This window comes from Corvus moneduloides, chromosome 3, assembly GCF_009650955.1.
Source record: "Corvus moneduloides isolate bCorMon1 chromosome 3, bCorMon1.pri, whole genome shotgun sequence".
In the NCBI taxonomy this organism is placed as follows: Eukaryota; Metazoa; Chordata; class Aves; order Passeriformes; family Corvidae; genus Corvus; species Corvus moneduloides.
This window is the reverse complement of record NC_045478.1, coordinates 107,469,541-107,914,518: the sequence shown is the minus strand read 5'-3', so window position 1 is coordinate 107,914,518 and position 444,978 is coordinate 107,469,541. Positions and strand designations below refer to the sequence as shown.

The following is a 444,978-nucleotide window of genomic DNA, read 5'->3' as shown; positions in this document are numbered from 1 at the left end:
CTGAGGAAGTACTTTTTTCCACATTTCCTATTTTCACTTGTACTATTCAGAGATCGAAAGCAAGGATTTACATACAAGGTGCTAAATAATATGCTGAATTCAAATCAGTTTCCACTGGGCAGATATCATTTTTTCCATCCACATTTAAGGTAAGCATACTGGACCAGCCTTTCTTTTAACAAGCTGATGCAATGTAAACAGGATGAATGAATAGGTAACTCTCTGCAGATGGAAGAGCTCCAAGCATTGGGCAGTGGGGAGGCCAGTCCTGCCCATGGCACAAATCAGAAAATGGAGAGCAATGGAGAGAGAACTGATGCCCAACACAGTGCAGGGAAGCAGCAGCAGAGAAAGCAATAAGGGTTTTCTTGTCCACAAGCCCAAGCCAGGACCACCCTGGGGTCTCAGGACTGCATTGATGGCCTTGGCTCTTGTATTTACAGAGAAGGACTGACAAAAATAGCTAAAGCCTTTTTCCTCATTCCTGTTTTCTCATGGTTACATTTGCATGATGAAGTTCAGTGAAGCCAAGACACTGGGTACGTTACTTGTACTTGTCCTGTGACTGGCTGTTCTTTTACTGTCCGAGCTCTTGTTGTAGTAATTTATCTGCAGCTGCCTCAGCTCAGCTTGGCCCTGCCACATGGGCAGCCTTTGTTTTCCATCTCCCTGCAGGTGAACAGCAAAGTCCAGACAATTTGCTCTGTGTGGCTGAGCCAGGCCTTCCATGGGTTTCAGGCAGCTCAAGGAAACCCTTCTTGCTCTGCCCAAACTCCCAGCTTTTATTAGCTCTGCCCATACTATTCCAGTACTTCTTGGGCTCACATCTCTTGTCCTCACGCTGCTGTTAGTGTTTCATAAAACTCATGGAGTCAGACCCAAATGCTGAAGGGAAGAGAAGCACTGACTCCTGCAGGCATTGAATCAAATTTTTCCTTTACTGAAAGACATGCAGTCTTGCAGAGAGGGTTGAATCTAAAAGCACAGTGGAGCATCATTGGTTTTGCTGTTTGGGTTCCTGAAGGATAAATATCAAATAAAGGCACATGAAACCCACCCAAGAAAGGGCTGGCATGAGTAGCTCCTGTTTATTTAAATTTGAAAATGTACTCAGGTAACCTTTTATTCACAGTTAATCTTATGGAGCAGCCACTGAGACACTGCTGGAAGTTGAGAGCATCACCTCAGTACCTGAAGCAGTGCTAATGAAACCACAGAGCTGGGTTATTCTACAGAGAAATGGAGAGACACAGAAAACAGATTTCTGTTTTCTTTTAACATCACGTCTTTTAGCTGGAGAACCCGTAGGTACGTAAAGGAGGCCAGGAGGTGCCAGTCAGGGAGCCACATGGAGAAGGGGAAGCCATGCCTCGAGGAGAAGCAGCCCCACAAGCACAGCAGTCAGGCAGTAGCTGCAGCCCCAGCCCTGCTGCTCAAAGCTCTTTGCCCAGGCAGTGAAGCAGGAGCTTCGCCTCAAGAACAAAAAGTGTACAAACATTTCTGCATGGGTGAAAGGTGCCCAGCTGAAAAAGTTCAAGTTTGGGGCACTGCTACTCCTAACACTTTTCCTCATCCTCCTGTGGGACCAGCTCCCAGAGACAACTGGATGCAGCAGCGACCTTTCAGGACTTATGAAATGCAAACACAGCTTTATTTGCTTCCTGACCCTTGGCTCAAAACATCTGCAGCTTTATAAATGAAAAACAACCACTGTGATTTAGCAACTTCTTCTGCCTCTGCTTCGTTTTTGCCAAAAGACAGAGGCCACGCTGTGATGTGATCATGGGTGTTGTGGTGACATTTGAGAACTATCAGTTGGGCTCCCCTGGCAGCTGGCACCACTGCTTCTCATGTTGCATCTTGTCTAGCAGGACAAGGCCTGGCTGGTCAGGTAAAGGGCCACAGCTGGAGATTTTAGTCAAACTGAGAAAATAGATTGAAAATGGAGCCTTCCTCCTCAGAAACATTTTGGGTTTCTGTTCCAGACAACAGTTGACTTGGCAGTCTCAACTTCTCTTGTCCCTTCAGTATGTGATAGAAAAGCTGCTGCTGCCACTCCTTTTGTGCCTCTACTAGAAGAAAAAGCTGATCAAGTTTTGCCAGATCAACCCTGGGCCATGGGCATAGGTGCTAATTTTTTTGAGGAGAGCTCTGGCAAAGTTTTTCATCCCTCTTCTTCCTGAAGAAACTTTGGAAATTTGTTGGAAGCAATTGGTTCCAGTCAATTTGTTAGGGTGATGCTGGAAACTGCAGAATGGTTGCTGAAGGATTCTTCAAAAATAAAGTGCTGGGAAGGAGAGAATTTCTGCAAATATTTGCAACTGAGTCCATGGAAATGTTCATTTTTCAGCTTAGTCTTCATGGATTCAGCAAAATGGAAAGGGATTCTCCAGTATCTGCCTCATGTGACAAACTTCAAGCAGTAGCAGCAGCAGGTTGAGCTTTTGGCAAAGTAAATCAGTTCCTTTGCACATGAAATAACTCTCAGAATGTCTGGTAGGACAGATGTAGGTACATATACAGTAAGCCTTTACAAGGTAGGAGATGAGGGCGGTAGGGAATGTCCTGATTTTGTCTCTCTGGTTATTCTCAGCAAATCTTGACGCAGTATTTCTTAGCAGCAGAAATACTGAAAAAATAAGTTTTGGTTATTTCTAATTACTTTAAGCCCAGGAAGTGGAAATATAGTGTCATCATACTGTGCTTTTTTCATCCTTGATCTGTATCTTGCCGTACCAAAAATTTTAATTTTCTCGTGGCATCTGCTGAATGCTGACAAGATACATATTAGTATCATCATAGTACCTATAAATTCATTTCACACTGAAGTGGCTGAAAACAACTAATATTTGTGTTTCTACATCCATTTTTATGCTTTGGAAAATTCTACATTTCTCTGCTCCCAAATGACAAAAACACAAGGAGGATTATGACTTAACAGAGCTGTATTGTACCATTTTATTCGGCCTCAATTATAGATTTAAAATGCCCCTATGAGGCCTTTTTAATATCCATCTTTATCTTTTTTTTTAATCAAATGCTTAGTTATCATAGCTTTGTTTGGAAATGATGACAACTAACTTGTCTCCTCTGGATTTTTTTGGTACTCTTCTATTATCACTCCTATTTCAAGAGAGATTACATCACCTGCCACGAACCTGGAAGTGGTGTAAAAACAGAGCACCTGATGTACTCTCACCAAACCCTGGTTTGAAGGAAGGCTGCCTGAGGAGAAGTACAGACATGCAGCCTGTGGTAGGAGCAGCTTCTGTGGAGAAGAATGATTCCCTATCACCACGACTCTGCAGACAGGCCCTGGTTGGTGTCCAACTCCATCTGATACTTCACCGCACAATAATAACTCTTTTCTAGCTGGCTTGTCCTTTCTTCCCAGTCTCTACATCCTGAGGGGCTACTTTCAGGGAGATGAGCTGGTTTGTCCCAGTCCAGGGAAGCCAAAGGTCCCAGGCACTAGCAGTGTGCTCAGCAAAACCCAGAAAAAGGGCAGCACGTGGCTAATCCAGGAGCTGCACCAGCAGCAAAGGCCATTCCCATAAAATATATCACTCATATTTCCTGGTGAGTCAAACCTCCTTCCTCCCCTCAGGTCAGACTAAGGAAGAGTGCAATGAACAGGTTTGGGGTTTTCCTGTCCATCCTACATTACATCAGGGTGTAATAACAGCACTGCAGCTGGCAAAGCTGTGCAGCTGTCCTACAGGAGTCACACACTGTCCTTCCTGTCTCCATGGTGAGTGGATATGCTTTCATGGCACACTGGAAATGACACAGTCCAGTGCTCAGTGGCTGCTGAATGCTCAACTCTGGCATTGATCAGGGATCCCGGGATTTGCCAGAATAAATGCTGTCCAGGAAGCAATTCCCTTTCCACTCTTTCCCTCCCTTTGTTCCCCGTAACCCTTCTTCTTCCTTTTCTCCCCATCTTTCCTTCTTTCCTTTCTTCCTTCCTTCTCTTCCTCCTCTTTCTCTCCCTCCTTCTAAAGAACAGCTCATACTATTGTTTATCACCATATAATATTGCTGGCCATCAGGAAACCTTGGAAACCAAGGAAAACAGAGATCCTGTGACAAAACTCAAGAGAACAATGGCTTCAAGGGCACTCAGCTCTTGGCAGCATGAGCACCACGGCGAGCTCAGCATCTGGCAGGATGGACCCTGAATTATGATGACAAGAGGACAAGGAAGCACAGAAGAACATTAGGAAAAGATGAAGAAAGATGCATTCCTTTCTGGAATGAGATGGGCAATGCACCACTGCAGGTATTTGTTTAGAATTTCATGTTGCACCATGATCCATATTCAAAAGTTTGATGTGTTTTCTCAGAACATCTGACATAAATTGAACTGCAGACCTCCAAAAAGTCTTAGTTTTGAAGGCAGCAGAGTTAACAGTTTTTGTATTATCAATTCTTTGTCCCATCTGCCATTCTTTCTTTCTCTTTTTAGCTCTTCTTTCTCCATTGGTGGGGACTGGCCAGCTTATATGGTGGTGAGAGTCAATTTGACAATTTGCAGACACTAATGAAGGTGTTTGGGTTCATTTCTGTGTATGTTTAAATAGCTATTCTTTATGATTCAATTTTTCTTGCATGAGTCAACTTATGCTTGTTTCAGACTTCACAAAAACATTTTTACAGCAAAAAGACTCCCATCACTGTAAGTCCTCCTATAAAAGTACACAGGAGGCTGGTGTCATTTGTATGCTTTTTCCACTCTCTATAGATTTCAATAGGAGATTATATCCTATTTATAGAAGTCCACTGAACAATTCAAATAAACCACAAACACTAATAAGAGATGCTGACAACTGACCTCTTTCAGCACATGTTTAGAGTGATTAGCTGTCCATCAACTTTGCAGCATAGTTTGGCTGAACCAAAAATTATGTTAATGTTGTTGACATAGAAAGGAACTATTTCAGCATGTCAGAAATGTATTCACTTTACAATGAGATCAAAAGAGATCACAACATTAGACAGAGTTCTTCTCTTTGACTAAATCTGGTGGATGTAAAAGTTTGGAGAAGATGCTTCTGTGAGAAATGAGAGGTGTGGGTCACATCCTTTCAGATGTGGGTTTTACACTGCCTACATGAGTGCTTGTGTTTGCAGAAGAGGTGGCCACTACCATCAGCTATTTTATAAATCTACTATTTAACTTGCTTTTTCACTATACGAAGGAAAGATTTCATTTTGAGTTGACTAAAGTATGTTCCACAAACCAGAGCAAAATTTTACAGTTTTCCTTGTGAATGCAAATAAACCCCATATATCTCTACTATGGATCAGTTGAAACCAATTTTAGCCCAACTCTGATTTATTTCGCTCAGCTACCCCACTCAAAATTTATTCAAATTACCCTATGTGTCAGAACCTCATAAATATAAGTGAAAAGCACATGTATATAACATGCAGTGGTGGAACCCTGGGTTCTGAGAATTTCAGCCTTTCAGTGCTGACAAGCAGTGATCCTCAGAAACACACTGTATTTGACCTGAAACCTTAGGAAAAGCTCCCTAAATTGTGTTATAACACTGAGGTTGTTACTGTGCAATTAAAACTTATATCACTGGGTGGAATATGTAGAGATGTGGAAAATTAGGTTTAGGGGATATAGGTTACAATATGGAGGAATTTGGGTGTGGATCTTCTTCTTCCTTTCTCCTTTCTCCTTTCTCCTTCTTCTTCACAAATCTAGGGGTTATGCTATTGGGTCAAAAGTCCCGCACAGCGGGACATGAAAAGTTAGTAATTGGATTATAAATAAAAACATATTACTTAGTATTTCATAATTGGTTAATTTAGACCTTAAAAAACCTTGGAAGTTAGAACTCATGGCCATGTTCCACCTTGTTAACTTGAAAGCACACTCTGTGCAGCTGTATTATAGATAAGATATAATAACCAAGTCCTAAGATGAATTCTCAGTCTCCTGCATTTTAATTCAAACTGAGTAAAAAAACCTCACAAAACAGAAGCAAAGAAGAAAAGAAACGGCAAAAAAAGAGAAAATCAAAAAAAGAGAAAATTAATAATGCAGGAGTCTCTCTGCCCAAGAGTTTACTCTCCAAGTCAGGCATCATAAAGGTTCTCATCTCTATGAATATTTAGTAAGTCTGTGCAGGAATTGGGAAGCCAGCCTGGACTATGAGTATTCTAAATCAGCGCCTAAGCCAGAAGCTCTTCTCTCCTTGCTGCTCAAATCTCCCACTTCTACTTCCTTTCTGCAGCAAAGCTACTCTGGTTCTGGTGGCTGAAGGCTCTCAGAAGTGCTGATTCCCTTAGTGTGCACAAGGTAGCTCTTCAGAAGCCATTAGACATATTAGCTCAGCACTGGGATTAGAGTCGAACAGAGGTTCTGTGCTCAGACAGAACCTCTACAGCAGGAACAAGGTCATATTTTCAAGGTATAGGAGCACTCCTCTGCCATCACCTGCTGAGTGCATCTGCTGTGTCACTGGCTGTTTTGACTGCAGCTCGGGATCTGAGGGCTAGACTTGATTCAGCACGCACAAGGAATCTTCCCTGAATAAGCAGAGTAGGAGTTGAGTTTATAAGAAGTGTGACAGTGGCTGTCTGAGACAAGAAATTACTTTTAGAGGTGAAATGTTTTAACGGGTTTCTAATATAGCTGTGCTGGGTGGAAGAATTAAATGAATCTCACGTTGTTATGGAACCTCCTGTATACATGTTGCAATAAACAGGAGTGTGAAAAGCTCTGAGAAAAACACAGGAGACAGAAATGCAGATTAGGGAGGAAAGCAGAGGTGGGTGAGAAATGATCTAACTGTTGGCATTGTGTGCAGTACAGTGGGCATTGCTCATCTCCATCAACAGAATAGCTCTTTGCCACCCCCTCCCTCCCTAGAGGGGCTGCCTCGAGGCACTTCTCACTCGGTGGGGATTATGATCTTTCCCATGCAGATGGGACAACCAAGGCAGGGAAAGGTCAAGACCAACATTTTAAAAGCTGATTTTTGGTGGCTTGATTTCTGCGTCTAAAAGGAAACCAGTCTTGTTTCCTTAACGAAAGCCACGACTTTCATGAACCTCATAACCTTCATGAACCTCATGACTTGCACAAGTGTGGACTATTGTCTGCCCAGCACATATAAAAACGAGGTCCAAGGTGTCTCAGATTCAGCATTTGAGATGGGTACATGGGAAATGTTGGTCTCTTAAATGCTACTCTAGCTCATACAGAAAGTCACCACGATTAATGTTTCCTTTTCGAAATTATAGTGGAGGAATCTTCTTTTTAAATAATATATCTGATTTGGATGCTACTCATCACAGTTTTTGTATTCACATTGGAATACAAGCTGTCCACAAATAACGTGAAGGTATCTATAGAGTTGCATTTGCTTTTTCCTGACATTTGTATGAGTAAACTCATCTGACTTCATAGGGTAGATGAGGAAACTGCATCTTCCCTACATGCCATGAAGAACTGTAATTTTTTCTTTTGGATAGGGGTATTGCAGCTCCCCCGACAACACTACACCCACCCTGTGTCTTGCTGAGTTTTACGCTGCCTTCAGTGACAGCACAGATGCTGGAGTTGAGCTGCTTGGTGACTGTCAGGCAACGTGTCCACAGAGTGGTGGCATTCTTTCAGCAAGGATTTCAAGCACAGAAAAGCTCCTGACTGAACCAAGAGGAAACCAAACTGACTGCCTGACACAGGTCTAGATTTTCTCAGGGCCAGTTTGCAGTTGGAAATGTCAGGGAATTCAGACTGCATCACTGAGCACCAATCCAGAATCTGGTGCCACACCTCCCTTTGCTCAGGTGCTCACTTTGGCTCTACCACAGTGCATTCTCTTTTCTGCTATTTTCCCAGCTTCCATGTATTAGGTCCACACTGTTTCTATTTGTGCAACTATCCAGTTCCTCATGTGGATTTAGGAAAAAAACAATACACCTCCACAGACACCACAGATATTTTGGAAAACCTGTAGCTTGCATTCAATTGAATCTTTGTTATTTTTATTTATTTGCAATGTCTTCTCCTCTGAAATTCTCTATTGAATAATGACTTTTGGACAGGCTAACTTCACCTTGACAATGTCAGATCTCTGTAATGTTCTTTCATTTCTCTCTCCTTGACTATTATATGTCATTCTGTGAGCTGGTAAATAGCAGCTATACATATATATACATCCAGGCCCTACACAGACTTTAGGAGATAAATACAGGCAGGAACAAATAATGGAGTTTATCCACCCGCAACAATCAACTCTGGCTGTTTGTGAGAGCTACAGCATGACTGTGTTTCATGAAGGCAGTTCTTGACCAAGGATGAGTGTCTCCCATACTGCCTGCAAAGTTTTGTTGCCCTGGAGACACATACTATTGTTATATGGAAACATCTCTGAGGCATATGGGAACGCCAAGGTGATTTGGATGAAGTATGGCAATGAAATGGCAATAAAGGTGTGCTTAACTGTGCTTACAAAAAGTTACAGATGAGAAGTATTATTCACCAGCAAAGTACAATACCTTGCAGAATTTTAAAATAATTAACTTCTGAAGTTCTCCTTGAAGCAACTGATGATCGTCAGATGTGGAAAAGAGGAGGAAAGTTACAAAGAAGAAGATGAGGAGGTACTAGTTACTGTTATTTCCTTAATTTGAGATTTATGCTTGAATGACTTTGATATATAAAATAAATAGTTTGGTTTTTTCTTCAACTTACAGTTTCATTGTACAAGAGGGGAAAAAAAGCCTCAAGGTTTTGAAAAGCCACAGTTTAACTGTGGTTTAACTGTAGATTTGCCTTTAACCTGCTTTATTTGATCAGTAGAAAATCCCTGTATAAACTCTCTTATTTTATTTATCTTAATATGTAATAAACTCTTCAGTTACTGAATGATTGAGAATCAAACTAGCTTGAACTAGTTTAACTAAGTTCATTCAAAACCTAATTTAAGGCTTGATTAAATGGTGCTAATGCAAAGTTAAATAAACTAGATGCCAGTAAAAGCTATTTTAGGAATTGCCACTCCTGCTGAAGGGTAAGGAGTTTAAAACAAACTCATTTAATTTACTTTAAAAGTTACTAAGATAAACTATTTTAAGTGCTTCTGTGCAGAAAAACTTGCAGAGCTATGACAATGGACCTTGTAAAACTGCTGCTTAACATGAGAACATGAGGGAAGATCAGAAACAGGAAGCAACCTTGCATCTTTTTTAAACAAAAACCAAAACACAATGCTTTTCTCCTTGCCCCTTAGGGAAGTGAAAAATACAATTTTGCCTGTATTTCCTCAGTTTTCTTGCCATTGCTGCTACAGTTGTAGCTCTAGCAGTGGGAACACTGCTCATGATACAACTCTGTGCCAGCAGAGACAAGCTGGGCTCGATCTGAGTCCTGACCAGCGAGGTGGAATCCAGCAAATAACGCGGCTTCAAGCCAATCGTTCTGGTAGTGTCAGAAGTTTCGCAGCACGAGTCATTTCACAGATATATTCTCCAGAGAGGGCTAAATGAGCAGAGAATGTATTTCGCAAGGATCTGATTACTCTAAGAATTCCCTGAAAGGCTTATCCCAGAGAGTCCCGGGCTGGAGCTGCAGGTGTCGGCGCTGGTCCCGCTCCCGAGGAGATGGATGTACGCGGCAGAGCTCTGTCCCCTAGCGGGCACAGCGACACGCTCCTCCACAGCCTGTGCAGGGGGAATCTCCTTCCAATGAAAGCGGGAAGGATTTATCTGAACGTGAATGTATAGTACACATTCCTTACTCATGTCTCCCTCGCCATGGCCACCAACAGGCCCAAGTCAATACACAGTTCATCTGAGTAGTTATGGGGAACTTAACGAGGAACTTTTGCTCTCTTTTTAGTTTTTTTTTTTTCTTTTCATGTGCATTTTTAAAAGATGTTAGACATTTGCTTTCCTTTGTCCCAGGACAGACGTCATTTCAGTTGAAGTCATTGACAGAGCAGAGCAGTGTTAATTCACAGTTTTTCAAGTCACATGAACAGGTCTGCTGATTGCTTGAAGCCTGGGATTGCCTGAAGGATTTGTCCCAAGATCTGAAAAGCCAAAGAGATACCAATAACCTTAAAGGCATAATGCTGCTTGTCAGACTGATACATTTGTGTCCTAAAGGGAAATGTCATCCTTTAGCAAAACTGTACAAAACTCAAGGAGGTGGGAGAAGCCGTCTGAGCCAGACAGTGGTCCAGAGGGCACCATGGCAGCAGGAGCTCTGCTCCCAGGCAGGCACTGGGCACTCCCACTGGGGCAATCCTGCTCCTGCTTGATGGGCCTGCCAAGGACCTGTGCTTAAAAGTAAGACTTCAGTGACATTCCATTGATTTGGATGCATCACTGACTGCTTTGTGACTGCACACTTTACCCTTCTCACCACTTTGGCCTTGTCTGTTTTGAGAGAATCTCATCTTTAGCTCAATTCTATATCCTTTAGAAAGAAGCCATCTACACAGCTTCTGTGATGCTGTCGTCCTGGAAGGAAGGGACAACGAGAGGATCTCAGGTCTGTGCATGGGGGATTTGTATTGTGCAAACATTCATGACACAATTTATGAGTATTCCTTTAGCATGAAGTTGAGCTTCCAAGGGTCAGATCCATAGCCTACAGTCTAGGGGACTTTGGATCTGTACTTAGCTCTCTTTTAGACAGAAGGATATACCACACTCTTCAGTACTGGAGCTTAAATCTGAACTGTCTGGTTACATCTGAGGCATCAGGGATACACCCATGTGGGAACACTCTTTAAAAATCCACATAGAAGTGTGACACCAATACATGATTCCTGCCCACAGGTGGCACTCTGTCATGACCCCCGGCTACTTGCTAAGTCCTCTCATGAATGAGATCTCCTTCAGTTATGAGAAAAATGTTTGCTTTGGTATTCAGTAATGACCTTTCCTTGAGGGACTGCAGATCTACAAGGTGGAATAAACTGAGCAAGACTCCTGGAAAGTACTGTCTATTCCAGAACAAAACTCCCATGTGCTGGGCCTGACCCTATTCATATCTTCTGTGCAAGCACTAGAGGTTTTAGTGTTATTTTGACAAATGGTGTCATGTATGTTTCCATTCAAAACCAAGGGAGCATCTCTGTCTGGATTTGTGCCAGTAGTCCTATTTCCGGATATTATTTACATCTCCTGAAATAAAACAGCCACAATTCCTTGGATATATTTGGAGGACTGCAACAGTTTATGACTAATATCTCCCTGAGATATCCTGCCATAAACACCTCACTACCAAAATGGGACACATTAGGGCAATCCCAGAGATTGTTCCCATGCACTTCAGAACAACCACTAGCCTGGAGAGAGACACCAACCTCCCAAGTCATGAGCTGTGATACAGCTGGGCATGTGATTTCCCTGGGAATGAGCACACTCTACATTATTTGTGAGAGATCCTTTAAGGAAATGACTGCACAGATCTGTTAAAATTAAAAAAAAAAAAAAAAAGCAGAAATATTTTTGATGTCCATATGATACAGAGCGAGGTTTTGCTCAAAGAGCCTGTTAACTTGCTCTCAAGTCAGATGCTTCTCATATGATGCAGCTAGGAAAAAGCATGTGAAAAGGCATTCTGACTGAAAGCTGCATGGAAGTAACACTCATGGATGGAGAGACCAAAACAACTACATCTCCCTACTACCCACTTTAGCATACAGAAGAGAAACACTGAGCTAAGATAGATTTTTGCCTCTGAATGCTACAAAGGAGGCAGGCAGGATATGCATTCTCAGAAAGACAGCTGGGTTTCACATATTCATGTTCTTGTGCTTCTGTGAAGGTTGCAGTACCTGCAATTTTTTCCTAAAACCCTTTGCTAGGATGCACAAGACCTGCACCTCTTTGCATTTGTCCATCAGGGTGACAGCAAAAGGGAGGATCTAGTGGGAATGTGGAAAGAAGCAAGGAATTTGTTTGTCTCTAAACTTTAGTCCAGAGTAGACACCTGTGAGCCCTTCATACAGCAGAGCAGCACTTTTGAGAGATACAAAAAGCTGCAAGTTTAGCTCCTAAAGCTGCTGATAAAGAGCAACTGGGCCTGTAAAACCAGTTCCTATCCCTTCAGCCCCTAGAAGGAGTCTAAGAACAGTTTCCCTATCTCCTGCACAGATCTATGGCAGGCTCAGCTGGACTGACAGCTGCCAGCGAGGTGAAGAGCAGCACAGTTCAGACTGTCAATGCTTTGGCTTTGAAGTTGTACAATGTTTTAAAACAGCTAAATATTTTTACTATTGTCCCAAATTTGTGTCGGATACGTATGCTTCATGTAAAAGGGTGCAAAATGATTGTCAGTCGTGGAAAACCTGAGTGCACCCAAAAAGGTTCCTTCTCCTAATGTTAACCTTAAAAAAGCAGCTCAGCATAAAATGTGTGAAGGATTCAATTCATCAGAAAAATTCCCATTAAAAAAATCTCCACCTGGATCAAGTGGAGTGTTCGGTGAAAAGGAACTCAACAGCTCAGCACAAAGGCCAAAGGTAGACACAGCCTTTGAGAGAAATCTGTTAGAAAGAGCTCTGATAGTAAAGAGCTCTTGGCTAGTGAAGAACACAGCCAAGCACAGAGTTCATCAATTTTTCCAGACTTACTTTACCTTGGCAAAGGCCAGCTGGCCATGTTGGGATAGGCAGCTCTCCGGGGCTCTGAAGAACTTTCCACGTAACTTAGTTCTGGGTGCAGAGTGGCTCAAAATAAGGATTACGGGTACAAGGAACGTGTTATCACTTGTCACTGATGTTGCGTAGGAAATTTGGGGAAAAGAATGTGATGGCCAACTTAAGATTTGGAATCTGCAAGAGTTTCCATTTTGTCCAATGATTTATAGCGTGGCAGTTCACGTATTGTACCTTGTGTCTCCTTCATTACCATCTTACCCTTCATTCCCTTTGTATACAAGATCATCATAGGTGGCATGGAGCAAAGAGGAGTGTGAATCTCTGCTGTAAATACTCCCTGTGTCTGTGCCTGAGGTTCTTCCTGAAATGACAACAGCGGTAGAGGGAAATTGCCATGACTGCAGTTCATGTCTCTGCCCTCACAGATGATGAGCAAGTCCTACAGAGCTGCCAGAATCATCATTTCACTTGACTGCTGCTTGATAAAGCAATGGGAACAGAGGCAGGAGTGGTTTGTGTGCTGACTGAAGAGCAATTTCATCTATCTACAGGATTACCTTGCTTACTATCATGGGGGTTTTTTTTGGTTTTTTTTTTTTAATTTTGAACAAAACCACTTACACTCTGAAAATAAAAACTCCCCACAACCATTGCAAATAGGATGAAATTGTGATTTTCCTTATTCACCCCTCTGATCTATAAACTGAGCAGAGGTCAGACACAACTCCAGCAGAACTATTCTTTAGCCATTTCCTCTGGTTTCTCTATTTACTCCTACACGCTTCTCTCTTATTATTATCCCTTTTATTCCCATCAGGATCTGCATGCTTGCATATCTTTTAATCTACTGAAGGGCTAAGTTGATAAGCATTTAAGCCTTCCAGTACCTGAAAGGAGTCTACCAGAAGGACAGAAATGGACTTTTTACAAGAACATTTAGTGACAGGACAAGGGGAAATGGATTCAGGTTTCGATTAGATATTAGATATAGGGAGCAAGTTTTTCACTATGAGGGTGGTGAGGCATTGGCACAGGTTGCCCAGAGAAGCTGTGGATGCCCCATCCCTGGAGGTGTTCAAGGCCAGGTTGGACGGGGCTTTGAGCAATCTGGTCTAGTAGAAGGTGTCCCTGCCCTTGCAGGGGGTTGGAACTGGATGACCTTTAAGGTCCCTTCCAACTCTAGCCATTCTAGGACTCCGCGTGACCCGAGACGGACGCTCGGCCCGCTCCGCCCGCACCGCCCCACTATGGCGGCGCCCCCGCCTCACAGACCGCCACCGGGCAGCGGGAGGGCGGGGACAGGCGCCTTCCTATTGGCCGAGCCTCTTCCCGTTCTTCTCTTCTATTGGAGGAGAGTGGCCCGTAGGCGGGGACATTCGCTGAGCGACAGCTGTGGCGGCGAATGGGCGGGAGCTGCCGTCCCTCCCGGCCGGCGCTGGGGCGGGAGCCAATGGGAGCGGCGGGGGGCGCGTGCCGTGCCGGCAGCAGGTAAACAGCGGGGCCGGCCGGGGCGCGGGATCGGGACCGGGATGGGGACGGGGATGGGGATGCAGGATCGGGATCGGGGTCGGGATTAGGATCTTCTGCCGGCGGGATGCTGTGGGCTGTAGATGGGGCGGGACGGGACGGGCCGGGCCTGGCCTGGCCAGCCGCCGGCGTTCGCGCGGGGCCTCGGGATCGCCGCGCTCCCGGAGCTGCCTGTATCTCCGTGTGTGTATCTACGTACATATGTATGTTGTTATATAGGTGCATGTTATATATATATAAATACATACTTCCATGTGTGTTTGTGTATGTACGTGTGTGAAAATATCTGTACACCTATTTCTCCTGGGCGGTGGCGGTGTTGCTGCCTGCCATCCCGGCTTTCATTTGGAAGCGCCTCCGGCATAACCTTCAGAGGCAGCCAGATTTTTAAGCGTTCAGAAGGGCAGCTGGGGAGCAGGAACATCTGCATGGGAGCAAGGTCTCCTCTGGCCTCCTGCAAAATCTCTGCCTGGCAGGGTGGGGCTTGTCGTGGGGTTTTTTTCCCCCTTTTTTTAAATGTAGGTGTTTGTTGTCTGTGTCTCCAGCCAGGCTGGCCGTGCACTTGGATGAACAGGGAAGCAGGGAAGCAGTCCCAGCCCCGCTGTGTGCCTGTGTCCCCTTGGGGGCCCAAGGGAAAACAGCCACTCGGGTAGGACACAGGAACTCAGCCCCAACACAGGTGTCCTTGGATGTCCCCGAAGTGTCACCTCCAGCCCCTGCTGGCTCCGATGTCCTCAGCAGTACTGGGACCAATGCGAGTTGCTGCTCCCGCATGTGAAGTGTGAGCCGGGCTTTGAGGTTTTACTTGTGTTGAGTAGTTCTGCAGGGCTATGGTGCCTTTATGCAGTGACAAGCAGTTGGCTGATAGAGTATTTGGGCTCAGTGCTGGCAAAATAATCTTTCTGACCCTCTCGGGGAGGGTCTGATTTCAGCTCTGCCAGCAGAATCGCCCTTTGGGGCTATGTGTTGTGCCTTTCTTGCGGGACAAGAGAAAGCAGTGCTAGTTCAGCCAGAATGGAGAAAGAAAGCTACAAATCTTTTCAACTTCCCATATAATGTTGTGTTTTGTTATTTTTGTGTTCTGGGGCTGAAAGTGAGTGGTATTTGCACACTGAGATGGTGTTCCAAGTCCCCTGGCATTTTAGCAGCGTGCCCATTCTGACTTTATTTATTGGCAAGAACCTAGAAATCCTTCCTCCTAATTTTGGCCCCACCACTTAGGATTTCTTATAAGTTTGTTTCCTTCTCTTCATATTTACCGACAGCAGTGGTTGCTACAGCCAAAACTTAGGAGAACATCAGGCTGTCAGTATCATCCCAAAGCTTTCTCTTGATCTAAACATAGCAAAGAGAATACAATTCTCTTCATCTAATTGCCATCAAAGAGAACAATATGTATAAGGAGAAATTTTAACTCTCAAGTGGATAATTAAGTATTCTGCCAGGCTATAGCAGCTGTTCTGTGCATTGTAGTGGTATTATTTGTGATGGATGAAATGCAAAGCAAAGGATTTGGATTGTTTGCAGTATGAAAATAAAAGGCAAACTGAGGCTAGATCTTAATGTTAGTGAACTGGCCCAGTTTAATCAAAATCCATAAGCTGGTTTATCACAGCTGAGGAAAGAGGTTTCTTGCATGAAGGACATCTGGAAAAAGAATCAGTGACTCCTGCTTCCCTTCAGGATTCACAAGACTGCTGTAAAGCAGGAGTAATTGTATTCCCACCTCAACTCCTCTAAGAAGCACTTACTACTGACCTAGTTTTTGTCCTCTTTCACTTTTGCCGTACAGTTTTGAGAGTTGGGTCATTTTGCTTTGAAGCATTGTATGATTTTTTGAATGGGACCTGATGGTTGGAGAGGCAGAGAGGAGAACGTTGCCTGATATAACTTAGTGCTTCAGTTTGATGATGGACTGGGACTTCATTCAATGTATTTGGTAGACCACACTCTAAAGCTTTCTGTGAATACAGATACAGCTTACATTTGTCTCAGTGCTCCATGTTTTCCACTCCTGAGCTGTCCTTCCCCACTTTTTCATCTCAGCCTGGAAAAACAGTCAATAGGCACAGATGTATTTGCTGTCATGTGCATGAGTAGGAAAGAAGGCTCCCTTGCTTTCCATTATGGTGTATGCAGCATCCTTTTGGCAGGCGGAAATCATCTCCACAAGATGTTTTTCCTCAGTTTAAGTAGTTAAATGAGACCAGAAAACAATGTGGCTTTGTAACACCCATGTCTTAGCTACCTGGTGCTCTGTGGCTCCCTTTTTGTTTGACAAGCAAGTCCCAGGCTTTCTGTTCTTTCCCTCTGCTCGGCCCAAAGGGTGCTGTTGTGCTGGGCATGTGTGTGACAGTGACCAGGCTGGTCCTTCCTCCCCTGGAGGTCAGACTGCTCAAACCACAGCTCTCTCTGGCAGCCAGCACAGCTTTGGTGCCGGTTCAAAGTGCACCTCTGATGAATAAATAGTGGCATTAGACAAAATCCCTGCTGAGTCCATGGTGGGGCAGAGGGGGAGAGCCAGTGTTCCTGCCTCTGTAAACCATATGTCCAAGGCTCCTGCTTAGATAAGAGTCACAAAGCCATGCTGCCAAGGGTTTTGCAGACCTGAGGTGAGGGTGGGCTGCTTGTCTGGGAGTAAGCAGAGGGCTTGTCACCTTAAGGCTCAACCCTACTGGAAGGGGGATGCACAGTGCTCTGTATTCCTGGTGTGAGCGCTGCCACTGGGGCTGCTCCCAGAGCCTCTCTCAGGGCCAGCCCTGCTGGGACCTGGCTCTGTGACAGCAAAGGGAAACAGGTGCCTCACTGTCTTTTCAAAAGCACTACCCAGCTGATGAGCACCTGGTGTTGGAGGGTGGGGGGACAACCCCTTTGGCAGGACAGTTTAGATCAATCTAAGGCAGCTGTGACTTCGGTGTCTGCTTGTTGCTGCCAGATCGCCCTTGCTACCTCTCAAGGCTGCTCGAGGCTTTCTAAGGCATTGAAATACAAGCGCTAGCCGGTATAAAGCTGAAAAGATACCTTCCACATCTGCTCCTGTAAAGTCTTGGATTTACTGGGGTGTGTTTGTGTCAACCCTCACTGTGTAAACAAGGGACAGTGAAGCTGTATTCAGGTCTGAATCTGCTTGCTGACCAGAAATATCATGGCACCTTTGCATGTCCATATACTTGCTGGGGGAGCATAGGAGGAAATGTCCTTAAAATTGGCTGTATTTCAACACGAGTTTATTTCTTCCCATGTAACTGTGAAGGTTAGTAATTGGCACTGTGGTTTTGCTATTGGTTTAACCCCTCCAGTGGGCGTAAGTAGGGTGTTGAAAGTAGGGTAATTGGCTGCCCCTTTTAAATCCTCTGCAGAATTGCTCTCTTTATGTAGCAAAAATGATTTCTTAAATAATGTGAGAAGAAGTTATTCAGTATTTTCATTGGGTTGTTAAAACCTAAATATTTATCCCAAACTATCAGTGAGTAAATCTTTATTTATCTCCTCCCTGGTCTCTGACATGGGCAGAAGGTTTTGAGTTATTTAAATTCCATAGGTCACAGATCCTGTGGCATGCATAACTTATCCTGTTCTTCATCCAGAAATATGTCATGATGGAATGACTTTATATACCTGACCTCTTTTAAGACCTAAATCCTGTAACTGGAGGAGAGTCTAGTAACCCAGCTGTAAATTGTGAGCTGCCATGTGCTCAGTCAAAGGAGTGTGTTAAGCATCCAGAGAGGAGATTTTGGTCTCTGTAAGAAATAAGCACACAAGTGTTAAGCAGCTCACTTGGTAAGAACACAGGATTACTATGAAGCTGGTAGGCCTGGTGTAAGGGTTAGCCCTGTTTTGTTTCCTATAACTGTACCACTTTTATCACCAAATGAGGAACAAAATGATATGAAAAAGCATGAGAAGCCAGGGGAGGTGCAGATGTCTGAAAAAATGTTTCACTTTGGTAGATTGAGTTGATGTTCTAAAATTTCTTGAAGATGCAGATATGTTGAGGAGGCTGTGAAAGAAAGGGGGATCTCCCACTCCTCCCTCTTTCCCTTCCTCCAAAGTGAATTTCAGTTTCTTCAGTGAGGAGCAAGAATATCTTACATATCTTCAAAGTATCTATTCTGCCGTCTCAAGACAGTAGGGTGTGCTGGTTGGGCTGTGAATGTATGATTCAGATTTAAGTGACTGTATCCAAATCACGTGGCTTCTTCAGCTTCCTCTTCTATTTCCTGAGACACAGGAGCTTGGGTAAGGTTCTGTAGAGGTGTTCTGGTAGATATAACTGCTTACAGTGCATTAGAGGTATAGTTTCACTTGTGGACGAGTGGCTGAGTATCAGAAAGTGATTAATTACTTGCTTTGTTAAGCTGACGTAATAAATGCTAGAAGGAATTTTCCTATCAGCTGTATTTAAAACTTCCTGAAATCCCGATTTTTAAGGCTGTTCTGCAGTGTTCAGGGCAGTGTACCTTCTCCCTCTGGTGTCTAGAAAGAAGAGCTGTTCCTTTCCTTCCTGCACTGTGTCACTGCTTTGTCTGCTTTTCTGCATAGCAATAGGTGAAAAGAGGCCAAGCATTTTTAGCCCCCACATTTATTTTCCATGGTTTTGCCCATCCAAGTAGTTTTGCTTTTGATCACAAGACAACATAATTGTTCATAATAATTCTGTGATTCTGTGATAAGGGAAAACCCACAAGTGGCTGTCCATAGGAGATTGGTCTTTCCCTTGCTATGCAAACCTCTCTTTGTCCATGGGCAAAGAGAAGCACTGCTAATAAAATTCATCTGGTTAATAAACAGTCATAAGACAGCATGTAGCTCCTGATTAGTGGCTTATGTAAAGCTGAGACTTCAGGTTACTAAGAAACTTCTGCTCCTTGCTGATGCTCGCGGGAGTGTTGTGTAAGAGCTGAGCTCTCTGAGCTTCCTGACAGGCAGCCCGTGTATGAGGTGAAGCTGTGTTTGGCCCCTGCCAAACAAACACTGCGTGCTGAGAAACCTCCTTTGTGGAAGATAAGGTGTACTGATGGGAGAGGGGAAATAGAGGCAGCAAGCGTGAAAGCTGTGGCAAATACAAAGTTTCTTCAGTGCTGCATTTTGCTGATCTCTCTGCCTGCAGCAGTCCCAGCCACTTTAACAGAATGGATTGTCATGCCTGGGTGGGGGCAGGATAAATCTGCGGTTGGGAGAAGATGGAGCTGCATGGCATGCTGGAGCTTCCCTGCTGAATCCTCTTCAGACTTGCAGTTTTTTGCAGTGTGGTGCTCACTGTTTTCTTCCCCTCTGCTCTGCTTGTCCCCACAGCCTTGAGTAGTGCTTGGCTGTGCCCTCCTGAGGTCTCCCTCGGAAAGCGGCGATGATCACGTTCATGAACAATTCGGACAGCGAGGAGGAGCCCTGCAATGAGAGAACATCCCTGATGTCTGCAGAGAGCCCTCCAGTACCCTCCTACCAGGATGGCCTGCAAGCCTCAGAAGCAGGGGAAGCACAGGCACATAGGGTAGGTGCGTGTCCCTCACGGGGACATGGGGTGTGGTGACAGAAGTAGTCCTGCTACCCCTCAATCCCTCCTACCAGACTGGCTTCTAGGATTGGCTTTGGTCAGTGTTGTTTCCCTGGTGTCACTCTCAGCCAGCAGCAGCACTGCCTGTTGCCATTTCCTCCACTCTGACTTTTTCCCCATTTTTATCTCCATATATACTCCTCCCTTTTCCTTCCTTTTGGTAAAGATACAGGCTTTTAATCAGGACCTGATGCACATAAGACTGTTGCAGGATATCCTTTTTAGCCTTCTTGTTTTGCCAGATACCCTTTGTCTGCTCTGGTCAGATGCAGCTAATGTTAGAATAGAATCTAGTCCAGGTGCCAGTGAAGCAGCAGGATAAAGCAAGCACAGCGTTGTTGGGAGAGGAGGAACATGTCAAGCTTATGTCACTTCAGATGACATTTTTTCTATCTAGTTCTGGGCATCTTGTCCTTTATGTTCATATGTCCATCTATATATTTGCATTGGAAGAGGCCCTTAGATACTTATGTTATTGGTTTAAAAACTCTGTTGCAACCTGTTTGCAATGGAATTTCTAATTGTATTGTTCAGTTGGTACCTGTCTATTAGGACTCAGCTGCTATGCTGTGGTGGCCTACAGCAGCCCTGTGAGATATGATGGAATCAAGCTTTGAACACAAAGAAAAGAAGCATCTTAACATATTTGCTAATACTTCTTTTCAGAAGAGGCGAGCAGGCAGCAGCCGTGGCCCGAACAATATCGCTGGTGGAGAAATGTCTGGCTCGGGTGTTCCAGTGAGAGAAAGCGCCCTAGAAAATGAAGAGGAGGAACTGACTCTGAAATATGGAGCAAAGCATGTAATCATGCTCTTTGTGCCTGTCACCCTTTGTATGATTGTTGTCGTCGCCACCATAAAGTCAGTGCGCTTCTATACGGAGAAAAACGGGCAGCTGTAAGTGGGGTCTGCAAACAGCCTGAGTATGTGGGACCCCCTGCTCCACACACACGCTCTGTGCATGCAGAGTGCTTCCTTGGCAGGCTGGGAGAAGCTTTACACAGGTAAAGGTGGCTGTAGAAACATACAGAGAGCTTACTAAAGTACGCTACGTTCACCTGTGCAAGTTTTTCCCATACCTGCATTATACTGATTCGTTAGCACTGTCATTTAGGGTGCCCTGAGTGAGGCCTGTGAGCAGCATAATAATGAAGCTGCTTCATTCTGCAACATAAAAGGCCCAGGCTGAACTCCTAGGCTGTTCACTCCACTAGTTGGCAGCAATCAGGGAATAGCATGTTCATTTGGATGAGTGTCTCATTTCCTGGTGATATTTCTGGTTCCTAAACACTCATGGCGTGGATACGTAATTCCATCCAGCTCTTGCTGACAGTGCCTGGCTCCTGGGGCTCTGACTGTGCTTCATACATGGGGTGGAGAAAGGGGGACCATGGTCCCTTGAACTGAATCAAACAAATCAAAATGGGGGGAGGAGTGTAGGGTGGTGAGAAGGGATAAAAGAGTCCAAGACTCTCCTACCAAGTGTGGAAAGAAAGGGTGTCCACCATTTCAGAACAGCACCTGGGAAGTATCCTTATAATTATCATGGAGAGGTTCCAGAGCATGCAATAAAAATTCATGGCCTGCAGAGCACTTACTAAAATAAAGCATTTATACTCTAGGTCTTTTTGCTTAGAGCTCTGCCAGCCACAGCTGCTATGTAGGAATGTGCTTTTGAAAGCGACCACTAATCTTTAGTTGATAATTGAGCCCAGCCCCTTCAGAGGCTACATCTCATGTTTGCTGTCCTTGGCAGTCCAAGCTCCCTTTCTTTCCCACACACAGAGAGGTCTGGTTTTATCTGGGACAGGTGCTTAGAAGAGAATATATATACTTCATACTTTTGCTTTATCCTGCAGGATTTACACCCCTTTCAGTGAGGATACCCCATCTGTGGGCCAGCGTCTCTTGAACTCGGTGTTGAACACCATCATAATGATCAGTGTCATCATTGTCATGACCGTGTTCCTAGTGCTGCTCTATAAATATCGCTGCTACAAGGTAAAGCATTCATGCCAGAGCCTTTTCCACCTATGTGCTGTGAGCCTGGGATCAAAAGGGCCTTGCATGCCAGTGAGAAACAACAGGCACTGCACTGCCTCGTCCTCATCTTGGGCACAGCAGGAATGACTGTGCAGAAGCCTTTGTCAGTGGTGGCTCTGAATAGGCTTTGCTATTATTTTGTTGCTAATGGCATGCCCTTAAAAGCAAGGTCTACTTTGTGTTATTCAGGTCTGAGTTTTCTGCATCTGATCCAAATGCTTTGCCATTTGTACTTATGGACTAAGTTGTACCATTTACTGTGAATGCCTTCTATTAGGACATTTCAGACAAGCCTTGTGGAAACTGGTATTATTCCTGCCTGTAGAAGCTCTGGTGGAAGAGCACAAGGCTTGGAGGGAAAGGCACATTCAGGTTCTGTGGTGCCCAGGGAGTTCGTACATGTGGTACCAGCCCAGCATTTGAGCTCTGGCCATTCCTGCTTTTTAAGCTTGTCTCAAAGTTGGATTTTGTTTTACAGCCTTGGGCAAACCCCTCCTCCTTCCTAGCAAACAGAAAGAATGTGGTCACCTGTGTGAGCTAGCAGCCAGTATGGATACCCATGAAAATGCTTGGGACAGAAACTGAAAAAAACCCTAACCAACTGAAACCCAAACCAGCTAAAACCCTAAGAGACAGAATATAAAATGAAACTGGGAGAACTGGCAGGAACTGGCTGTCCCTCCTCCCTCACTGACCATAGGGAAGGCAGGGTCTATGGACACTGGAACAGGAGTGCAGAAGGAGACTGTCAGGCTGCAGTTCTGTGATCTGTGCAGGGGTAACAGCCCCTACAATCACTGTCTCTTCTTGCCCTTGATAGTTCATCCATGGCTGGCTGATCCTGTCCTCTTTGATGCTGCTCTTCCTCTTTACCTACATATACCTCGGGTAAGTGGGAATGGTGCAGGTAACCTGGCAGTTCAGGGCTCCTTCACCTCTTTGCTGAGAATTCCCACTTTGAACAAGAAAAGGAATGTCTCCCCTTCTCCAAATGGACATTTAAGTGCTGTTAGAAGAAGACAGCTTTCTTTTTTAAAAAGTGGAAAAGAAGGTCTTTAATAGTCAATGCTTGATTTTACAAGAATTGCTGGGAAGTGGTACCGTGAGCATGAAATGAACAGGCTGAACCTTCTGGTACAGAGGCCCTAGATTATACATTGAGAAGCACGTGGAAAGGAACTTTATGTGCTGAGTTGCTTCTCTGATTTGTCTTTCTTTTTTCTTACACAACATTGTTTCAAGCTCACTCCCTCAGCTCCCAGCTCAGGTGAAAGGAAACTTTCAACTTGTGGGTGACATTTGTTAAGACTTTTTCATTTTTAACTGTGAGCATATTGCACCTGGTCAGATGACACTGACAGGACTTCTTTCCTCTAGACAGTCATGTAGCCACAGGCCTATGCTCAGTTAAGATTTGAAATCCTGCTGGTGCAAACCCTTGGAATCGCTGTTGAACCGAGGACTAAGGCGGTGTGGTGCTGGTCTGCATCCACACACACAGCATCCATCTCAGGCAGGAGGAACAGAGAGCTTGGAGCAGCAACTGGCCAAAGGGCAGGTTCCCCTTTCATGATGAGTTGCTCTATTCTGCTTCCTCCTGGTGTAGTTGGGGGCTTGTTTGTTTAAGTACAGCCAGTGGGATGCTTCGCATGTCACTTGCTTTTACTGCTTTTTATAGCTAAATTTTCTTGTTGTATTCCAGTGAAGTATTGAAGACGTACAACGTGGCCATGGATTACCCCACTCTGTTCATAGTCATCTGGAATTTTGGAGCTGTTGGAATGATTTGCATCCACTGGAAAGGTCCCTTGCAGCTCCAGCAAGCTTATCTCATTATGATCAGTGCTCTAATGGCATTGGTGTTCATTAAATATCTACCTGAGTGGTCAGCATGGGTGATTCTAGGTGCAATCTCCATCTATGGTAAGTCTGGGTTGTGACTCTCAAGGTGTGGCTCCTGGAGAGGTTACTCGGAGGCAATCTCAGGACTTTGTATGTTCTTAAAAAAAACCAAACCCAACTTAATGGTGCTAAGAGCTTTAGAAAGAGTCAGATGGGCAATTAAGTTGATTCCCTGCCTTGTCTCTTGCTAACTTGATTGTGTAGGTAGTGTACTTCTACTGGGTCTTTCAGAGTGGATCACCAAGTCAGGGAAGGACTGAAGGACTGAACCTCACCCAACTGCGTGGTAGGGGTGGTTGGATTTTTATCAGTAGCAGGCCTGACAGTCTTGCAGGTTTTGTTTATTGTTATCAAAAGATCATGGATTTTGGTATGAGTTATAAAGTTTCAAGAGAACCTGCAGAACGAGAGGGAAGAGATCTGATGGAGGAGAGAGGGTAGGCAAAGAGGTACTGGACCAAAGGCCTTCCTTCATTCTTGTGAAACACAGAGCCATGTATGCAGTGATGGATTGTGGAATGTGAACAAAGCACCCCCACTCCTCTTCTAATTAAATTTAACATGTCAGTGAAATGCTGCTGTCTGCTTTCAAAGAACTCATGTGGTATTCTCAAGGGGCTTTTTATAGGATTAGCACAGTGAAAACTCTTATTATTACATTAAGGCTTGGAGATGGTATTTTAAGTGAACAGCACTTTCAGGGACTAGAACAGCAAGAGTTATGCAAAGTGGTAGAAAGTGCCATTCAGGAAATCATCTGGTTTATATGGATAGATGTAAATTTGAGGGGAGAATGTCTTCTTAAAGATAAAGACTGTAAAACATGCATGACAGTTCAAGATGAGATTGGTCCTTTTCTTTCTGCAGATCTGATGGCTGTTCTCTGTCCCAAGGGGCCACTGAGGATGCTGGTAGAAACTGCACAGGAGAGAAATGAGCCCATTTTCCCTGCATTAATATATTCCTGTGAGTAAGATTACAATGTTAATGTTTTTAGCCAGATTATGAAACTATTTCTGTGTCAAAGCAAAGAGCACTATCTTAGCTCTTTCTTGCCTTAAGAATGGTGCACTTTATGTTCTGGAACAGACCATTTATAGAAGGCCTTGTGTATCAGTTACAATGTTGCTAACTCTAATTAGCCAAAGGGAGCCCACATTTATCTTGTGAAGCTGCATGTTCAGAAGCACATTTACCCTTTCATGAATATAGTGCAGAATACGCCTCTTTCTTCCTGCAGACAAAAACCTGTGTGAGGTGAGCAGCAGTGTTTGCCAAGTTCTGTGATTAGGTGATGCTCCCTCAATACATTTATTCCTCATGGGTATGCTTTACACACTTTAAACATGTGATGAAGCTCCATGCTTCCTGCAGCCCCCTCTTGCCCTCTGTACTGTACAGATGGCAGTGCTTAAAATTTATTTGCTTGTTCGTTGTTTGGCTCCTCGCTTATCAAAGGGCTCCATTCCAAACAGAATCAGTCATCTCTTTCCTGGCTTTCTTGGGCTGTTTAACTACCACAGTGTCTGGTGCCTTTATCTAGAGGTGTCCACAGACAGGAGACTCAACACTCATGCGACCTGGACTTAAGTGCTTCATGGACCTCAGTGACTTTTTCATTACATCACCTTTAAGATGAAGGGTTATTCCCAAATGTTTGGTGCTAAGTTGAGGATGCCTACAACCTGACTGTTTTTTCTTCAAGCATTTAATGTTACATAAATGCTTTTATGTGTTCCAAGCAGAGTCTCAGTTCACCTCAGCTGCCCTCCCTTTTACAGGAGATTCTGTCACACTGACAATCTAGATGAAATCTCTCACATATTTTAGTTAACAAAAAGAGTTTTCCTAAAGGAGAATGCAGTTCAGCAAATGATAAATACCGAACAAAAAGTTGTTGTGCAGAACATCAGTGTCTCCATTGCAAGACCATGTTCTGTGGCTCCCTCTAGATGCAAAAACATCACCTTGGCTGAGCTCGTTGTGGAAAAGCAGGCACTATGTTTGCCTTGGCTTATTTTGTTTATCTTAGCTTCTATAAAAACAGGGAGACTGATGCACACTTAAATAAAAAGCTGATTTGAGTTCCCTTCTGCTGATTTCAGAATGACGTGTATTCCTTTTTAAATTAGGGATCCATCCCAAGAATAAACCCCTAAACATCGGTTGCTATTGGAACCAAAACAGAAATAGGCAATATTTTGACAGGATGGAACCAAAACAGGCAGACAGAAAACTTGCACTCTGACAACTCCTGTAATCCCTTGCTCGTGTGCTGTACCTTTAGCAGAACACAAGTAAGCTGTGTTAGTTAACCTCTGGTTACCTTTTGAATTACCATAATTCCCTGGGAAGTTGTTTTCTTTGAAGAAAAGAGCAAGAAATCAGGAAGAAAACAAAGGAGATGAGGACGCTAGTTCTGGAATTTTGCTTTCTTTAATCCACAGAGAAGATTTTACTGACTCTTAGCTACTTGTGCTCTGGGACTTTCTTAAAGACTGAATGGATGCATTGCCTTGGCTTTCTCCCACCTTGCTGTCTCAGTGCCTAGGGAAACCAACTGAGTGTTTTAAAAGCATTTACAGGGCCAAGGGTTTGTATTTTTAGGGACAGCTAAATACTTATTTCCTCTGAGCTATAGTGGCCAATGTTTTATGCAGCCAATTACTTTCTTTCTTCCAGCTGCTATGATGTGGACAGTTGGAATGGCAAAGCCAGACACAGCAGCAAGAGGAACAAGTCAGCAGACATGGGATGCAGGTTTGTTTGCATGTCATTCTTCCATACAGAGCACTGTCCTACAGAAATAATGAATATGTTTGAGACTGAAAGTAAACATAAGCCCCTGAATCCTGATGGATGCATTTTTTTCAGTGTTGTTACTTGCAGAACTCAGTGTTGTTCAGAAACCTGCTGTTAGGACTGGCAGCTAAGATGACCGGACAGTGTAGGAAGCTCCACTATTCAGGTCACTTTTATTTAAAAAAAACCCAACGAAACAACAACTCAAACAGAAGTTGATGTTCAACTCACACCTTTGGTGTACTGAAGTCAAGGATGAAAGTGGGATGGGGGGGGTTATCATTTTCCTCACTGGGGGTGGTAAATTACAACATTGGCTCCTAAATGTGATAGTGATGAGCTGGTGAACTTCAGTGTGTTGCATTCAGACCAGTGCCATGGAGCAAGTGTACTTTTACCTCCCTGTAAGTGCAATATGGCTCTTTACCCTTGGGTACAGTCCTGTGTTAAGACAGTTACCCACCAGCAGCTGTTGTGATCCAAGTTTACATTGTAGCTGGTTCTGTGGTCATTTGGGTGCCTTTGCTTTTATCTCCTTGAGATGCAAATTAAACTGCAGCTTTAAGGTCAGTGAATAAAATCTTACTTGTGGTTTTGGGAGGACTTCCCATCTAGTCCTGTTGCACTTCAGAGATGACAATACCTTTGAATGTTAAAGCAATACATGTGTGCAAAGGTTTGATAACTGAACATGCTGCTTATTTCAGGATAAAGCAGCTGACATACCAAGGAATGGCAGGGACACAATCCTGCTGTGAAACAGGGCACAGAGCAGGCACAGACTACATGCTGAGGGGTACAGAACACTCTGTGGAAGCTCTGTGTGTCCCAGATCACAGTCTGCTTGCACCTGCAGCAGCAGCAACCTGTCAGACTGACAGGGACTGAAGTGTTTGTAAGAGCTACTGAAAAATAGGAACTGTCAGATAGAGGCATGTATCACAGACTGGCTGCTTGCAAAAGTACTGCCAAAGGCTCTGTCAGATGTGCTTTAACAGGGGGGAAAAAAAAGTTACATTTGTGAACAATGAAATGTGTCTGCTTTCTACATGTGAACAGTCAGCTCCAATGTCAGTGTGACTCAGGACTTCTCTCATAAATGGCAGTCCTCTTAGTCATCCATTTTTATCATATGACTAGTTAGGGAATACCTGAGCACCTCCACCCCAAAGGTATAACACTGTGGGAATGCACATTAACTTTAGTGGGTTTTACTTGTCATTCTGGCCTGTGCGGAGCAGTGCTAGGTCTGTGAACGTGCTCACTTGTTAAAGCCATTGAGCTCCTGGGTGGCTGCCAGAGAAGCTGGGAACTTGCACCCTTCTGACTGTTCCAAGCAATAACACAACGTGTTTCCTCAAAGCCACTAAATGTCTCTGCTTCAACTGGTCCTGATGGTCACATCTCCAAGAGATAAAGGGTTTATCCATTGCAGGGCAGCTTCACAGGAGTGTGGATTTCATGCACTAAAACACATTATAAACGTAGCTGTCTCTTGTGTTTCTTTTTTTTTTTTGTAATCCACTCTTGGCCTGTATTTGTGGAACCAAGCTGAGGATGGGAGAGAACACCTCAGGAGCCCTTCACATGCAGAGTCCCAGATGTCAGAGACGAGGAGTCCGGTGCCAACCCGCCCCGTCACTTCTTTAGAGGAGCTTGAGGAGGAGGAAAGTAAGGGAAGCTTTATACCTTGTTTGCAGTGCAGTCAGAGCCTGACATTTTTACTCTTTGTGGTTAACACTCTGTTACCTAGTTTGGTCTAATCAGAGTTAATTTGAAGAGTTGTGCTCACTGAGCAACAAAGATCTTGAGTCTTGACTGTGTATTACCTCTTGCTGCTGCAGGATCTGTTCTGGGATTGTGGTTCCAGTGACATCTGTTGGCTACGTGTACAATTGAAACAGTTCCTTCTTCCCCTTGACTCCTGTCCCTCTCTGTCCCTGTGCTTCCTCAGCTGGTTTATTTGTAAAGCAACCCAGGGAAGCACCTCAGAGAATGAGGGAGAACAAAAACAATTAGTGGGAGGAGGGGCTGGAAGTCTCAGTCTCCTTGGGAATGTGTGGGTCCAGGCTGGTAGCCAGGACTAGGAACCTTTACCTGCTCCCCAAGGGACAAGAATTTGTTTGGGAGGAAGCAAAACAGGAGGCTCAGAATTAACACTTGTTTTCTTTCTCCACTTCTTTCCAGGGGGTGTGAAACTGGGCCTTGGAGACTTCATATTTTACAGTGTGCTTGTTGGGAAAGCAGCTGCCACAGCTAGTGGAGACTGGAATACAACACTGGCCTGCTTTGTAGCCATTCTCATAGTAAGTGAGCAGCTTTTAAAAGGTCTGTCACACCCTGTTCAGCACAGCAGTACCAGCAGCTGAGCACTGCTAAATCAGTCCAGGTAACATGCCAGATATTTAGGAGTGCTCTGTCTCTAGGCTTCAAACAGCCACTGCAGCAGAATGATCCAGGCTAATCAGAACAGAACCAAGCGTGGAGATGGTGGGGGTGAAGCAGCCCCAGGGAACTGCTGGTGTGTTTGCTGCAGCCACAAGAGTCAATATTAGGAACTCCACACTGATTAGCAAGTGTAGTTGAAAAGGTTAACTCCGTTATGCTGAGGGGAGCTGATAGATAAGAGGGCGAAGACCTCTCTTACTCTACTATTTGAACTTGAAAAAATGAGAAGGAAGGAGACTTAAATCCATGGAAATTATCAGTAAGAGCAGATGACTAACATACTCTTAACTGCTAAAGGAGTCAGTCCTGCCAGGTCTAATGAACACGCAGTCAAGCTTCCACCTGGGTGGACAATAATTACTCTGCACTTTCTGTTTACCTCAACATCCTCATGGAAACTAACCAGAAAGGCAACAGCAGGATTTTTAGAAGGTAAAAGAAAATCAATTACTGTGTCCTTCTTTGGCCCCCATTTTCCTACTTAGATCCCACGCACAGTGCAAGTGACACTTTCACTTGTGAAGACTGTGCACCAAAAAGCATGAAAACTAGAAATGAGCTGCATTCAGTGTAGCTTGCTGACCCCACAGATCAGAGAAACCCATAGGATCACCAAGCTCCATATGCTGTAGTCCAGCACAGAGTCCCTTTGCTGGGGGAAATGTTCTTGCTCATCCATCTTGGGAGGCCAAATGCCCCATTCTGTGTCTTTTTTGGTGCTGTTAAAACTTGTTCTGTCTCCTTTTGCAGTTTCATAATCTTGCTGCTACGTGACTTTCTGGTTCCCAAAAATGTCCCTCCAGTTTCCCAGCAGTAAGCACATCTTAAAAGGGAGATGAGATTTAAAGAGCAGGTGTAGGCCAGATGTGGTCCCTGAGAGAGTAAGAAAAGAACTACAGGCTCAGGTGGATTGTAAACAAATTTGCAGTCTAGAAACACTGATGAAAAAAAAATTTCAAATCCTGTCTGCTGTTCTTTAGCTAGTGGATATTTTTGGAGCCCAGTGTCTTTGAAGTTTTGTCATCATGGAAGAATTAAAAAGGGCTCTGAAGAGAGAAGGAATTAATATCTAAAGGCACTTAGCCATACTATCTACCCAGAATATACAACAGCTTCCTCACATGCTCCATAAAGCAGATCTTGGCCTGCTACCCAGATAAAACCAGAACTCACCCATTGTAGTAAGCAATCCAGACAAAAGAACAGCAGTGGATATTTGATATCGCTTGGTTGGTTTTTTGTTTGGTTGGGTTTTTTTGTTGTTTCTTTTTTTACCCTAAGGGACCTTGTAAGCTGGGAATATAAGTATGATTTAAGTGCTTTTGTCTGCTGGATCAGTGCTTCATTCATAATGGCACAGAATAAGCAGTAAAATAATCTGTAAAGCAGTTAACCTCTCAGGGTCAGCTGTACCTCTGCATTTGCTGTTTATACCACTTTCTCAGCAGAGAGCTGTGCTCAAGATTGCTGAGGAGAAACCTGGCCAACTTGTGTGGAAGATGAAGCTGTGGGCAAATACACATAATGCTGCTGGTAGCTCAGGCTGGCTACAGTGCATATAGATAATTTTCTGTATGTTGGCTTGTTGGTGACAGATATTTCTGGTTGTCCTACTATTATAATACTCCTTGTGTTTTTTATTCTCTTCTCTCTGACAGGGTTTATGCCTAACACTTTTACTACTGGCTGTTTTTAAGAAAGCACTGCCTGCTCTTCCCATCTCCATCACCTTTGGCTTGATCTTCTACTTCTCAACAGACAACCTTGTGCGACCATTCATGGACACCCTGGCCTCCCACCAGCTGTATATTTAGAAGAAGTGGGAGTTAGAGGATTCTTTTTCAAGCTTTGCTGTGAAGTATGGTACAATGTTTGGAATAGGTCATAAAGTTTTTACACTTAGTGCCATATATTTGTAAGGAAAACACTAATTCCGTGACATGCTGTGTACTAAAAATCTAATAGTTACGTGTTGAACTGAGATTTTTCACAGGACTCTTGGTGAAAAGCCTGGCTCCTTGCTGATGTCAGAGTGTTACTTTTATTTTATTTGATGTGCACAATGGCTGTTTTGAGCACAGAAACCTGTATGTGGCATGGAACACTGGAGAGGTGAGGGGTCTGATCTTCCAGGAGCTAAGTAAGGTGTTTTAGCCCTGGAACTGCAGTCAACTTTAACCATACTCTAGAATTTCTAAGTCTTCACACATTTGAAGTGTTGTGCAAACACGAGGTGCAAGTGATTGGAAAAGCACAGCAGGCAGCATGCACAGAGCAGTGTGAGCATTAGAGAAGTGAGGCTGAACCTCTTACACTGGCTGCTGTGCACACAGCATCTGTTGAAATTACCCCAAAGGCCTGTTTATTCTGACCTTAGTTAGACATAGTGAGCCATGAGGGATCGAGACAGGATGTCAGTGGTGGGGTGTTTGGAACATCAGGCTCCTGGCTCTCAGCACATCCACCACTGCAGCAAGCAGCTGGTGCAGGCAGGGCTGCCCCTTCCAGTGCATCGGATCCGCAGCGTGTGGAAACAGATACTGCTCTCTGCTCACAGCGTTTTATTTTTTAGGAAATATTTTTCTGGGTCCATACTACAATCCTGAAGGTAGAAATGACTGAAGAACTCCAGTAAATCAGACCTGTAACTTACTGTGTGTGTTTTTGGTCTCATTTCTGTGCATTGTTGTAACTACTCCAAAGGAGGATTTACCTTCCCTTTATTAAGAGGTCCTCTCTTACACTGATTGAGACTTGGTTTACCTAGGTTTTTGTACTGTTTAAAGATTATTTTTTTAATTACAAATCTCAAAATAGCTATTTAGTGTTAAAGGAACTCTTTTGGAAATATCCAGTCATAGTTTGTATCAAAATATTGGGGTGCAAACTTTAATCTGTTGTTGCATTACTTCTAGGAATAGCTATACACCCTCAAGTGAGTTCATTAAGAAAATCACAGTGCTTGATGTCAGTAAAAATATATATAGGAAACACTGAACCTTTATGTTTTGTCCACCTTTGAAAATAATTTTATTTCTACTCTTTCGAGTCAGTTTTTCAATAGTAGCCAAAGTTCTGTGATTTTTTTTTCTTTTCTTTTTACTTGTGTCTGTTCCTCAAACAAGCTCAGTTTTCTCTGACAGCTGATCAACGTCAGTAGATGTAACATTATGTGAGATTTTGTGAGTAATGCAATGTCCTTGAGAGACATAGAATTTAATTGCTGGAAATACTTTTTAGCTAAGGCTTGGAATTACACATTTCACATTTTTAATGTAGTGCTTTTTCCAATAGACCTGTTCAAGCTCATTTGCTTTGATATTTAATAAGGACATCACACAGGTGATTCAGACTAATTTTTAAAAAGTGCGTAAGGGTTTTTATGAGGTGTGTGTGTGTGTGTCTGTGTGTGTCTCAGTCTGAACAAGTGTAATTCTTGCTCTTTGTTTGTTTTCCATCTTAATTTCTCACATTTGCCATGTTTGAACTTAACAGCTGCAGACAGAGTTAACTATTACTAAAAGATATTTCCTTTGGAAATGTAAATCAGTAGAGCTTTGTTTGCTGATTTTTATGGTTTATGTGAGAGTTGCTTTTTCTGTTTGCTTGTTTGCGTTTGTTCTTTTCAACTAAAACAGTTATGGGGCCAAATGGGACTAGAATCACTGGCAAACACGATTTTACTTTTTGCATTGCATGGTGTAGAGAGGATGTGAATTATTTGTATATACTGAAAGAAAAATCCTGCTTGGCTTATCAGGGCTGTAGCATATTGTTAGAAGCTATTTCTATGAAAGAAGAGTTGGTACTTGAAGGAAACTGGGAGGGAAACCTTCACAGCAGAAAACAAGCTTGCCAAAGACTGGCCTTCCACTGAGCAGTTCTGCAGAACTCACAAGAGTTGTAATTTAAAAGGTAACTGAGCAAGAGATTCTGGCAGTGCAACAGAATGTATTGGCCTGGTGAGTGATAGGAGTATCTCATGGATATACTGGAATGGTTACAATTGTGTAAAAGTTCATATGTATTTACTACAAATATATATTTATGTTTGTGTGTGTATATACACCCAGACACGCAAATTTTAAAATTACATGGACCGATTTCTCATCTCTTTGGACATTTTCACCTGTGCATAAAGTGGAGTTTTGTTCGTGATGCTGACGTTGTGCAGCGTGGCCTAAGATGTGAAATGGAGAGGGCAGGATTTACTCTACTCATAATTGGTTACTACGTGAGATACTGACTCAGTGAGCTGGCATCTTGAGTGAGCAAAGCATTTGTCTGCCTAATGTGTTCATTCACCGGTATCCACTTGCTGCATGCTCTGAAGAAATCCTCCTGTCCCACTGATGTGCATCCCTGAAACAGCACAGCTGCCAGGTACACTGGGGTGACACCTTTCTTGATGCTGGTGTCACCCAACATCTGAAGTCCTATAGGAGGTGCCGTGTGTTGGCATTTTCCTGTGTGATCCCAGTCACACTCACCCCTCCTCTCCAGTCTGAAATGAGTGTTTCATTGCATCTGGTCTCAAATGTAGCTAGGGCATACATCAGTCTTTAAGATCTAAGATTGAAGCTAAGTCCATGAACAAAAATGTAGTGGTGAGCCTGCCTAATGCAGCCCCCCAGTGAAACTTTTGGTGGGAGGTCTGGAGTTGTTTTGTCTAAATGTCTGCTGTGTGTCAAAGACTGGAGATGAGCTCTGCCCTGCGAGGATGCACAAGAAGTAGCACAGTCATAATGAAAAAGCCAGAAACAGGATAGTTCTTGCAGAAGCACACATTTCATTTGATACCCATGGTCTCTTTCATAAAACCTGACTTCAGGCTCTTTGTTCTTGCCTTCATAGGTACTTCAGTTAATCCCACTGTGTTTGCTTTCCTCTGCCTTGTAACTCAAACTGGGTTTTGGTTTAAATTGAATATATAGGTGTTTGGGGTTTTTTAATTGCTTCCCTCAGTCCCTGATCTCCGTTTCTGCATTAGAAATGCTCCTTGGCAGCCACGGGAGGGCAGTAGGTCTGTGTGGAGAAGTACCAGCCATTTTGAAGTACTCTGCTCTGTACCCTTTGTTTTTCAGAGAGGCTGAAGGCCCTGGAGTCTCTTTCGTGGCAGGAAAAAAACCAGGCAGGCACCCCACACCCCAGTACAGCTGCAGTTTTGGCCCAGCATGGGAGAGACTTTCAGTGAGAACAAGCTCACACTGTACCAGAATTCATTTAAAACCAGCTGTTTTCAGTGTGGTGCCATGTTCAGCACTGCAGCCCTGGGTGAGGTGCTGCTGTGACATTGCACACTCCATTTTGTTTGGGTTCCCTCCCCCCCCTTTTTTTTTTTTTAATAAAGTATCCAGTCCTAGTTTGACTCCTCAAAGCCCCAAGCATAAGTCAGGGGCTCCTCCAGGCATTGCTAAACTCAATTTATTACATAAAGATTTCTTCTGAGCATCTTCAAGAAGAAAAGGAATAATTACACTTACTGATTTGTCATTCTTCTTCTCACTTCCAGTCTCCTATCCCAGTAGGTCTTGCTAATCTGGGGGGAAAAAAGAGTACACAGCTGTCATTCCAGCTCTTGGCACTGGGAAATCTAGGGACAAGCTAGATAATGTTGGACAGGGCTTTGAGCAACATGGTCTAATGGAAGGTGTCCCTGCCTGGAACTAGATGGTTTTTAAGGTCCCCTCCAACCCAAACCATTCTATGATTCTCTGTATCCTCAGGAGGACCAGGGGATATCTAATTTTCTTGAACTCAGTTGTTTTATAAGAAAGCAGCCTGGAGAGATGCGGTATCTTTGCCAGAAGCTGTCCCGCCACACTATTTGTATGCCCTCTAACACACCTTGCATTCCTCACTGAATTTATCCTTTCTCCCCCTGCCCTCAGTCAGATAAAGTGATGTGAGCTTTTCCCATTCTACAAGTGGGAAACAAAACAAGAGAGCAAATCATAGAATCAGAATGGTTTGGGTGGGAAGGGACATTAAAATCATCTAGTTCCAACCCTCTCCTATGGGTAGGGACACCTTCTACTAGACCAAGTTGCTTTATCCAGCCTGGCCTTGGGTACTTCCAGGGATAGGCATCCACAACTTCTCTGGGCAACCTGTGCCAGTGCCTCACCACCCTCACAGTAAAGAATTTCTTCCTAATACTGAATCTAAACTTACCCTCTTTCAGTCTGGAGCTATTCCCCCTTGTCCTATCACTACATGCCCTCATACAAAGTACCTCTCCCTCTTTCTTTTGGGCTCCCCTCGGGTACTGGAAAGCCACATGACCATGCTGGGTTTAAGCTTGGATACATAAGGAAGATCTATCCACAGAGAGTTAGATCAGGGCATCAAACACCATCACACATGTTACTATTATTTCTTTTCTACATATTCCTTTGCTGCAGGTTTGCTATTACCCATCTTTTGCCACTCTAAATGCAAGATGTTTGCCCTGAGCACTGAAGGAGTTAAGTAAATATGAACTGTTGTCTTCTTTGTGCAACACATTTGACAGGTGCCCAAGAGCACAGTTTGGGAGGTGTCAGTGCTCAGCACTATTTGTGACTCAGTATTAAAAAGATATAAATAAACAGAGACACTGAAGTGGAACTAGCTAAACTCCTTGATACAGAAACCAGAGACAGGTACAGGGCCAAGTAGTTGGAATGGAAGTTTTCCAAAACCGGGAACTGTTTGAGCCCTATCAAATGCAGCCTGATGTAAGTGACAGCTCCCAAGGCCAACTCGGGATTAGATCTGTGCAGAAATAAATGCCAGGAAGCCTGGCACTGCTGAACTTGCCTTGCAGAAGGGGGTGGAGTAGGAAAAGCATTAGGCCTATTTTCTCCTGGATCACTGGTTTCTATGATTTGAAGGAGACCTTGCTCACCCTGGTATAAAATATGAGTAACTCACCAGCTAACTTGCATTTAAGCAGACCAGGAACAATGTATTAAGTGAAAGTGTGGAAAACTGATCCAGCCTTTTTAACTTATGCCATACCATCTTCAATCTCTACAAAGCTTAATACAAGCATTTAAAATGTTCCCTGATTTCACGGAGCTGCATCTGTGTATGAAAGAATGTGAGCCTTCCTTGAAAACTGGTGTAAGACGAGCAAGATCCCTGGAGCTGAAGGTAGGTATTCAGGATTATTTTAAAAGCTACCTATCCTGTGTACCAACAGATAGTTAGTAGCAATAAAATGCCAGTAGCATTAACAGAAGTGTTCTGAACAGGAATGTCATCCCTTTATCAAGCCAGAAAAGACATGCCCTCTCTTTAAGCCCCTACCAAATACAGCCTTTGTCTCATTCTGGGAAGTTCAGATTTGAGCTATTTTTGTTCCCCAGCTATTGTGCTAATACTCTTCCTGAGTGTTCTGTTGAAGTTTCAAAAGGCATGAAAACTGTTTAACTTTCTTCTTTAATGTGGAAAAGAATTGTCCTAATTTCTGTCCCTGTGTGATTTGGGTGGGCAAGCAAGAATGAAATGGCAAATGCACCAAATGAGGACTTAAGCAGGATGGGGAAATGAGGGCATTTAGCATGTAAAGGGTTAAGGCACCTTCTCTGCTAACCGTGGTAGGTAGCACTGCCATGAAGTAGGAGGGCTGCTGCAGAGCACAACAGTGAGAACACCTGTATTTCAGGAAAGGAACCCCATTTCCAATGCTGGGAAAGCAGACCACCAGCTGAACTGAAGCCACAGTTGCTACAGTGCATGGAGTGGATGGTGCAGGGTGTAGTCACTGTCTGGGCTGCATCCTTAGATACTGTACCTGGTGGGACTGCTGAAGGAAAGGATCATCTCTGTGCTCACACCTTGAGCTCCTCCAGGCTAGCAATCTCAGAAGTGTCTGAGAGTTGATGGGAAAGTGAACCTGCAGTGCTGGTTCTTAGCACTGCTGGGCCTGAAGGCAAACCCAAAATTTTCCCTGCACACTAGCACAGAGCACACTGAAATTACTCTGCTGTGCTTCCACTGAGGCTTTCCAAGCACTTCTTTAGGCATCAGGAGCACGACAGAGCAGAAGAGTGCCATTAGCCCTATTTTACAGATAGGAGTTGAATAATTTGCTCAGGGTCAAATGAAGGGCTTAACCTGGATGTCTGGAGCGTCTCTCAATCAGTCACTCCTTCCAGAGGCTCGTTAATTGCTGGTGTCTCCCTCTTAGTTGCACTCTGGTACGTGTCAGTCAGGATGTTCTGCCACCAGTGGGTCTCTCTGTCCAGGAATGCAGACACAGATGTAGATAGCAGAGGTTAGATTATGCAGTCCTGCTCAAATGGTCTCTGGAATTGGATTGATAGCCACAACAAAGCAGGAAAAGGGTCAGTCAGCATCCAAAGGTAGCAACAATCCTGCTTTCCTGTGCTGGTTTTGGCTTTTGGTTTTTGAAGCCACAACATCCCTGCAGACTGACTGCTAGAAGTAAATTGTCATGACTATCTGTGAATCATTGTCTGGCAAGTGGATGGAGGTTATGAGTTTGTCCATTTGCCACACAGGCACTCAGAAACACCCTGCAGCTTTCCATGTCTCCGTCCCACACCTTGCTGTGTTTTGGAGTAGCAAGGCAGGAGGCCAGGAAGCCAGAACAAGTACTGGGTTTCAGGGCAGTGAAAGAAAACACGGTGTCTTGGGGATGATGCCAGGCTAGGGCAAGGTGGCTCACTGCTCTCCAGCTCTGTGAGACATGGCGATGCCCTGCCAAAAGCTGGGGCAATGGCTGAGTTTGGCAGCACACTTTGCCATTAACCAGCAGAACTATGATGACTAGTGTTAATTCTTAGTTCCAGTAAAGTGTTCAGAAATAACCCTGTTTCCCCCATGTTCTCTGGCTCCAGCCCGCCTTCCTGCTTAGAACAACTCTGCCCAAACTGTTCAGATAACCCTTCTGTCCTTGGCAAAAGGCTTTTCAGAGCAGCTAAATGCAGGCAAAGGACTTGTTTCTGTTTGCCTAGCTTCAAAATTAATTTGCCATGTTTGCCCAGGGGGTGAATTGCTTTGCCAGTTAACATCTGTAACGTGAATCCTGGCTGGAAGCTACAAAGAACTGAGCCTTTCCACTTGTCCATGCAGGATCGATTGAGGTACATGTAAACAATCAGGTGCCAAGGCGAGAGAGCAAAACACCAAACTATGCAAGCCAATGCAATTTACAATGAGCAGAAACAACTGATCTGTCTAGCCCAGACAAAGAAGAATTACAGACTGGGTAATGTTTAACTGAGTCCAACAGAAAAACAGAAATGCCATATTCTTGAGGTACACAGCTGCTAGTCAGGCTGCTGTATTCTTCATCTCGTTCAAAATGGCTTTGCTCAACACTCATAAAAAGCACTGTTGTGCAACACAATTTGAACTGGCAAGTATAATATTGTGAATGTTTTACTATATCAATTGCTAAGGTGGCAGGGGCAACAGTGCCTGTCCTTGCCCTGCACTGTCCCACACACTACCCAAAGACAAGGACTGGTATCCTTTTCTTCCATTTAGTGCTTGTATCTGCAGCCTCTTCACCTGGCACTGTCCTTCTCTTAACGTACTCCACCCCCACGGGCTCGTCTCCAATTCCCAAAGCACCCAGTACCCACTTGGCACCCACGTGGTGAAGTTTGGAGCAGAGGTGGGTGTCACGAGGCACAGCCATGCCTGGCGTGGTGGTGTTTTTATGGTGTTTTCATGGCACAGCCCTTTCTGGCAGTCTCCTGTCACTGAGGAACATGATGTGGCTTAGGCTTGTTGTGGCTTGTCACCACCTCACCCTGACAGTAGCACCTAGTTTTGTTTTATTTCATCACCTAAAGTGAGAAAAAGAATCCATGTACCTATATGCAAATTTCCACTTGTGAGAACACAATTGCAACCCTTCTTCTTCCCTGGTTGGAGAGAAAATCATGTTATCCAGCATGCTGAGCATGTGTGTGAGGGTGGAGGAGAGGAGCAAACCCCAGTGAATGACAATGAGGCTGTGATCTGCCTCACATCCCAGAGAAGAGAAATCCAGGAGCATACTGTTTAAAATGCCTGAAAAGTAGAATTGTTACCTTTGAGAGATAACTCTGGCATTGCTGGGCCTGTACCCACCTCCTGTTAAGAGTTCAGTCTTGTACACAGTCAATGCCCTGGAGCTGTACAGTATGAACCACAAAAACCCTGTCCAGAGCCACTGCAGCCTGTTTGGGATAGGTAATAGCAGGAGACAAGAAATGATTGGGTCCTAAGCTTTGCTACAAATGCTACCAAAAGGGCCTCTCAGGCTCTTCCCTGTGGACCCATGGAGATAATAAATCACCTCAGTGGTCTGACACCCTTCATCCTTCCTTCCCCAAAGCAGCCCCTTTCTGGGTGATATGGAAAGGAGGGAGGTGTGAGCAGGGGCACAGAGAGGCAAGGAGAAACGTAGGGGGCAAAGGGGAGGTTTTTGTGTCTTCTTCACCCTCCCTTTTTCTCAGTCAGGGGACAAGACAGCCCTTGAGCAGTCCCCTCTCCTCCACAGAACCTGACAGCCACCTCTGCTCACCTCCTCCCAGCCAGGGGTCTTGGGAGCCTCCAGCAGTCCCACTGGCATTCCCTGCCCTCTCCAGTTGTGCAGAGCAAGGCTGCTCACTGAAAACTCCAGAAGGAAAATAGGGGCATGGGAATCATGAAATTTCTCTGTGGTGACCAGTGACATGATCTGAGGGAATGGCATAAAGTCATGCTGGGGGGGGGTTAGATTAGATACTAGGAAAAAGTTCTTCAGCCAGAGGGTTGTTGGGGACTGGAACAGGCTCCCCAGGGCAGTGGTCACAGCATCAAGCCTGACAGAATCCAAGAGGTGTTTCTCAATGCTCTCAGGCACATGGTGTGACTCTTGGGGTTGCTGCTGTGCAGAAGCCCAGAAGTTGGACTCAATGATCCTTGTGGGTCCCTTCCAACTCAGCATATTCTGTGATTCTAGGAAACATCTATCCTGCTCCCTGCACTGTATCTTCCTCTTGGACAGAAAACATTCATCTTGAGAACTGCCACACCACCTCCTTCTGACAGCACTAAATCATCTTAAAAATAAAGTGCTAACTGAAATGGCATCTTGTCTCTGTCCCCTTGCAGTGAGTGGAGAAAGAAAAAGGAAGGACAAGTGCAATGAATGCCAGAATGCTTTGGGATGAAAATACACAGTTCAGAAAACAGAGCAGTACTAAGCCTAACAAAAATAGCTCATCATTCGGATCCTATGATGATATTGGATGTGCATCTACCACTGACTGAGTCAGAGAGATCCCATTTCTCCCTGAGAGCTCTTGCTCTCATTCTTGGCCATAAAGCCATATAAATGACATATGGTACATACAGCGTCACCTGCCAAAGTTTTGAAATACCTACAAACTAAGTACTACAGCCAAGCCACCTGTCCAGTGACTTCCACTTGAGTTGTTCCACTTCATCATCCCTGTATTATTATGTTGATGTGATGTGAACGCCATAAATCTACGTAGTCAGAGAAGACATTCCATCTGCCCTGAAAAAATTACCCTCTAGAGAAGATGAGTGAACACAAGGCAAAATCCCCCAAGAGGTAGCTCATCCGAGCCTCAGAAGTTGCTTGGAGAAGGACTGAGGGAAACAATTCCAGAGCAGCTTTTGCTTTGTGGTTAGCTGTATGAACATGAGAGAAGGATGGTCATGTATATTAGAGATTCCTAGAATCGTTAAGGTTGGAAAAGACCTCCAAGTTCATCGAGTTCAACCATACATACTGTGGTTGGAGAAACAGCTTGGGCCTGTCCTATGCAAGAGAATTTCTGAGTGTTCTCTGGACAGCCTGGATACATGTCAACCTAATTACATGACCAATCACTGCTTAATTGAGGCTCCATTAACTTTTTTTCTGCAGGTCAGTAGTCTGCCTACTAATTTTCTGTTGCAATGGAGCCCTTCTTACTGCAGGGCCCAAAGATCCTCCCAGGCTCTGGTTCTGTTTTCCTGTTTGTAGAAGTTTAGCCCTTCTGGCTCATTCCTCTCCGTGTTCCTCTCTGGGAACGTGTCCCACTTTGTACAAGGCTTTGAGGAAGTCAGCTTTCACCAAGTGCTTCAGTCAGCATCAGCACTGGCAGAGGTTTATTTGGGTGTTCCCTGCATCCAATAAATGGTGAGCTGATCGCTGGTGAGCAAACAGACTCCTCTCAGAACTAACAGTGAACAGGAGGAGGAAGGCAATCCCAGCCAAAGGCTGACAAGGGACCCTGCTGGAAGTCAAAGCCAGAGAGCCTTGGCCTCGCCCTTCCCGGTGCCCTTCTTGCTGCTGCTACCCCAGGGCAGCAGCAGAGCTGTTTATGTGATGCCTTTTCTTGGTCTTAAAAGGCATCATATGCACCCCATGAAATTGCACCATTAAGCCCTACATTACCTAAATATCAACAAGCAGCATGAGGTGAGGATAGGATGGCACAACTAAAGCATCTGCTGTGGAGGCAGGACTTCCAGCTGCTACATCAAGCCTTCCCACAGACCTGAAAAATTAGGATATTTTGAGAATTCAATAATCTTGAACAAACCATTTTAACATTAGTAGGGAGAAGCCTCTGGAGGAGTGTGACTCCCACACTAGTTAACTTGTAACTATTAGTTATAATTTAAATGTATTATAATTTTCACTATATTTATATATGAGGATAGATAATAGTAGTATTTACAGCTTTATAATAATATTACTATAATCAAATTGATCATGCTTTTATTATAATTTACTAAAGGACTGATTTGTATACTCCTCATAGTTGTAAGTTTCTTGCTAGAAACACTCACAGAAATGTTTCTAGATAAGGCAGTGACTATGTTCAAATTTGACTGAATAGAACACTACCGAACAAGCTGTAAGAAGTAAATGACACCTGTATTGCCAAAAATGTGTTTTAGCTGATTTATTCTTGATGTTCACTTCTTGTTCTGATAGCTAATCAAGAGACTCCTCGAAGTCTAGGAACTTGCTTTTTCACAGGACTGCTTTGGCTTGCTCTGAAAATTCAGCTCTGTAGTGCACATACCTCACATACCATGAGGTGTACATACATCACATACCATGAGATGCAAAAGAGTGCAGGTATATGACACAAAAATTACATGAGATTTAGACACTGATGCAAAACTTATTCATCTGCAACAACCTCATTCTGCTGTCACATCACACTGGAGGCAATAAAGCACCGATGGATGTCAATATTTAGGTATTTACAAAGAAGTTTCATAGAATCATAGAACAGTTTGGGTTGGAAGGGACCTTATAGTTCATCTAGTTCCAACCCCCTGCCATGGGCAGGGACACACCTCCCACTAGATCAGGTTGCTCAGAGCTCCATCCAACCCAGCCTTGAACACTTCCAGGGATGGGGCAGCCCCAGCTTCTCTGGGCAGCCTGTGCCAGTGCCTCAGCACCCTCACAGTAAAGAATTTCTTCTTAATATCTATCCTAAACCTGCTCTCTTTTAGTCTGAATCCGTTTCCCCTTGTCTTGTCCCTACAGGCCCTTGTAAAAAGGGCTTCTCTATAGGGACGAGATTTCTTCCCTCTACCCTGCTTGGAAGGGCTTTATGTTTGCAATAGCACATTTAGCAGATCAGTTCCCACACAAACCCTGCACAGATTCAGTGCCTGGATGAAGCAGGCGTCACTTTCACCTACACTGCTTTGGTGGAGGGCACAAAACCAGAATGGGGCAGCCTGGGCTCATCCCCACAGGATTCCTGTCCACATCTCCTGCCTCTGAACAAGGCAGAGTTTGCACAAGGCCAGACTGCATATTTGTCTGGGATTTGGATGGGACTGGAGGAGTGCTCCATGCTCATTTCCTCTTGCTGAACTTTCCCATTAAATAGTAAGAATATGAGCAAGGCTGGAGAGAGAAGGCAAGAGCATGCATAATGATTAGAGTCCCAGTGTGAGGGTGGGGTGCTCTAAGTCTTCACAAGCAGAGAGGGAACCTGAATTGGAATGCCCCAAAGCCCACAGGAACAGCCAACAATGAGGCTGTTACCTAAACCACCAACACCTGTCCTGAAGAAAAGGATGACTCCCTGGTCTATTTTTCAAGTACAACACTCTGCTCCTTCTTTTTTTCAGGACTGAAGGCTGTAAATCTCATAATTGGTAGCACTAAAGCAATCCTAAATACTGACATAATTTTTTCTCTATTACCATTTTTCTTCAGTTTACAGGGAGATCTGCAATGGAACAGCTCTCCCAGTGCTTCACGTACATCATGTTCAACTTTTTATTCAGGACTCGGGACAAAGTAGGCAACCATTCCCACAAAAATTAGCCTCTGGATTCTGGATTGAATCCTGGGTGTCCTGTCCCTATTCCCCCTAAGAACTAAAAAGTAATAAAGAGGGACATACACTATTTTTCCCAGCAGCTTCAGTCCAGCTTTCGATCCTACCTCTTTGCACTCCAGACTGGGTGGGAATACAGGCACTTCTCTCTAAGTACAGAAAGAGCTAGCCCAGAGCTCAAGTTCAATGGGTCTTTCAAGGCTGCAGAAAGCCTAGCAAGAGGAGGTGTGATGCAAATTGAACAGCAGTGGCAGAAATATCCAATGGTTTACCACGTGTGAATAAAGGGAACCAGCCAGGCCTGTCTTTGAGAGATGGGGAGAGCTTCATCCTGTGCTTGTTCTGCCTCCATCTCCAACTATGACATCCTGCTCATGCAGCAACCCTCCAGTTCTCCGTGCTCAGCACAGTGAGTAAGACACGTTTCACAATTAAAGCTGAGCTGATGCAAGCAAAGTGACGTTACACAGAAACTGAGCACTGACATCCAAATTCAGTACAGGAATAGATAAAAATGTCATTAGAAAAGACACCTGAAACTTATCTCTTTGTAGATGAGGGCATATATGATCTTTCCTTTATTAAAAGTAGTATGAAATTAACCACAAATAGAACAATTAATTTGTGTGAATTTCCACAGGTGTGAGTATTGAAATTAAGAAAACTAGGCATTTTTTTGACAAAACTTTTCAAGGCTGGTATCTTATTGCAGTCATGTTTTTGCTTCATCTACACTTTGAGTCTCCATCCCCTTATCCAACATCAAAGTGTCGTGCTTGCCCTTTTCATTTCAGATATATTGTGCCTGCACACATCCCGTGTGTTGAGCATTTAATTCAATAATGTGCCTTCCCCAGGGAACGCTTTCTTTTTTCACCTTTCAAATTCAAATCCAGCCTCTCCAGTCCTGACTGGGGCTGGCTTCTAATTCGATAATGTTTGGGTGATGAGTTTTGCTAAATTCATTTGTAGCTGTCTGTTCAGTGCCTTGCAGAGACCTCCTCATGGCCTACCTGGGAAGCTGAGAGGGGCTTGGGTGAGATGCAAATATTTTTGGTTTTTTTTTTTAAAACATGAAGGAATATGTGTAATACTTGAACAATATTTTGTCTGATCATAAATACCAGCCAAACACTCTTTCATCTGAGCAGCTGGAGATAATAATTGTCTCCCTCCATGGAGGAGGGCAACTTTGGCACTAGCAGGTTGGCAGTAATATTCACGGGTTTTGTAGAGTTAAACCCCTCTGGACACTTACAGCAGACCATTTCTCCATTTTCCTTCCTCACAAATCTACAGCATCCGCAGCTCCTACTGACTTAGATAGAGGTCCTTTTTAGTGTGGATTTAAGTGCTCAATTCAAGTTACTAGTTAGCTGAAAAGGTTGGCTAAAGCAAGCAATTGACAATGGTGAAATTAAAGCTCGGGGCTGTTTGTTGGTCACTCCTGCCAAGTTATGCTACAACTAGAGAAGAATTATGAATCCTGTTTGGTTTAGGAAGGAATGGATGATTCAATCTCCAAACCTCATCCAAATGTACTCCTGCACTGATGCAGCCATGTGGCAAATGCACCATAAAGACTATATTGTTATTTTTCAGACGGGAAAGTTGCTGACAGAAGCGGGCGCTTTCCAGAGCATCCAGACAAGCACAGAGCTGGCAGTTGCTGTGAGCCCCTTGCAGCCTCTGTGAGACGCCACATCCCTGGGATCGACCTGAAGGGAACAACGCACTCGATCTGTTTCCAACGTGTATACGAGCATTTCCCAACAACATGAATAATTCCCAATGCCTACGTGAGCCGTTTTGTGACGATGCTTTGAAAAAACACAGAGGCAGCCACAAACAAAGGTTTCCCGGACACGGAGCGCCTTGAATTGGGAGTTGGTCCCTTCACCTGGCATTTCCCTGGAGCCCGTCGGGCGCGGGGCTCCTGCCCATCTCCTCATGCATATTAACAGCGACTGTGGAACTCCCTGGGCAGCGACAGCCCGGCCTCCCCGAGCCCACCTCAGGCGCGGGGTGCGAGCGCTGCCCACGCCGTCCTTTCCCACCGCGGGACCACCCTCCCCCACCCCGCCAGCCGGGACCGCGGCGAGACGCCACCACCTCCGGCTGACACCACGACCGGGTCGGTGCCCGTTCGCTGCAGAAGCCCAGCCCGGGGGCGAGCCAGCCCAGCGCCGACAGACGGCGGAGGCCGCCGCCCACGCTCGCAGCACACGCTCCTCACGCCTCGCCCCGCGCCCCCCCCGCCCGCCGCCGCACGGACCTCACGGGCCTCACGTCCCCCTGCAGCCGCCGCGCGCGCCGCGACGGGCCCGCCCCGCAGTGGGCGGAGCCCCGCCCGAGCCCGCCGGCCATTAAGCGGAGGCGCGGGGCGCACGGGCTCCGCCAATGGGAGCGCGGCGGGGGCGGGGCGCGCGGCCGGGCCGCGGCCGGGGGCGGCGGTAAACAGGCGTGCGGGCCCGGGCCGCAGCCATCGAGCGCAGCGGAGCCGAGCCGGGCCGGGCGAGGCGAGGCGAGGCGAGGCGGTGGCCGCTGGGCTGTGCCGTGCCGTGCCGGGGTATGGGAAGTAGCCGCGGCGGCGGAGGGAACGGGCCGGGCCGGCGGCAGAGTGGGGGCAGCGGAGCACCCGGCAGTGGCCGTGCCCCCGGCTGTGGTAGTACCCCCGGCTGTGGCAGTGCCTCGGCAGTGGGAGTTCGTCCGTTGCCGTGCTGGGGAGCGGTGCGGGAAGGGATGCGGGTGATGGCGGTGGCGGTGCTGCTGTGGGGGGGACGCCCGTGCCTGGTGTGGTGCCTCGGCCCAGGGGTCGCTCGCCCGGGGCGCATTCCCCGTCGGGGGGACGTGTGCGGGGTCCGGCGGGCGATGGCGGCCTCGGGGCAGCTGGGCTGCCCCCGGGCAGGAGGCGCCCGGGGCTGCGGCCTTCCCGTGCCCTTGGCCGCCGCGGCGCGTCCCGCCGGGGTGAGAGCGGGGCCGGCCGGGTCCCGCCTCCTGCCCGCGGGGAGCCCTGCGCTCGGCAGCGCCGGGCCGGCAGCGGGGCTGGCGCCTCAGCGCACCCGGGCAGGTGCGCGGGCTGAGCCGGCAGTGCCGCCCAAGAGTGCTCAGGGAAAAGGGTGGAATCCGCCGTTCCGTTCCGTAGGGAATGCGCCTTGCCCAAGGACATCACGGAAATCTGGTGCTGTGCTGCTTTCCAGGTTGCGCCGGCGTGGAGCCTCACCCCTCTCTGTCGCTGGGAGCGATCCGTGCACCTGGTTGGAGATGGATGTAAAATAAAGCTGTTTTTTAAGCTTTGCGTGTGGCTGAAGTGGGGATAAAAAAAAGCCACACGGTGAGCCTCCTGGCTCTGGTAAGGTGCCTGAGGAAATAATCTGTCTTTTTACAGGCAAACAGGCTTGTAAAGTCTTTGTAACAAAGTGAACAGTAACTGATGGGGAGATACTTAGTTTTAAACAGACACCGAACAAGCTACCTATAAATAACTACAAATATGAAAGTTTGGCTTGTATAATGTTGTTTTCATGGTTACTGACCATTCTGATTTCTGCAGGACTGTATCATAAGAAATAACAATGTTTCTGATAGCCCAACAAGATTATGTTCCACCCAGCAGGAATGTAGGTGGGGAGATTCTCTGTATTCCCCTCTGTGCAATGAAAATCCAGACTTTGTGGTCAGTGTTATGAAAGGAAATGAAAGCTTTTCTTTCAATAACTGAAAGTATTGTTTTCCTAAAAAGAATTAACCTAACAATTTCTGATTTTTGTTTCTGTGTTGCTTGTCTTTAAATTAGATTGTCTCGTTGCACTCGGGTGTATTAATTGAGCATATGCAAAATAAGTCTTGGCACTGGGTGCAGAAGGATAGTGGCTAAAGTCAACAGTAGCTCAAGACTTCAGGAGGGATTAAGAAATTGTTCCTAATACAGACTGAATGCAGATTGGTGTCTAAGGGTATATTGGTATATTTACATTTCTCTGCTATGTGATAAGAACATTCATATGTTACCAGAAGGAGTTTAGCTGCAGTTCACAGGAACTGCAGCTAGCAAGAGCAAGCAAGAATCTTCTTGCTCTTAGACTAGGAGAGTTCATTTTGTATTTTGTAAATGTTTTTTTCATTGCTGTTAGTTAGCAGTGACCTTGGTAACCTTTAATAAGATACATTTAGAATAAACAGTTTTGTATTGTCCAGTCTTACTCGAAATGGGGAAAAAAATGGCTGACCTGCTGTGCTTTGACAGTGTCTCTCTTTTAATAATGAAGGAGTGAGATCAGTAGAAGAAAAGGCCACATGTGGGGAACTGCCTCGTGCCTTTACTGTCTGAGTGCTGATCACCTTGTTTCACTCCTGCCAAGGGGAATTCTGTGCTGGCCAGTGCGGCTCTGGTTAATTCATTTGTGATAGCTAACACAAGTTGATAATAGCTCAATGCATCCATGCAGCAAGACCAGAACTTTTTTTGGCTTGTAGTCCTTTTACAGGCAAGTGGTGGTCTGTTGTTTCACAGCCTGTTTGTCAGGCTGTATTATTTTTCTGGAATCTGAGAGGGGACGAGGGATAGGAGCTGAATTCCTGCTTCTTAATTTTTTACGTTGAAACTAGTTGACTACTTATGGAGTTGGGATTTTTTTAGGTAGAGATGTCTCGTGGTCTGTTATCTTGTGTGTCAATGTGCATGGTATAAATTGTTTGATCCAGGTGGCTTGCCAAATGCATCTCAGGATTTGGCTTGGTGCATGAATAAGCATTTCTCTTTTTCCTTAAATCTGTATTACTGGGTGAACAGTCCAGCCTAGGATGGAGGTAGTGAGTCTGAAGCAGTATTCAGGAATCACATCTCCAGTGTGATGTAGGTCTTCTTGTCTTCTCCCTCTAAAACTGCTAAAGAAAGAAGTCTGGAAGAGGAGGTTTTTTTGCCTTATGGAGCTGTATATTCTGGAACAGAGCAGCTTTAGGAGAAGAATAGCTTTTCTTTCAGCTTGTTTTATAAAAGTGCTAAAAGTGCTGCCCTGTTCTCTGAGTGCCTGCTCTCCTTCAGGACCTGAAGAAGAAAATTGGTTATTTGCATTGGAGCTAAGATGCAAGCTGGCAGTGAAGCACAGTAGTTTGAGGGCGTGAGTTCAATCACTGTCTGCTTTCCCGCCCAGCAGTGAAAGCTCATTTTATAGGCACATTCCTATCTTCACATTCAATTTTTTATCTTTAGCTTCTCAATTTTTTAGATGCCACTTGTTTTGTTCCTTTCACCTCCCCTTCCCCCCCATACAGTAGATGGCAAAGTTAAATCAATCTGAGCTGGTGGCAAAGACCAAGAAATAACAGGATACACAAGTTTTTCCCTTTCTTTGCACAGTTGTGTTTCTGCACTTTATTTTAATGGCTTTTGTGCTTTGTCAGTCAGTAGAGGTGTAGAGCTAAATGAAGCATGTTCAGTTCCAGCTATTCAGTCTCTGAAATGTTCTGTGAGCTTCTTGCAGCATAGAAAATGACATTACTTGCTTGGAAAAACTTAGCTGTCAGTCTGTGGAGCTGGCTTTCGGAAACTTTCCAAGTTCATACGTCTGCTTAAACAAGTCTGCCTGCATATCCAGAGTTAAAAAAATAGGTGTTTTTTTCTGGAAGCTGCATAAGACTGTGTCTTTTTCTTAAAGACTCTGTAGATTCTGTATGTAGAGACACCGGGAAGGACGATCTGCTTATGGTCTGTATGATCCTAGAGCTGTTTTGTGATGTGCAGGTGGTAACTTCCACTTACAAAGTTCTCTTACTGTGTTTGTTTTGCCTCTGTAGTTTGTCCTGGTTTTCTGTGTAGATTAGATCTTTATGTGGCCCCTTTCATTACTATTCATGCCTCCTTTTAAACTAGTTGCATGCCTTGGTTTTCTTCTGGGTCTGCTGAACAAATGAACTATAAAAGGGCTTGGGGCAGTGTTCTGAAATGTCACAGCTCTTGTGTTGTCTGGATTGTGCCATTTGGAAGGATTAAATCCTCTTCGTAATTTGATATGGTCAAAGTGGTCATCAAGAGAGTAGTCGGGATTAGGGAAGAGATGGAAGGGAGAACGACTGGGCAGTAAACTGCATGTGGCTTGAGTGTTTCCTTTAGAGGACCCTTCTGAAATCAGTAAGCCTAGAATCTTACATTGCATAGCAAAGCTTTGTGGGGCATGGCCTTTCAGAATTCACTCTGGGAGTTTGGGGATTTTCAAAGGGAACTGTATAAGCTGCAAAAAGATTTGGTTTTTCTAGTTTGGAAAGGCAGTATGTTTATATTATGTAGAATGTGTTTTCATTAAACCTGTACATAGAGAGAGTAAACAGTTGTAGATTACAGATTCTGTATCAGGTTTGAGAGCTTGCAGGTTAGATTTAATTGTAAGTTTTGAGAAACATACAGCTCATTACTTTCATTTACCCTCAAAAGTACCTATGTGTGGGGAGCAGGAGCAGACAGAAATAACTTGTCTGTGGCAGAGCTGTCGTGCAGGAACTGTTGCTTCTGATAGATCTGTTCCCCTGCAGCACAGAGATCAGTTTATGTCTTCTTGAGGTAGTCTTTTTTTGCCTATGGTCCTCTTCTTGCAAGGAGGTTTTGGGACAGCCAGAAAAAAGAAAGCTCCCACAGCTAGGGTGCTGGCATGTCAGGGGGCTATGAATAGACTAGGATGTGTTCTAAGTTGCTAAATTGGAACCTCACCCCAGCTTCCAGGGCAAGGTTGGAAGCCATGAGAGATCTATACAGATATGAGGGCAGGATCAGTAGTGGGATCAGTGGCTGTGGTGTTTGCCTGCTGCTCACAGTGGTGGCAGAGGGGTTGTGCTCGGCACAGGGGGTGTGTTTGCCACCCAGAGAGACCTGCGGGGGCACTGCTTAGGGACTTGATAACAGGGACTTGGGGTGTGGTGTGCAAGGGTCTGTCCTGGTGTACACAAAGGGTGATGAGCAAAATACCTGCTTATACCTGAGGAAGAGCAGGTGTACAGCACAGTTACAGGTTGTGTCTAGTTCTTAGAAAGGGTCTGACGAGAAGCCGTTGCCAGCGTGGCATTTAATGATGACTGTTGGCAGTATATTGTTTAGGTGGTCAGCAAACCAAGGCTCTAAATCCTTGTTTTGGCTTTGATCTATAGAGGTGGGCATTTAGAGGACTCGTAGGGATAGGCTGTGTGCTGTAAGGGTCAGCACTGGGATGAGAGCACTGGGATTCTGTTCCGGACCCCATGCCTGACAAGTGGTGTAAGTTTTGGTAGGTCACTTACTCTCTTCCCTCTAAAGTAGACAGCTGTGATATCAGTCCCCTTTCCTTAGCTTTTTGAGAGTTATAAGTGAAGAGGGGCGTGTGTTTAAATGCAAGAGGAAGAGCTGCTATTTTTCTCAAGACTTTTGCTTTAAGTAGTGCTGTACTCGAGTCTAAAGGAATCTGCACTTGTTTGTGAGTTATAGCACTTTATCGGTTTCCAGTGCCTAAATTGGACTTGTTGTGCTTTTGAAAAGTCAAAACTTCCAATAAAAACAATTGCAGCGTAGCAGTGTATGCAAAAAAAAAAAAAAAAATAGCTGCAAATTGATAATCTCCCTCATTTATACTTTATATTCTGATTCAGAGTACAAGATCAGTGGGGAGCTCTGTTGATTCCTGTGCAGAACCGTGCATCAGGCAGGGACTGGCTCCCTGTGCATCAGAGGGAGCTGAGCTTTGGTGGTCTCTTCTGCTCTAACTGCTGAAGTGACTGAGAGAATGGAGTGGTGAGACTTGGAGAAGGTGTTTGTAATGTTCAGATCTTGTTTGAAGCTCAGTGTTTGGATATGATCAGTGAAGAGCTTTAGTGTGACCTTTTTGTAAATACTGCTAGGTAGAGTTATTCCATATAGATGTAGGGGATTTGTCTTCTAAAGTAATGCTGTATGTTACTGTTGATGGGGTGACTTGGGAACTGTGCTTATGTGTAAACTTGCCATAAACCTAAATAAAGGTTTCATCTTGTAGTAGTTTTGTTTCTTAAGTACATGCTTCAAATACTGCATCTGCCAGAATCTCATATTAATCTGTGTGCTTGGAGGTCATGCTCCATTTTGATTTTAAGGCACTGTTGTCCTTGTTGCTGAGTGCATGATCCACGTGCGTGGGAAGTAACATTAATCCAGAGTCCACTCATAAGCATGGCCCACTGCGTAAATGGACAAGAAAACCCTTTTTTTTTTTTTTTGTCCTCTTATTCTTTTTCCCTTTCCTCTTGGTAACAGAGGTAATACAAAGATTGTGTGTTTGGTATAGATACAACTCCAGATTGAAATCCATCCCAATGGCCCAAAACCTTTTGCCTTGCAAATGAGATAAATAGATTTTTTTTTTTCCCTATTATTTTGGGCCCCGTACTGCGGAGACTTAATTCTCGGGAGCAGACAGAAATCACATTCTTGGGGAAAAGTGAACAAGCAGTGACCTTAAAATCACAGCAACTGAGTTGGATCTACCTCAGTGTGACAGCAAACAACATGTGCACAGGACCAGATTTATTAGGGTATTATGTCAAGGCATATCAGAGGTGATGTGTAATGAGGCTTGTAACGTGCTCTCTTAATTGTGGTAAATCTTAATCGTGGGTAAATTATTTCTAGATCTTTGTGGATTTTTTCCATCTGTGTGTAGAAAGATGCTGTGTTAATTCCAGGTGTGTGGGCTGTGACTATGCTTTTGCATGTCCCCAGACATTGTCCAGAAAGAAGTAAACTGCGCTGTTGGTCCAGAGCATTCACTTAGCATGGATGTATCTGTGCCTAAAATAAAGCAGGCTGTGCTTACTTCTAAAGTGTCCAAGCATTCTTTTCACTCTTATGTGCGTCAAGCCATTTATGGGGAAAATTTGGTTTTGAACTAGCTGTCATTTGCCACAAATGAGTGCTAAGCCTTCTGAATTTTGGTGGAAAGAGGTATTTGTCTGCCAAGCAGCCCATTTTTATCAGTGTATGTACTGCTGTTGTAGTGATTAGGAAGCAAACCAGTCCGCCTGCCCTTCAAAGGTGTTTGTTTTAAATGGCATTGGCAAACTGCTTTGTGTAAGGGTGGTTGTAAAGCAGCTTTCAGAGACTTGATGAATTCAGCTTAAGGGGGCTTGAGTGCAAGCCACGGGCACGATCAAATATAGGGGTCCTCAGTTCTGTTATAGGTCACATCTTAAAAGACATTTCTTTTGGAGCTGCAATGTATAGGAGTTATGGGGAGGGGGAAGAATGAAGGATAAGCAAGGTGGATTTTCAGTTTGATTTAAAGGATGATGGCAACTTCTTTCTTTTAAAATGCTGGTTTTGTGCCCTGCATGGTTAAAATTTGGGTCAGCTGCAACCCAAGGAATCCAGCTAATGAAAACACATCTAGGTAGGGACCTGACAATCTGGTATCAAAGGAACTGGTGGGGAAGTGTGTGATGGAACTGAAAAAGGCCATGAATGAAAGGATCACATGAAAGGGTTGGTATGGCAACAAACATAAAAAGAAGTGAAAAAAAAATCTGTAAAAGAACAGTTACAGAGCATCTTAATGAATAATAGTTATATTGAACTTAGTCTACTGTTGGTTCATGGCCATGGAACAATGTCCTGAGTATCTGGCCTTCTGCATCTTGTTTGTGGTGTTTATTATTTTTATTTCAGTATACTCTTGCCACACTTGCTCTGATGGTGTGGGTGGTTATAACACTGAAGCCAGGGTTTTAGTCCTTGTTTAGATACAGCTAAGATAACAGTGATTGTAATAAATGATAATGGAGAGAGGGAAGATGTAGAGGTTGCTTTCTCTTCCTGAAATGTGATACCTAATTATCTACCTTACTACCTGTCCAAACTAATATTATTCATTTTTGTTTCATTTATTTAAAATAAAAATTGAAGATAAAGAAGGCAGTTAAAACTGCAGACCTGAGAGGGGGAATATGGGCTGCTGTGAAACTGCTCTGGGTTTTGTTTCATTGTTTCTTCTTTGGTTGGTTATTTTGTGTTATGTTGTTTTGTTTTCTAAATTATTCAGCAGTTTGGATGTTTGGCGTAGTGTTGATAGTAGAAGTAGTTCCCATAAAGTGAAAAAGGCTGTGTTGTCGTGCACAGAAAGCTTCCAGAAATGTTTCTGCTATTTGTCTGCATGATTACAAATCTTATGTTTAAACTTGGTCTGTCCTAAGACATTTCACTGTACAAGCATCTGGAAAAAAGCTCGTGGAGTCAGAAGCAGATCCGTGTGTCTGTAGGAGCACATATTAGCACACGGAAAAGAAAGGGAATGAATGGAAGAATGTGTTTTTAAAGCAGGACAAATGCATGATTTCTCCTCTGTTGCTTGTAGTGAGGCTCTTGGTGTCTGTTTTGACCTCTGATATGCTGCATATCTTGCTACACGTGCTTAAACCTTCAGTCCAATAATCCGGAATGTTGAAAAGGGGAGGAAACACTTGGCAGTCATTCACTCTAGAGGATGGTGGGTTGTGAGGCTGAGGATTGTTGCACACAGGAGCATCCCAGGCATTGGTTTAGTTTTGCTGTTACAGCAGGGCTCTGAATCAGGTGGCATCTAACCTGTAGAAGCCCCTCTTGCCTGCTGTGCAGACCTTGCCTGGTGTCTGAGGATGGCTTGGCTCGAGCTTCCTCGTGCTGGAAGGTGTTGGGGGTTTGTTCAACTGTGAGAAGCTTACTAAGCCACGTCTGTGACTCTGCCTATTTTTGGAAAAGGGCTCATGATCAACACTTGTCAGCCCTCTTCAGTCCAGGTTAGAGGCACTCTGACAGCTTCTGTAGACACAACTGACTTGTCCATGCTCTGTGCTAGCAGTGCCCCACTTCTCTAGAGCTAGATAAAGAATCCTCAGGGAGCAAGTCAAGTGTGATACAGACTTTGTACACTTGGACTAATTCCCTTTGGAACCACTCCCTAAATCTCTTTCTGATAGAGCTTGCTTATACTGTATTTATTGGTTTAGTAGGGTATGAATAGAACTTGTCTTAGGGGGAAAGAAAGAAAGAATGCTTTGCCTACTATCTGTGCTGGGTATTAACACAAGTGTAGTTGTTGGGTACAATACCAGCCTTCTCAGAAGTGTGTGCTCCCTCTCTCTCAGGTTTTGTCTCTTGTCCTTGCTTGTGCTTATCGCTTTTTTCGTTGAAGAAAAAGGTAATTTTCCTAATGCTTGGTTATTTTTTTGTGTGTAGTCTTTTACCTTCTTGATTATCTTGCATATATTTTATTTAGAATAGCCTGTCCTTTGGCAGCACTGCATAGGAGCATGTTCCTGATGCTTCTGAGCTAACAGACCACTTACCTGGTACCTAGGTGGTTACAGCTGCTGTGCAGAGGAGGTGGGACTGATACCATCGAAGTCAGAAGGATATGGGTAAGAGTGTGCCCAGTCCAGTGTCTTGTAGCCAAAACTGTGCAGGGCCATAGGTCCTCTTTGCTTGCTGATATATTTAGCAGTGGAGGATTGAATGAGTGTTGTGCAATGTATGTTTTCTACTTTTGGCTGCATTAGCTTCCCTGAAATTTTGTTTGGAGATTTATTTCTTTTAAAAAATGCATATTTAGCATATCATAACTGTCACTTCATAACAAGGTCTTTGGTTGTTTTGGGGTAAAAGGAGTGTATAGTTTTACTACTGTTGATTAGTAAGAATACATGTTAAAAGTGGATTTTTTTTGTGTGTGTGTTGTCTAAATCTGTATTGGCTTACCTTTTGTTGCCCTTCTTGGGATGGAGGAAATGAACTTTTTTTGCACTCAAGCTTTCCTTGCTGTTAATACTTGTGATCACAAAAGCACTTATTTCTTAATAGTGGCAACCTTTGAATGGTCCCACTTCAGCTGGGACAGTACTGGGTTGTTGGCTGGTTTCTTTGCCTTATTTGAATTGCAGGGACAGCCTGCAAATAAAAGCTTTGAGTGAGATCCATGTGGAAATTTCCAGTGTGAAGATGTAGGGGTAGAAAAACACTTCCTGTTGACAGAGTAGATTTCCTTACCTGACAGGCAACTTTTGAGTTTAAAAGTGCATTATACAAGGTTAAAACAAATCATAGTGATTAAACTCGGAGAGATGCAGGAGTAACACTTCTTAGAGGTCTGGAGCATATGGATAGGTCTTGTAAGGAGAACCACAGAATAATGACCTAGGTGGGCTTGGTTTTTAGTTTTACAGCTAATCTGTCATGCCCAGATTTGTTGTAAGTACTTGACTGTCCTTTTTACTTAACAAGTAAGTGTAACACTTTCTGGCTGCAGTGCTTGTTCCTGATTCTGATCACTGATAAAACAGTGGTTAAACAAATATCCCAGTAACTGGGCTTTATCCTGCATTTGCATAATAATGTCTCTCTGAAGTTCTCTCTGTAATAATCTGTGCATTTCATGTGTGATTGCAGCAAAATTGTGTACTTAGACAGAAATTTAGCTTTAGCAGTCCATTCTTCTCCTTCATGACTGGTACAGCTGACATGTTTGAGACAGGCCTTGTGTTTCCTGAGAAGGTAACTGGATCCAGTTGCTTGTGGTCTGCAGTGTAATGCCTTGTATACTGTTGACTCAGGACCCTTGTGCCACATCAGTGTATTAACATTCATAGTTGAGTACATGTACACATTGACAGGTTATCTTCTAAAAATGAATTGATACCTGTGTACCTACCTAGGAAATAACTTATATATGTGGCCTTAGACTAGTGCTCCATCCCTACTGCAGTCAGGACAATTTTTTTTCTCTTCAGATCATTACAGAGAATGCTGTGTAGGCAAAAGGTTGGACCTTAGTCAGCATCTTGTTCCAACTGCGTGCCTCTGTCTTCTGTGTCAGTAAAGATGGGAACATGTGCAGCTGAGCCAGTCCTGGCACCATGACCCTGTCTGTGCTTTAAAGGTATAGAAGATGAGTGAAATAAGCAGGTGAAAAATCTTCCCTGCAAAATGGTTTTGCACCCCAGCCACTGGATTTCTTTTGTGTGAACCACAGTGATGTAGGAGAGGCGGTGTCCTGAGCCTTAGTTTGGATCTAGGCTGAGCCAAAGGAGTCGATGGACATTAACTCTTGTCAGACACACTCTGTCCTGCATCCTGCAGAGTCCACTTCGTATTTGAAGACACTGAAATTGCACAGGCTGTTACAAATCTGAGATGGAGCCCCTTGAAAAGGAAGGGGGACTGAGTCAAAAGTTCAGCACTGTAGTGCAGCACTTTGCAAACGCTGTGATAGGCAGGTGTTGTGAGCATGCTTAAGTTTCCAGTTAAAAGCAGCAGAGTGAGCTACAAGTTGGGGATGGAGCAGACTGGGGAGCAGACTACTTTGGAGGATGGATGAAGCTTAATCATTGGTGTGGGAGTAAAGAAATTTGGCCATGTAAAATGAGCAGGCACAGCTCCAGGGCAGGAATGGAATGTGACAGTGGGCTTCATTGGTGCTGTCAGGATCTGAGAACACGTTCCAGGGCCTCATAAAAATTAAAGGTCAAATGCTAATGTTTTTAATCCACTTTTAACATCTGGAAGGAATCAAGACCATCTTTGCAGTGTTACTGACATTTACCTGTCTTTGCTTTCCCTGGTCATTGGTAACTTGGATATTTGTGGGGAGTCCTGGTAAGGTCAGCTAAGTAGCTGTCACTCAGGCTGGCCTGGGTGCTGTCTGGGCTGCAGACAAGCTCCCATGGTGGCTGCTTGCCAAAGCAGGATGCCGTTTCCCAGGGATGTGCTATCGACTCTCAGGTGATGTGAAACCTGTTGCAGATTTGTTCTTGACACCTTGTCTCCCTGCCCCCTCTCCCTTTTTATCTTTCAGCACAGAAAGACATCAGTCATGGCGGGTGATGCCATCATGGTCATGAGGGGCTTGACCAAGCTCAGTAAAGCGATCCTGGAAACCCAGGCAGGACAGCTTCGGCAGGTGCTCCTCGGGGGAGATGCAGTTACCATTGCGAAGACTCTCCAGGCCACTGCTGAGGAACAGTTCAGTTCTGCCTTGGGGAAAGTGCAGGTAAGCAAAACTCTTTGTGCACAGTCTAGTCTGATGTTTTGCTTTTTCTCCAGGTACTTTTTTGGTTTTGTTGTGCGAGTGTCTGTGAACTCACATCTTGATTGAGAGCCTAATTCTGAAGTGCGGGATTGATGATGATAATAATAATAATAATAATAATAATAATATTGCAATGCTCTGGGAATTCTTTGGAATCTGTGGGGTGTGGAAGGTGCTTGGGCAGGAATGGGAGGGGAATGTTACTGCAGAGTGTTTCTGTTTCCATTACTGAGTGTTTAAGACATGCTGAGTAAGAAAAGTGCTCTGTTAGTCTCATCTTGTCAAAGATCAAGCTCTTGCTAAGACTGTTCAGCAGCTTTGTTATTTAGAGTGTACTTTAAACTTCAGGCATTGATTTACCTCTCCTTGACTGAATGAAGGAGCTCTTTTAGAATGCATTGGATTTATCTCGGTGCTGCTGCCTTTCTTGGCAAAATTGGTGCACGTAATATTTTTCAGAGTGGCTCAGGGTCAGGTGTTTGCACGTTCACCACTTACAGCCCAGGCTGGATTTTCAGAACTGCCTTTCAAATGAGGAACATAAGGAAAGCCAGACAGCAGCTTCTCTCATCAGAGGTGGGGATAGATTTATAAGAGCTTCACATTTGCTGTGCTGCCATCTTTTGAAAGCAAGGGGCTTGTCTGTAGTACTTCTCTCTCATCATCCTTTAGAAAAGAGTGTGTAGCTCAGATGATGATTTTTGAAGCAGAAACTAATGAATGGTTTTTGTGCAATGAGCTTAGACTATCATGGCAATCTATAGCTTCAGTCCTAGAATCTGGGCCTGTGTTTTCTTGGTTCTGGTTAAGCTTGCAGTAGAACTAACTTGTGTGTTTGCTTATGGGGATAGTGTTTTGTTATTGTCCTCCTCTTGCACCCGAGAGAGATAATATTCTCCTGTTTCTGTGCATGTTTCTCTGCACAAGAGAAGCCCAGTGAGCACAACTGCAGAACGCTTGCCCTGTGTTCTGTAAATGTATCGCAAGAGAAGCTGCTGCCAAAGCAGGGCTCAGTAAGAAATCTAAATGTACAGCATCTTCTGTTTTGAAGAGATGAAGATCTTTTACATTAAGTGACAGAGTTTTAGCTGTCATGTTTCTAAAAATTTAAGTATGGAAGTAAGGAGGCCTTCTTGCTTGAAATCATTGGTCACTATTGTGGGCCACAGTCCCCATCTGTAAACATTTCTCCTCTCCTCCCCCGCTGCAATGTTGAGGTTCAGAATAGCATGAGACTTGCTGAATAACAGGAAAGACCATGTTCTGGTTTTTTTCTCTAAGGAAGGGAAATTTAATTAGTGTTTAGGAAAGAGCCTGAAATATGCTGCCTGCTTGCCTGACCACAGCAAGATTTAAAATCCTGTTGACTGCCTGTAATAGTCATCAGTTATTTTATGGTATTGCCACTGCTGAGATAGGTAACGAGTATATGTCAAGGAATAAGTGAACAGGACATAATGCTCTTCTGTTGGCTCTTATTTATTTATTTTTTGGTTGAAAAGTGTTAAGAAATATCTGGACTTTGTGGGGCAGCTTTTGCAAGGTTAGGACAGAAAAGAGAAAAGTGTCAGGAGAAGCTTGCCTGGAGTGTTGCTGTGCCCGATGCTGTTATCCTTGCTCCAGGCACAGAATTTTATTTATTTTGGGATGACAACACATAGTTTAGTGGTTGAATAATGGACTGTGTTTTGCAGTTGGTGGTGACATGGCATGAAAGGGTGAGCTTATTCTTCCTGTAAGTAGGTATCTGGTGTTGCTTCAGGTGGCTTTGGGCTTGGAAGTGCTCATGTTGTGTGAGTGGGGACAGGATGGGAGGAGAGAAAACTGAATGTTATGAGGTTCAGCTTTTTGTTATCCCTCCTAAGTACATCTTGCATGATCTTGCAGCTCCCATCAGCTGTTCTTTCTGAGCAGTGCATTGTTTCTAGTGAACTCCACATTTAGTGACCCTTTCTGGCAGTGTATGTAAAAACAAGGTATCTCCAGTTAGGGATATTTGAGAAACTGTTAAAGAATTTGTCCCATCAGTGGAGTTAAAAGATTGCCAGGGATTCCAAGCATCCTCATTGTCTCTTACTGTGAATGTCTGCAGTGTAGAGTCTCCAAGTGTCTACAACTCCTTACTGTGGAGACATGACACCTAGCTGCATGCTCATCTCTGAGGACCATGGGTGGGTAGGGAGCAAGGTTTAAGATCTTTTCTTAAAGTATTTCTATTATTGTTTGCAGGAACTAGGCAGACAGCAGGAGAACTTTACTGACCTGGGTGAGGATTTTGGGAAAGACTATGACTTCTCAGCCCGAGAGCCATCAGATCCTCCAATGGACTTCTCCACTGCCCCTGGCAAGCCTCAGGAACGCAGCGCTGAAGGCCCTGCTTATTCCTACACAACAAATGGACCTTTTAGAAACATTGATGAGACTGGAGATTCTGGCATTGGTCAGAAGCCTTTCCCTCCCAAAATGGATGCAAGGTTATTTGGAGGTGTTAGGGACCCTGGAAATCCTTTTGCTACTGCCTTTGGACAAAATAGGGCTTTTCACCAAGACCATTCCTCTGTTGGTGGATTAACAGCTGAAGATATTGATAAAGCCAGACAGGCCAAAACAGGTTCAGGGCAGAAACCCTACAAACAGATGGTATGTTGTTTTAATTAAGGATTCTCAGTGCTGTAGTTTCTATGCTGGATTGTCCTTACTCACCTTCTCCTCTGTTTCTCTCATTTCTTCCTCTTCTGCTATTCCCTTTTTGGGAGGCAGAAGAGGGAAGTGTCAGTGCTCATTATCCCTGTGATATTTGTTCTGTCAATAGCTTTTCAGTCTCTCTTTTCATACTTGCTCCCTCTGTCAGATAATCTGACGTGAGCAAATGTTTAAAAAGTGTATTTAGTCTTAGAATTGGACCTAAGGTCCTCACAGTGGAGGCTGTGGCTTTCTGTGTGGCGTCTTGCAGTTGTAGAAGTGGAGGCAATGTTGCCCTGAGCATAATTAGATTGGAGAGTAGCATAGCTCACTATTGTTGCTTTAGTGCTTCATACCCTTGTGTGGGAGTGCAGAACCCACAGCAGAACTCACAGTGCAGATACTTGTCATCTGCTCTGACCTTGTGCCTCCTTCCCCACATCCAGTATCAGATGCCACTGTGGGCTCACTCACTCAGGGCATTGCTGTATACAGCCACTCCTGCTGCTGTGCGTGGAGGAACTGTCTACAGTCCTGTGAATCTGATGACCCTCCATGAGTTCGAATTCCATGTGTGGAAGGGAGTTTGGGTTAGCACTGTGCATCTTCTCCAAGTTCAAAATACAAGGGCTGCTGAGTTGAAAGTGAGAATAGGGTTTCCAAGCATGGTTATCAGCTCTTCTGTCTTTCCCACCCTCTTGTCCTCTCCTCTGCTCAGTGTGTGTTTCAGTTCATGGTGTGTCTGTTCTGCACTGTATTCCCTTGAAAATCCCCCAACAGATACAAGGCTCAGGTTCAAGGAAGGCTTTCTGCAGCATGGAATTGTTAGGTGCTCTGGGTTGTGCTCTGACTTTGCAGGTGTCTGACCATGTGCCCAGTTAATCTGTGGATTTCTTGGTTTGTTTTTTCCCCTCTCTCTCCACTGCAGCTCAGTGAACGGGCCCGCGAGAGGAAGGTTCCTGTCACCAGGATCGGCCGACTCGCCAACTTCGGAGGTCAGTTTGCACTCCTGCGTTTGCCACAGCACTTGCAGTGCTGGTTAATGGCCGGCTGTGACAGGGCTCCTGCTCTGCAGCACCGGGTGGTTCCATTTGCTGGTTCAGCTTGCTAATAGGAAAGTGCCTTCCCACTAACAGCTTAGTTAGCTCAGAGCTTGATTTGGGCTTTTTCATTGTTCTTAAGAGTTTGGGACAGATGATTTGGGAGTGCATAGTAGAGCTGCACATCTTCATGGTGACACATACAGTGTGGGCTGTGCTGTTTTAGTGGGAGAGTGAGGTGCAGGTTGTTCCCCAGCCTGTACAAATACCCTGGTTCTGCACATGTGATTGCACTTGGAGGAGACTCTCCCAGTCCTTACGGTGTGCTATTACTGTCAAGCAGAGTCAGCTGCAGCAGCTGTTATTTCAAGTAATCTTTTCCCAATCTTACCCTTGCTACTTCTCTGAACAGTGTTTAAATATAAAACATATCTTCCTAGTATTCTTTTTTGAGCACGAGGAGATGATAACAGTCAAGGTTTGATTTACTTAGCCATTGCTTGTAGACCATATTCTCCCAGGAAGGATGTAAATTCTGAGCTTGTAAAATCAAGCTAGCTGAAACCTAAATGAATTTTACATGCAGAGTGGGCCTTACTATGTCAAAAAGTAACTAAATATCTTAAGTAATATTGATAGATGATGCTTATTTAATGTCTTGTATCCAAAGCCATCAAAGGACTTAACGTGTTCCTGAGGAGAAAGGGACCAAAGTATTGCAGGTGGAGAGATGAACACAGCTAGTGCTACTTAGGTAATCATTAGGTGAGGAGTCTGTCTTTTGCTGTGGTTGGGTTTTCTTGTGACTGTAGTGTTTCGAGATGATATCTATCTAGGTTGTGAACAGTCTCCTGTGGCTCTTGTGATTCTCTTCCACAAAATTTGATAGAGAAGCACATGTACAAAGTAGACATCTTTGTGTTACGGATCCCAGAAGAAAGAAAAACAGCCTGTCAAATGTAGTTCAAATCAACTATTGTATAAAAAAACAATTATTCTTTCTCTGTGTGTCCTTTTGTTGGACTAATATGCACACTAGGAGGAGTTGGGGCAGGGGCTGATCCTATGCAGTGCAGGAATAAACAGCAAGTGAGTTTTGTGGTAAGTTTTTCATGCTTGTCAGATCTCTTTAACCCTGTAGTCTATTGCAGGCACTCTGGCTTTACAACATGCTTAGTATTTCTTAAAGGGAAGCAGGGTTCATGATCTGCTTTTTGGAGTAACATCACTTTAAAACTCACTGGGCTGTTTTCTTGAGCTCTAGTAGCACACAGGTCTCCATTCTAATCTAGCCTTGAATTTTATGACAAGTATCACAGCACTTTTTGCTGTCATCTTCTGGAGTTCACCTGTTGCTGCTTGCTGACAGCTGGTGGATGTGTTCACATCTTCTGTGAACTTTGGGTTTTAGTGCTGTTGCTTTATGTTCCAGCTTTTGGCACCCAAGGCTGTTGTGTGAGGGAAGGCTGACTCATGCTTCTAGGGGAGGTATAACCTGTCTTCTCCTAACCTCAAGGTAAAAACCAAAACAAATAGCCCCATCAGACCAAAACCACTAAGGGAGAGTAGGACAGAGATTGTTTATAAGCAGCATCTCCAGACATACCTCTGTGTATAATTTTTTCTTTTTGTTCTTGCTCTTCTCTTCCAGCTGTCTGCTTTATATGATTAAAATGGCTGGCAAGACAGAGTGCTTGCTTTCAGAGTGCTTCTGGGGGAAAACTGTGTTGCAGAAATGGTGTTCAGATTCTCTGGTCTCTGCAATCTCTTGTTAGCATTCATTGCTTATCTTTCCCTCTGAATTTTAATTTGCAACAGCAAAGAGAAACAGTACTGTCAGTACAGTGGCTTAGCAAACAACAATGTAGTCTATAGGTAGTTTATTTCAGTTTAAGATATCCTTTGGTAATGTTTTGGGACTTTTGACAAGGGCCTGTGGTAGCAGGACAAGAGATAATGGCTTTAAACTGACAGAGGGCAGGCTTAGATTAGTTGTTAGGAAGAAATCCTTTATTCAGAGGGTGGTGAGGCGCTGGCACAGGCTGCCCAGAGAAGGTGGGGATGTCCCATCTCTGGAAGTGTTCAAGGCCACGTTGGATGGGGGAGGATGGGGAAATATTGTAGGAAATACCACTGTTAACCTGTGGAATATTAGTGACCCAGCTATGTCCTTGCTTCCTAGGACATTCAAATGATGAGAATCAAACAAGGAATGGCAGAGGTGGGGGGTGATTATTTCCTGCTCTACCACCTGGCTCTTTACATTGCCTTAAAATTAATTAAGAGCAGGAGGCTACTCCATATCCATGAGGGAATGTAGCTTAAAGCAAGTAAGTTTTTTTGTGCAGGAATTCTCTTGTGTGCTTCAGGATGCCATCTTCATTTGAAGACCCCAAGAAATCATTCTGGGAAATAAAGTGGCTGAGGTGGATTCTTCTCCTACAGTCTCCACACCAGTCAAACTAGCATTTGATTCTGACTTTTTTTTACACTCTTTTTTTGGATAAAGTCCACTTTCCCCCTTTATTTCCATATTAGAACAGTATTATTTTAGGGTTGGATAAGATGGAAATGTTGTTGAGTAGGTCAAAAACAGAGTTCATGTAACTATTCCTGGGGTTCAGATAGCTGAATTCCCATGCTATTGGCATGATCCCATTCCTCCTCCTCTCTTTGTAGGGCTTTTTTTTTTTTTTTGTCCCCTCCAGTGTTATAGGGAGTGTTCAGCTGTGCCATGATGTCAGGACACTGTGCTGGGTGATGGACAAATTAGCAGCAGGAGGCAAAAATACTTGGGACTGCTGAGTTTGCCTTGGCTTCTCACCTCTTCTGGGGGCAAAGAACGTTTTACTGGAAAGATTGAAGATCATGTTTTCCAACACTTGCCTGTAATACTGAGCTAATATTGCTCTGTGATCAGCACAAGATCCTCTACTGAACTTTTTTGTCCTTTATAGGTATTTTTGTATGCTTCTTGCAAGAGTGACTGCTGATGGGTGTATTTATAGTACTAAATAGCATCCTTGATTTTTATTTATTTTTTCTTCCCAGGATTGTAATTGACAAAACAGATTTTTCTGCAGTTTTTTTGTTCCATGCTTGTTTTGTAGCCTGATGGGTCATCAGTTCCACCCACACAGTTCTTGATTTTTTTCTTTATTTCCATTCTCCCTTCCTTGCCTTATTTGACTTTTCTAAGCTGTTCCTGTCTCCCTTAATCATATTACTGGTTTCTAAGTTTATTATTTTAATGATATAATAAGGTCCTTTTGCAATAAAGAAGATTCAGGAAGCTTGTGGCAAAGTCTAGATTTAATGTGATTTTAACAATTTTGAAAACAAAAAAGCAAAAACCTAGTCTGAGGTATGTTAGTGAAGTATATACAGGCCTGACAGCTGCAGGATTCAGATTGTCATGTGAGTGACAAGTGAGTGTATTGGGTTTGCTTGTCAAGGGTTTGGCTGCAGGGTGGCTTCTGTGAGAAGCTGCCAGAAGCTTCCCCCGTGTCTGACTCCAAGGTGGCTCCAAGCCAAGGCCATCAGCAATGGTGGCAGCACCTCTGGGATAAGAGTTAAGAAGGGGAGAAAACCTGTACAACTGCAGCTGGAGAGAGGAGTGAGAGAAACAGCCCTGCAGACACCAAGGTCAGGGAAGAAGGAGGTGGAGAAGGCGCTCCAGATGCTGGAGCTGAGATTCTCAGGCAGCCTGTGGTGAAGGCCATGGTGAGGCAGCTGTGCCCCTGCAGCCCATGGAGGTCCACAATGGAGCAGAGATCCACCTGCAGCCCATGGAGGACCCCAGGGTGGATGAGGTGGATGCTTGAAGAAAGCTGTGACTTTGTGGGAAGCCCACACTGGAGCGGGGTCCTGGCAGGGCCTGTGGACAGAGGAGCCCACACTGGAGCAGATTTGCTGGCAGGACTTGTGACCCTGCAGTGGGCCTGTGCTGGAGCAGCCTGTTCCTGAAGGATTGCACCCTGTGGAAGGGGCCTATGCTGGGGCAGTTTGTGAACTGCAGCCCATGGAGAGGACTCACACTGGAGAAGTTTGTGGAGAACTGTCTCCTGTGGGAGCAACCCCACACTGGAGCAGGGGAAGAGCCTGAGGAGTCCCCTTCCTGAAGAGGAAGGAGCAGCAGAAACGACGTGTGTTGAACTGACTATAACTGCTATCCCCTTCCCCTGTGTTGCTGTGAAGGGGAAGGAGGTAGAGAATTCAGGAGTAAAGTTAAACCCAGGAAGAACAGAGGAGTAGGAGGGAATGTCTTTTATGATTTAGTATTAATTGCTCATTATCCTACTCTGATTTGATTGGTAATAAATTAAACTCAACCTGGGGAAATTAGTTTCTTTTGCCTGTGATGGTGATTGCTGAGGGATCTCCCTGTCCTTATCTTGATCCATGAGCCTTTCCTTATATTTTTCTCTGCCCTGCCCAGCTGAGGAGCTTGCAGTGTTTGCTGTGTGGTGAATGTGGTGTTTTACATGACCAAAACCAGGGCACAGGCTGCTCCAGGGGAGGGTCTCGCCTCACTTGGCAGGCTTAGCAGAGTGATAACAGCCCATTCAGCTCCTGTTTGTTTTGTTGTGTCAGTTGCTGGGCCAGAGGATTTTCCTGAACAAAACTGGTTCCAGATTATCTCTTGATGGGCTTGGTTTGAAGTGTCTTGGATGCTGCAGATGCCTGGAAAATACCTTAAAGAGCCATTCTGCTGGTATAGAACCAAGTGGCTTTTTCCAAGGCTGAAATAATCTGCAAAATGCAGGAGAAGGGCTTTGTAGAGGTGCTTGGGGATATTATTTCTCAAGGTGTTGTACCATGGCTGTTGAGTAATGCTGAGAACTGTCCCAAAATGATTAATCTTGGAGGAAATACACATCTTGCAGACAAGGAAAGTGAAGGACACAAGGAGTGACCTGTGCAAGTAATTAGTGGCCCAGAGGAGGAGAGTGTTTTTGTAGTACTACAGATTCTTCAGAGGGATGACTTGTTCCTGGTAACAGGTAAAGAACAGCAGCTAAGCCCCATATAGCTGCTTACTCACTTCCTCCCACTGCAGGAAGGAATAGGAAAGAGCAAAAACTTGGAGAAAACTTGGGTGTTGAGATAAAGACAGTTTAAGATGGGAAGCAAAGAAAGATTCATGTTCAAGCAAAGCAGCAAGAAGAGTTCATTCATGACTCCCTTCTGGAAGGCAGATGTTCAGCTACTTCCTGGGAAGCCGGACCTCAGCATCTGTAGTGGTTACTTGGGAGTGCAAACACCTTAACCCCAAACAAAAACACGTTTGTTTTTTTTTTCAAGCTTGACTGCTAAGCAGCAGCAAACACTGTGATTATAGTTTGAAGATGCTTGAAGCCTTTGTTTAAATTTCAGATCTTTTTAACCATGTTTTTGTCTTTTTACATGTTTTTGTCTGACTTTAGTTTATTTAAAACTTGTTGACTGGTGATTGGAGGGTTTTTTTTTTTTTTGGAAATTGGACAGAGTGGAGCAGTGAGGAAACTGTAAGAGCACCTATTGAAAAAGGAGCTCTTCTTCTAGTGCAGTCTACAATATTAGTACAGATGCTCATCTGTGCACATCCATGAGAGAGAAGGTGCAAAACACATTCATTTGTAGTCTGATCTTGCCCACACTGATGTAAGCCCAAGCTGCTTTTAAACAAGAGATAACCTCTCCAGCTTTATTCTGGAAGAGTAGAATCTGGTTCCTAGTCTTTCATTTACTTTAGAAGTGGTTTGTCTTAATGATGAAGAGATTAGAAACTTCAGATATGTTTTATTTTATGTCCTAGCAGTAAATCTCATAGTTTTTAATTTGAAACATTGACTGTAGAGCCTTTAGAAATGATGTGATGTTTTTAATTTGAAACCAATTACTGCCAGTCAGTTCAGTCTAGCTCTGATAATGACCAAGCTGATTTACAGTGGGGAGCATTGTTTTGGAGGTGGTGAGAGTGGGATCAAGGCCAACAGAAATGTTCTGTGAGTGGTATTTAGTCTAGAAAATCACATCTTGTTGATGAGATATGTCTTTATTGGCTTCCTGTCTGACTCTTGGCATTGCCTGCTCCAAGTTACTCTCTTGCATGTGGGATCTGATTGGAAATGATCATGTATCAGCATTTTAATAGGTGTTATGCTGTGTTTGAAAAGCTTTTTTGCTTGTTTTCTGTGAAGCCTAGGGGTATTTTTCTCATTTTGTTTAGCTAATAAAATCTCAGGATTTCTGGTGCAAAACAATTGCTCATTGGTGATGCCTGGTTTGGCACAACTGAAGGGTCTGCACAGGTTAGCTACTAACATGAGAATTTCTTAGGCTTCAAGTTGTTATTTCAGTGTTGCAACTCCATAGGAAAACTTGCAGAAAATATAGAAAAATTAAAAAAAAAAAAAAGAACAAAACCTGAACAAAGACTACCCCACAAAAACCCCACTAAACCAACAAAAAAACCCCCAAACCCCAACCACCTTGTAATGTCACTGATGCCTCCTGTGTTTCACCTTATGCTGGATTCTCTGGCCTGGTGCATGTAGTCTGTAAGACTGAAAGTGGAGCTGTTTTTGAAGCAGATCAACTATACAAGCTTGAAATTGTACTGGGAGAGGTGGGGTTGTAATTACCTGGTGGGTGAGAGGAAAAACTACAGTGCAGGATGAGGGTCACCTTGTTTGTGGCCAGGCTTTCTCACTTCAGTTGACAAAACTTTTGCATGTGGCTCTTCTGCACACGTGCAAAATGCCATGTGCTGGACAGCTCTGCTTCCTTCATTGTGCTGACTTTGTTTCCTGGTTGTTTTACCTGGGAAGTTTTCCAGTAGTGCCTTGAGGAAGGCTTGGGGTGCTTGGAAAACAGTGCTGTCAGCAGTGTCAGAGTACAGCATGGCAGGATGCACCACTGCTGAGGAGATATGAAGCAGCACTATCTGTTCTGGTTACCCATGTCATTTATTATCTAAAAAAAGAAATATTTGATATTGGGAAGGCAGTGAGACTTTGGTAGTATGGATTGCTGCATGATCAGATCTGTGCCTCATTTAATCTCCAGTGGCTTTGCTCTGGTTAGTGGAGGCAGATAGTGCTGCCTTTGTAGTTGTAGCATAACCTGTGGCTGTGAAACAGCACCCTGGAATTCACTGCTTGCCAGGGTGATAGTTCATGTGGATTGCTGCTGTTTTGTCTCCTGGTCTTACTGTTGCTGTGTGGGATTACTCCCTCGCCCAGCTCCTTGGGACTGCAGGTTACAACACTGCTGGTGTAAGGTGAGCCTCGGGCAAGACGTGTTTCTGTTCATTACAGTCAATGAGCACATGGAAGGAAGAGATAGCTAATGAGCACAATTAAATTTATGGCTTAGACAGCAGGGTTGCAAAACCTTACACTCTACTGGCAGTGGCTTCATCCTAAATACGGTTTTTTTCTCCTGCTATAGTGGCGTGGTGGGGGGTGAGAGGGATTCTGTTCCCTCCTGAGAATTGTACTTTAAGAACCATGATTGTGAGAGTTTTGGCATCTTTTTTTCCTCTTTTTTTTTAAGCTCCATGATTTGAGTCTAGAGCAGGACATTAGCCAGAGCACAGAGCTCTGAGTAACACTTGTGACATGCTTTATAAAAGCCAGATGTCCCAGACTGGCCTAACCTATGATTCCTGCCTGGCATGCTGGGCTGAAGAAGTATAGGAGAAAACTCTTCAGTGTCAAGTGAAGATGACTCCATTGCAAACCCCAGGATGTTCTAATAGAGCTGTTGTGCATTTGAATGCGTGGCTTAAAGTTAATTACCAAAAACGCCTCTGTATGTGGCTTGGAAGTATTTTTTTCACTCTGACTTGAGTCTTTTTCTCCTTATTTTGAAGGACTGGCTGTTGGTCTTGGCATTGGGGCTTTGGCAGAAGTGGCAAAGAAGAGCCTTAGACCTGAAGAACGCAGTGGTAAGCCCTTTCAATTTCTTTCTGTTTTCTTTTTTTCCTCCTCTTTATTTTATCCCCAGACACAGTTTACCTGAGTTTCCAAGATTTGTATTCTTTTGAAGGCTGGATGGTGAAGCAGAATAACAGGAGGATATGGGTAGTTCTTCTATTTTCAATATAATCCTTCATCTCCTGGCTCTTCTCCCATCTCCCTACGCCACAGCCTCACTACATAGACAGAGGTCAGAGGAATATTCCAGAGAATGTGTTTGTGCCAGCACAGTTTGTACAGCTTTACTTTTCCATAGCCAACCCTGAGGTTGAATCCTATCCTTGTGCCCATTCTTGGATTGTCTTAACAATTCTTTTTAAACTGTTCAGTGAAACCATGTATTTCTATCAGTACAGAAACTTTAGATGAGCCTGTGTGTCTGAAAATTTTGTTAGTGGTTGTAGTCTTTTTGAAATTAAAGGATGTTCTGCCTAGGAGGAACTTGGAGGATGGCTGCTGTCATGTAAGAGAGGCAAAGCACTTTATGCAATTCAAATTAAATGGCAGTTGTCTATTTCCAATATCTGTCTTTTGCTGCCTTCTAAAGGATCCTCATAACATGCAAAAGGCTGTGCTGTGCAAATAGACCTGATCCTCTTTCCTTCCCAGCTTATTTGAAGTTAGAGGTAAATGTTCCGAAATTGTACCTGATCATGTCATGGTGGCTTTCTTCTAAGCAAAGGTGTTGGTAAAATATGGTGGGGTGTGTGGGGGTCAGTGGTTTAGGGCATAGAAATACATGGTGGTGTTCTTCAGAAACCATGAGATTTATTCTAAAGTTTATGGTTCCATTCACTTGTTTGTTATCCAGGAAAAGCTTTGGTGGGATACTGCAAAACGTCAATGTCTGTGACAGTTGCTGCAGGCTATTTGATCTTCGGCTATTTGATCTTCTGGTTTGGCTGGTATGGTTGTGTTCAGGTTACTTCCAGTGACTGGAGGGAGCTGATGAAAGGTTGAAGTACTTGTAGCTAGAAGTAAAAATGAAGTCAAATCATTCCTGGTTCAGAAGCATTACTTTGAGATAATGACAACTGCTGGGTCCTTGTAACTTTACTCTGTGGCTGGTAGTATTCTACTACAAAGCCAATTTCTGTCTTCACCGTGGTCATCTTTGGGGGTGGAAAAAGGATGGAAACTGAACTTCTGTTTCAGGAGGTACGGGAGTGGCTGGAAAATGAAGACATTTGGAAGGGGGAAAAACACTAAAAAAACTAAGCAACTGAACAAAAAAATCCCAACCAAAAGAAATTCCCAAACCCTAAAACAACACCGCAGAATGCGAAACGTATTTCCATTAGTGGGAGGCAGAGGTTGTGGACAATCCAGGACTCTGCTTGTACTAGGAATACCAAGATGCAAATATTAACTGCAAGGCAGTGCTGAGCAGCCCAGCAGAGAAAAAGGATCCTTGGCAAAGAGTTCTTGTTTCTCTCTAAGACCTGAGGTGTGTGAGGATGGGTGGGTTTCTTTGCTTTGATTTAACAACATGAATCCAGGCAAACACAGCCCATCCTGTAGAGAATCCTTGAAGAGTTTTTGCTTTCAGCACTTGGGATGTTTGACAGGTTGTTGATACCTGTTGGAAGCTGATGATTTATGTTGCCTGTAACAGAGGTGGAATTGCACAACTGTTGGTATTTCTCTGCTTGCCAGAGTATTTTCTAATTGGGCACACCCCAAGTGAAAACAGGAGTTTGCAGAGCTATGAAGTTTGAGGGAATAACATGAGCTTTGTTCCTCTCTTACAGCATGAGAAGGATTTTTTTTTTTTTTTTTAAATTTAGAGGGCAGCAGACACTTTCTCCTTGCAATAAAGCAATTGCACCTCTAAACTTTTTTTTCTTCCTGGGGAAACTATTATTTTTCTGTGTCAGAAGCCTGCTCTATAGTCTTGAATCCTGCTTTGGGAAGAGTGATTTTCTTGAACAAACCTTGATTAAAAAATGAGGCAATGAGAACTGCCAACTTTAGTGCTAGGCAGGGAATTAGAAAATGACCTGGCTTTTATTTTTAGGTGTTTGTTTGTCTTTCCTTGTTGCTTCTCCTTTTGCTGTCAAGTCTGCTTAGATAAGATCTTGGAGTAGTGACTGTGCTGTAAAGGAGAATAATATCAATAGTGGAACTGAGAATGAGCCAAGAGCAGCAAGTGTGGAGGTGAGGCAAAAGTGAAAGATGTGCAAGCTTCGAACTCTTCTGGAGCTTCTCAGGCCAAAGACACAGGAAGGTTTCCAGGTGACTCAGCTACAGCCTCTGGCTAGTGTCCTTGGATGTGTTTTCCGCAGTATTTCAGTGGTGGGTAGGACTCCATGAATGAGAGCTCTCTCCATGGGCTCTGCTCCTGCAGAAATGCACAGCAGAGGATACTGACACAATGGGAGTCCAAGATTCCATTTTCTTACTGTTCTTCTGACAGTACCAGCCTGAGCTGTTCTTGGAGCAAATCTCTTGACATAAGTACCTCTATATTTCTTTAGAAGTACCTCTGTGCCCCTTTCCTGATTATAGCTTGAGGCATTTGTGCCCAGGTTTTGTGGCTGCCAGCACCATGAGTTTGGGCTAAGACCTGTCTCTTTTGAGAATGACATATTGTCCTGTTCCTGGGAAGCTGATAGAGGATATAATTTCCCTCCCTACTGCTGCAATATTAATAGTAACTTCTTGGCACTCCAGACTTAAACAAGTGGGATGTGTGTATGCACAAAGGCACGCCTAAGAATTTCACACTCTCACTGGCATCCAGGAGTAACGAGGAAGAGCTTTCTCTTGGTTGCCCTCCTCTTGCCTAGTTAGTACAAACTAAAGTGTCTTTATGCCTTTAAAATGGAGTTAGAAACACTGGTCCTTTAGTCCCAACCCCTAAGCCAGACACTCCTGAGCTACACATGATCCTGACAGCACAGCTTGTACTTCTTCTTTCCATTGCTGTTATCAGAGGGACTGCAAATTCCTACTCTCCTGCACGTTCTCTAGTAATTGTGCTAGTGCTGATCTGTTTTTTCCTGCTCAGTTTCCCCATCCTTGTCTAGTAGCCACAGGACCCTTCTCTCTCTACTTTGGATTGTCTCTGTTTCCATAAACAATTCACTTCTTCAGGGACTTAGGCTAAAGGAAATATGTCTGGTGCAAGAGTTGGTGAATTTCTTCCTTTTCCATCCAAGCCTGATGTCCTGGATGTAAATTCCTTCTGCTGCCAAATTCTTGTGAATAGGTGCAGGTTTCTTTGGTTTTTTGTGTTTCTTTTTTTTTTTTTTAAAGGCCTTAAGGTCTTAATGCTGCCATCTTTGAGGGGTTTGGCTCATCTTCTTTTGTTAAAAAGAGAATGACTTACTTGATTTCCAGTTTGAATTTTCCTGGTAGGCTGATAACCTCCTCTGTCGCTGGTGACCTTGATGGCAGCCTCAGTATTTAAAGCATGTATTTACAGTGTAAGGCCCACGCAGGGTGGGAATGGGAAAGTAGAATGAATTCCCAGCAATTAAAATGAGAGTGCCCAGATAAACAGCTGCTGTTACAAGTAAAGAGACTCTGGGTTCAAGGACAACTTTGTCACTTATTAATGACCTGTCCTGGGCAGTTGTTCAGGCAATGCACAAATGCCAGGCTGGACAGAGCCCTGACAGGCTGGCACTTGGCCTGGATTTGAACACAGAGGGATTTTCTTATGAAAGGGAGTAATGCAATATCCTTGGGTTGTCAGTCCCAAGTGCTTAGGCCATGTTCTTGAGTATTCCCTTGCCCCCAAGTTTCTGTGGCAGATGGTCCTAAAACAAATATACACAAAGTCCAGTCACTAGTTCTCCATTTGACAGTGGCAAAGAAGGTGGAAGAGGAGTGATGCAGCTGTGAGTTGCACACAGGTTTGGAAAGGTTCATGCTGATTCTGAATTTGGAAAGGAAAAAAAAGTGGGTCAAGCACTAGTGAGGGTGTGTGCCTGCTGCCTTTTCTGTGGCAGAACTGACAGGCCCAGGCACTGTGGCTGCAGGAGCCTTAATTTCTGAGGTGTCCATGCTGCCACAGCTTGTATGTGACTTCTATTTGCCTCTTTTTTCTTTCCCTGATGAAATAGGTGAAACCAGCTTTGTGATCTGAAGATGGGGAGGAAATAATGTGAGGCACCAAAAGGTGCCAGCCATTTTTGGGTAAAATGTTGACTCACTGAAAATTGGTATATTTTTTCATGAACTTGTGGTGGGTTTTATCCCCACTCCCATTCCACCCAGCCTTGGAAGCCTGTGTCTGTTTTCTCTCTGCTTGCCATTTACGTACTCCTGCTTTTCAATCTTGCTTCCAGGTCACCTTCTTGTTGATGCTGCTTGTAGCAAAGTACATGAGCAAGAGCTGCTCACATGCTATTGGGCTGCCTGGTGATCAGGTATTGCCCCTGCAGGCTGGACTTCAGTGAGAAGCCTGCCAGGAGAAGAGGACTTGGGCCTGCCTGTGTTTGGCTTTTTCTCTGATAAGACTTAAAACTGTCAGGGTTCACTGGCTTCTGGAGGTGGCTTTAATCATTAACAAACTCCTTTATTCTGCTGCTGACTCAAAGGAGGATGTTTTTGTGTGCAGTGGTGTGAAGGAAGGCACGGCTTTGATTCAGTACTTTCCCTAGGTCCTGTGTGTCATCTCATACAGGGATTTGCCTCGTCATTGCTAAGGACACAGTTTTCCTGATAGGACAGTTAAGAGACAGCTTTTCAAGTGTGCAAAGCCAGATCCTTCTGCCCTGGGTAGGTCTAGCTGTTCAGTCTCTTAAGGCTCCTTCCATCCATTATCCAGAGCAAAATGTGCTCTGAGGATTGCAGTGTGTTGGAAATAGTGAATTCTGGACCCCTCCTGCTTTTCTGTATCTTGCTCTCAAGAGCAGCATGGTTGTCCTGTGTACTCCTGGTGGTTTTATTCCTCTCTTTCCTTTTCCTGTACATTCTTGACTTAGGATAGGGATTTGTAGAGAGATGTCCCACATGCAGTGCCATCTTGCTGCTATCCCACGAAACAGATGAAGGAAAGAGGGGGGATGAAGGGCAGGAGAGCAGTACGTACCTCACACATCTGTGCTCTGCCAGAAGAGAGTTCTGTGGAATCACTTCTGCAGGGAAGGTCTGTAAGCACTCCAGCTGCTTGCAGGGACTGAAGGGCATCTGTCAGATCAGTAATGTGCTTGGCACCTCAAGAAAATGGCACCAAGTTGTGGGAGCTGCCAGAGTTCTTAGACAGCAGCTACTTCAGTCTGTCTCTGTTACTTGTCCTGTCCCCTGGACAGTCTAAGACCCTTCCTGAGAGCTACCAGGAGGTGGAAAGGATCTCTGGCTGCTCCAGTTAGCACATGGCACACCAGTAATTTCCATCTGCCTGAGATCTCCAGGGCTGTTTTCATCTGCTGTGCCTTTTTGGGTGCTGCTTATTGTTTATAGGGGTTTCAGCTGTTCTGTGCTCTGCTCCCCTAAAGTATTCTAAAAACAATGTAGCTGCAAGATCAGTGTATTAGCTGTGAGCTCTGCAGCCTGGCTGCAAGGCCTGACCTTCCTCCTGCTTGGCTCTCTGTCAGCAGGAGCTGATCTGCAGCCCCAGCAGAAGTGGTAGGCGGGTGTCTGCCTGCCCCCTCGGTCCCTGCTCTACTGGGCATTGCCCTGGAAGGTAGTTCTGGGCTGCTTCTCCCAAAGGGACCATCAGGGTTTCCTTCCCCTCTCCCTTAATAAAAAAAAATTTAAAAGTGGAGGGGAAGTGCTTCTTATGCCACACAATCCCCCTGTTGCATACTTGGAACCGTGGCACTGGTGTGCACATGGCTGCATGACCTCTCTGAGCCTGTCAGACATCAGGCTTTACCCACTCTTGGGGACGGGAATGTGTGTGTTTGAGTGTGTATATTTTGGTCTTGTTCTGTGCAAGCTTCCACCCTGAGGTTGGAAGAGGCCTGTTATTGGTCTATGCTGGTGTGTTGAGGATTCCCCCTTGCTGTGGCTCACTCCTGCTGCCCTTCTGAGGCTATGGCTGTGCTGCAGCCCATGGTGTGGGACCCGAGACACCTTTGCACAATGTTGTAGGCTGTGCTAGCTGGTACAGTGAGTTCAAGCACCGACATCTGCTCAGGATCCCAGACGGTTTGCAGAGCAGCACAGACGTTCTTGGAGGCTGTGACTTGCTGCTCCTGGCCCTCAAGCCAACGATGTCAAAGTTGTCCCAAGGCACATGTACAGCTTCAGTCCGTGCCCCTGGGTTGCAGTGAAGGCACTCAGTGTAGTCCTGGTTTGATTTCCCTAGGGAAGGGCAAATTTCCTGTGGAATGTGGGCTAGCACAGTGGAGTGGACTTGTCAAGATAAGGGTGTTCTTCATTCATACTCTCTCTCCTTGCCCTCAGGGAAGAAAGCAGTGATGGATTCTAGCCCGTTCCTGTCAGAGGCCAATGCAGAAAGGATCGTGAGAACCTTGTGCAAGGTCCGGGGAGCAGCACTAAAGCTGGGACAGATGCTGAGCATTCAAGGTAAGTGGCAGCACAAGTCCTCAGCTGTCCTTAGTGCTGCCAGGTGTGACACAGGGTCAGCTGTCTGCCATGAGGCAGTGTCAAGTGAATGTGGAGACCGAACAAATGGCTTTCTCCTGTGAGAGCAGTGATGGAAATGTTTGAGCTCCATCTAATCCCAGTATGAAGTAAATAGATGTATGCACTATATGCACCACCACTCTCCCAATGTCCTTATTGTGTATAACTGAAATTGGTTGACAGTAGGGTGACACTGTGAATTTTAGTGTCTGTGTTACAAGCAATTTTTGAGAAGCAGAGCTGTATTACACTCCAATTGCAGGTGTCCTGCCAGAAATGAGGAGGGTGACAACAAGAATGTGATCCTGTTCTTTCTTCACCAAAAGTGGTCAAGGTTATATCCACAATGCTCTCCCATTATAGCAACCTGTTTGTGGTTTACATGCTCTGTGGGCACTGAAGCTTTACTGGAAAGGCCAGTACAGCTGAATCTTATCAGGTATAAAACACTTGTTTCCATCCTGAGAAGACTTCAAACTGCTATTTATCCCATTGAGCTCTGAGGCCAGTGACCACAGGTGAAGGCATGAGTGACATCAGTGTCTGCACTGAACTCTTAGGTTACTCCTGGGAGATGGCAGGTGTGCTCAGTTCAAGCCTTATCTGGATCTTTCCAATTTGCCTTCCTGCCCAGCCTGATAGGGAAGGAAAGAACCAGCCAAAAATAGCTGTAAGACTTGTCTGGAAATATCTTTCAGTGTGTTTCTGAAACTGAGTAAGTGTCTCAGTGTTTGAAGTACTTGGTTTGCTTGGCTTGTGCTTCTGCTTGAATTTTTGTAGGTATTAGCTGATGAGACTGCATCTAGCAGAGTATTAAATAACTTGGGCTCGCCAACAAAGCAAGATCAGCTCCTTGTTCCAGAGAGCCCTGACTGGCATTTCATCTGCTAATCAGTTGGTTCAGGTGGGTGCCAGGCTGATGGCCACCTGGCAAAGCCTAGTGGGAGGCATCAGCTGCTGTGTCAAAGGCTGCCACCCACCTGCTGTTTTCTCACCCTCTAGAAACTGCCAGGTGCCACTGATGGCTCCCAGTGCAGATCCAGGAGGAGCTCCTTGCTTTCCAGTGCCTCTGGTATGTGGGCTGAGCAAGCCATACCTGGAAATCAGCTCTGCAGTTAAACTCATCTGCCGTAGGTGGGATTAATTTCAGACTCTTGGGACACTACTGAGTTGTGCCTGATGTGTGCCCAAGCCTGGTCACAGCTGCCCTAGGCCTGGATGTGAGTGCAGAGGGAGTAGCTGTGAAAGGCTGGCTCTGAGGAGCAGAAATGCTCTGGATTTTTGTAACTTGCCTGTTGTCTCCTAATGTTACGGTGCTCTGGCAGGAGTGTCAAATACTTGCTGATTGACTTCACTCTGGTGTCAAGAACAGGCCTTCAGCAACCTCAGTGGTTGTACCCAGCCCTCATTTGGACTCTTGCTATAAGTGTGTGGGCTCTGCTATGCCTGGCAAGAACACAGGCACATGGTGACCTTGCTGGGGGACAGCTGTGGTGAAATAAATCAGACACCATCAACAATGCAGATTGTCTGTTTCATGGGCTGGCTGTTTGGACAGGAGGATTTCAGGCAGGTCCTGCCACTTCATGGGCTTCTCTGTGGCCTGGTGAGTTTGAATTCACTGCTTCTATCCGCAGGTCTGGGTGTTAATTGTGGGCAGGAGCTACCTACAGCAGTGCCCTTAAAAGCCCTGATGTCTGCTGTGGCTCCCTGATGTGGGAGTCAGTGGATTTGTTAGGGACCCACATTCCTAAAGGTCCTACACAGAGGAGATGCCAAGGGCTCCCAGTCATCCTGTGTTCTGGGAGATGTTGGAAAGGCAGCTGCATTTGCCAGCTGAGAGTGCCCTGCCTTGGCTCCTGCTGCGTGTTTTGTTCCAGTAAGGCCTCACCAGTTGACCACAAAGACGTAAAACCTTATTCATCAGCATGTTGTAAGCCTGGCTTTGGCAGAGTTGCTTCCACCGCACAACTGATTTTTGACACTGCTGGTGAGTTTCTGTACAGTCAACCTGGACTTGCAGGTTCCTTGGCTATTTGACATTGTGCTCATGAACAAAGAGGGGGGGTGGTCAAGCACCCCAGCTAAGGATGGCTGCCCTCTCAGACTAGGGGTTGCAACACCTTGAGAAGTTTATGGATGTCAGCAATAAAGCAAGTAACAGAAGTTTATCTCAAATGCCTGTAGCAGATGCTGATGCCCTGACACAAATGGCTTCTGGGAGCAGGAGTTGCTCTTGGTTGAGATCCATTCTCCTTCTGCCCAGTCACCCTTGGCAGTGCAGGTTGCATGTTGCAGCATGATGGTTAATACCTTCACATACCCCTGAGAATAGTTTTTGGAGTGTTCAGAAGCTGGGTGGTGACACACCATCAGTGACAGAGCAGGTGTTTCTTTTGGTGTTTGCAGTGCACACGCAAATGCAATGTCTCACCTTCTTGCGGGTTTGTAACGTCACAGCAGGGGTTCTACTCACTGTTCCTGCAAAGCCTGCTCATCTCCAACTTGCAGTGATGGAATGGGAGCTCCTCTTAAAAACCTCCTGTTGGTTCCACTTTTAAATGTATTTCCTGTTGGTTCCACTTTTAAATGCTATTACGGCTTCAATGGGAATTTGTAAACAATTCTGAGTGTTAGTGTCACATCTCTGCATTATTTATCTTTTTCTCTGCATTCCTTTCCATCCTTCTTCCCAGGACAGTCCTCTTAAGGTCACAGTTTGTTTCTTGTTTCCTGAGATAGATGTAAGGTGGTTCATACATGTGTATTTGGAGAGGAACAATAAATTTCTGTTTGAATGTCACAGTCGTGTGTGCAGGTTCAGTTCTCAGGATCAAGGCCTGTAGCCTGGACTTTTGCAGTGCTGGGAGAGCAGCAGATAAATCTAATTCCTTCATAATCATTTATGAAATGAAAAGTTTGCCAGAAATGGTAGTTTTTCTCTGAGTTGTTGTAGAAGCCTTTGTTCAAGCAGAGAACTAATCTTTCAAGATGTCCCAGCCCCTCCTCTTTCTTATGAGTGTAAATATTTGCTAAATCCTTCTGACTTAAAAGTTTTGGCTCAGCTATGTTCTCTTCTGCCCACTTGTAGTTGCTCTGCCTTTGGACAGTTGTTTACAATAGCAGATGCTGAATGCTGATTTCTCCAAGAGTTCAGTACTTGTGTAAGTGCTGTTTTACCATTGCACAGTGTTCTAGAGGAGCTGCTGCCCCTTAAAATGAACTGGATGAAACCACATTGGGAACCTTGGAGTGTTGGGATGGCTCTTCAGTGGTCCCTTCTGTGGCCTGTGTTTCCATGAGGCAGTGGCCTCTCCTAGACCTGGATGTTGTCGTGCTGCCAGCCAGAAGATGGGCTGGTGTGTGACAGAGGCAGAGCACTCTGCTCTTGGGTCTGTGCAACCTGTCACCACACCAAAAGAACTAAAGAACTACTTCCAAAACCTTCCCTGGGGTGTGCCTGGGGCAGGACAGCCAGGCTTGTCTGAATGCAGGTGCACATGTGTGTGTGTTGGAGAATGCAATGCCTGCACTGACTGCTGTGTGCTTTCCCTTGGCAGATGATGCCTTCATCAACCCCCATCTCCAGAGGATTTTTGAGCGTGTGCGTCAGAGTGCTGACTTCATGCCAATAAAGCAGATGATGGTGAGGAATATTCCTGAGTGCTTATCAGGGAAAGGGACAATGACAGAATAAAAGTCACCTGTGACATTCCTTAGGGAGGAGGATGGGGATTTTAAAGAGTATTCTTCCAATGTTTTCAGTTGTGGGTAATGTGTGATTCCTTCTCTCAATTATGTGCTGTCTTCTCAAAAAAATGGAAGTTTGGGTCTAGACAGAGGGGAAAAAATGTGGGAGTTTTTCATGTCCTGAGATTAATGCTGATGGAACAGGATGCTACACACAAATATGATTGCAGGGTCTTGTTGAGTGTAGCCTTCTCTTCTGTTTTCTCTTCTATTTTTTAGGGTCTTAAGCTGGTGTCTAGATATGTCTACATGCCAAGCCTTAGTCTGCTGGAAAATTAACAGCAGCTTTGTCCTTACCATTTTGGTTAAGTTGCCATCAAGAAGACCCAGAATGAAGCAGACTAAGTCTGCTTTCCACAGTGTATATGTTCTCTGTAAATTAACATGTAAAGAGTGGTGCAAAAGGAACTGGCAGCACTACTTACCTTCTGAAGGACACTAAGCAGAGCTAGAACTTAAATACGGCAGTCTGGCAGGGTAGCAAAAAAGCTGTTAAAGCAGGCTGTGATGTTTAATTGTCAATATTGCCTTAAAGAGAGTCATGTCTGGATTGCTTCTGTTCAGCTTGGCAGCATGATGAAAGAGGAGAAATAGCTAACTCCTTGCTCATTTTCTGGAAGATAGCAAGTGGCACCTAAAAGGGGATGTTTGTATTGCGAAGGCAGTGGTGTTTGTGTTAAAGATTTCTGTCCTTTAGGGCAGAGCCTCACAGAGATATGATCAGCATCGGTTCAGTGCTGGGGCAGCATTGCTGGCTGGACCATTCCTTGCCTTGGTGTGCAATGACAAGGCACAGAGGATGATCTAGAAAGCAGGTTATAGGTACTCAGAACTCAGTCACCTTAGAGGAATTTTAGATTTCCAAGTCTGAAAGTCTTAAAATCTTTGCTTCCCATGCCCTGATCCTTTCTATTTATTTGTAGAAAACGCTGAACAATGATCTCGGCCCCAACTGGAGGGATAAACTGGAGTCCTTTGAAGAACGTCCCTTTGCTGCTGCTTCAATTGGTCAGGTTCATCTGGCACGCTTGAAAAATGGGAAAGAAGTTGCCATGAAAATCCAGGTGGGCTTTACAGACCAGCCTTGTCTTGTTTGAGCCCACAGAAGGACAGGGGAACTGCCTGTGTGCTGCTAGACAAATAAGAAACATTTTAATGCAAGTGAAGATGTGGGTCTAGTGATGTCTTACCTAGTGCAAGCTGACTGGAAAAGACAGGAAAGGTTTTGCAGCTTGAGCCAGTCTGAGTCCAGGTGAGCAAGAGACATCCCATAGGTATGTCACTGCAGCATGGCATAATGGTGCTAAGGGACTGCTTGTATTTTTAGGGCTGTATGGGAGGGTCCCACCTGCTCTATAGGTCAGTCCCCTTCCTGGGATGTGCACATATCCCAGGCCCCTTTCTGGGTGTCAGCAACCTCAGGTGGCTGTTTCCAACAAGACTGAATTCTAGAGCTCCTTGTACAGCATGGTTTATAATCCAAAGAAGTGTGGTCCCTTGCTGACTGAGCAGTATCCCAGGCAACTCAACAAAAAACCACTAACAGGTGGGTTTTTGTAGTGTGGAAAGACTTCAGAAATAGTATCAGTGGGTGCTGATGTCTTCTCAAGCCATTTGTGTCCTAAGTACTCTCTGAAGTTAGGCCAAGGTAATAGCAGCAGAATCTCAACCCTCTGGCATCAGCCCACATTCTCCTCAGCAGTGTAGGCTCCTTCCCTTCTTGACAGACAAGGTGAGAACAGGAGGAGGCGCCTTTGCCAGGACTGGGCTGCGGCCTCACCACTTGCCCTACTGCTGGGAATGACACACTCTGGGCTTCCAGGGGTGTGTGCTTTCAGCTGTGGGAGGGAAAGGACTGACTGCCGTGCCTGTTGTGGGATTTGTGTGTCTGAGAACCCATTGTGTGTTGGGAGAATTCCCATCAGAGGATCTGAACAAGCCATCCTGATTGCAAGGAGCTGCATCTTCACTTTTCTGTCTGTCCCCTGGTTTAGATGCTGGGCTTTGAATAAGCTTTTAGAGGAGGGATGTGTGGCTCAGGAATGCCCTGGCTCATTGCCAGGCTGTAGGTGGCTGTGATGTGGGGGCAGTGGATGCTGAGCCAGGTGCTTTTATCATGCCCTGTACAACCAGGTCATCTAATCTCAATACTGCCATCTCCCATTCTGTCCCACAGTACCCCGGAGTCGCCCAGAGCATCAACAGTGATGTCAACAACCTGATGGCTGTCCTGAGCATGAGCAATATTCTCCCTGAAGGTAAAAAGACAGAGACCCTGGCAGGCCCTGTGTTCCCACTGGTGCAAGTTGAGTTCTGCCAACTCCTTTCAAGCAGTGCATTTCATTTGTCCCTCCATAGACTGGGGAAAAGGACTTAGAATCCTTAAGTTTGCACAGGAGCAGATTTCCTGCAGAAAGCAGGAGAGGGAGTAGATGTGGGCAGAGAGTGCAGAGCCAGCTTGGGGAGCCATGCTCTGTTCCCCTGTCCTGCTGCAGAGCTGCTGCTGCCTTTGCTGGGCATGTGCCTGCTCCAGTGCCCACTCAGTGGGGTGGGAAGTGCACCTGTGTTTTTTCTGACCATGTGTATGCACACACCTGTTGGAGTAACCCACACTTGTCTCTGTGTGCTCTCTATAGAGACACACCCATAGGGATTCTTGGCTAAGTATAAAGTGCCTGGCAATACTCACTTTTGATGCATTTCTAGGCTTGGGGTGTGGGCAGTATTCAGGTGAGGTAGTTTTGCTTTGTCCTATGATTTTCTGGCACATTTGGCAGAACTCATTCTTCTCCCTGTTTCCTTGGAGCCCTCCATACGTGTCATTCTGTGCTCTTCCCAGATGTTCTCTGTTCTTTGCAGTCAGAGTTGTGGAGAACTGTCAATCTTAGAACTTGCTCAGTGTCCCAGCACATGGATAAGTCCCTTTTCCTACAGAGAATGCAGGACTTAATACTCCTTTTTCCAAATACCTGCCTGCAGCAGCTGTAAATCTTAGTGGGACTGTATGAATGCTGCTCTAAAATCAGGCTGGGTGCTGACAAAATCTGGGACTGTTCTCTGTGGTGGCTCAGCAGGGCCCTGCAGGGGTTGCTGCAGCCCCAGCTGTGTCTGGCCCAAGAAATAGATTGGTTTTCCAACTTCAAGACTAAGAAGACTGGGCTTGGCATCTCAGGCCCTGGCTACGTGCTGCTGCTGCAGTGCACTGTATTAGTCATGCTGACTGTTTCTACCTGGCAGTGCCTGCTCCCACTTGGAGGCAGATAAAATTTGGAGCCTTTTTCTACTGCTTTTGCTCAGTGTTTGGGTGCTTGTCTTTGGTGTGTGTCCCTGCACAGCCATGCCGATAGCAGGAACAGACAGCTTGGGCTGTGGGGTGGGAGCTGGGAGAGGACAGAGCTCTGTTGCATAGAACAGTGGTGTGGATGTACCTTGACTTAGGAGCAGCTGTGTAGCTTGGGCCTGGAATTACTGCACAACCTGCATCCAGTTGGAAATACACCTTGGCTCTCTGGGGCCTCCTGTACTCTTCAGCTCAGAGTTGGCTGGATAGCAGGCTGCTCCTCAGCTGCAGCTCTGGAAAGCTTAGCCTGAGGAGATCCTTTTTTCTAAGCCTGCTCTCTCCTCTGCTGTTTGACCTTCAGGTTTGTTCCCGGAGCACTTGATTGAAGTTGTAAGCAGAGAGCTGGCCCTGGAGTGTGACTACCTGAGAGAAGCTGCCTGCGCAAGGAAATTCCAGTATGTTCCTACCAGTGCCTTCAGCCCCTTCTCTGTGTGTGGGTGTGAAAGGCAGGAGAGGTTACTTAACTTCAGGGATGGTGGGGAGCTGACTGCTGTGCCCTGCCATGTGGCACAGGGGAAGGGTGTGTGGTTGTGGCCTGAGCTATCCCCCAGAATCACCACCTTGTCTCAGCTGGGCATGGCTTCAGTCAGCTGAAATGGGATCACCTATCCTCTCTCTTCCCATGCAAGTCAGTCTGTTCTGCCACACGTGAAGGTGCTGCAGTAACTCCTGAGGCTGGGTTGCAGTGCTCTTCTGTGTGTTCTTAGGTCACCTGTTGTGAACTTGTCCCATCCTTCAGCCTAGGAGCTTCTCAGTTCAGCTCTCTTACAGCAGTTACCACCACCAGTGCTGCCTGCTCCCTTGGCTTGCCATAGCATCCGGGTTGTTTTTACATGGTGGCTGGATGCTCTTCCTGTCCTGCTGCAGAACTTCCCTGTGGCATGGCTCCCCTTGGCAAAGCCCTTTCTTCCATGTGTATAGTCTGGCCCTGAAGCCAAGTGGGGTGAGCAGAAGAGCCCAGTGCCCCTTGATGCACCGGCCTGGAGCTTTCTTAGTATCACTGCCCTGGCAGGAGATGCGACCTCACAAGCTGGCAGCAGCTGTAAGGCACTGGCAGGATTTCTGCTGAGTTAATCCTTACTGTAACTGCTGAGGAGAACATCCTGACAGCCCCAGCTAGGGTGTGGAGAGAGGCTGGTGAAGGGCTCTGTGAGGTGTTGCTGATGGGTTTGTCTGCTCTCAGGGCTCCTAAACCTTTTGCTCTCCTTTCTCCATCCCTAGGGAGCTGCTGAAAGACCATCCCTTCTTTTATGTCCCAAGAGTAATAGATGAACTGTGCAGCAAGCATGTGCTCACCACAGAGCTGGTGTCTGGCTTTCCCTTGGATCAAGCTGAAGGGCTGAGCCAGGAGATCCGAAATGAGGTAAAGTGGGGAGGTTGTACTTCTGCCCTTGCTCGGCCTGCCCGTGACTGCCAGACTGGGGCATGCCTCATGGCACGGCAAACCCTGAGCAGGGCTGGAGTCAGGGACGGGCTGGAGCCTCTAGGAAGACTTGTTTAGGGAAGGTGGCAGTAACACTGGAGTCTCTCCAGGCTTGTTTGGGCCTTGCAGGCACCAGCACTCAGCAGGGAGGGGTTGGAGGGGGTGAATGGCAAGGGCAGCTGAAGGGGAGGTAGCCTTGCTGTGTGGTGATGCCATTTCTGATTACCTTAAGGTTGGGAGGGACTGTCAGCAAGGGGAAAAGGGGTCTTATGCAGCTGCTCTTCTGGGCAGAATTGCAGCATCATCCCAGTGCAAGCAGTTGGGTGTCATCTCCTGCAGGACTGACGTGTGCTGCACAGGGCTGCTGGAAAAGTACCTGTCAGTAAACAGGAGCAGGGATGTGGGGATAGGTAGGCGTTGGTGTTGAATATAGCCAGGGATCGGAGTGCTGTGGTGGGACAAGCAGCTGTTCTAGTAGCAGAAATAACTGTCCTGGTATTTGGATGTGTGTGTGTGTGTGTGTTTCTTGGTGTGAGCTGTCAGCTGTTAGCAGGTTACTCGGGAAGAGGGCAGAGTCTGTTCCTCTGGATAAACAAATCTCAATGTCACATTAGATTTGAAGCTGTGCCAGAGCTGGCTGCCTATTCTTAGGGACTGTTCCCTGCAATGAGCTGCTCTATCACCAGCACTCATTTTAAAAGGCTGTGAGCTGGGGTCTTGCTGCATGAGCAGCCCTTCTTTCCTATAAGCAACTGGCCTGGCTGACCCTCTGTCTTCTGACCCAAATGGCAGCGTCCTGTAGCGGGGTCTGGCTTGCATTTGGTGCTCTCCTCCTTCCACCTTGGCTGTGATGTTCCACTCAGCTTTGCAGAAGCTGGAGAGGGGCAGAGTGTGGCTGGCAGTTCTGCTGAACAGGCTCCAGCTTAGTAATTCTCACAGAAAAGTTCTGCTGGAGTATGGAATTCAGCAGGGGGTTCTTCAGGGACTGGTACTCTTGCTTCTCTGTGCCTGTTGGTCCCAAGGTGTGGCTCTGCTGCTCCCCCTTCATGCTGGGTCAGTGCTGAGCCCACAGAAGGGGTACTTGGTGGGTCTGTGTATCATGCAAGATTCCCGTTCTTGCAGCCACCCCATGTGTAGTCAAGGCTGGAAAGTTAAAAGGCAGAACCAAAATGCAGTTGGATGAGCACTGGAGCATCTGTGCCATCTGCTAAGGATGTCCCATGGCAGGTGTGGGCTGGGAGTTGCTGAGAGGTGCTCCTTTACCTCTGCAGGAGTTTGGCAGCATAGAGAGATGGTTCCTGCTGGTGTGGTGATGTGTTCCCTGTTTGCTGATGCCTGCTCTAAGTTACAGGTGTTAGTAGGGCTTGCTGCCCTCCTGACTTGTTTCTTGTCTCTCCTTGTTCTGGAAGATCTGTCACAACATCCTGGTGCTGTGTCTGCGGGAGCTGTTTGAGTTCCGGTACATGCAGACTGACCCCAACTGGTCAAACTTCTTCTATGACCCTCAGCTGCACAAGGTAAGCCCAAGCAGCCACTGTTCTGCCTATACAAACATTGGTGTTCACCAGATTTTCATTATTCCCCACTCCCAGAGTTTAATGAGCCCTTACTGAGGTTCTCTCAGATTCCTGTCCTTGAGGCATGGGCAGATAGCACAGGGAAACCTCCCTTTGCCACTTGCCCTCACTAGGGCTCAGCAGGAGAGCAGGGCTGCTGTACCCATGGCCCTGGGTCAGTCATAGCTACTTCCTTAGCCTCAGGGTCTGTGCTGAAGGTGGTCAGTGGGAAAGCTGCAGGTGGCAGACCGGGAATAAAGGAGTGAGGAGCAGTTGGGATGCAGAGAAGAGCTCTGGGAAAGCCAGCTGAGCTTCCTGAAGACATCAGGAGCATTCTTAAGATCACGTTCTACCAGAACGGTTGGCTCTGTAATACAGATGGGTTTGTCCATTCCCAGGTGGCCCTGCTGGACTTCGGAGCAACGCGAGGGTTTGATGAGAAGTTCACAGATGTCTACATAGAGGTGAGGACTTGCACTGTGTCCTAGAGAGCTGCACTTGATTTTCAAATACTCTTAGCTGTTATCACTTTGTACCCAAATACACTTTGGGTGTGGAGGGAAGCAGGGCTGGAGGCAAGAGAGCGATCTCTGTTCCTGTTTCATCCCTTGCCATGGCTGTCTACCCATGTGCTGCAAGCTGCTGCCTCTCTGAGTTGGGATGTTCATAAAAGTGAACTGCAGTGTTGCTTGCTGCTGGGGGGCTTGGGCAGCAGGGTGTTATCAGAGCACCCAGAATTCTGTGGGTTTTACATGAAGGTATGCAGACATTGCTTGTTCCCTGCCTCTTCCAGAGATTTCTAGCTTTTCCACAGACAGATAAATTGATGCGAAGTCAAACATTTGTGATCACCATGTTCTGCACGTGGTAACTGGGCTGCCAGGGCCAGCAGCTGCCACCTAAAGCTGCTCACAGTTGGCTCTGCTGTTTCTTTGGGAGAGGAGCTATTCGTGAAGCTTTTTTGCTGTCCCTTACATTCTCTGGGCCATGTGTTGGAAAGAGCTGTATCTTTTTGCCAGTGGCTCTTAACCTGCCCAGCATGCAGGCCCCTGAAGGGAGGACAGAGGCAAGGAAGTCAGCAGGTGGGTGGTGTTGCCAGGTGCTCCTGTGGCCTGTGCAGCTGTCCTGTGCTCAAAGCATTGTTCACTCATCTCTTGGCTCTCCTGAAAGTATTCCTCCTCCTCAGGTAATCAAGGCAGCTGCTGACATGGACAGAGAGAGAGTGCTGAAGAAGTCCATTGAAATGAAATTCCTCACTGGCTATGAAATCAAGGTATGGAGCAGAAGGGTCTGATTTTGGTGCTGGCCACAGATAAGGTGGTTGCGGGTCTGTGAACTTCCCCAGATTTCTTGATGTGGTAAAAGTGTCAGTCTAAAAGCCCTGTTGATAAGGATGAGGGAGGAGGGTAAAGAAGCTTTTGGCTTTTGTTCTAACTTCCTTTTGGGAGCAGGAGGAGTAATGAGGAGGCCCCAAAACCACTGTCCTTCCTTCTCTCCCCCTGAAAGACCCTGTGGGTGATGACAATTCCTGAAATTTCATGGCTGGGAATATGGTCTTCTGGAAGGCTTAGTTGCTCAAAACTGTATGAACTAAATGTTCCTCAGTCATGCTGGGGGCTGGAGGTTCCCTTGGTCATGGACAGGGCTATTTCTCCTGAGCTGCTGCTGTTAGCACTAGCATTTCTTTTCCTTCCTGGTGCTTGTCATGGTTAGTGATGTTACTTATCCCTCTTTCCTTTTGGGCAGGAAATGGAAGATGCCCACTTAAATGCTGTCCTCATCTTGGGAGAGGCTTTTGCATCTGAGGAGCCTTTTGATTTTGGCAACCAAAGCACCACTGAAAAGATCCATGGTTTAATCCCAATCATGCTGAAGCATCGGCTCATCCCCCCACCAGAGGAGACCTACTCTCTTCATCGGAAGATGGGGGGCTCTTTCCTGATCTGCACCAAACTGAAGGCCAAAATTCCCTGCAAAAACATGTTCCAAGAGGCATATAGCAAATACTGGAGCAGTAGGGGTAAGAAGCCAGAGGAGTAGTAAGAATGAACTTGCCTTGTTCTGAGGGCCCAGTTCAGCTGAGCCTTGCAGAGAGCGTTCTAAGCCTCCCCTGCATTGCTCCCCAGCTCTCCATCCTCTTGAGATGCAGCAGCCCCTTGCTCTGGAAGCCAAGTGGGCATTCCACGAGGACAAAGCTGCTCTTTCCTGCTGTGTCTGTCCCACCTGGACTGCCAGCACAGCCCACAGCTTGCAGGAAACTCTGAGTGCTTCTGTGCTGCTTCAAGGCACCAGCTGGCAACCTTGAATCCATTTCTAACATTGTGATGGTGGCTGCATATTGAGAGCATTTTATAACAAGTAGGGGCAGGAGGACGAGAGCCTTTTAGAATTTAATATTGAAATCTATTTGTAATTCTCCACAAATTGTTTTTTAAAAACCTTCCCTCTTTCAAGCTGAGGTGGAATTCAAGTAGTTTTCATACTGTGAATTTATAGAATGAAATACCAAGGTGTTCCCTACCACAGACACATCCAGCACCTCCCCCATGTTTTTGCAAGTCAAATGGTGGCAGTCTGAGTACCCTCCTGGATTTTACTGACATTGATTTAATGCAAGGGGCGTGTGTGTAAGTAGAAGTTTTATGCTTTCTGCTTGTTTTTGGCTTGCAAGCTAAACATAGGAAGTATTTTAAAAGTCCGAGAATTGAGTGTCAGTCTCTTTTAAACACACACAGATACACACTGTCACAACCCATCTCAGTTCTGGGAGTCAAATATGTAATCAGCAGAGCTATACCTGAGCACAAATAGTGGGATTCTGCACTGTCTGGTAGGTCTCAGCTTTCCTGAGGGCGAGTTAGATAAGCTACAACTCTGACACCGACTGCTTGCTGGACTCCTGACTAAGACCCTCGTCTGTGTGTTTCTCTGTAAGGCAGAACTTGCAGCAAGGCAGACAAACATCTCCTGTCTCTGGTGAGCAGCTCCAGCTCCGGCTGAAATGTCACACAGTTCAAACCAGATGCACAGTTTTAAACTCTTGGAGTCAAGCTAGGAAATTGACTTTTGTAGGTTTTTGTACAAAGCCTGTCCCTGTACGACTTACTGATGTCAATAAAAAAGTGCTTGTGCGGTGGGCCTGCTGCCTGTGGCTGTGTCATCTTCTGGTGTGGGAACAGACACTCCAGTGAGCAGTGTCCTGTTCTGGGGCATAAACAGCAGCTGAGCAGAAGCAGCAGCTCCCAGGTCTCCTCTTGCTGCAGTCATTTGCTCAAGGAATTGCTGCTGCCCTTGCCAGGCCAGCCACCTGTGGCCTGTTGATGCCTCCATCATTGCAGCTGTGGCACTAGTGCTGGCTGTGATGGTGACACATTTACCGGGAGCCAGGACATCAGCCTCAACACTTGACAACACTGTCTTGCCATGAAAATCCCTGGTAACTTACTTGTTTTCTAATCTTCCTTTGTTTCAATTGCTCTGTTAGCAGTCTCCTGAACACAAGTCTTTTTGCCTTTCCTCCACTTGTGAAGAAAGCTGTTGGGAGTTGAGGCTTACCTGGAGCTCATAAGGCAGGTGTCCTTGCCTGGCAAGGGCCAGGTATTTACCAGCAGGTCCTACTCAGTTAACAGAGCCCAGGAAGGCCCAGGTTGTCTGATCTTACACTTCAGCATGTGTGCAATCCTGACAGCTGACACTACCCGAGCGAAAGAACCAGGTAAGTGAATAAATGGTCTCTCTCAGAAGGCACCTCTGAGAAACAGGAAGACAGGGTATAGTATTATCTTTATTCCAAAGCCATAAACATATAAGCCACTTCATTTAAGACTTTGTTGAACAAGATGCAGTGCAGTTTAATTCAAAATGCTGGTCAGCTTATTCTTAACCTTTTGAGAAGAGTTAACCCTGCTGTTCAGTGAAGTAATAGTTTTGCATCAAGCAGTTTATCAGTGTACAAAGAGAAACTCTCCTTGTTTTGAGTTCTGCTAGACACTGTTTAGTTTTTCTCCTTTGGATATAGACCTTGCAGCTGTAAAAACAGCAGAGTTGTTTGAGCTGTTAAATGCTTATGTTAAAGTTTAAAAAGTAAAGAAGCTGACAAGGGAATTAGACTAGGTGAGCTTCAGAGCAGATTTTCTGCAACTGAAGATTCAAGGCCAGCATGCTCAGAGAACTTGCAAAGGCAGCAGAATAAGCTGGAGCACTACAGTTCACTTTTCCAGTAAGCACTCATTCACGTCTTGTGTATACCATGCTGGGGCAAGAGTGCTCAACTCCTAGCAAACATTCCCCTTCCCAAGAGTGTTTAGGAATAACATCCAGCTGAACAGTGGAGTTGTTTTGCATTTGCAAGAGGGTAGCAACTCAGAGAAGCTGAGATGTTGCTTTATTAGGAGAGCTAATTAGAGCTCTCAGTCCCTAATTCTCCTGGCCTTTTGTGTATGCTCTAAAAGCATTAATAATGGCTGTAGCTTTGTCCAGAGAGATTTGTGACAGGAGGAATTGCATGTCAGAGGAACAGCCGTGCAGAAAATGTGAGCTGGAACCTCTGGCTCAGAGAAGTTGTGACAATGTACAGTGAGCAGAACACTTGATCTGTGCCAGCCACTGCATTTGCTTGTACACTTGCCGCTTGAGGATGTGACTCTTTCTGTCCTGCAGGAAGCTTCTATGTTCTAGAAAAATCTCTTGTGAAACCATTTCTTTGCACAGGGCAAGCTGGAGGTTAAAGCTGCCGCCTGGTGACAGTGATTTTCCATTCTAAAGGACCAAGATTCAGGCTACCTCTGGTAGCAGTGGTTTTCCTACCTCCTTTCTTTAGTCAACCTGGCTGCTGCATTAAAACAGAAAATGAATGCTGAGGAGCTGAACAGGAGTGGAACATGCAGTTCAGTTTCTGCTTTTCTAATGCCCAGATCCCTTACACCACAAGGCCCATTTCCCAAGACCTTCACAGCTGTGCAACTGGCCCCCTGGGAAATCCAAAATAAAGCACTGATTGAAAAGTCAGAGCACAGGAACCAGGGTCTGTCCCAGAGCTACAGCAGCTGCCTGAAGGCGATGAACCATGGGGGCTTAAATCCACATGAATTGGAGTGAAGGGCTGAGAAAGTAATCATTTTGAGTGAAGGAGAGGGACAGGAGCAAGACAGACAAAGGCCTTGAAAGAAATGGGAATCATGGTGCCTGTTCCTGGAGGGGAGTGCTGGTAGGCTTTGGTGATGGAAGAATGCCCAGGCTGGCACTGCTGGCAGCGTGGGATGAGTAACAGCACGGTCCTGTATTCCTGCTGCAGGGGGGTGACTGAAGCAGATACCAAAGCAGAACTTACCCAGAATTGCTAAGGTTGGAAAAGACCTCTAAGATTATCAGAACCAACCCTCAGCCCAGCACCACCTTTTTCACCACTAAACCACATCCTTAAGTGCCATATCCACACATCCTTTGAACACTTCCATGGATGGTGACTCTGCCACTTCCCTGTGCAGCCCGTTCCCGTATTTCACATGCCTTCCTGTGAAGAAATTTTCCCTAATAGCTGATCTAAACTTCCCAAGGCACAGTGAGGCCATTTCCAACATTACACCAACAGGGGAATGAATGAAGAGGAAGATGTACCAACACTCTTTAGTACAGGGGAAAATTCCAGGCTGACTTGTGAGGAACTGGTAGATTATAGGAAAGGGTCAGGGCACATGCAAAACTTCACAGGAATTCTGAGATTTACTTAAAAGTGTATGAAGGTCAGTGTGATGTTGGTAGCTCAGAACTAACCAACAATCCAGCCTCTAGCACTAGGACAGCTGAAACGTTTGAAGTGTAACTACAAATGAAGGAGGAACATCAAAAGCACTGACCACAACTCTTTACCTATTTCTTAGGTCAATCACAGCACAGGTGACCTAAGGAAAAGGTCACGAAAACTGTAGTTCAATATAGCAAAGTATCCAGTGCCTTTGTATTTTCAAAAGGATCTGGTCATTTTTCCTGAAAGCTGTTAAAGGGAAATAGATTTTCTCACATATTCCTTCTCACTGTGCACTTGTGCAGATGTGTTAGAACCAGTGTGTTGTATCTTCAAGAGCACCATCAATCCCCTTTCCATTTCCTCCTCAAAGCTTAATGTGGGGAGGTGGGAAAAAAAGACAGAACATCTGCATTTCTAACAGTTCCCTGTTTTATTGCAGTACATCAAAGGAGGTTAATATTAAGTGTGTTACCAACATAAAATATTGGTGGTAAGTCATTTTTACATTGTTGACTGTTCCACCTTAAATATTTCTGTGCAAAAGAATCTACATCATTGTTCTGTAGCAGAGAATCTCTTACAATGTCCCCTACAACATTGAGGGCATTAAACAAAAGAGTGAGAAGAGGCAAAAAGCAGAATCTTTCCCCCACACGCACACTTGTCAGCTTTTATACTCTAAAACAAAAAAGTGATTACATCTATGCCATGCAAAACTGTACAATAATATTACAATGAAAAACCTAAAAAACGTATTTTAAAAATAAATGATATGAAACTGTCATACATAAAAAGGCAGGTATAGCAACACTGGTTTGTTTGTGGATTTCTTCCCTGTAGATGTGACTTTCTTAAATGGAGAATGAAACTAGGTTGTACTGAGCTGTGGCTGGAATGAGAGGAGTTGGAATTCAGACTGGAAAGCCTGCAGCAGAGCGGCTTCTGGGGGTATTTATCTGTATAAAGTGTGAGCACAAAGTGCACAGAAGGGTGCATTTTGTGTTAGTGCAGAAAAGTTGTCCCACTTCCTCCATGGAACGGGCTCGTATTAACAAAAGAACCCACAGCAGGAATTGCTACGTGCCACTTCGATTCTCAGACTAAGGCTCAGGAGCTGTGGGTACTTGCACTGCAGTAAGTTTTACCCTTAATGCATTCATGTAAAATTAAACAGCATTCACAAAATGGAAAAGAAACCCTTTTTCCACCCAAGAGCATGTCTGTCCTATCATTCAGGGTCTGGCCATGCAATACAACACAGGGCCAGAATCTGCTTCTGCATTAATAATCCAACTGTTCTGTTTGGAAAGGCTGACACACACTATGAACCAGTTAGGTGCAGTTGAACTACATTCCTATAAATAAACAATGCTTTTTGGACTTTTTTGGTATGGCAAGACCCTTAACTTCCCTCTGCCATATACCTGAGAATAACACACCTGGGTTGTAACTCATCAGAATCAAATCAAGGAGAGAACATTCCTGACTCAGTTTTGAAACTCACTTAAATGGGCAAAATGCACATTCTTAACAAGCCACAGCAACTAAGGGAGGGGAAAAGAAGCAACTACTTCACCACAGCCTCAGGAATGTTTTTTTGAAACCACCAGCTGTCTTCTACAGGCCAAAGGCAAGAGAGAAGAGAGTACTGTAACGCTGCTTTTGGGTTTATGAAATGTGGGAGGAAGCCACATACTTGTGTGTGCACATGTGCAGGGGAAAACTATTTACCAAACCTATTCCATCCTATAACCTGGAATCCTTAGTAGCTGCCTGAATCTGTTCAGATCCTTGTTGCCATTAGAAGAGAAAAAAAAAAGGCAAAACCTCAACAACCCATCTGTTTAAGCACTGTCAAAAATGCAAACACCTTCAGTCTCAGCCAAAAGGAAAAAAAATCAGCTAGATACACATCCTGTGTACAGAGAACATGTGCCACAGTCAGGAATTCAGTGGGAGATTTTAAGCTCCCAGAACAAAACACAGCCCTCAACCTGTGAAGTTGAAGCAGTGCTACAGTGCAAAGGAGCAAACATCAAACCTCAGGAGACAATTGCCTTGGAGATACCAGTCAAGAGTCTTACAGTTCAAATGACCAAGTTACTTTTCCTAGCCCAATGAGCCTTTAGAAAGCTCAGCTGCAGTATGCATACCAACAAAGAGAGTGTGGTTTCAAATTGAGTCTGTAACCAAATGGTCCCCAAATATATAAAACTATTGAAGTCCTAGGAGAATTTTTCTCTTTTCAAATAAGTGATGTGGCCATTTGCTTTTCAACTGAGAGAACAGTTGCTGTTTCTCTTTTGAACAGACATGTATAAAAATGCACAGGACCAAACTAATGCTTAAATAAATCCTAGCAGAGACTGCTGAGGCTCAGACATTGTAGTGTACAAACAGCGTAGGCCTGTGGAGCTCTCATCCTCTGAGCTTAGTGTTGTAACACAGCTCTGCCTGAAAATGCCAGGGGTTGGTATCAATAGATTGCAGGCACTGGAACCGAGCAAACACAGGGGTTTACTCAATTTAATTGTTTGCTGTGTTGTGGCTCTTTGGGTTCCATTTTCAGATAGAGCTTTAGCACAACTGTGAAAAAAAAAGTCCATGGGAAAAGATCCTGTGACCCTCTCTCAGGGGACTGCCATGCAGGCTGCTCTGTCTTCAATGACTGCTCTTTACATGCCTTCTCTCAACATCAAAATAAGATTATTGTTTAAATACAACATACAGTAAATACAAAACTAGTCTGCAAAGGCTTTGAAAAGTGTGTGGACATGCTTCACCAAAACAAGGGAATTGTGGCGAAAAAGCAGTGGCTATACTTGAAGCGATATGCAGCCTTTAAAAAGAAGCTGATGTGGAATTTCAGTAATGCCAATAGCACCCTGCCTATCTGTCCTTCGGAAATACATAAACTTTTCTGGGAGGAATTACTTTCAGATGCTTTGCTGTTTGCTAAAGCTTTTAATTTCAAATGCCAGGCTTGCAAAGTAGTAGGTTTGAGGTGAAAACAAACAACACAACCAGCTTGCTACTCTGAAATACCCAAAAAGGAGAGAGACAGGCATTCGATATGATGGTTTCTACAATAATTTCTTGAATTCCTGTCCCAAAGTAACATTGAATTAGCTTAAACTTGGATAAGCCTCTTGATTCAGAGTGAAAGAGAAATCTTACCTAGGAGACCCAGCATGATTAAATGGATTAGATGATCTGTGTCTTGTTCCCTATGTCACATTTAGATCATACCTGGAAATTACTGTACATGCTTTGAACTTACCTATAACTTCTATTAGGGAAGACAGAAACTGCAAAACCCCAAACACCTCTGCGTGGGTGAAACTCTACAACTGCTGACTGCAAGAATACAGAATGGTTTTATGAGAGCCATAACAAGTTTCTGAAACCCACAAACCCCAACATTCTAAATACAAAAAGCCCTTGTGTGTTTGAGTATGGTCATAGTATGAAGTCAGCAACAATACTACTGGGAAGAGAGGCTCGTCCCGAATGAAAAGCACATCTGCCTTGCTAACTAAAGAGAAGAGACATCTTCCTCTTACCATACATTGGTGCACCAGTTTTTCACTTTACTCTGTCGACTGGGTGACCACCTCAGCTTTGTATTGATTTTTCCAACTTCAGTGGGTTCTGCTTTCCACTGCAATGCTTCCTGCCCTCCAACCTGCCCTGCTTTTGGAACCAAACAGCAGGTGAACACATAGAAACAACTGCAAATTGCACAAACCCACAGCACAGGTAGGGGGCAGAGGAAAACCAACCTTGCCAGTGCAGCAGTTGTGGGTCACTGGGCATCTTTGACTACCACAGTGTGAACAGTGTGAGGTCAGTCTTCAAGGTTCTTCATTGCTACAGTGAGAGCAAAGCCAGCCAGGGCCAGCTTTGGGCTAAGGGCACTCGTTTGGCTGATGTGTATTAGCAACCAGTATTTGGTAATGACACTAAGAGTTTGCTGCTTAGGGATGGTCAAGGAGATGTGGAAGGCTGCTCCCTTCTGAGTTAAACCTGCTCAAAGGCTGACCCAGGGAAACAGTTTTCCTGCTGAATCCAGCTGCATTGAACTCCCTTGCTGCCTGAAGGACCTCTCCTGTAGCTGCTGCAAGGCTCCAGCTCACAGGTGGCACACACGGAACCAGGGCAGCCGCCGGGCTGACCAGTGCCCGTGGCTGCTGGGACAGGGCCTTGCTGCCAACTGCTGTCATTTTTGAAAAGGATGGGGACTATGAGGAAAGTAGGAATTACAGCTTCAGTTCTGCTACGGCCAGGAGGAGAGAAGTGTTGTGAGAGCACTGCAGGGGCTGTGCCAGCAGTGCAGCGAGCGCTGCGCACACGGAATCTCTGTCCTGCGGGAGGTTTTAGCCAGGCCTCCGAGTCTGTAAATCACCGAGCATGAAAACAGGGACAACACAAATCTTAAATTAAAGGCTCTCTTAAATAAGCATCCATCTTCTGCTGCATACACAATGCTTTTTTTCTTTGAATATATACATACGTATTTTACTCTAACATCTGCGTATTTATTTAAACTCTGTACTGTAGTAAAATATGCATCATTTTAATCAATAAGGATTTGCTGGCGACAATCAGATTGACATTCAAACGTGGTGGCTGAAAGCTTTTATGTGCCTCTGACATACTGATCATTCCCCATGGAGGAGAAGGGGGTCTCTGTGCTACTTTTGTACAGTACAATGAGCTATTGTATGAAAACAAAATCCCTCTGAATTTTCTCTTGTTGATACTGGTCTGGTCTACTTACGCTACCTTTTGGGAAGTGGGAGTGGGATAAATATGTCTTTAAAAATGAAGCAGCTGTAACCACAAATATGAAACCAATACTAATACAAATCTACAGCATCTGATATTTACCAACACCCTAGCTTTGCTCATTTGCTGCTGTCAGATCTGGGGAGGTGAGGCAGTGCCGAACGGTGCTGAAGACAACCAGCTTTTACCTTCCTCTGTACCCCACTCCCAGATCGTTTTCAGACAGGGAATGGGGAGGGTTAGGAGGATGAAGGTGAGAACTGGAGCAAGTGAAGGGGACAGCCATGGGGACAGCAAGCTGATGTGATGCCAAATCTGAATGCTGAAGCAGTTCATGAGTCCCAACTCACGTGGTCAGAGCTCTCCAGGGAGAGGCTCTTGGTCTTGTGAGGAGAAACCGGGCTAGGAGGGCTGCTGAGGTTGGAGCTGTTTGATGCCGTCGAGTGTCTTGGAGAGTCAGAGTCCTGCAGCCCAGAGACACACAAGAACACCAGTAAGTGACAGGATAGCAAGTCTGAGGGTGACTGAGAGTGTCTCAGCAACAGTGGCTGCATTCAATGGCCTCTGTGAATTTTGCTTGTGTCCAAAAATACTGAGGGATCTTTTTTGCGCACAACTTCCAGGGAGACGTGAGATTAAGTGGTCAGGTCACTCTGCTTTCAGCAGGCGTAAGTGATACTGACGTAAGGACACAGCACCAGTGGGATTCTGGCAGTCTGTGTGTTGCCAAGGGCTGCTTGGCCAGCAGAGTGTGTAGCTTCAGGCTGCCTGTGAAGCTGCAACAGCTCCTGCCTTTTCACAGACCATGACTGAGATGCTCTTGCACTAAAATGAGAAATCTTTGTGGCTTCATCACAGCTCCCTCTTCTATGCCAACCCCAGGGTATCAATTCAAAGCATCCTGTTGAGTTATTGCAGTTTGATCTTCCAGAGTACAGCAGGATGCAACTCTGAGCCTGAATTTGGGCCCACAGCTGCCTTCCAGCTTCAACTGGCAGGACATATCCAGTACCACGAAAAGTCTGTGTGATCTCTCATTTTCACACTCTTTGGTAAGAAAATGGGTTGGGGAAGTTTTGCAGGCCAGCTTCAGGTTGAAGCCTCCCATGTGAAACATTCTTGGCTGAAGGGACTGAGTTTAGGACTGGGCAGGATTTCAGTCCTATCATAGTGACAGTCTCGACTGCACAGAATAAAAATCATTAAATCCAGTTCCTGCTCTAAATGAAATTACAATTCTTAAACTACCTTGTTAACTTCTGAGTACAAAACGTCTCCTGTGAAATGGTTGCTAAGATAGCTTATGAATCTTTGCACATAAAGGTCAAAAGGAATATCAGCACTTCAAGCTGTGGTATGTCACTATCAAGCTGTTACTATACTGGGCCAGAATTTGGGGGAGCATCACTACCCACACATCTCCAGGTAAGGAGTGCAGAGAGTTCTTTCTGCATCTTAAATACCAGGACCAGAGCTGACACTTTGACCAAAGTCTTTTGCAGCCTGAAATACAGGAAATCCATCTCTCCACTGTCAACAACTCCCCAGCTTGTAGCCAAACCCATGGCAGGACTGAACTGCCTCATCTGTATCAACACCCTTAAGGCTCCTCCTCTTCTGCTGTCACTCACCTCTCGCTCGTAGTCCCTTGTGGGTGCATCGCTGCCCTGGTCCAGGCCCCCCGAGGACAGGGACCCGTCGGAGGGCGATGCCATGGGCTGGCGCTTTGCTCCGTAGCTCCCTCCTGAGAATTCCCTCCGCAAAGCGCTGCCGTTCTGTGCAGATGATCCTGCAACACCCAAGGAATCGAACTGTTACAGACCCCACTCAACCCACTAGGAACTTGTTTAGGTGTTTCTCTGGCTAGTTCTGCTTTCCTGCAGTGTGTCCCAAAGTCCCGAGCTCATGGCTTGCAGGCTATGTGGGCGTTTATCTTGTCTGCTGCAATTGTTCCTGTGGATTCTCCAGTCCCTCCCTTGGCATGCCAGCATTGGAACACTTTACCCAGCACAGCCACAGCGTTCTCGACAAAGGTGGCAGTCGTACAAGCAGCTGTGGGGGCTGCATAATTCCAGTGGCCTCTTTTCAATGCAATGCCACTCTTCCATTCCAGCAGCCAGCTCCCTATTGCTTTATCTTCACACTGGCAGCAAGAGAGGCATCAAGAGCTACACACAGCTCGGCGACAAAATTAATAACCATGGAGCTTATGAACAACTTGTCACTGATTTAAAATACTTGAGCAGGACCAAAGCAGCCCCAGGGCTAAGAATGCAATTTGAATTCTAACACCAATTTAAAAAACTTGACAAATTACAAATGTGGGACTCTCAAAAGCACTACCTGCTTATTCCCGTGCTCCTTTGAAAGCAGGATAAAATACTCTGCTGACCCTCGGCAGCAATGCAGTCAGCCATCACTCTGGAAAATCCTTATCCAGCATGGACAGAAGCAGCTGCAGGCAGCCCTTTCCCTGAAAGACTTGTGCACAGCCCCCAAAGCAACACAGCTCTGTTTGCTTACGTGCTGCTAACCCGCTGCTCGCGCTCATGGATCGTCCTGGCTCCGTGCGGGACTTTGTGATCGATGGGATGCTGACGGAGCCACTGAACACCGTCCGGCTCTCCTGGGGCCGAAGGTTCTGAAATGCACACACACACGACACGTTCACTTATCCACTGCTGGCTCAACCTTGCATTCTGTGGAGCGAGGCCCCGAAACACATTAAAGCCCCGACCTTACCAGAGCCGAGTATCTGGGCAGCAAGTCAGCAAAAATTGCAAAATAATATTCTGCAGTTTAGTGCAGAGACTGGCAGCACACGCAACGCGGCAGTGAAGTGCTGAATTACATGGACATGTGCAGGCAACTGAAAGAATACATCTAGTAATTCCAGAATTTCCCTGAAAGGATGGTTTGCAAGCCTAATTAAGCTGCTGTAGATATACTCAAGTTACACTGCCTTCTTTCTGAACACAAGCTTCCAAGGATCTCATTAAAATTTCTCTTTGATGCCATCATTTGTGCCATGATTGTGTAAGTGGTTACAATAACCAGGTTAATCCCTAAGGCTTGCAGAGTTATGAACAGATAGTGGATCAATCTGTATAGCAATTACTTATGAAATTCCAAAGGTGTTAACAGCATCCCTCCAAACCTACACCAGCTGAGCCAAAGTGAGAAGCAGCCTCCTGTTTCCAGCCTGCACAAGGAGGAGGACCAGAGCACATGCCACTGTTTTTCTACGTATTTTGATTATTGCTCCCATTTTGAATCCTGAGAGTTCCAGTGGGATTTTCCAAATTAATCACTTACTGGACTGAAGTGGTCCTTTACTGAGGAGATAAACCACAATTTCCCTACTTGGATATGGCAGTTCCTCAAACATAACTTGTCTTTGAAAGAAGGGGAAAGAGTACTTTGAAGTGAGTTCTGGGAGATTTTATTTCTGCTTCTGTTAACCTACAGCTGACCTTAGGGGAGAAGACTTCTCAGATTATTTAGCCCCTCTCTCTGTATATGAGCTGGCTTCCTAGCCCAGAGGGACTTGCCCATGTGTGTCATTTCAGCTCTGGCTAAATATGAGACCTCGTCCTGCTCATCAATAGAGCAAGATTTGCACTATTAAGTCAATACCATTAACTGGAATTAGGTTCAGGGAACCTTCATAGATGCACAATGTGAAAGAACTGCAGAGAGCTCTATGAATTACTTCCTTTACTCTTTACAGACCCCCCCTCTGCAATAACTGTTTGTTTCCTCCTGTTTATATGTAATTATTTCCCCATCCTCACTCTGAGATGAAGTAGCCACATGTAAAACAATAGTTGCAATTGCAGTGCTTCTTTAAACGAGGGTGTTATGAAAAGTTCAGACCAGAACAAAGATTCCACCCCCACGAGGATATTCTCAGAGGCCCTCGGTACTACCCATGCCTCTATCTGTATTTTAAAATGGGTAATTAAATTGAGGCTTTGTAAGGAACAGATTTTACACAGGTCAGACTTTGTCAGGTAGATTTTACCAACCTGCTGCCAAATCCAGTCTTGCAATGATCCTTAGGATCATTGCTCTGACAGACTCCTTTGATCTTACAGTCTACCCTTGGCTTTTCATTCTCCCAGGGTGCCAGAAATGGCTGATTTTTAACGTGCAGCAAATAAGAATTAAAATCTCTCCTCTGTTCCCAGATGTCTCACAAACACCAGCAAAAGAGAATCAGACCTTACCAATGAAAAGCCCTTTTTCATTCTCCCTTCTTCCACTGCTGCACTATGAGGATTTATACCTAAAGGCTTAAAAAAGTCTCTTAAATTATTTGTGGGATTATACTGCTGTCTCTTGCTTAGCTTCCCCCCTTTTTTTTTTTTGTTTCTAAATGTGAATAACCGACCTACTTTGTAGTACAAAATACTGAGTTCCTGCTTCCTCACCATGCAATAAAGTGAGATGCAGAGTTTGAGCATCCTGGCTGTACCTAAACTATGGAGGCTCACTCCCCATACGATACACAAAGGAACTGAGGGGCTGAGGGATAAGTTACTGCTGTGTCTTGAGAAAGAAAGGAAAGCCAAGTGCAGCACCACGTGTGCACTGGGGTTAGTACACTGGGGTTGCAAGGCTGGTATAAACCTACAGTGGATCATTCTGCAAAGAGAACAATTATGTTTAATGATAAGGTGATTAACCTCCTTCATAGTGACTGAGCAGACAACATACAGACATCAGGGGAAGGAGGGAATGGGTGGGTGCACAAAAAAAGATTCATTTGTTTTAGCAGTGTGTTCTAGAGATGATTATTTTTCATTATCTCAGTTTGCAACGTCCATGTAATTCCTCGTAGAAAGTCTCTCCACAAAGCAAATCTTTCATTGTTCTTTGTTCTAAAAATAAAACAAGCACATGCCAGAGATGCTGGCATTTTGGACCTAAACTCCTGGAAGTGGTGTGCACATGATGCAGGAAGGGGATTCAAAGGAAAATAAACGGTGGTTATTAGCAGTAGTTATGAAGCAGCACAATGCAGCAGGTTAAAAACACAAAAAACCAAAAGGAAACCTGAGCTCGCTTTACTTAGAGAGACAAAAACCCCTCATTTCAAGCAACAATTGAAATCCTAGCAGGAAAATTCATCCCCACTGCTGAACCAAATGGAGAAAGGTGAGAGAAGAGGTGGGGGGGGAATGAGCAGCAGACAAGCTGCTGCTGAGCAAAGTGAATCACTGTGAAATGGGGTGAGAGGCCCAGAATAGTTCGGTGCCTCCCATTCCAGCGGGAGAGTGGAGCTGTGGGTTACGTAGGTGCAATCGCTGCCAGTGTTACAGAGCCTCTGCTCCCGCTCCAGCTGCCCCCTGGGCACCTTCTCTGGCACTGGGATGAGGGACAGGGTCTGACTGGACAGGTACAGCACCCACAGGAACTGCTCTGCCTCTGTTCCTCTGTCCATTGCGCTGCTTGTTCTTGTTTCGGGGTTTGTTTTAAAGTAGTGCTCTGTTCATCACACTATAAACCTCAGCATTTAACTCTTCCATGAAATAATACAACAGACTCTAAAAGCCTACTTTAACAGGTCATTTTTCAACTTCCCTATGGATTCCATGCTGTCCTGGTTCCAATATCCAATCCTACCTGGGACCATGGCACTCTTCTTACACTAAAATCTCCAAACACAAAGGGAGGATGGACAGACATGAAACCAAACTCACAGCCTGGCTTTCCTTACAGCTTCCAGCACCTCTACCCTCAAGCCAAAAAGGAGACAAACACTTTTCTTCATACAAGACTAAGCCTCTAGTGCTCTGAGAAGCTAACAGGGGCAGGATCTCGACCCTCCAGGTTGCCCACTTCACTTTTCTTCCTCTAATTTAGGCTAGGAGGCTGCAACATTAGGGTGAAGGATGCTCCTAAAGAAAAAAATTGGAAGTTATAGTCTGAAACACCAGGGGTCATTCCTTACTGATCCCAGGGAGACTACTCACATGAGAAAGGGAGGGTAGAGGGAGGGTCACAGACCGGTGATACATTGCTGCATATTAAACACAGACAATTTTATAGTACAGTTGGATTAAAACAACCCTGTAAAAACCAGAACTCAAATACAGCTTCAGTGACCCTATAATGACCCTCTAGGAGAGAAACAGCTTTCAATTCAACTTAACAGTTTTGGGGTTTTTTTTTGCATTTCAGCAGAGCATTCCTCTTGTGTTTAATGGCTGTGACAACCGGGACCTCACAGCAGTGACACATAACCATGCACATAACCAGTCAAAGCTCAGCTGTGCAAATTGGTTTTGGAGCCATATGGAGTAGCTCTATTTTCCTCCTGCATTTTTAAATCCTGTCTAGTGTTGGATGCAGGTATGTTTCCAAAACCTTCCCAGCGACAGGGATCCAGCATGGCAGCCCAGAGGCACTCAAAGCAGCCTGGCAGTGAAGGTTTGCCATAAGGGGTGTCCAAGGGCCACAGAAACCAAGAGCAATGCTCCCATGAGAGCAATGGGCACGGCCTGGACCCACACAAACTCTGAGCAAACAACAGCATCACACACATCTACCTACAGGTTATTCCTGATTATCTGTGAGCCTGTCGCAGGCAGAACTGCAGGCCCCAGCATGGCACACAGCTGAGATGCACAGCAGGTACCTGTGTGCCTGCTTCACTTTGGTTTGTGTTTCTGTAGGACACAGCACCCCCAGGCAGGCAGACCTGGATGCACAATGCAAGAAAAAAAGGAAAGACTACTTCTATCTCTCCAATTTACAATGCAACTGGAAGGATGCCTACAGAACAGTATCCTGCCTCAGCCTCTGCCTGTAACTATCAGGGTTAAGAGGATCTACATCACCAAGCTGCCACCATCTTTCATTTTTAGCTTGTTTCTAACATATTCTAACTTCACTTATTTACTTCAACCTAGAAACTACCCGAGGCACTACGCGTGTCTCTCCTTCTGTGTATAGTACTGTGCACAAATTCTCTCATTCCACATGAATTCATCATAAACAGCTTGAAAGTGTGGTCCAGCAAAGATCCAGAACCTCTTCCTAATTCAACCTGGTATGCAGTACTCTGACTGCTGGAGGATGAACACTGTGGAAGAGAGAACTTATCATTCAAAATTCCCACAGCCTTCCTGATGATTAAAAATGTTATTTTCATAGCAAAACGTTCAACTCAGTCATTATAAACTTTTCTTTTTTCTTAGGCCATGAAGTGTCTGTTTCTTGGCATGTCAGAGCTGTGGGAAGACCCCAGCTGATAGGAGAAAGTAAATTGTCTGGGACAAAAGAAAGTGGAGGGGTGAAGGAACAGCTTACAAGGGGTTTTCTCCCACGTTAATAGCCAGGCAAAAGGAAAACCACACAGTGTTAGTAGAGTGAACACCTGACTCAGCCGTTCATACCCTCAGAGTGATAAAGTCTGGAGTACCGAGGACAGAGCGTGGAGGCGGGGAAAATGCAGGGTTTATGGAATCGTGAGAGAGGAATTTTTCAGCTGAATTAACAGTCATGTGGTAGATGTGCTCAAAGTTGCTCGGAGAGGAGATCAGACGGGAGTGATGATGAGGGAATTGATAAGGGGAACGCTGCTATCAAAGACAACAGAGAGAGAAAGCAATGAAGGATGGTTGTACAGGTTACATCCGCACCAGCAGTTCCACAAGCGCAGTCAAACACAGAGCAGGGACAGCAGACAGCAAACCCTGCAGGCTGTCAGCACACAGGGTCTGACACTGCCACCCCCAGTCCTCTGAGCACCTTCCTGACACAGACTCTGACGGGCCTGCTGCCCTTGCTGTTGCTAAAATATTAGAAACAAATAAAACTTTTAACTCATTGGGAATAGATTCTAATATTTATTATTTTTTGATATTTCAAAGAGCACCACAGTTGTAAAAGGTGCTTTACAGACAGTTGAGAAGCATCAGTTCCCTGCCTTGAGGAGCTTACAATCTAAAATAGACATAACACAAACAAAGGAAGGTGAACACAGGTGAGGTGGTGTGGGGAGAAGAAAAGATGAGCATACACAGCAGTTAGAGATCGTTAAGAGATTTCCTTCTGTTATTCATGCATTTTAGAGATTCCATTAAAATTATCACCCGTACAACAAACACAGAGTATTTCCAACAGGAGGGAACGGTCTTTCGACAGGGTGAGGACAACAGGCTGTGTGGGAAGGTGAAGGGGTTAGTGCCAGACAGGTGACTAAGGCCCATGTCCTGCTCCACACTGGCTTAATCCTGACAGTGTCGAGGGGACCTGGCACTGCCATCCCTGTGCCACAGAAGATTAGGCCCTCCCTCAGCACACAAAATGTGAAAGCACTGGGAAATTCCAATGTTTTTAACAGGTCAACTGAGCAGCGCGCTCCCAAAGTGTGATGTGAAGAAGGAGAGGGGAGAAATAACCCTGCAAATTAAACAGGAACAGTTTCTCATTCATCTCTACAGAATGGGCTGACACAAGTGCTCTTAAAATTTGAAGTCATCTACATCCAGATTTAATGGAAGAGTGTTTCAAGGCTCCATCTCCCTCCCTGTGCCATCTGTACATGCTCAGCCAGCCTGCACTGGGCTGGTTTCCTATGGACACCAGCAAATCAGAACACCTTTTCTCCTTTCTAACTTCAAAGTTCCTCTTCCCTCGTCCAACTGATTTCATCTCCTTAAAACAGATATTTCTGAGTAACATTAGAAATGTTAGGACTTAAAATATAAAATATGGTAAAAATATAGCTTACCCCTCCACTAAACCTAAGGCACTACTTTTTGTATGTGGAACGTATTAAAGTCTGGAAGAACATTAAGTCACATCCCAATACATATTATATCAAACATTATTGTTACTGTTTTCTTCATTTCAGCTGGTAAAATCCAACTTTTTTTTTAAAACACATGGTTATTATGAGGCTTTGCCTGTTAACCAAAACATCAATTACCACATTATGGCATGTAAGACATAATATACATTAAATTGTTCTTAGTAACTTTAGCAGCATCTAAATATCAGTACAAGAAGCCACCATTCCAAAAAGGCCCAGGACAGCAGACTTTGCCGAGTTATCTGCTCACAACAGAGAACGTGGCAGCAAAGCCAGCTACGTTCCTAAAAGCCAATAAGGGAGATATGGCAGTGTCTAAAACCACAAGCTAAAAAGCAGAGGGTAGGCCAGCTGCAGATCATGAAAATATTTAGCCAGCATTCATGAATGTGAGAAAGCCACGATATGGCAACATTTTAAAAATGATACTCCATGGCACTTTCTCCATGGACTCCACCATTAGATGCATGCATGGGGTTCCCATTTTCTTTAAAGAATACCAAATATAGATAAGTATTCATTTATTCTAAAAGTTTCTCAATTGAAACAAGCAAAGCTTCACACATCATCTAGAATGGAAGTAGAATGGCTCATGTATAATGAGGTCAAACTGAAGCATAATGTTCAAATATAATGGCAGTCAAGACCAGCTTTTGTATATAAAAATACTCAGGCATGCAGAATATGAAAGCAAAATCAATCCTGTACATCTGATGTACACAGAGAGGTGGTCTGTGCTGCAGTAAGTGCAGTTCCAGATTTCAGATCTTCACTACAAAGGAGCATCCACGATAAAGTGGCTTCAAGGGACAAGAGGGCAGAAGGGAGGCCAGACTGTACGGCCAGGTTAATTGGTGACAGGCTGCTAGGGAAGAAAAACATGTAAACAAATAAGTTTGGGGATACACTAACAGGAACGATTCTAAATTGTACAAAACAAGACAATGACCCAGATCCACAGCAATAAAACACAAATATGTACTGATTACTGCTCTGCTAACAGGAAACAACAGCTTCTGGTTTCTGACGTGTTGTAGCCCACCAACTTGTGTCCCAAAGCCAGAACGGGAGTGCTCACCATGAAGAAAAGAAGGATGCAAATTTACAGTTGCCTGAAACCCCCTAAATCTGATCTCTAAGCCTTAGGCATGGTTCTGCCCAAACACCAGGGCTCTACTGAAGTCAAGGGTGTCTGTTCACAGAGAGAACAATGTGGGATTAGGCCAATAGACTGCAACTTTCCATAAACACATCAGAGTGTCTGGTGCATACCAGGAAAACTGGGAAACACTGGAAAACAACACACAGAGAAAGCATCTTTCCCCCTCGTGTGGCTGCACCAGCAAGGGCAAACACACAGGCAGATATGTTGTACACAAGCAGGCACCTGATATAACACACCAAATAGAGCAAAAGAGTTTAAAACACTCCCTTTATTGTGGTTACAACACAAATTGAACTCTCTAAAGCTGCTCTTTTAGAAGACATCATTAAAACAGAGGTGGGCAGAGAGCAGGCAGGTTCTGCATCCACCAGGCCAGGGCTTAGGGCAGCACAAGTGCAGGTCCTCTCCTGCCAACAGACACAGCCCAGCCCACCCAGCAAGGGCAATCACTACCACTTCTGACTCTGCCTCTCTCAATTCTTGGCATTTCCCCTGAAAAAGGCAGTGGAGCTGCAGAGAAGAGTTTTGTTCAGATTCACATTGCATCTATGAAGTGAATATGTGTGTATTAATGAATAAATATAAATACATCCATATACATAAAACTGTCATTTGCTTCATAAAGTTCACCCATGTGTGCTAGGTAAAAGCTGGGCTGAGCTGGCTATTTAGCTTGTGACAATCTCATTCAACACAGAGATTAAAATATCTCTTCTCTACTAAAACCTACTTATCCTAAGGACCCTTTTGCCCACACAGCACTATACTGACTCCAGTGAAAGCTCATGGTGGTGAAAAATTTCTATTGGTAGATCCAGCCAAATTTGAAGGTGCTCAAATAAACCAGAAGAAACTGTAAATAAAAAGACCCACTCCACTCTTTCATGCACTTTCTGCATTCCAGTATCCCATAAAAAAAGTAGCTGTACCACCTAAAATAGATGGATGAAGAGAATTTGAGCTGACATTAACCTTGCACTGCTTGCTACCCCCAGCCACAGCCCTCTTTAAATGCAAAAATGTGTTTTACCATTCACTTCCACAAACAAGAACAGGCATTCCAAAAGTAAAGTGCTGCAATCTTTCCCATAGTTGGTTAAAAATAAATACCTTCTCTTATGAACCATGCTAATCTATTAAAAAAATACAAAGAAGATGTCCCAGCTGCAAAATCAGGACACATGCTAAGCAGCACAGAAATCCCCCAGCTTTTCACCTTTTTGGAATAAGGTAAGAAACTGGTGAAGTAATTCCATGTTCTGGAAGAGGAACCACCATACACATGAACTGTACACAGGGTTGGATGATTATTCTTTACCTTGTGCACTGATTCTCCAGGAAACATTCTCTGTTTCTATGACCTCTTCTGATACTAATTTTCTTTCCAATAAAACATTAGACTCAATACATAACCCCAAATGCCCACACAACTCTTTTTCTTCTATTTTTGTGCCTGATAAACAAAGTTCTTAGTCTGGAATGGATTAAATGAAAACTCAGTCCAGGCAAATACCTTACAGGAAGCTGCTGGAAAAGAAAAAGGTGCCTGGACTGAAGTAGCTCTTGACAGAACATTTATTTCCTGATTTCAAGTTACATTTTCAAATTCACACACTTTCAAGTCCCGTGCTTGATGCAATTTTGTACCAATTAAGTTAGGAATACAAATACAACATGACATTGCAAGGAACTGATGGAAAAATACACAACAAATTTGCTTTGTCTGCAGTGACATCTCCCAGCATTAAGACTGACACTCACTTGCAAAAAGGAGGTTTAAGTAATGAATAACTTTTGAAAAAGAAGCTGCAGCAGTGGAACAAGTGCAGTAATCAATTATATATCGTACACATTTTCTAATTCTTCTCATCACTTTTAAGTGTTGAAAGTGAATAATGAATTTTTTTCAAAACTCCCTATTGACTGGTAATAGCACAGTACCAGTCCTAACTTAAAACAGGACCTTTGAGCTAATACAAGGCAAGTGCAATAAGAATGGATTCCAAGCTGAAAGCCATTGAGAGATGACACTGCTGAGGAAATGATGCAGAAAATCCCCTCCTATAGATAGAATCATTCCTTGTTTTACACTTGTCAGATGTGGGGCTTGATTAAGAGTCCTTGCAGCTTTTGATTGCTACGAACTTTCAACTACTGACGGTGTGACACAGGACGACTTCTGCTCTACCTATAGAGGTAGGAGATTATTTTCTCTGCTTGAGAAGAGCCACAAATATTTTAAAGAACTTACCAGAAATGGAGAAATGAAGGAAGGTTCTGATCTACAACCTGCCCTGAAGCAAATGATCATTCTTTGTCTAACATTAGACACATGCAGTCTTGTATGCAGGTAAGATAAACACTACCTGCCAACATCTCTTGGATTTGTCATGTGTTTTCTAGACACAGCTCCTTCATTATGTGTTCATTTATAAAAATACACACATACAGTACTGTTTTTTTCTCATTACACTGAATATATTTGTTATTGAGAGCCTTCTCAGAGTGTGCCTAATATGAGCTTTAAAATAAATCAAAGGGCAGACCTTACAGTCAAGTGTAACATGAAAGTACCATTTGCTGCAAAAGTGAGGTAAAATGAGTATCCAAAGACCAGAGATTATGCTCCTAAACTCCCAAACTAGTGCAACTGCATGGTGCACTTTATTTTTCCAGTCTTACTGTTGTTTCCTCTGCACTTTTCAGCATCAGAAAATCCCAATTTCAGCATCTACTTCCTACTTTATGCACAAACTCCAAGTAGAAATGATGATCATTTTAGACAGCAGTTCTGTGCTAATGCCTGAGTCTTATGCTGGAACAAATTTCATCTGTTTTTATCATAACATCTCATCTTTCTTACAGTGCTAATTAGCATCTTCTGAATCACATCTGTGTCACTGTGGACGTGTTTAGAAAACCATACAGAACACATAAACACACAAAAGATGCTCAAGGTAGCTTGAAGCAAGCAGTCTGGTACTTCCTTATGAGCAAAGTATTAATTAGTCTTACGCTCATCATAGATTTCAGTAACTTCCAAATGAATATATTTTCTACATGAGGTTTTATGGAAATGAACATGTGCTATTACCTGTTTCCTTTTTCCGTTTTTCAACTTAAAAGGTCACATTTTATGCAAGAAGTTCTGTTTCACTGAGACTACTTAATTCGGAGAGAACAGGAAAAATAGCACATTTGGCATGGAAAGAAATTCAGGCAACACACATTATTGCATTGCTACAGGAAAACAGGCTGTAAAGAGATAGGCTAAGTTGGTGCTAAAGATGGGAGGAGAAAAAAAGGAACTGAACTACAGTTCACGGAGAAAGGAATTTCTCTTTCCATACCCACAAAGAGCACAGGCTCAAATCAACAAAATTTTGCCCCTTCATATGGGTCATAAAAATTATCATCAACACTGTGAGGCCAACCTGTCTTAAAACTCCAGAGGCAGTAGGCACTCCTCCTCCTCCTCCACTCAATGCCTGTCAACCTCCTTGTTTAAATGTTATTACATACAGCAGATCATGTTTAGCTCCATTTCCCTTGATACACTGTTCCTGATATGAAATACATCACTGGTCATACATTAAAACCATGCTTGTTTTTCTCTCACTTATTTGCAGCCTCTGCAGCAGTCAGTCACTCTCACATGTCCTGTTGTACTTACCATTGGGAGGTCTTTGAGAATCTGTATGCCATCTCCTGGACCCATATGTGCTATGTGGTTAAAATTAGTTGGGTTAGAAATTAACTTATTTCTCATTTCGGGATCGCGTAGCATCTCCCTGGAAGAGAAGATACTTTGTTTAGGGATTTCCTTTGACGTGAGGATGGGCATTTATAAAACACGTACAGCTTTGATTATCAGCTATTTTAAAATGGAAATTAGCCAGTCTTTTCCAACCTAAACAATTCCATGATTCTATGACTATTTAACATGTTAACAGTGACAAACCCCTGCTGTCAGTACTGGTGTGAAGAAGCTTCCAGCTTGAAGAGAGGGCAAGGGGCCAGGATAAAAGAATGCTGTTTACAGACTAACAGCCCATGTCCAGTAGTTACCAACATTCAGAGAATGAGCTGATAAAAAGCTCTGTAAGATGAGTAAAAGCCAAACTTACTTGTGATATATTACAAAGTGGAGATGAAAATGAGGTATAAAATATGAAAATAGAATTAGAATAATACTGCAGTACCTTTCTCAGTCTGTGGTCAGAATTAAAAGCTCTTCAAAATGGCAAGGATGCATTTCAGAACTCAGAATAAATAAAATTTTAAAGAGACCAAACGTCATTCAACTCAGAAAAGGCAAGGACAAGAAACGGAATTTTATCTCCACTGCATACAGATGTTACTTTCCTTAGAGTGAAAAAGAAAGACAAGCTGGGAGCCAACCAATGGTGCAAGATGTTGGAAATTAGAAAAGCCAAGTACTCAGTTCTTGCAGTGTGGCTTAGCACAGTAGCAGGACACTTCCAGTGAGTGAGAGCAAATGGTCAGTAACATCCTCTGCAAGTAGCACAGACCTGTTTTTGTTGCCATTTAGGAAAGTACTTGTAACCTGCTAAACACTCCTATTAGGAATACACCCTGAAGTTCTATGCCCCCTGAAGAGGTGAGCTTTGTGAGCTTTACAGAAACTTTATGTAGTTAAATCTACAAATCAAAGATGCAGATGTCCTGGAATACTGCTGAGAGTAAAACCTCCTTCAGAAAGAAAGCAAAGCCAGAGTCTGAGAGTAATTAATCCATATGCATAGTTAGCAGTGTAATCTTCTTTTGCAAAGTGTTTATTAGAGATCTTTATATATACACAGTGTATGTGCACACCTATGCACCTGCATACAGTATGTGGAGACATGCATTCCAAATTACAGCCGTTTCACATAATTAATCTGAACTAATTGTGCATCCAGTGCATATCCACAGTCCAACTGGCATTAACACAAATTAAACACTGAGGATTTATAGGGTAGAGAAGAGAAGGAATGCCCAAATGGGCATTCCAGGAAGCCACACATGAAGCACAACCCTGGCATCAGTCAGTGTCCTTCAGGGCCTACAGGCATGGACAGAAGACAAGTACAGGTGGAATACCGACCTCCTCTGCTGCATCCTCTCCTCCTCGGGCACGCGGAAGGAATAGCGCCGCTTGTTGTTGATGTTCCGAACCATCTGCTTCCGGCTGTTGTCCGACGTCTCAGGCACCACCAGCTCATCTCCCTCTGAAACCAGCACAAATATGGTGATGCAGCGGGGCAGTTCGTTACATATTCATGGCATATGAGCTTCAACACATTTCCCACCTCTGCTCCTGCTAGTGTTGGACACCACCCCTTTCCTGTCAAACCTGAACAGATGTTCTTTTATGGGTTTATGGGTTTTCTTGGCCACTACTCTGTTATGTAGCAACGGATTAAACCCTTCGTCACACACAAGCTGCCACACCTGTGCTCTCAAAACACCACTGATGCATTCTTTGAAATAAATATTTAGGTGAGCAGGAAGGGAATCTCAGTCTTGTCTCAAAATTCCCTTGGCAGTTCTCACTGAAAATCACTAGAACAGTCTTGTTCTGCCAGCTGTCTGGAAACGCCATGCAAGATTCTCTTTCATTCACTCCCTGCTCCAAAGAGACTACTGCTTTTGAAATGTTGGAACACTGATGCATTTTGGTGCAACTATGGGAAAAGAGAAGATTTTTTCCACACGTGTACATCTGGCCAAGGCATCTTTAATAGAGACATGAAAAGGAAAACACTGATAATGATACAACAGCTGTGTGACTTGGAATGAACATTGCAACTGCTCTGACTTGTTTTATATATATGGAGACTAAAGTGACACTTAAAAAGCTACTGCTCACTGACAGAACAGTTTTTGTACAGAACACAAACCTCTTCTTTCCTTAAGATCAACTCTAATGTTCTGTCTTTATTAGACTTGAAAATTCTCTAGACATACTTCCAGCATGTTCCTCCTCTCTACCACTGCCGTTCCTTTCATACTAATTTGCTGGCAATTTAAATAAGCACTGAAACACTGCCAACAGCAGTATATTTTTCTAGAGTGTTTATTTCCACTGTTTTCAGAAAGTTGTTAACAAAAATTTATAGCTTTTCATTGTTCAAACAGAGCATGTCCCCTCTCCACCGAAGAGGTTAAACAAAAGTTTAGGGAAATTCCGCAGGAGCATGCTTATGAAATGGGCTCTAAAAAGTAAGAGAAGTCAGAAAGACTCAGAACAAAAGTAGATTTTTAAGCTAAAATTGTGGCACACAGTCATAGCTTGCCCTAGTAGTAAGTTATGAATACATTGTATTACTTTAAAATGCTTGGGAAACATTTATTTAGGTTAAATATATTATTAATTTTAATCTAGTGCCATCAAAACGACTATTAAAGTCTTTAATTGTGCAGGCTTTTTTAGGCAGTGTTCTGGCAGGTGATCCCACATTTGGAGGTAGTGCCTAGTCATTCTATTTTCTAGTTCCAATCTTCATTCAAGTCTTCACTGAATATTCAAAAGAAAAAAAAAGTTCAGAGAAGAGACACCATTGCAATCACTGTGGAATCCATAAGCTTTGGCTTTTTCCCAAGTTAACAAGCACACAGACATTTGAGAGATCCCTTTCTGCAGTGCACAGATGCAGGCAAAGAAAAACAATCTTTCTAAACAAAAATTTGCAAGATGAAAATTGGCTCCTCTTTACATACCTGCCATTTTGTTTTTGAAATATATTAATCTGACTGTCTCCAGGCCTAAAAGGTTTAGTGATCCTTCTGTATTCAAGGGTCGTACCTGAAACAAGGAAAAACAGTCCCTGTAATACTCTCAAGAGTAACAATTCCAAGTCATTAAAGCCACAAAGAAGAGTTCAAAACAATTTTGAACTCTTTTTTTTTTTGAGAATGAGTACAGAGGGGGTTATCTAAAATTCCACTTCAAGACACAGGCTTAACACCATTCCTCCCAGCGTTTAAATGAATAGCTCTGTTAGAAGTCTACTTCATATATCAACTCAATTTTTCCTATTAGCTGTGCAAAGCAATAAGCTGAGCTTTTACTTTGTGTTAGTGGCATGTCACAATAATGCTTTGCAGATTGATAAGAGCACACACAGACTGCTAAAACCTACTGGTATTTGTGATTTCCAACATAAAAATCAAAGAAGCATTCCACACTCTTGAGTCTGTAGAAACAGGCTCTTCATAATAAATGGCCATTTTTAAGACTCCTAAGTGTAGTAATTTTGTTTGCTGAAAGTACTTTCATCCATTAAAAGGGGAGTCTTGAGCCAAATATTAATCGAAGTACTAAATCACATTCTACTGTGTAGGGAAAAAATGCTCCAACTGCTTAATAACTCAAAGTACGGACACCAGAAAGAACTTTCCCATAAAAGTACAGATTTGTCTCTCCTTGAGACAGTTAGTAGTTGAGTACCTTGATCTTTGCATTATGCATCCTCACAGCACTACCAGAATATTATGGTCTGCATCTGACATGTGGGAAATTGATATGCAGAGAGACTGAATGACCAACACAAGACCACAGGGGCAATGTCCTGCAGCTCTATGTCACTGGAATGCCAGTAAAGGAATTGTGTTGACCCTGATACAAAGCTGAAGTCAGTCTAAACCACAGGGAAAAAAATGACTTTTCTTTTTTCTTTCTAAATACAGCTGAGCAAACACCTTCTAAATACCAAGGAAGTGTCAGTTTTCAGAAACATTTTCCTTTTGATAAGAGATCCAAACCTGACATCATCCTGGTTTTGGTACTTCTACTGGTTGAAACAAAATGTTCTAACCCTGTCTGCCTACAGTATTCTCAAGCAGCAGGAGATAGATTTTTGAAGGCCTGTTTAATTATCTTAACATCCACCATCCTTTGGCAGCAACACAGACACAATCAGTCCCAATGAAGCCACATGCAATTAATAGCAAGACATTGCTCTCATTATTACAACAGTATCAGTAAATCTAACACAGTCATATGCTCCAGACTGACCGTTCATCTAAACAGTGCAACCATGTGAGAAACACACTTTGTATCTTCTATTTCCAACAAAAATGCACAAGTTTCCTTGCAATAGCTCTTCTTTTACTTCAGTTATGTTTCCACAAGCAGTTTTAATGATGTCTTCTAAAGCAGTATTGAGTCTGGACATATTCCTTGGCCCATACTGAAATGGGAAGTTACCTTTTTGAGAGGAATAGTTTGAATCCACTCCATGGAGTTCACATCGAAGATATCAATTGCATTTTCACTGTACACGGAGAGGTATGGTGCATTGTAACCTGGGAGGGAATGATGAGGTATAGTGTCATGTGCTTTTAGACATGACCCAAAATAGACAGTATCTTACAGTTTAACCATATTTATTTAATAAAACAAAACCAGTGCTTCATGATCCAACAACAAGCTTTGAAAAATGTGCTTTAACTCAAAAATGACCAAGAAATTTATTCTGAAGGCAAACCAGCACCACCTAAAAACTTAGAACCTCCATGACTTTTCTTTTAACTTTGCTGAAAACCTAATTCTTTATGAATTGTAAGAGATTACAATTTGCTCTGCCAAATACTGATGCATTTCACAGTTTTTTTTCTCCTAAAAGCCCCGTTTTTAATAAGAGCTCACATATTGTAAATGATGTGGTAGGAAAATACACTGCTCTATTTAGTAACTTTCACTTGAATGAACTGAGCTCCAAGTCTGGACTATACACAAGAAGAGCATCACTTGGAACTAAGCACCATAACAAAGTCATAAAAGTCGTGTTTCCTTAGCTTTAATTCTCCCTTCTCATTTTCTGGGTTGTAAAGAGAAATCTTCTGCTACTTATCTGGCCCATTTCCCCAAGATGAAATTTGTTTCACTGCGAACACTTCTAAAGGAGAATTCAGTATTTCCATGGCAGCAACAAGACTGCCATGGTCTGCCAAGACTACCAACAGCATCCAAGTTGTGTTTAAATGTAACAGCTTTTGCTATAAAATATACCTCCATTCTGAGCTGGACTCACACCAAATCACTTCATTTAAGGCAATCAAGAAAGTGCCACAAATAATAACGTCCATTACAGATGAACTACATGTGAAAAATATCCATATTTCAATCTATCATAAAATCTTTTGGTTTGATTCATTCATTGCCTGAGCCCACTGTAATAATCAGTTGCTTAAAACTGCTTGAAAACCAGAAGTGACAAACACCCTGTAAAAGTTGCTCCTTCCATATTCAGAAGGGCCTTTGCTCAAACAAGGTGAAGTATTCCTCTCCTCTGCAGTGTGACTGGACTGCTGCCAGAGTGAGGTAAGAAGGCAGACTATTGTAAAAATCAACACAGAACTGGGCTCGTTCACTACTTGGAGTGCAGATTTGGCTAATCTTTATCTGCATTCAGAAACACATTAAAAAGAAGAAGACAGACATTCAGGTTGGGATTTTTTCCCCCTGAAACTGTCATGAGATAAAGCCCCAGTTTGAAATAACGTGCAATAAACGTTTAACAGACCTTGGTGTAAATTAAAATCTTGCAAATATTACAGTACTTTTCCTTAAGGTTATGAAATAGACTTTTTTATATTGCCTGCTAGGCACTGTATTTTGGAAGGGAAGAGAGAGACAGGAGGGAAACTTAAAAAGTGACCTTTTGAAAAGCAGAGAGGAGATGAGTAAGAAGGTTGTTGACAAAAACTGCTGAGGAAGAAAGAATGAACAAATAAAGAAAGGACAAAACAGACTTTTAAGAAGGGATAAATACCATTAGAGAAAAGCAAGTCAAACTACCCGATCCTGATGACTCTCAGCATGAAGAAAGCTGGAACCACAATGCTGAGCCAAAGTACAATTCCATTCCAAGGCTTTAAACAACAGTCCAGCACTGCTGGTAGCAAATACATAAAGTTCCTGTTAGCCTCTGTTGAACCTGAAGCTTTTGGCTGTTTAGAGTTAGAAATCCTGACTCATGATTCCTCTTTGTGTTCCAGCACTACAGGTCAGTGCCAGAGTTGTTAAAACTAACATAAATGAGGATTAAACCCTCTGACTAGATTAAAAATGGTGACGGGGCCAAGAGCATTCATTAACCTATCAGGTAATTAGCCTTGAACTTCACCTCCTGTGGATATCAACACAAGCAGAGATCACTTCAGCAGACAGCACCAAAGACACAGACACACACACAGAGAGCACAACTCACAGCAAGAAGATGGAGTTGCGGGCCACATCAACTCTTGTTGTCTGGATCTTCGGCCCTGGCAGTCGACATAAACCCCGACGCTGCTAAAACACAGCAGGTATTCTTTATTTGAGATCTCGACTGCACAGATGGCATCGGTTGGCTGCTGTGAGATAAACGAGAGCGTGTGGTCGTCCGGATGGAGCAGGCTGTAGGGGCTGCCCTCTCCATGGAGGGCGTATTTTAAGAAACCTGACTGGTAGCCCACACAGAGACGGTCACTGAAGATTGACATCCACTGGACGTTGCCCTGCACCTGGATCTCCTTGATCTTTTTGTGGCGTGTCTTACTCTGATTTAGTTCGTAACAGAGGACCTGCCTTTTCATGGCTACACACAGGCAGGTGAGAGCTCCGTGGCGCACGTGTCCAGAAACTATTGACTGGCAGCCTTTGGTCTCTGCCAGCTTATAGAACTCAGTCTCCCTCCCATCCAGGGCAGCCACGGGGAAGAGCCGCACGTGACGGTTCCGTCCTGAGATTACTGCGATGAGCTGCTCGCTCGGGATCAGCTCAATCTGATGAACCTTCTTGTTGTCACCAACACGGATAATCTCTGAAACAAAAAACAAAACACCCCCCCCCCCCCCACAAATCCAAGTAAGTAACAGTGAAGTGTGAACTGATTACAACATGTATTTGTAAAGATGAACTAGGAAAGAAACCAAAGAAATTCCCTTTATTGCTTCCATACAATATTAAAAAGTACAGAATCAAAACTTGTATTTTAATAATACTGGATGTGGCAACTCTGGATAGACCTTTGGCTTTTCCTCATCAGAAATGGGAGGAGCAGATCTGATGCAGTAACAACCACTGTATTATTTCAGCATTCATTTCAAAAACAGTTTATAGCCAAGAAGCTACTGAATAAAGAAAAGCCTCAAAAAGCTGAAACATACGATACATGTCATCTGTTGAATTAACTTGGGCCATCTGTTACTACATCTTGCAATACTGCACAGAAGTTTTCATTTCCAGTACCAAGGAGGAGGTTACACAAAGGATTCAGCCATGACTCTTACTGAGGTGCACAGCAAGAAATTCAAATGAGGGACGTTCCTACTGAATATAGTGTTTCACTGTGAGAATAATTTGCAACAGGCAGTCCAGAGAGATCATGGAACCTGTGTCCTTGGGGATTTTCAAGACCCAACCAGACAAAGACCTGAGCAACCTGGTCCGAAATTAGTATTGAGCCCGTTTCCAGGGAAAAAACCTTCAACTGTATTCCAAATGCTGTATTTTTGGTTTTGGAGAGGATACCCAAACCAGAAAACACACAGAATACCTTCTGGTCTCTCATGGAACTGTCCAGCTGATAATGTAGTAAATAACGAGAAATTAAATCAGAGGATATTGAATAAGAAAAAGATGATTTAGTATTAGGGAAATTATTACCAGTTCCTAATTTCTTACCGTCTTTGGTGACATGCACAACAAACAGCCCTTCTTCATTCCCCAGAGCTATTCTTTCATGGTCTATGACATTAAGTAAAAAAAAAAAAAGTTATTTTTCTTTGGAAGCAGTTTAGGAATCACTTCAACAATAGTGATAATCCTCATTAACGGAGACAGTTTTTTAATATATTGAAATAACTGTCTATAAAGTCAAACCTAATATATTCATGTATTAAAAAAAATTGGCAACCTCCCAATCTTTCAAATTTCTGAAAAAAGAAGTCTTTTCCCATTTCTCCTGTTAGTTCAATTAACAGCTAGAAACATAATTTTTAACAAACCATTCAGAGCACTTAAGTCTAACACCAGCTTTGAAATAACTATATTATTATACTGAACTCATTTAAATAATCAGAGTTTAACATATTTTATGTAGTACTATTTAAAATGACTAAATTCATTCTCTGATCTTACATCTCTGTGTTCCCACCAGCAGATTTTTTTTAAAGTGAGTGATTTACATCGATTCTATAGTGCTAATTTTGCCCAGTTCAGGAATTATGTTTACGGAATAACAGAAGAGAAACGTCCAATTCTCAGTCCAAATTATTCATAATTATGAATACTGGTGAATAATTACAAATATGGGTGAATTATTCATGATTATGAATATGGGTGAATAGAGGGAATACTCTTAAAAGTATTCCCTGACAAAAGTACTGGCTAGTGAATTGCACTTTTCACTTAGGTCCATACACATTTCCATATGGGATAAAACCACTAAATATTGTTCTTTATTCAGTAGATAACACCACCTAACACATTTTTTTTCTAAAAAATCATGCTTTTAGCATACCCATTTTTCTTAGAGCTTTCTTCTGATTAATTTCATACCTATGATTGCTGCTGACTGTGTTGTTTTGATGAGGGGCAAGGTGCTGTCATAAGCTTCTTTGGGAACATAGACTGAGCGGTCTTTGAGTTTGTTCTTCTTCAAGATCCTATGCAACTCATTCAGCACGCCCACCCACTTGCTTTTCTCATTCTCTCCGTCTGCTAGAATCAGGATTGAACACTTGTTACTGGATGCAGAGAGCTGGGAGGCTGTAACCTGCAAAGAAATTAACACGTATTTTTAAGTCATAAGTGATAAACAATTTCCTCATAATCATTTCTACAAGGGAATCAGATGCCTCTAAGCACCCTTTTAATTAGCTGTCTGAATTAAGGAAGCAAAAATTTATCTTTACTTAATAGAAAACATCTTAATCAAGAACCCACAGCAGAAAAAACATGCAGATGTGAGTAACTTAAAGAACAGAGAAAATGCTGACTTTATTTTAAATGCATTTGTATTTATTTTACAATTCATGAATGTCTGCTCTAAATGAGGTAGCCAATTCTCACACCAACTTTATAACAGAAAGCATTTTTAATAAAGCTTTCTGTATTTTTAAGAGCTATAGGTTTCATTAATAATTTAATGCAATAGGAATGGTTTTTACTGAAAGGAAGAATGCTCTGTGATCCTTTTCACGCATTTAATACAGCTTATATTATAGATAAAATTTAAAGCCCCTTCTGCAGGTTTTATTTCCTCTCAGAGTGATGAACAGTCTAAAAACTGGATAAACAAGGAGTAAAATACAAAGGCTCAGGAAAGAAATGATGGCGGAATTGATCCTGGATAAGACATCAAGGAGACTTCACTGAGGTCAAAGAATATATAATATATTTAATAATTAATAATTAATTAATAGAATATCTAATAAACATAAGAATATTACAATAAACCAATGATGGCAAAAGCCTGATACCAGATACTACACATAAATTTTGCTGAGCATTTTGCACTAAATTACTATAGTGACTATCTGATGAATGGGAGTTTTCAGATATGCAACGCACACGTTAAAAAAAGGTATATAAAACAAAGACTTCAGCAATAACCCAGTCAGTTAAATTGAGAAGCAGAGGGCAACTTGAGGAAATGAAAACATACAAGGTCACTATGAACAGAAGAATTTCAAATGACTAAGAGGAAGTAGAGAAAAATACATCTTATTGCGAAGATCAAAAAATACAACCCACATGGAAATGAGAGCTTGTCTAAATGTACCAGTGCTATTTTTACCACAGAAATGATACATGTACAGATCCCTATGCATTGCTGCTGCTGCCATGGATACCACACGGGCAGAACTTGCCAAGGAAATACAATACTGGCAAGCTGTCATTGAATGCACACCACACATCACCCTGTGCAACCCTGTACGTCTGGGTTAGTAGGGTCAGGATGTAATACTTACCCTAAAGATACAGGGGATATCTTTTCGATTTGCATGGATGACATCTGAGGCCAAGACAGAACTCACTGAGAATTCTTCATCCCTTATGGAGACCATAAACATAATTGGAAAAGAGTTAACGAGCAAAATCTGTATGTTTGGTTTTTATTTTTCCAATAGTTCTTGTTTAGTCAAGGACATAGTAAGTCAGCACTGAGATCTGATTCTTAAAATTATCCTTTCCTCTGTATCTGCAGATGAAATTCACAAATGCAATGTTGCATAATTAATTCCTATCTATTCAGACATTCTTTAACTGATTTTAATCTATATAAATTAAAACCTTTAAAGAAAAAAGTCCAACTTAAAAAATAAGTGGAATGAAGAACACCTTTCCAACTCTTTTGTAAAAATCCAAACTCACTAGAAGCTATAATCTGTGCCTGTTTGGGACTTCCTGGATGAACTAACCTAGATCAGAGATGAGCTTTACATAGGTACTATGTTGAATGTTCTCAGCCTTCAGTGAGGCTGGTAGTATTTCAGTAATACTGAAGACAGTGGGAACAAACTATTCAGCCCTTCTCAACCAAAAACTGTAATACATTTACCCTATAACAAAGTTTTATCTATCTTTCAAAACTCTATTCAACCTCAAAATAATGTTATTTTCAAATCTTTATTCATTCCAATCTTCTACACAGCTGAACAGATCCTCTTTGCACATGATGTAGTAATGGAAGTTTAAACATCCACATAGGAACAAACAAGCGTAGTTCAGGCTAACTGCTAACTGGTGTTTTATTTTTTTATCCCAGAATATTAGCAGCTTTCAATATAGACTACAGGGTTTCATAAAAGCTCTGGAGCTTGCTTACTGATTTGACAAAAAGGAAAAGCAAAAAGCAGAACAAAACCTCCCGGTGCCTCTGCAAAGCTCCCAGCAGCACTGAACAGCTTACCTCATGTCTATGACCTGACTCACTACCACACTGGGCTGAGATGCTTTTCCTTCTGCTACATCATACAGGAAGAGTTTAAAATCACAGATCACTGCCAGTGCTCTCTGCCAACCTTTCTTTACTCCAGCTGGCTTTGGGACCTTTAGAAAAATAAATTCTGATCAACTCTCTGTAAATTTAGATGCAACCAAAAAATCAAACAGACAACACAAAAATCAATTTGCTCATCTGGGCTGGGAAGTTTTCATTCAGTGATGATGTTAAGCAACATAAGCAACAGCCCAGGAGCACTAAGACCAACAAGCACAGACACACAGACAATACATTATTTAATAAATTAATAGCACCACAGATTCTTTTTTCTTACTTCACAAATTCATTCAGAGCTGTATTAACAAATACAAAGAAACCCATCTCTAGCTGGTCACAGGAGTATGACAAAAAATATGTTGAGTAAGTCTTTTAATATTTCTGTGCAAATATCCACACCAATGAGCACAAGCAGTACTGGCAGAATGATTCAAAAACTCACAGGGCCTGGAAGATGAGCTGATCTCTAGAGATGGGACTATACAAGACCAACCCAAAGCACACTGACCAACAGAGATGGAGAGGGGATCACTGTTGACAATGCTAAGAACTGCTTTGTGAAAATTTAAGTCTTAGTTTCCAAACTGCTACCCTAAGATGTAATTGAATTTATCCCCCCAATATTCAAAGCAATTCCAGCTCTGGAAAACAATGAATTTAATGTAAGTGCCCCAAATGCAGCTACCTCATACTTACTCGGACATGCCCTTCATAAGCTGTTCCTATGCCTTTCTGTGGATCTATTCCCAAAGGTCCCTTAGTCTGTTCAGGAGGGATTGGACACACTGCAGGAGCCTTGTCTGCACAGGTCACGTGGCAAGAGAATCCACACACTTGTGAGGAGGAGAAGAAACAAAAAGATTTGATGGTTATTTTTTGTGCAGTGCACAAGTTGTGATAATGATGATGAGACTTACACAGAAATCCACTTTCTTTTTTTGACCAACATCTGAATAATCTCACTGAACTTTGCTACAGACAGAAATAAAAGTCTGCGCATAGCAGCAGTTCATGTTTTTACCTGCTCTAAATCCTGAATTTCTCTTTTTCAGATGGATATGCCTTTTTTTTCAGATGGATACACTCTTTTTTTATGGATACACCTGGTTTCATCCATATAAGAAAGAGCCTGAAGTAATCTCTGTGATGTCCTCTAGGCCCAACTCTACTAGTAAACAAGAAGCTGGAACATCCTCTAAATAGTAAATGTCATTCTGTGCACATATAAACAAGAATAACTTCCATTCAGCACTAATTTTGCTTCTTTCTGGAATAAGTCGGAATAGATGTCCTAAATTTTGCCCTGCAACATAAAGCAAAGCTGCTGTCAATAAACTTGACCACTCACTGTGGCTCCTTATTGCTATTTTGAGTAAACTGAACTAAGCTCTTCAACCACCAACTGGAATAAGAGTGTCCCCAGATAACTGGGCAGTCTGTTACGTAGGATATTCAAAGTGTTTGGCTTCTACTGTTAAAAGACTGAAGCATGAGAATATACTGTTATTCAAAATACAAGCAAAAGACTCCTGCATCATGACACTACAACATTTACTGTGTCATCTGCATCTGTCAGAACATCAGTTCACACTTGTTTGTGCTTCCACAAGTGCTTACCTTCACAAGTACAGCCCTGTCGTATCAGACCAACCATCAGGGATGTACACTGATTGCATTTCGTTGGTGTGTTAAACGATTTCACTACAAACTGGTGGGCTTTAGGCTGTGAAATGAGCAGACAAGGATGTTAACACCTGTAACACTTCTGAAGAAGTTAGTTCTTTCACAGACAAGAGTGCACAGGTGCATTTAATATGGCAGCTTGTTTGCCTTTGCTGGAATGAGATCTGAGCTCCTAACACAGCGGCTGAAAAAAATTCCTTATCAGTGCTCATTGCTGATCATTTAAAGCATCCTCTGTAAACAAAGCCATGGAAACTGGACCTTGTCTCAGAACATGAGTTTGCTTCCACTGCAGATAGGAAAGCTGCCAAAGTGATTCTGTTACACTTCAGAAGTTGAATGTATATAAGCATGTGCTCAGTGGGCACCTGACTGTCAGCCCAGGTCAACCCGTAAGAGTATTTCCTAAGCTGCAAATTCAGTGCTCTTCTGTAAGGAGTATTGTCTTAGCTAAAAGAAGAACAGTAGACTTTTTCAACACTTTCAACTTTATGCCAGAAAGCCCTGACAGAGTTCCCTTTTATGGTGTTCGGCAGAGGCAATTTCAGAACACCCAATTTAAAGGCAAGAGCTGAAGTTGATAAATGAAGCTGGTTTTGAAAGGGTTTCTCTTCCTGTTATTCCTTGGGAACACAGAGTACATGAGTAAGTGGTTTAATTCTCTCCCTCTCCTCAAGGATGGCTGTGCTGATGCTGCTATATAAAGGATAAATGCCTACGTAATGTGGCAGTATGATTCACAGATGGCCTTAAATAAAATCCAGGAAGCTGCTTTGCTTTTCCATAAAAACTCCCAGTGAAGTAACTACAAGGGGGAAAGGCCAGAGCACAGGGTGAATGCAAAGACTGTCCAAACAAACCTCATCGTGTACGTGACCTGAAATAAGACAGTTGTGCAGACTACTTTGAAGAGTACATATGTTAAAATTTTGCTCACTTTCCTGTTTTTCAGAGCATAAGATATCACAGCTAAGGGCTCAAACTTATCCATATTTAATGACAGCTTTACTGTTACAGTGGCAGGTTTCTGTCTACAGAAGAATGTTCTGTTTTGAGACTTGCAGGGAGACAACACCCAGCTTTAAAAACTGAAGCAATCAGAAAGTAAGAAGGTTCTTTAGGGGACATAATAAATTATAAAGCAAGTCATTACTTACTGAGCAAAACGTTTGCAAAAATTAAATTATGTGCACAGTAAAATCTGTTTCACATGATTCCAAGTGCACTTACAGTATTTTTTTAATTGATGTACTAAGATGCTGCCAACAGAATACTGTCTGCTCAAACATTTTAGCTTTCCTTTACACAAATGAATCTTCTGCTACTTTGTAATTTATCAAAGCAGAGAAACAGATCTATTGGAAAGGCTTACTCTCTTCATTATTAGCTGCAGGAAGAACTGTCATTTTTAAATGTACAGAAGATTCCTAAAGCATTGAGTCACTTTCAAAACTTTTACAAGACAAATTTTTCCCTTAAGAGCTTGTATTTATTCTTCATTTGCTTGAATAGACATAATCCACTGGGAATTAGTGTACACTGGCTTATTCAGCAACAGCAAAATGATTTCAACAACTGATGGAAAATCAGTATTTATGCAGGTAAAAGCCAAAAGACAGGAAAATTGGAAATCCTTCTCCCAGTCCAGTGCTGGTGTGCCCCCTGGTAGGGCTCACTCTACACTGCTTAAAAAGAGGCAAATCTGTGGTTTCCTTTTTAGGGCTACTCTTTGCCTTTTCTCAAGAATAAGCACCTAATTGGCACACAGGCACGCTAATCTGAGACCTTACTGTATGCAAAGAGTAGAGCTATGTTGGTCAGACACATGTCTGAAAACACTCTCTTCCCAGGATGGCACATCTCTTTCTTCACATTCTGGCTCATTTACCTCTTTCTAAATCCAAACTACTGTTTTTCCTAAAATCAAATACCTGTGTACTGCCCCAGTGGAATTCCTAGTGCAACTTGTTACATCCCATAACGTAAGAATGAAGGGTTTTACACTTTAGAGAGCAATCAGCTTGCACATAAACATCCCTTCTAAGCAGTTCTGGTAAGACCAGTGTGACAACAGCTCTCCTGAAGCTGCAGCCCAGGAGTGACACGTCGCCCTTGCTACAGAGAAGGTGTGAATGCTTGACAGGATACCTTTGGTGCCGAGAGTCCCGAGCCAATGTAAGCTGTCCTCATGGTCGGTGTGTGAATTGAACGGGGAGGATGATCTGCAACCTGAACAGAGTCCCCAAAGCATCAATCAGACATCAAGAACACACTGTCAAAGGAAGTCTGGATAAAGGAAAAAGACTAAGTTGTCCCACCCCCCCATCCCCCAGCATCCAAGCCATGAAATCAAACTGATGAATGCAGGACTCAGCAAAACAAATCTTATTTCTTAGCAAGATTCATCTCTTAAATGTCAAAACCAACTTCACATTATCCTCAACATTTGATTGGGTATTTTCTAATATAAATAACCACAAAATTATTTTTTTTTAACACAGAAAGGGGATAAATTATTATAGTTGTGGAGTCTGGCTAACACTTTGTAATAACAAGACTTCCAGCAGGGCTTCAAATAGTGTTTTTGCAAACTACATTATAACATCATCTTTGTGCCAATATTTCTTAAATATTCATGAATGAGGATATGTTATGAAGAGAGACTATAACTAATAATTGATTCATAGTTCCCATCCTTTTTCAATTAACCATATGTGAAAGGAAATGCAACATTCCCCAAAACACAGTCCACCACTAGTGCAGAAGGCTACTACAAAGTCCTAAACAGTCTTGCTGCAGAAGAGTGAGCTTCACCCTAAACAAAAGATTTGCAATAGTAATTTTTATACAATGAGACTGTTACTCCTAAAAAAAAATAAAAACACAGATATCTTTCAACACTGAAGTACCTCAATTGGCTCAATCTCACTGGCTGTAGAAGGAGACCTGGATCTTGAATGGAGGTGAGACTTGCTATCTTCATCCCGTGATGGAGTATTAGACAATGTCAAATTCTCAACTGAATCAATCTAGGAGAACAATTCAAGAGAGGAAAAAAAACAACAACCAAAGAAATAAATCAAAGACATCATTAAAAAAGAATTCTCAACTCTTACCAAAATAAGACATGGGAGCAGTAGAATTCTTGAGAGAACTGAGAGGATAAAAATTCAGTTTTAAGCAACTTCCTAATTCAAAGCAACAAAATGGAATGAAAGTTGTTGCATGTAAACACACCAAGGCTTCTGCTGAGAGGTGAGCACATGCATAAGAGCTGCTAGTTCAGGGCCCTGATAACCACTTGAAAGCACTTGTAATTCAGCATTTTTCAAGGGTGAGTATTTTCTAAGTGCTACTGGGTTTTGTCCAGTGGTAGCAGGGATTTGTTGTAAGTGAATTACCACATGGCCCATGTAAGTTCCTACAAACATATTCAGGAGAAAACAAGGAGAAAAGGCAGAGCAGTGTATATCCTGAGGGTAGTGATAATTATCTTCACAGAGAACTGAGGGGGTTTTGCACCCCATTTGAACTGCAGAAACATCCTTACCAGGAACACAGTTTCTTCTGGGGAATACTTTCCTAGTCCTTGATATATATATAGAATGAAACTAAGCCCAACACAGAGCTACACTGAGCAAGGCACATAGGTACAAACAGGTATCTTGCGTGACAAGTCATCTTTTGTTATTACAGCTGAAAAAATCAGAGGAGGCAGGGTTCTTCCTTGAAAACAAGACATCTCCACAAAGCTGTCCATGAAAAATTACATTAAAAAGAAAAAGAAAAAAAAAGGTGAAAATGCTTTTTTCCACCAATAATAGAAGTAAAAGCTGCAGGCCTGCAGAAGGCTCCACGGCATGCCTCGATTTTCTGGAGCAATGCTATCATCAGCTCTCCATTGCCGAGGATTTGGCTAGCTTGGAGAGAAACTAAAATATGCAGCCATGTTTACAGAAAGCATTTGAACATTCCAGTGTTTCTCATCTCACTTGCCACTGACAATACTAAGAATTCCACAAACTTTACTGCTTTTTGGGAATCGTTTATATTGCCAGGCCAATTTTATACATGCACACACAGTCCTGTTCTTCAGGAGCTCAGTCACGGTAGCGAACAGGTGCAGTTGCTAGTTTTATATACACTCTTCTTTAAAAACAGTGAGTTAAGTTTGATGGCTTCTAGTTTTACCATACCCTTCAAAAAAATTATCTGGTGGAGGATGCTCATCAGTTTGATCAACTTAGGCATATTAATATGCCTGCAAGTATTTCTGAAATGAAAATGGGATATTCTCACACTGGGATACACCTGTTTACTACACATTTATGATGTGTTTCAAGCATTGTGGCAAAAAGTAGCAGTAAAGCAAACATTTTGTGCTCAGATTTATCAGAAGCAAATAATAATGGAAAGCTTTACCCAGTATTCAAAAGACTGATGCCTTAAGTAGTAAATCCCCAAACACGTTTCAATTATTTTAAACCTCTTTTTAATCCAGTCTAAACATGTGATAACTGGGAGTCCACTCAAAGACTGTTTAACCTTCAACAATTCTACCTCCTCCTTAAAAATGTTACTAAAAAATAAGGCCAATGAGTAACTACAGGCAAATTTTTTCATAGCAAGAAACAGGCACTCCTTTTCTCCTACAAGTAAAACTCAGAGATCTGATCTATAATTTCATAAATGTTTCCAGACACTCCAAGGGCTTTCCCTTTCAAAGCAGCATCTGCATACCAAAGAATTTTCATGGTGTCTATGAAAAAATGTAGTACAAGCCTGATATCAGTGATGGAACCTTTCTGGAATGTGCTACGAAGCCTTTGTGGTTGAAGACAACTGCTGAAACAGTAGCAACTGTATTTTCACTTTACTTAGAAACATAAAAAGCCCACAAAATAAACAAAACCTGATCCAGCATTGCAGAAGGGAATTTACTCCACCTTTAGTGCAGAAACGAGGGCCTTAGGCTGCATTGCTGCAGTGATCTCAGGTTCTGGGCTTTAAAGAGAACTAAGTACAAAAGCAACCTGACTCCACTATGGGCAACAGTTTATGAAGACCCATGTTAGCACCATCCAAACTGGTTTTAAACTAATCCACTGGATTACCCAAAGCAGATTTCACTATTTCCTACTGCACTGTAACAGCCTTGCTGTCTTCCACAGCACTGTGCATAGCTGTCTACACGTGCAGCTCTGAGCCAAAGCTGCCCAGTGTATAAACACATCTGGAGGACAGAGAACTTCTGAACTGGAGGCACCACCAACAAAAACAACCAGGTAGTGTAAGCTTGCCTGAGAGACTCAGCAGTGTGCTTTGAACTGCATGGGAAAGGGCATCATTAGAGCTGTTGGGCATTGTTGCTTATTCATTGAATATTCAACAGAAACGCTCTGTATGCTTACTTATCCCCTCCAACATATCTGTATAAAAGAAACAAAAGTGGCAGTACAAGATTAAAATGGACACAGCATAACTGGTAGGAATTCATCCTCATTGAGTCTGCTTTGGTAATACATGTAAACTCATGTTTAAAAACCCACCCTGATTTTTGAAACACCACAGAAACCCTTCTCCAGTGTAACCAGCTGCAACACATCCATCTCCATTTTCTTTGCATGAATTTTTCCTATCCTCCTTGACGCTCCATTTACCCAATTCCCCACTCCACGTTTATTTATCTTTGTACTGTGCTATTTTCTATCATTTGCTGTGATGTGCCTCCCAAATGCCAAACTTTGACCTTCTGTGGGCAATCCCCATGACTTAACACATGCCCTCTGCTGAGGGCAAGGAAACAAACAGGCCCTCATCTGATGTTTGCTCATCTTCCCAGCCTGCATCTGCCCGATCAACTTCCACATAGAACTTTCACATTAAAATGAGAAAGGACCCAAAGCATCTTCTCCAGTTACTGTGATATTCTGCTCATAGGACTGCCAAATGAAATACTCCAAAAGCTTTGAGCCCATGGCTGGAAAACAACAAACAGCACAGCAGCAGCAAACAGCAGCAGCAGCAGCACAAGACATGCAGTGAGATAAATACACAATCCATACATTAAACATAGGCATGGACACCACAGGCAAAAAATAAAGGGCCACATAGAGTAAGACAGCCTCTTACACGTCTGCCTTTGTTAGCTGGAATACAGGAAGGAGAGAGCTTTAACAAAGAAAGGAGGAGAATATGTTACAAAACCAAACAGTGACACAAACATCACCTCAGAATTCCTCACTGTATCTCCAGAGGTACTGGTTAAACACACACAAGCATGTTCATTGTTACAAGTATTTTAAAAACAAGCTATTCTGGGGCAACAAGAGGGAAGAAACATTAAAAAAAAAGGAACAGCTATTCCAAGTCCATAGTCTTACACTGGACAATAGTGAAACTGCAGACTGCACTGCACTATTAATTTGCAGTTGGCATCTCTGCTTTGAATAAGATGAATGAAGTCATTTATTGGAGGCATCCAGTTTAAAATATCATTATGAACCAGATTTACTCAATTATGAATGTGCAGGTAAAGGCTCTCACCACACACTACTATGGCTTATTCTGCTCAATAAGAAGAATTCAGAACATCATTTAGTCTGTGGCTACTTACAGAGTTCAGATTTGTTTAGTCTGGCCAAAGCCCATGGGGACTGCATGTGAGGACACACTGCAGGAGGACTTAAGAAATCTATTTCTAATTTCTACTGTGTTAGCAACAGAGGAAGAAACAGTATTTTTGAGTGCGCAGGAAAAATAATTTTGTCAAGGGAAAATGGGATTCCATTTTATTGTTATTAAATAATCACAAATTCATCCTTAAATAAAACAAGTTGATTGCTTCTCACAGCTAGTGAGATACACAAAGATCCACCTGGCAAAGAAACAAAACCCAACACTTCCACTGTCAGACACTTCTAGTGAACACAGGAGACTTAACACCTAGACAACGTTACTGAGACAGCCTGCAACGCACAGGAGAAAACAGCAGCAAGGATTTAGTCTCTTGGAGTCACTGGGGGCAACTTCCCTCTCCAGCAAGATTGGAATTCAGGGACTCCAAACACATTCCTACTCCCCTGTGTGCAGAGGAGATACAAGGATGGTTTCTGAACGTGTGGGCTGCCACAGCTGTGAGGATTTAGGCACCAGTTCTGCCAACCTGACCCAGCATCTTTTCAAGGCAGGAACCAACAGCGACTGCTACTCATCTGAGTAGTGAGCTACCATGTTTTTCCTCAGCATCTACAGGCTACAGAGGCAGCAGGACATCTGTTTTTATTTCTCTCCAGCAGAAATTGCAAAACTACTGTTTTGTAGGAAAAATTAGAATTAAGTCCAGTCATTTGGAGAGTGCTATGAATAGTTACATTATTTGGATGGCAGACACACAAGACATCCCCACCCTAGGAAACCCAGTGCTGTGTGCACATCTGTATGCTAAACAGACTTCAGAGCTCCTGCAAGGAATGCCTTGCAACTGCAGCTGCACATTATGTGACAGACTCTCTGTCCTTCATTAACGAAGCACGGAGCCTGAAGAAACAATACAGGCCATCAGAAGTATTTCCTTGGGGTTCTTGATTACAAGAGAGGCTTTCCTGGACCCCATGCAATATTGCAGCACTGCATGAGTCTGACCTGAGGACTTCTGATTCTTCCTTGGTCTTAATACAAAGAACCCAATGAACCCACACACTTCTCATGTTTGACTGAGAAGAGATTAATTCTTCTAGAGATGCTGCAAGGAAAGCTGCCCTTCAAGGAAACCGTTGCCAAAAAGAGACATTGGAAAGGGAATGGAGGTCACATCCAGCGGGCAGGGAGTTTTAATACCCTTATTTTAATTTAAGTCCATCTACTATATTGATACTAAACCAACTCAATGAGCTAAATCATAAATAACCATTCATTTAGATAATACAGAAACTATAAATTATGCTATGAATGAATCAAGTTATTGTCCAATAAATCAAAGATGCAGAACTGACTTTCAGCACAACTGAATGATACCACTTTTCATCTACTAACATAGATAGCAGCTTTATCTCTCTTTCTAACAAAGACAGAATGTCTCGTATTTCTCTGCAAGGTGCTCTTCCCTCTTTCAGCAGTCACCTCTTCTTTTTCAGCAGTTTTGTCAGATGAGAGAGAATCCTGCCTTGGTGTTAGAGACATGAGCCCCTGGCCAGTCCATTCAGGAGATGTACTTTTGCCAAGTGCAACTGAGAAAAAAAAACCTCCTGTTGGACACAAATTGAAGATGGAACAGGGGAAGTTTGGCTCCATGTGCAGGAAGCTAACTACAAGCAACCATATAAATATTAATACCTGAAACTTAAACCGAGACTAAAATGTGAGCATCTGCAAAGATCTGATCTGGGTGGACCAATCAAGAAGAATTGCTATTAAAGGATGTATGCCAGCAGCTGAAAATTACTCACTTGCATAGAGGGAAAAAAAAAAAAAGTAATTTTGTCAAAATGCTTGTGGAAAATGATGCTGCCTTCTCTAAAAAAAAACAACAAAAAGCAAGGAACAATAAAAACAGAATAAAGTACTGAAGTCCTTCAAAATTAACTAGACAGCAGTCAGGAAGATATCCTTGTCCAAAGCTCCCCCTTGCAAAATAGAACATTATCAGCAACTTCCATATATATCCTTTATTTCTCTTTTACTATGTTTTAGGGGAGTGTTTTAGATATTTTTAAAGATAAATTTCTATTCAAGAACCTGCTGATACAAAATAAGTGTTCCTAATACTCAGGTAACACAGAACATGCTTTCTTTAATCCAGATAAAGAATCTAAATATTCATTTTTTGTGGATTTACACAACAGGAAACTGTACCCTTTTTTTTTTTTTTTTTTTTTTTGTAGTAAGAAAATTCCAACAATATCAGCAAGACACAAGTTTTCTGTATGCTATACAAAAATGCAGGTAAGTGCCTTCTACTATGACACCACAGATGAACCTTCACATTTTGTCTGGGGTATATACCTGATTTAGAGAGTAAAAGCATCCAGAAGAAAAGCAGTTTTTCAGAGTAAGTGAAAAGAAATGAAAGCAGCAGAAAAGGCCCATATACCTCATCCTCTTTGCTACACTCTTGACAGCAGATATTTCTCAAATAAAATGAATTGTATCACATTTGGATGCCAATAGGATTTCACTGTGTTAAACACATATGCATAAATATTTGTGAATGTATTATGCATAATATGTACAAAGACATCTACGAGGACAGACAGACACACACACACACAATTATACCTACAGAGCTGTCATGGATGGGACTCCATACACTTGGATTTCAAAAAGTTTATTGATTATGACTTTTATGGGACTACTGCTTCGGTTTGGAAGAAATATAATGCAGTCAATTTTCAGCTTTTAACTCAATTCTCTTCATATGCAATTAACTAGTGGGTGTATTTAAACAAAGTCCTGACAGAAAACCTGCATCTCAGATGGCAATAAAAAGTAGTAAGTTCACTTCAGTCATAATGAAAATGACTTCTCACAATGCAGGCTAAAAAAGTGAAAATATTTTATCCGAGCAAACAGAAATTAACTGTACGCAAGAGAAACATTTTAATAAAAGTGATTAGAAAACTTAGGGAAACAACTCATGATAAAGGAATAATATGAAGCAAAAGAATTAAATACATAAATGTGCTGGTGATTTTGGAACCATTTTCCACAGGCCATATCAATAGACAATGCCTAAAAGCAGCTTTTTCCCATCAGAAAAACTGTTTGCAATTAAGAATTATTCACCTGCAGCTAAAGAAAAGCATTTTTTCCAAAACAGAATACCTATCTATATGAATAGGTGTAAGGGTGCTATTACAGAAATGCTTTGCTCTCCACTGCACTTGCAGATTTTTTAAGTTGACTGCATTAATGTTTGGCTATTCCAAATCAATCAACTGATCTGTTATTGAGGGATTTACTGGGTTGAAAGTCAGACTTACGTCATCCATAAAATCAATCAATGAGGATGAAGAGGAGGAAAAGGAATCCTATTTTAATGAAAACAGCAGTAAAAGAAAAAGAGAGAGAGAGAAAGAGATGGATGAAGAAAACTGTTCAGTATAAATAAAAGTGCAAAAATAAAGAACTGTAAATAACCAGTGGCAGTAACAGTTACCTGAGTAAGTTTTCATTAATTGCCTTTCATGGACAATTAATTAATGTACTATCTGTAAAGAAACCAATGTTTTCCCAGCATTTACTCAATAAAATAATATTCCTATAAGCCCAACAGGATTCTTATACTGGAAGTAACTTATATGATAAATTATTACAAAGGAAATTTTAAAACTGTGTTAATAGTGAGGACTTCAGGAAAGAACAATGAATTAGTGAATACATAATGAAAAGAAAGAAAATTCTGGGACATCAGTAACAGCAGGGATTATGCTCTTTCATAGCTAAATGTGATGATCTTGTACTTGAATCAGGAAAAAAAGGGGCAAACTTTAGATTAATGCCTAGCTGTAAAGGTGGTGCCTTGTATTATCTGAATTCAGTTTGACCAATATTTCACCTCAGCAGTTCTTCCAAAAGAAAGATGATGCTTTGCTTACTGTTGATTAAAAAAGAAGATAATAAATGTATAGTATTGTTTCAATTTTTTCCTGCCAGGCTTTCTACCTACTCTGGTCTTTTGTCTAGAAGTGACAAATGTATTAAACAGATTCATTTTTTAAATAAAAGGATCTGTGGAGAGGAGATGAATAGCAATTATCTGGATTTTACAGATCTGTGTAAAATGAACAGAGGATGAAAACAACCTAATAAACAGTACTAGTGACTTCATGAGATACAATCAAGGATGATTTACATATTTTTTTCTCATTTTTACCAAACCACTACCTGCTTTACTAAGCATTTTTCTGAATACAAAGAAAAGCCATTTGAACAACTATGCTTTTCATGTTCACTGCAAAATCAGGCAAATTTCTGCATTCAAGGTTTGAGAGAGAATTCACTGTGATTACAAGCATTCAAGAGAAGACAGCCAGCACTGTAAATGACAAGCAATTCTCACATATATTCTCACATACACAGATATTATTGGGGTGATACAATAAAAATACAGGAGCAAACTCTCAGCAAATATGCACATAACCTACACACAACAGCAGTTCCACTGACTAACAGAGTTAGAATAGCTGTGCACTTACTTCAAATTGATCCAGAGCAGAGGTAGGCGCATTCAAAAATGCCAAGAAAGAATTCTGTGAGTCTTGGTGCTTTACACCTAGAAAACAGCAGCAGGTTTTTAAGCTACAGAAAAAATGACCTTTTCATGGAGGACCTTCGCCTTGCTGAATCAGAGTTTTGAGTGTCCACCTGAAATACCTACATTTTTTGAAATAAGCTGCACATTTGGTTTGTTTTCCAGAGTTAAGGATTTTTTTACCGGACAAGCACATGTTTAATTAACCTTTCCCAAGCTAGGATGTGTGTGGTGTGAGTTCCACGTGAAAACAGGCTCTTTTTACCTGCCTGTTATGCAGCAGGCACTGGTTTCTAAGGTGCTCATGTCCACCTGCACCACATACCAATGCAGCAGGTGCCATCTCTGCTCTGCTCACACGTGGGACATCCCACTGAGCCCACAGCAGCTGGAGCCAACAAAAACACTGCATTTCCCAATAAGATGGGTTCCTTGAGCCATGCTCTGTGCCTGTCTGCCACCTCTCCCTGCTGAGTGCCCAGCAGTAATACAATCCAGGGTGAAGCTTCAGATGTCTCTGTCACACCACAACATTTCAGTGATGCTCAGCCAGCTAGTGGAGCGGGAACACTGCATCCCCTGGAGCTGCAGAGGCTGGCACACCTCGGCTCTTTAACTTGCTCCAACTGGTATTTTTTTCCTTCTTCTTTCCCAATTCAAGTTGCTGTGTGGGTGTTTATACTTCACAGATGTGTACAAACTCTATTCTTCTCAATGCTATAAATACATTATATACACATATATACATGTATTTATGATGACCAGAGCCCACAGGACTGTGTGCATCGCAAAAGAATGATGCTATCAGAAGTTATCTATTTCTTTTAAAAAATGTCAGTGTCTTCCTCTATTTAGCCATATCACCCTATATGCTCTAAATGCAACCCACAGTGAATGAAGTTACAAAGAACCCTTTCCTCTGTAAAATATAAATACACTGAAATCACAGTAAAACAGTAAAACCAATTTTCAAATTACCGACCACTTTATGGAATACTTCCAGCAAACTTTAACCCACCTGTCTAAATTTCTGGAATATATTTATAAACAGAAAAGGATTAGGTGCTAATCCAAATAATCCCTTCCTAGAAATCAATTTCCACACACTGCAAGTTGCTCTACCACTGTACATTGACTACATTGGAATCTTCTATACAGTTCATGATTCAAACAGCAATGTATTTCTCCTTGTAAGAGAAAACCAAATCCAAAGATTACAACGATTTAGATTAAGGTGCATTTCTATCAGACTGTTTGACTAATTGCAGTAGAACATTACTAATGTAATTCTGTTAAAAAACATGACTAATGTTTCCTTGAACAGTACTTTTGTTTGCTTGTTTGTTTTCAGCCAAGAGTAAATGTTTATCTCACCAGAATAATAAGGTTTTAAATACTGGAAAAAATAGAGGGCAAAATATGAATTATAAATTCATAACATTATTTAACACGAAGGAAGATTTCAAAAGTCAAGTAACCATGCATAATATTTAAGAAAGTTCAAGAACATGTAAATGAAAGCTGAACACAACAAAGTATTTTTGCCTCTAAGGAGATGCTATCAGGAGCTTCTCTCCAAGTACTTGGAGAGAAGCATAATCCTGGTATCAGTGCTAAGCATCAAGACGAGGAAGTATAAATTCCCTAAGTCTTATTTGCTACTTGGCACGATTTTTTAATGTTCTGTATAGGTGTGAGTTATTTTTACCAGTCAGTCAGCACTGGGAGGCCTATATGATGAATGTAAACAACAATACTTTACTGACTGACCAGCCATTAAGCTGGAAAGGCTGAAAAATACTTGACATCCCAATACAGCAACTGTTGCCAGGGTATTGAAATTCTGGAGTTCACATAGCTCCCTACAGAAAATTAGGTAATTCCATTTAGCCTGAAAAATACTTCTTCCCATGTGACTCATAAGACACAAATATTAGAGCTACTACAGAAACTGCAAAGAATCAGCCAAATCATTAATCATCTCTTAATGAATTTTTTTTTCATTGCAGAATTACCAAAAAAGTCTCTTCTCCCAGCAACAGTGCAAAATAGTGTTGGACAGATGCAACAGTAATCCCAGAACATACTCTTAATACCACAGCAAAACACTCATGACCACACTGCTCACTCTGTGGCTGCAAAGCCTATCAATTAAGTCATCCCAGAAACAAACAAATGCTAGGAATTCCTCTGCAGTTGTTTACTCTCTGTTTAGACAGGCCCAAAACACTCATAGGTGAACATTATGATCAGTATTGATGTCTAAATACCTTCACCCATCATAAAGGGGAAAAGGTTAGAAATATATCTATATTCTAACAGTATAATAATATATAATAAAATAAAATATAATATATATTATTATAATATTATAATAATATATAATAATATATCTATATTTCTGGCAGTAAATTACCACACACAGGCCAAATAAAAACAATGCAGTCTCCACTCAAATAATACCTTACTGGTCAAAGGTCCCAACAAAACTGTACTTGTGTATTACAAGTATTACAAGTGCAAATGCAACTGCTGTGGGTACATCTTAACATGCAAGTGTTGTGCTCACATGTTGGTATCATATTTCAGTTTCAAGGTGACACTTGGTTGATAAGATGTACCCACCAATGTGACACACTATTTACTTGGATATCAGTTGCCATACCCTTTTCTGATCTAAGCTCTTCTGTCTCCTTTTTCAGCCTTTCGATGTCTGCCAAAAGCTCCATGTTCTTCTTCTCAGATTCTTGCAATTTACTTCAAAAGAACACAAAAAATGTATGTAAATATTGAGAACCCATGATACAAGTCACTCTTGTTCCTAATGTCTTCAAATGCCAGAATAAATCTATTGGGACCTGTTTAGTTTACAGAAAAAAAGCAATTTATCTCTTAAATAGGTTCATGTTTTTCATGTTTCTAATTTCTAAGTAATTGTGTGAGCTTGCATCCTGTGAATGGGAAAAAAAAGACTGTATGTATTTTTATGTTTTAAAAAGTCCTGTTTTTCAATAAAATTTATTTGTTAATCAAGTACCTGTGATACTAATAGATTCAGTTGAACTATTTTTTTTCTCGGTTCCTTTACAGTTGGTTGTTTCAGTGCTTTCTGACTCACAGATGAGAGGTAACACTACTCTGCAATTTGAGCACATTTTTCATTCTTGCCTGTCAAACTGGCTCTCCTGTTCTTACACGATCTCCAGTGCTGCCTATCATCACATTACCCGGCCTGAAAAACATTCAAGGTAGGTGAACTACATGTTCCCATTTTACCGGTAACATACTTGAATTTTAGCTCTATCCTACTGCTTTCCTAAAGCTGCAAAACACACCAGTGCTCTGAGCTAGGGTGAAGCTGGATGCCTAGCAAAATGGAACCACTTCCTACCCAACCCCCTGTTTCAGGCATTCACCCAACTCAGAATAAGTTCTGTTGTGGGGGTGGTGAGGTAGAAGTGAGAAAGAGAGAGGTCTGAGGAAGGAATAAAAAAATTCATACTAGTCCATAAGCATTATTACTTCTTACTGTGCAAATCACTGATTTTAGTCAGCTAACCCAATGCAGTTTCAGCAGAATACAAAAGAATGTGTTCTAAGACACAAACTCACACTCTGTATTTGGACTTGTTATCACAACTAGGAGAGACCACATTACTAAAGAGAAAGTGTTCCCTCTGAAAGTCTTCAAGACTTCAACTTTCCCCAGTAAGTGTTCAGCTGTTCAAACAATGAAGGGAGATGCAGGTTTTTTTCTCATCTGGGTGTATGAAACCGGCATATCATTCATGATCAAATTTCGACAGACAAGGTAGATAAAAATAATGATTTGATGACATTTCCTGGGTGGTATCAAAGTAAATTTGCATCAGAACAATTCCATCTTACCACTCTGTAGAGATACAGGAAGCTTTGACTTTGTTCAGCTCATCCTGAATAGCCTGTTTGGCTCGGATTTCAGCATCAAGAGCAGACTGGAGCTCCAGCCTTGCAGACATATCCAGCTTTGCAAAGCGTCGCATCTTCCAGGGCATGTCCTAGGAAAGAATCAAAAAATGGAGTAGAAAGGGTAAGAGGAAAGGAAGCTGAAAACGAGGAATGTAACTAACTTCAACAACTGCATTTCTCAGCCTATTATGTCCTTAACATAGGAGTTTCGTATTGGGTATTCAGTTATTCAGAAGGGAAGTTCTAGGAAAGTTTAACTTTTGATTAACACAGACTCTACAGACAAATTATTGCTGCAGCTGAAACTATCCAATCAGTGGGTTTTTCAAAAAAAACCCCCTTCTGACATATGGAAGTGAAGTCTTACTGTAGCTCTAGCACCCAAACTGGAGTTCCTCAGGGCTTCCAGCTCTTCTGTCATTTTAGAGGCCAAGGCTTGAAGATAACCTCGAGCATCTTTTTCATCGCTTACCCTAAACAATTACATCAGAAAAAATAAGATGTGTTAACCAAAGAATTTAAAGAAAAACAGAAGTCCCTCCAACAAGCTAACAACCAGAAACAGATAAATACAGAATACAAAATGAGTCATAAAACATAAGGAGAAGAACAACAAAAGCCCAAACAGAAAACCACACAGAACTAATTCTTTGCTGCTTTGTGGAGTTTCATTAAACAATATGCATCACTAAGACAAGGAATGAAAATTTAAGAACTACCTATCAGCTACCTGAAATTGAGACTGTGAGAAAGAAATCTTTCAACCTATTTTTAGGGAGCAAATTAAGACAAAATTCACAACCAATAATTAACAATTCAATTGTCCAGATAATATTGGAACTCATGGTTAACTTTACTGTACCAAGTAACTATGAGAACTAGCAGTTAAACAGTGAGTCTACTTCAAGAAGTGCTAATTAAACAGGGAGAGTCGACTTCTAATGTTATTAAACAGCACAAGCCAGAAGAGGCTGTCTCATCCACCAAGCTTGTTTTCTATCCAGACATGTTTTCTGGGTGTAAAGACAACAAGGAGGAGACATGCCTGTTTCTCAGATTCTTTGATCATCAGTTACAAAGAAAGAACAACAACTTTCTGTGATTAATCACAGCAGAAGGTTCTTTCTTCACATTGCCTCAGGTGCTAACATGTAAAGAAAGTTGCTAAAAAATTAACTGACTGAAACGAAGTAACTTATGAAAAACCTAAAACAAACAAACAGAAGAAAACCCAACATCACTGCGCCCACCCCATTTCCTCACATGCCTGGCTCTGAACACCTTCATTTTGCCCACAGAAGAGCAGTATCAGGTCTGCAAGGTCTTTATTTAAGTCCCCAAGCTGCCTCAGAGACCAGCATGGCAATACCACAGCTTGATCACGGCTAAGTCTATCAACACCAAACACTGAAATGTTTAGGATCTGCTCTAAGTACTGAACATCAAACAGCTTTAAATAAAATGTAAGAAAGTGGGAAAACATTTTTTCTGTTTCATGAGAATTAACTTATCCTTGCTTCCTGATCTTTAAAAGTAACTCTAAGCCTAAGTATGTTGGACTAGAGAAGAGAGTTCTCCAGATGGTTGATTTTGTCTTACAGTGACCTTCCAGCAGGAAGTGTTTCCCCCTTCGTGCCTATAGGCAATGTAAGTTTTTCTGGTTGATACTGTAGGGCTCATACACACACGGAAATGGTGCTACTTGCAAGTTTAGCATTAATTATAAAAGTAAAAGTTTCAACACAGATTTATAGATAGTTGCCAGGAGGCAAGAAAGACACACTCTGAACTGTCATGGGCAAGGGAGGAACTGAAGAGCTTTCCCACAGTGGCCTTAAGGCCCAATCACACTGTGAAAGCCACAGGCTAAATATCTGCAGGTTGTGGTGACTTTTGGGTGTGCAGTTTAAGGTTTATTTAAGGAAGACAGATTGCTGTAATACAGAGGAGGCAAAAGCAAAATTAGTAACCATTTTCCACAAATCTCACACCCAAGATGAAAAAGTAAACGTTTATTGGGCTTTCTCTTCATTGTCTCCTGCTTATAATTTAGTTCAAGAGGTGGGGAGGAATCTAAGAAAACCCTGCATGTCCTGACTATTAGAGTCATGAGAGTTTTTATATTAATGAGTCACTGTTTTTCTCAAGGTACATCAAAACTCCATGCAAGCAGCATTCCAACTTCTTTTCCCATAACATTCTGGATGACACATTTTGACAACCAGATACAGGTAATCTGAGCCTACACAAACGACTATGTCTACAACAGTGGGCAAAAGATGTGAAAAGTAGTTAAAGATGCTTCTTGGGGGTAGGGAGCGCATGATTAAATACACTGTAAAAAGAAAAAAGTTAAAGCAAGAATAAAAAGAACGTTGAGGCTCTCAAGGTGAGAGTAAGTCTTCCTGATGTATGAGAAGGGAAAGAGATTCAGGAATCAGCATTTAATTTTCTCTATTTTTAATGACATGTAAAATCTTTGCAGAAAAAAAGGGGTCCAATTACTATGCCCATTTTTATGATGCCACATCCTTCCTGATGGAAGGCGAGGAAACACTTCAGTTATTTGGTTTATAATGCACAGAACCCTCAAGCTCTAAATGCTGAAAAGCCGCACATGCAAAAACCTAAGAGAGATGTTCCACAGACATATAGAAATCTAGAAAATGAAAACATAAAGTAAATTTTTACAACTATCTGTACTGAATTCAAGGGGAACTCCTCAGGCTCTAGAAAACAGTAAATTAAAGCAGTAAAATTTGGATCCGAGGTGGTTTTGTTGTCCACTAGATGGCAAAATTCTCTCAGTAATGACATACGTTGATTAAGCGTTATGTGGACCCAAGAGCTCTTGGAGCTTTATTATTTGTTATTGTTTTGCTGAGGTTTTTCCATTTGGTTGGCTTAAAAAAATTAAAATTAAGGAAAAAAAGAGCAAGAATGGCAAAGTAACTCCCGCTAATGTTGCTCTCCTTGTCCTCATTCTGACGGAGAGCCCTGACAAGCACAGCAAGAGACCTGAGGAAGGGAAGTTCTTCAGGTTCCACCCAGTCACTTCTTTCTTTACTGAAAATTTAGATTAACTGTTCTGTTTTCAGATATAATTGCCCTTGCAAGCTTAGTTCATCAATGCAAAGAACCCAGAAGAGCAATATGGTACAAGTTCCTGTAAAATTAAATTTGACCTTTTGGTTGGAGCCAACATCATGACAACCCTCACATAACCACTGGCTGCCATCCGTATGGTGTTTGTCAGGATGCTCAGTGGGTCTCCAGCTGGGATACTTTACAATACAAAATGGACCCAGAGGACCAAAGAATTTTGCTCAACATAAGTGGTCTTAAAGCCCTGGGGTCTTACACCAAGCTCTGTTTAACCTGATTTAAAAACCCCAAGGAAATCTGAGAGTCATGACTCCTCTAGTCTCTCGGTGCTTTCAAATTTCTGTTGTCGTCCCAGTATACTCAAAGTCTCTAACCTCATTTTTAATTTTTCCCCTGCTGTCTCCAATAAAACCTGTTTTTAAAAAATATTTCTCTAAAAATTTTTACCACTTCCTTCTGCTCCCGAGCCCTGAAATTTCACCCCACCCTCCAGAATTTCTATTTTAGAGATAATTAACTTCTGACTATTCTTACTTCAAATACAGCACATCTCAGAATTTTACATGTTTTGAGTTTCTTAACAGTTCAACATGCATAGAATTTTTGCTATTTTTTTTTCAAAATTTGTGTGTGCTTTTTTTTCTGAGAGCAAACAGATTTTAAAACAACCAAAAAACCCCCAACCCAAATTTCAGGGCTTCTTTAGGTTTGATTTAGTTTACAAGTGTTGGGAGGGGGTAGTTGGTACTTTTTTTTTTTTTTGTGGTTTTGTCTTGGGGTTTTTTCCAATGAAATCAATTGAGAGAAAATCAACAATAGTAAAAAAAAAAAATCTGGCTGGTAAGTAAAATATGAACTGAACATTCTGGTAAACAACAGTGAGAGCTTCTGGCCAGGCTGAATCTAAGCCTAACATCCATTCCATAGGCAAAACAGGTAGGATTCAGCTCATCCACATAAACGTACTCAACAATACAGAATTATCCACCTGAATGAGTTGGGCAGGCTTTCTTTTCAACCTGTGGTGAGAAAAACAGACTTCTAGAGTACTAGTCATGGGACTTACTGAGTTTTCTACCTTAGGACTTGTGCAACTAGGTTACATTAATCCCTCCCAAATTAAGGTTCTTGCCAAGTACGCTGGGAATCACTACCAAGATTTCCAGTGACCTCCTTTCTGCACAGCACAGAAATATGGTACCACGGCTATTTAAAATATTCCTTTTTAAAGTGACTGCATTAACCTCCAGTGCAATTAATCTCTTTCCCATCTCCCATAGGGAAATTTATAGCTGACTATAAAAGCCTCAGTATTTCTTACTCTTGTCAAGGAATGATGAGTGATTTGGCTAATATAAACTCGTCAATATAATAGCTCCATTAAGGCTGAATGATCCATGAGGGTCTGTTGAGTCCACAACAGAATTTCCAGTGAAAGTTTGATTCAAATGTTTATATTAAAATATAGCCTTGTTTATGGTATCTTGAGATAACAGCAAGATTAAAAGGCTTTCATACATTATCCCTAAAGAAGATGCAATAAAGCAGAGTAGAAGAGCAGGGAAAGGCTAAAGGAACATGATAAGCCACTGAAATTACTCACAAGTTATAAAATCTGTGAGAAACAGCAATTTAGAAGGGTTGCAGGAATCATGAAGAAAGTGACAAATCTTAACCATCCAAAGTACGAATTTGAAGAGATTTCTTGAGAGGTATCCATTAGATGGCAAAGCACTTAAAAGAATTTAGGGACTTCTTGGGCTTGTGTTACTCAAAACAGGACTAGAACAAGTCCCTTGAACAGGCCTCTGAGCAAACTGTTTACAAATCCAGTAACTATCCTTCCTGGATCCTGCCTCCTATCCTTCTGGATCATGGTAGAAAAAAGGACACAGCAGTGTTTAAGAGGTGGAAATAATGCACCCAAAATATGTATTTTAATGTAATATTGTATGAGAAATCTGTAAAGTTTTGAAGAGGGAACTCGCAAAGTCTCCCCTACTTAGCTAGCTCCAAGGCATTCCATTGTCACACTGAACATCTAGGTACAGATTTAAACTGCATGCTCTTCTGACAAAAACAGAGTCTTGTGACTGATTAAATAAGACTAGTTTTCTCCAAAATTAGGTGTGGATTTTTTTCTTTTAAAATATTTATCATTATAATGGATGCTTTAATACTTCCTATAGCCATGTTCCCCAGAGAAGAGCCTAGTTTCAGTATGCAGTGCTGAATTCTAAGAACAGCAGATGGACATGACCAGATTATCTGGGTACCACATGGAAAAATCTAAACATAACAAGGAAAAAATGTGACCTAAGATAAGGCCTCACATAGCTGAAAAAATTTTAACATAAGCAGAGAAAAGTATGGAGGGAAAATTGAGATGTGTTTAGTGATGAAAAACTGGAACCAAGCCAGACTTTTTAGATTCCCTTAATGTTTGCCCTAGTACTTCTGTTTTCTCCTTTTCACATAATTCTTTAATTTTTATTTCTGTACTATTTAGAAGACACTATATTATCATAAGGGATCAGTAAAATAGTGTCTGTTATTCAGAAAGTTAGTCTTGCATGTTCCAGATCTTTTTTCACTAAGTATCGTCAGAGGTAACAAAACACTCAAGGCCAAACCATTTTACTCTTTACAGTGACATCCCTAACATGAAAAATGCTTTATCATTTGCCTGAACCACATCAGTAATACATCTTAAAATATTAAACACTCTCATAAAAGTAAAGGAGAAGGTACATTCTTAATGGCTGTTGGTACATTTTTACATCATGTTAAGTGGAACAATCTACATTTAATTCTGATTTGTCTTTTCCTACAACTGGCAAGTTTTATGACTGTTTTCACATGTAAATCTGAAAAATTGTGTTTGATTACCTTGGTGCATTATGACAGATAAGCACGACCTTAAAGCAATAAGGAGTGTGAAATTATAGACTTGTATCACTTGTTACCTTGATTTTTTTTCTGAATAAACATTTCCAATTGGCCAGAAATTAAAAGCTGTTTAAATTAACAGTTAATTAACAGTTTTAAATTTCTGTGACTCAGGTTGTCCACTACTATCACTGGTATGAGAGACAAAATTTAAAAGAACACACACAAAAAGTGGACCCTTTAAATTTTTTTACTTCTGCTACAAATACAATGCCTTGAGACACAATGGACTTCATAACACAGATCAGCATTACATAATTTTATGCAACAAACATGGTTTAAAACACACAGGAAACCTCGGGGATGGCCCTTATGCCTTGTTATGTGTTCACATGGCATTATTCAAAAGCCAAACTTCCCTATAGGTGGACAACGAAATTGAACTAACATTACAACAATACCAAAATAGGTTTCTCTAAAACAATGTTTCCCATTTTTGCCTGGGCACAACAGGTTCAATTTTTTCACTAACATGAGATAGGAAAAACAGGGGGAGGGAATAATCAATTAGTAACAGAAAAATACTAGTATATCATGATGAAGTCTTCCTAGAAGTGGATGATCCGTAAAATAAATATCTGAATGCAAACTGGTTTTGTAGATGTGAAACACTGCAGTGGACCATTAAAGGTGAGGGGAGATAAGCAGGCATGAAGGGAAAAAAAAAAGAGAGATGAAAAACTTAGAATACACAATCTTTTTCTCTTAATAGTTTCAACCTTTTTTCTTGTTCTTAATTTGCTAGAATTGGACAGAAGACTCTAGAAAGATAACATCATTATTTAGCAGAAGTACCATTAGAAACATGACTTGACTGGCTTTGTGGTAGTCTCAAATACTCTCCTTGTAAAAAATCACATAAAAGTTGCACTGTATTTGTTCCATTCTGCCACATGCCAAGCAGATGAAGGAAATTATTGCCGAGACATACTCAGCCACTACTTTTCCCAGGCTTGCTCCCTCTCAGAGGCGTGAGCTCAGCACACGATTCCTTTCAGCATTCTTCCATACCCACAAGCCACACCCAATGACCATGATTCTCCTGCACTTTGAAAAGCTCTGTTTGATGAGACACTTTCACTCTTAAGGAGGAACACAGTTTTCTGGATTTGTATATTACTACCATCTCAGCCAAAACCCCAGCAGAATCCCAGACGGGTGTGAGGTTTCACCTCAGCACTCCCAAGTGCCATGTGCAAAGACAAAAACTCAGCACCAGCCCCACCACATACTGAGGGGATTCTGCAATGCCATGAGAGCAGAGTACTCACCACTGGATGATCTCAGTGATTTGGGCCTCCCAGTGGGCCACAGACTCCTTCTTATCAGCCAGGTCTCTCATCTCTTCCTCCAGCTGCCGATTATTCATACTCAGTCTCTCAAACATGGTGGTGAGCTGAAGGAGAATTTAAACAACTCGTCAGAAGTATAAACTGCTGTGACTCCATCTCTGTGCAGACTCAAAACCACATGTTCCCCTCTCCCACACCTTGCATCTGCTTTAGAAATTGGTACTGGCCATCACAATAAACACCATGTAACAATGAAAGCCAGAATCTCTTCCTATGTATGACCTTAGCTGTACTGAAAAGCCACTTTTAAGGACTTGAACTACATTTTCACTCTACCAAATTAATGAGTTTTCTGAGAATTAGTCTCCAAATACCTCTACAACTCTTAGAAGGTTTCTGCTTTGCACCATACAGGTGTGGAATGTTCTGTATAGAAAAATCTGTACTAGAAGAGCAAAGCAAAGGCATAAAAATTGTTACAGCTCAGATAAGACTGCTGAACCCTCTCCCTTGTTTAGTAACCATGGAGAGAGAGAGACTGAACAGATACAGGCATGAGACAGCCCTGAGATTCTCCAGGTGTCTCATATTCCCTTATTTCTCATTTTACTTACTTGTAGACAGGGAAATTGAAATTAAATGCACATCTCTAAGTACAATATGTTATACCTAGCAATTAACCTCTCTCATTCTAATAGCTGCCATTCATACAGGCACATTCTGGAAGACAAAAGCCACAGCTAACCCGAGCTGGTATTGGGAACTAAACCTTCATTATGTTAAATTATTATTCAGAAAGTCAAATTGGAATCAGAGACCAGACAGACTTTAGAGGAAGGCCTGCTTAGGAGAATGAATCTCAGGTGAAAGGCTTCTTTTAGTACTGAAATATATTAACAATTCAAAATGATAAAAGAATGGCCAATTTAAAATCTGTCTTGCTTTTTACTCCAAATATGAATAACTCCACACCCTATTTATCATTTAAATGGGCTTATAATTTAAATATGCCTACTTATTATATGTCATTTGACAAGAAAAATACAAAGCTAATGGTGGGGAGAGAGAAAGCAGAAAAACTATCAAAGTGACTAGGCTTTCTTAGTTTTCTTGGACTAAGCCTACACATAGGCATATATATTGTGTGTCTTACACTGGTATGAAAATATACTTTAATTTGAGCACAGACATGCAAACATGCTTACTTTGAAGAACATTGTACTTTCATCATGTTTTTAGAAAATCTAATGCATTACAAAAAGAATAGACAAGTTTAGCAAGACTTGGATAATGCACAATGAAATTGAATAACCTGTCAAAATGAACAATAAAGAGACAATCTAAATGCACGAATCGTAATTATTACTTGCTCAACACACTTCAGTTAATATGCCTTATCATTTGTATTTTTTTAATATCTCAAAGCAACACTTAATCTCAAAGGGTAGGAGGGGCCCTGGTATTTCAAACGATTGACATGCAAATGTATTCTAAGTAATCACATCATTAACTGTGTGTTTTTATATTTGGGTCACACAATGAAATAATCCTTCTTTTTTGGCTTACAGTGTTGTCTAGAATTAATCTTACCAAAATTAAGACCATCTAATTCCATTCCCACACATAAATACTCATATATGCACATATATATGCACATGCCTTCTCAAGTTCAGATGCATGTAGACACTATTCATATCTAATATTAATCACCAATTTTTTGTGTAACATCAATTTCTACTTTCAGTTAAAAGGTAGTTATAACCAATGCAGCTCCATATTGTCCAATTTGTACATAGCATACACTAGTTGTAAATTCAGGGCTTAACTAATCAGCACTCACCTTATCAAGTTCATTTGTAAGTTTTTTGTTTTCCTCTGTCAGCAGAATCTTTTCTCGTTCATACTTTTGTTTGAACTCTGTTTCAAATTCCTCTCTTTCACTTTGGCTAAGAAATAAAGTCAAGTAGAATTAGAAAGTTTTCTATTCTAACTCACCCCATTATTCACTTAAACACAAAGAGATCAATGCACACACATGTTGGAGGGAAGTACTACAGTGATAATAACACAGCCTATTAAAACTAAGCCATTTAATATACCACCATCTTAGGACTACAAGACAGCCTGCTAAATTTTTGAATTAGACAGTACAGAATCCTTCAGTACAAAACTAACAGAGCTCCACCGAGCCAACGTTTATTAACCCACTTACACAAATTTTATTCTTCAGATGTATCTTTTGAACACTGAGCAGCTGTAATCCTGCAGACCGAAGTGCGTGTCCATATTGTAAAATGCTCAGGGTACATTCTCAGCTCACATGAACATTATTTTAACACACACATTTCTGTAACTCCAAGTTTCACACAGAATAACCGGCAAAAATGAGCACACACGAAACCAGAGCATACAGAAGCTAAATTAGAGCACTTGGGGCTGGGTCTCTGATGAGCACAGCTTGTATGGGCTAGTCTTTGGGCAATTCAGAACAGCCAGAAGACACATGTGAACTGTTAATTCAGGTGTCATGCATTCACTATGAGCAGAAAGTGGATGGATAACTTTTACATTCCTAGTATCACCAGATTCTACAGCAAGTTTGGACCATTCTTTCTGAAAAAGTTTCACAGTAGCTGTTTCCCCCAAACCTTCCCTTCTCCCATGGATGTTTCTCAGTAGAGGAGAACCCCTGGTTGATTCTGCTCAATATCAGCTTCGATCTTGCACAATGGATGTGAGAACCTGAAAACAAATGAAGCTGCAGGCCCTCTGTTTGCCAAAAAACCCCATGGAATTTCCTTCAAGTGGTGCACAGTAATGTTTTAGATGTGGAACTCCCACCTTTTATCTACTGTTTTCAGATTCACTAGCCTTGCATCTTGTATTCACCTTTTCACCAATTATTTGGGTCACTGGCACAAAGTTCATCAGCAGGTTGATGGAACTATCCTGTAAGTGCCACAGATACAGAAATATCCACTCAGCAAATACCACTGTCCAGTCTGAAAAGACTTGAAAAAGTGCCCAGTATTAAAGGTTAACTCTGTAAGAATAAAATCCAGGGGAAGCCTTGTCTTGAGCACTGCAATTGTTTTTCTAGATACTGATCAGAATTTTGCACAATGCAAAGATAAAATACATTCTTGCTGCTTTTTCTGAGATACAGAACTACTAAAGCTTTGCCAAATTGAGAGAACACCCTTCAAAGATGAGAAATGTCAGTGGTTACAGCAAACCCAGTTAAGAGTAATGCTGGTTTGAATTTCCTACTCTTAATTTGAAATTCATATAGTGCTTCAACCACTCTTTGAAATCTAGTACATGTTAGACTCATGGTGAAATTCTATGTTGCTAGGCATCCTTTGAAACATAACACTTCATCCTAGTAAAGTTATATACTATCTCACTGTTTAAATGCCAAGTTTGAAATTCACCATCACTCCTTTTTTGCAACAGATTCCATGCATATGATCAGCTGTGTAGGGAAAAGGCAGGAAGAGATTAAAGCATTGGCTGTCATAGGAATTAATAACAGGTCCTGCTTCTGTTTTCAAGGAGTAGATTCAAAGCTAATTTTGCAGATAGAAGACCAAACTAATTTTTAATGAATTTCTTTTACGCAGCTTTCATGGCTTTGTTTAGGAATTTTTAATTCCGTATTTGTCTTAGATTTATTCCTTTAAGGCTTTAGGGCTCAAAGCAGCCATAAATGGTGGTGGATTACAGAAGTTATGGATTAGTGAAAGAGCCCAACATATTTGTAATTTTCTGTATTTTACATTCTTAATTCAGCTGGTGATTGTCATTACCCCAGTCAGTCAGACTACTACAGTATAATACAGAAATGAAGATAAATTTGAAACAGAGGAGAATGTGTGTATAATCCATCACACCCAAACAGCGACTCTGTAAACTACAGAACTGTGACAGACTCCATAGGTGTACCTTGGACAGCCAGCAAGATCAAAATAATGCTTTTGCTTTGAAGCCTGGCATCCTCCTCTCCCATCAAACTTCTCTCATCTAACGTTTAGCTAGGTGTCTGCTCTTCAAGTTAAGAAATCATACACAACCTGGCTTTCTTTTTATCAGTAAAACTGCAGCAAACCACATGCAAGCAATGTGAAATACTACTTTATGGTATCACTTTGTCATTCCAGCTCCTTATTGCATCCGTATAAAGTGGCCAAATATTTTATCTTACTGCTTTGAAACCTAGAAAAATAGACCTGAAACAAACACCAGCCCCCAGGCTTCTTTATATCACACAATTTAAAACCAGCAAATGCTGTTCTATAAAGCTCTCTGCTTTATAAATCCATCATGAAATGACAGGCCTGTAAGAAATTTCTACAAATGTGATTTATTTTACACAGTTTCTTGCATCTTCTTCTGAAATATTTCCTAATGACAATTCTAAGAAATGGAATCTCATGTTACACAGATCACTGGCCTGATACTGTGTTCCTATGCTTCCAACTTTAATAGCACTCATGTTATGAGACTTCAGCAAAGGGCAATCATTTTGTACAGGAAGGTAGTTTCTCTCCCCTGAAGACTTATGCTTTTGAAATAGCAAAAGTTAGAAAGCTTAAAATTGAAGCAAACAAAGAAAAATATCCATTTAAAAAATCCAAACCAGAAACCACCAACATGCAAGTTACACAGAAATCTACATACAGATTTTGTCAAAGCTCTTATTGATCCTTGCTTAGAATAACCTATGTAATTCACTCAGATTACAAAGTAATACAACCACATCCTCTTACCAAGATCTTTTTTAATATGCACTGAAAATTACTTTTAGACTACTAAAATATTTTTGCCAAACTGTAAAAGCATACTTCAACTCCACACCCACCCCAAGCCTATTGTTGAAATAATTCCACTTATTTCAGCACAAAGCCTCCAGGTGCTTCCTTTTCAGTGCTTATATTGAACACCTCTCTACTGGAAGACTCACAAAAAGCTTTTCATGCCTAACTACAAAAGCTAAAAACAAAATGCATAAGCAGAAACAGAAAATCTATGTTCTTTTAAGGAAAACTACCAACTATTGAGTAGCAACAGCAATTCCTGCATTCCCAGTGCTTGAGCTTCCCTTCAAAATTGCAGAAGTCAAACTACAGCACAATTTGAACGGTGGACTTCTGCCTTTCTGTGCAGTCCTAACACTTGCATGAGATTCTGCAGATTTGTTTAACAAAAGACAGACAAGATCAGTCCTTCAGCAATCACTCATCATGTGCCTGGACACCTGTCTTAACATGATGCTGCAGCCCTTCCCATGAGGAGCCAAGTGTTGGATACCTGTTATATGACACATTTCTGCTCATGCTTTAAAATGCTTTCTTACACAAACACTTGAAATACTACAAGAAACACTTGGTTATGACAGCAGCCATTCTAGATTTGTACCCAGTTCTTTTTCCATTTATAGAGAGAGAACAGACTGAAAAAAGGTTTATGAGCTACCTAGCATGAAGCACATCAACCTTTGCTATTTTACTAGATGGACATCTAGTTAGAATGTCTGCAGCTGTACAATACCAGAATTGGGAAAGGAGGAATTTTTGGTCTGGTCACTGCTTGGTGGTATGAACCTTACAAACAGTTTAGCCTGCAGAAAGAAGTATTAATGATCCTTTATTGAATATTGCTCCTCCCAAGACACTGCTGCACTTTTTTAAAAGAGTGTCATACCATCACCTTTATATTTTACAAGACAGAATGGCCTTTTGTGCACTTGTAACTCTTTGGTCAGCAAGACCATTAAGTTGTGTCACAATGAAAACATGCTGCTGAGGCAAGTTTTACCTCTCCACCTAGAACAAAACAGCAAACTCCTGCGTTGTTAGTAGGTCCAGCTGCATGCTAGGAGGAAACAGTTCATGCACTGCATTCTAGGCTGTATGATCTACGATCCCTGCTGAATACAATTTACCAGAGAAACAGTGTTTCCACCTCTATTTGCATGAACTTTTTGGAAAAAAATTGTATTTAATTTACTACTTATATTTAAAGGACTTGCTACAGTTTGGCTAAGCTCTCAGCAGGGACTTTTCCATGCTTTCTCTCATTTGCCATCTTGCTACAGCAGCAAAAACACTCATCTATGTCAGCATCTATAAAGCATTCTGAATTTTTTATGAATGAACATGTTCAATTTTTAACTTATTCCCACTACTACACCATCCAACAGAAAAACTTCTTTTTATTGATGAATGCCTCAAGGAACAATCTCAAGGCCAGTTATAAGCTCCTCCACGTGGGAGAGAAAAAAGCAGGTCTGACAAATTACCATGTCAGAAGAGATAAAGCAGCTAGCTTATGCCCACAGTAGTCTGCTGACTGATGTTAACACTGGATGGAACCCAGCATGGATTAGCCTCAGCTCACATTAAGTGACTGTTCCTGCGCTGGCAGAAATGTAAACAATACTTGATCTCTAACACATCAGTTTTGCATCAAAAGATGAAAATACCAAACAAAAGAAAAATGTCAAAAAACCATTTTAAAGTGCAACACGAGCTTCAGAGGTAAACTCACCCTGAGCTACAAGTCTGTAACTCAAGTTACATACCCTTGGAACGGTCAGCCAGTAAAACAGTTCTGGTGTAAAATTAGCTGTTTCAGTACAAGGATGTGAAGATTTTTGTTCTGTTTTTAAAGGTGGTCGTTTTCAACTCTGGCATCAGCGCAGCCAAAGTCCAACAGTCTGCACTACACTTAAGGAAGTGACAGTGTTTGGAACAATACTAGGAGACTTCAAAAGGTTAAAAAAAGGTAAATTTCATACAGTACTCACTTTTCTCTTCTGGTTTTCTCTAACTTGTCTTTCAAAACCATGATCTCCTTCTTGAGGGCAAGCTGCTGCCTCTCTGCATCCCACAGTTCTTTCTTCAAACTTTTTATTTCATTAGCATGCATCATTTCACGTTTAGATAGTTCTTCTTCATAGAAAACACTCTTCTTTTCCAAGTCTGCCTTTAATTTAGTTATCTCTTGCTGGTGTTCTATACTGCTTACGCCAGGTGAGCGGCCAACCTGTTTTTGCTAAAATAAACAGCCCCAAATTAACACTCAAGAATGTTGAAAATTATGCTTAGTAACAACTCGATATTCCTAAGTCTTTGTTTAGAAAATATCCCATTAGTGCCTTGAGTTAAACATAACTAACTCACTTTTTTTTCGAAATTTGTTACAGTATAAATCTGAATGACACTCTATTATTTGATTATTTAAATGCAGTAATAGTTTTCAAGCCATTGAAAATTTGATCATCACTTTAAACATCTCTGGTCACATTCTGACTCCCCTTAAATGCAGTCAGAAAGTGACCACAGAATTAAAGACTTTGATGCTTCCACTCACACAGCTGACAGCAATAAGTTCAACTGACTTTCAGAAACGCAGAATAAGGACTAGGATATACAGTTAATACATTCTGAAGGAAAAGTAATTTCTGGAAAAGCTATACTAAGAGAAGCAGATCGTTAACTGAATGCTAAAATCTAGCTACAGAAACACTGTATGGATGGTATCAGTCAGGAGGGAAACCTGACCTATTTTACTCAAACTGATCATTTACATCACAGTGGATTAACAGGAAAAAACAAGCTTTAAACAATAAGAGTAATTACTTCACTTTTCGAAGTTTCATAGCTCTCTTAGTGAGGTCTTCTGGCATTTCAATAGTCTTTACACACTGCTTCAGGATACATACACATTTGCACCAAATGCTGCACTCACTAAACTCAATGTCCTGCCATAACATAGAGGAGGAGCAAGATCAGGTTCAAAATGAGATAGTGGCACGACATGCACTGAAATCCAAGTACGGAAATAACTTTCTAATGCCAACATATGGACAACCTGGTTTGGAATTTTTTTCTGTTTTTTAAAATATGCAATTCAAGGTAGTCTAAGGAAAGGAAATTCATAAAAACACTGTGTTTTGACAAAGTGCACGTAACTGGAAAATCTACTTCCCTATGGTGACTTTGTCACACTGTCCAGAGGATCAAATATATTTTGTTAATTATATCTCCATTCTTACCATGAGATATTAGAAACCTCTCAGTCACCCTTAATTGCGACTGGCTTCGGGTAATTTTCTTTTGCTGATGTATGAACAGGATTTAAGAGCTAATTGTCATTGCAGAACACTCCGATGAGCTGAATTTCTACCATGACAAATTCTGTGAGAAAGCTGGGCCTTGCTGTTAGTGTCAGCAAAAAACTGCAAAACCCCCTAAATGTACGAGCCAGAGATGTGCTGCTACTGCACTGTTTTCTCTAACTCATCAAAACAACCATCTGTTTTGATGTAAGACTAAAATTCTGCCCTTAGGATGCAGAACAGTAAACTGGAAAAGGAAGATGCCATCCTAACAGGAGGTGCTTTGGAAAAAGAAAGATTTCTTTTTTTTTTTTTAAAAGCAAGCATAGGAATTTTCTGTCATGCACAGGCAGTTAACTATGGAACTTGTCTGTTACTGCCCAACATCCTGAATTGCTTACACACACAGGGTATTGGAGCACAGAGAAAGTTTAGGCTTTGCAACATCATCTATCAAGTACATAAAATGTTTTCCTGGAATTGCACATTTTTTACCACAACAAAAAGACACTATTGGAACCATAAGAGAGATGGTGCAGTAGAAGAGAAAGCCAAACGGCTTAGAAAACTGGAGAGATATAGTAAACAAAGAATACATTTTGAATTGATGAAAACATATATTCCAAATAGATGTTTTCATACATGCCTATTTCAAATGGACAAATGGTGCAACTGAGACATAATGCATCTCCTGGCACACTGACAGCTGCTGTTTAATGCACCCCCCCCCTTGGCTAACAGGGCACACTGCTGACTGAGTCTGATTTTACTGAAAATGCATGACATCCACAGGATCCCCTCTGTCCACACACATCACTGACAAGTTTGCAGAACCCCAGCAGGTCAGCGTTGCAGGACTTGGCCTGATAGAAGGCACACTGCCTTCTTCCCAATAGGCTCTGCTTCATCCTGGAACTCTCTGACCTTATCCTCTACCACAGCCTCTACTCCTTTCCTAAGGAAGGAGCTGCAGCCAGTACTCTACACCTCCCCAGATGATCTGAACGAGAGTTACAGTGGCACAGTGGGCTGCCTGTAATAAGAGGGTTCACATCTTGGCCAGCAGCTCTCTTCTCATTTAAGCTCCTTCAGAACTCCCTCAGGTGACTTCACATCTGACGCACCTGCCAGCTTTCCTGCTTCCTGCAATCACCCCAGAACCACCCAGCTCACCGGCCCACCCTGCTGCCAAGAACACACCGTGCGGCCGTGTTAGTTTAACACAGCCTGGTTTTCGGTGGGCGGGAGAAAGCTGCTAGAAGTTTCTACTGTGTCCGGCATAGAGCCAGTCGCTGAAGGCTCTGACGATGGGCACTTTACCAGCCCAATTAGAGAAGTTGGTAGCGCCTTTGTGATGTTTTAAGATGTTTTTAAGATGTTTTAAGAAAGGAAAAACCGCGGGAAGGTCTCCTTCTTCCTCCCCTCCGAGGGGGTCCCTCACGGCGCGGCGGCCAGGGCCGTGCCGCTGGAGGAGCCATCCCGGTGCCGCGAGCAGCTGCGCGGCCAAGACCCCGCGGCGGGAGCAGTGCTGGGAGTGCCCCTGAGGTCGGGGCTGGAGCCCTCCCGGGGCTGGAGCCTTCCCGAGGCCGGGAATGGCGCGGCTGGGGACACCCACGTGGGGCTGGCAGGGACCACATGGCCAGCGACAAAAACGTGGTGAACAATTGCCCGACACGGAACACAGACAAGATCAACCTTTTCAGCACAACGAAGCTCTATTAGGACTTTTCAATTAACAGAACTTGAGAACAATAATACCTACGGACAAAAATTTTCTTCCGAGTCAGAGAAATGGAAAAAAAGGGAGGACACGTGAGGAGAACCAACATAGCAGCACTGAGGTCAGAAAAGAAGGAGAGGGAGGAGGTGCTCCAAGCATCGGAGTGGAGATCTCTCTGCAAGCTGTGGTGAGGACTATAACACAACGAATTCTTTCCCTGTAATTCATGAGGTGCGTGGGGGGATGCAGAGATCACTCACAGCCCATGAGAAAGAGTGCTCACGCTGGAGCAGGTGGATGCTGGAAAGCTGAAATCTAGTGAGGAACTCAGAGAGAGAAGACCCTTGCTTCCAGAGACAAAGAGAAGCCTTGCTTCCAAACTAGAACAGCTTATCCTTAAAAGACTAAACCTCATGAACTAAAATGACCCATGCTAGGCAGTTTTGGGAAAACTGCTTGGCCCGTGGGAGGGACTCATGTTACAGCAGGTTGGGGGGGGGGGGAAGGGGAAAGGGTTGCTGTTTGTGAAAATTAAAACCCCGCCAGAGAAATTCATAGAGAACTATCTCCTGTGGGAAGGACCCCACGGCGCAACAGAAGAAAAAGCTCCTTTCCCTGAACGAACTGAAGATAGATTCTTAGAAAGTGAAAGACTGACCACACCCTCATGTTTTGTCTCCTTGCACTGTCGGTGGGAAAGAGGGAGGGGCTGAGAAGAAAATAAGTGTTCTAAAGGTTTATTTTAGTTCTCATTACCCTTTTTACTTTTAATTCTGTTAAACAGTAAAAGGAAAATTTATTATTAAGTTTTCAGCCTGTCTTGCCCTTAAAATGTTTTTCCCCATATCCTTATCTCGACTCAAGAAGTTTTCGTTTTAATTTCCCCATCTCTGCTTAGCCATAGCAGAGGAAAACGAGTGAATAGTTTTTCCTGGGTGCCTGGCGCTTAGCCAGCATCAAACCTCGACAGTGGCAATCTCCAATCTCCCTTGCTTCAGCAGTGAAGTCTGACACACGAAAGCCTGGTGGAGCATTTCTGCCACAGCCCTATTAGGTCAGAGATTGCCTTTTGCATCCCCAAGCAGCCTCATGAGTTTCCTGAGGTTTTCTGCTTTGGATTTACAGAACTTCCCACAATCACTCTGAGCATCTACTGCAAAGTGCTTCCTAAATTCTCTTTATTTAGCCCTCTGTATCCTGTTCACACTTAACCTGCCATCATTTATGGTCTTTTCTCCTCATTTGGAGAAACCTTCCTTTCTTCTTTAAATACTTTTGTGTAGGAAAACTCCCTGAACTTATCTGAGGAACCACGCAGAGCTTTTACTGAATGGACCGTGCACTATCACAACAACCACACAAGATAAGTGTGCTTACTGAATTGTAAAATATTACCAAGAAAGCTAAAATTCCCTTTTCCTCTTCTGATAGACTTGCCCTGTTGTTATAAATCAGCATATCATTTATTCTCAATAGATCTCCCATAAATTCTTCTTGCCTCTTAAACTGTCATACAAACTCTTTGCTGATAGGAAAGATTCATGGAAGCAGAAGAAATACGTTAATTTTCAGATAACAATCTGAATTCACAGCAATAGAAACTTTATTAATCCAAACTTCATATTGAATGGATTTCCTTATTCTCTTTTAGCAAAGGAAGGCCAAATAAAAGAGTGTTTGCAAAAAACCACTTTTTTGTGCCATAATTTAATGTTGATAAATGCCCCAGAGAATTCTAATGAAAAAAAACTTGGTTGTTGATTTAAATTAAGACCAGATTAGGACTAATCTCACGTTTTGCCCAAAAAGTTTAGAATTACCCTACTGCATGAAACATTTGGAACAGGACTTCACTGTAAATGAACAGCAATCCTCATATGTAAATTAAAAACTTTCTCATTCAATTTTTGAGTAAGCCTAACTTCTTTAGAGCAATGCATAAAATGTTAAATCACAGAATAAAATAACAGTTAACATTCTTGGCTGCCTTAAATTTCTTCTCATAAAATCACATGCACATGTGAGAAATCTCATCAGTCTAAACAAAATCTTCATGCTCAATGCTGTTCTTGGGCAAAAATGCCTCATCATCTGGCTGAGAGGCAGAATGTGCTAAAACTGTTCCTTTACAGTTACATCAGTTGACACCTATTGTGCAGGAAACACGAGGAACAACACAGCAGACAGAACACCTACACAGAAACCTGCCCAGATGCAGGTTTATCTTCAAATATTCAACCATCCTATGCTAAAAAAAAGCTTTTAACACATAAAGTTAAATAAAGATTAATGGAAGCAGTGTGGCAAGACACGGTTGAGTATTAAGAAGTAGCACATCAGGCAAACGTTCATTTTTCTGGGCAATAATGCAATGCATGCCTGCATTAACATTTAGCACTGACTGAAGTGACAGACTGACAAAACCCTTTTGTCCTACATCTGAAAGCAATCAAACAGATCCAAGTCCTAGTTGACTAGTAAGTTTGCAGGTGTTAATATCAAAACAGACTAACCTTTAGCCCTTCTACTTCGCTTTCCAACTGTTTAGAGTACTGTTCACTCCTCTCTCGCAATTTCCTGTCTTTGGATGCCTCAGCAGCTGCAGCTTCAGCTTGGACTTCCAGCTACAAAAGTACATACGTTTTTAATAGATAGGATTCTTTTTTTTTTTTTTTTTCCCCAAAATCTATTGATGGTTTTCAATATAAGAGAGAAATCTTCAGCACCAAACTGAACACTTCAAATTCTTAGAAAACAAAACTGGTACTGTTAGAAACAACAAACAAAAGGTTAAAGATTTACAAATAAAAAAAAGACTCAGAAAACCTTACATGTAACTTATTTCATAGAGTCTAAACAGTCTTCTCACCACTTACTTCTTTTTTAAGTCTCTCTGTTCTGCGTAACTCTTGCCTTAAACTTTCTACTTTTTGCATCACCACTTCCATTTCTTCCTCCTTATCTCGGAGCTGGCGGGCAAGCTTTTGTTTTTGAGAGTGCAAGTCTGTCAGCCGCTCGTTCATCTCTGAGAACTCCTGCATTGCCAATTTCCGCTGGCTGTGTGCATCTTTCAGCTCTTTGGCTTGGGATTTTAATCTGTCACTAGACTCTGCCAGTTCCTACAGTTTAAAAAAAGAATTAAGTAATAAACCTAGAAAGCTGCAAGGCGAATTCTGTCTTTGGATGTGCATCTAACGCCTTTTCCAGAGTGAATAGAAACTATGTATTTTTTTTATTTCATGAATGCATCTACAATACAGATTACATGCCTCTATAAATAAGGAAAGAGGCATGTTTTACACTACTGGAGTTAGTTAAACTGCATAAATGTAAACCAAGTAGGAATCTACTCCCATTATTACAGGTAAACACAATGGTTTTCAAGCACTTGCATTACAATATAAAAATACCTTGCTTTCTTATGCAAAAATGTCATTAGCATTGTTTTTTAAAAAATACTTAAATAAATTACAAGAATCTCAAGTGTTAAATGATTAAAAAAAAGCTTTTGCATTGAATGGAAAACTCTGCTCTATGAAAATTTTTACTCAAAAAGCTTTTGAAAACTGGCCTGCAGAATGATTTCCATACACTGTACCTTCATATCAAATATTAGAGAAAGTTTCAGGCAACAAAACACTGCAGTGAATAAAAGCAATATATGATAACTATTCTTTTCAAAGAACCAGCATGAAATAACACTGTTAGTGTGTGATAACTCCACAGCACATTAGCTTCACAAAGCTTGCTGTGCCCTAGATTTGTGCCACCACACTACCAGTGAGGGACCACAACAGTTTACGTAGTTCAATGATGTTCAGTCAAACCAGAGCAGAACAAAGAAGCAAGGAAAAGCAAATTTCAGGATAAAGAGAAGATCAACAGGAAAAATTAGTATTTGGCACTGCTGACATCCATGTAAATCTAAAAATGTTTCTAAGGTTCTTAAAAAGAAGTCCTAATCACTATGAGTTGGTTTAGAAGAAAGATGGTCTTTCTGGGACAAACTGGCAGCTTTCAAAATTTTAGGAGCCTTAAGGGTCAGAAGAAACAGTGTTAAACACAGCTGGCACATCAACTTTAGTACGGACTCTAAAATACTGGGCCAATATAATCATGATGAAAAACAGGTTTATGTATTTCACACCTGATTACAGGTTGATCTAATAATGAATACAAAAAATAGCCATGAAAGACAGTATGTTATAAATAAGAAAATGAGAGATCAGGGAGATACAGAAGAAGAAATAAATTCCATTATTCTTTAACAGTAGTTATTTCAAATTACTTTTCAATCTTCATATTTGGGCAATTTTTCACATCTCCCTTCTGGAAACACTTCCGTGACACAGCCTTAATACCATATTCTTCTCATTTTTCACTGTTAAAGTTTCACCCATACTTCAGATTAAATTGTCTAGGATAGTTCTTCTCTACTCTGTCTTCTAACCCCTCCCTACAATTATCACCTTAATGTGAAGCTATAAAACCTTTTTTGCAGCCACTGTGCAATTTGGATCATGGAGTTGTTCACGATCTGGAAGCAATCAGTTAGGACCACCCAGCAGTCATACAGACAACGTGTTAAATAATGTCCTTTTCTTCAGGAAAAAAAGGCAGAAAGCTAAGTAGGTCATGCTACACACTTGTTATCTGCTCATTAGCTTTACACTTGAAAGTTATTACAAGCAAAATGAACAAAAATAAAACAGTCTTGAGGGTTCAGAAGAGTTGCTGACTAATTGCTTTTACCTTATTAAGATCTTCTCTCTCTTGCTTCAGTGTTTTGACTTGCTTCTCAAAAGCCTTTATTTGTCTGGAAGCATCATCCAATTCCCGCCTTGCAGTGCTGGCCTCCTCGAGTTGCTGTTCTAGCTGACCAGATTCTAGAAAAAGCAGCAGAATTTGAAATATTCTAAGGGAAAAATCATAATTCTAGAATAGCATAGCCTAGCTGCTTGAAGCCCCTTCAGTTTTTTTTCTGGTTTCCATTTAAGCACAAAATAAGGCAATTCTTCTCTGGTTTAGAATAGGGAGCAGGTTGTTTCAGCTGCCACTATCTGCTTTTAAGGGAACAGAATGAAAGGTCATAGCTTGCTGAAATACAACACAGAAAATGATAACAATTTGTCTTCTCACATTATAATAACCATGCTCTATACATAATTCTGTAATGTATGCTTTAACACAACTTACACATTTGACTTTTATGTGCTGTGATGTAATATACAATACATCTTTTATTACACTGTAATTATAAACACTCTCCCTCCTCCCTCCAATTTCCCCCAGAAAGAAACAGTAAAAATAATGGGTCACTCAAGAGCTGGCAAGTGTTCTCCTGTCGATACTCTTAAAATTAACTTCAGCTGATTTTACTTATTTCTAGTGTGAAAACCACTTGTTTTTATGTGATCTGCTTTATTACTACTATAAATAAAGGAGAACTATTGCAGCCAGTTTCTTACCAACAGTCAGTTACACACTGACAGTATATTTCTATGGCACAGTTAAATAATGTCATATAAATACCCTCAAATTCTACAAGAAAAACTGAAAATTCATAAAATATGGCAACTGAAAATTTCTAGCGAGTGGAGGTTTTTTTTGCCTCGTAGTTTTTACTTAAAAACAAGACTTTAAAGCAAGATATATTTGAGGGTAATTTAATTCCAAGTTCTGTGAAATCACTGGACATGTTGTCTTGTGTTTCAGTTGTGGCAAGTCTTCAGACCATTTGTATTTACCCAAAGAACAGGAACCCATCTATACTCTTAATGAGAGCCTTTAACTACATTTTCATAAATGTTACCCTAAGAGACTGGCTCTTGGAGAAATCAAATATAAAAACACATCCATTTTTAAGAGGGTTAATTTCTGAAACACAAGAATTTTATAAGCAAATTAATACCATTAGGTTATACCCAGAAAAATATGCACTATTGTTTTAATTCACTGACTCTTGTTTAAAATTTTAAAAGAATGCACTTAAATAAGAGATGTAACTCAAAGCCAGAAATTATTAACTGCCTCCCTTATGTAGTCTACTCCGAAGTCACCAGTGAAAAAAAGTTTATATATGGCTCTGCTGAGCCAAGATAAATCTCTCTTCTGTGCATGAACTACTTTGTTCCACAGCTCTGTTTTCTTCTTTCATTGCTGCCCTTTACATATTTGGCAATATTAAAGATTCCTCAAAGTTTTCTCCTATGTAACTTAGCGAACAAAAATTATAACTTTGACCTCAAAAATTGAAAGCATATGCTAGCTTGTCATTTCCTGGAAAACCAGATAGACAAGAAAAATGTATTTTTCTAAGCCCCCCCGGCGACACTCCTGAATTTGACACGATTTTGAGTTCATTCTTTATTACCTTTTTAAGCAGGTGTTTACTCTTACAGCTTCAGAAGAGGCAGTAAAACAGGTTAAAAGAACGTAACAAAAAGCTAGTTGTGATATAATGTGCTGTAAATGGTAATTTTCCATTTAATCACCCTAGTAGTAACTAACATTTTAGATAATATATGCAAACACTCACTGTAATGTGTTATTACATTTAGTTGTCCAAGAGATGAGCCCAAAGCATAAAAGTTCAGCTCTGCACCTGAACTGAACCTTCTTAAAGTACATCAGATCTAGTAGAAAAATGAGATCTTTTAAAGGCTATCCCGAAAACCTGGAACTAGCTCCCCTACATTTGGAAGCACTCAGACATGGCCAACACTTGGTTTGTTTCTGCATTCTGTCACTAATATAGTTTTAAAATCTATCTCAAAACCCCCATAAAATCAAGCAAAATAGAGCATTTGCTTTTTATTTTATCAAATTTGCTTGTATTAGTTACATCTTAAGGCACAAATGAGTGTTTTCTAACAAATGGGTGGATCAGACAAAGCATTCAAGTATATCCTGGCAAAGTTGTGTGGTGACTGGGGATGGGTTAGACAATTCTACAAGATATCTTCCCCATTTGATTCCATTATTCACTTCCAATCTGAACTCCAGAAGTATACATTCTGTCTAGGAATAAATACAAAAACACGTATGTGGTGTGAAGCAGAAAATTACTTCAGGAAAAACCTTCCCATTATCAACCACCTTCACCAGACTTTGACTGCTTCTCAATTTCAAAAAGGGCTAGCAATTGTGTTGGGGAATGTTTCCACGCCTTTACTATTTCTTTTTTTCATTACCAAAGGAAGAGAATAACACTTTCAGCAATGAACTAAAATCTAAGTTGCAGCTCAATAGTAAAGAATAAAATATAATTTAAAGCTGATCCTGATGCTTTTCTGTGAATGGCTGGTCTCATTCAAAAGCTGTTCTTGTAAATGTTGCTTTTCAGTGGTTCCAAAGACTCAAAATCAGAGCTAGGGACTGTTGCAGAGCAGGGGTTTCTGATCATGCTGTCTTTATCCTCGTTATAGCAGCAAGAGGAGGGACATTTGGCTGGAGAGAAATTTCACAAAAACCTTTGTCTTGACATAGTGCCAACATGGCATCACTCAAACCAGAGTGATCCTCCCTGAGCTAGCTAAGCCGTGTTCCCATCTGAAAATAATGCCTATGGTACAATACAAAACTGCTGCATCACGCCAGAGCAGCTGTCCAACTGTGTATCTGTAGCAGGCTTTTTTCAGACTACACGATTTTAACAGGCTATAATCTGTGTGCTGCACTCTGCAGCTCACACATTGCTGCTCCTGTCCTCTGAGGCAGCTGCAGAGTCTAAACACATCAGCTGAAGTGTCTGCAAGTGAAGTTCAAGTTCTTCTTTCTGAGGGTGTCACTGCTGGCATTCCTGACACTTTCAGGAACTGAATGAAGTCTTGTCACAAATACAAACCAGAACAAATAGTTTTTGTAGTTTCCTCCAACCTTTCTGGCTGTTTCTTTTTCCTTTGCCTCAGGTAAATATGGCCATATAATAGAGATGTATCTACCACTACTTGTGTCTGATTTTTCACACAAAATGCAGACGTTTTCCTATTTCTGTAAGATTAATTGGATTTTCATCCGTGTTTCTCTGGTTCCAGACCTGATACCTAACAGTCTCTTGTTAATTTTCCTTAAAAAAAAAAAATCTTGCTGTGCTTCCTTTCTTCCTTTTTTTGAGATGTCTCTGCTCTCAAGATCCTATTTTAAAGACAGCATTATAGAGATGGATAGCAGGAGTGCTGTGCTGTGAATCACTGTGAGAGAAAATCCCCTTTAACTTAATTCAGAACATCAAATCAAGAATACTGAATACTAGTAATTAGCCTTTAAAGTAGGTTAGAAAGGCATTAGCTAAATAGACAGCAAATGGTTCACTCATAGCTATATTCAATGTGGTTGTGCAGTATGAGCCCTCCCTCTCAAGTTCTTAAAACATGAATTGCCCAGAATCTGGGAAAGTAAGGCTGGAAAAAGATGGATCATTCCCTAAATGTCTCCAGTTGCCTCTGTAAAACACACATATTGGACTAAGGAGATCTTTGCTTTTTGACTAGTTTGGGAGTTCTGATGAAAGGCAGCATAACATTAATTAAAAAAATTAATCTCTTAAGCTGCACAGCTTTCAAAACCACTTTTCAAGCCTAAAGTACTGAGGTACTTGATAGCCAAAACTTTAGTTTTCATAAAATCCTCAAGAAGTCTCAGAAGCAAAGAAAATAGATGTTCAGTTTTGTAAGCAATGACAGTTCATTTGACAGCAGAGCTGAAAGGTGGCTCTTCTCCCTCTCATCTCCCTTTCCTCACGTGCTTCTATTGCCCACCTTGTGGTGATTTATCTGACCGTAAGTTGATTAAATTCTCTCTAACAGCATTTGCCTTGTTTAATTGAGTTAATTAAATTCATGGGAGAGTTCAGGGAATGCGCAGATCAAAAAGAGGCCACGCAGCTGTAGGCAGGACCTATTTTGGTGGCAGTTTTCTTTGGTCAGTTCTGCTGCTGGAAGTGCAGCCTCATGGCCCATTGTGTCCTCTCTCATGGAAAAACACCCTTCACTACTCCCTGACACTTGGACAACTCAAATTAAATTGAATTTGGAGAAAATGTTGACCTACAAAGGAAGAGTGAAGGGTAAAATGAAAAGTAAAAACAGACTGTAAAACTCTTTTAGAAAGCTAAGGAAAACTAGCATTAAAATTGGAGGGAAAAAAACCCCTTGACAAAATACAGTTTCCTGTTACAGTTTTTACATTAGTATTTATAACATACCTGTTACCTGTTTCTTCAACTTTTCAATTTCTTCTTTCAAACTTTTAATTTCTAAATCTTTGCTTGCTGTTATTGGGCCATCCACTGTTGAATACTGCAGAGCCTGCACTGTCTGGGTGGACTCTAGAAAAAGGTGGAAGAGAGAGGGACAAATTACTCCTGATATCTGAGGAAATCAAAGAGATACTACTGATAAATTAAGACATGCCAAAGACCCTGCACTGGGTATTCTACACTTTTTAATTTCAAACTATTAAGTGCCAGTTTTTCAGTAACTGTCAGTTGGGCAAACTAAATTCTTAGAAATTCTAAGAATGAAATGTTTATGCCATAGTGATCAAGGTACAGTGACAACAAAGTTAGCATAAGAAGTTGCATACATGGTGTATTTCAGGCATAAAGAGTAATAGAAACTTAATTTGTCAACAGAAATAATGAACAGAATTCTTCTTTGCTAGAAAGAATTCCAGGAGGAGTATTTACTTTTTTTTTCCACAGTATAAAAAAGCTGCAAGCTAATCGAAGTTAAAAAAGTGATTTTTTAATGACCATACCTTGCAGTTTTCTACTAAGCTCAAGCTTTTCCTGTTCTAGACGTCTTATTCTCCTCTCATAAGCTTCTGTTGCTAAACTATCCTCCAAAGTTCTTTGAATGCTGGCATCAAGATCCATGGAGGGTGGTCCAGCTGTCAGTCTTAGACAGCTGCGGTCTGAAAGTACACTGGGGGAAAAAAAATAAGCAGTAATGGATTTTACAACAGGCTGGTTTAAAATAGTGCTATAAAAACATCAACCAGTAAACAGTTTGGTAAGTTGTTAATTACTATGCCATTTATTATAACATCAAAGAATACCTTGTTAGTATGTGCTCATTGAAAACTGAACTCATTTTTACCTAGCATGCCTGATCTCCCCAATGTATTTTTTATTACACAGAAGTGGATGAACTCCTGATTAAAAATCATTAGGGACAGTCTATGCTAGCCAGATAGCAAAAAGGAGCAACCTAGACAGTAAGATTACAGTAACAGTTCATTTGAAAATAGTCAAGTGTCATAAATGCTTTAAAGACAACAATCACAACAAATGGTGTGAAATTATCCCATAACAACTAGGGCATGGACATGTCAGAAATGCTGTGGCTACTCATGTACCCATGCTACTACTTATGCAAATAATCCTTTTGAAGTCTAGGACATTCTAGGACATAGTCACATTCCCAGCAGAAACATAGGCCTGGATTTTCAATGGTTGTAAATATTCTTTCTTTATTTCCATAAACAACAAGGAGCATACTGGGACTTCCCTGTTACTGCTTAATTTAGCAATGGAAATGAGTGAAATAAATACAACGTTAATACCATATATCAATTAAAGCAATTTTAATGAAATTTCTTTTCAGAGTTACAGAAGTATCAAAGGGCTAGAAATAGAACTGGTTTTAATGTCTAATAAACTCCGTTTTGCCTGGGTCCACAAATCTAGCCTTAACTTTGTCATGTGCAGTTAACTTTATACATTGTCTAATAACTACCTTTCTCAGCAAAACTCCCCAGAGCACATGTGCTGACCTTTGCATTCATGTAAATTTTACCTGCAGAGAGCTCATTCTTTTGAACACAGCATTTTATATTATGGCCTAGCAACTTCCCCAATAAACCACATTCTTTGATATCTATTCAATAGGTTTCAAAGACAGAAAGTTAGAATACTCTGTAACTAGCCTACAAACAATTCTGGAACTCTTAACTTACCAGCTACTTGTATATGTGAAACCCACAAATGGTAAATGATGGCCAGAAAATGCAGTGTGGGATGGTGGAGGCATTGTTTCCTAGAAAAATAATAGTACAGTTGAGTAAGCAGTACTCTACTGGACTTAAAAGAAACAGACTTTCCAGTTTAACCATATGAGAAGTGTTAGCCATAGTATCATATTAACTATATTCACTGTCATGCTTATCTACAGCCCAAATATGAAACAGCATCAACTAAATCTATTTATAATAGCATTTAACATATACAAAAACAGAGCACACTAACATCAAAATGCTTTTCTAATGAAATAGGCTATTGTTGGAGGAAAGCCGAATATTACACATATTAGATGCCAATTTATTCCTTCTTTTTTCCAAGAAGCTCTTAGCACAAAGAGCAATGCCTTTTATTCCCTGCTGTACTCCTCTCTGCTATTCAGTCAACAGGGCTTCCTGCCTGTAGAATTACCAGCCCACTTCTGAGTGGGCCATCTCTATTTGGAGAGAACAATCAGCAGGCATTTACTAGAAAGTAGTAATACAACAGAGTGTTCTAATCCCATTAGTGCTTTGACCATTTCTTCATTCCTTGCTCCTCTTTCTTCCCAGACAAAGAACTACAAACCAAGACAAATCTTTGAGTTTCTCCTCAGGCTAAAAGAACCCTGTTGTTATTTTATTTGAACCATTTTAAGTTCTAATATTCTTAAATGTTCTGTTAAAAGCCTCCTGTTTAACCCCAAGATGCAAGGTTTATGTTGCTCTGCTAGAGATGGCCATTACAGTCACCCAAAAAAAAACCCCCTAAGAAGATGATTATTGCACTGAAAGTGATAAAAGATTCTAAATTGTCAGAAAAGGTACATAATGATTTCTTTCTAAACCCAAGCAAAAAAAAAAAGAAAGGAACCAGTTGTGCATTTTTTTCATGTAAAACTCAGCAGGAAAGGACAAGGAGTAAGACTGCATTCAACAGAAATCTGAAATTACCTTTCCAGTGGTGGCATCAGCTATATTACATCCCAACCTTGTCCTCTTAGCTGACAAAAACCTTCATGTTATAAAAGAGTTCCCAAACAACACTAGTGATATTGCTAAATTGTGTAAGTTCATTAAGTTGGGCATTTTGGAAACTAAGGACAAGACCAAATTACAAAGACTTAATTTTCCACTAAATCATAATAAAAATATCAATTATTACAGATTACTATGGTTAGAAAAGATAAAATTTTATTTCTCCTTTACATTTTGTTTTCACCTTTCATAGATTCCAATTTCAAAACTGTCTTTACAGATAACTTTAAAAATATCAAATGCATAATTGCATGATTTTAACAGCCCACGTGACAATTTTTGGCTACCAGCCAGGTATCTCTTCTAAAATATCGTATCTATTGATAGTAAGGTAAGATTCTGTAAAAGAATTTGTTTTGCAGAGGTTAAGATATGTATTTCCTGCTGCTTGTGTGAATTTAACTGTACAACCATGCTGAGAAAATTATAGCTGAATCTATCGTATCTCTGAATGAGGCTACTAAACCAAACAGTTAAAAGCTAAAACCCAGCACAACTTAGGCTGCCTCAACAGCACAGTTTTGCCCTTTATGCTTGTGTGTATGCTCAACATACTTTTTAAATTTCATTATTATGTATATAATTTTTCCATGGGACTACGGTCTCATTCAAAGTTCAGGAAGAATAACAATCATGGCTTTTCAACACTGTCTTTTATCTTCAGCATTGGGTTTTCCTCCTTTACTCTATGCAATTCAAATCTTGCCAAGAATTTTTTAAAAAAAAAGAGGTCTCGTGGGCTTATCTGTGGCGCTGACCTCTATAATAGCAGTGCGAGTATGTGGAACTTCCTCAAAAGATAAGTATGAAATATGGAGGAGAAAATACCTCCAAGTCATATATAAGGAATTTGAGGCAAAGCAATATGAAATACAATGTCCACCAGTCAAAGCAAAAATGTAAAATATTCTCAGTCGTGCAATGCCTTAGGCTAGGTTTTTTCAGCAGGTCTGAGATTCTAGGTGTGAAAAGAAATGGCAAGAAAATAACAGAACAAAACCTTCAGATGTTTCAAATTAGGAAGCTGAAAAAGAAGCTCTAGAAACTGGCATTCATCTCTCACAGTTCAGGGGCATTGCTTTTCACCCCCAAATGTCTAAAGCAAATTTAGAATTGGACTCCATTTTCTCAGCTGAGAGTCCAATAACTCAGCAGAGGAGCATTCTTTCTTCACCTGCAGCTCCCTGTTTCTTCATGACGGTAAAGCATTCACACTGCACAGGCACAGTATGAGAGCCTCAGTTGGGAGACTGGGCTCTAGAAAGGAGGAGTGGTGGAATGGACGACATTAAAATGTGTGAACAACCTCCAAAAGCTATTTCAGCTTCACAAACAAAGACCTGCTATATACAGCAACCACTCCAGCCACTTGATCCTCATAGCTGTTGTTGGACAAAATAATATGCAAACAGGTATCTGAAGACTGTATAAAAAAGTTTTAAGATAAAAATACTTTAGTTGTGAAAGGAGGTGGAAAGATCAGATGCAAGTGAGGAAAAAAAAGAAAAGAAGGCAAGTCATCCTATGCAGCTACACTGGTGTAATTTGCCTGTAAGGAAAAGGGCTCTGAGATTTAATCAAAGATCACAGAACCATTTAGATTGGAAAGACCTTTAAGATCATTGAGTCCAGCCATTAACTCAGCACTGCCAGGTCCATCACTAAACCACCTTCCTAGGCACCACATCTACATGTCTTTTATATACCTCCACGGATAGTTGACTTGACCACTTTCCTGGGAAACCCTTTTGGCAAAGAAATTTTCCCCAATATCCAAACTAAACCTTCCCTGGCTCAACTTGAGGCCATTTCCTCTTGTCCTGTGGCTTATTTCTTGGGAGAAGAGACCGACAAAGTGTTTTAGTCAGTGTTTTCCATATTTTAATGTGTACTTGGAAGAAAGGGAATGTAAATAATCATCACCTGTCTGTATCAATTCATGTTGCCTATCTCTTATCTGCAGCCCCAGAAAACTGAGATGCACATGCAGTTCAGAAAACAAAAGTAAAAGTGGTGAAAATGCTTTACCTCCCATGTAAACAGCAGGTTTCTGCATCTTTCAACAGAGACACACACAAACACACACAAAGATATTTCCAAGGAGAGAACACAAGGCATTCCTCCAATGCTAAGACATCTATCATCTGTCAAAGCTCCTTTTCAAAAGCATAGAAACAGAAAGTCTGGTAAAATCAATAGCTGCAAAGCATTTGAAGCAAAGGTAAAAATATTTTCTTGTTCCTTTAGAAATGGCTGTAACATTTCTCCTCAAAACTCTAGTCAGAAAAAAAGCTAGAAAAATTTAGCAGAAACAAACTGAATGGAATCCAACACCGATACGAGCAATTAGAGTAGAGCAATAAAATACAGTAAAATGCAATATGCAAACTTACACTAAGTCTTAACAATGCTCTGCTAGAAACAGTCTTGTAGACCATCTGCATGTAAATCTATTATTCTTTATAAGACAGGGACACTAAACTTGTCACTGCAACAGATGTACATTAGCTGAAGACATGTAAAGCTACAATGAATTTACAAAAGTTATCCTTACGTGACTGAGTTTGGAAGACCAGCCTTCAAACTATGAAAGTATTCCCTTCACAGTTCCTCAAAGCAGCACCTAATTGCTATTTATGCAGAACACATGAAATAAACTGCCTTTTACGTCCATTTCGTTACAAAGTATGCTGCAAAGGCTGATTCATCAAAATGTTAATTGTATACTTACAGAGTTTTTTAAGCAATCATCATCCACATCAAAGTTTGATGTATCAGTAGGGCTGCTGACTTCTGGGATGTAAGGTGCCTCACAGTTCCTAATGTTGTCCCAATCAATCCCAGCAAAAAATGGATGGTTCTTAAAGTCTTCTATTCCATTTTGTCCAAGTCGATGCTCCCTGCTACAAATGAGCCTTCGGATGAGGTCCTTTGCACTTTCAGAGACATCTGTCACTTGAGCAGGAAACTGAAACCTCTCCTTAAAGATTAAAACAAGAGGAAATAGTTTATTACCACGAAAAACTTGGAAAAACTAACTTCTTAGTGAAAATCATTATGTAGAAAAAGAAATGTGCAAATACTCCAGCTCTGAAATACATGCACTAAGGTTTCAAGGAAAAGACTTCTGCTAAGGATAGAAACTATTAAAATTTTTTTGTCTTCTAGTTTTTCTTCTTTATTTAAATTTCTCTTACACTACAGCTGTTGAATTCTACAGCTACCTCCATGTGGAAGAACATTTTAGAATTTTCTGCATAAGCCATGGAATGGGTTCACCAGAAGAAAGTAACACAACAGGATTGAAGCAATGTAGCCAAGATTGACTCCACAGAGTGAATTAAAATCCATGTTTCCAAGCCCAGATTTTACGTTTTAGCTTTATCCCAAAGCAAAGCCATCTGCAATCCATAACCATAAACTTACTACACGGAAACATATTTTTTGTTCTATATTTATGAACATTAACATAATTAGTACATAAAAACTTATTTTTAAATGTGTCTTCAAGTTACCCCATTATTAAAAATTAGCTTAGAGACAGACAGAAAATGCACTAACTTTGTGGTTCATTATTTTCCCATAGGTCTCCACCAAGGACTCAGCATAAAAGGGCGTTTCTCCATAAAGCATTTCATACATGCAAACGCCCAGGGACCACCAGTCACACTCGGGCCCATACTTCCCTTTTCCATCTTCCATGGCCTGCAAGATTTCTGGAGAGATGTAGTCTGGTGTTCCAACTGCCACTGAGGATTGGACCTGGAGAAGTTACATGTTCAGGATTAAAATCAACTTTCATCATTACAGACACTGTGGTACTGTGCCTTTATATATAAATTTAGCCCAGCATTCTCGTTGTAACAAAAACAACTAAACACAAACAAAAGCTTCTAAATTCAGAAAGAAATACTTAAGCATCCAAGGCACTGCATGCACAGGGATCCCAATAATATACTTTTGCTAAACTATTATCAATATTTAAAAATAGAAAAAGGAGAAAACTGTCAATTGTCAGGATTAGAGCCAGTAAGCAATTACAGATTAGGTAATCACATATATTAGGTCAAATGCTTTGTAGCCCTCTGGGACATGATTAAACATACTGGAATTACATTCTAGTCACACTTACTGCATACTGTGCAAATTTAAATGTACTAGTAGAACATCATCACATTCCAGTATCTCATCCTGCTCATACTAAAGCTTACATTTTCAATAAAGATTAGCGCTCAGAGCTTAAAACTGAGAGATTCATAGATCATAAACACCTACTTGGCATTGACAGCACAGCTTCTCTTTATTTATTCATGAGTTGACTGTATGCATCTAAAAAGTTTCTAATATACTGCAAATCCAAGCAGTCTACAGTCATATTTTCAAGAAAGGTAGTTACATACCAATGCCATTTACAGTTCCATTTCATTTGACATAAGGCACTTTTCCCCTTTATTAGCATGCATTTTGTGGCTACCAAAGGACTGAAGCAAAAATATTTAGGAATGAATCATTCTTTCTAATTTACCGTTCCATCTTCCATCAGCTTCAGACAAGAACCAAAATCTGCTAATCGAATATGTCCATTCATATCCATCAAGATGTTGTCTGGTTTTATATCCCTGCAATTAAATCAATTTCAGAATTAGTACAAAAATGTATTGCATAAGATGTATTCCAAGAATCAACTCTGCAAGGGTCTTTTCATTCAAAACCTGCAACCCATCAGTACATAGAAGACAGTCACTCGTGATACGGTGAAATTTGCACTAGGGACATTTCATGACAGGGACTGTAGATCAATCAAATCATACAATGCTTCTTAATTTTACTAAGAATTGTGTAGTTAAATTCCTCTCATGTCTCAAGGGTAGACAGGAGAATCTTGCTTGCTCTGAGCTTTTGTATATAAAACTTGTAAATCATCTGAAGAATGTTAGTAAAGCGGTCTCAAGTGGAAGATGCACGCTTATACTAGAGCTGGAAAACAACCCCTAGATTTTACAACAGAACAAAGGCCAATGAAATCCTGAAACAGTTAACACATTTTTAGATTTACTGTCTTTCACTGACATTCTTCTCTCACGTGCATCTCGGTTCACTCTGTGCATCTGTCATACTTCTGCTGAAATGATCGTTGTACGCACTACTGCAGCTCTGCTTGCCAAACTCTGGCTGCCTCATTCAGGTCATGATGCGGATGGAAATAACCTTCTAAGCAGGCAACATAATAAAATACTCCTTATATTGTAAACTTGACCTTTTTTTTGTCCCAGGTTTTTCCTAAGTGTACTGAAATACAGGTAGAGTGTATGTTCCCACTGTGCAGATGAGTAGGATGAAAAAGCATCTATGTTCTCTCAGTTACCAGAGGGGTAATTCTTGTTCAACTTATAAATTAGGTTCAAATGTTGAAATTTCTTTTCTGTTAAGTATAGGTCTTAGAAATATACATAAGCTACATTTTAAAAACATATGACATTATTAGATTCTTATGCTATCCTTATCTATTATATTCATAACATAAGTTATGACTGCATAAATAAAGGTCTACGAATATTTTCTCAGTTAACATTTACAAGATATAAGAACACAAACATGTGATATAAGAACACAAGATATAAGAACACAAAATGAGTGATTCCTGACTTTGCTTCATTCCTCAAACTACTTATAAAACGAATGTCACCGATTTCTTGGCAGACAAATCTCAAAATATTCATAAGCTAAAATGTTCACATTGCACCTGAGAGCAAATATTGTTGTTTGTGTTTTGGTGTTTTGTTTTTGTTGGGGTTTTTTTCCCCCAAGTAGAAATTGAGTTATAGACAATGCTTAATGATAATTTGTAATGGGAAAAAAATTAGAACCACACCTTGAACAACATTTTAGAAGCTGTGGCATAAAGGTGTCACAGTGTCACACACTCAGTGACAATTAACACAGTAACTGTTCGTTGTTTGAAAGAAAAGTACTTCCTGAATTTGTGTTACTCAAAGACAAGCAAGCAGAGGCCCATGCTGAAAAGCACCTTTCAAATATGCAGAAATATTTCCAAAGTAGAAAGCAAACACTGCAAGAAATCATACTTTCACAACCTGCAACGGAGCATAAAGACAATTCTTTACAAAGTAAATCAGGAGAAATAACCGAGTCCATTCTCTTAAGACCATTCTTCCACTCGATTTTTGCTGACACTGGATATGCCAAAGAATTGCAGCCTCCAGATTGAGATAGTTTTGTTTGTTTTGCATTCACCCACCAAAAACATTCCTTAAACAAGCTTCTAAATAAAAACAAACACATGCCATTGAGACTGCTGGAATTACAACTTCAGTTTAAAACACTTTGCAAAAACATGCACCTAAAATCCAGTTCCTCCTAGAAGCTGGACCTAGTTCAAGCTAAACAAAAACATGAGTCACCCTTGAGGCTCCATTTATCCATGTTCTATCTTTTAATATATTCCCAAGGGAAATAATAATAACATTAATAATCATCATCATCATCATCTCAACATCTCCCATTCAATCTCACAAAACAGCAGAAAACATGAAAAATCTCACTGTGTTGTCAACACTGTGCAAAACCAAACCTGCAAACAGTGAATGCACTCAGAGGAACAATTTCTTGCAGAGTGGCATTTGTAATGCTCAGTAATAATTTCATAAGAACAATTTTTAGTTAAGGAAAAAAGAAAAGACCAACTTAATAAATACAAATTCTTTTCAGCTCTTGTAACAGAAGCTATGGGTTATGAACAACTGTTCTGAATTGTGAACTACATTAATAAAAGACGGTTTGAAAGACAAGAATTGCTGGCACCTGCACAGCAGAGTAGGCTATAAGCAAAGGGAAAGAAAATTATGAGCCCCAGAGGCGAACAAAGAACAGGAGTAATTATTGCCAGTGTAACTGAAGAGTGTGAAGGTAGTGATTATGGGAAAAAATAATGTCATAAACCATGCATCTCTACTGAGCCTGCAGTTGTTAGATTGCATTAGAATGATGAGTTTTGTTCTAGGTTTAGTTTTGAATGATGTTTGTTTACTGTCTTTAGTGATCAGAACCAATCTATCTCCTGTCCTAAAGAGAATATGGTATTCTCTCTTCACATTCACTCCACCTTCACCAGCTTATCTCAGTTTCTTCACTGTATGGACTGCTTCCTTCTACTTCCATCTCAACTGCATTTTTATTCCTCTCTCTCCTAGACTCACCTCAGAAGTTGAGATGTCCAATCCTCCGCAGCCTATCAACCCCAAATTTCCTCCCCTTCTACTTCCTTCTTTCTCTCTCAGCTTCTTCACTCCCAAGTCCTCATCTCCCTGCTTGTTCAAATTTAACTAATCTTTTATTTTCTCCCATTTCAGTTCTCAGCAGTCACTATTTACTCACAGTCCTATTCCCACTGGCTTCCCATTCCTGTGATCCAGGACAACTATCCTCTTTCCTCATATCTAGTTTTTGTCCAATTTGCATAGTAATCTTCTTTGGCACCAAATGGAAGAGAACTATCAGTAATAGAGACACTCCATACTGTCTCTAATGTCTATTTATCAGCATCTCCCCAAATTCCTTCAGTATTACAGCTCTGAAACAGTGCAAAGCTACAGCACAAGAAAACTGCAAAGTAGTTAGGGATCAAACTCTGCACATGGTTGTTTGGAACTCGTAACAACTGGAATATTGAGGGAAAAATTATAACCTGAAAATATCTAGGTGGGGAGCAGAGGAATAAAAATATATCCATGACTCAAGGCAGATTGGATTCTGTCCTGAATTTCAAGTCTCCACATCCCACAGCAGAAGATTTTCTCTTTGGTTTTGTAAGAATTATTCTATTAATTAAAAATCTATATAGGAAGACTAATCCTTGTTTCTTGGTCTTGTTTCTGGAAAGAGGAACACTTACTGCTTCAGGCAAATACTAAGGAAGGAAAATTCCAGACCAAGTAGCTAAAATCTGGCAAAAGTAATGAGCAAATAATGAAAAGTTATATGGCTTAGTGAATAGACCACTGGGCTGAATCTCTGTAGATAAGAGTTACTAGGTGATTGTGGGCAAACCATTTAAACATCACTCAACAAGAACCATGGTGCTCAGTCAAGCAGCTAATATCATCTGGCTAGAAGGCTGTGGAGCCCAAATACCCTAGTAACTCTGTGATTAGTTCACTGCAATAAAAGAAAAAGGTCTGCTCACTTGGAATACGAAATACTAATTCACTTTCAAGAAGAATAAGCATTTGAAAGGTATTTATGAGCCAGATTTATAGTGGGAACAAGTATTGAATTGGGGAAACGGCTCTGGCACCACTGTGCCCTCTGGAGACCCTGAGTTCGACCAAGTCCCAGGCAGTTCAGCCCTACTCTGACAGCAGCTCCTGTAGGAAGCCCAGTGTGCCAGACGTGCAGGTTGCCAGAGCTGGACCTGGCACAAGCCAAGCTAGAACAAATTCTTCAAATATGCTCTACACTGAATTAAGGGAACCCAAGTACCCAGCATACTCAAAGAAACTTTTTTTTTCCCCCCAATGAGTGACTTAACAGCACCAAAGGAACTGGAAATCTGGACCAAATAAACTTCTCTAGAAACACATATGTCCATTTAAACTTTAACCCCAACAGAGTATCCAGGAGCAACTTCTACTTTTCTGAGCTTTGTTGGCCTTGACTGAAGGAGAAAATCAGCACTGCACAGCAGCTTTGCTGCTGTTTTCCGGAGAAGGCAATAGGAGTAAACAGTGTGTAATACGGAATACTTCACTTGCACTGAAAAAAGTGTGAAGGCTAATGAAAAAAATTTGAAAATTTGTTAATGAATCCTTCCTTATAATGCTTCTTGGTTTTATTTGGGGAGCTGTTCTTCAGATGGGCATGTTTACCTAGATGACTTCACTCACCTCTCTTTAAAACCGTTTACTTTCTTAAGCTGTAATTAAAACCCAAACATTTTACATACTAACTGTGTTAATATAAACAACATTCTGAAATAGGACTACAGCAGATACCTGGATTATTGCCATTTATTTTGATTCCTCTGTTAATGAGCCAGAGTAGAATTTCATTTGTTCAGTAAGACTCAAGAAAAAGTATTCCCTCTGAGACATGCTAAATCCATAGCACATTCCAGCTGTAAAATAAACTAAAAAAGAATTTTTAATACACGTGAATGTGGTTTTTTCCCCCGGATTCATTTCTGATACTAAAGGAAACTTAAGGAATCATGAGGTCTTGCATATTGAAATTTGGACTAGAAAACTCCCTTAAGTTCCTTACAACTTGAATTATCTGATCATCTTATGGTTTCAAAGTGTATGGGTTCCTGAGGTTCATCTCTGTCATTCCTTGAATCACTGGATCAATGTAATTCTGTTATTTGCAAGACCACAGGAAGTTCCTCAGGTCTACAGAACAGGAAGCAGCAGATTTCAGAAGAATCTTAACTTAATTTTGTTTCAAGGGCAGCTTCATGGAGGAGGGGACCAGACAAACAGATTGGAAGACGCATCAAAAATAGAGGGACACATTTGTTTAAAACTGTACCAGAATGACTGAGCAGCAGTCGTGTCAAATGCTACCAAAGATTGTGCCAATGGGTCAACCCACAGGCTTGTATTTTCTAAATTTAAGTGGCATTAAAGATTTTGTGACCAGTAGGGATCCCTCTTCTTCGTGGTAACTGTACAGTTATGATGCAGAATTTACTTGTTTTAGTTATTCATCTGTATTATTATTTTTTCTTTCAAAACATAAATGATCAGACAGAAACAGAGGAAAAAGCAAGTTCTTCTCTGCAAGATCAACAAAAGTGGCCAGATGGTGCAAGTGGGAACCTCTCAATATGTCCGACATGTCCTCCTAGGAATAACCATTTCAGATGCTGATGGAGTGTCCTTGCATACACAGCTGAGCTCTTAAAGAACCAGCAGAACTGAAATGACAATAAAGGGACTCACACTGTTCTAAATGCAACGACCACAAAACGAGCTGAGCCTGAATAAAGAAATAGGCCTGTCTGAAATCAAAGGAGCAATTTGATAGCTGAACTACCACTTTATCTGAGCCCAGTAGATAGAAAAGAGATAATCTGGAAAACAATTTTTTACTTCTAATGCTAACATTAGAAAAGCATGGAAATCAATTAATTTTCCTAAACAGGTCACATGCCCCCAAGACATGCTATTCTTGAATAGCAAGGAAGAAAGTGAACAGCTTACATTAAATTATTTTTCCGTGAAAACTCCACATGAACAGTATTTTTTAATGCTACCAATGCAAATTAAAATACCAGCATTTGAGAAAAATAAATCAGTTTCAGGTGTAACTGTTGGCACAGAGAAACTGATCCAGAAAGCTTATTACAAATTAAAGATTTCACAGCACTTTATTTTCTCATTGTACATGCAACAGCATTCCCCAAAAGTATAAATCAAAAGGTTAAAAGCAGACATCAGTGATTATAGTTATTCACTCTTACAACAAGAAATGCCATCCTTTGCCAAGTTACCTACTTTAAAAAAAAACCACAACCAAGACTTCACTGCCAGAATGCCTGGACTTTTTATCCAAAATTCCTTTAGAACACAGGATTATCCCTTGTCAGGACAGAAGTTTGGCAAACTGCTTATTTCACTCCCTTCTGTTGTTTCAGGCAGACTTTCCTTCCATATACCTCTCTCACAAAGAAATGCTGCATCCATGATTAAAAACGAAGACATTTGGTTTTGGCAGCACTCCAATGAAATGAGAAAATTTGGTGCCTGTGAAGTTTTTATTAAGGTATTCAGTGATGCTCTACTGACAGCTTGCTTTAGGTACGCAGAGCGAAACAAGTGGTGAACTTACACCAAGAGTGCTGGTCAAATAATGCCTTTTTCCACAATCAAATGTATGGACATTGATGTCCAGCAGGTTATTTCTATTTTCCATTACAGTGGACTGGGTTATATCAAAGTCAGCATTGCCATATTCTGCCAACTACAGTTTATCTGAATTCTGATGAGCAAAACTGGAAATAGGCTCCATCTGGCAGAAAGACCACTGTGCACTGAGCCAAATTAGATTTGGACAGTCGGCAGTTATTCTTTAGTAATCCCAACAAGATAGGCTGCACAAGATAGCAGCATGAGAAAACTGGAATATGTTGTACCTCATTAACCGTGCCTCTTATCAAGACTCTACTGTGCCTCCTCCTAAACAGACACTCCTTCATTTTTGGGTGAAATCCAAAAAGAGCGTATTTCGATTGAAACCAAAATCATTTAAATAACTTTGATCTCAGCCTTATTATTTATATAGCACCCAAACCATTGCAGCATGTTTGTATACTAAACAAAACCTGCTTCATGTAAAGCTGACAAACTAAAGCTTACAACCAAAAAAGATGTAGTAGCCTTGCATATAGCCCTGAAGTTAATAGAAATAGCCAAAGCCTGAACACTTCAGAATCCAAGCCTTAACAAGAACAACTACAGGGAAAACATAAATGCTGTAATCAACCTTATTTTATAATTTTTTTTTAAACAGTATCTTAATAGCGTAAAACTCCCTTGTTTTCTCTTTAACTCTTGATAATAAATTATTATGTATGTGCTGTTCCAGGAACACCCAGTAATTCACCTCTGCTAAAAGAATCTCGTCTAAGCAGCAGGAGATTCCTCTAAATCTCATTACATTCAATGGACAGACTCTCATCAATTAGTTTGAAACATCAACCAAACCACAACAATAAAGGTTCTAGATGTGTGATATAGTCATTATTTATTGATCAGTGTGGACAATTTTGTATTTGTACTGTCACACATCCTAACCAAGTTTTATTCTTAGTAATATCACAAAACTAAATGTAAAACAATACAGAATTCAAGGTTCCATGTACTGCATGCAGTACATTTATTACAGCACCTACAGAATCAGATACTTCCAAACTAACTTAGTTCCAGACCATATTTTCTGCCAAAGTATACTTTTTTAAGTCCCTGACCAGATTGAGAGAAATAATTCTGGTTTTCACTAAAAATAAGGTAATTACATTACATTCTCTTTTCCTACGAAGAATCTGCACCACAGACTCGAGTATAAAATGCAAAATAGATTAATTCTCTCCCACACTGAGTGTGGAATTTAAGTACCAATGAAAGATACTCATATGAAACATGAGAAAACACTTCCATAATAATGACAATAGGACACTAGAACAAATTGCTTCAGGAAGTGTCACCATCTCCATCACTTTTCTTTTAAAACCAGTTAGACAAACGTCTGTCAAGACTGGTTTAGCTACAGTTTGATCTTGCCTTGCAGCCCAAGAAAAGTATTAGCTGACCTCTCCAAGTCCTCTCCCAGTCCTTTGCTCCACAGTCTTTAATTTCTGCCACACAGACAAGTATTCTGGGCACAACACAGTATTTACCTTATGGTATCCAATGTTCTTTATGAATTTCAAATGCTAATAAAGGAAATAATAACAAGCAACAGGGAATGAGTACATCAGCCAACACATATATATCTTGAGTTTGTTCAGGCACTCATATTCATTCCTGAACACTTGAACAGTGTAGTTACTGGCTTATAAATATATGCTCCACCACATCATATTATAATATCCTAGAATTAATTTGCCTTAGAAAAATGTCTCCCTGTGGGCTTTGTGCATACGTATTTGTTTCCAAGTAATGGATATCTCAAACACGATAACAGCTGCAAACCAAGAATAATTATTTTTAAAACCTGCTTATGTCCATTTTTTTCCTTCTTTTAAAAAAATAAGTAAAAAAGGGTGATTTGAAAAATTCTTTTGGATAAATGCTTGGCATTTATAGCTACTGTCTTCATCTAAAATGCTAATCAGCTGACAGAACCAGATATCTATGGAAAAAACCCTCACATGCAGGTTAGGCCCCTCATGTAGCGTTTTAAAAGAGATGTCAGGGCAAAGTCACTTGTGGTTGTCTAGAGTTATTTCTACTGCCTTGTCAGCTTTACAGACTAAAACCAGGAACACACTGTGCTATTTGATAACCATTGTAAATCTGGTACCTTACAAGGCTGATTTACAGATGTGATTTTAAACATCAGTGAAATAAGAATAAAAGTTTGGTAGACATTATCAGAAAGACAATTCCTTATGTCAAACAATCAAGCGTGTAAGAGGAAGACCAATGCATTCTGAAACTTCTAAAAGTTCAAATTAAAAAATGGAAGTTAATTGAAATAGTTTGACATAGGAACTGCTAAAAACAAATTTAAAAACCCAAATCCAAGTTAACTGGCCTCTCAGAGTGGATCAAGAATATAGAAGTTTAACTTTCCTCAGGGTTGGCTTGTAGCTGAGTTACTGTATTAGACAAAAAAAACTTGTAAGGACTCAAATATAAAATTGGGCACACTAAGTATTGAACATTTGAATGTTTAATAATGCATTGATCTTGAACAGAATAGTATTATTGAGTAAAATTTCATGCATGAAAATATGAGAGCCTTGTACTATATTTCTTTTTTGGGTAATTTTAATAGTTTTTAATAGCTATTTATGATGGTCTCTCCTGCTACAAAAGATTGCGGTACAAGCATAAAAGTTTTGAAAGACGTGCAAATATAAGATGGGAGGAACAAAACAGAAATGTTTTTACCTATTTCTTTTTCAAAAACAAAAACCGATTTGAAAAACAAATACTTGGTTTGAGAAGTCTGAAAACCACCACAGGAAATTAGTAAAAATTGCTACTAACCGAATGCAATTTGTAAAAATCAAGGAGACAACACTTGGGGAATTAGGTAAATATTCTTACATGAAACAAGTTGTAACATAATTACAGCACAGTATTGTAAAGCTCTGGAGGTGCTGTGCCGTTCAGTGATCAAAGTCCGGAATTATGGTTAATTGGAAAGGACTACTCAAAAAATCCAACGGGAAATGCGTCCTGGGAATCTGCTCTCAGTGACCCTGTTCTGAGAAGGAGGGTTAGACTACCTGACCAAAAGAGGTCCCTTTCAACCTCACCCATCCTGCAATTCTGAAATTATGACTAAAGCTGCCCTTTCAATTTGATTTCATAATAACCTTCTGGTTACATTGTACCAAAGCTCCTCAAACCTAATGCTGAAGTGCAGTAACACCAAAGTACTACCCGTTCAGCTATAGCAGCCTACTTCTGAGTTCTTGTGGCTCAAGACAGAAAGTATCTTTAGCCTTAGCACTAAGAACATGCCTATTTTTGCACTGGAAACTGCAGTTCATAAAACAAAAATTGGCAAAGTCCCTCTCTCTTGTCTCTCAACTCTGCAGGGATATGACAGGTAAAACCACAAAATTGTCTTGATTGTATCTTGACATTTAGTAACAATCAGGCTTTCAAAATTTGTTAAAATTAAAAGCTTCCTTTCCCCTGATCTAAAGTCTGACTAACAGAAAGCCCCTATTTATCCCAAAATGCTCAGCAATCAAGGTTAGTCTCTGACATTGCTTACACTGTTAGGATAATAAGTGCTGGCAAGCTTGGCCTGAAGCCATCAGACACCACTCCATGAGCAGCCCTCCACACCACTGCTCTGTCACACAGGTTTTCTCTGTGTAAAAAGCCTTGGCTATCAGAGGAGACTCATCTCCTCATAAGAATGGCTTCAGCACACACATATGTATGCATATATATATAAAACAGCCAGGAGCAAAGCAAGGTTTATAGAAAGACTTTTATATTCCTATATATAAGGAAATTGCTGAAGATTCAAACGAGGCATTATTCAGGCCTGGACTACTTATTCCAGTGCATAGATTACTTTTCTCACCATGCTTTCATGACCTAAATTGTTTTTTTAATTTGCAGTAACTACATGCATGCTTTTTTCTTATTATGAAAGACCATTCTCAGGAACTCCCTTGAACAGAGCACTTCAACACATGCAGAAGAAAATTATTTACATTAGGGCTGTTCACTTATAGATGCCTCTTCAGAACCCAACTACTTGCACACAGAAAGATTCAAAATAGGTGTTTGAATTAGATCCTTATGTGACTAATTGTGCCTATACTGAAAATACTGAAGCAACCTGAAATGAAGGAGCCCCTGGGAAAAATGGGATGGCAGGGAGTGGATTGCTCACCTAGCAAGGGGCCCTAAAGTAGAAGAACACACTTAAAAACAGGCCATGAACCAGAAGTTGTGCCATGGTAGGCTATGTATTATTTGTGAAGGAAGAGTTGGGCACCTTTAATTTACACAGCACTTAGTAAACAAAACAAAAAAACTGAGTTCATGTTCCTCTCTCCATCTGGTGTTCTTCTACTTCTCTAATAAGCTACAAATACATGCAGCAGAGGACCTGGCTGAGGGCACTCACTATTTTCGCCTCTCTAACCTGCCCAGCTGTCACAATGCTTTTTTTGGATCTGATCACTGTGCTTATAGTTTCACATTCCTCAACAGAAACTCCACACCAACAACATTCATCAGGGAAAACTGCCATTTGAGTCAACATTGGAAAGAATAATGGCCTTCAAGCCCAAAGTTGTATGAATATTGAGAAATGACACCAAGTACATGACAAACAAGTAACTATCACAGAAGTGCATTCAAATATCTTGTGCACGGTTTGCTCTCTTTTTGAGGCACCCTATTAGATGATACTTTGAAATACTAAAAACCAAACTAATTTAAGCTGATGGTGGTAGAAACAAGCTTCATTGAGCGGCCAACTTTAAATATGAAGTTTATTCACTTCAGATTTCAATGTAGTTACAATGGAACACCAAGAAAATTGCTTAAACTCTGTGTACTTCAGTTGACAGAGCTGTTTCTGGGTTGTCCAACTGTACTCTTTTGTATCATTCTATATTTTTGCTCCAGAAGATAAGAATAAAAAATACTATCCTAACAATTTGAAAAGCAATAAAATGACTGTATATTTGCCATAATTTGCCATGTCAACTTTACTGAAATTCCATTTTGGCTTCTAAGAACTTAAGTAAACAGATTAAGAACTCCACAAGCACTACTACCCTGCAGCGTATTCTAAAGATTAAAAAATTAAAGTCTGCTAAGTAAGGCTAATTCATGTCAAAGCTTTTAGATTTCTAATAGTATCATGAGTTACTGGTGGGTAAGGGAGTAGAAAGAGTAAGCTCCTTAAGAATGTTATGTCCATCTGTGAGTGCCATCTGTCAAAGAAATCCTGAAAGAAGAGGCTAACGAGGAATCCAGAATATGCCCAGCTGTTGCACTGTAAATTACTACCTATGCTAAAAAACCTTAACACGTATTTCTAGGCAGATAAATGTTTTCTTTCCTTTTGATTCTCATTTTAGATATGCAGCCTCTGCTCTTTGCTTTTCAGTACAACCACACACAGCCTCTGAAACAGCTCACGGCATTGAAAAATTCTGAGAGTAAACCAGACAACAAAAACTGAGGACTTGTACTGGTTTTGATAACAACAGTTAAAAAGTATTTTACCTATTCATTTTTTTTAAATCCAATGATGACACTAAGAAAGCAATTCACAGAAGAGTGTTCACTCAGAAGCTGTCTGGACTATCTAACACTTTTTAAATACATATTCATATATACGTCTTTATACATATATCTGTATAGGGCACACCTACATGTATTTAATTATCAGGGATATTTATAAGTATCCTGAGCTTAAGCAAGTTATTAGTTGCAAATCACTAGAAAATTTCTGGGACTGATCAAGAAACAAACTAACCTGCTGGGTCCATACTGCACCCCACAGCAACTCCTCCTTAGTCCTTTTCTATCTTCCTCCAGGAAAAAATACACAGATATAAATACACCAAGAATTAAGGGAGCTGAGGGAAAAGGAGATCTGTGCAGAGATGAGTTCTGAGATATTTAATGCTTTTTGTTTTTCCAAAAGAAGGATATACAGTCTTAAAATGAAGTTGATCTTATCTCTCCCCTATCCATTTATTTGATCAGCAATAAAAAACTATTAAAAATGTATTAAAGGGAGGGGGGAAACACAGAAGAAAGTAGAGCATACTTTAAGGACACATAAAATATTCAGGAATAGGGAGCACATTACATAATTTAAATGAATTGTTTGCTGTTCCTGAGTTATGTGGGAAACAGAACAAAGATAAGATACAAAGCTGCGAGTAAACCCTGGAGACTAAAAAAAATAGTTTACATGGAGAAGAAAACCAATGCCATCCCAAGCGAACAAATATATATGTCAAATACTTGCCACAGCTCTTGCAATATGTGAAGAAGCACTGCTATATCCTATATATTTTACTGCTCTACTCCCAGGCTAGTAAGGCCTTTGGATTTCATATATTTTTTGAAAGACTACGCAGCAGAAGAATGTTTCCAAAAACACTACTATACAGCCATTTTAATGTGCTGCACAGAACCTTTGCTTTCTTTGTCCTTCCCCCAATAAAGGTTTATTCAGCAGTTACACCGATACTTGGGATTCCTCTTTTTTTTAATGGAAGTCAGTGTTGTTAAGAATATCTACCCCTCTCCAAGAAAAAAAGGGGAGGTGGGAGAAGAGAACAAAAACAACAGACAAAAGTATAGCTTTTCCAAATCTGCCTTCTACTTAACTGTGCCCTAAATTAACAGTACAGAGGTTAAATGCTAATAGGAAAGAAGATTCCTTCCAAGTGAGTAAGTAAAAAGTAGAACAGTGAGAAGCAAAGAACCTACTAGTCCTGAAATAATGAAACTAATTTTAGGATAATCTCTCTTGCTTCCCCTCAGCTTGAGCAAGTTCTTTCCTGTATTGCAAATATGGCATCGTATTTATTATCTCTTGGTTATCTGAAAACAAAAATAAATTAATACTGTGTTGAAGGAATTCTATTCACAAGTTGTTAAATACAGCAGAAGATACTGCTATTGAAGACAAGAAATGCAAAGGGACTGTTTTTAGGGACAGAGAAAAGGAGAGTAAAAGCACCTACATATGTGCAAGGGAAGGAAGAAAATTTGTATTTCACTGGAAATTTAGATTATTTCATGTCATTATTCATTCCATGTCAACCACCAACCTGACTAATGTTGGTATAGGCTGAATCAAAGCCTTGCTGGAGGCAGCAAGAAAAAGAGTGAGTTCCTTACAGGAGTGTGCACAGGCAAGGCTGTATACTGACAAGAAAGAAGCAACAGGACTGCATCATTTTCTGTGTGCTATTCCACAGCCATGTGAGAAATCTCATGATGACCGTCTCATGAAATCCTCAACCAAGTCCTCCAGAGGGAGGACAGCACACAGGGTGGAAGAACCCAGCAGTGGAAGGAGCTGAAGAGGGACATAAATGGCTGCGAATCCACACGGAAAGCAGAAGTGAAGAAACAAAAATCCTCTCACCTCTCCCATGATGTGAGTTTTTTATTTGCTGTATCACTCAGGACTCCAAAATAATTTTTAAAGGGTGAAAAGTAAACATTGTGCCTTGCTGCTCATTTTGGAGTCGGGGTGGGAAGGCAGCCCCAAAGCACTGCACCGCAGCGGCCGTGCTGGGCACATCAGAACACAACTGGCCTTCCCCAAACCTCAGTACAGAGAAGCAGGGCAAAGAGTTTTTCTGTCAGAAACCCCACCCTGACTGCTAAAAGAAGATACATTGTACATGATTATTTGGCATTAGCTTTTCATTTGTGTTAAACTAATTCCATGTGAAATTGTAGAGGTTTGTTTCTGACCATGTTCAGGGAGACTGCAAGGTGAGTTAGGAGACTCTCCAGAAGTCTCCTGTGCCCAAATGAAAAACATTTTACTTCTTAAAAGATTTTTTTTTTCTTTTATTTTGCTGGTTTGGGTCAGGAAAGGGTGCTTTCGTTTTTGACACTAAAAATACATTCAAAGTAAGATTTCTGGCCTATATAATAAGGGTTTGGATTTTCATTTTAACACACTATCCTCAGAGGTTCTTCTACCCTGTCTGTTTTTCAGACTGAGAGAATCTGAGTGAGAATTCTGTAAGAGACTGAGGCTCTGATCCTTCATCTGACCATGGGATACCAAGCAAGATGTTACACAGTCTGGGACTTTGTACTCCTCAGGAAGACCAGCTCCTTGACCCTTCTTTGCTGTAGAACATCAACACAAATGGAAGTAGAATGGAAAGGACAGAAAACAGGGAACAGCAGGATGTGAAGATGTGCTTCAAATTCCTAGCCTGCCTGTTGATTATTTAGTAACAGCCAATTTTTTTTTTTCTATTGTGCTTTTTCACATTTGATGTTCATACAAAAGCTGTTAACTGCAGAAAGGAGGAGCTTGTCAGAGAGAGAATTTTTGAGTCTTGAAAATGCTGAAAAGCAGCACCTTGTGCAGACAGCTGAAGGGCAGGGTGGTAAGAGTCAGCTGGTGCTCAGGCAAGAGTCAAGTTTGCTGAAGCACCCAGGTGAACCACAAGCCTGCATCTTAGAGAAAACTATGGAAAAGTGATTCCAGCCTTTTCAGTTTTAGGTCCTATCACTGAATGCAACACCAGAATTTATATCAAGAAGTTACAATGAGAGAACATACTAGGAAATGACGCATTTCACAACACTGCTTATTTTTTTATTACAGATTAAGGATATGACTGATTTGATGTGCCTCAATTACATGTGCTGTATTAAAGAGAGATTCAAATGAAGAACTGCAGCTACTGAGTGAAAGCTGTTCACAATTCAGAATTACACAATTTTAAAAGAAAGTCAGAGAATACTGTCTTAGAACAAACAATTATTTAGGAGTATTCAAGAGTACAACACACACACCATCCCTCAAGCTCTCAGAAGTCACTCCTATCTTCCCCCTCTTTGTTTCCCTCAACCCCATGCTTATTTTCTGTCTGGTCTCCTCACCATTTAAATTGCTGGTCACTTGGAGGATCAAAGCTGCTATTTTGAGTCACTTAACCTACAGTTAATCTCATTGTTGCTTGCCTGTTTAAGTAGAATCAGTTGGCTCCAGTGCACCTAATGGTTAACAAGGAGTCTGACAGTAAGTCGTGGGCTGTACGTAATGTTACAGAAGGTGCACTTCAGAACTTGCATAATGAGCAGTTTTAGCTAGTTTTGACATTAATTCTTAGAAAATTGAGGGATGTGTGACTTGATGAATGATGAATTAATCATTATTGCTGAGACTCAAGCATTGCTTTTTTCTCTGGAAACCAAATGGAAAGCAAATTCAAACTCAAACTAGCAAGTACACCTGTTGCATCTATAAATGATTTACTAACAAGATACACAGGCAGAGTTAATAAAAAAACTTTCTTTGGACACGTGTTATAGCTGATCTGCTTCAGGAAAAGCGTGAATAAAAAAAAAGTAAATGTTTCACTGAATTTTATTCAGAAGTGTGAAATCAAAGATCATTCCTACTTGGTGCCTGTGCCTCAGCTCCAACCAGGAGAGCCTTTTCTGAACTCACCACCAGCCAAATGGCTTTCAGCAGAGTGTTTATTTTAAAAAATGGAGACATTTTTTCCACTGTTCTTGACATTATCGACACCCTTACCAAAGCATTATGAGAAAACAATGCTTCCTAAGTTAGCAAAGTTACCCACGTGCCTAGCACTACTCCTTTTCACAGATTCAAATACAGGTGCCTACTCTGTGTGGAAACATCAGAAAGCAATAGCTGCTATTTAAATATCAAATTTTTAGTATTCAATTTGAGATGACCTATTCTAAACAGATCATAGAATACCAGGTTGGAAAGGACCACATGGATCATCTGATCCAACCCTCCTTGGCAAAAGCACAGTGAAGATAAGACAGCCCAACACCCTGTCAAACTGATAGCCAGCTCAATGCTGGTTCTTTTAATAAATATAACACTGCTTAAAATGCCTATGTAAATTATCTTCTTTCTTCTCATGGATCTGGAACCAAGGAGCATATAAAATTACACAACAGTGGTAAAGTACTGCCTGCCCAGAGCTGAGGTTTGAATGTCATAAATGTTCACTGAAATAAAATGATGGTTCAAAAAGATCTATTAGACTAGAAGTGTACTAAAAAAGTAACACACAGAAGATAAGGCATTCAGAGTTCTACTTCATCTATTATGCTAATGTGATTACCAATTTCAATAAGATTATTACTGGTGCTTTTTCAATGTTGTACAAACTAGTATCTCACCATCAGATACTTTCAGCCAAGAATCCTCATTACCATAAAACACAAATTAAGTCAAAGCCTTTAGTATGAATCCTGCACAAGCATGTGTATCACAACTATTTCACACACAAGCTGCATTGTTACCTTAAATGTACATTTGCTTTTCAGTAACTACTGCAATGTGTTCAAGCAGAGCAGTTAGAGAGAATCTCAATCATAACAGAACCCAAGAACTACACCAGGATTGTGTCAAAATTTCTAAGAGGATACCAGAAACCACTTCAATCCAGTTCAAGATGTTCTGTTATCACGTGACAACAGGAATTTCCTGATATTCTCAGAACAATTCTATTATTTCATCACTCCTTCTAGAACAGGGCTTAGAAGATTCTTTTGATGCTGCTAATAATATTCTATACATATGTTACACTGCACTAATCTGGTACTGGGGAACTGAGGGGCAATAATAGAGACAAAACAAGTTTGTGAAATCCTTATTGATCTGAATCACAGAAGCACAGCCAAAACATTACACAACATTTTCTAACCCACAGAAATCAGCACCTGCAACGTGAAAACACACACTTGATGCTAAAGTGAATATCCAGATTTTTTTTCCTATATGATATCCTCAAAAGAGCTCCAGTGTGTCAGAGGTTTCATGTTAGTTTTATCAAGACACTTTAAGATACACACATTCAAGTTAGTGTACACTGGATGGAAGGAAGACAAATACACTGAGACAGGCAGAGTTTTGCCAGGCACGAACATAGAAACATTCTGGCAACACATTCAAAAGGTTAAGTAGGGAAATCAGCAATCTGTTTTGCATTCATGTAGTTACTGGCAAAGTACAGAAGTTAATAAATACTTTAAAAAATTATGGGACAGAAATTTTTAAATTTTGGCATATTCATAGAAAAAGAAGGAAAATGATGGAACAAGCAGAGTGGGATAACATAACTCCTGTCTCCCCAGGGAAATTGCACTGAGCAGCTTCTGTATTTGTGTTTCTAATGATGCTGGCATAATTCTTGATGACAGCCTCTTTTTTTTTTTTTTTTTTTTTTAAATGTGTCATAGACTGTAAAGGTCAAACATCACAACTTATTAGAAATCAGTTTTCTTTCATTGGAATTAGATCTGTGAGCAGGGATGCAAAGACCTGGTTTGGAATCAGATACCACAACACACAAATACTGCATTACTTTCCACAACATCCTCAGAACTCAGATTCCAATTTTTTGGCAAGAGACAAGTTAATCCCTCTTAGAATATTCAATTGGTTTTACATTTCAGCATTCAGAAGTCTCCTAAGCATTTGACTGTCAAAAGCAACCATGACATTAGTAATACAGACTCTCAGACAAGTATTTTCCAAAAACTATGGTTTTAAAGAAACAAGGTAAGCAAAGGCTGACTCAGTGTTTAAGTAGCAGTTTTGACTTGACAGTAATTTCTTTTTGAGTTCATTGACAAGTACTGTCACTGTAAATCATAATTCTGTTACTTAAATTTTCTACCATTTTTGGGATTTTACATTCTTAAAAGGAATACCAGCTTTGTGATACAGATGAGTAGGAAGAGAATGCTATTTGGAGCTGTTGCAATTAATCAGGCAGAAAACACGTGGACTATACTGACACTAAACAACTTTCACTTCCTTAAACATAATGTGTAATACTTAGAATGATTACGAGGAATACCACATTATACCATGCAAGCACTGGGAGCAAAATCTGAATTCCTTTGTTTGCACAATTCATCACGATCAGGTAATGTTTGCCACAGTATTATGGATTGAGACACAATTCCATATTAAAATATTTTTAATTTTTCTCACATGAGAGAAAGTGCCATGGAAAGAAAAAAATGACAGTACTAGGAAAGGTATTGATAATAAACTGACTGAAGGAGAGATGACTGCATAGTGGTGAAAGAGGTAATAAAATCAGAGGGACATTATTAGTGCTGATCCTCTGGGATCACTTTTGAAACTGATTTAACATTTTAGCTTTAAAACTTGGCACAAAAATAAATGCATGCTCATAAAAGGTGTAGCTATCACAAAGCTGAAAAGCAGCAGTAACAGCAGGGAAGACTGGAATATCACACATGCAGAAATTACTAAACTGAAGACTATAATAATAGAAGTCAGATTACACTTAACAGTGTGTAAAATGTAAATACCTTCCTGGTAAGTTTAACAGCAGAAACTTCTCTTATACACCAAGAGCTGTAAGTGATAGGGAAGGAACTGAGTACACCAAATTATTATTTTATGTCTGTACCTTTACAGTGTGATGGAACCATGGCTCTTGATTTCACTGGGAGGAATATTCTAGCAGAGTGAGAAATACTGCAGCTAGAACACAAGTTCTTTCCAAAATGTCATCTCATATAATATTTACAATTCTTGACATTAAAGTTTTATCAAGTTGTCTGACAACTCTAAGATTAAACAACAACTTGAAGAATGACCATACTCAACATTGGCATGAAACACTACTTCAAAAGTTCTTATCTGTAAAAGAAATCCTTAAAATTTTAACTTAAATATAAAGAAACTCCACTCAGGCTACCAAATATGCCAAAATGTAACTGTAGCTCCAGTAGTATGAAACAAACCAAAACCATGTGGTACAGAAATTTAGCTCTTTTTCATCATTACTAAACTCTTTAAAGTTAGATGCACACATAAAGAAATGTTATATTCTCCTGTTCTTCTTTCTATTTTGCAACACTGTCCCCTGATCAAAACCGGTCTTTGAAATACAGCACATGTGGATTTCTTATTTTACCTTATTTATTGTAGTCCCCAAACCTAACTTGCCTTTTTGGAAGTATTTCTAATCTTAGAGTTCCACTTACTCTCAGCTGTAGCTTGGCTGTTACTACACCTACAATGTCAGAGACAAAATTAACCTGAACTCAAACTCCACAGTTCTACTGCTCTGCCATAAAATTGAAAATATGCCCACCACATGAAATTACATACTGTGTTTATTTTTCACAATGCCTGCGCTCCGCTTTCTTCACCCATTAAATGAGGATATGATAAGCTATCTTCTAATTCCCAGAGTGTGTAAAACTCCAATATACCTAAATGGGATGCCCAGTTGACCCTATTCACCACCTCATTGTCAAGAATTACTGTGAGACAACTTTCATCTCTTGCTTCTTTGGTTTTGCAAAGCTTTGTAAAGCTCTCATGGCTTCTGCTTATCACTGTGTCCATGTGGCCCTCTGTAAAGTCACCTCTTTTCAGTCACTGAGCCAGCCCTGCACATGCAGCTGCAGCTGCACAAAGATTTTGGTGTACCAGATTAATCAGTATGGAAGCAGTTCTGGTAACAGTTCATCTTTTGTTAATTAAAAACATTGCTGCCTATAGACAAGGAAGCATATTAAAAGTGAAGTGTGCTTGTATAAATACAACGTAACAAAATATTTATATGCAAAATTAGCTTTAAGTCAGCTTATGATAGCTCTGGCATCTGAGGAAGATTGTAAGAATATGCTTCTTTTAGAAGATTACTCCCTTTTCATCCTTTAACATAGGAATATTTTAAAATTTTTTAAAGCAACTCTTAAGAAAAAAACAATAGCTCAATTAATAGATAAGCCTTTATGTTTAAATCACAGCAAAAAGACTATAATTTGGGGGAAAGAATATTAAAAGAATACATTAATGCTTGCAACACAGAAATCAAGGAAAAGAATAAAAGTATGTCCTAAAATCTCTCATCCCATAAGGCATTCAGAATATGTTTGGGCAGGTTCAGCCTGTAATATAATCTTTATTCCAACCAAAAGGCAAGGAAACGTGCAGGAATAAGCCAGACCAAGCTTGAAGCATATGTCTACAGTTCTCCACCATATCGTGCAGCAACAGACATATGACATAAATAGTTCAGTATGTGTTTTTTGCTTTTGTTGTTGTTAGAAAACAAACAAACCATATTGACAAGCATGATCCAAATATAATAAGCACTGTGACTTTGGCATAAAACCCCTGACAGCAACAGACTAAGGAAGGAACTGTAGCCAGAGGCTACAAAGGAAGAAATGCATTTGGTCTAAATGTATCCCAGTATATGCAGTACTTGCAGTAGCTTGGCAGAAAAACATCTCAGAAATTTAAAAATAATTAGAAAAATAGTCTATACTGTTTGCTGAAACACACTAAAATTACACTCATTAAGAATGAAGTGTTATTGGAAAAGCCTTTATATTCAATTTGCATATGCAAAAAACCTTTTTCTTTAGACACAAAGCACAAGGCACAATGCTTACTTAAAAACAAAAAAAAGCAAATATATATTTTAAAAAATACCTTGGAAAGGAACTTAAGGCCTGAATTTTCAGCTCTTAAACTTAAGCCAAATTCTAAAGGAGCTGTACTTACATAAAAGTACATTCCTTTCTGTGCTGAAAGTTCAATTTCCTATATGAAGAAGACATAACTTTGCTACTATTGTATCAGATCAGATTTTAGTCCCTCCTCCCCTTTTTTCCCTTCTCCTCTAAGCCAGTGTTTTCTCTTTGTACCTTTCTAATGCCCTTTTCCAGGGCTTCACCCACTGTATCTGATTAAGAATTACTGAGTTACAGTGGCAGCAATATCACTGCTTCCTGCTGCACAAGGAAATGCTAAAGGCTGCCCCCCCAAATAGCTAATAAAGAAAAACTGAACAGCACAAACATCACGGCACCTGAGTCAATAAAGATTTTAATACAACTTTTCAGATAAAGCTCCACAAGGTCTTGCTTCCCTGACCCCAACCACAGAACCTTCCACAACTGAACCAAGCCTGACCTTACGCAAGCATCTGCTTGGTAAGCAGTATTCTAATTTGCAGGATGTTAAGGGACCTATTTTTTTCTCATTTAAGAAGTTAAAAGCCAGCAATATTTTGCTGTTCTTAGAAAGGATCACAAAGTAGGCTCCTCTGTCAATGCAATGGCAGGTCTTCTGGAAATGCAAGACGGAAATGCTTACTGGAGAACAGCTTCACTGCAGACAAGGTTATTTGGACTGATACCTCCTTAACTGCCCTTTCAGGAATCAGATTCTTGCATGGATATCTTATAATAAGATATCTTGCAAGGTTATCTTAATTTACTATGAAAAAAAGGAAGTGGTTGAGGCAACAGCCATTCAACTCAGAAATTCAAACATCAAATTTCTACTTGTCAGATCTGAAAGTTCAGATACTGAAGACATTTTCACTTCAAATCCACCAAATATTCACGGGGAAGAAACCAGGCTTTGAAACACTTCTTATAATACATTCAAGCATCTCAATGTTAGAGTTTTATATGAACGCTGCAGGAATTTCTGACTCTAAAGCCAAGTTACTATTGCTTGTTTATGCTATGACAAATCTACATGACACTCAAAGTCAGATAATGATAATGAATTTGTCCTGTGCAGCTTCTAATCTTATGTAATCAAATAATATAAACTCAATTGTATTTCAAATACTAAAAAGGAAACACAGGGCACATAAATTAGATAGAGGCATTTCAAGGAGGAACTTGAGGAACACACAAGGTATTAATAAATAAAAATTAGAGACACTATGATGGGAGGTAGGTATGAAATAAATCCTGTGTTCACAAAGGGATAATGAAATGGAAGGTCAGTAGAAGACAAAGCATGAGGCAGATAGCTTCTTTTCCATACAACAAAAAAACTTGAGAATAATGAAGACTCTATCACACAACTGTCATCCTCATTTCTGCCTGCCTCATTCTGAACTTAATAAACAACAACAAAATCACTGAAAGTTAATTACCAACTCTATCTTGGCCACCAAACAAACAGTTGCTGGGACAAAAAAATCAGAAATAAGGAAAATGGTTTTGTCCTACATTCGGATGTTGAATTTGGATATCAAAGAAAGCGGTAGGAAAAAGTATTCCTAGGTCTGAAACAATCAGAAAAGAATGAGTGTAAAATTATAGTTTAACTCACATGAAACCAGCTTGCAAATGGGAATGTTTTGTCCTCAAAAGAAGTTATTAAATTCTGTAAACACCTCCAACTTCATTAAACATTGAAACAGATCTCATGTCAGAGCTGTAACTGTTCTAATGTGGACCTTTCTTCTGCGAACACCAAAGAAGTCAAATCAATCTTTACCCCAGAGGCAGCAGGAGCTCTTGGAATGTTCTGTCACATTTAGTATCCTCTAAGTGTTGCTTTAAACATTATTACTTGGAAGGGAAGACCACAGGTTTTTCTATAGAAAACTTCAGGCATTAATAATTTTCCCGTTAAGAGTTAAAAAGGACCCTTTCCAATCCAATTCTATTTCTAGTCTATCTCTTTCATTTTCACTTTTAGGAGGGTTTAAACACTGCTGTTTTATGACAACCACAACGAGTTCCTACCTAAGGGGGATTACATGCCACCTGGCAGAGTGCTCACATCCATCTGCCTTTCAAGAGTCGTACCCAGAAGATGCACAAACCGGCATGGAAAAGTAGAAACTCTTCATCTACGCACTCCTCCTTTTCCTGTGAGTCTCCTTTCTAGTGAAGGAGAACTAGTACCAGCTAAAGGATGGGTGGGGACTCAGAAATACAGCAGGGGTGCACTCCTTGAGTTGCCGGCCTTCCTCAGCTGACAGTAATCAACAACTCTCCTTTGTTAGGAGGTCAGTGTCAAACATTAAAGGGGAAGGTTTTACTGTAAGCTGAGGGTATCATACATTTATGATACTCCAACTGTTTCTCATGCCCCTTTTTCTTTAAAATCACAGTGCCAGATATCCCAAGCACCACTCAAGTGATGTAGGGGAGAAACAGGCACAATGTAATGAACAAAGATTTTATTGGGAAGACCGGCTTAAAGCAACTTCCTACTATTCTCCTCCTCCGTAAGATTGAAGAATTGACCCAGGTTAGTTAAAATGTAAAGTTACTTCTCACTTGGCCTGGTGTCCTTGTTCAGTTCCCTGCACAGTGCCACAAACATCTGTTTCAGCAGAGAAGAAGGAATGCCTGGAGCTTGGGTAGAGGGGAACAATGGGAGGAAAAAGGTCCAAAGATACATTTGTAAAGGCACCTCTGCTGAAAGGACTACTCAAGGCTACTGTCGCTTAAGGGGCTGGATTTAGGGGTTTTAAGCTCTTTCTGCTTGAATAACACAGAATATACATATAGATCCATACTAGCTCAGTCACCCACTATAAGGCTTTCACTCAAATTAACACTCCCACTAGACACTCTGGGAAACCATTTGCCTTCTCCATGATGTACAGCCAGTATGATCCACTAGCTCTTGGCACTCCAAGCATCTGTGGGCCTTTTATTTCAAAATACTTCTAGGTCATGGCAGGCTCCTTTGGAAATCCTACCAATGAATTGTAGTCAAAGAGCATTAACCTCATCCAGTCCTCAGCACAGGTCAGGTGCCACCCCGAGGGCACACTATGAGAGCAGCTGCCAGCATTTGTACCATAGAGGGTCACAGGGCAGAATGAAGGCCCAGATAACCTTTGTATCCAGCCCCTCCTCAGTGGAAAAATAGAGCGGAAACAACTCACAGAGCTCTCCTACCTCCGTCACAGAATACCTTGTAAGGAAGCATTGGCTTACCAAACACTCACTAAAATAACTTTCTGTCCTGCAGTTTTCCATGTAAAACTAAACCATGCCACATTTCAAAGCAATACATTTTCAGCAACTATCAAAATAATCTTATGTTACTTTTTTCCTTATATTTCTAGCCCTGTTTCCTTCACTCTCAGCACTTTGTAAGGACATCTTCATGTGTGTATTCCACATTATGTCTGTTGCAAAGTTTGGTAAACATTTAAAATACGATGTTGCTTTCTTTCAAACCCACAATGAGGGCTCACTTTACCAAAGGCCAGAGCACTTGGCTCATCCTTGTGCCAACTCAACTCAGACACACCGTGCAATGCAGCTAACTCCCAAGATGGGCCTTCCACCCCTACATTTTCCACTTAAGCAAATTAATGATCAGTAAAGATGGGATACACCCAGAAGACAGAAAACCACTTATTCAGCAAGTCAAAAATGGATACATTGGCACTGAAACTTATAGTTGAAAGTGAAATGGATCCTACAAAAGATCCCAGATTTCAGCTGCCTGCTGACAGTAAATATTTCAGGGATGTCCCTAAGATGATTTCTGCTGAGGACAAATAGTACCTTCCTGTTAAAAGCAAAGAGGCTGGCTTGATAGGGAATAGCTTTTATGCCTCTAATGGATTTATTCCCTTATGTTCAGTATTTCTCAGAAAGGATGTCACTTCCTCAGAGAATTCTGCCGCTCTACATTTTAAGAATTCAAATGTTCCAGCGAAGCTCAGCTTAAATTTCAGAAGCTGATAGAGAAAATTGAAAGAAAAGGGGGAAAATAAAAAAGGTATCTGGTGGTTTAGAATGCTAAAATCCTTCCAACTAAAAGCAGCAACCAGAAATCCAGAAACACACTGATGGAGCTAACTATAATCTCACATTCCTTCTGGAAGTGGGTGTGTTTATGCTTTGCAGGCCTATCTTTTCACATGCAAAAGACAATACCCAAAATGTATGTAACTTAAAGAGTTTGCCCTGTGGTCTCAACTACCCTCCATAAACTTAACCAACAAAAATAGTAATTAACACAGGTGTTTCATCATCTTTCCAAAATATTTTCTTAGTAAGGAGGTAACTAAGGATTGTTTTACCAGTCAATAGAAAGAGATGACTGTTTAATGTGGGTGTGTGCCAGTATATGAAAACTATTTAAAATGAGTGTTTTTGCAGTGGTCTGGAGGATCATGAGCCTAAATGTTGAACACTCCCTAGCTGCAAATTGGCTCTGCCCTGAATCCCTATGCAACCCTGCACAGAATAAATAAGTGGAGGAAAGAAAGTCAAGATGGAAATGATTTAAGCACATTAACACTTATAATTCTGTTCTATTCAAGAAGCTGTAATGTCCCAAATTAAATTTAGGACAGAGACAGACTTAGATGCACCCTTACTGAGGGGCTACCTTGGAAGACAGCACAAAAGGCAGGGGCACAGACAGTGCAGGGATGTGCAAAACCACCAATGGCACACTGAGTGTGCCCAGGACCAGCTCCTGTCCAGAGGGCATCTTCTGCAACTCTCAGTGAAAATTGCTTCCTGTGGCAGCCAGGCCTTCTCCATTCCTTTTTTACTCTACAGGATTTAGACAAAATTAAGAATTTATACGTTACATAAAACTGAGAGAAAACCTGGTTCACCAATAAAATCATGACGGTGTTGTGGAAAAACAATTTTCATGTGTTTGAGGTAACACAACATGCATAAATAAAGTGTAGCTACCTAGCTTAAACTGGTAAGTTTTACTGCAGTCCACACCTGGATATTTGATACTGCATGCAAATCTAAGCTTTTAACATATGCCATGAGGAATTAAATAACAACACAACCTCGAAAATAAAATAATATTAATGCATGTAGAGACTTTTTTCAGAGGGGGAAAAAAAAAGAAAAGCAAAAGAAAGGTGCTAAAATTATCTATTAAAAAAGGACAAATTTATGTTGATTCCTAATAAATAGGAAATCTTACCCTGTATGATACTACAGCTTGCAGAGAACTGGCACAAGATAATATTTAACCTTGGCCTAAAAGCGAGAATCACTTCATTGGTACGAATTTGTAATTGAAAGTATCAGGGTTAGGTATAAGCTTGCCAACCAAGTTGTGCATTTGTGAGAGATACAAATATGTACTTTCTTTCTCATTTTGAACAGTTGCACATATATTTAACTCAGATGAAGTTTCTTTCTAAAGCTAGCCTTGGAGCTGTCAACATCACTTGGTAGTGCCAGTGCTGGTGAATTCATAGCAATGGCAAAAGCTATGATACTAAAGAAAAGACCATTTTGTTTACATTCTGAGCCATCATTTAGCTATCAGGTAAAATACTACAAGATTTGTTCACAGAAATAAATTAGTCAGAAATAAAAAATTATCCAAGATTTATTGAATCACATATTTGTTGAAACTAAAAAGAGGATAAAAAACCTGAGAAAACATTAAGAATACCCTAAAAAATGATAGTATTGATGTTATTTTTAGCTAGCAATTTTTTTTTCTTAATTTCACGAGGTACCAGGAGACAGCTTCGAAAACACCATGCAATTTATCTGCACAATTTTATTAATATCTAGATTTTTATCTCCTTCCCACTATAAATTCATCCTGCAATCCCACAATGCTAGTGCAGAAATAGCATTCAAATTTGGAACTGAAAACTTGAAATACTGCAATTTAAGTAATGCTGAGGTTGTTTGTATTTGACATTTCAGAACCTTGGCCTATGTACTTTAGGAAAGAAAAGTGTCTTGCATTTGACATCAGAGTGGTTGGCACACAAACAGCCACTGCAATCAGCTTCACTCCCAAACAAAAGTGATTGACAACAAATAAGTGATTGATGCTAGAAAGACACAAGAGGAGTGACACACTTAGAAGGAAAACAGAAATACCATTTTTAAAAAGTACAAAAAACATTCAGAGAAAACCAGAAAATTATCATCAAAGTACATCACTATGTATGGTTAATGTGAAAATCTGTCCTGAAAGAACTGGGGCACTAAGAGGAAACAAAACAAAACAATCTGCTATCTTACTGTGTGAATAGAACCTTGACCAAAATACGCCTAAAGCACGGTTTCTAGTTCAGTAGCAGCAACCCAGATCAAATGCTGATGCACATTGGCTATTCATGTGAAATACCACTAGTGCAGCTGCTACATTAATCCAGCTTTTAGCACTATTTCCTTCTTTTTCTCATACATCCTTTGCTGTGTGGAAGGCACTCCCAAAAAAGGATGTGGCCACCATGGTTAAGCCTTCAGGAAAAGAGCATTAATGGCATTTAGATGATGTGTTTTCTTTTCCTTTCTTTTGCTTTACCAGTTGCAAGCATCTTAATAAAACTAACAGTGGAACAGGTCTCATTTCAAAGGCTGATCATTTAACATATACTCAAGTGCTCTTTACATTTTTAATCTTGCCAAACATACCTTTATAAACAGGCATTGTATTACAGCAGCACTAATGATAAAATGCTAAAATAGCATTTAGAACTTTATGAACATGTGAAGCTCACTGGCAACGCCACAAATCAAACAACAAAGGACTGAGAATGCATAGGGGCGTTTTTAAAAAGAAAAAAAGAATAAATATGCAAGCACAATAATTAGCATACTGTTTTCAACTGCAATGCTACTATTTTCATCCCAAATTTTACACCAGCACCTATTTCATCTTGGGGACACTACTGTTTGAGGATGGAAACATCACATCTGTTGCACATTACTTACCAAGAGTACTGAATTACAAAGATTTTGATCTGTTTGGAGGAAAAGGTAGGAGGAATCTATTCTTCTGAAAAGAGTTACTACTCTATATGCAGATTTACTGGGTAAAAGACCTGGCAACAGTAGATAGTGTCTCACCAATTTACCCACAAACACATCTTAAGAATTAGATCCAAATTAAATTCAAAGCAAAAACCTTTCACACCAGGTCCTAAGCCAAAAAAAAAAAAAACCAAAAAAAACCAAAAAAGGCAGAAATAACACAGTTCAAATCTTCAATACTCAAGGAAAGTACTCTGGGTTTTTCCATGAGACATTATCACAAAGCTCTCTTTAGCAGGTAGACACAGCTCTTTAGCAAAACTAGCCGATGGAAAAATATTCCAGAGGAGTGTTTTGCAATTTAGCACCACCCCACCTACAGCTCTCTCATGACAAGCCAGAATCGCAAACGAAATAAAACACAGCCCACTAACACACCAAAAGCAACCACAATACACCTTTTGGACAAAAAAATAATCCTAACCTCCCACCCCTCCCACACAGACACCTTTTTTGCAATGAAGCAGTCAAGTGGGAACAGTAAAAGAAGGCATAGTTAGTACAGACTCTAATTAAGGGCGATAGATGGATGTATCAAATGAGCTCATTCTGCCAGCTTAATGATTCAGCTTAAAGAATGGGAGTTTTCCTCCTGACTTCTGTCAGAGTCGAGTACATCTGTTGAGTGCATTTGAAGATTCTGCCTCTTGTAAGATAATCTTTGCATACAAGAATTACCATGGAGTTCAGCAGAGAATGATACATCAAGGAAAAGATGATGCTAGTTTTGTGGAAAAATCAATCATGGTCTCCAAAAAAGCTAGACACTAATGACTTAATATTTTCCTTTGAACACAGTCTGGTTTTATATATATATACACCAAGGTAAAGATAAGTACCACAATTTAAGTACTTCCATTCATTTAGCTGCCCTCACTTTATTTTAAAGACAATATCCTTAAGTCCAAAAGAAAATGCTGAAAAAAAATTCAAAGCAGATAGTTGTGTGTTTTGAGCTTCAGTATAAATCAAACAGATTAATGAAGGAACAGAATTTGGCCTTTCAATAAACCTGTTCTAAGTTGATCATATTTCACAAACAAACAGGTTTCCAGCTTTGCTTTTATAAATTATTGATCATTAACTCTCAAACACACCAGTGTGCAAGGTTCATGAGGTGCACTCAGAGGTTCATTCATGTCTCTGATGATATGGCACAAGTTTAGCAACAACTCCAATAACCGCAACATGTGGGCAGGTCGGTTCTGCTGTGCTTACTGTCACAGAAAGTACTTGTTACCAACTTAAACTCTAAAAGGAACTAGTTTCACTCTATCAAGTAACTCTCCATAACTCCAACAGGAATTTGGAGCTCAAATTACTTACCTGTGAACATAATGCAACTGATGAACTGAATCGATGGCTATCACCATTTCAGCCAAATAAAAACGAGCCATATCTTCAGGGAGTCTGTCCTCAAACTTGCTGAGCAACGTAAGCAGGTCTCCTCCAACATAGTAATCCATAACCAGGTACTATGCAGTGGGAATGAAAAGAAAACAGAGTGGGGGGGCGAAAAAAATCACAATTTATTGAGTGAATAAGAGACTAAATACTAATTGAAGCATAAAAATTAATTCACTGCAAAAATTATTAAGGACATTAAAAAAACCAAGCAAGATGCTTAGATGCTCTGAAAACAGTAGTCAGTTCAGCTGCAGTTTAACATTTAGCCTTGAATATTTTTCATATTTATACCTCCCCAAACACAGTAAGCCATGACAAAATAGTATCAACTTCATCCAAAGTCCCATCACCAAACATGAAATATTTAGATCCTCTGGATTCCCTTATGAAAACAGTACCCTTTGCTAGCATGCAAAAGGACTAAAAGATTAAAGCACAGACCTATAAAAATGAAACAAGTGTGTTAATTTATAATCTCATTTACGTTGCCCTGATTTCCAGACTTTCCCTTTCCTTTTTTCCTACCATCTTCTTTTCCCATTAAACACATCACTTTGGAGTGTTAAGTTTTTAGACTATTCAGATTAAGGCAAAGTCTGAGAGACTTCCAGTGACCCACAGCATAATTTCAGAAATTGTTGACATTACACATGATACAAGGCTCTGCAACATAAAATACAACATGTCACCTTCTCTAACTGAAAGGATGGAGAAAAATATTGATTTCTTATGTATTAATGAAACACAAAACTTGCCAGCCATTTAAATGGGTGCAAAGACTTTAAAGAAATCAGAGCCTTTCTGCACCTTACTGTATTTACAGAATGAAGCAATCTTTTAGTAACATAATTAAAATGGCTGGGAAAAGTGAAACTTCAGTGTGAAACTCAGGTTTAATATATTTTAGCTTTGTTTAGTTTGGTTTTAATTATGAAACAGCACCTGAAAGGGCAAATGGGGGAAAGAAAAAAAAAAAAAATCAAGCTAATTATAGCTAACAAACTAATTATAAGCATTCTAATTTTACATGAACTGCTAAGATGTTACTTTCAAACATCATTGTGGAGAGGTCTATTAGAATCACAGAATATCCTGAGCTGGAAGGGAGCCACAATGATCATCAAAGTCCAGCTCGTGGCCCTACACAAGACAGCCCCAAGAATCAAATCACACCCCTGAGAATAAATTTCCACTGAAGTACAGAGTATCTGGAAGTTTTTGCTTAGAGCTCCAGTCTGTTCCTAGGAAGGCACCCTATCTGCATTTGAAGCAGTGACTCTTAACAAGACCATAAATAATAAAAAGTATTGAAGATGTAACAATGTACACCCCAATTTGTTTCTTTAAAATTCTGAAAATGCAACCTAAAGGGACTATTTGCATTACTTCCCCTAAATTGTTTGCCTATCCCATTTTCAGAAAAAGACACTAAAATATGAGGAAAAAAAGTCTGCAAAATTATACCAGCTCTAGGGAAGATGAGGGGCAGGCAGAAATCTTACACCTGTTTCTTTTCCCTCATATTTTCCATAACAATAAAGGTGATGAACAAAGATTTTTAACAGCTTGAGACATAGTAACTTGCGCATCCTCACTGATTCCAAGTGCATAAAAAAGCACAAAAGGCATTTCCCCAAGATTTTAAATGTGTTGACAGTCAAATTTTCATCTGTTGCTTTGTGACAGGAATAATAAACTTAAATTAAGCTCACAACCCTTACAGAAGATAAATATTGCTCCTACACTCCTTCTGGAACAAGATTGATAGTATTAGTTTCTTGTGTTTTACAGTTTTAGAAAATGCATTAAACCTTTGAAACTTCAGATATTGATTATTAACTGATGCATTGTACAGACATCTCCAAGAGCTGAACTTACTGCTTTGAAAGTATATTGAAAAAAAACCTCCTCAGATTCTCCTAACTGATGTGGGATCTCTGTACTCACTCTTCAGCACTTTTAAAACCTCTGCAACTCAGCTCCTGGATAAACCAAAATAATAGAATTTTGGCCCTTACAACACAGGATTCTGCACCTCCTCCTATGTTTGCAAGAGCACCATAGTAGCCTAATCACATGGAAACCTTCAACTCCTTGAATAAGCCAACACTTAAACCATAACTCAGGGTATTAAGTTGTGCAAATGAAGTTGAATGCATGCATAGGAATGACAGCTGGACCTAAAATCTAAGCTTTAAATAAAAAGTTCCGTCAAATATCCAATGTCAAATATCCATGCCCTTAAAAAAAAGTTTGGGTTTTTTTAAAGCTTTAAAAATACTTTCTAAATATACGCAATCATCCAGATCTATCCAGTATCTCAAATACTTCTCAAAATACTACTGTACAACAGCACCATCCTTCCAAGAGAAAGAAAAGGACAGATTTAGGAATACTAAATTCTAGTAACTAGTGGAAGCTTAAAACAGGCATTTAATCCTAAATCACAGATTCATTTCATGGAAGGGACCTCTTGAGACCTCATCTGCTCAAGTAGGGTCAGCTAGAAAAGGCTGATGGTGACTGTCTCCAGCTGGGGTTTGAGCATCTCCCAATAAAGAAGGGTTTTCTTGTGCTCTGATGAAACTCCATGTATTTCAGGTTGTGTGCACTGGCTCCTGTCCTCTCACCAGGCACTACAGAGAGGAATCCAGCTCCCTTGTCTTCATTCCCCCCACTGGGTATTTACACACACGGATGATAACCCCCCTCTCAATCCTACATTAATTTGGGCTGAAGAATCCCAGCTCTCCTTACAGGAAGGATGCCCCAGTGTCTCAATCACCTTTCTGCGCTCGCAGCGGACTCGCTCCAGTAGTTCCATCTCTCTTTTGCCCTGGGGAGCTCAGACCTGGACACAGCACTTCAGGTGCAGCTGGGGCAGGGCTGAGCAGAGAGGAAGGACCTCCCCTGACCTGTTGGCAACACTTTTCCTTGCAGCCCAGAATACTCCTGGCCTATTTTGCTGCGAGGGTGCAGTGCTGGCTCACGGTTAAGCTTGTTATCCACCAGGACCTCAAGCAAAGCAGCTTTCCAATCACTTGGCCCCCAGCATGTACTGGGTTTGTTTTATTCCACCCCAGGTGCAAGGCACTGCCTTTTTCTTTGCTGAATTTCATGAGATTTCACTCTGTCCAGTTCTCCAGTTTGTTGAGGTCCATCTCAAGGCAAACAACAGTCACTGTTCAACCGTATCTACTGCTCAACCTACACAGATTTTTTTTAAAGGCCGCTTCTGTTACACATGATTTTAATAAAAAGCATACAGAGAACTAGTGATGATACAAACTTCCAGTATTACTGATAGTTTGCCCAGGAAGCTGCAAAACTAGCTCCTGTCAGCAGACTATCAAAGATGAAGAACAGAACCTGCTCTGTGCTTAGTGAAAACAAGGAAACTGGCAAGAATAAAACAAATTCTAGCAGGCTGTTGTGGAATATATAATATTTTCCTTGAAATGTTGTTAATGATAAGATCAGAATTACACAATACATGAGATTATTTTTACTGTCCCCATTAACAAAGCATGAAGCTGGCTGGGAGGTATTTAAGCCAACAGTTAGACTTAGAAATGCAGAGCCCAGTCTTCTGTGCAAACCTACCAAAACCCGTGGATCCCCAAGCATCTGAGCTGGCAGAACAAAGTGCAATATAATGGCAGAAAACACTGCAAGTCTGCAAGAGTTCCATGTGTAGCACTTCATGTATGGGATGGACTGGGAGGAATAAATGACTGTGGCTGTTAGTAGTTTTTTAAAGAAATTATTAGAATTGCTAATGATAGAGAATCCAAAGCACAGAGCAATAAAACCCAAACAATCAAAAGCCATCAATGTGTTGTTGTTTACTTTTTCAGGCGTAAATATTACCAAAACTGTATCACAATCAAAACATTTTTAAGTGGGAAGGATTTTATAGAAAATTGACCACTATTACTCATATTAGCTTCATTTTGCAAGTCATTCAAAATACTCAGAAATTAAATAACATAAAAGAGACACTTTAATCTACAACTACAGCTTCCAACTCTTATTTATGAGCATTTAGTGGCGTTCTTCCATGCTGCAATAACATTTTATTGTTTTGAGACAGCTTACTGAGTTTAAGTCCTCAAAATAGTAAGTTGTTTCAAAACAGGGCTACTCCCTATTTCTCTCTGTAAAACAGTAATCAGCATGGTTAATCATAAAAAACTGAAGTAAAATAGAAAATGCATGTTAGTAAGTCCACTTTTAATGGAATGACAAATTGTACAAAGATTACGCAGATAGACCAGTGTTTATCAACAAATGCAAAGTGGTCTAGAAAACAAAGCTGCCTTTCTGAGGTATTTACAACAAAACTTTCAAAGTTTTCGACCAGTCTCCACCCTTCAGAATCTTATGCACAAAATCACAGATCCTCACGTGATCTGTATAGTCCAGAACACGAAATTAACAAATAAACTACGTTTCTGTCTCAAACCACAACTAAGACTCTGCATTTCCACCCAGACATATATATATACACACACACATATATATAAAAGCAACACTCACTAAATAGTTTTCATCCTGGAATGCATAATGTAATGTTGTGATCCACTGGTTATCTCCATTCACTAACACGTCTCTCTCTTCTCGAAAACAGGCTGTCTGAAGGGGAGATAAATAATTATAGCCTTTAAGTAAAATATATAAAAAAACATTTAGCAAGCTGACTATGTTTTGACATTATATTCAGGGGAAAAAAAATCCAAAATGCCTGTCAGTTAAAAAGCCATTTATTACACTATCCACACAAGACAAAATATAAAAAAAAATAGATATGAGAAGAGCCCACCTTCTTCAAATTTAAACAGTTATACCTCTCTGTACTGTTAAGTGAGGCAAAGGGATAAATAAGCTGCTGCTTCCCATTGTCTAAAATGTCAAAATCTTGAAGTATCAATAATGACAGAATAGCAGTGTATGATTAAGAAAAACAATAAATAATGGCATTAGGTAACTGTAACTGCACGAGGAGTCAGAAAGCTGGAATCTGGAGTCTTGTGTCATTGTTTTATCTCATCATGCTGTTGTCCTAGCTTTACACTTGAGTTTCCATATAAGCAAGGTTCTTTTCATTTGAAAGTAGCTGCCAATAACTCCATGTAGTCATCATTTGACAATCATTAACCACTTGGGGTTTTCTCCACACCCCTTGCTCAGGAAAAGCTGGGAGAAGTGAATATTGCTCTTGCCAGATATAAGCTGTTGATCAGACATCCCAAGAGGTTTCCTCTCAATATACTGGAAAGAAAAACAGGAGGCAAGAGGTGCCTTCAAATCAAGTGAAACAGAGGAGGAACAAGAACTGCCAACAAATGTTTTAATTGTGAAACACAGGTTTGTACAAGACAAAAGAAGATTAAATGTGAGGAAAATAACCAAGTGCAAAGCAGCAAGGTATTTAATCCAATGAAGGTCTTGCAACTTGCCCTGAGTAGTGAAAAAAATACCTCAGCCGAAACAACTTTGCAGAATGACAGACAAAAGTGACCAAACAGATGTAAAGCCAAAAAAGAAACTACAGCAAAGAAATCCTATAAACATTTTGAAGGGTGTGAGTTCTGAAGCTAATATCACAAGAAAACAAAAGATACCAAATAACAAAGCCAATGCACAATTTTGTTCAGAAAAAAATATGTAAAAGATAGTGCAGAGGAAAGAATAATATTGTATGGGCTCTATTTAGAAGGCAGATGGGGAGTTTGAGAAAAACACAGACCATATTCTATCCAGCACACTCTGCTCTTCACAAAGATGTTTCATCATTTTGAACCTTGCTCTGTCTCTTCCATTTTCGAGACAGCTAAGTTTAAAGGAAATTCAAGCCTTTGCTTTTTATTTTTTCAGTTTGATTTGCAAATCCAATAGGAAAATACCAGAACCCTGGCATAGCTTTTGATGGCTATGAGATTTGGAAAGTGAAGAATGAAAAGTGAAATATCATTTGAAATTGAGCTATGCACAAGAATACATGCAGCAAAAACCGAGCAGAAAGTAACTCCCTCCTCCAAGCAAATAAACCACCACAAGTGCTTTTTTTGGTGAATACAGTGAGTAAGAACAATGCAGACCAGGAAAAATAAAGATGACATACTTTAATCATTGCACAATGCATGAGATAAATCAGTAAAATTTGAGAAAATAGCAAGACATACTTAAAACAAATACCTTCAAAGGTTATTGAATGAAAAATAGACTTGGGGTAGGAGAATGAGTATGGATCATCCTCAGAAGGAAGAAAAGCTGTTTGATGCTTCAGCTTGACTTTTTTCCTTCCTTCTTGACATATTTCAGAAAGAGATAACTATGAACTCTTGTTTTCACAAGGATAAATAACAGGTAGTTTCTCTACTTGTTATGACACAATTCATAGGATTAGTTACTAGAGAGTTTATATAATTCCACTTGTTTTTGCCATGATTTGACAAAAGACTGCGCATTCCTTGAGCACTCCAGACACCCACCTCCGGGCAGCATGCCTAGAGCTGAAGCAACAGCTACTACCACAGTAGATCACAGCTGAGACAGCAACAGCCAGAGTTGAAGTGGTAAAAAAAAAAATCCAACAACAACAAAAAGAGACAGTAGCAGTGGTTCTTTTAATTAGTAACATCGCTCAATTAAGCTTTCTTAAAATGAAGCCTTTTTTGTGCCATCCATTATTCTGGCATTACACTTCATCTTCCCCAGGCAGTCTCCTTGAACTGTTGGCAGAGACCTCCAGAGGTCATCTGATCCAACTCTCTTGTCATAGGAAAGCCAACTCAGTGCAACAGCTGTATCTCTCCTGTTATCGTGGCCTTCAAGCAGCAAAGAATTTGACCTGCTCTGCTGTTTGGTGCTCCTGTCCTCACAGCTCAGAGTCAGCACTTCCTGGGGGTGCTGACTGCTGCCATGCTGCACAGTATTTGTCCTGGTCCCTCCTGAGCCTCATCTGGCACCAGCGTGGCACACGTGTAACTCTAAGTGACTGTCAACGCTCAGGGTAACAGGTCTGGGAGTGTAACAGCAAGATGTCACACACTTCCAGGTACTCCTTGTATCAGTAACGTTCCCAGTTCTACATCCCATCTCAACAGGGACAAGTATTTGGAAAACCTACGCTCTGTGTTATACAAAAAAGAACACCGACTTTGCAACCTGTATCGTTTCATCGTAACAAAGTTTTTGCACTCAGAGTTTGCAGTTGTCAACCTTAATCTGGCATTCTCAAGACTCTTCTGAGTACATACTCCGTTTTTGCTTTTACAAATGACTCCCACTTCCCACACTGTTGATACAGAGATATATGAGCATACAGATCTATCTATATGCTCTTCTTGTGTTTTTGGACTGTGCGGTTTTCCTGTGTATCTCAGTGTTAGTGCAGCACACTGCTAACAGAGCCCAAATGGGTCATTTTCCCCATCAGTAGTAAGAAGTGCATTCATGAATGTTTAAAAATGACAGGTTATAGTTGCTGAAGGTCATGCTGTATAATGCATTTTCACTCCAGATGGTTCTCTTTCCACTATATACCCATGGGTTACAAATACATGGAAAAACATAGCTGTAATTCTTTTCAGGCTAACGGTTCAGACTTTCAGAAATTCAGCTGGACCCATGGGAAGAGTATTTTTAATACCTTGCATAGAGAAAAATTTTTGAAACCTATTTATAACTGTATGTTAATGAAAAGGAACAGTTTTCAAACTCACTTTAAAAGGGTACATTTAAAAATAGAGTGGAGCTTTATTCCTGGTCTTTTCTTTTTCACCAAAATAATAAAACTTACAGTAATGACATTTGTCTTGGAGAGAAATACCTCTTTGTATCAAGACTACTGCCAGATTGCTCAGTATTTGAATGATTTCTGGATAAAAAGGAAACACATTGTGTACATCTAACCCCAATCTGCAAGCCATTTATACTTCTTAATGTGATAACATTTTCATTAAAAGAGACAGGATGTGCACACATCAGAAATTGGCTTTAATTTGTCTGAATACATTTTTTTTAAAGTGTGATGGTTTCCCATTGATCTCATTTCCTACCAAGATGTAATTAAAATATAAATGCGGAAATCAAAATAAACTTGGAAGCAGTTGAACAGCAAGGCAGCCTGAGAGCAGCAAAGTTGAGGTCTCAAATAAAAACTATGTATTTATGAGTGTATTTTTAGTATGCACAGATGAAGAATTTCAAAGCAAATTAGAGAGTTAGATACATTTTCCATCTAAAATTAATACACAAGTATTCAGGTGTAGACTGCATGTTATAAGCTTCCTTTCAAAGGAATCCAGGGAAATATATCAAGGACTTCATGAAGAGCAGAGTTGTATAATGAAGGTAGGCAGCTAAGGCAAAAGCAAGGCTGCTAAAAGAGCTGTTCCACCTTTTTCACACACAAAATGGACTCCAGCTTTAATGAGGCACTTTTTTTCCCGTATTTTTGCAGATGAACGTTTTTAGGAAACATGCACTCAAATTAATTTGAAACTTTTATCTTTCTGATTTTTCAGTCTACTAATTGGGCCTTGACTAAATTCCACCTACTGATAAACTAATAAGTTTGATGAGCTATGGCTCAGCAATTACCTTTTTATAGCTCAGTAACTACCTTCCATCATGGAAAATACTTGCTACAGACTACATTCCCAACTGGAATAAATGCATTAAAAGATCGCTTGTGTAGTTGGTAATTCTTGGGCAATTACAGAAAAGACCTAATGTCAAAAACATCCAGCCCCACATAAGTCAAGATTCCAGGCCATTTTAACCCTTCTGATGAATTGCTTTAAGCTTATGTAATATTAATCTTTTACTGTCAGTAAACAGTGAAGCACCTCCTCCATCCCTCTAATACACACAGAGCCTTGTGGACATTTGTGACAATTCAGTAGAGTAAGAGGGGGCACAATCATGGAAAACATTACTGATCTTACTTCAGCTCTCTTCAGCATCTCCCACTTATTAAGTATCTTCATGGCAAAAACCTTATCTGCATTTTTCAGTTTTACTACTGCAACCTGGAAAAGAGAAATGAAAGATAAATAAGTTACAACACGGAAATGCAGATTGTTTCCATTTTTACGTAACCTTGCAGTTTTGGAGGTTTTTTCCTGAGTGTTCTGGACACATTTTTACTATCAACACAATACTACACCATCAAGAGAGAAACACCACAACGGTAAAGGAAAATTCCAAGCCTATTGTAAGCTGTCATTCTGTATCACACTTTCCCTATGTATAATTTTTTCTAGGTGACCATGAATGTAAAACTGGTATTTCTCAACATCACACTTCTTGCTCTATCATGCTGTCATGAAACTCTCTGGCCCTATGCTTTATATTCCTGGGCTTCAGTCCTACACACTAATTAAACTCTAGAGCCCTCAAGAAAAGGTAATGGCATAGCAGATTCTAAGTCAAGATAAAATAGTGTCTCTTTGGTTTTAAACACAAATAAAACTGTAGATTTGCCATAAAACAACTTCCACTCTTGTCTGAAATAATGCACTAGATTTTCTTCAAAGATAGTATGACTTCACAGTTTTCCACCTGAAGTCCAACGAGCTCTTTATCATGTCTGTTGTAAGTAGCAGGGAAACAGCGAAATGCACAATTTCTAGAGAAGTAAAACTTAATAAAACAAGCCTGCCCAGCTGCCCCTCCTCCCCTCATAGTTTCTGAAACATTAGATGCCATAGGCCTCTGTAATAATAAATTAACAAAGTTCACTGACACCATCCTTTTCTGAGAATATTAGTTTTGTTTAGCTATAATATAAGCTAACATAGAATATTTTTAGGAAAGAGGGAGCGAAGAAGTTTACACAAACTTGTTCCCATAGTTCAGGCTTCCTTGGGCATGGAAAGCTCAGTGTTTTAACCAAAATGGGTATGGAAGTGCCACGAACTCAAAGCTGCTGATCACAACTAGACCAGCATCATCATCCCAACTATAGAAAAGTTCAACAATCACTGCATTTTAACAGCCATTCTCCAACTATCCTATTCTGTCTCTTCCCTTTCAAAGAAATCTTAAAGCTAAAACAGATAAAAGTTTATTTCTGTGTGCATCTGGTTACAAACCAACATGCTGTCACACAGATTATCATCATCTTCATCCTGCAGGCCAGTGACAAAAAAATATGAAGGTTGATTCCTACATTCCTTTCAACTCTTTCATAATCAGTAAACCAGCAATGTGTGAAGACAGGGAAAACAGAAAAAAAAATACAGGATCAGACAGTTTGAAGAAAGTGTCATGCGAACCTCTTTCAACCATCTTCAAATGTGTCATCACCTGCAACAGCTTCACGAACAAGCAAAAGCACAGGTTAAAGGACTGCAATACTCTGATGTCTAAACCAACATGTATCTCACAGAGTAGCTCTTGCCTAGCTACAGATTCACAGCCCAAGCAGCTGCCACTTCCCACATGGGCATTATCAGCCCTGCTCTTGACACTGCTGCCTTCTGGGGTTGCAGGGGGAGGGAGTGGCTGGGAGATAAAAGGAGGAGATAAGACAGAAAGGTACTACATTTATTTGTTTAAACTAGTTTATGGACTGAAATTTTTAAAGGTTACCTCACATGAGGTTCAAGTTCAGATTTGGAATCCCTCAAGGAACCTTCAGATTTGAAACACAAAAATGGATTATTACTTTAGCCTATAATAATTTTAATTCATAAAGAATGTGTGCTCTGCTGTACACAGTAAGCCAAGACTGAGAATCACAATTTTTTTTTAGGGAAAGATGAATCCTCTGCAGTGATACATAGCCCAGAGCACGGATTTGATCTTGATTATCCTTTTGCTTTACTAGCTAAATCTAAGTTAGAAGCTCTGGCAAGCCATTATCTGTATCAACTTCTAGTGAGAAATGGCAGGAGGAGAAAGCCTTGACATTGCACCACAGCGTTCACACTGTAACCTACTTAACTTGGGTGACAGGGACACCCCCAATGATGCAGCCTGTGGTATGAAGCTACAATGCCGTTGTGCCCAAAAGACCTTTAAGGGTTTTGGGACTCTTGCAGGGACAAATTAAAAGGCTATTCTAGCTGCTGCTGCCCAGCATGGAAAGTAAGTTTTCCCCACCATTAAACACTGGAGTAGAGGCAGCCAGAGGCATAAGACAATACAAGTATTTCAAGGCCAATTTCAGGATTTCATTTCTTGCCTGTAGCATGCTCAGTGCAAGGCTGTGTTATTCTGCAAAGGACTTGGTCATTGAAAGACACACAGTAACTGCACAGCTGCCTGAATTTGCAGTCTCCTATTCAGCATTCACTTGGACACAACTGCAAGAGCTACAGCACTGCCTTTGGCGAAGATTTGGAACGCAGGCCTTCTGTGGCATGAACAAGGGCTTGGTACCTTCTGCGAATGTGTAGCAGCATTGAAGAGTGACTAAAGAACAAAAACAGACTCGTGTTTACCAGCTGTGTTTACAATCAGTCAGAAGCTTTTAGTCTGTGAAAGCCATTAATGTTATTCCATATCAATAACCACCACACACAAAAGATCACAGACACCATTGCCATCTTTCTGCAATCACAGCATGTTTTTGGGGGTATCTCAGTGCTATACGAAAGTAAATTCTAAAATGCTTATTCCAAGACTGTGAAAGTAAAACCTGACAGTTCAGCAATGAGCAGACTGGTGCAGTTTGTAATTGTAACAAAAAAATTCTGAATCACGATTACAAACATATACACAGAGTATTTACACAGAGTGTTTACATATACACAGAGTATTTACTACCTACACAAAGGCACAAATACAGTTTTGTTCTGATCTTTTCTCTTCCCCAGTGAAGCTGTCAAAGAGCAAAGAAAGGGTAATCATTCCTGTCCTAGTGATCCTCAAGTGTCTTGCTACTGGAACTTCTTAAAATTAGACTTTTTAAAGGATGGGGTTTTTTTAAATTTTATTTTCCTGTGAGCAGCCCAAAAAAATATGATTGGTATGTGCTGATATAAACATCTTGGTTTAGTCAGAAACGGAGATTCTTCCCATTCTTCCAATCATTTTTCGTATTTCCCACAAACAGCAGTATAGTTTGGCATTCTGTCAGACATCTTCTGCCCCAAGCTTGACTACTTGTCTCTATGGTATTTGTCTGCACTTTTCCTTTGCTTGAAAAGCAGTAGCCTTATACAGAAAAAAATCTAAAACAGAAGCCATTAAAATTGAAATGAAAAGAAAAAGAAGAACAATAAAAGTAGAAAAGAAGATTCAACACTGGTTTCCTTGTCCAGCAAGAACAAGCAGACAAGAAAGAATGTTACTGTTCATAACTGTATGACAAAATTTAGGAGTAACTAGCTCATTCTCGAGCTACAAAATTAATTCTCTTCAAAATATCAACAATTTAACAACCTAATATTTTCTAGCATAAGCATACACTGAATTTTTTTTTTTTAAGCTAGAATAGAACCAACTGAAAATTTTGGTATTAGAGCTTTCACTAAGCTGCTCTTTTATACTGCTGAGGGACACCACCAAGAGCTGTTGCCCAGTTGCTTCACCTTTCCTAGCAGTGTTTTTAAAGTCTTCGTGTTTTGCGTTAGGTTTTCCAAACCATGCTGCTCAAAGCCAGCACAATGGAACACTTGAAGCCCACATTATTAATTTTACCATGATAATCCTGCTCCTCCCCCAAACGAAACATCTGTGTTTTCTAAAGACAGCGCTCTCACATAAAATTGCAAATAAGTAAATGTATGCATGCAGAGGGAAGGGGCATGTGAATAATGTGACAAAAAGGAAGCCTTCTCAGAAAGCAGAAGAAAGGGTAAGGGGAAAAACAAAACTAGGCACAATGAATTCTTACAGTTATAAGCAGTAACTAGTTTAAACTACTTTTTCTCTGCATTAAACTTGTAAAAACAAAGTGGGAAATATTTCTTGACTATGCAAATTGAAGAAATTGAATAGCGTAAAATCAAAATAAGAAAAAGTCTGAGACCGTGCCAAAGAAAACTTGCACTAACTTTGTAGTCTACAGAATTTCAGAATTATGTTGATTCAGGAGACAAAAATTACCCCTCCCAGTAACCTAGAGCAACCTTGGTCTCATTTATAGATTGCTGGAAAGAAAATACATTCTTTCAGATTTCTTAATCTGTCTCAGTAAATACAAGTATTGTGCAATTTAATATTAATATAGTTTTTTGTGGTTTAAGTAGCAGTAAAATTTGGTGGTCCTTTTTTCACTCTTCCTCAGATATTTAATGGTTATTTTACAGGAAAATTAGCAATTTCATATAGAACTTCTTAGACAAATGTCTGTGTAGAACTTGTCTTTGCTAAGCTAGCAAGACATATATCCTTCCAAATATGTATTAACCCCCACTTTAAGAACATAGAAAGCCAAACATCTTCACTGAAAGAACTTCAGTTTTCCCCTTCCTGAAGATTTTGACAATTTAATAGAGTCATGCTATCTTCCTCAGATAAGGAATTAGAAAGAAACACTGTTCCTAGAGGAGGAGAACTAACCAATTACACAGACTGTCCCCAGAAGAGGATGGGGAAAGTTACATTCTCACTGTTCATGGGATGATTCACCACAAAGAACTTCCTGAGAAAGAACGACGGTTTCTTTGCGGTTTAGCTGCTGTGGAGTTTGATGCTGATTTAGCAGACAAAAATGACTTCTCTTAAAAACACAATATAAGGCAGGTTTTGTGTATGATCCTTCCGACAAGAAAGCACCAACATCAGCGATTTTTTCTTATATTTAACACAGTCTGTACACGAACTCAGCTGCAACTCCTATGGTAGCTCTGACCAGGGCTAATCTTTTAAGCAGACATGTTTACATCAAAATGGAGATTGCAACATTCTCTGTGGCAGAGGTTTAGACTGAATATAAATTATCCATGAGTAACTTCAGCCATCAGTCTCCTTCATATAGAAGGTTTACTCCAGATGGAGCAAAACCAAGAGTGATAAAGCAGCTAAATAACTTTTTTTTGTTATTTTTACAGCTGCCCAATGATTATATTTGCACATAGGGATTGGAGTATGTAGTGACACGCACTACAGTAAAAATTCCTCTTCCTTACATACTACCTACAGGAGTCTACTCTTCCATAATCACAGACTAGCAAAGACTGATTTTCACACAAGATGCAAATATGCAAGTGAATCTGAGAACAACTCTCCTCTGTCACATGCCAGAGCCTCCAGAAATCCTCTCCTATCAAGCAGAACTTCCATCTCCAAAGGCAATGAAGACTTTGATCAGAAAAGTCTTATTCTCTGGGTTTCAGTTCACATGTATTTTCAGGCAGTATGGAGTACCTCCTGCAGAAGCTTTACACACTTATCCACATCTGCAGTGTATTTGGGTATGAAAAACTCAAGGCACTGTTGTACATTAGATTGCTCCTCCTACAGTGTCCTGCGTGAAAAACAAAGCTCATGCACCCAAAAGAATTAAGAAAAATGGGGCAGAAAGCTAACACTTTTAATTTAAAGTTTCCTTGACCTAGTGATCAACACACTTGTCTGGCAACTTCAAATAAGATAGAGCTTTATCAGGAGCAGCAAAAAATTGTATAGTTTGATAGTAGCAGGTGACTACTGAAAAAGAAAATAACATCTGCTACAGTCCTTGAAAGAAATACAGGAAAAATGTTCAAACATTCATTAAAATAGGAGACTAAATGACAGAAAGAGAGAGATTTCTCTATGTTATTGGAATGTCAGTATCAATATTTGGCTATTTAAGCTGCAAAAACTACTTTCAGACTATACAGTTATTAGGAAAATTAGAAATTATTAGATCTCTATACCATCAGCCTCCTCCACCTCCTGACCAGAAAGAATTAGTCAAGCAAATGATTTATCCTCAGACAGCTGAAACATGGTCTCTTAATCCATGTGAATCTGCCTTCTCTGAAAATTCACAAGACTTAGAAAGAGCTGCCAAAGTATGTATATATCAAGATGTACTTGTATCAAACATTAGGTGGGCCTATAATATCCATTATGGCTAAATAACGTAAAAACCTGTACATCAGTGTATTGTTATTAACAGTCTCTCCTCACTGCTGCAGGTTTGCAAGAGAATTACTCAAACCCTTCCACATCCTTCTCACACATACCTCCCCAAAGGCTCCTCGACCAATCACCTTCAGAATCTCAAAATCTTCTTTATGTAGTCGCATCTGTTTCACTTTAGATGTAAAAGGTTTGGCTGAAACAAAGGGGAAAAAAAAGAATCATTTTAAAAAAACCAAAAAACAACCCACACAAAAATCACAAAACAAGGTAACAGTAACACAAAATAGATGAAATCAGAGCCCTAAAAACAATGGATCATTTTGCTTATATACCTATGCATCTTAAAGGAATACAAGGAAGTTTAAAGCTAGAAATAACGAAGTAAGAACTAAGTCCAAATGGCTGTGAGAAAAAGGTTTATGAAGTAAGCTTGCTTTTGCCTTTTTTTAATTTAAAAAAAATGTAGTCAAGCTGACTATATTTTTCCACAGCTTTTGAGTTCACAGACATGCACTGCATCTGTGCTGTATAACTCTGGTTGCAAAAGCAAAACATAATAAAATGAGCTCACTTTGGACAATATTAATTTATTTGCCAATCAGCCAAACAATACTGTATTCAATAAAAAATTAAAATGGTGATGAATGGTAAGTGGAAGGACAATATTATTGGCCTACACAATGTATTATGCAGTGTTTTTTGAAAACTACTTCTTCAACACATGGAACACTTAATAGTCAATTCTTGGGTTTGGAAGGAAGAACAGTTGCACTCAAGACATTATTAACACATTCACTGAAAAAGCTGAATATAATTTCAACTTAAGCTTCATTTCCTTCTTCTTTTTCCCCTCTTTTATAATATATTTGAAAACAGTAAGAAAAATAATGTATTGTATTCCAGAAAGGTAAAACCCCAGCACTGTTTGCAGTAAAACAGTCTCAGGAGGACTATTCCCCTCTTTCAGCCCCATTTAGCACTACAACCAACGAGTCCTGGTTCATTAATACATGCTCTCTGCATGCATGCAAAACATCCAAGTTACTGATAACTCTACATCAAAACCTACACAACAATACACTTGGTAAAAAAAACAAAACAAAACAAAACAAACTTGAAGTAATTTAGCAGGAAAAGGAGATCTTTATAAAATTATTGTTTTAAAAGCATGTTTAATACTTTACACAAATGAAATCTTATTACTAAAACAGAAACTTCAGTAAATATGGTTCACAAAAGACAGTTTGATAATCCATACTGGGATGGGTCTCAGGAACATGAAGTTCAATTTCTGGCTCAAAGGCAGTCTAGCTTAATGATCCCAAACAAGCCACTAGAGATACTGCACCCAGTTTCACATCTATGAAACAGGGATAGTATTTTTGTAACAGACAAGGCACTGACCATCACATTCCTGAATCACAATAAAAACCAAAAAAGCACGTTGTAAAGACACCATTTTACAAGGCCCATTATAACCTTACTAGCTTATGCTTTCAGGGTACAGGGGCCCATCTATGTCCATTTCTCTCTCTACAGAGGCTGATGGAATCAGTGCAGCTTTATTTGCAAGGAAGAGTTGTAACAGGCATCATATTGCAGAACGGTTTGTTCAGAATAACATTTCTAAGCAGAAATGGGGAACAGTTTTCAAAAGCTCCAAAAGCAAATGACCCTAAGTAAGAACCAAGTTAAATATACCTAGACAATGTGTAAGAAACCAAATTTGGGTTCTCCTAGAATTCAATATTTTCTCTTTCTAACGATATGAAATAATCCTGCTAAAAACCACTATTATATTAATCAATTCAATATAGAATTTTAATATTAACATGCAGGCCTTCAAGGCACTACCGCATCCTTGTCCAAAAGCCTACTGCCTTCTATTCAGCAAAGCAATTTTATAAGCTTGAGACACAAGCTACCTGTAGTATTAATACTTAAAACCCCCAGTATGAATACTTAAAAACTTTTCATCCTAGTCCTTAAAGTAGCTTTGTAAACCATATCTGAACAACAATGATACAAGAATGCAGAGACTTATGTTTATAATGTATATATATATATGCAGCACACCGCCGGTAACATGAGAAGTACAATGGATGAAAGCCTTTAAAAATCTCAGTGGTTCCAAGTCTGAACTTGGTCTCTTTTTTCTAAAATACTCAGACACCAGGAATCAATTCTCTACCAGGAATTACATCTGTTCTAACTACAGGAATATCAGCTTATGATTAAGAAAACCCAGCACTGGGTCCAAATAGTAAAGATGCAGCCATATAACACTGAGATTTTCACTTTAGTTGATACTTCTACTTTACATTCATAATAACTTTATTCAAAATACTGAATTATAAAATTAAAATAAAAATTTGTATTACATTTAAAATACTTCTAAAATGTACTTTAAACAGAAATATATTATTCAAGTTCAGAGAGGTTCCCCAAACTTTCAATTAATCTTTTATTCCTTTAAAAGAAAGGTCTTGCAATAGAAAAAGTGATAAGAAAATGTACTGCCTTACTTGGATACCCTGAGCTGTGCTACACTAAGTGACTGAACACAAATATTAATACTACTGACAAATACTACTGAACAAATTAAAACAAGCCATTAGAGCCTTTTAACCTGAAAAACAACTGATTGAAAACAAACATGTAGTTCTCAACTTCAACATTTTTTGACCATTATAGGCCTGGCTAGAGTACAAGGCACAATTTCTTGCTAACGAGCAACAGCATAGCTGTTTAAACCACAAAGCTCTTCTTCACTTTATATTGCAAGGAAAGGCCTGTCATTCTTTAATTATTACATGCTGAAATCTTCCAGGGTTCCCATAGGGACACTGGAAAAATAAACATCACTATAACTACTTCAGTAAAATAAAGACGACAAAAATAGGTTTGGAGTAGGTTAAATGATTTGTAGTATCAGCATTAGTGGAAAAGTCTGTAAAACCTCCCTCCTCTTTAACTTTTTTATCACCTCTAGCAGAGACATCAATGTAGAGCCAAGCAGCTAAGATAGTGCCCCAGGGGGAAAAAAAAAAAAAAAAGGGGAAAACAAAAAATGTAAAGAAGAATTGCCCTAGGAATGTGCTCCAAATAGCTCGTCCCAAAAAAGGTCAATTTGCTTTATCATCAACGTTGTTTGTCTGCTGTGCAAACATCTGCTGCTCTTGTGGCAACAGCAATGTTAAGTATAGAAAACTTGGCCTGGCCTGGGGTCTTGGAAGGCCTCTCTCCAGACAGCGTTCCATCCATCCAGCCTTCCAGACTAGGAGGTTAACAGGCAGACCTTTTGCAACCAGTCTGGCAGTGTCCTACAAGCCTTACAGAGAGAGCAAACTGTCAGGCCAGGGAATTTCAAAACAGTGTGCTCCAAGGGGTCCCTGAAAAGCAGCTTTGCAGGTGCACAGCCCTCATGTACACCCCCATCTCCCTAAACAGAATCAGCATAAAAGTTAACAGAAAACAACACCCTCTTTTTTAGCAGGAGCTGCCATTTCCTTCTTGGCTGATACCACAGTGACACACTTTCTTAGCAGATTTTTGAGAGCTAGAGGCAGTATGGGCATTTCCTTTGGTGCTTCATTCAGCCTACAGAAATACACAGAGGCATAGCTGATTTTTTTCCACACACATACCCCTTTTCAATGTTCCTAGCCACGTGTGATACAGATTAGGGAGCAGCAGTTGGCTGTGCCTAAGAGAACTCTTCCTCCTCCAAACGAGGGGTAAGTGTGGGCAGCCTGTCTGCTGCCTCCTCCTGCTGGTTTTCAACTCAGCAAGAACTGGAAGTTCCTTAAAAAAACCTTTCAAATTTGCCAGTATTTTCTCTGTGGCCACATGATGAAAAGTCATACACAATGTTCGTGGAGGAGGCTGCTCTGAAAAATATTCTATGTCATCAATCTCTGTGGAGGAGGTGGAGAGGTAAGACTTGACCTATAAAAATTGTTCTGTAAAAACACTTGGCCACTCCACCTGGCCAGCACTTCCGATCTCACCCTGCCTGGGAAAACTGCACCACCACCCTCTTGGCAAGATTCCTTGCACTTATTCAACCAATTACCCATGGCAAGAAAAACAATCTCCCAATGCGCCCTCAGGACAACCAATGTACTGATGCAGTAAGCTAAGCTGCATTTTCAAACAAGGTGAACCTGTCATGACTATTCCTTCAACTTATTTAAGTTTCTGTGGGTCTTTCCCCACACTTTATGCTCCAGCCATTCATTCCATTTATGCTTATAATGCATACAAACAATAGAATTCTGTAAAAGGAGAACACTACAAGTGTTAGAAATTGAGATTTTTTCCAGTTGAAATTTAACCAGAATTGCATCAGAAGTATCATGTTAAACACATAGAAAAACACTCAGGAGGACTCTAGCTGCCAAGCCAGGCATGCAGAGGAATATATGTTCTACCCCCTGGCCCTGGAAAGCAGGATTTTATTATAATTACAACAACCATCCAGCAGAAGAGAGGCAAAACAATGGGCTCTGCAGTAGTGACACTGAGCTTCAACAGTGTGTTTATCATATTTACAGTGGGGAAGCAGTTACCAGCATTACTTACATCATATTTAATACTAAGGGGGTTATCTCTTAGACTCTTGGAGATAAAAGTCCACCTTCCAAAGAGCTGACACAGGGATGGCAGTGACATGGTTGATAGCCCAATACAGTTTAGTATCACGATTACACCAAATGACATCAAAATAGTAAAACAGCTGTATTGGATGCTTTATTAGCAAAGTTGGTTTCATGCTCCTGCTCCTCCTCTCTCTAGCTCCAAGTTTCTGTCTGCAGAGCTTGGGCAGGGCTAGCCCTGGAATTCAGATTTTCCCAGGCTAACCTGCTGGCAGGTTCCTTCTTCTCCCTCACCCGCCAGTGCCCCTCTCCCTCCCCAGCACAGCACTGAAGGGAACCAGGGGTGCTGCAGCCATGGGTTGAAATTGAACCCGAGTGAGATGAAGATTGTTAAATAAAGTGCTGCAGACCTGGAGCAGCAATTGGGAATGTGTCCTCACAACTGATTTAAACAGAAAATAAAATGTAACAGGACAGTGTTCAGGAATTCCTCTTGGCATCTCGCTGTTGCTGTATTTGCTTTTGGATAAACAGGCTGACTAACTCTGCCAAGAGTGAAGACTGTACCCTTGACTGACAGGCTGCAGTAAGATAACCGTATCCTATTTCCCAAAGGAATTACAAAACATGCTTCCTTAGTGATCCAGGTATCCCACAGCAAACCCAGACTTCTGCCCACTGCACTGTTCAATGTAAAATGCCATGTCAAGCCAAAGGTATAGAAATTAAAAACTGTATCCATCAGAATTGTCAACAACAATGGTGAAAGTTCATTCTGAAGGAAATAGTTTGGGAAAGAAAACAACCACCACAGGAAACTAGTTGCTTGCCATTTCAAGACAAAACCCCCTTTGCTTCACTAGCTAAAAGTATTTATTAAAATACATACAGAGCTCCCCCATGCAAATGAGAAAAAACACATAATCTAAGAGATTGTCACTTAACTGAATACCAAAAGGCTCTCTAATTCTTCCTAGTGCTGTCTTTGCCCCTCCCCGCCCCCCCAAAATTCAACCAACCCAACAAAAAACCCCACCACAAACCCAAAGCAGAATAATATATTGACAGCTCTATTTTTTACAAGCATTCTGCAGTTTTGAAATTTCTGTTAAATTCCTGAAAGGAACTTAACAAGTGTTTCTACTTTACAGGCTCAATTTGAACCTAAAGTATTTATTTTCCAGTGGCTTCTATCAGCTGTGATTATGAAATGTGTAAATAGCATTTTTGAGTTAAGACAGACCATCACCAAAGCTTTCAAAAAACTCCAGAAAGGAGGTGTGAGAGAAAACTACTCCCAAAATAAACAGTATTTCTCAAAACAAAGGGGAAGTCATTGACAATCGGCAAGGCAGAGCTGCTTAAAGCATAACTTGAGAGGAGATGGAAAAGAAATCTCTCCTCTCCACCCACCTAAGGTTGGCAGAACAGCCAAGAAAGCTTTGTTGCAGTTTCTGCCAACTCTCTGGAGGAAATTGGGGTGAAACACTGTAATCAACAACGATAGCAGCTGAACCACAGAACATTAGTCAATGCAATGTAAAAAATAAAAGCCACAAATACCCTTCTCAGTTTTAACAGTCAAGATTCAGTTTTCACTCCCTCAGAACATTTTTAACATGTTTTCCCTGATGAACAGTTAAGTGCCAACATCTCTAAGCACAAGTTAAGAATCTGGCATTTTCCAGAAATGAGAAGCATGTCCAGAAATTCCTGTACTATGGTATAGAAAGACACAATATTCTGGATCCTACTGTGTTTGCATCAAGGTCAAGTAGAGACCATCCAGACATCTTTGGCTACAGCTACCACAAAATATTCTTCAACGGGAACTTTAAAATCAGGGAGAAAAATAAAATATCTTTCCCAAACATATTAGAGTAGTTCTGGTTTTTCCTTCCCCAGACTCAGACGAAAAATAATCCCCGTGTTCACAAAACACCCACTGCAGATCTGGACACTTCCATACCACATCAAGATATGGCCATTATTTTTTTATATTACCATTCTTTCTCGTCCCAAGAATTTCAGTAAACCACCCTATGTTTAAATATTATTGTACTAGCAGCAAAGTGAAATATTGAACTTTAATTCATCCTGCTGTGGATTGGAACTCTGAAGCAAGACTTAACTGGCTGTGCTACAAGACTCCTGTTCCACCTATTAAAGAGGGCGGAAATGCTCTGGGAGCAAACCAAGAGCAGACAGGAAGAAAGTTTTGTGGTATTTAAAAACCCTGAAAGGCTAAAACAAAGGAGAAGGAAGAAGGTGGCCTTACACTTTATGAAGCAGAATGCTGCTTCAACTCCGTCCCTCATGCTGTCCCAGAGCTGGAAACAAGTCAATTAAAATCACACTTTCAACAGTCAAGCTTAAACTTCACATTCCCCAATATCTGACACGTAACTCAATATGCTGGTATTTGACTGCCAAAAAAATGCTGGACGTTTCAGCTGTAAATAAAATCAACCAGACCCGTGTTTAGAATTACTAAATGATATGAAAAATCAAAATAAACCAGGCATCAAAAATGAATACTTTAAACAGAATTCTTAGTTCTTCAAAGCATTACTTTTTGTTATGTAAAGATATAACACCTTCTAGTCTGACAAGGCTCTTGAAAAAGAGCTGTATGTGGAACACCGTGCGTTGATGAATATCAGAGAAAAAAACCAAATATTGTGCAATAAGAGAGCATGTAACCACACTTCAATGAGGGAGGGGGGAAAAAAGAAAAGGGGAAGAAGAATGTGTCAAGTACCAGCACTCCACTCTGAAGACCAGCTACTGTTATAACCACAACTAAGGCCTGAAATATGTACTCTCTCAAAGTTGTGGAGGTATCAATAATTTCGTCATTTCCTTTGTTCTGCATTTATGTTTTTGCACCCTTAATTAAAGAATTGTTCAATACCTATTTGATTTATAATCCAAATAATCCTCTCAGTTAAAATATAGAAATGAACCCTCTCTAGAAATTCTGGTGCATGTTGTACTAAACCAGAAATTTTTTACCAGAAGAAAGCCAGCAATTTTGGTCCACTAACAGAATCCCTGCTCAGCTCCCAGGTATTTCACAGCCTTGCAGAAGTCTCCATTTCGGAAGGCACAGAAAGAAGGATTTTAAGGGATACTGCCTTACACTCCCTTCTCTTGCCTCCCTTTCACCTCAGAATCCTAATTAAAAGAAAATATCTATATAAAGCAAATATACTGAGGTGAAACATTTGGTATTTTTTTGCTGATACTGAGAGTCTCATTACATCTTACAAGAGCAACTAACATTACAAATTTTTGCTTTTGAGGAGAAAAAAAGCTGTAAAAGCTCTGTAAAACTTAAAGCACTTTTAATCTCTCTTAATTAATTAAAGGATATGCTCTAATCCTTGTGAGAAGGGGAGTGAGCAGACTCCACAAACTTTCCTCCCCTGAAATGACTCACTTGTGTAGCCATATATTCTTAGCATACACTTACACTTAGAACTTGTCAAAATGCACACCTGTCAAGTCTCATGCAGCACACAAATCATTTGAGTCCCGTCTCTCACTCCTCCACTACGGTGCTTTTCCCCCCAGATTCTCTGCACATCCCTGCAGACACTTCCCACCAAGCTGCAAGGGCCTCAGGAGGACAGTAATGCAGCCAAACCCAAACCAGCAGGTAAATTCTTCTTCAGGATGTCACAGGCAGTGCCCACAGTATGAACATGTACCAACACACCTTGTTTTTAAGAGCATGGCATAAACCTGCTCATAAGCACTTCATTTACTGTGGGTTTCACTGACACTTGTTTCTATTTGCATTGCAACACAGCTCAAAAGCCCCATGCAGAGCTAGAGGACTTGTACAAATGCACACAATTACACTCCTATTTCTGCCCTTATAGACAATATCTGAAATGAAAATGTTATATAAAGTCCTGCATTCATGACATTAAACTAAATTTCAAATATTATAGTAAAGTTAAAATTCAGAAAAGCAAAACCAACTTCGATAGAATGTATGTCAAACGGAAATATTAAAAACGACACTGAGTTGCAACTTGGTGTTGTGAGAAGGAATTTTGCTTAGATTAAAATAAGATTCATCTCCACAACTGCTTTTTATTGAAATTTCGAGTTTCCAGTCACAAAAGAAGAAGAGGCACCTTTCCTATGTCCACCTGAACATATGTCCAGGTGGAAATTGCTCCACCTGGACAGCTTAAGCTCCTGTTCCACCCATACCTCACACCATTTTAAATGCCCTCACCCTGTATTATTTGTACTGTAAGGACTGCCAGCTACTCATTTGTTGCTCCTCATATTTCAAGCTGGGTAATCCAATTGAACATGTATATAATTGTTTGGTTTTTTTGCATTGACACAAGGACAAAAAGGCTGTAATTCAAAATCAAGTCACGTTTCAAGAACTGTTCTTAGTTTTGTGACATTTCAGGGAATTACAATGTCAACAGCAGCCCTTTATGACACAAACCACACTCCTTAAAGGTCTTCAAAGATCCTAGAACTTCAGCGCTCTTTCAGAGTTACCTTAAAACTAATGCAATTAAAATAAAAAAATAATTAATCATTTGAAAGTTCAGTACCATTAGGATGTAAATTGCCCGTAATAAATTTGATTTGGCCCACTTGAGAATAAAGACCATATCATAAAGCTTAAGTACCTGACTGTGCACCAGATCCGGCACTTTATTTCTCAACTACAATCATCTTCACTTTCTTCCTGATTAAGTGATCACTGTAAAATAATGCTGATTAAGATATTTTTATTTTGACCGCACTTCACCTCATGGCAATTTTAATCATTTTATCTTCAATGCAGCTGAATCACTAAAACATGTTGCTTCTGCAAAAAAGATCAACCATCCCCATCAATATAAATCAAACTTTCAAGAGAATCTTCATTTTGAAGAAGACAAATACATTTCCCAACACCTGTAACCAACCTACAATAAACATTTTCTGTAAGCAGGAAGTTCCTACATAAACCACATTTATCTGTGAGCACACATGCACATGTCAAGAGATTCTTTTTTCCTTTGATCCACACCTTCTTTGTATCACCAAGGCTGCAGTAAGGAGTAATTCTGGAACACAGAGGATGGATTTAATTATTTATGAAACCAAAGAGAAACTTGCACTTATTTTTTAGTAAGTATCTTGGTTCTGGCTTTAGGCACCCTTAATGCTTATATTACCTGAACATGAAATGTTTTCAAACCACCCTTTCAGGGTATCTTGCTTCAAGCTGACCCTTTAGAACTCCTAATGAATCAGGTGAAGGGATTCACTAATGGTGCATCTGAACTGACTTTTGTGCTACTGAGCACATCACTTATTTCAGTATCCCTGTCAATGACAAGTCAGAAATAAGAGCGACCTCAAATCCATGGACTCATACATGCACATATTTGCAAGGCTGAGCCTGAATTAAGAGTCATCTTTGAGTATTTTTATAAGAAGATACAATTATTTGGTTTTATTTATCAACTTAAGATCAAAAGAGGAGGCAGCAAGTGAAATTAACAATCTTTCTATAAAAGATTGGTTCAGTTTCAAACTATAAACTAACCAAAAAGAACAATTAGGCTCAATACAAACTGTTCATCTTCAAATTCCAGACATATTTTCAAAATTTTGTCAGCTTTTTTCCCCAAATACAGACAGGAAAGATGGTCAAATTATATGAATTTGACATACTGGAGAAGAGATGTTTTGCAAACCGGGATCCAAAATACATAAAACATCCACTGAATTCTGAAAATTCTTTGAATGCTTTTACCCAAGTTTTATCGCAAAAGTCTTGTTTACTAGAAACTTAAAAGGAAAAGTCATGGCAAGATATAGTACACACAAACAAGTTTGAGATAAGTAATGGGATAATTCAGAAGTTGGATACATTTTCAGAAGAGTACAGAACAAAAATTCTTTAATTTCTAAAAAATAGCAGCAGCTTTAAGGAGAGAGTCATTTAGTTACCTCAATAAATCAACCACACTTCAGAAGAAGGTAACATACAAAAATTTTACTTAGTGCTTATAATTTTTAAAAATTATCAATCTGGACACTTCATAAAAATGCTCAAATGGAAACTTCACTCTAGTAAAAACAGATTCCAGAGAAGTAAGACATTTTGCAAATATGAATCATAATTAAGTCATAAGCAAAACGAATGCCAGAAATTAATTACTCTTCACTCTGAAATTAGTTTATAGAAGGTTTGTTCTATGAAAAAAGTACTTGCAGGGATGTAAATTCATAGCTCACATTTTTACAAATGTCTTGTTCCACATACCACAAAGGAGCAAGTTAAGAAGTAGTTCACAGTAAAATGTAAGCAAACTAATGTTTATTTTTGGCATGGATAATTTATGTTCCACATGATATGACAAAACCCATTTTGCTAATTATTTCATCATCGTTCCCTGTTCAGCAAGAGTTCTCAGTTCAAACACCTGGTCATGACACCTCTTCTTCCTCTAGACTTGAGCAATATATTAAATTAGTGAAAGCTTGAACAACAATGTGAAAGATGGTCAAAACTTTCTCTGAATTCTGTGAATTTTTAACACTTTTCCATAGGAAGACAGTACCAACATGCTGCTACTGAAAATGAAGCTTAAGTGTAATGAAGCAACAAATAAGTATACGGAATTAGTTATATCTGAAGGTATGGGTCATAAGTGCACCCATCCATACAGTTAACAAACAGGGCTTGTTACCTTTAAACCCTTTTTGGTAAGTGAGTCTAGTCCCAGGTCAAAGCTAGATGACTTCCATTACAACACAGTGGTGCACTTCCAACCTGTTACAAAAAACATGAGATGTGTAACACCTCCCTTCCCACAGTCTGAACGCTCAGGGGTTTTTCTGATCTCAAATCCTTAGCAAAGTGCGGCAGCTCCTGCCCTCATTAACACCTATTTTTAGATTGTTAGTCTGTATTTACTCAGAACTTAGCACAAAGCATTCCTATTAGTTTTAGCTTGGTTTCACAACATCAAAAAAAAAAAAAAAAAGTTGCTCTTTTTCAAATTCTCTAGTTACATCTTAGTAAATAAAACTGATTTCTCAAACTAATGTCAAACATAAGGGGAAAATGAGCATTCAAATGGAATACATGCAAGAATTCCAAATCCATTTCCCCCAACAACTGTGACTGAACTTATCTACAATTTATGCCTTTTCATACCTATCTATACATTGCCAACTTTCTACTCTATATTAATATTTCTTTCCACCTAAATCTTTATTTATCATAAAAATGTAATATGCAACCGATTGTTTGAATACTCTCAGTTTATCTCAAAGTGCATTCAAAAACCAACTGTACAGTAAAAAACCACACACCTGGAAAACCTGAATTCAATCCGGATATGGTAACTACTGTAAGCTGCTTTAGGAATATTCATTCAGAGGAAATGAGCTGCTTATCTAGCTGCCAAAATGGAAAGGACTCCTTCATACAATAAGGTATTTTGGGGATTATTTTCTTGTTATTTTTCAAATAATGATGGCATATAAATTAAAAATTTTATATCCAACAGCAAACGGAAGGCTGGTGTTTACAATAGGCATTGTGTACATAGTCCATAAAAAGCAAACAAACCAGAAGGGCAGAATGCAGTACTTACAAAGACCTGTAACAGAGGTGGTATTCAGAAACATCTGCATTTCATCCTCTAGATTTACAACTGCTCTCAGACAGATGTGGGTTTATAATTAAATTAATGATTTTGACTAAGCATCATCACCACCACCACCAAGATCTGTTACACATAAACATACATGAATTGCTGTCAGGAAGATGACACAGATTGGGAAGAAGCATCACTGCTGCAGTCACAGCATGTGAGTCTGCATCCAGGCATCCTCCCACCTTCTACCCTTCACCTGACTTGAATCAGATATAACTCAGTGGAAGATGTTTCAAAGACAATTCACCTTTTGCATGCTCTGCAAAGGCAGGTGGGTGGCAGGAGAGACTCCTAAACCCACACAGCCTACAACAGCACCCCCCTTACTTCCTAATCCCAAGGCAACAACCTGGGAACCAGCCACAGGAGTGGGAGCAGACATCTGCCCACACAGGTGCTGCAATTGTGACAAAACCTTTAACTCAGGGACTCCAGTCAAGCACAAGGCACCATTAACAAAATACCAAGTTTTATTACTCACTTCTGCTCATAAAATTACTTCTGAGGGTTTGTTATTTTCCTGTTTTCTTTTTTTTTTTTTAAATCAAGAGTCTGTGCCCAGACTCTGTGGAACCAGAAGATACAACTGCATGAACACTGAGTATTCCCTCAACATCTTTTAGCAAACAGATAAATATACAAATATTTTGCATAAAGTTTGAGCAACTCCAAAGGTAACAAATTCTGCTTTATTATTTCTTCTGACATACAGCTATAGAAAAGATGATTCACAGGAAAGTGAGATCTCACTCTATAAAGCTGAGAAATCTTTTTCTAGAAACCTGACATCCCACAGAGTATTTCTCCAAGGAAAATAATTTAATACACATTAATTTTAGAAATTACTGCAATTGGTTTTCAACATGTCTTGGGCCCAAGTCTTCAGAAGAATGCAAACATTTAACTTCTATTGACATCAACAGGACACCTGTGACTGCATAACTGTGAACTCCCATGCAAACTGACAACTTCAGACAAGATGGAATTACAGAGCTGTGAAATTTACTTGTGTACACAAGGGCTCATTACAAAGGAAAGGAAAAGAAAGGACACTTCAGAGAATGAGAATCAAGTATTCCCTTGTATACTTAGAAAGATGTCCAAGTCCATAAAAAGGGATTAATGAATATACACAACACCCTCAACCTCCACACTTCTCTTTTTGTTTGTACTTCATTTCAATCTTTACTTAATTTACACAGAGGGTTAGACAAACTACAATGAGCATTTTGATATGATATATGATCAGAAATGTTCAATATATTTACTTTCTTGCTTTTAAAAAGGTTGTGATTGTTTCCTGATTTAACAAAACAGGTATTTATATACATTTAACCACAAAGGTCTCACCTTCCAATGATAACGTAATTTGAACTTTATATATAAAAAGATCATGTATTAGTGTGAGTTTAGTTGTGTATGTTAACAACTACCACCTCTTCATGTCTTGTTTCTGTAAAGTTACTTGGAGCTAAGTTTAAAATGAAATTACTTTCCTATAGTTTCTGAGTATTTCCAAGTACATCTCTCGTACCTTTTCACCAAACATAAACTTACCCACCTAACTTACAATGAAGCTGTTGGCATCTTCAATATCAAAACTCATCCAAAATCAAGCTTTCTCAGATGACTTCTAAAACCCTTGCTAAAGCTCTTTCTACTGGAGTCAGACACTGCATGTTCTAGTCATTATGAGCTTTCCCTAGCTGGGATTTTTTGTCTCCTCCCTGTGTTTTCTGCATCAGCCACGGTACAGTGCCTCCCCTCTATGTGTTAATCCACAAAGGACCAATATTCACTGCAGAGATAAATCTTACTGCTTTCTCCCTTATAAATTTCAAATAATGAACCTCTCAGTACTATTTCAAATATCAACCGCATCTCTGGCACAACACAACTGCTAATTTAAATCAACTATGTCTGTGTGTGAGAAAGAATGGAAAATGCATTTGTTTTAACCCAATACTAGCACTTGATTTAATTCATGCTCAAAGATGGTAGCACCAATATAATCACTATAAAACCTGCAGAGATAAACTTTTCATCTATACTGTGTTAAAATAGTTCTTTACAAACCTCAGGATAAGTGAATACCTTTTCCTTAAAATTCTTCTGGATCTCAAGAAAAATCCAGCTCGAACTGGAGAAACTGTGACTGTCAGTAACTTGGGTTGCTAGCCATTGAAACAGACAACACTTGCTTTAGCTTCTCCTCACTCTTACCAGTTGGCAGTACAACTTGCCCAGGCTCCATCTGTTAAGATAAGAGCTACTCATGCTGCAGTGTTTTCCCCAGTTACAATTATTTTGGAACAAATGTGAATTCAGTATTTGTGAAAGTTACTGGACTGACAGTATTTGCTGTCTGAAATAAGGGCAGGGCAGGTTTCCCACCATGCACTGACCAATATGCCAGATCTGAGAGACATTCCTACAGATAAAGGCATTTCAGATTTTTTGAGCTTAACCAAATCACAAATATCTCTGCTGATGTCAATAAAAAGATTAAATAAACAAGAAAATGCATTAGATACACTTCAGTCAGCAAGACCTAATGAAATTTACTCCCAAGGGCTTGAGGAAGTAAGGAAAATAATTTCTGACTCATTAGATATTCTAGTCAAGAACACACAGAGAATGAGCACAGCTCCAGAAGATCTAATATGAACAACAACAAAAAAAAAGACTTTTCATTTTTGTAAAATCTAAATTCCACATCCAAACCCACCTCCTGACTATGTCTGTCCTCCAGCCTGAAAGCACAGTGGCAGAATTCAAGCTTCACAGATGAGTGGCACTGCAGGATGTCAACAGGTTACTGAAATTAGCAGTCTAATCACCAGGGGAATAAAAAATGTACACTCTCCAGCTGAAAGGCAACCTATTAACTTCCAACCGTGTACAGTGAAGAACAGTGGGTGGGCTGAAATTTTCTTACAGTGAGCTGAACCCCGGTAAGCAAACAAGCTGCTGCACTCAAAATGAAGAAACAGTGACAAGGAAATTACAATATAGGTAAGCGGAGGTGTTACAACCAAGCCTGCTCCTCATCTGTCCTCTTTCCATGACTGTCCATGATAATAGGGAATAGTTTGTGTTAACTAACCAAAAAATTTATATCTATATAATAGATATCGAATGTATGTAAGTGTGTGTACCCTCACACAAATATAAATAAATATATTCCACATATAGATGTGTATTCCACTAAATGGAAATTTCCACAGGAAGGGCTTACCTGTTGGTAACACCAAGTCTCTTAAACCAGTTCATGCCTCCAAACAAATCTCAACAAAAAGGATCACAAAGGGAGAAAAAAAAATTCAAATTTAGATGCCTTATTGAGTGGCACCATCTGTTTTCTATGGGAGATGAAGGGAATAGCTTGAAACCACCCTGATAGCTGTTGGAGGAACAACATAGCAGAGCATAAGCAATCCAGAAGGATGCTGGAATGAGCTGATAATAACTTCCTTCTCCAAGTGATAGAGGAGCCAAGAAGTGCTATTAATGGTGTTGTGGCTCAACCCCAGCCAGCAACCAAGACCTTCTTCTCACCTAGAAGGAGGGGCTGGTGGGGAATGTGAAATTCAAGGGCACCCTTGGCTGCAGGGACAATGGAATGGTGGAGTTTGAGATCCTTTAAACAGTATATGGATACTTTTTTAGTAAGAAAAAACCCTAAAACCTTCTTCTGAAATGTTCCTTTCTCTCATAGAACCACCTAAATTCCTATGAATCTTAATACAATTACATAGCCAGATGAAGATATTTATACATAAGTTACAGAATCCTCTGCTAGAAAAGTAATAAGGAAATTAAAAAAACCCATAACAAAACAACAGATATCTCAACAGACCTAGGAATGAGGGCAGCATTCAACAAGGTCCTCTGCTTTATAAGGCCCCATTTGAACCCAAGCACAGTGAAAGCAATTTTGAAGCACTCTAAATAGACTTCTACCCTTCAGCCTGAATTGTGGTCTGTGGAGTGAAGGAAGTGTAAGTTTATCCCAGACACATCCAAATTCCTGTGGCCCAGGCTCTGTGCAGATATGAGAGCACCATCAAAAGAAATCAAGAAAACCAACACCCAAACATATTTCAACGCCTGGCCCCAAACTCAGCAGACAACAGCAGCCCTGGTGTGCTGACAAAACAAGAAAAAATTTTTTTGTGCAGTATTAGAACTGCTTGTTGTCTTCAGCAGATGCCATCCCTGTGTTTCCACAGCAGATAAGAAGTACGCCTCACCTGCTGCAGAGCTACAGCAGAGATGAATAGAAAGAAAAATATCAGATTTTAGGGTTTGATGGGGTATTTTAAATACAGGTTTAGCTGTAAGTTGGACATGTAAGCAGAAGGTAACAAAGATAACAAACAGAACCACAACCTAACAACCGAGATCCCAAGTTTTCACCTTAATTCTGAAGGAAGCAGGAAATAGAGGTACAACAAAGCATCTTTTTTTTGTAATGGAACATGCCACATTATTTTCTGGACACCAAAACTTCAGTTCAATGTCATCACTAGTGACTTGTATCTGTTCTTAGAGGACCTAGTACACCTGAAATGCTGCAAGGGCACGTGGTCGTCAGGAAATAAGTATCAGTGGAGAACCTAATAGGATATGGTGAAAGTGACACAAAAGAGCATTATAATGCCATTATGCTGAACAGAGACAAACAAAACTCTACAATATATTAGATGTTTAACAATGTTTATGGGGAAATCCAAAGAACAGTTGAGACCCTTGTGCTACGTCCAACTTTTAGAAGACAAATAACTCAGACTACAGCTGTAAAACAACAATGGACATTCCCAAGTTTGAATGTCTACACAATTGCAAACAAGCTTACTGTATCTGAAAGAAATAATTTTTGTATCTACTTAGTATTATCTTTTTTAGATTTAAAACGAGTCTATAAGTTAGACATTTTCTTGAAAGATCATGAACTGTTTCTGAAAATACCACTGATTCAAATACCAAAGATTACAGATTTAAAGAAAATGTAAATATAATTGCCCAGACACCACACACGAGAATTTCTTAATTACTAGCAGTAACTTTTACTTCATTCCAAAAACTGACCAGTACCTCAGAGAATACTGACTAGTAAATTAACCTAAACTTAGTGTTCAAAAATAAAAAAATCATCTCCCTCTCTGCAATGACTAAAATCTATGAAGATGTGTACATAAAAGCTGTCAAAAGAAAAAGAACCACCTTCCACATGCCTGAAGTCTCGTATACTGTATTCACTATCTGCATTTAAAGAAAAAGAACATCATGAAAGGAACATTGTGAAAATATCCTTATGCACAGTTTCTACTCAGAGACTATAAAATGTCTTTTGGGTTTGTTTGGTTTTGGGTCTTTTGCTGGTTTTGGGTGGGGGGGTGGGGTAATTTATTTTAAGGAACTAAACTCTATCCTCCCTCTTTGAAACACCGTGGTCATTGGAGCTTTTAAAAAGTGCAAAAGAGATTTAAGGAAGCGCTCATGACTGATGTCACCAGGATGCTTCCGAGGGCATTTCCACATAAAATCTGCATGATCTGCCCTTTTTCCCACTACCTAAAGCCAGGTAGAGAGAAGGAAGCATTACCATGACTTATTGGACTTATGCAGGTTTATATGGTGATTTGTTCAGCTCTTTCCCCAATTCTTTCCTTATCTAATACAGGCAGTAGATAAAAATCTCCCCTGAATCCTACTTCTGGGCCTCCAGGAAAAGGAAGTCTTGCTTTGTTCCCCATCCCACAAGTCCTGAAGAGCACGTGACAGAGAAAACAAATTTTTGCTCCTTGAATAGTAATTTCTCTCACTGACCCAAGAAACAAACATTTTGTACTTACTCAAAACTGCAAACAGACATTCATCAACTTGCACATGGGAAAAGGAATTATTTCCTGGCCAATTTTATTTGAGAAATACTTAAAATGCCACATATATACATGCACAGACACATGAATTTGTTGTCAAGATAACAGGCCTGAATTTTTCAGTAGCTGAGAGCAGGGTGGCAGCCAACATTCAGTTCTCACCTGATATTCTCAACACAGTCCCATGCACGTAGTTAAGCACAGCCTGTACACAAATTTTCAACTGTCATTTCAAAATCACACTTTGACTTATGAAAATAACATTCTGGAATACATGAATGGTTAAAAACATTTAAGCAAATTGATAACAGAGCAATTTTAATAGAAAAAAATCTAGATGTTTTGCATTTTAAAATGACCTTATGACACCAAACAGCAAACCTATGTTGTAAGGGAAATCTTACCTACTTTTGCCTCATTCAGGGAGAAATTTTAACATATATATGTGTTGAGTAACAGTGTAGTTATATTGTTTACCTGAAATCAAGAGTATATTCACCCAACTGAATTATTCATTGGCACAAAAATCACAAGATAAAACACAAAGATACAATAAATGGGAAGAAAAAACACTTCCTGTTGCAAAAAATGATCCATCCCTGACAAAATGCATGAGCTCTTGTTGAGTTCATTAGGTAAAAAACAGGATTTCTTCTAGAAATTTTCTCATATAACACATACATCAGTATAAACACATCCTTTTGTTCATGAGACAAGAACATTTCACTCTATTTTTGAAAGCTAAATAGTTAAAGACACGATAGAAACAAGCCAGCTGTTATTTAATCAATAATAATAGGGGACTGTTACTGACATGATTGACCGAATTTCCTCCCAGAGGAAATAAGAAAGCTGTCTAAAAGAAGATCCAATTTCTTCATTTGCTTGCCACCTTCTTTCCTTCTAGGCAGTTGCTTCTGCTACTCTCTCCTTTTCAAAGTCACCTTATTTTCTATTTAAAAGTGCAGAAGTACCTGACAGCAAACATAACTAGGCTGGATAGCAACCAAGGTGGCAAATCTGTCACCGCATTGTTCTCCTGCCTTCCAGCCCCACACCGGGCTGCTGCTGCTATTTATGTTATTGTGTGCACACACAGTAAACACACCTTTCACATTCTGTGATGTTAAAAAAGTTGATAACCATTTCCTTGCTTCTAGCTCAGCTTCTAAAATAGAAGTATCTTCTTCTTAACACAAGTAATTAATAGCTACTTGTCACATCACTATTTACTCCAATGATATGCATTTAAAAAGCCACTAGTCTAAAATCAGTCTCAAATGAAACATATACTAACTATGTTTTATTGCTCTCTAAGCATATTACCAAACATTCAGGATAGTCAATCCATCAGTTAGGATTTTATTTACTTAAATCTTGATTAATTTTTAAAATGTTTTAATCCATAACTCATTGCAGAGATCAAACAAGATAGAATCAAAAGAAATAATCGAGTTTAACCTTTAAAGATAGAAAAGATAATGAGGTATCAGTTTATTTTTGTTACATGTTGTCATTAGGAGATATAATATGCAAAGTTACCTACAAATATAAATAAAGTGCTAGCACTCCTGTCAGTACACTAGAGCAATGTAACTGCTTTTAGTACTGGTTGTAAACAAAAGTTACCAAAAAGTGAAGATGAAACACTGTATTTTCAATTGCCTTTTTTAATTAACCTCCTCTAATCTCAAACAAATACATAGCTAAAATACCCAAATTCACATGCTGTAGACCTTTTCAGCTCAAAATATTTCTCCCAGGGTGCACTCCTCAGCTACAACCTTGACATTATGGAGCCACTCTGCTACAAATGCTGCAATAAAGCAAGTGCCACCTCCAATGTAAAATAAGTGAAAATAAATTGCCTTCACAGCAACAGCTTCCCCTTTTCTCTTTCAAAGTTTCAAACCAAACTTGACAACAGTGAGATTGCCCCTAAAAGAACACTTAGACATAATGTAAACCATCTTTTCCCAGTACTGCCTGCAAGCAACACTCCAGAACTTGGGTCCAGAAAAGAAAAGAAGCCTCCACTAAGGATTTAACTATTCTTCTATGAAAATGTGAAAAACTGTAGCTTTTTCTGTCTATTAGATTCTGCTATTCTGTCCTAGGAAAAACTTGAATATAATACAAATAATATACTTTTCTTGATCTGGAGGCAGCAAAAAGACCATCAGATTTTATGCCCAGTGTCACTCAAATAAAGATGGCAGAATTTCCTATCTCTTCAGAAGAAGCTCATACCCCATTTTTTTCGCTTCCTTTTATAAAATTAGTTGCCATCAAGTGAAATTTTATTTGGAAGAAATGTTGCTTACTCTACACTTCTCTAGAATAACCTTTTTTGGCCTACAGGAAGTTGATGACAACAAATCCACACTTCATAACAGCTGCAATGCCCAGACAAAATAATCATCTGTGAGCATATTTAGTATTAGACAAGACAAAAACTGAAAAACACTCTAGCTAAGAAGTTATTTTCAGTTTGAGATAGCTTACAACTCCTCTCTGCAGGGACACAACTACTTATGGCAAAGTTTTTCAGAACTCTACACATCCAAATAACCAAATGAGAACACATTACTGACACATGTGGAGACACTAAGAGGTGTGGTAAATAAACAACATTACTGACTATGTAATAAAAAGCATCAAAATCAGCTGGCTATTAAGACAGCGCTACACTGATGAGCCAGAACATCTATTTTTGCCCCATGTAGATTTGGAGGATACCTGCCATGAAATCACTACAGCAGTGTACAAACCAGAGCCCTCTACATTTGGATTTCTGACCTACAGCATCACACCAGCCCTAGCCATGAAGGCACACAATCATGTAAGAAAAGCCAGGAGCTGCTACAAATTCAACCTGATAGTCTACATTCAGCTGTCTGTATACACCAGGTATTCAAGTCAGCATGCAAATAAAAGAGAATTCAGCTTTCTATGCCTGTGTGTCTAAACTCAGAGTCTGTGTACGCTGCACGCAATGATGCAGTAATGCTCACACAAATGCAGCAGCAGAAGTCATCAAGCCACCACAGCACAGAGCTTACAGTAACATTACCCCACTAATACTAGTGAAGCTGCTCTGCTAGGATGAATCTGGTAGCACAGGACCCTCTGCTATATATTGTAGTACACTATTTTCTCCTGACACTCTGCTTGGATGGGGTTCTGAGCAACCTGGTCTAGGCAAAGGCAACAAGATGATGGAACAAGATGACCTTTAAGGTCCCTTACAACCCAAACCATTCTAAGATTCTATGTTCTCTTCTGTCTTTGTAGCCATTTTTAAAAATAGGCAGGTCCTTCACACATCTCTGCACACTTCTCACTCTTACTTAATATACACAGCTGATCACTGTGCAAATAAAGCTTCACTTTGCCCCACTTCTACCCTCATAATATTTTCTTTTGACAATCATACTTGCTAGATTTGAACAAACTAATTTAAGTACCCATTTGTTAAAACAGCCTGATTCAGTCAAGAGAAATAGCTACTTAGTGTCATCAACAACAGGTCAACCTGAAGCAAATGTGAAGTTCAACTAAACAGTTAATGTTTGCAATGTAAACTGCAAAAATTTGATTTAGTGTTCTCCCTGAAAACAGCAATTTGACCTTCCTATAATGATCAGAAATATGTGTTAGAACTGAACAACATTTAAAAGGAATTGGGGAAAGCTCCTGTTATACCTTAAGACCACAGAAAACCCATTTTAAATAAAGATACATCAGTGACTTAAACTGCTCAAAAAGTTGCTTTAACTACTTGTTTCCTGGGGTTTCTTAATTATAATATGAATGACCCCATGAAAGAACACTTCCAATAGGATGTTATTCCTTGGTTATTGTAAGGACTTCTCAGCTTCCTTCCTGCACTCTACAAGATCTCATGATTAAAGTTGGGTGGTTGACCTGGAAAATTCTGCCTCATGTGATAAGACATTAAATTTCAAAAAAGACACAATAGCTAAGCACACAAGCCTTCTTTCAAAAAAACACAAAGAACACAGAACTCTTTTTGAATAGGCTTTATTGCTGTATTAATAGCTGAAATGCAGAGCAGTCGAGGGAGCAAAGCTCTCTTTTCCTCATTTGAACTCACTCAACTGGCACAGGATTTCTTTCCCACTCTCCCAATCCCTTGGGTCCCTACAAATCAAGACCAAAACAGGACCCAGCTGTCTCAGCTTGTTGTTCAAGCCCATTCAATTACAGCTGGAAGGCGGAATATTTCCTGGCACAACTTTCCTCTGGGATACTCACTCATGTGAACAAAACCTACAAACTGAGCAGGTTTCACCCACTGCTGGGTACTGGGCTTGCTAAATGTACTTCCTACACTCTGAAGAAAGTGCTTAAGTAGTTACTGCTTTAATTAAGAGCTAGCAAATGAATTCACATAAAAAACATTAACAGCAAAGAAACCATAATGATGTAGTTGTCCTGACCACCAATGAGCATGAGAGGATCTTTTTGTCACTCAAAGTCCTGTAATCATTTCTATAGTCAAGATACAGATATTCCACTTGACTATGCCAAGCTTGTGCTAAGCATGCACAAGATGAGGTGCTATCAGAGAGTATAAACACAAAGCAGGTGTGTTAAATTTGGGGATTTCAGTGGGGAATATTTCTTTGAACGTAAAAAATGTTGTCACTTATATGTTTGCTAGCCTTCTGACAAAGGATTTAAAAATATCTACAAATAAAAAATATCCAGTCACACATGCTCCAGGGTAGTCATAAGAATGTCATCCCTGTCAGTGAACATACAAGAGAATACTAGCCAAGACTTCAAGCTAAGCAACAGCAATATGAGAAAAGTATTTCCAAATACAGAGTAATTCCAGTTATTTGAGTCAAAGGACGAAAATTCAATCCTTAGCACTTTACTCCTGTTTAGACTGCTCTGAGTACTCACAAACAGACTGCTCTTACAAACATTCTTCAATTTATTTTTATTTTAGTCATGAACAAAAATTCTTGAAGAAGAGAAAAGACAGATACACAAATTCTCTTCCCTTCTTGCTTCCATCTGCTGGTCAGACAAGTCTTCTAAGGCACTACTCTTTGGCCTCTGGACTGTGGGCACTACTAAAGTTCACTAGTAACTGAAAGAAACTCATGGATATACAAACTTAAATATTCTGTACAAAAGTCCACAGCTCCAGTAGAAATTCTTTTTAAGTCCAAAAGGTAGAAAGCTACTATTAAAGGATACCAAATACTGTTTATATTATCCCTATAAATAAGTCTTTTCAAAAACTCTAATGAGACATTCCATTTACTGTCATTACTTTAATATGTATTAAATGCAATGCCCCTGTTAAAATGCATGGCTTTGCAAAACACCACAGCTTTCCCCCATGCTTATTCAATACTTTAACCTCACAATGCTTCGTTAACGCATATTGGTAACAACTGTAGCACAGCAGAAAAACAATGCCACTCCTGACAACAGCGTAAGTATTTGGTGCAATGTCTCCAGAGCTGATTCTCCTGCGGAAGCTGATAACAGACATTCACCAAAAATCTTTCTAAAGTGCTCAGAATCAAAACAAAACAAAACAAAACAAAACAAAACAAAAAAAAAAAACCAACAAAAACCAAACAGGTCAGAAAACCAAAATAAGGAAGCCACAACCTAGTTTCAACTGTCTACAGCCTATCCACAGTAACTGATACCAGACTATAATTGTGTTGTAATAAACTACTACATTCATTTTTGTCCTAAAAATTGAAACAAACCAAGAACATTTGAAATATGTTCAGAAATATGTCCTTTCCAGATACATGCTGACATTAATGCTCAATTACAGTTTAAACATCATCTGTATTAACCAAAATATCCCATGCTTTCTTTGTGTCTAGTATCCATTTTCCTTTATAACTTCCTCTCTGAATACTGATTAGCTTTGTTAGCTTCTATGCTAATGAAGATACATGAACAAATAAAAGCTGTGCAACACAGGGAATCCACCTCCGGAGACTCAGCTTTGCACTGATCTGTCAGTATTACTTTGTCAGGACTAGTAAAGCTCTATCTAAGAGCTGTTCCAGCTATCTCAGAAGATCACTGATATAGAATCCCATAACTCAGGATTTGCATTGATTCCCAAGCTGAAACCTCTCCCACTGCAATTTGCTCTGTAACATAACTCTCAATGTTGCTGTCAGGATGCCTAAATGACCTTTCAAGCGATACGAGTTGTGCACGGTGGCCATACCATTTGCTTGTTTTACAAATATGATTTTAACAAACCGAGACAAAATATGGCTATTACTACAGGAAATCAGAATTAAGCACATTACATTTGGTATCTCATTTCCATTATACTTAATACCTCAGCAACATCCCCCTTTAAAAGGCTTCAAGTAATGCAACATTTGAAATTATAATTTATGTACGTGTAGCACCCAGTAAGAAGCAAAAATGATTCATTAGCTCTGCAGCAGACAAAAAAAAAATCAAATTAGCTACACAGCTCTGAGTAAATAACAGCTGCAGTCTTTTAAGAAATGGTCAGCTGGTGTTAAAATTAGAGATGAATGCTGCTCCTGCAGACCATAATGGGCATTACTCTTCAAAGGCTCCAAACACCAGCCATTGGATCAACAGTGAAATAGATCCTCAGTTCTTCAGGACACCTAATGCTCAAGAAAACTGTTCACTTCAGAAATTTGACTAACATCAGTATTGTGTAGTCTAGACAAGAAAGAAATGAAGTTCAGCAACTAGATTATACTGTCAGTATTGTATGATCAGTGCACTCATTCTTCAGTGTAAAGTACATATCCATGTTCCAAACACGTATCTGATTATGAAATCCAGTTATCAATGAATGGGCTACAAAAGTTCACACAGTGCTGAAGATTTTATAGCTATAGCAGAAGTCTGGGGATTTTACTGTTTTTTAAAATCCTATATGATCTTATTCGTATATCAAAGAAGGCCCCACAATTTTAAATAAAATTTGAGATAGCCTCAAAGTCTTGTTTTGCCTGAAGATTGCTCTCTTGCAATTACTATGTATTACATAACTAAATAGCCCCAGCATCTGCAAACAACTGAATTTCTCAGATAAAGCACAAATTCAGCAACACTAATACAGTACAAAACAATATTAATGTCAAATAAAAGGCCAAAGTGCAAGAATGATGAGTTAATAGTTTCCTTCCCAAAATACGGTACCTTTCCCACAAAGCAGAGAAACAAGTGGGGAAGAAAAAAAACCTGATAAAAAATGGCACAAGGCTATTAAACAGAAAGGAACCATTCCCTGGCTCAGCCACTGCCAGAGTGACAGCGCTATGCAAGACCCAAAAGAGAAACTTCAGCCTGCCTCTTGCCACTCTTCCCAAGGCTGTTCTCCTCACCTCTAAATTTCGTACCTCAGTGATGCCAGTGGGACAAATGACCTCCCAGTAGAGCCAGCAGGATCACTTACCCAGTAGCTACCACAGTACTTTAATGGGAACCCACACAAAAACGTAGCTGCACAGGCAGAATCAGGGACTGAAATAGCACAACATTACATTTTCAGAAGTGCCAGGCAGCCATCACATCACTACTAAGTGCAACAGCCTAGAACTTCTTCCAGGAGACAAAAAATTACACAGCCTCCAACTACCTTCACCCTATATTTTAAACACCTTGTATTTTAAACTGATTCAACTGATGACTGCAAACAATGAAAGACAATCCTTACCTCCTTTTGCAAACATCAAACACATCTCATCTGAGACTGGGACATCCATAAGGAGAGCTGACAAGTTGCATTAGAGCAAAATCAAGTATAAAGTCTGTGTGATAGCACATTTATTTGCATAATAGACTGACATGAGCAAACAAAACCAAATATTCCTGGAGGAAAGAGGTTTCATTTCCTGAATATATCCCTACACAAGGACTTGGAAGGGAATTATTTTTATGGAATGAAAAATGTTCAAACATGTAAGCTGCAAAGCCTCAAAATAGTGTTATTTCAAACAGGCTTGAATACTTGAGACAAAACAAGGGAACTCTAGGTAGATTTGCCAACAGTTCACTAATGCTGCTCTTTTAACCTTCAAAGTAGTTAATATCTATGATAACTTGGTAGAGAAAAATGCCACACAGAATCCTATACCTTAACAATTTTAAATGGCCAAAAATTCAGTTAAGAATATTCTAAAATAACACATTCAGAGCAGTATAGATATTTATATAAATATATTATTTTAGGCAGTGACACTTCTTTTAAATGAAAACTTTCTCAGCAGTTCTCAGTAAGAAAAAAATTAAGTGTACACTACTCGTATGTTTCTTTCTAATGCCCCCCCTTCCCTCTGACAGCTTCATCTTACTTGATGCACAGTGTTGAATATTAAAATACAAATCTCATTTTATACTGGTATTAAATTAACTTGATGTAATTTCTGTCAAGCAGGTGCATCTGTGTAAGAGCTGCTTTAATACTCATCTATTTTTCTATATACTGTGCCTATATATACACTATATATCAATTATATATAGTATATAATATATACTATATATATAATTGTATATAATATTTATATCAATTTTATGTTTTCATTTCTAGAATTCAGGCATTAAAATAAGCATGTATTACAGTATCAATGTTGTATACCAAAAAGGAATTGACTTCACAGTTAAAATGCTTGATCAACTATTTTTATACATATGCAAAAAGGTAGAAAACAAAATACCATAAGCACCTGGGACATTACAGCTTGATCTGATAATGTAATTTTTTTCCACAAAGTATTACCCTGAGTTTAGTAACAGCCTGATTCTAAAAGCTTCCTGACTTTTAGTCAGGAAGTCAGACTTCCAGTCTTTACACATTTTCCAGTGGCCCTTATATCAGACATCAAAAACATAACAATAAAATTTAAAAAATATAACATGCACAACATACTCAACAGCTAATCCAGTAATAAATCACAGAGAGAATTATTTGATTTTTCCACATAGTAAGCAGAGAAAAATCTTAATTCTTGCTGGGAACTAAGAGTTTAAAACATTTTTGGATGGTACCAGAAATTTGTGGAACTGTGTCTTAAAATTTTAACCAAGATCAAGTCCTAAAGCATGTAGATGGCTTTTTTAACATATAAAAATATATCTATTTATCTGTGTGTATATACGTGTCTATATACACACCTACACACATGCATATATGTATGAATAGAGTATACCTATATTTACATAGAATTATATAAATAATTTAATTTAATGAATTAAAATAAATACAGCCTACAGATTCTGCAGGGGTTTAGTCATGTGGTTTCATTAAGAGCTGCGTATTGCATAATTAGGTACTACTTAACAGCACAAGTCCTGGCACTACCTACAGATTTACACCAGCTAGAAAGAATGTTTCCAACATGAACATGTGCTTCACCTAATTGGTGAATCTGATTTTCAGTATTTACTTTCCAAGATACTTAATTTGGAAAAACTAAAAAAAAAAAAAAAGTTTAAAAAAAGTATCAAAACATTAACACCACTAAATAGTACTTAATATTGGAAACATTCTTGATTCCATGTAATCTCACATACTCTACTCCTTAAGGTAATATAAACAGAAAACGTTTTCTTCTGGAAATTAAAATCCTAAAGCTTTAAGTTGATGCTGGTAAATCAGCTGAAGCCATGCTTTCAACAGAACAGAGTCCATTTATCTGCAGAAAGCAAGTTGCTTTCTCATTAACAAGAAATATACTACATTTCTCACTAAAAACATATAGTTTACTATGTATCCTATATAGCAGTGATTTACTAATTATTTGTATTGCTGCATCCCATACCACCAACAGGCTTACAGTCAATGCTAAGCCTAGAAGGAAAATTAGCAGCTTGCTTAAAAAACACCTGTTCTTGCTGAATGTTTTAAAGCAAACTACCTCCACAAAATTACTGAACATTTTTGACCAACTTTTTTTAGACTAATCACACCAAAAAAAAAAAACAAACCAGCATCTTTGAACAGAATGTGAAGTGACACAGTATTTACAGGAGCTCAGAATAAACTTTTATTAAAAATCTTACACTTTTAGAAATTGCCACTGTGCAAATTTGTTGTGAGGAAAACTGTTCACACTGCCATAGTTTCTCATTTTCTATAGCTTCACTTTTTCCATGTATAAGCACTGTGCAAAGATACTTTTAAACCAGCACTATTTTCACACTGGGGTGCTCCTACTACTTCAACTTGATCAGCTGAGTTAAAGTTCTACAATACGCGCATGAATAATCAAAGCCAAAGGCAATTTCTCAAACTGTATTTGATAAAGAAGTTTTCTTTCATCTTTCACTACTGCACAAACACAACACTCATGTCATTCGAGTTTAGGATAAAATTTAGCTGAAAAAAAAAAAGACAAAAAGCTTGCTTTAATGCTACAGAGGTATTGCAGATCTTCAGCCCACTTATGAAGACCACACTATGAACTGAAAAACAAAAAGGTTATGTTGCTTTATTAATATATGAAGTCAACATGCCCTCAGTCTCTTGATCCAAAATATTCTGCTGTACTAAATACTCTCAAAATATTTTATCCTAAAGAGTGCCAAATAAAGTTCTCATGATTTTAGGTACCTCCTGTTTATGCTTTTTTCCTCACAATTCCTCCCAGTTCGTAGCATATATGTGAATAAACTTATTTTCAGATCATTTGGATACAATCTTCAAAACACTCACTCATGTAGTATATTGGAAGAGATTAGTAAATCTGGTTTAGGAATTTAGCTCAAGTCTCATCCCATGCATAGTCAAGAACTGCTCACTGTTTGCTCTGCCTGCCCTCCACACCCACATCTATAGTTTGTGAACATCTTCTGCAGAATTGCTACAGAGACACTCTGTCCTGCCAAGGAATGATTTCTCTTCCACCAGAGCTCTACTTCTACTCCTCTCATCCACTTCTACCCAACCTACAACTGCTATGAGAAAAAAGGCGTTTCCTCTTTGAATACAAATTAAGTGTTTAGACCTAATCCAATTTTAGCAATATCTTTGTTTCTGACATACATGTAAGGAAAAGAATTGCACAACTTCATATCTTCTGATGTTGCTATGGGTTTTTAATGCTCTCAAATTTGGGGTGGGCCACAGCAATTAAAAGGCATGAGAAATACAATGTGGAGAGCAATTCTTACTCTTCTAGGTGACAAAATAGCTAAGGAGGCCATTTCAAAATGACAGTATAGACAGGAAGAAAGTGTTCTTAGTCAACATTTTTTCTCACTAACTAGTAAATCCTTAAGTAACCTTGAAGGAGAGGGGAAAGGAAGAGATTGGGAGAAGAGGTACTGTTCTGGAGTTTGGGTGTTCCCACCCTCCCACACTTGTACAGTGTTATTGCTTCTATGTGCATAGAGGAAACAGAACAATAAATTGCTGCAGTTTAAATACTGAGTCAGATCTCCAGCTGATATAAACCAGCTCAGTTTCATCCATTTCCCAGTCTCCCAAGGTTCATGCTCAGTGATCTCCTTTAAACGTCACTAAGGTCAAGGTGGTTTTTATTTGGGATTTTTTTTTTTGCTGGGTTACATTTAACTCCTTGTATGACCACACAGTATATTTTATAATTAAATTAGGATAGTCTTAAAACTTCTCTGAAGTACTTTACACAAAAAGCAGATAATTCTCCAAAGCTTTAAGCTATGCTAGATGACAGGAATTCATTTAGCTATTTTGTCACCTAGAACTGCATAGAATCAAACACATTTTTGCACTTTCTCCCTCCCCAACCTTTAGATTTTCCACAGGAGACTTCATAAAAACATAGACCAAGTGCAGCATCAAAAAATATCCCTACTCATTGCTGCGAAGCAACATCAATGAAGACATTTTCCCCAAAAAACCAAATTTAGAGTACTCTTCTAGATAAATTTCATGTACACTCTCTGATGACCCAAGTAGGTTAGCACAGCCACCCACATTCCCACCTCTGGCCCAGACTTCTGAACCAGGTAATTGGTCATCATAAATCCCTTTGCAAACAGCATGCTTCTTCCCCAAATTTATTACTAATGACAACAAAAATTATTACATCACAGAATGCTCTTGATGCTTCAAGCAGGGAAGGAAATGAAGTGAATTCAGTCCAGATTCTGCAAAGTCATTTTCAATCATCTTTCAACTACTGCTTTTTTTTTAAATTCTACTGCTAGTCATTCCAAGAGACACTGTATGCACTGGTCTCTGAGAGAAAAAGAATTACAGGAACTGAATTTAAATAAAAAATAAGCTGAAACTTCTATTAAATCAACTTCTCACAAACTTCCACACCTTGTATTGCTACAATACTATATGTCCCTGCTGGTGCTGCCCCCTTCCCCTCTTTTTTCAAGTCTCCATACAACTTCCCAGGAGATGCAGCTCCTGAGGGGGCTTTGGAGGTGTATTCTAACAACCACTGCTGAGGAACACTGCTGCAGATACCCACATCTCACTCAACAGCGAGGGACCAATACCTGCACCAGGTCCAGACCTAGGACAGTGACCCAAAAGCACAGGTTCCCAGGCAGGCTGGGTAAGCCCAGCTCCAAGGCTGCACACACCCAGTGAGCACACAGACAGACACAAGCTGGACTGGATGGATAGCCCAGAAGACGGGAGTTAAGGACTTCAACAATATCAGTACTTTGGGGGTGCTCCCCTCAGCATTTCCTGTCCCTTCTTCCTCATCCTGGTTGGTTTTCCACCCATCCTCCCCTCCTGCCAGTCAGGCATGCCTCAGTCCGGAAATACCAATAGCTTGCCTCGTGTTTGCCACAGTAATCCCCTCTCACAGAGCCTGCCAGGTCAGGATAACACCATGCACACTCTTCACTGGGACAGGAGAGATGTTCTTGAAACATTTTATCCTTCCTTTGCCCTTTTATCTCAGGGATACATTTATTTCCCATATTTACAAATTAACCAAGGCCTAACAGTAACTGCATGTGCAAGCAAGAAAGCAAATGCATGGATGAAATCTGCCTTTCCCTAGTTAGCACGCTAATAAACTCATTTGAAATACTTTCAAGTGAAAAGGGGGATGGGGGAAAATAATCTGCACTGTATCTGAAGACCCACCTTCCTATTACTTCCAAAATAATTTTTTTAAAGAAACTGACACCCAACAACGTTATTTCTGTGCCTAGAAGTCACAGAAGAGCAGGTCCCAACCAAAAATTAATGAGGAACTCATATATTGCTATATCATGGAAGTAAGGGCTTGAAAACAAGGTATAAACTACTCTTGATCAAGAATGAGAGTGCAGACTTGTTTAAATCAAGTTAAACATGGTGTGTTCTCAGGATGATCTCACTCTCCTGACACATTCTTACTTCATACAAGCATGAGGGCTTGCGCAGCTGAACCAGCTCACTGCTCCAGCTCATGGAACACCAAAAGCAAGAAGTCCTACATGACTTCATGCACCTGTTACCTTTTAAAGCCTCCAAATGTAGCAAATTTAAAGCTTCCAAATGCTAAAATTTCTTTTTCCTTCATATGTGTTTGCATTTGACACAACATTCATTTTGTTTGAAGTGACCTAGGCTGCCAAATTTTCACCCACAAATTCTCATCAGCAATACTACTTACTCTTAATTTTATTTTTCAAAAGATGCCCCAGCTCAAAAAAAAGTTCACAATTTTTTTCATACATTGCAAAGAGCATCACCTTTTTAAAGTCAAAGTCCAACACAGTCCTAAATCAAGGACAGTATTTTGAAAATACAAAGCTATTACCAAAAGCAATCAGAGAACAAAACTGGTTTCAGCCACAGGATTTCCTGTGGTTGTATCATTACTCTTCAGTCACATAATCAATTTAATGTGACTTCCTATGACAAAGAAGGAGGAAACCAAGAGGAACTTACTCATCTGTCAACCAGTACTAAAAAAGTTCAGCAAGTCTCGGTGATATCATAGGCCACAAATAATCCACGGGTTTCTACAAAGAACGCTTAGGTTTAGTGAAAGCGGAAAACCGCAGAGATTAGAAGAACAATTGCAGATGAGCAATGACTATGTGTTAACACAGCAGCTGTGCTTTATTTCTGCCAGAAGTGACTTTTGCAGGCCATGAGGTGTAACATCAGGTGCCTTTCAGCTTACGTGACTTGATGAATACACTTAGAATAAATAGAAATTACATAATCCATACACTTGCAACCTGAAGATCTGAGTTGATCTATACAAATAGTAAAGTAATAATAGCTGGTATCAAATTTGCAGCATACATATATTAGCCATAAAAAAATGCCCTTTGTGGGTTCACTGAATAATTATGAAAAATGATATTTCAAACTAAAGACAAATCAAGACTGATACACTGCAGATATCTCTGCCCTGTTCTCAATTACAACATAAGGTATAATGCAAAAATACAAGAGGCAGGAGGGAGAAGAGGAGAAAACAGAATATGGAAATATTTTCCAGTAATCCCATATATTAGCATACAATTTACACAGGGCTTCAAATATGTATCTGAAAAGACCAAGCTGAAGACATTTTGAGTAGCTAAAACACAAGAGTAGCATTTACTCACTGGGATACAAAAACTGTTGTGTTACTAAAACCTAATTTTAACAAAAATCAATAAACAAGCCTCTAGCAGAAATGTCCTTGGATGGACTCCTTCCACCTCTCCATAATACACACACTACTAGTCACTCAAACATCACCACTGTAATTTTTGCAACAATATTCCTACTATTGAACTCATACTATTTACTACCTTTCAGAAACAAGACCCTTGAAATAAACAACAAATAAGCAACTTTGCTCACAGCAAATGAAGAGTTAAAAATAGTTCTGCCTCTGCAACTCACCCAGTAAATCAGCCTAAACAGCCCCATTCAATTTCACAGCTCATTACCTGGAATAGACAGTTAAAGCCTGGTACCAGATGCATTCCGTACAAGACAACATTTCCAACTGTACTTAAAAATCCCCGCTCAATTTCAGCATGACATATGTGGTGTCGATGTACTTCCATTTTTTTTTCTTAGTATGGAAACCACCTTTAGATTTGTTTGCATTTTGTTGTATTAGTTATCACCCAGAGAAAACCCATTAATACAGAGATGTGTGGATTTCAAATGACGGGTAAAGGTTTAAGCAAAGATAACATGTAAACATCATTTCTGGTCAGGATTTTTTTATGCTAACTCTGTAAAGACAATACTTACACCTAATTGTAGCATTGCCTTCAACAACGTTCTTTTGAAAGAACATGAAACATCACAATGTATTTGTGTAAAATACACAATGTATTTTATCTAAACTAGATGGCCTAAGACTAGACGACATTGATCTGGTATGATGTTACAGTACTCTGCTTCACTAACATTTCTTAACAGGCTCCAAAAGAAGCCCTTATCCAGCTTCCTTTTGGCAATAACCTTAATTAGGTTAGGATACAACAAGGAACTTCAGAAAACAAAAGACAGACAAAAACCGCTGAAAATCCCTCATTGGCAAGAAAATGTGCTGGATGACCTAATCCTAATAGACTTTTGCCATTTCTAATTTCTACAGTTCAAGGAAAATGAAAAAGGTGTGAAAAATCCCCTAACAACCACAATTAAATGTAATTTACCTACTGGTAAAGATTCTGTTGTATTGTTTAAGTAAAGAATGCATGCAAGACTTCACATCCTCTACTGGAGTATCCTGTAACTATCCTGCTAAACTCAAGTAAGTCCTTGAGAGCAGCCCATGTACATATCTAAACTATTGTGTTCTCTTATCAACCCAGGTCTCAGCAGGATGTCATCTAGCTACCATGAAAAATCAGTTTTGTACACTGAATTCTGCTAATTGGAATACAGATTTCAGTTTGGATAAGACTGTGTGTATGTAGAGAAAGACATGCCAGTACCCTGAAACAACTTCCCTCCCTGCTCACCTCCAAACTCTCTTCTTCCTGAATTCTCTACTAGAGCTGTTTCCCTATTTCAGTCAAACCTCAAATTTACTGCTATTTACCTTGTCCTTTTGGATCATTAAAAAGAGAAAGCATTTAGAATTTCTTTATTTTTAATATACTTTCTGGATAATAGCTATAAACTTTGCCATGACCCCAACTGCAGAGCTTATCTTAGCCCAAATTCAAAGAGCAGTAGGAGCTTTGACCCAGATTCAGGAAAGTATGTGGTTAAGTACATCCTTGGACTCAGGAAAGCGCTTCATGATGTGAATAAAGGCAGCCACAGATTGATGCTCATTTACACCTTTCTTGAACCAATTTCTTTTAATTTATAACTTGGGACCTTTTTTCCCCTCTTCCCTCTGACCACAAATCAAACCAATGCAGAAGAAAATAATCTCTTCATTTTCCATGTTAACAGGATACAAGACTATCTGAATATGGCTCTGTGCCAGAAACTACACTTGACAGCTGTTTCAGACCACGGCATAGCCCTCACATTTTCGATGCCTGGTGCTGACAGGGATTACTTAAAAACAACTGTACCAGAAGAAATTGTTCTGCAGGCTATTCCTCAGCAGGGTTTTCGGGAACACAGTAGTTGTCAGAGCAAGTGCTAATTTCTATTTCAAAACAGTGACTCCAGTAAATACAGAAAACTATTTTTTATAATTAAAAATTTCAGAATACTTCTTTATCTCTTAAGACCAGTGGTGGAAAGGTAAGTTTGGTTTTCTGAGCATATAAATTTTGCATCCACCATAAAGTGAAGATCAATTACTAGCATACAAGTCTAGAAGCTTTTCACATCCATTTTCAGCACTTCCTCATTTAAAATAGATAAAGTTTAAAAGTCAATTATTGAGCAGAAGGAGGCAAGGGGGATTTTTCGGTTGTTGTTGTTTTATAGTCTATGTACTTTGCTCCCAGTGAAAAAAGACTAACTTCTACCACAGCCACTGCAAGCTAATTTTGACTAATTTGTGGGCAAACCAGTAATGGAGTTCACATGCCAAAAATCGTCCCTGAAGGGATTTAAATACAGCTGACATACTTCACAGAAAAACAGGAAATGGTCTGGTAGTTACTTAACACCTATCAGAGCTATTCTTTGGTCTCAAATTGGTCACATGAAAAACTCCCTCATAGGCCTGAAAAATAGAAAGCTAATGAAAAATCCAAACACACCATGCTAAATTTTAAGTTATTTCTGCACCATAAATACCAGATCAGAAAACAGTCAGGAAAAAAGTCTGACAAACATGGAAACGGTCCTAAAGGTAGTATGGTTGGCTTAGTATTTCCTCTGCTGTTGCTGTTTACCAGCATGACACCCATAAAGGGACAGAGAGGATGAAAACGGCTCTGTACTTAATCACTACTCAGATTCACAACAATCAGGTGCTGCTCAGGCTAGACAAAAGACAGCATCTGAAGACTACCAGTTGTATTGCTTGACATAAATCCAGTGCATAGCAAAGCAGCCCTCCAGACGCCGGCTCTGCCAGCAGCAGGGATCAGACAGGTAGGTGCATTTGAGAGTGTAACTGGATATACCAAACTGATCCAAGCATCAGCAGCTGGGGAAGCCTCATCCCCAGGACCCTGTACCTGCAGGAACGGAGGTGACAGTGACAGATTGTTTGAATGTGCAGCAGGAGAAGGGACAGCGTTTGGGTAAATCCCCCCTGCAGAATGGCTGTTTACCTCCTCCGAGAAAAGGACAGCAAAGGGGACACAAGGGCACCACGGCCTGGACTCACAACCAAACCTTTGTACTGTACAGGTTTCAGCTCAGTGTGCCAAAGCAAAGCCCATTCATAGCCCTAAAAATTAACTTTCAAACTCTCACCATGTCAGGATGAAAGGAACAATGATAAACTTTAATCTTGATATGTAACGACCTAAGACCTACAGATTCAAAGTTGATTCCACAACACATAAGTAATTTTCACCTAGAACTGGAAGGCATCATAAGGACAGAGGAAAAAAAAAAATCTTTCATTTGTTTGAACTAGTAAGATAAATTTTTGTTACAATTCTACATCCAATTACAATTCTACAGTTTTGCTGCACTCTATGAGAGAAAACAGGGCCGTGGGGAATGCAGATAATTTAACACCAGGTAATTTCAGTGCTAGTCATCCTGACCTACACTCTTCTACTTGCCTAATTATAAATTTACGAAGGGATCATTAATCCAGTGTAACAAAATCAACTTTAACCCGCATTCTTGGCCAGTCCTTAGTATTTTCACCTGTTAAGGAGCATTGGGTGCCTGTGTGGAGGTGGCAGGAGAGGGGGCACTGCCCAGCCCCTCAGCCACAATGGTGGTGGCACCTGAGGCACACTTCTGTGTGCATGGGAACAGCAAAACACAAAGACAGAGAGAGCTGAGGGAAAAAAAAAAAAAAGAAAGAAAGAAACAACCCTTCCAGCACCTGGGTCAGGGAAGGAGGAAGGGAGGAGGTGCTGGGATTGCCCTGCAGCCATAGGGAGGAGACCACCATGGGGCCTTTCTAATATACACAATAAATAGAAGAGAATTGAAATAAAGGCTTTGCCATTCTGCAGTGTAAAAATATGCATCCATCACAATACACAAATGGGATCTGTGAAAGAAAGCCCAGCCATTTGGTGTCTTTATTGACCATACATTAGCATTAGCTTTGATTTAGCAAATAAGGTCAGTGAGCAAGCACTTCAGTTTCCTTTACATTAGGCTCATCAAGCATCACACCACCACCAAAAAAACCCACTCTTTTCTCTCTTTGGAAACAGCCATTCATTCAATATTAGCTATTGATGCTGTGGGCCAGGCTTCCAAATCCAAAGACATTCATTAAAATGAACCCAAGTAAATGAAACCTCAAACATTTAATTACTTCCTATCTGGACCCCCACCACCAAATTCCACTTGGCTGCAATCTGTTTATGGAAAGCTGTGCCTCCAGCATCCCATTCACAACGCAAGAATAACTCCAGAAACCAAATTAAGCATGGCCATGCCCTCCTGAAAAGGAAACTGCTCAGGAACACGGAGCATTTGGAGTTACATTTCACCACTACAGAATGGCTTTTCTGAACTAAAAACAGTATGTTTTTTTTTATCATTCCAACATCATTCCTCCAGTTTTTTACCCACAATTCAATTTCCAAAACTAAAATATATTCATAAATGATCCAGATTTTAATTCACAGAAATTCTTCAGACTTTCTGATTGCAATTCTTCAGAAATAATGAAACAAGAAAACATGTAAGAAAACCCAGCTGACAGTCTGTCTTAAATGTATATCTGTATTTTAAAAGTGTGAAAATCCCCTTTTACCTGAATGAACAGCAGATCAGCAGCAGTTACTGTATAAAGTCTTACTTAATAACATTTATTTTTCACATTTAAGCACTTTATTTTATATTGGACCATGCTTTGTTCTCACACAACTATCCATCTATCTGTACATGCCCAAAAGATTTCTAAATAAAAACTATTAAAAAATCAATTTGTTCAACTGTTTCATTAGAAAGTGGCTACACATAACAGAAAAGCCATTTGTCTTTTGTTAGAGCAGCTAGAAAACATCAATTTATCTTAGAAACAATTTTAAAATGTTCAATTTAGTTAACAAACTTTGCACGATACCGCAGTCATATCTGAGCACGCAGAGTGACTTGTAAATATTATTAATTAGGCAACGACTCAGTAGTTGTTAAATCCAGAAGTCCTGTATAAGTGTAGTGAAATAACTGCCTTTTGCATGTAGACAAGAGCTGGAATAAATTGCATCAAAAAAACCCCACACACCACCTCTTCTCTACCACATGGCAACTGACATTTCCATTATTTTTCAAAAACTTCGTATCTTTAGAGATTGAAATAATCAAATTTCATAGGTGCTCCTTAAAACAATATTTTGATTATAAAATATCAACATGGACATGATTACTGCATTACATAGTTACAACTGCATAAGATCAGTGAAGATAGGGCAAATTGCAGCCTTTCTTCTTCTGTGCTTACTTCAGAAGTCAAAAAGTAGATGAATACCTCAGGCAGCTCTTTGATAACAGCAAAATATGATCAGGAAGATTTTGCTTTTGTTCTTAAGAACAGAAATTTTCAACTTGAAGGATTCTTTTCACTACAAGCTTTACTGTTTCCCCACAAACAAAAATCAGTTAAGAAGTTCACAAGAGTTACAAATATTGACTTCATCTGAATACATCAGATCTTGACACAGACCATCCTCTAAAGGACCTGCCAAGACGTTTGAACCGTTTCAGATTCCCTTTTGATTCTGTCCCTGTTCCATTTCACATATATTCACCAGAAATGGGCTCACAGCCAGAAAAAAACCCAAACCCCCTAACCAAAATATAAGCAGTCTAAATACCTTCACTCAGGGTGGTAAGCATGGGTACATTTGTAGGTCAGATCCTTCTCAGAGAACTAAGGAGGCAGCAAAATGCACAACATTTCTTATAAACCTTTGATTAAAAGGTGAGTTTTGTGAAGGTTAAAATAAATTCAACAGCTCTGGTGCACAATTCAGGCTTAGTCCTTCCATATGCATCTTGTTTAGTTCCCCCACGGACACAGGGTACAGAGGCCATGCATGACCTGGCCTCTCTCACTGTTTCTCTGAGCATTACTCACTGGTAATTCCACAAACTCACTGATTCTAAAGATCCTTTGCACCTCCGAGGCTATCAACAGAGAAAGGTAAGACAGGGATCCATATTAAATTATTCGTTTATGGCTTTCAATACTACACATTAGATTTAATAAATTCTCCAAAACCCATCACATACCACAGTTCTGAGACTAAGGAAGTCTCCGAGCTCCTGAGAAGCGTGTATCTACTGCTACTCATATTTTGCAGCTAAAGAACAGAGATAGTAACTATCAGGAGTATGATTAAAATCAAACATGGGGACTGAAACTGCCACAAAACACTGCAGAAATAAAATACAAGGCTGTGCCAATTCCTTTCCCTTTTAGGTAACCTTGATATGGAAGCCTGTCCCCTGAAAGTTCGCTCTTTCAAAGACCATCATTAAGAAGGTTCTGTAGACATTTTTGCCACACCCTGCAAATCCACTGTCAGACTGAATGGAAGCACTGCTTTTCCAGTTTCCAGACTACTTCTAAGAAAGTAGTCAGAAAATATGATCAGAAAAATCATATTCATTTGCCCATAAAGTCTTGAGTTTCCCTACCTAGCTCTCTACATGATTTGCATCATTCTGCACAAATTAGCCAGGTTCAGTCACCTTTTTTCTACCTATATAATTGCATCATTAGCACCTGTATCTCCCCAGGTATAGCACTACCTCCATACTGAATACAGACAGACTGCCAGGAACTTTACAGATGGAGTACTCAATACTGGAATTAAGGCTTTATCTTTTTAAAGTGTGCTTAAAAGAAGGTTTTTACCCAAAGAGTTCTCAAACCTAGTGCAAGGTGTGAGGTGTACAAGCTTCCAAGCTTAGGGTCTGAAAAAGACAATGATGAATCATCAGGGGCAAGGAAAACTTCAAATAAGACAATGCTGGTGAAGAGTAACATGGGAACACTGTTTAAAGCATAACCTGTATCCTGTTTGTTTCCTTTCTCTGAAGAGCATGGAGGTAAGGATTAAGGATTTGGACATTACTGAAGGTATTGGCTCTGCTCCCTCTGTTGAAGGCTGTCTTTCTCTATTCTGCACTCTGTGAATCTGAGCAAGTGTACCAGGGCTAGAAGTGCATCCACCAAGACAGAGAAAAAGGGCTCAAAATGCCTACACCTCTGTCAAAAGGAAAGATTTTCCTATACCACATATGAATCACCATGACAGTGGTGCATCTTTAAATGTATGATGAACTGAAAAGCAGCTTGCTTTGTTTTTGTTCTGTAGCAATGAGATTTTAAGAGGAAAGAATGAAAAGCAAAGCTTTGGATTTTGGAAAGACAGTTGGTGTTACGCTGCTTCTTAATTTAATGTTTGGAAAGTATGTTCCTACTACAAAGCCGACCACAGGACAAAGAAAACATAGTGCTCTTTTCCCAAAAATGGTGAAGCAGAAGCAATACAAAATGTCCTTTATCTCAGAGCCTGGATGCTGTGGTCTAGCCACAAGTGACTGGAGCTGGAACTGAAACACTGGCTTCCTTCCCTACTGGCTGAGGTACATTTAAACACTGAAACATGGTGCAGCTGCAGCTTCCCTGCAATCACCCCTACCTCAAATGAACAAGAAAAAAAATGACTTTGAACTATGGCTTTAGAGTCACCTTTGGGTGTTCAAAGCTACAACAGCATCAACCACAAACCCTAGATGAGGCAAACTGACAGGTGCACCATGCGAAAGCTGAACTGTGTTCCCCTAAAGGCTGAGAAAGTACATGCCAGAAAGCCTCTAATTCAGGCAGACAGGATCCCTCTCTGGATGCCTTTAAATACATTTACACACTCTCACTGAATCTACAGGAATCCTGAACATGTGCTCTAAAGTGTTCTTACTTCTTTAACACACAGACGATCTTATTTTAAGCACAGCACGCCCCCTCCTTAGCTTTCTACAAACCATAGTGACACTGAGACTAAGCCAAATGCAACTTGTCACCACTTCTTTTATATAGATTTTTCCCTTTCCACATCTACCAGTAGCTCCATCACACCTCATTTTAATTCAGAAAAATTCTGCTCATCTCTTCCAAAACTGTATCAGCTATGTTCAGATCAACTACAGCTGCAGCAATAAATGAAGTAAATATACATGCCTTGTAATGTGCAATTAACAGAGTATTCTGCTAAAAACAGAACCAAAAGACAATTCACTGGAATGAAACTGGCACTGGACAAATATGTGTCAAAGCAAAAGAAACCCAAACCAACAAGAATGGGCTAAGACATCAATGCTGAAGGAGATTAAAGTTTGGGCTGGTGACAAACTGGAGGGCACAGACAGACAAATGATGACAGTCTCCAACTCTTCCAATACTCAGATAAGATATATTCAGGTGGTTCCTGGAAACAGTCCATCTTATTTATTGGGCAACAAGACTTGTGACTTCTCACAAAAACTGTTAAATGTACTCTATGGCAAGATCCTAAATACACTGCCTTTCAAAATAACCCTTGAAGAGCAGTGATCTTATGGCCTTTACGAGAACAGGAATTGGCACATGATAAATTAAGGGAAAAAGTAAGTCATCCAATATTAGCTGGTAATTTTAGAAATCCATATATGAACTTTATAGAGCACATAGCATCATATAGAGCTTTAGAGTTTAAAACAGAGCTCTAACTGATTTCAGTGACAGCTGAGAGTTCTCAGTATCTCTTCATATCAAACCACAGGAAGTCAACTAACTGATCCATATGGTGATGAATGCACAATACTGGCTACATACAAAATATGTGGTTAATATCCAGCATTACATGAAAAAAAAAAAAATCCCTCTGTAGCAGCCAGCAAGAGAATAAAATTCTCCATAGCATCATTCAATTCCCTTGTAAAAAAACCCAAACATTTTCCTTTCCAGCAAACCACAAATTCATCCACTACGTAACTGCTTACTTTGACAGCTTAGTCCCCAACAAAATATGAGTGAATTTCCAGAACCCTACTGTCCTATGGGATATGCAAAACAGGTGACTGGGGGGAACAGGCAGGGAAAACATCACCATCACACAGCCACACATGAAGATAGGATGCACACATACAGTTAATTCTATCCGTTTGTGTTTATACCATTTAAATTATTTCTTTCAGCATTTCTATCATACATACATACCAGCAACAAAAGGTATTTTCAGAAATTTTTACTGTATTCTGAAGTCATTTAGTAATCACTTAAATAAAGTCAAAACTTTCACACAAAACCCACTGATGTGACATTCAGGATGCATCTGCACAAAAAATACCCTGAAATTGATCCAAACCCAAATTTGCACCCATCCTGTGCAGTGGATGCTCCCAGGCCTGACACCTGGCAGAGCCCCTGGAAGGAGAAATGAACATCTCTCCCACTCTTTGCTGCAGCATGCCTAAAACTCACCATGGATCTGCAGAGACTGGCTGCCTGCAGCTCCTTCTTCCTCACCTCAATTCTGATGCTTCATGTCCTACTTAAGCATCCCCAAGCAGAGAGAAGTATAGAAAGGAACCCCATTAACCTGAAAAGCAATGCCCAGAAAGACTCCCCATTGCAATCTGGAATGCATCACACCTTCCCATTTGAGATAAAAGTACAACATGGGCTATTTTGGCTAAAGCTATAAATGATACTCACATATCTTTTTTTTAGGACTAGGAGGAATTCTCTGAACTTTAAAGCAAACTCATAATTAGCTCCAGCATTACACAGCCAAATTACTTTATAGATACACAAAGAACACAACGTAAATTTCCTCATAACACCAACACTGCCCTTCTTTGCTCAGTTCTTACACCATTAGAATCTGGTACTGCATTTCTGGGAAAGAGATAAATAAAAATCTCCTGTCCACTCAAGAAGGTACAGTTACACAATACATCATCTTCACTTCTTAAGTCAGTTTTGCTGCAGCTGCAGACATACTTCACCCAACAATCCGTTCACTCCCTGCGGGTGTGCAGAAGTCAAACTGTGGAGCTGCACTGTAAATCTTTATCACTGAAACAGCACAAAAAATGCTCAACATCCAGTTAGTGTGGAAGGATTCAAAACCTCAGCTGATACAAAATAAAAAAGCAGTAACCTAGTCACTGCTTACACCTTGCATTTCCAAATGACAGGTAGGACTGGCTTCTGATCTTAACAGAGATGCCTGAGATTAAGACATCTGCTGGGCAGCAAGGACACTTTCACGTATGACACAAACTCCTCAAATCCAGGAGAAACAGTATCCCAAGGCTAAAGAGTTCAAAGACAATCCTTGTACACCGTTTGACTCATACTGAATGTACAACGTACACTTGGAATAATTCTGAGAAATAGATAAGCAAGACTTGGTCCCACCTGTCCTATCATCAAGTTGAAACTACTCAAAAGCAAGGTACATACCTCAGGGGAGCAGAAGCATTAGGGTTCATGGTTAGTTCAGGACAAAATGCTAAGTTTTAAGGATGAGTCAGAACCCTCAGCAAACGTGGGAATGCAGTTCTGAACCACCATTTATTTGTTCTGCGCTTGTGCAGGAGCTGAGCAGAGGCCAGTGCCCCGAACACGACCAGAAGGTCAGTGCTCCGCAGCACCACTGCAATGGCAACACACCAACATCTCTTTTCGTGGTAAAGTTTCCTTCCTGAGCTACCAGGCTTGAAAGAAAAAGGAAAGAAAAATAATTGCATAGAGAAACACAAGAGAAGTCATTCTCCCAACACTGTAAGCAACATAAAACAAAAAAAAGCATTACTTCAAGTTTCAAATCCTAACTACTCTTCTCAGCTAATAAGCTCCAAAATTATGCACTGTATGCAGTTAATGAAAACACAAGAAAGAAACATGCCTCTTCTTTTCCAGTGCAATCATCTGCAGTAACATTTTTGAGGAATTAAACCAACCCACAGGAAAATTATTATCATGCTTGGTGAAGAAAAGCACCTTAAAACAAAGATGTTGACTGTGCTAACAAAGTCTTGGAGAATTTTGTGTGTGTCCATTCAGTCACAGTTACCAGTTAAAGGCACAAGCAAGAGGGGGAAAGCACTCAGAGTGATGAGTAAAGGAATTACTGTCCATTTAATCCGCAGCTCACCTACTACAGTACTGAGCTCACAAAATGGAAGTGACTTACTATACTAACCTACATAAAAGAAAGCTTCCTCTGTTACATGGAATTCAGAAGAGAAGGGGGAAGAGACTCAAGAAGCTCCAGGAGAAGGTTAAATTCTTCTGTGCAGTTTGGGATTTAACTCAAGAAATCACCAAGTAACTTGCTCTATATTCTTCCTTAATATAGTTCAGAGAAACAGAGACATCAGAAGAATCATATCAAGAATAAAAACATTCAGCAGGAGGTGGGCTAACTACATTATTTACAAGCAGGAAAACCACAAATGAGCTATTGCAGCTTTCCAGAATAAATACTGATGTAGGATCTGGTTTTGCACTAGCTTGCACTTCATTCAGATGTCACTGTTCCTTACAAATAAACAAAACAAAAAAAAAATTTAAAACCCGCTTCTAAAATTCTATTATCAGCAAAGGATCTCTTTTGGAAGTGTCTTTGATTTTACACAGGTGTGAATGACTGCCCATCATTTCAGATGTCATGTGGTCAGGCTGAAGTCTAATATTTTGTTAACAATTTCTTTCAAGACAGCTCCCTTTAAACAATCAAAGAATTCATTAAAAGTTACTCTTTTCTATCCATGCACTAACGAAGACAAGACTGGACTAAAACCCCAAATTCCACTCCCCACAGACCAGTAAGAAAACAAACCCATTTTAGTAAGCCTACCATGTCAGAGCACCAATTCATTGGTGACCTTCCACACCTGACTGTAAAAGAAAGGAGGCAAGTTTCTAAAGTCCTGCTGTACCACATCAAGAATGAGAACCCTAAATCACTGTCATTTTATGAATATTAAACGTGCAACAGTAGAGCAGAAGAATAGTTATTCCTTCCCCAGAGCAGAGGAATAGTTATTCCTTCCCCTCATCCAAAAGTATGCACAAGAGCTGGCTATGGCAGAAGGCCACAGAAGGCAAACTCCAACCCTTGCCATACTTTCTCTAAGGACTCTGAGGGACTCAATGCCAGCTCCAATTCCTCTATTCCTGGTATAGCATAAATAACTACCTTGGGACACTTTGAGGACTTTTGCCATTTGAACCTGGCAGAGCAAAAAGACAAATTACAGCAATACGTACAAAATGTTTCTGCACAAATGAAACACAAAGTAAATGCAAATTGTAATGAGGCAGCCAAATCACTCAGAAATATTCTTATTCAACAAACTGCCCAATAAATAACTTCTGGTGCAAAGCATTATATACTACACAAATTACACTGTGCCTCAGAAATAGCTGCTATCTGCAAAGTAATAGCTCATGAATAGTTCTTGAATTTTTCTTTTGCAGTACCATATAAAAAGGAAAAATTCCAGATTTCTCCTCTGGTATGTCATGACTAAGTCTCTGTAAAAACAGACTGACCACTAACCAACCTCCAGGCACCCTACAGAATGTGCTCAGAAGTTCTTAAGCAGTAAACAGCAAAACAAAGTTAACAAAAAATGCAGAGTATCCATTCTTGATGGAAAGTTGACTTTTACTTAGCACAGCTGCTTTCAAATCAATTCCTCACAGGGCAGTTCAGAGTGCCAGTGGAAACAGGCAGGAAGCAGATACTCAGAAGGACCAGGCAGAAAAAAAAGGAGGGGTAGGAAGGGGGAATTTCCTGATCCACAGAAGGGACAGTATTATAAAACTGCCTACCTATACAATCTTTTTCTTAACTGATGATTAAGTACAAGGTTTTAGGAGAACCTGCCTCAACCTTCAGTTAAAACTTTTTTGACCAATACCTTTACAGATACAGCTCTCCAGGAGGTAACTTCCAGCATTAGTTGGAGATTATAATCAAAGAGTTTCTGGTTATCTCTGTTGACATCATATTTGACTTCCTGAAAGCATACGAAATTTTGTGGGAAAGTTTCTAGTGCAGCAATGATCTGAGTTTTGCAGCCTGACAGTTAACTTGCTCCAACACCACAACCATCAGTATTCCTCGAAGTCCACACAAGCTACACCCTAACATGCAGCAGGGCACAGTGCAGACCTGTTCCATAAACAGGAAGTATGAGACAAGATTTAAATGTATGCATTTCAATTTATGTAAGACGTTAAGACGCTCCAGGACAACGTTTCTGAAATGCCAGTGGCATGCATACCACAGGGCTGCAGGAAAGATTTTGAAAAGGTGAGGTACAAACAAACCACCGTATGAGTTAAAAGACTAATTTTTATGGAGGTCCAAGTTCAACACACATAAACAGTTGCTCAAAACACAATTCTGGCAAGCATCCACCTGACCACTGCAGAAAAGAGCACTTCCCTTCTGAGAAATAAAACAATTGCCACTGCTTCAAGTTGTACAATGCTAAAGGTACAGGAGAGGGAGCAAAGAGGACATCACAGCAACAGGATCACAGAAGTAAGACTAAAAAGGGTTCCCTAACAGTATGCTGGAAATTTAAGCAAATAAATAAAGCCCTTAAACACACAGAAGTTACAAGCCACCCACACCTTCAGGAATTTCCACAACAAACATTTCAAAAAACTTTGAAGAAAAAAAAATTAAATTGGAAGGAACACAAACATAAACCTGGATCCTAGAAACTGCTTTTCCACTGAATTTTCAAATTGCCTTCACAGATCACAGCAGTGCCTCCATTTCTTTGCAGAGACATTTAAAATGCTAATAATCACATACTTTCCTCAGACAGGTTTTCAAGGTAATATATGCAAGTACCCAATATTACTGTAAATTACTTTCTCACCAGGAAAGTAACTGGAAGAAAAAAAAGTATATTTACAACCTTCCCAACCTAGAAATAAATATACATTTTAAAAGTATACTATAAAAATGTGAAGCAAAATGAAGAAAATATTCTCTCTTGACATCTAGAAAAAGCTACAGTTATCGAAGTCTAGTTTTAAATACTTAACGAGTTAAGGCCCTCAAATGGTTTGGCTTTCTTTAGAAGTTCAGCAGCAAATATGAACTGCTTTAATATCATGAGGATATCAGTGAATTAACATCATGCTTATCTCCACTAACTGAGAGCAGAATTAGGCTTAGAAATGCCTTCTTCTTCTTCCTGCCAGACAGACATGATAATTTTGGCTCATAGCTATTAAAGTCAATGCCTACCACGTGATCAATCCATCCCCATTCAGATGTCTAAACTTTCTGAAATCTTGACATACCACCTGGGAAATGGCCTTTCAGTGGAGAGGCTGTTTTCCTCTCAAAGAGAAAAAAGCAGCAGGGAAAATAGCACCTAGGCCTTTAAGTGCCTGGCATAGAAAAATATGGTATGAGACATTCACTAAGGCAAAGAGAAAAGAGAATTTGGGCTTATTTGTCAAGGCTTATGTTGAAATTGTGAGTCTGAAAATGTCACCAAGCAGCACACTTACAGACTTCAAATATTTCTGTCTGATGGGAATACTCTGAGAAGGGACACCAGGTAGTAGCAATGCAGCTCTTCTGCACTGTGTTCTACAAACACACACACATACAAAGGACCCCACATAATAACCTGTGATAAGTTATTATGCTAAATTCAAATGTGCAGTTTGACCCTGCTTCTCTTGAAGGTAATGAAAATTCTGCCACAAGCCTTTAGCGGGATGGTGGTGGGGGTGTTACTGAAAACAATGATTGGCATACCAAGAAGAAATCCTTGTAGCTTTGCCAAAATTTCTTCATTTACCATCTTCCATCTCCTGCAAATTTCCTCTGATGCTTCCCATAGGAAATGGTTTTGTACCCCTTATGCAGGAACCATGCTAAGAATGACCTTTGCACCCCGTCGCTGTAAGAGCGCACGATTTCACACGCCAGAGACAGGGAATACAGAAGGAGCTGGAGAAGGTGTGTCTGAGAGAAACTGAAAATCTAAAGTAAAAGCAGTAACAAATGGTAGCCTAATGTTAGCAAAAGTGCCATGCAAATCTAGCAGTCACAAAGTTTTCTTCACTGCTTTAAGAATCAGCAGGATAACATCAAAGCTACTAAAGAAAATACTTTCCCCAAACACACGAATTGATTTGATCCAAACACATGAATTAATTTGATCCAAACACACGAATTAATTTGATCCAACCGGATCTGACAGTGACATACTAGAGAAAACTGCTTACTGCTTCCTGAAACAAGAAAAAAAAAAAAAAAAAGGAAATCCCCAAAAGATGGAACCCCTCTCTGAAGTGAAAGACACAAGACAAGAAACTTTCTTTTAGAGACAGAATTACATATGTTTAATGCCTAGGTTTTAAAGTGTAAAATTACATTTTTCTGATCATGACCTGTCACCAGTAAGAATTATCAATAAACATTCTACTTCCTAATTAAGGTAGATGGAGAACAAAAAAATCACAAGGTCACATGGAATAAAATTATGCAAGTTTTGAATAATCATATGACACTTTGATGTCAACAAAAGGCCTTAGTGCCACAAATTCAGCCTGGTTAAGAGCTGAATGCATTGAGGCTTTAGAACCAATCAATGGGCAGCAACATACCATGTAGATTTTGGACTGTTTAAGAACCTTTTGTAATTATAACTATGATCATACACATGGTTAAATACATTTACTGACTACACTAACTACATGACCAAGATAAAGCCAAAACTCCTTCGACTTGTTTGTTTCCTTATCAAGAAAACTTAATGGTGAAATTAAAGCAAATTTTTAAGTACTATATCAAGACTTTATTGGAAGAGTTCCCTCTGATTGGCAGTGCCAAGGATCACAATGTGAATGCAGTATTGTCAGCAAATAATACAAATTCCATTACATGATCTTAGCTTTGGAGAAGAAGAATGTAAAAAATTCAGGAACAGTGTAGCTAGACAGCAAATCAACTCCTTGCCCCTGCTGCAGACTTTTTTCTCCCCCCGAAAGTTTAAGCACTAGGCTACTGCTGCTAAGATCAGATGACATCTCTGCTAAATCAGCCAGGAAGAGACTTTTCAAGCCTTACCATGAGTTCCTGCAGCATATACTCAACAGTGTATCTGCACAGATACTCACTGAAGTACCTAAGAAGCTACACCATCAAAAGCAACTGGTTCCCAGATCATTTTCTCTGAAGTCAAAGTGTTACTCAAAGATAAAGTTAACCAAGAAATATCAAGTTAATGAAATAATACACACCAGCTACGGTAATACACATTGCATACCATTTTCTCTTTGTTACCTTAACTCTAAATAAAGTTTGCATTTTCAGAGTATGAATTATCATCAATGGAGATAGTCATTCCTTATTTTCAGAAAAACCAGTAACACACAAGAGCATAGAGAGTATATTTTTTAGCCAGCCTACTTAGATCCAGAAAAACCCATTTGACTGATTTAATTTCAAGAGTAAAATTATGACTTTTATAAAGATGCAGAAATTTAGAAGTACATCTTTTGTTACCCAAAAGTGGCTGCTAGATGGGAAGGTGAAAATAGTCAGTCTTGGAGGTGGAATGACACAACAGCAAAATGATAATGGTTTTCTCTGCAAATTTTTGTTTGCATAGGAAGCAGCTACTATAATTTCCTCTAACATATCAGTTTAAAGAGAAAACAAGTCTCTTTTGTGTCAGTCCCTATCAAAATTATAAAAGGGTCTTTTAAAAAAAGCACAAAATAGTACATCATGTGTTTTCTAAAAGTTGGGGGAAATAAAACAGAACTATTCCAAGTGTGTTAACATAAGACTCCTTGTCTTTCAGTTACAAAGTATACAAGGAAAACTGTGTAAAGGCACTGAGTGACACTATGGCAAACAGCACAGAACACACAAATACACCAACACTTTTTTTTTTCCAAGGAATTACCATCACCAAAATCAGACAGTTATTTTGAAGATCCCTCTTCATGATTAAAAACTTTCTCATGGCAAAAAGAAAAGTTTTGGAAACTGTTGTGGAAAAAAAATAAGGCTCACTGAATTTCTACACCAAATATCCATCAGGAGAAGCTGGTAGCCTCAAAATTTCTTTCCAAATTGTAGCTCTGTTGTCGGCTAAAGGGATCTGAGAGGCAACCAGCCTGGAGCACAGGAGCTGCAGTAGGTGAAGACACAAAAGTCTGGGCTGTCACAGTCCTAGCCCCTTTCTCTTATACAAACACCACTACAACATCTTCACAGAACCATAGTGACACATTTCAACGTGCTTTTGCAGGGTTGGTTCTCAACTGGATTGTGTCCCTCTGCCCACACAACCACCAGCAGAACAAAGATCAGTGGATTTAGGATCAGCCTTAGGACACCGTCAAGTCACTCCCCACCCAAGATAAAACCAGTGAGTTGCAATCAAAATACTGACTTCTATTTCCTCCTCCTGCTCTTGTTACTATGTGTCCTGCCAAACATTCAGACAACACAGTGCTTTATTTACAAAAGGCAGCGTGGTAAAGGTGAAAGAACTTTAATGAGCAAGAACAGGAAATACCTTGGGACTGTGGTGTCCCCACAGCACAAATGACATTTTCTTAAACCACTGTGCAGAGTAATTGCCACCCTTCCTTTCACTTTTTTAGTTTAGTTTCAGGTATTAAAATGATAAGGTTATACTCTCACTTAAGTCTCATCTTATTTAGACTACAGGAGCAAAACAGATCCCAACTTCTTACTCATAGCCAGAACAAACAGCCCAAGGCACCAGTTCTACAAAAGCGAACAAGGCAAAATGATTAGTGACAGTAAATCAATTGATCTAATAAGAAATGTACGGGGTGTTTACAGGAGATACTCCATGGATGCACTGGTGGGTAAGGCCTGTGTGTATTTTTCACACAGGTGACAACTTTTTTGCTACTGTTCTCCATACACTATAATAATCTCTATATTATGAATCTGGCCAACAAATCATGAAAGCTTGGGAATGACTAGGGAAAAACAAAGGAAAAAAACAATCCAAATCCAGAAACCAAGATTCTCACCATGAGAAGATCAGACTGACACATGGATATCCACACCATATTAGAAACACAAACTGAGATTTAGATGGGATGAAAAGCAACAGAATGGAAGCAAGGAAGAAACGCACGAGGCCTCAGTTGAGCAAGTAAGCTGCTTTGGAGTAACACTGTCTGTGGAAAACCACAGAGGAAGGAAAGGAGGAAGGACTCAGAAATGGAGGCCCTCCACCACATCCTCCTCCAAGCCTCGATCTCTGAGACTGAAAGGAAACTGAACAAAAGACCAACAAAGCATTGCTGCTCTAATCCCACAACATTTGAAGGAAATGTAATTACTGTTATTAACATCTACGAATGCTTTTTCCTCTCCCACTTGGAATGGCACACTAAACTCACTTTTTATTTCTACAGAAATATTACTGTACATCTCCACTAAATTGATGAACAAAATAAATTTTTTCCCTCAAAATGGCCCACAGAAATACTGCAGTTTATAATATCTACAAGGTCCCCATGAAAAGCTTTTCAAAAAGCTGCCAAGAGAAGGTGCACTAAAAAGCTGATCCCTAAGAATAAAATAAATCTGCAATATTGTGTAACAAAACTAATTTAAATCAAACTGGAAGCCTGGATATGGATAAGGAAGAATTACGAAACACAATGTCATAGGAGTCTGGATATACCTCATGTGGATTTTATCCATGGTGACTGCTAGTACACCTAATTAGGCTGTATTACTAGAAATAAAGCAAACTGACCTGCCTGAATAGAAGATTTTTGCAGTTATTATTAAGCCTAATGTCATGTTTAAACTATTTGAAATAAAAATCTTGTCGTTAACAAAAGATTGCACATGACTGACCTAAATCACTTGCATTTTTTAAAGATTTTGGTCCACATTAGTGGCATTCCCAAGCTTAATGAGGATTTTAGAAAAATAACGTGCTGAGGTAAGTTAGACCAGAGTAGAACAAAATATTCCAGTTGTTCAGCCAGAAAAAGAAAATCAAATTAAACAAGTACAAATGCTTATAGGAAGGAATGCTTGCTTTGCCAAAAGATAAAACTTAGTCTAGAAACTGGCCTTTTCTTTAAATTCTGCCTCAGCTATCCACTGTAGCTTTTTTAGTCAGGTTTTAGAGCTTGGCAGCAGGATCTAATTGCTTCTGGAAGTTTTCTGCACAAATGGAGACTGTAAATTTTTTACATGATAAAAGCAATTAGGGATGCTAAGAATAGTTAATATTTTTCAAAGACACATCCAGGATAATTTATTACAGTTCACTTTCAGAAAATAATATGGGGACAATGATTTCCAGAATAGTAGCCTGCATCCACTTTCTATCTAGAAATCCTATATTTGCAATTTATTCACAAGAAAATTTCAAACAACACTGGTCTCTCCAGCCACAGATATGACTCAGTAGTGAAATTACTGTTATTTGCTGCTGCTATTCAGGATTCAAACACTGATCAATGGGTGCGAGGTAGAGCTTCAGGAAGAAAGGTAGCTTCTACCCATCTTTGTAAAAAAAGAAAAAATATATATGTTAAACAAAGAATTGAACTATATTGGGCCAAATAAGCTCATTGCTTTTAGAGCACAGTATCCATACTACAGTCAACTGTGATATAATAATATGCTGCAGGTTATAAAAAAATACGTCATTAAATCCAGGACAGAAGGGTCAAAATACAAGGAAGGAGCTTAGTCAGGTACACACACCCACAGCCTCATATCCTACACAGAGGTTAAAAATTCAAACACACCTTCAGCAGTACATTTTACAGTTATGATCATACCATAAAAAAAACCTACTGGATTAACCCTTAAACATGAAATGTCCTAGTAACAGGGAATTTATTGTGTTGTCATGAGGTTTATAATGCCCACTGAGCAGACTAACTCATATAATTGTATTTCTCCATTTGTCCCCATTAGACCAAAGCATGCGAGGAATTTCTGTACAGAATAAAGGCATTTCTAAAATTCCTGGAAACTAAGTATTAGTTAGCTTTCTATCCAAGCAAGCTGTACTCCTTTGCAACAAACAGGACATTACTGACAGAAGTCAGTCAACCTGAAGACACATACCCCAAATATGCCCCAAAACAGGCACCCTTGGAGTACTTCCAAACTTTCCCTGCCCAACAGAACAGAAACAGCCAAAAAAGAACACCCTTTAAATTTATTTTTACTTAAAAATTAAGGTTTTATTTAAAAAAACACTTAGTATAATGAAAATGTGTAAAGAAACAAACATGTTACATTGGATTAATGCCTCACTCTACTGGAAACTAATACAAAACAAGTAGAATTAACTGGATGGTCTCACAGCTCATCTGATCACATCAGAACTGTTGGTAAACTTACAGTAATTATTTTACTGTGTTCAAGAAAAGAATCAAAACCAAAATAAATGCGGAAAAAAATCACAACTTAAACAGTATAGACCTTAAACACAGAGCTACCTAACACTAAAGCCTGCATGGGTAACCATTCTTCTATGTATTTTCCCACAAATACTGTTTCCTTCTTTCTCAAGTAATTTGGTGTAGAACTGCATCTCTATAGATGTTTACACAATATTCTGAAACATGGACATTTGAAGGTCGTTTCTACTTGTGAGCACTGAAGAACCTCCTTCTTTCACCCAAATCAATAAAAAGCATTTAATTGCTGCTGCAGCTGTGTAACAGAAACAACAGATTACATAAAATATGCAGCGAAGTGCTATTGTAATCAATGTCAGAAATTTATGTGTCAAAAATGCCACAACGTCTTCTACACTGACGGAGCACCATCATTTCATATGGCTCAGCTGCAAGCAATGAAAAAACTCACATTTAAAATAAGGCATATGCTTAAGCACTTTAAGTGGCCCTGACAAGCAAGATGCTCATTCCTTCCTAGAAAGAACTGAATAACTGGTTTTGTTTATGTCAGACCAAGAGGTATTCCTATTTTTATGATTAGGTTACAAAGAAGTTGGTATCTTTCAAAATGTAATTAGGAAAAAAAGAGGTATTTCTAATGGGTTAGATAGTACTAAGGTTGGAAAGTACTGAGCACCAAAGTCTATTTTACAAAAAACCAAAACAACAAAACTTTAAGAAGTTGAGTGCTAAGTCTTCTACTGTCTGCTAAGAATAGGACCTAAATGAATGCTTGTTTTTTAACAGTCTGTTTTAAAAACAAAATATAAGCAACTCATAGCTGAAAATGACTGTGATTTTGTTCAGGACCTATATAGGGATGAATAACAAAGAAGAGGTGTAGAAACCTAGAGACATTCTTTCATTACTAAAATTTAAAAACAAACCGAGCTCAAAAAGAGGTTTACCATTTTTTCTTAAGAAAAACTATGAGAGAGATCACCTCTCCACAACCCTATCTTGAAAAATTGGTTGTATGGTGATAGAACCATTTTCAATATCCAGAACAGGTGCTGCACAACTGAATAAAAAGTATGAGACCAATGATGACAGTATAGTGTATGACCCTATTAGCACTGCATAAACACCACACATTTCAGTTCTACTAAAGACGAAATGAGAACAATTTAATACATCTTCCAAAGCTTTCTTTGGTAGGAAAAAACCAAAAACCAACAAAAAACTAAACCAAACAAAACCAACAATAAACTAAACAAAACCAACCAAACAAAAATTTTATTAAAGGACAGTTTATATTTTTCCAACAAGAGCACATATTTAATCAAATCACTGACCTCACCATGGTATTCGTGGTGCCTTCCATCTTCCCTCACTTTCATCTCCACACATTTTGAGGTTTTTTCTACTATTCTTTCAGTATATCCTAAATAACATTGTTCTAGTTTCTTTTCAAAAGGAATTCAAACTGGAGCCATTAAAAAGGAAGTTTTCCCAGAACCAAAACATCTCCAAAAGCTTCTTTTTATCACTGTATTTCTCTTTCAAGTTCACCTTATCAGTCTTCATTACCTCCCTCACACTCTTGTGTCAGCGTGGCAACTCACACACAAGTAGAAAAGAAAAAGCAAAGTGCTTGGAATTCTCAACAGCTTTTTCTGGTAAGCTCCAGTTGCTATAATTAGACAAGCCCTTTTCCAAATCACAAATACAACTATCAATAGAGATAAAAATGAAAACTTGCATCAAATACATAGAACAAGCCAAATCTAAGTGTTCCAGTTTCTTCCTGTTATCTCAAAATGTGCCCTGATTTAACCCTCAGAACACAAATACAATGGCTGTTTTCATGGCTGTCTTAGCATATAAGATACCTATATAATATAAACAACAAAATCAAATCATCTTATTAACAAGTCACAAAATTAATACTGCATAAAAGGATGAAATGAAATTATGTTTTCACTTAAAGCCAAAGATAGGATTTTAGAAGCAAAGCAGATTCTGAACCATAAAATAATTAACCTCACACTTCTAACCAGTCTAATGTCATTTCAAGCACCAAAAAAAACTGAAATCCTACAAAAATTTAAAACTCAACTACACATTGTAGAGACCTTACTCTCTCCACTTGCTGAGTTAAACTTGCAGTATCAAACCAAAACATGAACAATTAGTTCAGATCTCAGTTCTTTTACCCTTACTCATTTTTTAAATAAGTTATAGTTCTAGATTACAAGTTCATAAGTAGTCCTAAAAGATCTAAGTACTAGAACATAAATCTTCTTAGTTCTCCTAAATATAGCAGCAGTCACATGGCTGTCATTAAGACATTAGCTTTTCCATGGTAGAATACCTCCTAAACCTTTCCCCCAAAAAATCAGACTGTGGTTCAGTCTTACATGAAATACAGCAGGTAACATCTCAGACCCAAAACATATAAAAATACACATCCACAAATGCAACCCAAGCTCAAACCCTCCACAAAACCAAACAGTAACACCTCAAAACTACATTGCTGAAAAGCAAGAAAAAATTATTTGCTGCTCAACAGGAGTCTGTGATCACTCAACAGCTGTTTATTAGCCTTTTCTTAAAAATAACATACTATATAAATAAACCTTATTTACATCTAGAAAGAAAAATTTATTTTTTTAAAAAGGCAGTTTAAGCTTAAGATGACAATCAGTTCACAGGAGTAAATATGTATTTTGCATTTTGTAAACACATAAACATACCAGTTCATACCATTCCCTGACCAGTTCCAATACATTCAGATTGCACTCTCCACAGTAATCGAGCAAATCTGTGGATGTTTGGCAGAAACCCACAAAACGCCAGCATCCAACTGACATCCACCAGTAGATATACCAGGCCCCAAGTTTTATTTCACTGATGGGAAAAATAAATTAATACACACTATTTTATATGGTACATTCAAACCCAAGAGCGCTTCATATGCAGCAGCTTTCAGAACTCCCTGGTGTAAAATTTGTGCTATTTTTCCTGCTGTTCAAATAGAGGAGCTGAAAAAAACTGAGCTGAAAGCACTTCAACTCTGAGTCCTTCAGAGAGGTGGGGGCAGAGTCCATGATCTTTGGCTGCCAGCCTTCCACTTCTGCCACTACTCAGCACATCTCTGACTTTAAAACCACATACAACCTCTTTCTAATCAACCACTTGCATTGTTTCCCCTTCTGGGGACAGAGATATGAGAGGTCATGATTATATCAGAGCACAGGGTACCCTCAGTAACTTCACCAGAGCACTGGAGGGTACCCGACATCTCTAAGAGCCTGATTTTGCCAACTCCCTGATCCCAACAGGAATGCCAGAGACCGCCAGTTTCACTAGAAGGGCTGGCCCTCAGAGCAGGCACTCCTGGGAGTGTTTGCAGGATAAAGACATTCACATCATTCACACAGACACTTCCACCAGCAAGTATTAGCAACCACTGGCTCTTCCATGTCACAAACCCTCCTGAAAAAGCTCCCAGGGCAGAAGCCTGGACAGCAGAACTGGGAGCAGACAGAGGACCATAGCAACTCAGCCCTGGAAATGGGAGCAACTGGTCTTCTCTGATGCTTAAAAGTCCTGCTAAGGCACAGTTGGAGCATGAGAGTGGAAAAATAGCAGGAAAAATAGGCCAGCAAGAAACCTTATTCCAGTCCAGCCTTTCCAAAACAGTGTATTTTTCCATCAGCAGACAGGAAAGCTTATTACAGAAATCTTCAGGTACCGTCAGAGCCTGGCAATGATGCATTTACCCATCAAACAACCACCACTGAAAGCACCAGCACCCAATACATCGGGTCCTAAACACACCGTTGCTCTGATCACCTATATATGGTTAACTTGATTACTATTATTATCATTATTTACAAGGTATCAGCTGGCTAGATCCACTACAGACTACACTAAGTTCCTGCATAGAAAATACCCTTGGAGCCATCATATTTTCCCAATCTTTCACAGCTTCTGTATGCCAGTGACCGTTTTAGACGGAAGATTCTTCAGAAGTACTTTTAATTACTATTTCCTCCTTAGCTAGAATGCATTAATTATAGCCTGTTCCTCCAAATAATAAGAAAATAAAAACCAGTGCAATATGAACACTACAAGAAACTTAATTACTGAGTCAGATGTCCTTTAGATGTCAGTATGACTACAGAGAGGAGCAGGAAAATAAAACACACACATATCAGCTTCAAGTTGTTAGATCAGTTATCAAAACAATGTCTTTCCTCAGCAACTTCATTTTGAAGAGCTGAACCACCTAATTAATCAAACGCCTGTTACGTGTTTCAAAAATATGCTTTTTTTAATAAAGGAGGACAGCTGATGTATTTATTACAAAGCAAATGTGGTAAATGGCTCTGTCTGCAAATAGAGAAGTGCAGCATGACTTTGAAGTTTGAAGGTCAGATACAGTAACCATTCCCATCAAGGCTCTTATGTCAGACTGCATCTTCTGGTTTACATCTGAGTTTAGGAGGAGGAAGAAAAAGAATTAAAAAGAAAAAAATAGAGTCAACCAGTTCTGTGACAACTTAAGAAGAACTGGCACACTATCATTCACCTGCTTTCCTTGAAAAATTTACTAAGACCCTATCTCCCACAAAATGAATAAAGAAAATGAAAAGTGTGCCAGGGGCACACAGGGTTTCATTTGGCTTTTCAACTTTGATTTTCCTGGTGAAAAAAACAATCTACTTAAGTCAGCAACGATTTTATGTTAAAGAAGAGAATGTCATCTTCTCCATCTCCACAGATGTTTCAAATCCTTATCATTTCAGAGAGCTGAAGGATTTTCTTGTTCATCAACATGTTTTATTTTAAAGCAGTATAGATTCAACTGCAGAAGCATATCAGAGGATTGATGTTCTTCCAGGCATCAGAGAATTTATCCCATACCATTCTATATTGCCAGCAACTTTAGGATACAAAACTCAACAGCTGGGCCTGAAGGCAAACAAATATGCTTCAAGTACAAGAGTCTGATCCATGTCAAAAAAGAAAAATAAAAAATATAAAGTATGTTTTACATGCATACCTCAAAGGCAAAAAACCCAATACAGATTTCTTTTTAGCACCACCACCACGTTTAAATACAGTAAAACTGATAACACTTCCCAGTAAAAACACTGAGTTATAAACAATCCCCTCTCACACATAAATAACAGAGACATTATACAAAGCAGACAGGAACATGGACGGATGTACACAAAATAAACACATTCAAACTTACCCCACTCCAGATACTCAAGGATGTTCTTCTCTCTTCTCAGAGGGGAATTATTACATTCATCATAAAGGCAGATGAGTATATCCAGCAAGGTTTCCACACTGAAGCATTGCCCATTAGTCTGCGTTGGCCCATCCAAAATAAACTGCTCCAACTGCTTCAAACGCACTTCTCCAGACATGGTTGTTTCAGTTTGCATTGGGGTTTCTTTTTTAATGATTATTATTACTTTGTCAGAAAAACAACAACAAAAAAAAACTTTTGAGGGTTTTGTCGTTTAAAAAGAAGTCAACAGTATTTTTAACAAGTCTCAAACTGCGGCGGTCCTTAATTGCCAGCCCACCTCGGTGTTCCCAGTTTGGAACTAAACCCTTGGAGTTTCAGACACACACATACAGTGTGGATATCTGTGCATGCATGACTTTTAAGAGAAGAAAACAGTCATCCTAAAAAAAAAATTAATAGGCTGAGTAAGAAGTGGGGGAAAAAAAATATATATGGGCATTCCTGATGCTTTAAGAATAATAATTGCACTCAAATTCAACCGAGACTGCCTGACACCGATTTCACCGTGCGTGCACAGGCACACGCACTTATATATTTAAGAAGGTCTTCTCCTTCATTCCCAATGCAGATCATGCAGCGCGATCCTGCGAGGAGCCCCGCCGCAGCACCACGGGCTAACAGCCCCTCCGGTTCCGCTTCCCAGGACGGACGGGAAGGGAAAAACAGATGTATTTACGTATTTATATAAGCGAAAGGCAGCAGAAATGAGGGCGCACACCGGCGGGGAGGGAGGGAGGGATGAGGGGCCGCGCAGCCCCGCCGCCCCCCGCCGCCTCCCCCGGCCCCGGCAGCGCCTCCGCGGCCACTACGGGGTGGGGCGCAGCCCCCCCTCCTCAGGGCGCAGCCACGTCCTGCCCCGGGCAGCCTTTCCCTTCCTCCTCCTCCTCCTTACCGAGTCTCCTTTTAAGGCTTTTCAGTGATTCAAAAAAACTAAAGTCTTCATCGTCGCCCCCTTCTCCTCCGCTGCGCCAAGGGGCGGCGGGCGGGACGCGCGCCCCGACACACCGGCGAAAGCGCTCCGAGCCCTGTCAAATCCTTCCCATGGCTGCGGCGGCGGCTGCTGCTGCGGAGACGGCGCCCTCCTCCTCCTCCTCCTCCTCCTCCCGGTGCGCGTCCTGGGGCGGAGGGAAAGCGCCGGCGTCCCCGCTCCGGCCGCACGCTGCGGGCCGGGAGGCCCCGACGGCGGCGACGGCGGCGGTGGTGGCTTCAGTCCCGGCGGCGCGATGGTGTCCCGGCTTCGCCCCCCCGGGCAAAGGGCATCCTCGGGCGGTGCGTGTACGGGGTGTGTGTGTGTGTGTGTGCGTGCGCGGGGCGGCGGGGAGGGGTAGCGGCGGCGCCCTCCCTCCCCGGCTCGCTCCCTCCCTCTCTCCGCTTCCGCGCCCTCCTCTCCCCCGCCGCTCCCTCCCTCCTTCCTTCCCTCCCTCCTTCCTTCCCTCCCTCCCTCCTTCCCTCCTGCGGTCACACGCGGCAGCTGCCGCCGCCGAGCGCGCAGCAGCCCAACATGGCGGCCGCGGCGGGGGGGAGCCGCCGCCGAGCGCCGCCGCAGCGCGGGGAGCCGAGCCCGGGGCCGCCGCTACTGATGGGATTGAGGGGAGGAGGGGATGCTGCAGCAGGGAATGCAGGGATACGGGCGGACCCAGAGATACGGGAGGGAGAGAGGGCGGGAGTCGGAGGCCGCAGCGCGGCTGTCCGCAGGCTGCGGCCGCCCGGGCTGGGCTATCCCGGGCGGACCCGCCCGTCCGCCTGGGGATCCCTCCGGGCTTTGCCCCGAGCCGAGGGGAGCAGCCGCTGCCGGTGCCCGGCCCGGTTCCGCTCAGCCGCCTCCCCAGCAATAAGGCCTTTGAATAAAAATCCCAGCCTGGTTAGGAGGGCGGACGGGGGGAGCGGCGCCTGTCTGTCGTTCCGAGGGGATCTGCCGAGCTCCAGGTGCGAGCACGGACTCCGGCTGTCTCACACTTCGGGGGGCTTAAAAACGTGACAGAAAATGCGTCAGCTCGTGGCGGTTCTCTCCTCACTGGCGAAGTGCCTCTCCTCATCGAGGAGCCCACCGTGCCACCACATCACACGCCGGGGAAACAAGCTCCTTTCGCGGGCGTTTCAAACCCATATCCTTTAAGAGAGCTGAAGGATATTCCTGTTGATGAACGTGTTTTGCTTTAAGGCGGTATAGACTCAACTGCAGAAGCACATGAGAGGATTTTGCATTGATCTCTTTGCAGGACCACCTGTGCGGTGGAAAATGCAGCTGCCCACCAGCACATGGTAGCAGCTCTCCTGGCCAAAGGTGTCAGGGATGCGCTGTGGTGCTCAGGGGATGGAATGTCATCTCTAAGTCAACGGGTAACTTCAGCTCGTCCTTCCTCAGAAATCAGATGGAAGGGGAGGAAGGCCATACAGCCCCCAAAGGTCACCAGCTGTAGGTGAAGTTCAGCATTCTCCTGAAGCCTACCAAGTCCTGCATCTTCTGGAGCTCAAGGGAAGGAAGCAGCTCAGGCATCTGCTTCTTCAGTTCAATAACCAACAGATGACCTTCAACTGGGTTTTGCTGTAACAAGCATCTATATAACACTTTTTTTTTTTTTACACTGGCTTTTTTACCAGCTGATCTAAAGCGTCAACAGTCTTACATACCCATTAATTATTATCACATTCACAATGTGATTAAAGTCCCATATGTTTGCTCAGAATCACTCAGCTGTATATAAAGTCACTGGTGCGAAGCTAGAGAGGAACAGTGACTCCCACCCTGTGCATGCAGAATGGCAGAGCAGACTCTTGGCAAAAGAAGGAATGTGCAGAGAATTTAATTCTAAAAGCTTTTTACTCAAAAGCCCTCCAAGAAATGCTAGAAACCACTACAACTGTAAGTGAGCTTGTGATAGGTAGAGGATAGGATTAAACTGAGAGGACGGGAATAAGGAAAGGGTTTCCTCCCCGTGCTGGGATACACCGTTGGTATGACAAGAGCCTTGTGCCAGTATCTGAGGTGCTGCTGGTCCTTGTCTGCTACAGTCACAGCAGTGCCTCTGTGGTAGGAGCCTGCTCCAAAGCTGTGGCACACAGGCAGTTTTACAGTGAGAGTAAGGCATTTCCTGCTGGCTCTCCGCTGAACTTGTGGAAATTGGGTTTGAAGCTGGGGGTGGGGGATGCCTGATGACAGCAATAAAAATAGATTGCTATTGCAGGGGTAGGTGGCCCAGATCAGATAGCACTTCCTATAGGGGTTGGAGACACATCATCCAAGTTCATCCTGAGCATAGATTAACCATTAATGGGGTTGCAGAGGGAAAACGAAGAGGACTAAGAGTTAAAGGGATGTTAGCTCCTTGGACTTTGGCACTGCTTGGTAGGGAAGTGAACTGAAGAACCAATGCCAGAGATATGATGGGTGTGGGTATTTCACTTATTTTCTTAGGTTACTGTGTTTTCCTTAGCCAATTATAAAGTCTTTCTTTGTTTTAATTGCAGATCAAGTGTTTGCAAACAAGGATGGATAGCCAGAAAAGGCAGTCTCTTTCCCTATATTTCTGGTTTTAAAACTGAACCCTCGTTTCTGCTAGCATTGCTTGACAGAAGTTGCACATTCTTTTCAGCTTGAGTGAGGCTACCAGTAAACCCAAGCAAGCTGCAGTTGAGCACAAAACCCAGGAATTATTTGTTCTCTCCTTGTTTAATAGCCTGTTTAGAAATATACAGGCATCCCCAGAACAACTGGTGATACACCCACTGGGCTATAGTCAGCTGTCGTGCCACAGAAGCTGTGAGGAACAGGTAACACCAACAGTGGCTGGTGGCACTTTTATTTGCTGGGAATTATCCAGATGAGTAATTCTCACCGTACACCTATGGGATGGAAAAATATTTTCTCTGCCTTATAAGAAAGACTTTAGTTCAGAATATTTAGAAAACCAACAAAATAATTTAATGTAACATGCAGAAATTCCTTCTCTCTTGTAAATTCTGTCACTAAGACACTGTGTCCTAAAAATACACCCAAGTTGTGCAAACATACCCCAATATCTTTCATAATTATCATGTGTTTGTTTCACCCCGTTCTTGTTTTAATAATATCACAATAATATTTTCATCCTATTGCTTAGCTTTACAAATGTTTACAGTACCTAAAGTATAACTAATGATAATAAGGAATTTGTATCTTACAATAAGTTAGGCAAGCTGATAGCAGTAGAGGGAATAGTGTGGAATCAGGAGGATATGGTTGAAACAATGTAGTTTATATATTAACAACCTGTATGTTGAGTGTTTCAATAGTTATTGTTGGTATAATAGTGTAAACAGCCTTTTCTCTCCAGGGACGGAGGTTTGTTGTTTTTGGTGAAGTATTGTGGATATCTGCTTTTGGTGTGCAAACCATTTCTAAAGTCAAGACAGACCCCACATGCTTCCCTGCTTGTGAGGGGTAGATCTACTACCTGCCTAGGGACAAGTACTCAAGAGGGGCATTTATATGTTGACAAAATTTTGCATCCAGGCTTTTGTGTTCTCTAAAACTTCACTATGTAGACACATGTTGTTTGTACTGATACAGCAGTTCGTCTCCTGAGCAAAATTTTGTAGTTCTCTGCAAAAACAGAGAGCACCCAGTTTAGAGGATGTGTGTATAGACATGGGGTGGTACTATTTGAAAAGGGGTCCTACAGCTGTTGCCTGAACTACAGTAATAACTTAGGTTATTGGAAGAGATTGCAGGTAGCTGCAGATGGAGCCCACAGTGGTTGCACTCTAGGAGAACACTGAAGACCAGTGTGTATGAATCGAGCAACACTTGTTCTATAGTCTGTTCCACTGTAGTTTCACATAAATCTTGCTGCTGAGGCAAACTTAATCCTAGTGAACACAGAGATCTCTTCACTGAAACTGATGGCTATTGCAGAACTTAATTAGTCTCAGTACCTATAATAAGGCATTTAGTAACACACTAATGTTTTTAAAGACTTGTAAATCTACTATTCTTTCCCTCTCTAACTGCCTTGCCAAGACCTATTTCTCCTGTGAGGTCTGCAGACAAGTCCAACTACAAGCACTAAATGGTACCTGGCAAGCTTGATGCTTAATATTTACCTAATCCCAAAACAATGATCATAAATGTGTATGTATATAAAGGCATTGTAAATATGGAATTATCTCTCTCTTCCCTTATGCTTCTTTTATTGGTCTTTGGAGTCTTATTTATAATCTTAACGATTTTCTGTGAATGGCTGAACTGAATAATTTTACCTCAGAGAGAAATTGCATCATGCTGATCTCACTACGCTGGATCTGTACTGGCCTTATCCCCCTGGTTTTAGTCTTCATTTAAAACTAATGAGAATGTGGCCACCACCAGCTTACAGTTTTCTGTGAAGAATGAAGCAGGTTTGACCCTGCAGAAGTGTCCAGGGGTGCTGTGCTCTCAACAGAAACAAGGTAGCCTCTGTGATTGAAGAAGAGGAGAGGTAGTAATGGAATTGCATTTATAGCTGCATGAAATTGCTGTAATTTGAATCCTGCTTTTATGATGCAGACTAGGAACTGACCAAAGTCACGTCTCATTCTGACCTCCAAATAGGACCCTGTATTTGCACTCTGACAATGCTGTTTCATCTCTCAATATGTTGTTTTTTTCCTACAAAAGTGAGGCCAAGTCTGCCAAAGCTCTTAGGGCTGCTGTAAACCTTAATTAATGTCAGTGTAGCAGTCTGAGATTCTTTTTTATTTTCATTTCTTCAGTAACATAAATCTAAGACTGTTATTTTATTTTCCCTCTTGTTTTTGTAGTCTGTAATGTCTGCAACTTTTCAAGCCTTCAGTCCCTCCATGGTCCGGTTCTTTCCTGTGGATTTCTCTATCTGTGTTGATATTTTATTCCTCCATGTCCAGAATCTGTTACCTGTGTTATGCCATCTTGAAAAGCTGAACTTTCCTCAAGATAATTCACTCCCTTAAATGAAGATATTTAATGATGTAGAACTCTTTGTCAGGTCAAGTGGCTTCTTAAATTGAAGAGTTCTGAGGAAGACCACGTATTTACTTGTGAAACTGGATGGATGCAAATTTCTGTCACTGCCACACAAAGTACAGCCAGATAATCCATTGATTCAAAAGCAAAGTGGATGCATTTGCATTATCTGGCTGATGCCTATACAAAGCTAGTGTTGCTCAACTTACAACAGCAATAACTCAGCATGAGAGCTGCTTCTAAACCTACTCTCTTTGCAGTGGTTCATAGTTTCTACTGATCATAATCAAGGCTTTCAATGTCTGTTGCTCTAGAATGAGTACCTCTTCTGCTGGTGAACACTCAGTGCTGTATTATGGACTTTTTTTTTATTAAAAGGGTGTACTTAGGGATTAATTCAGCGAGGATCTCACTGTGAAAGTGATTTCTAAAGAGCTGCTACTGTCATGTAAGTAACACTGATGGAAGGGATGAGGAATGAGGAAACTACTAAGAGATCTTTGATTGGGCAAGGAAACAGGATGAAGTGAGGAAAAATGGGATAGATGAGAGAGAAGGGAACACAATGGCTAATTTGGAAATCATATGGGAAGGAAGAGTGATTTAGAAAGGGAAAGTCAAGGGCAGGGAGTTTGGCAAGAGAGAGGGAGGTAAGCTTGTGAAGAGGGAGGGGGGAAAATACTTACTTGTAAAACCCAGCAAATTCTGTACTTAGATGAAAACAAGCCCAGAAAGGAGCCTAATTTGGATTATGAACCCAGGGTGGATGGAGCTGGATTAACTTTATGTCAGAGAAAAGCTCAGAGTGCCTAGCTCATTACAAAGAGAGTGCAATAGATCACACACTGGTCTCGATTTCCCCAAGGTTGTGGAATTTTCAGATTAGAGGTCTGACCAATTCAGTTGTCATTTTAAAGTACTGTTGTGGTTTATTTGAATTTTAATGAAGGAATATTGATATATTGAAAACAGTGATGCCTCTATTTTATTTATTTTTAACTTAGGAATTGCACAAATAGCATCAAAGGTCTAAAATAAGTATTTCATTGGGAGAATAGATACAGACAATGAGGACAGATGCAATTCAGGCAGAAATCTGTTTTAATCAGAGACAGGACACTTAATGTAAAGAGACACTTTCATCATGATCTGCAGATTGAAATCACAAGATTGTGGCTTTTCAGCAGTTGGCATTTTGAGTTTGCTAAATTTTATTTGGAAGGAGAAGCAGCAAGCCCCACCTCTCCCTTCGTGGATTAAATTTGGAATCAGTCATCACATTTTAAGTAGGTGATGGCAGTGGCACAGGTAACAATGACTAGAAACCAGCACTTTTATTGTTTGGCAGTACTACATTTTGCAGATTGATTCGTTCTGCAGTGAAAACTAATAGAAAAAATGAAATGCCCTGTAAAATTTGTGACTCTTGTGGAGAACATTTGTTGTAAGTAAAAACCTCTTGCCACTCAGCAGGTAACTTCAGGTCACCTCCCAAAGAGAAGAAAATCTTGAAATCGTGGAACCATAGAATGGTTGGGGTGGAAGGGACCTGAAAGATCATCCAGTTCCAACCCCCCTGCCATGGGCAGGGACACCTTCCACCACATTGCTCAAAACCCCATCCAATCTGATCTTGAACACTTCCAGGGATGAGGCATCCACAGCTTTGAACAACCTGTGCCAGTGCCTCACCATTCTCATAGTGAAGAATTTCTTCCTAACATCTAGTCTAACCAGTTTAAAGTGTTATGTAGTGTTCAGTAATAATCCCACTCAAGCCAATGCCAAAAAAAGCCTCCTTGATCTCAGCAAGAGCGTAAGTGAACTCATAATTCCTTCTGGAACAAACAAAATGGTTTGGGCTCAGTTTTATGAAAAATAAGAGTGGTTTATATCTTTGCACGATGTCAACCATTTTTCTTTGTAAACTGTCACTGCACAAATTAAGAGATTTAATTATATGGATAGGTTAGAAGTGTGATTACAAGTGGTTTTTGAGGTAGAGAATGACAAATATTTGTACTAGTTTAATCAAAAAGTGTGAACATAGCACTGGCTCGAATCCTCGTGTGTGGATAGCACTGGGAATAATTGTATTTGTGGGAGGAGGTACTGGCCAGTGGTGCAGCTTCATTTTGTTGATAGTGCTCCTTCAGTGAATGGAACCTCCCTGGGAGAGGTGAGAGCAGATCTGCTGGCAGGAGTGCTCCCTACCTGCATCTGTGCAGGAGGGCAGGGTTAGCAATGCATCACTTTGTCACTGTTTCAAGTAACCCAGCTCACCTCGGCTGAAATAAGCTGGGCCTTGCTTAGACCTCCCTCGGTATCAAAAGGAGGGGCATTCTCCAGCATATGGGCAAAGACAAGCACCAGAGGTTGTGTCATGGACAATAACTCTCCCACTGGGGCATACATACATCAGGAAAAGGACATTTTTCTACAGCTACACTCAGGGGACAAGTTTATGTGACAGTAAATTTTTCTTAAGGCAGGAATGTTGCTATGGATTAATTCAACTCAACCAATCAATCAAACTGAAGACAGGGACTAAAAGTACTAATTAAAAGTAAACATTTCCAATCAGCGTAAGTTTTAGCAACTCGTAACTTGAGAGTAATTTGGCTGATTTTCCTCAGTTTTTGCAAAAGTGACTAAAATAGACCTGGCAGACTTCAGACTCAAGCAGCTTTCCAAGCCAAAGTTATGATGAAGGGATGGAAACAGGGTGCTATAACAGAAGCTAGCTTCAGCCTTAACCACGGAGATGTTGCTGCCTCCCCTTAACATCCCAAACTATGCCAAAACACACTGTAGGTGAATTAAAATCATTAAATGAAATGGAATGTTTCTAAAACTTCAGTCAAGTAATGTCATAGAAACATTAATCATAGTACAGCTGTATCTCAAAGCCTTTTCTTCCCCAGTTAGCTCAGAACACCAGCTGTTTCCATGTGTGGTGCATCAGGAGGAAGCAAGGTCCAGCTACATTCTTCACCTGGAGTCCAGCATTTGCTGCCATCACTTTCTTGGCTTCCTCCTGAAGCGCAGGATTTCATCTTGGAGGCCATGAAGATTGGGTTTCCAATTTTCCAATGGAAATTGGTAATGAAAAAAGATTTTTGAAGATGTTATAAATATTTGTATTTTTACAATGAAGAGCGATAGCCGTAGTTGTGTGTTGTTAAAAAAAGGCAGCGGCAGTTACCAGCTGTTCTTTTGGCTTTTCCAACAAAGTGAACATTTTCTTCCTTGGCTGAATAATGTGGGAAGTGGCAAGTGGATGTATAATTAGCTTCCAGCTGTGGCTAGCACAGCTCTACACAGCAGCAATCCCACAGTCACTAATCTCTCTGCTGTCTCCTACAGGAAGAGAAAGTGAGCTGGGCCGAGGTCTCTGAACCTCATCCTCCCCCTGGTCAGGGACACTGGCAGACTCGGGGTGCAGAGCCACGGGCTATTCAATTTATTGCTCCAGTTTACTTCAAGGCCTTTCTTAAGACTTAATTCCCTCACCCTGCAGTAAAAGTGATAATAATAAAAAGGTCTGTGATTCACAGTCGAAGCACTGTATCTTGCAAACAAGTACCTAAGTGCTCTGCTGAACTGGGGCCAGGGGTGGATTACTGAGAGAGCTGGGCAGTCTTCCCATCTCCAGCCAGTTCACCAAGTAGGTGAACTCAGGCTAATCATGGAGTTTTCTGGGGCTTAGTTTCCTGCCCATGTTTATCATAGGGTATGTATTCTGACTGGTAAAGATAAGGAAATAATGAGGGAACATGAAAAAATTTCAGAACATGGAAGAGTGCAGTAGAGAAAACAGGCTTCTGCATATTGGATATACATTGCAAGTTACATTCTCCTTGACTTTTCTTTAGTTTCTGGGCTCTATTCCGTATTCATGAAAAAACATAAGGCAGCTCTTTAACAGAGAGCCCACTTCCACTTTAAATGGCAAGAGAGTCGTCTGAATCCCACCAGAACCAGTGGAAGAAGATCCAGCACTGCATGCAACCAGCATTCCAGAGCAGCTCAAGCTGTGTTGCCTTCAAGCAGCCTCGTCATCCTGGCAGCACTGGCCTGCTGTCGGATGTGAATCCAGCAGACTTTGTTCAGGCTGTTGCCTTCATGCCATACAGCAGCCTGAGAAATTACCTCAGCCCTCTTTGCAATGCCTTATTAGAAGGGAAATGGAGCAACGTCCCTGTCAGTCTGTGCCTGACCTGCACTGAGAGAGTTTCTTCTGATCAGATACGGAGCTTTTAAGGCTGTTCTGCATTTCTCTGATTCCTACCTGGCAGAAAATGGCTAGAGAAAGGGCTGAAGTGTCACTGTGGAGAGCTTTTTATTGATATGAGAGAGGCCTGGTTACCACTTAATAGTTTGCAAGAACAGACTTTCCTTTTAACACTTTTTCTACTTGGAAATTTATATTGCATTTTGCAAAGTTAGAGCAAAATAGCTTAGTGTATTGAATTGCAAGAGAGCTATCCTGAGTACAAGTGTTTACTGTATCTTTTGGTACAGAGGAAATTAGCATAAAAAAATCTTTATGAAGAATGGATTGTGCCAGAATATTAGTTTTGTAGCATAACAAACAGACAGGAAAATATAAGTATGCTAATCCATCCTGTGCAAGATATGAGCTGAGGTAAGGTACTCTCCATTAACAGCTGCTACCTGATGTTGTAAACACAATTATGGAGATTTTACTACCACATTACAGCAAGGAGTATGAAACCAGAAAACACCAAAACACACTTTTTGTGGAATTTGACCTACAGTTCTGAAGGAGGTTAAGCTCTTTTTTCTTTATAATAAGGGGCCATACTTTGTTTATCCATAGATAAAGCAGCACTGTAGCACAGTTCTGTTTCTGTGACCTCCTCGAAACCTTTTTGCAGGCATTTCCTGATTCCCGAGTTCTGCGGATTTAGAACCGAAAAAGACAGAAGAGCAGTGAGTGTCAGCAATATTTCCTTTTTCTGTTATACACTCACCAGTCAGTCCAGAAGGAATTAGCACAGACCAAAATGACTATATTTGCTTAGGTTCCCTTTCTGCAAGCACAGAATTCCCAAATTCTAATCTCACCCCCAATTTTGACTCACCTTCTGTGCACAGAAGGTGTGAGGTGGCTGGGGCCAACATGCAGACAAAGGATACCCATGGGGAACAAGCCGTTTCCAACTCCCCCTGCATGACTGTGGATTTGAAGGCTAATTTTTTTACCTCTTTTGCGGTAAGTGAAGGGGAAAATCCAGTCAACCAATACAAGAAATGGAAATACAGTCAGTGGGGAGGGGCTGTGGAAAGGGTATTTGTTGAAAGGGGACATATCCCTTGTGAGTAGCTTTCAAGGCCCACCCTCTCATCTTTACTGGGAATGCACAGGAGAGCAAGTGATAGTAGCCCATCACCATGGCTGGTGATTTCCAGCCACGGAAAAGGTCCCCTGAGCTGTTTGCCAGTTGATATGGCAGCCCATCTTTACCTGACCCAAGGCTGCAGGTGAGGAGTTGGTTAAATAAAAACTGGTCCTTGCCATCTCCTCCAGGGTCTGATGTGTGGGAAGATCTTAATCCTGACAGACAGCAAATCCAGGGTTTGCCAGTCCTTAGCTGAAAACAAACTGTTTAGAGAAGACTTAATACAAGGGCAAATACTATGACAGAAAGAGCAAATCCAAAAGATAAGTATGATATTTAAGACATCACTGAGTTGCAGGAAAAACCCACAACACTACAAATGCAGGCAGGGCCCACTAAATGCATTGTTCAGCTAGGATGGAGGCTGGTCCTGGAGCTAATGGAAAAGGATATGATTCATCTCTTACAGAAACAACACTAACGTTTTTCATCAAATGATAAAAAACTTTAATACATGAATTACGTTGAAGTGGACACTCCATCAAGAGCATAAAGTCTGTTGCTTAGAGAGAGAGAATACATAGTGTGTAATTACAATATCACTGAAGACTATAGCTTATGTGTTTAGGTATGTCAGCTGTCCAGCTGCACTTAAGTATCTTTCAGCATATCCATTACATTTGCATACGATATATGTAAATTAATATGTCCTTAACTCATACCTATTTCCGTGTTCATAGATGCAGTATGCATGTATATACATGTAGACATACATAGGTATGATATAAGCACATATTCATTCAGAGCATTTTAATAGAGTTAAAAAACACTGTGCCAAAAATGTACACCATCTGTTTTCAATCAAAATAGCCTATTTCAGAGGAAGGGAGTGTTGTCTTGTGATCAGAGCGGGGGAACTAAAGAGTCGGGACTCACGGATTCCATTCCTGAATCTGCCAGGACTTGGCTGCACAATTTTGACAAGATCTGTGACTCCTGTGTACCCTGGTTTCCCCATTTGCAAAATGGAGCAGTATCTACTCCTAGAATGTTGCAGTGGAAAACATAATTAGTGTATGCTCGGAAAAATACAGAAGTTCTTGTTATACCATCACGGTATGTTTGAAGAGTGGAATTTAATTGAAAAATACAGCACAGGATTTGTTTTAGATGACATACATGGCAGCTGTGTGTATAATTACAGCTATTTGTACACACTTAGGTTGCCTAATTTTTGGATGATAGTACCTGTAATAAAATTAATGGGGGAAAAATGGTGCTCAACACTTTATGAACCCAGCCAGTCCTGTAAAAGTTTTCACACTCTATTGAACAGGGTTTCCACGGTGACAGCTGTACACCAGTGAATGAAATATGTGCTGTACCTAATTTTCATCCTGAAATAGGAAAATACAAATGGGTATTGGGATGTTCTGATAGGTTCCATGCAGAGAAAGCCTAGCTCCACTGAAGACAATTACGATACTCCTATTAACATAATTAGGACAAGATTTCACCCCATCTGCTTCTTTAGCTTCAGTGCATCCCTTTCAGGAATACGACAGGGATTGCTCAGCCCATCCCACAGTGCTTCCTCTTGGGCATGCTGGCGCTGTGGCACAGGACGTTGTCCTTGCTGTGCTTGGTGGGTGGTGCAGGGTTGGCCCCACCTGGCTTTGGTGGGAGTGTGCCAGGTGTCACAGTGGGCAGACTGTGAGGGTGCTCCATGCTCCTGTTCTCCCACCATCCTCACCTGTCAACTCCCACACTCCTTTTCTTCCCCTGTAGTGCGTACATCCATGGGGTGTTAAGGCTGTGCCTTGCCTCTGGAGAGAGAGATCAGAGGTACTTTCCATTGGGATGAGAAACCCCATAGAGCAAGTTGCACAGATGCAGCAGCTGTTTAGCTGTTGGAGAGGAAAAGAGCAGTATTTGTATGTCAGGGTTTGCCTGGCTGCCAGTACCAAAGTGGCAGTGAGAGAAATCATGTGTGCTGAACACTGCTTATGTATGCTGCAAACTGAGGCATTCAAGTATATGATAAATATCTGATGTAAATGTGAATGTATTTCAACATCTGTGTCTTTGTCACGAAGAAAAATGGGCTGAGCTTGTTTAGTTTGGATGTTTTTGACAGCTGCTGTTCCCCAGGTTGCACCTCATATCTCGATACTGTGCTGTTGCGTAAGTGCAGCTTCAAAAATACATTTAGGATCTTACCATGCACACACCTAAAATGAGCCAGTTGCTCATTCAAGTGAGCTGGTACAGTGGCATACATGATAAAGCAAGAAAAAGACAAGGCAATATGAATCTCACAGCTGTTAAGTGGATTTACAGGTTTGTCACTCAAAGAAATACTTTTACCCAAATGAATGAGGACAATGTGCAACATAAGGTTACACTGGAAACATAAAACAGTTGATTCAAACACCAGTTTGGGAGAATTGTATCTCCATGTCTGAGATCTTAAAAGCTATCATTGTTCTGTCTTTGTATCCATAACCATATCTGATCTTTGGATCCTACCTGCTACATTTTAAAGAAAGGGTGTATTCATTTAGTGCCCAGGAAATGCTTTGTAAATCCAGCTTTCAAGCCTCTTTCAAGCCTATGGAGATTTTCCATCATATACATGAGAGTTTCCATCATAGATATGTGCCACCTTCATTTTCAGCTGCCTTTAGTCAGAGCGTTGAAGATAACAAACTTGCTAACCAGGATAAACTCTTCAGTTCTTGAACTTTTGTAAAATGAGATTCCTCCCTGAAGGAGTACAGTTACCAGCCAAATGAGACAGCAGCTTCTAGTTTCAGACTACCAGTGACACAAAGAAGCAACCAGGGAGAATGGAGCAGAGAAGGAGGGTACGGCCTGGTGGGAGAGGACCAAGGATCTAAATTCTGCTTTTTGTTTATGATAGTCTGTACCTGGAGGGGAGAGGGGGAGATAAATTTCTCATGAACAATAAATAAGAGCAGTTCATTCAATCAATTCATGCAGTAGGCTCATACAAATGCTCCAGAGGCTCTTCTTATGCACAGACTTATATTTCAGGAAGAGAGAGGTTTTGCTCTTATGGCCCATTTGTTTTTCTGTCTCTCCACTGTGACTTCTAGCAGGGAGGCATGAAATAAGGGGGTCTTGCCAAATGAGTATCAGCCAGTTCTGGGGCCAGGGCCAAGAGGCAGTGATAGGGAGCTGGTGAAGAGTGCTGGCTCTTGGCATGCCCCACGTGCAGGGCAGTGGATTCCTGGGTCTGACCTTGAGCCGTCAGGAAGAGAGTGAGGAGGCTGAGCCAGGCAGCCCAGCTCCCTGCAGAGGCCACAGCCCTGGTGCAGAGCAGGGCTTGCTGTAGGTTAACAGTCACTTCCACCGAACCAGGGCAAACAGAGTCTGGCACAGCCTGCCTTGGAAGGCCTGCTGGGTTGCCTTGTTTTTGAGGACACTTGTCTGACCCAAATAACAAGGGTTTCGCACATTGCCAAATGCACTGGACATGTTAACAAATGCATGAAAGTGTTTGGTTTACCACCAGACTGAAAAAATACTTAGAATCTGAAAGGCAATAAACTGCAGATTTTTTCCCCGTCATCCCAAAGAGTATGACTTCTAAATTATGTTTCACTTCCTAAACACAAAAATTGTTCCGCAGTCTGTTGGCAATGGTGTTCTCAGGAATTAATAACTGAAAAAACCTTTATTTTGTTTTGTAATACCTTTTCACTATACTCAGGGATTATTCCTGACAGTGCCAAAAAGAGCCTCATGACTTCAGTTCATGCAGACTCCTCCTCAGAGGAGAAAAAGTGACAAGAATAACTTACTTAAATTCTTTATTCACATAAGATAGATGCAGTTTGTCAATGACTTTTTGACTGTGGAATTCTGCAGATGTTCCAAGCTGTAAGGCAGCATCACCGGCACATGAGTTGAGAAGGATCATAGAAGGGGAGATGCTCTTTAATGTTTTGCATATAAATACTCCACAGTGCCACTGCCATTCTTAGGCAGATGCTACACAGTGCAATGGTCTGACATAGCTAACAGCTGTTGTGTCATTGTTTGGAACATGAGGTCATCACAATACACCACAATATTTTCTTCTCAGGGATTGAATTGAGCTAGTATACACTGCTCTCGTTTTTCAGTTTTTGCTGCGATCTGTGTCAAGCTCTTTCTCACACATGAAGTGCAAAAGCTTGGGGCTTGAGGTGAGCAATGCCTGGTGCTGTAGCAAAAAGTAGCATATGTGATTTGAGTCTTATGTTGGAATCAATATCCAGCTCCTGCTTTTGTTTTCTACCCATTCCTCAGTGTCTGGACTGTGGCAAGAAACATCTCAGGTGAGACAGAGGAGGATGGGGGCTTCTCTATGTCAGACATGAAACTTCTGCTGTTATTACAAAGAAAAAGGAACAATCTGCAATGGGAGCACCGGCGCACTCCAAACCACAGCCCTCCTAGACTTCTTCTTCTTCCAAGTCTGATGGGGATCCAGATGCAAAGGAACTTTTCCAAAAAAACAGGCCTTGGCTCTCAATGCTTCATGCTGCAGAGAATTATGCACTTTCTGAAATTTTTTCTTTGAGAACATTTGTTTTCCCGATGGTGTTACTTCATGGACTGTATTTACTTTTTCCATTTAGTTCATAGTTACCAGTGTGTCTATTTTCATAGTCATGCTCTAGAAACAGAAGTTATTTTCCCTCTCTCCACTAATCCTTGTAACCCTCACCAAAGGTAGGGGCAGAAGCCAAAGCTTAACACCTAATTTGGATAATGATTCCTGCCCACCATGTCCCTCCTCCCACATCACTTGCCCAGTTATTACATTACTTATACAGAGTGAAGTGCTAACGGGTGCTTTCTAACTGCTTTGAAAAACACCGTCATGAGAGAAGCCAAGTAAGAAAACAGAATGTTTGGCGCCAGTAATGGAACACAAAACCTTTTACCTTCGCCCATGGGTTTGAATCTAACCCAGCTCAGTAACAGCCCAAGTTGTTAACATGTCAGGGTCATGTGGTAGCCTGAAATAGTTCAAGTTCTTAGTCCATGTCATCAAGTTTGGGACACAGAACCCTGGACTCCATGCATGGTCTTGAACATAATCCAGCTCTGTTCTTACTGTCAGGGTAATGTGGTTGGCTGGCTAGGAACAATCCATGCTTTTAGCCCGTTTTCCAGCAGAAAAGCTTCCCCATCAAAGAAGCACTCAGGACAAGTAGCTGCCCCATCACGTGGGCCAGCCAGGTGGCAGGGAATGGTGAAGAGTTGGTGTACTTTCATAGGACAGTTCCATCTTTTAGAGGCATGGGAATTATGCTGTGTGCAGCACCAGGAAGCATAGCAGCAGCCCTGGGGTTAGTAAGGAAACTGGGACAAATGACCAGCACTTCCAGGAGATCGTGGCATTTGAAAATTATGTCCCTTAATGCTTTTTCTGAAGATAACAGGAGGAATTTTTTTAAGACCCTTGCCTTTTCTAAAGAAGCTGACTTTCAGAGTCTGTGTTAGAGTTGTTACCCAACAGGCTGCTGCCTCCATCTGTGACTAATGCTACTGTGGAGAACAAGTGTACCCTTTAGACAAGGTTGCTCTGCAGTGTCTTTGCATCTGGCTTGCTGGGAACTCCTGCAGAAATGTAGAGATTCAGACGTGTGTCTAAACACAGAGGAGTCACAGGGCAGAGCAGAGAGGCAAGCCCAGCCCTGCACAATGCTTTGGGATCATCAGAGTATTCTGGGAGCCTGCTGGCCCAAATAACACCAGTGCTGAGGATGCTCTCACAAAAAGGGCTTCAAACCAATGTGAAACACATCTCAAGCTTGGCTTTCAGAGTCTTAGATTCACTTCATATTGTGCTTCTAGCAAGAACTATCTCTCAATAATAGATCTAAAAGTGTTCCAGTTGTATGTCTGCTTTACACAGCTTTTCTTTGTCATACCCATCTTTGTTGCCAACATAGCACAGGCCTTCACCAAAGAGTTTTGTTGAAGAAAAAAGTTCATACCAGCCCTTTTGCCCCATTTGCAGCTACTTTACCATTGTATAGAGCCAGAGCCAAAGCAGTGCAAGGGATGGAAAGGTTAATATGACCTGCGTTTTAGCAGCCTTGGATGATGTCTTTCTCTTTCAAGGAAGCAGCTGCATAAAGATGTTCCTGAACATCCTGCCTCCTGCATTAAGAGGTTTTGTCCCTTACAGACCAATTTTCAGTGTCCTGTGGATTCTGTGGCATTCCCATGAAGTGTCTCTTTTCATGATGGGAGAGCCCTAATAAAGTCTTTATTTTGACCAGCTCTGCCACGGCTTATTTTCTATGAATGCTCTATCCAGTTTGGTTGAAATTGTCTGCTGGATTAAAAATGGACATCCAAGCAAGGCACCTACTCTGATTTCCCTTGTTCCCAACCCTGGATGGGACTGTAATATTTTTCTTCAAGAGGACAGGACTTGGTTTCAGCTTTGTGTCCCATATAATGTATGTAGAGCAGCTCGGGAGCAACTCCAATTAAACTAAATGTTTCCTCTGCATAATGATCCATTCGCAACAGTAATTTATCAGTATTAACATTTAGAATTTATTTCCAGAACCGATGTTTTAAAGTATGATTAATCTTCAATATGATTAAAATAATTGCTTGTAACATTTTAACTGACTTTGCCAGGTGACAAGAAATCTGTGAATGTCCAATTCCCTTCAGAGTTTCAAAATGCACTCACTTACTGTTTCTACAAGTGCAAAACAATCTTAAATAATAAATGGAAAATGTCAGCACTAACATCTATCAGTGCAGAAATCTTCTTTAACAATGTCATTAGTTATGCCTTTAAACTTTTCCAGGAGATCTGGAAGCAGGGCTATTTGTCACATATGGAGTCCACATTTGCAAGATCTCAATATAAGAATGCTAGAAAGAAGTTTCTCTGCTCTTTCTGAGGTTATGGCTCTGAGTGTTCAATCTTCCTTTATTCTGCAAACTCTTTGGACTTTTATATGTTCCTTTCCATCTCTCCTTGTGCACTGCATCCCTGAGCAAGTCATTATTCAAGTCTCCCAAAGCAGGATGTTCACATGGGACTAATTTGGAAACCATATTTAGAGCATATTATCCTAATTCTTTATCAGCTTTCATGGGCAAGCACTTGAGACATTTTTCTGTCCTAGTTCTTTGAAAGCACAAATCTTGCTAGTCCTGAATTCTTACTATCATTGGTGCAATTGTAGCCTTCAACTCTTATGCTATCAGTGAAGTGAGATTTTCCTTCCGCCCTCTTGAGCTTCACAGAAGATAAAATCCCACTCCTTTTTTATGTTAAGCCCTTGTACTGTCGTATTCTGCAGGACTGGGGGGCAGAGGGTCTAGGATTGTGGATCCTCCATGGTCACCTCTGACTTCACTGAGTCAACATAATCCACAGTGCCTGCTGCTCTGTCTTGGGCAGAACTTTGATCAGCACATTTGCAGAGATAGCTGAATTTTGGTTTGACATCTTCCTGATCTCTGCTGGACTTTCAAAACAGGGTATGAGTCATAAACTCTTCCTTCTAAGGTAAGCCTCACTGGTTTGGGAGCTATAAAAGAATCCTGTTATTTTTAAAGGACAGAATTTTTCTTTCATTCTCTCCTCCCCTCCAGACACTCTCTGTGTTTATTTTTCATTCTGTCCAAACCTTCTTTGTTTATATCCCACATTTTGGAAATTTCTCTCTTCTCCTTCATCTAACTGCTCTTTTATTCCACACCATTTCTCTGGACAAGGCGAGCAAGATCTGGAAAGAATCAGACGTTTACACTGATAATGTTCCAGCTGAATTAGCAAATGTTTGGAAAAGACCTCATGCTTTGGGCACCAAGTTCTCTCTGATTGGGGTAAAACACTTTAATGACTGGGGTTATTGCTGGATAGAAGCTTTCTTCCTTTATGGTATCTGGTGCTAGTTATTATCAAAGACACATTGTTGGACTATGTGGACTGACACTGGGCTAGTCCAGTCTGGCAGTTCTCATTTCTCTGTGAATGTGAATCCAGACAAATTTCAGTCTAGGATGGGTGTTCTTTTTGATGCATGCAGAATAAATAATGAGGTATACACAGTAAAATTAATAGGCTGCAAGAAGGAACTGGTGATGTCTGTATCCATTGCCCTGTATACTTGCTGAACTGAATCCCTAGTTCCATTGGAAAAGAACAAATCACAGAGCTTTCCACATATTTTAAAATATATGTAATCACAAGCAACAAAGACTTAGCAGAATGCTCCAGTCATCTGGGTTTAGACATAAGGCAGGGTTAAATTTAAAGCCCAGACAATACACTAGCAGCTAACTTTTTGACCTCATTCTATATGTGGGTTTTCTCCATTGCAGAATCCGTGTCATGAGGCTGAGAATGCCAATACACTTTTTAGATGGAGAGTTGATCCCTTAGGCACTTATCTAGCTTGAACTGGAATAATTGCTTCCTTTCCTCTTGTATTGCTTCAAGGCATCCTTATATGTTGTATCTTAGTGTTTCTGTTGACCAGAGCAGGAAGCCATACAGCAAGTTGCAGCCAGATTTCAGGGACTAAGCTGATTAACTCTGGTGAGGCTCTAATGCAAATCCCATCCCATTTAATTCCTTAGCTCGCCTCCACACTGCATGGCATTCCCTCCACAGACACAGTCCTACATTACCAAGTGACACAACACCACCAGCAGCCTCACACAAATCTTGCAGAGCTTGAGGCTGCCAGTCACACACTGCACAGTTTTGAGGTGAAATTTCCTTCTTAGCACAAGGGCCAAACAAATGGCATGCGGTGTTCAAGTCATTTAGAGCTTTGCAGAGCAGAAAGGGTTTGTGTTTTGCAAAAGGAAACTTACTGCGGGTGGTTTCTTGGTCTGCTGAAGTGTGCTAAGTAATTGTATTGCCTGGACAATGAATTATTATGTGTTGTAATATCAAATGGGTGCGTGTTTATTTATGTTTATAGGTACGCACCTATAGCTCCACAAGTGTGCTCCAATGCAAAAGCCAGTCTGATGATACTGGTCAGAATAAAATTGAACTGCTAGGAAAGTAGAAATCATGGGATTTCTACTGTTTCCAGGGATGATAATCCTTTTCCTGGAAAGACCTTCTAAGATGGCAGTTAGCTGCTAACACAGTAAGGAAGAAAACATGACAGAACCACCCCCCCCCCCCCCACCTCTGCTGACATCTCTACGTCCACATCAATATAAATGAAATGAGAGTTTAGCTTCAAGCTGTTAAAAGGTTGCTAGGCCCACATTTAATAGAAGGACTGATGTTATAGTCTGATTTTGACAAGGTTCAGGTTAATACCAGCCAGCTGAATTCTACAGACATTGGCACACCTCTGGGAGCTGCATATTCACAGACAGAGACAGTTTGACCTCATCCAATTTATACATTTGATCTAATGCACTGGAGGCCATCTAAAAATAGAGTTCTGGAGGGGAAGACGGATAATGCTCCTGAGCCACAGACCAACAAAAGCAGCTCTCCTTCTTCCAATCTCTTTTCTCTCTCTGTATGAAGCTTCAGCTCAAACTTCCTTACAGTAAAAAAATTGCTTTTATCACAGATCCCCTCAGAATAGATAACTTCACTCTTAATAAGTCCAAAAGAAGATTTGTCAGCCCTTCATGAATAACCAGATGTTGGGAAAATGATGGTGTGTCATTTCCCTGAACAAACATTCTTGGCATTTATGCATTTCCTCCCATATCTCTTTAAAAAATGATTGTGTGTAAATTTAGTGCTGACAAAACTGAGGTCCTGGGAGAAAATGGATTACTCACTCATTTGGTAATTTTACTTGGTCAAGGCAATTTTTGTTTTCTGGGAAATTTGACATAGGAAAATTACTTTTCATTCTAATTCAGAATATTTAAAGCAAAGTATTACCATTAAGCAGAAAATCCAAGATGGTATTTAGACACCCCTTTATTTGAAAATTTCAAGGCATAGTGTTTGTTTCACAATATTTTCAGTTTTCATTACTTGATGTGACCACTGATGGAAACTTGCTTTTAAATCAAGTGCCACTTCCATGTACTGGGCTAGGAAAGTTAAGATGGTTCATTCAGTACTAAAGAGCATCTGGCTTTTTAGTATTGAAAATGTGGGGTTTTTTTAAAATGTGTTAAAATAGCATATTTCATTTATTCACAATCATATGCAATCCTTTAGTTATATGCTAAGGTGCCAGTGACTCATTTATACTAGCACAGCTATTGAAATTAAATAATTTTAAAACCTCCTTATTTTTAATATAAAATTTTAACAATACCAAAACAAACCACTTCCTTTTCAGCATTTCCCTAAAAATTCTAAGCGCAATCAATTGAACTTCCTATGTAACAAAATAGTGGCTCAGAAAATACTTTTACAATTAGAAAAAATTACTTGAAATGTCTGTTTCGATAAAAAGGTCAGGCAGGTGTTATCCCTGTATTTCTAGAATTCTGTCCTTGTTCAAACAGATGGTTGGTGGTTATGAAGGTTTATGTGTATTTGGTGTTTCCATTCATAATATTTCCACACAGTTATCTGCAAGGTTACTTCTCTCAGTATTGGTATTTTATTGATAATTTCCACAGCAAGATGAAACGATTAATTTACATGGATGATGGACTTCGGTAAATGAAACCCCAGTTGTCTCATTCTATACCTCGTGAATAGAACAAAGACATTGAAACATTGCCTATGAAATGAAACATATACCTGTCATTCACCTATATTGCAAAATGATTGAACAAAATAACTCTCTGGGAACCAATGTACCATTACCCTCTTTTGGAACGCCAGTCGTTTTCCTCTCTGGGTTGTGAGCCTGATTTGAAGAGGGGATGGAGCAGCGAAACCTGTGCAGCTCTGCCGATTCAGTAACGCACTGGCAGAACCATCAGTTGTAAAGAGAATTACTGTCTTCACTGAAGGAGGCATAACAGAGTGGCAGAAAGGAAGCAGAGCTGAGAGGGCAACTGATGGGCTTGGCTGTTTTTCATGTGTGCGGGAATTTCTCTGCCGTGTGATTTTGCACGCTGCGTAACTTTAAAAAGTTGTATGTCAGAGAGAACCCCAGCCCAGTTCATTAATCCACAACTGCCTCTAGTAAGTACTGTCATAGAAGAAAAGTAAAACTTAATGGACCACATTTTGTCCTCTTCTAGAAGTCACTACACTGGGGTTTCTGCTGGTAAAACCAAGGCTACTGTATCTTTGCCAGGGTTTAAAATGTTCTCATATATTTATGGTATCGATTTGGATTTATTTTCGTTTATGAAACTGATTTGAAAGAACACATTAGAGTAGAGCATTTATCCTTCATCTGAAGCTGAATCAGCAATTCTGGTGTGCTGATTACATCTCAGAAACCCATCGTGCCATCCTAACAGTGCCCTGCACTCCTGCAATGGACGTGCTTGATGTGGGTCAATGGTTGGCAGGGGAGCGTGGCCATCCAGGTGCTGTCCTGATGCCATGTGGCACATTTGGCAAGGTACTTACCACCTTTGGTGTGCCATTTGTGCATCTTTGAAATAGGTTTTCTTACCTTGTTTAAGGGTGTAATGGTCTGTGGACGAGAGAGAATGTAGCTAAACGAACTGCCAGAAGTCTCTGTGCTCTGGCCCTGCACCTCACATCCTGAACTCAGCTGTTGAACTGAGTCCAGCTGAAAGCGCTGCTGAAATACCGCATTCACATCGCTTTCTACTCTGCACTTAAAACATCCCTCTCTTCCATCCTCTTCCCATGCAAGTATTTAATCCAGTGAGGTACCTGCCGGCAAACTCCCTTCATCAGTCTACTGCCTGGTGACCTACAATGATCCGTCTGTCCACTGCAGTTTCCCAGACACTTCCATAGTGGCCCTTATCGTAAGTCTAAAGCGATGCTGCCCTCTCCTGTTCACTCTTGACCCGAATGATCTGCTTCCAGGCAAAGGCTGCAAGATGTCTTTGTAACCACCTCGAGCTAAAGCATAGCCAGGGAAAAAGGTCCACAGTTTAACTGTACTTTTATCAGTCTTTTAAGATCTCCATAAATAGCACACAATTGAAATGTTCTTGAAAATTCTATTCCTTGCAAATTCTATTCCTTGAAAATTTCCCCTTCCTAACTTTCCTTCTCTTTCTCTTTCCCCATCCCCCTTATAGTCTTTGTTTATAATTGATTTTAATTTTTTTTAAATCCATCTTCTCCTTAACAATCTCTTCTTACCCCTGAGAGCTTTCTAAACACACTTGTCCTCTAGACCCAGTTAAAATAATGCAGGCTCTAATTGCAACAAACAGTTCATTAAAAATCAGGGGAGACAGTCAAAGCCTGGTTCCATTATTTGGTCCCTGAGATAAGAGTTTGACACAATAATTGTGCTAGCTGAGGCAGCTCCCGAAAAGAGCTCATCAGGGAGCTAAACCCCTCTTCGGGGGAAAGGGCAAACGTATGACAGCACTGAGGTCTGAAGAGACAAAATAACAATTATTTAGTTTTTCTATTGTTCTTGTTACCACCCCTCCTGCTCAGTAACTTAAAATATTCACACAGCTCCGTTTAGGAACAATGCCTTTAACACTCATTCAAGCCATTGTTGAATGCATGTATAGTTCACTCATTCTGAAACCAGATTTTCCAAACATGGGCTGTGGGGGAAATTCAAAAGGACCACTGGAGGGCTGGGGAAAAAAAAAAAAATCTTATTGTTAATGTAATTGTTTAAATTATGATTGGTTTAATATCAAAAGAAAACATAATTTTATTTCTATTGTTCTTTTTCATAAGTTTTATGCTGACAGCATCTCATTTTTCCCAGGGTAAGAGCAATTGAGAAGTGGCTGTAAGTACTGACTGCAAGCAGTTATACTAATCAGCCTTTAAATGCTGGCTGCGACTCAGTCCCTCCACTACCAGGGAGAGTGTTCTGTGCGCTCCTCCTGTAATTACGGCCAATTCTCTCTCCTCTGCCCTGGAGGAGCTGAACTGCTCCTTCCATGGAAAGGTAATTAGCCATTTCCTGCCTAGGGAGAGTCGAATGGAGACGGATGAGCTGAAAAAGCCTTAAGTATGCTCAGCACTAAATAGTGCTGTTCTCCTCCTTGAACATCCACAGCTCTAAATGCCGCTGGATTAATCGTTCTCGGGGTCTGCTCTGTCGCCGCCCCTCTGGCACCGAGCGCTTCTAGGGACGGGTTCTCCAGGCAGGCTCCTCGTATCCTCAGGTGGGGAACTCGGTGCTGCCAAGTGTTGAACATCTCTGCACAAGAGCTGAGCGGTGTCAGTTCACTGGGCTGAGAGTGTCAGTGCTTTGCAAACACTGGATTCATGTGTCCTGACGTCTGCGCTCATGTCTCACCCTGAGAGTACAGACTATTTAAACGAGGGGGGTGGCTGTTGTCTCTCATCGAGCTCTCTATATACTGTTCCACCCCAATAGCTACTGAATTTTTTCCCCTTTAAAACTAATGTGTGTTTTGGTAAAATTTCTTCAGAATATCCCCGTTTCCTTTTGCTCTGTATTCACAAGTACCCCCCAAATCCTATACGCTTCTGTCTGTTTAACAAAGAACTCAGATTTGCTTCCTGAGCTATGCACAGACACATCTTAAAATATCTTGCTAACTCATCCTTCATTCACCTGGAAGCCATATAACAAGGCAGACTGCCTTGAGTACTCACTGTCATCTGTCAGCTCTCAAGGTGTTAATCAGGCTCACAGCACCCACATCATTTGCAATCTTCATTTGAGGCACGCCTGCAGGTCCTGTGATGTGCTGCGATGGAAAACTTTTTGCTTACATCTGGAATCATTGTTCTTGACGTCTCAGATGCGGGTGAGGGGAAACCTTTATAAGGGGAAAAGGACAATGAAGCAAGATGTTAGAACAGCTAGCTGGTCAATGAGTCACAGCTACTAAAAATTTGGCAGCAGCCACAAAGCAGCTAAATGTAACCAGCTCTAAAAGGCCCACAGGATGTCTCTTGCTCATTCACTCACACATGCAAACACACAGAGTTTAGACAAGCTATTCCCTGCTCCTCATGCTCTTGAGATGAACTTGTAAGCAACTTGGGCATAGGGTTTAATTTCTACAGCAAGTATTTATTTTGCTTTCCTTAGCTGATTTTCTAACCTCCATCACTCTAATGGAGGCTTCTGATGGTGTCTTAGGGTCTGACTTGCAGCCTGCTGAATCCAGTGTGAGTCTCTCCTTGATGTTCAGTGGAGACACCACAGATCAAGCCCTTAGCAATCAGTTTGGGCCACATGTGCTGATGACTAAGAAGGTAGATGCTGACAGTGTAGAACAATAGCAGAGGAGGCATAAAAGGGGACTGTCTGTCTGATGCTGTATGATGGCTGCTGATGTTGATTGTGGCCTCTTGGTTTATCATACTGTCACGGCTGATGTGGCAACGGCTTTGAAGAGAAGGTAAGAACTTCAACTTCCTAGAGAAAGAAGACTTGAGAGACAACAGAGTGCTGAAAAAGAAGGGTCAGGAAGAGCAAAGATCAGCAGTTGTGAAGGGAAATGAAAAGGGATGTGAGGAAACTGCAAAGAAAAAAAATTACTTGAAACAGAAACCAGGTTTTCACACCCACTCCCATGGGTAAAATGCCAGCAACAGCAACTAACAACAACAACAATAATATATTAAAAAAAAAAGCATACAACCCGATCCATAAGTTGAAAAAAGGCTTCTAAAAATTCTTGCAGTGGTACGGTAATAATTATATAGCATTGGTAGACAATTGGAACCAGAGAAAAAAAATGGTTTTATGAGCCCCAGATCACCTACTCAAACTGGGAGGTGCCCACTTGTGCCAGCTGTGAATTTGGTCTCTGATTTTTGTAATATTTCAGATCCTTTGAAGGCTGTTTTAAAGAGGAAGTTCTTCAGTCCCTTTTTGCAAAATAAGAAAGTATAATCAAGGAATTATTTATTTCAAAACTGGATGAATAATATACTATCAAATTCAAGTGTTCTTCATTGTGATCCTGAAAACCTTTTGTTCAAAATGTGTTAAAGGTTGGAGAACAGGTTTTAAAAGCCTAAGTCTATTCCAAAACCACTGTGAATGGTTTTCTGGGAAGGAAAGATTATATATTACACTTGGTTCCTCTCCAAGATTTGTATGTCTTACATGAATACTCCTCTGTCTCCTTCTGTGGTGACATATCTGAGATCAATTATGCCAACAGTAAAGTCTGGAATTTTTATAGTCCAGCTCTTTACGAGCTTTTTCATAGAAGAACTTATGAAGGCTGAGGCATAGGAAAAGTCCAATAATCCTGGCCTGTTATCTTCATCATCTCCAGCCCTCTGTCTTTTCCTCTTTACCCTCTCCAAGTGAAAACACTGGCTCACATAATACACATACTGCATTGTGGTGATTTAAATGGCCATCTGTATGTTTATCTGAGGCCTCTGTGAATGGGCAGCTTCATTAGTGCTTGTGTCATGGACGGATGGGCCAACACAAATTCTGTTTGTGTAAGATAAATTCTCCTCTCCTGGCTTTATCTCTTTTGTTCATTCCTTTTGCACTCTCTCATTTTTCTTTTCTTTCCTCTCTGGGAGTTTATTCTTGCTAGAACTCACTTTCCTTATTTCTGAGGTCGGATCCTGATGTCTTTGCTTTCCTTTTTCTCTGCACATACTTAGGAGAAATCTATCTGAAAAGAAATGCATTTCTTAATCATAACCTGATTGTGGCTTTTCCTGTAGGAGTGATATTACTGACATTAGTGAGACTAACTGGAGAAAGAAGTGTTATTCAGGGCAAGGAGTAGTTCTTTAGTAATAACCTTTTAAGCCATGACTAGGGACCTAGAAGTTTTGAAGGCTGCCCTTAGGTTTATTTACTTTTTGCAATGATAAGAAGCAGTGAACCTGTATTATATGTCAATAATTAATATCTACTTTGTGTATTCTCCCAAAACAAGGAAGGAAGGCTTATGAATTACAAGCAAAATGTGTTCATTGGATTGATCTGCTTACCTTTGGCTTTAGATTTTGAAAAACATGTTTATGGGGAGGATGCTGAATCTGTCATGGTTAGTTGCACTGAGTAGCACTTGACTGCTCAAATGCTCCTGTTGGGTGAATTAAGTATCTGATAAATTCCGAGGAGCAGCATTGTGCTTCACCGGCTGGGAAATTGGGAAGTGGAGAGGCAATTGTTTTAGCCCATATGAAGGGAGGTCACTGTCAGTGTTCTAAATCAAGGCTTAAAGAAAGCGAATGTTAGTTCAGATGAGCAGAGGCTCAGCTGCAAGTGAGGTTTTGTCCCTGTAAGGACATCACAAGAATGGTATGTTGGGTATCCAACATAATGTTGATTTTCCATATAGTTTCTGCTGCATTTAGTTCACTGCCTATCCTCAATGCTGTCTCAACCTGAGTGCCCTACTGGATCCTTTCTGGTTTATTCCTCAACAGTAGTATCAGCTTCAAGGGGAATTTTGAAAGTGGGTGAGGACATTAAAGAGATACATTTGAAAAATGTTGAAAATCACCAAGAGTCAAACTATTACTCATTCCTAAGTGCTTTTGAAAGCCATCTGCAGAAATTGAGATAACAGAATCCAGTTTTCTCTTCTATCAAAGAGCATGTTCAGGAAGGGTAAGGGCTAAGGAGGGATACATTTGCTTTCAACAATAAGTAATTATCTCTGACTGAAATACACATGCAGCACACATGTGGGAGGAGGAGCAAGTGTAACAGTCTTTTACTTGGTAAAAAAATGCATCTGTAAAACTTAAAAAGGATTCCCCAGGCTCACAGAAGGCATTGTACCCTACTGATAGCTTTTTACAACTGAACTTCAGTTCCAGTGTTCAGATTGCTTCAGCACAGCTATGGGAAAATATAACCCTGGTCCTAGGAATAGGAAGGAATGTCTATTTTTCATCCTCACGTAATTGAAAACTGACTGAAAACAATTGGCAGGAATCTAAATATTCACATTTGGGCAGACACCAAACATGGGAAATTTCAGGCCAAGGGAGTTTTTTGGGGAAGATTATGAGGAAGTGCATAAGAATAGGGTTTTCTTTCTTTTTTTTAAATTCTTTTTTAGTTGTTTTTTTCTTCTTTTTAATGGCAATGGTAAGTGTTCCATTAGAGGTGACTCAACATATAAACTGTCCAACCATTTTTTTCCTAGTGCTTGTTCTTCAAATCCTGTGCTTATTACTTAGTATAAAAGTAACAGACAGTGTATCTTTAAATAGAAATTACATTCCTGTCAGCTTACCCAAAGCCCAAATATGGGACAGAGTGTCAGAGAAAAACACTAACATGAGGGATTCAGGGACCTGACGAGGTTACAGACTCTGCTTCTGCCTGATAAACAACTTACACTGAGTTGTGCTTCCTGAACTTGTATCTCAGGACATAAAATTAAGGGGGAAGTAGCCCCTTTCTTGAGCAACAACAGAGAGAGAGAGATCTAATGTAGGGTGAAGCGTGGGGTATCTGGAAAGCACAGGGTAACAAGGTATTAATATGCCATTTATTTTGGTTTACTGCCACCTTGGGCTGAGGTTGATAAAGAGGCACATGGCTTCACTGGCAGGAAGATTTGGTCATGTGCTATAAAATATTATAAATATTACATGGTGTAGCTGAGGAGCCTGCACTCCAAATGTAATCTAGTATGGCTCAAACACTGAAGAACCACTCCATAAAAATGGCACTTCTCCGTTCTGCACATCTGTTTCTTGCATGTATTTTAAGAGTCAGATCTGCTTAAATAACATTTAAATGAGGGTTTTACTGTGGGGATTTTTTTAAGAAAAAAACATCTGCAGAGCTCTGTAGAGCCAAGTCTACTTGGAAAGACAGCTTGCTCTTCTTCAGCATGACTTTTAACTGCAAGATCATTGCTGCTCTCCTTTATTTCTGTGTGTGTGCAGTGAAGATGTGAGATCAGGAGGAAATGCCTTGCACTGGTGCAGGACTGGAGAGAAGGACAAAAGTTGCATCTGGGATCCTGCAAGCTGATGTGAGTTGGTTTGGGCACAGTTTATTTCAGAGTATCCCCAAAGGAACTTCCTTCCCTACTAAAATCCTGCCATCTTCTGCTGCTCAGCAGTGCTGGAGACCAGAAGCCAGCTATACCCTACATAGAACTGTCCCCCTGAGCATGTGCTGCTGGCTGGGAGAGCTGGTGTTACTCCAGTGCCACCCTCATGTTAACAGTACCCTCAGGAAAGCAGCAGCAGCTGGTGCAGTCCTGGGGTCCTCCTGCCATGATAAAGGTTAAATTAAAAGCCTGCAAGGAAGTACATCAGTGCACAGTGCTCCAATGGAGTACCACCAGGACTCTGTGCTGACCTTCTCCTTGTTAGCAATCCCAGCTGGGCCCACATCTCTTCTCCCCCACCCCTGGGGAATTCCTTCCTCATCTTCATTCTTTGTTTCTCAGCCACGGGGACTGGGATGCTTCCTGGCTAGCTCCATTCTTGTTGAGGACAACCTTGGCTACTCCCACCGGTGGGAGATAGTCACACCCTTCAGAGTCTCACAGCCAGAAAGCAGCTGTCGTTTGACTCCCAGTGACCTTCCTTTCCCTTCCCTCCCTGTGGCCTGGCTGCTTTTACCGCCAGGCTCACACCACGACCAGCTTCCAATCTGCTGCTGCGATTTGAACTCAGGCAGCAGGAAAAAGCTGACCATCCCACGCCTGGTGGCTCACTGTGCTGAGCCACCACATCAGCTGGAGTCTAGCCCCTTATTACATCCAGATGCACAAACAGTTTGCCTGCCAAAAGCATGCTTGGTGCTTCGTGAAACCCTATCACTGAGATGGATTAGTGGCGGGACTGCCAGCAGCGGCTTTCGGGAAAGGCATCAGGAGGGAGGGAAGCCTCGGTACGTGTGGTACATCCACCTCCTGAGATGGGCTTGCTTCTGGAAACTGTCTTTCTACTCAGAGGTAATTGTAAGCACAGAAGGAGGAAAACAAAGGAAGAGAGGAAGGTTTGCTAAGTGGCTCCACATTATAAATCAAATCTCCACAAATCTGTGCCCTCTCCATAGTCTCACATGCAGGACCCTTCATTTCTGTTCTTGGTGCTCTACTGTGCAAATCATTTCACTCTGGCTCCCCAGCTCTGGGCAGTTCCTTTACTTCCAGAGCAGCACAAGTCTTCTCTCATAGGTCCTGTTTTATAGTCCACTGTGCCTCCCACCTGTGCATCTTTCTGTGCTTCTCGCTTTGCTGAGGAGGGACTCATCCTCCCCAAACCTTCCTGCTTAGTCTACCTGTTGGTGTAGTGGAGCTCAACTTAAAATTTAGAAAATGTTAATTGAATTTGCAGTTCTAACTACCTGAAGAAAAGACTTAATTGCACTTGTCTGAGAAAAACTGATCAGCATTTCAGCTTGAGGCTTAAAAGGCTTTGGGAAGGAATCAGAAGTTGTTTTGTGTTCTCTGCATAAAAGGGTAGTGGCTGTCATTTGTGCAAAGCTTTGCACACATGTAGCCCACATTGTGTGTATTTCACTGTGAATTAGAATCTATGAAACAGAATCATTATTTATGAATTTGCTCATAATTCAATCACCAAAGCTGTTGGAAGCTTAGGCCTGGATCCCCATTTTGCTTGCAAATGGACAATAGCAGAACCCACAGTTCAGATATGAATGCAATGAGTTCTCAGAATATTCAAAACGGGAATCTAAATTCTGCAGAGTCAAATGACTTCCATGATAGTTAAATTTAAGCTATTTAGGGACCATTATCTGTGCAAGAGTTTCCTCCTTCAGCAAAATAAGCTGTTCCTTCTTACTCAAGGCAAATGATCTGTTAAATCTGTAGGCTGGGTTTTCTGTCTAGCTTCTGGCCACAAGGGGACAGACAGTAACTATCACATAAAGACAACACCGTGTCCTAGGTGGATTAAGTACATCAAAGTCAGTGCTTCAGCATTAAATGTTTCTGAAAAGTAAAAAAAAAGTATCCTAGGCAGTACAAATCAGATTAAAAAATGTATCTACTGAATTAGCACAGGAGAGATAAGAGAAATAAAGAACCTATATATTTCAGATGCAGCATAGGAAAAATGCCATAAATGTAAAAGTGTTTATAGTTAAAAATATACTTGATATTAGGAGATTGAAGCAACATGTGAAGTGACATACAGTACTTGCCAGAAGCTTTAGCCCTGTAAAACTGCATGGAGGAAAAGGCATGAACACTTGATAGATCAGGGATAAAAAATGTGATTTTAGGACCTCTTGCCTCATGTTCATAGATTCAGGTCCATAGTGCACTTAATGACAGCCAGGTACTGCCCTCTGAGCATAAACATTTTCTTTCTAACATCTTGTAGCACCATTGCTTGCAGCTCTGAGTCATGAGAGATGATGGACCTCTGCCTCAGCACTGCAGGACCTGGCCCCGTCATGCTGCCTGTCTGGGCACTCTGCAGGCAAAGAGCTCCATCCACCCCCCAACATGCCAGCCTAGGGCTCCATCTCCTTCATCACTCAAATTGGGCTGTTTTGACCTTTGAATGGCTACTCTGTGCAGTCACAAGAAAACTCACTTATTGAGATAGCTGGTTCCAGGGTGATTGAATTAATTCGGGTATATCCTCATTTTTCCTTCTGAAGCTGATCACACAAAGAGTATCTTCAGCACTTCCTGCATCAGTAATACCACTATATACACTTTATTCCATTTTCAGTGACCTTTTGTTTATATTTGTTTCATAAAGTACCAGACTCATTCACGGGGCTATTAATTAGCGCTGAAGTCAGTAATTTTGGATCATTTTTCATGATTGTCATCCTAAGAGTGGAATATGATCTGGTGCAGGAACTTGCTTTTATTTTGTCCTTGGGGGGGAAAAAGTGCTTAACTGGGAGAAGTCAGCAGTAAACTGAAGGGAATAAAAATTGACCTTTCTTTACAAAGTGTCTGAGTTTTCATGGTTTTCTCATGTCTTCATGCTGTGAGTAATGTAAGGAATGCCGCAGGCAGAGTGTCTGCAAGCTCGGATATTAAAAATAAAAACTTTATGTAAGCTGGTTGCATTTTCCTCTGTCCACTTTTAGTTTGCTCATTCTCTCTCTCTCTCTTTTTTTTCTTTTTTTCTCATTAGAAGAAAGCAAATTCTGGAGATTATTCCCACATGAAACACTTCCCCACATGAGTCTGTCAGTACTGCCAAGTCACTGATATAACATCCCACTGCTCCTAAGAGATCCATGAACATTCAGTGATACGAGTTTGTCAGGCTTCTCCAGCCCTATTAAAAAAGTAACTTTTCATTTAACTTCTCACAGAGGTTGTTAGACAGCTACCAAAGTAAGAAAAGCCCTTCCAGCTGACTGAGGGGGAATTTTTGAGCGTCTCCTGCCATCTTGTGGGATTGAGGAGAACATTCGCTTTGCTTATTAGCAGTCTGAGTTGTCAAAGCTTTCCTTGCGGCCCCACTGACTATGAGCAAATGAGACACAGCCCATGGCAGTGCACCCTCTTCTGCAGGAACAGGTTTGGGGGAACCTGCTGGCCTTAATGGGACTGCCCTAAGTCTCTCCCAGTATGTCTGTGGCCAGGATGGCCACTTAGAGATTCGTTATCTAGCCATTGATAGAGGAAAGGATCAAAGTGTGTGGGGGCTTCTCTTGCTATCAGTTCATCTTGGGGGATGCCCCTGGTACCATGTGGGGCAAATCTGCACCAGGATCACCTCTATATCCAGCAGAGTTGCCAGAGAGGTCGAGAAACTGAGTATGGGGTTGGAAACCAAGGTCTCCTGCCTGCAACCACAGCTCACCCCAGCTATGGCTGTGTGGGTGGCCCCGGGCACGGCTCTGAGCACAAAGAAGCCAATAACTTCTGAGTGATAATTCCATGTTTGTCTGTTCTTAAAACTTCCCGGCAACGAGCAGCAGAGTTGCTCTTTGTAAATAAAGCGACTGGTAGTGTGTGAACCATGCAGACCTACAGAGCTGCCTGGTTGTGCAACAGCTAGAACACAGCAAGGTTGGGATACCAGAGGCTGACCCAGGTAAATGCTCCTACGTTTTAACAGTGGGAGGCTGCAAAAACACCGCTGTGAATTGCTCTGACTCCTGAGTGAGGGGCAACAGTATCTTCAGTGTGAGCAATTTGTTTTCTCACCCATGCACACCATCTGCCTGTTGGTCTCACTAGCTAGAGACAGCTGAAATGGTGTGCTTTTGTTTACTTCAGGCTGCTTTGGTGGAGCTCTTCTGTAGGCTTTGGAATCACTTTGGGGTGACTGAGACTGCCATGTGAGAAATGTTCCTTTCATATTTTCAGCTTCTTTTTAAATTTGCTGTTTGAAACCACAGTCAGGCTGAATAGAGAGAGTGAGTTCCTGAGGATGTTGGTGAGTCCTCACCAGGAAGAGGCTGTAATGGCTTTGGAAGGTCAGGAGTCAGGACTTTTTTCAAGTAGGTTTCATTGGTGGTCTCTGACAGTGGGGAAGCCATGAGGTGTTGCTTGCCATTCCAGGCTTTGGAGGGGAATATTCTGGTGGATGTAGATTTCTCCATTAATTTTCCTGTCTATTACCTTGCATCCCTGTGGTTCCCAGACATAATTTCCTTACTCAGTTAGTTCCTCTCTCTCCTTCTCTCTTTAACCTACATTCTCTTTCTACCCTTTGTCCTTGGCTACCTCTCCAATTCCATTATTCTCCATGGATCTCAAAGAGTCTTGGCCACCTCCATTCCAGATTATGTTGCCCAGGCTCTTTTTCCCAGTTTACATCCCAGGCTTTATTTCCCATGTTCTTGATTCAGGTCCTGCTGTAGAATGAGATACATTCCTTCTATCAGCAGAAGGGACAGACAAGCTGCCACCTTGCTTTCCCTTGCCCTTGCACCACTCAGGCCCAGAGGTACTGCAAACAGGGAGGTAGGACATGGAAAATGCAGAAAACCTACTTCTGCCAAATGGAGGCCTGGGGTGTGAGTTTGTGAGGATGCCGTATAAACATAGAAGGCAGAAACACAAAGGATCTGTCAGATTTAGGCATGAACAGTTGCTCTGTGGGGTTGCACAACCTCAGCAGGCAGAGGAATTGTGTGAATGCACGACCAGGAGGAAATTCCAGCCATTAAACAACTGTACTGAAGATGAACAGACTGCTGTCATTTGAAGGCTTTGTATTTTGTGCAAACGTGGGCAGATTTGCTGGGGAGCACCAGGTCCAGATTAAATTTAGACTCTCTTCTTCATAGAAATTCTTCTTTAGCTTTCCTCTAGTAAAAGTAAAAAGCAGCTGTCCCCCACCCACCTGAAGAAAACAACTATCAACACTCTCATTTTCTAGCATCAAAGTCAGCCCTTAGCCTTATTTTAGAAGTGGATGGACAGTTTTGATTGAACATTTCAAAATATTGGGGTACTAAGGCTAATTATTTTTAACCTAGTGTGGATATTTGCAGCCCAGCAGGTTTGATTGACAAATGCACAAGCAACTGAGATAGTTGCTCTGGATGGGTTTAAAAATGAGGAGTTCTGTTAACATTGCTTATTAAAAAAAAAAAAAAGTCTAGCTCTCTCAGAATATGCGTTCATTACCCTGGTGTGTAAAGCCTTGCCACCTGACCAAGAGGAAATCTTTTCCTGTCACCCAGGGTTGCCAAATAGGCCTACCTGTAAATTGCTTTATTTACAAGTAGTCTGTATTTGATGGTGATATTATTATGAAGTTTAAGAAAAATACACTGAGGAACTAGTGTCACAGCTCCTGCAGTAGCTAGAGATGTCTGTCCCTTATTGGAGGCTCTCTCACTACAGAGAACCTGTGGCATATGTTGCCATGTTTTCACTCATGAAACCTGACAGGAACTGGAAAGAGTTATGAGGCTGAGCAGTGCATATGCAGTTTCTTTAATCCTCCCTTTTGTTACATTGCACGTTGCCTGATAATGCCATCCCTTTGAAGCTTGGGACAGCACAAGACTCTGGAATCAGCTTGGTGGCATCTGCCATTCTAACTACTTGCCCTCTGCACACACGTGTTGGGGGAGACATAAGGGACACAAGTAATACTGAAAATAGTCCTAAAAGTTACAATGCTTTTGAGTGTGGCATAGAAGATAATTGAAGTAAAAGAGAACCTAATCCCAAGGCTGCATGAATTCTCTGAATTCAATTAGACTTTAATGACATAACTTGTTATATGTTGAAAAACTGAAAGGCATCCCAGGAAAAAAGACATCACAGTATTTTAACAGATCAAGCTAATTAATGGATCTAGGTATATGCAGAATTCTTTCCTGTCACCTCATGATAAGCAGAGTCTCATCTTTTTTCTTCTTTTAGGAGAAACTGCCAATATGACATATTAAACTATTGTAGCTTTGCAGAAGCATGAACAGAGGAAATTCGAGCCTGAAATATTTGCTTAAAATAATGAAGATTTATGACTCTGTTGATAGTATTGAATCTTTCAAGTACAGATGCTGAAAGGATAAGTTATTTTTTTGGCAAGTCTTGAGAAAGAACATGTTATAAACTTAATGACTTAATTTTGCTTTATATGCCAGTAATGTAGGTGCTTTATGGACAATTTGATATCAAATGCATAGTTTAGAGACAAAGATGCTTTGAACCAAAATGCACACTCTTAGAGAGTCCTGGTTTTAACTGTTATTGCTTAAAATAAATGTTCTCTCCCTTCCCTGGTTAGTTAGAAATTGCCAAGGCTGTCTCTGGTATCAGTAAGAAATATATAAGGCTTATTGGGAAAGAGAGGTGCGAAATGGAAGGGAATTTAATTTGTCAAGGTCCCTCACATATTAATTAATATTCTGTATGTGTATAAGGAAAAGATTCAAAATAGTTCAGATGTGTTTGAGGGAAATGTGTTTTGAGAATTTAACCTTCGTGCAAACACATTACCATTTTTTTCTTTAATTTCTTCACCTTTTGTAAGTATTTGTTTCTGGATTTTTTTTTTTTTTGTACATAACAAACACATTTGTTTGCAGTTTACATTAACCTGATTTGAACCTCGAGGTGGCTTCCTAGTGGCAAAATATTTCCTTGTCCCCAGAGTATGGTGAAGCTATAAAATAGATTACTGAGGCCTCGGTGTTAACAAACACCTTCTGTCCTCAAAGAGGCTGTGTGGGTGCCTTGTGGGCAGGTGTCCTCAGCTCACTCAGGGATCAGAGAGAATCCCTGAATCTTCGAGTTCCTCTGGAATTTTCACGAGTTGGATGTGTAGAAACTGCCTTCTTACTCAGAAGGGCCTGTCCAGTGATGCTTGATAGCTAGGGAGAAAATAAAAGAATGATTATTCTGTAAATAGGAATGTTTTTAATGCAGGAGCTTTGTAATAGCTACACCGAAGAAAATAAAAGATGTTTCACTGGACACAATCAAATATGTGATTGCTCAACTTCTTAGTAGTGTTTCAGCACTGGAGTACAGCAACTAATAAAAACTGCACTGTCATAAAGGATGTTTAAAGGTTACCCCAAGGCTGGACAGGACACAGTAATTTTTCTTGCCCATTATACAGCTCATTCTGCTACTACTGCCTAGTAAAGGAATTCTTACAGTTCCACAAGCATTAGGTCTGGGAAACTCTGACATCAGTTACTTTACAGGCTTTTTGAGGAGACTTTTTTGTGTGGTGGCAGATGAGGTCACATCCATGATGCAGCACTGTTGTTCTTACTTCCTCCAAATCCCCTAAATCATGCCCTAGGTTTGAACAGGATTACAACCTGTAAAAACAATTCACAAACACCAGGTGGAGAACATGACAAGGCAAAACAGGGAAGACAGAGACACAAACCCTTATTGAAATGGACAACTATAATAACATAACAGCTCCTAGGGCTGTGATGTGTAGACAGCAACTGCCAAATGTGGCATGGGCCAGGAATTAAAACTCAGAAAGGAAGGAACTTTAAGGAGGAAGAGGGCAGGAGGCAAAAAGCATCTCAGATGTACTGACTGGAGATGAGGGAACAAGGCCACTGTGGTTTACAAAATGCAGACTCAGGTTTTGTTCTTCAGCTTGCCACAGGCCTCTTGAGTGATCTTGGGGAAATAATTTAATTTCTTATACCTCATTTTCACACTCTTTTTCTGTCTTACCTATTTACATTTCACGCATTTAGGGCTGGGTCTGTGTACTTACAGAATGGAGGAGCTTATGATGAATTTATTGGAACATATTGATGTGATATGAATAATGCATTGGAATGATGCACCATCCTAATTTACCTAGTTTACACAGGTTCCCTTCTTTCTGCAGGGGAGGTTAAATGACCTCTGTGGCAGCAGTGGTGCTTTGAATTGCTGTGCTTTGCCTAAAGCTACTCAGCCAGGTTATGACAGGAGTGCAGTGTCTACCCAGCTTGTAGGGTCAGATCAGCTTCCCAAATTAACTGAGCTGTCAGGTTTGAAAGAGTAGATAATTCCCTGGAAGCATGTGTGTTTAAATGCAAGGCATAGCTGTGTGATCCCTCCTTTGGGAAAACAGAGGAATGATAATTTCTGCTATAGGAAAAGCTTTTTCCTTGGCTAAGACTCCCATCAGGATTCAATGCCTCTTGGGGGCTTATGGGGCAGTTCAGGTTTAATGTCTGCCCCTTCCCTGCCTCCCAACACATGCCATGACTGTCTTCACAAGTCTTAGCATAAACATTTATTTTCTCTGGCCCCAGGAGAAGGGAAAAAAGGATCAGAGATGTTTTTGCTGATCCTTTTAGGTGGGGCTGTGGAGCAGTGACAGGAGTAGCAGACGAAGTGAGCACATTAGTGTGCTCCTGACTGACGAACTGCTGGAATCAGAGCTGAGGCAAAGCATTCCTATTAAAAAAAAAAAAAAAGTAGTAGAGAATGGTAGGGAGGAGGCTAAATAAGACTTTTTATCTTCAGTGGTACTCTGAGGGCCTTGCCACAGATGGGCTGAGTTAGTAATAAACTGAGTAGAAATAAATGCAGAGGAAAGGGAGGAGGAGGAGGGCTGGCTGGTGGCTTCTCCTGTACCTGTTCTGGTATTTCCAAGTTTCGGTGGGACAAACTGTGGCATCTCTGGATGGGGGGAGGGGCTGTAAGTTACCTCAGCTGGGATGGCTGTGCTGGTGATCTGAGCAGCTGGCAGCCTCTGAAGCTCTTTGGCTAGTGGAGGTCCTGAGCACTTGCCAACAGCCTCCTGCTGGTGGTAGGCAAAAGAGTTGCGTGCTGCCAGCAGGCTGGAGTCCTCTGCCTCCTCTGGGGAGGCTTTTGATGTCTGTGCATGTGCTTGTCTTCCCCCATTTGAAAGCAAGCAAAAATCTCTGGTATGTTTTGAATGGTGCCCTGGTAGATCAGTGCTCGCTCCTGCCCTGGGCTGGACCCCACTGTTGTAGGTGGAGGCCATTCCTAGCACTTTGGGCAGTGTGGCCCACCTGCAAGTGGGGCCAGGGTCTCTGGCTGTCCCTGCTGAGTGTGGGGTGAGGGTGACAGCCCTGCAGTCAGGGTGTATGTCACCTGGAGCTCTGCAGCCCTCCATCAGCTCTACACTGGAATGTCCTGGGAGTAGGGCTCCAGAGGGGCTGCTGGAAGCAGTGCTTGCTACTGGAGCCAGCCCAGTGGTTCCCACTGGCTGCCTCCCTGCTGCAGGGATGAGGTGTGTCCATGCACTCCTCCTCAGGAATCCTGCCAGCTTGTGCTCCTGTTAGTGTTGAGGAGCTGGCCCTGTCAGAGGGATCTGTGTGTTCCCCTGCATGAAGAGCCCTGTGTGTGAAGAGGCAGATGCCTCGTGTCCTGGCCTTTCAGAGAGATGGGGCAGAGCAGTGTGAGGTGGTGCATTCCCTCCCTGTGCCCAGGGTGCAGGTCCTGGGGACTCTGTCTCGTTGGCAGCCTGCTTGGGGTGACCTTACCATAAATGAGGTTCACATGCTTGAGCCTACACAAAAGGGCCTTAAGACAAATGAGGGGAGACTGATGTGCTCTGTAACTCCACAGCTGGATGGTGCCCTGGCTTGGCCTCAGCAAATAGTCCTGGGATGCTGCACCTGTGCCTTAACCCCCTGTAAGCAGGAGCAAAGCCTCTTCCTCTGTGGCTGGTCATCCCTGGCCCTGGATGCTTGGAGTACCTGCCTGAGCACTGCCAGAAGTTTGGCAGCCCTGGGTTTGGTCAGAACTGTTGGTCCCCTCCTGCCTGTTGGGCAACTCTGGTAGCTACTGGTGAGTACAGGAAATCAAAAAAAGACCACACAGATAATGACCTAGGAGGGATTTACTAATATTTAATATTTGCTGTCTTCAAAAGGCACCCCTGGTTTCATTGAATTTTCTGCCTATGGTGTAACTTTTTCTCTCTTATTCAGCATATTCTTTTCCCTGTTATCAAAGGCCAGTTAGCAACTAGGTGTCTCCTTCAGGAGCTGAGAGTCCGAGAGTCTATTAGTTTCCATTTGAGAATGAGAGCAACTGCAGTGTATTGTCAGAATCACAAAGCTTCCAGGAAAAGTGAAAGCCTCAGCCTGCAACCTCCAAAGATCATTAGTGAAGTTTTTCTTTATTTCTGTGGGAATAGAAGAGTGTCTGGGCAATTAGCAGTATTGTAATGCAACAGATTGCTCAGTGAGTACAGAGGAGCCCTGATAGCTGTGCTCCCTTGTAATAGTAGATGAACTTTTTAAACCTTTGCTTGCCAAGTTCAGCTGAGGAAAACCTGCCTGATATATTGCCCAGGTATAACTTCTGTGGATACTCTGCAAGGCTCATTAAAATATGAGTTAGTGACTTTAATATTAATGTCATAATCCATCTGCCTACAGAAATGCAGTTATAGGATATGCCTTTAGGATAGGCTGGTGTAAGTAACACAGTGCAAACTCATCCCCAAAGTTCCATATGTGTGTGAAGTGTTTAGGAAATGCAACTGTGAAGTTATAAAAATCTCCTACGCATAATTGCTTCAAACTACATCCCACTGATAGACTAGTCCTGGAGGAAGTTAATTAGAAAGTCTTTGGCAATCTGCTCAGTTTAATTCTGGTTCTACATACTTCTAGGTCAAAGTGTCTGGCTGCTATTACTAATTGTCTTCTAAAAAGCTGGCATGTCTGAGGAGCTGCATGTCATGAATACCTGCACCTTCACTGCAGGTATTTTTACATATTATCTGATCAGATTTCACAGTTAGAGATACAGCTGCACTTACCTGCGTGGAAAAGTCGTGAGTGGGCTGAACTAATGTTGGGAAATAAGAGGAATGATCTTTCTTGATTGGTTTAATTAAAAAACTGAACAAACAAAATCACAGGTCCCTCCCACCGCCCCTCAAAAAATAGTCTTAATCTCACAACTTTGTTATCAGTTCTGTGGTCTGACTTGCCTGAGCTTCTTAAACTGAAGGGCAAAGAGGTGCCTGAAACAGCAGAGTATCCAAGCGCTACAGGACATACCTAAGATCTTTGATCTTAGATATAAGGGGCAAAAGTGCTACCTTAACAAGTTGGAAAGCAAACTTTTTAGAGTGAGTCTGTACACTCTACATCTGCATTCTTTAGGATATCTAGCAAGAGAATCTGAAGGAGATGTGATCAGTGTAGAATAAATCCAAGGTATGATCTTGTTTTTCTGGTGTAGTCTGAAACTGGGCACACTATCCCTTGGCTCTACTGATGCAGCAACATGTGTGGTGGAAACCAGGCCTTCTGTACTAGCTGCATGAAGCAGTTTTTGTCTGCTGATTTCCACTGGCTAAAAAGCACTGCCTCTCCTGTGGGTATAGGCCTGGTGTTCACTGCATCCCATAGATGGGCATCAGAGAGATGTCCTTGCCTTGGGCTCAGCTGAATTTCCTGGGACAGGTAACTTGGGATTTAGGAGAACTTGGGTGTGGAAGGGAAATGCCAGGGTACTGTAAATAGTTGCCTTTGCAGAGAGCACAATCTGTGTCATCAGCACAGCTGGGTGACAGACTGCAGGGATGTGCTTTCCTGACATTTCCAGTAAGGGTGTGGGAGCTAAGTACCTTAGTGAAGAAAATCTGTAATGTGGCAATGATGATGATGTGCTTGAACATGTTTTGGTGTTGCGAAGTTGATGAAATGGAAAGCAAAGAGTAGACCAAAAAAAATGTATAAATAGCTTTTGAAAGGTAGTCACATTGTCTTTTTGAGACAGGAGATTAAAAGAATTCAGGCAGTGTTTAGCCAGGGTAAATACTCGCACTTGCTACTTCCCACTGCTTCTAGAGGATGATAGATACTCACTTTAGAAGTACATGAGAACCAATTTTTCAGGGAGTGCCTGTCTCAAAAATAGATTAGTGTGTCCAGGAAATTGTAGGTGTGACACTTGAAATTGCAAGAAGGTGTGACTAGAAGGCTTGAAAAGCTCTGCATGGCTGAATACACGTCTGTCATGAAACAATCAGAGACTACATGAAGTAGGAAGATATTCAATATCAGTTTCATTTTCTTTTGAAGGGCACTGTGTGCTTTTTCCCTTTCCTTCATTGCTGATGTGAGAAACACATGTAATGCTTTCCAAAAAAGGAGAGCATATGCATATGTCCCCAGACATGGCTATATTAAGTGTTGTAAGGAATACTAAACTAAGGAGGGGCTAGGTGATAACGCTTTTCTTAACAAGTTCTCCCCTGAAGGCATAAGGCAAGGCAACTGTGACTCTGCTCTTTCACCAGAATGTGCTTTGTAGGCTCTCACTGCATTTGGACAAAATCTTTTTGGGAGCACTCTTGAAAAGCTTTAATTTCAACATTTTCTATTTCTGCCATTTGCCAGGAAGATTAATGACATGGGTGTGCCTGTCATGAATAATCTTTAAGCCAGTTGTGTGCTGTGGGGACAGTGAAATACTTGGTGAATATCCCAAAGTGCATGGGCTCTGCTCAGGTTGTGCCGTTTACCCTGAATGAGGAAGAGGCTGGAAAGGTATTGCAAGCTGCAGTTGATAGATCATCTAGGTGTTTGCTAGACAAGGCTGGATCAAGGTCATGGTAATTCTTCACATACTCATCTCAAGACAACAGGTTACTTGAATCAGACTGTGTCTGCCCTTCTGTGATTGTGAAGGGAAAACATACACACATCTGTAAAAATGCCCTCCTCACAGTAACACTGGGCTTGGAGGTGTCACTCACCTGGAGGCCACACTTGCTGCTATTATAGTGAAGAACAAGAGGAAACTGATCAGGTAGTATTGAGCACTTTCATGTAACTTATTAAAGTGCAACATTGATTATTTGTTGCAAATGATGAATTTATAATCTAAGAAGATCTCATGATAATGGACATTTCATGACATTATTAATGGAAGTGGTGAAAAAAGCAGAACTAGTTTAAATCACTTCTGTTTACTGTGGTCTCACCAAGTGAGTAAACACACCTTTGTATTAAAAAATGCCCTGGGGTATATTACCGTGTCCCGCAGCCGTAGGGACGAGGAGAGAAGATCCAGCAGCAGGAATTGTGCAACCAGATTGATTTATTTAATTATTTTACAAACTCTTTTATAGACTTCTTTCTTCATAGTCTAATTGGACAAAGGATCAGCCACCCCTTGGGGTGATTGGCTAAAATCCTAAAACATCTGTTGTCAAAATATTTTTCTACTATACCATAAACAAGGCTGTTTCCAAGGCTTCAGGTGTTTTATTTACAGGAGTTTACAGAACTCTGCTACTATCTCTGTGAGAGAGAAAAGTCTCTCATGGACTTAGAAAATAGCAAGAAAACCCTTGCTAGCAGCATTTTTGTATCCACACCTTTGTAGGACATTTCATTATCTGAGCTGCATATAGAATTGACACCATTACCTTTAAAATCATCGTTACTGGCTTGATGTCACTACTAATTGTCCTCATTATAACGAGGGAATCCAGTGTCATCTGTAGGCTGCACTTCAGGCACAAATTCTCATGGTACTCAGTCCAGAATAAACATGAGTGTCTTATTGATTACATCATTACCAGGATTAGCAAACTTCAGGGTGTCAAACTTGTTAACACCAGGGGGAGAATAAATTTTGAGCCTAAATGCAAAGACCAAGGTTGTATTAATTGTCCAACCTAGAGCTACCAAGCTTTATGTAGAACTTCTGAGTGTTAAAATTGAATCAAAATCTTAGCTAGTATCTTGCTAATTGCAGAATCTTGCTGATTTTTATCAGCATTAAACTGAATAAACAGTAGAAGTCCATCACTGGTATAAATCTAGAAGGAGTAGTAAGAATAGGTATACATCTCTTTCCAGCAGCAGCAAATCTTTTCAGGTTCTTAATTGGCATAAATCAATGAAGATCACTTTGGGTTGGACATGTTCCCTGTTTAAAAGAAACTTCAAGGGGCAGAATTGCCAAAGACTGGCGAAATAAAAGGTAAGATTTAACTGCAGTAGAGCAGGTTTAACTTTATCTTAGATGAATTGGTAAAATACTAAAATTTAAAGAGAAACATTAGCAGCTTAATTAAGTACAAGGCACTGATTTTTACAAATGTTTCAGTTTTCACTTTATTCTATGTTTTGTCTTTGAACCAGAAGCAAGTTAGCACTGGCCCATCGTACTGTAGGAGAAATTTGATCAGCACCACTCTTATGCAAATAATTTGGCAAGATAAAATGACAAATAATACTCTACAAAGCTTGTGCAATTGGTAGTCCCTGGAGTTCCACATAACTGCTCGCTCCTTGGTGAAGGACACCAAGCTTTTGCAGTTTTTGATTGAATGGACTTTAATAGTCCAAAATTAAACCTTCAAAAGGAGTGTAAGCACATGGGATGGGAGTATTTGAACTGATACGTGGGCTGGGTTTGTCTGTGCAGGACAATTCTTCCTGGATGGCCATGTTTGTTTTGGGAGGGTGTTCATTGTGTCTCAAGTGTGTGTGGGGTAGGATGAGACTGGGGACTCTTTTCCCTGAGTTTGTGCATGCCAGGTGCTCCTCTGAGGAGGGCTCTGAAGTTAACAGCTCTGTTCTGCTCTAAAAATGCCAGAGCAAGTGGACATACTGATAAGTGGGAAGGTAACTGAAAGTACTAGATGATCTTGGGTAACACCTGGACAAGGTAGTTATTGGGAAAGAGGAGGAATTTGCAGGCAAAAGGAGAGTGAAAAACTCTAGCTGTAATCAGCGATTTCTCCTGTGGTCTGTTGCTGGATCAGCTGAGAGAGTTTGATGGAAAACTTCTTCCCTGCCCACCATGCCCCAGAAGCAGGTGGGAACATTCTTAATTTCACTCTGAAGTATTGCATTTGCTGTTTTCTAATAATTTAAGAGGGAATCTGGGTGTTTCTTGTAAGAATCCAGACTAAACGAAAATCCAGCCCATCATTACTGGGCGAAAAGCTGTAATATCAATTCCAGCAAATTATTTTGAAGCAATATTTTGAAGCAATAGAATTAGTTGGATGGTTTAGTCACTTAAAAGGGGCTTGGCCGAGACAATGTAGAAATGGGTTTGTGGATTTTTTATCTTTTTTCCCATGCTACTGCTGATTCACTGTATGATCTAAGCATTTCTTTTAGTGTCTCAGCTTCTTCTGTGTGTAAAACTCCACATACCCATATTACAGGGTGTTGTGCCAATGCTTATTAATGTTCATTATATTATTTTATCTCTTTGTAACATAGAAACGTGAAGATATTACACAAAAAAATATGTGGCCCAGCACTAGTGATGTGCAAAAATGAATTAATATATTTGTTAATGTTTGTAAAGGATAGATCCAATCAAATCAACCTTTAACACTGGGTAAAGTAGACTTAAAGGAATTCTGCTATTTCCTACAGGCTCTTCTCAAATCATTAATATGCACACTGAAGATTTAAAATTTCAGGTTTGAATTATAACTTTAATAATTGACTTTGGAAGCCTAATTGGAAAGATATGGGATTCATAGGTCCAGCTTCATAATTCTCTTGGGGATGTATACCCTACAAAGACCCAACTGAATTTAAGGATTGGTGGTTTGAGGAAAAGAGATTCTGTATGTGGAATTTTAGGGGTTTTTTTTTTTTTTTAGGAAGCAGTTCAGTTGACCAAAACTGCCCTTGGCAGTGCTCTGCTGGTTCCTCTGTGATGATCCCATTCTACAGCCATGTACAGGTATAGCTTTGCAGTCTCTGCTGTAGTTGGCTTATGTGTGTCAGCTGCATCTAGAGTGTAACACTATGCATAAATGCACACAGGCATCTTCGTTCTTGGTAATTCTGCAATTCTTTTTGACAGCTTTTATGCCCTATTATTTTTTCTTGCAATGTTTTCTTTGGAAAAACATCAATATTTTTGTATGTACTCTTTCATCTGTAAGGTGTAACTTTTGGCCTGTACCTGATAGGTAAATTGGGTTCCAGTTAGGTGGCTTTAAGTTTACTGTTCATATCCTATTAATTTCAAATCCACACCAGGAGGATACAAAAGGATTATGCTTGAATGGGATGTCTCCTTTGGTTTGCCAATTTATGAACAGTTCCTGGGTAATTATGGATACTTGTATAAACTTTCCAGAATGACACATTTGACAGTATATCATTGAGTCATTTGAGGCATCCTATTGTATAAGTGAGTCAGAGCAGAAATCTTATTTACTTTGTTTCTGGTATACTCTTTGAAGGATTGGTCTGTGATGTGTAGGACCCCACATCTGACTTTACGCTTCCTCTGCTGTGTCTGTTTCCCAGATAGGTTTTATCATTGTGAGATTGCATAATTTAATTTGAAAGAGGAATGTGCTGTTTCCAGATGCTAATTTCTCCTTGCATCTCCAGTTGTGGCTGTGTGCCATCTTTCACTCTGTTCCAGTGGATGTTGAGGTGACACTCCAGCCCCTTGCTTTCCAGCAGTCAGGTAGCCAGCGTGGTTCATTGAGACTCAATCTCCCCACCAGTATTGCACTTGGGCCGTGCAGGCAATCCACAAACCACACACACATTCCTTGCAGTGGTGGAGGGCTGGAGGTGCTGCCTCACTCCTCAACAGCGTGGGGCCCCTGTTTGGAGGAGAGGGAAATAGGTGTGGCAGAATAAATGACGGCCAGCTAGAGACACAGAGAAGGGAGGTGTCCAAGCATTCTATCAAGAAGGGATCCCTGTGCCCTTTGGATTCCCACTGCCCTGGTTTAACTGATGCATCTTGTGGTGGGGGCTGGGACAGAAGGGGAAGCTGTAACTGGCAAAGGTGTGCTTTGTTAGAAGAATTTGTCTGGTGTCAGATCCCGTGTCTTTGGGTCTCCCATCGGATTATTCAGTCAAGAGACAGGACGATACAATTACTCAGGATTTATTGTTTAAGATAACAAAACACATCAGTCTCGAAGTGTGAGATTCACAATACCTCCGAATAATGGCGACTAGTCACAACATTTAGAGTTACATCATAATTTATAACTTTCTAATCCAATAGGCACTTAAAACGACACTTTGTTTTGACTTTATGACCTACCACCTGTGGCACTTCTCACTGCAATGCAGCTGTGTCTTGGCCAATCAATTCTCATGTCATGTACACACAGATGTCTCTATTATACCATCTAAATTCTTAACTTAAACTACATAAAATCACATTGTTATGTTTAAAACCCTTCACCAAAACCACCTATTTACCTATACTATAAAAACACAGGCTTGTGATCCTCTTGCTTAAGGTTTATAAATCTCTGTCAATTAAGCCAGACCTAGCCTCCTCCAGGGTTGCAAATCAAAACCTCCTTTAATTGCAGGAGTTTCTACTCCTCTGTCTCCCACAGTCTGGGCTAGAGAAACCACAGCTAGCTCTAAATTTCTCCTTGCTAATTGTATGCATATTGGAAAAGTTACAGAGACTGGGCAAAACAGGCATGGGTGCCTCATTTTGGGTTTACCTGTCTAGCAGAGCAGTGACTTAAGACATGGAGTTTGTGAAACTAAATCTGTATAAAAAGCAAGAAGGGTCTCTGAGAATAATGAAAGACTCATTTAGGGTCTGCTGCTGTCTATGCCTGAAAAGCTTGTTGTCATCAAGCTGCTTGCTTCTAAGAAATAGAAAAATAGTAAACTATTCTGGACTGTAGACTTTTTTTCTTTAGACTACTGAGAGGGTGGCAAGGAAACCAAAGTTAACCATTGTTTGTTTGCCAGAGACCATCTGTCTTCCTCAGAGAGGACAGCAGGTGCCTCTCAGTTTTCTACCTCTCCAGGGGGAAACAAGGCATGCTGTCTCTGCTGCTATTTCTGCTTCTGTCTTGGTGTCTGCAGTTTTCCACCTTGGTTTTGGTCCTGACTTGTTGGGAATGTAGTTCTGATACTTTTGTTAAAGGGTGCCAGATAAGAGGTACCACCCAAGGTGAAACGTGCCAGTTGCCACAGCTACTGCAGGTGGTGATTGGATTGCCATAGTGGCCATACATGTTTGCCACCTGTAGGACAGTCAGGCTGGAGGAAGCCAGCTGGCTTGATCCTGGAATGCAGGAACACAGCTGCAAGGAGAACCCACTTATTCACACCGAAGAGCCAGACACTGACCATCCCACTTGGCAGATGATGCTCTTTTCTGCAACCAAGTCTCCTCTACCCCGAGGTCAGAAACAAGAAGGCAGGTGCAGAGGAGCACTGCATAGCCAAGGATGGAGGTCTGCTGCCTTCACCCACAAGGAAGTCAAGGATAATGAATCCAGTCTTTGATTCAGTGGACCAAGTCTTATGGGGCCTGGGGTGACACTCTGCCAGATGGACATACCTGTGAATTCTTCATCCTGATGATCATGTTCTTGGCCACTTTCCTGGGTTTGTAAGCTGCTTAGAAAGTACTACAGGGCTCAGATATTAAGGTTGGAGTTGGTCAGGCTAATCCTTTAAGCTGAGCATAGAAGCCTAGGTGAGGAATGCTTAGTTGAGTCAGAGAAGCTGACTGGGGGCTGTAACTTGTTTTGTTATGGGAAAAAGTACTGCCAACAGGAAGACTTTAACTGGGGTTAAAAGGACATATAAAGGAGGGTTTAAAACATTTTTCTGGATGCTGAAGACTGAGAACCACAAGAGGAAAACAATGGACTGAACAGACTATGGGCAATGGAGGAGTGCTGAATAGATGACATGGTACAGGCTTGCTTTGCACCAAATGGAAGAAGCTGGTTATACTTGGAATGAGGAAGATAAGGGGACTAAAAGTTACCAGCTGAGGAAAAAAGTGTAGAGAATCTGTCGAAATCCTGTTTGTGTTAGGAATACTTTTTAATTCAAAAAATGTTTGATTTCCTTCATGGAAGAGGAACCAACTGACAATAAAAGAATGGAAGTTAGTTCCAGTGAATGTAGTCATGAAAGATTTCCTGAGGAGAGCTCAGTGTTGTAGGAGCAGGAGGGAGGGAAAACAGCAGAATCAGATGTCTGAATAAGATATTAAATGTAAGTGTCTGGTTACTCAGGTACTGATACTTCGGTGTCTAAGTACTTGTTTAAACATGCTGCTCAAAGAGGTGCTTCTGCAGTCAATCTTTTTTTTAAACAGCGTATGCTTTTTGTATGTCTACAACAGACCTGAATACATGTGCTTACACCATGGTTTTAGCCTATCTGGGCAGGTTTTGGCTGCTGTTACACTGCCTTAAGAATGCCCAGCAGTAATCAAAAGGGAAAGGAAATTTTTGTTGATAAAATGTGAATGGTCAAGTGTACCAGCAAAAAAAAACCCAAAAAACAAACAAGCCACAGAACCTTACCGAGCACAAGTTTTGAAAAAGTCAATTTGCTCTGTTTAACATGGTCCTTGGGAAACACAGCCCAGGAGAATGAAATTAAATGAGGGAAAGACATCCAAGCAATGCCAGGAAGACTGTATGAAGGAGCAGTAAGCCAGACTTGAGTCAGTAAGCTGCAGAGCAAGTAAGCAACTGAAGAGTGGAAAAATATAAGGAAGGGAAATATGTCATCATCTCTGCAGACAAACAACCTGTATCAGAGGGGTAATCACCCTTCTGTTGTGGCATGGTTAGAAGTTGAGGCAGCAGTGGTCTGCTGTGGAGTGTGATTCTGCAGTCTAACATTGCTTCTGCACTCAGACATGGGCTGAAGAGTCTGAAACATATGGCACGAGTCCTGAATTAATTTGGGTTTTCAGTGGAGATACACAAGATTTTGGGATAGATATTATAGTGGGATCAGTTCAAGAAATTTCTTCAGGGGAGTCACTGTCAAAACCTATTTATGATTATTCTGTTTAGAAACTTCAAAGGAACTTTTGAAGTGACAGTTCTATATGAATCAAAGATAAACTGGATTCTGAGTAAAAGCTCAACTGAAGGCAGTAAGAGTTATGGTCTTAAGATAATTATTATGGAGGGGATAGACTAAAAGCTGAAGGGGATGAGGAATTAGAAGAAGGAAACATTGAGATTCATCCATCCCAGCTTTTCCTTTCTTGCATCTGGAAGTTCTGTGGTGCTAGATGGGAAACTCAAAACACCTGGTCATAATCATAGATGAGATGTCTGTGTGAACACTGTGACCCCTGCCTGGCTTAGTCTGTGGACATATTTATACAGACAGTCTTCTGCTGAATTTGGGTACATTCAACTCAGTGTAGTGCCTGCCTCCAAGAGTGCTGCAAAATCAGTTTGCCTCTTGTGGAACTGCTAGGCCCAGTCTGAATGCTATGCTACCTAAGAGAAGGCTTAAAATACAGAATATGGCATCAAATAAGTGTCCTCTGACACCTCAGTTGAAAAAAAGCTCTAGACCTCTTTTAACGTCATAGTTCACTTGGTACCTCTGCATCAGAGCATTATCATGAGAATTATCATGAGAATGTCTGCTTGTGCTTTTCCAACTATGGGGTTTGCCCTGTTAAAAAGGTGTCGTCTGGAGTGAGTTCTCCTTTTTCTTGAGGAAAGGTAGTTCCAATGCTTTGCCATAACTTGGCAACCAGATGGTCATTCTAACTCTCACTTTTGTACCTCAAAGGTGCTTGTTTAAAATATTGTGTGAGGTGTGGGATAAACAGATCAACAGTTTAATAGCTCTGGTGTGTGCAGTGATCTTGCTACATATTTAACATGGAAAGGCTAAAGAAAAAAAAAATGCTAAATTTGGTCTTGAATTTTTCATTGGGAGTCAGTGAAGAGGGTTATAAAATCTCACCAAGCAGGAGTGACAAGAGCTTGCTTTCTCCAAGCAAGGAATTGAATACTCTCAATTGTGTGATGATATTCAAATGACTCAGTAGCATATTGTCTATGAGTCTTCTCAGTCTTTTTACTGGATGAGAGGAAGGCTGTGGATAGGTAAAAAAACTGTCAGGATGGCCAGGTCCAGAGAGTGGTGGTGAAAGGAGTTAAATCCAGCTGGTGCCCAGTCACAAGTGGTGTTCCCCAGAGCTCAGCACTGGACCAGGCACGTTTAATACCTTTATCAATGACCTGGACGAGGGGATTGAGAGCACCCTCAGCCAGTTTGCAGATGACCCCAAGCTGGGCTGGAGTGTTGGTCTGCTGGAGGGTAGGAAGGCTCTACAAAGGGATCTGGGCAGGTTGGATTGCTGGGCTGAGGCCAGCTGTACAGATTCAATAACGTGAATCCGAAGTGCAGTCCTGCACTTGGGCCACCACAAGCCCAGGCATCGCTACAGGCTGGGGGCAGAGTGGCTGGAAAGCTGCCTGGTGGAAAAGGACCTGTGGGTGCTGGTCGATAGTAGCTGAATGTGAGCCGGCAGTGTGCCCAGGTGGCCAAGAAAGCCAGTGGCATCCTGGCCTGGATCAACAATAGTGTGGCCAGCAGGACCAGAGCAGTGATTGTCCCTCTGTACTTGGCACTGGTGAGGCCACACCTCAAATCCTGTGTTGAGTTCTGGGCCCCTCACTACAAGAAAGACATTGAGGGTCTGGAGAGACTCCAGAGAAGGGTAATGGAGCTGGGGAAGGGTCTGGAGCACAAGTCTGATGAGTTGTGCTCTGTCTGATGAGTCTGAGGAGCAGCTGAGGGAGCTGGGGATGCTCAGCCTGGAGAAAATGAGGCTCAGGGGAAACATTATTGTTCTCTATGATTACCTGAAAGGAGGCTGTAGCCAGGTGGGGTTGGTCTCTTTTCCTGACACAGGACAAGAGGAGATGCCCTCAAGTTGCACCAGGGAGGTTTAGATTGGATGAATTTTTTTCATGGAAAGGGTTGTCAAACCCCGGAATAGATTGCCCAGGGAAGTGGTTGAGTCACCATCCCTGAAGGTATTTGAAAGATCTGTGGATGTGGCACTCAGGGCCACATGGTTTAGTGGTGGACTTGGCAGTGCTGGATTAACAGCTGCACTCGATCTTAGAAGTCTTTTCCAGCCTAAACAATTCTGTGATTTTGTAGTTGTAATTAGCCAGTCATAATTGTTTGGAAACTTTTTGTGTTGTGGGGAGCACTTGTAGAAGTTTGCGTTATCAATACATCAGGAACAATTTGCTGAAATAATTTGTGAAGATTTTTTTTAAATAGGAAGCTTGCAGGAAAACTGTCATCAGAGCATAAATTGAAGGGAAAAAAAAGGAAAATCATTCATATATCCTAGTTTATCTAGATTGTCAGATGTATCCTTTTTATCTTTTACGATGGAGTAAATAGAATAAACAACTATTTTTGTGCTGTCTTTTTTGTTGAAGTTCAATATTAGTAAGGTTGTATGGCAGAATATCAATGAGTAATTTAAAAAAAAATTTTCTTCCAGTGTAGGAGTTCCATATTGTAAATTGAATTTTCCTTATGCTATGTCTGTTTTCCCCATGTTTTCCATTTCACGTATAAAAACGTAGAAGAGGCCCATCAGCTTGCTGAGGTGTATTCTGGGTGTCCCAATGTAACATGTCTCAGTTGCATAAATGGATTTTGTAATCTTTTGCTCTGTTGCTTGCACAATGTGGAATAAGTTAATTATTTATAGCTTGTCAGGGCAGCTGTTGAAGTGTCCTGTGCAACGCAAAGTTGTGTTGCACAGGAAACCATCCTACTCTGCCTTTTCAGTCTGGGTAGGGCCAGAAGACTTTTTAATTGATAGCTGAAATAATTTAGCGATCTTTTTTGTTTCCCCAGAGAAAAGAATCTATTGTATTTGTCCCATCAAATAATTTTTTCTTTGCTCACTTTTTTCCTTTAATTTAATTTTTAAAAATTTTCCTTTAAAAGTGTCTCTGGTCTTTCCTAGCTGCTTCTCTCTCTAGCCACAGGTTGTTTCAGCTTTTGGTGGTTATGTTACCTACATGTCTCTCTCACGGCCCTTCTAGGAAGAGCAGGTGCTCCCAGGCCGGACAGTTTGAGCCCATGTCAAGCTGGAAAGAGCAGCCACTAGACTGAGGTAGGGACAGGGGTCACTGAGGCTCCAGAGAGTGTTGGTCCTTGCTCACCATTATCCTTTATACAAGCAGTGGGGGGTGTGGGCTTTTTGCAGGTCCTCTCTTCTTTTAGTATCTGCTTGCAAGAAGGTTTGCTGCATTTAAGCTGGTCTGCACCAAGTCTTAGCCTGGAGCAGTGATGGTAATGCATATCCCAGTGCAGGTGTCCTGCTGAAGGCTGTGGAGTGACCAGAGAAGGGCAGGCAAGAGAAATACCCTGCTGGTGCTCTGTTGGCCATCTGTGCCTGCCCTCACTGGGAGCAGGGCCCAGGCACTGTCTGCAGGCCCTTGACCTCCCCTACAGTCCTGCTGCTGACCTCTCCAGCTGACCAGCCCTGGGATCCTCTCCCTCTGCTCACCCAATAGGGGCCTGTTTTTTAAGTTGCTGCTGAGTCAGGCTTTTCACAAATAAGCAGACCCTGACCGGGAAAGTTCTAAAATTGTTTTTCCCTTTCATTTATCCTGAACATCGTGTCACCTTTCTGCATCTAAAGTTCCCCTGACGTCAATGTAGGTAAGGGATCAAGGACAATTATATTTTTTTCTTACAAGGAATCCTGGAAACTGGTCAGGTTAGCAGACCTGACAAACTCAAAGCACAGGAAAACATAAAATCAAAGAGGTCATCAGTAGTGCCCCGAAACTGGTGGGTACTTAACTAATAAAAAAATACACATAGATAAAATTGTTTTATTGTAAAAAAAAAAAAAAAAAAAGTTCTTCTGCTAGATAGATTTTCCTGAGATACAAGAAAGAGATGTGAATAGCTATAAATTGAACCATTGCATTTACATCTTAGGAGACTGAAGCTTTACTTGAGAGTCTGTACTCACTAACCAAACTCTTTAACCAAATAAGATAGACATATTGGAGTTGTGATAAGACAATATGCTTTGAACTCTAAACTCTCCTGCCCTTGGAAATTCACTGGATTATGCATTGTGGAATACGCTACTTTATAGCTGTGTCTTCTTCCAGAAAACAAAACAAATCACTCTTCCAGGAAAATTGGTAGTACTTTTGTTATTCTTCAAGCTTATGTTGTTTTCGTGCTGCTCGGGTCAGCGTGGAAAAACAGTCTAATATGTTTATTTTTGCTTAATTGATCTTACTTTGGCTTTGCATCATTTTTTGTGGGGCATCAGTCCTGGGAACTGTAAACAAAGTGAAGATACGTACATGTTATGTTTCAGCCAACAGGGTACAGATTCTGGGTTCAGATTCTAGTCTCAGTGAAAGCAGTGGGTGGTTTCTCACTAGGTGGAATTATTCAGAATGCATTTGATGTTTATTTAACTTCTCTCCCACTGAGTGTAGTGAGAAAGGAGCTCAGCACTGAGTACGCTTGAGCATTTCACCCTTGTTGTCATCACTGTCCTGCTGTTTGGTCAGGTTGTCCAGCTTTTGTACTGCAGCAATTTCTTTTCTAAGATGAAACTAGCTTTTTTATGCACATAGAATTGGGAAGTGTAATGTGTATAAAAGGCTGGTTTTCTAAGAATGTTCCTTTTATAAGGGTGGCTTTGTACACTCTAAAGAATGTAAAAGGTAGATATAAAATAACAATGTCTCTTTTTTTGTCTAAGTATTGGTTATATTCATAGAAAAGTCGAGACTATTCAATACATGACTCCAGTAATGTAATGATGGGTCAAAGTGGGGGTTTGAAGGCCAGCTTAGTTAAGGTCTTCATTTCGTAAAGGAAGAGGCAAGTGTAAGAAATGGCACCTGCCTTTGAAGAATAAAATACAGCTTCTGGAACAGTGTCTAGTGAAAACCTGTCTACCCTCACATTTAGCTGCTTCTAAAGTAATAACCATCACATCTCTAACTGGCTGCCACTCCTTGATCTTACGGGTCTTCTGCTAGTTTGTGGTTCTTCCCCTATTCTGCAGCTGCTCTGTCTAAAGTGGAAGTGGCAGAGCAGAGAATAACAGACTGGGGCCTCGTTCCTCATCTTTGTTCACCATCACTGTAAACATGGCTGACAGCAATAACCTTCTGAACTAAGGAGATTAAATGGGAACAAGTGAAATCTAGGAACACATGCAAATATTTGCTGGCCAGTGCGACAGATCAATTCACTAAAATAAAGATGTGACTTTCTGCCGTGCACAGCTGTGATGTGGGATGATGTGATGATGGAAAAAAAGAGGGTATTTCAGATGACCATTGAAGTTCCTCAGGAACTGGGTATTTGGTATCAATATCTTGGTGTCGATGATGCTGGAATCCTGTCAGCTTCTCTTGTGGTATTTCAGCTCTCAGTGCTGGTTACTGTTTGCATCTTTGTCCTTAACATTCTGTAAGGCATAGAATATGCAGGAGGTTCAGTGTTACAGGCTCCACACTGGTCCCTTCTAAAAGCTATTATCTGCTGCAGTAATTACCACCATAAAAATAGTAAGAAAAGAACTAGGTCTTTCCTCTGGGCTATCTTAGCCTATTTTTCTTTTCTTCTGAAGCTTTTGTTGTAGATCACAAGCTTTATGACACAGAAATTAAATTATCTCCCTTGTATCTCAAGTATTCTATTGTGGTGATAAACCAAATTATAGTTTAGGACCACTGCTGCAGCTTCTCTGGGACAGAAATGCTTTTATGTATGTAATCCAGTTAGGATTGGAACCATTATGGCCTTCAAGGGGAGATGGATTTGAAGTTCTGAATTCCACTTCACTGTGTTTTTGTTTATATGGAATAGCTTGTACTTTGTTCAAGGGAATAAAACCTTTTTTTTTTGTGTGTGTGTGTGTGTGTGTGTGTTGTCTTTAACAAAGTGAGTTGGCTCCTTTAACCACTTAACTTGAGTTGCTCTTCTAGAGCTGATTTGTCTCCTGGAAGGATCGCTGAAAAATCATCAGAGAAATCACAGGTTTACTCAGCAGAAGCCAGACACGTGTGATTGGACACTCCTGTCTTGCTGTCAATAGAGATAACAGAGCAGGAAACAACAAGCAGCCTGTTATCAATTTCTGCAGTCCCAACCTTGTTAATCATTAGGACACAACTTACCTTGTCCTGGGAAAAGAAAATCTGGGATTTTCTGTATACACACATCTTTATCTTACTCTTTCACCACTTTTCTCAAGTATTTTTCTAAGCTGTTTGGTTTAAGTCCATCTTGTCATCTTAATTTAACAAGGTTGTTAATTATGTTTACATCAAGATACATGGTCAGCGTACTCCAGAAAGTGCAGGTATATCTGTACTCTAGTTAGTCTCCATTAGTCATGCTGGGTATTTTATTGCAACAGCCTGTAATTAATTTGTGAGTAAAGATCAAAACCTCACAGTGCCTGCTTGAATGCTGCAAAGTAGCCTCCTGCCAACCCATGAAAACTATCAGCTCTGCCTTTTCTTCTCTGATATATAATAATACTGGATATAAAAATGACAGTGGGAGAAGCCTTTTTTGTTAGAAAAGGAAGCCACTCCAATTCAGAATGTAAATGAAGACTTTGTGATACTTGTCATCAGGTGGTACAAAGGGTAATCATGGAAAGGATCAGAAATATTAGAGATCTGCAAGTTCATCATGCAAATGTTTGAAGAAGCACAATGGAAGTAATATATTAATCTCTCTTGTAACTGGTTTCCAATTCTTGAAAAGTGGAAGTAACTTGTTCTTCACGAATTAGAAACCTTCAGGAATGATGGCATAGGACTTCTGTTCAGTACCCTTAAATGCTCATACTTGGGCATAAAGTCTATCACTGAAAACAATGAGTCTGACTATGAGGTACTTCTGTTTGAAAATGATCCAGACAATTAAAAATAAATCTTCTAAGTAGTCAGGGATTCAAAGACATGTTTTAGATGTTCATCATTATAGGCTTTCTACATACAGTCAGCTTGCTTCCCTGTCCATTCTTAATAAACTAAATTTGACACTATGAAGGCTCTTTTACTTCAAGTTGAGACTGTAGGATATCAGGAACATGACTTGAGAAAGTCTGTCTTATGGACATTAGGTAGGATTGGAGGGGAAGGAAACACAGAACTTGAAGTAATTTAAGTTTCAACTTCTGCAGTATGTGCTTAAGATATTATCCACTTTGTAGGCTGTTCAATTTTCATTTTGTAAGCAGTTCATCTTTCTTTCATGCACTGCTTCTCTTGGAAGGGCATTCCTGAATGTTACTGCTATAATGTTTATGGCTTTTCTAATTTTCACCTTAAATGATGCATGCTGGGTTTATAGCAACTGCTCTCAAGCTAGAACTGTCTTTTTCTTTCCTGCCTGATGTTTATTGTCTGTTACTATTGCTTGGTGGAAAATTATTTAGAATGAATTTGTTTTGGAGAGAAATTAAGAGAGCCTGGGGGATACAAGCTGACTATGATGGCTGCAGTTTGAGACAGCTGGCCTGTTTCAGTGATGATGATGGCATCTGCTCTCCTGCACTATGGTAATAACAAAACTCTCCTGAAAGTCTCTGTGGGACTGACTTGCCACACTTGTCCGGTCTAGATAAGCCATCTTAATGGCAGAAGCTAGATGGGAGCAAGAAGGAAATCACAGTACAGGGTACTAAGATGTGCAGGTCTCTGTTTAGGCAGGGTCTGTGGAGAGAGGCAGTCTTTTTCTTAGGCAGACTTACGTAGCTGAAGGATGCTCACAAGCTCTTGGCATACAAATCCCTCCTAGACAGAATGGTCAAATGCTCAATTGATTCAGGAAACCTTCTTGGTTCTTTGTTACCAGAAGCAGCTGTGAAAGATTTCTTGTCTTTTGAATGAACTGCCCATCAAAATACTGCATTCTGAAATGAGAAAAGGATTGCCAGCAAGATACACAGGGCAGCCAGAGGATTTGTGCAGATGCCCAGGCAGGTTCAGGATAGTATATGAAATAGAAATTTATTTCATATAGCTGGTGTCAGAGTTTTGACAAGGAGCTACATTCTAGACTGCATCCAGTGTATAGACAAGAGAAAACTAGGTATTACTGTCTCCCAAACAAAATTAATTCATACCTTCACAGGGGCAGAACAAAACAAGCAAGGCAGACCTCTGTATAGAGACTCTCTCCTGTGAGGAAAAGCAGTGAAAAATTAGCCATGCATGGGTATGGTATGGGAACTAGTTTTCACTTAGTTAACCTGGCCCAGAAGCTCCTACTTGCCTGTGCAGGGATCTTGGAATATCATGGTATTGTTAGATGCCAGAGAGGCAGTGCTTTAGCAGCTGTTCAGAAGAATGAAGAGCCTTGTGTGGCTCTTGAAGCTGCTTCCCTCTCCTTTCCTCTTCAGAACACCCACTGGAGACAATGCTTCCCTGTGACAGGGGCAACAGCCAGTCTCTGCAAGTGAACTCTGCCTCCTTCTGGGACAGAGATATAATGTTTAAATACAAAAGATGCCCCTAAAATGTCAACAGATGAAGAGAAAGAAGATCAAGAAGAAGGTATGATTTTACTGAGTTAGGTTATTGGGACTGGTGTATGAAGTTTCTCTCACGTGGCACCTGGAAGCAGGTAAAAGAAACTGATAGGTGTCAAGTTTGGTGCTGCTAAAGACAAGGAACACACATTAACAAGCCTACTTGAAAAGAAGTTGCTTTTCAGGTCAGATATCTGAAACATCCTTTGTTTGGCCCACTGGAAGTAGGCAATGGAAGAAATACTGAAGGAATTGAAATAAGTCTTGCTTTGCTAACTGTTGTGAAGAGTAGTGGCAACCGGGACTCCTCAACAGAAGGCTGACTTAGCTAACTTTGTTCATTTCCTGCTCTCATAGGAAGACAGGTGGTAGGACAAAGAAAAGAGCTGTAATTAAACTCCACCCATCTTCAAAGGAAGGTGAAGATAAATCCATACAATTAGACAATATTTGTACAGTTAGAAGCTGAACACTGAGTGATTAGTGATTCATGAATAATGAGCTAGTATCCACTCACAAACCTCAGTGAGGAAATCAACTTTGTGTTTGCTTTGTGACGGTGATCTTTCTCAAACCTCTATCTGTAACCAGAAAGGCATTTAGACACCTCATAAGAAAGTGCATGAACGTAATTTCTTTCTTATAATTTCTGAGAAATGCCTTTGAAAAAATGTCCAGTACCTTACTTTCATAATCATATGGCAATTTTATGTGGAGACTTTTTTGGGTTTTGGTGTTTCGGGTTTTTTGGAGTGTTTTGTAATTGCAGAGTATTATGTTTACTGTCTGTATTAGGATCTCCAAAGGTTTTGTTTCTTTGAGCTCTTTTTGGAGACTTTGATAATAAAGTATGAATGTCCCTATCCAGTAAGAGAAAAGGCCCACTTCTTTCAGGAACCTGTCTTCACCAGCAGTTCCTGGGTGACGCCAAGGAGAAGAACAAACATCCTCAGGCAACACACTCTGTCTTTACACCCAATCTGTAATCATTACTCTATGGTTTCTTTTTCAAACTCATACAAAGAACACTCAGAACAAAACCCACAACCACCAATAGCTGAGGCCTGAAAAAGGGATTTTTAAGAAGTAAGAGATGGTGTATAAAGCTCTAATTAACCTTGTATGCCCTCCTAGCTGACCCTGGTAACAGCAGGTAGAGACCTCTTGAGATCCCTGAGGAGTGTCCAGTGTGTGCCCCCACAAAGATACGTGTGCCAACAGAAAAGGGATCTCCAGAACTCAAGCAAACAGGTTGTTTCCACTTCAGGGGAAGGATGATGTCTGCGGTGGTTTAGCTACAGTGGCTCCTACCAGAGGGGCAGTGGGCACACAAGAGTGAGTGTGCAGACACTGGAAGCTTGATACAGGGAGTACGGCATTAAAGCACTGACTAGGGACTCTGTTTTCTTTCATGTTTGCTTTACAAATTGCTGTTCATAAGCCCCTTCACAGAATCCTCTTTGGAGCCACTTGTACTTTCTACTCTCATATTTCCTGGAAGAGAAACACGAGAACAGAGCAACAAACCTTCTGACTTCTATTTGTTTTTAATCTTCTCCTTTATTACCCCTGGCATTGTTTTCTTGTTGTGCTTTCATGCATTTACCTAATTCTGGCAGTAAACTCTTGGCAGGAATGGTGTTTCCATGAATTTCACTGTATTTATTGAGCTACACGTGATTATCTGCAGAACAGATTATTATTATTATTATTATTATTATTACGATTGCAACAGCCAGGTCTCCAGGATTAACCAGTCAGAATGAGGAAAGTCAGCTGCTGTTTAAAAAATATATGTTCTTGACTAATATCAACTGCTTTCCGAGCTCTATAGTGAGGGAATGAGACTTGCAAGGAATTTTGAACTTCTAAAACATTCTCATCTCAGAGTTATGAATGGGCAAAGGGATAATTTCTAAAATGGGAAACCTGCTAAACTTTATCTGACTGGTAAGTCAGAATACTTTGTCTCATAATGAATTTTTGTTTGACTGAGGGAAATTTTCCATTTTAGCTCACTTAAGGGAGTTCTGGGTTGAGCGTTTTGTGAGTTGGCTTTTTTTAGCTTTCACTTTCTTTTCTGTGATTTCTGGTAATCCTCTGTTCTGTTTCAAAGCAGGTGGGATTTCAAAAAATGGACAAGAGATTTCAATAGCACAAGCTCTCATGCTCCAGAGTTATTTGGAGCACTAGGAAAATTCCTGTTCTGTATGTCTTGGTTCTCTGCCTTTGAAATGGGCACAGTAATAGACTATCCCATCAGGGTGATGAGAGAATGAGTGACTTTGGTGTTGTGTGATCAGTCACTCTGTTGAGACGAGGTCTGAAGTCTTAAATTATCATGTAATCTACATATAGAGATCATTGTCATGGTTGCTTTTATCTTTATTTTTGTCTTATGTATATAATAGGTTGAGGGATCATAAATCAATAGGTTGATGGATCAAATTCCTGTGATGGAATATCATAAGGTGCTGTTTACTGATTTAGCAGAAAGGGATTGTTTACCTTTAATATTAATCACCGAGCCTAGGCAAAAATTTGAGTATGGGTTTCCTTAAAAAAGAGATGACATGATTGCAAGTGTTCTTTAAACCTAAGAACTGCATCATGCATTATGGAAAACACAGATTAGGAAACTAAACAAGTTTGATTTTGGTGTTAATGCTTTAATGGCTGGTTGCTTTAAGATTGCTGTAATAACACGTTACTTGTGGTTATGAGTAATAACTGTTATTTAAAATATTACAAAACTATTAATGAGTACTAAGCTTGCGTACACTAATTTTGAGATTGAAGCTTGCTACGCGAGGGTAGTGCTTGTGTAAATTTTGCACATAAATATAAAGCAACAGAGCTGAAGATTACTTGGAGAAAAGTGTTTTTCCAGTACTTTGATACTGCGAAGTGGGAGGTGCCAGACAATAGGTGTCAGCACGGGTTCAGCTATGCACAGCTTCACTGCAAACGGAGATTAAGGCAGCTGGTGTTAAGCACAAGTTTGCTGTGAACTCTGCTTTTAGCGAGCTGAAATGCCTGTAAAGAAGTGCTGAAACAGTGTTTGACAGTTGTTATAAAGTAGCTTTTCTAGGGTATAGACTGGGAAACAGAATAAATGAGTCAGAAGATAAAAGCTGGTAAAAATAATGTATGTATTGTATTCACTGTGAAATGTTTCCACAATACTTAAGGGAAGACTGTTTCTGAAAATTGTAATTTAATTAGGTTTTGTTGTTTCATGAATTATTCAGGGAGGTTCCTGAGAAGAAGACTTTGATATGGTGCTTTCCCAGGCATTGTAAAGAAATAATAAAAAAACCTAATCAAAACTAATTGAAACTGAAGAAGGAAAGCAAAATCACAAGAATCAGAATGGAGCAGACAGGATAAGGTACAGTGCTAGGAAACTTCCACAAGACTTTGGAACTCTGCTGTTTTGTGGTGGAATTTTAAACTAGGGCTAGAGGGTTTACATATCTTGTTCATGAAACCAATGCATGCCATATGCAGGGGCCTGTGGAGGAATCTGCAACACCTTTGGAAGAAAAAGCAGGAAGACTTCACGCAAAATATGTGGTTGTGTAATGGAGAAGCCAGAAGAAACCACCACCAGGGAAATGGAAGGCAAAAAGTCCTTGGTTTTCCCCTGTGTTTTACTGGCAACATGTACCTAGGAACCAGGATGTGAGGCTTAGGCCAGAAAAGGTAAGACCAAATGCTTTAAGAGCCCAGTGTAAACATTATGGTCTTAGCCCAGCACCTCAAAAGAGGTGCTGGATCAGAGTGCCAGTTCTCTAGAATTGCTTTTACGTGGACAAACACATACCTGTTTAAATTATGTCCTCCCAGGTAGAGGGTACTGTAGCTTTAAAACTGTGAGGAAAAATAGTGAAATAATCTTGCAGTCAGTCTACCAGCAGATGTGCACATATCAAGGAGCTTTTTAAATAAGCAGGTGCCGTCATTAGAGACCTCTGTGTGGTGAATGCCAGGTGGATGGCTGTGCACAGAACAAGGGAAACAGCTTTTTCTTGTCAATATTTGTGAGGAATAGCTGGGAGAACAACCGCCTCCCGCTCCAAAGTTTGCATTGCATTGCAAAATCCTGTGAATTCCCTGCTAGCAGCCGTGTCAGTGGCACACGGCGAGTGCCCCAAGCCTGGCAGGGTAACCTAAAGGGAATGCAGCTGAATTGTGAGCCACTGCTATATAAAAGGGGGCGAGTCACTCTGCTCGTTCCTGCTGCCTTTCTGTCATTAGGGCTACAGAAGCACCAACCAAACGCAGCTGGCACGCCTCTTCATTGCCTCTTATATAATATGGGGTTTCACAGGGCACTGATGTAGAAATAAAGTCAAACATTGTTGAGGCAGACTCGTATTACTTGTGGTGTGGCTGGTGCTCACTCCGCTGTGGGGTGTAGGGCTGCTCTCACAAGGGTGGTCTGTGGCCCCGTTTGAGTGAAATTTGGAAGGTGTGCAGGATGGCTCCAAACAAGGCAGGGGATGAACTTGTTTTCTTTGTGAATGGTAAAAAGGTAAGGAAGATCCCAGCTTTCTGTCCAGCTTGCTCCTGGATTGTGGCTTGATTACTTACTTTTCTAGTTTTCTTTTTCCTCCTCTGAAGTTTTCTGATACGAACACAAATTCCATGGCTTTTAGATATCGAATTGTGAAGACTACATATTGCTTTGCTAAGTGGCTTTTTCTTTTCTTTGACTTTACCTTGTGAATTATTCTGAGAGTAACTCAATTACATAATGTTTCTTTTAGAATTTAGATATGTTGGCAATAATTTACTACAGTTCTGAGGTAACTACTTATAAATAAGTGTGCACTGCTTAATACAGGCATTTCTACTAGAAATAATTTCAGTAATTACAACAGATCTGGAAAATTTAATTCAAATCTAAGCATCCATATAAAATTCATATGTTCAGTAAGTAATTCTGACATCTGGTTTTTGAAAGGGATTTAGAAAAATGGTTATTCCATTTCTATTTAAGAAGCTAGAAAACTCTTCAGAATCAAAGCCCTTTAACTGATACTGATTCCTGACAATAGCCTAAGAAGTGACTGTGTCTCACAGGAGGCTGGGGTGCTCATTGCACATGATGGACACATTTGAACAGTTTGTCCCAGAGCCCCCTTTCCTCACTTTGGACTTTGCCTGGCTATCAGTGCGGCCTTGCCTCTTCAAAAGCTTGTAACAAGTCAAAGCTGACTCTTTCTTTGACCAGTGGCTACCAAGTTAATTCTGTTTCTGAGCTCAGCTCAGAGCTAATATTGCCCCACCACCTTCCCCTTGCCTAGATACTTGGACAAGGAAACTTGTGCCAAAGCAGCTTCCTGCTGGGAAACCTGGGGAGAGGAGAGAGTTGCATAGCCACCTGCGTTGAGCCAAGTGTTTGCAAACCTTCCCTGTGCTTAGGAGTAAACCATGCTGCACTAAGTTTGTGCTAGACAATTAATTTTTTAATCCCTTGAGGGATCATACAATACTCTCGGTTAAAAAGCTCTGTGCCATGCCTTACAGACTGGCACAGAATTACTATCCATTTTGCTTTTGTTGGTCTTTCATTCTGGTTTAATCAAGTGTAAATGTGGATGAGAGTGTGGCTACAATTAGGGGTTTTAGTTATGAATTTGGATCCCAAACTGGATTGGAATTAGAACTTTCCAAGGTCCTAGTGGATTTGATATCAATGCTTTATTTTATTGAAGTATCAACAGTTTACTGAAGAATGAAGTTTATCTAGTATGCAGTAAAAGTTAGTCATAGATCTGTTGAATGTAATACTGGTGTAGAGCCCAGGCTTGGTTCTGAGGTTTTACAGAGAAAGGTAACAACTGAAGCTTTGCTCACACAGATTAGCAGTGGTTCATATGGGTTAATTGACATATCAGCTGTTCATTGTTTCTGGAGGGAGATGAAAACTTGAAGGTCCAAGTTAATTGTAACTAGATAATTGCATCTGGTAATTGAAATCATGGCACAGAGTGGTCTGTGAATTTTATGTGATGAATTTTCTGCTATGGTGGGCACAGGTGGTGCACCATTAACTTGTTGTCTTCTTGCTCTGTGAAGTTTTAGTGAGATTCCTCCTTTGTGAACCTCAGTTTGTAGAGGGTGAACTTGAAGCTCTTTGGATCTTGCAGTAGGAGGTTCCCACAAATGTGTTGGGCAATGCAGACCCTGATACAGCCGAGTGTCCTGTCTTGTTTGGGTTTTTTTCTGGTGTGCCCTAATGAAAGAGAATTGTAGTGCTGGTGTCAGATCAGCTAAGGTTCAAAACCAATATGCCACTCATGGCAGGTGTGAAGAGTTTATAAACAAATTCCTACATGCAGTTACAAGTGGTGCTTCAGTACTGGCTGGTGCTCAGGTATTACAAGAGCACTGCTCTGTGTAAACTGGTAGAAAAGTCCTTCTTCCTGGAGAAAACTTTTGGCTAACACATGAAAATGTCCATTAGTCAAAGCCCAGGGCTGGCCCTATGGGCCTCTCTTTTATGCACGTGGGGTGAGGCAGAGGAAGAGAGAAAGAGGAGCCTAGGCCCTGAAGGCCATCAGCAGAAAACAACCTGTTCATTTAGGATCTTCTGTCTGTCCTTGCTGTGTCCTGCAGATAATGAACCTGCTGTGAGTGACGCTGGCCTTGGTGCATTTCAGCAATTTTTATGGAACTGCTGTTTCTGTTTACAAAAGCCATCTCTCAGAGATGACTGTGTGCATGTGTAAAGGGGTTTATCACAGTGTGATCTTGGCAGCTTGGCTAAAGAGAACCACCAAGGGACGATTAATATTACCAACGGTACCAACTCATTTAAATGTCAAAGCTCTCTCAGCATCCTTTCCTACTGCCTCATGGATCAGGCAGTGCTAGTGAAGGAGCAGGTTTCACTTGCTCTACCTAGAGCCTCCAGTGGCTTTGTTTTTCTATTCCCTTTTTTGAGTGTGTTGCTAAAGTGGCTGAAGTTACAACCCCCCCACCAAATGCAGGTTTAAGAGAGAGAATTGAACTCGTAGGGCAATCTGATCTGTGGCAATTTGTTGGGACATTGCTGCACGTGAAAGGTTATGTGATGGAAAGAGTGGTGGGAAGTGCCTGGGCAATTCTGGAATAGCAGGTAGCAAGAGGGGAAGTGGAGAGGCAGGCATTCATATCTTCTCTCTGGTGACCAGTGGCAGGACCTGAGGAAACAGCATGAAGCTACATCAGGGGAGGTTTAGGTTGGATATTAGGGAAAAGTTTTTCACCCAGAGGGTGGCTGGGCACTGGAACAGGCTCCCCAGGGCAGTGGTCACAGCACCAGCCTGACAGAGTTCAGGAAATATTTGGACTTTCACACCATGCTTTCAGGCACATGATGTGACCCTTGGGCTGTTCTGTGCAGGGCCAGGAGTTGAGCTTTGATGGTTTTAGTGGGTCCCTTCCAAGTCAGTATACTCTGTGATTCTAAGTTAGGATATGGCTCTATCCATCTGGGGCCCTGACGAAATATTCCAGTTGATTCACTGCAAAGAATGTGGCAGTGTGGCCAGTGGGAAAGGTTACTGCTGTGTGAATTCATGGCCGCTTGACCTTGCTAATGAGCTGCTGATATTCTGTCACTGTACAAAACCATGTGATAAGAGGTGGTTTGTAAGATAGGGACATGGACTGCAGCAAATTTTTCTCTCTTGCATTAGCCCAGTCTGCACTGTTGTCAAGAAAACGTCTCCTTGGAACAGCTGAGCATACTTCACATTCAGGACTTTTTATTTTAACCACCTGTTTCCTTCACTGGGCATAAAGCTTGGCACACTACTAACTCAAAGTTATCTTAGTAGTCTGCCTAGACTAGAATGCAAATCAGCATGCTCAATTGAAAGCTAATAGTGGCAATCTTTTTTCCCTCGGCTGACAAGTCTGTCTCATGCATATGTAGCATGTAATTTTAGTTTAAGCATGTGGAGTGAATATTTCTATTTCTATTCTGAATGCTGAGGGAGGATCTATGCTAGAAGCCACAGCAGACCTCTTACCTCTTCCAAAGTCTGTAGATGTTTGATTGCAGATGGGACCAGTAAAAGACAGGATTTTTTGAGCTTTGGGACCCTCTGGGTTCTACATAAACAGTGACTTACGAGCTTTCAGTGTGCTGGTTTAAAGCAGAACAAAATGTTCTCATGACCAATAGCAGATTTACATTGTGTGGTTATGTTCAGTTTGTTCATCTGTGTTCTAATCCTTTTTCCTAGTAAATGCATTTGAAATCTTTCATTGACTTCAGGAATAACACATTCACAGATTTTAAGGTCCTAGGGGACCTTTACATGCAACTGGTCTGACTTACTGTGTGACAGTCTGGTTAAAACCTTTCACTTTCTCTTCTTGCAACTTGTTGAGTGACTGGGGACTAGTGATTGAATGGGAGCTTGTCCTTCAGGAAAGCATCTGCTTCTCATTTATAGGCCCCAACTGATGGAAAGCTTAGCATGTTGTCTGGTAAACTAGGAAAGTTTGTTTTCTCTTTCTTTCTGTTCCTCTATTTACCTCGTTCAGCTACTGTTCCTTTAAATGGAAAAATCTCTAACTTTCTGGGAATAATAATTAAAATATGATGCTTATGTTGTAAGGGCAATGTTATCTTAATTATTGAAAGGTGGGTAGAGAAGCCAGAAAACAAAATATTTATTGAGATTGAAGTTTTGTACATGAAATTACAGGGAAGTGAGCTCAACATCTCTCTGGACAAGTCCATGGGCTCTAAAGGTGTAAAGTACTGCTCCAGAGCCTCTTCTGTATGGTACTTAACAGCACAAAGAACTGCAGGGCCAGGCTGGGCTCCCTGCTGAGGTGGATCTGAGTATTTAAGGATCAGTAGGCAAATAGACACGTAGTACAAACACAGCACTACAGAGCAAATTTGTTGAGAGTCATTTGACTGTCTGTGCCATCCTAACATTTTCAACAATGTTTCTTTCTGCGTTTGATTAATAATTAAGCTACCAAATGCAGTAAAATCCAGTTTTGAATCTCAAAATGTGGCTGTCAATCCAATATACCTGTAATATGACATTTGATTTAAAACAAAACAAAACAAAATACCAAATACTAAAACCCAGTAACTTACCAAAAAGGAAACATTTCTTTAACTGCGGTATCTAAGTTGTCTGATCCTACAGAAGGATCCCACAGAAGGCAACGGGTGGGTTTCAGTTTCCTTCTGTACAAGGACACTGGGGGAGGTGAGCAAGAACTGTGATATTGAGCTGTGAATCACATTGTACTGGGCATCGGACAAGACATGTTATCCTCACCCACAGGGTTTTAAAATATTTTAAGAACAAATCACAGCAGGGGATTGCAACAAACCACTGGAGGAATGATAAGTTGGAGGACAAACCAGCATCAACGACAACGAGCAAAAGGCAAGAACAGCAAAAAATTCTTACTCTGTGCCCAGCAAGAGAGACTCATCAATAAGCATCCTCCCACCAGGGATCTGAAGTGAAGAGAAATGGCTTCTTGATCTCTGATGTGTGAGATTTGTGTTAATCCAGAATGTTCTCCAAATTCTTACCCATTATCTCCCTCTGATCCCTGGTCTCTGCCAGAACTGCAGATACACAGCTCCAGTGGAGTAGTTCGAAGTGACTGAAGTAGCAATCCCGGGCTGTTGGCTTGAAAAGAGTAAGGGTGTGCATTGTTTGGGATGTGGTGGGAGACACTTTCTGATTAAGTTGAGCAAAGCTTTGACTTTGGGACTTGACACATTTTTACTTTACTGAAAGTGCGTGGAAATGAGTGGTTAAATGAAAAATGAAGGACTAGGCCTGTCTTTTATTTCCTACTTCCTAAAAAGAAGCCCGTGGGCCAAACTTTTAATTGCTTGGTTTGACTACATAAAAGAGCGCTTCTTGGACTCTTTCAAGAAAACCTCTTGAGACGTTTTCTTTGATATAAGCACAGAATAGTCTTTAACTGTTCTGAAGTTTTTTTCTCTTTGCCTGGCTATCTTGGAAGTTGCTTTGGAAGGGTTTGCAATGGCCATTGGCACAGACATGAGGAAGAAACTCAGTGTGACAGTGACAGTGGGAATTGCTGGGAAAGGCTCTGTGCTTGTGGAATGGCTCTGAAAGGCCATTTATCCACTTGCAGTCACAGGGATGTTTGGAATTTCCTACTCATGTCTGCCTGTTTGCCAAACTGCTGCAGAGGGATGTATGGGCTTATTCTGAACCAGATGGTCATGGAAGAGCCACTGCATGCTTTTATTTGTTTCTATGCATCCAGGAGGTGAGGGAACAGGGGCACTCTGCTCTGAATAGCAGCAATGAATGCTGCATGATCTACAGTATGACATTCCCAAACTAGAATGGACTCTTTTTTTCCAGTAGATCATCCCCAGTGCAGGAATGAGATGTACAAAAAGTGACCAGTTGGGTTTTGTAGCAGCAATTTTATCAGTTAGTTCTAACAAGGTGAACTCAAACAGGAAGTATGAACCTTGTCTTATTAAAATGCCCTAGGGTGTATCACCGTGTTCCGCAGCCGTAGGGACGAGGAGAGAAGATCCAGCAGCAGGAATTGTGCAACCAGATTGATTTATTTAATTATTTTACAAACTCTTTTATAGACTTCTTTCTTCACAGTCTAATTGGACAAAGGATCAGCCACCCCTTGGGGTGATTGGCTAAAATCCTAAAACATCCGTTGTCAAAATATTTTTCTACTATACCATAAACAAGTCTTTTCAAGGTTGCAGGTGGCTTGGGTGTTTACATAACTCTGCTACCTCTTCTGTGAGAGAGAAAAGTCTCTCACAGACTTAGAAAATAGCAAGAAAATCCTTGCTAGCAGCATTTTTGTATCAACATTGTCTCTTTAGAATAACCCTGTCACGTGTCAAGAGGATAAAACTGAAGCAGTACAGAGGTTATGAATGTTTCTTATCAATAAAAAAAAATAAAAAATGCTTGTACAAATGACCCCTGTTTCAATTTGCCCTTCAAACTGGGAGTGATTAATTTAAATAAACTGTAACTATTGTACGAATAAGATCCAGGAACATGATTACATTCTGGCACACAGTGAATTTGGAAAAGTTTCTTGACACTTTATTAATAACAGAAGAAGGGGAAGACAAGCCCTGTGACCATTTGGAGGCGAGGGCAGAACTTTGGTTTCTGACCACTGAGCAGAGGTTGAAGTAAAATCTCTAATGGTTATTTTATGTCTAATGAATAACTACTCATTTTGTTGTTTACTAATAGTAGGTGGGAGCTGCCTCAAAATGTGCAGCAAAGCTTTCTCCTTGCTTGGAATTTCATATTCCTGCATTTGGGATGGCTACTAATATAATACAGATTGATTTAATGTTGCAAGGAAAGGAGTAACTTCAAAGAGGATTGGTTCTTGCTGTCCATCCTGCAGCACCCATGTTGTCACATTACAGTTTCCACTGTTGGGTATTTTTCTCTGCAAAGCCTGTTACTGATGCCCTTTCTGTCATTCTGTTTATCTGCTCATTTTCTCTGCCCCTTCTAATAGTAAGAAGAAAGGACAGAGTTCAGTTATTCAGGGGTTAGAAAAGATAAGACACCATTTGGGACATGTCAGGAACCCAAGATTTGAGTACAAAACACAGTTTTTTCTCTGCTCACTACTAATTCTGTTTGCTATTTTTGGTGAAGGATTGTTTTAGATTTGCCTCAGTGTGCCATGACTGCAAAACTCTGATGTATATAATGCATATACTTTCCTCTGACACAATAAATTCAAGGAAACATTGTGTCTGGATACATGACCAACGTTGCTGAAACTATCAGTGATTTTGCTCCCTGCCTTGGAAAAGAAGTTGCAGAAAGACCAAACTTTCCCCTTTCAACTCACTTATCTGTGTTGTAAAACATTTCATGTTTAACAATATCTTTTCCTTCTTGCAGGTGGTGGAAAAAGATGTGGACCCAGAAACGACCCTGCTAACCTATCTACGAAGAAAATGTATCCAGTGTCAGAAGAAACTGCAAAAGGCTTTAAATGCCTACAGCATTTCGTAATTGTTTACTGTTCTGTCACTTGAGTACTGGGCAGAGTTTTTGAACAGAGTGTAAGAGGGAGTGCTTTGCATTGTCTGGTATTTCTTGCTGGCAAAGATTACAGCTGCTATTCCAGCTTCAACGATAACAAATTTTAAATAATATACTTAAAATGATTTATTAACACTTCAGAGGAAAAAAATTTAATTTCTCAGAAATATAATATGATGGAAAGGAAGCAATAATGAGATGGCAATAAAACTGAAGGAAATTTAAGTTTGTTCCGCACAAACCGTAAAGAATTTTCTGGCCAGAACATCACAGCCTCTTGAGATCCTGTTTGTATCATCCAATGATTTGGATGTTACTGGCTAGCTAATATCCCATAACTTGATAATTCTGTGCTGTTTATCAGATGGCCCAGGGAGGCAGGCTCAGGGGCAGGGGTTCCCCCCACGTACCGTGGGCCTGTTTACGTAAGCAGATACAAGCAGTCACGTTTCAGCCCTGTTTGAAACCGAGCAACACGTGAGTCAGTACAGCTTCAGGAGCTGGGTAGCTATTACTGTGATGGCCAGGCTGGCTGTACCAGGTCTGCTTCCGTAGGTAGTGTCATTCCCTGTTTTCTGAGTTTTTGTCTGGCCACCTGGGTGTGTACATGTGCCAAACTGTTCACAGCTGTGCTGGTGTATCCCTACCATGCTGCTGCATTCCATTTGTCTGGGAGCTGAAGGAAGTGCAGGGATATGAATCACACTCCTCTTTGAGGTTTCCAGCAGAACTATCAACAGCCCTATTTATCTGATTTACCACAGATGGACAAAGGTCAAGAGGAAATGTAAGTGGCAGGACTCTTGTGCCCAGGTGTGCCTGTCTTACCGCTCGAACTTTTATGTCTAAGCTTGTTGATATCTACTGCAAATAGCTTTGTAAAGAGAGAATCTGAGCTCTTCAAAACCTACTGATCTTCTACATGAGCATTCTGGTGAACTTACTTTGTAGATATCTGATTAGGGTCAGACAAATACTTGGAGAAACATGTTTTATTGGGGCAGGTTAGCACTGTCATCAAGGGAAACACTGGATGGCATAAGAAAGCTGTATTTCTGCTCAAGGGGGCACATGATTGTATGAAAAGCAAAGGTGCCTTTAAGGACATGATTTAATCGTGGGCTTGGCAGTGTTAGGTTTGCATTAAAGACACGGCTTAGTGGTGGACTTGGCAGCATTATGTTTATGGTTAGACTTGGTGATCTTAGAGGTCTTTTCCAACCTAAATGATTCTGTGATTTCTATGACTCTCTAGAAATGGTCAGTTCCACAACGTTTGCAGTGAAGTAGAGGATGAATTGAGTTCCCTGTGTCACAGTGCCTGTTGCTTTTCCAAAGGTGCTGTGATACAGGGAAAGGCACTTGTTGTCTCAACTCAGTCCATTGTCCATTGCCAATAAAATCAGCAGTTTTTAAATCCACCAAAAGTCTCTCAACATTGGCCAATCCTCTTTGCAGTACAGAATAGTGTCTAATTACCTTCTGGTAAGTGAAGGAACCTAAGCAGAAGTGACTCAAGGAATTCTCTCCTGAACTTCCTTTGCAGCACATTTGATTTAACTCCTCATTGTAAAGCGTGGCCATGAGCTCAGCAGTCTTTGGAGGAATCTGCTTAGGCCAGGCCATACGCTCTGTGAGCCACCAGGTGTCTGTGCAGTGGTTCTGTACATCTCCACCAGCTCTGGCTCTCAGTGTCTCTCTCCTACGGTTTTATGGGATCCAGGCTCCTGGGGAGTGTGCTTGGCTGGTTTTGTCCCCAGCAACTGGCAAGCCATCATAAAGGGGGTGGCCAGACCACGGCTTTTGAGATCCAGGTAGTTCGTGAGCAGTTCAAATGCAGCTCCCAGTCAGTGCTAAACTGTGGAACTTGTAGCCCTGAGTGACTGCCCTGCCTGGGAGCCTTCTGGGTGGTAGGAGTCACCAGGTGTAGGAAGAAGTCAAGCCCACCAGTGAGAGGTGCTGAAGGAGATGCTGCTGCATGGCTCAGGGATGTGGCTGCATGCCTGAACAACTGCTCAGCAATTACCAGTGCTTTGTCTCCCTTATATAATTTCCTTTTCTAAGTAATGGGAAGTGGGAACTGTCGGAGTTCAGGATATTTTTTTGTCTATTTCTGAGAGTCTATTGTAGTGTGGGCTGTGTTCTTATGAGGATTTTGGGTGCTGATCTCAATACTCACATGTCAGCTTTTGAAACTTTGCTTATGTTAAATTATTAAGCAGAAGAAATGAGTGCTTTGTTTCCAGCAAGAACTTTTTGCTCAGCCTTGATTGATAACTTGAGCAGGTTTCTGCCAACACTTTTCGAGTTTTCCTTAATTCCTGTTCTCTCAGTGGGCCTGTGTGGAACCAAACTAGGCTGTGGAGAAGGTGGATGTGGTGCTTGCACTGTTATGATATCCAAGTATGATCCCTTTCGGAAGAAAATCCTGTATCCTTTGCAATCTGAACTCTGCAACTGAGAAATAAAATGGGGACAGATCCAGGTTCTTGACATACCAGACATGGTACTATTTAAAAAAAAAAGTTATATAATGAATGTTTCTGCCAGAACATAGTTTTTCACTTTCAGAACGTAAGCTCAGAAGGCTAAGATAAGAAAGTACTTTTCTTAGAGCATTGCACAATGCTGATAGGGAACTATTTCTTTGTGCCCTGCAATACCTGCACTGATTCTAATGTAACTTTTTCCTGTGAGAATCCAAATAATGATTCCTGTGATAAAATCATAAAATCTTCATTGTTATTGTATTGTGACAATCATCTGGTTTCTGTACGCCAGCAGATATTAACTTCTTTCTCTACTTGTATTGTAACCTTCAGAGTTATTTCCTGAGACAAAATTTCCTCCTGTTCTCACTTTAATTTATTGAAAGGGGAAGCAATGGAATCAAACAAAAACGGGAAGGGAGAGAGGATGAGACAGAGAGACAGGGCCCAGTTTATTTTTACTGTGGGGAATAGAAAGCGCTGAAATCTTTAATATATTTGGAATAATTCTTGGAGATGCTTTAACTTGGATCATCTAACTGAGTGGTTCTGCTCAACTACATGGCCATGAATAGGATATCTTTAGGGTCATTATTCTGTCTTGATAGAAATGAGATGAAATAGCTAGTTCTTGTAAGAGTTTTGGGAACATTATTCTCTTTTACCTTCAGTCTAGACTTTTTCCCCATGTTTACCATCTAGAAACAGCTTTCTAGGTAGAAGGCTGAGAACTCCAGGTTCTTATGTAACTTTGCAAGTGTCCAGCTGTACAGCATCTTGGTATTTGTAGTCTGCCCCTATAAATTACCTATAGGAGTTCTGTAGCTTAATGTGCAACAAGGATGTTTAAAGTTGTTATTTCTAGGTGAAAACCTATGATGCATGCCCATTTCAAACTTCAAGTGAAGTTGATGAGAGCTTCGGATGACCAGGTGCTATAGGATTTGGCTTGTAACTAACACTTGTATCACATCTATTTAAGTGCTCCTATTGTGTCCACCGCTGTAGCTTCCAAGTACTCTTCAGTGCTCCAGTTCCCTTTTCCCTTTGCTGAGCAGCACTGTCAGATGAAATGACCTTAATTTACTATTTTAGCCACCATACTGCCAATGCTTGTCTCTTCCCTGTCTGTGCCCTGCATCACGTAGCTGTAACTACTGTTGAAGGCATAGGAAACACAAAATCCAGGCTGCACCCGGCCCAGGTAAGCTATTAATACTGGTAACTTTCAAACCCTCTATGCACGTTTTCATATGTTAATTAAACCTGTCTCAGGGCACTGGGACCTCCACCATAATGCTAAATCCACGAGGCTGACTCTGAGCAGTCCGTACTTTCAGGAATGGCTAAGTGACAGAATCAAACTCCTGGGACAAGGCTGCAGCTCTGTTATGTGCCTAACAAGTTAACTGGTGCTATCCTGGCTGAATTGCCAGTGCTTTTTTTCTAGGGCTACATGGCTGTATGGGTCCACATCCTGGTCTGGGAACTCTGATGTTGTGGGGAAAGCCAATATTATGACCTGGAGCTAGGAAATCTGAGATAGGTTTGGGCTCTCCTATGGCCTTCCACAAATGGCCTTGGTTTCTGATCTTGCATAGTTAGGTAGTACTCCCCACAGTAGTGAAGTTAGGTTTGGTTCAGCAACGTTTCTGGAGTCCCAAAATATTCTTGGTGAGAAAGAGTGATGGGAACATGAAGCCTTGCTCTTGTGGCCAGGTGTTACAATGCAGCCTTGCCTCTCTTTGTCAGAGACTCTGCTCCCTTAAGGTAAACTGTGATTCACCTCGGTTTGCCCAGTGGGTGGGACTTGTGCCAGTATCTGAGGAGTAAACAACGAAGTGAAAAATAAGTTACATGTACATGACTGGATGGCAGCCAGTCTGACCTTCGTTTATTTGTCTTCTTTTCCCTCCCCCCGCCTGAGGATTCTGACAGCTAAGTTTTGAAATTCAAACTCAGGTCTAAGCAGGTAGCCCCAGCCTTCCTAGCACAGTAAATCTAAAGAACTCCTGATCTCGCTGGAGGCTTCTAGTGGCCTTCAGTCACATTTTGATTTGAAGCCTAGATGCAAACTTTTCAGGCTGCTCTTTTTTTTGAAGTCTGTCTCACAGATTAATTGACCAACTCATCAAGGAACATCTTATGATAATCTTAGCTCCTCTCGTGAGATTGTTTTTAATAGAGATATTACAGAAACAAGCACAACAAGGAGCTCACCTTGATATTATGGGCTAATGGCAGTTTTTACTTTCTCTCAGGAGAGAATAGCAAAAAGTCATGGATCCCAGTGTGGCTTTTGCACTCCAGGCATTGTCATGTCCATGTACACATTGCTTCGGAACAACCCCGAGCCCCACATGGAGGACATCGAAGATGCTTTCCAAGGTAAAACACACAGCCCTGCAGAGGTGCAACCTGGTCTGCTTTTATTACATCTGCTTCACCCAGTGGGGTGCACCGTTATTTATTTAATGTATTTTGTTAAAAATAGCTGATTGTTATTGAGGTTAAGAAGTAGCTTTTCCACTAGGAGACCGGTCAGGTGCTATGAAGTGAACATTGTAGTTCATAAGCAAGGGCAAGTGGCCTCAGTCTGGCATTAGGAACCCACTAATTTTAACAGCAGAACAAAAGGTGGCCTGTCCTTAAGGGGCTTCAAAGAGTGTCCTTCTTTATTCATTGCTGTCACAAGAGCCTGCAGAGGTGACAGAGAATGTGTGGGTCAGGCAACCTCAAGTCAAGGACCAAGACAGCAACATACAATGATGGAGTGGGGCAGAATCCAACTGTGTAAATCCTGTGAGAGGCTGCTGTTGTTGCTGAGGTTAGAGTCATTACTGTGCTTCCAGCAGTGAGCTGAGAGGAATGATGATGCAGGAGAAAGCAATCTCTGTGTAATTCAGGAGGCAGACTAGTTGGTATACTGATAAGACTCACACAATTGAGATAAATGAATACTGAATAAGACAGATTGAATTTGTTCTAAATGAATTTCAATTTAAATTTCAACAAAAAGGGATGGTAGGCTTGTTGCAAGGTTCCTAATGAAATTTTCCTCCTCCCAGTTTTTTCATTAGCTGTATCAAGATTTGACAAGCTTTTGTGAGAAACAATAAAATGTTCTAAAAGAAGAGAATTTTTTAGCCAAATGACACTAAATCCTTATCCTTTTGCTCTGGCAATACAGGGAACTTGTGTCGGTGTACAGGCTACAGACCCATTCTGGAAGGATACAGGACTTTTGCTAAAGTAAGTGGCCTGTTTTAAAAAAACCTGGAAGGCTGGCTGTCTTTCTGTGTTACTGAAACACACCATGAGCTCAAATGGGGAGGAAGGAAATACATATGCTCCAACAACCCAGCTCCAGCTCTTGACCTCTTTGTATGTGATTCATGCATTAATAATTCAGAAAGACCAAATCCTTTACTCACTGCACTTGCTGGTAGACTTGAATAAAGTCCACCTGATGGTCACTTTTTGGATCACAGATAATCAGACTCTATAACTCTTTTCCATAAGTCTTGGAAAAACTCATCCTCTCTGCATAATACAGCTTGCAACTGATCCTGGTGTGGACAAAGTGTAAAGGTATGGTGCACAGTTAGGGACATGCTGTGGAGGAATCTAGTGAGGAATTTGCTTTCTTGAAAGATCAGTTGCAGAGCAGGAATAGCTCTGGAAAAAAGTTGAAGTCACTGTTGTACAGCTCTTGCCCAGAATTCTTCTGCTGCTTTGGGTGAGGTGTGAAGTTTTGCCATAAATTTTCTCTAGTCCCTTTGTACCTGAAAGAGTGCTGGAGGCTGTGAAGAAGAGTAGATCATTATGTACTTCAGTGATTACCAGCTACTCCTGGGTCTACACTGGTATTAAATATCAAAATAAAAGAATTTACAATGATGCCCATTAATTTCATGTTATTATTTTATTATCCAGAATTGCAGTCAATGAAAGAGAATACAAGCAGGTGTGAGATCCTTTACAAATTGTTGATAGATCCAGTTAATAAAAGCCTACTTGGATTTCCAACAGGCTTTGCACAGTGTCTCACCAAAAACTTTTAAGGACAATATGGGCTAAGAGGGAAGATCTCTGTATGGATGAAAGATTGGTTAAAAGGCAGGAAATGGCAAGTAGGAGAAAATGGTATATTTTTGCAGTGAAGGGAGGTCACTGCTGTGGAGTTCTGCTGGGACCTGTGGTGGGAAGCAAGGCTGGTGCAGCTGTCTCTAAATGTGGTTGAAAAGAGTGTGACTAGGGATATGAGAAAATAAGCTAACAGATATCAAGTTAGTCTGGGTAGTGAAGGCAGGAATTGGCTTTGAGGAATTTCTGAAAGACTTTATGAACCTGAGAGACTGGAGAATAGAAATGGATACAAAATTCAGGGCAAATACATGCAAAGCAACTTATGGAGTGAAAGGCAGTCATTTCACATTTAAAATGTAGGCTGTGAACAGACAAGTTTCCATGCGGGAAGGTGATCTTGGAGGTCTGGGAGGCAGGTCCATGGAAACATCAGCTCAGTGCTCACTGGCAGTGAGAACAACATTTCAAAGGGTAGAGGACAAAACAGAAAACATTGCCGTGGCTCTTCCTACACTTGAGTACTCTGTGGAGTTCTTCTCTCATCTCTAACAGGGTATAGCAGAATAGGAGAAGATTCAGAGAAATGGAACAAGGTTCACATCTGTGGCAATCTGACTTCCAGACAGAGGAGCACTGAGTGCACCTCAGCCTCAAAAAGAGATGCCAGGAGAGGAAGGGACTCTACATAGCACATACAGTGGTTTCTGTTGAGCTTTAGTAGAGATCAACAAAATTGTGATTAGCAGGTGGAATGTGAACAGGCAACTGCTATTTCCTGCCTCTCCTGGTAAAAGGGCATTTCAAGAAATAAACTAATAGGAGTCAGATTGAAAATGAAGGCAGATGATCTGCCTGGTGGTATTGTATGTGCTTGTCCCTTTCAGTCTTCTCTGGGTATCTCCTCACAGCTCCAGAGGTACTGGTTGAATGGTCAGAATAGCTCCAAACCAGAATAAGAGGTTTACCAGTAGAGTGGGCATGACCTTGTCATCACACTGCAGGATATTGCAAGAGAAACACCTACTTGCTTGGCACCTTTCATCTCCCACTTCTGCTTTGGATGTAATTAATGTGGGATCAATTTCTCTCAAAAGGGGATCAAGCCTACTTTGTTTCCTTGGAGTCTGCACTTTTTTTCTCAGTACAGTTTTTGTTCCCACAGGATGTGAATTGCTGTGGTAGTGTTGCCAATGGCACTGGATGCTGTCGTAGTGGGAGGGAAAATACCATGGTAAGCTGAATGTTAAAACCCATAACCTCGATTTTCAATATAGCATTGGAGCTTTGATGTATTAGCCACCTCTCTGGCTCTGCTGTGGTGCAGACATTCAGAACTCTCTGAGCTGTTTTCAGTGTCTGTCTCTTGGAAAATGCTGGTTCTGTGTATGTCCTGTTTAGCATGGATGGCCATCATGAGATGGGTTTTAAAACAGTGACATCCCTTCTGAGTCTGCAAGGTGCAACCCTCCCGTGAAATAGCACGGTGACAGCTGTAAGCAGTGTGTTACCAGCTTCTGGTGCATTGAAGTGATGCATCTGTCTGTGAAAACAGATCTGAATTCCTCACTATGATCTTCCCCAAACTTTGCTGTCCAATGGTGAAGGAATTTCCTCTCTGTTCCAAAACTGTACGTTTGGAACCTTTTGGAATACCTGGAGGGAAAAAAGTTAATCACATTGTATGTACCAGTCTAGGTAAAAAACAAATGAAGGAATGGAAAGAAGAAATTGGTGCATAAGGTAGTGCGAATATAAAATGAATTTAGGAAACACAGAATATAATGAAATCCATTACCAGAAATTTCCAGGAAATTTCTGTGGATTCTTTTTTAGGAAGCATCTAGTGTTGCATGGAATATTCCAGCAATTCAGACTGCTTGGAGTCCTTTCATTCAAGCAGTTTATTAATGAAAAAGAGGACTGCAAATTTATGAAGGTCAGGGATTGATAAAAGGGAAGGACTATATTCTGTGAAAGTTGCAATGTTCTGACTTTGTTTAGAATAGCTGAAGTGTGCTTGTTCCTTCTTCAGAATGGGGGCTGCTGTGGAGGAAAAGCCAATGGTCCAGGCTGCTGCATGAATGGAAAAGAAGACAGTGTGGTAAGGTGCCTCTCAACTATTAGATTTTTCTTTATTTCTGATGTTTTAAAGTCTTAGATCTGACTTCTTGTATGCCCAAGTGCTTTTATTTTAGCAATATTTATGCAAAGCAGTTTAGACTAGTTTATATTTTATGGTCAGAAGAGCATACGTCAGAAAAGGTATCTTTGACATAATTTAACATGCCACTGTGAAAGGAATGTCACTTTTGATTGACAAAAACATATTAGTGTGTTCAGGGTTGAGGCTTCTGACAAGACAAGCAGGGGAATCAGAAAAATATGACTGAAGAACCTTACATGCTGAATCAGGTGGCATCATTTTGCTGTGTTTGCCATGTTTTGCTCTATGAAATAGTAACAGGGATTTGAGTAGAAAGAGGAATGAGTTATGGTTGTATGTGGAGAGCTTTCTCCTCAGTCACTAGCCATTTGCATTTTCTCTGTCACAGACAATGACATCCTCCAGCCTGTTCAATTCTTCTGAGTTCCAGCCACTGGATCCCACACAGGAGCCAATCTTCCCACCAGAGTTAATGGTAAGTTCATTCAAAAAGAAATAGCAGTGATTTGTTGGCTTTGTTGTTCTGTACAAGGTTTGAGTGACAGTCCTGAGGAAATGACAGGGCAAAAATGGCTGCTAATAAAAGAAAATGCATGGGCATGAACCCTTCCCTGTTTTATAAAACAGAAGGTGTTTCAGCCAGGGTGGTTTAAAAGAAATATGCAGGCCAGGTGCCTGCTCCAGCTGTCTGGCTTTCCTCTCTGGTTCTCACCATATGTGCCTCTGCTCTTGGGTTGCCTTCCTTTCCAGTCACTGCCTGTCTGGGGGTGGAACAGTTGCTAAAATCCAAATGTCAATTTACTAGGTCAGATGGGAACTTCTACATCAAATATGGATATATCTGAGCTTGTCTCCCTGTGTTCCCTTTATAGTGTAGGAAGAGAAGTAGGAACTACAGGATGTAGCTGAATACATGTCCCAAATAGTTGACTTTTCAAAACACTTCTCTCACCATAGCAGGAGTAAAAGTTGGTTGGCTCACAGTGACATTAAAAGTTAGATGAGATTAGTTTCTCTCCATGTTTCATTCCTGTCTTTCCTGGGGATCCTTCCCCCTAAGCAATGTGTCCCAGCGAGGAATCTAATCCAGCACATGACGCATTTACAGCTTCCTTCACACTTAACAACAACTGAAATTCAGTCATTAGTTCCGCTGCTGTATCCAGCTCAAATGTGTCATGAGCTTCAGCATGAGTAGGTTCTCTTAGACTATAGCATGAGATATATTCAGCTTGAGATAGGGCTCCTCTGTTTCTTCTCCAAGATGTTCTCCTGCCCAAGGGTTGATCTCACATTTTCTTCAGTCACGGGATGAAGTAGTTAGAAAGGGAATCAGAACCTGGCCTACCAGGTAATTGCAATTCATCAGTGCTAAAGACTGACATTTTTGGATTGAGATGAGAATGGAAAACCCATTGAAGCAACTGAAGCCATGGGCATCAGCCAGAACCTTGGTCAGATGGATCCTGCTGGCACAGATCTTGCTAGGGAGATGTGGCAGCAGGATGCACCTGGCAGTATCAGGAAGGGAGAACTTTTGTCAGCATGAAAGACTTTCATCACTGCTAGCAGAAGGATGGGGAATGGCAAACTGCCAACAAGTGTGGATATCCCAGCCTCCCCATCAGTAACTCAGCTGAGATGGAGCCCAGTGTGGCACAGGCATGGGCAGCATGTGAGCAGGGATTCTTGGCTCCATGTAGAGGCTGAGTTCTATCTGAATTCCCTTCTGCAGACTCAGAGTAACAAACAGCAGAAGCAGATGTGTTTCAAAGGCGAGCGTGTGATGTGGATCCAGCCCACAACTCTCAATGAACTGGTGTCTCTCAAATCCCAGTACCCCAATGCCAAACTCGTTGTGGGGAACACAGAAGTGGGTAAGAGAAAGAGCTGATGCTTATTATGAACAGTTGGAAAACCTTCCATTAAGTATTTTGTGAGAACAGTGCAAATGTAAACCTCTTTCATGTCATTGCTGTTAAAAAGCTATTTAATTTTCAGGTTGCATGTAGGAACAGATTTTCTTCTCAGGTAGATTAATCTCACAGTGAATGTTTTTCCTCATTCTTTGCTGTGTCAGGTGTAAAAAAGGCTAATCCAGATCCCTGAGCCTTTGTGCTATTTTGTGGAATTTTGAGAAAAGGGGAGGGACACAGCATAAAATATCCCCATAATCAATTGAATTCAGTCGTGAAAGCTGCATTTTGAAGGACTTCAGTGAGCAAACTCTCAAGACTTGAAACCTTTCTGTCTTCTCGCACCAAATAGATAGTCCTGCAAACATAAGTGCTGAGGAGGAAAGTTCAGACATATTTAGTAATTCTGTTGTCCTGAGCAATTAGTTCATGAAATAATTCCTAAGTGTTGTAGAGTTCATTGTATTAATTTTTCTTTCCTGAAGATGTTATGTACAAGAGTAGCCATATTATACAAGTACCAAACAGCGTCTTTTCCTTAAGGTATCGAGATGAGGTTAAAGAACCTGCTGTATCCAGTGATAATAGCACCAGCATGGATCCCTGAAATGAATGCTGTTCAGCACACGGAAACAGGTGAGCAAAAAAGAGGCAGAACACCTGCGAGGTGAGTGGGGACTCCATGGAATAATAAAGAGGGTGTGAAGGAAAATCCCCAGACTAAAGATTGCTTTCTGCATGCATTATAACTTTCCCATGCAGGAAATCCAGTGAGTGACATGTAAAAAAGGTGAGCTGGGGATGTTTAGCCTGGAGAAATGGAGGCTCAGGGGTGGCCTTATCACTCTCTACAACTACCTGAAAGGAGGTTGTAGGAAGGTGGGGGTCAATCACTTCTCCCAGGTAACCAGTTACAGGACAAGAGGAAATGGCCTCAAGCTGCACCAGGGGATGTTCAGATTGACATTAGGAAGAATTTCTTCACTGAAAGCATGGTTTAGGATTGGAATGGGCTGCCCATGGAGGCGGTGGGGTCACCAACCCTGGAAGTGTTCGAGAAATGACTGGATGTGCCTTTTAGTGCTATGGTTTAGCTGATGTGGTGGTGTTCAGCAGAGGCTGGACTCAGTGATCTTGGAGGTCTTTTCCAACCTTAACAATTCTATGATTCCATTTCCTTTAGCTTTGTGATGGAAATGGGTCAACCTTACAAATAGAAGTACCTAGGACAATGTAGGCCCAATGTCTGGTATGGTTTTTAAAGTGTGGAAACTGAAAAGGAGTTGGAGTTTGCTTCCCAAAGGACAAACTAATACCTATAGGAGGCGAATATTGTTAATAATGCACTGATGCAAAAGGGTGATGGGTTACTGTCAGGTGGGAGACAGCATCAGCATGAGCTGTGGCTTAAAAGTGAATTTTGTTCAGAGGATGTGATGTTTACAGGCAGTGCATTCTAAATAGTCTGATATAACAGAAGGTCGAGTTAAACTCAGTGGCATCTAGGCTTTGCAGACACAGTTGTAACCATCCTTCTGTACCTCAACATTTTGGAGAACAACAATTCTTTTCCTTTGCTTGTTTACAGGGGTCACCTTTGGCGCTGCCTGTACCCTGAAGTCAGTAGAGGAGGTGATGAGAAAAGCAGTGGCAGACCTTCCTCCATACAAAACAGAAGTCTTCCAGGCTGTCCTGGAACAGCTGCGGTGGTTTGCAGGGCCACAGATCAGGAATGTTGCTGTAAGTGACTCGGGAGCCCCAGGGGCTGTAGTTGAAAGCTCAGTCTGAGGAGCTGCCCTGCCTCGTGCCATGCTGGTGTGCCCTGTGCTTCTCACACGAGAACATTTGCAAACCTTGGGAAAGAAACCAGCACACAAAAATCAACCCCAGAAACTGGTGGGGTCTCAGCTGATGTCTGTGCTGCACTGATGTCACACATCCAGCAAGCAAGGGAAGCATGGCAGTCAACCAGGTCTTCCATTGCTGTTATCACCAAGTGGGGGAAGCTGTTGTGAGATTTGACTAATTTAACAAAAAAGGTATTTAGAGTGCTGGACAAACTTCAAAGAAGCAGATGTGTGTATTATTGCCATGACAACTAGGGCAGTCATAGTGTTAATGTATCAGATCTGGCAAATTTTCCTCTAGTTTTAAAGGGGAAGGTGTGTTCAAACTCCGTGTACTCTAAGAAAAAAATATCAATCAAGCAGTTAAATCAACCTACCAAACAAGAACTTTAGTTCCATGAGACATTGTGCCATACATCTGTATTGGAGCCAAAAACCTTGGGTTCCTGACTGGTACTGAAAAGACCCTTTATACTATGATGGATATTCCCTTAATGGCAGCTACAGTCATTGAATTTTGGTATGGTTGTGCGTACAAGGTTAGAGCATAAGATAGTCTTGATGCATTAACCAAACACTGTTCTAAATCTGTTTCAGGCAAATGTTAATATTGTCTGAGACAGCAACTGATTTTGTGGGCTTTAGGTTTTCCCAATTAATTAAAGGCCAAAAATTGCTTAGATTTTTAATATTTATCTGGTGCATTATTTTCACTCTAGGCTATTGGTGGGAACATAATGACAGCAAGCCCAATTTCTGACTTAAATCCTGTGTTAATGGCAAGTGGAAGCAAACTTACTTTGATATCAAAAGGTAAGTTACATTTCCCTGTGGCACTGAGGGGAGTGGGATAGTCAGAGTCCTCTGCCATGGGTTGTTAGGTCAGGCCAGAACTTGAAAGTGGAAATTAACATTATTAGTCTGAGTCTTCGGTGTTTTTACCCTTTTTGAGGCTAAAGCCCTAAAGCTAGGTCAAAGGTTGGCTTGCTAAAGAGTTTTGAACTTCTTTGCCAGATTGAATGTCTGGTACTGCCTATGTACTTACAGATATGTCCTTGTGAAGAGCTGGTTGAAGATGTGTATTAATGAAAAAGAATAGGCATGAAATAGGCATGTCACTATTGTACTTTAATCCTTCTGGTTTGTTCAGATAAAGACCGAAGCATATTATGTTTATCTATGAAGAAAGCCAAGCATCTTAGTTGTTATTTATTCTTAGGAATAATTTTTTAAAATAGGATCCTTGAAGTAAGTGGACCATCTGATCACTGAACTGAGTGCTGGTTTGTGTGTAGGCCATGGAAAGGAGAAAAAGGGCAATTTCATTGGACTGTTGGAAACTGGCTCACCTGGAAGCTCAGATTTAATCAGATAAAGAAGGAAGGAGGTCTCTTTAATCAGTTCCTGTGCAGAGAAAATTTAATATATAGGCAGAGGCTGCCATAGATTCCATAAATACCAAAGTAAATCTGAGAAGTTCTTCCTGATTTGGTGAAAAAGGAAAATTTGTGGAAAAATGAAATCAGATATCATATGAAGAGTGATTTGTGTAGGTTGAAGGCTTTTTCACACATATTTTCACACATATTATTTCCATTCTTCATTTATTCACCATTGATGTCTCTTTGCTCTATAGAGGGCAAAAGGACTGTCACGATGGATGAGAAGTTTTTCACCGGGTACAGAAAGACAATAGTTAAGCCTGAAGAAATACTTCTCTCTGTTGAAATACCCTACAGCAGGAAGGTAAGCTTGTAAGAAAAAAACTTCACTGTCTGTGGAGCTAAAATGCTGTTATTTGAGTGTTGTTTTCAAAGTTAGGCACCTTTTTCCTGACTGACCTCCAAATGCTTATGTAGTCCCAAGTGGACCAGGAAGCAAGTGAATTATTTGGAGAAAATCTAGGAGCATGCTATTTTTGACAAGCAAGGAGAGCAGGGCTCTATGATAAAGTATGGCAAGCCCAAGAATTTTTCTAGTGCAAGAAAGACAAATTTCACTTTATTATCTGAAGCTTTTTGAGTGCATTTGGTAACGATGAAAAGTGTCAGTGATGTTCCCAGAGGTAGAAGTTCAGAAGAAGTAGCACAGAAAAGATTTTAGCAGTTCCTGATGTAGAGTGACGTTAATGTGCCAAAGATCCCTGCTTAATTTCTGTGAGCTGAAACAGGAAAAGAAATGGGGAGAAGTCCATATGGGTAAAAGGGAAGCTCCATTTCTGCATTTTGTCTTGCAAGATATAAACCACAGGGACTGACAATTAGGGCGTGCAACTTCAAATGAGGCTGCAAAACCTGCTTCGAACAGAGCAATGAGTGCTACTCTGCTGTAGCAGCATAAACGATAACAGAGTGTCTAAGAAGTAAAACCCTTCTTTTTCCTTTAAGGCTGAGAACATCAGACTGTAATTTTATGCTTGTGAAGGTATTTGCCTTCTTAGGGCTTGTGGCCCCAAGTCATAAGATGCAAGGATTTGCAGTATAGCGACACATTTTCTTTATAAATGGAAAACACAGATTTACCTGAAATACAATTTTATTATGGGACAGAACTAATAAATGCCTTGTCTATCCTCTCAAATTTTTCTATTTAACTACTAAGGGAAAATATTATTTTATTTAGGGTGGTTTTCCATCTATTTCTGAGTGATCCTTCTTTGGTCTTGTGATAAAAGCATCGCTTTTTGCCAAAATGAGAAACACACTTGAGGCTGCCAATGGAAAACACCATATTCCTCCATCCATGTGACAGTCACATGGCAATTTCACAAACCAAACAAATGCTTACAAGCAGGGGCAGTGGCTTCAGCCCTAGGTTATATGCAGCTCATTGATCTGAAAAACTAAAACAACTTTTGAACTCTCAACTTCATGGTTTCTTGGCTGATCTTTGCTCACAAGTAGGAAGGCTGAAGTTCTTCAGGGCAAGTCTGAAGGTGCTGGCATGTGGCAGGCAAAGTTTTCTGCAACTGTGATTTCCTCATGAATGGAAGCAGGGCTGTGTCAGCACACAGCTAGATAGAATTTTTTGGTTTATCTTTGTTTGAAACTGATGTTATGCCTTGCATTCATGTAACTTGTCACACCAAGGGTAAGACTGGCCGAACAACAGAAAGAATTAACATGCTGTTTTTTACCAAGAGACCCAGGTAGGCATGGCAGCTGATGGGATGGTTCACTTACATACACTCCTAGTGAGGAAAGGTTGTGAGTGCCTTTCCTCCCACAGAACTCTGAATCAAGAAAATTAAGGTGTCTTGTGAGGAGAGAAGGCAAATATTGTCGTCTTGTTGCAATCACATTATTGGAAATCTCTTGATTACGCAGTAAGAGAGGAGGCTGCTTTTTCTCCTCTTTGAAAGCTAATTGTTTTAACAAGCAGAGTGGCAGAATGTCCTCACTGGAAGGATGCTATTGATGCTCCTCTGCTATTGTCTGCTGGCTGCTGAGTAATTATTTGAATTTAGGAAATGAAGCACACCCTTCAGTTATATCTGCAGTAACAAGTCCTTGGTGCACAAAAGGGGCCTCTTGTGAAACTGTTCTCATTGTCAACAGAAGAGAAATTGTTCTATCCAATAATGAAAGAATTGCTGTCCACTTCAGATTAGAAGCAATTAATGGAGCAGACTGCTGTTCTGTGTGCAGTCACTTGGCTGAGCTGTTAGAGAAGAAACTTGTCAGAAAACTCTCCAGAAGGGCAGTGCAAAGACATCAGATCTGATTCCTCTCTTAGTCTGCAGGGTGCCTGAACAGCAATTTGTCCTAACCTGCAGTACAGGCAAGAGGACTGACCATGCTGTGACTCCAGGGTGATGCTGTTACACGTGTGTCCTGGTAGAGTGTTAATCTCATATTTACTGCCACTCTTCATTGGAGAGCTGCTGAGTTTTGTGTGCTGTAGTTGCTGGTGCATTTACAAGAATTTCCTCTCTCTGTGGAGACCAGGATAGTAACTGAGAATTCTATTTTCAGTTAACAGATTGAATTTTTCTGTTTTTATTAATTAGTCTGGTCTACTCTAGAACTGAGTGATATTTGTGATTATTGATTTCAGTTCTTGCAGATTTCAAAGAATTCTGAAGGGAAGGGGTTTAGGATATGGGTTTTACTGATGAGACTTCCAGCTTAGCAGCCTGGGAGGAAGAAAAACTTGCTGAGAAACTGTAATTTTGTTTATGTACAATCAATCTGTCTTGGTTCTTCCTCTTGAGATACGGAAAAATGTGACAGGTATGAGCAGATCTCTGTCAAAGCTTCTTTCCCCCCCAGTCCTAGGTTGGCTAATAACTGATACTGAACTGATACATTAGAATTAATCATTGAATTATGTGAAAATAAACAGTACTGACTCAACAAACATGTCCTGCTTTGCCCTGCACAGTGAATCAACCAGATACTGTTTCCTGGAATAGCTCGTTCATGTAGAGATAGGTTAACAGCTTGTCCACATTTATACGCCAAAGCATGCCAAGGTAGAGAATAAAGAAATATTTTCCTGTCTTCCAGGGTGAATATTTGTCAGCTTTCAAGCAGGCTTCCCGTCGTGAGGATGACATTGCTATTGTGACCTGTGGGATGAGAGTCCTGTTCCAAGATGGCACAAGCCGAGTGGAGGAGATAAAACTAAGCTATGGAGGAATGGCTCCTACCACTGTCCTGGCTCTAAAAACTTGCAAGGAACTCACTGGCAGGTAGTAGTTTTTCTGTGATAAAAAGACTGTCTAATGGAACTGTGCTGATTTTTACAGGAGCATTTTAAATATCTAAAATATCCTAAATCCTCTTTAAAAGTTAAAGGAGAAAGGGGAAGAAGTATAGTTATGCTTCTGCAGCAGTGTGTTTTGTGTAATGCTTTGCTTCCTCCAGTATTCCTTACCCTCAAAGATCCATGTCATTTTCTCATTCAGAGAGCCATTTTCTTGCCAATTGTCTCATCTATTGGACTGGACAGAAGCTAGATGCATGCATGACCTGCAAAACTGGGTTCATTTCAAACTGGCCGGAAAAATCAGTGCTTTTATAATATCATAGCTTCGCCACATCTTTAGGAAGGATACCATGAGCCCAAGATGAGAGCAAAGCACACACGTGCTAAGAACAGATAGAACTGATGGCTGTTGCTTGAGAGCTTGTGGGAACAGCATGAAGCTGTGTCAGGGGAGGTTTAGTTTGGATATTAGAAAAAGGTTCTTCACCCAGAGGGTGCTTGGGCACTGGAACAGTGGAACAGGCTCCCCAGGGCAGTGGTCACAGCACCAAGCCTGAGAGAGTTCAGGAAGCCTTTGGACAATGCTCTCAGGCACATGGTGTGACCCTTGGGGTGTTCTGTGCAAGGCCGGGAGCTGGACTCAATGATCCTGATGGGCCCCTTCCAGCTCAGCATATTCCATGATTCTGTGTCAGAAGAGTTAGTCTCCCCTGGTGAATTTAGGTCTGAACAAGGGCTCTGTGTCACCTTTGCTCCCTTGCAGAGACTGGAATGAGAAGCTGCTGCAGGATGCCTGCCGCTTACTGTCGGGTGAGATGGATCTGTCTCCTTCTGCGCCTGGTGGGATGGTGGATTTCCGACGCACACTCACCCTCAGCTTCTTCTTCAAGTTCTACCTGACAGTCCTTCAGAAACTGAGCAAGAGTGGCACTGTGAGTGCTCCTTGGGAAGGCAGATTTGGGGAAGGAGAACCTCTTTGTGCTGCCTTGGTGGGGAAGGCACAGGGAGGGTTCAGATTTGAGCAGAGTCACACCTGATCCATGCTGCAATAGCTGCCAGAGCTACTCTACTGCTTGTGTAACAGTGACTTTTGTATCTTCCCACTTGCTTCCTCGTGGCACCCTCACCTTGTGGTGGAAGGGTGTTGCTCTGTGGGTTCACAGGATGATTCCTGGACTTCTCCCATTTGCTGCATTACAAGTGGTCCTGTGGCTCTGTGGTTACGCTTGGCACCAAACCTGAGCCTCGTTTACCTTTAACTCAGCAGATTATGGATTACCTTAAGTGGAAGATGGAGAATGGAGAATATTCTGAGCTGCTAGGGAATGTGAGAAGAAGGGAAGGTGATTTTCTTTAATATGTCTTTGGCAGAAAAATATGTGTGAGCCTGTCCCTTCAAACTACATCAGTGCTACAGAGCTGTTTCACAAAGATCCCATTGCAAATGCCCAGCTCTTCCAAGTAAGTAGAAACTTTCCCAAGTAAGTAGCAGTGTCAGCATGGCATAGATGCAGGCTTTTCTGTAGCTCAAACTGTGCTTCTTATCTTCTTATCTCCCTCAGTATGGTCATCACATAAACTTATAAAATGCCATGTGTGAAGCTTGTATTTGGGTCTCAGTCCTTTCCTCACTTTAGGATACTATTCTTTCCTACCATTGCCCAAGACTGTTGCTGACAGCTTTATAGAAATTGCTTTTCCTCCTGTAGCCAGCTCTGTATCCAAACTGAAATTCCCCTTCAGCTTTCCCCAGTCACAGCCTGCCTTTCTTGGCACCTCTCAGGCTGCAGATTCAGGATGTATCTTCTTTCTTAATTCTGTTAGTGACCCATTCTCTTCAGCGTGGAGAGTAGAATCCAGTTTCAGAACTTGAACCTTCTTATGCAAGCTGTGAAATCAAACCCTTCTCTTCCACAGCAATTTCAAAACCCAAACCCCTTTCACTTCATTCCCTACAGCTCCCCTCTGTGTAGCTGCATCTCGTGGCATCTTGTTTACCTTCCTTTCCCACAGGACTGAGCCCCCATCCCATTCCCCATTCACTAGAATGTCTCACAGTGCCTTTTGCTCTCCCATCAATGCTTCCATCCCCTTCCACCCAAGCCAGTAGTAGTCAGCCCTGTGTTTTACTCCAGGAAGTGCCCAAGGGGCAGGCCATGGAAGACATGGTGGGCCGGCCTCTGGTGCATGTTTCAGCAGCCAAACAAGCCAGTGGAGAAGCTATGTACTGCGATGACATCCCTCACTACGAGAACGAGCTGTACCTAACGCTGGTGACCAGCACCAAGGCCCACGCAAAGATCCTGTAAGTGTCGCTTCTGACTTTCAGATGTTGGAAGCATCCGGTGCCTGGTGGCTTAGAAAACACCAATCTGTCAGGGTGTGGGTGAGGGAAAGGTTTTTGCTTAGGTGGGAACTGCAGTTCCTTGCACATTGTTACATGGAGGCGAGCAGTGTGTGTGACAGCTGCCTTGCAAGTCTGCGTCAGTGGGAATATGAGAGAATTAACACCAAACTTTGGGCTCTGCTGAAGCACAAAAGCCCTCAGCCTAGGCAAACTTTCTGCATTTCCCATCTCTTATACTCAGGCATGCAGGACTAAAAAGGAGCAGGGTAGGAGAGCACCACAGTGGCTAAGGAGATGTCATTTTAATCACTAACCAGAGCATGCAGCTTGAAGATTCTCTTTCTGTCTGCCTGAAAAATTAGGTTGTAAGATGCAGTTCTACCAGCACTCCTGCTGGTGAGTCAGCTGTGTGCACTGGGTTTTGCCTTGCATGGTGCTTGCCTGCACTGGCTGTGGTCAAACCCCTCTGCACAAAAGTAATTTGTGAATTGGCTTCAGCTACGAGGTGTAGCCCTGCTTGTTTTAGGCTGTAGCAAGGTGGACAGGTCAGCATTTGGACGTGCAGCTGTCTCAGAAAACATCTTATCCATGCAGAGCATGACTGGTACCTAATTAATAACAATAGTGACTAACCAACTCCAAAAACACAGTCCTGCAGGTAATGCCATCTACATTCTCATATGAATTTTAATGCTGTCATATTGCAGGACTGACTGCCCCCACAATCCCTAATTTTGTTTACATGGTGGTGTCTCTGCAAGCTCTCATCTGCCCTCAGCTGCTTTGATGTGGGACACTCTGTGTTGCACGGGCTCGTGTCATCCTCAGCAGCCTTGCAATGTGCTGTTCATTCCTTAGGCAATACTTCCTGCCTAGTTAGGCTTCCTGTCCAGAGGTTTCCCATTGTGGCATGGGCAGCACGATGGTCATGGATGCAAGGATGTAGTAGTTGGCTCCCAGGTTATGAAAGAAACTGCTCTGTCATCATAGTTAATTTTCAGGTGTTGCAATATGCAATGCAGACACTTAAGTGTTGTTGCTACCATCAGGGCAGATGGGGAGATAGAGAAAGCATCACGTCCATGCTTGTGACCACAACATGCAGTGTTTTCTAGAGGTTTCTGTACACGTTCTCATGCATTTGCGTTGTGTACAGATATTTCAGGCTGGGACCCTCTAATATTCTGTAGAGGAAGTAGTAGAATATTTAATCAGGAGGCAAAAGTATCTCAATGATTTTGGCAGTCAAAATATTGAATCTGAAAACTTCTACCTCATCTGAGTTAGATTTTGAGCACCAAGTGTAAATCAGACATCATCTGCCTCTGCATTTGTAACTAAGGGAAAGTGTTAGGGGGTTGTTTGTGAGCTACTGCTGCAGAAACACAGGAAAGAGAACTTTCCAAAGAAAAATAGCATTTTGAGTTCCTGCTGTCTAAGGGTTCATGTGGGAAAGTACATTCATATATGTAATGCCTTTTTTAAAAAGTCTGTGGCTCACTGGCATGCAGTAACAGCTGCTTTCAGGCACAGTTTATATCAAAGTTTCAGGAATCTAAACAAGTTGCTGAAAAAATTGCAGCAATTTACAGAAGGCAATAAATCATTCAGTCAGCAAAATCAAAGCCACAGCTCTTCTATTCACAACTGTTTCTGTAAAGCCAATGTACAGAATATTGCAAGAGGAACCTGAAAGTCTTTTGTAATGTATTTTTTACTAAGTTTCTCCATATAAAAATTAAATTATTGCCCTTTTTTAGTTATTTTGTCTCTGAGTTTTAAATCTATATATGATTCAAGCAGACAAGCATTTTGGTTAGATACCTCTTTTGCTGATTACCAAAGAAAGCCTTTCATGAAGGTTTTTGTCTTTTTGAGCATCGCTTCTTTTGCATCCTCTTAAAAACCCTGAAGCTTCCTTGTGATCAATCCTCAATTTCTCCCTGGCTCACCCATGGCAGATGATACATGTCTGCACTAAAAATTCATATTTATGAATAAACAGGGAATTCTTGCCTTCATGGCAAAAATCATGGCCGCTAAGAGGACAGTGGAAGCACAGCATCACTAACACCAACTTGTCATCAAAGAATCTTTAGTAGATGTGGCAACTGGATCAAGTTCAGATGTGTCTTAGGGAAAAGATGTATTACATAGTCCAAAGAAGCAGGCTGGTGATCAGTCTCACAGTCAGGATTAACATTTTCATATAGATCCCAAATGATTTTAGTCTAGTATGTTTCGCTTTCTGTCACGGTCTCGCATGATATTCACATGGCATAGCTAGCCTTGAGGGAATCAGGCCTGAATTTGTATTGGAATCTCATAATCACACAAAGAAAAAATGAGAAATAACACTCTCTCTCCTTCTTTCTGTAGTTCTGTAGACACATCTGAAGCTCAGAGTGTCCCTGGGTTTGTGTGTTTTGTCTCCGCCAAGGATGTTCCTGGCAGTAACATCACCGGCATCGCTAATGATGAGACTGTCTTTGCTAAGGATGTGGTATGTAGCTAAAACTAGCCTTCTTCAATCATGCTGCTCAGAAGATAACATTTCTCATATTGTCCAGTCAAGCCCTCTGCCTTATGCAGAGATAATTCTAACGGCATTGGGGTCAATAGAAATCTTGGTGCCAAATTCAGTAAGGCCCAGTTCCCCTTGCCATGTGCCCCTCTCCTCTGTGTTATCTCCACGATTCTTCTCTAAGCTGCAGCCCCCTGGGACAGGCTCACTCACTCAGCTGCTGTCCAAATTTGCTTGTGATTATTTTCCCTGGGCTGATTTTAAATAGACTGGTCTGAACAAACAGATGAAAAACTGCATAAAAGGAATAGACAAAGAGAATTATCACGAGTTTCTCGTTACTGCATACACGCACCCCAAATGATGGTGGGTCCTAATCTTGCCTGTAGGTCACCTGCGTGGGTCACATCATCGGTGCAGTCCTTGCAGACACACAGGAACATTCCAGGAGAGCAGCTAAAGCTGTGAAGATTAAGTATGAAGAACTTAAACCTATTGTCACAATTCAGGTAAGATGGCTCAGGTCTGCATCTGCAGTTGGCTTGGGACCCCCTGATGTCTAGTTCTGTTCTCACACATGTGGTTACTTAACCCCATGTTGTGTTTGTGATTGTGTTTGTGGGTGCAACAGGGTATGGAGAGAAGGAATAATTTTGTATTTTAATATACAGAAGGCACATCTTTGATGCCCTACTGATTTAGAGTACATTAACTTTTTCTGTGCTATTTAAAGCTGAAACAAATAAACCAAACTCAGGCAGATATATTGTGCTCAGCAGAAATTTGTTTTAAAGAACAAGGTTACTGTGAGTTACATTCTTACCCACAGAGACTTGCTTTTAATGTTGTCTGGTATGACCCTGCTGGCTTCACTGATATCCATTCCCTCTTCATTCTCTCATTTATAACAAGCAATAATAAGGTGTGAAAATGTCTTTTCTAGCTCTGTCACTGCACTGCTCCTCTGAGATTTCTGCAGACCACTTGTCAAGTTTCTAAGCTGATGAAATTAATTTTCAGATGTTCACTCCCCACTGTGGACTGTATGGACACAGTCTTTAAGTGGCTTTTCTCAAAGCTGAAGAAATTAATGTCAACAATGTGTGATCATTTCATGCTTTTTTATTTTTTCTAATTAGAAAATTTGTTGACAAGATTTCCTTATGGGACAGTAAAAGCAAATAATAATATCTACACAGCATTCATATCTAGAAATGAGAAGGAAAAATCTATGAAGCCATTCTTAGTGGATAAATTAGAACCATGGGATTCTAATTAAATGTTTTTAATAGTCAGTATTTTGTACCATGTATTTTGTAATGTGAATTGTATTCATGCAAGAAGAAAGAGTCTGTGCACTGTCTCATAGAGACATTGGTACTGTCATCTGAGGACAGAGATTTTGGGTTGTTTGTGTGATTTGTGGATTCACAAACAATGTGTGAGACCTTTGCCTTTTCTGAGGCTTCTAGCTGCTTGTTCAACCAGGGAACATGAGAGTGGAGCCAAAAACGTGCTGATTTTTTGGTTTTTGTTGTTTGATCGTTCTGTGGGGTTTTTTCATTATGGAAAGCTTCAGTTTTGGCAAAAGGAAAATGCCTTTGTAAAACTTCCCTTAGAAAGATGATTGTATACTAGCTCAGAAGTGAACTACTTCTGTGCTTCTTATCTGAGAGATTTCGTTTTCTCTTTGTGTCTTTTTCTCCCATTTTTCTTATTTTCCTTTCTCCCACCTTATGGGCTACAGACAAGAGTTAATATAAGTTATAGCTCTGGTGGCTACAGGCCTTTAGGTTTCGGGTCCACAATGTAAAATGAGTCACAAGGAGTACCTTAAGATTGTCCAGTTATGGTGTTGGTTGTGAAATTGCTGTGTTGCCAAAAGTTATTTTGTACTGCTTTTAGTCAAGTCTCTTGGCTATTCCCTTAGTTAGTGTCTGCTAAGTTCTTGTGCTTTTCATCTCGGGTATTTCTTCTTCAGTCAGAGGAAGTTTTGATTTCATTCCATTTACACAAAAATGTCATTGTGTTATTCTGTTTCCCAGGAAGCTATTGAGAAACAATCCTTCTTTAAGGATATAAAGAGGATTAATAAGGGAGATGTGAAGAAAGGATTTGAAGAATCTGATCACATTTTGGAAGGTGAGAATAAGCATTAATAATTCTTTTTAAAATAGGAGAGTTTGTGACAAAAGAAGTCAAGCTATCAGCCTCCTTTTAATGCATACACTACTGAGAGTAAGGCTTGCAGGAATAAATTAATCTCATATAAAGTTTCAGGCCAGTATACAAATTTTATTGTTTCAAACAGACCTGGATGCTCCCAGCTGTGCCCCAGAAAACACTCTTTTCCAATTAAAGGACACATTTTTCTTGAGCAAATATTCTACAAAGTGGTTTGTTTTTTTTTTTTTTTTTTTCCCTGAAATGTTTCCCTATCCAGACATAGTCTGGTCTAAATCTTATAGACAGCCAATTTCCTTTAATCTGGTGTATGGCTGTATCTTAGGAAAATGGGACACAATGAACAGATCAGGGCCAAGACCAAGAACAGAGGTTGATTCTGACATTTAATTATGTGTACCATGACTGGAAATTGTACTCTCAGCACTGACAGGTAAGATGTCCTGGGAAAGAGCCATGTGCAGTGATAGAGTTGATTCCCAGTTGGATCATCCTAAGGCATTTTTGGGTTTCTATTTTTGTTCTCCTGTTTCAAAGTCTATAACCTTGTATTTTGTCGACTCAGACTACACTTGATTTATTTTTTTTCCTTATCTCAGTGGTGTTACCAGTGTAGCCTTGAAAGACACCAAATACTGCATCTTAAGGGATGCTGGATCAGTGGCATGGTGTACAGGCTGATTTTTGAAATGCCAGCCACTTGTGTTTTGGAATGAAGATTTCTAGAAAGTGGAAAGGAAGCATGTCTGAATTTTTTATTGTGTTTTGTTGTTTTGTTTTGAGTTTATTTTTTGTTGTTTTTTAAACATTGAACCAGAAGTGTCCATTTTAGAGCTAGCGATATCCAGTGCTGGGCAAAGCAAAGGGTTGTCACCTAACACATGTACAAAGGCAGTAGATTGAAGACAACATGTCATGGGATACCACTTATAATACCAGGGATGCCCTTTCTATGGGGCATTTCTTTCAATTTTCTAGGAGAGATGTACCTTGGTGGTCAGGAGCATTTCTACCTGGAAACCCACTGTACTTTGGCTGTGCCAAAGGGAGAAGATGGTGAGATGGAACTCTTTGTGTCGACCCAAAACCCAATGAAGACACAGGTACTTCTCATTAACCTGGTGCCTAAAAGGCAATTGTTTCTCAGTTTCAGACTAGATGAATGGTTGTTTTATAGTTGCTCTTATTTTATTCTCCAGTTAAAAACCACACAGGCTTGGAGTTGAGTATGGGATGTAAAGTCCATATCCATCCTGCTGGAGTCCTGAATCTCTTTCCAGGAGATTCAGAGAGATTTCTGTTGGCAACACATCTTTGTCAACAGCAGTAACAGGCTTAGCCCTTTCTGGAGAGCATCCCAGCTGCTCAGGAGACATGGTGCTTGAATGACACATCAGAAAGAGAGGGGGTGAAACCACTGGCTGTGCACCAACTCTCCCATTCCATGAGATAGGCTACTGGCACCATGGGGTGTCCTTGGCCTGCTTACTGGCTCACCAAGACTGTCCAAAGGTCTCTCAATGCAGCAAGGGTGGTATGGACATCAAACCCTGTGCTAAATGAGACCTGTGTCTTGGTAACCTCATCTTGCGTCAGTCTTTTCCTGATTCTGTCCCTGTGTGCTGCAGAACTGTGCCTTTTCCCCTCAGAGACCAAATGCTGGCCTTCCCCTCAGAGATCAAACGCTGGACTTATTGGCTCCAATTGCATCAAATCCAGTATTTGCACTGCTGCAATGGTTTCAGGAAGGCAGTGTGTTGGCATCTAGCTCTTAACGCCAGCTGAGCTCCCTACATGTTCTGCTGTTTTGTTTTTCTTTAGGAGTTTGCTGCTAATGCTCTGGGAGTGCCTTCAAATCGGGTTGTGGTTCGAGTGAAAAGAATGGGAGGAGGATTTGGAGGAAAAGAGACTAGGAGTACTATTTTGACATCTGTAGTGGCTGTTGCAGCCTTCAAGTAAGTTTGGGTGTGGGGAAGAAGGATTTTTTCCTTCAGATTGTCCCAGGCTGCCTCTTTCTGGAGCACCATTTGCACTGGAGCACTTTCAATACTCTCCATGTTTTCTTACTGTACAACTTACAGCAAGCTGAATTTCCCAAAGGAGGTGTTCTCAAAGGGTTCTTAGCTGGTAGGAGGGATTGAACCTGCCCAGAGGGGCTAAGTTTATGTGGGAATGTCAGCTTTTAATAGGAAAGGGGGAAAATCTCCTTACTCTATTCCTTTGGTGCTCTCTGAAAACTCTTGTATCTCAAATTATTTGCCTCTCCACCTCACTTCATCTCAAACCATTTCAAGATCCAGCACCAGCCATGTTTATTGTTTTGTTTAATAGAGGTATGAGAATCTTTTCCTTGTTCAAAACTCTGCTACACCAGTCTTGCTCCATTATTTGTCTGCTCTTCTGCAAACTCCCTCGTTGGATTTTTCCCTAGGAAGGGTGGCAGGCCTTGGAACCCATGCTTTTCAAACCCCTAAAAACTCAGGGAAAGAACCTAGGCTGCAACCATTTGTGAAGAGCAGATTGGAAATGTGCTTCTGGTTTCTGGAGTTTTGCTGTGGGCTCGTGTTTAACTCTGCAGGTTTGGGGTGAGCATGGCCTCTGAGATGACAATTCTGCCCTGCCTGTAACCCTGCCCTGCCCAGTACTGCCCTTACTGGCAGTGCTAGAGGGATCTTGCAACACAACAGCAGTTTATACAATACCTTTGGAAGAGAACAGCCAAAATGAAGCTCTGTTTCTAAATCGACTTTATTTTTTTTCTGTTCTGAGCAAACAACCTGTTTTCTCTAATTAATCAGTAATGCATTTGCATTCTTTTCTTCTCTTTATCTCTGCCAGCCAAACCACTGTTTGACATCCTGGAGGTTACAAAATAACATCTATGACATTCCCTAGATACTCGTACAACCTGAAGACAGGCACGCAGAAAGCAAAATTGTTAGGAAAAAAAGAGCAACTCCTACTCTCCCCCTTGTTTTCCTCTTTGGTTAATAAATAAGCAAATAAAAACCAAGGTCAAATTGAAGGCTAGTTAGTACTTTACTTTGCATTATTATATAATTCCTATGGCATCCTCTCTTTCAAAGCCAAAAGAGTGCCTTGAGAAATAGTCTGGAAAACAATGATTGCTCAGTTATTAGCATCTGTCTCTAGAAGAAATTATCCTTTTTTTTAAAGACAATACTCTTTGCAAGAGTTTTCACAAACAGGTCCCAACTTTGGAGATGTTTATTTTCTTTTACTCAGTCTTGCCATTTTCTTAAGAGGAAGACATATAAACCAAGCAGTTTACCCTTAACTCTCCATTGCCACTCTGGAAAGACAAAGAGAAGAGTCTTGTTCTGCAGGAACCATGTTGTGCATTTCAGGCTTTGCCTAAAAAGCTGTGCTCTTTAACAGAACTGGCCGTGCAGTGAGGTGCATGCTGGACCGAGATGAGGACATGCTGATAAGTGGTGGGAGACACCCCTTCCTGGGGAGGTACAAGGTATGTACACACATGAGAAGAATACATCTGGTCTCAGTGTTGTCCCCTGAGACATCAGAGAGCAGTAAGATTTTGTTAAAAACTTGCTGCTATGGTCATTTCACTGCTGATCTCCCCCACTGCAAATGGGCCGGGTCAGATGGACTATAGCATTTTTCCTGTTAAAGTGCTGCAGAAGTTATTTTGGCTTGCAGGGTTCCTTTCCTGCGACCTCAGCATAAATAATTCTGCCTTCCTTGCAACCAAGGCTTTGCTCCTGTTGACAATCCCATTGCTCTTAGAGGCTCCCCCATTCCTTTAAAGCATCCTTTACACAGCAATGTGCTTTGTGATCTTCCTTTCTGCTTCACTCCCCATCCAACTGCTGCTGCTTTTGAAAGCAAAAACCTGTTAAGGAAATTGTGGCTATGATAAGTGGCCAGCACTTAATTTAGAAGAATTCTCTGGAGCAAGATTGAAACATGCATGGACCCTTTACTGAGGAACTCCCTCAGATGCTGGCTGTGCCTGTCCTGTGCTGCACTGGGGACAGCCAGCCCTCTCTGCCTGTGTGAGATCCATTCAGTTTTTGGAGGGAAGCACAAACCAGAACATTTTGTAGAAAACTGATTACTGAGGAGACTCTCTTGACAGGTTGGTTTCATGAAGAATGGGAAAATCAAGAGTCTGGAGGTGTCATACTACAGCAATGGGGGCAACTCTGTAGACCTCTCTCATGGCGTAAGTAAAATTTTCTGATGGCTAATTAAGCAGAAGGTGTTTTTCTGTGCAACCTTTTGCTCTGACTTCAGAGACCTTTTGCCTACAGCATTGCTTGCACATGCAGCTCTTTGACATGACTGAAAACAGATTTTGAAGGGGTTTTGGAGCTTCTACAAATGCTCTCTGAGCCAAATGACCTGCCTTGGCATGTGCCACATAATTTTTATGGATGCTGTAATAACTCAGATTGAGCAAAGGTGTCAAAAATGTTTGCTTTTCATTACAGAGGGCTGTGATGGAAGAGTAGTTGCACAATGCAAGATGACTGATAGATCCCCAGCTCTGGGGAAAGATAGTTCCTTGGAAGGAGAAGCATCCCAGTCAATAGGCTGATCAGGGCAGAGTGCCTAAATCAACAAGCTTGTTAAGGACTGGCTGAAGCCAACAGTGTTCACAAGCAGTGAGGACAAAAAATGCACCTGAGTCCTGAGTTTGTCTTCAAGAAGTTTTGCACTGATGAGTAAAAAACTCTCCTTTGCTGTCATGTGGGTGACCAACTCAATAGCCTAGTGTCACTCAGGTTCATTCTAGCTCACTTTCTCCAGTCCACTGAGTCTTTGATAATTTTCTGCAAAAATGGATCAGTTTCAAGAGGAAAGAACTGCAAGAGCTCTCTACCAGAGCCACATTTGATGCTGGCAGTGTGGCTGGTGCTGGGCAGAGCAGAACAGCAGGCAAGTGTCTTTGCATAAGCTGAGAGCCTGGCTGAAAGGACATCTATGTAATTGTCTTTTTGACTGTGTTTGAATCAGGGGACTGGCAAGTGCTTCATGTTGAAATAAAGTTGGGTTGTGCGTAACACCCTCTCTGTGCTGCTGCTGGAAGGGAAATCTGGAAATACAAGCCAGAAAGAAACTCTGGCCCTCTCCCAATGTGGACAAAGATCTCGAATCTTGCAGTTCAGATGTAGTTATTGAAAATCTTTATTTCATATCATTGCCCTTACTGCCATAGCCCATTGCTGAGTCACTTGATACCAGCAAGATTTCTTTTCTAGTAACAGATTACTCAATATAATGAAAAGAAAACTGTTTCTTCCAGACAGGTAATGGCATTTAGTAACTGTTTGACTCAACGTAAACCCAGGGCCAAAAAAGGACTTTGAAGCTCAATCTGTCCCAGAGCTGTAAGTGTCAGCAGAGAAGTGTGCTTATTGTCGTGTCTCCTTCAGGAGGACACCACTTGACACTCCACTGCACGTGGGAGGCAGTTCTGGCTGCATTTCAGTGCTCATCCAGCTGTGTTGACTTCAGCCCTGCAGGGTGCAAGAGAAAGTGCTGATTGTTGTAAATTAGCTTCAGAGCTTCCAGTCTGGTTTTGGCACTGGTGAGAAGTCTGACATCCAGTTCATGTAAAATGTGTCCACCTCCATTCCTTCTCTTCACCAGGTTATGGACAGAGCCCTGTTACACTTGGATAACTCCTACAACATCCCCAACGTGAGCAGCGTGGGCATTGTTTGCAAGACCAACTTGCCTTCCAACACGGCCTTCCGTGGCTTTGGAGGGCCCCAGGGAATGATGATTGCTGAGTGCTGGATGAGCGATCTTGCTCAGAAGTGTGGCCTGCCACCTGAGGAGGTACAGACCCACTGACACCTTCCAGGCTGGTGCTGCCTTTGAACAAGCTCTGAGAACTGGATCAGCCATACAAAATTTTTAAGCATAAGAACTTCTGCTTCATTTTTGCTGAGCTCCTAGCAGGATCTCAAACTTGTGTGACAGATACAGTCCAGAATGGATTATCTTCTGTTTAGTTAAATTCCTTGGTAGCCTCAATTTTATTACATCTGCTTTAAGAATAGATATTAAAAAAAAAGTCCAAAGGCACTAGGTACCTTAATCTTACTGACAATGTGCTGTAAGTCCCAATCTCTGAAAACTCCCAGCCTTAATGTCTTAGTTCCTGTTTTCCCATAAACAGATATATGCTTGTTAATTGTTTTGCTCTGTAGAAAGAGCAAAGAAGTAAATTAGGAACCAGCCCACTTTAGATCTCATCCCTCCTTGCCCGAAGCATTAAACTTGGCCTGTCCTTTCTATGTCTCTTTGGGAAGGTGCGGAAGCTCAATCTCTATCACGAAGGAGACACAACTCATTTTAACCAAAAGCTGGAGGGGTTTACTCTACGAAGATGCTGGGATGAATGTTTGTCCAGCTCCAGCTATCATGCCAGGAAGAAACTGATAGAAGAATTCAACAAGTGAGTGCTCTGGAGCTGTCTTGTTACTGGGTGCGCCTGCTGCCTACTAACTTCTGAAGTTCTCTTAGCAACTCAAGTGCTGTGAAGTCAGACCTTATTATTTGCAGAGTGACTTCTAAAAATTTCTCTTTTTGAAATCCCTTCATGCTCACTGTCTGAGGAAAACTCTATCAGTGAGCTGGTAGCATAAATAAGGCCGGAATCAGACCTAGCATGGCATGATTTTGTAAGTGAAATGTAGCGAAGAAGAGGGAGTCTCTTAAGTCCAGCTAGGATTTTCACATGACTGACTACCAAGGCAATTTGTTTAGGCTTTGCCCTGCCTTATAATCTTTTTTAGTTGGCTTGTGTATACAACTGAACAGTTAATAGTATGGACAACTGCTTCTATAATGCTTGGGGAAAGCATCTTCAGTTGGAATTTCTTCTTGTTGGAACCCATGAAGAAAGACATTCCTTAATACAAATTAGTGATTAACTCTGTCTATATCACAGTTAGGTATTTAATTTCTATTTGATACGCAGTCAGAGGGAAGCACAGTATTGTTTTGTGGTAAAAGGCACCTGGGTATACCAATAATGTTCTTTCCTTGCAGGCAGAACCGCTGGAAGAAGAGAGGGATGTGCATCATTCCTACCAAATTTGGCATCAGTTTTACTGTCCCATTTCTGAACCAGGTCGGTAAATATCATTTGACTTTTTGCTAGAGAAGCTGCATTTATGCTGCCTCCCCCAGGCCTTCCTCCATTTGTACCAAACTGGAGCTTCTGGAAGTAATAAATTAGTTAAGAGCAAGCATTTTTTAAGCCAAAATGAGCAGCACAACAGTTACCAGTTTATACTGCCCAAAAGACACCATAACATAGCTACATTTCCATGGTACTGTGTTAGGTTAATTTCCCTGCCTTTCTCGATAGTAGAAACGCTGCTCCTGTGTTTGAGCTGATTTGATGGACTGTCAGCAGTGTTGGCAATTTCAGGTGAAGAGTGCATCTGTGTTTCACAGGGGCAGGATTGGATTACTTCACCTGCTTTCTGAGCTGAAAATACTGACTGGGGTTTGTTATGCCTTTGGAACTTCCAGTGAGTTGGTGGGACTAAACCAAACTCACCTCAAGTGTAAACAAGTGGCTTTAGTTGCACCAAAGAACAATCTTAGTCTGGTTCTGAATGAATTCTCTCTGTAACCCGCTAAGTACTCCACTAGTTAATTTATGATGATTAATGTTCCCTGTTGTAGGCTGGAGCTCTGGTCCATGTGTATACAGATGGCTCTGTGTTACTTACACATGGGGGGACTGAGATGGGTCAAGGACTTCACACCAAAATGATTCAGGTAATAATGAGTTTGGGCTTAACTGCATAAGACATCTTTTCAGGAGAATTACTCTCCCTACAGTATTGCCTCAGGCAGCTTGACACTTCCTCTGTGTGCATGCAGAGGGTAAAAAATCATGACTAATTCCTCTTCATTGTTTCAGCAGCAGTGCTAGATTTCCAGAGTATTATCACAATTGAGAATTAGAATTAGATTCTTCATCATCTTAAATCTCATTACGTTGATAATGCAGGTTATGCTTACAGTTTATCTTCTCTGGCAATTTCATTTCGCCCTATAAAGGTACAGTTTACATCCATTTTATACGAAAATTAGTGGTATTGCAAACATAGATATCTGCATATGCTAGTGCCTTTGTAGTTAAAAAGGCTTAAGGGAGCAGGAAAATGAAAGGAAAATCTCATAGGGCTATTGATCTTCTGATTCTTTTAATTGTTGAGACAAGAATTTAGTCTCACAATAGTGCAGTGAATGTCATTGTGGCAGAAATGTAGGTGGTCACAGGCATTCAGTCTGTGAAATGCAAATGTAACAATGTTCTGGCTAGTTCTCAGCCACAAACAACTCGGCCTGCAGGAAAAATGAAGTTCATGGTGGGAGAGGGTAGAGGTTTCACTGTGGGTCCTGGCAGTGCAAGCAATGACTGGCAATGCTCATGGATAAAAAGTGCTGCTTACCAATTGTTTATCTTTGCTCCACAGGTTGCTAGCAGGTCCCTGGGAGTCCCCACCTCCAAAATTTACATCAGTGAGACCAGCACAAACACTGTCCCCAATACCTCCCCGACAGCTGCTTCAGTCAGCGCGGATATCAATGGAATGGCCGTCCATGTATGGAAGCTGAGTTATTTAAAGGAGTGGGTCACAAGAGAGGGCTCTGGAGCATGAAGAGATGTCCTGTATTTATTTGTTGCTTAAGGAAAACAACCATCAAAAGGCAGCTCCAGTCTAAAGATGCCTCATAACTTCTTTACCTGTTATAGCTACCAGTGGCACTAGATTGTGAATGACTTTATTTTTTTGAGTTATTCAAAACTCTCCTTCAGTCCTTTGGTAGCTCTAAAAATAGAGTATTTGGGATTGCTCGAAATGAGCAGAACAAAGCATCCATTTAAATAGCCAGCTTCTAAGTAATTAATGCAGCCTTATCTATAACAAATGTATTTTGCTGCATGTGTTAATAGCAAATGGTTTGAGAGCTGTGCTCCACAAGCTCTAAGTGTTGATCAGCTCAGAGCAAATGTTGTGCTGTAGCAATGGCATGGTCGTGGCTGTCTGCCATGGTGGAGTTACCAATACATATATTTGCTGGGTATGTGGCTTTTCCATTCTAGAAGAACAACTTAGCACTGGCCATTCTCAGTTTAAAAGAGAAAGGGAAGTGTAACCTGTAAAGTAAAATCATCAGGCTGTTTTTATTTTCTGCATGGCTTATCTGAGTAAGTTGAATTTTGGGAAGAAATTTTTTTTTTTCCAGTGTTAAAGGATCATCTTGTAAGCTATGCTGAGCTGTCCTGTACAGACTTGGTACAGATAAAGTTAATGTATAAATGAGTGGACTTCTTACATTTTGTGTCATGGTCCAGAAAGTTCTGTGCTGAATTTGGGATTTCTTTCTGCTATCAACACAGCCTATCTCCTTTAAAATCCTTTTCAGGAAACATTTCTTCCTATGTAGCAGGACATTTGTTAGTGAACTTTGTTTCTTTTTATGATTTGCCAAAGTCCTAAAGGCAACATTGATTTAAATAGAAGGTTCTTTGAAACTCTTACAGGGCTCTTAATACGATAAGCTGGCTATTCAAATCTTAAAATATTTCTTCTCTCTCTCTTTGTTTCTAGAACGCCTGTCAGACTATCTTAAAAAGACTTGAGCCTATCAAACAGGCTAATCCCAAAGGATCCTGGGAAGACTGGGTAAGCTGTCACGAGACAAGTGGACATTGTCAGAGATTGTTTTAACCATGTGTGCAGATGTGTCCTCCAGGCCTTCTGCATCTTGCTAGCACAGGTTTGAGCACAGACAGTGAAACACAACACCTGGCATGGATTTCCCAGTAATTAAAGCTTGCAAGAGGGCATCCCCAAGACATCCATTATTACTGTAATCCTGAGATTTCCCCAAATTTTGGGGCCTGCCTAGGACAAACTTCATCAAACAAAAGTCTTGAGTGGTTATATGTATCTTTCTAGTCAGGCTACAGTCTTGGACAGAAGGAAACCTGATTTTTAATGAAGGGATTCTATAGCATAGACAACTCTTGCTGAGCTGCCATTCAGCCCCTGTAGTGCTCCTTGCCTGCAATATCTCTGTATCCACAATGAGAAGAGATGGGTGGGCTGTAAGGCTCTCTTCAGATCCAAGCTCTGCTCTTCATCAGACTTGAAACTCTTCAAGTTTCAACATCAGTTTTGACTTTGATTTGGAAGTCAGGATAGAATTTCCCTCACTGAAGTCAAGATGACCTGTCAATTTAACCTTTGTCTCTAAGGCTAAAAGTCTAACCTGTAGCTGAGAGATGAACAAACAAAAGCAGGTCTCATCCTCTGCCAATGGTTCAAGTTCTGCCCTTGGTAGCTGCTGACGGGGCTATTTGGGGGAGTAGCTGCAATCATGCTGTTTGGCAGTGCTGGAGCTGGGTAGTGTGACAGCTGTCTGTCACTGGACATTTTCTACTTGAGGCTTCCTGAAAATGTTTTTGTGCAGTTATGCTGAAGGGTCTGGTTGTACAATCACTGTTTTCGAACTCTTGTTCACTTTGCCAGATTAAAACCGCCTACGAGAGCTGTGTCAGCCTGTCAGCCACGGGGTTTTATAGGTGAGTGAAAATTCACACTGCAGAGGCACTGACTTGATTGCATGGATTGCATCCAGGGAAATTCTGGGAGGATTTACAGCCCCCAGCCCCCTGTCACTGCTCTAAATTAAAGCTGCATTCCCTCTCCTACCTACAAGTGGTAAGCTGAGGTTAACAGTCTCCTGGCTGGTGAGAATCGATTCCTGTTGGAGCACAGCTCTGAGGACAAGAAAACCTGGAGTAGATCTAACTTCATTCCAGCTGACCTTGGTCTGAAGAGGCATAAATGAAATCAGAGCTTTGCCTGGGGCTCTGCTCTGTGTCAGCCTTGTGACCTAGTTTTGTACTAGAACCACCATGCAGTATAAGAGGGGTTGTCCTTGAGGAAAATCCTGTCTCTTATGGCATGAGCAGATACCAGTGTTTCCAGATTTGTTCTCCCACTTCAGACTCTTGCTGGGCCCTGTGTAGCTCTGAAATGAGGCACTTCTCATAATCAGCTTTACTGCTGGAGGAAAGCAGAGATCCATCTTCTTTAAGGCAGAGGGGTTGACATAAATAAATAAATAAACACAGTGTTGAGAAGAACCTATTTAGAACTAAAATACACTATGAGTTCATTTCTTTTGCATGTCTGAAATGTATTTTTTCTCTTAACCAAGTGACTTGTCAGTTTTTTAATAAACCTTCAGATAAAGTATAAGTAGCCAGGTACAAAGTTTGCCATGAACTGTGCTTAAAATCAATTCTTAGCTTAACAGAGATTTTGCTTCAGCTTGACTATGTTCTGAAATTTAATGGCCCTAAAGAAATGCTCAACTGCACTCTAAAAGCAATGGATTTGCTACTAGGTTGGTGAGAATGAGTTTATAACAGTCATCACAAGCCCTGAGATTCATGGGAAGATAAACACGGCTAAAGCAGTTTGATAGTCTCAATCAAGTTTTGGAATACAGAGCAGATTTAGCAAATTTCTATTTATAGTTGTTTACAGTTTTCCTTTCTGCATGGGCTTGACAGAAGGAATAAAACAAAAGTGAAGGAGAATTTTGATAAGTTGCAATGTAGCTGTATTTGATTTTTTCACGTAATGAAATGTGTGGTTTTGTTTCTTTTTGTATCAAGGATTCCTGACCTTGGCTACAACTTCGAAAAGAACGAAGGGAAACCATTCTCCTACTTCAGTTATGGCGTTGCTTGCTCTGAGGTTGAGATAGATTGCCTGACAGGTGACCACAAGGTGAGGGGTCAACAGTGAAACAGCTCTCTGTGTTTTGGTGAAGGGAACATCCATGGGGAGTTAGAACAAATACTGGGTGTCAGCTCATTCCTGGCTCTGTCATTGGTCTGGTGTGACCTTCAGCAAACGTCTTAACTCCTCTGTTCCACGGTGCAGCAATCCATAAAGCGTAATAAAACAATAAACCCTGTGGGGATTTGGGGCTTAATGAATGATTGCAAAAGTTACTGGATTTGCTTGAGTAAGAGATAACAGCATTGTGTTGGCACAAAAGTACAGAAACATCCTGGAATTGAGTTAATCATTAAAATAACACTGAAGGCTTCTGGAAAGAAAGGAAAGAAAAAAAAAAAAAAAAAAAGAAAAAATTATCATCAGAATCGACCTAGCTGGTTATGCTCAGGTACAGACCAGCATCTTGGAATTAATATTAACTGGGCCCATTGAACCTCTAGGGAAAACTGCAGTGAGTTCCTCTGATTTACTTTTGGGGTGAACTCAGATTAAAAGTCAGTATGAGGAGTTCATCTGAGATAAGATTATAGAACACTGTCCAAGCATGGGATAGTGTTTGGATACTCCTCCTCACATGAGACCACGGTGTACCAGTTTCAGTGACCTGTGTTGCTTTACCCTTTATTCCTGTGTTTTAGAACATTCGCACAGACATTGTTATGGATGTTGGTACCAGTCTGAACCCAGCCATAGATATAGGACAGGTAAGTGAAAAAGTGTTGCTATTTCCATCATGTTAAAGCAATCACACTGCTCTCTGGTTTTTCTATTTATTATCCCTCTCCAGGCTGCGCCTTTGCAAACACCACCTTTTAAACTTGGCGCAGAATTACATAGGGGAATATTCTGTTAGGGTTTGGGGTTTTTTGGCTTGGATATTAAGACTACAGGATATTGTCCAGTTACCACTCCAGTGATGTCTTTCAGGCTAAATCCCACACCTGATATTTATACTTCTATCTGTCAATATTAAGTTTATTTAATTTAGTGAAAATTCTCCTGTGACTAAGGAGTGTGGCAGACTGTCCTCCAGCTGCTGCTGTGTAGAGTCCTCAACAGGAAGTTGGACCAGGTACTTATCTTGTGAAGTCCTTGGGCAGGCACAAGATTACTTCAAAATTTTGTGCAGTAATAATCACAATATCTCTTAGCAGATAAAGGTAAAAAACACAGGGTTGTTTGACAGACCAAGAGATGAATTGTTAGACATATGCTTATCTAGCCATCTTAGCTCCCTGGCTAACTCTAGATGTTGATACGGTGTAACTCTAATGAAACTGCTGCAGGATTTGGGATGACAGGAGAGCATGAGTTGCAGAGCTCTGCTACAGCTAAAATGAAAGCTCCTTGAAAGTGACAGTTTTTCTGAAAGAGATTTTTTTTTTTGGTAGTGTCCAAGGGGAGAAAGAGATTTTCTGTCTTTGCAGCTTGTCACTTTAGGTTTGGGAGTTGAGAGATGGGCTAAATGGAGCCTGTCAAAGTGGTCTTAAATTCCTGTGTCCTTCCATGAATTGCTGCAGAGGATCTGGGGGCATAAAAGAGAAAGGATGTGGCCTGAGTGCAGGAACACTAGTACACAGAGATGGGTCAATGAATGCTTGTGCCAAATCTTTAGACTGCTCTGGCTGTCAAATATCTCAGTGGGCACAGAGAGCAGAGCTGCTTTGTGCAGGGCTGTTCAAGCACATCCTGCTCTCATAATGTTTTTTTCTCCTAAAATTCACAGTAGAAAAAGTACGTGAAGAAGTTTTTTAGTACTTAAATTGATATGGGAGTGTTTTTGCAGGGCTGTTCAAGCACATCCTGCTCTCATAATGTTTTTTCTCCTAAAATTCACAGTAGAAAAAATATGTGAAGAAGTTTTTTAGTACTTAAATTGATATGGGAGTGTTTTTGCAGGTGTCTGTGCTGGTGACCTGATAATACTTAGCAGCACTTCAGAAATAGTTTATACTGAAATAGAAAGCATGAAATAGTTTGTCTTCAGATGTTTCATCTTTAGTCCTTTTAGTCTACTTGTCCTTTGAATTATCAGGTTCAACTCATTCAGTGTTCACCTGCCTGGGAAGAAATCAATATTTTATAACTGATTTTTATTTTTTTTCTGTTGCTTCATCAGAAAATTCCTGTCCTGTGTTTACAGAAAATCTGTTTGCGTATATTTGTAAATTGCTTCACCTCCCAGGGAAATGCAGCCACATTTATGTGGGAACACAGGGATTGTGCAAAGATTGTACCCAGCAGAAGGGACAAGGACTTAGAGATAAAAAGCAGGATCTGACTCAGGTGGGGAGGGTTGAAAACCCTGGTGGATGTCATAACTGTTTGTCCTTGTGCAGGGAAGAAGAAGAACAACAAAGGGAATGTAACCTTGTTTGGATGTGTTTGTAGATAGAAGGAGCATTCGTCCAGGGCATTGGGCTCTTCACCATGGAGGAGCTGCGCTACTCTCCTGAAGGGAACTTGTACACTCGAGGGCCTGGCATGTACAAAATCCCGGCATTTGGAGACATCCCAACAGAATTCTATGTGTCTCTTCTCCGGGACTGCCCCAATAGCAAGGCAGTTTACTCATCCAAGGTACGCCTGTGACATCTGTTTGCCTCTTACTGTCCCATAACACTGCGAAGCTGAGTGGGATGAAGTAATGATTCTGTGTGTCTAAACAGTTCATCTCATTATGCTGTGGTTACTCTGAGGGCAGGATGTTTTTCTGTTTCTTGTCAGAAATGTGTGTACTATCCTTTCTAGTTAGGAAGAACTGAAATAACCTGCACATTGCTGCAGTGATTGTCCATTAGACAGAAATGAAGTGGCTTTGCTGTGTCAGAAAGCTTGTGTTTTCTTCCTGTTTCTTCTTTAATTGGACTGAGGGTTGTTTTAGCTCAGTCTTTCCTCACTGTTCCCACCTGGCACACTGGAAGCTGTTTTAGCTTCATGTTTCCTCACTGAGCACATCTGGTAGACTGAGGTTCCCATCTGGAAGGCAAAGCCTCACTCTTGCTTGTGCTCTGTCTAGGCTGTGGGAGAGCCACCTCTGTTCCTGTCTGCCTCAGTGTTTTATGCCATTAAAGATGCCATCTACTCAGCAAGGAAGGACTCTGGTCTGACGGAGGCATTCAGGCTGGACAGCCCTGCCACCCCAGAGAGGATCCGCAATGCTTGCGTGGACATCTTCACCAAAATGGTAACAGCTCCTGGTCTCACAGTCTGCTCCCTGGCCAGCCTGTCCCACGGGGAGTGTGCCTGGAAGTCACAGGGGCCCGGGGCTGGGATTAGGGCAGGATGGGGAGGCTGTGTCCCTGCTTCACTAGATGGGTTTTGTTTTGTGGGTGTTACCCTTCATTTAACCTGCCACCAGCTGAGAGCCAAATCCGCAGCCCAGTACTGCTAAGGCTCCCACTGCAGGAAGGGCTGCTGTGCAGTATCTTTGAAATTCAGTCCATTCCATTCTCCAAGTGTTGTCTGTGGAACAAAGGCATTGACTGCTTGTCCTGATGCTCCTGACTATCATCTCTCAAAGAATCATCACATATGGTGAGGGCCATGCTGTGATTTAGTGGTGTCCCTCAGAAAGGGAGGGAGAGAAAGGCAGTCCTTCAAATACTCCTTTCTTCTCAATGTTATGGCCACAGAAGTCTCCTTAGAGGCTGTGGACTTGTACTGAAGGAGTGCAGGAGTTATCCCTGTCATTGGCTCCTCATGGGCTCCTCCTCTATCATAGTGTTGTCACAGGGCTCTGTAAGAGTTGACCATCAGGTCTCTATCAGAAGTGCCACGAGACAAACATCTCTGTGTTTGAAAAAACTGGGATAGGAGCTCCTATCATCACATGTACAAAGTCCCCCACCTCAAAAGCAGAACGGTGGGACATGCTGAACCCTGGACAGGACCCTCATTTTTTGCTAATTCAATTTTTTTTTTCTCTTTACAGTGCCCTTCTGCTGAGCCAGGGACCTTTAAGCCATGGTGTGTGCGTGTGTAAGAGGAAAGTTTGAGGAGCAAACTCTGCTGAAACTGAGCTTACACCAGAGGAACCACAAGGCAGCAGCACTATAATGGAGAAAAAAAATATCTGTGTTCATGTGGCTCACCCACTGGTTCATGGAGCTTTCACATTTAATTGTCCAATCATTGTTTTCTCTGCGAGAGGGAATTGCTGCCAGATTATAGCTGTGATGTAAATTCAAATGAAGTGGAAGGTGATGTTATCCAGGTGTAATTGAAAAATCTTATAGGTTTCCTATAAAATTGCTGCAAGGACGCTTCTTAACAGCCAATGTGAAATAGCAAGGTGGTTGTTTCTTCTTTTTCCTGCTAAAGGGAAAAGATGTATCACCTTGTGATGCTATGCCAAAAAGGACTTAAATGTGTTGAGCCCAGACACAGAGCCCTCTAGCTAAGATGGGGAAGGTGTAAGAGGTGCTGAGGGCTGGACCCTGCCGTGTCCCCTCTGCACACAACGCCAGGTACATCCTAGAGGGAGATGAGCAGGACTTTTGATGTTGGCTAATGAAGATGGTCTTACCTGTGTAACAAAAGTGTTCCAGAGGAAAAGGCTAAAATGTGACCAGTAACTGATTTACGCCAAGTTCAATGACTGTTGCTTTGTCCGCACCTGGGCTTTAACGAGATCTTAGTTCAAGTGCTACCTTGTCTTCTCTGATTAAAGATAAAAACTAAATATACCAAGAGGACTTCCAGCAAGATGCTGCTTTGTTTGACCCACTCTTTTCCCATCCCACACCTTCGCATCTTTCCCCATCCTTTAAATAAGAAAGGACATCAGAGACCTTGGAGTAACAGAGAAATTTGCTTATTGATTTTCCCAAGGCAATTTATACCAGCCTTAGCAAGGGGTACGAGGAGGTTGGACACAGCTGGGGATCAGCTGGCTCTGGGTGCCCTCTAGGATCAATCCCTTGCTGTCATGGCCTTGCCTTCTTTCCAAGAGAACTCTTAGTTTTGCTGAATGTAAGAGAATGGGTACATTTTGCCACAGGGACTTCTTGTCTAAAAAATGTGCTGACTGTGTGATGACCTGGTGTCACTTGGATTGAGTATATTTTTCATGTTGGATTTAGTGCTGGGCATCCCTCCCGACAGGTTTTGTCACTGTCAGATTCAACACTGGAGCACCATGTTATCTCTAGATGGTGTCAGCCACGTACTGTGCCTGCTTATCATTTGCAAACTTTCATCTGTTTCTCTGGCCCACAGCTTTATTAAAATGTCCTTTTTCTCTTTGCACTCCCAGGGCCATCAAAAAATATGGTGCAAGAGGATGTAAGTCCTTATATAAAATTTTGCTCACATACAAACTTCTAAAAGTTGGCCTCCTGCTTCAGTGTGAAATTTTTTTAAGCACTCCAGGGTATACTGCTTGGAAAGGTGTAGGTTTATTTCTCAACTTAAATGTTATGGATCTACCATCTAGAAGAAGGGAATTTGTGTATGTGAGTTGCAGGAAGTATTTTGTGCCAATTGAGCTTGCTATGTAATTGTTTTACTAATTGAAATACGATATTGGTGTTTCTTAAGCTCTGAGGTACTGGGCAAGAACACGTTTTTGTTTTCTCCTGAAAGTTTGTAATATGTAAAAAACCTCTCAGAGAAGAAAACGTGATAATTTATGTGAAAGAACAGCTTTTGGAGCCTGTGTATCCACATTCATGGGTGACCAGGGAGGGATGCAAAACACAAAGTCTGTAAGGTAGATTGGTATCAGCTCTGTTTCTGTGAATTCCACCTCGTGAGATTGCTGGACATGCTCACTCAGATCAGGGTGAGAAATACAAAGGTAATGTGTGTTAATGCAGAGCATGGGGAAACACAGACAGAGTGGGATATCAAGGAGCTCCCAGTGTTTTTCCACGGGAAAGTGGCAACTGTTCACGATAGGCCTGCTGCCTGTGAGAGTCCTGGGACATGGTGGGATGTCACCAGCAGGATGAGTAGGTGCTCTTTCTCCCCCTGGTTCTGGAATTTTCATCATTTCATGATGGGTTTGTGAGTATCTCACACAGTCGCAGTGACTGTCTGGTCAGGTGAAATTTTTTTAAATTAGATGTATCAAGTCTCTGTTTTGCTATTTGCTTTGTGAGTTAATTGGAAGTGTATTTGCCAAGTTTTGTGTACATGCAGTGGTCAGAGCAGGCTGTTCAGAGCAGACCTGTAGGGCCAGTTTTGCTGCAGCACCAGTGAGCCACTCTCTTCCAGGCACCAGCCCTGGCCCTCACGCCCAGCCCAGCTTGGGGCCCCCTTGATTCCCTTGCTCAGCTGATGGAGGGAGGGAACACCTTCCTTTTGGGGTGCACTGGAATTGGATGTTAATTATATCAAACCCATGGGGAGGGCAATGGTATAAAACCAGGGTTGCAAAACACTGGTTTTGAGGTTGTAGGGAAAAGGGAAGCTTGGAGGCTAATAGGAATTTGCAGAAAGATCATTGTAATACCTGCCTATGCTGTGGGACTCTAAGGAAGACGAAGCTGAAGTTTTCGTGTCACCTCTCAATGTCTGAACATTTCATACATTGCTTTCCCGTGGAACTAAATGGCAGGCACCTTAGGAAAGGACTGGGACCTGCTGGGGAGGCTGGCTGGAAGACAAGATTGCTGACTTGAGGTGTGCTCTGCACTACAAAGCTGTGGGGGAACAGCTCTCCTGCCCTGAGTGCACAGCACTGTCCCCTGTCAGGTGCTGTGTCCCATCTCCTCACACACATCTTGCTGTGTGGGGTCTCAGCTCTCCATCACTGGAGGGAAAGCTACTCATGAAGAGAAAAATGTTCCTTTTCTAGTACTTTCCAGTGAAATAGAGCATGGATGCAAAACTCTAATGACATATAATTGGAAATTTGCTGCTTTTCTACTTCCAGAAGTCTATCCTCAGAAGAGGAACTATGCCATCTTGCTAGACTGTAAAGTACTGCGCACAATAATGGCACTTAAATAGTAATTACTGCAGCTGGAGGGTTTGTGGGAGTGTGAAAGGAGCCCAGCTGATCCGATGTCTTAATGCCATTAGTTGCATGGCCTTCTGTGAGAGAGGGAGGCCAAGGTTCTGGTAATTGTTTTACGTCAGTTCTAACTCAACAGTTTTCACCATCATTCTTTAATGAGCATTGTCAAAATGGAATCATGAATGTATGTGGAATTCTCTGTGAATGTCACAACATTGCAAAATAAAGCTGCTAAATACTCTGGAAACAAGTATGCTATGGTAAGAGTCTGTCAGGATTTGAAATCTAGACAAATTCAGCTCATCCTTGTGTTTGTTTGATGAAGATGGACCCTTCCCAGGGGCTGTGAGTCAGATCAGCTCAGTGACCAAAGCTGGGAGAGGGCGGGTGGTTGCTCTGGGCTGCCCAGCTGGATGAAGCAGCGAGCCAGCTGGAGAGACTGGGCCTCTGTCTGGCCACGCTGGCAGCCAAGTCCAAAAGAAAGCAGAGTCAGTCCTCACGCTTCTCTGCCAGCAGGAGCTTGTAGTAGCCACATCCTGTTTTCCATTGCAGCACAGTGGTGCATTCTGATGCTTCTAGCTGCCTCCACAGGGCCCAGCAGTTGCCGATACAAGGTGGAAGGCAGTCTGTCTGATGCTGTGGGTGGTACCTGGTCCACACTGACACTTCCTTGTCTCAGGGCTAGTGCACTGAGCTGAAAGCTGGCCTTGGCCCATTGGAGTCAGCCCTGGAAGGAGGGGAGGCAAACTCTAAACCTGTGAATGGAGCAAGCATCGGATCCCATTGCCAGGGCCCACTTGAGCCCAAACACGTGGGAGATGAGGCTGTAAAACAGGAACAATTCACCCAGAACAGATAAGACCAAGCAATGGGCCAGGCCTGACCTTCCCTGAGCATGAAAAGACTGGGAACACTGCCAGTGGTTCCCCAGGAGGGTGTGCCACCCTGTGTCAGATCTCAGCCTCCAGGTGATATGCTCCTTTGGGAGTGCTCCTTGTACCTGTGTCAGGAGACTTGTCATGAAGAAGCCATTGCCAAACCTCTTGGACCAACATGGAGCCCAGAATAGGAAATGTCAGTGTGGGCACAGCACAGGTGATGCTGCTGTGGTTTGCAGCAGGTCCACTCCACCCCACCCCAAACTGCTCAGTTTAACCCATCACAATTCAGTTCATGCAGTTTTCCAAGTCCCAGTGCCACAAGTTTCCCTAGTGCCTGCTCTGACCAGGATATGTTTAAACACAATATGTCTTCTTATGTTTAAATACGATTCAACCATCTTGATCCCCTGTCCCCGGCAGTGGTCTGTCTTGGCTCTCTGATGAGTCTTTTGGGCTGTGACATGGAAAACCTCACTGCAAGCAGCTGGGAAGCAAAGGCCTGTCAGTATCTTGAAGCACTTGCTTTTGGATTAGTGCTCCCTGAAGCAGTTCCTCCATGCAGGCTATTTCTCCCAGGTCTATGCGGTGATGGGGTGCTCTGACAGGAAACTGCTAGGAAACAGGAAAGCTGCAAGGTCCCCACGGTAGAAATGAGACAGCTGCTTCTTCTGCTGGGCAGACAGCTCGCTGAACAGCTGCTCTGACAACCACCTGTAGGTCTGCTGCACTTGGCTGTCAGTGAGCTCGGGGAGGAGGCTGCCTGCAGGCAGCCCAGCCCGCTGCAGCAGGTGGTCCAGTTCCTGCCTGAGGAAGCCAAACATCACCACGTAGTCATACTGGATGAGGCAGGGCTGGCACAGGCTGACCAGTGGTTTCCAAGCCATGCTGCCACTGTGCATTTCACTGTCTAGGACTTCCTGGATGAAGCTGCTGAAGGATGGGCTGCTGCCCATGCCTCGCAGGAATGTGGCGATCAGCCTGTGGAAAGGGTCCCTGATAAAGAGCACTTTGGTGTAAGACCCCAGCATGGCCTTTATCTCCGTCTGCTTGAACTTGCTCAGCTGTGTCTCCTTAGCATGTAGCCGGCGGTAGGGGACTGGCACTGGCAGCGTCACATTGGCCTCCTCTAGCTTCTGCAGAAGCTGCTGCCATTCCTCCACCCCTGTTGATGGCACTTGGCAGTACAGGAGGTCCAGCTTGGTGTTCACCCTCAGACTTGGGAGCAGGGAGGCTCTCTTGACCTGGCTGCTCAGCAGCGTGGTGACTTTGCCTGTTCGGCTGCAGAAAGTTCTCAGTCTCCTCTTCCTGATCTGCTGGACGTGAAGGAAGGTGTCCAGTGGCAAAGTGAAGCCCTTCTTTGCCTTGGGGGCCAAGTCATCTGGGAAACACCATTTGGAGATGGGGGTGAAGAAAGAACACAGTGCCCTAAGTAGGACCTTCAGCACAGGGTATCGTAGCAGGCTCTTCTCCAGTTATTCCAGTGTGGAAAGGATATAATGTGGACAAATATGGGTAGGAGAGGGGTAGACCACCCCTGTCTGGCAAAGAGTTTGGCTTTGCTGGGAAACGGGTTTCTGTCCCCATGAACACATGACATTATGGACACTCAGACCCCCTTTCCCCAAATCACCATGTCTGAGGACTGATCTCAACCATAGATTTATTCCACAGGCCCTGTTCTCCACTAAATCCTAATTTTTGCTTTTAACTCCTTGCTTGCAACTGAACATCTCAGAGGTGAGTTTACCAAAGAGTAAAAAATATTTTGAGACCAGGCAGTAATAAACTAAGTTTGTAGCTACAAATACACGCTATCCTGCAAACCCTTTTGCATCTGTTAATGGATTGATATCAGCTATCAAATACATCTGAAAGTAAAGGATTATTCTTGTTGGCTCAGGGTGACTTAGGGATCCAAATGACATCACTTCTTGCATCACCCCCATATGTAAATTTTTTCTCTTGTAGATAAAAAGGCAAAAGCAAATAAAAAGCAAAAAGCAAATAGAAGTGAGATGACAAAAAAGCAAATATCAAAGGCAAAAGCAAATGCAAAGACTCTATGAGAGTCTGACTAATTTCTCAAATTCCAGCTTTGCTTTTTTCTGTCTTCTTATTTTTGATGTGAAAAGGCCATAGTAGGTTTGAATGTGGAAGATTAATGCCTGCCTTGTTAGTTTATTTTCTTTAGCAGCAGCACATCTGCCTCATCTGCTCAGTGCAGACATTTGGCAGCCTTGGGGAGACAGTTTGATGATTTGTTCTGGGTCCACAGGAAGTTAAATATTTGGGGAGGTTCTTGTACAGGGCAGAGAAGCACAGTTAAAATTAGGCAAAGGACATCAGGAACACAGGAAGAAACACAGTGGTGCCTGAAGCTATCCTGAGCGGTTCTTTAACTCACCCAGCCCCAGAATGACAATGTCTGCAAAATCTAGTGATGACTTTGCCCTGGAACGATGGGAACTGGAGCGGAGGGATGCATTTTTAAGGCAAGAAATGCAATAATCGTCAACCCCCCTGCCCCTGCTCCCTCCCGCCTTCCCAACAGCATTTCACTGTCCTAGCAAAGATTTGGGAATCACCTCCAGCAGCCTGACACCTGTTTTCCCCACCACACCTGAGATCAATGACCCCACTAAGGACATACAGCTGCAGGGCCCCACAGCAAGGGCTTTCTCCACCAACACTGTGCAAAGGGTGTTTTCTGTCCTGTAGGCATTTGCCCACCAAGACCCTCTGGAAGAAGCTCCAGGTCACTTCGGCACGGAATTGCCGTGGTGGCCAGGCCTTACCTCCTTGGCTGTGGGCTGGGGTCTGAAGCAGCCTCCAGCTCAGGAAGGCGGTGATGGCCAGGGCAGCCAAGAGGCCGAGGCGGGGAAGGAAGCGCATTTCTGGGGTGTGCTGGGTGCCGAGTGCTGGTGAGCAACTTGGGACCCGAAGGAAGGGTGTTGGGGAACCTCCTGTGTTTACTTAAACACACCCAGCCAGAGCTGGGTTAAAGTACTGTTTGGGCAGCAGCTCGGCTGGGGGCAGGGAAATGGCCTGAGGCACAGTGGGTGCCTCCTGCCTGCACTTACAGTGTGAGATTTTGAGGCAGAATCTGCCTTTTTATTCAGTGTCTGTGCCGTGTCGGGTGACAGTGCTCCCTATGAGGAATAAGTCTTGCGTCCCTGCTCCTCTGCAGGGTCCTGCAGAGCCACGTGGGGAAAGATGTCCCTGGTCCCCTGATACTCCCTGTTTTTGGCACTCAGTGAGGCTGAACAAGCAAGTGCTGGGCCATGGGTCCTGCCTCTGTGGTGCTGGGAGGTCTTTTAGGCTAGAAGCTGTGGCAGGGGAGGTGACACGGTGACAGGGCACAGCCACTGTCATGTGGCAGGTCCACTGGAAGCACGGAGCTGCGGCTTGGGTCCTTTTGCTCTTTAAAATCTGCAACTGCTGCAGAGGCACCAGGCAGCGCAGAGGCCCAAAAAAAGGGGGTGTGCTCCCATGCAGGCAAGCAGATGTGCTGCTCCTCCCCTTCCCCAAGGAGCCACCCCGTGTGACGGAAACCCACCTCCCAGGAGTTCTTGAGGGCTGTGCCACGGGTGGATTTGCTGTTCTCTGGACAACCGTGGCTTTCCCAGCAGAGGGTGCTCTGTGCCCGAGGAAGCCCTGCCCACCGCTGGTGGAGGCGAGGGATGTGGGCGCTGTCAGCCCTTCCCTACTGCGGCTTAGGGGATGAACTTCGCAGCTGTCGTGGCCTCATTTGTGCCTTTTAAAGCCTTTCTACAGCGAGGAGGAGAGGTTTCCTCCAGGTCTTGTGGCTAGACCCCGCTGCATGTGTCCCTGCAACCTGCCCCCCAAACCTGGGAGAAGCCCGGTACAGCCAGGAGCTGAGGATATGCCGGGGCAGGAGTGAATGGCCGCACTTTGCTTCCCTTCCCAGCAGAAGACTCTCGTTTTCCTTTCAGCTGCAGTGCTGATCTTGCTCCTCCCAGCCCGACAGGTGTTAGGGTGACCAAACTGGTGCTCAGCAGTGCTTCTCCTCCCCAGCTCCCAGAGCTGCTCTTGGGCAGCCTGACCTGCGGCCTGGCCACACACCGGAGCTGCAGCCAAAGCCCGCCCAGCTGCCAGCAGAGCCAGCTCCAGTGCAAGGAGGTCCTTTTGATCAAGAGACTGCGGTGAGATTAACAAATAGAAGGGCAGAAGGAGTTCTGCAAGTGCTCTTGGTGTAGGAGGCAGCAGCAGCAGCATGTGCCTTCCTGCACTGAAATTCAGTTCAGCAGGGACTGTCCCAACCACAACCCCAGTGAGCCGAAGTGCAACTGCAGTGGGTAGGGAGAAATGCAGCTGATTTTTATTTACAGTCATAAAGTGAAAGCAAAGTGACATTCTCTGTCTGAAGGGCAGAAAGAAATAGCAGAAAGCCCCATTAGCTTTGCATTGCAAGGAAACAGAACTAACCAAGTTACATCAGGGTTTCACCTCTCTCTCTTCTAACTTGTATCTGCCATTTAAATGGTGATTTTTAAATTAATTTTTTTCTTGCCCCCTGGGATTTCCGTTTAATTTTTTTTGGTGCTGAGAAGTTTTCTCAAGTATCTGTAGACACTGAAACTCACTGCTGGGTTTCCCCTGTTTGCCTTCCATCCACCGCTTAGCAACAGCCAGCAAGGCTGAGACTGCAGTTCTTGGACTGAAAGGCTTCCTGCTATACACTTGTAAGGAGACAGCAGCCTTTTTGGGCACAGGGGCTGAGTCAGGCGTGGAAATGCATTCACATCCTACTGTTTAATGCAGTTGCACGAGGGAATTAGTTGGGCAATTCATATGAAGCTTCCCGTAATTTAGGAAAACCCTCCCTACCACGAATATGAGAAAAAGCCCTTTTCTTTTTTTTTACACCAGCAGTAGGATTGCCTGAACAAGGATTTCCAGATTTTCACCCACCAATATCTTGAACAACATTGCCTTGGCCTCCCTTTTTCTCCTCACAGGACGCAAACCCTTTGGAGATATTCTTATATGTTAATAAACATCCTCCTCTTCAGCCTTCCCACATTCCTCCCACTTCCAAATTTTGCAAAGTATTGTCTTGTGTGACCATGACCTGCAGGCACTGATGTGATGGTTCCCCCCCTTGTTCCTCCTCGTGCCTGCCTTGTGGGAATGTGAACTTTGCAAAGTGATGGCAAACACTGCCTCATTTGGTGAGGGATGTTTTTACATTGTGAGGAAAGGAAAAGCGGAGAGGAAACTTTCTTATCCCTCTTCTTGTTTGGAAACTTGCATATGACATCTGTGTCTCACAAGCCAGTTTGGGCCCATCTCTCGCAGAAACATGGGAGCAGTTGGAGGAGGAGCAAGCTTCCCTGCTCCCAGAGCATCATTTAATGTGAAAAGTCTCTGGTCTTTGGGAAGGATGGTTCTGAGAGCAGGGCTGCCAGGCTGCTTGCTGGGGATGCATTGCACTGAGTGGGGAAGGATTCCTTGAAATCAACCCAAAAAGTCAAGGGTGTGAGCGGGTTTTTGTGGCCTCTTCTCCATCGCATCGCTGGATTCCCAGAGCTCCTCTCTGTGTGCCTGTGGAGAACCTTGGCTGCCCAGCTTGCTTTGAGGGTGCGGCACACACCCCATCACCCACCCACAAGGCTACCTTACTCTCAGGGACAAGGTTTAGCACTTTAGTGCATGAGCTGGAGCCTGTGTGTAAGCATCAGCTCCTTCAGTCTCATGATCATTTCCAAATTTGGCCAACTCAGCTGCTTTCTGGTGGGATTTGGGATTTTCTTCACTCTAGCTCCTGCCAGATGTGGGTGAGCCAATCTGCCCAGCACCCTGAGTCCATCTCCATCTCCTCCAGCGCTTGCATTCAGCGCTGCCAGTGTTAGCAGTGGGTTAGGAAGGTGGACATTTGTCCTTGGGCATTGGACAGGGAGCGCCAGGCTGGCTTTGGGCAGGCAGGGAGAAGCCAGAGGCCACAGGGACCGCCCCACGCAGCAGTATCCTGGGACTGAGCAGCACTGGACCAGAAATAGTTATGCAATGCTGATAGGAAAGGAAAGAAAAGCAAGTTCCCATTGCACCCAAGGAGTGGAGCAGGTAGGACAATGTTTGGAGTGCTTGTACAACTCTGGTGCTTCCTGTTTTCCTGCGGGCAGGAGCTGTGATTGTCACTTCTTATTCAGCTCCTCATCCTGGGAGGAAGACAGTATTGGGCTGTCCGGGGGCAGCAGGATGTTTATGTGGCAGGCTGAGTCAAGGTGCTGCTTTTAATACGCCCCGGAGCAGAGTCATTGGGGGAAATGTACATTTTAGATTTGGTTTGTTGTTTTTTTTTTTTAAAAAAAGACTCATGAACATCCAAAGTGCTTTTGGAATTGCTATCGAGCTGTGTGGCCGAATGCCAGCGCTGAGTGTCATTGTTTTCTAAGGCTATTACATGAGGATTTTACAGGGTGAACTACTGGTAGTTTAGGGAGGATTTGTCTAATTAGTGATGCTATATTGAGAGGCTTTGCTTAATTACTCCATAAGCTGTTAAACTTTTCATTGTCTCAGCCAGGCCCACATCAACCAGAGCACATAACGGTGGTGAAGAGAGGACGAGGCAGCAGTGCAGCCTCTGCCATGTACCCATCCAGAGGACCTCTCTCTCCCTGCTTTATTAAGGATAAGGGCATTTTCCTGGAAGGGGGAGCCAAAGGACTGAATGAGACTCAACTTTAAAAAAAATATGGAGATTACAACCATTATCTCTCTGCAGTTGCAGATGGGAATCCCATGGAAAAATAGCACGTGTCTGGATCCATGTGTGCAGGGGAAGGATGCTCATCATCATCAAGGTGGCCATCACCTCCATCCTATCATCTGCCATGGGACCAACAGCCATCCATCCCATTGCCTCTATCCCATCACCTGCCATGGGACCAGCAGCCATCCATCCCATCACCTCCATCCCATTGCCTCTATCCCATCACCTGCCATGGGACCAGCAGCCATCCATCCCATCACCTCCATCCCATTGCCTCTATCCCATCACCTGCCATGGGACCAGCAGCCATCCATCCCATCACCTCCATCCCATCACCTCTATCTCATCACTTGCCATGGGACCAGCAGCCATCCATCCCATCACCTCCATCCCATCACCTCCATCCCATCACCTCCATCCCATCACCTCCATCCCATCACCTCCATCCCATCACCTCCATCCCATCACCTGCCGTGGGACCAGCAGCCACCGCCTCCATCCCAGCATCTCCTCATGGAGCTTTGTGGTGCCACCTGAACAGCACAGGACCTTTTACCACCGAGTGTTTCTCCAAGCAGATCTCAGTCTTGCTTTGTGTCCCAAGCTCCTCCTGGCCTTCCTCTCTCTTTAGCGCCACATCAGAGAAACCCAAAGTGCTCCCAGACAAACCAGGCAAGGCCTCTGGATGTGTGGTAATTTGGAAAATCTAGTCCTTCAGCTTTTCTTTCTCATTTATTTCTTAATGTGAATTTTGTTTCATGCAGACACCTCTGCTCTTTGGACTGTTCTTCCCTTTGGGACCTGAGTAAGAGAGGGATCCTGAAAGAGTTCTCAGGAGCCACTTCGCTACCACCCCCAACATGGGGACAAAGCCTCTGCTTGGCCCAGAACTTCACAGAGATGGGAGAGTTTTACTTGGGTGGCCACAGCAGCATTGCTTGGGACAGCACAGAGGAGATTGGGGTCTGAAACCTCTCAGAATCTCCTGAAAAAGAGCTGCCTGGTAGTGAAAAACAGGATGGTGGGAAGAAAACCTCTGTTGTAAAACATCACTCATTGGAACCAGACTTTGATCTCCTGCTGCAGTCCCTGATGGGAAGGAGAGGTGTGGGTTGGGAGGAGATGGGCAAAGGAAGAGGAGATCTCATGGGATTTGGGCTTGTGTCTCCTGTGGGTCCTCTGTTCCTGAGCCTCCACTCTCTCACTGCAAAATGGCTTTGCCAGGCTTCACACCCTGTTCCTGCCCTCTTCTTTGGAGGAGAAGCACTTTTGCTTTGCTACAGCAGCGTTTTCCCCTTTTTGTGTAAATTTTTGTGCTGCTGCCTGGTCACATGAGGAAAGCTCTCACATGTGTCTGTTGCTGGACATGGGGGGATGGATTCTCAGGCAGATTTTGAGCCAGGGACTGGCTTTTGCTGATGCTCCTGAAAGCTGAACTTGTCTGAGGGTGCATCCAGACATCTGCCCGCTGTTCCAGGCCTCTCCCAAGGGAGCTCTGCCCCGTGACACTGCAGGCTATCACATTTTCTTAGTTGCTGGTTGTTTCCATTATTCATACAGCAGCTCTTTAAATATTCAGAGATCTCTTGACTGGTTTTTCAGCGACTTGTGGAGGAGGAGGTGGCAGCATGGCTTGCTGGGGCTACCTCCACACCTGATTTAGTAGGATGCTATTTCTGATGAACAATGTTTTCGGGAACTCTGGAGCCTACAGCCCTGACTCTGCACCAGAAGTGGCAGGGGGAAAAGAGTTTAAGGTCTGTTTGTTTTACTTTTTTGTCCAGACAATAAGCCGGCAAATACTCCCAGGTTGTTTATATTTGGATAAGGCTGCTCGTGTCCTGTGAAAGGAAAATGACACATCTACTACTTCTCCTGGGGAGAGATGGTGTGGGACAAATGGTCTCCTGGCATGGCTGCCAGAAGCCTCTTGATGCCACTTCTGGGATGTGTGGGATGGCCTTGGCACTGTGGCCCAGATGGGGAGGGCATGGCAGGGGCATTGCCTGGTTTTTCTCTGTTGGTGGCATTAGGTTGGGACCAGATACACAGGAAGGGCAGAGCTTGGTCCCCAGTGCCAGCCCCATGTTGCTGCCTCCTTCTCTCCCACTGGGATGTGGAGCTGTGGACACTGGGAGGTAGCCTCATCAGACTTCCCATCCAGCAAGTTGTTTTTGGAGTCTGTGGGATGTGAACCACAAACTGAAATTCTGCTTTCCTGTGTTCTTCCCAGAAGCTCAGCCCTTCTGGCATGGCACTGCATGGGGGAAAGACAGGAGGCACTGGGGTTTGGCTGCAGGGCTTTGGGCTGGCTCTGCTCAGCTCCCACCGTCCCTAACCAGGGCATCAGGTGCCTAACCCCCCCAAGGACACCCAGCTGGTCGTGCCTGTGTGTCCCCATCTGTTCTGGCTCCCTCTCACCTCCCTGCAATGAATGGGATTTAGCAGCTGCAAACAGGACTGACAGCAACTCTGGGCCTGAGCCAGTGAGGATCAGTGTCCAGCCCCATCCTGGGACTGGCAGAGTGTCCTCCCTCAACACGAGCCTTTTCTGAGCACAAGTGAGCACTGGATTCATTTGGGCTACACCACACGCAGCGTCCCCCTTGTCCTGGGGCTGGGTCTTGTGGGTTTTGGAGCCTCCTGCCATTGTCCAGCTGCATGGAGCTGAGGGATACTCTGCCCTCATCTCCTCTATTCCAACCCTCTCCTGCAAACCAAATGCATACCCTGAGGTGTTTTCACGGGAGCTGGGCAGCCCATCATGGCAAGTCACAACATGCAGGTTCCAAAAACTACCCCAAAACAGTTTTCTTCTTTTCTAAAATTTATTTTTAAATCACTCGCTTTCAGAAAGCACCACCTGCCTGTCCCACAGGGAGCGGTCAGGCAATGGGAAGAATGGGAAGTGAACTCGAGGCACTATGGCCCTGCAGCAGGTCAGGGAAGAGGAATTTTCTTGGCTCACAGAGCCTTGGCAGCTCCTGGGGTGGCTCTGCTGGCTTCACCCTGGGGCAGGTGCTGTGAGAAAGCGCCAGGAACTCGCAGCTCCACTGTAGCCTGTACCTCCAGCTGGGTCCAACACCCCCTTTCTTGATGTCAAAATTGGTCAGAATTTTTCTTTTTTTAAATTTTCTCAGGGTTATTTTTACCTAAAGTGCTCAGCACTTTACCTAAAAGTGAAGAAAAGAGAAACTTCTCTTCCTATTGTTTTTTTCCCCTAGAGTTTTTGAAAGAAGTAAGAGGGGAAGTGGCTTTCCTCCTTCATTCAAAGTTGGCAAATGCAGCCAAAAATGGCCTTCTCCTCCCATTATTTTACTTCTATTGGTAAATCTTGCCTGTCTGTAAATTGGGCATTTCTGCATCTATTTTCATTCTGTGGAAATAACCAGTCCCAAGCCTCTCCTCTCTGATGTTTGTCTCCCCATACATACTGAGGTTCATTTGATTTAAATATTTCCAAACAGGCTGGAGACGAGGGAAGCAGCTTCTTGTCACCTGCAGCACCACACTTCCACAGAGCAAAACCATGATGTTACGAATGAAAAGGCCTGAAAAACTACTTGAGAAGAAAAAATTTGCAAACAAGCAAATCACCATCATTTCACATATAGCCACAATTAAAGAAGCAGCAGATCTGGGAATTGAGGCAGTTTTGGTCTGAAAAAGCCCAAAGGATTTCATCTCCATGTCCTAATCCAGGGCTTAAAATGCAGCAGCTGTTAAAAGTCATGCTCTGGTGCTCCACCTGCCCTGAGTGCTGAATTCAAAAGCAGGCAATGAAACTCTGATCTGACAGGCCAGGAAAGCCATGAAATGGAGGACCAGGGATCTCTGTGCCTGAAGGAAAGACCCAGGAGGGGTGAACAGCTCTTTCACCCCTGCATCTATGAGCCTTCATCTTACTCTACACCTATTTCCTCTGAATGCAGGGTGTGGGAACAAAATGTATTTGGGGAGCTCTTTGGAAACAGATTTCAGATGCACCATTGTTAACTTTTACCTAAGACCTTGCAGCAGGTTTTGCCTTTGGAAGCTTGTGACCCCATCTGGTTGTTGCACCCTGGGTGAGCATCCTCAGCTGATTCTCCTGGTGAAGATGAAGAAGGAGAAAAAGAAGAATGATGGAAAGGTGACTCCCTTGGGAAAAAAAAAACATCAGGAAGGCATCCACCACGTGCTTCAGCCTCTGAGGGAGGGCAAGCCAGCAGGGAAGAGGTGGGAAGGTTCTGGAGAACCCATGCCATGTAGATGTGACCTTTAGGGACGTGGCTTAGTGGTGGCCTTGGCAGTGGCAGATTAATTGTAGGACTCAATGTCATAGAGGTATTTTTCAACATAGATGATCCTATGGTTCTAAAACATTACTTACATCAGCTCCTGAGTGCTGGGATCAGTGTGGGAGTGGTGCCTCAGCCCATGGGGTTTAACTGGAGCAGAGCACTGAAATCCCCCTGGGACCTGGCTCTTGGGTACTCTTGAGGCTTTTTTTGGAATCTTGGCTGGTGGTTTGGTGTTGCTCCAGCACATTCCCACTCTCTTACTGCTTCTCCAGCAGCCCCTTTGCAGAAGACCATGGTGGTGTCCCCAGAGAGCTGCCAGTGCCAGCTGCCTCTATAAATACCCCTGGTATAAATTCAGAGAGCTCTGTCCCTGGCAGGTTCAGCCTGTAGGGTGCTGGGCTGGAAACTCAGGCTGTAGAGCACTGCCACAAGAGAAACAGCTGTTAATGCCTTGTTAGAAGGCTTACATTTCCCTTTCCAACTGATTAGTAAAAGTGATGCAGTGGTGGCTCTCTGGTACTTCAACATTTCTATTCCCTTGGTCTTATATAAGTGAAATATTTCAACTTTTGTACCAGGACAAATAATTTTTAGAACGCCAACTAAGCTCTGTGTGCACGCCACAGTGCTGCAGGCTCCGTGGCAATGAGCCTGGGAGCTGGGCTAAGATGTCCACGTGTGGGTCACACCCGTGGTTGCACTTTCCCTGTTTTATGGAGGAGTCAGCATGAAGCTTCCCATGGTTGCAGAACACATCCTTCCATTCTGAAAACTCGAGTTTCCCCAGAGAAGACAGCTCTTGCCCCCTGCCCTGGGCAATAGCAGCAGGGTATTTCTCAGGCTGACCTAAAGGGACATTTCTTTACTGGGCTGTCCTTGCCCAGACTGATTTTGTGAGTCATGGTGAGGTCAAGTCCCTGGGAACCAAGCTGACATGGTGAGGTCAAGTCCCTGAGAACAGCCCTGTTGGATCCAAACCCATGTGAGGAGGAGGAGGGAAGCCTCTCTAGCCTGCCCCTCTCTGACAGCTCCCTGCAATGTTAAAGGGCGTCTTGGGGATGGGCCACAGCCAGAGCTGCTTTCAGTCCTGGGAGCCACATTTTTGACATCCACAGCCCCACTGAGAGAATCAAGATTTATTCTTAAAAGGAAAAAAATATGCACTTTTCCTTTTTTCAAGAAAAACTCTCACTCCCTTTTGCTCGCTTGCCAAGAGGAGCGGCTTGCTGGGGGTTGAGGGAAACTTCTGCTCAGCACCAGGCGAATGCATGAATTCCTTTTCATGTTCCTCTTGGCACATCTCCTTTTAGCACTTGAGGACTTTTTCCCTGGTCACAGAGAAAAGCAGGCAAGGAGAAAATAAGAGCTGGTGGGCAGTAGAGCCCTTGCCAGTGCTCTTCCTTTCATAAATGATGCTAGTGACCCTGGTGGCTTTGGAGTTTTTGGTGTGTGAGTACCCCCCCAGGGTAGACACAGCTAAGAGTGATGCCTTTGCGTTACAGGAGACTGACAATTATTGGCATTTGGGCTCCAAACGGCCTCTCATGAAATTGTGACAGAGCACAGGCAGAGGTGGGGAGCAGCCCCTCGAGGCAGGTCCACACGTGCTGCTCCTCCCTGCATCTCCAGGGGCTGTTGAGGAACGTGGGTGTGCTGGGGAATGTGGGAGCTGTGTCATGGGGGAGTGGGAAGGGTGGGAGGAATGACTGCTCTGTGCTGTTATTTATCTCCTGGTTGATGACCAGGCTCACAAAGCAGGATATGCCTCCCTGGAGCCTGGCAAACTGACAAAAATCTACCTGGGAAGGATGCAAACCCAAACCCCCCTACTAAAAATATGCAGGCAAATAGAGATTTTCCAAAACAGAGTTCCAGAATGCTAAACTTGGTGGTGATTCATCGAAGGAGGGGGGCACAGCTGCTTTTTTTTTTTTCCCTGAAGGCGAGCAGGAACAATGTAAATCCCAAATGTTATCCACCCTATCCCCTCAGCTGAGCTGCTGTGCTTTGAAGAGCCCATCCATAACCCCATAGGCACCGGCTTCCCAAGAAGGCAGACCTGCCGCAAAAACAGGAATCCCTTATCGGGCAGCAGGAAATCCTATTTTTACGTGAAGTTCAGAATAAAAATAAAAGGGAAATATATGCTCTGTGGGTGCAGGCTAAAATTAAACCTGGAGCTTCTCCCCTGATGGCTGGCTCCTGCCATTCCCTGGGTTGAGAATCTGACAGTGAACAAGAAGGATCCTGCTGTCCCTGGCTGCTCTCAGTGGGATCTGCTGTGGTGTGGGGCTTTTCTCCTCTCAGTGAGCTCTATGAGTGTGGCTTAAATAAAGTGCTGTGGCTTAAATAAAGGGCTGTGGCCAAGGCCTGTGCCCTGGGCAAGCAGGAAGAGGTTCCTTTTCCTCTTCTTCATGTGGCTCCTTAGCATATTTCTGAGCCAAATTCTTCAGTTTCTGACTGCCCTGTCAGCTTCACTGAACTATGTCCAGCCCAGACCTTTCTCTGACCAAAATTTCTGCATCCAGGTTTTACCACAAGATGTACTGATGCATCATGAGGGTCTGTCTTACCTGAGTTTCAAGCTTTGGGTCTGCTTCCCCACCGGGGATGAACTGGCACATCTGGTCTGGATTTGAGCATTGCCTCACAAAGTTCTCTGGAGTCTGTAGTAATGAAACAAGCCTTAAGCCACAATCCCCAAACCTCTTCCTTTCCTGCAGTCCAACACTGAAAAGCGACTGCCAGAAGAGCGCTGTGGCTGTGTGTTGTCATTGCCACTGTGATTTGTACAACAAATGCAGCCCTTTCGCAGCCACGCTTTTGTTCTTCGACATCTCAGGCCTTTGCCAGCTGAAGCCACGCTCAGGGCTTTCCTCTGGGCTGCACCAGCTTCACCAGCTCTGCAGGGCAGGATGGCACTGAGACAAATCCCATAGGGACAGTGAAGGTGGCCCTGATAGCACTTTGTCAGCATTTCTGTCAGGCAGCTCATTTCAGACTTTTTTCTTTTGGATCTTGGACCAAAAGGCTTTTTGCTTGACTTCCAAAGAGCAATTAAACTGGATCCAGAAAAGTCACAGGATAAAACGAATGATGAGGTGCAGATCTCTTGGCTGACCACACTGACATTTTATATATGTGTATATATATGTGTGTGTGTATATATGTGTTCAACCTACCTCCTGTCTGCTTTTTTTTTCTGCAACAAAGCTTCACTCTGAGCCCTTGGCTGCAAAATATATTGTGAAAGGTCGTTTGCTTGGAGTAAATATTTGAGGGCATTTTCAGCCTCCATCAGGAGAGCAAATCCCAGTAAATATTGAGCAGAGCAGCCTGAGTTAGCCAGACCCCTGCAGATGCTTAGCAGGGCCTTGGCTTCTCAGGTGCACAGGAGTTTGAGAGCAGAATTTCCTTCACCTGAGCTGGTCTCCTCCTACTTAGTGAAATTGCAGGAAGGTTTGAAAGGGTGGATAGAGAATGGTGGTGTTGGGTTATTACTGAGAGCCAGGTTGTATGGAGGGAACAGCCCCTGGAGAACAGGTAGGGAAATTGGGGAAGGAGAGGGAAGGTGAATGAAGAGAAAGCATTTGGTGATGGTTTTGGATACTTGTGAGTATCTAGGGCTAGAGGGAGCTGCCTGGATTGTCTCAGCTGTGGTGTCATTTTTAGAAGATGGCTTTTGGTTTTGAGAGAAGGTAGAATTGCAGCATTCACCACTGCTCCTGTTTGTGGCTGGCCTGGGAAGTTGCATGTCTTGAAATTTAATGTTCCAGCATTGTTTCATTTCTTTCTCATGCACTAAGTGGATATATATGGAGAGCTCCTCTCAGCTTTGCTAGCTAATGTGGGCAAGCAGTTAAGTTGTTCTGGGCAGCCCTGTGTGTGAATGACTGCATGTGGCTTGCAGCAGTGGAAAGTGAATGTCTGAAAGCCCTCCAGAAATGCAGGTCTGTGATCTCTGTTCTGTTGTGTAAGTGCTTCTCACTTCTGCCGTTTACTGTAAGATGAAGTGATGAAATTTGGCTTAAAGGAGAAGTGATGTGAAATGGTGTCCAGTCTGATTTGGAAAAAATCGCTGGCTGCTCTTGCTCCACAGGGTGCAGTGTAGTTTGAACTTCATCATGTAAAATTATCTTGCTTATTCTTAAAAGGTTTTGTGCTGTAAAACATCACCTTGCTGTTTTGCCCCTTTGCAATCACTGTAAAAACTGTCCAGGCTGCTCCTGTTCTGGAGAAGCTGGGGGGCTCTGGCCTGGCCCTTGTCTTTCCTGGGGATAGGGACTACGTGCTAGAGGACAAATAGAGCATTTAGTTATTTTTATTTCATTTTCTGGACTAAATTTGCTGGTTGTTCCTCTTTCAATGTGAAGTGATTTTTGGGGATTAAATGTTAAAATCCTGTGTGGTACTGTGGTGCTCCAGGGGGATATCGTGTATCTGTATCTGATGTTGGATCAAGCCTGTGCAATGATTTTTCTCTTATCTCTGAAAAAGAGAGGCATGTGGAGCCAGTGAAAACAGAGGTACACATGAATGCCTTTGGGTTGGGATTGAGAGGGGTATGTGAGTGAATCCTCTGCCAAAACCCCTTGTGTAAGAGGCTTCCTGAGTAAGGACAGCACCTACAGGGAAAGGGTGAAAGAGAGGTATTCCTTTATTTGATACAGTCTGTTTGGCCCAGATATTGAACTTATGGTGTGACCCCAGAAACTGGGAACAGTAGGTCCAGGAGGTGCACTGAGGTGAGGAAAGGAGTGGGCTTCCCTTGGAGGCCATTGGGACCCCTGGGCTGCTGCAAACACAGGCTGCTACCAACACAATGTGTCAGGAGAGCTCGCTGGGGACTTTGGGGTTTCAGACACAAACCTGTGTCCGAGGTCCCCCACATGACACAGGGTAGGTCAGCCATAAGCAGAACGAGCTGCCCACCTGGTTACTCTCCTCAGGCACGCAGAGGTGACAGGGGTCATGCCACCACAGCAAGAGGAGTAAATACAGAGCTCATGTCCCTGGAGATTTCAGGGTTTTTTTTGCCTTTGCTAGAAACTGTGAGTGTTGCCAGAGTGCAAAATGCAGAACTTGAGAGGTGAGAGCGCAGGGCAAGACTAAATGTGGGGCTCCAAGGCCGCTCCATCATCCTGAGCCGCCGAAAGACTCCATGTGCTTCTCTCACCTGCTGTCTCAGCTGGTGCACTTGAGTTTCTTGAACCTGGTCCCCATTTCACATTCAGCAAAAGAGAACAAATTTTGCAACACAACATGTTTAGGGGAGCAGGGGGGAAAAAATCTGTCAGTCCTTCCTTTCTGAGATGTTTTGAGAGTCAAATTTTTATCAGAGGGAAAAAAACCCAACCCAAGACTCAAAACAGGAAACTCTTATCAGCTTGCCAAGAAGCTCTATTGCTTTGTGGAAGTGTTACCCTACGGTCATTGCTACTTTCAGTAGCTGTTTGTGAGTAATTTATGGCTTTAAGATGGGCGTCAATCTTCCATGCAAGCAGGGGAGAGGCCCTAAAGCTGGAAGGAGTAGTGGTAGGAATAGAGGGTGGAGGGGAAATACCAAGGAACAGGATTTGTATTATCTCACTACATATATTTACAACGATAAGATTTTCATTGTCTTCTATGGTAAATTATGATCCTGTTTTTGTTCTGTATTTGGATCAGGAAAAAGAAAACATGTGTCTTCAAAAAATGCACAGACTTAGTGTTCAGTGACTGTTATTCAGCAGAAGTAATCGAGGGACTTGGGATAATACGTAACTTCTTGGCAGGGGAATTTCTAAATTATTGCCTTATGGAGCTCTGTGTGCTTGAATTCTAAATGTGTGCAGGTGTCTTTGTGTAAATCATATATAAATTTATCTAAAAGCTATTAAAACCTGTCAGAGGGGGTTATCTGGTTTTCTTTTGTGTCCAAGTTTTGGTGTGCCCATCTGCAACATAGAGCACTTGTTATGCCCAGAAGTAATTACTTTAAAAACAGTGTTCCTGCAAAGTGTCTTTGGATTTAAGAATAAAGAAAACAGTGTTATGCAATGTAGTAAGATGTATCTGAAAACTCTGTGTGTATGCATTGTAAGGGGAGAGATCAGGAGCTTGTATCCCAAACCCTCCAGGTAGTTGTGTTGAACAGTTCTGGCTCCTGGCCCAGTGATTCTTTTTATTTTGCCTTTTTGTACTGTGGTGTGTCTGTTCTAGTGCATTGTGGATTGCTGTCACTCCTGTAGTCACCCAACATGATGGGGAATCTTACCACCAGAGGCTTTTTGTGTCCCCCAAGCTGTATGGGACAGGCATGATGTGGAGAAGGAAGTGCAATGCTGCTGCCAGGTTATCGTGTTTGTCATGTTGACTGCTGACTAAAATGCTTGTTTATCTCTTAGTTTGTGCTGGCAAATCTCTTTTGCTTAAAAATAAGCATAAACTTTTGTCTGGAAAGCTGGGCTTCTGGGCCATGAAGAGAAAAGATAATTTCTGAGTGTGTAACCCATGACCAGATTCTTAAAGGCATTTTGGCAGTGGGGCTGTGCGGAGGAGCTGGGATATGTCCTGGGTAAGCTCACTGTGCACCACCAGTGATGCAGAGCTCATTTCCATGGGCTCTGGCCTTGCATTTAGAAATACATCATGGTGTGACCAGGCTTTGGGAGTATGGGGACTGATGCTTTTTTGGGGGAGCAATGCATTTCTTGGCATGTCTTGGGCTTTCTTGTGGCTGGAGGAGTCCCTGTGAAATCAGCATCAGGGAGGTGAATCATCTCCGTCTTTCCATCTCATCACAGACAGTGAATGCACTTTGAAACCTGGCTGCGCCTATTGGGTTTTGGGCTGACATCCCTCTCTTAAACACATCTTTTAAACACACAGATTCACCCTTTTTATTTTCACCCTCCAGTTTTTAAATGATGGTCTTAAACCCAGAGCACTCTGTGTCCCGCACTTCTGGGAAATGAGGTTGTTCCATGACAGCTTGAAGTCTTTGGCCAAGCACTGTTGGTTCGCAGAGCTACAGCATACTGACTGCAGTGGTGTGTGAACCCACTTTTCTCCTTTAATATGCACTTACCTTTCTAATAGGGCATTGGAAAACATTTCTCTGAAACCCAGTAATCAGTGGCCTTTCTTACTCGTTGGACTCTGTTCAGTGTTTGCACTAGCACTTCATTAGGAAGTAAATAGCTATTTTCTGGGGCTGTAAAAAATTATTCTTCCTCTCCTTGTACCTTATCTCCTCTTCCTGGACAAAAGTCAAGAGCCTCTTTTCCCCTGCCCCTTCCCTCTTGGATATACAATTGAATACAAATGATCCAAGGAGTATGATATGCCAGGTATTTTGCACACTCATCTCTGGGAAGCTGATAACAGCAGCCTGTCTCTCTGGAAACAGCCTCTTGGCTGCTCCCACCTGCTGGAGTCAGCAGCTTCTTGCAGGGCCAGGAGGTGCTCACCTCCCTCATCCTTCCACTGAAGGACTTTGGGGCAGGCAATGAGGTTGCATCTGATGCCTTGATGTGCTTCCAGAATAATTAATGCTATAAGCTCATCGACACGTTTGGTGGGAGAATTGCAAACCTCCAGCCAGGGTGGTAGGGGCCTTGAAAGGCATTTCCTTAGCTAGAGGGGGGAAAATGGGCTGCTTCTGACCACCTCTGGAGATAGTGGGAAGCCAGGTGGGAAGATGGTCTGAACATCCTCTTTTCCCAGGGGTCTCCCAGTGGCCAAGGTGAGCCCATGAGTCCTGTATTGTCCCAACTTTGGCAGCCTTTCCGTGTAAATCGCAGTTCTGACACTCACATCTGCAGTGAGAAGCTGGACGAGTAAATTCCCTTCGGGGACAAGGGAAAGGGCTGGAGCTGGCGCGTGCCTCTCGGGCCGTAATGATGGCCCATGGCTCTTGGCAGGACTGTGCCAGCTTTTGTTCCCCCCTGTCCTCCTGAAAGGAAGTGGTGAAAGGGCGCCAGGCCGCCTTTATTTCTGTGAAATGGAGTGAAATGAGTGAGGCAGCCCATCGGAAGCGGATCATTAGAAATACTAGTGACCTTAAGTGATCTCTCCAGGGCTGGGAGAGAAGCAGACGGAAAGGACAAAGTGTCCTTGTTTGTCACGTTAGCAGTTTATCATCCACTGCTCTGCTGGGCTTATTTGTCTCCCTTGTGAAGGAGACATCCATGTTTCTTGCTGTGTGGAGAGCAGCTTCTCCAGGAGGGTTGGACAGGCCCTCCACAGAGGCGTGGCCTGGTTTCAAAAAGCTCTAGTTGCACCAGCCTGCTCTGGCTGCATGGATGTGGCACCTTGGCCAACTTTTAGCAGGTTTCCCATATTTTCCAGTCCCACCTTTCAACCCTGGGACCTTCTTTGTGCCTTTGGCAGCTTCTGTTGAGGGCTGTGCTGGGAAGCCATCTCTGCTGTGTTGCTGGGACCTTGCATGGACTGACTTTTTGCAGAGGCTACAGAACAAGCAACAACACTCTTGCCTGTCTAGGAAGGCTTTTGGGCTGTCAGTATAAGCACTTTTCTTCCCTGCTCCCACAGTGCAGGTCGGATGAAGATCTGTACTTCCCCAAAGCCCTTGTGGGAGAGGAAGGACAGAGAGTGGCCTTGAGAAGCGGAATTTCCACAACCCAAAGCCCAAGACTGCTTCTCCCAGGTTCTCAAGAGAGATGTGAAACTCTGCCCCTGAGTCTGTGCTGAAATGCTACCGAGCCTGAGATGATGTGGTGCTTCTGGGGTTTGACTCAGCTGTGTAGAGGATGGAGGGGGAGGAAAAAGCTGTTCAAGCCTGAGCCACTTCATAGGCAGCATGTGGTCTCTTTTCTGTGCTGTTCTGCTGAAGTGCTGTGCTTGAAGCTTGGCAGGTCCTCTGTCCTCACAGATATGGGGAACAGAGCATTTAAGGCTGGGAAAATACTGCAGGGAAAGGGCTGGAGCAATTCAATCAGCAGAGCTTAAAGGAAAGTATTGCTGCCAAACCTCACTGCTTCATCAGTCTCCATTCCTGTGAAGTGTTTACAGGGGGGAAAAAAACCCCAAACCCCTACAAAAACCCCACCACCAAGAAGGTCACATGGTTGCCCAGACAGCTGTGGGACTGTCAGGTCCATGGGCTATGGTTTGGTTGCCCAGGTGTGGGCCTGGATGTTTGAGGCGTTCAGTCCCTTGTGGTGCACAGCATTGCCATACGTGATGGCTACAGCTGGTAAGGCAGAGTACATGTCTAGAGAGCTGCTTGCTGTGTATGCCACGTACTGCCTGCCTCAGGCTGAAGCAGGTTCGAACTGGGCCCTATAAACCAGGCCCCTGTGTGTCATCAGTACTTGACCCATGTGGGCTTTTTGATTAATGCTTCCTGAGAGACTTGGGGTTGACATTCACTTCTTGCATAACTCTTCTTTTGTAATGATCTCCGCTCCTGTACATGCGAGACATCTCTGGGCAGTAAAACGCCTTTCTTAATTGTTCTTCCAGTCACTGGATTTTCTATTGCCCCTGAGCAGCCTGTAAAGCTCTAACTAGCATTAAATGGCAACCACTAGATCACCTCCTTTCCCCTTCAAGGCTGCTTAATTTCAGAAGGAAGAGTGAAGCCTTGCATAGCTGAGAAGGAAGAAGGGCTTTAGGTGTGCTTTGCTATTATATGTTAGTGGCTGCTGGTGGGACCTGGGAAAAATGCCACCAGTTCTTTTTATAGTTTAGTTTGCAAGCTGTTAATTTCTTGGCAGAGAAGATGATCATTGGTCTGTTTTTCTCCCTTTGGCATGTTGAGTCATCAAAGATGATATTAATTAGAAAACTAATCTCCCTTGGTGGCAAATGGTGCAAGTTCTCTAGTTTGCCAAGGGTTTGTTCCATGCTAGAATTGGATTGAGGGGTGCTAGTTGCTGTTATGGAAGCTTAAGCTGCTTATGACCTTTCTGTGCATGCAGAAGAATTGAAATTCCCAACTGGGCATATGAAGGAACTCTCTACTGGATATTTAAATCCTAACTGGGGAGCAATTCCGCTTCTGAAAACTTAACATACCTGTGAGCTGCCAGCTTGGACTGCAGCTACACAGTTCTGATACAAGTGGAGATGTGTGTGCTGTGGGACATGGAAGCTTTAAAGATGGTAGGATGCAGGGAATTCCTCCTAGTCTGTTCTGTGAATGGCTTAAATGAGGTAGGCAGACAGGCAGCAAACTCTTCATTTTCATACCTTTCCACTGTCTTTAGGAAAAACACTGCTGAAACTGTGCCTCTGAAAACTTGTGGTTGAAGGAGGTCAGAAAATGGCCAGAGAGCTTTCCCTGGGAGCTGTGCTTCCTACTGGCCTCTGAGCTGCATCACCTTATAAGGAGCTTCTGTGATCCTCATCTTGCCAATAAATGTGTAAGGTGGTGGGTGAAAGCTGTTCAGAGAGTTTTTGGTTGGCATTTGCTTGCAGTGAACTTGTGTGTCATTAAGGAGAGGAATTCCACACTCACGCCCTTTGTTTGCGCAATGGCCCAGGCAAGGAGGGCGATCTGATCCAAGGCCTATAAATATCTCCCACGTTCACGTCTCTGCAGACATTAACGGAGGCCTCGCTGACGGCTGTTTACAGGACACGGAAGCAGCTGGAGAGAAGCCCATTTTAAACCTAGCAACTCGTGCAGTGTTTGACAGCGAAGGGCTCAGTGGAACGGGCACGCCGTGGATGGCACGTGCTGCACTCGGCAGGGATTTCTCTCCCTTCAGGCACTGAGGAATTGTTTCAAAGGCCTGCTTTAAATACTGGATTTGTTACTCTATCAGCAGTGCCCAAAGGAGCTGGAAAGTCAATCACACTGTGATTGACTTGCCTGCACTAGCCTTGAACTTCTTAGCATGTTGAGATTTCAAACTAAGCCTTGTTTTTCCCCCACCCTTGGACAGACTGGGAAGAGGAGGGAAAGGCTCATAAGTGCAAGGAAGGAAAGGGAAAGACCAGAAAATAATAGATGCTATGCTATGTTATGAAAATTCCACAAAAATAACTTGGATGTTACTAGTCAAGCTGCTCCTCTGGAATAATTCAGTGCTGTCTTCCATGGGTGTTCTGTCTGTCAGGCTTTGAAGGACTTAAATAGTCTATCATGTCCCCTGATTTACCAAAGCCTGAATGTGGAGCCACAGCTTCTCTCTATAGTAAAAGAAACATGAGATAAACAATAGCAGAGGTGGAAACTATCAATGATGTAAGAGGTGTAGTGTGATCTGAGGAGAATTCTAGAGGAGCTTGTCCACGGTTCCAGCTGGGCTCGTAGGAACACTGTCCCTCTCTGTAAGGTCAAACAACTGGTAACTTTTGCTCACTAACCAAAGTCTGCTGTCATATGGACAAAGCATTAAAGCATAATAAGGAGAACTACTTAAAAGAACAGTTTCCAGACTTAAATCTGAATTTCATTGTTGTATGAAGCTTGTGTTGGAACTTAAGGTGATGGAAAAACTGATTCTAACCTTTTCTGTTTAATTAAAAATCCCTCTGAACTTCAGCATGCTGGCTAAATTCCAGCTCCCAGAAGTAATTGCCTTTTGCTAAGCTACACACCTCCTGTGAAATGTTACGCAGGGAACTTAGTGTAATTATTATCCTTCCCTTCAAATAAATGGTTGTATAGCACTGTTGATCTAATCTGCCTGTCATGTTCCACAGTAGAGAGAATTTAATTTTCAAGAAACTCATATATTAGCCCATATAGCATGTAGGTACAGCTGTTTCTGCTCTAGATCCTTCCCAGAGAGAGGACCAAATGCAGTTCCTACTTAGAGGGGTTAAAAAAAAAAAAAGACCTTTTTGTTCTTCTGACCTTGTGAAAGCTCTTCTGTGTGAGGTTGGGTAGAGAAGGACATGAGAGGACCAGAGAAGTGAGTGGTAGTGGTATGTTCACATGATAAAATCCCCCACCCACAGACAGAGCAAATGAATCTGTTCCTCTGTAAAACCTCCTGGGGAAATCTTGTTCAGTAATTGAGAACTGCTCTTGGAAAAAGGAAGCACTGTTGGACACAGATAACTGCCTTTGGAACGTGGCTCTGTGAACTGGCAGGAACATGCCCTGGCTGGAGGCCTGCGTGCAGTGCCTGGAGTCCTGGTGGGCTTGGGAAATCACATCCTTCCACAGATGTGGGAAACAATACAGGTGGCTGGGATTGCCCAGGGAGTCCTAACTTGGAAGGGAAAAGGAAAAAAAGGGGGTGTGTGCATGTGCAGCTGCTATCTGGGAAGGGGATGGAGAAATACATACACCTTCTCATGGCCCAAGTGGCGAGACAGGATTTCACGTATTTTTGTAGACAACCTCAGGATGTTTCAGGTTTGATGTGGGGTTTTGGTGCTTGTTTTAGTGTTATGTTTGTTTAAATTCCCTGAAGAGCCTAACAAAAGCGAAACGTGCTGGATAAAGTTATCTAACAAGGACTATTCCTAACCTGCCTCTCTGGAAACACACCCTCCCTAGCAGCTGTCCTGTAGCAGGGTTGCTTTGTCTCCTGTCCTGCCGGCACACCCCGCTGCAATCCTATTAGGTAACACTGTGTTTGTCAGTGAAGTGCTGGCGGTGTTTTTCCCCCTCTCCCCACCACGAGTGGGGAAGCCGTGCTCTGACAGCACCAAGTGGTTCCTGAGCAGTGTTGAAAGCGAACCCCACGCGGCAGCGCTGCGGCGGCACCTCGCGCACTGACCTGTGTGGGCAGAGCTCCTGCTGGCCCTGCTGGGTGAATCCTGCTGGAACATCCCGAGAGGCTGGCACAGGGGTGAGAGGAGCACGATGTGTGGAGCAGGCAGGAGCTGTGGAATGTGCTGGTATACCCCAGCCACGGTGTGGGGGTAACTGCTGCCAGCAACACAGGAGATCTGTTTCCTGTGTAACAGTGGGCCCTTCTTTGAGATTAGTCTGAAGCACCACTGCAGTCAGGCACTGATAACTAACCTACTACACGTGTTTTAACAACAGGCCAGGGGTTTGGTTTGTGAATGCATGAACAATCAGGCACAAATGTGCCCTAGAAGTTGTTTGATTGCTGTTACAATGAATTTTTTGCTACCTGAGCACATTGCTAGAGTGTACAGGGAAGAAAAGACTAATAGACCTCACCTTCTCCCATCCCCTTTGACAGAACCAGTAATGTTCTGCCTTTTCAGGAGTTAAATTTCAGCATACGCTTGGCACAAGCAATGTGCTACTGTATGTGTGTCTATCAGACAGTTGTGCCCACACAGAAGTAGGGTTGATTCAGGGTGCTCTGCTCAGCCTCAGCTGGAGTCTGATGGATGCAAATTCCTCAGGAAGACCTGGACAGCCTTAGCAGATGTTTACTGTGATGACAGTTAAACTGGGGGTTACTGGGCAGCTGAACTGGAACGACACAGTTTGCTGACTTTTCCCTCAATTTGCATTTATTGCTTTTGCTCTCCACCCTATGATTTCCTCTCCCCCCTCTGTCATCCTGTACAGATGCTAAATGGAAACTGCCAACTACTACAGCTCACAGCCATTCTCTGAGTGCTTCCCCAGGACTATCCTAACTGCTCTCCCTGTCTTGCTCAGTGCCTCTCACTGTCCCACTTGGAGGATAACTATCACTGCCATGAACATGTACAGAAAAGAAAGGGCAATGAAGACAGAAGTAGAATTAGTAAGATTTAAGACTGAGGTTTTTTGCATCCTTTCCAGATCTTGATAAATTTGCAGCATTCTCATTGTGACTGGCAGGAGGAAACTGCTTCAATATATTCCTTTTTCTACTGAAATTTGGTTGTTACCTCTCCCCTGCACTGAACAAGGTGAATCACGGGTTCAATTCCTCTTGCTTTGGCAAATATGGATGTTGTGATTAGACTGCCAAAAGAGAAAGATGTTGCAGATGTCAACCAGTCATTCAGAGTGCACACCCGAGTCCAGCTGGGCTGATCTGTACATGCATGTTTGGAAATGTGCATAAGGATAATCTCCTCCCTCTGTTGCATTTAGAAATAAGCTTTTTTTTCTTTTCAGCTGCATTTCATTTTGCTGTGTAAAGAAGTAGACAGATCTGGCCTTTCTTTTTTAATAATGTCTTAGGACCAGGGTACAAAAAAGGTTAATGCATTAATTTTTAAGACAAGTGATAAATGTACTGCAATAAGCACATCCTACATACACAGAATATATTTCTCTATATAATATGAACACAAGAGATATAAAATAAGTTATACTTATCTTGGTTTTTCATCACAGTAGGAGCTCAGCTTATATAAAGTGACAACAGGATTGGAACAACACACTGCTCCAAAGCAACAACAAAAACCAGAAGAGTGTGCGCGCACATGTGTGTTTAGGCAATGAAATAGGAAATTGAGGGATTTCTGCTAAAACTGGGTCTTGAAAACAAAAATTTCATAGAGCACGAAAGAAGTGGGGAAGGTCTCTTGGCTCAGGGTAGAAGTTCTGGAGGGGATCAAGTGTTACTGTGTGGTGAGGGGAGTGTGTGAAGGCTGACATCTTGGCTAGGTTTGTGGAGGCACAGAGCAGAGCAAGGTCTGCCCAGTGCCCCTGTGTGTTCTGCCCTTGTGATGGATCCACCTGACAGTGTGGGGTTTGTATCTGTACAGTGAGAATGGGGCCTCACAGCTTTCACTGTGCACGATGAGAGCAAACACGTCACTTCACAGGGATCACAGACACCATCACTGTTCAAAGAGCAAACAGAACACCACTGGGTGTGAAATGTTGGGTGAGCCTGGAAGTGGTGTTCCTCCCTTCCAACCCAACTGATGTCCACCTCTAGGGCCCCCTCCCTCTGCTTCCCTTGGAGGTTGGTCCTCTTGGCCATGCCTGCAGAACAAATCTCCCCTGGGGACTGAATGGGAGGTAGCAATGATTGGGAACTCTGAGTGCCTGTCCCACAGGGAACAATGAGGAACTCCAGCTGCCCAGTTCAGAGCTCTTTCAGATTTTATTAATGTATTTTTCTTTCAGGACAGGGGAACGTTTGTAAAATTTGCATCTAATGGTGAATCAAGGTTCCTAAAGTTCTTAACTCTGGGGTTTAGTATCTAGTATTTTAGTGTGGGCTTATGTGAATTAGGAAATGCTCTTTATTTTGGCCAATAGCTTGAAGACCTTGTGGTTTCTCTTTGCTATCAAGATCTCAGTCTCCTGAAGTTTGCAAGACCCATTAGAAGGCAGAAGGTGCAGCCAAAGCTCAGGAGTGATACTGGCAGTTAGCAGATTTCTATTAGTGCCTATTCCACTCTCCAAATGCAGCCCACTTCAGGTTTTCTTCTACTCCTGCTTAACAGAGTCTCCTACTTTGCAACATCCTTTTTTTACCTTCATGTTTACAGACTACACATTAGAAAGCAGGGACAGTACACTGGAAGAGTTAATTGCATATTATCATGAAGGATTGGACTTTTTTGTTCTGCTTTAGATTTTGTTCTTCATACAGCAAAGTAGGTATAAATCCAAACGTGATCTCACATCTAAAGGTATAATTTAAGTAAACATGTTTTTCTAGATCTTTTATTTTCCCCTTCCCTTTCCCTCTCCCCTGTAACCTTCCTTTCACTCTGTTATTTTCCTTTTGGATGGAGGGAGGAGATGGGAAGGGAGCTCATTTGGCAGCTCGTGACCCTCCAACTTGACTTTAATGAGATGATTCGCCAAGGCAAACTCCTCATCATCCAGCATGCCATCTTTGTCGATGTCAGCCAGTTTCCATATCTTGCCCAGCACAGTGTTGGGCAGCTTAGACCTTACCATCTCCTTCTTGGCATTGGCACCAGTTATTTTACCATCGACAGGCGAGAGTGTGTAGAAGATCTCGTCGTACATGGGCTTGTCCCTGGCCACCACCCACTCGGCGTCATCGATCCCTTCTCCGGCGCCTTCTCCGTAGCCGTGGCCGAAGGGACCGTGCAAGGTGCCCTCGAAGGCTCCTCCCTTCACCATCTGGGTTGGCCGCTGGGACTCTTCCTGGCGGACGAGCACCATGAGCTGGGCTATGTCGTTGGCCAGCATGTCTTCCACGGTCTCCAGCAGCTTGCTCTTCAGAGGCTGGAACTTGCTAAAATCCTGGGCTTGCAGCTGATCCTTAAAATGGGACAACACAGCAAGAGGTGAGCAACATGGCCATGCATGGCGGAGTAATGGTGTACAGTGGGATGCCTGCCTGCTGGCTTGGCTCACAAAACCCTGCTACTGCAGAGGAGTGGGGAGCTTGGCATTCCTTCCTCTGACAGCCCTGCTTCCAGCATGGGATGGGGTCTCCCTGGCTGGCCTTGCTCTTACTTAAATCCTCTCTTAAGTCCTAGAGAAAATGACCAAATAGTTCAAGGCAAACTGGTTGTGTGGCTCTTGCTACATCCTCCAGCCAGTGCTCGACATTCCCTCCCCCTTCTGCACTCTGGGAAGGAGATGCCACCTGGCAAAAGGTCATTGTACTCAACACCATGCAGTGCATCTTTCAGATGCTATTAAGGCAGTAGAGTGTCTCTAAGAGGTGGTGAGCATGTCTTTACAGCATGGCTCAGATTCTGTAATTTCCCAGCTAAGCAAAAGTGCTCTGAGTAGGGCCTGCAGAGAACTCTCTTCTAGCTGCAAAATGACCTACAGCTTTATCTTCCACCCTCTACTCATTAAATCCACACTACTTGCTCCTATTGGACTGATACAGTTTTTTAAACACATATTTTAACAAGCAGTGAACAAGATCCCCTATTGGATACGCTCCATAGATCTCATTCCCAACAACTTAGGGAAAATATATTTTCAAAAAGAAAAAAAATAGGCAAATGCTGTTTTCCATAGGTAACTAGTAGCAACCTCAACAGCTAGAACTCAGAACAGGTTTCTGCTTGGACTGAAGCCATACAGCAATGCAGCAGTGTCCAGCATTGTCTGAATGTACAATACAAGGCTCTGATCCAAGGTCCTTTGAAGTTTTTGACTTGCATGAACACTGGGCTAGGTCTCAGGTCTGCAGAACAGAAAACCTGCTTCTCTGCTTAAAATAGAAAAGGGGCTTTAAGTTTTCACACCTTCCTTTTTTTTCGAGAAACAAAGAGTGAAATAGAAGACAAATATAGCTCTTGAGGAATGTGGCATGTGTAGCCTTTTCAGGACACAGCTTTCCTTTTAATATAAATTAACAGTATGCTTAGGCCTGAAAAATCTGCAAATGCAACCTGGAATTAAAAATAAAGGAAAAGAGTGTAAAGTGCTATTCAGGCAAAGATACGATAAATGAATGTGAAGCTGTAATACTTCACGTGAGCTCTGTATGCAAGAAGTGCTCATGCCCAAATATAGCCTGCACATATTTTAAGGCATATTTCAACATTACAGCAGGCTTTTCCCACAGGTGGCAACAATCAATGTCTGCATGGCTCTGTTGTACTCCCTGCAGTTACTCTAATGTTCTTTCCTTGGGTGTTTGCCAAGATGCCACTGCTTACCTGCATTTTTCTCAGATTAGGGAAGTCTCCTGGTGAGATCTGATGCTCCCGTTCAATCCGGGCATAAATATCTCCCAAGTTGTTAACAAGCTCTTTCTTTTTATTGTCTTTCCCAAACATTGAGGGCATTTCCTTCTTTAGGGAACTGATGATGTAGGCATGGACCTGAAGGGAATTAAATTATATGGAATGAAGGCAAATGTTAAATAGCACATCAGAAAATTCTTCTCAGCGGAGTTACCTGTGCCTGGGACTCAACTCCATCTTGCCCCACCCTGAAGAGCAAGCTCAGCTCCTCAGCTTGCCTGGACCTATGGATTATTATTCCAGTGCTAAATGCTGCTCAGCTGTGTGCTCTGGCTGTGCTGAGACAAGGTGAAAACAAGGTATAGTCCTGAGCATACAGACAGTGACACTCATATGCACTTTCTGGAGGGAGTGGTGGGGTTTTTTTTTCTTCCACTGAGCATGGCCTTCAAGGGAACAGTCCCATTCCAATCTAAACATACAGGTTGAATGTTTTAGTACGAATACCAGTCCTTAACTTATGCAACATTCTGGCTTTTTTTTTTTTTTTTTTTAATGGTGAACCAAGCATTTTTTCTGGAAATGAAGACCCTTGCACTGAAAGCTTTTGAGGGATCTTTTGATATCTTTTCTCAGTTGATGTGGGGTTCTTTCCTGTATTTTTAGCGGCTTCTTTCACTTCACTTCAAATACTCAGGGATACTGCAGGCTTATTTATCATTTGGGTGAGTCTCCACCTCCTCTGCATCCATCTAAGCCAGGTATCTTTCTTGGCTAAGAAAGTGTAAAGCAAAAGACCTAGTGCTCATCAATTCCCTTAGTGTATGATTCTGATATACTAATTGGTCCTAACTCTCAAGTTGCTACCACAGAGCAACTGCTTTCCAGATCCCTTCAAGCGCTACCTCCTTTGACCTGTAGTTATCTTCCTCACTCTGGTCTGCTATGATTGACATACCAAGCAAAAGAGGTGTTTTCTTCCCATATTGGCATAGAGCTCATATGCTGGGCCTGAGTTAAATGGGATGGAAAAAGAGTAGGATCCACCAGCTCTGCAAGCTGAACTGGCCAAACCCACTTCTCCATAGGCTGCATGCTGCAGACAGCCCAAACCAAATGCTCGGGGGTTCTATGCCAACACCCACCTTGGCCAGCCGTGCTCGCTTGATGAGATCATTCAGCTTCCTCAGGGCTGCATTGCGGGGCAGGCTCTGGATATCCCTGAACAGGTCCTGCTCCTCTGCCTCAAACAACTTGCGGTTGTCGGGGATGAGCAAGGGATGGGACCAGAAGGAGCCGATGTAGACTCTGATGACCTCGGGAGTGTTGACGATCTTTCCCAGGGACCACATGAGGGCACCGTACACCCGCATCAGCTGCTGAGTCTCTATCTGGTCGGCCTTGTTGAGAACAACTCTCATCTTGTCCTCGTGGTTCTTCAGGGCCTTGATGACCTCAGAGAATTCATCAGAGATGTCCAGCTTGTGAGCATCAAAGAGGAGAATGATGCGGTCAACCCGCTCTGCGAACCACTCCAGTACAGCAGCGAAGTCATAACCTGCAAGGGGGGAGGAAGAGCAGAGATGCAGCAAACATGGGAGTAGAGAGCCTACTTGCTGTACTCAAACTGCATCTGTACCTAACTGAGGGTAAGCTTGCAAGGAAGCAGCTTTCCCAGTGGACCAGGTAGCTTGATAAGGAGACAGGCACTGTCCTTCACATGGAAATGTCTTGAGGCAGACAGTTAAGGACAGCTCTTGTCCTCTCCACGTTAAGAAATCACCCAAAGAAGTCTTGAACTTGTGCTCCAGATCTTCATTCAAATGCATATCAAGGTGAAACACCTACTGCAGAAGTCTTGTATGTGGCAACAAGAGAGGTCTGGTTTGTGAATGACTGGCCATCAGCAACCCCTACGAAGGCTGCAGAAAGCTGCATAGTTGCAGAACTTGCACCCAGACTGGTTTGAGATGCGTATCTCCACTGCTTAATAAATCTCAGGTCTTGTCTAGTTGTGCAAGACTAACTCTGTCCCATCCAATTCAAATTCCAGGATGCAAATAATCTTCCTTACCAGAGCAATCATCCTGTCATACCTGCTGCATGTGCACAAAGCCAAGTGATTTGTGTTCACTTAGCCAAGCGCTGGATGCTTAGCAGACAGCATTGCTGTGAACACCAGAGGCAGACACAGGCCAGGAACAGTGGGTTTAAATTTCATGTGCCTCAGGACTAAGGATAATGGATTCAGTGTCAGACTGGGTCCACCTCTAAGCAGTACAGGGCATGATAAATAGAGTGTTAGAAGTCCCTAAAACAGTAGTAATGACAGCAACAAAATTACCTTTTTGCCTAGCTCTGTGGTGTTTTTAAAATCTTCTTTAAAGCCTTGGTGAGAGACTGGTTGGTTCTCTCCCCCTGCTCTGTCAGGCTCTCCTATGCTGTGCAACATTTGGGATTATCTGAGTCACCAGAGTGCTGCACTTTAAGGGAAATCAGGACAGACCAAATGCTGTTTGCATTCAAATCCTTTAATATACTATTTTAATCTTGGCTTTCATGAATAAATGCATGATAATTAGTTCAGTGCTTTTTCCTCTTGCTCCTCTTTCTTCTTTGTTTTTTTTCCTTCTGTCCCCTCTAAAACCTGGAGGGCAACCAGTGCATCCCAATCATTAGACTGGAACTACAGAAGGGAGGATAGCTGAGCTCTGATCTTGCTTTTTGACACTGGCCTTTTCTTCCATATGACTAACCAAACTGGAGCGAAATCCTGGCTCTCATGTCATGAGTAGAGCCTGTATGAACTTTCTCTTCAGCTGGATAAATTGGTATTAACTTTTTGCCACTGAGAACTTTTATATAACTTCAAAGTATTATTACTGGGCAGTGTTGTGCTTTGGCCAATTACAGTTTGCTCCTTACAGGAAAAGGGGGTGGCAGAGTGTGGGTGTGCGAGGTGCATGCTTTTGGATGTGGACACTTTGCCCTGCTCTCTTCCATGGGATCTACAGAAATCTCAAATGAAAGACAGATGTTTGTCTTACCAGTGTCCTTCTGCTCACTAGGACGTGAGTGTCTCCTCTAACAAGAGCAAGCAATGCTGGGCCTTGGCTCTTTGCTCAGCTACGTTTGATGCTGAGAACTTCAGAGAATTCAGAACTAGTATTAGCTTTGACAAAGACCTGCTGAGCATTCAATATATTATATTGATAGCTGTGTATCTTGCTCAGTTCATGGGTCTGACCTCAAACACTGTCACAAGTCAGTCTTTTAGAACTGAAACAAACTTGGCCCTGCTTGCTTTCAGATATTAGCAGCCTTTTTACCTTAGGTGTTAACCTCAGCTTTTTAACCTTGGGTGTTCTGGCTGCAGGGAGCTCTACTCCACTGCTCTAATTGCAAATCTGCTGCAAAGATCAGTGTGCTGACTCCTTCCTAACCTGTGCTGGGGGCAGTGCGAGCAGGACAAAGTCGATGCTGACACCTCATTTCACTTGGCCCAGGTTCAGGCTGTCAGCAGTCCCTCTGCAAGCAGATCACTGATTGTGCAAACAGGGGCCTCCCATGCCCCCTCAAACTTTGCTAGAGAGGATACACAGACTTTATGCTCACTTCTGCCAGGGCTGGAAGTCATCTGGCATGGCAGGACAGTTTATTCTTCATACGCAGAGCTACACAGCTTGCTTTTTCATCATGGAAGCAGTGAGTCAGGGTGACTTTATTTGGAGATGTTTGTGCATTTAATCTTGTCAAATCTCATGGACTGGGATGTTTTCTTGTCAAGCTGGCACATGTTTGAATTGTACCATAACTACTTTGTCCAGTGTTTCTCTTGGGAGAATCAAGAGGAAAACAGTCATGCTCTCTAGGCTACCTTGTAATGCTATAGTGATGTCCTGTCACAGAGCATGTGGATGGTTTCCCTTTGACGGTAGAGGAACAGTCACTGTTGTGCTCTCTGTTGTGTTAATAGGGGCTAGGGTGAATTGGGAAAAGTGTCTGCACCTGACACTCAGCCCACCTTTTAGTGATTCAGTAGAAGTGGGAAGTGATTATTTAAAAGAAGGGAGATACAGGAAAAAAAGTGTAATTGTAGTTTTGGTATTAACTGAGGACTTAGGAGACTGACCTTTGCCCTTTGATCTGCCTGGGTCTCAAGGTTTGTTCAAAAGTAGGTGCTTAGCTCTCATGAATTTTATTCTGTAGCAGCCTGCATCCACAGTAGCACTTAGAAGGTATCTATTTCCTGAGCCTCTCTTTACTATTAACAAAAATAAATGTTGCTCTACCCAGCAAGAAAAGGAAATTAATATCTGTTCAGACCCTTTGTGTATTCCCAGCTGCTACAGTAACATACAATGAGTCTTGAATGTCCCTGTGGACTTCATTAAATGTCTAGATTAATTAGCAGACTTTCTTTCCTGGCTCCTTTGCTTGTTCAGAGATAGTCTCCTGACAGCTGTCCTGCAGAGCTCCATTAAAGAGAGAACAAAGCCCAGGAGAGTAACACTTGCTGTTCACTGCTCTGAAACATCACCACAGCCTCATTTGCATCCCATGCCAGGACAAAAGCCCAACCCAAACTCTCCCCTTGTATGTCTCACTTGCTCTGGCACTTAAGGAACCTCTCCTGTTGGTGCCCAGCTGAGCAAGAAACATGTCTTGTGTGTGCAGTGCTACTGATCACAGCTGCATTCCTCTGTATGGAGGTACTTGGCAGGAAAAACAAGGTGGAAGTGTATCTATTCTGTTCTTAAAGTGATAGAGCACTACAGAGGGAAAGGGGGGAAAATTATCCCGAGTGCTGCATAGCTCCTTAACACACAGCATGACGTGGCACAGACCTCTGTTTACAACTGTCTGCTTGGAGTCACTGAGTGTGGTGGCGTTTTTGCACACAGTGCCTAGAGGATTGCTACAGATGTGATTCATGGGGCTGACTTTTTAGTCTTGTTTTTAGTGTATAATAGATTCTTACTAAAGCATTTGGGTAGCAGGATGACAGTGTAAATGCTAAGGGAAAGCTATTAATAAATGTGTTTAAAAATAAGGTCTTAGATAAGTATTTTAATGTTTCGTTTGGAGCTTTCATTTTTGGAAGGCTCTTCAATGGCATATAGAACTCGGGGCATTTTGCCTGGCTCCAGCCAGAGCTGAGGGTGTTCAACACCTGAAAACATGAGGCTGATTCTGTAAGTAAATTTAAGCATTATAGCCTCGCTTTGGTTTCTTCCCTCCTGCCCCTTTTTCATTTCACAGATGCACTGGGCCTGCCTCTTTCTTCTGGCAGGTTATTAACTGTGTGAGCTCAGACCAAGTACTGATCTGCATCTACAGTCAAATTAGGAGTTTTCATAGTGTCCCTTGCTCATTCCACTGCAAATGCATTATGTCTCCCTACGCCTCCCTGTGTTGTATGGCGTTGCTAAGGCCTCTCACAAAAGCAGGCAGTCACTATCTCTGCTTTGGCAGTGTTTCAGGGATGGGTGAAGCTGTCCACGAACACAGCACGGTTTTATTGTGAACTTACAGGGTGGTTGGGAAGCCATCTGCTTGCCAAAGCTGCATTAATGCAAAACCATTACTACAGGGATGTTCAGACAGAATTGTAAAGGGAAGAATTTTCTGTTCAGTAATTCCTGTCTGTTGTACTTGCATTCCCTGTTGAAAAAATGCTGCATATTTAAACATTCTCTAACATCACTGATGCAGCTTCTTTCACAACCTCCAGATAAGGGGAACGTGAAGAGAAAATTAATCCAAATCATACAGTACTAGGAGGACAAGATGAACATGATAACAATTTTATTCCATCGGATGTTTTTTCATGGCACAGGTTTCCTTTTGACAGCATGAAAAGGACTCAACAGACTTCACACAAAGCTGACAAGTCAGCAGGACTGTCAGTGGGTTCAGCCTGCAGAGAAAATGATCTTCTTGCAGACTCCCTGCCACCTAGACTCCATAAGGCAGGCTGGCCTAATAAATACTTTGTGCACCATTGGAATATCTGGCACCATGCATTTCACCAAGATCTGGCAAGATTATGCAATTACATTCTGTCAAGTCAGATCAGGCATGATACAGTCTTTATGCTGACTGGGAAGATGGGTGATACCTGATCCAGCATAAAATCTGCCTGGCTGTAAGATTTCAAAGCCAATTTAAACCAGCAAGAAGTGGGCATGCACTGGTTCAGCACTTCTCACCATGTAGCTACACCGATTGCTGGTCTGGCTTTGTTTTGTTCGTGCTGGTTTTTTTGATTAGTAGCAAGCATAGTACTGATTTCCTGTCTTGTGGAACCATAGCCACAGGTCCTGTGGTAGTGGAGTTCAGGTGGCATCGAATGGGAACAGTGAGATCAAGAAGGGCCAAAAATCCCAAAGCTTCTGCTTTGCACCAGATACCTCACAGCTTGCTGTTACTACTGCTGTAAATTGTGGCGCTGCTTTCAGCAATTCACCTCTTTCCTGCTGAGTTTTAGTCACTTGGAGCTTCTTTCTCATCTTTCTAAAGCTGGTGTTATCCAGAGATGAAAGATTTATCAGATTGTGCCACTCTATAAGGCAGAGTTTTATGGCAGTGTCCCTGTTTGTCAAGTGGGAGACTGGCTCTGATTGTCCGAGGACAACATCACAAGATGGGACAGCTGACACAGTGAACACTGACTACCTAGAGAGGGAACAGCTCTTGGGAGATGAAAAATGAATGCTGATTCCAGGGAGCTTATGACTTAAATTTTTATAATTGAGTAAGAGGGTTTTGAGGATTAGTCTAACTGGTCACAACAATGTCCTGCCTGAAAGCCCTTCAAAGTCCAGGGAAGAAGGCTTATGTCACTGCAAAACAAGCAGGCAGCCCACACTGGAGGGGGAGAATGTGCCAGGGAGGGGCAGGTGTTACCCAAATGTGACAGATGGCTGTGTGCAAAGAAGAAGGAAGGTCACACGATGGCCAGAAGAAGAAAATGAGGGGAGGGAGGGGGAAGTGGCACACCCCTTTGAGGACACACAAAGTGAGTGGGAAGCTGGGTTGGGTGGATGTTGTGAGATTCAAGAGAGTAATGGTGTCCTAGAGAGAGAAGGGTGCTGGGTAAGAGTATGAGAGAGGAAATAGCTGGGACTGGGTGGAAGAACAGTGATTTGAGCAAATTTCTCTCAAGGTGAGGAGCTGGTGGTGCCAGCAAGGAGAGGACAGAAGGGATGGGTACTGGATACACCTCACTGCTGCTCATCCTAAAGCACCTCTGTAAACAGCTGCCATATTCCTCTCTGGAAGAGGCTGCCTTCCAAGGGAATATAATGAGATTCCTGTAATGTGTATCTGTGGGTGTGTTGGGAAGTAGACAGAAGTCCTTTGGGATGAAAAGATTTCTTTGAATGTCACATGGCCTGATTTCTAGAGCACGCCCCAGCTTGCCAATCACTTCTGCTTGTGCCTATACTCAAAGAAATAATCTGTCCTGGAGCTGCTGATTCAGAGCACTGGGAGCTACATCCTCCTGCCAGTGCTCCGCATCTCCTCCTCCATACCAAGAACTAATGGAAACATTAAATACGTTTTGGAGGCTTTAAGGTTTCCAAAGCAAAGGCAAAAGGACTCCAAGTACAGCAGATCTCCGTTCTCAGCTAGCAACAATGCTAACATTTACATTAACCAGTACCTGGAGCGCCAGACTGTGTGGCCTTTTGCTTTCATGTTGTTTACTGCAAGGGCTTCAGGGTGGGGAAGAGACTGGGAGCCTGATGGGCTCTTGCTTTATGTCACTGGGAAGTGAACAAAACCTCACTAGGCACATTCAAATCAGGTGGAGTAAAACTGAGGAGAGCATTGTCCAGAGCTAAGTTTCCCTCTAACAGCCTATTCAGCTCCTATGAACAGACAGCAGAACCTGTCCCCATCTACAAGTTTATGTATTTGCCACTTGTTGACAGGTCTGGTACTTGGGCCAGTTCTGAAAACAATTTCTAGCCAGATTTTGAGACCTCAGAAGGCACCTGGATGCAGGCCAAGTTTTCCTGAGAAGTCAGTGCATAGCAGCATTGATGTGTAGCTGGGATTCCAAGGAAGTTTTTTTACTATAGCATCTAAACACAAACTGAATTCTCCTGTACTCATACTTTAAATTTTGGGAGAAATCATGTTTGAAAAGCTGGCCTGAAATGGCCACCAGTAACTGATAGCTCCCAGTGACCAGGAAACACATTCCTTCTCCATTGTTGCTCAGGAAGCTGAAAGAATGCATGATGGGCATAAATAATGCAAATTGATGAGATGCTGACGGCATGACCATCTTCCCTCAATGCAATAGATACTTAAAATATTTCTGGAGTGCACAGTGCACAACAAATGGACAAGCTGCACAGCTGTTCTAAAAATCAGACTTGTTTAGTAACATAAATTAAATGCTTGCTGTATGTTAATAGGAATAGAAAAAAGCACAGCCCTTCCTGTCTCTGCTGCCATTTAATCTTGTTCTTTTGTGCTACTTTTTTTTTTTGCTCTTCCAGCTCTGGAATTGCAAAATGTATCAGTATTTCCAACCCAAGTCATGGAGACAGTCCCTCCCTCCTTCAACACCAAACAAAATAATGGTTTGGTTTTCTCAAACCCCAAATATAATCTTGACCTTTTGTTTGTATGCTGCTTTCAGGTCAGAAGAATTAGGCTCATGGCTTCATGTATTTCTAGAAATAAGAACGAGAACTGTGCAGGTTTTCTGCTCATTTTTGTGTTGCTTTTAAGAGGAAGTGCAGACCAGTGTGCCTGTAAGAGCTGAGCATTTCAGTGGAACAGTATGTGTTAAGTGAGACTGTGATAAAATCAGGCAGGCTGGCAGAGCAGCTGTAATGGAGGTGAACTGGAAAGTCCAAACTAACCATTGCACTTTCACCCTCCCAGGCAGAGTGAAATACAGAATATAAGCAAACATCACCAGTGGGGAGTATTATAGCAAATATTTGAAATGCCTCCCTTTTAGAGGCTTTCAGGGTGGATGCCTTTAGTTTGTATCATGCTGTTGCTAGCACACGTGACAAAGCTCCTCAGAAAAAATATTTTTTGTTGCCACTGTACCCTAAACAGCATTGCATGAAGTGGGAGAACATTAATTCCCTTGGTGTTCGCCTTTCCCTTCCAAGCATGGCTATTTGTGAGACAGCCAGGCTGAGAGCTCTGCACTGCCCAAGACTGTTGCTATTAGCATTTTTCTTCTTGCTGTCAAGGCTGGTGAGTGACTAAGTGTCCCTGGTGCTGAAGCTGCTGGTCATTTGGGAATTCTGCTTTCCCAGGAGAAGGGCGCGGCTGGTGGGTAGGGTTTTTTTCCTTGGTTATGGGATGCTTAGGCTGCACTGAAGCCAGCAGAATGGAACTGGGTGGAAGGCCGGGAAAATGCTGGAAAAAAAGCCAGTGCAGAATGACACTGCCAGTCCTTACCTCCTGGCTAGGACCTTGTGGTCACTGCTAAGGCAGGAAAGGGAGAAGGCGGCAGAGAGAGGGTGAAGATGGAGTAAGTGTTCAGGATATATCCAGGAAGTACTACCCCAAAACAGGGATCAAATACAACTTGGCCAAGGTGTCACTGAACTTGGCAGACTTGGATCTGCTCAGCTCAGGGCAGATGTAGGTTGAGACAGATGGGCAGCAGAGCATGCAAGGCTCAGCCCCCAGGGATGGCACTGCCAGTGAAACGCATGAGTTCCTGTTGCCAGGTGGCTCCATTAGCAGGGCAGACTGCACAAGGTGATGAATTATGGGGAAGTCCTCACTGCTGTCCTGGCTCTGCTGTACTGTATGACCTGATCTGTGGTCCTCCCCTCTGTCCTCATTTATTTCAGTACAGTCATCCCCTCCTCATTTTTCCTCCCAGCAGGCTGGCCTGAGCTCATTATGTGACACCAGAACAGTTCTTTACAAATGGATGGCATTTCTATCATTATCAAATTGTCAAAGGAGACAAGACTGTACTGTTTTGGTACAAACACCTCCCCTATGGGCATCTCTGCAGCCTCATGCTTCCCTGGAAACAATTAAAAAAAATGACACAGAGCAAGGGACAAGGCAATACAACCATTAGTTCTTTAAATGTGGACATAGATTCATGCCCCAGTCTGTAAAAAAGATCAGAAGAGAAATGGCTGCCTTCCAGGCAAGGATAATACAGAAGCAGTGAAAGACAAGATGCTCTGGGCCAGGACATCCTGGAAACATTTCCCACAAAGCCTGTAAATGACACCTGTGTATCCTAGGGAGTCTAGCTGCCACACCTGTGACACCGTGGGTGCCCACCACAAAGTAGTGCATGAGCCAGGAGCTCAGTAGGTCAAATCAGCGCAGGCAGCTCCTTGGCTACACTTTTTACGAGAACCTGAGAGCAGCAGCAGCTGCTGTGTCAGTGCTGGTGATGTCACTGCATGTCAAAGGGATGTGCACTTCAGCTATGACAGACTCCATCTCCCTCAATTGCTTGATAGGCCTAAACCTGCAGCTCTGCTACTGGGAAACTTCATGGGCTGCTCTGTGGGGGAAGGGGGCTCTTTATGGTCATGCAGTCCTGGAAGAGAGCCAGCGTAGAGCTTTGTTTCCTGGGATTATACAGCATTCCTTGAAGCAAAGCTTGGTAGCCATCTGCAAAGCCCTGCTGCTAGCACTAACACCAGCACCCTGTGCTCGTGCACACACTGGCTGTGAAGGGGAAGAGACTGTCAGATCTGTCACCTTTAAAAGCAACAAGGCAGTGAGTTTAATTCAGAGTTGAGTGCAGACAAATGAAAAGCTTCAGAACCTGGACTTGGCCCCAGAATCAATCCTTTAAACCCTGTTCCCTTGCTCCTGCTCTTTGAAACACAGATGCAATAACAGGAAGAGATACTGCTTTGAAATTCAGGGGTATAAGGTGGCTCTCGTGGATTGCTAAACTTTGACAGCATGGTATTCTGCTAAGCTGACACTGCATAGATTAGCTAATGCTCCTGACTTCTAATGGGGAAGGAGACGGACTTGTGATGTTCCCACTGAGAGGAATTTCCTATTTTTAGAAATGCTGCTGGTTCTCATGGGATGGGCAGGCTGGGAAAGCCTACCACATCTTTTACATCTTTACTTTCCCCCTCAAATTTACAACAGAATGCTGCTTCACTATCTACTCTCTTCCCTGACTTTGCATCACAGGTACCCCAGTCTGAGGGTCTTAGAACCTACTACTATCAATGGGGGTAAGAAAAGCATTCCTGTTCTGAGCAGTTAAGAAACTTAAAAGTCTCTTGGAAAACCTCTGTAAGACTCTCTCAGGTATTGCTTCACTCCCAAGTGAAATCTGAGCAGGCTGGGAAGGTACAAAAGGAGCAGAAGAACTTTGTTGTGTCAGCACTTTTTAGCCCTGTCTTGTTTCCTGCCTAGAAACCATGTCACTGCTCTATCTGCCTCCAAAACCAACTTGCTGATGAGGTCAGCTGGCTTGTAAGCTTAGTGGCAAAGGTGCCAGCCTCACCACTTTTTCCTATTCCTCTTCCATGGGAACTGGGAGGTGAGTACTCCCTTTCAAACACCTTGAGATAAGCTCAAGCCAATGCCTGGCAGCAGCCCTTCCTAAACACAAGAACCTCAGCACTCTTTTGACTCTTCCTGTTCCCTGTAGACAGAAATTGCTGGAGTTGTCCCAGCCTCAACAAAGCCATGTTCATCTAAACCAGATGAGGATCTTGTCCTGTAGCTATTGCAAGGTCATCTGGCCTGGCCCACATGATCACTTTCAGCCTATCCTGACAAAGCATGATCTCACCTACACTGTACTTTTAACTCCTGTGATTAAATCAGTTGACAGGTTGTGACAGCCCCCTTGTCTGGCTGGAGATACAGCAGAGCAAATTCCTGGGGTGGCGGGATGATCAGGAGATGGCTGTACTCCATTGAGAGTTGCCTCCTGGCAAAAGGGTCGAATGACCAGACAGTGTAGTCACAGGGTCAATGTGACAATTTTCTGCCATAAGTGCACTTAATTGTGCTAGGGGCAGAAAAGTTGTCCAGGAAGAACCTGTTCCACATGCTGAGACAGGCCTCCAGTTCTACAAACAGGTATAGTGTGCAAAAACGTATAGAACTGGGACTCCCCTTTAGCTTCCTCAGCTGTTTCCAAATGTTTGCAGAGGCACTATTGGCTTGGGTTAAGGTACACCAGTGACCTTCCTAACAGTGCACAGCTGTGCATCAGCGTGTTCTGGCATTGCTGGCATTTATTAGAGTAGCTGCAGGAAGCATAGAATTGTTTAGGTTAGAAAAGATCTTTAAGATCACTGAATCCAACTGTAAAGCCAGCACTGGCCTCAGCCCATTGATCTGTCCCATCAATTCAGATCCCTCTACAGATTCCTCTGCAGAGTCATCCTACCCTCCTTCAGCAGACCAACACTCCAGCCCAGCTTGGGGTCATCTGCAAACTGGCTGAGGGTGCTCTCAATCCCCTTGTCCAGATCATTGATAAAGGTATTAAACATGCCTGGTCCAGTGCTGAGCTGGAGCACCATTGTGACTGCCTGCCAATTGGATTTAACTCCATTCACCACTACTCTCGGCCTGGCCCTCCAGCCAGCTTTTCAGCCAGGGAAGGGTGCACCCATCCAAGCCCTGAGCAGCCAGTTTCTTCAGGAGAATGCTAAGGGAAACAAGGTCATAGGCTTTACTGAAGTTTAGGTAGGCAATATCCTCAGCCTTCCCCCCATCCAGGAAATAGGTCACCTTGTCATAGAAGGAGAGCAAGTTGATCAAAAAGGACCTTGCCTTTCATAAGCTTGTGTTGCCTGGGCTGATCCATGATGATGATCAGTTCCATGACCTTTGCCAGCACCAAGGTCAGACTGATGGGCTCTAGAATGGGATACCAAGGCCCACTGGAAAGCTGACAGAGAAATTTTTGCAGAAAGAGCAGCAAGAAGTGCCAGTCTATTTTGCAGGGGGGTATTTTTAGCTCTGTAAACAGATGAAAAGTAGGAAAATCTTGCAATATATGTCAGGATTTGAATTAGTGAGGAGATTTGGAAAAGGAGCTTGAAATGGGTTCATTTTGACTCACACCTTCTTTTCGTTTTTTTTTAATAACAAAAATATTTCCTCCTAAGCAAGTTTCCTTCACTGTGATAGTTTCACAGAACTGTTTGCTTTAGGTGGCATTTTTTGACTGGAAAATGTCTACACCACATAATACAAATTTTTTTTTTATCTCCACAATACTTTCTGCTGAGGGGAGGAATGCTTGCACAGCATATTTTTCAACCTTCTCATGAAGGCTGGCACACCTTGGAATTTCTGATCCCCTAGCAGGGCAGAAGCCCACAGTGAAAAAGGTTAATGTGAGTTTTCAAGTAACTGTAGCTGTGCTTTATTGACACTTCTTTGCTAGCTAAGGTTCCTGTGCTGGAAAATACCAGCAAAACAAGTAAGACCTGGCTCTGTGCAAGGCGGCTGCTCATTTAAAAGAAAAAAGTAAGTTTCCAAGAAAAATTTCAATGCAGAAGTGTCATAAAACTTGGAAAGCCATGAGTCATCTGAAATCTTATGGGACAGAACATGGAAATACAGGAAAGGCCTCAGCACTCTGGGGTAGAGCCTGTGCTGCTGAAACTCAACTGTGCACTGTTCATAGGCAGTGTGCATGAGAACTGATCTTCTCAAACCTGAATGCTGAGATTACTACCCTTGGCTTTCTTCCAATGAAATGATGCATAACTCCCAGCTTTATCTAAGGAATCTTCTAGAAATGCAAGCTATGCCACCGTCACCTTACAGAGCAAGAAAGTGACCACAGATGTTAGGTTTGAAGTATAAAGATGTTGCCCACTTTAGAGAGGGAGTCTGAGAGTGACCTCAGAAGTTCACTAAGAGACTCTGTGCTATTCATCAGCTCCATTTACAAGGGTCTGTAGTGACAGGACAAGGGGGAAGGGCTTTAAACTGAAAAAGGGTAGGCTTATATTGGATACTAAGAAGAAATTCTTTACTGTGAGGGTGGTGAGGCACTGGCACAGCTTGCCCCAAGAAATTGTGGATGCCCCATCCCTGGAAGTGTTCAAGGCCAGGCTGGATGGGGCTTTGAGTAACCTGGTCTAGTGGAAGATGCCCCTATCTATGGGAGGGGGTTGAAACTAGAGCATCTTTAATGTCCCTTCAAACCCAAACTACTCTAGGATTTTACAATTTAGTGTTCACAGGCTTTCCAGATTCCCCACTGCAATGAGCAACTTGGGTGCCACTGGCTCTTAAACCCAATCCAGTCCTGCACTAGATTTAGGAAGCTTGGACAGTGCAAGCAACCAGGTTGATTACAATGGGGGCCTTGGCTATGGATCATCAGTAAGCCACTGAATGCAAGTGTTTCTGCAAAGCAGATAGTTATTACTTGACTCTGATAGAAATCTCTTCCATGGGGAAATACTGGACTGTGCCACAGGTACTGCTGACCCTGTCAGCAGCCTTCCCTGAAAACATTTAAATTCTCTGCAGATCAACAATGTTCCTTTGGTCTCCATTTGCAAAGTCACGTTGTAGTTCTGAGAGGCTCTTACCACTGCTTTTATCCACAGCTTGTCTAGTTTGAAGTGAAACTCATCTACAGTTCCTCTGGTTTTCATTACTGTCATTTAGAAGAGAACTGAACTTGGGACTTACCTCTGCTAATTCTCTGCTTTTCTCCAGAAAGGATTCCTGGTGTATCAATGACACTGATGCTTTCTAATACGGGATTAGGTAGCTGGGCACAGACGAACCTGTGTAGAAAATAAGTATTTAAAAAAAAAGGCAAAACATACTTATGATGTGCTGAACATCACAGGCAACATGGGACAAGCCAGACTCTGATCTCTAAAGTCTTCAGTTAGAAACTGGAGCTACTGTTACTTAAAGAAATGAGAAAGAGGAAAGTGCTTAGTTCTAGTTTCCGTTTTGCTGCCGCTGGAACATGGGTCTCAGTCATGAACTATGACAGGTTTTTTATATAGGCCCCCAAATTGAAATTATGAAAACATTTGGGTTTTCATTTATATGCTGTTTAGATTTTAACAAGAAGTGGTACTTGTTTTTCTTTGCTTAAGCATTCCCCTGTAGAGTCCTGAACTCAAGTGAACTGAAATAACTTCGCTTAAAAAAAAAAACAACAGCAATGCTGTAGGACTTTTGTTCTCTTTCAAATCTGGTCTTAAACAGACAAAAAGCATGCTATTATTGCACCATGGAAGTACTAAAGCATAGGCAGCATGAGATCTCAAGAGGTTGCTTAGTCTATCATCCTGCCTCAAGGCAGGATCAATCAGGTTGTCTAAAGTGTTCTTCAAATCCATGACAATGCAGACTCACCAACGTTTTCTGGGAGTCTACTCCATTACTTAATAATCTTTACAGTAAAGCCTCTTTTTTTAATGTCTAATCTAAATTTTGTATGCTACAATGCCACTCAGTCACAAACACAGTAGATGTGGAAAATTATTTACTTTCCCCTCTTGTCACAATGTTCACTATTGTCATCCTGCTCCTCTCAGTCTTTCCTCTATAGAAAACAGTTTGGTAGTTGTTTTTTTCTTTTTCCTATCTCTTCCAGTTCTCTCTAGCTGCCTTTCCAGCTCATTTCTAAATCCCTGAAGACCCTTGAAGCCTTCCTTTGGGTCCTCTCAAACTGCTTCACATATTTCTTCAGGCATGATGCCACAAGCTGACGTACTCCAGCCATGGCCCTGATAGTGGTGAGCAGAGTGGATGGATTGCTCCTTATCTCTTACAGATGACAGTCCTGTTTATACATCTCAGTGACATGTTTGCCTTTTTAACAGCAGTATGACACTGTTAACTCACATTCAGTTTGTAATTCACTGCTCCCCGCTCTGCAGCTCCATTTACGTGTAATTGCTCTTTAGCTAGTTGTTCCCCATCCTGTATCTATGCAAATCACAGCCTAAGAACAGTCACTTGTGCTTTGTGGCTGCAGCTCATCTATTTCAGTTGCTAGTAACAGGAAAGGACAGTGAAAGCCTATCTGCTTCTGTAGCTCCTGGTAGCATTTCATGGATAGCCTTTTTGTGATGGCATTCCAGGCACACAAGCATATGTGTGTGTGTGTGTGTACATATGCATATTAATAGAGTGGTGTGACATCCAGGCACAAAAAACATGTTCCTGTGGGAGGAGGCAGAACCACAAAGGATGGGGGTTGGCAGAAGGACTACTCAGTGCAGTCAAGGCAGATGGGGCCCTGCAGTGCTCTGATGAGTGTCTGGCTCTGCAGAAGCCCCTGCATCTCTGAACTCCTCCAGGCTATGCTACAACCTCACCCCAACTGTTCTGCTTGTATGACTCCAAGGAGATTCTGACAAGAGTGAATCCTCACGGGTTAAAGAGTGTCTCCTCCCCAAAGCTGTCAGCTATTTCAGACCACATATTACAGCTTCCCACATCCCCAGCTTGGCAGGTGGTAACAGGGAGCATTTCTGAATGTGTAATACCTCATATCAAAGAGGGGGACTGGCTTGATTATCCTGTTGAGTGCCAGGCACAACAGCAGAGAACAAAAGGCTCAGGAGGTCATGTTATTCCCTTGTCCTGCCAACCCAGGTTTGCTCTCCATTGTTACAGCCCTGAGTATTCCCTGTGCTGTAATATTAAATGGGGCAGGGGGATTTTCCACTGGTTTCTCTAGGAGAAGTACTCCACAGGAGATTTTAGATATAAGGTCAGAGGCCAGCATGAATGAGTGCTTTCTGGCTCTGTAGGCAGAGTTAAGGCTGCTGCCTTCCTGTTGTGCCAGCAGAACTGCAGGACCTCAGGGAGCATGACCTAATTCTGTTTGGGGCCATATGAAGGGAAGAACGTGGTGCCAAACTAGAGTTTCACCACCTCTACAGGCAGAGCATAGGGCTGAAGGATCAACCTGTTATCCACCTCTCCTGCTGTTCAAAACACAAAACCAGGACTGACTCCACCTTAGCTTCCCAAAACAAACTTTGGGGATGGGGGAATTCTTGTAACCTAGTCAATTTGATATGAAAGTAATGGGCGAGATTCCTGATTTTGCTCCAGGCCCTTGGTGCCAAACAAGTCTTCCTGATAACAAGGTGCAACCTCTAATCTCTCTGGAATCTTCCCAGAGGTGGGGTTTGGCCAGCCTAGTTGGAGAAAGGAAAGCAAGTCCTTCTCTCAATGCCCAGGAACAACCTGAGGCAAGAAGAGCAGACAAGAGACAGGATTCTGCAGATCTGCTGTCTTCCTTTCAGGCCTGAGCAGCCCTATCTCCCAGGTATGGGTAGGTGCTCCATCTCCTGGGAATGGAGGGAGGATACAGGCTCTGAACAGCACAACTTGCTTGTCTCCCAGCCAAATCCTGACTATACCAGTCTTCCCCTGCTTCTGGAAAGCAGCAGATCCCAGTCTCTGCTGGGGAGGGAGTCCCAGCTAAGGGTGGATGCTCACTTCTGGACCAGCAGGCTCTGCACCCCACAGGACACAGTGCTGGCGGCTGCCACCTCTCAGCCAAGACCAGCTTGGCCTGTGTGAATGCTACTGCCTCATGTTGCTGCTCCTTTTCACTGATGCTCACAGTCAAGTGTTACCTTTAACCATCCATGGGCAAAGCAGACTTGCCCATAGTCACTCTTATCTTGGCTTAGAGGTGTGGCTCCTGGAGACTAGCTCCCTTCTGCAAATTTCTTGCTCACAGCCTCCTAGCTAAGGTCATGACCTTGGCATATACATGGCAGCAGCAAGAGATGTGCAAGGCAGAGATAGCTCTGCTTGTCTCCAGCAAAGAAGCCAGGCCCACTGGAGAAGTAAGTGTGGGTGGCTTGATCTGGTCCAGTGGGTGCACCAGGGACTTACATCTGCTCAATTTCCGGCCCTCTGCGTCAACTCTTGCATGTGTTTAATTTCCTAATTAGCTGGGCATTAGCATCTGCATTTTCAGCACTGTGATGCTCACAGAGCTGAGCTAGTCCCCCTTAGTGTCTCCTCTGTCAGTTTAGAAATCATTACCCCCTCTTTTTTCATGTCAGCAAGAGAAGGTTGTCATTAGCTGCTGTGGCTACTCCCTGCATCACTAGAAGGACTGCACTTATGCTGCTGCTGAATCACTGCTGTGTCCCTCTGCCCTGCTGAATGCACAGGGTTGACTCCTTCCTCAGGAGAAGGAAGAGTAGAAGAATCACAAGAGCACAGCATGATACAGTGAACTGGGTTAATGCATGCAGAGATTCCTTGCTGTATCAGGAGCAAATTGCATTCAGGACACATCCATCAGGCTAGTTCAGAAGTGTTTGTTTTTTGCCCCCCATGCCTGGCCTAATGTTCCTTCTCTGCAGTGAACTGTCTGCCAGCTGTGGCTGCTCTTGGCTATCAGCTGAGCTGCTCTGAATTATGTCCTCTTCATCTGCGATCTCTGCACTCCAGGCAAGAGGCCTGTTGTTTTCTTAGGGGAAATCACCTTTCTGCCCTGGTGTAGGGAGTGGGCAGTCACATGACCTAACTGTTGGTCAGGTGCAGATGTTCTGGGCCCTACGAAACATCAAAAACTTCTCCAAGTCTCTCCGGTGCAGGATCATATTGATGCATTTGAATGATGGTCCTGTGCAGTGATCAGATATTGCTTCCAGAGTCACCCTGAGGCACTGTGAGGTTCTTCACACAGCAGTGACTCCAGCTAGGTCCCTCTCCTGCCGGCAAGCTTCTCCCCATGCTTCTCTGCAGGTCCATTCCCTGCCTCTCTGCAGCCTACACCAGCACTCCTGTGGTCAGTGCTGCTAGGAGATGCTGCACCCTCTGGACAGTCATTCTCTAAGCTCGAAGATAGAACTGGAGCCAGAGCCCAGCCCAGCTTTCCTGGCTCTTTGGCTGAGCAACTGCCATGTTTCCAGTGTCTCCTACACTGTGTTAGCAGGGAAGGCGTTGATGATGGGTGTAGTCAGTTTGTTGCCTTCTGCAGCACAGTTTGTGCTCATCTAGGATATGGGTGTGTGCTGCTGGCTTCCTGCAAGGCCTAGATCCAAAATCTCCCTATGGCTGGGCTGGGTCTAGGGGATGGAAAGGTTATAGTCCTCATGACACACAGCCACTGTCCAAACACCCTGCTACATTTTTTTACAGGAAACACATTAGAGTGGTCATCAATTTGAGGTTGTATGTGTAAGGCATGGGAACAGAGAGAGCCTGGTTTTGATTGCAAATGGAAGAAGCTAGAAATACTGAAGCGGGGGAGAGCAAGTGTAATGAAGATATTTACCTCTAGTCTCCTGTAAAATGAGCTTAGGCTGTGGTGTCGTTTTTGTTTTGTTTGTTCAAGTAAAATGAAGGTTTGTCCCACTTGAATTTATCAGCCCTTCAGTGAATGACTTACGTGCATCTGGTAGGACTGGATTGGCGTTGCATCAGCCATGTGGATGGGAGGAAAAGAAGTGCCTTATCCCTTTACATTACTCGCTATGCTGCTCATTAGGTTATAACTTTACTCTGCAGAACAAGGGAGTTCTTGAGTACTGACCTGTTCAAAAAGGCATTGCCAAAGGCATTGAGTTTCCTGAACGGTTTTTTGGGATCCACCACCAACGCATTTCCAGGAACGATTCCTTCCACATCTCCTTGCATAACTGCTATAAAGGAGTCAGTTGTAGGCTCTGGTCCAATCCTCATCCCTGGGAAATCCTGCTCCAGCAGGTACCTATAAGTCAAAAAACAGGGTGTGGGCATGAGACATGAGCTGCCTAAGTCCTAAAGGAGTTGTACTGAAGATTGCAGCGCAATTATGAAGCTCAAGAGCATGGATCCTTCTGAGACTATTTTTAGCACTGTCACTGAATCGTTTGATAAATGTCTTGGTATCTTTTCTACTTAGGATCTCAACATTGAAAGCTCATTTAAGGTGGATTAAGAAATTGAGATGATTATAGCTGCTGGGAAGAGATTCTCATCATGTTGCATCATTTTGTGTACTTCAATCCTCAAGACATTTGGAACAGACTTAGCCCAGTGAAGTAAAAACAGCAGTTCACTGCAATCACAGAGTTAATCCAGAAACCCTACTGGCTCTTGGTGCCAATATCAATTACTTCGCTGCTGCTCATTTCAGCAGACTCATCCAACTAATGTGCTTAGCCCCCAGTCCAAATCAGTTGCTTAAATGCCAGCTTCCCCTGCACTTGACTGAAGTCTCAGTCTCTGTCCTTGTGTGCTTCTGAAATGCAGCTACAGGTCTGCACTACAAACTGCTCAAGCATATTGAGCGCTACGCATGTGGGTGGGGGAGTATATTCCAAGCTATGCATCAAGCTAGATAGCACAGTAAGTACAGCATCCTATATTGAAGGTAATTTGGCAAATTTCAGGGAAAGATAGTCACCCATGGGGCTGTAGGACTTTGAATAGGACCCTGGCAGCATATACTAACTTACCCTGCCAAATTCAGGGTGGGTTAATGCTGCGTGCATGGGACAGTTCCCTTTGGCTCATGGAGGTGCCAAATGCCATCACTGAGGCCAGGTCTGTGTTTGTGTGTTTGGATGCAGAAAACCACCTGCTGAAGCTGTGCTGAAAACTAAGACCATTACATCCATGTGGCTTGCAGAAGGTAGCTAGAACAGGTCTAGCCCTCAGTATGAGATGGTGTCAGAGGGACTTGACAAGTGATAAGCTCTGGCTAGTTACATGAAGAATAGAATGACTACCACACTATGAAGGTTAGTGTAATAACATGTTGCTTGTTGCCAAAGGGTAGCTGGCACTTCCTCTTCCATTGCTTTGACCTAATCCTTAGTAGGTAGAAAGATTATTACAGAATTGCCGTGGTGTTAAAAGTAGATTATGGGGATGTGGAAAAGGAAATAGGAGAAGGACTGGAGATTTTTTTCCTGACTGTGACTGATATGTCTAAGCACCAGAACTGGTTCACTCAGGTGAGTCTTAAGTGAGGGAAGTCCCTGTGTGAGGGACTACAGGACCATTGACATGAAGGCCTGTGATAACTTTTTAGGAGTTCCTGCTTTCACTGTCATTTTAACACAGGTAATCACTATCCAGTGTTTAAGAAGCAACAACAAAAAAATTGTGCAGGCTATTTATTGATACCGTGTCAGTAAATATGTCTTCAGTTCCCAATGGGCAAGGCCAAATCAACTGGATCTAGAGGTAAAACAACCAAATGTATACCCAGGACAAGTCACTGCTACTTATCTGGTTTGGTACACACTCATGCTGCAACAAGAATACCTCCAGAAATGACATCCATAATTCCCTTAGGAGCTGACCACACCTCCTTTACTGGTGTATTATCATGTATTTTCTAGTATCTTTTGTCCAAAGTGACTTCCAAGTCCCATGCTCACCAGAAGTGACTCTTCTTAACTGCAGAACTCTGAGATGCAACAGCAGCTGTTGATCAGCTCCTAAAAGACCTGAAATAATCCAGGAAGAGAGCAGCCCTCTGACCTACTACACTAGGGTAGATATATCCTATTTATCTAAACCATACAGGGGTTTCTCAAACTTTCCTATAAAAGTGGGTCATTACTTAAGCAGACTGCAGGTAGTGCTGGTGTGTGCCACCTCTCTGGCTGGCGATTACAATACACCTTCCTGGCAGCTGTAGTAACTCCTCTCTAGCTTGAAGCACCTGAGAACAAGGTAGGGCTGCTTCTCTCCCACCAAGGGCTCTGTAAACTGTCATATGAATGTTCCTGGCTTAATTCCCTGGAAAGCTCTTTACACTGACACAACTGTTTGCTAGGTTAGAAGCCACTAAGTCAGACTCTGGAAACCTAAGTTTGTGCCTCCTAGATGGCAATTCAAACCCTAGCCCCTGATGGACATTGCTGTCAAGCCAGTGGATTTATATAGATGGGAATTCACTGAATCCATAGAAATAAATGTTTGCATCCTCCCCATGCAAATACTAGAGAGAAAAGAAACAGGCAGTGTTAACAATTGTCAAATGCAACAAGTGAAGTGCTTTTGAGAAAGGCCCCTTACTCCCAATGTCAGGTTGCAGCCTTGCTGTAACAACCACTGTTTTTCTTTTTTACAGGCTTGAGATGCACGTGTAATATGACAGCTTCTGAGCAGAAGTAAAAAATAGTTGAAGGGGGGTGTTTTGTTATTTATAAACAAAGCTTCCCAGAAAGTCTAACCAAAAGTCCTGTGTGTAATAGCAACACTCCTCCAGACAGCCTGCTTGGAAGAATTTTATCACAGCTCTGCTCAGCTAATGTTTCAAAGCATTTCTGTGTTTATTTCTTGTGTAAGAGTCAAAAAAATACAAAGCAAAAAATCCCAACAAAAGCACAAAAGAAGTAGCTACACACCAATGTTATTGACTTAATGTGCAACAAGTGGTAGGAAACCAGGGAGATGAAGATTGGACTGCCCACTATCACAGCATCTATTTTAAGTGAGGCCTCTCTGGGAGATTTGGGTACATTGTGCAGCAGGGTGTCAGCAGCACAAGAATCTCATTGTGCAAAGCACAAATACAAGGGGTTGTATTGACACTGCCTGATGGGGGGAAGCACTTCTGCTCTGCAGTGACACAGCCTGCCCTGGCTACCAGAGGCAAGCTAGAGAACACATGCAGCTGTCACACTTGTGGGGATTTCTGGGAGAGAGGAGCAAACAATAGCTGTGGAAAACACCAACCCTAGCAAGCAATTTCCCCTGCCAGTGCTGCATGCCTTAAGCTGAACGGCTGAACACCTTTAAAAGCATGGGGGAGTGACCTCCAGCCAGGCTAGGGAAGTCTGCAGAGTACCCCAGGTAGGAGGGGAATAGGTTTTTTATGACCAATCTGCATTTTAGAGAAGTGTCTGGAGCCGGTGTGTGGCTGGAAGCATCATGCTGTTTGCCCATTGCAGGCCTGTTCCTGGTAAGGGACAGGGCAGGAAAGCAGCTGCATTAGTGCCAGCCCAGCTTGGGGTCCCCTTTCCCAGGCAGATTTGGAGATGGGTAAGGAGAGGCTGGGCTCGCTGGGCAGGAGTGCCGCAGGATGTGGGGGAAGGGGCTGCCTGCCCGTGATGAGTCATGCAGGAGCCCTGCAGGATGCCGATGAGTGTGGCAGCAGAGGTGATGGCGAGCGGGAAAGGGAAGAAGGGTAGAGCAGAAGGAAATGGTGACAACAGCCTGATGCAGGCAGAGATGAAAGGTTCAGGGCCGCACGGGGAAGGCACACCAGAGCTCTGAGTGTAGCCTGTGACAAAAGTATGGAGAGGCCAAGACGTGTAAATGATTAGCTGTAGGAGGAAGGGGTGGCTACACCAGAAAAGCAAGCTATGTTGACAGTCAGTAGGGCTCTGGCAGGCTTGTTTATTTTATTAGCAGGATGGCTGGACTCGAGCCAGGATTATTTTTAGAAATGATCAAGGAATCTAAGTTAATTAGGAGAGTAATGTTCTGTCCTGCACTCCCACCCTCTCACAGGAAACATAAAAAGCAATAACGTTATAAAGGCAAGCTCCAGTGAGATCCTGCTGTGGCTGTCAGATATTCCCAGGTAGAAGTGTTGCCTTGCCCTAACCAGCACTGACTTTCAGTCCCCAACCCTGTGGAAAAGCATCAGCCAAATACATACCAAGGAGAGAAATGGGAGTGAGCACAAAGAGATGATACAGCAGGAAGCAGGAATGGAAAAGCTGCATTAGCAACACCTTTCACATAGCAGAGAAAGGCTCAGTTCTGTGTCCTGGTAAGCAGAAAAGGGAACAGACTGGTTCCACTGAAAACAAACCTGGCTCTGGTCTCGCTTCACTGGCGCTGACCCACACAAGAATGTTTCTCACTGCTGACCTTGACTGCCTTTATTCTGCCATCAGCTCCTGACGAGAGAGAAGCCTCACTGCAAGATGTTGCAGCTTAGGTGCTTCAGAGCCTTGCACTTCTTCCTTGTTTCACCTCAGATTTCCCAAAACAAGGAAAAAGGTTTGGAAGACGGACATTCCTTAGGTAGGTGACTAAGGGTCTTTTTTTTTTTTTTTTTTTTTGGTAAGGTGTCCTGGGATCCAGGTAAACTGGGACTGAGTTCTTTCCACATGATTGTTTAGTGGCATTAAGTCATCTCCCTAAATTGCATGGCAGTACAAGCAGGATGCAATTTAAGAGTGGAATTGATACATAAGGATAACACTAATTATCCCCCATCCTGACAAGATTATGGAAGGAATGTCCAGAGACTGTTTCTTGCTTCACTCTAGTGCTAAGACATAATGGTTGTCAACCCTCCCACTTCCTCCCCCAGCCCCCTTTAACCCCTCCCTGCTCTCAGCTTTAGCTCCCACTTGCCTTCCCACAATAACTCTGGACGCTAATCTGGTGCTTATCCCAGCTCTTTAATGACCAGTGCCTGCAAGCTCACGCTGGAAGCCTATCACGAGCAACACGAGGTTTTCTGGTCTTTGACTGGGAACACACTGGAGCAACAGACTCTCACAGTTCTCCTACTGTTAGAGACCCTGGGCTTCTACCAGAGTTCTCAACTTTCACCTTCTTAGTTACTATTTTGAAGAGAAGACTGCCTTTTCGGAAGGCCTTCTCAGGTCCGTTTGGTACTCCTGTGAAGCAGAAGCTTCCAAAACTCTTGGTCACTTCTGCTTGACCATAGTCTCATCTCAGCCCTGTGCCCAGAAAAAACTGACAGAAGAGGACACAAGCTCAAGTGAAAAGCAGCTGTCAGAGAGGCTCAGATCCACTTGCTGACAGCAAAGAGGTTGTTGCTGCCACCCCACATGAGCTAAGCCTCAATCTTCTTTTGCCTGGACCATGCTCTAGGCACCCAAACTTTCTGCAAAAGAGGCTGAGGCTTACAGAAAAAGGACTCCCCTGAATAGAGAGGGGCAAAGGCAGGAAGTCTCTGCTAACAGTATGCAGGTGAGACTGCAGGGAAACACATGCTGGCAATCCAAAGAAAAGAATTAGGAAGAGATGCTTTAGTTAGACAGCCTTATCAGGAATTCAGCAACCTCCTCGTGGTCAGGCTCTGAGTGTCTGTAACCCAGACGACCGAAAAAGCTTTTCAAAGAGGTTTGGTACCAAGTCACAGAACAAAGATTTGGGTTGGCACCAGGCAGCTGTGCCATCCTCTCTATTTTTCCCTTTGCAAACATGTACAAAATACTTCCTTGGGTCTTTTGCACCCCTTCACCATCCACCTGACCTTCTCATATGAGAAAAACCTTTTAACTCCTAAACTTTGTTTGCCAGGTACATGCCAAGGTAGCAGAAATGCATTCTGTTCTTGGCTCCCGACCAGGAAATTTAGCAGCAGGAATATTACAGCACATAAAAAAAAAAAGCCCCTGCATTTCTCAAGGTCACTGCCTTAGAGGTACAGTCAATTTGATTCACCTCTCTCTACTCTCTGCAGTTCCCTCCTTCACCAAGAAATACTGGTAGAACAAAGGGCTGGCTGCCTGTGGCTCGCGTCCAGATTTACACTGGGGTAATTCCACAGATTTCAACACAGCCACGCCAGAAAAAGGCTGGAATTTAACGCTTAGCTTATGAATCACATAGGAAACACAGACAGCGCAGCTTCAGCTATGATCCCGAGGGAAAGGCTGCTGCAAGCTGAACTATCAGCATGGCTGAACAGAGATTCCTGCAACCAAGTCCAGTCGGAAAAGTTTAACCCTCTCTGCGACAGTGTCACATCATCGAAATGAAAGAGCTGCTGGCAGCTGCTCTTTCTTTACAGTTCGAAAGGAAATTGCTGCTCCCAGCATCTCGTCTGAGCAGGACACAGTTAAAACAGGGCTTTACTTCTGGAGCCCTGAAGAGGGGCAGGTCTCTCTGTGCACAGGCACACACGCTGCTCTGAGCGGGTTCTGAGTGTTGTCTGGGACAATGCAGAAAAAGACGGATGCAAGTGTCAGACCACCTGCAGACCGAAGCACTCCCTTTAAAGCTGCCTCCCCATTCAAAAGCTACAGCAAACTGAAAAGAATGGCTACTAAAAGGGTCAGCCTGGGCAGTGCAGGCACGGGAATGCCCGCGGGCTTCCCAAAGCCTTTGCACTTTGAACGGCCAGGAGGGCCCCAGTGACTCACATCTCCACACTCCTGACCTGCCTGCACTCCTCAGCCCTGCCCTGGGCTACTTTTTGCCACGTCGGTGTTCCATGGGACATCTCACACCACTCTGCGCTTGTGAAGGAATGCTCCACGTTTGAGTGGAGGTGACTTTTCAACGAAAAGCTGTTGAGGGGACGCGAAGGGGGTAAAAAAAGGGTTTTTAACGCATAGCACGGGTAGCAGAGACACGTTCTGCCCCACCCCGGTCCCCGGGCGTTGAGGGTGCAGGCGTCCCTGGGAGGGGGAGCGACGGGCAGCTGGATTTTACCTGATGAAGGTGGTCTTCCCAGTGGAGTACTGCCCCACGAGGAGCACCATGGGCTTGTTGTCGAAGTCGGCATCCTCTAGGGCGGGCGAGTGGAACTCGTGGAACTTGTAGTGTTCTTCCAGCGGCAGCAGCTTGGTCTTGTAGAGCTTCTTCAGGCCATCGCTGACCGTCTGGAACACCTCCGGGTCCTTCCTCCGACGGTCGTCGGTGCCCAGCCAGCTGAACATCTTGTGGCCGCCTGACGCCAGCTCCGCAGCGACCACCGGGGCCGGGCTGGGCTGGGCTGGCTGCGGGCGCGGGCTACCCGCGCATCCCCCTCAGGCCGGCCGGGCCTCACTCCGCTCCAGCGCCCACCCGCGAGGGCCGCCCGCCCTCACGCCACCTGCGCCGGCGATTTCAGCCAGAAAGCAGTCCCCGCGGGAGGCTGAAGGAGCGGCTCGCCCGCGCAGCCCCGGCCCAGCGGCACCGGCGGGCACCGCCTCCCCTCACGCCGCCGGCTCCCGGCGTGGGCATGGCGCGGAGGGCCGGCCCCAGGAAAGGGGCGGGCGCCGGAAGTCGGCGGTTCCTGGCAGGCGCCGCCCGTTCTCCCCGGCGGGTGAAGCCGCACCGGGCGCCGCCATGTTGGACAGCGGGGAGGGCCGGGTCCCGCCGCGCCCCCTGGGGGCCGTTGGCGGGATTTTGAGCCCGGCCGCCATTTTATTCTCTTCCTCTCCTCGCGTCGAAATAAACCTAAAAAAATCCACTGAAATGAGCCCTGCGAGTGCAAATCTGAGAGGGAGCCGGCTGTTCCTGAGCACTGCCAGCCTCAGCTGGCTCTCCAGCCTATCATAGAATGGGTCAGGGTGGAAGGGATCCCAGTTGGGTCATCTGCTCCAAGCTCCCTGCTCAAGCATGGTCATCCCAGAGCACATGGCACAGGATTGTGTCCAGATGTTCTGGAATATTTCCAGTGAGGGGCAGTCCACAACCGCTCTGGACAACATGTTCCATGTGTGGTCATCAGCACAATAAAGAAGTTCTTCCTCGTGTTCAGGTGGAATTTCCTGTGCATCAGTTTCTGCCCATTGCCTCTTGTCGTGTTGCTCGGCACTGCTAAGAAGAACCTGGCTCCGTCCCCTTGAAACCCCCACCTGAGATATTTATACACATTGATGAGGTGTGCTCTCAGTTGTCTCTTGGGCTATTCTTTCTCCAGCCCAATGATTTGGCTGCACTGCTGCCCCTCACTGCCTGGGGCTCGTGGCTCTGGCTGTGCCTGGAGGAGTTCTCCATCTAAGCAGATGAGACGGGCAAATTATCGGCTGTCCCCACTCCTTCGTTCCTCCAGCAATGAGGGGTGATAGGACAGCCACACAGGTTTTCCAGGAGTAGTCTGAGGATCAGCTTGTCCTTGGTGCTGGCCGTCAGCTCCTCTGCCAG

General features: G+C 41.9%; 6 protein-coding genes and 3 long non-coding RNA genes across 21 annotated transcripts; 4 read left to right on the top strand and 5 right to left on the bottom strand.

Moving 5' to 3' along the window:
• Positions 1 to 14,029: 14,029 nt before the first annotated feature.
• Positions 14,030 to 33,012, top strand: PSEN2 (presenilin 2). Of its 2 annotated transcripts, none has more exons than XM_032103273.1 (11): positions 14,030 to 14,129; positions 19,467 to 19,662; positions 20,392 to 20,621; positions 21,584 to 21,725; positions 22,588 to 22,655; positions 23,470 to 23,690; positions 24,537 to 24,635; positions 26,352 to 26,429; positions 28,023 to 28,142; positions 28,659 to 28,777; positions 30,578 to 33,012. In XM_032103273.1, the coding sequence occupies exons 2-11, from the start codon at positions 19,519 to 19,521 to the stop codon at positions 30,731 to 30,733; spliced, it is 1,377 nt and encodes a 458-aa protein (XP_031959164.1). In that variant the 5' UTR covers positions 14,030 to 14,129; positions 19,467 to 19,518; the 3' UTR covers positions 30,734 to 33,012. The 2 variants fall into 2 exon arrangements, with proteins under 2 accessions (XP_031959164.1, XP_031959165.1); XM_032103274.1 differs by lacking the exon at positions 14,030 to 14,129 and adding an exon at positions 14,780 to 14,949.
• On the bottom strand, positions 27,976 to 38,456 carry LOC116441415. Of its 2 annotated transcripts, XR_004239060.1 has the most exons (3): positions 37,023 to 38,456; positions 34,403 to 34,458; positions 27,976 to 28,458 (listed from the first exon to the last, which is right to left on the bottom strand). It is a non-coding gene; the product is annotated as an uncharacterized LOC116441415 (long non-coding RNA). The 2 variants fall into 2 exon arrangements; XR_004239059.1 differs by lacking the exon at positions 27,976 to 28,458 and having other exon boundaries at positions 34,327 to 34,458.
• A 5,326-nt stretch (positions 38,457 to 43,782) lies between these two features.
• Positions 43,783 to 45,564, bottom strand: LOC116441416. Its single transcript, XR_004239061.1, has 2 exons — positions 45,513 to 45,564; positions 43,783 to 44,955 (listed from the first exon to the last, which is right to left on the bottom strand). It is a non-coding gene; the product is annotated as an uncharacterized LOC116441416 (long non-coding RNA).
• Positions 45,565 to 45,747: 183 nt separating this feature from the next.
• Positions 45,748 to 88,722, top strand: COQ8A (coenzyme Q8A). 2 transcript variants are annotated; one of them, XM_032103271.1, is made up of 15 exons: positions 45,748 to 45,806; positions 57,052 to 57,246; positions 59,515 to 59,925; positions 60,896 to 60,962; positions 68,866 to 68,940; positions 75,332 to 75,454; positions 79,075 to 79,160; positions 80,188 to 80,328; positions 81,441 to 81,522; positions 82,906 to 82,999; positions 83,826 to 83,967; positions 85,437 to 85,544; positions 85,982 to 86,047; positions 86,770 to 86,856; positions 87,330 to 88,722. In XM_032103271.1, exons 2-15 carry the CDS (start codon positions 57,070 to 57,072, stop codon positions 87,621 to 87,623), a joined length of 1,953 nt encoding a protein of 650 aa, XP_031959162.1. In that variant the 5' UTR covers positions 45,748 to 45,806; positions 57,052 to 57,069; the 3' UTR covers positions 87,624 to 88,722. The 2 variants fall into 2 exon arrangements, with proteins under 2 accessions (XP_031959162.1, XP_031959163.1); XM_032103272.1 differs by lacking the exon at positions 45,748 to 45,806 and adding an exon at positions 54,486 to 54,622.
• Positions 88,723 to 91,740: 3,018 nt separating this feature from the next.
• CDC42BPA (CDC42 binding protein kinase alpha) lies at positions 91,741 to 276,019 on the bottom strand. Of its 10 annotated transcripts, XM_032103270.1 has the most exons (41): positions 275,536 to 276,019; positions 274,581 to 275,023; positions 216,284 to 216,375; positions 210,104 to 210,187; positions 205,689 to 205,784; positions 201,069 to 201,217; positions 171,734 to 171,827; positions 170,770 to 170,970; positions 169,940 to 170,188; positions 166,132 to 166,211; positions 164,932 to 165,098; positions 164,378 to 164,500; positions 159,925 to 160,058; positions 158,049 to 158,291; positions 157,686 to 157,796; positions 152,139 to 152,386; positions 147,171 to 147,276; positions 145,310 to 145,434; positions 138,352 to 138,457; positions 137,925 to 138,073; positions 136,702 to 136,793; positions 133,981 to 134,057; positions 132,766 to 132,813; positions 128,918 to 128,956; positions 125,695 to 125,814; positions 124,934 to 125,014; positions 122,720 to 122,825; positions 121,799 to 121,935; positions 121,013 to 121,152; positions 120,072 to 120,153; positions 118,657 to 118,873; positions 117,781 to 117,843; positions 116,324 to 116,917; positions 114,319 to 114,416; positions 112,830 to 112,914; positions 111,214 to 111,337; positions 109,780 to 109,897; positions 103,521 to 103,706; positions 98,641 to 98,758; positions 97,749 to 97,906; positions 91,741 to 96,581 (listed from the first exon to the last, which is right to left on the bottom strand). In XM_032103270.1, exons 2-41 carry the CDS (start codon positions 274,774 to 274,776, stop codon positions 96,450 to 96,452), a joined length of 5,568 nt encoding a protein of 1,855 aa, XP_031959161.1. In that variant the 5' UTR covers positions 274,777 to 275,023; positions 275,536 to 276,019; the 3' UTR covers positions 91,741 to 96,449. The 10 variants fall into 10 exon arrangements, with proteins under 10 accessions (XP_031959161.1, XP_031959151.1, XP_031959152.1 ...); XM_032103260.1 differs by lacking the exon at positions 103,521 to 103,706 and having other exon boundaries at positions 275,536 to 276,018; XM_032103261.1 differs by lacking the exon at positions 103,521 to 103,706 and having other exon boundaries at positions 274,581 to 274,805; positions 275,536 to 276,018.
• A 59,665-nt stretch (positions 276,020 to 335,684) lies between these two features.
• On the top strand, positions 335,685 to 336,362 carry LOC116441410. The gene is made up of 3 exons (XR_004239058.1): positions 335,685 to 335,838; positions 335,942 to 336,081; positions 336,201 to 336,362. It is a non-coding gene; the product is annotated as an uncharacterized LOC116441410 (long non-coding RNA).
• Positions 336,363 to 336,935: 573 nt separating this feature from the next.
• On the top strand, positions 336,936 to 385,589 carry XDH (xanthine dehydrogenase). The gene is made up of 37 exons (XM_032103258.1): positions 336,936 to 337,227; positions 344,624 to 344,681; positions 347,101 to 347,197; positions 348,352 to 348,460; positions 349,518 to 349,644; positions 350,447 to 350,508; positions 352,508 to 352,576; positions 353,378 to 353,446; positions 353,898 to 353,984; positions 355,245 to 355,386; positions 355,969 to 356,061; positions 357,014 to 357,165; positions 357,992 to 358,085; positions 358,909 to 359,018; positions 361,781 to 361,965; positions 362,746 to 362,914; positions 363,354 to 363,443; positions 364,118 to 364,287; positions 366,709 to 366,832; positions 367,243 to 367,362; positions 368,899 to 368,995; positions 370,016 to 370,140; positions 370,859 to 370,992; positions 372,437 to 372,524; positions 373,158 to 373,244; positions 374,675 to 374,866; positions 375,343 to 375,488; positions 376,085 to 376,166; positions 376,730 to 376,825; positions 377,530 to 377,658; positions 378,670 to 378,744; positions 379,594 to 379,646; positions 380,751 to 380,865; positions 381,519 to 381,584; positions 383,272 to 383,460; positions 383,900 to 384,067; positions 384,815 to 385,589. Exons 1-37 carry the CDS (start codon positions 337,174 to 337,176, stop codon positions 384,863 to 384,865), a joined length of 4,074 nt encoding a protein of 1,357 aa, XP_031959149.1. The 5' UTR covers positions 336,936 to 337,173; the 3' UTR covers positions 384,866 to 385,589.
• Positions 385,590 to 387,998: 2,409 nt separating this feature from the next.
• Positions 387,999 to 391,678, bottom strand: LOC116441409 (carbohydrate sulfotransferase 14-like). Its single transcript, XM_032103259.1, has 2 exons — positions 391,521 to 391,678; positions 387,999 to 390,103 (listed from the first exon to the last, which is right to left on the bottom strand). The coding sequence occupies exons 1-2, from the start codon at positions 391,615 to 391,617 to the stop codon at positions 389,304 to 389,306; spliced, it is 897 nt and encodes a 298-aa protein (XP_031959150.1). The 5' UTR covers positions 391,618 to 391,678; the 3' UTR covers positions 387,999 to 389,303.
• A 22,106-nt stretch (positions 391,679 to 413,784) lies between these two features.
• EHD3 (EH domain containing 3) lies at positions 413,785 to 444,087 on the bottom strand. The gene is made up of 6 exons (XM_032103257.1): positions 443,560 to 444,087; positions 436,727 to 436,903; positions 431,881 to 431,978; positions 418,362 to 418,774; positions 417,190 to 417,354; positions 413,785 to 415,825 (listed from the first exon to the last, which is right to left on the bottom strand). Exons 1-6 carry the CDS (start codon positions 443,784 to 443,786, stop codon positions 415,298 to 415,300), a joined length of 1,608 nt encoding a protein of 535 aa, XP_031959148.1. The 5' UTR covers positions 443,787 to 444,087; the 3' UTR covers positions 413,785 to 415,297.
• Positions 444,088 to 444,978: the final 891 nt, after the last annotated feature.

Bases quoted from the DNA above. Each gene is read 5' to 3' on its own strand.
- PSEN2 (XM_032103273.1), top strand. From the start codon at position 19,519: ATGATCACGTTCATGAACAATTCGGACAGCGAGGAGGAGCCCTGCAAT. The intron at 22,656-23,469 runs GTAAGTGGGAAT...GTTGTATTCCAG, and splicing joins TTTACCTACATATACCTCGG to TGAAGTATTGAAGACGTACA. The intron at 24,636-26,351 runs GTGAGTAAGATT...TCTTTCTTCCAG, and splicing joins CCCTGCATTAATATATTCCT to CTGCTATGATGTGGACAGTT.
- COQ8A (XM_032103271.1), top strand. From the start codon at position 57,070: ATGGCGGGTGATGCCATCATGGTCATGAGGGGCTTGACCAAGCTCAGT. The intron at 59,926-60,895 runs GTATGTTGTTTT...TCTCCACTGCAG, and splicing joins AGAAACCCTACAAACAGATG to CTCAGTGAACGGGCCCGCGA. The intron at 60,963-68,865 runs GTCAGTTTGCAC...CTTATTTTGAAG, and splicing joins CCGACTCGCCAACTTCGGAG to GACTGGCTGTTGGTCTTGGC.
- CDC42BPA (XM_032103270.1), bottom strand. From the start codon at position 274,776: ATGCAAACTGAAACAACCATGTCTGGAGAAGTGCGTTTGAAGCAGTTG. The intron at 138,074-138,351 runs GTAAGACTTCAC...ATTCTTTCCTAG, and splicing joins GTTTGGGTGCTAGAGCTACA to GACATGCCCTGGAAGATGCG. The intron at 122,826-124,933 runs GTATCCTGTCAA...CTCATTTCACAG, and splicing joins CGGGACTCTCGGCACCAAAG to CCTAAAGCCCACCAGTTTGT.
- XDH (XM_032103258.1), top strand. From the start codon at position 337,174: ATGGCTCCAAACAAGGCAGGGGATGAACTTGTTTTCTTTGTGAATGGT. The intron at 347,198-348,351 runs GTATCCTTTGCA...TTACTATTTTAG, and splicing joins CCCTTTCGGAAGAAAATCCT to CCACCATACTGCCAATGCTT. The intron at 355,387-355,968 runs GTAAGAGAAAGA...CTTTTCCTTAAG, and splicing joins TGTGGGGAACACAGAAGTGG to GTATCGAGATGAGGTTAAAG.
- LOC116441409 (XM_032103259.1), bottom strand. From the start codon at position 391,617: ATGCGCTTCCTTCCCCGCCTCGGCCTCTTGGCTGCCCTGGCCATCACC. The intron at 390,104-391,520 runs GTAAGGCCTGGC...GGTGTTTCCCAG, and splicing joins CCCAGCCCACAGCCAAGGAG to ATGACTTGGCCCCCAAGGCA.
- EHD3 (XM_032103257.1), bottom strand. From the start codon at position 443,786: ATGTTCAGCTGGCTGGGCACCGACGACCGTCGGAGGAAGGACCCGGAG. The intron at 431,979-436,726 runs GTCAGTACTCAA...TTTTCTACACAG, and splicing joins GGCAATGCCTTTTTGAACAG to GTTCGTCTGTGCCCAGCTAC. The intron at 415,826-417,189 runs GTAAGCAGTGGC...TCCCATTTTAAG, and splicing joins CTAATCTGAGAAAAATGCAG to GATCAGCTGCAAGCCCAGGA.